The 576716-nt window shown below is 42.6% G+C and overlaps 6 protein-coding genes and 2 pseudogenes across 11 annotated transcripts; 5 read left to right on the top strand and 3 right to left on the bottom strand.

Annotated features, from left to right (window-relative positions):
• Nucleotides 1-101224: 101224 nt before the first annotated feature.
• LOC129068873 (protein PTHB1-like) lies at nt 101225-174956 on the bottom strand. The gene is made up of 5 exons (XM_054571308.1): nt 174885-174956; nt 170417-170599; nt 154935-155157; nt 101770-101880; nt 101225-101566 (listed from the first exon to the last, which is right to left on the bottom strand). Exons 1-5 carry the CDS (start codon nt 174954-174956, stop codon nt 101535-101537), a joined length of 621 nt encoding a protein of 206 aa, XP_054427283.1. The 3' UTR covers nt 101225-101534.
• A 90291-nt stretch (nt 174957-265247) lies between these two features.
• Nucleotides 265248-445208, bottom strand: BBS9 (Bardet-Biedl syndrome 9). Its single transcript, XM_054571306.1, has 20 exons — nt 444725-445208; nt 434554-434676; nt 431896-432046; nt 428630-428694; nt 421207-421320; nt 368880-369054; nt 362149-362233; nt 355723-355906; nt 354952-355081; nt 311138-311319; nt 305941-306017; nt 303054-303107; nt 294431-294533; nt 292833-292937; nt 288307-288321; nt 282499-282639; nt 277803-277898; nt 269415-269587; nt 267242-267394; nt 265248-265307 (listed from the first exon to the last, which is right to left on the bottom strand). The coding sequence occupies exons 2-20, from the start codon at nt 434663-434665 to the stop codon at nt 265248-265250; spliced, it is 2175 nt and encodes a 724-aa protein (XP_054427281.1). The 5' UTR covers nt 434666-434676; nt 444725-445208.
• LOC129068901 (V-type proton ATPase subunit G 1-like) lies at nt 398623-398980 on the top strand (annotated as a pseudogene).
• A 2166-nt stretch (nt 445209-447374) lies between the features above and the next one.
• RP9 (RP9 pre-mRNA splicing factor) lies at nt 447375-463081 on the top strand. Of its 2 annotated transcripts, XM_054571346.1 has the most exons (6): nt 447375-447587; nt 455416-455446; nt 456521-456650; nt 459916-460007; nt 461881-461942; nt 462511-463081. In XM_054571346.1, exons 1-6 carry the CDS (start codon nt 447436-447438, stop codon nt 462704-462706), a joined length of 663 nt encoding a protein of 220 aa, XP_054427321.1. In that variant the 5' UTR covers nt 447375-447435; the 3' UTR covers nt 462707-463081. The 2 variants fall into 2 exon arrangements, with proteins under 2 accessions (XP_054427321.1, XP_054427322.1); XM_054571347.1 differs by lacking the exons at nt 455416-455446; nt 459916-460007.
• A 4774-nt stretch (nt 463082-467855) lies between these two features.
• Nucleotides 467856-512202, top strand: NT5C3A (5'-nucleotidase, cytosolic IIIA). Of its 5 annotated transcripts, XM_054571345.1 has the most exons (12): nt 493168-493218; nt 493916-494006; nt 494747-494807; nt 497272-497328; nt 503111-503209; nt 504602-504671; nt 506113-506159; nt 506883-506968; nt 508309-508398; nt 510103-510265; nt 510808-511008; nt 511569-512201. In XM_054571345.1, exons 4-12 carry the CDS (start codon nt 497293-497295, stop codon nt 511674-511676), a joined length of 900 nt encoding a protein of 299 aa, XP_054427320.1. In that variant the 5' UTR covers nt 493168-493218; nt 493916-494006; nt 494747-494807; nt 497272-497292; the 3' UTR covers nt 511677-512201. The 5 variants fall into 5 exon arrangements, with proteins under 5 accessions (XP_054427316.1, XP_054427319.1, XP_054427317.1 ...); XM_054571343.1 differs by lacking the exon at nt 494747-494807; XM_054571344.1 differs by lacking the exons at nt 493168-493218; nt 493916-494006; nt 494747-494807 and adding an exon at nt 467963-468083.
• LOC129068942 (uncharacterized) lies at nt 476854-477003 on the top strand (annotated as a pseudogene).
• Nucleotides 512203-518087: 5885 nt separating the features above from the next.
• Nucleotides 518088-552819, bottom strand: FKBP9 (FKBP prolyl isomerase 9). The gene is made up of 10 exons (XM_054571340.1): nt 552504-552819; nt 543208-543353; nt 542616-542805; nt 541826-541971; nt 537497-537686; nt 530684-530829; nt 527218-527404; nt 523522-523667; nt 521005-521168; nt 518088-519431 (listed from the first exon to the last, which is right to left on the bottom strand). Exons 1-10 carry the CDS (start codon nt 552734-552736, stop codon nt 519255-519257), a joined length of 1725 nt encoding a protein of 574 aa, XP_054427315.1. The 5' UTR covers nt 552737-552819; the 3' UTR covers nt 518088-519254.
• A 3956-nt stretch (nt 552820-556775) lies between these two features.
• On the top strand, nt 556776-571032 carry LOC129068896 (retinitis pigmentosa 9 protein-like). The gene is made up of 6 exons (XM_054571339.1): nt 556776-556970; nt 560688-560718; nt 562065-562194; nt 567537-567628; nt 569559-569620; nt 570690-571032. Exons 1-6 carry the CDS (start codon nt 556819-556821, stop codon nt 570883-570885), a joined length of 663 nt encoding a protein of 220 aa, XP_054427314.1. The 5' UTR covers nt 556776-556818; the 3' UTR covers nt 570886-571032.
• The last annotated feature ends 5684 nt before the right edge of the window (nt 571033-576716 follow it).

Here is a 576716-nt window from a genome sequence, read left to right as displayed (position 1 = left end):
CAGCTCCAGAGAAGGGGAGGAAGGGGAGGAAACTAACAGCAGTGAACGCTCCCTGCGCCTGGCTGTGTGCTGGAGGGCTCTCCCCGCCCTCGAGAAGCTACTATCATCGCCTTTTAGAGAGAAGACCGAGGCTCGGCCAGGTACATCGACTGCCCAAATCACACAGGGGCCCGTGGGCAAAGCAGGAAGTAACGGACCACTATGGCAGACCCTTTTCTTTCAAACTTGGGAGCCAGAATCTCCCAGTTAAAGGGGTTCTCTCAGGTCAGCCAGCCTCTTTGGCTTCCCGCAGATGAGGCCCTAACCCACCCAGACCCCGCTCGCTGCCTCTGTCTGCTGTCCCTGACCACCCAACTCCCCGGCCCGAGGCGCGGAACCTCAGTCTGCCCCGCCCCCGCCGTCCTCCGTGGCTGAACAGGGAGGGGTGGGGGCCGGTGGGAATCCGCCTCGTACCTCCTGGGACGCCCAGACTGTGGGTCGCGGGGTCTCCGGTGTCAGGTACTGGCTGCCCGGACCCTAGGAAAAGCCGGTCCCAGTGGAGCCGCGGGCAAGTCCCCACAGTCCGTTGCAGCCGCAGGAAGCTTCGGAAACGTCTTTCCCCAAAGCTCCGGCTCCACCTGGAGCTTCAGCAGCCGCCCTCCCCACCCTTGCAATCCCGCCCCCAGGGGCCGGGCGTAGAATGGGCTACCGCAGTGAAACCTGGCTCGGAAGGCGCAGATCCCGGGATGCCCACCTCCCAAACGCACCTTTCCTGAGGTTGGGCCGATCACCAGCGAGGCGGCTGACACCTGAGGGCAGGCAGGCCCGTCTCGTCTGCCTCCCCTGCTCACACCTGGACGGTTCCGTGGGCTCCCCTCAGCCCTCCACGGGCTCCCTCCCAAGCACTTCTGCCGCCACGTTCCCCGGGCTCCAAACTCTTCCTCGCTTCCGCTCAGCCTAGAGCAGTGCTAGAATGAAGATGCAGACTTCCGGGGGTTCCTGTGAAAATGCACGCTGCAATTCGGTGGCTCTGGACAGGCCCTGGGATTCTGCATTTCTAGCAAGCTCTGCGGTGCCAAAGACGCGGCCGTCCCTTGGACCACATTGAGTGGCAAAGGCCGATAGGATATGACCCAGGTTCCTAGGCGGCATTGGGGACCCTGGGCTGCCTCCCCAGGCTACCTTTCTAACCTCCTTTATGTCCACCTTACCTTCCCCTCCTCCGCTGCGCCCCAGGCAGACAGGGTCTGGCCCCCCGGGATGCCCGAGCAGGGTTCTGTGCCTGCCACGGCCCTTGCCTCCTTCCAAGTCCTTACTTTTCCCGTAAAGACCATTGTCTTCCCAACAGGAAGAACTGCATTCCAGACTCGGGGCACACAAGGGAACAAGCCCAGCTTTCTCAGGAAGTGTCAAACCCAGGGACTGTGTGGGAGAGAAAGATCTGCACCCCCTCCCTCCGAACAGAGCAAGTGCAGAAAGCTGGCCGGGCAGCGTGTCTCTCTCCACCTGGGGGCCCGCTCCCCGACGGCCACTCTGGGGGCCGCGAAGCTCAGCTGGGCGCCCCTGTTCAGGCATCAGCGTGCCCTGGGCCATGACTGAGTGCCCATGTTCGACAGAATCTGGCTGACAGCAGAGTGCAATTTTCCTGCTTCAAGTTGGCGAGGCCAAATACCTGCTCATGAAAACTGGGTGGATTAGGTATTTTCTATACGAATACTTTGTACAGTCTGATAGCTAATTGGGAAATGACTGAAGAGTAGCAACTCTTAGCCATCCTTTGTTTCGATTTCAATATCCCAAAGCCCCTATTCTGACAAAGCCCCTGAAGAAAGGCTCTGCCTGAGGCTCTCTGTAACTTTGCTTTTCTTGCTTCCAAAGGGTGAAACGCCAGCCAAGATTTTCTGGTTATGGAACCTCTTCTGATGCTAGTATCTCACGGGCGGTGGAAATTACTGAGAGCTGAATGCAGATTTTCTTATCTGCCCTCCGCTATTTCGCAGGGGAGGGTGGGGCCTTATCAGTGCAGTGCGCACAGGGGTGTGGGGGGGGGGGATGCCCTGCAGAGGCTGAGCTGGGTTCTGTCTCCCCCGGCTTTGCCGTGGGTTGTTTTTAGGGAAATGGTAATCGGATCTTAGGATCCCTGCATGTGACGAGATAACATTGACTATAGACAATTCTACTTACTGATAAAAATAATATATATTTTTCAAATAGTCCCAGAATGAGTCACTTCTAAATAGTCAGAAATACATTTCCTGCCATTCTTCTCTAAGACGTGAATTAATAGTTTTATGAAATTACTCCCGTCACTAAGTGAAGGCATGCAGAGTTGGCAACACAGTCTTACGCTGGCCACAGCCTAGTCTTGGGGGGCCCAGCAGATGTGAATCCAAGTCCAGAGCATATTTGCTTCTAAGAAATGTGTTCCACATCTTGCTTCTCTTCCCGAAAGGATCAAAGAAGAGCCTAAGAGCAAGAGTTAGGCAAACTCCATCAACAAATTTCTGGAACGCCAGACACTGGCAGAAGGCAAGTTGCCCACCGAGGTGACAAGCCTGATCTCAACACCATGAGCAAAATCAGGGAGTCTGAAGAAAAAGTCAAGAGACTTGGATGCCTCCTCCCACGTTGCCTTCAGTTTTGGGCAAGTCTTTTAAACAAACCCTTTGGACCTCTGTTTTCTTATCTGGAAATGGGATTAACAACAGCCCCACCCATTGCAGAGGGCTGTGAGGTCAGATTGGATTCTGAGATTGAGTACCTTCTAAATTTATGAAGAGATCAGTGCTGTGTAGGTGGCAGACCGCTGTCTTCAGCTGGTTCTGGGGCTCGGCAGGGCCTTTCCCCCCATCAACCCTGGTTACTTTGTAAGAGTAGACATGGGAGGAAGAAACAGACAGGCATTAGAGGGACCAGAATCCGACCCAGTTTCATGTGTGATTCTTTTCATCTCTCTCCTGCATTTCCCTCAGTAAGTCTCTAAACAAGTTCTCCAGCCCTATCACATTCACCGGATAACAGCATGGACGAATTCCGTTAGCTTAGATAAACTACCTTCCCCCTGCCACCCCAAGAAGTACAGCCATCCTTGTCTTCCTAAAGGCTCTCCAAAAGGAGATTACCAGGCATCTTCTCCCAAAGATGGGGGAGGCAGTCTTGTCAGAGAAGGAGGCCTGAAAAGAATCCTAGGGTCCCCTCTAGGCCCGGATGGGGATACAGACCTGTCACCGCAGCTTTTATCTCCCTGTGGTGAACCTTCTGGGAAGGTGGAAGGGCCTCCGAGAGAAATTAGAGTCATGGTAAAGATTTGCCAAGAGATGGTAGAGCCACCAGCCTTCAAGGACAATGAGGACCTGGCAGAGATACATCAGCCGTCATGCACACGGACCAGAGACCAGAGGGTCCGCCTGAGGCCCACCTGAGGGCTCCAGGTGGGTGTTCACAGGACTCCAAGGGAGGGGGTGTTCAGGAAGGACTGGGACTGTTTCCCACCCCACCCCCCCAAGCAGGCCGGGTACAATAGCCTATCAAATTTAATTTAAAGTAATAAAAAAAGTGTGACATTTCTTATGCCTGATCATGTGGCGTCAAATTCACACGCCTGTTGTTCTTTCTGGGACATTCTGGCAGATAACTCTGCTTTCTTTGGATGCTCCAGAGTTTGGGGGAAATAGTTCTAAAGATCAGCAAAGGCTCCTTCTGAAGTTACCTTCCGCTGCCACCCCCAGTGAGAATTTACCCACGGAAATACCAACCCAGCGAGTATTTCCTTCATAACCTGAAACTCGAGCCACGAGTGGCCTACCTCACCTCCACTCACAAGTCCTTCTCAGCAACTCTTTCGTGGAAGACAATGTTTTCTCTGGATCCCCAAAGTTACACACAATAAACCCATCAGGAAACAGACGCGCCACACAGAAAACGACCGGCAAACACTGTCCATGGTTCCCAAGCAAACGAAAGCAGAACTGCTCTCCCCACTAAACTGATAAATTTGGAAATAGAGGTGTTCTTGTCCTTATTTTACCCTGAGGAAATTGAGCCCCAGAGGTGTTACCCAGTCGCTAAATATCTCAAGCTATTAGGTGGCAGAGTTCAAATTAGACTCCATCTCTGCTTTCTATGCTACCTAAGCCCAACAGTCTGGCACTCGTGAGCAAGGAAGAGTGCATGTGTGCACACGTGTGTGATGAAGGGCTCGGCTGCCGAACGCAGACCAGCAACCGAGATGTTTTTAACGTAACCACCGCCGTGTTTGTTTAACGCTGGAAGGAGAAATCGTGAGTTCCAGTGGGCGAATGTTGAGCTTCAGCTGGAATGTGCCCATTGCTGCTTTCATGCGATGACCGGGGGTGGGGGCCCCGGTGACAGACGGTGATGTATTGGCTGTTGTTCTGCGCTTTGATGTTCCTAGGAATTTGTCAAAACTCCAGCACAACCCGAAAGTGCCATGGCGTCATCTGTCCCACTCTCTGACTGCAGGAGCAAATGGCAGGGGAGTGGCCGCCACTCCAGGGAAGGTCAGCGCCAGGTCAGAAAGTGGCTGGCCTGCTCTGAGGACAGCCGCCGCTGGCCGTTCCCCAGAGTTGCCACCTCACACCCAGGGGATGCCTGTCTCCGGGGCACAACCGTCCCTGCTGTCTCTGACCCAGGGAGCCCTGCAGAACCCTCAGGTTTGAGCTCCGTCTCGGGGCTTCTGGAGAAAGGAATCATTCCCCACCCCCCACCCTTGAGTCCCGGGGGATCGAGCTGCAGGCCGAGAAGGCGGCCGTGGAGTGCAGGGGGCAGGCCGGCCGGGCACGCGGCCTCCAGAGCGCTCCCTTCTCCAGCCGGGGCGGCCGGCAGCGCGCGGGGCCCGGGATTAGCCTCGGCCGCGCCCTGGGGCAGGACGGCCTTCTGCTGGCGCTCCGGCGCCCGTGGCCAGATGAGTCACGCCAGGGTCTCGCCAGCTGGAGAGCCTGCTTCCTAAGGCTGGTCTGGGCAGCATCAGGGTTTTGGAACACTGCTGGCACCCAGCACGGGGGCAGAGAGCCTTCTTGAGAGCAGCTGGTCTCTAAAGGGCCACCCTGTCCTGGAGGCAGGTTTGGTTGTCCCCAAGTCTCCTGTTGGAGAACAAGAGAGTGGTTGGCCTAAAAATCCCATAGTGCTATTTGGTTCCTTCCCATTGGCCTCTTGAAGGGACCGGGTGTATCAAATGTGGGCTCAGCAGGTCCCTGTTGCTGTGACTTTGGGATCATTGTCCTAATCCTCCCAAGCACAAGATGACACCACCTCTGTGGAGAAGCCAACTCTCAAGAGAATCAAGAAAAAGCCATATAACTTTCCATTTTATTTTTAGCTCTCCAAACCTTCCATTCCAGTCCTGTAACATGAGATTTGTACTGTCCTAGTCTAGAGAGTTGTTCTGAGAGCTAAATGTGAGTACGTGCATTAAAATATTTAAGTACAGTGCCTGCCTCTTCGTGGGTGCTCAATAAATGTCCATTTGTTCCCATTGCCCTTGCACCTCCCCTCCCTGAATTTATTGCCACGTCTTCCAAATGTCCAAATTAAAATGAACATCCTTTTGTAATAACTAAAGCTTAGGAAAGATGATGCGACGTTGTCAACCATGACAAAGCCAGAGACTCCGCACGGGAGCAGGGTGCTGCCCATTCTACTGCCCTCCAATAGAGGGGCAGAAAATTGTGTGGCGCCCCCTGGATGGTGTCTAGCCGATGAGGGTACCAGTCATTACAACTCACAGAGGCAAAGATATAAAATATCAGGCTTGGACAGCCCAGACATGCATCTGCAGGGGAGAGGGTCTCAGCTCAAAGAAGCCATCGATTTCCTTTCCGTTTCAGATGGAGCAAAGAGCTGCCTTGCCAACTGCAGGGGCCCAGAAAGGACCACTTCTTGCTGCAAACCAACATTTTCTGACAGGGAAGTGGCCTAACGGGTCACTTGGGATTAACTACAAGGAAACAGTTCCAGAAAGGGGCCACAGACATGGAGACAGTTTGGCTCCCTGCGCTGAGAAAGTGACATCAGCCATGCAGACAAATTCCAAAGAATCTATCACCCGTCTAACAATGTTTTACTAGCTTGTAAAATGTTCCCGAGCTCTTTCCATACTGACAACTTCTGGGGGTTGTCCAGCACATCCTGGAAAATTACAGCAAGAGGTATCTTTCCAATTCCTCCTCACCCAGAGCCTGGTTTCTTTTAGACTTGGTCTAATTTCTTTCTAGTCTATCAGTGATGGGAAAGCTTATTTCAGTCCTAATGTTGAATGCTGTGCAGAATTGCCTGGAAAAATGACCTAACTCTAGGTACTGAACAGAAGATATGCCTGACTTGGCCCGTTTTTCCTTCTGAGTAGCTCCCTGGATCTACTGAGCCCCCTTCTAACCCCTGTGTCCTCAAGGGGCTCTTTGGGAGGAAAGAGATTTTGATGGGATGGGGGAAGAGACTAATCAAATCCAAACAAGTATTTGCTACCAGCCCCGATCACTTCATGGAGAAGGCAATTGACTTTTATAAAACAATCTTGAAAATATATAACCTCTTCTCGCTTGTTACCGAGCACCAAGCTGCGAGCACAGCCTTACAAGTGCCATGTTCCAGGCAAGGAAGCAGAAGCTTGGAGAAGGGGCCTTGCTTGCTGTCATGCAGCTAATAAGCTGTAAAACCAGACCACCCAGCAACCCGGCTTCTCTGAATCCAAGTCCCCCGCTCTCTGCCCCATATTCCAGAGTTCCTGCATTAGATGAGTTAACCAGAGCTTGTATCATTAGACACCAAAGGAAATATTTATGGAACGGGACATGACCATGAACTAGGCATGGACTCTTAAAGGAACGTTCACTGGTCCGGTCCCCACACAATTCACCAAAGACTCCAGCGGCAGAGGGGCTCCAGCGTGGGCGTTGCCCTGGGAGCCGGCTCCAGGCCAGGAGAAGCCCTCAAAGCCTTTCTTTGCCCAGACAATCCCTTAGGGCTGATGCCTTTCCAATTCACTCCAGTGCGGGCCCATGGCGGCATCTGAGACCTCGGACCCTGGAGCCTTAAAGGGAAGCCCCGTGGTGTTTCACGCCTCTTGATATTTTGAGGGCTCAAGGGGGTACAAATTAGGATCTCACGTTCTCCCAGGATCATGCAAGAGACCCGGCCTCCTGCTTTCCGCTGTGTCTGCAAGCAGAGCTCGTTCTGGCCAGGTGAAGTGGGGACAAGAGGCCGTCCCCAGGTGTCATCTTCAGCTGGGATGCAGGCCCCGGGAGTGCAGGCCACAGCGAAATGCCTTTCCCTAGCCAGCACGGTCATTAGCAAAGACAGTCACACTCTGGGCTAAAAAGGTGGAAAACCAGTAGGCAAGAAAACTGTTTTGTCATCCAAGGACAATAAAGTTTATATGTCCCCAGATGTGGGTCCTCTCACTTAATCAGAGCCGAGGCCCATTCCAGTGAAAAGAGCTTTTCTCCGGCAAAATGGGAAGGCAGCTTCTTTGGGACTAAATTTAGACTTCGTCCACAGAGGAAGGGCCCGGGCTCCCGGGACGCCGACAGAACAAGCGCGCGGTTCAGCGTCCCAGCAGGTCACGGCCAGCTCCGCAGCCAGTGCGAGTCGGAAACGTGCTGGCGCGGGAGCGCGCACTCCGGCTCGGCCCCAGCTCGGCAGGCACAGCGCCGGCGCGCCGCGGGCTGTGAGGTCTCCCCGCGGGCTCTGCCCAGGCGCTGCCGCTCAGTGCCTGCCACTCCGTGCCCACAACGCTCAGGGCTCCCGAGGACCTGGGGTGCTGGAAGGCCAGGCTGCTGCCCGCAAGCATATCCTAAAGGTGTCGTGGAGATGCTACATGGAGAGGGCAAGGGTTGACCAAGTGACCGAATTCCTGGACAGGGTGGTAAGGTCCCGAAGAAGGGAGAAAAATGACCCATGGTCACAAAAGTCTTCCTGGGCGAGTTTGTCTTCTGGGGCACTACCCTCTCTCCATCCACGTAAAGCTTACAGGGCCTTCTCTCTAAGTCAGCGCTTTTTTTTCCCAGTGCCCCAGAAGCAATCGTGGCAGAATAGGGCCAGGCAGGTGCCGTCCTGGGGAAAGCTGAGTGTGGTTCCTACCAGAGAGAGTCACTCAAGTTCTGCGCATTTGTCTCCTTGCCTAAGGAGCAGGAACACGGGCGAGGCTGGCGTTTCTCACGCTACGTTCAAGACCTGGCCTGCCATCCTTGGCTCTCCGCACACCCCACACAGGCCCCGATTCACGACTGTCAAGTCTAGTCACAACCCACACCGGGCAGGGCTGGGGGCGCTTGGAGGGGGAGTGGGAACAAGACAAGCCGATCCAGCTTTCCTGTGGCTGCGGACCAAGGTTTGCTTCGGGAGTGAAGCGGGATGAAAAACTCACCTCCTGAACTGGGTCCTATGCCCAGAGATGAGGCTCCGGGCCCACCTCCCTACGAGCCTCCTGCAGACAAAGCGGGTCAGCATCCCCACTGTGTTCTCAGGGCTCTGTCCCCCAAGTTCAGTGACAGCACTTCCCCCTCTGTGAGGCCTCTACTGGTTTACACTGGTCTCCCCCTGAGGCCAAGAGCCACTCAAAGGAAGGATGCTGGTCTTATTTTATTTTGACCCTCCAATTCCTACCATATAGTAGGCCTCCCACTGACATTGGAGGGATGGGTAGATGAATGAATGAATCAATGAATGAATGAGTGTCACTAAGATGTATAAACCATCTTGTCTGGCTTTCTTAATAAAAGGAGCTGGTATGATGCAAAGTTATCACAGCCCCATAAAAAAAAAAAAAGAAGAGCTAGACCAGGATTCCCAGTCCCCTCTCTGTACCCGGCAATGGGACAAACACATCCTGTCCGCAGTGAGGAAGCATGGCTAATATTCAGTTATCGCCCCTGGTTCTCAGGAACTTGAAAGAACTAGGCTTGGCTAACTCCTCTCCTCTCTCCTTTCTCTCTGTCTCCCCCTCTGCTTATCCGGACGTGGCAGCACTGGCCGACTCTGGTGCGGCTTCCTGGCAGCAGGGTAAAGCAGGACATCAAAGGTCTGGCTGCACTCACTGTCTATAGTGAAGCCCCTCAGGGACTTCCCAGCCTGTCTGCTTTGTACCGAATGGCACCATAGGGTGTCCCCAGACCCTACAAGACAGACTCGGGACTTCAGTTTCTTGGTGGAGAACCCTCTCCACCAACCCTATAGGGTATGGAATCCCTATAGCGGAAGTTCAGCACACAGAGAATATGGATGGGAGAATTCCTTTGGAAGGGAATGAAGAAGTGGGAGGACTCTCAGATAAGCTGATCAGGCAAAGCAATTACCCCATCTCATAATATCAGTGCCAAGGATACAAATATTCAAAAGAGAGGCATGTCTGTGTCATCACTCCCAAGCCACAATTTGCTCTGCACTTTACCAGCCAACTAGGAAGGAAGGCAGAGTGCAAATCTTTTTTTTTTTTTTTTTTTTTTTTTTTTAAGATAATTTTCATGGCAACCAGATAGTTCCAAAAGAAGCTTGGGCTAGAGGGCAATGTACCAAACAACAATATCTGGAGATTGTTGAATGAAAAGATTAGTCGGGTGGACACGTGTGTTTCCTTTAGCAATAAATAAATATTAACGATTGTAAGTTGCCACGATTGTACTTGAACTTGATAGTCAAAGGCATTGGACTTAGCTGATAGGAACTGTTGCCCTCTGCTGGATGGAATGTCACAAGAACACCATGGTTTCAAATTTGCTGTTGCCCAAATGCTTTCATCCTTTCCAGGGTGCAGATGGTGAGGATGGCGGTGATGATGAGAATGGGGGTGGGGGAGGAGCAGAGGAAGGAAGGAAAGGAGAGGACAGGAGGAGAGACAGTAACCATGAGAACGCAGGGAATCCCCCAGATTTATACAGCGCTTTAGTGCACTGCGAAGCGCCTTCATGCAAATTATTTTATTTGAGCTTCACAATAATCCTGTGAAGACGACGTACAGTGTTGTAAACGAGAAGACTTTCACAAAGAACTTAAATCGTTGGCCTACAGCTTCAGAGCCAGCAAGGGGCAGAGCAGAGAGTCCGACTCAGCTTTGTAAACCCAGGCCCCAGAATGGCTTTCCTTCACTCTCCTTATTTGGTGGGCTTTCCGTATACTTACATATTTATTTAAATCCAGCCATGGATTTTCTTTTAAAATCTCTCTTATGTATTGAAGACATAATGTATTCATGAATTCATTCAAAAACAGCACACACCGGCTCGATGCACAGCCCGCAAGCAGCAAATGGGAGGATGGAGGACAAAGCAAACCCCAGCTCTCACGGAAGGTGCAGTCAACAAACGAGGGGACAAATCAGTAGGATCATGACATCATAAGTGGCTGGGGGGCAATGAAACAAGGTGAAAAGGTACACTGGCCCCAACATCAGAAAGCACGCAGGAGACAAGGTTTGCCAGCTAGAATTTTCAGAAAGGTGATCATTAAAGGCAGAGGACCCGCCTAGGTCTTCCCAAAGACAAGTCTGACAATGAGTGACAGATATCAGAACGGTGGCCTGGGAGTGGTCATTTGCCCTAGCATCCCTTTAAGAAACCCCTGAAGTGTGCAGGTGGGAAAGAACTTCCCTAGAAACATGTGTGTGTTATTATTAACAAAGATCGCGAGCTCATTTCTGAAACAGCTGTGTGCATTTACTTATTCCACCAATCACATGGCCTGAGCAGCTTTACTTATAATATCCCACACCCAATGTCCTTCAACGGCTGAACAGTAATCCAAACGATGATGAATCCATCCAAGAAATACTACTCAGCCATGAAAAGGGACAAGTTATTAACACATGCGACTGCTTTCACAGACTCCAGGAATGATGCTCACCTCTTCAACACTGTTCCCTGGTGGTTCACAGGGCCCAGGGCTGGGCAGCAGAGCTGGGTGGGGCCTGGGGAGGCCCAGGTGGCAGCCGCTCCCAGAGCTGGGGTCACAGCAGGAAGAGCCTGGAGAGGGCCTGGTCTTGGGCACTTGCTGGCAAAACATCTCGTTGAGAATTCAGTCAACTCAGAGAGATATACTATAGGTTCTCCTTTTAAATGGAGGGGCCAGGCTACATGGCTCTCAGGATGATTCCAGCCCCGATAGTCTGCTTTTCCACATGACACCTAAGCTCATCTGGTCCCTGTGATACAGCATTTGCTGGTGCTCTTTGTTCCCAACTTCCTGGCAGCCCAAGTGAAAAAAAACCTAGTTTTTGTGCCAAGTATTTGACACTCATCATTGACAGTTTGTATCATTGACTGTAGTTTTATTTGAGTATCTTGTCCCACAACTAAATTATAAGCTCTCCCTGAAACTTTAACTACTGTTTGTAACCCTCTGTGTCTTTTCACGTAGCACATATAATTGTGGAATTTCATGGATCATAACTAGAAAAATTAAAAGGATTCAGTTGAAAATGTTGATCTATTTGACCACTTAGCTATATCAAAAGTTAAAGATTTTATGGAGTATAAATCACCGCAAAGCCAAAAGATTAATGGCAAATTGGGCAACGTGTTGGCAAAAATATTTGGGATATGAAGAGAACAGGCCAGAAAATTCACAAAACTAAAATAACAAAAGTCTGGTAAGTATATGGAAAGACAGTCTTACTCACCAAAGACATAATAAACATTTAAACAATAAGATGGCGGCTTTTGTTTTTGTCTTTCTTGGTCAGCAAAAACTTAAGTGAATCAGAATATATATGAAATGAGATGATCGGGAGAAATGAGCATCCTCACGCCCTGCTGATGAGACCGGAAGAGATGGTGGCAGACACAAAGTAGAGCCTGACAGTAGACAACCACGTCTTTCAAATGCGCCAAAGAGCTCATCTGTTGGGGGTCTGTCTTACAGAGTAATAATTTGAGGACAAGGAGCCAGGACAAAAATGATCATTGCAGAACTGCTTGTAAATTTGACAACAAAATAATTGCCCATTAATAGAGGAATGTATGATAAACAGCAGTGTTTTCATTCAATAAGCTATTATACTAATTAAAATTAGTGGACTAGAGCTACCTGGATAAATTTCTGAAGTACACGGCTGATTCCAAAGATCAGGTTAGGGGAGAAAATGGACAGTGTAACACCATTTGTGTAATTTTAAGAGCACACAAAACAACACTGTTTTATTTACTACATATTGTCCATAGAAAGGTTGTGAAGGCATAAACAAGGACCAGAAAAGATCCTCACTAACTTCACACTTGTGTTTAAGTGTTTACCTGGGGTCGGGGAGGGGGGTTGAGATCGGGAAGGAATACAAGGGAAGCTTCAACTGTTTCTATGGTATTTTTCTTAAAGTTGAATTAAATGAGAAAATGTCCATAAGGCGCTTAGCATAGTATCTGGCTTAATAAATAGAAATATCAATTATCTTCATGATTAATGCGCACTTTGGCTGTCTGAGTATAACCCTAGTCTAAAGGGGGAGCTTGAACTTCACAAGGGAAAATACAGAGGGAAAAACAGGGTCAAGTGTGAGCGTGAGTAAAAAGGGGAGTCACCCCTGAGACAGTGCCTGCGTGTCAGGGTCAGTACAAGGTGTGAGACATGCACTGTGTCACAACCTCTGATAGGGCTCCTTTGGGCCCGTTGCGCTGGCTGGGAAACAGGCTGAACCAGATTATGTCGTTCAGACAAAATCCTGTCTCTGCCAATGGAAGACGAGGCAGGGTACAACCTCCTGCAAGTCCCATCTTCTTTACAATGGAGACACTGAACCCAGAAGGGAAGACATAAAGGAAGTCTCTGCACAGATGCTGGACAGCTTTGCAAAGACATGGGCCTCTGTTGCCCTTGACCCGTATCTGGGACGGGGTTTGCCATCGTATTTCCTGCTGGCTTCTTCCCAGGGGCTGTCCCAGGGCCGGGGATGGGCCACGGGCCGATTAAACCAACGTCCCTGCTGACAGACCGAAAGGCTGCCCAGATGGGGTGAGGAGTGAGCTGGAAGTGGCCCGGCAGGGTCCCAGCGCCCATAGCACAGTCAGCAGGATTTCCAGCAATGCGCTCGGGCCTGGAGGGTCAGGCACCTCCAGGTTTCTCCCTTTGCTGAGGCCAAAAAAGAGCACAAATGATGAGTAGATAGGGGCTGCCTGTCCTGAAAAACAAAACCAGGGGCTTGGGACTTCTGGGAGAGGGGGACGCACTGTTTGCAAAAAGTTCTTAGTTTCCTTTCTGTGAAAATGACCAAGACCTGAAGCATCAGTGCTGGGAAAGCCCTGGCACGGCCTTTCTCGGGGGTAATACAGTTGTTCAGCTGGAAACTCGGTGAGAGTGGAGCGCTCAGCAAGGCGGTGGCTATAAAATGAGTAAGTCATCTAACACTAAAAAGAAATCCTCTTAGGTCCTGGCCAGAGACTCAGTTGGTTGGAGTGTCGTCCCTAAGCGCCAAAAGGTTGCAGGTTCAATTCCTGGTCAGAGCACATACCTAAGTTGTAGGTTCAATCCTTGGTTGGGGTGCGTGCAGGAGGTAACTGATCAATGTTTTTCTCTTTTACATCGGTAGCCCTCTCTTTCTCTCTCCTTCCCCCCTCTTCCTCTCTCTTTAAAGTCAGTAAACATATCCTTGGGTGAGCATTAAAAATAAAATCCTTTTAGGGAAGAGAGAAACAAGACATTGTGAAAAGACCTTGGAAAAAGCACCCTCAGGCATGAGCCAGTGGCTCAGATAAAACCATCAGGGCTGTCAGAAGCCCTGCATCCTCGATGAGCAGGATCCCCTAGAAGTCTTCAGCAACGATGCTGAGAGGAGGGAGAGGAGGGAGGAAGACATGAGAGGGAGCCCAGGAATTTAACAGGAGCTTGGAATCCCCGGAGAAATTAACACTGCTAAACATTTCTACAAGGGAATGTTATCCTGGATGACCAAGGTAGTTCCTAAATACAATGGCATGTTTCCTCTCTAAGAGGGAGGAGGGAGATTGAGCCACAGAACGTAAGACCCGGGGGCTACAGAGCAGACGTTAGACCGGTGCAGCCACAGGAATGCCGGAGGCCGCGGGGAGCAGAGGAAAGGAAGAAGCAAAAGCCTCCGAGGGACAACCGCTCTCCTGGCACTGTGACATCTGTCCATGGACACTGGCTTTGGAACTCGGGCCTCCGGAGCTGGAAGAGAATAAATTCCTGTTGTTTTAAGCCACCAAATCTGTGGTTATGTGTCACAGCAGCTGTAGGAAGCTAATACAGTAACGGACCCTCAATTTTGAGAACTTGGCTTCGCTGTTCTGGAGAAGAGTCCCCACCACACTGCTAAATGGCCATTTCAGCTTTGCTTACAAAAATCACAAATTGGCAACAGCCTAGAATGTCCATAAACAACAGTTTAGTTAAACAAACTATGATATCATATTAAGTGGAGTGCTGTGCAACTATTAAAAATAAAATGGCGGGAGAGTATTTACTGACATGGCACTAGGTTCATAATACCCTTACCAGTAAGAGAGAAAAGAAAAAGTTACCTAATAATCAGTGAGATTTAAAATGTGGTCCATTGGGAATTTATCCTCACGTATGGCATCAGTACAGCTATCAACTTACCTCTTTCCCCTTGGCTACAATTTTGATTTGTTCTAATACCATCTATTGAGTAGCATAGGTTCCCTTTATTGATTTCCCACATACTAAATGCCCACACAGTGAGGCTTATTTTGGGACTTCCCAATCTTTTCCGTCAACCTGTCTGCTTAGGGATGTGTCAGTACTGTGCTGCTGCTGGCACTGAGTAGTTATAATATATGATAGGACAGCCTCCACCGTTGCCCCCTTCTTTCCAAAATGTTCCCAACTCCTTTTGATTTAGAATTTCCTCAGTTAATCTGTTAAAGTCCTGTGGGCTATTATCTGTTGTGATCATGTTAAATTTATAATTAGTGAAAACTGGCAATTTTACGGTTTTGTCTTCCTACCCAAAACTTGGTCTGTCTCCCAGCTGTTCAAATGCGTGCACACACCCATTCACGTATGCACTGCAGAAGTGATTTTAAAGTGTTCTTCATAGTGCTTTTGTTATCCTTCTGGAGTTTATTTTCTCTTGTGCTAATATTAAGCATGAACTATTTTTCCATTATACTTTCTGATTACTGTTTTCGATGAAAGCTTTTTATTTCTCTATTAACTTTGTATCCTGATATATTACAGGGTTTTCTCATCTTTAACTGTGGTTCAGTGGATGCTCTTGGGTTGTAGAGATGTACAATAACATCTTCTGCAAATGGAGATGGTCGTATTTCCTCCTTTCTAATTTTTGCAGCTATAATTTTTTTCTCTCATCTGACTTGATCAGTTTATACTCCAGCATAACAATAAATAACAATGGTATCTATATCACATTCTGGATTTTGGTGGGAATGCTCCTAGCATTAAGTATGATACTGACCTTTGGACTTGAGATACATGTCAATGAAGTACCAGATTGTTATTAATTTGAGTGTTTTAAAAGAATTAACATGGGATTATATCAAATGAATTGTCCTGCATTTAGAAAAATAATTTTTATAAACAATTATCTGTATTGATATGATAAATTGATTTGTAGATTTCTTAATATTGAACCAACCTTGCATTCCTAGAATATCTACATTGTTTTAATGTGCTGTTGAATCAAGTTTCCTAATATTTAAGATTTTAGAATATTTATAAGAAAGATTACTCTTTAGGTTTTGTTTTTTTTTTACAATCCACCTAGGCTTTTGGTATTAATGTGATGCATTTTGTTAAACAAAGTTGGGAATTTGTCTTCTTTTTCTACGTTCTATAGTTTCCTACACTATGAAATAATTTTTAAGGTAAAGATGTGTTACAATTACCCTGTGAAACCATCCAAACCTGGTGTTTTTACAACTTTCTCCTTGTCTTTGGTACATATCAATTGGTTTGGATTTTCCTTCTCTTCTGGGGTCAATTTTAGAAAATTATATTTTCCTGGAACATTGTTCATTTCATCCAAGTGTCAAAATTGCTTGCATGCAGTTGAACAAAGCTGTCTTTTTTTTATTTTACTTATTTCCTCTATTGTCTTATCTTCCTTTATCATTTCATATTTTTGTAAAAAAAAAAATTCTTGTATTCAACTTCAGAGTAGAAAATAAAAGCTTTTCTAACTATGATTTTATAGCGAGAGCCATAAAAAAAGAATTGGTAAGTTCTGCCACATAAAGTTGTTTTAAAAAACCTGCATAGCAAAAAAATATAAGCCAAGTCAAAAGTTTAACAGATTGGGAAAATATTTTTAATTTACATTCAATATAATAAACCAAGGGCTAATGTCCTATTATATGTGTAAGATAGTTTTACAAACTTTTATAAATACATAAAAAAAGACCAAGTCAATAGAAAATTTACCAAGGGATACAATCACACCTATGGCTCAGGGAAAACATTACATACAACTCTTGAACATATGAACAGATTTTTCCACACTCAAAAGAAATACCATTGTTGAAACATGTATTGATTGGCGCAATATAAAAGTTTGATTTACATGCTCTTTGGGGGAGGGCTGGGGGGAATGTGTAGTCTCATATATTCCAGGTGGGAGTAAAATTTCACACAATATCTATGGACGGAAATCTCAGACTCTCCACCAAACAGGAAACGCTTTGGCCTGGACATTCCACCTGCAGAAACATAAACTACATTTCCGGACCAACAGCCAAATGCAGCTTCTCACACCACCTCTGCTTCCAGCAATTTCCACAAACTCTCACCGGATGGGGACCGTTTCACACTACAGAGGACAGGAGCCACAGCGAGCTGACAAAATCACACCGGCTGGTGTCTCTCAGAGCTGGTCCTCTGTACCCGCACTCTTGCCCCTCTCAGCACAGCCAGCCGCCTGACATCCCAGCGCGGCATCTCTCGGCCTTCACACGGCGGAACCCATTCGTGAGCTGGGGATGCCCCCCACCCCCAGAGCACTCTACGGGGGGACATGAATTAAAGTCGCCCTGCCCTCCTCCAACTTCAGATCCCTCTCTCCATCTCATTACCCTGCAGCGATCTCTCCAATTTTTCTAAATTTTGTTTGACAACCCGCCCTTCCCTTCAAAGTGGTGCCTCATTGCTAGAAAAGCCCTTTAGTCAAGTGTCGTCCTTCCTCGTACTAAGCTGTACCCATGGTCTTCCCTGCCTCACTATAGTTCTATATTATGTGTGGCAATATGAAAAGTAACACCAACTCTCCTTACTCAGAAAGACCACGATCCTAATATAACATATTCTGTTTCTATCTCATTTCCTCTCCTCTCCCCCACCCCCAATCAGCACGGCCTTTCCTCTCCTCTCGCTCTGCCATAGGAAGCGGAAACAACCAGATGTTGGGGCCTGGGCTGCTGAGAAAGGCAGCACTCAAAGGGTTAACCCCTTCCTCCCCACCGCCCCCCCAGAGTTAAGAGTTCTGCTGACCCAGCATGAGATGGGCCACACCAAATTCAATTTAGCTGCAGTCAACAGGAAAGTGGGAAGGAATATAGGATTTAACAAACAAAGCATTAAAAAAAAAAGGCGTCCACAGCAGGAAATCATTATTTGGGCCTGTATGAATATCTATTAGGATGCAGCGCTGCGTCCGGAGTTTCTCCCAGCACCCTGTCCAGTCTCATTAGGCTCTGCGCGCTGAAGACATTTGCAATCGTGTTCAGGGGAACCAACACGCAGGCCACTGGGAGTGGAGTCTGGCACCAGCCCGCTTGGGTGAAGCCTCCAAGTGGTCAGCCAGAATGGAATCAATACGCAAGGCAGCTCTCGGTGCCAACAGGAGCGGTTTGCAAAAGTAATTCACTGACCATCCCATCTGCCTCAGATTAAGCATGTTAAACGGTTCAGTTCAAGTTAACATGTCTAATATATGGATACCCATAAATAAACAAAGCCACGCATTTTGATCAAATATTTGCATTTGCAAACCTCCACTAACACACACACACAACGCGTCTGAGCTCTCAGCTAACCGCACACGGCTCCCCGTAGGACAGGGACACTTTAAACACGTCGTCTGAAAGAGAACTCAGAGTGTCTCGTTCGAGAAGAGGAAACCCCTCTGGGAAGGAAAGTGAAAATACTATTTTCAGAAGAAAAGCCCTACAATCTGTAGGAGCGGTTGTACAACTCAGCCCTAGGGTCGTCGGCCAAAGGTTCTGCGGACGTGGATTGGAGGCGCCTTGGGGACCCCAGGGCTCACACATGGGCTTGCTCGCTGTCCCAGCAGTGGGAGCCAGGACCAAATCAATGACCTATCGATATCACAAAAACATCAGTTTGCACATAAAACTCATTGAATGCAATTTAAAAATCACATATATTAAAAATATAAGAAGGTGACATGATGTCAGAGATAAATAGCCAATAAAAGACGTTATCACATATTGAGTATTAAGCTAAGTCCTTCTCATGTCACCGTCACCGCTGGCTGTGAGGTGTGTATTTTGTTGCCACCCTGGTGTCACAGAGGTGGAAACGGGGGCACAGGACGGCTGAGGACGTGTCCTGGACTGGGCTCCACGCGGCCTGACTCCAGGTCACGCTCTGCCCTCCCTCTCCATGTCCATAAAAAAGGCAAGAGGGGGCCAAACGGAAACCCAGCAAGTCCTAGGAGCGGACACCTGGAGATTTACCTGCTCCTTTGCAGGCTTCCTCCCTGTCACACCCTCACGTCCCCTCCTCTCCGTGGGGCTGTCACCGCCGTCCCGCTGAGACTGGGTGCCCGCTGCCCCCACGTGTGGTGAAGAGCGAGCCTTCCGCGGAAGGAAGCTGGCTGCTTCCCAGAATGAGCGCCCGGCCCAGCTTAAGGGTGGCTGTGCAGGCCGCCGGCCCCAAGCGCTGCCGGGCCAGGCTTAGGCGCACCCGCGGTTCCAGAGGGCGCGGGAAGGAAAGGAGCAGGCCGGAGGGCGAAGCCCGAGCACCCGAGAGCCCGTCCGGGAGTCGCGCGGCTCTGACTGCGCGGAGCATCTTTGCAGCTCGCTCCTTCAGAGCCCCCGCAGCACCCGAGGTCACAGGGAATGAAACTGAGGCTCCGGGTGTTCACGCGGTTTGCCCAGAGTCGGAGGGGCAGGAAACGGCAAAGCGAGGCCTGGAGCTGGGCTCTGACTTCAAAGCCCGGGCTTTCTTCTCCAGGTGACGCTTGGCAGCGCTGCCACCAGCCTCAAAGGCCACTTTGTGTGAATCTGTCAAAGGGGCCCTTGCTCAAGATACGTTTCTGCCAACCGCCCGAAAATTGTCACGATCATTATGAAAACCTGCGAGATGAACAGCACACCCCACGAGGGGCAGTCCTGACGCTGGAGGACGGGGACTCGTGTCTCCGAGCACGTTCGGAGAGCGGCCCTCTGGTGCCGCCAGCCTCCCGCGTGAGCGCGTGCACGTCCAGGCCGGCCAGGCAGGCGGGGGCTCAGGCAGCGAGCTCCCTCCCGGGCTGAGCAAGACCGTGGACAGCTTCCAGCTCTCAAGGTAACGGGAAATGTTGAGCAAAGTAGGTGAAAAGCCTTGTCTAATATTTCCATTTACCTACTCTGCCTGTCTGAATAAGTGTCATTAATTCAAACCATTTCAAAATGGGGCTTGATGATGTGTGAGGGCGAAGCCCCTGCGCTCCAGGCCGCGCGGCATCCCTGCTGGCGCTATCTCTCGCCTGCAGCCATCGATCGAGGCCCAGCAAGTGTTCTGGGAGGACGGCGGCTGAACCACCGCTAATGTGCTTGTGTCTGCGGCCCCAGGGCCAGTGGCTCAGGGCCTGCGAGCCGCAGCCCCCGCTGCCCTCCCCAGATCCATTTCCCTGGCCTGCCTCCCCTTCCTGCCCGCAATGCCCCCTCCTCCCCAAGCCCCCCTCCGCACTTGGTGACCCCCGCGGGGGACACTTCAAAGGAAGGAAAGACAAAGGAGTGTCATTTTCTCTCTAGGAAACTCCCCACAAATCAGCACATCTGCACCGGCTAGGCTTGCTCACTTCTCGCTACTCTTGCCTTTTTGTGTGGACAGCAGAGTTCTCGCTGCGACGCTAGCCAGCCGCGAGAAGACTGTAAAAATTCTGCAGCCAGGAGGAAAATCTATCCCTTTCCAAAAGCAAGAGAAAAGTCTGAAAGCTTAGCAACGCGCAGCTTTAATATTTTGGTTGATAACGTGCCATGGACTCGGAGGATTTTCCATTTCCTCTTTGTCCTTTTTCCAGTCATTTCAAGGGCCTTTATGAAATCTATCAAAAGCTAAGTATGGTAAAATTAGGTGACTTTGTTTTTCTAGAAAATACACAAGGAAAGCATATGGATGCAAATAAGCCTCATCCTCTTCAGAATAGATTCCCGTTTGGGAATTGGATTTATTTCAAAGAAGCCTCGCTCCTTCCGTCCCATCTTTCACTCTCTCCCTCTCTCTCTCTCTCACACACACAGACAATTATCTGTCAGTGTGAGAAATCCTTTTACAATTGAGTTCAGTGCTTACTTAGCACATCATTTTAAATATCCTTCATGGCTACATAGTATGATTTGTAGGAAAATTTGAAGATGCTAACTAAGTGCTATGTCTGATGTCTTTAAAAACAATAATAAAGCTGGAGCATATTATTTGAGGGTCACAACGAGATTTCCCTGGAGCAAAAACATAGTTGGTTTTTATCGCATGGCTTGTAGGTGGGCTCTATGGGCCCCTTCAGGGCAGCAGCAGCGAACATGTTCTGAGCAAAATGTAGCATCCCTGGCTAAAGGGATTCTGGGAATGCTCTGGAAACACAGGGAACCTGTTTCCTCCCCAGCAAGACAGGGAAGTTAACAGCTACCTCATAAGGTGCCCTGAAAATGATTACAGGAAGACATGTTTCTTCAGAAGTCATTTGCATTCTAGTCCAATATCCAAAATGCATCAAAGCAGAGGTGCCCCATTTTGAGGACCAAGGAGCGGGGCAGAGCCCTACCTGCTTATCTGCTGGTACCCAGCCCCTCCCCACCTCTCAGCAGGCCCTGAGGCACATCTGAGATCCTTGCCTGCCCTTTGCACAGAACCCAGTATTCAAACATCTAAGCTAATTCTAGAAAGGTCTTAGTGAATGAACTGTAAGGCCTGGGATAAACATGGTCTCTTTTCGCCAGTTGGCTCTACCAGCCACAGGGGACATCATCTGTAGACAGCTATGGTCATTACTAAAATAACAGTCATTTCAAAACATCCATCTACTGGTCGACCCTGGCCCAGACCTCCAGCAATGTACAGTCCACAAAGGGGTTCCCTGTTCTCCTGTAATCCCCACCATGGTAGGCAGAATCCTGCGACACCCTCCAAGGATCTCAGCCTTGGGCTGAGTTGACTCCAGCACTATCCTGGATGCTCCTGCGCAGGGACCTGGCAGAGGGAATTAAAGTTACTAATCAGCTAACCTGAAAATAGGGAGATTGTCCCTGGATTGTCCAGGTGGGCTGGTGTCACCCCATGCACAGAAAAGCAGGAGAGGAAGGCGGAAGAGTGGGTCAGAGAGACAAGGTAGGAGAGGGAGGCAGGAGACACACAAGCCAGAAGGGAAGGTCAGAGGGGTCTGAACCGTGAGAAAGACTCAACCCGCCATTCCTGGCTTTGAAGAGAGAGGAAGGGAGCCATAAGCCAAGGACTACAGGTGCCCTCTAGAAGCATAGAATGACCGTGCCTGACAGCCAGGAAGGAAATGAGGACCTCAGCCCAACAGCCACATGGAACTGATACCGGCCAACAAGCTGATCGAGTCTGGAAGCAGAGTATCATGTAAGGAGCCCTGTGGCACTTTGATGTTCGCCTGCTGACACCTGTATCAGATGTCTGTAGGACCGCTACCTGCAGAACAGGGAGATAATAAAAGGGTTGATATAAATGCACTTGAATTTGAAGTAAATAAATGTTGAACTGCTAAATCAGTGGTAATTTGTTATGAAACTGCCCATACAACTGCCCATAATGTTTTTCTGAAAAGTTCAGGCTTGTAGAGGAACAAAACCCTTCTTAATATTAAAAGACCTTGTTTCAGTCAAGTTCATTTGGCAAACATATGGAGACCCATATGCTGGGCAGAAGAGAGGGCAGGGGGGCAGGCAAGAATGGGGAAGACATTCCCCACAGCGACATCAGTTATGGCCTGTTACTTGGAAACGGCTGTGAGGAGAGGGTGTGAGTCTAGCTGTGGTGCTAATGAGCTTGGCTGCTCATTAGAATCCCTTGGGGTGCTTTTAAAAATCCCCTTTCCCAACGTGCTCCTCAGACCAATGACATCGAAACCCTAGGAAAGCAAAAGCCTATGGACATTTAGCCTTCCCATGTGATTCCAATATGAGTCAAGTTGGAGAACCAGTGTGATCGATGAGGACAAGGAACTTGAACCAGTTGGAGGAAGATTTCATCTGCTGGTAGAACTCATGGAACATGCCCATGAACAAAAACTCATATTCAGATGTTGGTAGGTTGTTCTGATGGAGTTTACCTTCATTGTTGACTTGCATTGCTCAACAGAGGAAGGGCACACATTGCCTATCTTGAAAAGTTTCCCAGCCCCCAGAATTTAGCCACTCACAGAAAGTGTCTATAAGTAATCCCACTGTTTTGGTGCTTCTCAATTCCACATAGAGCTGTGTGGAAACACTGCAAAGTTTCCTGATGGAAGGGTCAAGGGCATTCCCAGAGGAAGCAGGCTCTCTGCTACCCTTGCTGGGAGCAGCCTCGTGGAGGACAGGGGAGGGTTTTCTCGGAAACAGGGGAAGGTGGAGTGGAAGGGCTATCTGTCACAGAGCTTCCTCAAGTCCACGTTATGGATCCCGACAGTGGTGTAATCACCATAGAAAACTTCTTCCGGTGAATATCAAGGTTTGAGCCATTGATGATTCTGCAACTTGAGCTAATGCTAGTTTTCCTGCATCCATAAATTTCCAGAATGCTTCCTCCCCCACCCCCGAGAATCCTCAAATTCTTATGTGTGTGCTCAAACTTGGGGCATCAAGGCAAGGTGAAAGACAGGGAGCTTTGTCTTTCTGGCGACATTCTTTACTGACTAGGACCTACAGCAGAGGTCCCCAACCTCTGCGTTGCGGGCTGGTAGCGGTCTGGACCTATTAGGAATCAGACCACACAGCAGGAGGTGAGCTTGAATGTCATGTGCTTGAATCATTCTGAACCATGGGTCCATGGAAAAGTTGTCTTCCACAAGAACTGGTGCCTGGTGCCAAAAAGTTTGGGGACCATTGGCCCACAGGATGCATTCTCTGGCCTTAGATACCAGGTGGGTTCAGTGTGATCGCCTTCCAGAATCTTTCCCCTATGACGGTGTTCTGGGGCCTTCTCTCCTACTCCTGAGTTGGCACATTGGGCTGTCGTTCTCCATGGCTTGGAGAGCTCTTCCCACAGTCCAGGCGCCCGAGACCGCCCCCGTGTGGTTTCCTTCATAATGACTCCAGTTGAAAATTCTAATGGGATTTTCCCACACCGAAGGGGCGCAAGGTTTACCTCCTTTGTGGATTCCCTTGAGGTCACTTTATGGCTGGAACCTTCTCCCCAGAGTGGCCGTGGAGGTCACGGTTTCATGAACACCCATGCTAATCACATTTTGAGACAATGTGGAAAGGCAAGTTATTATTTCAAGTGACCTTCCGCTTCAGACGTGTGAATCTGTTTTCCTTTGGCCAGTGGCCTAGACCAATATCGTTCGCATTGGAGCCCAGATTGGCACAACGAACATTTCCATAAAACCTTTTACGAACACACAAATATTTTGTCAGAGGCTTTACATGCTGCTAGTCCCTGGCCCCAGGACCTAGTGCCAAAGCTTCTCAGTGTCACAGTGGTGGCAGCTGGCCCCCCGCAGCCATCCCTCCTGGGAGCTTCAAGGGAAATGCGGACCTGGGCAAGCCATGCCTGGGGAGGGGAGTCTGAACATCAAAATTGTGCAACTAAAAGGTTTTTACAGTTAATGCAGCTCTTTCCCACTGCAAGAGGCTGCCTTTAAAAGCTGCCATTTCCTTTGCATTAACTAACAATGGACACATCTGTTGAAAGAAAGGGGGAAGGGAAAAGACAACAGCTATTATGATAGGCGTTGCGCGTGTGCATGTGCGTGTGTGTGTGTGTGCGCGCGTGTGTGTAAATCACTAAAGAAACTGCAAGGGGAGGCGAGCCTGGTGGAAAGGCTGCCATGGGGTTGCTGTCAGTTATTATTTATGCGGCATCATAAATGCACGGCTGTCAAGGCCAACAGCCATTGTACTTAACTGCTACCTAAGTGCTGGCGATGTGAGACCTCAGAAGAGTGACTCTCCTATTTAATATTTAACCAGATGCTTCCATTTTTGAAAATATACTTTGCTCCTTATGGAGAAGGGAGAGGACGCTGACTTGCAATTTCTGTGATGTATGAGCTACTGTTGGGAGTGATAGAAAAACAGTGTTTGTTCTTCTGACTTCCTCCTCAGTGTTTCGCTCGTGGGGGCAATCAGAGCATTCTTCTACGAGTTGGGATTACTCCCTATATTATTGTATCTGTTAATATCCTGATGAAATAAGGCTTCGTTGCTGTAATCCCGCAACAGAGAAGTGAAAGCTAAGGCAGGAGAGGTTAATGCAATGACCCCCGCGCCGTGCCGGCCAGGGGAGGGGAGGAGCCAGGACTTGACTTCTCGTAGGGTCGGAATTCTGTGGTTTAATGGAAAGGACACGCCATCTGGATTGCAGAAGTCCCCAAGAAATTACCCAGACCGCAGAGTTGAAGCAGTGCCACCAATTGCACGGCAGCGCAGGTCACAGGCTAGGGGTGGGAGTACGTGTGTCCCTCCGACTTGCCGCCCTGCCTCCCTCAGGGCTCCCTCACCTGTACCAGGTAAGTCTGTGACCTCCCCACCACGTCCTCTCTGTCCTTCATCTCTGGGCCTCCTCCCTGTCCCCCGGAGGTGCTCTCTCAGATATCACAGCCACCACGGACCACACACAGGACCAAGTGCTCACGCATTCCATGGGCCCTTCTGGAAACTGACTTAGACGGCTGCCAGTGCATCAATACAGTAGCCAACAGGCACACGGGAGTTCACCTGCCACGACCCCCGGCTCCCTCCCTCTCCTGCGTCATGAGGAATTGACTCTTCTTGGGTGTCCTTGTCCTTGCTTCTGTCCTGTGTGTGTGTGGCCAGCCTCTTACAGCCTCGGAGCCTCTGCCCATGGCGGGGGCGGGGGGAAGAGGGGTGTGGAAGCAGCCAGCCCCTTGAAAAGTCCTCTATTCTTCCAGGGCAGTTGTTGTTGCAGCCCAGCTGTCAAGCTCTCTCTCCCATGTCCCTCACACCTCATTTCCTCTCATGCCCGTATATTTTACATGACACACGTAAGGACAGTACAACAGGCTAAGAACAAGCGAGCAGTATCTCCCAGGAGGAAGACCGTCTGTTCTCGTGGCTGCTGGTTTACTTTCCTCTCACCTTTGGGGCCCTTTAACCCATCCTAGCCTCCTAAAGAGAAAGTCAGAGAGGCCGAGGAGGCCTGAACAATAAAGCATTTCTCTGCTCTGCTCCCCGCCGCCCCCGCCCACGGGCCCAGACCCCCCAGGGCCAAGAATGACTCCCGTGCTTCATGAAATGGCAGAAAATATTGAGGGGGATGTCAGAATGGCTTCACTGGCCCATGCAGACAGCATCTGCACGGGCTCCTGAGGGAGATGACATCGGACACAGAGCAGCCCCTTGTGCCGGGGACGGTACCAGAGGGTCCCCTTATCTGCAGAAGGGAAGTGAAACTGGAACAGCTCCCGCTGCGAAGGCGGCAAGCCATGCATTGACGTGAAGCCTCCGGTGCCTGGCCTACCACGAAGCCGGCGGGCTTTGATCTTGGTGAACTTTTGAATCATGTGTGACTAAAGAATTCTTTACAAAGAATTATTTCAGCTTTCTGAGTTAATGAAAAGGCAGCCTGCACAATTTATGGAAGCAAGAGACCAAGCATTAGAGGGAGGGAGGAAAAAGTCATAAAAAAAAAGATCCCCAGGAGCCTTGAACACGACAGTCCTCACAGGCTGTATGGATCTTGAACTCCCCATTTTGCCATCAGATTTATTGGCTTTTATTGGAATTCATTCTTCTCAGCCAGCCCTGAGGTTTGTGGAGATAACCCTGAAGGAGAAAAATGTGTCTGAGGCAAGATGAGACAGATTGATAAGACAAAATCAAGGGAGTAAGCCCCTAATTATCGGGCAGTGATCAGCCCTGTGTGCGCCCCATGATAAGCCAGCACGCGTAGGCGGGACCAGGGTCCCAGCACGACGTCATAGGAGCCTCCGATACCTAGGATCCACTGGTCGTAACAGATGTAGCAAAACTCCACATAATCAACCTGCCATTTTTATCGCGTGAGAGGGTTCTGCCTCCTAACCTATTGCGTGGCAGGCGATGTGTTCTCAGGAGAAAAGAAATATGGGGATGGAGGGGAAAAGCGACCACTTAAAAGCCAAGTGTGTGTCTCCGGTGAAATGGATGGTGCCTGCGTGCGCTGGCCGGGAATGCGCTACAGAGCGGCGCCCAGAGAGTAAATCACAGGATACGCACAAAGAGAGAAATTAGAGCGAAAAGGTTAAGATGTGAGTCATCTCAGATGTGGGAAATCATTTCTCTCCCAAGGCTGGGCATTCATGGCTCACTCTCATTTATCCTTTCCAAAGATTTTTCTTTCAAGAAGAGATTAAAGACAGCCGGGATCTCCGAGAAGTCTTCATCCCTCATGCTGCAGTAATAATAAATCTGACTCCTTTCGCTAGTTATCTCTCTCCATAAAAAAAAAAAACCTTTATCCATGAGCCATCCTCTGGTTTGTGAGCAGATAGAGCTTGGGATTATTTTCTATGACAGGGAGACAGCCCAGTGCAGAGGTGAAGAGCTTGGTCTCAACTGCAGGCCACCTTGGGTTGAGTCCTCTTAGTAGCTAGTTCTCCCCCTTCTTGGCTGGGGACTTTGAACATACAGTTATTCTCTATGCCTCAGTTTCCTCATGGGAGTAATGGTAGCGTCTCCCTCCTCAGGTGTTTATAAGGACTAAATGAGATATTAGATAAGAAACCCTTCCTGGTACACCATAAACCCCCAACGTCCTCACACGAGGTCCTCAAACGTGAAAAATGGATTCCAGGCTGGGTCCTTTCACTTAAATTTAAAAAGCTTTTAAATTTGAGAAGAAACATGCTCTCTAAAAACTGGCACAAGCGGAATTTCCATTGATTACTATCCATTTATTATCCAAATACTATCCATTTATTACTCTAACAGAGCTTTCAATTTAATGAATCCCCAATAGCTATGTTTCAGGACATACCTATGTGTGGGCACCCTGCCAGCTCACTTGATGTGCATTATCTAATTTCAATGCTCAGAATAAACACAGGGAGAGGGTGGCTCTCCTGTAGCCTGAGCAACGTTCAGGGAGGTTGCGTGCTCAGCTCACAGCTTCGGAGGCGGGGAGTGTCAGGGCTTCATTTAAAATCAGACTTCCTTATTCCAGCTTCAGTACTCTTTCTAGACACCATGTTTCTCTTCATCTTGCTTCCCACTCGGTCACATTCAAAATTCAAATTATTGGATGCATGGGCTTTATCAATACTAACAGCTTCTCATATTATAAAACAAAATGTGGAATCCTGTTGTACCCTGTCCCTGGGACAAATGCACATGTTTTGTGAATCAGGGAAAGTCAGTTCTGGGCCCTTGGGCAGCTAGTAACAATTAAGCGTGGAATTAAAGAATACTGATGAGTAAGGTTTGAAATTCAGTGGAAAACTGAACTAAGCCAGGGAGTCAAGGTAGATCAGACAGTGCTACTCATGTTCAAGAAAATAACGTGAAGGGTTAATGGGTTTGTTTTGTTGGTGGTGTTGTCATTTGGTCATTTCAAGAGGAAATCCACAAAAATACCTTCTCTCCTTAAAAATAGGCCTTGAAATAATTTGTGAATTCCTTTCACTGTTAATTAAATGTTAAGCATAATTCAGTGCCTTGAGGGCTGTTCCTGCTTTTCTTCCCTGGCCAGCATTCTACATAGTAAAGGGAAGCTAATCTGTGAGTTCGGACCCTCCTCATCTACCATTTTTAAAATACAAAGGTCCCCAGGCTGGACCAGACTGAATTCACCGTCCGCACTTGGCATCTCTGAGAGAACACGCAAGCTGCCCCTGGCAAGGCAGAGGCAAGGGAGTGGCTGCGACAGGGGAGGCGACGCCTCGGGAGACCCATGCCTTCTCCTGAGGCCGCGACGCCAGTGTGGCGCGTGTTCTGGTGCTCTACGCGGCCGACACAAAGTGCCACACACCGGACGGCTCCAACAACCGACATGCGCTGGCTCACAGTTTGGAGGCTGGAAGTCCAAGGCAGAGTGGCGGCGGGGCCGGTTCTCCTGACGGCTGTGAGAGAAGGGTGGGCTCTGGGCCTCTGGCCTTGATATGTACAGGGCATCTCCTCCCTGTGTCTCTTCTCATGCCTCCCCTCTAGGAGGGTTTGTGTCCAACATTCCGCCTGTTTATAAGGAGAACAGTGACATTGGATTAGGAAGCCACCCTCCTCCAGGATAACCTTGTTTTCACTAGCAGCCTCTGCAATGACACTATTCCCAAATAGAGTCATGTTCAGCATATGAGTTTGGGGGAAATACAACACACCCCTTAACAATGGGTTGGGGCTCTGGAATTTTACCTGGGAAGGGATGGCTCTAGTCACTGAAAGGATGGGTTGAGGATTAGCCAAGTAATATTATGGCCATTGGCATAACCGGTTTCTGGGAGACTAACACCCTGGACCTGAAGAGGGAAGAAGGAGGACTGCCATGGAAATGGGTAAAATTGTGTCCAGACACGTTACTGAGTTACATCCATCGCTAAGTAAGGCAGGCAAATGTTTCCCACTGGGAATTAAGCTGGGAGCTCATTCTACCTAATTCACTTACACTTCGGAGTGTTAGAGTCGGCTCCAGCATGGACCTCTCTGGACACTTTTCTCAGAAACGCCTCTGCTCCGCACTGCAAGATGAATTACCTGCCTTCCCCAGCCTCCCCAGCAGCCGCTTGTGACTTAGCACAGCCACTGCTGGGTTAGATGCGCCTCCTTCCAGAGACTGCAATCCTTTTGGAAAGAGACAAGGCTAATCCCTATAGCCGCAATGCAAAGAAGAGCACCGTAAACACGCTAAGTGGAAGGCGGCCAGTGTCGGTCGAATTAAAATCGGATCAACTCGGGCCATCTTGGCTCAAGAGGCTGTGAATAGCTGACAGTCTGTCCTGAAAAGAGCGGTGGCTGTCCCTCATTTGCTCTGAAGGCGGCACAGAGGGGACAATCAGAAAGGACCTGGAGCTACACTGAGAATGCCACTCACCCGGGGACCAGTGCTGGCTGCGGACGCCAGTCCCCTGCTGGGACGTGCACAAGTGACATGATCAGAGCGCACAGCCCATAGCGATTCCCTTGTGAGGAAGGAGAGATTATTCTAAGCCCCTTTGAATCCAAACCATTATAGTTAATCTTTGCTCTCCTTTATGCGGAGCTGTCTTTCCTGAATCTCTGGTCAAAGCTAATAGTAAAATACACACACACACACACACACACACACATTTGTATATACACACGTGTGTGTGTATGTATACACATAGATATGTCTTTTTGCAATAGTTTATCTTTTATGAGAACTTCTCTGGGGCATTTGCTCCTATTTTATTTGGGCACATTTAATTTCTCCCAAAAGGACTATATCAGCTGGCATTAGGAAACCTTAGAAATGTGTTTACACTAAAACACTGCTGAAATTGAATCTTCAAGATGACCCAAGTCTAAAGGGACCATTATTTTACAAATGCCATTCTGTTTTCTCTAACCCTGCTTTTGTGAAATTGAATTCTCTCACAAGTTGGGGTTCAGTTGAGGAGGCAACGAGCAAACTCAGGTTAACTCCTTATCAACTGTAAATGATGCCGGGAGGTGAAGAGTTGGCTCCGTTTGGGCTCCTGCCTCCGAGCGAGCCCAGCGGGGGCCCAGACTCCTGGCAGCTCCAGATTCACCGCCTTCTTGCACCATCTCTGCGCTCAAACGCGAGCTCCGTGGGGGCAAGTCCAGGGAGGCGTCCCAGGATCCCAGTGTGGGGCTAAGGAGTGCACGTCAGTTTTAGTGTGACAGCGTTCTCCAGGCTGCAGAAGAAAGGGAAAATTATTTTCTCATTCCATGGCACTTTCATCAAAAGAACTCCAAGCACCTGAGGGCAGGAAAAAAAGGCTTGCCTTGACCTTTCATCTCTTGGTTCTAGGTATGTGTTGTTTGGGGGCTCTGCTGTCTGGACTTCACCTTGGGAGAAGGGGGCAGGTGTTGTTATTCAGCACATTCGCAGACAAACCCCTGTCTGGCTCCATGAAGGACAGCGTCGAGAAAAGACATGCAACCAAAAGAGAGGGCTGAACTGCGCCCCGCCACCCTTCCCACTGAGCGTCGGGAGCCTATGCCCGCCTTTGCCAACACGGCTGTGTGCTCTGCAAACCCTTCTCCCCTGAGCCAGGCTCCATCATGGGGGAGATGAGCTACTCTCTCCCTTCTTCTTTATGAAGAAGGAAATCCATGGCCCAGAGGGGAACTCTCCCCAGCAGAGGCCTGAGGACAAAGACTTGGGTTCCTTCACACATTTAAAGGCAGAGACAGACAAAGGGCAGAAGAACTTCCCTTCTGATTCTGAGAGGCCGGCCAGTGTGATGAAGTTACGAACGCATTAAGCCACATGCCGTGGAATGGATGAAAACTCAAAACCCTTCAGTGGCTTTCCTTACCTGTGGAATATTGGGAGCCCAGCCCATGTTTCAGTGTCCTGTGGTCCTGCCGTCACTTGTCCTTTATTCCCACGCCACGCCATTCCCCTGAGCTCTGTGCCACCGCAGCTCCGGCTCTCCCCACCTTGCTGTGCACCACCATCGCGTCTGCCGCCTCGGGTACCGCCTGTTACCGCCTCTGAAGGCCTGGTGGATTACGCATCCACTCCTCAAACTCTGTTTCATTCTCTCTCTCTCTTTAACCTCCCTCCTACTGCACAGACACTTACATTCTTTTTCTTTTCTCTTTAACATTAGACATTGGACCCAGAGGCCTCATTACAATCACGCCCCATCCCTTTAAAACATTACGTGTGGAGCCAGGTGTGTTGAATGTATTCATAGGTTTCTTCCTCTAACATGTTTCCCTTCCAATCCTCAGCTTTAAATTTCTGCCAACTAAGTTCTTTATTGGTGGGCTTTTTTTCCCCCATCTGTCCTAACTTTTGAAAACTAGTATGAGTGGCTGGAAGAGGCGTTGGGGCTGATATTAAAATGTGTTGAATGTCAGGAAGTGGCCTTATTAGCTTTTCTCAGCCAGTACACACCGTGGGCGGCGGTCAGAGCGGTGGTCAGAGAGTCGGGGGGTAAGGCCGGTGTGAGGAAGGGCTCAGCACGCTTGGCAGGGAACTCGGTGCGGGTCAACCTTGGTGGGGGCTGAGCACCACAAGGGGAAAATGCTGTCTTCAGAAAACGGGCCAGTGTAAACGGAGCACCTTCCAATTCAACACATTTTAAAGTAACCTAATTCTCAGACTGAATTCATTAATGATACTGATGCTTCCACCCCATTGAGCCAGGTAAAATCATCTAAACCTATTCTGGATCCTTGAGAGAACAGAAAATATGTCTTATTTATCTCTGTGTCTTTATACATAGAAGAGACTCACTATAGGCCCTGGCTGGTATGAGTCAGTAGATTGAGGGCCGGTCTGCAAACCAAAGGGTCGCTGGTTCAATTCCCAGTCAGGGCACAGGCCTGGGTTATAGGCAAGGCCCCTCGTGGGGCGTGCACAAGAGGAAACCACACATTGATGTTTCTCTCCCTCTCTTCCTCCCTCTCTTCCCCTCTCTCTAAAAATAAAATAAATAAAATCTTTAAAAAGAAAAGATGAGACTCAATGTATATGCACAAAGAGGAAGTGACTGAAGAGATAAATCTGTGGTCGGAAACAATAGGTCCTTCGATCCTTGGTTTTAGGACACACCTGGCCTTTACCAATCCTCTATTAATTTCAAGGACTAAGAATGAATTCCATGTATCAGTTTCCTACTGCTGCTGTAACAAATTACCAGACTTAATGGCTTAAAATAACTCAGTTCATTATCTTACTGTTTTGGAGGTTCAAAGTTCAAAATCAGTTTTACTGGTGTCTGTGCAGCTGCCTTCCTTCTGGAAGTTTTGGGGAGAATCCATTGCCTTGCCTTTTCCAAATTCTCGATGCTGCTCATGTTTCCTGGCTCATGGCCCCTCCTCCATCTTCAAAGCACAACACCCCAACCTCGGCTTCTGTCCTCCCACCTCTGCCTGACCCCAACTCCCCTGCTCCTCTCGTATAAGGACTCCTGTGCTTCCACTGGATCCACCTGGGTGACCAGGATAATCTCCCCATCTCAGAATCCTTAACTTTATACATCTGCGCAATTCCTCTCGCCACGTAAGGCAACTTCACAGTTCTGTGGATTCCGACGGGATCATCTCTGGGGTGCCATTATGAAGCCTACCGCACCCCACAGACAACATGTTCGTTCTCTCACAGCCCAGCTGAACGTTGTTCGGTTCTCTCCCCGGACTTCAGGACAGAGCCCTTTTTGGCCCACCCTGCCTACTTCTCCAGTCCTTTGAAGTTGATGTTAAAAATACAGATTTCAAGTCTAGCAATCTGAGCTTTTATAAACTATGAAACCTAGGGCAAGTTATTTGACCTAAGTGGGGTTGTCTGTTGTTGTTTTGGGGTTGTTGGTTTGTTTTTTTGTTTTTGTTTTTTTTTTTTTTTTTGTCATATAGAAGTGGGAAAAATTATCATCTATCCCACAGAGTCATCAGTGAGGATTCTGTAAGATAAAGTGTAAACAAATTAAGGAACTCTGCCTTTAGCTGAGACCAACTAGAAGACCAATAAATGGTAGTTAGACCTAAAAGTATTATTTCCTATAATTATGATTATTAACTTATTCAAGTCAAGGATTATTCTTCAAGTAACTACTATTTTCCAAGCACTATTCTAGCCACTTAGGATACATCCATGAACAAAACAGACAAAGATTTCCACTCTTGTACAATGCACATTCTCACAGGAAATTCACACACACACACGGAATGAACACAGAAAGAATAATAGGGCAAGTCAGTGGGTGATACATGTTCTAGAAAAACTTGCCAGAGCAAGGTAAGGGAGACTGGGTGCTGGAGTGGGAGGTCCTGCTGCAATTTGAAATGAGGGTGGGGCTACTGGGACCTCGATGCAGAGGTAACCCCAGAGCAAGTATCTGAAGGAACCGAGTGGGTCACATTCTAGGCAGAGGAAAGAGTGTGTAGGAAAAGGGTGCATTTGCGGAGCCCTGACTGGTGTGACTCAGAGGGTTGGGCGTGGTCTGTGACTGAAAGGTCACCAGTTCTATTTCCGGTCAAGGCACATGCCTGGGTTGTGGGCCAGGTCCCTGGTTGGGGACACGGGCAAAAGACAACCAATGTATCTTTCTCTGGCACATTGATGTTTCTCGTTCTCCCTCCTTTCCCCTCTCTCTAAAAATAAATAACTTCTTTAAAAAAAAAAATAGAGTGCAATTGAAGAGCAGCAAGAAGGCCTAGTGGCTCAGGAAAATGGAGGCGAGCCGGCCAGGCTGGGTGGAGAGAGCTACTCCCATCAACTCCACGGAAGGTTATAAAAGTCCCAAGGGTCACAAGACATCACAGGGACTCTGGCCTTTACTCTGAGTGGACTGGGGAGCCACCACCGGGTCTGAGCACAGGAGCAACGTGCTCTCACTTGAAATTTTGGTTTTTGGAGGAGCTTTTTTTTAGTTTTGTTGTTTAAACATTTTCATTTTATCTAACATTTCTAAGTGTCATATGTTTGCCACATTGCTGGAAATTGAAGTTTTATGTTACTTTATAAACATGTTTGTAACTAATGTCTAGCTCCAGCCACATCAAACCGGTTCATGTTTAATGTGCTTGACCATTTTTTAAAGCACAGTTTACAAAAAATATATTTAATGGAGTGCACCCTCTCCCTACTGTTGTTGCATTTTGTCCTAGAAAACAGCACGATACTTAGAAAAGCAGAGAAAAATTAAAACAATAGGCATTTCTGGTTCCAAAGCTTGAAACATCTTACCCAGTGATTCATCTGCGGAGCCCAATTTATAACCCGGATTTCCTGCCCATATGCTACCTAGAAAACTCAAATCATTAACTGAAAGATTTTCAACGGGGGAAAACTGGGCCCCCAACATTGATTTCATTGGCTTGTTTGATAATTACTCATCTATCAGAAATCTGTTTCTCAGTAACCAAGGATTCATAAGTGAGAAATTGCAGCCATTAAGTAGTAGGCTCTTCTTTGAAACTTGAAGTGCGGAGGTTCTCTTCTTGTCATCACCTGTCTCGTTTACCACAAAGACACATGCCATTCGCATTCATGTTTCCAAAGAAAAAAATCATTATTAATGCAATGAAATATTTAATTTTTCCTTGAAGGCTTGCACAAAATAAGTTAGCCTGTAATTACAGTTGACTATCAGATATATATTATTGTTGAGTCGTTTTGTGTGTTTGCTTGTTTGCTGCTACCGCTAAGACCACAGATGATCAAGAAGGCGCCGGTGGCTGACATGGGCTCTGTGCGTCCCTCTGACTGCTGTGTGGGGAGTCTGCAGGAAGGAGGTGGGGACAAGGGCAGGGAGACAGGCAGAGACTGTCGCAGCGAGGCGGAGGGACTGGCAGTGTCTCACACGGGGGGCCGGGGGCGTTGGTGGCAGTGCAGGAACCGAGAGGTGCTCAGAGTGCAGCGGCCTTCCGAAGACGGAGCCACTGGGGTTTCTGGATGGAGTGAACGTGAGGTGTGAGATAGAGCGAGAAATAAGTCAAAAATACTCTTCATCTACAATATGGATGAACCTTGCAAAGATGATGCATAAGCGAAAGAAGCCAGACCCAAAAGGCCCCATGGTATATAATTCCATTTCTCTGAAATGTCCAAAATAGCCAAACCCATAGAAGCAGAAAGTGGACAAGTGGTTGCCAGGAGCTGGCAGCCAGGGAGAAGGGGGACTGATCGCCAATGGGAAAGGAATTACTTTAAAAGGTGAAGAAAATCTGGAATTAGATTGTGGTGATGCATTCACATTGATGACTGTTCTGAAAGACGCCGAATGGTATACTTCAAAATGATTAAAATGATGAATTTTATTTTCTGTGAATTTTACCTCAATGAAAAGAAAACTAACTCACAGTATTTTGGTTTGAGGAACCGGAAGAATCAAGCGGCCATCGGCAGAGGTGAGGAAGGCACGTTTGTGGGTGGGGCAGGCTGGCGGGGAAGATTAACCATTTAGTTTAGGACATTTTGAGCCTGAAAGGTGCATTAGGCACCCAAATAGTGATGTCAAAAAGATAATTTGGTATGCAAGTGTTTAGTGTGGGAGAGTATTCAGGCTAGAACGTATGCGTTTGAGAGCTGTTGGCAAGGAGATGGCATTAAAAGGCAGGAGACTGAACAAAACCACCAAAGGTGCGAATGCAGATAGAGAAGACCAAGGCTTGAGCTCTCAGAAATGCTGAGGTTAAGAACTAAGGGACATTACAGTCGATGATATTATAAAAAGTCGATACAGTGTCAAATAGGTACTAGACTTAGATGCATGATCACTTCATAAGGTACATAAACGTCTAATCACTGTGTTGTACTCCGGAAACGAATATAATATTGTATGTCAACTATAATTGAAAAACAAAAAATACATTGAAAAGAAAGAACGAAGGTATAAAAACAGGAACCAGCCAAGGAGATGGAAAAGGAGTGCCCAGTGAGCAGGAGTCTCTCCTGTCACTCTCTCATGCTCCCCTTCTGGCACGGGCCTGGCCAGTGGCAGGACGGGTCACATCTTGAGGAGGCTTCCTATGTGAAGTGCTCTGTAACTAAACTGCTTTCTCTTTCCTCAACTGGCTAACAACTTCTCATCCTTCAAAACGAAGGTCAAACATCACCACGTCAGAGAGGCCCACCCGTGTCCTCCCGTCAGCTCTGGATGTGCCTCCCTGCGCTCCCAGAACAGCCTCTGCAGCATGTGCCGGAGCCCTGGTCACCTGGCGTGGTGGCTGCATCTTCCCGTCCCCCCACCGCCACGTCGGTATGAGGGTACGCCACCGCAGGTGCTTAGCATTCAGTCCGGCGTCCAGCCTGTAGAAAAGTACCTAAAATTATCTGCTGAATGAAAGATGAAGTATGCAAATGCCTTACTTCACTCCTCAGAAATGTTCTTAAGAGGGCAAATGTACCTCAAAGTGCTTAAGAATTTTTCATATTCATAATCCTCTGTTAAACAAACGGTGGAGGAATGCTACTTAAGTCAACTCTGTGGAAAGTTATTTTATAAAGCAAAGAATTCCATTCTACTGCAAAAAAAAAAAATCAGCTGTGATTGCAAGTTTTTATTTCTGTACGTATATCTGAGATTCATATGCTGTTCTAATAAAATGAATGTGAGGAGATACTTTTATATTGCATTTTTACATGTATTTTTAAATATACCCTTCTACTCGGATGTTTGGGGTAAAATAAAATCTAAAAACAACTGCCAAAGTATGTATAGGTTAAGTTCCCCACCTTTAAAATCGGGGAGCTGGGACCAGCACAGCAGGTAATGTGGCCTATGGATATAAACTATGAAATGAAGAACAGTTAAAATTACACACAGGTATTTAACCAGAATTAAAACACTATGCTCAAGCCTTTGCATTCAACAAATATTAAACCAAGAATCTCTCAGGAATTTTTTTATCACATGAGGAAAATTCTCCCTCAACCTTAAGAAGTTTTGTAATCTTCATAAAGGAAACATAAATTCTGACCCCTCCTTCATGTTTAGAAAAAGTAATCCCACATGTTTATTACATCAGAAAAGGTCATTATGTCAGCAAATACAGACAACCACTAAGGCGAAGCCACCTCGGGGTTACCTCTTGCCCCTGGAGATTAATCTCTGACCACGAGAAAAGGTTCCAGACAAGGCAGGGTAGGTGACTCAGGTAGCTAAGGTGAGATTCAAATTTTGGATCTGCCATTTAAAAGAAAATAAACAAGAGTGGGCATTGCAACCATGTTTTTTTCTTGTCCTGGCCCAGCCCTGGTACCTGCTATGAAACCTTCCGGCGCCCCTGGGCTTTGCCACCCACACTCCCATCTCCACTTTCCCTCCTTTAACTTCCAAGGAGGGTTCAGCATGAGAACAGCAGTTGAACAACTCCAGGTCTCCGACCTGGGTGTGCTCCAAGCAGGGTGCAGGCACAGGCTGCCTGGGGGTGCATTCTGGGCCCCTCTGGTCTCCTGACAGTTACCTAACCTCACTCACAGAGGAGCCAAGTTCAAAGCACGTCCAAAGCATGACGTGACTACCTCATGGCGTGCCCTGTTGTCTCTCCAAATATGAAGCTTGTCTCCCTGAGAGGTTCTGTAGGAAGAGGTTTAATGGGAACCAAAGAAGGAGCACCTTGCAAACCAGCCTCAGGCATCCCCCCGCCTCCCCCATACCCCACTCGGCCTCACGGTCACAGGCACCACTCCGCGCAGCTGGGAGGCCTGGTTCTACTGCCTCTGGAGGGTCTAGCTGCACATGTCAATCCTGGCACTGAGCTGGCAGGAAGCTCCTTCGGGCCCGCCTATTCACAAACAGGCTCTCTCCTGACTAAGCGCATCTGGCGACGTCATCTTCTCAGAGCACCGAAGGCTGGAGACCTGCAGGGAGTGGTGAGGCTGGATGTGCGGTCGGCGTGTCTGAGGACCAGCCTCCAGGTCTCAGCACACACCCGAGAAGATCTTTTTCCTTCGTGTTGAAGACGGGCTTGGCTAACCCTTCACGGCCCACACCCCTCACGAGGTCTCAGGCCTCAAGCCTCATTTTGACCATGAAAATCTCTTAGTTAATTTTCTTGTCAAGCATATTTTTCCTCTGGTGGGTGCAGGTGTAAACAATGGCTAAAATAAACAGCAGTCAGGGACCCAGATGTGGAAACACGTCACTCTGTACCTGCCTTAGGCCAGAGTCCAGGCCCTGAAATTCAGTAACGTGTCAGGAGACCACGTCCAAGCTGTGGTCCCACTCTTTTCTGACATGGAAACGTAGCTGTCCCACGCTGGGGTATTTCCAGATGCAAATCGATCATCATCAAAAACCAGGGCCCATTTTAGAGTAGTAGGCCTTGGGTACCATGTGCTTTTCTAAACCTTAAGATTTTTTAGAACTGAGTTCTGTGGGCACACTGTCTCATCAAGAAGAAGCGTCAGCCATACCTGATACAATCGTTCCATCAATCTACCAGCACATTCGCTCCATGAGCGCAAAAGCCGTGCCTGCCCAACAACATATTCAACCCTTACTCCATGCCCAGCAAATGCTGGCTCTGTACTTAGTAGTTAATAAATGAACATGTCATGCTAATTTAAGTCACCCTTGAAAGGTGTCTCAGGGTTTCAATGGTCTAAGAGTCTGTGCATGAGAGAGCCACAGGTATACAACAAGCCAAAATATGGGCCTAGCACTAGCTGCAACCAATTCTGGTATTGACTAGGAGGAAATATCTCACCTCCAAAATATTATGATCAATGAATAAATTATAAATTTTGTTACAGTTATCTTGAGCTTCAGATGACATTTATTTCTGCACAAGAAAGTCGTGTGGAAAGAAACAAACGGATGGCAACAAGATCGATGAAAGTAAATACAGTCAAACCTCAATTCTTGAGCGTCTCCCATCTTGAACAATTTGATTCTCAACCAAGTGGTTCACAGAAAAAATGTCTCAGTTGTCAAAACTTCGGTTCTCAAACTGACAGCCCTTTCATGCTGATACCTGTATGATCAGTCACATATCTCTCAGGTGACAAAGGAAATTTGGTTTTCGAACAAATTGCTTCTGAACAGCCTTCCAAAATGAATTAAGTTTAAGAACTAAGGTTCTACTATGAAGAATTTAGAAGTGTCCTTAATTCTTTTCACTAGGCAAATGAGTTGTTGCTTCTCCATTTTACCCCAAAGTAATAAAACAGAATTCTCCTAAAAATATAAAATAAAATATGCTTTTTGGTCATTTCTATTACCATTTCTTTCCATTCATCTCAACTAAGTTATTTGCTACAAGTAAAAATGGCTTCAAGGATCACAGTTAGTCATTTTGATAACTTTCTGCTTGATATCTGATTTGAAGCATTAATGGGTACAGGTAGAAATAGTAGTAACAATTCCAACTCTTACTTGAACAATATGAAAAGAATTTATTGTTATCTTGGAAAAATTACCATCATGTTTACTACTTCTAAAAGAAATGAAGCAGGTGACTTTCTTTTTTAATTTATCCAGAAATCCATAGGCATATGGAAATTCATCGATATATGATATGAATAGGAAATTAATAGGTATAGGAAATTCAAACATCTAGTACAATCTTATCACTGTAAATGCATCTACAAAGTAATGACACGGTCTTTTAAAAGAAAGGCAGAACTTAAATCTTCCCCAAACAGTCCTGATTTCTTAGGGAAGTCAACTAGGGAGGGGATCCTTCTTTTCTCTGAGCAGCTTTCCCTAACAATCCAGGAATTGATCATTATTGAATAATATGTAATATCTTTAAGGCATAGAAGTTACCGAACTGTCTTTCATGTATTTTTTCCATGTCTACCCCATGGCCACCACCCAAAGGAGACTGAGCACTCATCAAACAGGCCAAGTCTATCTCTCACTTTTATTCCCAATACCTAATATGCTATCAGAATAATAATATTGATGATGATGATGATGATAGCAATAATAATAATAAAAGGCCCTTGATAGATATCTGATGAATAAATGAGCAAATGAATAAACTAAAAAGTGATTCAATTAATGTTCATTTTTTTCCTGAAACTTTTAAAAACTACCTTCAGAACCATTTTTGCAAGGCCTCCAAGAAAAAGATTCTTATTTTGTAGGGACCTCTCACATGTAAATTAAAATAATATTCCATGCTTTATTCACAAGCCATGGTTGGGGGGTTTCCACAGTGGAATCCTTCCTTAAAAGGGTGGAATTCATTGAGAATACCCGAGACCACGCTTCAGGATCTGGAAGGCAGCATTGGCACCAGAATCTGCTTTCCCAAGAGAACAACCATGAGGGAAACCATGTTTAACTCTATGATGTTCTAAGTCATCATTTTATAGATACACTTCATGAGAAAAAATGTTTGCCACTATTCTGAAATAAGCTAAGTTCAGCAATAACAAAGACACATGATGCTCTCTGTGGAAAATATAAGGAAAGCCACAAATGTTAATAGAGCAACTGGTGTGAAGCCCATGGCAACATGTCTCTGATCCTAAGAAAATTAAGAGCTTACAGGTGGATTCCGGTCAAGATGGCAAAGTAAGTAAATGCTGTGCTCACCTCCTTCCATGACCACATCAAAATTACAGCTGAATTGCAGGATAATCATCACTGAGAAGCCCTTGTGGACTAGCTGATCAGATGCCTATAACTCTGGATATAAAGAAGCCACAATGAGACTGGCTGTTACCTCTCGTATACAGGAGGCCATCGATGTAGTGAATTAAATTTGTTTATTATTATTATTAAATTTAATAGCTTTATACAAAAATATAGAGCCTGATAAATATTAAATTCCAGACTGCAAAATAAAAAAAAGAACGTGTAGGTAATTATCCATCTCCTTTTGTGAACGATCTAATTTGAAAAAGACCATGTTAGTCTCCAATGCAGATTCAAATGCAGAGTTTTAATACTGAGCAAGAAGACCCCACATGCCTCACATGGGGGATTATGTCTCAAGTCCACCGCAGCCCGGGGCAGGAATGAATGCCTTTTCGGGGAATTCAGGAACAGGCAAATCTAGCTTCATGCTCAGAAGAGTCCCCTTTGTGGTACCATTCTGAGAACAAGGATTTTCATAGAACATGACAGCTGTTTTCATAAAGAATTACACAGAGAGTTCATAGAGAAGTGCAGCAGAGTATAACCTAATAGACCACATTAGCGTATTTTTGTGTGCATAATATATACATGCATATTAGATTATACTCTAATCTAATATACTAATGGCAGAGGTCAAAGAGAACTGCTAAGAGGGAGAAATTGGCTTCCTAACAAAAGCTATGTGAAATCAGCCATAGTTGACAAAGCTTAAGCTTACCTACGCACTCAACACACACCCCTGTAGCAGTGTGTACGCACACATAGCCCGTGCAGTGGCCATAGCTGGCTCATGACAGGAATCTACATCTTGACTGCAACAATTCACTCTGGCCAGCATTGCTTGGTTGGTTGGAGCATCATCCTCTACACCAAAAAGTTGGGGGTTTGATCCCTGGTCTATGGGAGGCGACCGATTGATGATGGATGTTTCTCTCTCTCTCCTTCCCTCTGTCTAAAATCAAAAACATATTTTAAAAAAAAAAGAATTGAGGATCCCTTAAATTTGTAATAAGACCACATTTAGGGACTGAAGCAGGAGAGGTAGGTAACATTTCTGGAGTGTCAGGTCTTTGTTACGCAATTAATTGTCATCTTCACCTTCTTGTACAAACGGTGTTGAGTCTCACCTCTGTAACTTTGCTTACGCTGTCTCCATGACACAGAATACTCTTTTACTTCCTCTTCACCTGCATCCCTCCTGCCTTTCTTGTAAGATCTTCCTCTCCAGTTTCAGGTGTCCTCTCTCTCGAGCAATCCCTGACATGCTCCCACACCCCCGGGCTGGGCTCGTTTCCTCGTCTGCACTTACGTAATGCATCCCTCTCTCCCAGCACTCACCGCTTTATCCCCTCATAACCGCTCCTGGGCTCCCCTGCCTGCCAAACTGCTAATACGGATTTGGGGCTTATTCATCTCTGCATCATCACACATAATGTCTGGCCCTTAAAAGGAGTTTGAGACACGTTTGTTAAATAAACAAATGAATTAACTTCTTCATTCATTTAATATTATCGATAGCTCTGGCATTAGTGTCCCTAGCTTATGAGAGGAGAGACTGAGTTTGCAAAATTGTTTAACTCATCCAAGTTCACATGGTTCCTAAGGAGCCATCAGGATTCACCCTCTGAAATAATTAAAAAGCCAATTCTGTTTCCTTGGCATCCGATTAGGAGATCGAAAGCAAAGATGGAGATCACCAACTCCTGCACATTAACACACGCAGCACGGGGCGCTGACCTGAGAGAGAGGCCCATGCAGGGAAGGGCCATTCCCCAGGAGGTTCTCTCTGCCTCATCACCAAGTGTCTTTCCAGGAATGCTTGGTGTCATTGGCCAACTAGAGGTCAACCATCTAAGGCAATTCAACAAAGGGTCGGTAGTCAGCACAGGTGCAAAAGTCCATGAACACCAAACTCAAGTATCATAAAATGGAGAAAGAGGGCGTGTTCAGTGTCTTTATCCCCAGGTGTCCATTTGGAGAGCCACAGAGACCAATGCTCCGTTCCCAACTTGCTCAGATGTGAAAGTTCACACCAATATTTCACATTTCCAGAAAAGCGATAGAGAAAAGACACTCCTATCTCCTTACCCTTTCAAAAGTCATCCCCAAACAGTAAGTAGAATAAAAAACAGAAACACACACTCTGTCTTATAGCCCTTAAGACACCTCTGACCGCATAGGGTGGCACACACAGAGAGGGTGCTCCTACAGCGTGCAGGAGGGCTGGAGTGAGGGCCGTTAGGTGGGCTGCCACGACGCAAGCTGGGTCTCTGTGAAACCCTGGGGACACTCAGGCGTCAGAAACACCAAGGAGGCAGGCCGGGGAAGGCCGCCCAAACACAGGGGATTAGTTGCCGGGCACGTTAGAGTCAGTCGTAGCTCCTGGTTTCACCCCTACCGACTGGAAGCCTTCCGTACCAGGGACCAGTGTATGATCTCTGGAAGAACAAACTAGTGAGGTTCCTGAAACAAGGACCCAGATATTCAGAAAAATATCAGACTAAAACTCAACAATTAGGTGAAAGTCCGAATACTGAACAATGATACCACCCAGGTTCCCTTTCCCACTCACCCCTGAACACCAGCAGCCAAGCTTAAAACTCATGGCAGGCAACTGGAGGATTCTTCTAGAAGGTGCCATCTCTTTGGAAAGATCTGTTAGATCCTGACATTTGAGCCACCATGCACAGAGCCATCCAGCCACGAGACCACCCCACAGTGAGGCATCGCGCATGCCCACCTCCAATCAGCTTGTTAAGAGCCCGCTCCTTAAATATGAAAAGACAGCCAAGGATCGCCAGACATTTGAAGAAAGCATCCAAGATAAACAAGGAAGACCAAACCAAAGAAACAACCAAAATGGAACTCAGAGATAAAAGATAATGCAGGAAGCAGGAGGGTATTCCAAAGAAACCATGAAATAAGAACAGGTTGCTATATAAGAGGAAGAGAGGAAAAAAGAGTTCTTGTGCATTAAAAAAGTATACTAGTGAAATATTTTTAGTCAGCAAAACATTAAAGTGTCAGGTCAAACAAATCTCCCCAAAAGTTAAACAAAAAATTGGAAGGATATATCATAGAAGAGAAAAGGTAAGATAGGACAGAGAATTTATTCAGGAAGTCCAATCCCCCCCCCATCCCGCCCCCTGTCCCCAGAAAGAGACTAGAAACTGTGGCAGAATGAAAGTTATCAAAGAAAAAAGTATAAGAAAAATTTCCCAGACTCTACATTGGAAGGGCCCACCATTAAAAAAAAAAAATTATAAGGCCCCACCAAAGCATACTATCATGAATTTACTGGAACACTAACAATAAAAAGAAGATGTAAAAAGTTCCAGAAGAGAGAAAAAAAAGTTATACACAAAAGATGGGGAAAGAGCATGACATCAGACTTCTCATAACAGTATTAGAGGCAATACTAGGCCAGAACATGCTGAGAAAAAAAAATTTCAAGAATCATATGTTGTTAAACCATAAATCAAGTGCAAGAATAAAATAACAACAGCTTAAGACAAGCACAATCTCAAACATACCCACGGACTTTTTTCTCAAGCTTCTATCAGAGGATACAATTCACCGAAATGAGGAAGGAAACCCAAAAGAGAGGGAGCCCCGGGGCCCGGAAGGCAGCTGAGGCAGCGGGCACGGGAAGGCCGAGGGGGTCCCGGGACGACCGCTGGGCAGCATGCCCAGAGACAGCTCTCCTGGAGCGGGAAATGACATAATGATGGACTATAAACACAAAAAGCAAAAAGCGACAAAAACCAGGAAAAAGAATCCTGAAATATAACTTGGCTCAGCTAATATATGTGTGTGTTTATATCACTGAAGAACAACATCACCCGAAGCCTGATAGTATTGCACATTATACCAGGTGCCCTAGCTCATGGTGCTAACGCCGGTCACCGCTGGTCACCGCAAACCAACAGCAGGCTGAGCAGGGAGCGAATTCGGGGATAGCCTGGAGCTGGGGAGCCTCTGGCTACGCCTCCTTTGACAAGGCTCACCAGGTGTTCATGGCACAACCTGACAAATAAATCAGAGAGCTGTGCAACTGAGTTGACCACGTATGTATTTTTCTTTTTGCCCAAGAGAACAGTCCCACTGAAAGAATGCAAACATCAGACATGCTGAACATAAGATGATTCGCGGAAGCTGTTCTCTAACAATCCTCAAATCTTAAAGTCTTCTTCGGGTTGTTGCACTTTTTGGTTATGCTTTGTTGGCCTGCTATCAAGTTTTTTGAGCCTCAGAAAATACGAAGAACTGAGCTTTACAAACTGTCTGTTTTGACTCAGTCACTTCACAAACATCTATTTTTGTACTCACTCACCATATTGCAAGGTAGGAAATTGTGATTACATGTGAATTGTTTTAAAATAAACTGGGTGAAAGAACAAATTGGCCAAATGATTAACTAGGTAAAAATGAGTGTTTCCAGACATAATCTTTTTTTGTTGATACATATTAGTCAGTTGAGTGTTTTATTAAGTAGTTTTGGTATTCTTTATGAGTTTTTATGTGGTTCACAAATTTTTTAATTTGGTAAGCAACCCAAAATTTTATGTGCGTTTTTGCATTTTTGTCCATTTTCCAGATCATTGGTTTTCAAATATTTTATTTACTGTTAGCCAATTCTGCCTGCTCTGGTCTGGCAATATTTTTTAATGAGTTCTAAATTTTGATGCCCAGTTCTAAGTGAATTGATTAAAAATAAAATGGTTCGGATAGTCTTATTTCATCATCAGTACTGATGATGTCTATGTGTTCTAAAGTGATTCCCTGATTCTCAATTAGAATTTTTATGTCAATTAATTTCCTTTAGAAATCTCCGCAATTTCTAGGCACTTTGGTTTTGAGAAAATGTCAACACATTTTCCAGTAGTCCTGTGCCTATCCCTTTTTTGTAACTGAAATAAATAAACCTGTCCAATCTAGATGTACAGTAATGACCTTGAGCAAAAGGTACAGAAGTGTCTATTGCAATGTTCAAATAGCAAGAAATAGCCTAGACAAATATTCCTCAGTTTTTATCTCACATTCTATTGTTAAAATAACATATTAGCACTCTTCTCAATAGTATCTAGCAAAAAAATTGTGCAAAACATAATATCTTGCAATAAAATTTGTGAAAATGTAGGCTAAAGAGACAAAATGGGCATTATTTTTATTGACCTTTTACCTTTATTAATTTTGTCTTTATTGTTATTTTTATTATATCTTTTATTTCTAAATTTTTTCATTTTGATAAATGACTGAAAATAAGTTAGAAGTATAATAAATCTCAAAAGCAAACAGAGAAAGTATTAAAGCATATTGAAAGTTGCTAAACCATATCAAAGGTCACAATACAAAGATTTTCAAACAAATATTTTTTAAAGATGTTTTTCCAGTGCATTAAAAGTTGCAAATTAAATTTGAACAGCCAGAGGCAGAAAAATATTAATATTCAACCACTTAGTTGTTTTGACATATTAATCGGCAAGGAAATCATCTCTTTCTCTTGCTTTTCTTGATCTGAGATGACCGACAAGGAAACTGAGGATGGGGGAGATATGTAATTTGTCAGCTGTCACGCAGCCAAGTCATAGCCCGGATATACTTCCAGGCCCCTGACTCTCACTTGGGACCCTGTTTTTTCCTGCTTGACATTCTCAGTACCTGATTCCAAAAGGCTGGTCCAGTGAAGGTAAAGGGGACGATCTCACATCTCAGTCTTCCCTCCTCCTCTGAGTTTTAAAAATAGCTCGACATGAGGGGAAATTGAAACCAGTAGTTAAAAAGTGAGACAGAGATTCTAGGTAAATCTCACCTATTCCTGATCCAGAACCATCAAGGCCTGGCCGTCCTGGCAAATATGACCCCGAACACGTTGGATTCTGAACAACGCGTTTCTTTGTGGCAAACACTGGGCCCAAACACAGGTGGTATCTGGACAAGGTCTTCTTTGTTTGTAATGGTTCCAGACCAGAATAGGGTTGTTTTGTTTTCTTTTTTGCCAAAACCCCCAGGCCACATCCAGGTTTCCAGGACTCTTGATTTATCAAATCAGAAAGAAAAATTTAAAAAACAGGCAGTGTATTCTAATCAGACACAGCCCATTTCCCCAGTGGTCTAGCTGTCTAAAAGATGTGAATGCCGAACACAGCACACCTTCAGGGCAGCGGGACGCGCTTGCCAGAAAGAAGCAGCCCTCGACTAAAAGGGCGGAATCCACAGAGATAAATAAAAACAGAACTATTTATAAACAAAGTAAGTTAGATTCTTGGCTTAATTTCTTTCCATTTTTCTCCTTTTAAAAATATTCATATTATATAATATTTAATATTACATAATATTTATTATAATATACATTATTTATTGCATATTAAATTATATTACTATATTAACATATATTAATATTATATAATATAGAACATAATATTGTGTCATATATAACATACTATATATAATTAACATTAATTACTATTAACTATTAGTATTAGAATATGAAGTATTCCCCTTTTAAAATATAAAATCATTTATAATGCTAGGAAACAAACCTCACTTGAAAATCCACTATTATTGGGTTAGTCAGATCATCTTTTCTCTTTTTGAGTCTTTACAACAGTCTTGTGAAAAAGACATTGTTCTATCCATTTTATGGACTAGATGGGTGAGTGGAGGCTCAGAGAAATTAACCAATTAGTTCATGTTCACACAGATGGTGTCTGAATAAACTTGGAGGCTGAGGCTGCTGTCCCCAAACCCCTGTCCTATCCTGCGAGCAACACTGCCTGCCAAGCAGGGAGAGGTCCCGAAACACCTGGCTAAGGTTTCTGAAAAAGCATGGACTCACGGGAACGCCTGTGGACAGCAATGAATGAAGATCACAGGGCACATACCTGTGTAAACACAGCATCTGCTCTGGATATGGCGCCAGGCAGTGGCAGGAGGTCTAGCAACCAGGCCTACTCCTCAGGCCTGGAAACCCACCTGAGCATATTGATTGGATACTGCGTGGCCCTTCGGCCAGGCGTTTAAAAGTTAAACGCATGTGGTGGGTGCCTGTAAATCACCCTTTCTATCTACCACACAGAGAGTAATATTGGGAGTAGAGAAGATACTCTCGCAGCTTCACTTGGCCTGATTCTGGCAGCTTCTGTTCCCAGCCCCGAGTCTCAGTCAGTGCAGTGCACTGGGCCGCGGCGTCGTGGCTGGAGTTTAGGGATTGCCCAATGGCTTTTGTTTCCTCATTGCTATATGTTTGAAGACAGGCGGGCGTGGGGCACGCGTCAGTTCATAGTCTGTGCCAAAGAACAGGCTTGAAGAAAAAGGGGTTTCTTGTTTCACCTGTGGCAATTTGTGGGAGTCAGTCTTCAAATGAACACAGAACACTCAAAAGGGACAACTCCTCCATCAACAGGGAAAAGGGCAGGCAGAAAAGCCAGGACGCAGGAATGGCTGCGGCACCTCACAGCACAGGGATTATTCTTCAGGGTGCAGAAGTGTGATGAAGAATGACGGAATCCGTCAAGGGGCTGTGGTGAGCTCGACATGCGCGCTGGCCCCCACCCCTGGTCTTTCTGGCTTTTTAAAGGGATGGGCGTCCTTGTGCTGCTGTCTCTAGGCAGCCGAAGTGTACAGGAAGCGCCGCGCCTTTCCTGCCCCTCCCCCAGGTCTGCTACTCTGGGGGACCCCCAGTTAGAACTCAAGGGCATTAATGGAATTAGTCTACCCAGTGCCCCTAACTTTGGGGGATATCTTATTCAAGGGACATGGCTGGAATGCTGCTACATTTTAGAGAATGAAGAGTCCCCTGAAGGTATTAAAAGTGCACATTTACACGCAGGTCCCTTTTGTAAAATCCATCAGATTTAGCTCCGAAACATTACTCAAAGACAGTTAACTTTGACAAGAGGAAGGCACTGAATATGATATTCCAGGATCGAAGAACTCTTAGCTTCCTCCGCAAGTGCAGTATGATTATGCAAATGTGTGTCCACAGTATCTACTTTGCTTTATCATCCTTGGGCTTCCAGAAAACCATATATTGTTGTTGCTTCTAAAGTCAATGACCGGGCTCACCAGCCTGCTCCCTCCTGGCTCCAAGGCCATGAGCTTGGTTTTTACCTTCAATGGAAAAGAGCAACAAACTGAGAGCACCCTATGACAAGTGCCCAAGGCAGCTTGAATAGCCTGCAGTGCAGTCCAGTGTGGCGCTACCAGATACAACCGCCGGGAGCGGACGCCTCCTCAAGCGAACCCAGCGCCCAACCTCACTGAAGGCCTGTCACATTCCACTGAATTCCCACCAATGTAGAGTCCAGAGCATCTGGAGGCAGGGATAATCCTCTTTTAAGTTTGCTGTATTACTACTGTGAAAATGGAGTGAATGAATGAATGGATGGATGGATGGATGGATGGATGAATGAATGGATGGATGGATGGATGGATGGATGGATGGATGACAGAAAGATTAGGTAGCACAGGTTCTGCAGACATAGGGCCTGAGTGCAAATCCCTACCTTGTACGACCTTTTGGAACCCTCCGAAGTTCAGTTTCCTCACCTGCAAAATAGGAGATGAAAACACTATCTACTTCACAGAGTTTAGGAGAGGATCAAATGTAAAATGTCTCTAAAAGTGTTTCATAAACTCTAAGAGTGTAATTTAACCAAAGATTGTATTGGTTTAAATGATACTGAGAAAAACGTTGAACGCTCTGCAGGGCATTTTTGGAGAAGGAGAATCTCTCTGGAGCCAAAATAAAAATAGCGAGGGAAGGTCATGAATGATTGAGGGAGGTAAGTGTCTGCTACTGTCTATGGAAAACAGAAATCAAAACATAATTCCCTAAAAACAGAAAAATGAGGCTTTCAAGTATTGAAAAAAAATCGTGGCAACAGCCCACGGTCACCATTCCTGCATAATGGGAATATGTTTCGGATTATAGGTCTAGTCTACTCAGGGCAGAGTCAGAATCCCCCAAAGCCATCATTTTCTGTGAATGCTTTTCCAAATATGTAATATTCAAAATAAATGGTTAGATGCCACACACACAAAAAAGGAGAGCGCTCCTGTTTTTAATAGCTTGTGAAATGCAGCCATGGGCCTGCTGGTTGGGGTTGAAAGGAAGTAGCCCATAAACAACTCCATCAAGCGTGACAGAGCATGTTTGAGCTGAGTTTCACACAAAGGCAATTCTCCTGTACTTCCAAGTGCCTGGGTCCCTCAAACAAGATCACGTCCTACTGGTAGAGATACCAGGCCCTTCAAGGAAGCCACAGGGATACCTTGCAGCCCTAGTCTCAGGACTGAGGTGTGAGGGTTAAGGTTTGTAACAAATGTGGGATCTGTTTATTGCTCACCTCTACAATGGCTTGATAAAATTTTTCCAACAGTTATAAAGTTAGGATTTGAATGAAAGTTTACTATGGAAGGGGATATTTTCAATTTAGTCTTACTTTGGACCAACTGAATGTGTATTGGAAAACATAAATGTTTGGGGGAGGATTAGAGATGTAATTTTTTTCAGATTCATTCTTCTGGTACTTAGAATGTTCTCTAGAGAGATCTCATGAAATAGATTCAAGTAGCCAGAGAAAATGAAAACCTGAAATCTGTGTTCAACTCTTAATCCACTCAGTTATTTGCTGTAAGTGTGTGTCTAAGTCTTTCAACATCTCTTCATCTTAGCCACCACCTTGGATAAGTAAGGGCCATGCATGTCCCTTACTCTCATTCTCTTGAATGATTCGTCCTGGCTAATAGCAACTTAGGACTCTTTATCCTCAAAGGTGAGTGGGAGCTGCTTGTCCCAACTACGTGACCTCACCCTCTGGCTGGTCCAAAGCCTCACCCAATGACTGGTCCAATGGGACTCAAGCCAGGGAAATCAGTCCCTGCAAAATTTGGATCAGATCTAACTAAGATAGTCATTTTCTGCCCCTGGGGCAGCTGAACAGGGAAGATGATCCCACAGGAAAGAAGACACACTTACCCAGGAGAGGCAGAGAGGAGAGGCTAAGGGGGCAGGGACGTGAGGGTCCTCAGTGTCCCGATGCAGAACCCCCTCCTGGCGCCCAGCTGCCTGCCAGGCTTCAGAATTCATGAAGTGCCCAATCACAAAATCAATAAGTACCCCAGTTTGAACATAAGCTGCTTAGTTCACATTGGGTTTCTATAATTGCAGCCTGCAGAACCCCGACTAACGTAGTCCTGCAATGTAAGTCCCAAAACTAAATTACACACCACGTGCGAAGCCAACCCCCACCTCTCCCAGTGCTGAGGAAATCCGATTTACAGAAACAAAGCCTGGGTGAGCCATGGAGAACACCTGACCTCCTTCCTTCTGCCTGCAGATGCAGAACCAGAAAGGTGAAGTGACTTGCTCAAAACCGCTCTGTCTATAATGAAACATTCACGGATGTTCCCTGTTATAGCCACAGCATCACGGGCATAAGTCTTAGCTTTTTTTTTCTCTCTCTCTCTCTCTTCCTCTCTCGGTGTGTAGGTAGCTCTTGTTTCACCGGGAAGCAATGCACTCTAAGAAACCTGATGGGGGGATTTAAGAGGTTGGGACACAATGCCTATGCTACACGTCTAGATATGTGGGTATCAGGCTACGTGGGTTCACACCCAGCGCTACAACTTACTTGCTAGGGAACTTTGACAAATACGTCAAATTCCTCTCAACTACAGTTTCCTCCCACGAAAATGGGGATGACAATCTCACAGTACTGATGCAGAACGATTGAAATCATTATCTGTACAGTGCCAATCTGCCCCATGCACTGTTGGCTGTCGTTAAAGGGCAGACCGTCCCAGCAGACGGAGGGAAAAAGGCCAGTCATGAGACCCTTCAGCCTCCTTGGTTTTCCTTATCAACAACACCCGCTGCCAAGTCTGAGAGGAGCAGCAGCTGCCCCAGTTGTGAGGGAAGAAAGTAGACGCGTTAGAGATTAGGGGGAGCTTAAAAAGCCACCTGGGGCGTATTCACAACACTCCCCACTCTCTAAACAGATGGGCGTTAGAATGGGTTTTGTGCTTTTTAACTGTTCTGATTTCTACCTCCAGGAAACTAGGACACTGGTTCACACCCTGGAGCCAAATACTTTGGCGCAGACGCTCAGAAATACTCCACTTACTTCATCGCACGGATATCTTAACTATTTGAGAAATTTATTTTTCAATTCGCCCATCCCTACTCCGTGGGTCTTCACTTCTCACGTCAAACAAAAGCTCTCAGGCACGCCTTTTCTCACTGACACTGACAGGAAGTAATTTAGCAAAGTGGATATTTATTTAAGTGACTGGGCGTTGATTTAAACGCTGGTGATAAATTTGTGGATCTTGCTCTGAAGCCTGTTATTCTCGGTAATGTAATTGTCATGGATCATAACTACAAGACAAAGTACAGCTTCAGCCATCCTGCTTGCTGCAAGAGGATGGAATGTCAAATGATGTTTTGACTATAGAGCATTTCCTGGAGAACAGAGGACAATAGATCCTTCTCAAAATGGAATTAAACACATACAAAAACACGTCTTGAAATTCGGTGGAAGCATGGGTCTATTAAGAGGACTTAGGACTGTGTCTCTTTCTTTCCTTTCTTTCATAGCACTAAGTGGTATTCAGTTAATGACATTCAATAGCACCCCTTCGCCCCCTCCCCAGAATGGCTTTCCATTTCTGCTCCGTGAACTCACCCCTTTCCTACCTCTGTGTGTTCATTCCCCCAAAGTCAGCTCGATTCTCACTTCTTAGGACATCTTCCCAGGGGGTCCAAACCGGGTGGAGAAGCAGCTCAGTGTTGGGACCCCTGAGCTTCTCAATCCCACATTACTCACAGCGGATGTATCCACGTTTCTGAGGCCCCAGAAGTGTGAATTCCTTAATGCAGGGTCCACGATGCATTCATCTCTGTGCAATAGGTGCTCAACAGGTATTGTTAAATGGATGATTGAATCAGAGACTGGGTGGCCTTTATGCCAAAAAGACACAAAGACAGTATTTCTTGTAGCTTCTGCAAACTGGCAATTTGTGGCCCCTCCAGCCCAGCTGGAACTGGCCATTGGCTCAATGCAGGTGAGAGCTATCACATTGTGGGAAAAAAAGTCACCTTTACTTTTGGAAAGCAGTTTGTTTTGGAAACAATCTGAAAAAAAAGACCGTATTTTCTGCATTCTCTTTTTCTTGTTTCTTTTTCCCTATTTTTGGAAAAACAGGACGTGATGTGTTTCAGAGCTCACTTATTTCTGTTCAGGACCTTTGATCAGAATGCTTAGTCCTTAATCAGTAAGCATTAAAGAAAATTACAATACTTTTTTCCCCCTCAAAAAAAATACCCCATGATGCCAGATAGGGTTTTGGGGTAATAAGCCACAGGAACAAAAAGAGAAGATAGTAAACCATCCTAAAGAAGGTCTTATTTCTCCTCCTGTGTCAGCCACGGTGGGAAAAGCAGAAAAGAATCACACCATTCATAGGATACATATGTGTTCATAGAGTTGTTTTTGCAAGAGCCCACCCCAAAATCTCCTTATTCCAGGTAAATAACCTTTCTGAGTCCCTCTTCCTAACCTGGAAAATGGAGATGAAAACAACGACCAGGTGGACCTTTGTGAGGACTCAGCGCGGCCACGCGCGCAGGGCTAATATGAGGCAAACGCAGGGCTCGTGGCAGCGACTTATCCACGTGGGCCTGGATTCACACTCCTTAGCACTGCTTGCCCGCCTCCGCGGAGCCGTTACAGAAGCGTCCTCTCCGCCGCACACGGAGGAGCGTGGACTTCTCCAGCAGAAAGGGTCTGCGCTAAGCCCAGGGCGGGAGGATAGGGGAGGACATTGCTAAATATTTATACACCATCGAGGCCCCAAAAGGATTCAGGTGGTTCACAATTAAAGACAAGAGTGCAAGGATCTATGGAGCCATTAAAGAAGGTGACAGACAGGAGTTCAGTAAAAGGGAGAGGGGACCGGAACGCAGCCTGGAGCCGGGCTTCTCAGGGAGTCTTCTGGGCAATCGCACTGCAGTGGATAGGGTCAGCCAGGAAGTCCATTATGTTTTTCCCCCACAATGGCTCCAGTAGCACTTAGTTGTCTTTAAATTCATTTGAAACAATTTTGTTAAGAGTGTATTGTGACAGCTGTCATATCAGCGTGCGTTTAAAACAAACATATCAAACTTGGTGAATTTCTGTGCAGCCATTGTAATATTGAAGATGAAAGAAGATACACAATATTTGCAGTATCTTATGCTTTGTTATTTCAAGAAAGGTAAAAACACAACTGAAATGCAAAAACAGATTTGTGCAGTGTATGGAGAAGGTGCTGTGACTGAGCAAACGTATCTAGAGTGGTTTGCGAAGTGCCTTGGTACTATTGATATTTTGGCCCAATAATTCTTTGCTGAGGGGCTGTCTTATACATTCAACATTTAAAGATGTTTATGCAAAGGTATTTAATAGCATCCCTGGCCTCTATCCACTAGAAACCAATAGCAGGAGATAGCTGGCATCATCAAAATATCCAATATTTTGAGTATCCAATATCCAATAAAGTTATCGGTGAAACTGAAAAATGTGTCCTTTATTTTACAGAAAAAAAAACATAACAGACTTGTTGGCCAGTGCAGTAGGTTCTGCTTCCCTAGGATGTGGGAGATCCTGCATTTCTAACCAGATCCTGCATTCCGGTGAAGCAAACAAGCAAAGGCTGCTGGCCTGTGGACCACGCTTTGTGTCCCCAGGTTGGGGGAAGCTAATGAAAAAGCACAAAACTACTAACAACTTTATTGCTCAGGCACAGTTTCCTGTAAAATGCAGCGTAGGTCCTACTGTAGAAGTGCACTCTAATCGTTTCTTAATTAGCAGAAAACCCGGAGGGTCTTGGGCTGCATCAGACAGTCCTCCCCTCCGCAGAAGTGCTCCTTCCTCCCCGGCCTCCCCCTCCTCCCCGCAGCCTTCTGGGCCTGACGCTGGGCAGGAAAGCTGACGTGCCGACAACCCTCTTTCTAAATGACTTCAAGGAAGGAGATGCAGGCGGAACAGATACTGGAAATGCATGATGTCACCTTTGCATTCAGACAAAGGGCTGTCCCTAATTCAAGCCATATTTCGCCCAATGAAGTTGACATATTTGAAACTGGAAAACCTCCAAAGGAAATACGGAATTCAATATGCTTCTGCAAGTCCTGGCCTTTGCCTTCTTGTGGCCCAATTACCTACCTGTGCCTGGCATGGCCTTTCCTCTTACCTCATGCTGGATACCTCCCAATGCTAATTCCTGCTTGAGCTCTCAAGTGAGGCATCTGTGGGTGAGAAATCTATAAAGCACTTAGAGGTTGCTGAGAGGCTCCCAGGAGTGAGCCCACGTGCTAAGGGTCGTAATAGATTATCTGAGTGCACCCGCTATGAGCACTTTGCCGATGAGCATATTCATAAAGACAGAGGGTGTTACGGGGTCGCATGGCTATTAGGTGTCATAACAGGGATTCAAACCAAAGTCTCTGTGTCTCAGGGTTTCTAAACCTCAACACTGTTGACACTTGGGACCAGATTATTCTTTGTTGGTGGCAGGCTGTTCTGTGCATTGTACAGTGTTTATAGCATCCCTGGTCTCTACCAAATGGATGTCATTAGCAACCTTGCATTCTAGTGGTGACAATTAAAAACATCTCCAGACGTTGCCAAGCATCCCTGGCAGGAAAGACTGCCCAGGGTTCAGGCTCCTCCCACCCAAGGCCTGAGCGCCTGACAACCAAAGGTAGGCATCACCTTGAACACTTTACAGGGATCAGCCCTGTTATGGGCTAGACTGTGTGCCCCCCCCAATTCTCATGTTGAATCCTAATCCCCAATACCTTGGAATGTGACTATCTTTGGAGACAGAGCTTTTAAAGAGATGATTAAGTTAAAATGAAGCTGTTAGGATGAGCACTGATCCAATCTAACCGGTGTCCTTATAAGAAGAGGCCATTTGGAAACGGAGACACCAAGGATCTGTGCACACAGAGGAAAGACCGTGTGCCAACACAGCGAGAAGGCGGCCGTCCGTCCGCAGGCCACAGAGAGAGGCCTGAGGGGAAACAAATCCAGCCAACACCTCGCTCTCAGGCTTCCAGCCCCCAGAACTGAGAGGTAATCATTCGCAGTTGTTTAAGCTGCTGCACCAGCAGCACATTGTTATGGCAGCCCCAGCAAACTGGCGCAAACGCCAAGGAGCCACACTGTGCTCTCGGCCCTGCCTTTCCTTTTTGTTTAGAATAGACCTTGGGAGGCTTCTAAATCAATTCCAAGCCTAGCAAAATAAAAAGTTAAATCATGGCTGTTTATAGTCCACCATTCTTTTCACAGGCAGGGAGATAACCATTGCTAGAAATTATATACACACACACATATATATAATTTACATATATATGTTTATCCTCACACAAGGACATGCTTATTGATTTTAGAGAGAAAGGAAGGGAGGGAGAGGGAAAGCGAGAGAGAGAGAAACTTCGATGTGAGAGAGAAACATCAATTGGCTGCCTCGCATATGTGCCCCAACCAGGGACCAAGCCCGCAACCCAGGCCGGTGCCCTGACTGGGGATCAAGCCCACAACTTTTCCGTTTACAGGACAATGCTCCCGCCAACGGAGCCACACCTCCCCGGGCGGACCTTGAATACTCACAATGCCATAGCAATTTAGACCTTCTCTGACTGCTTCCCATTTCCATCCTAATACTCACTTGTGCCCTTATCGTCATATGTCTTCAAGAAGAATACGCATTTCAGAAGCGATGAGTGGAAGGGCAATGTGCAAGGGTGACAGGGTAGCAAGGACACCTGTGAGGGATGTCACCTCCCAGGCCCAGCTCCTGGCAGACATTATAATGAGGCTCACGAGACAAGAAGGCATCAGAATCCTTCTTAACACTAGGCTCCAAGCAAGACAACCAAAGGTCAGAAGTGGCAGGAGAGATGAAGCTTTATGCTGTCCTGGATGTACTGCGGTGTTCTCAACAATGGCTACCCACTGGAATCACTTGGAGAGCTTAAAAATGTGGTGCCTGGTCTCTGTCCCCCAAATGCAGATCAATTTGTCTGAGACAGAGTGCAGACATCAGTACTTTCCCAAGGGACGTGCTTGCAGGGGCATCATTTCCCAGAATTTGTCAGAAGGAAAAGATTTGAACCACAATCAGTTACAACTGCAGGTGCTTCCACTCTGACCCCGTGTCACACTGCTGCTCACGTCAGGTGGCATTAGAATGGCTGTGGCTTATGACACGCGGGGCTGGCCACGTCCCCCAGCAGGGGGGCGCTTGTTCCGAGCATTGAAGCATGTTGAGCAGCGCTCCTGGCCTCCATTACTAGATTCCAAAATGTCTCCAGGCACGGCCACACATCACGGAACGGGGAGGAGGGATGCAGCCCCCTTCCCTGGCACCTCGAGAACCGCTGACCTTGGGGACAGGTAATTTGGATTTAGTGAGGGGATAATTCTACGGTTCACAGCGTAAGTTCCCAGCGGTCCCGGTAGGAATGGCTGCCAGGAACGTGCCCACAGCCCTCTGTGCTGACTCTTTCTGCGTGACGTGAAGGTGAGAGGCCAGAGGGGGTATGTGTGGTGTGAACAAGTCCAGGGCTCCTGACACCTGAGGTGTGTGGACAGTGGAAGAGAAACAAGGTTTTAAATGTGTAGAGCCAGAAGCTGCTCCACAGAAAGTCCTTCCAATTAGAAGTGTTAGGAAGGGGTTTCATTTCTCATCAACGCCAAGCAAAATGTAAGTTATAATGCACATGAATTAATTAATTACAAAGGCACCATATAAGGGAGTCTCAGGTATGTTTGTGTGCAACCAACAGAAACTGTGCTGACATAAAGAAGCAAATTGTAACCAAAGTTTTCTAAGCATACAAAAATCTTTAATTCCTTAAGAAGGAGAGATGTATTTTAAAAATAGAAGTAATGAACAGGCTCTTCAATTCCTTGATAATTCATCTAATGAAGAAAAATAAATCACATGAATATGTTGGGTTTTTTGGTCCATTTACATGAAATTACTGTTGTGAATGAACATAAAACTCATAAAACTAGATGAAACAAGGATGTCAGTGACAAACTGGTTGAGGGCCATCAATCCAAAAAATACAAGGTAGAGCAAAAGTAGGTTTTCAGTTGTGAGGACGCAAAACACAGAGTGTATTCTTCTCTTACTATTTATTGTATTCTTTTCCATACAAACAACTGCAAACTTACTTTTTTCCCCACCCTATGTTTAGATGCATTATTTCACAAGAAAATTGAAGAGCCCTGAAATAAACTTAAAGGAGTTTAACTTAAATTTGACAATTCTAAAACTTTACAAAATAGTGACAGCACGTGGCAAAGCTGAAAACGCTTATAAAAATGATCACTAGTGAAGATACAAATCCCCCAAAAGGTTAATTTCATCAGCAACGCCGGAGGAAAGGCAGATTGACCTTCCTATTCGCTCCGCAGAAGAGTATAACACAAAATGTGTCATGCACAGACCAAGGCAATAGGGGAAGAAATATTACAGGGTCAGAGGTCCAGCAGATAATTAGTTTAAAAATTAGGTGATATCCTGGATGTTGTGATATCTGTGACAGTTTGTTGGCTGTTATATTTTTTTTAATTTGAGATTTCCCTCATTCTAATATACTTTTAATTCATAATTTTGTATTTTTTTCTTATGGGACCCTGCCCCCGCCCCCAAGCTTCAGGCCTCCCCACCCCTGAGCGCCGCCCTGGCCAGGCCCTGGGTGTGTGTCCTCTCAGGTCATCTTCACAGCCATTAATAAAGTGAGTCCTGTTACTGTCCCTTTCACAGTTCATCTAATGGCTCAGCTCCTATGCCTCTCCCCAAACAGGTTAAGGATCCTGAGATTTAACTTAGAAGTGCCCAGGAGTCCTCGTCACAACAGGACTCTCTGCTGGCCTTATTCCTGGACGGTGGAGTCCCTCCGCGAGAGGCAGCGACTCTGGAGCCAGCACCCACCCCACGACCTGCTTCCTGTGGCCCAGAAACCCGTGGGTCAGCCGCTCACCAGGCGGAGCACCTGTCCAGCCAGCTCTGAACTAATCAGCTCCATTACATTGTCTCCTATTTTTCAAATATAAAAGATGTGTGAAGGAAATTGTAGGGTGACTAGGGCAAAATAAATACATTTAGTTTATCAGCACACTACACAAAACAGGGGCCAACTGGAAGTAGATCACTGTGTGTAGTATTAGATCTTTTACACAGATAATATTCATTTTGGTTGTCGGAGAAGGAAGGTTTTTAGTCTGGTAGGCCACTGCGAGAGGTCCGTTACATTTTCCAGAAAGTTCCATGAGTGCTAGGACTATGCGATAGTACCCAGCCCAGGGCCAGTCACATACACACACTCAACAGGTAACTGTGGAATGAATGAGACGCTACCCGTCTGCCCTGTTTCCTCACAGTGAGAGAGGGAAGAAGAGGAGTAAACGTGAGAGGCCATTTTCTTTGCGGTGACCCTGCTCGAAAGGAGAGACCCATTCTTCAGCTCACAGAAATAAGTAGATTCTTTTCAAGGAAACAAGGATGGGTTCTAATGACTCACGCAGACATGTCCGAATCACACCAGCAGAGTGCCAGATGGATCCTGGGAGACTCGGAGGCGGCTACAAGCTAGAAACCCCGGCATGGGGCTATTTATTTACCTTGAAGACTGGATTTAGCAAAACTCTCATATCAAAGACCAGCATTCCAAAGACTGAGCCTCCAGAGGATGTCCTCGACTGTAAAACATTTTCAGTTCCCATGCCTGCGTTTCTATGTATCTGACGGGTAGGACTATTAGCCAGGAAAGCATATTATATATCTCCTAAAGTGTGCGATTTATAAAAGTTGCTCCGATCTCAACACTGATCTTTATTACATAGGGGGACCATTTTCTTCTTTCTCTTTTGAAAATGTACACCCTTAACACCATGTTCCACAGGAAAAAGTTTTCTACAGCCAACTTAATAAAAAGATATATTAAAAAGAGTTCTAAAGATTATTCCAAACTCCTTTCGTCACTAATGACTGGTTTTGTATTTGCTAGGCCTGAATCAATACACAACATTCCTGTGTTCTCCTGCTTTTGCCTTTTATAGATTTTTATTTACATGGTCATCTCGTCTATTTGTAAAAGGAGGTAGTGAAGGACCGAAAGGTGGCCGTTTCATCTTCATCCTTGGCATAAGCTGAAGCTCACAGTATAACATTTCCCCTCTGGTCCTTTATATTCCTTCCTGTCCACTTCCTAGTGGCCAGCCAGAGCAAAGGAACTGTCGCTTAAAACAGAAAGATTTTCCTATTAAATTACCAAATTACTAACCCCATTTTGCAGTCTATTTGTATAGTGTATGGAGGATATTACTTCTTTCAAATGTAGTTTTCAAGATCACGTAGGTGACAGCAACCTCATTTTCCAAGTTAATTAAATTTGAAACCAGACCACTGGGGAAAAATGCAAGAAATTCCGAGTGACTCAAAATAGCAATAGGTTTCAATTATATTTTAACGACTTTCACAACAAACCCCAGTGTCTGTTTTGGCAAAGAATAGCTCATAACTTTATTGAGAAAAACAAGCTCAAGATGCCAAACATTTTTAGCAAGATTTCAGACTTAATGGTTTATTGCTTTGTGATTTAAAATAATAGGAAAAAATAATAATAATAAAAAGTCTGGAATAAAACTGCCAAAATTCAAATTTAAATTCTTCCAGTTACCTGCACACAGATGTTTATAGCAGCTTTATTCATAATCGCCTGGGCTTGGAAGTAACCAGGACGCCCTTCGGTGGGCAAGGCATAAATGCGCAGTGGCCCATCTAGACCATGGAATAGTATTCAGCAGTAAAAGGAAATGAGCTATCAAGCCATGGAAAGACATGGTGGGAATTTAAGTGCATATTACTAAGTAAGAAAAGACCATTTTAAAAGGCTACACGGAGTAGCCTTTTAAATATAAAGGTCATATGATTCCAGCTCTATGACCTTCTGGAAAAGGTGAAATTGACAGTGAAAAGATCAACAGCAGCAAGGGATCAAGATGGAGGGACAGTGGATTTTTAGGGTATGGAAAATACTCTGTATGATGCTACAATGGATATATGACATTATACGTTTGTCCAAACCCATTGAATCTATAACACCAAGCATGACCCCTAGAGAAAACTATAGATTTGGGATGATTATGATATGTCAATAGAGATTCACCAGTTGTAATATATGCACCCCTCTGGCGGGGGGTGTTGATAAAGGGGGAGGCTACACATTAGTGGGGGCAGAGTATGTGGGTGCTCTCTGTACCTGCCTTCCAATTTGCTGTCTACCTAAACTGCTCTAAAAGATAAAACGTTATAAAAAACAAAAACAGCAGCGCACCTCCTCGGGGGGGGGGGTGCCGCCCCTCCTTGGGGATTTTCACCCCGGATGGGGGACCGCGCTCTCAGAGCTGTACGCAGGGCTGGCAGCGGATGGGCGTTTGGTCAAAGTCATTCCCATGGTTCCTAAAAACCTCAAGTAATATGAGTTACAGTCAAAATAATTTATGTCAAAACTCAGCAAATAAAAAGGAGAAAAACCCTTAAAGCAAACAAAAAAATTTTTTTAATAGGTAATTAGAAAATTTAACATCTGAACAATCTCGTTAAACCAGTAAAGGCATATTAATACTTCTTGTTTAAGAAAAGTCTGCCAGCAGTAGCTTAACTCTGTTAGCAGATGGGCACCCCGACGGTGCTGCTGCAGCCCCTCCGGATGCGAGGGGCTGTGTGCAGCGCGGGGCGAGCACTAGGCTCTGGCCCACACCCCGCTCCTAGGGCTCCTCTCCCGAACAGCAACAGGCCGAAGGACAGGAAGTCCAGGTTTGGCGAGGGGCCAGCGCCGACCTCCCCACAGCCAAGCCATACACCGCCGGCCGATAGCACCCCTGTGAAGTTCCCTGAGGTTAGGTGAAATCGGAGAGGAAATAAGCCTGAGGCTGAATTGGTTGCACCTCCCTGTCAAGGAACGCGGCTGCTGAGAACACAGCGTCCCTTCGCTGGAAACAGGCAACGAACCAGAGGACCAAACCCCATCTCCCGAGGCCCAGAGCTGCAAGGGGGACTCAGGGCCCTATATGCTTGTCGCTAACGTCTGCCACCGAGCCTTCCCATATCCTTCCACCTTGGCGTGAACCACTGCGGCTCCTTAGCCCTTGCGGCGATCATGGCTTATGCTTCCCATGGAAACTCTACTTGCCCTCAACAGCAAGCAGTTCTTCATTCGCACCAAAAGCCGGTCCGCCTAGCCGGCCCCTCAGCTGGCCATGCTTTAAAGTGAGCGCCAAAGGAGCAAGACAACGATGTGGAGTCTTCAAGTTTTTCCCACGAAAGTTATGTTGTGGATTTATTACCACGTAAATGTTTGTAGGCTGGGGGTGGGGGTGAGGTTCCATGTCAGTTCCCAGGTCTTTGGCTGATGGGGCCTTTGAACTCTGCCCACACCAAGCCCATGAAATCAGCGTCATTTAGATAATCACGTGCACTTAGATAATTGAAATAATAAAGATGAAATGGATACCAAGGATACAAATGATAGCCACTCCTTTTTATCAGCGCACCAGCAGTGAAGCAAATTGGACCACCTACATTCCTGCTCTATGAGAGAGATCCTATCATTTTGCCTGTATCTTTCCATCATCCTATTTCCATCTTCTTCTGCAAAAAGTGCCAACACGAGCATATAAATAATCTCTATATATGGGCTTCTAATCAAAATTATAATTCTGAATGGAAATGATGTGGGAATTTATCCAAATGATAATATGTAGGAAGAAAACTGAACACAAATGTTTCTATTTTCTTTCTTCACTGTGGTTATAAAGAGCTTAAGCATACAAAAATTGGAAGTTTAAAAACTCAGCTTTCTATAAACTTTGAAACACTATGCTGAAAAAAGAATAAACTTGTTCATATTTAAAGCCACTTAGCCTACTATAAAGTCAAGAAAGAATATCATTTTTAAAAATTAAATACCTCTAACATAAACAGAGTCAGGACGACACTGCTGGTATGAGAGGACTTCATTAATTTTGAACATGATGGTGACCATCCAAGCCTCGTCTGGAGTCCTGGTGATAATGATGAATCATGCTTCACCTCCCTTACGAGAGACTAACAAAATTTAAAGGTGACAAACGACACACGATTTAAAAGGATTCTTCTAGATTTGTTTCCAACTTCAATATTGGTCTTTCCATAGGGGGTCGAACTTCCGAATGCTAAAACAAGCCATCCACAGCTTCAAGTCTGAGTGAAACTAAAGGATAAAATGCGCACATGCTGTTGACCAAAAAAATAAATATAAAAGCCAGAGGAGGAAGCTCCTAAAGGAAATCTCTGTAAAAATAAACACTCAGCTAATCCATACATGGTGTTACCACAGCATTTTGTCTCTGGCCGTCTTTGTCACAAGATGACACCTTGACCGTGGTCCAAATTCAAAGTGTGGCCTTCTCAGCAAACACATGGGAGTGTCCCTCTGCCATCCTGCCTCCCCCTCCAAAGATCTCTCTCCCTGGAGACCTTACACAGTAAGATCCTGAGAACTTACAGCAGTAGCAAGCACATCCGAGGCCCTTGGTAAATGCTTGTGAATTCACTCACTAGCCAGCACGCTGTGTCTCCAGGTTGTCTCTTCCACTTGCCAAATAACCCTAAAGAGAAAGTTAATTTCCCCTTAAAAATCCTCTGGAACTTTCTGCTCAATCCATCCAGATACCTCCTTGGCCTGACTCTCAAACCGTTGTCTCTCCACAGAGAGGTGCCCTCTGGAACTTCTTCTATAAGCACTCACATGCAATCAACAACCACAAAGGAGAAGAACTCAGAAAGTGAGGACATTATCAACAAGCTCTCATTTCTCCCTGCTACCAAATATGGGCAAACAAGCCCAACAACCTCCAACACCCTCTTGGAATGTGGGGGCAGGGATATATATTTCTTTCTTTCTTTCTTTCTTCCTTTCTTTCTTTCTTTCTTTCTTTCCTTTTCTTTTTTTTTTTTTTTTTTTCATTTCTTAAACTTTGGGTATCCATATGCCCCGAAGGCATGAATCCTAGCACTTCAGTGTCGGCTGGCGGGTGGTTATTAGAGAGACTTGGGAGCTGAGAGGGTTAAAATGACACCAGCCCCAGGCCTCGGAGATCCGAACCCTCTGTCTCCAGCACTGCCAGCAATAAGCTTCATACGATGAGGAAGTAATCATAATGGTCGTGGGCACCCACCTGCCAGCCCAGGCACGGACCGCTCACCCAAAGGAGGCGGCAGTGCAGTTCAATTCCAAAAGCGCCTCAGGGAGCATGGACGCAAGGCTCCACCCTGGGCAGGGCTGGGGGAGTGAGAGGGGGTGAGCCGCTGCTCAGAGGAGCGACGTCACAGCCCTGAAGGACACACAGAAATGCACCCTTGGAATACGCAGCACTTCACTAACAAAAGCGCTTTCCCTTCGTCTCCAGATGTGTGGCAATGACCAAGCTCTGAAATTCCTAGGGGAGGTCACTTTATTTTAAACATGATCCAATGGAGAATCTGTAGGAGGCACTGCCAGGTATTTGTGGGGAACACCAAGGGCGGAAAGACCTCTGCCTTCCTCCTTGTTTGAAAGTTGGGGGGCAAAACTCAGTGCAGCGGCCCACGTGGTCACAGAGCCCGGGAGCAGAGCGAGGCCGGCAGAGCGAGGCCGGCAGAGCGCAGCACCGCAGGCAGGCGAAGGGCCAAGGTCAGCTCCAGGGGGCGCCGCAGAACGGGAGGGGCAGACGCGGCTGCAAGCCCGCGGGCCTGTCCCCAGACCGCCTGGCACAGCCAGAGCAGAGCGACAAAGTCAGGGAGCGGAGCGGGGCGGGGCCAAGGGGCACTCCCGGCAGCAGGCGGGGGCCCCCAAGCGTTGGCAAAGGCTGGCAAAACCCACAGGGCCGAGGTCGTGGCCTCCCGATGCCGTGGCCTCCCGCTGCCAGCAGCCGCAGGGCAGTCGGCAGGGGGCCACCGGAGCCCCTCCTGCGGACCCAGGGACCAGCTCGTGAGGACAAATGCAGCCTCCCTTCCACTCGCAGCAAGGAGCTCGGGATGAAAATTGTTACAGAGGAAAAGAGAGCAATCGTTGCCAAAGACAGGCATATCTAGAGACACTCTAGATCAGGCCTAAGGTTTAAAGTGGATTGTGTATTTAGCTATTTTCTTCTCACCGAGGAGTGTGGAGGGTCCAACAAAGTAGAAGACAGTTCCAGGAGAAGGCACTGTATTTTCTCTTGTGCACCTGAGTTGCAGCGGACAACGCCACTGACAGGAAGGAAGGGGCGGGGAGGTTGGGCCAGGTCTGGGAATGGAGGAAGCAAGGGCTTGGGGGTGTGGACCATACCTGCAGGGATTTAAAAGATTTTCCAGCTTGACTATAGAAGAAGATTGAAGAAAGAGTCCCAAAGGGTTGGGGCAGTGCGGAGGCTTACAATTCCCCATCTTTAAACGTAGGTCTGATTTCTCTAAGCATCAGCTTTATTTCTAAATGTTAAAAAAAATCAAAATTTCAAATTAATGTCAGCCTTTCCCTTTCATGCACTAGTCTGAAGATTTTTTTCTTTGATGGAAAAATGCACTAACAGTTCAATGATCTACGGGTGGAGGGAAGAAAGGTCCGTGGGATAGTCAATCTCACAGACGAGAGGAGCTGAATTCGTTATATGCATGTGCGCGTAAAAAATGATCAAAATAAGCAAAATAATAAAAAGAGACACACAGTAAAACTGTACCACACCGAGGAATTGCCTGGTTTTACTTTCCACCGGACTGTAAACTGTCTGAAAGGAACGAACCAAAAAAAAAAAAAGAAGAAGAAGAAGAAAGAAAGAAAGAAAAAGGCATGTCTGGGTTGAATTTCAGCACATTGCATAAGGAATTAATTACCTCCAATTTCAAAATGAGCCTTTCTGGAGTTCGCTTTCAGTTTAGGGTATTTATGACTCTGAATTATTTTTACACCGAATTAGCAGGCTTTTCCCCTTTGTGTTACCTGTGATACAAAGGCAGCCCTACCCTTCCCCATCATACAGCCCTGAGGGCCACCTGACCTCAAGGGACCGGTGGCTGTCATCAGAGGCCCCTCTGTTCATCCAGCCCTGACAAGGGTCAGAAAGGGGGCTCCCCTCCCCAGTAACGGAGCCTCTTCAGCACAGGGGGTGAGGGGGGATAGCAGCGGGGTGGTGTCATGAGACAAGCCGGGGGAACCTGCCGCGAGCCCTGAGGGGCAGGGTCACGCCCTCGTAGTCAAGGTCTCCCCTTCCCTGTTGGTCCACACTTCTATCCTTGGAGGGGAAGTGTATTTTGACTTCCAGGACCAAGGACATGTGTGGTTCACATGCCACCTTACCCAAAGTTTCACCGATGTGAACTGCGACTTTGTCTGGCTTTTGTTTGAGAGTTGATGGCACAGGGCTCCCACCTTCCAAGTTGCATGGGCTCTCAAGCCACTGAAGGGGTTGCACACATGGGAGTATAAGGAGGCACTCGGCCGTGCCACGTGGTTTCATGTCTCTTTCCTCACTCATCTCCCCGCAAACTCCAACACTCTCCAAGGCTCAGCTCAACGCCACTGCAGAAGGCTTCTCTGACCTCCCACCAGGAGGGGTGACCTCGTACAGCCCCTTTTTGGCCATAGATCACTCTTCATTGGTGCTTATCTGTTAAGAAGTTGGTCAGTGTACTCGGCGCCAATGGCTCTTTATCCTCAAAAATGTTGAGGATAATGTTGAGGATAACATGTTATCCTCAACATTTTTGAGGATAAAGAGCTAATTCTAAGACAAGGCTCGGCAACTAGTAGGTGTCCAATAAAGGCTAATTGAATGTGATGGATCCAAACAAAAGGACAAGACAAGAGGACTGGGCTCTACTAGGAGACGAGCAAGATATTGCCAAGGCTTGGCTTTGCCATGAGCTGTGGTGAGCCCTGGAATGTGTGGCAAGGAAGACAGTGGAATGGTCTCCCATGAAATTCAAATCAATGACCATTAACTGATATATATTGATGACTAACTAATGAAGGGGGTTAATCAAATGAAACATTAGAGTTAGTAAAATAAATGAGATCCCCCCAAATGGACTTGTTAACTAGTCTTCCTAACCTCAGAAACCTGTGACAGGCGCCAGTGCCTGTCCTTGGACAAGCCGGTGAGGAGATACAGTCAGATCAGCTCACGGCGGTCTGGGTGCCATGCCAACCCTGAGGCTCCAGGCCAGGCTCCAGGCCCGAGAACCATCTGCAGGGAGTCAGAATCTCTGCAGTGCCCTGGCCTCTCCATTTCCAGCACATTCTATGGTGGGTCCTATGCTCAGTTGTCTGAAAACCTGTGCATGAGAAGAGACTGATTTCCCTGCTGTGAATTTCAACCTTGAACTTGTTTCAAAGGTGAATTGTAGTAGAGAAAGTGTGATCTTTTCCAAAAAAGATGTTGGAGAAATTGCAAAACTGTATAGGAAAAAAAAAAAAAGTCTGTATCTTGACAAACAAAATATCAATTCCAAATGGTCTGAAGAACTAAATATAAAACATCAAACAATTACTCTTCTGGAAAAAAACATAGAAGAATAGCTTCATGACTTAGAATATGAAAGGATTTCTTAACAGTTCACAGAAAGCATTAAACACTTTTTCCTTTAAGAAAAAAATGTATAAATGGAAATATATAAAAATTAAGAACTGATGTTATCAAAAGACACTGGTAAGAAAGTCACAGAATAGGGAAAGATATTTGCAATACATATATCACATCTGACAAAGGACTTACAACCAGAATAAAGAAAGAACTCCCATACACCCACAAAAAGGAACTTGACAATAAGAGAGACAAAAGGCTTGAACAGGCACCTCATAAAAGGGAATAAACACATGCAAAGGTGTCCAATGCTAGGAGTTACCAGGGAAGCAAAAGTTAGAACCACAATGAGAGCTGCAACTTCACACCCAACAGAGCGGCTGAAATGCCTAAGACTGCCCGTGCTATGCTGGACAGGTGGTGGAGCCACCAGGGAATTCCCACATGACCTCATGGAAGTCAAAATTGGCGCAGCCACTTTGGAAAACTGTTTGGCAACATCTACCAAAGCCAAGCTTTATGCCCAGGAATTCCACGCCTAAGTGTACATCCTATCTATATATACATATCTGCATGTTCATCGAAAGGCATCTGAAAGGACGTTTAGCAGCACTGCCAGTGTAGAGCCAAAAATCGGAAACAATTCAAATGCCCTTGAACAGCAGAATGAAAAAAGAGTGCCATATTCATACCATAGTGGCTACAGTAAAATGTGTGCCATGGAAAGAAGGGAAGAAGCATTGCTTGGCTGATCCTTCCAGACACTACGCTGCGAACAAAGAGCCAGACCCTACAGCGCCTGCTCTGTATGCTTTGGTCTGCGTGAAGTTTCGCATCAAGCGAAACTAACCTGTGGTGATAAAAAAGAACAGAGGTCACTTGTAGGGGGGCAGGGAATGAGAGGGGGCAGGAGGGATGCTGTGATATTCTACTTCTCGCTCCGGGTGCTGGGTACATGGCTGCTGTCACTGTGTTGAAGTTCATCAAGCTGAACTCTTATGACACGTGCACGTCCATGGACGTATGCTTACTTCACTAAAAAGCATACTGAAAAAATAAATTTCTTAAACCGGCCCACTTAGCCAAACAATTCTTTGGCATTAGCCTTCTGCAGCGTGGTACACTCTTCCGTCCAGCAGCATGACTAAGCTGGACTTCACCCATAAAGCCACTCTCTGTATGATTATAATGGATTTCTGCATTTATATGGCGCCTTTCCTTGGTAGAGATCAAAGGACTTCTGCATAATAAAAGATAGCATATCAAGTGCAGCATATCAAACGCAGTTAGGTCTGAGAGAATAAAGGGGAAATATGGAACTCAGGGACATATAATCTAGCAACCTTGTCGACATAAAATAAGCCATAAAAATTGTATGTAAAAAGAATCATAAACATCGACTATTAAGAATTCATCTGTGTGAAATAAAAGGCCCACTGCCCCTGAGGTTGCTTTCCGCTCCGGGTCCGGGCGGACAGGGAGCAGGGCAGACTGTTCGGCACCACACTGCACGGTTTCTCTGGAGTCAACTTGGCTCCTCCCCGCAGTAAAGCAGAACAACTAAATAAACTCTCTGTGCTGCCGTTCAAAGAGCTTTCATATGTGCTCTGAGATATAAACTCACTAACCCTGACGACTCATTAAATGGGCCTTTTTCCTATTTGTGAAATAAATATTCGATTGCTCCCTCTCTCCGAGGCTGACGGGGTTATGTGCATCGCTTTCATGTTGCACCGTGACACTCACCAAATGTGCCTCCCTCAAGCATCAGTTCTTAGAGCCACCGAGGGGAAACGGGCCCGACGGGGGATTTTCTGCTGACCCGAGGTTACCTGGGGAACCTGTGCGGGGCCGGGCTCTGGGGGACCCCAGGAGACACCCCATGAGCCCCACAAGGCACACCTTTCACTTTGCGAATTGTGAAACAGCTGCCCAGACATCTCCCTGTAGCCTCCACACGCGGGGAGGGAGGAAAAGGAAAGCAGCTGGCCTTGGATAATTCAAATGACCTGTGCTCCATACCGGGATAACGTCAAGAAAGGGAGTCAGGTCAATGGAAGCAGTGTGTGCACATGCATGTGTATATGTGTGTGTGCATATGTGTGTATACAGAGATGTGTGTGTGTGTGTGTGTGTGTGTGTGTTTCCCTTGAGAGGGATGACAACAGGCAATGATGACAGAGAGGAAGAGGAAACTGGCCATTTGGCAAGCACACGCTTGATGAGTAACCTTATTAAATTCTCACAGCAATCCTATTAAGTTGGTAGTTGATTATCTCCATTTTACAGATACAAAAATGGAGGTTAAAGAAAAGTTAATTAACTAACTTCCCCAAGGCTACGCTCTGCAACAGAGGAGGAGGCCAGGACCGAGCCGCTGGCCACGTGACCCCAGGGCCCCTGCGCTCACACTGGAGGGCACAGCGTCGGGTGGGAGGGGCTCTGAGGCCTCCATGGCACGATTTTGTGCTGGAAAAGCGCCTCGTCACTCGGCAGGGGCTGGTGTTCCCCAGGGACTGCGCTGGCAGAAGTTACTCCTATAACCTGCAATGAACTCCGAAGAGAAGAAGACTTGTTTCCATAATTCCAAATGGGTGACAAGTCCCATGACCCTACAGGGACCGTCAGGATGTGTGTCAGCCCCTGACTGGTGTGGCTCGGTGGGTTGGGCATCATCCCGCAAAGCGAAAGGTCACCGGTTTGATTCCCGGTCAGGGCCCATGCCTGGCGTGTGTGCCAGTCCTCAGACGGAGCGCGTGTGAGAGGCATCTGTTCGATGTTTCTCTCCCTCTCATTCTCCTTTCCTTCCCTCCTCTCTAAAAAAATAATAAATACAACCTTGTTTTAAAAAAAGACGTGTGCCGGGAGCCAGGCACGCCTTGGAGTCCTGCTTCGACACGACTCACAGGAGTTGAAAACCTCACAGTCACTGCCCACCCTGCGGGCCGGCTCCTCCTGCGGATCCCTGACTTGTCCGTGTGCTCAGGCTTTCAGTCCCCGGCGCTCACAGAAGGGTCCCTGGAAGGCAAGTCCACGCCCCGCGGGAGCCCTGTGGAGTGACACAGACTTCCTCTCTAGGCGGGAGGAGGGATCCATCGGCAGCAAGAGCGTGGCGAGCTTGCTCAATAGGAGACCAGTCTGTGGGGAAAAATACCACAGCGTGGAGATTTTCATCTGACCAGGAGGTCACTTTAAAACTCAATTTAGTGACACCCTTGTGGGCTGTCCCTGGCACCTAGAATATATGGACTAATAATTGGGAACAGCTGCTTGTCTTGACTGGAACCACTCTATTTAAATAGCTCCAAGATTACACCCTTTGCCTCTCCTTCTTTATACACTTTGGAAATAAACTACCGTGGATGCCCAAATGTGTCCCAGCAACGGAAGAAATGATTTATGGAGACCGACCACATCCAGCGCCGCAAGCCTCCTTCGCTGCCCTGGTCCAGTCACCACCACCCATGCAAAGGAGAGGGGACAAAATGACAAGGTCACACGGTGACATCCCTAGGAGTCACCCTGGATGACAGTTACCCTCAGAGTAACTTTCACTTTTTTGTGACCTTCATCCTGAGACACGGTTGTTGCGTTTGACTCCACCAAAACCTGAAAGGACTCGCCCAGTGCACCCACCTGACGCTCCCAGAGCGCTCGACGGTGGCCTGCCCCAGGTGGGGCCTTCGCCCGCTAACGCAGCTGCTGCAGAACGTTGGGACTGACGTATCTTAGCTGACTGTTCTAAAGGGCACTTCAGTTTTCCTCCCACTTGGGCAGCTTTGTCCAGCTTTAGTTCTCTTTTAAATCACTGACTCCACAGACATTTGTCACGTGCTTACTGGGCCACAGGCTCATCTCAAAATGGCCCGAGCTGAATTTACTGATGCCAAACACACTTGTAGCCTCCCTTTCCAGTGTAAATATCCAACAATAGAAAAGTAGTAAACTATGGCATGACATATCCACTTGGCAAAATATGAGAGGTCTAGTCACAAATAATGACAGCATCCATAGGGTTATGAAAGAAATTGGGGAAATTAAAATAATATTGTTAAAGAGGAGCACAATCGAATAGATCTGTGATGACAACTATGCAAATTTATGTACAGACAAAAGATGGAAAAGGAAAAAATCAAAAGGAAACAAATATTCTATATTCTGAGTATCTCCATAAATATTCCAGTAACCATACAGCTCAGCAAGATGAGCAACTAAAGTTATTGGAGTCCGTGCCCGCAACATGGCTATCAGAGAGAGAACAGGGCAGGCTTCAAACTATGTCCAAGTAGGTAAATAAATGACCCAACTCAGAAGAGCCTTCTCAGAAAAGAGGGAAGGAAAACGGGGGTCTAGGTGTGGGGAAACAGATACAATGACCCCCAGAAAAAGAACATCTCCCCAAAATGGGAAAATACTGGCCACAGATATGAGACATAGTAGATTAAAGTGCCGGCCACTACAAATCAAAAGGAAGATGTTAGGTGGAAATCTTAGGAAAGTACCAGCTCTGGAGGAGAAAGGTAACTTGGAAATAATGGGGGGGGGGAAGAACTGGAAATTAGGAGTCCTTCAGAAAAAGACAATCATGACATCAGAAGATAAGTCACCACCGACCCCCCAAAGAGGGAAATTTTTAAGAAATTGTACTTCCTAAACAAACAGAAGAGGAAGCTCTTGAATTAAGACATCTCGGGTTTAACCTAAACCTTCACCGCCTCACTTCAGTCTACCTGTGACAGTTACTGCTAGTCCAAGAAAAAAAAAAATTCTCAAAATGAAGAGTAAACATCACAATACCCATGCAAAGTTCCTGTAAGAAGAGAATAGCACTTAACTATCAAAAACTCTTTTTGCTGATGAATATTCTCCCCTCCAGAACAATAACAAAGCAGAAGAAGGCGTCAGCATCCCAGCCTGAATTAAGTGTCCTTGAATAAGCATTTAGAAATGGAAAAAACCAGTCTGACTCAGAAATTTTAAAACTCAAAGCATAAATGGATAAAAATCAGTAAAGAAATTTTTTTAAAGAAAAAAATCATCTTAGAAATTATGGCTAAATCACAATATGCCCAAGAGAAAACAGATATAATAAAGAGTATTCAGGAAAAGTATAAAAACAAACAAAAGAGTGAAAGCAAAATTAAATATACATAAAGAATCAGAAAGTAATTGAGGTAGACGATAAGAGATATAAAATATGGATAACTGAAATCATTAAAATATTAAGAACAAAATAATGAAATACAACAAATTTTAAACCTATAATCCAAGAAAAACTTCCAGAGATAAAAACAACATATATTTACATCATTTACATAATGTCTGTCTAGAAAGACTGATCCAGAATTGTCAACTTCACGACATATCCTACTAAGACTAGTATTAAATTTTTAAAGAAAAAGAAGGAAAAATCCTCTGGGCTTCCAAACAAAATAACCAAGTCACTTACAAAGATAATAAGACCTTTTTTTATCAGATTTCTCCACAGCCCTAGAACAAGACAAGACTGGATCAGAACTTCAGGAGGTTCAAGGAAAGGAGAAATAAATCAAAGTCAAGTGGACAAAACATAAGGGTATAGAAGACATCAATAAAAAGTGCTATCATCAGGCTAAGGAGATTTAGTTCTTTTAGTTATTTTATATCTTTTTTTTCAAAATTTCAGCTAAATAATTAATCATTCAAATGTTTGCAAATGAAAGGTTAAAGTTTAAATCTTCCTTTTCTTCCTCAGGGAAGCTGGAGAGCACAAATAACTGAAGGCATAGCAGGTGCCCACACACTATTTCTTACCGCTCGGGCAGGGGCTGGCCAGGTGCTCCTCGAGGGGAAATTCGCCGCATTTACGTGCAGGCCTTGTCCGCTGGCCCACTCCGGGGCTGTAACAGCACACTCGTTGGGGTGCAACTGAAACCACAAATATTTATTTCTCATCGTCCTGAAGGCAGAAGTCTAGGATCACGGCCGGCCGATGCTGTGCCTGGTGAGACCCTGTGTCGGCGTCCCAACGCAATGGCACCTTCCAGCTGCGGCCTCACACGATGGAAGACGCGAGGGAGCTTTCTCACGCACTCATTCCACGTGAGGGCCTTGGCCTCAGGACCTCATCACTCCCAAGGGCTCCCCCTCCTATGACCATTGGCCCCCGCGTTGGGGGTTGAGATACCAACATGCGAATTCGAGGGTGGGGGCACGAACATTCAATCTCTAGCACCTTGTGACAACAAGACAGGTTTGCGTTCTAAATATTTGTGATTCAGCCATGGCTTCTTGAAGAATCGCTTCGGGTATTTGGCTGAAGCGGTGACAACATATGAGTATTTGCTTTGCCACCAGCTCTCTGTCGCCTTGTCAGGTCAGTAAAGATCTGCCATCCCCAGGAGTTGTCTGTGGACAGGCACGGGCAGGTCAGCACCTGCTCTTCTTCCTTCCCAACATGGCCAATATAATTACAAGATTTATTTGTAATAAATTGTACCTGACCCTATGTTCATCCATTTCAGAACTGACCTTGCAATGCCATGCTGCAGATTTTATCTGTGCTGTCCAGGTCCACATATCTGCAGGACAAACTAGGTGAGAAAGTGCATAAAAGCAGTATCTCTCTCTAAGCAGGTATGTCTGTCCAGAGAGTCAATATATTGAAGGGAAGAGACATCAGCCTTTTTTATTAAGATTCCAACCTACATTCTGACTTAACCCGTTCGATAGGAGAACATGGCCCAAGTGCCTGTCAAGGAGCGCAAGCAGCCCACACGGGGCCGTGTCCTCGTGGCACGGAGGCGGGCGACGAGGGAGACCGAACAGGTCGCCCTCAGCACCCCCTAGAATCCCTCGGTGCTCTTACCTCTCTGAACACACTTTTGTAAAAGTTATAAACTTACCTATTTTTCAAAAATGTATTAAATTAAAAGCATGTTCATCTTTTGAGGAATGAAACAAAGAACAATCAAGAGGATAATTCATTTCTTAATGGATGCAATTTAAAACCTTGGCCGTCTCTTTCCTTGTAAACATTCCTCTGCTCTGAGCTCAGTGGGGGGGCCTGGGCCGGGAGCAGGGGACACCCACCCCAGAGGAAGCAGGTCTCTCTTGCAGGAGGCCACAGCAACGCAGCCCTCGCTGACACCGAGGGTCCTGCTGCGAGGTGGCTCTGGCCTGGGAGCTGTCTTCGTCCGTCGTCCCCAAACCGTTCCCAACAAGCCCCTGGGTGCCCGTTGGCTTGATTCTCCAGACAGAGCAGGAAAATCATGGTGAGGACATGGGAGGGGAAGCTTCCAGAATTCATCGGATGAAGGTTACCAGCTGGAACAACTACCGTCAGCCTTTGGCTCTGCCCTGCTCAAGGAGACGCGGCAAGCAAAGACCTCACCCCTGGGGACGCTCTTACCTCCGAGGGAGGGAGGCAGATTAGACACTGCCTCCCTGTTCCAGGAAAACATCGTTTCCCTTAAAAAGAAGCCAGTCCGGCTTCCCTCAATGGAAATTGATAGAAATGGAAAGGGAAAGAAAATCCTCTGGAAAAATCACTCTGTCCATTCCTTGTCCGTGGTGAAGATCGAACCAGACAGACATCTTGAAGTTAGCACTTACAGCCTAAAGTTTAAAATCTCTGTAGAAGCCAATGCATTCCTCCTTGTCCACAGAGTTCTAAGAATAAAAGGAAGATATTGTTCTCTTTCTGTGTAAACTGAGTTTTTGCCAGTTCTTAGTAGAAATGGAGAAAGTTCCCTATAATGTTCTAGACATTCATCCTTTACCCATTCACAGCGGCATCCACATGAGGCCCAGAGTGGCTATGAATGCGCCCAACACAAAATCGTAAATTTATTTAAAACCCTTTCTTTTGCTTATCAGTTTTTGTTGGTGTTTGTGTATTTAATGTGTGGCCCAAGACTACTCTTCTTCCAGTGTGGCCCAGAGACACCAAAAGGTTGAACAGGAATGAAGAACATTCCCCCCTGCGAGTTAGAGCTCGCCACTCAGGGGAATGTTCTTCCGGTTGGGTCACTTTGGCTCCTGCGTCATTTCCTTGTGTGTACCGCATTGCGTCACAGAAAGATGTATTCCTGCATGGATCAAACACACATGTATAAAGCGTCCACGCATTGTACGGTCCTGGTTCACAATCCATACAAAATTAATTTAAATAATCATGTCACCCACTTAGGAGTCAGGACGGTAGACCCCCTTGGTCGGGGGGATGTCTGTGCAAATACGAAAGTGCGATAAGGTTCTGCTTCTTGATCTGGGAACTTGTTCCACGGATGTTTTTTCTTTGTAATGACTCAGCACACCACACCGCTACCATTTTTTTGTATGTATTTTTGTATGTGTGTTACTACAGTCATAAGCTGTCAACAGAATGTTTGCAAGAAACCCAGCAAACAAATCATGTCGCCTACTGACAAGTAGCTTAATGACCGTGGTTCCTTATGCCTCAGACCGAAATTTACCCTCTCCTATCTCTCAGGGTGGTTGTGAAAAGGAATTAAGAAAATGTTGGGAAGGAGCTGTTGGGAGGGAGCTTTGTAAAATGTGAGGCCATCCATGAATGTGAGCATTGTTTTTGGTGCTGTTCTCACAGGCGATGAGCTTCCCAAAGGGCTGGGACCACAGTTTCGCAGGACCAGCCATGTCCATGAACTATAGTGACAGCTGTATGTGTGGACAAAGGCAGAAGAAGCACACGATTTGCACACTGTTACACCAGTCGGAACTCCTATTGCCCAACCCTTCGCTAGCCCACGGTCCCAAGATAGATTATTTTGCAACTAATTACTTGCAGATGTGGAATCATTTGAAGTGTTAGGAAAATAGCAGAATGGATCCTGGAATGGGCAGCGCAGAGGATGGAGTGGACAACATAACACAACCGTTGTTATTCTCGGCTTGAGGCCTCACTTTGTGGCTCTCAGTTCTGTCTCCATTTGGTATTCTACCAGCGCCGGAGTGGAAACTGTATCTATCTCATTAAAAACACATCCAGCTTGTGTTTCTCTTTTAATTGTTCGCATTCTCAATACCAGACACTGAAAATGTAACTTTTAACCCTTCCTTTGTTCTCAGATGGTTTTTAGCTTCAGCCAACTGAAAAGATGACAATTTTTTCGAGAAAAGTGAGACAGAGGGGGAATTAAGTTACCTGAATCGAGAAGGGAATGAGAAGGAAACTGGGAGGCCCCCCTGAAACCAGGAAGGGGGCGGGGGGGGGAATTCTGACGGGAGCAGCTAAACGGCGTGGCACGTTGCCTCTCTCCATCGCTCTCGGCAAAATATTTAGCCGATGTTAGCAACCGCTCGAGCAGAAGGCACGATTCTTGCTTTAAGTGACCGTTAAGGAAGAAAAGACATTTCCTTTGAATTTCAAGGGTGAAGGACAGAGCCTGAAAAACATCCTCACAAGTCAGAGGAGAACAAAGGTAGAAGGAAGACGTTTGCTTCAGACCCCAAGGGCCAGGTTCTCCCCGCGGGAGTGGGAGCATCTGACGACAGATTATCCAGGCAGAGGCCTGATCCAGGGAGGGGGCGGTCAGTGGATCATGAATAAGCCGAACTGCCAATTAATTCCCGTCTCAGGCGGCTGGGGTATGTCTTCAGGTAAATATTTAAAATCATAAATAAAGGTACTATAATTTTCTGAGCTCTAACTACCCAAAAATATCTCTCTGTTGCTTTGGTATGTTGTAAACAACTTTGCTTATAAATAAATAATTGGATACTCCAAAACAATAAAAGCAACTCCCTTTACCATAATGGAAGAAAAAGTAACCCATGTGCCCCACAAAAAAAAACAACAACAACAAAAAAAAAAACCCTCCACAATTCAGAGGGGAAAAAAGCATTTTGAACTGGAATTCTAGTGATGGGGAAAACATTTTTCACTTAAAAGTTATCAATCAAGAACCTTCTCTGTGAGAATTATTAGAGGATTTATCTTCTATAAAAAGTTTTTTAAAAAATCTAAAACACAAATCTATAACAAAGGAAAATATGGGATCTGAGAAAAAGCAATAAAGTCAGAAAAACTCATTGGTAAACTTAAAAATAAAACTCGAATGAAAATATTAGACATGACAAAGAGAGAATACATTGGCAAAAGGTAGAAACCTTTTAATGGCTCTTTGTAGTGGCACCTAGGTAGTGATGTATAAAGTAAAAATTATTGGAAAGATAGTAACAGATCCATGTCAGAGTGGAAAACTTGACCTAATCAACAGGTCATGCAGGGCAATCCTTAGTAAAAATCTACGGAATATTTACTCATTGGTAACACTAGTACTTCAAGCATTTGTCAGGAAAGTACACCTAAGGAGAGGCATAACCTAGAATATTTTTAATATCAGCATTAATTTTTTTTTCTTCTTCCGGGTCACTCCCATCTGTAATAAAAATCCCTGCTGTTAGTTTTCCCAAATTTTAAAAATCCCTTGTTTCAGGAGAACATACAGAGGGCCCAGAGACATAAGAAAGGATGCTCAGCATCACTAGCCATCAGAGATGTAACTTAAAACCACAGTGAGATCCCACTGCACACCGGTCCGAATGGCTGTCGTAATCAGATCAGTAAACAACGAGCCCTGGAGGAAAGCGAACCCTCGTGCACGGCTGGTGGGGATGCGGACTGGGGCAGCCACCATGGAAGACAATTTGGAATTTCCCCAAAAGACTAAAAATGGGACTGCCATTTGACCCCGTGACTCCACTGCTGGGATTCTACCCTAAGAATCCCGAAACACCAAAAGAAGCTGTGCACCCCAATGTAATATATCATGTAAGATGAAACCTATTTTTCTACCCTGTTCCACATCAGTGGAGCACAGGCCACCTCCCGTCCCTTGGGCACGTATGTTGTCGCTGCCACCCTTGGCCAGGCTCCTTTGGAACTGACCTTCTCCCCCCTAGCTCCTCCCCTTTAAAAAGCTATCCCCTTGCCCAACCCCACAACTATGTAGCTCAGACATAAAGATAACATTGTTTTTTGTTTTGTTTTGTTTTTTTAAATAATCTCACAGAAGCCCTTTCAGATACCCTCCGTGACCCTAACTTGAGTCATAACCTAAAGTCGGGTTATGACCCAGTAATCGGCACTTAACTCCGGGCAGGTTTCTGGTTACGACCCGTACTCGGCACCTATTTCTGGCAGCTCTCCAGTCGTCTGCACGAGGACTCTGACCGGGGAGAGCGGGGAGCCCGCGGGCTTTCAGCTGTGGGCCCACACAGGGCGCGGGGCCTGGTGGAACCAGGTGTGCGCAGCTCTTGAGGTGGGGTGGCCAGGTACCTGGGGACGCGCGAAGGCCCTGTGGCGCCTGTGTCTGCTGCTGACTCCCCAGGCAGGTCCCCGGGGCTGGACTGCGGGCCTTGCAGAGGGAGGGCTGTGGCACTGGGCGGGGACGCAGGGGGGTCCGCGGAGGGAGGGGAGGGCGGAGTGGGGAATGCAGCTCTGGTTCGCGTGGAGAGAAGGCCAGCCACAGGAAGAAGGAAGCGTCCCTTTCCCTGACCTCGAAACCACATTTTCCAAGATAACAACATAAACTTGGTTTTTACTAGAGGAGAAGAAATCACTCCCCCTCAGAACAGCGGTTAGTCACGCAGCGTCCACAGAAAGGAACAGCAGAATGTCCTTTCACACCTGAGGAAGGTGCGCCAAGGATCTTGGGACGGTACTGCACAACCCATAAAATAACACAATGAATATGCAGTATTGGGCTTTCTACCTGGTAAAGGGCTCCTCTCTTATCCCTACCCCAATATTTTTCAAACCTGAAAAAAAAAGTTCCCTTCACCAACTCCACCATGCAAGGCAATTGTTCACGAGGTTTGTGAAGCCTGTCAGCTGAGTAATACCACTTTTTCCTAAGGAACATTTCCAAAATGCATCCCCTAAAATGTATCTGACGGTTTTCTCAGAAGAAAAGGCAATCAAGTGATTTTTTTAAAAGTATTTTTAGTTCATTTTTGAAACACAAGGAAATGATACAAAGTGCTTTCTAGTGAAATCAGTGACTGCGTGTGCACTGTGCCTTATGGAAAAAACAGTCCAACGGAATCAGGAGCGACAGGTGGAGAAAGAGGCGTTCGGTGTGAGGGCCACGCTTCCAGGAGCAGCAAGCCAGGGCCTCTTTCAAGAATTAAGTGCTCAGACTAGGGGCCTCCCTCGTGCAAAACGTCGTAATCCACGGGCCTTGCTGCCTGTGGTTAATCCAGCTTCAAGCCACCCGACTGGTCCCACAAACGCTTCAGGAGGGTTTAGACTGTTCACCGCGCGCCGCATGGAAAGGCTTCCGCGGTCCCTCCACCCAAACCAGAGAAATCCCGTCCTTAATTAAAATGAAAGCCCTGCCTCGCCAGCCTCAGCATATCCCACTTAGTCAAATTCTCCCCCAAAGAAACCAGAAGGCAGTTTGATGCTTTTGCTGACATCTCTCTGCACTTCCACTGTTTTGTTTTTAAAGAAAGAATATGTGGGTATAGAAGTATGGCTTTTTTATAAACTGTATACAGTAAAGCCAACACACAAGGCACCCTAGTAATGATGTTCCAAGCTGCGGGGGCACCCAAGGGTGGGCGCGGCTACTCTGGGGCGGTGGGGCTGCAGGGCAGGAGGGAGAGGGTGCAGGGGGCACGGTGCAGGGGGCAGGGGCGGGGGCAGGGGCAGGGCTCAGGGCCTGTCTAATCTTGTCGCTCATTTGCAAACAGGGAAGAACGTTCACAGGGCCTTGCCCGCTGCACTCTGATTCTGAAACCCATGGAGGGCGGCGTCCGCGCTCTCCTCCGTGTGGTGGGCCGTGCCACGAACAGGGACAGTCCTCGGTGACCCTCCCAGGGCCTCTGCGGCTGCTGCCGGACTGCTGAGCAGCGCGCGCGGCCGTCTCCCCGGCGAGGGCAGTCTGGTCAGCGCACGAAACACCGGCGGCCCGCGGGACTCAGCGCTTCCGAAGGACGGCCACGGAAATCCCGAGGAAACCGCGTTCTTGCTTGGGCACCCACCCCCTCTCCGCCTGTCGCATCTCATTAGCGTCCTGCACACCCGTCTGGCCAGCAGACAATTCCTTCTCTACAGTTTGCAGCCTAATTTGTAGGCAGATCTCTCCTTTCCCTCAACACGAAATACAATACCTTTCTGTGATGAGGGGCAATTTGTTCCATCTCTGCCCCAATTAGCAGCTCTGATCCCCTCCCCTGGTCCCCCGTTGCTCACTGGAACATCCCCGAGAGGGAGCGGCCTCCGTCCTCGGACCCCTTTAATAAGGCCCGTCGTGGGCACAGCGGGCTGGGCCGGCTGACGAGGAGCAGGCTGGCACCGCGGTGCGCAGGTCCTGGCCGAGTTCTCCGCGGAGCGCACGGCCCCACCCCGGGGCCAGCGTTTCCTTACCATCCGCAATTACAGCGAGCCGAGCTTTGGTCTGAATTAAAAGCGAGGCGTCTTTTAGAGGGAAGGGGCTCCTGATCTGACGCTGGGAGAGTTAGGGCCACCGTCGGGGAGAATCTGGACCCCAAGGCCAGGCTGCCCGTCTCCGTGCTCAGCGTTTGCGCAAAGCCTCCCACTCATGCTTTCCCACCGGCCGTTCCTCCACGGCACCCATCAGGCATCGGGCCCCCTTAGGGTGGGAGCCCGTGAAAGAAGCGAGGTCAATAGGCCACAGCGCCAGAGGGAGGACACTTGGCCCTTCAGAGAGGTGGGGCCGCCAAAGCCTTCCCCAGGGGGGACCCTCACATGGAACCCCGAGACAGGAAGGCGATGGGGAGGAGAGCCCGGAGGGAGGGCAGAGCCCCTGGGGAGCGGCTAGCAGGATGAGCCTTGCCGTCCTTGGGTTCTGTCCGTCTCCTCCGGGGAGTCTGGCGCCACCGCTTTCCTGCCTCGCTGTGGCCCGGCTGCGGCCGCTCCTCTCCTGCCTCCTCAGCCAGGGCTCCTGCTGCGCTCCTGCCCTGCCCCCGCTGCTCTGTCTTCACCCAGGGAAACGCTGCTCTGTGTCGCCGTGACTTGTTCAGGGGAGCCTTCCGAGCTTTCCAACCAGATCGAGTCCCCGTGTTTAACAGGGGTTCTGTAAGCCATGTGCTCAACCTCTGCCTCATCCACGAGTCATGTCATGGCTGCCTGTGAGAGTCTTCAATCCATGCTGTTTCCTCCATGTCGCTGTATCCCCAGGAGGGCAGGGACAGGGGCTCCTTCTGGCTTCTGATGGATCCCTACCACTGAGCAGAGGGCTCATCATGTTTGTGGGGTGGATGGATGGATGGATGGATGGTGGATGGACGGATGGATGGATGGATGGTGGATGGATGGATGGATGGTGGATGGATGGATGGATGGATGGATGGATGGATGGTGGATGGATGGATGGATGGATGGATGGATGGATGGATGAGTGAACGCCGGAGGCTTAGAGCCATGTGCCGGGAAGCCCCTCCTGGCCAGAGGAAAGGGTGTGTGTGGCGCATAGGGGCTGCAGAGACAGAAGCCAGAGAAGGTCATGAAGGAACCTGGGCCCCCCAAGGATGTAACTTGAATTTGATGCTTAAAGCTCTGAGGTCGACTGAAAAAGAGGCGGGGAGAAGCGGCCCGGAAACCTGACACAAAGACTGGACCCCGAGTGCCTCCGCATCCAGGGCCTCGGAGAGCCAGTGAGCCGGGAGTTTGAGGTCTAACTACGCAGGGGTGGGGAATACTGTGGTTTAGTAAATCCAATTGCATTTGCTCAACAGGCAGTAAATGCAATTTACTGTGAACCATAATTATATATGAGTTTCATTTTTTACTCCAAAAATTTCCCCAGAAGAATCAATTATTCTGATTAAAAAACAAAAACAAAAACAAAGCAGCGTTTGAACTCACACACTTTGAAGTTCTCTTATCTACCTTTCTCACCTTATTTATCTTTTGTTCTATGTCAATTTGAACTAAATCCTCCACATATGTACAAATTAAATGGATTTACTTTTGTTACACTGCTTGAAGCGCTTTTCATATAGATCTGTTTTGCTTTGCTGATGTCTCAACCATACCGTTTCTGTGGGTTTTAATCATTATTTGGCAAGGGATTTTCCGATGTAATTAAAAGCAGCTAATCACATCAAAAATTTAAATGGAAAGTTTTATAAACCTGTGGCACATTACAAAAAATGTAAATAGTATCAATGTGAGAGCCATGCTAGGTTTCACAAGAGAAAACGAACTGTATAAAAGGTCTGGAAATATAAACTGTTGAACAGAGAAGGCCCAAATCTGAAATTAGCCTTTTAAAGTCTTCTAAATATTTACACAGCAATAAAATACAGAGGAGTTTTAGAGGAACTCAGAGGTAACCACAGTAGCAAGTGTAATTGTTGAAGTGTAATTTGCTGATAATGTAAGAAAGATTGTGTTTATTTAAGGGAGATTCAGTTGAATACATGATTTCACAGAAATGTAATTTTAACATTAAATAAGAATATGTCACCATGATATGTCACCTGGGAGGCTTAAGTACCTTGTTTTGATAAAGTTTAAAGACAACGTTTTAAAGTATGTGAAAGGGAAAGAAGCACAACATTGTAGAGCTAAGCTCCTAGTGTCTGGCCAGCATTGCACAGAAAACTTTCTATATTTCATCTCAAGCTTGTCGGCCCACCTGGCCAAGGCAGGTGTTTTTCCACTGTTCCTACGTGTGCTGAGAACCGAGGGTCAGGATGAGGGGGCCACTGTCTGAGGCCTCCCAAGAGCCAGGGAAAAAGAGCAAAGGCAAAAAGATTCACTCTGGAAGCATTCCCTAAAGGAGAGCACAAACCAACCTGGGTTCATAGGCAGGATTAAGAGTAATCATGGTAATGACATTCTTCAGCTTTGGAAACAAACCCCCTAAGTCACCCAAGATGCACATTCTCCTTTCTGTGTTTTTGCCCCTTTAATACGCTAAGAACTAGAGGTCAGCGTTGTTTCACTTGCTGGGCACAGACTCTGTTCAACAGGTTGTCCGAATGCAAGGAGGCACGCGGCTGAGAACAATCAGTCACACAGTTCAACCGGAGTCCACCACGCTCCTTCCTGGGCCCCAGCCCCTCCCCCGCCCGGGGGGTGGGTGGACACCCCTCCCCTGCTCTCCCGCTCTGGGAGCACCTCTACACAGCTGGGTCGCACTGCGTTTCACTTCTAGCTGCTCCCCTTCTGTTCAGAGGACAGGGAAGAGTACTTTCTTTTCACTTCACTTTCCAATTGTTTGTTGCTAGCATATAGCAATATTACTCATTCTTCACATTTATTTTGTTTCCCGTAACTCCATTAAATTCACTTATCCTAGTAGTATTTTTTGAAGATTATGTTGTCTGTGAATAAAAGTTTGATTTATTCCTTTCCAATTTCTATGCCCCTCCCCCAGCACCCTGCGCGTTTTTATCTGGTCTTACTGTGCTGAATAGGACCTCCAGCACAATATCGCATAGGAATGGCTGGAACAGACATATCTCACTGGATTCCCAGTCTTTATTTTTTAAATGATATTTTATTGATTATCCTGTTACAATTGTCCCAATTTTCCCCTTTGTCCCTCTCCACCCAACTCCCCACCCGCATTCCCTCAGGCAATCTCCACACCATTGTCCATGTCCATGGGTCCTGCATATACGTTCTCTAGCGGCTCTATTCCCTATGCTGTACTTTACATCCCCATGACTGATCTATAACCTCGAATTTGTAGTTAATCCCTTCACTCTTTTAACCCTTCCTCCCAACGTCCTCCCATCTAGCAACCATCAAAATATCCTCTGTATCTATGAGTCTGTTTCTGTTCTGCTTGTTCATTTATTTTGTTTTTTAGATTCAATTGTTGACAGATATGTATTTATTGCCATTTTATTATTCATATTTTTGATCTTCTTCTTCTAAAAGAAGACCCTTGAACATTTCATATAATACCAGTTTGGTGGTGATGAACTCTAGCTTTTTCTTGTCTGGGAAGCTCTTTATCTGTCCTTCAATTCTAAATGATAGCTTTGCTGATAGAATAATCTTGGTTGTAGGTCCTTGCTTTTCATAACTTTGAATATTTCTTGCCAATTCCCTCCAGCCTCAAAGTTTCTTTTGAGAAACCAACTGATAGTCTTATGGGGGCTCCCTTGTAGGTAACTGTTTTTCTCTTGCTGCTTTTAAGATTCTCTCTTTATCTTTAACCTTGGACATTTTAGTTATGATGTGTCTTGGAATGGGTGTCTTCGGATCCATCTTGTTTGGAACTCTGTGCTTTCTGGACCTGCATGTCTATTTCCTTCACCAAGTTAGGGAAGTTTTCTTTCATTATTTTTCAATAAATTAGAAACCTATTTTCCTTCTGGCATCCCTAAGATGCAAATGTTGGTATGCTTGAAGTTGTCCCAGAGTTTTCTTACACTACCCTCATTTTTTTTTTTATTTCTTTTTTCTTCTTGCTCTTCTGATTGGGTATTTATTGCTTCCTCATGTTCCAAATCATTGATTTGATTCTCAGCTTCATCCATTCTACTGTTAATACCCTGTAAACTGTTTTTTATTTCAAGGAATGTATCCTTCATTTCTGACTGGATCATTTTTATGCTGCTGAGGTCCTCACTAAGTTCCTTGAGCGTCCCTATAATCAGTGTTTTGAAGTCTGCATCTGAAAGATTGCTCATCTTCATTTTGTTTAGTTCTTTTTCTGGAGTTTTGCTCTGTTCTTTCATTTGGGCCATGTTTCTTTGTCTCCTCATTTTGGCAGCCTGCCTGTGTTTATTTATATGTACTAGGTAGAGCTACTACATCTCCCAGACTTGAGAGAGTGGCCTAATGTAGTAGGTTTCCTGTAGGGTCCAGTGACAGAGCTTCTACTATTATTCAAGCTGGGTACTCAAGGCCCCCCCTCTCTGTGGTTTGTGTGCACCCTCCTCTTGTAGCTGAGCCTTGATTGCTGTTGGCACATCAAAGGTCAGCTACTCCCTGTGTTCTGTCCGGGGTCACACAGCATTAGCTACAAAGCGATCTGCAGATGGCTGCTACTCGTGCTGGGCTTGGAAGTGCCCAGGCAAGGCCAACCTGTGAACCAAAGCCAGCTGTTATCAATGCTGTGCCTGGGGCAACTTAGCGAGAGGTACAGGGCTCGCTGAAGCCAGGTGTTGCTTGTTTGAGAGAATTTAGGAAACTCTAAAGCATGGGACTAGTAATTCCTATGAAAAAGTCACTGGAAACAGCTTGAATGGGCCTGAGTGTTGGGTGCGGCCGAGCCTCAGGGAATCACCAGAGTGCTCTGTCAGCACTTTTGTCTGGGAGAAAGTTGCTTCCCAGCTCTCGCCTTCATGCCAGACAATTCAGTCCCTCCCCATACGTCTCTGATGCCTTTCAATCTTCTGCCCCTCGAGGAGCTCAGAGGGAATGTGTCTGAGTAAGTCTGTGTGCAGGCCCTTTAAGAGACACTACCTGGGATTCCAGAAGTTTGTCTTCTGTAGCCTCAATTCTGTTTTTTAAGGCAGAAGTCATAGGGATTTATCTTCCTGGCATTGGAACCCTGAACTGGGCGGCCTGGTGTGGGGCTGGGACCCCTTGCTCCTGAGATATCCCTCCTGATTGTTATCTGCCACATGTAGCTGTGGGACCAGCCTGTTCCACATCTCCGCCTGTCCTACTGGTCTCGATGTGGTTTCTTCTTTAATTCCGTAGTTGTAGGACTTCCATTCAGCTCAATTTCTGACAGTTCTGAATGACGGTTGTTCTATGGTTTAGTTGTAATTTTGATGTGGTTGTGCAAAGAGGTGAACCACATTTACCTGTGCTGCCATCTTGACTAAAGTCAAGGATAGTTTCAGATTCCCAGGATTTACAGAAAAGACTTTAGTCTTTCACCATTATGTAGAATGCTAGCTGTAGGTTTTTCATAGATGCCTTTTATCATGTTATGACAGTTTCTTTCTATTCCCTGTTTGCTGTGATTTTTTTAACCAATAATAGGTTTTGGATTTTCTCCAATGCTACTCCTGCATCTATTGAAATAATCATATTGATTTTCTCTATATTCTGTTAATATGGTGAATTACCTTGATTTTAAAATGTTAAAACAATTTTACATTTTGCAAAACCCATTTGCTTATTGTATTTTTCTTTTTATATATTGCTGGATTCTATTTGGTGATATTTTAGACAAGATTTTGCAACTATATTCATGAGGGATGTTGGTCTCTATTGTTTTCTTTTTACGTTCTTGTTTTTCTGTTTGTTTTTTAATAAGGTTTTTGTCCAGTTTGGTATCAGGATAATGCTGGCTTCAAAAAAAAAAATTGGAAATAATTCCCTCCATTGCTGTTTTCTTAAAGAATTTGTGTAGGATTGGTATTGTTTCTTCATTAAATGTTTGATAGAACTCACCAGTGAATTCATCATCTGAAGTTTTAAATTATGAGTTCAATTTTTCAAAACATATTGGGTTATTCAAATTTTCATCTTCTTCTTGTGTCAGGTGTTGTAATTTTCAAATAATTTATCCACTGAACTTGTACGTTTATTGGCACAGATTGCTCATTATAACCCCCTTGTTATCCTTTTAGTGTCTGTAGGGTCTGTCATATCCTCTTTCATTCCTGATATTGATAATTTGTGTCTTCTCTTTTTTTTCTTGATTAGTCATTCATCCTTTTTATTGATCTATTAAAAAAAAAGATTTGCTTTTGTTTGTTTTCTGTTATTATATATTATTGATTTCTACTGCTATTTTATTCCTCTTTCTTCCTTTGGTTTAAGTCACTCTTATTTTTCTAGTTCCTTAAAGTAGACGTTTAAATCATTGATTTCAGATATTTCTCTTTGTCCAATATAATAACATTTAAGGCTATAATTTTCTAAGCACTGCATTATATTTATCCCACAAATTTTGATATATCATATATTTTTTATCATTCAATTCAAAATATTTTCTGAGTTTTCTCATAATTTCTTCTTTGGCTCATAGGTTACTGAGAAATATGTTGTTTAATATATAAATATATAGAATTTTCTTTTTATATTGATTTCTATTTAATTTTTCATCAGAGAACATACTCTGAATGAGTTCGATACTCTTAAATTTACTGAGACTTGTCTTGTGGCCAAGCATATCATCTACCTAGGAAAATATCCCATGGGCACTTAAAAATAAATGAATTCTGAAGTCGTTAGGTGTGGTGTTTGTTCTATAGAAGTTAATTAGATTGAAGAGGTTGTCTATTTTCTTCTAATTTTCTTCTGTTTATTCTTTGGTCAATTACTGAGAAAGGATTGTTGAAATTTCTAAATTTTAATTGATTTTTCTATTTTTTTCTTTTAGTTCTGTCAGGTTTGCCTCATGAGTTTTGAAGTTCCACTTCTAGATGCATACACATTTAAGAAAGTTATGCCTTCCTAATATATTGTCATTTTATTATTTAATATCCATTTTTATCTTGGCTAATATTCTTTGCTTTAAATTCTAAACTTTCTCTGACATTAATATAGCCTTTACAGCTTATATATGATTAATGCTTGCATAGTTTATATTTTTCTTTTACTTTTAACATAAATGTCTTTATATTAAAATTTTGTGTCTTGTAGATCTTGGTTTTTCATTCAGTCTGAAAAATATCACACTGAATATAATTATCAATGTGGTTGGGTGTAAATATATATCTTGCTATTTGTTTTCTATTTTTCCTATATTTCCTTTGATTCTTTACTGTTTCTTTTCCTGCCTTTTGGATTATTTTTTTAATAATCTATTTTATGTCCTATGTTGCCTTCTATACCTGTTTGATTTTTGCTCTTGGATAATGTGTACACACATATACACACACACGTATCTTAAACACATACATACATATATACATATATATCTTAAATACATCAAAGCCTACCTTCAAGTTTATGACTTTATGTATAATGTAAGAAATTTGCAACCATATATTTTCCATTATCTCTCAATCCTTCATACTAAAATGTTATTATTTTTGCTACAAACATCCACTTTTCTTTTAAATAAAAAAATTATAAAAATTGCCACACTGCCACTCTTCATTCCTTTGTGTAGTTCTGTTTCCATTTGGAATCATTTTGTCAGGCTGAAGAACTTTAAAAATATTTATTGTAATGCCAATCTGCTGACAATGAACTATAAACTCTGTCGGTTTGTTGGTCTGAAAATGGTTTTACCTTAACGTTTTTTTTGAGAGATATTTTCATTAGGTATAAAATTCTCAGTTGACAGTTTTCTAGTGCACTAAAAATCCATTGTCTTCTTGCTTGCATTGTTTCTAGTGACAAATCATCTATTCTCTTACATTTGTTTCCCTGTATGAAATGTATCTTTTTCACTAATTACTTTTAAGATTTTCTCTTTATCACTATTTTTCAGCAAACTGATTATGACATACCCTGTTATGGTATTTTTTATATTTTGCTTAGTGTTCATTGAGCTTCTTGGTTATGTAGGTCTTCATAAAATTTGGAAATTTTTCACCTATTATTTCTTCGAATATTTTCTCCCTTCTTACCCTGCAAAGACCAACTTACTTAAGGGACTTAAATTATGTATATATTTTTAAAGTGCTTGATATTTTCACACAGATATTGGAGGCTCTGTTTATCTTATTTTCAGATTTTTTTTCTCTTTGAGCTTTGGTTTGGATAGTATTTATTGCTATGTCTTCAATTTCATTCATCTTTTTTTTTACAGTATCTAACTGATAAGCCTACCTAGTGTATTTTCTTTCTCATGTATTATATTTTTCTCTAGAAGTTCCTTTTTGTTTTCTCTTTTCCTCTCATTTGATTGGTTAGGCTGTATTGGTGACAGATATAATCATAATCCCAAGTCATGGGAAAATGCTTCCTAAAATCAACTCAATAAATGCAATACTAGTTGTATAATAGAATTAAAGAGCCACCTTACAAATGTCCAAAGGGAACATGACTCCTATATTGGTAAAGGGGCAATAAAAGTATTTTTTTAAAAAAACAGAGTGAGTAGGCATAATGGATAGAAGACAGGCTTTTGAATTGGACACTTACATAATCTTGGGCAAATTCCTTTAAAGTTTTTTTCATATGGACAATATTGAAATAATAACTCCTAAATATTGCTGTTAAGTATATATATTTATACAGAACTCAGTGCCTGGCACATAGTAGGAATTCAATAAAGGCTCATTCTCATTATTTTATTATTTGTTAACCTGTATAAATAATTCCCATCTCATCTCCAGAAATAATTTTTATTCTTCTTGTTTTATATCTAAACTATTTGTCTAAATTTTGAGCCTATATAGAGTAGAACCCAAGATCCAATCTTTTGTGCTGTTTCAGGTGATCATCATACTTTTTAAAATGACAAAAAATACAAAATCATCCTCCCTTACAGAAGAAGTAGATACTTATTATTTTGCATGGATTGCTAAGAAAACCCCTCCTCTATAAACAGGCATCCATTGGTGGGCGTCAGGGAAGCTCAGCAAATGTAACTGCCATAATTATGGTAGGGCACATTTTTAAAGCCATGGTAGTTCCTGTTTACACTGTTCTCATTGTTGAGATGGGACCTGTACCAGACCATCTGTCTTGTGCTGGGTACTCACTAAGCTAGATTCCTCTATAGTCAGGAGGATCATATACCCCAGTTTGCCTAGAGCAATTCCAGTTTATACCTGTTATCCCAGAATAATTGTTAATAGTGCCCCCCGCTTCCTTCCCAAAAGCATTTGAATAATCAGTTGCATGGTGACTCTATCTATCAACATAATTACTCTTTACCAACTATATTCTGCAACTCGTGGTAGATATTGTAAGTACTACTGCACTGTTGTTACTCTTAAAAGCTGATCGAGGGTTAGGATTTATATTAACATCTGGAATGTGAGAAACACCACCTGGTGAAGCAAATTACTTCCATGCCAAGCTCATTGTAAATTTAGAGAAAACACACTGTAACTTAATTGGAAAATGAAAGAGGAGAAGTAGATCTCAACAGTAGTGCCAAACAGAATGTTTACAGGATGAGGAGATGCAGATGGGATTGTTAGACCAGCAAGTTAATATTTGCAAACTTACTGCCCACTAGCAACCCTTGGCTTCTAACATGGCTACTGTAAGATAATTCTCAAGGGTTGAGGGTGGAGGTGAGGAGAAGGAGTTGGTGGATAGAGAAAAAATCAAAATCTAAACAGAGGACAGGTATATATAATTAGAAAAGGCATTTTCAATATAGTATTGCATATAATTTAACATTTGAAGGACAAAAATACCCATTGTTTTCTTAAGCCAAGGAAAGTAAAGTTTCACCCAAACCTCTATTGGCAAGGTTATACAGAGATTTGCAAATTGGGGCTCGTCTTTCAGAGGCTGAAATTTATCATAATCTTGAGGGACACGATGGTATTTGTTTTCAGTTTGTTATGGTAAAATAAATACAACCAAAGGAATGTATAAAACCCACAAATATATATATTTTTTTAAAAAATAAGATGAAAAAAGATTTGCCTACAAATCAAAATATAAAACATATCTTCTAATACCTCTCCTTAGTGGTATTTTCTCCCTCCTCTATCTCCAAAAGGTGCCCTGACTTTTAACACTTTGTTAATCTCTGCCTTACAGCTTGTCATCTAGATATGTTACACAAAACAACATGTCGTTATGTGTAACCTGATTTTGAACATTTTATCAACAGAATCATAATGCAGGCACTCTAGGATTTGCTTCTGTTGCTCATAAAAGTATGTTTTTGAAATTCGTCCATGTTAATTCTGGTAACTTTACCTAAATTTTATTGCAGTATAGTAATTCATCATCTAATATATTAAAATTGGTCAACTCTATTGGACAGTTTGGATATCCTATTTGATGACTATTTGGATAGTTTGGTGGCTTTTTGGCTTATGAATAATTCTTCTGTAAGCATTCGTATAAATTCCCCTGGGCATGAGGTCTAGAATTCCTATAAGATACACATCTAGGAATGTAATTTCTGGTTATAGATCATGTGCATGTACAACTTGGCCAAAAAATGCCAAACTCTTGACCAAAATTGCTGAGTCGACTAACACTCTTACCTCCACAGATGCGAGTGTTTGCTATTCCATATCCTTTCCAATAACTGCAAACTATAGGCTCATTTTTTCCCATCTGATGGAAGCGAAATCATGTTGTTGTTTTAATTTGCATTTCCTTGATTACGACTGAGATTATGCTTTTAAATTTTCATTTTTACCACATTATTTTTTACCTTCTGTGAGACATCTATTCATCCTTTTCCTTATATTTCTATTAAGATGGTTCTTTCTTATTGACTTGTAGGAAGGTCCTTATATATTCTAGATACTAATCTTTCACTGTTTATGTGCATTGGAAATATTTCCTCTCACTTTGCAAGATGATTGTCACTTTCTTTATGGTATCTTTCTCAATTAATTCGGGCAAATGCCAAGGAACATGAACACTGAATTATATGGTAAGAGTAGGTTTAGCTTTGTGAGACACTGCCAAATTGTCTTCCAAAGCGGCCGCACCATCTTGTATTCCCACCAGCAATGGACGACTGTTCCAGTTCCTCCACATCCTCGCCAGCATGGTGTTGTCAGTGTGGCTATAGATTCTTAATTTTAAGTCAATCCAATTTAACAATAGTTTCTTTTATGACTTTGAATTTGTAAATTAAGAATCCCTTACTATATTGGGGTCATGAAGACATTGTCTTAGATGTTTTTCTACCATATATATAGCTTTTCATTTCACATTTAAATATTTAACCCAAATTAAACAGATTTTTCTGTACGATGAAGCATGAGTAATACAATAATTTCGTTTTTCCCAATATGCTTTGCAATTGCTTCAATGGCATTTATTGAAAAGTCCATGCTTTACCATCTGTTATGCAATGTTATCTCTGTCATATTTGGGCGCCTCTGTTCCTGGACACATTTTTTTTATTTTTTTATTTTTTAAATACATTTGTCTCTGCCTCCCCCCCCCCCACACCACTTTCCCTTGCTCCCTCTCTCCTTCCCTCCCTCAGCTCTTCCCCTTTGGTTTTGTCCATGAGTCCTTGCTATATGTTCCTTGACTTTCCCCTTCCCTTCCCTTTCCCTGGCCCCCACCAATCCCTCCTTCCCTCTTGTCTCTGTTGATTTCTTTTCCTTTCAGTGTTGCTGGTCTTATTTTCCTTGCACCTTTGTATTGTTGGTTAGGTTCCGCTTATAGGTGAGATCATATGGTATTTGTCTTTCGCTCCCTGGCTTATTTCGCTTAGCATAATGCTCTCCAGTTCCATCCATGCTGTCCCGAAGTTTAGTAGTTCTTTTTTCCTTTCTGCTGCGTAGTATTCCATTGTGTATATGTACCATAATTTTTTGATCCAATCATCCAATGGACACATTATTATGTTACACTGACCTATGAGTATAATCCTGCATTAATTCCATACTGCCTGAAAGCTTTACAATTGGACTTGCTATTTGGCACAGCAAGTTCTTCAGGAGCGACTATTTTGGGGTCTTTATGCTTCCATGTGGATTTTAGAATCAGAGCGTCAAAGACAATGAAAAGCTCTGTTGGGATTTTTTATTGGACTAGCATTAAAATCTATCAGCTTTATTATTTTGAATTTTCTTATTCAAGAACATGTTCTCTTTCTCCACTAATTTAAACTTTATAAATTTCAACATAAAAAGCTTACATACCTTTTGTGAGATTTTTTCCCCTTGCACTTTATATTTTCATTGCCATTTTAAGTGCTATCTTTACTGTTAAAATTTCATTTTCTAACTTCAAATTGCTATCGCAGAGACATAAAATTCATTTTTGCATATTGTTTTGGTGCCAAAGTTGTTAACTCTTGACAATGAAAATAATTTGTGTGTATTTTATCTGGAATTTGGGTGGGGAGTTTTCTATACAGTCATAATGTCTGCAAATAATGACAATTTTGTACCTTCCTTTCTAATCCACATACCTTTTATATGTTTTCCTTTTTCTACTACTAACTGGTACTCCTTGCAAAAAACAAAAACAAAAACAAAAAAACATGGGTAGGAGCAGTTTCTCTTGAGAGTGATGTTAGACGAGGAGGTCCCAACCTTCATCCTCCATAGAAACAGCATTTTAACAACTACTTAAGAATTAAAATAGCTCTGAGCGCGCATAAGAAGCTGCAGCAACCCGGTGGAGCACCGCTGAGGATGGCAGCAGAGAACACTGTAGGAGGCATTTTGCTGGCACACTGCGGTGCCAAGGGGGAGCCCCGGGACCACGGTTGCCCTCAGGAAGGAAGGCGGCCAGGAGCTCCCGGCACCCTCTGCCACCAGCACGGACATCCACAGCACAGCCTCGCCACGCAGGGTCCCTGCAGTCTTCCCAGGCTTGGAGAGCTCAGTTCTTCTTAGCACTGGAAACACGTCTCCCCCCTTGCTGTACACCAGCACATGATCCATTAACCTACTAAAAGACGTCGTGGTTACTTTCATGTTTTGGCATTTATGAATAAAGCTACTATAAATATTCACGTGCAGGTTTTGTGGACGTAAGTTTTCAATTAATTCGGGCAAATGCCAAGGAACATGAACACTGAATTATATGGTAAGAGTAGGTTTAGCTTTGTGAGACACTGCCAAATTGTCTTCCAAAGCGGCCGCGCCATCTTGTATTCCCACCAGCAATGGACGACCGTTCCAGTTGCTCCACATCCTCACCAGCATGGTGTTGTCAGTGTTATGGATTGGGGCCACTCTAATAGGGGTGTCATGGTCTCTTATTTACTTTGCAATTCCCCAATGGCATATGTTGTCGAGCATGTTTACATATGCTTATTTGCTATTTACGTATCTTCTTCGGTCAAGTGTCTGTTCAGGTCTTTTGCCTATTTTTTTAAAAAAATCAAGTGTTTTCCTTACTGTCAAGTTTTAAGAGTTTGTATATTTTTAGATAACAGTTCTTTATCTGCAAATACAAGTCTGAGTCTTATCTTCTCATTCTCTTGACAGTGTCCTCCAAGGAACAGAAGTTTTTAACTTCAATAAACTCCAGCCTATCAATTACTTCTTTAGTATTGTATCTAAAAAGTCATCTTCATACTCACGGTTACCTGGATTCTCCCCTATGTTATCTTCTGGGAGTTTTACTGCTTTGTGTTTTACATTTAGACTTTTGAACCATTTTGAGTGAATGTTCGTGAGGTAGAAGGCTATGCCTAGATTCATTTTTTGCATGTGTATGTCCACAGGGGTCCTGTGTCACAGAATGCACCACCAAAGATAAGGGACAGATGGCGTGAGCCATTGCCACAGTAGGGATAGGCTCTATACATGAAAATGCTGGGAGGGTTCAAATGAACAACAAAGGCAACCAGGCATCAGTGGAGGTGATAAAATTGGAGTTCAGCCTCAGGACGAGCACAGCACAGCTACTGGGATGCAAAGGGAGGACCACATCCAGATGGCATGGGCTCCAGAGGTAGAGAACGTGAAGCACACACATGTGTGTATACATGTTTTATGATTTGTTATTGACACTTTGGGAAAAGTCAAAAATAAATTCCAACTTTATCCTCTATCCATCTTGCGTGTGATTCAAGTCTGGGGAATGCTAGTGTTTTCTTTCAGAATTACTTGTTAATTGCTTTTATTTTTTTTCATTTTTGTGAGCTGCTGAGTGTGAATGATGAGGATTACACACCATCCTTTTCCCCAAGGAGTAAGTAACTACTTAATTTATCCCAAAAGGCTTAGTAAAATAAAGCTTCTGTTTCCTTCCTTATGACTAGTGACCTAAAGAGATTTCCTAATTTTTGCACTCAAATAAATAAGACAACAGTTTACCTAAACGCAGGAAGATAACATTAAAGGAGCCAATGAACATTACAGTCTGAAACTTCATTCACTAAATGGCAAGTGACTAAGTCTGGGGTTAATTAGTACTCTGTCCTAAGGGAGCAAATGACATTTCTAGGTTTTTGGTTTACATAAAATGATCTGGTTCCAACTGTTCCCTGTAGTCAGATGATCTTAACATTCTTACAAGACGCCTGATACATAGAAATGAGAGTTTACAGACGGCCGTGAGCTTCTGTCTCTGAAACTGGTACCAGATGGAACAAACATCTATTACTGCGGCCAGTTAACAGAGCTTCACTACAGTAACAGCCCTTTAAACCTCTTCCTTCTCACCGTGCTGGTGGTCCTGGAGCCTGTGCAGGGGTGGGGTCCGGTCCCATTCGATAGCTTGCTCTGTGCTTTTTAAATCTCAAGTGGGTCCTTCAGCCAGCTGGGACGGAAGGCTCACTCCCTCCCCTTGGCGACCTCCCTTGGAGTGGCTGCTGGGGGCGAAGGGTCAGTGGAGCTGTCCCTGACTGTATACAGTGGAGCATCTCTCTCCGGAATCAAGATGTGCGCTCGACCTGCGCTCGGCAAGTCCCTAAGGCTCACTGATGTCTCTAAGGGGAAAATTCAATACCAAAAATGAAAGGTCAAGGGCCATGAGAGTTGAGCCCAAAGCGCAGCTCCCACCGGCACGCCTGACGTGACCCAGAGAGCATGTGAAGGGATGTTTGTGCTTCCTTGCAAAATCCGCCTTCTCCGTCCCCGCACACATACGCTTGTCTCAGACATGTTTCGGACTTACTTTTTATGGAAAAACATTTTAAAAAACAAATGAACTCATTAAAACATAGTTTCTGTTCTGACTCTTGTGCTATAATGAAGGCATATCTGTAATGTAATGAGCTTAAACGTCAGGGCAGGCTCCTTACCCAGGTACACAGTCACGTTTTTGTAAAATCTGAAAAAGACATTTCTATCCTGACCGGTGAAGATGCTGTCTCTTCTGCTTGTCTTCCCTTCCATTGGGCACTAGGGTAGCTGAGCACTCAGGGCTCTGGCTCTGGGAAAGTTGAGCTGGGCGACGTTTGTTTTGGGTTAATGGGATATATTTACATGGCTAGTGGTCAACTCTGAAGATGGTTAAATTATCGCTTGCTGTTCTGCTGAAGGAAAGGTTTCCAGGAATTCCACCACTGTCCGTGGGCCCCCCTCAGCCTGTGTCACGAGGGCACAGAGAGGTGGGTGGCGATGGCGGCGAGCACGGCCTGTGGACCTGGCACCTGCAGTGTGGGCAAGGCAGAGAGGAAACCCAGCCTGAAGATCAGACACCTGGAAGCACAGGCAGAAGATCCCAGTTTCATGGACACTGAGTCAAAGCAGAAGTTCTTGCCTATCAGGAATATCTGATCACTCAGAATATACAATTACAAACCCATCATACAATAACATTCTTTGTCCTCTAACTCCCTTATAAAAGCAACAAAAATCATTCTGATATCAGTAAGGAAACTGCAACAAAAACACTTTCAAATCATGCCAAGGTTAATTCATCAAGATGAGATGATAAATTTCAAACAGGAGTAATAAAAAAGATCTTAGATTACTTAATAGTCTCGCTAATAAAACATAAATCATATGAAGACATCAGAGAAATATTTAAATATCTTGCTGATTTGACAGAAAATACTGGTGGTGATGAAGATAATGTCAGTGAAGACACCCACGACACACTGGCTGATGAGAGTCATTAAGTCAGTCCCTACAATAAAAAGACAAAGAAGAGGAAAACGCCATAAAAAGCCAGAAGATGGACTAAAAGGTGTGACCCACAATGTCGCTTCCTCTTGTTCCAAGAGGGCCTCAAACTCAACTCTTGGTGTCCGGATAAAGAGAAAATGTATTCAGACTCAATCTTGAAGAAAAGATTGGACTGAATATAACTAAAATGAAATCATGCAAAGCCTGAGAATTAGGAGGTTGGCCACTTCCCCCACCACATCAACCAGAACAGAGACCCTCCTGGCCCCGAGAGCGGACCCCAGGACACTGACCATCCGAACAGGCGCCCGTCAGGCCTCGGCAGTGGTGTGCGGTTATTATAAGTTACCTCCTTAAGAGTCCAGATCAACAAAGTCCTCAACACATGTGATAGCCATGTAACTTCCACAGTTTAGGGGCTGAAACAGACAAAGAACAGCAGCTAGTTCAACAAGGCTACAGGGAAGTCGGCGTGTGTCAGAATGCTATTACTGTTTTCGTATTTAATTGACGCAATCACTTTCTACATCAGAAGAGGTTAAGGACATCCAGAGAAAACTATAGTTTCCAATATAATTTTATGCTCATATTAGTGCTATGAATTACATTATTCATGTTATTTTGATAATACGTTATACTCTTCACGTTTCAGAATTACCACAGAATAACGTCTACGTACATAATTCTCTAAAACTCAAGCTGTTAATATGCCCAACACCAAGCAACAAGGTTATATTACTAATTATTATTTATGTCACTAACACTGAGATCCTGACATACACATACAAAGACGGGGTCCCTTTTCTTATTTACATACTTATGCATTAAAAAATACTCTGAAAATACAGACCTGCGAAAGGGAGAAAATAACAGACCCCAATGTTCAGCCGAGGCTGAAACCACCAGTTTGGTTCTCTTCCACCCTGGCTGCTCCCTGTCCGCAGGGCACACACTCCGTCTCTGACCCACAGGCTGTGCGTAACACCCGCTAACGCACAAAGAGGACTCTGCTGCTGTGGCAGATGGCCGCTGACAATTCCACCTTGATGACGCAATTCTTCTTAAGGGGTTTTTACACATGTCACATATGTTCTACTTTAAGTCTTTCGCTCACCTTTACCACCGCTTGCACCTGATAGGGAATCACACCCAATGTAACACCGATGACCAGTTAGTCAGAAGCAGGTATTAAAGAAAAACAAAAAACAAAAACACAGAGGTCTCCTGGCCTAGCCACTTTTCAACCAGACAGCAATTGTTTTAAGAAGAACGAAATTACAGCAAAGCCATGCACAGCACAAACTGCTCTCCCGCAAGCTGCAGGAGGCGCTGTGGCGCCAAGTGGGCTTGGCCTGTGGAGAGAGCAGACCAGCCCTGGGGAGGCTCGGGAGCCAAAAGCATGGCGAGCTGGAGAACTGGGACACAGACCCCTTCGCCGACTCGCCTCCCTGCCGCTGTACACGCAGGGCTAAGTGGGTACCGTGCTCTGAAGCCGAGCCTAACGTGTTCCCATGCGAGGGGAACACATCTGGCCCTGTCGGGAGGGCTGGTGGGGGCGCGGGCAGGACGACTTGTAGGAGTGCTAAGGAAGCTTCTGGCAAAGCCAGTCCCCTAAAGGAGAGCCGCAAGCAGGGCCAAGCATCGGAGAGGAGCAGGATTTTGAGAGGATTCTGGAGTGTCTATCACTTGGTGACTGTTCCCAGGGTGAAGGAGCTGAGTCAAACCGAGGGCGCATCTCACGTGAATCTCCGAGAGATACAAGAGTGAAAGAGAACAAGCTCTGGGGCTGACACGGCCCGTGCGCCGCCGAGGAGGACATGCCTGAGCGCAGAACACGACCCTCACACACAGAGAACACAGCAGCCTGGGCGCGCCCCCGGCCGGCACGGAGGAGCGGCCAGAGAGGCGTGCGTCGGACCCCCTGGCTGGACATCCAAGGCAGAAACCACAAAGCAACGCATTTGTAAATCTGACTATGTAAACATTTAAAGAATTCTATGAAAGACAAACTCAGAAGCAAAATTAAAAGACAAGTGAAAAATTGAGAACAATGTCTATGTCATACACTATCAACCAAAGACTAATATCACTTCAAAATGCTCTTATAAATCAATAAGGAGATAATTATCACCACCACCAAGCCTCCCCCCTACCTCAAAAGAAAAGAAGAACAAGGATGGGTAATTCATCAAAGGAGAAATATAAATGGCAAATATGTATATTTTTAAAATGTGCAACCACATTAGAAATCAAAAGAAATGTACCTATCCTGTATTTAAAGCCTTTAGTTGTAAAGTGTACTTTATTGTAGTCCCACCATTAGTCTGCACATTTGGGCGTGTTTTGGGGCTTTTGGATTAAACTCTCAGGTCTGCTACATACTAATTGTGGGATGCTGGGTAAATTATTGAGCCTCTAACAATGTGAGAACTCTCATTTGTAAAATACAGATAACAATATTACCTACACCACAGTAATGTCAGGAGTGAATGAAATCATGCATATAAAGCACCTAGCATGTAGTAAGAATTTAGTGTTTGCTACACTAATTTTATTAGTACCTATCCTGACATATTGGGTAATAATGAGAGTATCTGACTAATTAGAAACCTGGATCATCTTACTTCTCCCAGCTTTGTTGAGTCAGTCGAAGATCACACACACACACACACACACACACACACACACACACACACACGAGATAATGGATAATTGTTATTGAAGACTGAGATACAAGTGCCAAAATGATGAAAACAATTGACAATTATTTGGGTCTTGATTTTCAAAAAGCTGCTCCAAAAGATAACTTGGCTCCAAAATAATTCTTGGGTCCATTATTTTTCTGTTAGTAGAAACACTTATGTGTGCTTTCAAATCACGAGGCAAATTATCAGGGTTAAAAGACAGATATACAACTTAAATTCAGTAATTCCTTTATCAAAAGGTACTTTTAAGTCATGAATCAAAATATTTTTATCATTTTAGAACTTATATTTTAAGTTTGATAATGTTGAAAAGGTTAATTAGAAATTTCTTTCCTTTGGGCACCTAGTAAAATGTAAATGGTAATACATTATTTTGAAATACATGTATGAGGTATATAGAGAGTTCTGTATTGAAGTGATCCACATAAAAAGTAAAATTATTTAGTCAAGTAATTGTGCTAATAGGCTTAAGATACTAATAATGATTTCCAGGGAAACATTTTACAAATATACTTCTTAACATAAAAACTCTTAGTGTAACAAGTAATTGTAGTCACAAAAGTCACCCTAAACTGCCAAACCAGAGGCAAGAAGCCTTCTGAGTCCACATCAGTAGCCCCCGCTCAGAGAACAGAGTGATCGGGGTGCAGCAAAGAGAAGGAAAACCAGGGAGGTGGGAGTTGAAAGAGAGAGTAATCTTTAAGTAACCTTGACAAATCGAACAACACGCATCAGTTTTCCATCGCAGGAAATAAGGGAGAACATCGAAAGGTGAAGGGCGAGAACTGGGTGCGGGGGCGGTGCAGGGACAGAAGGACCGACCGAGGCAGACGAACACAGAAACACAGGAAAAAAAGAAATGGTTAAAGAAGGGCAGTTAGAAGAAGAAAGACAAACAGGACATGACTCCAGACAGACAGAGGGGAGAAGAGAACGGAAATGCGCACATGGGACGTTCACGGCAAAAGCATCCGTGGGGACCACAGAGCAAAAAAAGAGACTCGGCAGACACGTTTCAGGAGTCATACACTTCGCTTGTGGCCTTTCGTCAGTGGAACCGCTGAAGGAGATGAGCCGCAGGCCTTCAGGCAGCCACGGCACCTCTCCCTGGGCCCCTAGGCCGGCGACGGTAACCTGAGGGCTGCTTCCGGCCCAGAGTCGTGGAGCTGTCCACATCCACCCTTGACAATTAAAAATATTACGATTATGCTGCACATCCTAAAAAAAGAAGGCTAGAAATAATAAATAATACATCCTCTGCAGTTTTTGACATTTCACAAAAGAAAAAGCACGAACAAGTCTCCCTTGTCCTGAGAGGCATTCCAAAACTGGCACAGACACGCTCTCATTTAAACAAAGCGGTCTTGTGACTGCAATTTTAACTTCAAATTGGAAAAAAATCTCTTTTACTTCTTGCATATAAAAACCTTACATTTTAATTGCAATAAAGTATGAATACCTTTTTAACCTGGGTTTTTAAAATATGTCACCTATTGTGGTCATGAAGAGGACATTAATGTACTTGCTTCCTTGAAAATATTTTAACATATAATACTAGAAAACACACCTTCTCCTACCTTCTTCTACTTTTAGCTAGCCTTAAGAGAACAAATCGTATTAGAGGTCTGTGGTTTCTTCTATTTATAAAACAATCCCATTTTAGTCTTACCGTGGGGTAGCACAGTGTTCAGTTCCTTTTGATTTCTCTCCTTTGAAGAAACAACCTCTGGTTAAATAACCTCTGATTACAAATCAAATCCAAGATATTGTTCAACAATGAGATGCTTTATTAAACTCGATACATGTACTATATAAGAATTCTGTGAAAAATAATGGGTATCAAATTATTTTGGATCTAGGTCCCTGCATTATAAAGTCTGTCCCTGCAAGGTGCCATCTCAGGCTGCGAACACATGGTGACCACAAAGCAGCAACATCCTTTCCTGGTGAGACAAGTCTCAGCTGACTTGCTGGTGATACCACAAGTCCTCCCAGCAAAGTAAAGAGTCCCAGTCCCCATCTCGACGTCACGTCTTCTCTAGGCAGGCGAGCGAGGCAAAGTGCCCAGACCGGCCCTACATCTGTGCCTGGCGGGAGGTCCGCACGGGATCGGCCCTGGGAGACTCATCTTCCCCTCAGCGGACACCTCTACTTGAACTACTCCGAGGTTCCCTGGAGGGCTGAAACTTCTAGAAAGAAAGAGAGTGAGAGAGAGGCAAAGGTCTGATTAGTGAAGGAATACACAAATGATCCAACTGAGGTGCACCAAAGCTGAGGGGAAGGAGAAGAGTTGGGGAAATGGGCAACTCTGCAAAGCGTTCTCGGGTGTAACAGAGCTGACCGGTGTGGCTGGGCTGGCCGTGTCGCGGGTGAAGGCCAGCCGCTCTCTTACCAGGCATGGGGGCCTCCGCCACGAGGTGCCGGTGGCTGGTAAACAGCTCGGCGGAGTCCGGTTCTACTGCCCTTTCCTCGAGGTCTGACTCCGGGATCGGAGCGCAGCCACCTGGTGGAAAAATACAGACGCTATTTTAAGCCGTGGGTTGGAAAACCTGCCCCTTCACACGGCAACCGCAGCTTACGAAAGCATAGCCATCATAAAGATAATGAATGACGTGACAACAGCCTTCAGGAGCGGCCAGGAAGAGCGATCTTAACTGCCTCTCTTTGGTGAAAATACTGGGAATGACTTATTGCCCCTAAAGACATGCTATGCTATGCCAATGATCGATCACTTAGAAACAGCAGCAATGGGGCTGTCTGTAAGCTTATCCTTTTTAAAGTTGGAAAGGACGAAACCTAGAGCCTATGTGGAATCCACACGATCGTGGCACTTCAGCAGGAACTCCCTCTAATACCAGAGCATCAGAAACAATTAAAAACAGAGCGCACGATCACGAGGGAAACGGCGCTTTCTCGAACAAAGAGGAAGGCTGCAGGCGTTCTGAGGCGGTGGCCACGGGGCATTCCTCTGGAATTTGATTCCGCCCCCGAACCCCAGCATTTGAGCGCACAGATACACACACCCCATAATTCACCAGCAAAGCCACAGCCTGCCCTGGGGAAGCTTTCAATTCCCAGCCACTTCCAAGTGACTTGAAGACGAGCTGGCACCACCGCCCTTTGGAAACAGTGGGTATAAATCACCTCATTTTATCCACCAGACCCTCACGGGGAATCTCACTGAGCATTCCCTGACCACGTCTATAGCTCGATTTGACCAATTTGCCCTCATTCCCTGGATACATACGAACATGCTGTATACTGTACGTTTTCTTTCCCAAGCCATTCTTCTTGTTAATGGAGTGTGATTTTTTTTTTCTTTTTTCCGAGGTTTCTCACACACCTAGTCCAAAGGCTCCACACTCAGGGTGGGCTTCACAGGTGAGGGGTTCATAAAGAAAGAGAGGATCGGCAGCCCTGATTTGTAAACCACACCATTCAGCCCTCTGCATCAGCTCTGACAAAAAAAAGCGGTGCCGGGGAAAACCAGGGAGAAAAGCATTTCCACACTCGCGAAGTAAGAACCAGCGGTGGCCCCAGGGGGTTCCCGACCAGGAAGCGTTAGAATCTGCCCGTGCAATGGAACCCGCCCCGCTGCGCCCAACAATGGCAGGCCCCTCCAGGAGAGCCCGGCTTTTTTAAAAATTGAATTTATTGGGGGTCACACTGGTTCACAAAACCACACCAGCTGTTACCGGGCTTATTTTTAATCTCTTTCCCAAGCCTGAAGATCGTGGTAGCAATAGCTATCTTTATTAAGTACTTTCAGAATGCTAGAAACTCTGCCCATATTATCTCATTTAGTCCCTACAAGCCACACCATGAAATAGGTATCCTTCTTCTCAAGCTACAGAAAGGAAAATTAAGCCCTCGTGCGATTTGGTGGCTCGCCGAGGTCACAGGTTCCTGTGGAGTGAGACACAACTCACACGCGGGCCGACAAGTCCTAAAGCCCATGCTACCCAACCATTCACTAAGCGGCCCCAGCTGTGGCATCAGCTAAAGAGCCCGGGGGTCAGCAGGTTTTATCCACAGAGCGGGCTGCGCGGAGCACTGCTGAGCATGTTGTGAAGGCCGCGGCGTCTCCGAGGGGCAGGGGCCTTTGGAGGAGCCCAGGAAACAGCAGCCCTCTTCTCCTCCCGGACCCTCGTCAACTGATGATAACGAACAAGAGTCAATGGGAGCAGGGTAGATATCTGTCTGTAAGGCAAATGGCAGAGAGGAGCCGAAAGAATGAGCTTCCTGTGGAACAGAATCCTGATCCCAAGAAAAAAGGCCGAACAATGGTTTGGTTTCTCACTGCAAATGCGCTGAGCATATTAAGCCATTTCTCCATCCCTGAGGCAGAGAAAGGCAGGGAGTGGGGCGAGGCCGGGAATATCGTACTCATGCACCTACCTTCTCACACAAGGAAGCTTCGGGGGTGGGGAGGCACTGTCGCAGCCGGCAGAAAGAGTGCAGAAACCCATAGCCGCAGGGTGTCATCCAAACACGTCACGTGTGTAGCACACGCGAGCCAGCTGGCAAATGCGAGAGCTGGGCACTTCCTGATCTGGAAATCATAGCATGTGGACCTACTGTGTGCTGGGCACTCTGCTTTGAATTCTCAATGGATTAACTCACTCAATTCTCAAACAACCCTGTAAGGAAGGGCGAGGCAGCCCCATGGTAAAGGTATTGATATTCATTTGTGAAGTAGGTCAAGGTAAAAGTCCCAAAGGTGGAAATCGGAAGGGGTAGTGCTCACCCAAGCTGACCTACCCACAGGGCCAAAGACACAGCTCTATACGAAGAAGGGGAAGGAGGAAGAGGAGGGAGAGGAGGGAAGAGGAGGGAGGAAAAGGGCCCGAAACCCTGAAAAAGCAGCCCCTCTGAAGCGGGCCAGTCTATCTCACTCACGCCCTCCCTGTCCGAAGGCTCTCCTGCCACTGACCTGCTGAGATCTAACATTGGACTCGACCCCAGGGAGTTCAGCTCCCCTGCCTCCCTGTCTACACTGTAACCTAAACACTCAAATAGCCTACCCCAGGGGCTGGCCAGGTAGTAGATATTTTTTATGCTCTGCGGGCCATCTGGTCTCTGGGACAACGCCCCCCCTCTGCCATTCTGGTGCCAAAGCAGCCACAGACAACAGGGCAACAATGGGAACGCGGGCGGCCTTAGCTGTGTCCCAGTCAAATGCTGCTCACGGCAACAGTAGGTTGACAAGTAGTCAGTCCCCTGGCCTCATTCAAGGCTCACGGAAAGCTAATTGGCGCACAATATCCTCATTCTAAAGGTTCCTAGAGACATTTACAGGGCTGGGTCATGTTATAGTAGAGTGAGGAGGAGGAGGTGGAGGAAGAAGGGTAGTATCTGTTTAAAAGCATAGCGTTTGCCCTGCTGCTACAAATGTTCTCTGTGCTTGGGCAGCGATGAACTTTTAACAATCAGTTTTACCTTTTAGAACGGTTTAGGCGTACAGAAAGACGTGCAGATAGCACAGAGGACTCCCATACAGCCTCCCCACGGCCTCCCCTACTGCTAACCTCTCGCATCAGTGGCATTTGTTACGATCAATGACCCAATATTGACACATTATATCGACGAAAGCCCATCATCTATTCGGATTCCCACGGTTTTTACCTAAGTCCCTCTCTGTTCCAGGGTCGCAGCAGGACACCACGTGATGTTAGTTGCCGCGTCTCCTTTGGCCTTTCTGGGCTGAGACAGCTTTGCAGGCTGCGCCCGTTTCTGGCGGCCGCGGTGGTCTCGCGTGCCGCTCGGGGCTATCGCAGAACGCCATTCCGCTGAAGGGTGATGTGTTTTCTCAAGGTTACACTGGGGGGATATTTAAAAGGTTTCTATTCATACATTCTCAGGGTTCCCAATAGTCTAGGGCTGTCCCCAGGTGTTCCCCGTTTCCTCTCTCAAAAGTGAAAGCCGAGGGGGCAGTGACCGGGGAGGAGGCAAACAGCGGGGCTCGGCGAGCGCTAGGGCCTTCCCGGGCGTGGCCCCCGCGGGCTCTCGCTGCAGGACAGGCAGGCTAACCCTCGCCCGCCAGTAAAACGAGGGTCTTACTGAGGCCTGTCTTGAGGAATCTGAGACCATGTACACCTACCACCGGGCTTAGCACACAGTTCATTTGACTATCTCTGCCTTGCATTACTTTCCTTGGCATAGGTACACTTTGCACACCATCGTCAGCGTTAAGTGGAACCAGCTTCACTCAGTAGATACCAAAATGGAGGCTCGGGGAGGGTGGCTGATGCCGCCCACGTCCCGGAGTTCATTCGTGGTTCTCCTGCTTCCAGCACCTTTAGAGCTCTCTCCAGAACACCTCTTTTCCCAGAAAAACCTCAGGGGATTTGCTTGTGCGAACCAGTACCTCCTTTTAAAGATACAGAAAATCCAGAGTGTTGGCAAACGAGTCTTTGGATAGATTTGAGAACCTTGATGATTTATTTTCTTGTAACAGTGACCTCTGCAATCAACTGGGCGCATGGGTACGAATGTTCCATTCCTTCAGGGAGGAAGAAACCTCTCTCCTTCCTGCACGTGTTTAAGGGGAATGAAACCAGGAGGCGGACTGAGAATCACAGATGACCGCAGACCTCGCTCCGACTTGCCAACCCAAGCATCTTCTGTTCACACGCCTCAGCTGTCCCTGGGGATTAGAAGCAGCAGAAACCTCGGGATGCACACCAGCAACGTGTTCCTCTTAATCAAGATTTACTTGATGGATAAAGTGTTTTTTGAGGTTAACATTCAGATTCTATTTCAAAGATTCCTAATTCATGTGAAGTGTGGGGAATGAGTACTTTGAAAAGAGTATTTCACTGTCTTAAATACGAAGAGCTTCCCTGAGAGACTCTGAGTTGTTACAAAATTCCCTATAAATACAGTCATTTGGAAAAGTTTTATTCTTTGCCCTCCCACCTCCTCTCTCTGCACGTGTGCCCAGACACATGCATACGGGCCTACAGACATGTATGGGAGTTTTCCTAATAATTCTCTACTCTGTTAATTTTTCTAGTTTTTTTAAAAATATATTTTATTTCTAGCTTGAGGAGATATAAACTCTAAAAAGCCAGGCATTTGGCAAAACGGGATAATGGAAGGAAGGGGAGTGGGTAGAAGACAGAGGAAGACGGAGGATGAAGAGAAAAGGAGGAGGGAAATGATTAATCATCAACATATTTTATTTCCTGTGTATACACTCCCATGTAAAATATTTGGGGTGGCTTACTGAAGGTGTAGATGATAAAACATTAAAGCGTAAAGCATGTTAGCAGTTTGAAAAATGCTAACGTTTGTCATTATGTTAGTACTTCCTAGTACAGATTAGCCAGTGCCACTAGGAAGAGCTGTGGACGGAACACAGGTAAGGAGTCACACGAGGGCCCCGGCCGAGACAAAAAGCAGGGAGCTCCGGCTGGGGGCGCGGGGGGAGGCGGCGGCGGGGAGGTGGGGCGCGCTTCCCCTGGTCAACCTTCCACTGACCTCACCTTCCAGACGGGCTGCAGATCCCAGGGCCCCATCCGCCCCACACTTGACTTAGCATTTCCCAGGCGCACACCGTCACCGGGAAAGCTGAGCTTGTCGGATGTTTTTAATGAACATGTGTGTGCGCGCATCTATTCTGACCTCACGGCCGGTCTGGAGAGCCACCATGTCTGTGAAATCGGGTTTACGGAGGTGCTTGCAGAGCAGATGCCCTCCAATGAGACACAGTACAGGACTGTTAATAAATGCAGCAGGCGCAGACCGCCTCAAAGGAACTAAGGCCCTTGGGAACATCACACACCGCTGGCTGGGTGCGGACCGGACGGAGCCCCGCAAAGCAGGCTGAGAGCGTGTGACAACACGCTGCTCCCCAGCAGGAGCTGGCGGGCCCAAGTCCAGCTCGCTCTCGCCCCCGCCTCCATTCTCCCCGCACTCTGGTGTAAGGCGGAGGCATTCCACCCCTGACCTGATACACTGTTACAGCTTCAAAACTCCGCAACACAGGACAAAATGCCTTTCTTTATTGGTTTCCAGTTCTCACAGACAGTATTTGTTCTAGGGTCTTTTTAAATCCATTCTGCAACTTCTCTTTCTTCCCGTATTTGCAGCTGTCACGCCGCCCACATTGACAGCAGCCCATCCGCTGGTGACAGACACCGTGACAGCTGGCCACAGAGAGGCAGGTGAAGGCCCCAGTAGTGTGTGTCCAGCGGGACACCTTGTGGAATGTTTGGGAGTTCAATTCCACCGTCTGACCACCTCTGATCCCCCCCCACACAGTGAGAACTTAAAATGTGTTCAAGACTATGCATGTACCTGTGTTTGAAAATATTTCCATTTCACACCTCACAGCAGAGACCAAGTGTGTGAATAAAAGGGAGTCTAATATATTTTAAGAGGTCTAGCATGTGTCTCAACAAGCTTTAAACTCCCCATAAAGGCTGCATACTCAGTCCCTTGGGGTGTAAGGCTCCAGTCCGAGAGTCTGGACGTAAGAGAGCAGGGGGCTCCTGGCACGGAGATGTTTCCGCAACTCGAATTATGGTAGGTGTCCAAGTGCTCTTGTAACCAGACCACCGCTTCGAATTCAGGTCCACTTGGTTCAGAGGATTAAGAAATACAGGAACATAGCTGTTTTCATCCATTGATAATTATGTAAACAGAACGTACCAAGCAGAAAAAGAGTCCTAGAGTCCTATTTACAGAAAAGCAAGCGCAGTCCATAAATCCAACGGATTGGAACAGATCCAGGGTAAGAATTTCTCCAGATGTCAGTCTGTAAACAGGGCTTCATAAAGTGAATTCCCCAATTAATTGTTGGCAAGAGTGATCTCTACACTACGTTAATGCATTATGACCCCCTACCATATGTAGGTGAACTGTTTTCTGGCCCTGGAGAACGTCAATCACTCGTGACACAGCAGAGCTCAGGGGGAAGAAGCTGGGGTCAGCGCGGCCTCTTCTGATACGGAGAGAAGGTGCCGTAAGAGTACTGCTCGGGAGCTCGGGAGCTCAGGAGCTCGGTGCTGACGGAGATGAGAACTATCCTACTCATTTGCATTGTATCTGTTTTTCTAACACATTTAGTTCTTAACCTGCAGCACTTGGAAAGACACATACCCAGTAAGGACAGAAATAGAGAACTTAAAAAACAAAACCAAGCCACTGCTCACTCTTTTGTTCAAGTCTCCCATCACAATGTTCCCACATGTTAGTAAGGCCATTACATCCTCCAAACAGAACTACGAAAGCATTGCCAGCCACTGGGAAAGGTGGGGAGGCAGAGAAGGTTAGCGTTTGCTTCTCCTTGCCAGTGGGTCAATGGCGGAGCGCCCTGCAACAAATGCAGTAAGACCTACTGCCTTTTGGCCGGATCAGCTCTACGCCGATACACTGCTCAGAAAGAAGGTGGTGTGGTTTTTAATTTCCATTTTGTTTCTAAATCCTAAGGAAATCCAGTGTACAACTGGAAAGAGACATAATTTTAAGCCATTTCCATTTCAAATACTTTCCTAACTCTCTCTTCAGAGACCAACTCTCTCTCAAAAGTGCACACATACAAATAAAACATTACAGCTACAGTTGAGAACGAAAGGAAGCCAATGGTTCTGCAATAATAATTCCTTTAAAAAAAATGAAATAGTAAGAGCATAACTCTACTTCGCCCGGACACCACAGAATGAGAGCCCGTGTTCGCCCCGGCCTCCCTCTTGCATCAAGTGGCTATTAAGTCCCCAGTGACCCTGGCAACATTTCTTCAACTGGGGTTTCTTTCCACAACCCAATTAAAAGCCATCATCTTAGCCAAACTGCGCTGTCTTTAGTAATGACAGTGTCTAAGTGGTGATTATGAAGCTAGGAGTTCAGCAGGGGGACTCTGGTTGAGGGAAGCAAGAGAACCCAGCAGGTCAGCATCTTCTCTCACATGCAACGAGGAACCCCAACAAATACCCAGGACTCATTGTAAAGCAGCCCTTACATTTCTAGAATGGCACATGAAACGATGTCATCTTTTGCAGAAAAGGGGAACGCACACAAGACGGTAAACCAGCCCCGTGACCATGGGACGTCCCCAGAGGGGGCATGGCAAGCATCCCTGTGTCTTCAGCAAAGCCACATAGGTCGGGGCCTTTGTTTCCGTTCCTCTAGAATGCAAAAATGTAGCACTCCCTTTACGAGTGATGAAGATGAAGTCGGTCAATGCTCGCAACATCGTTGTCACGGAGCCTGTCACGGAGCCTGGCCCGGAGCCTGGCCCGGAGCAAGCCCCCAGTAAATGTGAGCTGTATTTTCAGTACTGACCCCCAACAAACATTAGTCGTTACAGTTACAGCCAGTTACACATGAACCTGCAAACCATGAGGACAGTGTAACTTTATATCTGACACCCTGGAAAGTGCTCAGGTGCGAGCTGAGGACGGGGCGTGCAGAACAGCGGCGGAACGCTTCCAGCTGGGCCCAGCGGCCAAATGAGAACTGTCAACGGGGCGTTAAAATAACCCGCTCGAAAATAGTGCGCACATGCATGTTGAGGTGAAATCATTGCTAATCTACTATCTGGGGTAACCGCCCTTCTGGGACCCCAACAGGGATTTTGAAAGGACTTCAACGGCAACGATGACCACCAGGGCTCAGCCGCACGGTCACGGCGCCGTTTCGTAATTGCCAGCAGCGCCACGACTCCTGAGGGGCTCAAACCCACAAGGTCTGACAGAAGGGGATGGAACGCTGAGATAAAAGGGTAAAATGGGAGCTAGGTTTGCTTTCTCGTGGGAAATTGAAGTGGCCAGCAGATGAACCTTCAGAGAGGAAGCCCGCTGACCTAGTGTTACGAGGAGGCTGCCAAGGGGCGGGGGAGGAAAGCGATGTATTTAAATGTACGCCTTGGAGGAAGCAAACACCAATTATTTTTATATGACTTTAATTCTCTCAGTGAATACTTTATGGGTGTTGGCAAGTCCTTCTGGAAAAGGAAGGGATTATTAGTGAAGGATTCAGTGGCAACTGCTCACCAGGGCACTAAGAATTAACGCTTCACACAGAGTCATTTAGTTCATACCTCATCTCTAATGATAAAGAAATTTTAAGGACCCCCTAAACATAGTGAAGTATTATGGTCACATATACAGTCCTTTCTACTTCAAGTTTCCAGATGGCCCCGTAGCCTGCACCATAAACAAATAAGCTTCCCACAGCAAAATAAACACAGGGAGGGAAGCAGTTTTTTCCTCTTATACAAAGTGTAGGTGCTTAATATACACTTGTGGATTTGAAAGGAAATTCATGAAACTGGAAGAAACACAGTCTCTTAAGAAGTTATCTTTGAAGGACGTTCTCCGCATCATTCCCGGGGAGAGCCCTCCGCAGCGCGAGCCGGCGAACCTGGGCAAGGCCCGGCCGGGCCCGGAGTCCCACCCCGCTTCTCCAGGTGCTCACGGCCTCTCCCGCCAGGCCTTCCGTGCTGCGAGTGAAGCCTCTCGAGCTCACACCCTGCTCTGAAAAGTCTCCAGCGGCGTCAAGAGTGTGGGCTCTGAGCTGCAGTGTCCGAGTTTTAACCCCAGCCCCCCCATTACCAGTCGTTCTTTTAAATTAGCTACTTAATCTTGCTCTGCCTCAGTTTACTTATTTGTAAAATGCAGATAATAATTGTACCTAGTCACACAGCAATTACAAAGATTAAATGAGTTAATTTATGTAAAGCATTTCAAGTACTGCCTGTCTCATAGTAAGCGATAAGTGTTAGAATAATGAGTATGACTACTATCATCATCATCATCATCTCTGCCTTCTATTGCTGAAGTCCCCTCCCTAAGCCAAAGAAAAGGAGATGGTGGATGGTAAGAACCCAGAGGGCAGCAGGCAGAGCTGTCTGGCCTCCAGGAACAGGAACTATGTGTAGGGTAAGAACACCTGGACTATTTGTCTGGCCTGGCAGCAAACAGTGCCCAGGGGGAAATTACAGCTTGGTGAAGAAAGGACAAAGGCTGTGGTCTATAGAAATGACGAAGGACAACAGTGACATCAATCAGGAGTAATACTATCTCCTGACTCCACTTTCCTGTATCTTCCTTCATTTCCTTGCTTTTGGTGGCAGCTGCGTTCAATTTTTTTTTTCCTTTCCCTGCCTAGCCTTTGCCTCTACCCCTCTAGAAAAGTCGCTTCGGTAAAGATCATTAATGACTTCTACATTGCCTCACCTACAGGCTATTCTCAGCCCTTGAAGCACTTGACCCACAAGCCGCATTTGGCAAGGCTGACTTCCAGGATACCTCAGCCTGCTGCTTCCCTCCGGCCTCGCTGCATGCCCTTCGCAGTATCTTTTGCTGGTTCCACAGGCTCTCCCAAACCACGTAAAAAGGCACAATATCTGGCACTCAGCCTTGATCCTCACCTGTGTTCTAAACTCCCTCCCTCCGTGACCTTATCCAGCCTCAGAGCTTAAGTAACATTTTCAATGCTGACAACTCCTAATTCTACAACTTCAGCTCAGCTCTCTCTTCTGAACTTCAGACTCACATATCCAACCGCATACTTCCTCAGTATCTCCACTTGGTATCCGACAGCATCCGAAACTCAACACGCACCAAATTGCTCTCCTGGTCTCCCTGCCAACCTGTCCCACCCACGGCCCCCCTCACCTCCACTCCGTCCTTCCGGGGGTTTGGCCCACAGCTCGTGGGGTCATCTGGACTCCCTGTTTCTCCCCTCACATCAAGGCCACTGTGTAAGGAAGGTCTACTGTCTCTGCCTTCACAATATATCCAGAATCAGACCACTTCTCACCACGTTCACCAGTACTATCACTTTGGTACAATTCACCGTCATCTCTTACCTGAATTACTGCTGAGTTACTCACCTGAGTAACTTTCAAACTGACTCCCCTCTTCTACCTCTCACCCCCCTATAGACTAGTCTCAATATAGCAGCCAGGGATCATTCCTCAGTTCAAAATGGTCCCCCCATTTCACCCATAGAAAAAATACAAAGTCTGCCAAGAGGCTATAGGTGACCCAAACCCTCTGACCTCACCTCTGCTCTGCCTCGCCAGCCCCCTTGCTGTTCCTGGAATGTTCCTGGTCCATTCTCTCCACTTGGAACACGCATGTCTCCAATGTCTGCGTGGATAAATCCTTCACCTTTTTCAAGTCTTTGTTCAAAAGCCGCCTTCTCAACAACCCAGTTTAAAATTACAATCTTGGCCGTGGATGGTGTGGCTCAGTGGACTGAGTGCCGTCCTGTGAGCCGAAAGGTCACCGGTTCAATTCGCAGTCAGGGCACAGGCCTGGATTACAGGCCAGGTCCCCAGTAGGGGGTGCAAGACAGGCAACCGCTCAGCGTATTTCTCACACTTCAATGTTTCTCTCTTTCTCCTTCCCTTCTCCTTACTCTAAAAATAAATATTTTAAAAAATAAAATTACAATCTTGCAACTCCCCGTTTTCCAACAGTCCTTTTCTCTTTAACACTGACACTTACTATTTTCTAATATAGTATGTAGTTTAGTTATTTATCCTGCTATTGTTTAATGCCTCCCCCTGCTAGAATAAGAGCTCCCCATTTGCAGGGATCTTTGTCTACTTTGCTTGCTGCTGTATCCCAAGCCCAAGAATCGGGCCCAGCACACACTAGGCACACAACATTTATTTGTTGACTAGAACGAGTGAACTTTGGCAAAGAGAGTAGGAGGAGGCCTTGGAAACCCAAATGCTTCCTGTTTTTCACACAGTATTATCTGGGAGGTTGGTAAGGTATTACAGCAGAACGCGGTGCGGCACCTCTTATTCGTCCCCTACAGCTGCCCAGGTTGCTCTGTGACCCCCACACGGTTCCCAGGAAGTTCCCGGCGTCCGCTGACCCACATCGTTAAGAAATGAATCTTACTGAGTGATAACGCATGGAGAATGTGAGACCGAAGAGGTCCAACGACAGAGTGTCCAGCTCAGAAAAAGAAATGAGATCCCAGCAGTAATTTTTGTAGGAGCTAAAGTTAGAAAGAAGTAACAGAGCCCTTGTAATTCTAGTTCTTGATAAAAAGTTATTTGTGGATGAAGGGCTGCAAAGGAAGGTACAAAGACATCTGTCTGCTTGGGGAATTTCTCAAAACAAATGAAAAAGGATCCATCTTATTTCCACTGGGGCATCGAGTTTTGGCCTGGAACAGTTTATTTTTCCCAGGCTACTTCAAATCTAAACGTGTTTTTAAAAGCATGCCCAATGGAAGATCAGATAAACAACTGGACAATGTTTTTTACACTCTGGTAACATAAACATTTCAAATTCCTCCCCATCTCTTTACTAGCATCAATCTCTAATTCCAGAGAAGGTAAACTAGCCTCAAAGTTTAACATCATTCTGAGTGATTCACATTTACCTCCATTTCTATCTTATCCTTTTTTTTTTTTTTTTTTTTTTGCAATAAAAAGGCCAGTTTCATCCAAACTCTGGTACCATGACTCTCTTCCAATTGTAAAACAACTTGGACTGGTCCGTGCTGTTTCCTTTGAGAATGGAGCACAGCAAACCCTCCCCAGCAATTGCTCTTCCATTCTTTCCTCCCTCCTATACATCCTGAGCTGCAAAGCAAGCCTCTGTAAACACAGAGGGGAAATCTGAAGGTGTCTGCATACAGTGAAGGTGAAGCTATGAAAACCATAGCTTTTAAATGGTGTCAAACACAGAAAAGATGGGTTGAAATCGTTGGTAAGGCACAATGACATCGGGGAGAGGCAGGCTCTCTGGCTGCGGAGGGGTCCTCGAGGGAGGCCTCGCTGGGACAAGCAGCCCTGTGGGGAAGCCAGAGAGAGAAAGGAAGGGAGGGAGAGGATGGACAGAAGGGGATGAGGAAAACCAGCCCGGAGTGCAGCCCACATGTCAGAGGGTTTAGGGCTGAAAGGAGGCGGCTGCGAGAGAAGGGAAAGGCCTAGGCTGGTGGAGCCGCTCCGTCTGCATCATGTTGCCCAGTTGATGAAACAACCCCACCGACCGTGGTCCTCACAGCAACACTGAGTGGTAAGGTAGGTCAAACCTGCAGCCCCACCCCGGGAATACCAGCCACCCAGCTCCTGGGAAAATTACTTAATACTTTTGAGTTTCTTTGTCTTCATCTGCAAAACGGAAATACTATCTTCCTAACAAATGACTGTGAGGAGTCAATGAGATAGTATGTAAAGCATCAGAGACAAAGTCATGTTCCACAGTAGAAGTTATTCTAATAAATAGGAAGATTGGCGGACCCAAGACCAGACACTGACCCTGTCTGGGATATAAAGCCTGCGTTTCCAGGACCGAAGCTCACTGCAGCACGGAGACAAAGAGGCAGAGACCAAGGGGGCTCAGGGGAGGTGCAGGCGTGCAAGGTGGAAACGCACAGTACGGAGCCCATGATGAGGCATCCAGACTACGGGTCCCGGGGGCACACCAGATGCAGCTTTTGTATGAGAATATGGAAAGAAGACCAGGGCCCACGAAGGGGCAAGACCCGGGACCTCTTTAGGAGAGCCGAATAATAATTACATTAGTACCACTTCTGAGTGCTTATTATTGACCAGCCACAGTGCTGCTCACTCGACAGGTTTGCTCATTTTACAGCACCCTAAAATGGGAGCTACTAGTGTCTCACCTTACAGGCGATGGCACTGGACTCTACAAAGTTGCAGTGACTTGCTCCAAGTCACACAGATCATTAAGTGTGAGAATCTGTTGTGTGCCAACTCCAAAATCCAAATCTTAAACCATTCTATTATCTTGCTTCCTCTGATAGAAAGAAAAGACACAGCAGCTGCGGGATTGTGAATCACTCTTTAAATAAGAGCTTTTCGATTGGCAGAAATAGGATCAAGGTGGATACCTCCTTGTCCTCCGCACCCCCCCCAACTCTTGCTCAGAAGAAAAGGGCAAGGGCTTGGGAAGATGGCTGAGGTTTCATCTCAGGACAGAAGGAATCAGCGCAGAACTCACCTCATCTTCAAAGTGAAGGCAGATCCTTTGACTGTCTGAAAAGGCCTTCCGACCAGTGAAAAAGAATTCAGAACAGATGGCTGCTTCTATGGAACTTAATTACAAAGGAGAGGAGTAGCTCGACACAGAAGATAGGGTGTACACCTAGAAGGAAGTGGAAGGTAACGCCTTTTCCAACTACTCTGAGGAAAAGACAAAATCAGCCCTCCGAGAGTTGGGGAGCTTCAAGGGAGTCCATAGACAATAAAATCTTAGTAACAACAAAAATAAAGAAAAGCGACTAAAAGAATGGTCACAGGAAGGAAACTAAGCATCTCTCAAGATGCTGGACAGCGGTAGAGCCCGTAACACAGACCTGGAGCCCCGCTTCATGGAGTCGGCAGAACTGGGCTAAGAAAACCTGCGGAAGAAGAGGACCTGCACGTATACAGATGCAAAAATCCAAAGGAAGGCGTGAACCAATCAAACTCAGTAGGACAATACTTAAGAAGTAATTAAAGAAAATTATTCCAGGAATAAAAACTGATTCAATTAATGTAATTCCTTGAATCTCAGCAGAGGATAATATTCAACATCCACTCTGATTCTTAAAAAGAAATAAAACCAAACCTAGTAAACTAGGAATAACTGTATGAAATTAATAGGAAACATCAAATTTATGAGTAAAGCAGATAAAAACATTAGTTAGGGTAAAGAGGGGGATCTTGGCCATCTATCACTACTACTATTTAACATTTGTCTAGAAATTAAAAGCAATGTAGTATGAAAAAAATGCATGCATTAGAAAAAGATTTTATCTTACTCTGGTTTGTATCTCTCATGATCAAGCTCAACCAATAGAACAATACTTTTCAGTATATTTTACCCAATAAAGAAACACAAAATATATACATAAAAAAATTAAAGAAATTGAGTATCAAGATCAAAGGAGAGAACTCTGTTATACAAACAGGGAGTCAAGGGCCATGGATGGATGGATGGGATGGTGGGTAGATGGATGGATAAATCATCTATCTATCTACCTACTTACCTACCTATCAGATGTGGACTAATACCACAGTGTCAACCAAAAGACCAAAATTAAAGCAAAAATAAAAATGGGGAGTGGGGAAGAGAAAAAGAAGCCAACACTGAGCACCTACCACTTGTCAGACACTGCGTTGAATACTTTCATATGAGAGATGTCAGTTAAGTAGCTGAAAAGGAAATTTCCACACTGTGCTCTAAGGCTCCCCGTGAGTCCCACACAGCTGGTGAGGCTGGTCTCTCTTCACTGCCCTGCAGGGCCAAACTGCAGACACCAGCAAAATGATACAAGAGGCTGTATCTAAGGTAATTTAAAAACATATAAAGGAGGAGGGGGCGGGGCAGGCCAACCCCCGACTAAGCGCCGGCCGGGGATCTTGCTCCAAGGGCAGGTGCAAGGGCAGCAGGACGGATCGGGTGGGGTGCGGAACTCCCACCGACAGGCCCGGCCGCACCGCACGGTGGCAACGGGGACTGTTCAACCAGGCGACGTGAGAGCCGGGGATGATGTTCACTATGTTTAGTTTTGAAAACCAAATCCCCACCTTCTCTTTGCGTCCATATATGTAGACACTGTGCCAGCTCAGCCCCTGGAGGCCTCAGAGCACCCGCACCGCCTGCCTCCTGGACTGAGCGCCCCTGAGGTGAGCAGCGCGGGGCAGCAGAAGCGTACCGGGAGAGGCCCAGACACGCCGGCCGCGCCAGCTCGGCCCCGTCGGCCTCAGACTCGTTAAGGAAACGTGTCCGCTTTTGAGGAAACCAGGTACAAGTGCACCAAGGGGACAGGGGCCGCATCACACTCTTCTGCCCGAAAGCCTGCAATGGCCCCGCTTTGCTTTTCAGGGTGAAAGCTGAAGCTCTCGCCAGCTGAGCGGGCCGGGCCTCCTGTAGGCCTCTGCCCAGCCTCTGCACCCGGCCACCTCCCCATCCCCGAGACATGCGTAACACGCCGGTGTCCCCCGGGGCTCTCCCCTCTGTCCTTCCCCTCTGTCCTTCCTCTACACTCCTGCCCGTCTGCCCCAAGCCTGCTCAGGTGCCCGAGAGGCCTTCCCTGACCTCTGACCCTGACTGTGCTCGGCCCCAAGACCTTGGGTCAATATTTGGTGAGGGGAAGAGAGGCTGGGGGTGGGTGGGAAAACCAGGGGAACAAGATGGGCCACAGTTCTACCTCAAATCCCCGGGGAGAGGAAAGAAAAAGAAGAAGTTATCACAGTGCGCCACAAAGGCCTTCTGAGGGGGTGCACGGATGCCTGAATATGTGTAAAATAATTTGGAAGGAGCATTGTCCAGAGAATAACATTTTCAAAAAAGAGAGGACATATGAAAAGAAAAAACTAAGGAATTTCTTATTAAGAAATTGACAACGAGCATTTCTGGAAATCGGACTGGTGTGTGTATTTAAATTTAAACTGAAATGGTATATCCTATGTATATTATGGCTTTTATTGAAAAAAAACCCAAAAAACGCTGGAAGGATCAAATGAGATCATGTCAACAGCTTTGGGAAGGTTAGAGTATCGTGTAAGTGTTAGTGACTGTCATCGTTCTTGAACCAGCGAAGGCTTTCCCAGCGAAACCAAGATAGCCCCTCCTGGCAGGTGACTCCTCTGACTTTCAGGAAAACACAACCCGCCATTGATCAGAGGGCTCCCGGGTAGGAAGGTCTCACAAAGCCTCTGGGTGCATTGCAAAAACTGTTTCTTTATTTGATAGCTATTTGTCAAGCAGAGATACAACAAGCCAGGCCATAAAACAAACTGTTTTTACAGGAGGAAAAGCTGAGGTAGAGTGGCTTTTTATGTACAAGAAAATGGGCGTCATGTACCAGGGCCATGATGTTTATAGAAATAAATTACAGACTCGGACACACAGGGACCTTCCATTCTGCCAGTGAGAACAAACTCTACTATCATCTAAATCTAGCGGAAATACTACCGATTTTTCAAAGTAACGTGCTCTTTAGTCTTTCCCCTGTAATGAGTACAAAACATCTTGGCCCAACATGGTCATTTGAGAACTGAAGAAACGATCCTGCTCACACACAACTTTGAGTAAAGGGCAGGCAATCATTCTCCCTGGAGGCTGTGGCCAAGGCCTGGTTGTGTGAAACAATTTGGAACGGCCCCTGCCTGATGTTAGAAACAATTGTTCCTTCTTCTCCCAGAGGTTCTGGACTGAGCGATAGGGCTCACAGCTCAGAGGGGGGTGAGACCGCTAACCCTCCACGTTCCTGACCCACGGGACCCAGTGACTTTCATGGAAGCCCTCGCCTTCTAAAACTTAAGAGTCCCCAATTCTCTTAGCATGCTGGCGGAATCCGCCTCCCTACAAATGTTTGCGATGATTCCTGCGATACCCCCTTCAGCTATTTCTAGAAGAGACAAATGAATAACCCCCATCTGCCAGTTTGTTCTATAAAAATTTCCCCCTTGGTAAAGTTATCCTTTAACAACCTCCCGGGACACTCTGCTACAGTCTCTTGTAGGATTCTTTGACACATTCTCTGGTCTCTTATGAGCAGCATCTGGGTATCCCTCACGTAAAGAAAAACAGACTCATCTGGGAACATAATGAATAACAATTGTTTTGCATACACATAAGCAATCTCACTTCCTGATTCCTACCCAACTTCGCTTCCACTTAACTTCCATGACCTAACTTACTTAGGAAGTGCCTACAGTTATACACTGTGGAGGCTAAATCTCCCACCACTGCCTCTGCTAGGCAGTGCCCCACGATCGGCTTTCTGCTCCCGAGTGATCAGCCAGAAGACCTGTAATCAGCAGAGCACAGCACCTGGACAAACGGAGCTTGGGAACAGAAGCCCATCTAGCGTGCTGGAGGGCACAGTGAGACCCCCGGCTTTCGGTCCCGGCTCCACAGCTGCCTGGTCTTAGGCAAGACCACAGATGTCTCTGCATCGCCGTCCAGAAAGTGGGGGACTAACAGGACCTAGCTTAGGGACCTTTGAAAAGATGAAAGGAGACAATCTACAATAGGTCGGGCATACAAACATGTTATAAAGATGGCCAGTAAATGTTAGCAACCATTTTTTTTTATCATGAAGAAATTAGTTAAAAACGGATGACAACTGCATGAAACTTTGGCTGCCCCGAGAGTCCCACTGTGAGCACCCGACACACCAAAGGGCGTTCGGCGCCGAGAGTGAACCAGCTACAAAACAAACGCGGCGGACACACCGTCTGGGCTGTTGGTCTGTCCCGAATGAATGAAACTCATCCAGCTCAACAGAAACTGCTTCGTTTTTAAAATTTTCAACAGACACTTGCCTTAGACTTAGAGTGAAGAGGTTAAGGGAATTGGGTAATTCTCTAATCTGTCTTGAAAAACTTGGCTGACGTTTAATTTACTTTTTTTTTTTTTTTTTTAAACCACCATCTAGGGCACCGGGCAGCTCACTAACACCCCATTGAAATGGCTTCTGAAGTCTGGCTGCCAGCCGGCTCATCTCATAATTTAACTTCTCCTCATCTGATCGTTAAAATGACAGGTAATTTTAATCCAGCCACTGCTGAAACCCTTCTATATCTGAGGCTCCGACTGATGGAAAGCAAACCCCAGGACAAGGCCGGGGCCAAACCTCTCAAAGCGCGATAAGAAGTATATTCCAACTCTTAATAATTTTGAAAATAAATTCCCCTCCCATGACACAAATAAATAAAGCCAACTGGAGCTGGCGACTGGCGTGGTGACCCTCTGCCCTGGCAGTATTGGGAACCAGACAGACAGACACGCTGTCCTGTTCCAGCTCAGAGAAAGTAGGGTCTGCGTCCTGGCTCCTTTTCAGCCCCTAATGAAGTGTTTCGGAGGATGAAGTGGTCAGTCTTTAGAGGCCCGGGAAGGATAGGACGAGTTCCAAACAAAACACTGACCCTCCAAAATTTCCCACTTTTATTAGGGATTTCAAATAGGAATACCCACCATTAAGATTTTCAAGCTGTTAGTACTTAGGGCCAAAATGAGCCTCCTGAACAGGGAGAAAGAGACAGCCCCGCAGCCTGGTGGGAAAGCGGAGCCTGAGAAAGGCAGCAGCCGAGAGCCGGCCGCGTTCTCTCCTTTGAACGCGGAGGACGTTCGTGTTCTGGTGCTGTTAGTGCAGGCTTCCTTCGGGCGTTGGGCCAACACTTCGTACTAGTTTTCGCATATGCTTTTCCTCCGCTAAGTATATTCTGAATCCAGATGGAAGACTACGCCACTTCCCTTTGTCCCAGATGTAGGAAATAGGAAAGCTTATATGCTGATATGGGATAGATTTTAGCAGCTCGTGAATCTCAGAACATGGCTGCAATGAATCCTTCCTAAAACGCAATGTAACATAAAAACAGAAATTCTGACCGGCACCCCTGTTACTATGTTGTCACAGGCTGTGGCACTAGACAGCGTGCAAGGCAAGTGGCAACACACTCGGCTTCCTATGTGATTTCTGGTTTGTCCTTCAGGACTTGACAAAAACTAGGCTTCCATTTTTTAGCAGAAGCATGCAGAGAAGTGTAAAAATGGTCTTAAAGGGCCAGCGCAAGAGCTGACCGACTGCCCCTGAAGGTCAGAAGCAATCCTGACGCCATCTTGCTCCACCCCAGGCCACAGCCGGACAATCACTGTTGTCCTGGGGTCCAGTGGGCATCCTGCAGGGGAGCCGTCCTGCAGGGGAGGGTAGAATGCGCATGAGCCCAGAGGCCAGCTGATCCATCTCCCAGCAGCTCTTCCCAGCCTGGCTCTGCAACCTCGGGCAAATTGCTTAAAATCTGTAAGCCTGTTTTCTCTCTACAGTGCTGGTTCTATCTCCCCTCCTTATTTTAGGGTTGATGTGAAAATCAAATGTGACACCTTAAGTGAAAACATTGTATTAATACAGAATTATGACAAATAAACAGAGCCATAGGGTCACGATACACCAGAATCAATCTTTCAGTCTTCTGAGAAAGGGGACATATCTCGAGGTCTTTCAACAAACGGAGCAAATATTCCTCACAAGGCAATGGAATCGAGCGCACACTGCTCTCCTTCACCTGCTAGAAAGTTGAGAGAAACGCGGAGCCAACAGGAGCACATAGCATCGATTCTTCTCTGTCCGCCTCTGCTTGGGAAAGGATGGAATATCTATTTTCTTAATCATTTCATATTTTTTTTAAAGACAAATATTTACCAGCCTGAAGGCCTGGAGTTCAGCGTGGTTAATCATCCTATCGCCTGCCCTGTTCAAGTCAGATAAGGTTGCGTAACAGAAGCCAGTAAGTCCCTGCACACCCTTCACCTGTATAACAGCTTGTATAACCATAGCCCGGTTATCAAACCAGGAAACTAACATTGGTGTAATGCAGTTAACCAGTTAACCTACAGACTGTATTCGCCAGCTTTTCCACAAGTGCTCCTTTTCTCTCCCAGCATCTAATCTGAGAGTCCACACTGCATTTAGTCCCTATATCCTTTGGCCCCCTCTAATGGGTGAGAGTTTCTCAGTCTTTCACAACCTTGACTCTTTTGAAGTGCAGTGAGGAGTCATTTTCTGGAACGTTCTTCACTTTGGGTTTGTCTGATCCTTCCTCATGACTGCATTAAAGATTTGTGTATTTTGTCAAGACCACCACAGAAGTGATGTTTGTGTGCTCCTTAGTGACTCACGTTGGTGCTACATGACGTGGCCATGTCTTACTGTGAGTGATGTTAACTGTGATCGCTTGGTTAAGGTGGCGACAAGTTTTCTTCCCTTGAAGTAATATTTTTCCCTTTCTAATTGGTAAGTATCTTGGGGGGATACCTTGAAGCTGTGCAGACACCCTGTTTCTCCTCAGACTCTCTCCCACGGACGTGAGCACCCACTGGAGGGTCACACCCGCAACCACCGTGCGGGCGTTGTTGGCCCAGGGGTGCTGCTGTATCTCCCCCGCCCCTTCGGCATCTATCACGTAAAATGTCACTGTTAGGAAGAGCTGTCCCTTATCCCCCAGTCAGTCAGCCAATTATTTATTTATGTCCACGTGGGCTCATGGATATTTATTTTCTTCTAGGGGTTATAATCCAACGGTATTATTTATTTTGTTGTTACAATTGCTCCAGCTGCAGAGAGCCCCGGGGGGCGCTCCCAGACCCCTGAACACGCCTGCCGTCCTTCTGGCCCTGCAGGATGCCACAGGCGCCCCCGGTGTCCCCGCCCCTGCTCCAGAATCCACTGGTTCGCCAGGAGTCTCAGTTCCATTTTTTTTTTTTTTTGCTAGTGTTTATGTCTTAAAATTTTATAATTTTTATCTTAAAGGAGCTGTGACTCTTTACCTTTAATGCAAAAACCCCTTGCGTTTGGATGTGTTTTACTCTTGAGAAATGCTTTTTTCACACATGGGACAGGATTTATGATAAAGTAAAAAAAAAAAAAAAGAAAAAGCAGAATAGAAAGCTCTGTTTTAAGATAAGCACAGCATTTGTGTGCGGTTCTTTTTGCCCTGGGCCTCCTGATATCCAGTCCAAACACCGCTTTCCAAAATTACTCAGATTAGTGCGTTTCTTCAATGCGGATGTGCTGTTAATTCACAACGAGTCACGCTCATCGGTTGCATTTTGTATTACGTTTTGAGCTCCCCCATGACCTGGTCCCTGCATCTGTTTTGCGAGTGGGGGGACCATAAGGGACGGCTACGGTTCCGGGAATCAACGCAAAATACAAAGGCGTTCGCAGAAGAGAACCGCCCCTCCGTCCCCATCAGCTTCGTCACTCCCTCCCCACAGGCAACCAGTCTCTTCAGCTTCTGGCTTCTCCTTCTTGTGCTTCTTCGGCACCAATGAGCCGACACACATATTTCCTTATATTCCTTCCCTCTTACCTGAAGGGAAGATAATCATAATACTATACAGTGTTTTGCTTTTTCACTTAACAGTGTATACTGTTCAATGTGTTTTAAAGTTAAGTTTCCATATGAAATTAGGAGAGAGATTCTGAAACTGAGGGAAGATGGGAAACATGGTGACAATGGCCAAACCAGCAAGGACACGTTAAGGGGCAGTCACATTCATTCTTTCATACACTCAATTCAAGAGACGCTTTTCAAGCACACACTATATTCCAGGAACTATTAACAAGTCTCAACACCTTAAACTCTAGGGAACTCGAACGGACAGTCCAGAGGGGAAGGCTTGGCGTAACGTGGCAACCCTAACACTCTGGGGAACGTGCTGTGGTAGCCACAGGAGTGCACAGGGGAGAAGCACCAACCGTGCCCGGTGAGCGGGAGGGAGGGATCCGCACGAGCTTCTCGGGGAGACACCACGCAAGCTGAGATGTGAAGGTCAACGAGGACCTGGCCAGCCACGCGTGGTAAGAGAGGGAGAAGCAGGTGCTCCGAAGAGGGAGCCACGTCCGAATATTTAGAGGCTGAGAAAATGCAGCTTGTTCGTGTCATGGAGCGAGAGTCGTGCAGGGAGCAGGGAGCGGCAGGGCCAGGGAAAAAACGGGCATGGTGAGGCCGGGGGCGGGGAAGGGTTGTGGCCATGGCGGGGCATTTCCACTCAATCCCAGAGACAGCGGGAGTCGCAGAAGTAAGGTCTTGGCCAAGGGCGTTCTTTCTGCATGTGCTGAAGTGTGGAGCATGCACGGAAGAAGACTTGAGGGAAAGAGGCCAGGCTGCTAGGACAGGCAAAGGTGGCAGTGGCGGTGGCCTCGCGTCCACAGGGGGCAGAGAAAGAGGAACAGTTCGAGACAAGAGACTGTAGCACTAATGCGACTCTACTTTGGGCGACGGAAGAGGTGGCAGTGAGTGCTAATCCCGAGACAGGGACAAAAGAGAAGCAGGCCTGCGGCAGGGCGGGCCACGGAAGGCGACGCGCGCGTTTCTGTAAATGCTGAGCTTCAGGCGTACAGGCCACGGGGAAGGGAGAGGGCCAGTAAGGGGCTGGCTGTGGCGATCTGGGCCTCGGGCGAGACGCACAGGGAGGATCCAAATCTGGAAGTCATCAGCACACGGAAAACAAACTGATGACAGAATTAAAATCAGCCGGTAAGTGAGACGAGGGCCAAGGACAGAACCTGAAGGAATATCGGCGTTTCAGGCTAAGCCAGGAAGAGAGGCCAGGAAGCACACGGAGAGGAGTGCCGAGGAGATGAGACAGGCGTACTGGTTTCCAGGAGGAAGGGACCGCGGCCCCCCTGCTGCTCGAGGTCCGGAAAGGTAGCAAGGGAGACGACTTCAGAAAGGTCTGGCTTTGAAAGAAGGAGAAAAAAGTGGCAATAGCTATCGGGGTTCTGGCATCCAGGGAAATACATGTAACATTAAAGGTCCATACTTACGATAGAAGAACAGAAAGACAGCTGAGTTTGAATGCTGCTGGAGAAGGAATGAATTTATATATATTCAGGTCACCTAAAGAGCCCTATATCATCAGATGGAACAAAAAAACAAAAAGACAGGGCCTCAGGTAGGCTCACCCTCCGTATTTAACAGAGAGCTCACTGGATCTGATTTAGGGACCCCTTAAGGAACACACGTTCTAACTAAATCTATTCCGTCATAGCACGAAGTGTCCCTGAGTACCATTCCGGTCTCCTGTTCAAAGTCCTCACTTTCCTATGGAGCCACCAAGTGGAACTTAGGGACTTAGAGCCTAGGGATACATAGTTCCTCAGATGGTTATTCTTCTTATGTTCTTAAGTAGCAGCTTTTTATACTCTTAACATAAAGGATTTAGTATTTGTTCTTGTAATTTTCTTTAGGAAAAATGTGTCTCTGATTTGTCAAATGTACATTCTTCTTCAATGAAATTTTAAGCTAATTTAGAGTATTTAATTTGAAAGTTTTGTCTTTATGCTAATACACATGTATTTTATAACTTTTCGGGAAAAAAGGAACTGTGTGTGTGTGTGTGTGTGTGTGTGTATATATATATATATATATATATATATATACACATACTGTATATATACAGTAATGTCTCACTAAATCACCTTGTCAAAAAAGAAAAGGATAGCACTTCAATAATAACCAGAGCTATAAAGATAGCCGACAAGCGTATTAATTTGAAAAACTCTAAATCTTTTCACTCCACCTTCCAAATCACAGATTTGGAAACAACCAAACAAAACCACCTTTCATTTTTAATTTGTACCTCAGGAGTCCTTATTAGAAATGCTTGGTTCTCGTCATTAAATGGGAACTCCAAGGCTGTTCCCATATTACTGTCAACATTTACTCTCTTCTAGGAAATAACTTACCATCAGAATAAAACATATACACATGCATACATTACAGATGTATAAAACTACATGGAGACAAGCACATACATACACATATGTATATGAATACTGCAGCGTGGGATCTTTCACAATTCCCAAAAGTGCAGACAACTTTTTCAAAAAACTTTGTGGCTTATCTGTAGCATTTCTTGATCACCAACCTAACTTTATGCCAACATCTTAGCAATAACGAGAACCAAACTTTCTCATTGGTATGTATCAATATTGTGTCTCTATCTATGTGACTATGTGAAGCATAAAGTGGAGTCTGTGACCCATAAGGCAGAAATCAACAGACTCTGTGTCTAAAGGAAACAAGCCTAACTAGACACTGAAGATAAAACATGTCCAGATGTTATCTGCAGACCACACTCCCTGTGTTTTTTCCAACGATGAGTAAGCGATCCAAATGGACACAGGCCCTTCCACTTCCCACCTGGTACTGGTAGAAACAGAGACTCCATAACTGCTGTCTAAGAAGTGCTCTGATTTTGTTCTGGCTTTATTTTAGAGTCACCCTTACCATAGACCCCTCATGTGGGGAGCTGAGAGCCGTCATGTTCTACATTGATCTGGGCGCTCCTTCTACCTCACTTGGATACAGGCAGCTGTGCAAGTCTCCCAGGAGTCAGTCCCAAAGATAGGCTGTTGGAACTCAAATGATGGCATGCAAGTCTTTCTCCTTCACCGGCAAGAGAATACCCACAACCTGGTAGCTCTGAACCAAATATAGCGTTTAAAACAATCCTTGCTATCTTCATGTAGTGTGAGGGGGAAAAAAAAAAGACAGGGGACTGAGAGAAAGAACAGGAAAAATAAACTACATAATGACAGTGTTTTGGGGACTGCAGTGGATAGAAAGGAGGAGGTCGTCAGTTGGCACCGGTGCATTTTCTGCCAGCTCACGAATTCTTTAGTTGGTCAATAGGTAGGACCAGGTTTCCTCATACCATGTAAGCAAACCTAACAATGAGTCAGAAATGAGAGTCTAGCCTTGGTTGGTGTGCTAAGTGGACTGAGCACCAGTCTGAGAACCAAAGGGTTGCCAGTTCGATTCCCAGTCAGGGCACATGCCTGGGTTGTGGGCCAAGTCCCCAGTAGGGGGCGCGTGAAAGGCAACTACACATTTATGTTTCCCTCCCTCTATTTCTCCCTCCCCTTTCCTCTCTCTAAAGATAAATAAATAAAAATCTTTAAAAAAAAAATAAATGAGAGCTCAAAGTCAGAAAGCCTCAAAAGTGGGGTGGGTCAGAAACACCTCCAATGTGATAGGAAGACCAGAGGGCAAGTGCGTTTACTCAGCATCTACTAAGAGCCAGATACGAGGTTATGTAAGTTGTGTTATATTTTTTGATATTTCCATATCCTTGCAAATTAGCATGATAACCATCATTTTAGAAACGACAGGGGAGCAAATGATATACAATTACTAGGTAGAACCTGGATTTAAACAGGTTTGCCCAATGTCAACCTTAAGCTATTTCCACTTCCCCAGGTAGCTTCACCCACCACACTAGGCAAATAGTTCTTTCTGATGTTACATCTACACTGCAGTTCTACAGCCGGAGATTAAGTGTTAGTTCCAAAAAATCAGTACAAATCATTCCTTACCTCAAAAAAAGAGATTATCTCCCAGCAATGAGTTCAGTTTTTGGAGAAACAGACTGGATCTGCTTTCAATCTCAAATGCCTGCTAAGGCAACATAGAAATACTTTTGAGATTGTTATTCTGATCATATAATTAACACACATTAGATGTTCACCTCCTTTCCAGAAGAAGTTGATCATGGTCTGAAAGTAACAGCCAAGAATTTCTTTATGTACTCTTCTGTGGCAGTTTTAGAACATCTAACGCAAAAGGAATAAATCATTTTCAGTCATAATAAAATGTTTAAAAGTCATCACAAACTAAGCATTTCCCACGGACTAGGTCCTATGCTGTCTTCCACGCATTACCTCAGACAGTCCTCCCAACGCCACCATTGTATCAGTTGAGGTGACAGACACTCAGACGGGTTAAGTTACTTGCTCAAAGTCACATGTCAAATAAGTGGCAGACTGGGATGCAAATCCTTGTCACCTGCCTCAATATCACGCTCCAAACCACAACACATAATCTCTAACAAATTAATGTTGCTTGTCTTACACTAAAATGCCTTCCCGTATTAAAATACAAAAGGTATTATAGATGAGAGTTACAAATATGATAATAGAGGGGCATGGAGTGAATAGTGTAAGAATAGATCCATAGCTTAAATATAAGATCCAAAACCATAGAACTCTTAGAAGAAAACATAGGCAATAAACTCTGAGGTTGATCTTGATAACAGTGTTTCTGATATATCTCCTTGGGCAAGGGAAACAAGAGAAAAAAATAAACTAATGGAACTACATCAAACTAAAAAGTTTTTGTGTAGCAAAGGGAACCATCAAAACGAACAGACAACCTACAGATTGGAAGAAGATATTCATCAACAATATACCCAATAAGGGGTTAATATCCAAAATTTATAAAGAACTCATACAACTTAACACATAAAAACCAAACAATCCAATGAAAAATGGGGAGAGGACCTGGATAGACATTTCCCCAAAGAGGACATACAGATGGCCAACAGACATGTGAAAAGATGGTTAACATCACTAATCATCAGAGGATGCAAATTAAAACCACAGTGAGATACAACCTCACACCGGTCAGAATGGCCATCATCAATAAATCAACAGACAACAAATGCTGGCAAGGATGTGGAGAAAAGGGAACCCTTGTGCACTGTTGGTGGGGTTGTAAATCAGTGGAGACACTATGGGAAACAGGATGGAGGTTCATAAGAAAATTAAAAGTAGAGCTACCCTATGATCTAGTGATCCCACTTCTTGGAAATTACTGAAAGAAATCCAAAACACTAATTCAAAAAGCTGTATGTACCACTATATTCATTGAAGCATTATTTACAATAGCCAAGATAGGGAAGCAACCTAAGTTCGTGATGGATAAAGAAGATGTGATATCTATATATATGTATGTACACACACACACACACACACAGACAATGAAATACTACTCAGTCATAAAAAAGAATGAACCATTTGTGACAGCATGAATGGACCTAGAGGGTATTATGTTAAATGAAATAAATTGGAGAGAAAGACAAATACCAGATGATTTCATGTATATCTGCACTCTAAAAAACAATATAACTTAACAAGTAAATAAAAAAACAGATTTATAGATACTGAGAACAAACTGATGGTTGCTAGATGGGAGGGAGGTTGGGGACTGAGTGAAAAAGGTGAAGAGCAAGAAGTACAAATCGATGGCCACAAAACAGTCACAGGGATGTAAAGTCCAGCACAGGGAAGACAGTAACACTGTAACAACGGTGTGTGGTGCCAGGTGGGCACGAAACGTACCAGGGGGATCACTCTGTAAATTATATAAATGTCTAACCACTATGCTGTACACCTGAAACTAATATAAAATAAATATCACAACTGGAATTGAAAAAAAAAGACAGAAAGAATAGATCATACTGTAACCAAAATGCAAGTCAAATAAAAAAGATCTCCCTCCCTTTCTCTTTCTCTGCCAATTAAATAAAGAGAGGAGGAGCAGCTTAAAATAAGAGAATCTTTATCTTTAAAGCAAGACACAGTAACATAATGAAAGATATTTTTTAAATTGATGAATTCCAGGCACAGTTTCTTTTATCATCTTTCAAAGCTAAAATGAGCAAAGTGTAAGCCCCAGCCAGTGCTTGGTCTTACTGGCAGCAGCACGCCGAGATCTGAAGTTCTGCGCGAGCTTCTTCCTCAGGCGCTCCAGTCCTCCAAGAAGGCCCATGGTACGCCCACGGTACGCGGCGCTGGAAGAGGCTCTCACGTGGTGCCTCCCGCCCCGGCCTCAGCGCCGAGCGAGGGCAGGCTGGCCCAGACATCACGTCGCACGCCTACTCAGACATTCCTTCCCTTCTCCATCACTGACTGTCCACACCGCAGCTACACAGACTAGTACGTGCGGCTCAATAGGCACAGAACTGAGTTATGCACATAAACATTCATTTTATTCTAGGCTAAAAGAAAAAGTTGCTTTTTAAGTGCAGGATAACAGACCAAAAAGACGCATCATTTGTTTGGCAGCAAAAGTACCACACTGTTGCCTTTTCAAGAAAGAGGGTAGTCTAATCAATGTCTTGGTTTCAGATCAGAATGACATCAGAATAACTCAAATAGAATGACTTTTTTCCCAGGTAGACGATACCTCCTGTGTTTGCAGGGATCATAAATCTTTCAGAAACAGCTTCTTAGGGTGATGGCCAAAGGGTGACAATAAATTAAAAGGAAGCAATAATCTTGAGAATAAATTCATTTTTAGATCCCAGTGGTCTTGACTTTGGCTTAACGTTGAAGTGAAAGGTGAAGATGTCTGAAAATCTGGGGGCCTCGACCTAGGTGAGCCCCTACGCATATTATATTCTGGCCAATTAGTTGATTTATGTGAATGTGCCATTTTGACCTCAGAGATGGCGCAGCACATCTGGAGTACTGTTCTAAGTTCTAACTGTATTTCTGATTTACACTCCTCAGACCCAATACAATTGCCTGGGTCTCCGCGACATAAATCACGGAATACACTCTGTGAGGGTAATTACACTTGACTCATGCTCTCCATTGCATCAGCAACATGTCATCACAGTGGACACTTTTTGGTGGTGTGAAAAAATGTTAAGAATGCCTCCTTTCTCTTTTCTGTGGATCCTATCAGTAAATCATGAAGGAATTAAGCATGTTAAGTGTTTATCATAGCTTAGGTCTCTTGAGTGCAGAATTCAGGTTGTGCCATCCAAAAGAGCGACCTCAAACATTATTAGTAATGACTTTTGGAGGATTCGTTAGAAGAGATTTCTTTCTAAAGTTGCACGTCTGTCACCTAGGAGTATTCGAAATTAACAACAGCTACACAGAAGGAAATTAAATATTCCCTTTTTTTTTTTCTTTCTCTAAAAAGGTACCATTTGACCAAAGTTTCAATCTGCAGGCTGGACAGAATGCTGTCTTCCCTCAAATTAAATGAATTGGCTTCCACTAAGTCAAGGGTGTGCCCTTTTATAATTACACTCTCATTACTATAATCTTCAATTAGTAGAAGAAAACATAATACTACTTATATTCCGACTTTGAAGTTACTTTGAAGTCACACTAGTTTCAATGGCAACTCTATTTACTGTCCAGGGTTATCCCTGAAGGGTCAGACTACACAGAACTGGTAAGAGGTCAAGTTAATAATGCCCATCCTTCAACAAAGGAGGCAGTTACTGGTAACATGTCTACAAGGAGTCATTGAATTAATAGCATAGTCTGCACAGCCATCAACAGAAAGTCCTGTCATGTTTATATTATCAATTTGAGTCACTGCTCTTATCCTAGAATTTTATGTGTTTTGGGGTTTTTGGGGTTTTTTTGAGAGAGATTGAGAGGGGAAGGGAGGGAGAAAGGAAGGGAGAGAAACATAAATGTGAGAGATACATCAATCAGTTGACTCTCGCATGCCCTCAGCTGGGGACCTGGCCTGCAACCCAGGCATGTGCCCTGACTGGGAATCGAACCAGTGACCTTTCAGTTCGCAGGCTGCTGCTCAGTCCACTGAGCCACACCAGCCAGGGCTCTGCTTGTTTATTTTTTAGTTTTACTAGGAAATCTTACTGTGCTATTTTCCTGTTTAGGGGACACAAATTAAATCATTTTTTCCTTCTTCACGCATGACCATGTCTGTGTTGTCTTCCTGCTCTGCTTCTTCTCCCACTTGTCTCCCTGTTTAATTCACCTTCGCCCTCATTCCCACCTACCCTTATCTCCTTTCTAATTTTTAAGGAGAAGTTTCTACTTTTGAGTCCTCAAGTTGTGTCTTTATTTTCCAGCTCATCTTCCTTTCGTATCATTTCCACAAAGATCTGAGTTCTAGGAGCTGGGAATTCTGCTCACACTGGTGGCTCTTGCCTCCCGCACCCGGGAAAGGCAAGAGGAACAGAGGACACTGCCCCATTTCCTTCTGCCTCCATCCCCTCCCCTATCTTGGCAGAGCAGTGAGTGGACCTAGGACTCAGAAACACTGTCGTTGTGGCCACAGGAAGCTTATGTGTGAAGAAGCAAGAAGACAGACAGGAAAAACGTTTCAGTGGTCAGCGTGGGAAGGGAGGGTGGGGAGGGTACTGGACAGGGTGGTAGGTCACGTGGAGGGCAAGAATTCCACATCCGTCAAGCACTTTACGACGGTGTCCATCGATCCTTTGTCAGTGTTAAGTGGCTTACTAAGATTATATAGATTAATGGATTGGAAAAATAAGATGTAGGATTAAAATGAAAGAACTGAAATGTATGGTTCCTGGTATTTGCTGCAATAGGAGCAATGAAAGTTGAAGAGTCTTCAAATGGCACAAGGAGAACAAGGCAAGACGGGGCCCACTTCTCACTAGAAAGTGAAAGCTGCCTAGAGAAGTCGGACATCTTCGATGACAAACGGGTGGCGGTGGGAGGCTGGTGAGTTGTTTTGGTTTTCATTCCCACGGAAGTCAGGACAACAGGAAATGAGCTTGCATTGCAACAGGAGAGATTGAAGTTAGACATTAAGGGGAGAGACCTTCCTGATGAGCAGGCTGGCGAGATAATGAAACCCATACCCGAGAGGTCTGTGGCAGTCTCTCCGGAGAGACGCCGAAGAATAAACATCTATCTTCCCGGGGTGGTTTTCGATACAGAAGGGCCTGCAGTGTTAGAATGAAGACTTTCAGATTGATCTTCCAGTCCTGAAATGCTCCTGCTTTATGGAACGGGGCAGACTGATCGATGGCACAACCACTGAAGCCACAGTGAGGGGGCGGGGAGGAAGCAGCAGCCCTCCTTCCTTGTGAACTTGCTCAGATAAAAGCAGCTCTCAGAGCACCTGAAATGAAGCCCGCACCCAGGTGTGCCTAATCTCATCATAGTTAATGAATGAGTCTCGTGAGGATTTTATGGAGTTACAACAAGTTCGGACTGTGCTCCTTCATTAAGTAAGTCAAGGGATTGTAAAGATGCCTTCGTTTAGAAAAGGCAGCAGTCAAGTTGTAATGTGATGAGGAGACTGAAGTAAGTTTGGTAACATTGTCAGTACCAAAAATAATCCCGGATGACACCTGGATCGGTTTGGAGGAGATCCACTATTCTGCACCGTCTCAGAGCCAAAAAAGACACACATCCTTCAATCCGGGCAACACGGAGTGCCCACCACGTGCAGAGTCCGTGCTAACAGCGCGGACACCAAACTCTACCTTTATCCCCAAGGAGCCCACGGCACAGCGAGTGAGAGAATACTCATCTCTGTAATACAATGCAGCGCCGCAGAGGTGTGAAGGGCAGATGGGGTGGGGCAGGGGGCGGCGTGCTCAGGCACAGAGGGGTATGAGGAGTGGGAGGGAGGCAGGAGAGGCCTCGGGCAGTGTCCGAGTTGAGGAGGACCACAGGAGTCACTGGGCTGGAGCAGGCAAGACAGGGCCCCGGCGGAGGAGGCACAGGCGGGGACGAGGGAGATGCGAGGGCCAGGGAGAACACGCTTCCTTCTGGGAACTCAGGTCAGAATGGCAGGAGCACAGAGCAGGGGCAAGGGAGGGCGCAGGGGGCTGGAGACACAGAGGCCAGCTCATGAAGGGACTCAGGAACCGTGGCTGGTAACTGGGAGCTGATCCTGCAGGCAACCGGAACTTCAAGCTGGAGGGCGGGATCAGATCTCCCGTCTCCGTGGACTGTACAAGGTAAGCAAGCTCTGCTGGCAGCATTGCGGGCTGCGGTGTCTCAGGGCCTGGACAGTGTTTGGGTCAGGTGAGCATTCGAGTAATTACCAGGCCAGCAAGTCTCATATGCCCAAACCACATCTATTTTTATTGGGCTACGCTGCTGTCTCAAGCGTTGGTCAGGCAAGCCTGCTGGCTCATCCTGCCTCTGTGCCCAACAGCTAAATGATGAGGTCATAACACTGTGGGCAACTCTTGGCATACACTCCTTAAAGGAAAGAAAAATATCCTGGTTAGCTAACTCCATTCTTGAAGAGTAGCTCCTATCGCTTGCACCCTCCTGGCACCATGAATTAGAAAAGAAAACGCGAACAGCTCCAGAGTTGCACTTTATCATCATCAACTATCCTGCGGTTTCAGAGCATTTACCACCGCGCTTTACCCATCAGCCGGGCGATGTTTATTCCTGGGCTCCTACAGACACAAAAAATGTTTAGGAAATCAACTACAAAGATAAGTGTGGCCATTGGGGACAATTCTCTTGCTAACGATCATTTTCCCCAAAAGCAAGGAGCAGGGTTATGAATCATCTGTGACCACTTACGCTTAAGCTGCACACATTAAAATTTAATGGCTTCGACACGAGAAGCCAGTCGTAAGTCAGCGCGCCAGGGCACTAATGTGTTGGGCCTAATTGTACTTCGATGAAGTGAGGCAGGAATGCGTGCCAGCCCACTGTATTTTGCTGTAAAATGAAAATTATGAATCTCTAATCACAAGTGAGGCTTCATTTTTTATAATTCATAATTCATGATTTCATTAGCTTTGAATTATTCATTTTCTCAAATGTTATTGCTATGGCCTTTTAAACTTTTCCACTCCTCCACTTTCAAGTGATAAATGCCGGAGGACTGAGCCGCCTCCGGCCTTTGAATACAATAAAGTACTTTTTCCGCCTGCTGCTGGCTTCTACTCACAGTTGCCCTGCGGTGCGAATGCAGGTTGGCTATTCAAGGTCAGAGCTGCCGCCTCTCATTTGGTCTAAGTGATAACAGGTTCATGGAAAACGTCCTGTTTCAAGAATTGTCATTCCCAATAACGCCAGAACTTGGAAGCGAGGCCTCCTCTGTGATCGGGGCCCTGCCCGCTTGACCGGCCCTGTCTCCTGTCATCCTCCCCTGTCACCTTGGCTCCTGTCCCCACTCTGAGCCCTCTGCGTTTCCGGTTCCCTCCCCTGGGAGGGCCACCACTGCACTGGTCCCACTGCCACCCCAAGGGCACCTCCATGGAGCTGCTGTGTCTCCCGCTTCCAGCCTCACCTCAGATGACCCCTCCTCAGAACGGCTGCCCAAGTACCGCCTCCCCTGCCGGTCACTTGGCGTAGCGCCACCCTGTGTGCTGCCTTCACATCACTCGCCACTGTCCATGAGCGTCATTTTGGTGCGTGTGTGCTGTCTCCCTTCCCAACCAGGGCCGATGCTCTAGTGAGCCAGAGCGTTTCTTTGTTGTTCACTGCAGCATACCCAGACTCTAGCATGGCAATAGGCGCGTGGTAGGTACTTAACAAAGATTTACAAAATAAATGCATTTTCAATTCCAAGAGATAATGATCAAAGTATATTTAACTGGAAAATGCCTCATCAGTTGAATAAGTACAGTCTGTCCCCGATTCTTCTCCCATCTTTCTATGAATTGACTCCGTGAGCCAGCAAAGGACTCTACCCAAGCAGCCAGCAGGGCCATGGGCCATGACCTAGAACTTGGGACAGTTGCGGGGAGGAGGCTGCATCCCAGGCCCTCACTGAGAGGAGGATCTCAAGATCCCAACACTGAGAGGTGAAGAAAAGGAAACTGGTGCTAAGAGAGCTGGGTAAACAGCATCCTGCATCCCATGGGGGATGCCCCTGCCACCCGTAGGACCTTTGGGAAGAAGGGAGCCTGCATAGAAGACATTGACCTGGATGGAGTCATTAGAAATGTCCAAGTCCAGCCCTGGCTAGTGTGGCTCAGTGGATTGAGCACCAGCCTATGAACTGGCAGGTCGCAGGTCCGATACCCAGTCAGAGCACATGCCTGGGTTGCAGGCCAGGTTCCCATTTGGGGGTGGTGAGCACCAACCAATGTATTGCTCACACATCCATGTTTCTCTCCCTTACTTTCTCCCTCCCTTCCCCTCTCTCTAAAACTAAATTTAAAAAATCTTTAAAAAAAAAAAAGTCCAAGTCTGTGTGCGGTTTAGGGTCCGACTGAACTCTCCACTTGGGCAGAGAAAAAGCACATACTGTGTCTGGGGTCAGCCACCCTCGCAGCCCTCCTGGTTACTGTCTCCTCGGAACGGCCAGTGATGAGACCGTTTTGTGCAAAGCACTGATGCTAAATGTAAAAACAAAGGAACCAAATTGGTCAAGTTAATAGAGGGCAAGTCTGGGAGTTATTGAAATTAATTTTCACAATAAAAATCAGAGTCTGACAGGTACCTTGGAGCATTTTTGCTTTCTCAAATTAAGTGATATCTCTGACACAGTGTGTTACTGCAATAAGGAAACCTTAGATTCAGATATTAAATATGAATTAATGATGATGGCCTTTTAAGTAATTCAAAAAGCTACTCAAATGGAAACTCAGTGCATACTTACTAGACATTCTTGGCAAATGCAAATGATAAAAAGTAAAAGATCTTCAGATAAGCAGTCCAATTAGGCACCTGGGATTATTGAGAGATGATTTTACAAGTATTCAAGACAGGGTTATCATGATATATTTTTTTAATACTAATAAGCTTTTCACAACATTTCTTCAGAATACTATTATTGGCATTTATAGAAGACCCAAAGCCAGGAAGAAGAAAGGTAACTTAGTCTTGTTATAAAATCCATGCCTAAAATGATAAAGATTCAGAAAGAGGAGCTTAAGTAAATATTTGCTAAATAACTGATGAGCCAGATAAAGACTAGAGAATAGAAAAGCTTAAATTTCCACTCCCAGTCCCACACACAGCCCTTTAGTTTAGACTTGTCTTCTTTTAGACAGGCTTGTGCTTCTCATTACTTATTCAAACAAGACTTTGGAATGCCTACTGAAGTCATTCAAATTGCCCTTTTGTACCTTAGGTGGCTAACGTGGCAATATAATTTACAGAGGATACATTATGTTAGACCTTACAACGGCTCTGTGATGTTCTCAGATGCCCACAGATGACTCCAGCAAGTTGACACCTCGAAAGTCATTTTCCTGGCATCTCAAGATGAAGTTATTGCCAGCTCTTCAAATGTGAATAGCTCATATGTCATCCCATTATGCCACCTGGCCTCAGACCAGCACACCTTTAAAATAGATTTATTTAGGCTATAAACTTACAGGACAGTGCCTCTGTCTTCAACAGCTGGGAAAATAAAATCCCAACTTTCCAAGGCTGAAATCTTGGAGGCCAATTTGAAGTATGAAGAGAGCTACCAAGTTCTATTACAGATGCAAATTTAGATATTTTGTAATGTATTTTAAAAAAACTCACAAAAAGCAAAATTTAAGACTAGGAAAACTCTTAAAGGTTCTTCATCTTGTGTTTTACTTGAAGTTCAGTAGCATTGGTCTCATGACTTTAATTAGAAAGTAATTCCAGATAGAGAACATATTATATTACTATGTCAGAGTGTGTCATTGACTTTATGTCAATACTATCACTCATTCCTGTTGCCCTGGAAGACACATGTGCTTTATTGAGTCTTTGTACATTGTTAATTAACTCATATGAAATTATGCTGGATCTCAATAAAGTCACCTAGTTACACTGGGAATCCAAATGTGTACTGTAACTTAACATCACGCTCAGCCGAGTGTTATCAGTTGTACGAACAAAAATAATAATCACTTATTTTGTGTCCAAGTGGATTTTAGGTTCTAACTTAGGACCCAAACACAGCAATTAGAGAACCAGACAGTGTAACGTGAAGTACCACTGGGCCATGAGTATGAGGCTGAGGCATATGAAACTGCTAATATTTAATCTATATGAGTCAGAATAATTAGCAAAGCGTAGACTATTCAGAGAAGCCCTCCTGCAGGAAAAGCAGACATGAGATAAGCCCTCAATTCCACATGGACAGAACTGACTCATGATCTGTCTCCCTCAAGCCTTGAGCTCTGCCAAAGATGCCGCCTCGCGCGGGGCACATCGGCCGACAAGAACAAGCATCCCAGGCGCCCTGAGCAGCGGCCCTCTCCCACTCAGCTCTGACCCCCGATCAAGTTCCGGCGCTGCTGAGGCTCTCTCCTGACAACGTCCTCATGTCTGCCCGCTCCTCTGGGTCTCCATAGCTACCTCCACGTTGGAGGCTCTGTCATCTCTTGCCGTCACAGTATTTACCTCATTTTGTAACTAAATATCTGCAGGGTTATTTCATTAATTGAGAAAGTAGGCTCCCCACACGTACAGACCACGTCTGTTTTGCTCCCCATCAGTTTTCCACCGCCCGACTGTGCCGGCAACATTAAGAGGGAGTAAGCCGAGGAGCTGACCTACATGGCGCTAAGGGTTCAGGGTGACAAGGAGTGGGAGACGGTGCAGCAAGAAGCTTGGTATCACTCACACTGTGTCCCTCTGGAGAAACAACAGGATGGGGGAGAAAGTAATGCTTTGCTCCATTCAGTGCTTAATTCTGCTATTTCTAAAGACTGAAGAAAAAGGTTAAAAAAACACATAAAGCTTTATTTCCATAATGATGAAGAATAAATACATAAAAGAGGAAATGTTACAAAACCCCTGCGAACCCCAGGCCGATGAGTGTCAGCCCACACCTCTGTCACCGCTGCGCCCGCCTGACGGCACTGGCCTTGGACGTCCTTCCCCTGCTGGCAGCCCTGTGGCTGCTTCTGCGCAGTTTGCCTCTTACTCACTCCCTTGGCTGCTTCTCCCCAATTTCCAGTGCTGGTTCTTGCCCATCTTCCTGACCTCCAGATGTTGGAAGGCCCCAAGGTTTAGACGAGTCCCCCCTTCTCTTTGCTTTCCCCACATAAGTGAGCCCGTCCGCCTTCAAACACCACGTGGGGGTCCCTGTCTCCAGACTGTCTCGGCGGCCCCTGCATCTCCTCTGAGCTCCAGGCCACTTGCCATCCACAGCTGGGGGCCCACGTGGCAGAGTCTTCGGTTCGAACTTCCCGTCCCCAAGATGCACACACAGCACTACCGTGCACCTCGTTCCTCATGCCAACATTCCAGGAGTTAACGGCGCCGCCTCCCTCGCTGCACCCCTAATAGGCAATCCATGACCAAGTCCTATGGATTCTAGCCTCTAAAGATGCCCTCCTTCTTTCTAAACATATCCCCATTGCCACAACCTCAGTCATTGTCATCTCTTGCCTGAACTTCTACAACAGTTTCTCTACCTGTCCTCTTGCTCCCATTCCAGCCCTTTTCCAAACCATCCCCCACATAGTAGCCATGAGGAGTCTTTAAAACTTACATCAGATCATGCGACTTTCCTGTTTAAAACCATGTGATGGCTTCCCACTTCTTACAGGATAACGTCTAAATCCCTCACCGTGGAATGTACGGGACACCACACCATCAGTGCTCCCTGCCACGCCTCCTCATTAAGATCAGGCCAGAGAGAGCCCTTTATTGCCTCCAGGCCCTCAAATTCTTCCCACCTGCAGCTTTAAGGTATCACTGACAAACAAAATTGTTAGCTATTTAAAGTCTACAATGTGTGCCCCGGCTGATGTGGCTCAGTTGGTTGAGCATAATCCCGAAAACCAAAAGGTGCTTTGTTCAGTCCTGGTCAGGGCGCATATGAAAGGCAACAAGTTGGTGTTTCTTTCTCTCTCCCACCCTTCCTCTTTCTCCAAACCCTCTCTCCCTTCCTCTCTCTCTAAAAGCAATGGACAGATGTCCTCAGGTGAGGATTAAAAAATAGAAATAAAAAACAAAAAAAGTCTGCATCATGTTGATTTGATATACGAATACATTGGGAAAGGATTCTCCCATCAAACCCATCACCTCACCCAATATTTCCTTCTTTGCCCCCTTTTTTGTGAGAATACGTAAGTTCTATTCTCTTAGCAAATCCTGGCCTTTAAATTCTATTCCTTTGGCTTGATGACCTCCCCCTAGTTCCTCACCCTTCTCTTCCCAGAAGCCATCCCCAGTCGCCTTGACTACAGTAGCTCCACCTCAACTCTCTCAACTCCCTGCTTGTTTCACCGCCTGTAATACACCCAGATAGTCCCCTGCTTAGCTGCACACCTGTTCGCTATCTGGATCTCCCTCCAGGATATAAGCTCCACGGGGTAGGATTGCTGTCTCTCCTCTTAGTCAGCATATCCAAACGCCCACTATAGTGCCTGGAACATAATGCTATTTTGTTTAACGTATCTGCTAAATGAACAACAACAACAAAAAAAATAGCCCTATTTCATGAAAAAACTCCTTTATCCCTTTTAAGAGCTTGACATGTGTTCATTAAGCTCCTAATATTGTTCCTTGGGCCAAAAGATGAATTGTTTACAGATGCTGCTATTCAGCTTCATCCCAAATTTGTATTTAAGAGACCACAGTAAAATTGGTATAATTTATAAGTCTGGCAAGGAAGAATAACAAGACAGTTTAATATAATCAAAAAAGGAAATCTGAGCACAGTTAAGAAATGGGAATATGACAACAGGAAAGAAAAGATCGATGGTTCAGCTGAGATGAATATAAGGCTACAAGGTCCCTGAGGAAACAGGAAAAGATGCAATTCATCCATCAACTGTCTTTGGGGTACCCACGGCATGGAAGGCACTCAGCTGAGCCTCCAGCAGCGATAACACAGATGTGGCCCCTCCCCTCCTGAGACTTATACAGTGGGAGAAATACTACATAAACCCACAATGAAGACATGATTACGAACGATGCTTCATGCTATGAAGAAAAGCCAAAAAGTCCATGAGCAAAACAAGTGACCTTGAACTTGAGACCTAAGGCTGGGTATAAATTAGCTGGTGAGCATGTGCATCTGTGGCGGGGGGCGTGGCGGGGGAGGGAGTGGACAGAGCACAGTGTTCAGGGCAAAGGGAATCGTCTGCGAAGACCAGAGGCAAGAAAAAGCTTGATGATGAGACTTCGAGGCAAAAGCAGAGAGGGCAGCAGGACATTGTGCAGGAACTGCAGAGTCCTGTAGTCAAGGTAACAAGTCTGAGTTTGGTTCTTAGAGCATGCCTGTCCTTTTCTGAGAAAGAACAGAAAGACAAAAGGTGAATAAAAAGAAAAAGACTTTTTAGACAAACTGATGGGAAGTAGAGCGTGCTCTGGGCAGCTTTGACCTTCGCAGTCCAGCAGGTGCGATGTCTTCTGCACAGTTTGGCAGGGTGGGCGGGGTGGGGGGTGGTGTAGAAGAGGTTGGAGCTTGAGCAAAATCACAGGAATTCACTGTTGGGATTGAGTAAGGAAGTCAAAACAAGCACGTAAAACTCTGATTAGCAGAGGAAGCACCAGGTGAGATCACATAGGATGAAAGCAGAAAGCAGCAGTTGGGTCAGTTTTTCAGGATGCGTCTCAGGAACAGTTTCCAGTTCCAGAGTAGACCCAAGAAAGGCCCCAGACGCCTCCGAGCTGGAAACTGACAAGGGGCCAGGCAGAGGAATCCACAGAGCTGTGTGCGGTGGAGCACAAGGGCTGGGCGGGGGGGGCGGGTGGGGCAGGCAAAAGCAGAGTGGGCACGTTGGAAGACAGGGGAGCACTGAGGCAGGGAGCCGAGTGACGCGAGACTGGGACAGGAAAGGGGAAATAGTTGCATTCATTCAAATCAATTTCACAATGATGCGTTGAGTGTCTTTAAGTTCCGATTATATAGATTCCTGGGATGTGGAAATGAAAGAGAAGTCTCCGTGCTCAGAGATGTCAAAGTCTAATAAGACAGAGAGTGCAATCCCATCACCAGAGAGGAGACATCCAGTAATGATGGATGATATAACACAAAAAGGAGAATAAACTCAAAATAAAGAGAGTATGGTAAAGAGAATAAACTCAAAATAAAGATAGTATGGTAAAGATGAAATGTTTTAATGCTCACTACAGATATTCATCAAATTTATTTATTAGGAAAACATCTCAAAAACTAGTTTGGTTTTTTTTTCCTGAAAATTGAAACATTCTTTCATCAAAAAGCTTTGAAAACTACAATGCCCCAATAATATTAATAGTAATAAAATAAACTATGTTATATAACCAAACGGAATTGTTTGACTTACCCACGCAAGGAATCTGTCTCGAATAATAAAATATACCATCCTCCCATTTCACTAAATGGGAAAAAGAAGGGGTTTTAGTGATCACAAAGACACAGGCACCAGCGGCCCGTAGCCGGCACGCCTTCGCCTCCCCTGACTTCCTGCAGCCTCGCTCTGACATGTGCCTCCCTGGGACTGCCCCCACCAGAATGTCAAGGCCGGGAAAGGGGGCTATGTCTCCCTGGTTCCCCGCCGTGCCCCTCGCACCGAGGACAGAGCCTGGAACTTAGTGAGCGCTCAGCAAACTTGCCCTTGGGGGTCTCCATCTCAGCCTCGCCTATGGCGCCCCTTTCAATAAGAATAACATATGAAGGATGTAATTTATAAACTCATAAACCACCTGCATCATAGAGGATTTTCCAAGAATCAACCTGTAAGTTTAGAAAATTAACATGGTCCGACATGTCATCTAGTTCTGAAAGGAAAGATTTTTTTATTGATGAAAAAATAAAAAGGTAACAACAGGTAACTTAGCTGCGGGCGTACACCATCACATAGGCTGCCTTCGTGAACCAGGGACACAGGGCGCTGCACCGAACCCGGTTTTTATCACGGAAGCCACCTGACTCCCGCACCTGAGCCCTCAACACCTGCCACTGCATGGGCGTGGAGCTCGGGGGCCAGGGCGCTGGTACCTCATCCCCTCCCCGCCCCCCGCCCCCAGCCACGGATTCATGAGTGCGAGGTATTTGCTTCCTGCTTCACGGCTGCAGGCATTTGCAAGCCCATGGCCAGCAAACGCCAACAAAATTTCAGAGTGACCGCCATGCAAACACCTGTACTCAGGAAAAATCATCCTACTTATGCTATTAGCATAAATCATGGCTCCCGAAAGCTAGAGAGTGACCTCATCTTGCTCTGGGTGATACTGTCCATATGACACTGGAGGATGGCTCAGAAAGCGGTCCGGAGGGAAACTCAAAAATTCTAGCTGACCAAAATATGTAAAGTTAAAAACAAAATGCTACCTTTAAAAAACACACACAGAGCTGCGACACTCTGTGCAGAGGAACACAGCAAAAGGCGTCTTGCTTTTTAGAATCACATATTTATATGCTTGGAGAGCCACCGGAATCAAGAGAAATGGTTTTTCATTTTAATTTTTAATTGTTTAAGAAATCCATATTATACATAAATTAGAAAGGATTGACTATCCCAACAATTCATTTGAATACACACACTAAAAATGGTGGGCTTTTTTTTTTAAGTTTAGTAAGAAAAGAGTTTTTTAAAGGTTGGCAGCATGAGCGTGGCCCCAGCTTCATTCAGCAGGACGGCTCACAAAGGAGGAGCCCCGCCTTTACTTGCTGGGGCTGCGCAGTGTCAGAAGTAGGGGGTCGCTCCTATTTTAGGCTAAGTGTATTGGCCAGAATTAAAAAATGGCTAAGCCACAGGAATGCATCAAATTGCTGGCTCTGCCCCATCTACCTGTGGGTATTCTGATTGTGCATATATTTTATTTTTTTAAATAAAAATAATGTGATATAAAGTATGTCTTAATGTTAGTCTCTTCTAGGTAACTGATTGATAACTTGCTTTTAGGCACTTTAAATGCTTTATCCAAGCACCCAGAAATCTCAAGGAAAAGAACAATAAGTAGAACTTTAATAATATTCATGAGTTTACACTGGAAGTGGAGAAACTCCTTATTGTTCAAGATCAAACTTGTTAGAGAGATAACAGGTACAGGGAGTAGAAGCTGAAAGCAAGAAAACAGTCACTGTGTTTATTAGAATTTTGAGGAGAACAGGAAAAACCTACTATTGCATGCAGAGACACTGGGGAAAAAATTGAGGGGAAGAATCTCCCCAAAATTGATACAAGTTTATAGTGACATTAGAAATCCCTTCCAACCAGCAACTGCTAGAATCAATACCATTTTTTTATCCTCATATTTGAAGATCAAATAGAGCAAACGCCAAGAGTATGTGAGAAAAGTTGTTTCTGATACACGACAAAGCCTGGTGGAGAGTGTCTTGCGGAGAGACACTCCCACGCACTGTGATGCCCCTCCTTTGGCTAACGTAAGCAATCGTTGAGGGTGCTGGAAATTACAGTTAGGGTTTCCACTGTGGTATTTCCTGTGAGAATAGTCCAAAGAAAAGACAGCTCACTTTAGAGCAGGGTGAAGGTGAAAAATGAGCATTTTACAGATTTGTCCATATGACATGGCAAAGAAACAGAAACAATGTCCTTTAAAAGTGATTTAATGTACCCCCCTGCTTTCAGGCCGGGTTTTCCCCCAATTATCTTCAGACCATTGACTATCCACATTAGTTCAAACATCTGCAGGAAAGGAAATTCCTCAAAGTCCCCTGGTGTTCTCTTCCTGTATTAACAACCCTACTTCCAAGAAGCGGTGTTGGTCATCACATTGCACAATAATTAGTTACCAGCCAGTGTGCCTATCAACAAGTATTTGCTAAGTACACACAGGGAGAATGTTATTCTATTAGGTCTTTGATGGTAGACTTCCCCGGGAGTTACTCCTAATTGCTTCTCCTGTCAAATACAGCTCGAATCCTGGGTTCAAATATTCTTCCACTAATCTTCCATTTAGCCCACTAGGAACTCCCTGTTGCAATGGATAAGAATCAGCATCCTATTAATAACTGAATGCTTTCTTTATATTTTTTTTAATCCTCACCTGAGGACATTTTTTTGCTTTTGAGAGAAGGAGAGAGAGAGAGAGAGAGAGAAACAATGATTGGTTGCCTTCTCACACATGCCCCAACCAGGGACTGAACCTGCAACGTGGGTATTTGCCCTGAGCAGGAATTGAACCCACAACCTTGCAGTCTACAAGACAATGCTTCAACCAATTGAGCCATTACCTGTCAGGGCCTGAATGCTTTCTTATACAATATAACCTGATTTTTGAAACAGTTTTGTTTCAAAACAAGGAGGTGTTATCTCAATATTTCAAGCTAGGAAACTAAGACTCCAAAAGAATAAGAAGCTACACAGTTGCTAAATGGCTGGGCTTGTCCTTCCCAAAGTAAGTGGCAGCGGCCCGTCAACTTTAATGTACCGCCTCACCATTCACTGATCGGTGGAAAAGTACTTCTGCAAAGCTCATGTGGCTGGACTTCATTAAACTTTTTTTTAATCTCCACACTTTCCCAGCTTATATCCAGGTTCTAATTTTTTCCTCTTCTCAAATACAAAAATCTATTCAGTTTACCTATATTCTAGATTATTCCCCTGCCTCCTCAAAGCTTCCCACTTACCATGAATGCTGGATTTTAACATTCTCATCTTGCCACAACCCCTGACCTTCCAACACCTCTACCTGCCTTTTATAAAGAAAAAGACATTAAAACTCCGACAGTAGCCTACTCCTTCTCCCACCCGCTTTCCTCTATTTTTCCTTCCATTTACCAAAGGACCTTCCCTTGATCCTTACTGTCTCCGATGGTCCTGATACCACCTCCTCTGGGAATTCCTTGAAATGCAGCCCTCCCACAGAATCCACTCCTTGTCCCTAATCCATGGCTCTGCAGCTGAGTCTCCAATCCAGTGGTTCCCTCCCGATGCTCCACTCCCTCAGAGGACTCATTCAATTGCAAGAAAAAAATGACCTCTAAGCTGAGGACACTAAAATCTACTTTTCAAGCTACAGTCTTGCCCTTAAGCTAAAATGCCTCGGCTCCAGCTGCTGTCACAGATCTCTTCTTGGATGCGCCTTCAACACCCGAGGCTCACTGTACTATAAAGGAAGCACATGATCCACGACAAACAAAATTCACTTAACCAACTTAATCGTTTCCGGCAATGGCAGCCACAAATCCTGATGGAGAGTCTGTATTCTTCCCTAGTTTTCTCACTTCCCTCTCTCCTGCATACCACCATGAGATTCGCATTTTTAAACACTGCTTTTTGTAAGTCCTTGCAGCTTAGGAACCTGTGACAGCTCCCACTGCATTCGCATTGGCTCAGCCTCTTGGATGCAGCTTCCAGGTCCCAGATGAACTAGTGCCCCCCCATCCAGCCACCTGAACCCCTGACGTGAAACTCACCCAGTTTGCTTACAGGCCCATGTCCTCTTGCTTGTATTCCTGGCTCTATCTACAATATCTGCCTCCACCTTTTCCAAGAGTCCAAAACTTACACCTGCTGCAGGACTTACCCTGTTTACTAAAAGCTCCACTGATTCATTCTGAAAATATAAGGGGGACCAATGTCCACTTCCTGTTTATGACACTGGACTACAGTTCTATAAAATATCACCAGCAGGGAAAGCTGGAGGAACAGCAGGGGTTCTGGGTTGTCTTTCTGTCTTTCCTGTGAGTCTATAGTTAAAGTTATTGTAGATATTTTATATTATTCCAAAATAAAAAGTTTTAAAAATATATGGTGGTCATACACACACACACACACACACACACACACGCGCGCGCCCGCGCCAGGCGCACCCGAGGTTCTGAGGTCACCAAGAAGCACACAACGCGGCTGGAGCGCTCCACACACTGTCCTTCTCCCTGGGGTGTTATGAACTGAATTGTGTCCTCCCCAAAATTCACAGGTCGAAGCCCTAACCCCCAATGGGACATGTCTGGAGACAGGGCCTTTAAAGAGGTAACTGAGGTTAAGTGAGGTTTATGGGGGGGCCTAACCCAAAAGGGCTGGGGTCCTTACAGAAGGAGGAAGAGACGCCAGGGGCGAGCGAGCACCGGGGCCAGGCCACGCAGGCACACAGAGAGGGCGACCACCTGCGCGCCCAGCCAAGGGGCCTCAGGAGAAAGCAAACAAGCTGGTGCCCTGACCTTGCCGTCCTCGCCTCCAGAACCGTGAACTTCTGTCGTTCAGGCCCCCAGCCGGTGGGATTGGGTCGTGGCAGCCCCAGCGGACTGATACAGGGCAAAGGATGAAATAACAGTATTAAACGACCGTACCCCGTGCTAAGTGCTACGCCGGCCGTGCGCCCAGGGGCCCGGGAGCACCGAGGAGAGAGCGGGTAGCAGTAGCTGGGGGACGGGGGTGCTTCGTGGGCCGTCTTGGAACAAGGTCTTCAGAAACCGGCCTAATTTAACCACCAGCCGAAGACACCGAAGGTAATTAGGTGTCCTAACCTAAGGTAATTATTTAAACATACAGAAACTTGCAAATACGTATTTGCAAAGCCTGTGTACTTGGAAAATACTGAGTAATTCAGTATCAATAAAGGATCTTAAGGAAGAAAGTGCAGGATATAAGAACTAAAAGGATAATGTTGCTCTACTTAGTAAAGAACATGGTATTTCAGGCTTAGGACTTGCGATTTAATTGGCAGGTAACAGGGAGCTGTAGAATCTTTTCAAGCAGGGAAGTGACATACCCGGGTCCCTATTTTTTGACAGAGACTCATACTCATCAAATAGCATAGATTCATTGCAGATATACACAGATTTAGCTAAAAGAATATTCACTAAATAATTATCATGTTAAAATCAGTTATAGTTTGTATATTTGACAAAAGGGGACTGATAACGTATGCAGCTATTAAAATAATATATAACATTTAACAATGCAATAATGATATATAATAATTAAAGTTTTAAAAGTGGGTTATAAAGCAGTCGGTACAATTTAGCAGTAGATATGATGATGCAATTTAATAAAAATACATACATGTAAAGAAAAAAGATGGGAAGGATATGTGTATACATGTATGTAGGCTATATATGTATACACATACATAAATTGATCTATAGTAGTGTTTGTAACTATGTCAGGGTGGTTAGATTACTAGGGATTTTTTATTTTCTCCTTTCTTATCTGAATTTTCTAAATTTCTACAAAGAATAAGTTTTGTCTGTGTACTAAAAAATAGGAGCTTTTTAAAAATTTTATTGCAATATATGTAATTCACACATCATACAATCCACTTTTAAAGACACACATTCCGCGGTTTAGTGTATTCACAGAGTTGTGCGGCCATCACGACAGTTTGATCTCAGAATATTGTCCTCGCCCTGAGGACACCACCCCCGCCCCCACGCCCTAGGCAAACACACTCGCTGTCCCCATGACCTCGCGCACTCTGGACATCTTATAGGAATGACATCCGACACTCTGTGGTCTTTTCGACTGGCTTCTGTCACTGAGCATGATGTTTTCGAGGTTCATCCATGTTATGGTTCTTTGGATTGCTACAGAATAGTCCACTGTATGGATATACCACACTTAGGTATATAGCCATGAGTTAGTGAATATTGAGATTTATCCCCCTTTTTGCCTGTAATTCTGCTATGAACCTTCATAGGTTGTTTGTTTTTTAGGGTAGTACTAAAAATAAAGGAGGACTTAATACAAGAAGACTCACTAACAGCAGTGTGGACAGTGAAACACAGATGTTTGCGAGGTGCCATCGTCACGTCTTGGTGACTAACTGAACACGGTGAGTAAAGGAAACAGAGCGTCAAGGGTGTCTCCGAGGTCCCTGGCCTGGGCATCGGGCAATATCCGCCACTGAATGCAGACCCACAGGAGCCGAGTCACGCAGGCATGTGCAGCGGGGGAGGCCTGTGGGGCACTGACAGAGGCGCGTGAGAGCTGGGAGAGAGGCCGCAGAGAAAGGCACGAACTTGGAGGTGCAGGGACTCCCAGGTGATAGTTTGATGAGACTGTCCAGGAAAACATGAAGTCAGAGCACCAGCAGTCAGGAGACAGAAAAAGGGAAAAGAAGCCACCAAGCAAACTGGAAAAGACAGGTCCGAGGGGACAGGAACAGCTTCCAACAGTGAGGGAGAAGCCAAGGAGTGAGAGTACTCTAAGGAGGAAATGGCGTCATTGCAAAACTCCACAGAGCAGCCAAGTAGGGCGCAGGCAAAGTGCTCAGCAGAGTAAGCAATAATGAAGCCACTCAGGAGAAGGTGAAAAAATTACTCAGAGATCAATAACCGGCGCGATGTGGCCTACTTTCGGAGAGGAGGCTCGGAGACGGAAAGGAGGCAGGACCCATAAGCTCGCGGCACACGTGCGGGCAGCGTCCTGCAAAGGACTCGGGCAGAACTGAGATGCAAACAGACCCCACAAACACACAGTCATCGCCCTCGAATAACTTGTTCCCTTGGGGGAGAAAAAGTCATTACTTTTCCTGATTTATAAAACCAGTCCTTGTTTTTTCCTGACCACCACTTCTGATACGATTACAGTGGTGTTCTTATTGGTGCTTTCTATCATGGCTCCTTTTAATAAGTTACATACGTCACTCATAGGTAAATATACACAACACGTGGAAGAGACGGAGTAAGAAGAGGCTCAGATACCACCTGAAACTCTGCCACCCAGGATAACTGCCAGTGACACACGCCTTAGTGTGTGTGTCCTGGCAGACTGACTGAGAATGGCCTATCTTGCCTCTGTATCTCTCTATCCACCTCTATCTCCTGTGGTTTTGTGATTTCACTGCTTTATATTGAAATCTCTCCTTCATCTGACATGTTCTGTGGCACATGTTATAGGGAATCTGGTTTTTTCTTTTTCCTCCAAATGGTTGGCTACTTCCCGGCACCATTTTTTAACAAATTCACCTTGTCCTCTCTCTGGTGCTTTGAAATACCGCATTAGCACAAGGGGTCTGAGTTCAGATCAGCATGTTCTAAATATTTACATATGTAATTGAGGGCGGGAGTGGATCCTATTTATAGAAGTTATAATTATACCAACTGTAGTCAGAGAAATGCAAAAGCATAGTGCAAAGATGTTCACAACGAAAGCCAACCGACCACTTACACAATTAGCCCCCACTCAAATATCTGTCACAATGAACACTAGAAGGATCCCCGCTACTATCAACATTTTCTATTAGTTCACCTCTCACCGACTGTCTTAAATGGTTTCAAAGACACATAAATGGGCTACAGAAGGAAAGTGCAAATCTTGCAAACGATGAGAGATTTATTGCCGTTACAGTGTCATTGGAGAACTGCCCTTGTCACATTCAAGGACGGTGACCAGCGAAAATCTGGCAGCCAGTCAGGTTAACAATGAAGAGAAGAAAACTGACAAGAATAATGACATGACAGATGTTTCTGAAGAAATAACTTGCATATCAAATGATTAAGGAAGATTCCTAGGGGTGGGGAGAGGGGGAAGAAGTTCTAGGGGGGACAAAGGGAAATGAAAAAAATACAAAAGAAATTTAAAAAAAGAAAGAAAGACTCCTAGGAAAATGGCGGTGCCTTGAAATACTTTTTCCCAAAAAGGACACCCGTTGTTCAGGGAGCCTGTGCCGTCAGATCTGAGCATGTATTGTCATGCCTCAAGCAAAGCAAAAACAAACCCCCACGTAATTCTTTCAGGGCTGTCTAAGAATTAGCACATAATTTTAGGTATCACATTAAATGTGGCAAATGCATGCTACAATAACCTTACTGTTCATTTTAACTTTACTTATTTTTCAAGGAAATCTTTTGTTTTACCAATGAAAACAATGAAACATTGGCCCCAGTCTCAGGTGTCTTTTTTTGACACTCATTCATCTCAAACCTTCCATAGTTTAGTCAATTCTGAACTTTCTATTCGGTGCACCAAGCTTTCGTTTGTTATAGTTGCAGCATTGCCATTTACTGTTACTTTATAAAACATATTCTGAAGAGGCAACCCTGACACTTTTCTCTTTGAAAATTTCCTGTCTGATCTTTTATTTTCACTCTTCTAATACTAGAATACCTTTGTGACGCTCCCACAGGTACCGTTGAGATTTTACGTTAGCATTTATAATTAGGAGTAATAGAAGTGCATATTTAGTGAGAATTTGCTATGTGTCAGGCACCTGATAAGTATTTTCTAAGTACTACACGGTTTAATTTGGCCAACAACTCTATGGAAAAGTACCATTATTATTCCTCCTTAGAGTTGAAGAACCTGAGAAGTAGACAAGCTAAGAAACATGTCCCATGTCACACAGTCAGGAGAGGGCCAGGCCAGCACTGGAACCCGGCACCCCTGACGTCAGAGCCCACTTCATCAGCATGTTCCCATTGTAAAACTTGCTCCTTTAAAATAAAGGCGCAAAGATTATATTCTCTTGTAGGAGAAATCAATTCAGAATCCACTCAGTAATTTTTCCTATGGCTTTTTCCTATATTGAATGGGTCTAAATTTTCTTAATGAAAGATTTCAAACTTATAAAATTTCAAATAAAATAGAAAACCAAAAGCTAAATTACACTGACAATACCAAACGCCTTATCCAGCACCTAAGTGAGACCTCAAAGAACTGAATTTACATTCTGCTGAAATGGGTTATTTGGAAGTAGCCTAAAAGTGACATCCAACCCTCAAGGTGAAAAGGTCATTGCCTTGTTTAAAATATTAAAGAGCGGTAATTTTAAATAAATTTCCCAGAAGGATAGAGCAGATACCTTAGTCAGGTTTATACTCTGTTCTCCTACCCACTCAATATAGTAAAAATGCACAAAATACTAACTCTTGGGTGGTCCATACCGCATCTCAGAATAAGCTTTCTAACCCTTGTCCACAGAAAAGCTCATCTTACTCTCCAGCCTTCTTTGCTCCCTTTCCCTGCTCTTGGCTCCCTTTGGCCCAGGTAGTGCCAACGAAAATACGGCTGATGCGATCGCCAAGTACAACTCCTGGCTCACTGGATCACATTGAGGAAGTACTCCCTTGTGGCCCTCGATGAGCCCGGCTTGTCTCCGAGCCTGTGTCCTTGCCCAGTGCGCCCTGTCTGCCCTGCTGTGGGGCCCGCGCCGTTTGCTCTCCAAGCTCCACCCCATGGGTCGTCACTGATCCACGCCACCTCTTGGTGGGCAAAGCACCACCCAGGTGACATCAAGTTTAACAAGCCAAAGAGAGAGGGTAACGGCTCCAGGGTTTACGTGGTTAACGTGCTTGGTCTCCGAATACCACGCATCAGGCCCACCCAGCTCTGCATTCAGTTTTGCCTGTGTGCTCGAGGAATTAGCTGGAATCACTGCCATTTAAATACCATCCTGGACACTGAGGTCACCAAAGGAAGTCTCCAGCCATCTAGGGCAAACCTCAGCCTCCAGCACCTGCAGGGACGAAGCAGGTGACCCATGTGTATGAGAATGCCAGCCAGGCCGCTCCCAGCCTGATTTCTAAAAATGCCACCCCACAGCCGTCTGCTACTCTCACTCTTGGGGTGGAACGCACACAGCGGAGGTCAGAAAAGAGACATTTCACGCCGAGAGGCACAATAGCAGAGCTTCAGGTAAGAGACGTGTGAGTTGGAGGGCTGTGCAGTAAAAAGAGGGCATGCAGGGAAGGAGAGGCCAAACTGCGAGGGAGGACCTGAAGGCCGGTAAAGACCAGCAAGGGGCAGGTGGAGCCACGGAGGTAATTCCGAGGGGGAGAGATGCTCAAGCACAGGACACCAGGGCGGATGCTGTCATCGCGGCCTTTACTGGAGCCAAGAAAGGCACGGCCAAGGTGCCAGGCTCATAAAGCCATGAGGCCAGAAAACACCAAGGGGTTCTTATTCTGAGATGTTTACCCATCTGCAGTTTAATAGGGAACACGGTAAAAGTACACACACTCCTGCCCTCTCCTACCAACCACGAAGTCGCTTCATCCTCTGGGGCCTCCGTAAGCTCAACTGCTAGGGGAGGGTGCCGAACCCAGACGATTTCTGAGTTTCCACTCAGCTCTTACAAAAAAACCGTGACTGTGAAAAACACTTGTACGCTTATATGTCCGATCATGCACTTCTTTCTAATATGCCACTGTATCTTCATGAATTCTGAAACAACTGTCGTAGCTAACCTCATGTTGGAAAACACACAGTGACTGGGTTGAAACAGAATAATTCACAGCATTTCCTGTTAATCTCTGTGATAATGGTATCATGTCATCTATGGAGATAATAAAAAATTAAGCACAAAACAAAGATCTAGCGTTACTATATTCCTCACAGCAAAGAAAAGAGACTGCGTGAAACTATGCCTGCCCTTTTCCTCCCACACCGCTGGGCCAATGGAAGGGAGGAAGGCCAGGTCAGGGAGAGCTTCCGCGGAGGAGATGCAGCCTTGAAGGGCGCCGTGCCGCTGCGGTTCGTGTGGTCGAGGGGGAAGCCCAGCAGGCGAGGAGGCTTGGATTCTAGGCCTCACCCTTCCCGTAACCGCAGAATGCTGGGAAAGGTACTTGGCTTTTCTTAATTCCATTTTCTATTTGTAAAACAGCAAAAATTCTACATGGTTCTTTGACCTCAAAAATGTGCAAAGTACAGAAATGTGTGTGAAAAATTTGAGTGTCAGGGAGGAAAGGCTTAAAGGGCAATAAAGGAGCATGTCAATGGCAAAAAGCGCTGAGGGAGCAGGTCACACACTCACTATCATGACTGGTCAGGGCGAGTGAGAGAGGCACTCGGCCAGGGTCACAGGGGGGTCCTGGGCAAGCGCAGGTGGTGAGCGTGACCATGACCGCGAGGCACAAATGTGCACAGCCCCAGGCTCCCCATGGCATGAACTTGGCCGGACTAGGCATGACAGGCACGGACCTGGTTTACAGACTGCTGGTTTGTGAACCCATATTTTCTATCTTCCTTCATATCTCCCTTCCTTCCTTCTCATCCTCCTTTCCTTTTTCCACACAGTTAAAAGTCTGCGTTGAGGGCTTATATAGATACAACCCTCACATTGCTTCCAAATCTGGTTATGCAAACAAATGGCTGAAGTCCCACAAGCAATAAATGTGACTAAGGGAGCATCCACTCTCTCCGGGCGCCCCGGTCTTTGCACACAGCGCTGCCACTGGGCTCCTCGTGGCTCTCCCCAAAGACGCTGCCACGGAACACGGGGAAGGGAAGGCAGGTGGACCAGCCAAGCACAGGGCCAATCCCGCCTCTTTTCAAGTCTTCTCCTCTCTGTATGTCTCCTGCCTCAGGCCCCCTTTGCTTTCCCAATTGGCAAGGAAGGCGGGAGAGCCACATCCTGAGCGCTGACTATACTCAATATTTTTCATTTATGATCTCATTAAGCCTAAGTATTTATTTCTTAGGAAAACAGTCTTGCAACAGTGGACAGAAGGTGGACATGTAGAGGCCGAAGGACCAGTTTGGAGGATGTTAACAAGGGCAACACGAAAAGGACCAAAGTTTTGTCAAACTAGTCCAGCTGTTTCTATGTAGGAAGGCATTTCTATTCTGAAATGCCAACTTAGGGATACTTAATATTAAAAGCCATAGAATGTGGAACCCAATCACCCCAAACCAATTTTTCCCATGCCCCAACACCAAACACAGAGACCGAAGCATGCATGTATCTGTAACAATGGTAATAATTAGAGCTTTAATTTTCCGAGCCTCTGTTCCAAGCATTATACTAGGTGCTTTACAAACAGCTGAGGCCCTGGCAACCGGGGCCGGGGCGGGGGGCGGGGCGGGGAAGGCGGTATTATATCCACTTCCAACAAGAAGAAACTAACATTCTGGAAAGTTAATTAACACACTCAGGGCCATATAAGTAGCTGGGCGTAGCGGCAGGACCCAAAGACGGTTCTATCTGCCTCCAGAGTCAGCACCCATTAGATTAGGGTACACGGTCTCCGTGTTTATCTTTTTGAGTTTCTACTTGCATTCCTTTTACTCCTAGAAGTGCCAATTGAGGGGGAAGGCAGCCACAGAAAGAGTGTCGGCACAGGTGGGTGAGGGCCTCAAAGGCGTGTAAAGAGGGAGAAGAGAGACACTTCTCATACTCCGGTCCTTGAAACAGATGCTACGGCTGCTGCACGCACTTCATTTATTTTATGCTCCTTCCTGCTGCCGTGAAGAGAGACACTCAGAAGAGAGGGTGGGCTGCTGCCGCTAAGGGACCCTCTGACTGGGGGCAGGAAGGGCCGACGCAGACGCACATGGCCACGCCTGACGGCCACGCAGGGGAGGGCTGACCCCCTCGCCCTGGCCCATGAGCGCCTCGTCGCCCCTTCCCTGGGCCTCTTCTCTGTCTCTTCTCCATATTCTGATGGCCACAGCCAAGCAAGCAGCAGGAGGGACGGGGCTCATCTGGATAACATTAGTGCTTGCACGAGGCTATTTTTAGCTAAGAAATATGGTATCGCGAGAGATCCCATTCAGTTTTATTCACCAATCCACTTTTTATTGGTGAGAAGCAAAACAAAAGGGATCACACATTTAAAAGCAGGGAGAAGAAAAAAAGGCATGCCATTCTAGAAATGTCGAGCAAGCAAATACCCCAAGAATATTTATCCAAGTGGTTACCCTGGGATATCTGAGGGGAAACGTGAAAGCAATTTTCTGGGCTCTCATCACTTTAATATCGCAAGTACAACCCCAGATACATTCCTCTAATTCGGGAAAGCACAGAGGTGCTTGGCGGCACGGACAGAGCGCTTACCTGGCATGACCATGGTCGGCGGCGTGGCCGCATCCGTGCTCAGGCAGAGACGCCCGCCTTTGGCCAATCTGTCGCAAAGCAAGGTGATGTGCTTCTTCAGTCGGCTCGTGTCGTTGGGTTTGGTCAAATGGCTGCTGAGGTTCAAAGCCTGCTCCTTTGAACTCTTTGACAGGCAGGTCCTCAGGAGGTGGGAGACAGCGGCATCCACTGTCTCTTCCCAGCCCTGGAAGCAAAAGCCCATTTTAAATATACGCAAAGGTGATGATAAATGAACAAAGTACGTACTTGGCTGTTAACTAGGTTCTAAGATTATCCCAGACAAGTCTGGTTTTGAATTCTAGCCCTGCAAGCTGTTTGACCTTGAGCAAGTCACTTTACGCCTCCTAGCCCGATCCTCATCTGCAAATGAAAACACAAACAGCCTGCACCTCCAAGAGCGCGGGTGACCAAACAAGCGGGCATATGGGAAGCCTTAACCCTATGCCAGGCGTGATTAATCGCGACAGTAGCCGTCATCTCCAGGGCAGGTGTGTCTGAAGGTCTTCAGGTGATGCTGCAGGGTTCCCGTTCCCTGTGCCTTACTGTCCTGCCGAAGGGTCAGGGACGAGTCGGGACAGGGGGACCTCGGGATACCCTGGGGGAAAACCCTGGCCTCTCTCTCAGCTCTTGGGCTTGCAGGCAGAAACCAGAAGGCTTTTGTGAGGCACAAGCCTATCCAGTCCCACCTTCTGTCCGGGTGACAGAAAGTGGCATAAGGAGAGGGCGTTCCCCCTTTTGCTGGGGCCAGGCAGCTGTGCTGCAGGGAAGGCCTTGGAGAACCGCGCCGTGGAGGCTGCAGGCCTGGGAATGTGACGCCGGGCGGTGGCGCGGCCTGCCTGGAGGCGTGGGCACCAGCGGCACTGGCCTGAGGCGGCGCCATCCTCTGGTCACAACGCGGCGAGGTGCAGGAGGGGCCGGCGCGTGTGCTCCCCCTGGGCATCTCTTGGGGGCCCCCGGGGACCTGAAGGTCCCATGCAGCACAACAGGGCAGTAGGAGTGCCATCTGGCTCTTGTGGCCAGTGTGGCTCCATTTGTGCCTTGTCAGGCCTCGAGCACCATGGGTCTGACAATCAAAGTGAACGTATAAAGAGAGACAGAGCATGAATTTATTCTCATAGGATAAGGCAGAGGGGCCCCAGCCCCTTCTCCCAGAGGTGAGAAATCTGAGGCTCAGGAAGAAGGCGCTTTAGGAGACCTTACTGCTGTGCCACATCTTCCTCACCCTTGTCAGCTGAGCCCCCTTTCCCACAGGCAAATCGGATGAGGCGGCTCCTAACTCCAAGGCTCCACTTATGTATAAAGCACCTTTTGCCCCAGCTCCTGCTCCACTGCCTCCTCTTCCTGTCCACCGGCACCCACACTCTCACCCGGGGCTCTCCCCAGCTCCCCCTGCAACGCCCTGCCTCCACCCCGGACCTGGCCGGCCCCCCGTACAGCTCAGCTCAGGCCCTGCCCTCCACGGATGATGTCTGCGGGCCCTCTTCGGGGCCCTGGGACCCGCACAGCCAGTTCCGGCGCGCCACGCGACGCCCCCCACCCCCCGCGGCCGGGCTGCGGTCACCGCCCACGCGGCTGCTTCCCCGTGACAGTGCTTGCGTTCTCCGCATCCCGGCCCTGTGCTGAGTAAACAGAGGGTGCTCAAGACATGCCTCTGCTGGACAGCGAGGTGGTGAGATAGAGAACGGGGATCGCATACATGGGAGTCTCTGAGGACCTTTTCGTCCACTCGAGGGGGTTTTTACCAGGATTTCTTCTACAATAGCAGCCATCTGCCTAGGCGTGGCCGTTTTCCCGATCCAAAATTACTATTCTGGAGGCAGTTAATTACTTTCAGGGACATGTGTAACCAGTGGAAAGCTATTCCTATATTGAGCCAAAACCTGCCCCATTGGCCCTCATTCGGCCCTCCAGAGCCACACAGAATAAATCTAACCTCTCTTCTACATGACAGCCCTCCGTATCTGTGAGGACAGCAATTGGGTACCCTCTCTTCCAGAATAAACACCCCCAGTTCCTCCAGCTCTTCCTTACGTAAACACGGTTTCAACTTTTCTCCTATCCTAACCACTGGCCTTTGACTGAGCACCAATTTTAAGCACTTAAAAATTTAGACAGCTAACTAGAGAGCGCCAAACTGACCCAAAGATACCAGGCTGGGGAGGGAACGGCAGTGTAGGACACAGCTGTCCTTCTCGTTTACTGGGGATTCTCTCTACCAGCCTGGCCTCTGGTCACCTCTGCTGTCTGGGCAACTGCACTGCACACTCTTGATGCGCAACGAACGGACAGACAACTAAAGCCCAGGCCTTTTCCACACTCACCACACATGTGCCCTTTATGCACTTAGTTCTCTAGACCCAAGGGCAAGCTCTCTATATACCCACTCAAGAACTTCCAATGCTTGCCAAAATCGGGAATTATTTTATTCTATTGACCCATTACAGATGCCATGGGCAAATTAAGAGACATATTAATTATTTTAGATTGTTCTTGACAATCTTTTCAAGAGATGTCAAAGACTGTAAAAACAGCTTCCTACCCTAAGCCATTAGAGAATAGTAAGTCACTAGGTACTACAAACTTTTCTCTATACAATTGCCAAAATCTAAACTAGACAAATACCTAAAACTGAATTTGTATTTCAACAACAATGGGAAGAGGTAAATTAAGGCAGAGCAGTAACCCAGACACCATAGGAGGGGACAGATTTTTCAAGTCAATTCGGAGCCACTGGCAAGGACTTTGGGAGTATACGAAGGCAAGGCCCTTTGAATGTTATCTGGAATTTGTGTGCTCTGTGGTCATCTCAGCATTGAAACAGCTCCTACCACTTTACAGACTACTCATCTAAAGCAAAGCACTGTTTCCAAAAGTAGGTTACAGTAGCATATTAGATAATTTCAGTAGAAATGCATTTAGTTAATGGAGAGGCACTGCAGAACTTCCTTTCCTACTGCCAACTTGCCAATCAAGTCAAAAACCATGTCATGTTTAGGTATTTGGCATGACTATTTCTCTAATATAATGAGGCATGATGCCAATATTTCAGAAAGATTGCTATGAAAATACAGGGTCATTATTTGGAGGGCCTGAATTGCTACATAAACTCAAAGATGATGATGAAAAGGAATGTTTATAAGACAAAAAAAAAAAGAGCCTGTGAAATGAGAGTTTCATTAAGTAAAAATGCAATGTGATAATTCACTAATCAAACCTGTAGCATACTTGCCTGATGAGATGCAAAACAAAACTGTGGAAATCTAGAATCTCAAGAGTGGGAGGTACCTTAAGGGGAAGCTATATCAACCACCGCAAACCTTTGACAAGCACCGATGAGCTGCAATACAAACCAACTCTCTTTTTTTTGGTCCTCTCTTTTTAAGCTTATGTTTTGCATTTGACCTGGCCTCCCATTCTGACCTCAATGCTTTAAATAGAGGAACACAAAGCAGATTACCTGAATTATCATGGAATTTGATCCTGGAGAGCCACGTTCAGTTTTTAAACAAAACCAAACATTGGCGATGCCCCACAGAACCAATCACCCCAAGGAAGCTCCAGTCCTGTGCACTACTCAGTAGCAACTCACCCAAAAATTAAGACTGGAAAGTCAAATTGCTAATGAAGACTCCAGAGGAAAGCTGCTTCTGGGGATAGTAAATTGGATAATTTGGACCAATTATCCCACTGAGACTAACGAGGGAAATTTATAAAAGTCGTTCCTTTGAAGGTAGAGGAAAGCTAACGAGAAAGTAAGTAGCAGGTCAGGATGGACAGGGACAGTGGCGGCCCAGGAAAGTGAGGTCCTAGTTTGAGGTCATTGCCCACCAGGCCTGACAGGCAGCACTGGCCCGCCCCTCCCTCCCCCTCCACCCCAGCTGCGGACTTAGGCTCCTGTATCTACGTCCACTAAGATGCAGTACAGGCCATGCAGAGTGGGTTGGGTTAGAGGCCACAAGACCTAGGCTGAATCATGGCGCCTTTCCTCATAGGCTGCCGTGTCTCTGGAAAAAATATTTCAGCTCTCTGCGGTTCAGTTTCCTCACCGGTTTAAAACCAGAAAAATAACTTCCCTGGCGAGGTGCTTGCAGACAGATTGAGACATAGTTAGCAACTGTAGGTACGTAATTCCACACAGTCATTCTTACTTGTGAGAGTCTTTCTAAAAGTTTCTCTCTTCTGCGCTGGTGCCTGCGATTAATGATGGCAGCAGAAAGAACAGCAGCAGCAACAAGAGTAAAAACTGCTCAGGACCTCGTGTGTTGGAAAATGTGCGAAGGAGTTTACAAGTATCATTTCAACTAAGTCTTACCATTATCCTATTGGACAGGCATCATAACTTGCAACCAAGGCTCTAGCTGCAAAGTACCCACCGAAGCCGACACAGCCGGCAGGAGCGGCAGCGCAGTCAGGACCACGCGGCTCTCAGCGCCTGCTCCTGGCCCCGTGCCACCAGGCGCTTCCATCCCGTCTCATGGGCGCGTCTTTTGACCTGTTGGCATCAGATCATCTGAGGCCCCTTCTACTAAACTGGGCTTCAGAAAGTAGCATGAGGTCTCCCCCCAGAAAATGTACAGCCCTGATTAACGTGTTCACGGAACCAAAATTTACATCACTTTTTATAGCCACGTGAATGGTCTGCATACAATTAAATGGGATTTTACTGCTTAATCAAAAAGCATTAAGATCTGTACCAGTTTGCATGGGTCAAACTTTTAGAAAGAGTCCACCAAGGCTTTTGGCACTTGCATAGGCTACTGAAACTGACCCCTAGAAATGACCTTGGGAACATCATGGCCCCTGAAAACATAACTCTGATGGGTCTGGATTACAGAGGCTCATGTCAGGGACTCATGACTGAGGCTCCTTGGAGAAGCCACCATTGTGGCACCAGGACACACACAGGGATCACAGAAGGAGTGGAGAAAACCTTACTGAAGTGAGGACAAGACAGGACCGTGTGAATAAACGAAAGATACCAGCTTCTCTGCTGATAATGCTGTGTTCTCAACAACCTCAAAGAACAAAGAATGACCAACCTCAGGAAAAATATGTCTAACAATACAGGAAACCACCATTCAAGTGAAACAGTAAAGCAAATATGCATGACAAAAGAATGACAGCAATTCTCTATCTTCTTGCAAAACAAAAGCTAAGAGCTCTCCAGGATATAGACAGGAGGCTACAGAGAGGAGAGCTGTGTTCTGTTTTGTTACTGAAATGCAAGCACACAGATGACTACCCTGTGCCAAACAATACAACTGAAGTAGGGAAATTGTCGAATGCCAGGAGTGGCTGATTAATTAAGGTAGCACACGGGACTATTGGTAGGGCAGTAAACATCCCTTTGCCTAAAATTTTCTGCTAACACTGAACAGAAGCTGTTTAATGTCCAGCAGTATATGATTCAACTGAGGGGGGGGAATGAGGCTTTGAGTTTAGTCGAAAAGGCAAATGTTTAGAACGGATATCAGACACTCAGAAAAAAAAAATCACAAAGGCAACAGTGGCCTGCTCTTAAATGCTGCGTCAACAACAGCCTTGGTAGCACACGGGACCACTAGCGACACGTGGGAACACATGGATGGTGGTGGCCTGGGGTCAAACGCTGAATGTAGAGAAATTTCATGAATACCTTAACCAATTTATGTGGCTTATCAACTGCTTCTCACTCATGCATGAGAGTAATATATAAAACATCTAAGTAAGTCTAAAAGAGCACTTTCAATAATTATTAAAAACTTTAAGTGATAAAAACCACTATGTCACAGTTTAATTGGCAGTGGGTGTTTTCCTAAGGGGCCCATCAAATGATGCTGGAACTTACAATAAGCGCATCTTATTGTTGAAATACAGTGGGAATACAGCGACAGCTGCGATTTCTTGGATGACTCACAGGCCCAGCGCCACATCAGACGTTACGCACGTTGGTCCTCACAAGAATCTTAAGAGATGAAGGGTACCCTCGTGCCGCCCGCACGCCTTTGACAAGTGGCTTCCAAAGGAGGCCGCACGCCTAACACCATGCTTGCAGGTATGATCTAGCGCCTCTGTTGCCATAGCCGTTCTAGTAGCAGCAGAGTTTTGGTTTTTCAGATGACAGATAACCAAACACTCAAACCCTGAGTCTGAAAATGATGGTGAAGACACCCAAGGGAGGCTCAGTACAGGATCTATTTCACTGAGGTCAAACAAGCAATGTGCTTTTCTGTTACTTTGGGTAAAAAAAAAAGACTGTGAATATGTCTTGTTGAAAAAGGAAAACCTTATTATATATGTTTTCGTTTCAGTTCATGATGTTTCAGTAAATCTTTTGCAGTAAGCCCCGGCTACCCACTAAAGGCCAGATTATACGGTGAAAAAACATAGCAAAAAGTACACCTGAAATGTAAAAAGCAATTCCGCATGTAGCAGCTCTCAGGTGCGGGCCTGGCCCTTCTCCCAGCCAGACACATGTGCAGGGCCAGGAGCCACGGGGTCTGGGGTGCCTGCACCGCCGATGCCTCACCGCACAAACTGTGTTTCTGACACACGCCGGCCATGCCTTCGTGAGCAAGGCAGGGGAGAGCCAGGTTCACCCACTAACTGCGTTCATGGTCGTCCTCTGCAGCCTTTGGTTACTGGGTCAGCAGGGACATGAAGGCAAAGCGAGCTGAAGTGCACTCCGAATGGCCAGTCTCACTTCTCTTCAAGGCAGAGCCCATGCTTAGAGAGGGACGTGACCTGCGGAGGGACGCACAGCCAGCTAGGCAGTTGTTCAAAAATGGGATGGGGACCTCAGCCTGACGTCATGTTCGGTTCAAATGATAGACCACAGTTTGCATTTTCCAACCCTTAGCATTTAGGTTGCTTTCAGGATTTCATAATTACAAACATAAACATTACAGCACCAAGTAAACTTTAGTTAACTACTTCAAGTGCATTAGTTTAGATTACCAGAGCCAAGTGTTGGGTTAGTTCTATGGCCCACATTTTCCTAAAGGGCTGTCTGGAAAGACTATCAGAAATAGGTGCGTGCCCTGGCTGGTGTGGCTCAGAGGACTGAACTCCAGCCTGCAAAACCAAAAGGTCACAGGTTCAATTCCCAGTTAGGGCACAGGCCTGGGTTGCGGGCCAGGTCCCCAGTTGAGGGCATGTGAGAGGCAACCAACTGATGAATCTCTTATTCATCGATGTTTCTTTCCCTTTCTTTGTCCTTCCTTTCCCCTCTCTCTAAAAATAAATACATAAAATCTTAAAAAAAAAAAAAAGAAATAGGTGGGTATGTCTATTTCACTACATACCTGTCAGCACTATTACCAAATTTGGCTAAATCAGTGTAGGTGAAATGTACCTAACAGTTACTTTCACTTTAATATATTCATCACTATGAATACATTAAGACTGAAAATTTCTGTGTTTACTGGTTGGAATGATAGAGAATGAATGAATATATATATATATATAAGTGCGTGGTGGTCTGGCTATCAATCTATATCTTTTATCATCTGCACAGAGAGATCAGGTTTTGCGCTTAGAGAACCCAAAAATGTTTGAGATCGCTTGCCAAAAAAAGGACAGTGCAAAATAAAAGTAGAATGCTTCCTTTCTAAAAACAAAACAAAACTGTAAGTTGAAGGAAAATCTGTAATTGCATAAAACGTTATGAAAATAAATGAGGTATCAAGCCATCCCCAGATACTTATATCTGGCTATATGCTCAATTTAAGCTTTAATTCTGTGGGGAGATAGAAGAATCTATGCTTATATTTATTAGAATACAAGACAAGCACATGGACAATTTTAGAGTATATAATGAGAGCTAAATTATGTCATACCCGCGAGTGAAATTCACAAGCTAAAGAAAGCCAGAATAAATAGGGAGGAAATGAAAACTTACCTGCTCTTCCAGAGAGTGGACAGAGGGCTAACCAGAGGACACTATTTTAGGTGAAGAGAAAGGCACTAACAACCTGACTTGATGGAAAGAAGTAGAGAGCCCATGAAAAGTCAGCGTTCCAGAATGAAGCGGGGGCACTGGGAAGTCACAGAAAATGACATCTAAAGAAGACACCCTGGAGCCAAGTGACTCCAAGTCCCAACTGCCTGGTTCTGGAGTTCAAGGTGAACCAGGGTCAGAGAGCCCCAGCCAGCCAGCAAGCACGCGCGGGACCAGAGGACAGGGGGCAGAGCCTGGCGGAGCCACACAGAGAAGGCCAACGAGAGACATGGGCAGAAAGGCTAATTCAAATGCCACCATGGGAAGCTGGACAGCATAGCAAGGACACAAGCCCAGGGGTTTCCCAGAAACATTTCCAGTGAACAATGACAGGCCGCAGTGAGTGACGGAACCGCCACCGGGCGCAGTCCTGCGCGCTGTTACAGACAGAGAGCACTGGGTTTGGAGGAGCGGGGCACCAGGACCCACAGGCTCTTTTCTAAACGGGTGCCAGGCCCCAGACATGCCCGAATTGGCTCTTCACAACTGGGAGACTCACACTAGGTTACGTAAAGGTATTTTAAGGAAATTGAACTAATATAAATACACTTGCAGCCCGGAATCAAATGGCTGAGTGGTATGAGGATGAGGAGGGTCACTGGTTTCCTCACTGTGGTTGCATAGATTTCCCTTATTTAATTTTTTATATTTAACCCACACCTTATTTCAAAAAGGATTTGAGCTGGTATGCAGGAGAGTGGAGCTTCAATTAATTAATTCTGTGCTCAGTTATTCAGTCTCTTTATTCTTAAATGCATACATAATATTGAATGGGTCCACATTTGATATACATGAGCAAAGTTTTAAAAAAATCACATATCACCACTTATATGTTGAATTCTTCTTGGCTCCAATTCTGATGTATTTCAACTTTTACAATTTTAAAACAGCAAGCAAGTCATCAGGAAGGCATGGAGATACGTTATATAAACTCCAATGAAGTAACCGGGTTGCATCTAACTAGCAACAACAGAGAGAGTGTGGCCATTATGAACATAAAACTAAGTCTTTCATGTTTATCTTGCTGGCTAAGACCATGGGAATGACCGAAATATTTACTTTCTGCACAGTGTTCCCATAGACGGTATAATTGTGATGCTACTTTGACACTACAGAAAGGCCGGCTTCGTACTGCAACCCGGCTTCCTCCTTTTCTTTGCCTTTGAAGAAGAGGTCATTAATAACAGCAATGATTAGCCATCTCCGTCATCACCCGGTCCAGACAGGCGGCACAATGGCCCTTACCTCAAATCTGACCTGTGACGTAGAAGTCTTGAAACTTTGCAAGTGAGCCTTGATAAGCCCTGCCACACAATAGCGTTTCCTATTATAAACATCTGTTTTCGCACATAAACCACGTTGACTGTGTTAAAAATAAGTTTCTCTTTCCCTATCAGTTGGCAAAAGGAATAATCAATCAAAAAGTAATGCTGAAGGTTCAAATCTCCATCTTAACCTTCCCGGGGGTTTTAAAGTTCGGTGCTGGAGAAGGTAACTATGAAACTCTTAGGAACACAGTATAGCTTTTCTTCTTCACGTAGTGGACAGTATCTGCTGATGATATTACATGCACTTTGAAAGACAAGAAAAAGGCCAACTGCTATGCAATGTGCCAGTATGCCTTCCACCTCCAGGGCAGGATGTAATCAGGTCCCCAGCCCAGGGCTCTCTTGCCCCTGTCAGTAGAGCTTCCTCTGGAGACACAGGGAACACAATCGAACATTTGGAGCCGAAGTCTGAGACGGCCCCTGTGGAAATACCGACACTGCTCCCCTTGGCTGTCTTGCCATCTGCTGGACTTCACGTCAGTGAACCTTAGTCATCTAAGCTGCTTATGAGGAAAATGAGAAGCCGATCCTCACAGAGATCAGGAAGGGCAAAGGGGAGTCAACCCCACACCAGCTCCATGTGATAATGCTTCCTCCAAACCGGGACTCACAGGGTTGTGAGGCCATGTGTAGGCTCAAGAGGAAAGAATCCGTGATGACGACATGGCCCACCGAGGCCACACGCAGAAGGGGCAGCAGCTTCTTGCCTCCCCTTCATGCAGATGCACACCGCTGCCCCCTAGCGAAGTCTCCTGTCCCCGGGTGACGTCTGCCTACTGTGCACAGGACCGGGCTTGACCCAGAACTCCGGACGTCAGGGCTGCTGACACACCACCGCAGCACTAAATGCCAGTGCCCATCCCACTTCCGTCACTTGTTAGAATGTGCTGAAGTTGCTCACACACGTGACACAACCCTTCCCCTCTTAATAACTGCTGGTACGCATCAGAATTTTCTGCAACGATGAAAATGTGCTACGTCTGCCCTGTCCCGTGAGGCTGCCACTCCCCTCATGTGGCTGTTGAGGAATTCGAAGATAGCTAGTGAGACTGGGGAACTAAATTTTAATGTTATTTCACTTTAGTTTATTTAAATTTCAACTTAAATAGCCACACTTGGTAAGTGGCTATCTTATTAGGTGGCGAGGATGTTTACGGCTGGATTTGTTTGCTGTAACGTTGAAGCAAACCTAGAGGGTGGGTGTGTTTTGCTTATGGAGGTATGCTAAGTGTGTAGAACACTGCCTGAAACACAGCAGGCATTGAATGAATATTCATTGAATGAATACACGACTGGATAAAAGACTGGTCCTATTCGGCCAATCCTGAGATATGTATAGTTTTATAGCTTTGAGGTTCTGTATAGCATCATGGGAAGAGGATATGTATAGTATCACAATTAAATATACTCTCACACACCAACCAGTAACACAGCCCTCACTGAGCTAAGTAGAGACAGTGTTTTCTGCAGAACTTCTGTAGCACAGTGTCAGAAGCAGCAGGTTTCGATTCTGCACTGAGAATTCAAATACTCTGAAAAACCCTCAGTCCCTAACCTGAAAAGTAAGAAAACTCCTTTTAGAGTTCCCCTATCAGGTACTCTGACAGAACGTTATTTTGGGCATATTACCGAATCCACTATGGAACTGAGGTTAAGAGCTCTTTTTGGAGATGCCAAATAGAACATTCAATGTTTTTCTTATAGCGAAAGGGTGTATCCCTACCAAAATACATTTAGCATATATAACTTTCAGCACCTTAAAAAAAAATCACATATAATAGTCTGCAATACCAACATTTATTTGCCCTCAAAATAGTATTAAGAAGTGGCAAAAGTGGAGAAGCATCACTAAAAAGACAGATGAAAGAAAATAATGATGCGTTCAGTTCCAAATGAGATGGTATTTTTCTTTAAAAAATGCTGATAATATCGTGCAGAGGATATTACTTTCAATAGCAATGATAAGCTCTAAATACTTCTGCTTTGTGAACCTAATGTCATGAAGAAGAAAATGTTTCAGAACTGACTACAGCACTTAGCCTGCCTTGGAACGCACGCCCTCTACATGAAATACAACAAACCATTATGCGGTGCTGTTCAAAATGCAAATAAAACATCTCCTGAGCACTTTCTTCTACCTCTCAGTACTTCTGGGGACATCTGACCTTGAAGAGAGAGTCTCTGCTGAAAATGTTGTCCACATGTCTAAAGCCCTCCCCCCACACATGCGCTCTGCCATCCACCCTCGACCAAACCGGCTAAATTACATTCAGATTTTTGTGGTATCGTAATAACTTCAATATGGGACATATTTTCAACATTCTGGTCAGAGACTCCTTTCTTCCCCGCCTCACCCTCCTTCCAAGTTATTTCAGGTTTGCATATTTCATTTTCACATCTCAGTGGGATACCCATCACATAACATTTATTTGTGAGGTCTAGAGGCATGATGTGGGGGATTGTGAACTACCATGTCAAAACCACATACTGCATGCGTGCGTCTTCAAGAATGAAAAAGGATTCCTTTTTTCTCAAGATATATAGGCTGTCTCAACAATGTAAGTCCAACGTGAATACCACAACCTAATCAAAGATGAAGAGCAGAACAAGCCGTATTAAAATGTCTTTTTGGATTCATTCTTCTCCAAGTTATGTTTTTATCAAATGTCCTGTCTCATTAATGACTTCAATAGACATAATGAGTATACACACCTTCTAATCTCACCAAATTCAGAAGAGAGTTGAACAAACTTCCCCTGCATGTTTTGGGAGGGACCCCAGCAGGGAATACGGATGCCGGGTAGAAAGGGGCTTGGAGAAGATGCTACGTCCATCGTCTGCCTACAGGGATGAATGTACTTATCCTCCCAGAAAAACGAGGCGCTTTTAAAGATCTCTGGAGTTGGAAATCCCACGGCCTCTCTTGGGATGCAATTCCTGCACGTGAGAACATTTATTTCTAGGAAACTCTTCCTTTGGGTCTAAACATGCTTCGGGAGCAAGTGAGCTGTGTAGTGCGCAAGTGAGTAAGTGCTTGGAAGGGCCCTGCACTTGCTCTCATGCTGGCTGTCACCATCCTGAAATTCTTAGTGATTTTATCTTTGAACTTGTGAGGTCTGATGAGACAGTGAAGAGTGTGTGGGAAAGAAGGACACGCATAACACATGTGCACCCTCCGCCTCTCTGCCCTATTCATGTACAGCCCCATAAGCTGGGAATCCTGTGGTCCCAGGGTGGAGAGGCGGCCCAAAGCAAGTACGAGGGAGGCAGGTTACCCCTGGGCTGATTAAGCAGGGGCATGGACAGTCCTGAAAGGCTTTTCATTTGAGCCAGAACTTGTTTTTGAAAGAGGAAAGAAGACAACAGATGCAGAGGGCAGGAGCGACTCAGGAAGCCCGTTTCTCTCCTGCTCCCTCCCTGCACCACCTCACCACGGCGCTGCGGGAAGGCGGTGATGGAGGGCCCCGCGGCCTTCCGTCCTTCCTTACGAATCAGGAAGCGGACCGGGGAGAGTGTGGGTAGACTGTGCATCGCAAGAAGTGAAATATAGACAGTTAGGAATCAGACAGATTCCGCAGTTCTGGGAAAGCAAAATAGATGTGCGTGCATTAGCTACGAAATACAAATCGTATTATTATGATGAGTCCGCATATGGGTTTCCTGTTCTTCTATCTGTATTAAAGCTGGTGTTGCCCATTATAAAGATTAATGGTAAAATTCATGCTAAAAATTTAAATTTTTAATTTTCCTATATTCAGAACATAAAATAGCAAATAAAAACACATGACGAGAGAGACTGAGCCAAGTGAAAGCTTCATCTGTAGCACCTGTTCTAGCAGCACTTGAGCCCCTGTCCTACTTCTTTTGGAACAAGGGACCCGTATTTCTGTCTGGCGCTGGGCCCTGTAAGTTACCCAGCCGGCCCGCCCTGCCTCCCCATGCTCCCGCTCACATCCTCTGCGTCCGTCCTGCCATCACCTCTTGTCATTCACCTGACAAACACTGACCGCGCTATGTGGGGCATTGCACCAGGCTCTGAAAATACAGAAATGAGTAAGATGCCACCCCCACCGTCCAGCGCAGACGAGGAGACAAATAACCATGGAAAGATAATAATACTTGCCTTGCATGACTTCCGTGCAGAACATGAATAGTGTATGAAAACTGTATAAACCACTTCTGATCATGATTAGCGCTCTATTCAGCTACCTCAGTACAACTTATTGGGAGGTCCTATTACTATTTCCATCACAGGGCTACAGGAGCAGAGATTTAGATAAGTTAGAAACGTGCCCAGAAGGACTTGGTCACTGAGCGGTGGGACCAGGAACTGAGGCCACCCAAGACTTTTTGATGACTAAATCTGAGCTCATAAGTGATAGTTCTTAATATACTTCTAAGCATTGTATTCTTTATTTTCCATTACAGTCATACCTCGGTACCCGTCGGCTTCAGAACTCGTCCAACCCTGTACTCATTGCATTTTGACAAGACAAAAATGTTTCAGCAGTCACCGCTTGCGCGAGACTCGTCCCGCTTGCTCGAGCTTGTATGAGTCATATCTCCGCTCCACAAGAGGAAATGCTTCATTGTTCAGTGCCCTGGGGTTTTGGCCCTCAGCACGAGCCCCAGAATGAACGAATTAACGAGGAGTCCCGAGGTGCCACTGCGTTATAATGTCAACATTTCTACCTTCTCAAAGGTCATTTTTAGCTGTAATTTATCTATCTAAAGAAAAGCGTATGCTTAGTTTTTTCCAAATTATTTATTAGTGTTTTATTTAGGATATAAAATAAAGGTTGATTTTTTTTTTTTAAATCTGACAATCTTTTGGCCCAACTGTAGAAAATTAGATCCAGTCGACAAAGTTTGTTATTTTCAAAAGCATGTTCATGACCTTGTTTGCTAAAATACAGTGTACTGGTTAAAAACATGGACTGTAGGAGTGGACAGACCCAGTTCCAAATCCTGGCTCTACCCCACTAGTCTCAGAAAGAGACTTAACTCTCAAAGCCTACATTTTCCGATAAGTAAAATGGGGATGAAAACAGTACCTTTACGGTCTTATAGGGACATGTTTAAATTTAAATAATGTAATCTTTCTGAAACATTTAAAGTAACAGCTAGTACCTAGTAAGCACTCAAAAATGTTATTTTTAATACAGTTATTTTTAGTACCATGTTCTCATATCTATGTTGGAAAAAAGATTTGAAATAACTTTTTTCTTGAAATGGTTTCCACCAATACAATAGCTAAGTACAAGCGTCTCTAATTTCCAAAAAGCCTATTATTTCTTTGTAATAAAAGCAGCTGGTGGTCATAGATATCTCTACAATGCAAGGGATCTGAGATATTTTTACTTAAATAACGCTTTGCTCAAAACTCCAAATATAAACCCTCCTTTTCCCCTTTTTCATTCTAAACTGCCTATTCAAATGGTCAGGGGCAAACAAGAGTTTATGAACTGTATATAAAGAACTAGGTAAGTGCAATGAAATGCGCCTGTCACACAGCATGGCAGCTCTCTCTAACCCTCGAAGTGACGTCTGCGCTGGAGAACACTGAGCAAATGAAAACCGCTGACCTGCCTCCTCCAGCGGGACATCTGGAGGTTCGCTGTGAGCACCCAGGCAGTCGAAAGGCTGTTTCCCGGGCTTCTCAGGGATCAAAGAGCACATAAAAAACAGACCGGATACCGAGCAAAAATGGACTATTTTTAAAATAGCACTAAGGGAAAAAAGGCTTTCAGTTGGCGTTTTCATAATAATTTGAAGGGGGGAAAAAAACAAGATTTGGGTTAAAAAAAAAAACAAACCCAAGCCATCATTTGGTGCCTTAAAAAACATGATAGCCCTGCACCCTGACCAGGTGACTCAGTTGTTTGGAGCGCCATCCCATACACAAAACAGCTGCAGGTTCGATCCCCAGTAAGGGCACACACCTAGGTTGCAGGTTCAATCCCTGGTCAGGGTGTGTACAGGAAGCAACTGATCGAGGTTTCTCTCTCTCAATCTCTCTCTCTCAAAACAAACAAACAAACAAACAAACAAAGCCATAATAGCCATGCGCCATCTCCCTAAAAGCACACTCTTTTCAGTAGCAACGGCCGTGCCCACTGCAGACGGTGGGTCCTTACCAACTCTTGAGTGTCCCGCTGCAGCGGCAGAAATGCCGCCTCCAGAATCACAACCTGGTCCGCACTGAGCTTCTGCCACAGCCCGATCAGCAGGACCATCAAACGGGAGGCGCTGTTCAGCCTGGTGAATGACTGGAACAGGCTGTCTTGGTTCTCCTCGATCGCGTCTGCCAGAGCGATTACCTGCAGAAATGACGAACTTCGGTGAGGGACAATTTCACCGTGCTTGGGTCCGCCACAAATTGCAGGTGGCACACTCCTGTTTTTCTTTCAAACAGCTTGGTGATCTTTGTCTCCCCAAACACAAGCTATGTTGGGTAAGAAGAGAGTTATTCATCTCTTCACTTCCTTCTGTAAAAAAAAACATGCCCAAAGTAATTCCAAATTCATAAGGCCGGGAGATAAAAAAAAAATATCCATGGGATCAGCTTAATGGGGACATTGTTCAGTGTTGCTTCACCACCATGACCTTCTACAATAGATGATAATATAAGTAACTTCTAATACAGTTTTTACAGTCTTTAATACCAGCCACAGAGATGGGTCAATTTAAAAAGTTCTTATCAAAATAACTACATTTGCCTCATAATTTAAAATGAGTTCATTACACCCTTTTCAGAAAATAGCTATCTCCCTCTGATTATTATTCTTTATATGTCTCATGGCTGGAGTGTCAATATTTCTTTATTTTATCCAAAAGGTAGATAATGTTCAAACATTTAGCCAGTTATGTGTCATTTTTTTAAATACAAATGTCAGGCACCAGCCAACCAGGGCCTGAAAGAAAAAAAATGTTTGGGGTGTGTCAGCTTCACAATGCCAAATCTACTTGGAATAAAATTGGCAGAAGTGAGTAGAATTGCCCTTTTTTTTTCATCCCCTTGAATGATCTGTGGAAAAAAAAAGAACTAAAGCAACAACTGGATGGATCATCCAAGACTGTCCATTGGTGTTTTATTTTATTTTAATGACTTGGTGAATTTTGTGCTCATTAGAAGTAATTAACTGACTTGGTCCAAGGGTTCAAGGCATCTGATGGCCCCAAAATCGGCACAGCAAGAGCCAGAGCAACGTGAGCTCCTTCCTAGAGTCCCCACCAGCGTGAGGGACCAGAGCTCGGATGAGCTCCTGAAGTCCAGTGCAGGTGATCCATTCAGTGATATTTCATGGGCTGCTGACGCTGGCCCAAAGAGCTTGTTAAAAAACCATCATTCAAACAAGTAGACTCTATAGCGGTGCGGTCGCCCAAATTCCAGGGGAGTAGCGGCACTGTAGGGGGACAGTCCTCAGAGTGTCCAGGAGACGCTGGAACAGAGATGTAGGTTAGAGAAGGACAAAGTGAGCAGCCTGGGATTCTTTGCCACATGGTGCAGTCCTTGCAGGAGTTACGAAAGGCAATCGCAGTCCACATTCAGCTCTCCAGGGAGCCCCGGGAGTTTGGACCAAGGTCAGCAGTACAATCAAGTTCATTGTTTACTACATGCCTGGTACTGGACTGCTTTCCATTGTATTCAAAAGAAGTGCATGATATCCTACAGCCCACGAGGATCTTATAACTTTTTGGACAGAAAACATACATACACAGCCAATTAGTGGAAAGAAACATTACTGTAATAATGCCCTAATTGTCCAGAATAAAAAGTAAGTGTGAAAGAAGCTACCAAAGGGACAGATTATTATGGGCCAGAGTTAATATCCCCGGGGCCTTTTTTACTCAAATGAGGCTTGGAACTCATCCCTTGCCCATTACTCCCAGCAGTCTCCTCGAAGAGACAGAAAGAGGCCACTTTCCTTAAACCAAAACACCTGGAATCATCTGCGTCCCCCACCCTCACCACAATTACAGCTGACTCCTGTTAAAGTCTAAATTTATACATCTTTCCCTTCCTGGGAACGTTACCAATTAAGCCTCATTGCAGGAGTCATGATACTACGGCACAGATGCTCATTGTCAATAAGTCCAAATCATACAAAGATCAAGGTCATGTGCGCCTCCGGAGTGCCAGGTATGTGCACAAATGTGCAGGAAGCACTATGGGGAATTCCACAGAGACAGATCTCCTCTCCACCTTCAAAGAGTGTATAACAGAGAAAGAAAAACAGGTCAAGGGGGCAAATGTTGAGCATGCAGGGAAGACCCCATAGACTCAAGGGAAGAGTGCTACGAACAGGGTAATTGTTAAGAAACCCATCCAATGAGTTGGGCATAGACTGCGTGCCAGACATCCTGCTCCACGCATTCGCCCCTCACGCCTCCACCGTGACTTAGCTGGTATGATCCCCGTTTTACCAATGATGCCCCTGAGGCTCGGCCAGTGTAAGGAATGTGCCGGTACCATACACAGGGCACACGAACGGTGCCCTTGCTTAGAAGGGCTCCATGCCTGGTTTAGTGCCCTGCTGTCGCTGCCTTGAAAGTCTTAACACTTTCACTTCGGAAGGTGTGTTTTGCAAGGGAAGCCCGTGGGACGATGGAGCACGCACACACGCAGAGGAGCCATGCTCAGCAGCTCCTGGTTACACGCTCTACGAGCTGCACTTACAACTGGCATCATGTAACAGCAAGGGGAATGGTCGAATCCATACTAACAATTTAAAAGTTTAACTTTCCCTGACTTGGGATGACACGAGCTAGAAAATAAAAGACACCATCAGCAGGTGTGAAAGGGAGACCACTGATGACAGGGAAGAGCTTTCTATTTTAGTAGCTGCTTTAACAGCACTTTCTTCTTGCCTTTTAACGAGCGCCTGCATTTTCATTTTGCACTGCGAACTGCAAATTCAGGAGCTGGCTTGACTGTCACCTACAGAACAAGAGGCCGGGGTTCAGACTTCGGAGTTGCTCGCTCCCAAGCCTGCAGGAGCCTTGAGGTTCCTCCCGTGCTCAGGGAAGGGCCCAGCTCCCGCTGGGTGGGCGGGGCCTCCGAAAGGAAAGGTGGAGGAAGCAGCAGCCAGCTCCAGCAGGCTCCAGAGAAAGAACCAATTGTTCATGTCTCAGAAATTTGGTGAGCCCGCTGTTATACACGGCCACTACGAAAAATGAAATTACCTAACTTTAAAATTAAATAAAATACATTAAGACGAAGGTAATACATCCTTAAAATTACTTCCTAATTACTCTTATCTGGGCCCTTGGGGTTATTTTTGCCTATTATCCCCTGCAGGGTGGAAACAAATGGCTACTGTCCATTTTTTCCCAAGTCTGCATTCTGTGACCTCATGCTGGTCACTTGCAATTGGCCATGGTGGAAGCTCTTGCAACCTGGAGGTGAACAAACGCCTCAGGGCCAGCCTCCTCCCCGCCCAGAGCGCTGGCGGTTAAATACTTACCAGCATGTCATCTAGAAGAGGTACCTGAAATTCATCCTCAAGAATAGATACTGGATATGGGGGCTTTAAAAATGAAGGGAATGCCGTGGCCTGGTGGCCCAGTTGGTTGGAGCATCGTTCCATACACCGAAAGGTGGAGGGTTCCATTCCCCGTAAGGGCACATGCCTGGGTTGTGGGTTTGATCCCCGGTCGGCTGTGTGTGAGATGTCGCCGATCAACGTTTCTCTCTCATACCGATGTTTTTATTTCACTCTCTCTCTCCCTCTCTCTTTCAAATCAATGAACACATCCTCGGGTGAGGATTTTTTTTAAAACAGTGAAGGGAACAACTTGACCAACTGCATTAAAGCAGAAACATGTGGCTGCTTGTTCAGAGAAGAACAAATATTCCAGTTTGGGAATAGCATTTGATGAGACCAAAAAAGGTATGTGGGCAGCTGCTGTCAAAGAACCACAATGTCAAGCTGAGGAGCAGGCACTTAACGCTGCCAGTGCTGGGGAGCCACGGAGGATCCGGCGTGTGGGCTTTCCCGGAGGGAGGTGACGCTAAGCAGCCGCCAGATCACAGCGACCATCCGGGGAGCTTGCTGGGGCTTAGGAGAGGCACTTATGCATGTCCCTCACTATCAAGGGAAAATGTTTACTAAGTGTAACAGCATGTCAGCTTGTGGACCCACCCAACTTGCCAAATGCAGCTGCGGTGGAAGAGTGACTTCTCACAGCGAGTCACAGCAGCACAGGCCATGGGCTCTCTCCTGAGCAAGGCCCACAGAGCATCGGTCTGGGAGACGCACCATTTCTCTAAGTCCCAGTCTCTCCCTGGACATGTCTCCATGCCATTGTGGAAAGAGTCTGCTATCCCCAAATAGTCACGGGAACTGGAAGGAAAAGGCATAAACAGTTCCTTATGTCAATTACCCCCAAGGAAAATCTCCCTGACCCACTGGCCAGCATGAAATACTGAACAGATCTCCATGTTCTCCATCTGGTTTTACACGTAACAGCCAAGTTTACTTTGTCCTCCATGAGAGCCAAATGAATGCAGCAGAATTAACACAATGAAAAAAAAAAGGGCTGGAAAAACTGGCCCCATCAGGAGTCAGATCTGACCAAGGCCTAGAAGATTTCACAGCTCACCTGGAACTGAGAAAAGGAGGCCAACCCGCTGTGGGACTCCGGTGTGCGGGAGAGGGACCTTTGCGAGCTCATCTCGGGCTGTGGAGAGATGTGTGTTCCCTCATGTTCAGCGGGACGCAGCAAGGGGAGGGCTCGGGAAACAATAAATGCTCACGGGTTCAAGCGCAACGTGTTGACGGCCTTTGTTTTGCTTTTTCAAATTGAACGTTTCCAAATAAAAGGGAGACCCCAAAGGACATCCCTGTCCCACTGCCATATCAGTTGATGCCAAAGTAATGAGGCAGAGGCCCAGGGAGCCGCTTGCAGGAAAACGCTCAGCTCGTAAAGTGAGTGTGAAATTAATCCCAAACACTTCCAGCTGCCAAGATAGGCTCTGAAATGGGTTACAGGAAAGCAGCAGCCGCAACAGCCGAGTAGACATGAATCATGCTATGGGAACATGGACATGTCCAATTTCTTCACCTAAGCTTACCATCCGACCCGCCTGCAGGCCACAGGTGTGGCACACAGAACCCCACTGCATAGGTGCCCGGCTGTCATTTACCGCGCCCGGCTGTGGGCCAGGCCCTGCGCGCGGGCTGCTGGACTCAGGTGACCCTCAGGACCGCCCCCTGAGGCAGGGCCCGTTGGCCCCCTTCGCCCCAGCTCTGTGATGAGGAAACAGAGGCGCGCAGCTCTGACAAGCTCACAGCCCACATGGACACGCCGTCCGTGGTCGTGAACCAGGGAGAAGGGCGGGGACTCCAATCCTGCCTTCTGACTCCGCACTGGGGGCCCTTTCTCCTGCAAGGACATGTGAATGCAGACAGCTGGCCCTAAAATAATGCAGTCAGTTTTTATCTTGATAATCAAACAAAGATATTAAGGAAAAACATACATCCCTCATAGGCAAATGTGCTTTAGTTAAACTTTACCATGGTTGGGGCTTTTAACAAGAGGTCCACTGGTTAAAATTCCAGGTGGGTTTCTGCCTGAAGTTACAATAGAGAGGAAATTAGTTCATCGTCTGTAAAGGATGAGAAGTTAACCTAGTAAGCTTTTTCCCCCCTCTTAACGAAGGGAACATTATTATGCTGCAGATAGCTCAAAATCATGACGACTTTAGAGAACAGCTATTTTCCAGGCCTGCTCTATTAGTGAGACTACTTTTATTAAAGGGGGGATTCATTTATTGTCTTCAAAAAAAATCTCATGTTACAATGTTTTCAGTGGTCTGAGCAAGTGGGTCTTCTCTGATAATAATTTGTCAACATTTGCAGAGGGCTTTCTAGGACCCAGCACTGAGCTAACCTCTTTACAGGGATTATCTCATTCCATTCTTGATACAATTTCACGAAGCAGATACCACTGTTGTCCCCGTTTTAAAAATAAGGAAACAATTACAGAAAGGGTCAAGCCATGAGTAAGCAGCAAGAGCCAGGATTCATACCCAAGCAATCTGATCCAAGAAATGTCACCACGCAACGCTGCCTGCATTAATTCTCTCCCCGCGCGTCAGTTTCACCATAAGCGATATGTGGAACAAATTCTATCAAAAGCTTCCCAGTGGGAGGTTTCGGGTTTGCTGACCTCCGATACCCCCGTGAAGTAAGATAGGTTTGTTTTATAAAAGGTCGGCACGGAGGGACGAGTTTAGAAAATGGCGTTCCTATGACATGGATAAGCTCCTAAATCCCCGGGGGCGAATGCAGCAGGCTGTGCTGGAGCAGGCGATACCCGGCAAGTCCAAGAGACAGGGCTCCTAGCTCCGGCTTCTCTACCAAGCAGTTTTATGTCAGCATTCAACTTACTTCCCTTTCCTGGGCTCCCATCTTATCACCTTTAAAATGTAGTGGTGGAAAATATGATCTCTAACGTCCAACGTAGCTCAAGTGTCAGGTTCAAAAACTTTTCCATTGCTTTCGGGCGATTTGCTGTTTTGAACTATTCATGACACTTCCTCTCTATTCACACACATACTGGGCTTCTTATTGGTTGGCTGGTTTGGAGTTTTTATTCATAAAATAACAGTGAAGACATTTTTCTTTGGCTAATTCATAGACTTATATGAAGTAAACGGGAGAGGTAAAAAGGTGGCCAATACCAAGTGCTGGCATGGCAAGAACATGGAGAAATCAGAACCCTCCTGCATGGTTAATAGGAATGCAATATGATGCAGTTGCCTTGGAGAACAGCCTGGCAGTTCCTCAAAATGTTAAACATTGAGTTACCATAACCTAACAGTTGCGCTTCAAGGATTATGCCCAAAAGAAATGAAAATATACGTCCACTCAAAAACTTGTTCGTGAATGTTTAGAGTCACATTATTTACATAGCCCAAAGTAGAAATAACTCAAATGTCCATCAGCTGACAAATAAATTAAATGTGGCATATAACGGAGTATTACTCAGCCATAAAAACAAATGAAGTACTTAACACATGCTACTAGGTGATAAACCTTAAAAAATTATTCTAAGATAAAGAAGCCAGTCACAAAGGTCTGCATATTGTATTACTCCATTTGTATGAAATGTCCAGAATAAGCAAATCTATAAACACAGTAGTTGGTTGGGGCTGGAATGGATGGTGGATAAGTGGGAAGAGAAAGTAACTACTAGAGATCCAAGATGGCAGAGGAATAAGTGGAAGATGTACAAACCTCCTCTTGGGACAAAACTGGAATTACAAGAAAATTGTAGAGAAAACATCCTGAATAAACATCTGAACAGTAGCTGGAGAGATGCCTTATAACCAAGGACAGACAGAAGAAACCACATCACCACAATGGGCCATGTAGGGAGTGCAGAGGAGGTGCAAGAGGGCTGGCGGGGCTCCCACAGTGGCAGCTGAAGTGCTGGAAGGATATTTCAGTGGCCAGGGGCTTTCCCCTGAGAAGTGTGGGGTCTAAACCCTAAGCTGGGCTCCCCAGCCTATAGCATCAGAGCTGGGAAAGGAACCCAGATAACATCCAGCTGTGAAAAGCAGCTGGTTTCTGTCTGCCAGGGAGAGACAGCTGGAGATGCAGAGAGCCTCTTAAAGGGCTAACACAAAATTCTATTTGCAGCCACTTACCCTGAGCTCTGGCAGAGGGAGGGTAGAGTGGACTAGAGACACGTGAGGAAAATCTGGGGCTGGTGGCTCTGGGGAGAGAACTGAAAAAAGAGCTGACAGAATCCCGGCACTGAGTCATCTCCCACACTGCAGAGGCCGCCTTTCTCAGGCAGAGCACTCCTCTCCAAGTGCCATCAGCGCTACCTGCAGGAATTACTCTGCCCCACCGTTACAGCTTGAGGCTCTATTAGTGATTAGTTTAACAGCTAAGGCAGATCTCTGGGAGCTCTGAGACTTTAGCTGACCCTCCTGTGGGCCCACAGCTAATAAAAGTCAGCCTGGGTGCACAGCCTGGTTCTTTCCGCACAAAAACAGGCCCAGCAGAGGAAGCCATATGCTGTGGATTGCCGACAGCTCCAAACAGGTTGCCCAGGGCCAGCCACAGGCAGCATCTGACATAGGACTGCACCAGAGTCTTTGCAGATCTACCTCTTATATAGAAACAAACAAAAAGAGGCAGCCAAAATGGGAAGAAAAATAAACAGGTCCAAATGAAAGAACAAGAGAATCCTCCATAAGAAGAACTAACTGAAAGGGAGGTAAGCAATTTATCAGATATAGTTCAGAGCAATGATTATAAGGATACTCAACAGCATGAAAAAAAAAAAAAAAGACAATGAAACTATAAAAAAGGACCAGTCAGAAATAAAGAATGAAAGAGCTCAAATAAATATTACACTGGAAGGAATAAACAGCAGATTAGATGAAACAGAGGATCGAATCAGCAATTTGGAAAACAAGGGGGAATTAAAAAAAAAACAAAACACCCTAGCAGAGCAGCAAAAAGAAAGAAGAATTTTTTAAAAATGAGGAGAACTTAAGAAACTTTTGGGACAACATGAAGCATCACAATATCCGCATCATAAGAGTATCAGAAGAAGAAAGTGAGCAAGAGATTGAGAATCTATTTGAAGAAATAATGACAGAAAACTTCCCTAATCTGGTGAAAGAAAAAGACACACAAGTCCAGGAAGCACAGAGCTTTCCAAACAAGATGGGCCCAAAGGGGCCTTCACCAATACACATCATAATTAAAACGGAAAAGCTTAAAGACAAGGACAGAATCCTAAAAGCTGCAAGAGAAAAGCAGGTAGTTACCTACAAGGGAGCTATGTCATTTGATTTCTCAACAGAAACATTTCAGGCCAGAAGGGATTGGCATAAAATATTCAAGGTGATGAAAAGCAAGGGCCTATAACCAAGGATACTTTACCCTGCAAGGCTAGCATTTAAAATTGAAGGAAAAATAAAGGGCTTCTCTGACAAGAAAAAGCTAAAGGAGTTTGTTAACACAAAAACCCGTACCAAAACAAATGCTAAAGGGCTTGCTTTAAGGAGAAGGAGGAGGAGGTGGCGGCCGAAGAGGAGGAGGAGGAGATGAAAAAGAAAAACAGGGGAAAATAGTTTAAAAATAAAATGGCAATATCTATCAATAATCACTTTAAATGTAAATAGCTTAAAATGCTATAACCAAAAGACATAGGGTTGCTCAATGGATAAGAAAACCAGAAAGTAACTACTAATAAGTGTAGAGTTTCTTTCAAGGGGGATAAAACTATACTAAAAATCATTAAGTTGTATAGTTTATTTTTTTAAAGATTTTATTTATTTATTTTTAGAGAGGGGAAGGGAGGGAGAAAGAGAGGGAGAGAAACATCAATGGGTGGTTACATTTCACACGCCTCCTGCTGGGGACCTGGCCTGCAACCCAGGCACGTGCCCTACACTGGGAATCCAACTGGAGACCCTTTGGTTTGCAGGCCTGCGCTCAATCCACTGAGCCACACCAGCTAGGGCTAAGTTGTATACTTTAAATCAGTACATTGTATCTATGTAAATTATATCTCAATAAAGCTGTCAAAAATAATAGAAGTGAAAGTATAATTCTTGTAAGGTACATAAATAAACACAAATAAAGGCACCCCTACTTAAGCAACAATTTTGATAAATTAATGGCTATACCATATTGGAAATGGTTCTAACAACGTTTTGAATGATAGAATAGTCCTGTGACCTTGAAGTCAGTAAGATCTAGGTATGAATATTGGCGATGCTACCTACTGGCTATACAAGCTTTGAATAGTTACTTTATCACCACCCTCAGGCTTAGTTTTCTCACCTACATGATAATACGCAATAAAAGCTTGTTAACACACCTTCTTATTCATTTCTCGCTTGTTTGGCTCCTGGTTATTAATTCTTAATACAGCCGATAGTTGAGGATTTATTTCACTTCGGTAACACCTGGTAAATTCTAGTTTCTCAGCCGGGCTAACCGTGACACTGAGGAAGGAGGACCTTTCTCCTGGCACCTCCAGCTGCTACCTCCCCAGGGGTGCCGATTCCTCTGCAGGGTCCTCCCTCCTGAGGAGACGGTGCCCATTTCGTAGCCAAGGCTGACCCCGTTTCAAAGTACAGTGTCATGAGGCTCAAATGTATCAAATGTATCAAATGTATCATGAAGATTTATGCTCAGTTACGTATTTGGTTCCTTTAGAAATTCTATTAAAACACGCACAACACAGACACACAGCTTTGCCCAGCGTACCTTGTTCTCTAGAAGCCGTCTGAGGCTTGTTGTTCAGGGAACTAGACGTTGCTTAATTCTCTTTTATAACTTATTGAAAATGCTAGAAAATGTGGTGATTTGAATAAAATATTTAGGAAGTACACTATGAGAATGAAGAAAGAATATTAAACTCATCCTCAGCCGAGAAAGTTCCAGTGCAAACATGGTGCTTGAGAAGCCCCCAGCGTGCCCTCGGTTGCCCAGGACTCGGAACACGGCGAGGATCCCATCAACGCTGGCCGAACTGAGGAACCTCTCAGTCAGTCTACCTGCAACCCAGCACAACTAGGAGACGTAACTCAGGTCCCTTAAATCCTGGACATGCTCCATCAAGCACTGCCGGGCTCCCAATCTGAATGGACCCCAGTGATGTCACATGGAAACAACAGATCTGCCTCAATGTATCTGTCACCCACTTTTGGAAAAATCACTCCACCACACCTTCAGCCACAACACCTGCCCAACACCAAGCTACAGACAGTGCTAATGACCGCTGGGAGGAGGGGATTCTTCACGTGGCTGCCCTCTGGTCAGAAGGACACACGTTCAGCCTAGGAGGGGTTGGGAAGCCTTCCACGGTGCCATCTGCGAAGGCGCTGGCTGCAGACTCCAGCACGGCAGAGGCCTTGCAAAAGGGGAGAAGAAAAAGCTTACCAGGTCTAAATGTTAACGTTGGCTGCAACTATCCAACTTTTATCCAAAAGACTTGTTCTTTTACCAATAGCAATGAAATAAGGTTCAAGATGAAAAGAGAGGGTGTGGAGGTGATTTAGACGCCGGATGAGCCTGTAAGAAGTGTTCCATTATCTACCTGCTGAACCCTTAGCAGATAAAAGAGAACTCTGATTTCTTACTTCAAAGGCGCGACAAGAATCTAATTCTGAACTGCATTCGCTACTATGTTATTTTGTATAAATAGCTAAGAGGACTGGATTGTGTTCTTTCACACCTCACATGAAGTAAAAAACCTAAGATTCCTCTACAACCTGCATTTAGCTGAAATTCCTAAACCAAACCCAGGATTAGAATATATTTTTAACCATGTTACCATTTGGGGGTAGCTATTAAAACAAAAGGAAAAGCGTACCCTTTCGGTAAAAAACTTCAGTCACACGAGTTATTCTCATAAAAAGAGACCTGCCCCTTGACTAAATCACCTGATGCTTTGGGACCCAGGGTATGATCGCTGTGACTCTCAGAAGTCCTGGTGGCTTTCCTGGTCTGGGGTATAACTTTCCTTGCCACCAATCTACACTTGCTGAATGCCTTGAGAATTCATATAAAACTAGATTTAGAAAAACAAATTATTCCTGAGAAATTTCTTTATGCTATATACTGTAGGACCATTTTTTTTTTCTTTTTTAATGTTCTGCCCAGAAGAATATAAAAGGTAGGCAGTGCTAGAATATAGACTTTGGCTGGGAATTTTAAAACATATACCATTGACACATAAAAATGTTAAATGAGAAAGACAATAAATCATTTACAAGTGACACAGAGACAAATTTTGCTATTTCTGCAAAGTTTATTCACCAAACAGACATGTAACTTAATCAGCTGACAGGAAACTAACTCCACTGCTTGGCTAATATAATATTAAAAACACAACCGATCCTAGCCCTGATTGCTGTTTTTACACCCCCTCGTCCCCGCTGACCACTCTTTCACCCCTTTCCATAAAATTATCCACCTATAGCCAAGTGAAACCCCAATTTAAAAAACAATCATTAATAATAATTAACAGAGTCAAGTTGTAAAAGGAAGAAGGCATGTTCGCGGGGCTTTGGTTGCTCACGGCACAGATCGCTGTTGACGCTCAAGCCGGGCAGGCACAGCGTCCAAGCCCGTCTGCCACACCCTGGAGGACGCCGCAGTTGTCACTGTCCAAAAACAACATGGCAGGCCCGATCCCAACAGCTTCTGAATTTAGAACGTTTCAGGCCGCAGTCCTCCAGGAAGACATGGCGGTCGCTGCGGGGCCACCCCCACAGCCCGAGGGCCACCGCCCTGACGGGAAGGGGTGGCTGCCTGGGCAGGAGCGGGGGCTCTGGGAGCCTCCTTTCGGCTGAGGCAGCGCAGGCTCACAGGTCTCACTCCATGGGATCGGTCGCTGCTGACAACCCACCACAAAAGTGCAGGGAGAGACGTCGACGACGCTGCTGATTGTCTCCTTGGTTCCAGAGTTTAAGGGGTGAACGTGACATTTCCACAATAAAGTCAAACTGTAGAGGTTTCTTTTTTTTTTCTATGAATCTTCTTTTTCAGAGAGTTTATTCCTCTTGAACACCTGTGGTTTTTATTAATTTTCCTTTTTTAGATAAAATATACAGTTATACCATTGCTTTCTGGTAGTACTTTAGCAAGACAGCTACCGGCCTATATGGCTCAGACCACATGGAAATAATACAAACAGCAGTGAATGGAGCTGCCTGTTTTCATCGGGAGCAAAACTAGGGTAAACTGCAGGTGTTTCTACAGTCAGGGGCTACTGGGGCGTTCTTAGCACTGGGGGGCCTTGCTGAAGATACCTCAGGCCGGTGTCCACTGTGTTGTAAACCCCTGCAGGGCAGAGACTGTTTTGTTGTGGGCTGGGCCCCTCCACGCTCTCAGGCATTCAAAGCCTGTTGTTCCGCGGAGGTAAATGAAAAAGCCTGACCGCCCAGTGGCACAACCGTCCATTAGGACGGCACATCACGGGAGCATTCCCTGGGCCATGGGAGCCCACGCATCCCTTCCAGCGGGACGAGACCAGGCCTCCCGTTTTTGCAAAGTTCCTACAGGCTATGTTATGTAGTGCGCCTGTCATAGGTAGTAAATAACTAGGGCCCAGATTCATACCTCCCACATATATTACACTGCAAAGAATTACTAAATTCATTCAAGTCTTTACCCCTGAGTTTATGTGGCCAGTGTTATAAAGTCTGTAATTTAACATAAAATACATCATTATAAACAAGGTCATATAACGTAAGCATGTGAGTCATTTTAAGCCACCCTCTAGAGCAGAGTTTCTCAGCCTCCTTGTTAATGACATTTGGGGCCAGATAATTCTTTGTTGGCGCGGGGAGCGGGGGACGTCATGGGCACAGTTGGAAGTTGAGCAGCATCCCGGGACTCTGCATTCTAGTTGCCAGTAGCGCCCTCCCCACAGCTGTGACAACCAAAAACGTCTCCAGGAAGACACTGATGGGATACGGCCCAAGGCTTGAGCCTATATGGGACTGTGTACTGCCTTTGGAGCAGAGGTTTCCAGCTACCTGATGCCCGTTAGGAGGGTGAGTGGATCCTGCACTGGGTTATTGTCCTACCTGCCTCAAGTGAACCTTCCCAGGCAGATGGCGGTCTAGTACCTAAAAGACATGGAGTGTTGACTCAGCCTATAGGACAGAGTACACGAATTGTTTCATGATAATAAGTGTTCATTTAACAAATGTCTTCGTGTGTGGCAAAATTTAGCATGACACTTTCATTATAACCAGGGAGTAACATTGTGGGAAAATAGCTCATTCTCATCCCTCTTAAGCTGTCTGATGGCTATCATTACTTACTGAAAAGAATGTAAGAGTTATGTATGAGCAAATTGACGAAGGTAGTGTGCAATGTCAAGTCTGTGCTAAGAGGTGGCGAAATACGTGATTTAAGAGCTGCCTGCAAAGAACTAACAGTCTAGGAAGGAAAACAAATTCATTAAGAACAGCTGCTTACTGCATGTCCACCATGTTCCAGGCAGTGTCCTGAGAACTTCACAAATCTTATTCCTAAACCTCTCAACAATCCCTGTAGGTGATTATTATCTTTGACTGATGAAGAAAACATGGTCCAGAGGGGGTAAGCAACTTGTTCAAAACCATACAGCAGTGTCGAGATTCAAACCAGGTCTGTCTAAAACATCCAAGTCCCAAGCATTTCCCCGCATATCACAATGGATCCCCATAGCAAAGCTGTGAGCTTGATTTGTTAGATTACCTTTGGCCACAATGCAACTGATGCCCTGAAAGGCTGAGCAGACAGTATGGCGATGAGCAGAGGGAAAGAGGGGTGGAGGGAAGAGGAAGACGGCAAAGGGGGAATAAAGGGTGACGGAAGGAGACTTGACTTTGGGTAGCGAACACACAATACAATGTACAGATGATGTTTTATAGAAGTGTACCCTTGAAACCTATATAATTTCATTAACCAGTGTCACCCCAATAAAGTCAATAAAAATTAAAACAATCAAACACAAATATCTTGTAACAGGAAAAGAAAAGACTGGCTGCCCACGAACGTGCAGCCAGATTCAAACCCAGGCCCGTCAGTCACAAGCCCACGTTCCTTCACTACACACACTGTTGTTATAAAACAGGAACTCTCTGGAGCTAGGAAACTCCCTTCTGCAAACTTTTCACTCATTTTTTAAAATTAATTCTGCTTACTTATGATTTCAATGAAAAAAATATGCATTCTAGGCAGTTAATAAAATATATTTCTTATGAGTAGAGGCTAAGAATGAATTACTCTAACAAGAAGAAAATGTATTTTTATTTTGATTTTTCAACAAGCATCAATCAAGCATATACTAGGTAGTAGGTGCTGTACTGACCTTAATGCAGGAAAAAAGTGTGTCTCGGTGAGGGTCTGAAGTGGGCGGTGGGGTCAGGTTCATCGACATTTGTGAGACAGTCCCATGTTTCATAATTGCACGAGAAAGTGGTGTGCTTTAAAACTAGCCAAAAGATAGTAGATATCTATGTACATTTCTAATACAGACTAGAATGAAATATAATGCAAAAAATACATGATGGTTTTAGTGCTGGAATCAATGATCTAATTTAAAGTTTCTCTGTTAAAACAAAACACGCAAATAAAAACAAAACATATTGGCATCAAAACAAAAGAAAAAAATAAAATCTTTGCCTTAGCAAAATAAATAAATAATGAAAAATCTACAAACAGAAGCAAATAAATGTGGTATAAATTAAAATGAGATCTTTTCTTGCAATGTTCACATTTGGATTTCATTGGGTGAGAGGTCCTTCTAACCCAACACATAGTTTTTCTTCCTTCTAAGTAGCTGAAATAGACTATATGAGAGATGAGAGAATATCTGATGAGAGAGGTATGAACTACAGGCTAGTTTTAAAAATCACCTTCTAGTTTACTTAACTGAATTAAACGGGTGTCACAGTTTAAATCAGAATCCTCCAACAGAGTCCATTTCCCAGGAACCTGAGTCCCTTTTCAGAGAATAACAAAAGAAAAAGATTATCATCATGCCAGTAACTGATTCACACAGCCACTTTTTTGTTTCAGTTCTTGGTATTAATATCCAAAAACGTGATAGCGAGCTGAATGTGGATAAAAGAACAGCTATCGCAGGAGCCACCCAGAGGAGGAATTTCAAACCTGGGGCCAGCACGCCGCGGGGGCCACGCAACAGAGGCCGATGCGGCTCCCGAGCCTGTGGGAAGCGCTCCTTGGCCGCGGCGCTCCAGAGTTTTATCCGCAGCCATCACTCTAATTCCCCTGATAACACCTTAAAAAAGCAGGTTTTAGCAATCTTTAGAAAAATTATGTTTTGATGATTAAAGCGCCATACTCTGAAAGTTTACATACATTATAGGGGAGCCGCTCACCATAAAACTTCCAGGATATCAGAAATCCCGTCAGTGGGGAACTTGAGAATGGGAAGCTGACCAGTCCACACCTCAGTTTACCGATATTCAGGGTAGCGCTACTGCCCAAATAGAGACTGGCGCAACAGGGAGGTCTTAGTCATCAACACTACTCGGACAAGGTACTAAAATATCCAAGTTTTGTCCTGGCCTGGCCAGGTGGTTCAGTTGGTAGGAGCATTGTCCTGTACACCAGAAGGCTGTGGGTTAGATTCCCGATCAGGGCACATGGCTGGGTTGCAGGTTCAATTCCTGGTCAGGGTCCATACAAGAGGCAACCAATCAATGTTTCTCACATGGATGAAAAATCTGCCTAAAAATTGCTCGATGTAGTAGAAAGAACACAGGCCTTTGACTTAACAGCCTGAATCCCAGTTTTGCTGTGTAGCTCATGCAGCACAGTCATTCTTTTCTAGGTGATTCTTGTTTATCTAATGTAAAAAAAAGTAATGCTAACTTGCTTCACAGAGTTATTACAGGAGCCAATAAAAAATGTATATAATAGCTTTTAGTAAACTGTGAGATGCAATATAAATGTTAGATGCCATTATACTAAAAGAATACGGAACTTAACATCTCCAAATATCCTTAATTCCCCAAACGAAGGCCTACTATTCAATTAATTTACAAGGAAAGACTATAAAACAGTAGCTTATCTGGGGAAAAATAATTTCTGAAACAAATCACTGTTTAAGAAATGGGGATACCAATGAATAACACTGAATCCTTGGCCTACGTCCTTACACAAAGAATACTATTTAAGAATAAAGATTTGCCAAATTACATAGAAGTAGAGGGGACATTCAATAGTCACAGGGTGAGGATCAAAGGTTTTTCAATATTAAAAAACTTGATAGAAAAAACTTTGCTTTCTGTAACACTGGTGTTGAATTTCAATTTCTAAAATAAAAGATAGTCATTGGCTTTGGACATGCACATGATGAAGACATGGGGTAAGACACTACCCAACAACCACAAACTTAATTTGTTCTCAACACAAGACATTACTGGCTCAGACAATGAAGCGTGTTCTCTTGGCTGGTGAGAGCAATTGCGAGTATTAGTTCTGGTCTTAAGCAACTGGAGAGAACTAGGGAAATAAAGCTCCCCGTGAGAATTCCCCTTTTCATCTGAACAGCTACCAGGACCACCTCGGAGCCGGTCACGGGCTTACTACACCAAGTGAGAAGTCACTGGAAAGAAACTTGGGATTTTTCTTCAGCATCTATCACAATAACAAGAACAATAAGACACTGGCTTCCAGTTAGGGTAAAGGAAGAGCAGGATCTTGACTTTGCTAAACCTCCCAATTCTGCAACAAACCTATGCCTTAAAATCTGCGCATCCATAAGTTAGGCAAGGGTCCTCAAGTATGTAAAAAAAAAAAAAAAATGACATGACACAACATTGGAGGAGTTGATTCACTTTAAAGAGTGATTTCTAACAGAACCGCTGTTAAGTTCAGCAACTCCCTAAGTGCAAAAACAGAAGCTGATTTAAGCCCATGTCCCTTTTCTGCAGCTTTCCACTCAGGAGCACAGGCCGATGCAGCCTCTGTGCCTCACCCCCTTTCCCAGGGCCCTCCCTGGGGCTGTCCTGGGCCACGCCCCCACACGCAGACCACTCCCGGACCACCCGAGCATTGTGAGTGTGCCGGGTGGGCCAGCACCGTACCCCAGCTCCTGCTCCTGATGGTTAGCTGAACAGCCATGTGGCTGAGATGACTTAGACGGAGGGAGCGAACCCTGCCCCAGACTCGACTCCAAAGGAGGCCTCGACCAGGAAGGCTGGATCGCGCCCCTCCGCTTTGGAGAGGACAGCGAGCGCGTTGGTTGTCCACCCCTAACACACACACCACCACGCCCTGAAAGAGCATAAAGAAGAGTAATTTCCAAAGTTAGGAAATCAGGGTCCAGCCCACCATTGTGTGGCCATAAAAATTACACCCAATTACTCATGAGTCATCAGGCACTGGACGCAGTCAGCAGGTGAATCTGTCCTTACCAGGAGCCTTCACCAAGGCAGCGAAGAACCCGCGAACATGAGCAACTTGGAGAAAGTGAACCAGTCGCCTCCTGAAGGTTCACGCCTAACCAGCTACTTAATTCTGGATTTGCATGCATCGACTCATTTAACCGCCTCTTCCCACTCCTCACCACGTCAAAGTGGTTCTCACCACATGGAACCAGGCCCCCGGGAGGCGAGCTCCCCACAGAGCACAGTGCCAGGGTGGCCGACCTGCCACTGAACGACCTCACAGCAGCACAAAACGCCCCGGCAGACAACAGCACACAACAAATTAAAACAAAAAAAAATTGCCCCCCGTTTCTTTAAAATACTAAAAATCTTCTTAAATGGCTGTGATTCCAATTTTGTATCAGTTGGAGAGAAGTCAAATCTCTGTGGCCATGTTTAGCAGTATAGGAATATTTTATGTATATATGATGTGTATTTCTATCCAGCCTACATGAGACTTGTTAAGAAATCTGCTTGGATTTAACCTATTTTTCTCTCAATTTTCCTAGGTACAGGTACTAAGCTGACTTTACTAATTAGTAAGTATAATTTCTTGCTGAATTTGATTTAAGTGGTTCACGCCAAGAAGAGTGTAATAAAAAGAATCTCAATTCAGCACAATGAATATTAGCAAGAATTTAGGTCTCAGTCCAGTAAGTCTCATTTCAGAACTTTTTCTCCTTATTTCTCCATATAACCTTAATACTACTGCCAACCGCTTGTTGATCATTTACTATGTGCCTGACAACGTTGCCTCAGAAAGAAAGTTCTTGTCTTTGGAGGCTTATTGGTAACAGTCAGTAAAAGTCTGTTGAGATCAAACTAGCATCTTTTAAACCAAGGAAGATACCACATGGTCCTGAATTCAGTGGTAAGATTTGAAGGGCTCCCCTTAAATGATCTTGATGAGCTTCATAAACGAAGACTGAAGTTGTCAGGAAAGGCTCCTTGGAGATCGGAGAACCTAGACTAGCGCTGTCGCAGAAGACGGAAGTGGATCCCTGGCAAAGCGTGCACGCTGGTGGGGGCAACAAGGTGAGCCCCTGGCCTTTCACAGGCCGCTGACGCCAGGTTTCCACAAGCCACGGGCCAGGGCCATGTGAAAGAGAGCGAGAGTTGCAAAGAGTTTTGAAAAATTCAATTATGGAAGGATACATCGCATCGAATCGAGGACCTGAGCGTGGTGATCCCAAAGCCCGAGAAGGGCGCCCGGCCTTTCCATCTTGGGCCAGGCGCGCGGAGAGAGGGTGACGGCTCTCTCCAGGGCGCGGGGTTCCTGCTCAAGGTCGAGAGCCAAATTTCTTTATGACAGGCTGCCAATGGTCAGACATTTCAGTCTGTGTTTAAGCTATTTCCCATTAGAAAATGAAGATGTTCATTCTTCATTTAGGGTTCCTGGCTTTCTCAAGCTATGACATTAAAATGCACAACTGCCCCTTTCCTTGATTTCTGTCCAGAACCTGGAGAGGCGTCCTGTCAGGGTGGTGGTGCTGAGAAGCACTGTGCTCACCTCCTCCCGCGGCCACTTCAAAATGACAACCGACTTACAGAGCAGCCATCACTGAGAACCACCCAAACGCGAGGGAACAGAGGTCCTGCAACTGAGGCTGGACAGAATCCCCACAAGGCTGGTAGGAGGGGACGGAAGTACTGGCAGGCATCGCCGTTCCTCTGCGGAGCCTCCCCCACCCAGCTGGCATCACAGGCAGAGGTGCTGGCAGGTGCTCCTCTTCCTCTGCTGAGTCCCTTCCCTCACTCAGGTGGCAGGCGCAGTCCGACGCCAAAGCTGACCTCTCCATGACCCTGGCTCAAATGATGTGCCCCATACTGGTGACTCCCTGAGCCCCGGCTCCACCTACCTGCAGCCCCAGGCCCGGACAACTTCCAGCAGCTTTTCCACATGAGCAGCCTTCATGGACTCACACTGTGGACTTCCCTAAAATCTCTCGAAGGTCCACAATCTCCAAACAAGCAGTGGCTCGCTTGGCGTGCCCTCCACCTCTTGCTAAGCAGCCCTCAGCCCCTGTCGATGGGAACCAACCTTGGTTGGCAACCTAGCATCTCCCAAGCACCTCAAGCCCAGCAGAGGCAGCTCCCAACCACAGATCCCTCTGTACCTACCAGGCTCAGGCAGCGGCTGACCTTGGCCTGCACTGAAGCCCCTCCAAAACGGCCTGAGAACCAGCACACCCAGGGGCCGGCTTCAGACCACACAAGACCACCACCCAACTAGCTCCACGAATGACACACCCAAAGGGCAGGCTCGGCTGGCACCAGGGCCCTGCAGAGCAAATCCCGCTCTGTGGGGTTGGCCCCTTACAATAGCCTTCCCCTGTAGCCATGGCCGGTCCTCGCAGACGTGCCACCTGTAGACGTGCCAACAGCCATCCAGACTCAACCGCAATAGGAGGGCACACACACCCTGCATAAGGGACACCTCCAGAACACCTGGCCCAGGTGACCAGGAACATTGCACCGCTGGGCCCCACAGGACACCTCCTGCATAAGGCCATTCCGCCAAGACTGGGAGACACAGCAAATCTACCTAATACACAGAAACAAACATAGGGAAACAGCCAAAATGGGGAGACAAAGAAATATGTCTCAAATGAAAGGACAGGAGAAATCTCCAGAGAAAGAACTAAACAAAATGAAGACAGAATTTGGTTTACTAATCCACCCTTAAAATGGGGATAAATAACACACCTTTATCCCAAGGAAATACATAAATCCCACTTCCACTCCAGAGCCGCCCGCCCGGAAGCGGAAATGGCCCAAACAACAGGAGGGTCTCAACCTCAGAAAGCCGCTGAGGCACTAATGCTTAAACCCCCAACGTTGCTACCAAAGTCTACAGAACCTGGAAAGATTCAGGTTTAATAGCATGTAATTTCGACCGAACTGGAAATAATGTGGTTTCGAACATAGCTTCGGCAGACAAATTTAAGGCTGACTAACTCCTAAATTGAAAGAAACATTTTCTAAAATTAGTAATTAGGGGAGGGAAAAGACCAGTATAATTAGAAGCTCTAAGACTTACTACTAAATATAATATTATTTCCAGGATATCCCTTTTTGTCTCAATTATACAATTGGATTTTCTATTTTGAGCCATTCTTCATGGAATCTCATCTATGTTATTAGCTGTACTTAAAAAATAGGCCACCGTGGCTTTTGGCCACAGAGCCCCTGTTTATCTGGATTAAAAAAGGAGAGAGAGAGTTACAACCGAAGGCCCGCTCACCATGGGGTACATGAGCCTCAGGGAAGAACTTTCTCTCCCGTTCCAGGCAACGGGGTAGTGACCTGCTCCAACGGACCCGTCCTGCCGCTCAGTGAGCGCTGAACGTAACTGGAAGTTTCGCCATTTCCCTAACTCTTACTTTCTCAGCCTCTAAAATGAAAACAAACCACACTGTCCAATCTCTTCAAGAATATATGAAAACTCAGAAGGTATTTGTTTTCTTTCAAGAATGTTGAATTCTGTGATAGAAAAAAAAAAAAATCACAATGGAGTACCAGCCTCTGCTTACTCCCATCTGTGCTTCACCGAGCCCCGTGCCAGCTGCGGCTTTATTCAGTGACATGGCGAAGCGTCCCGACCTGCGAGGTGCACACCCTCCCCCAAATGTGCTTCTCACGATGCCAGTGGGCCCCAAACCTTGACATCACATTTAACTCACAATTCCTCCCGTACCCCTTCATCAAGGGGGACCCCGGGGACTTGCAATTCTGCCTTCAAAAGTTCTCCCTGTCGTTGTTTTTCACCTCCACTCCAACCATCACGACTCTGCTCAACCCACCTCCAGGTTCCTGAGGCAGACTTCGGCTAGACCGGAAGCGGGGAGAAGTGATTGCTCTGGTCGCCCTCCCTCCCTAGAGAGCCGCATTACTGCTATTTTAGGAAACAGCTTCTCAGGCCATTCTTTCTGAGACTTAGCTATGTATAAATAGGTATGTATGCAAATTTACATGAATGAGAATTTATTTTCGATGCTCTGTGCATTTTGTGCAACATTATACAATAAATATGACACCACATAACTTAATTCTAAAATATCATTGTCTGTACTTGCATTCCCTGCTTCTCCTGTCTATTTGGAAGAATAATCTAGACTGACTGCTTTGCAGACATGTCAAGATTGTCTAAATGAAGGTTTACAGTCATAAAAGCAAAATACGTAGCTCTAATGAATCATGACATGATGTAGGCAGAATTTTTTTTTAAATGCAGAATCATCTCTACTTGCTAACAAGTCTTCCTGATTATTTATAACTAAGTCAAAGCTTCCAACAAGAACTCCTTTTACTGTGAAATAAAATTACATTTAATGTATTTTTTTGCATTTCCCTTGATGAAAATTTGAAATTCTTACCTTTTTTCAGTTTAATAGCTTTACTTCTATTGCACCTTGCAGCAGCTACAATATTCTCTATCAGAGAATTCCACGGGCATTCTATAAGAGACTGAAGAATTCCTATGACCGTGCCAACCCCCAACTCAGAAAACCACAGTGGCTCCCAACTGCTTCCCAAATGAATAATAAAATTATAAAAACTGGCATGTTCCAAAAAACCCTACTTCTCCTTTAGCCTAGTGCTTTGTAACCTGGACCCAAGAATGGGCTTCAAGGGTCAGTAAATCCCCAGCAACTGAAGGCGACATTTTAGGTGTTTTATGTCTTTTTCTGGAGGAAAGAACCCAGAGCTTTCAGGGTCCCCTTGGAGTCTCTGACCTCAAAAAAGGGTCACGAACACAATGTTAATATTCCCCTTTCATCACCTCCATCATATTTAATGGCCCACACTCACTATTATTTCACAGATCTGGAATTTCTAGCAGACTCCAGAAAACCTACCTGCTGCCTGGAGGCCAGAGAGACATGACTTCCGTCACTTCAAACGCTCTCGCCCTCACAAAGCTCCCTCTGAGGGTCTCCTTCCGCCACCCCATCCTCCCGGGCCTCACTGGCCCCCTTGGCCTGGGGTATCAAAGCCACCAGTCTTCACCCTGACAGACGGCGCAGCTAACTACCCGGTTAGGGACCGGGCCAGTCCGCTTGACCTCGTGAGGGCAAATGTATTCGCGGACGTTTTCTGTGATACGTTTCCCAGTAACCATGTTCCCAGAACTTTCCAGGACAAGTATTCAAATGAAACACGTAACTCTAATGATAAAAACTGCAAGCATTCTGGCTGGGTACTTCAAGGCAGGGTGGGTCCTACGTCACCCTAACGTCACGCCCCACTCTCACCCAGCTCCAGCTCTTGTGGGATGGCTTTCATCCAAGAAATGAATAAAACGAATCCCAGCATACTCTGCCTTTCAGTTTACACATCAGTAATTAATGTTGAAATGCATAAATATTAAGTTCAAACTTAAATGAATGAAATAAATGGTGCTTTTCTTCCTTTGTTGTTGCTTCAGTTTTGCTTTGTGGCAAGTTACCTGAGAAATCTAACAGGCAACCCAAACTACTTTTAGGAACTTAGCAGGATACCGGTGACAAAACAAATTTCCACACCTCGCACCAAATGTGTCCAACTCCCTGCATCTCTTATGAGAAATTTAGGACGAATGGAAGAACGGATAGCAGCGTGACCCACAGAAAAGTGAAAATGTTAAACAGAAGACCTTCTGTTTTTTAACAACCATTTTAAAAATGAACAAGTCATGTGTCCTAGTTCCTGGTTTTTTCTTCCTCTCAGAAGACTTCTCTCTTCTTCCTGAAAACAAACACACTCACCGCACATCGCGTCCTGTGTGTTTCACTTGCTACGCCCTGTCCATTGCTAACATCCCTGACACCCGTCGCACCTATTAGCCGCTGTGTTTGCGCAGCTCGCGGTCTGCACACAGACTTCCATGAATCAGCGAATGCTTTTCGAGAAGCCCCCTGCTTACAGGCCCCGATTAAAGTGCCCACGGTCAGGGAGCGAGCCAGTGCTGGCCTTGCTTGGTCATAGGCTTCACGGCTCCGGGACACTGTGGATAAAAGAACTGGCAGGCTGGGTCCCACCCGCCAGTGGCCAATTAAACCCGTGTCATCAGGAGAAGCTTTCTTACTCTTCTTAAAACTGAGGACCTGGCATTCAGGAAAGCTTTTTAAAAAGTAGTAACCTCTATGATCAGATTGTAAGGCGTGGCCACGTGTTAATTTACGCAGGTTTGAAAGCAGTCACTCGCGGTAAATGAGTTAGTGAGAATAAGGGGGTTTCAGGAAGCATGCATTCAAGGGATTTGTTCCCTTGGACACACATTTTCGTCCTTATTCCACATAGACACTTACTTCTAAGCCCCAAAGTTCTCCACAGGGACAGGCTGATTCAGTCGGTTCTGGCTGGGACAATTTAACACAGTAATGATGAGGGTTAATAATTTTGGGGTGTTCATTATACACCAAGCACTTCTGAAAGTGATTTTGATACATTACTCACTTAATCCTCCCAACAGACCCCTTGAGACCTAATGTGCAGTGTTGTTATCACCAATTATGGATGAGAAAACCGAGGTGCTGAGAAGTTAGGTCACATGCTTAAAGCCACAATGCTGGTAAGTGGAAGGAATCTACTTGAACCTGGGAAGTTCAAAGTCAGAACTAGAGTTCTTTGTCCCTAGACTCTAATGGGTCCTCATGGAAAATAATTCACCAACTTCCAATCTCCATATCTGTTTAAGAGACTCTAAAACCAACAGCTATCACTACTATACGTTAGTGCATAGGTTATTACTGACGATCCCAATAGATACTCTATTTGTACTCCACTTGGGAACTAACAAAAATCTCATGATGAGATATAACTTGTTTTGGTTTGTATGAGAGGATGGTCGGGGCTGGGCTTTGTATCCATGTGAGTTTAATCAAGAAAACCGAAGCCCCCTGAAGCAGTTACAAGCCTGGGCCTTTGACGTAGGACCTCACAGGCCTGCAGACGCTCAGGAGCCAGGTGGGGGTGGGAGGTGAGGTAGCCTGGAGATGCACGACAGCAGGGAGCGACTACCACCTCCAGGTGAGAGGGACAGAACGAAGCGAGACAGAGGTATCAGAGCCCAGGAGTCTAGGTCAGGGGACAGGGCAACGGCAGGCTTCTCCAGGGGGAGCAGGAGCCCTGGGGGACATACAGCCACTACTGAGATGCTGCCCGAAGCAGCCGGGGCAGGGGAGGGACACGGACACCAGCCGTCCTGCACCCTCTGGTCTCCTCCCAGCGCTGCTCGGCTGACGTGGACCAAAGGGGCGGCCGGCACCCTCTGAGACACACAGCAGAGTGAGGGAAGGGAGAGGAATGGCTCGGCCAGCGCACGGGTCTCCACTGTCGCCTACATTCCCAGCCGACGGTCAAGTTCAAATAGGATCCACAAGGAAAGACTCCCTAAGCTAAAGGCCCATAAATTCATCAAAAACAGATTTTTTTCACATTTTACCTATATTAAAGAGAAAACAAATTAGTTTTCTCTAATTTCATGTTCTTTTTGCAAGGCCAACAAAATTTTATTAACCTAACATTAACTTTTTTATGACTTTGCATAAAAAACATCCTATAAGAACCAAGTACGGACATCACCTTTCACGAAGGCTTTACTTAGTAGAATGTTCTGCTTATGACTTGTCCATTTCTCTGGATGTATTGCCAGGCTCTCTGTAAAGTTCCTTCAATTATGCGATTAGATTAAATGCTCAAGAAAAGTCTTAGGAAATGGGTATTCTTATTCCATTTTCTGGGCTATTTTGGTCAATGAGGTCTTTTTATTCCTCAGGAGATACAACGTGGCAGCAGTAGACACTGCTAGTGGCCTATACACCAATCTTTGAGGTCCCTTCTTCTGTCACAGAATAGTGGCACCCCTCCCCAGTGGTTACATGGAACTATAAACCTATTCACAGAACCAGGGGACAGAGCCAAATAGCCAAAGTCTGAGCAGGAGGGAGAATCAGAAATTCTGCTCCAGGCAAATTTTGGGGGGCAACATTTCAGGCCTCTCTGCTCATCAGACAGAGGAAGGGCCCAGGGGTCGCTGGCATGCAGTCAGTAAAGGCCAGGGATGCTGCTCAACATCCTAGAATGCACAGGGCAGCCCACCTACCCCCTACCCACCCTCACACACACACACACACACACACACACACACACACACACACACACGATTAAGAGTATCTGGAAACCATGGGCTAAGCCACTGGTTCTGAAAGTGATGTTCTTGAGCCAGCGTCAACTTGATCTTGAACCCAGAATTAAGTAGGAACTTGCCAGAAATGTGAATTCTCTGGCTCTACCCCAAACCTGCTGAATCAGAGCTCTGGGCCTTGAACTTCACACTTTAATAAGCTCCTCGTTGACTCTGATACATGCCATTGTTTCAGAGTCACTGGTCTGAGGCCCTAGGAGTTGGCCTTCTACGGCCCATGGGCCTGCCATCTGTTTCTGTAAATTAAGTTTTATTGAAACACAGCCACCATTTACACTTTGTCTATCGTTGCTACAACAGCAAGGTCAAATAGTTGAGACAGAGACCAGGTGGACTGTAAAGTCTAAAATATGCACTATCCAGCCCTTTACAAAAGAGTTTGCCAAGCCCCGAAGCCAGTCATGGTAATTTTATTATTCTTGCCAGTTACTGGTTTAAGAACAGACTGCTCAGGAAGGCGTAAGAACATTGGGATCAACAGGATTAGAGAGGAATGTTGCTGGACAAGGAGGAGGAGGACCACTGGGAAAGCATCCTGTATTTCTAAGGGGAAGAGACAGAAGGGAGGGGTCCTCATTTTCACTCCAGAGATCATGTTGTCTGGATGTGACAGCTGGAGCTTCAGCAGCCATCTTGCGACCAAGAGGAAAGGAAGCAGGCCAAGGGCTAGATCAATCCCCCACAGACAGGGGAAGTGAGAGATGGAAAGAACCTGATTTTTATATGTTAATTTTTTTCCACAGTGGGGTTGTATTACATGAATAATAAGAAAAAAATTAAAATTCAGAGGCAAAAAGACTGGATTAAAAAGTCCCCTCCTTCTCCCCTGCAAAAAAAAAAAAAAAAAAAAAAAAAAAAAAGGCTGAACTCAAATAACCACAGGAGTTTTAATTACTTTAGGTCTATGTTTTAGTGTATCTATGTTTGTATCCATAATCCATACAAATTCTAAAGTAAAAACAATTCTGATTTGAAACAAATTTAAAATTTCTCCCAACACTAGTGAAGTGACCGTTTCCTCTCCCATAGCAACCAGAGCAGTTTAAACTGGCAGCCCTGCTTGCAGAGGCGTCGTCAGAGGCCTACCACAGGGAGCCCGCGGCCCGCCTGTCCTGCTGCAAGTGGCGCTCTCCCAGGAGCCAACAGCAACAGAAGAGACCCCCCCCGCTGGGTTCTAATCAGTTCAAATTTGTGATTCACCAAACCCAAATGAGTATTTAAAATCTTCAAAGTGCAAAGAACCTCATTTCCCACGCCATCCAGACTAGCCCTGCACATAGTTACATGCTATCAGGGTCTGGCAGAAGCAGCGCCTGCGTGAGTGTGGTGGGTCGGGTAATAACAGGGGTGCAGTAATTTACAGTTTTAATTTGAACGTTTCACCTAAAATGGCACAGGGTATGCTTGAGTGTGATACTGTTATATTACAGCAATACATGCTTATGATTTTGTAATAAGAGATTTTGTAATAAAAAAAAAAGGGGTGTTATTTGTGCTGGACCATGTACAATGAATGCACCAGGCACTGTGCTAGTTTCTAGAGACACAAAAACAAGATAGGATCCCCTGCCTTCAAGTAGCTTTCCATCTGGTGGGGAAAATGATAAGTATACACAGAGAATGATAAGACAAGGAATCGCAGTGTAGAAGTTTGTAGAATGTATGAAAACACAGAGGAGGAACAGATATTCTAACCAGAATCAAAGTCATGAGTGAGAAAAAAATTACAGAAACTGATTTAGCACACAAATACAAAAATTTTAGGAACTACTTTTTGGAAAACTAGTGTTTTTAAATGGTGCATACAGGAGACTATAAAGCTTCTATCACAAATTAATATAAATGTGTTTATTTAAAACACATTAGTCTGCAGGCAATTTTTTGATTTGCCAAACACCATTCTTCCTAAAAGGTCGCTGCACTTGGAGATAACCCTCATTAATTTCTCGATGTACACCTTCTAGGGGAAGGCACCACCTCTCAAGGCAGACAAGGATGGCCCTGACCGGTGTGGCTCAGGCGGTTGGGCATCGTCCCATGAACTGAAAGGTCATCGGTTCAGTGCCTGGTCAGGGCGCAGGCCTGAGTTGTGGGCCAGGTCCCCAGATGGGGACATGCGAGAGGCAACCAATCGATGTTTCTCTCAAACACTGATGTGTCTCTTCCTCTCTTTTTTCCTCCTTTCCCCTTGCTCTAAAGTAAATAAATAAGATCTTTTTTAAAAAATAAAAAGAGGGACAATGGATGGTCCCAATTTCATGACTTGACAAAGTCTCCCCAAGCATAAGGCAGAGCCCACCCAGAACTGGAGCTCAGCAGGGCCGTGCGGCACCCACAGGGCCAAATCAGAGCCTGGGGTGAGAGAGCCCAGAACACTGTGGCACCAGGCACTGGGCACCAGGTGAACAGCCAAGCAAGGCCCTGTGAAGAAGAGAGCTGGGGTGACTCATTTTCTTACATGTTTGACCAAGTGGGACAGGAGTTTGCCGTGAGATTACGGTCACTGACACAGCTAACAATGTTGATCATGTGGTGAGAGCCACAGGCAGTAATGTTTCTATGTTGACCGGAAGAGAAGATAAGGGTGGCTACAGTACGGCAGGACCCAGGGGAGGAAAGAGGCCATTGGACCCAAAGAGCTCACACAATTAACTATGCCACTAACTTCAACGCTAAACTCCGCTTGTCCATGTGTCCTGCAATTAAACACCCTGCTGAAAATCCTCTCAAACAGTTAACTAATACCAGACTGGCTGGGGAAGGTCCATCCATAAACACCAGCCAACCCCACGCTATTGAACATCATGCCTTCATCTTCTTAGATCTGCGAGGTCACCCAGCTTCGAGCTTACTTATTACATTTGGCCTGTTTACTGGAATAAGATCCAGAATCTTCTCTGAGAGATATTTTCTGAAGTATTGCATAAGAAACCAGTGCTACATTTTTTTCTGGAAAATGATCCTCCTTATGAATTTTGCTTTGCTATTATCCACTCTAAGTATCAAAAAGTAAATAAAATCCCTCATGATCAAGGTCTAGGCCTTCATCCAAGATTCGCATCTGCTCCTCATCTATTTCTCTTCTCTCAAAACTTAATAAACTCACCTGGACGTCTTCACAGCACTTTAGATATGCCTGTTGCCTCTGAAGAAATGAAAAGATCGCTTCTCTGGACCAGCCCTGAGTTACCATTGAGCAATCACGCCCACCGCCCTTGCTTGCTTCTCAGCCAGAGCCCACAGGGAGAGGAGATGGATAAGTGTCTCTCTAGATATCACTCTGGGAGTCAACAGGCCTTAGAGAGAAAGTGGGGTTTTTGTCCTGCGAATGAGGAGGTGGAGAACCCTCGGGGGTCGGGGACTTCAAGCGCTGCAGTCAGAGGCCCCCGGCCTGACGTTGCTGCCCCGCCGCATCACCCTCACCCATGTGTGCAGAGCCCTGGCTGCCCATAAAATCAGCCTCAGAGGCCTGGTGGCGGTACATGGGTTTTGAAAAATTCCACTTGCACTGGAAATTTTCTAAAATGGTTCTGTAGCTCTGTTTTGCTGACAACTAGCATTTGCAAATTTGGCAAGACGCCCCTGTCGCCCCAGCTGCCTCGATTTCCTGTCCCTGGGCCCCACCCAGCAGACTCTGCCGTGGCCTCTGGCAACGTGCTGTGGGGCAGAGCCCAGCGGTCCAAAGATGAGGGGACCCGGGGCCAGCCCTGCTCCCGTCACCAATGAGATGCCCTTACGTTTCCTAGGCGTCGGCTTCCGCACCTCTCCACGGCCTTCTAGCTCCCCTCAGACAGCTCTTCCCCAGCAGTTAACAAGCACCCAGTGTGGGCTCTGTGGGCAACCGAGGACCTAAGTCCCAGACACGACGCTCCAGGGGCTCCCAGTCGAAGAATTCTGATTCTATACACAGCCAATGTGCCATCTTTTACACTAAAAATATATATGTACATACTGCTGATAAATCCAAAGTCAATTCCACCACCTCACTGTGGCCATGTCTTTGAAAACTTCTTCTCCGCCAATTTCTATACAAGCAAATAGGTGACAAGTTGGGAATAAAGGAAAGACTGTCTGTCATTCCCATCTTCCTTCCCTCGTTCTACAAGAATGCTCCATTTACAAATCAAGTGGAAAGAAGATGAAAAGGAGAAACAATCAGGGGAAGTCAATTACATAATTAGCCACCAGAATGACAAAAAGTGGCCTGAGTTGAATGCTAAAGAAAGACACACCTTTTAGTGACACCAGCTAAAAACTGTAGATGATCCCACATGTGAAGATGTGACACTGACCAATGACCAATGAGTAACACCCAGGAGGACAACCTACACCAAGACCTGGCATGACACTACACAGTCTTCTAAGACTTGCCTTCGTCCATCTCTCAGCTGCCCCCACTCAACCGCTCTTGAAAAGCCTACTCAGAACTCCCACCCCCTGACCCCGGGCCCCTCCCTGACTGGTCTCCTACTGTGTGTCCCCGCAGCTGCCAGCTCGCCACAGGGATGCAGCTGTCCAAGAGTTCTCTTGGAATTCTTCACACGCTGCCTGTGAGCTTGTGTGCATTTTCTCTTCTAGAGCAGATTTTAAGTTCTCCAGGGGCAGAATCTTATCTCAGGCCAGGGCGAGCACACGCACTCACCGCTCCCTTCGGCCTCCCTTGCCTTCACGCACCCCAAGGCCTGTTGTGCTGAAATGGAAGTCCAGCGCCACTTTGGAAAGAGGGAATTCATCAAGAGCACTAGCGTCGCGCAGATCAGTAGAGGGGAGCAGCATGCTGTCCTCATGGAAAACTGGAGGTGATCTACGGCTGAGCAATAAATAGCTGTGGCACAACAGCCCAGGGGAAGAGGTGGAAGTTACATGAGATTAGGGAGAGACCTGAATGTCAATAGCAAAGGTCAAGCTCTTAGAGGGCTGGACATGATTAAAACAAAAAACAACGCGCACACACACACACACACACACACACACACACACAAAACCCTCGGTTCTCATTTTTCACTACAGAAACAATTAGTTGAGTGACCTATATGATATCATTTATCTGAGAAAGAGGATGCTGGGTGTTCACTGTTTATAAAAATCTAGAAAGTTAATACTAAAAATAAATATGAAATTCTGGGAAAAAAATTCTTGTAACTCTATATTGTTATGAAGGAGCAAAGTAGCACCACAGTTGGGGTTGGGGAAAGGAGTATTTCTGAGGCCCTGCCACGGCCCCGGCCCCGGGCAGACGCAGAGATGGAGGCGACGTGGCCTCCCCCCTCGGGGAGCTTACGTTCTAGTTCCAAGGTCAACGGAGGTTTTCTCCAACCTAATGCGACCTTGCACACCAACATCTGCTGGTTACGGAGTTACAATAAAGGCTCCTTAAATATGCTCACAACTCTTGAGGAAAAAAAAGAGATATTGTCAGAAAACAAAGACCAAGTAGCCAACTGGTTTGTTCATGGACATACTGGGACCAGTGGAAGAAAACAAAAAAACCCAGGGTGCTGTGAGTTACCAACCAGGATTACAAGCTTTCTGGAACCATAAAGGGTCACACAGCTTTTCTTTCCTTTATTCTTTCTTAACAGCAGGGACAGGCATGGGGTCAGGTGCCCGGACCAAAAAAGTTACCCTTTGGCTTTGCTTAGTTTTGCAGAAGTAAAAAGGGTTTCAGACAGACTTCACATTTTTGGAGCTCACTGAACCTTCCAGAAAGTTCCCCAGTTTTGTCAGCCATTTCATTTTGCATCTTAGTTGAGGAAATGTCTCCCTCTCCTTATTGATTTCTCTATCATTGCCCATTGAATTTGGTACCGATATCCCTTCTGTCTGTAAAGAGATAGGACTTTGTGAAAAAGTACATATCAAAGATATTTAGCCAAACAAAACTGCTGTTGATTGGAAAAGCCAACTTTAAAATGAAGCCCAAGATCTAATCACCCAAAATGTGCAGGGATGTCTGCACACCCCGACTCTGCTGGCTGCTCACTCCACAGGCCTGCACGACTGCGCAGGCAGAGACTGCCTTTCTGGGACACCACGCACTGCAACTCATCCTGGCGTGTCCTGCCCTAGCGGCGAAGGGAGGCCTGTGCTGAGATAGTCAGTCCCTCTCTTCTGCCTCTGATTCCACCGGTGAGCCCCCCCGTTGGGGTGATGACCAGTCTGACGCTGCCTACCAAACACAGCCCACGTGCTCTACTGCGGGAAGTGGTTATCAGTGCAACCTCCAGAGCGGTATGAATCCAGGTCCTGAATGAGCGATTCAAGCATTCATCACTGTTTAATGGGGTCAGCCCTCATAGTGAAGCAGACCCATAAGCCCGGTTCTCACAAAGCCCTGGGAAACACCTGGGCTCGAAACAACTCGAGCCGACAAGCCGTGTCTACACTGGCCCCAGTCATGCAGTGGGAGTCTTTTTTCGTGCTTTTCCCTGAGCTACTTTATCCACTCCCTGGCCTCCCTCTTTTCACCCTCCTCCTCCCACTGTTTTCTATCATATCAGGGAGAAAGAACCCACGTATCATCTGGTAACTACACTTTTCCCTTAAAAGTGAACAACCACTTGAACATTTAGACCAAAGAGCATCAGGTCTGAGGTTTGATCAATCATCAGCAAAGCAGGGGACAAAATCTATTTCAAGGTGGCCATGTATTCTCTAGCCAGGAATTTGGTTGACCTCATCAGCAAACTACATAGTTAAGTTTCAGCCTCAAGACTGGCTGGCTTTCTCCTAGCACTTGCTTCCTCTGCCCACGAATAGAAGCCGTCGCATTTTGTCATTGCTGCTCCACTGAGGTGCCCTGACTTCTCAGACTCTGTTAGCGTTTCTGCACGTTAGAAGGTCCACATCATTTATTATCCTTTAGCACAAGAAATATCTATTTATTCACTGCTGATTTTGGTTTTATTTACTTACTGTATCCTAAGTAATTTAATTACTGTATCCTAAGGATGATACAATGCTATACGCAACGTGCGTTCTATTGTTTGTGTGTATGCAATTAAAAAACCCAAAACTGAAGTCCAGCTTAATATCTTGAACAGATTCAATTCAGCATCTCCTGGATTTTATACTATTGATTGAATTATTTTTCATTGCTAAAATGCTAGAAAATAGAGCAGGTTTTTCAGCAGCTAGGCCTTAATGAAGGAGATGAATAGATTTATGGAGAAGGATAGCATTTCGGGTTGAACATGGTGAGTCCTAATCTAGGACATAATTTTCAATGTGATTAAAAAAAAGTATCATAACAGCAGTTCAGAATAGAAGAAAGAGCGGTGGTATCATGAAGTCACAGCTATTGCCCTATGTCAACAGAAGTCAGAAATCTCAAAGTGGCTAAGGGTTACATTAAATTCCTACAGGTAAAACACTGATATAAGCAGATGCAAATTGGGTGGCAAAAGGCTGTTAATGGTTCTGTGGTCCAAGTTACCTGCAATTAGTCACAAAGAAACCAGTCAAATGTCTTTGGCCAGTATAATCAATGGTCAATATTTTAATAAAAATGAAGGCGCGGAAAAGAGTCATGCTTAAAAGTAAAAGAAAGAAAAACAAAGAGGGAAGATAATGAATTCTGAATAAAGAATTTGGCTTCTAAACCAGTACTCCAACAATACCCTTTCACTTATTATGGGAAAATCCCGTATAAATGCTAAGTTAGGATAGAGGTGAACATTTTATATCAAGAGTGCTGGTAGTTACAAGACAATTACAATTGTAGAGGTGGGTGTGGGGGTTCCACAGCCCAGCCGGGTCACAGACAGAAAAAGACATTTGAAAAGGAAAGGCCACTCAACTGGGGCGAAGGATGGAAACACGGGTAGACTTATTTGTGTGAACTGGGGGTAGGAAAGCACGCGTGAATTGAAGTTACTGATCTTGTCCAGCCCCAAAGAAGATATGAAGGAAATTTAACACAGGGTCTGAGATCTCTAATGATTTGCAAATAGAGATGGAAGGTGATATAAACACAGAAGGCAGCGTATCATTCTGGGTCTAGGAAACAACTCGGAGTGAAAGGAGCTGTTTTGCTGATACAAGTAAGTGTGCAAGCAGACAGCCTAGAGATGCTGCATGGGATGCTCCCGGAAAACATGTCGCCGGAACCAAGGTCCCCCACCGCCGTGTCTGGCGATGCTTGAGGCGGACGCCTTTAGACCATCTTCAGTCACAGCCTCCACCCCATGAAAAAGGCAACCCATGTTCACTTAATGGTCATCAGCCCCTCAACTGTCATCATTCGCTGGTTTTCATAATGAGGAGTCCAGTTACCCTAATAAGGGGGCGGGGTGAGTTGAGGGGGAAGTTCCTGATGGCTGGGAAGCTGCACCAGAGGCAGACTCTCCCTCGACCTCTGCCGGCATCCCCGCCCCGCGCTGAGCCGAGCACCTGACAGGCCCGTGCCCACGCCGGTCCCTGCGCCAAGTGTGTGCCCTCTGGGCTTCTTGCGTATCCCATTTCCTCCTGACTGTGACATTCCTTTCTCCTTAACTGCCATTCATCCTTCTTTTTTTTAGTATATTTTTAATTTTGAAGGATCTCAAATAGGATGTCATGTTTCTTACACTCTTCTACTTAGTAATCAATTAGTGTCTTTGAAGGCTAAGATTACTTCCAAATAAATGATCTTCCTTGATTCATATCACCTTGATTTATTTTATAGTTCATCAAATATAATAAGAAATGAAATCGCTATTTTCATTGCTAGAAATGGTATTCTTTAAAGTGACTACTCCGGGTAACTCTGCACAACAAAGCAGGAATATAATAAGTAGTAGTAGTAGTAGTAGTATAATCATAATAGCAGTTAATATTTACTGAGCATTTAGTATGCACTGAGTCCTGTTTTAAGTGTTTTAGGTATGTATCAACCCAATTAAGCCTCACAACCTCCTTAACCTGTGAGGTTATGATTCACCCACTTTATTCAGTAAATACAGAGAGTGAGTTGTCCCAGGACACAAAGCTAGCCAGTCAGGGCCAGAGCTCAAATCCAGAGGGGTCCCAGAAAGAGGTTTGCTGTTCAAAACCAGTCATTTAGATGGAATAAGAGTGTCCTGATCTTAACTAATAGTTGTGAAGTGCTCATTTTATCCTTTCAATACACGAGACAGCCAAAGAAGGAAGTACTTTCCCACAAGGCACTCAGGCCGGTTTCCCCTGCGGCTGCCTCTGCCACGCGGCACCTTTCACCCTCCCCTCCTCCTGTGAGGATCACATTAGGAATGGCTTTCATAAGGATCTTAAAGTGAATAAGGCTCATGGAAGCATTAAAGGGAGAGAGTTGAAGGAAGCAGAACCATTCATACTTTTTCCATGCAGATGTAGCCTTTCTAGGGCCAAAAGTAGTATCTTTGAGGCAAAACCACAGGTCCCCACCTCCCCGGGGCACTGCCACCAAATCTCTGGGACACACATGGAGCTTGGGCTTGCAGGGGAGGCTGGCTCTTGCCACTCCAAAATGAACAACATAACTGACAAGCTGTTTGCAGTGTGGCCCGCTGACTCACGCCATCCATGGCACACAGGGGCGGCAGAGAAGCAGTGCCAGAAAGGATGAGCTTCGAGGCCTCAGCTTCCTCACCTGCTAATAGCTATGTAATGGGCTCGTTATGAGAATTAAATAAAATTAAACAAGAACTGGTGCATGTGCTTCATCACACTAAACATTAATTAAACAAGTGACATAGAAACTAAGAAGGACATCACTAGCACCCCATATTTATGACCTATCAGAACAATCTGAAAAATATTAATATAGCCGCCTGCATTGCAGGGCGGAATATTTACTCAAACAGATGTTATCATATTTTCAGTTGGATCTCTTTGAAAGTTTGGGGGAAAACTGAAGTTCAAGAAAACTATTCTTTGAATTCTAAAGAAGTTTTTCAATTTCATATCCATTATGTATTTATTATTCTCATTCTATATATCAGGAAGGAAACATATACTATTCCTATTTCATAGTGGAGAAAACGGAGTCAGGGGGTAAGTGGAAAGGCAGGTGATACATCGCAAATCTCAGGCTGTCTCAGAAGGAGAGCCTCCTTTCCAGAGCTCCTCTGCATGCTCTGTTGACTATCTTTTTCTGATAATGACGTCTACTTCTAGTTAAAGCAGAAGTCCTGTTTTTCAAGTGTTTTACACTTTTAAACAATTCTATGAGCCAAAGTAGGTAGCCGAGTTTCTAGGATGAGCCCCATTAGACATTATACAAATTAATTTTAATTTAACAAAATAAGAATTGTAGTATAAAAGCATGAAGCATATTTTAAAATTAGCATATCTAAAAACACTTAAGAATATTATACCATATGACTTGCCAACCTCAGGAAATATGCAATAGGTACATCTAGAAAAATGTTGTATGTTCAAAAATAAGTTCTCGTATACTCATAAAAAATATAAACATCAACTCAGAATTTCAGAGAGGGCAGGGTCTACAGGAGGATCAGACTTTAAACCCTAAATTTAATCTCTCCATCAGTGAATTGAGCATTTTTACAGTTGCACAATATCTGAAGCACCGCCTTCTATAAATTAGGCTGTTCTGCTTTGGCTAAACAAATAGCTTTAAAGCCTAAAAACAGTTAAAAACCATTATTTTAATGTTGTTTGTTTCTGATTGCAATAGGACCCCTTTCACTAGCTGAAGCTTGTTCCAGGGTAAAAAAATGTGATTAGCCCTGACTAGTGTGGCTCAGTGGATTGAGTGCCGGCCTGAGAACCAAAGGGTCGCTGGTTCGAGTTCCACTCAGGGCATGTGCCCGGGGTGTGGGCCAGGTCCCCCGTAGGGGGTGCACAAGAGGCAACCACACACTGGTGTTTCTTTCCCTCTCTCCCTCCCTTCCCGTCTCTCTAAAAATAAATAAAATCTTAAAAAAGAATGTGATTAACTTTATTCCAAAGAAAAATGAAAGATTAAAGGCCATGATAAGAGCACATTGTGGCTCCTGGAGATACTGTCTAAACTCACAGTCTAGAATCTCGGAATTTTTAGAACCGGAAGGGACATAGTAGCAAGGAAATACTTCAGGACGCTTTTTGCTCACTGCTCCAAACAATGCAACTGTCTTTTTCTTTCACAAGGTCCTTAACTGAAACTGGATCTACAGGGCACGATGGAGGCATCCCCACGCTGGAAAATCAATGCAGAAACTCCCTTTGCTCTTTCACTGTTGAACATACGACGCCAGCACAAATGGCTGCAAAGGGAACACCTAACCCTTTGGACATCTGTGTTTTGGTCTCCATGACTCCAAGCAACCAGTTTGGTTTGGTTTTTTCAATTCATTGATCGACTGTTCATAGCCTTAAGCCTTGGGCCAGCAACCACCCAGTACAAGGACGACCAGGACACCACCGCTCCCTTTAAGAAATGCTGGCGCATCCCAGCAGCCTACACAGCCCTCGCTCCTCACGCAGACCCACAGCTCCCAGGCCTTCCATCTGCTCCTCGCGCCCCGCACACGCCCTTCTATCGCCCCTTTTCTCCTGGCTTGTCCCTGTAGTTCTAAATCCTAAAAAGTTTTAACAAGCAAAATGACTCTGTAGTGGATCTACTCACTCAGACTGTCTTTAAGTGTTTCTTAATAAATTTTTAAAAGTATTTTTAAAAAGCACGCAGACCCTGGGCTTCATGGGTGTTTCGTGAGGCAAATCCAGAAGAGCGACCCCACTGCGCACGCCCCGCTCCCCGCCCCCCGCCCCGCCTCTCGCTGTTCTCTGTAACCTCATCTCGACTCGTCCCAGTACTGGCTTCGGCCGTGCCCAGCAGGGTTTACAGAACCCACTCAGACTCTGCAAATATTTTCCAGTAAGAGTGGGTCTAAGCACAGGTTTTCTTTTAAAGTTTAGTCAAAGGCACGTAGAGTTCATCATCACCTTTTCGTCACTGCCAGAAATAATGGGAACAGTTCTTCAAACTTTCAGAGTTTCAAATTGAACCACTGCAGCAAGTTTCTAAGTCAACATACTGTAATTATTTTTACTTCAGCCCATAGTGTTTTCAGATAAATGTAGCCACCCACAGGAGAATGTTTCCGTATCTAATAACTGGCAACTTAAGAGTTACATTTACTATGTGTCATCTTTCAATGCCAAGCCCCAAGGGAAACTATATGACTTCACTTCCTACAATGACATTATATTCCTTGCCAAAAAACTTCACATATTTCCTTAACCAAGGAAATGATTGCAAGAAAAGCTTTGATTGACTTCAACTGTAAATGCAAAACACATCTGGACTATAAAAGACAGCCAGGATTATGGCTACGAATTTGGAATATTTTATATATTTAATAGAATGGAAGCATTTCACAATAGAAGAGGCAAACAAATAACCAAGTATTATGCCAATAAAATGTCCCTGTGTAATCAGACTAGAGTGAAGGTCTTAAATTTAAATTGACTTTTATTATTTAACAATTACCCTAGTGTACCTACCCCAAGGAAAAATTATATATCTTCATGTTTGAATAGCATAAAGACACCATTTAGAGAAATAAAATTAAAATGGCCTTTGAAATAGAAAGAATGTGCTTCAGAAAACTGCCCTTTTACCCACAGTTAGAAAGTATCTTTGTGGCAGGCTCGCCCAGAAGCACTCTCGGGCGAGCATCGTCACTTTTCTCTCCGAAACTCTCAGGGTCCCCACAAGACTTGCGACCAGGGCGGCACCAGGCCGTGGCAGTTCTCCTGGGCTGAGCCCCTGAACCTGTCTCCTAGGCCCCCTTCCCTGCCTCTCGGTGAGCTGACAGCAGCCCGGCCGAGGCGCACTCGGCCCAGTGACGTGCACTTCCCAGGGAGTTCGGGCAGCCCCGTGTGGCTCGCTCCTTTCCTGTAACGTCCCAGGGAGTCAACGCAGCCCCGGCTGGGCTCTCCCGCTGCTTCTCCTATCCTTGGCCCTTCCTTGTTTCACAGTCTCCAGCTTTCATCAATGTGCTCTCAAAATCTCCTGGACTCGTGTGGTGAAATCTTTCCTGCGCGAAGTCAAGGACCCCCACACTAGAGGCCAGCCCAGTCCTTTCCAGGGACAACACCGCAGAGATACAAAGGATTATAAGAAACTACTATGAACAGTTACACACCAACAAACTGGGAAACCCAGAAGAAATGGATAAATTACTGGAAACATACAACCTTTTAAGACTGAATCACAAAGAAATAGAACATCTGAAGAAGCTGATTACAAATGATGAGATTAAATCAGTAATTACAAAACTCTCAAAAAACAAAAGTCCAGACCTAGAAGGCTTCATAGGTGAGACTTACTAAACTTTTAAATAAGAATTAATACCAATGCTTCTCAAATTATTTTTAAAAATTGAAGAGGAAGGAATGCTTCCAAAGTTGCATTATGAGGTCAACATCAACCTGATAACAAAATCCAAAGACATCACAGAAAAAGAAAATGACAGATCAATGGCCCTGATGAAAATAAATGCCAAAACTCTCAAGGGAATATTAACAACCTGAATTCACAATAAATTATAAGGGTCACACATCATGATCAAGAGGGATTTATTCCAGGGATGCAAGGATGGTTCAACATTCATAAATCAATCAACATGAAAAGCCACATTAAAAAAATGAATGGTTAAAGTCACCTGATTATTTGAATATGTGCAGAAAAAGCATTTGACAAAATTCACCACCAATTTGTGAGAAAAACTCTCAACAAAGTGGGTATAGAAGGAAATACTTGCACATAATTTTTAAAAAGAAAACACTCATGTTCTACATCAGAGTTCATTTGTCCATTCATTCAGTAAGCACGTAGCATGTAGAAAAGACAGAGCGAGGTGCTAGCGATATTCCTGTGAACCAGGCAGATGGGCTTCCTGCACCCGTGAAGCCTCCGGTCTGGAGAATTTACCATTAATTCAACTGAACAAGTATTCATCAAGCACCTGTAACAAACCCGTAGTGTGCGGATTCATTTAAGATACAAGAAAGCTAACAGAATCCCTGACTCCGTTTCTGGGTCACCGGAAATAAAAATTTCAAATCAATAGAGTTCTTAGAAAGTACAAACTGTTAGTTGCCCACAATAAATGCCATAGAATGCAAGCACTATTTCTGAATCCACTTGGTAATGACATATGCTGTATGAAGTTGTAAGAGTCCAATGCAAAATAATATCTTCTTAGGCAAATTGTAAAAACCTCAGCAACATGGCAAGGAAGAAAAAGAAATTGGCATTCTGTTTCATGGGTATATCTTGAAATGCCAATCTCTTTTTCTCCATTCAGAGAAAACAAAATATTCCCTTCTTAAATATATAAAAGACTATTAAACACTAAAGTAGTTTTTTGTTTGTGTTTCTTTCTTTTTTTAATCAAATCATCTGGAAAGCAGATTCCGTATCTGAGCATTTAAATTGGCTCATGCTAAGCTCAGGGGAGAAGTAGCTAATTGTCTTAGAGCACAAGATTAAAAATTATAACCCTGGAATATTTTTCCGAGTCTTACACACACTCCCAAGAGGAACATGGAAACTATCCAAAGATTTTTTTAAAGGATATTTTTTTAATAACAAAAAGCAATGAAGAGATATGCTTCCAAATTGAGTGTTTTGATTTAGCTAACAGACATAAAGTTAAGAATAATTTTTAAAAATCACTCTACTGCTATGGAAAACTATCTAATGATTCCTCAAAAAGTTAAACATAGAATCACCATAAAACCCCAAATCCCACTCCTAGGAATATGCCCAAAAGAACGAAAACAGGTATTCAAATAAGTACACATATATACATGTTCCAATCAGCACTAGACACAACAGTCAGAAAGGTAGAAACAACCCAAATGTCTGTTAACAAATAAATGGATAAACAAATTTATATAGCCACACGATGAAATACTACGCAGCCGTAAAAAGGAATGAAGTATTGATACATGCTACAATGTGGGTGAACCTCCAGAACATTATGCTAAGTAAAAGAAGAGAGACACAAAATCCACATATTGTATGATTACGTCTGTATGAAATGTCCAGATTAGATAAACCCACAGAGACAGATCTTAGATTGGTGTTTGCCAGGGTCCGTGGAAGGGACAGCAATCGATTTAAAAGTGATCCCTAAAAGATGCTGAATGCAAAAAAAGGTTTAAGAATATCTTGAACAACGTATTTTGTTTACATTTTTCTTTATATGTATATTTAAAGGTGATAAATTATAAAATGTATGTCTAAATAAATCTAAAAGAGTTCTCTCAATACATATAACCATTTAAGTAATAAAAAAATCTACCCTGGCTGGTGCAGCTTGGTATGTTGACAGTCAGCCTGGGAACAGAAAGGCCGCCGGTTCGATTCCTGGTCAGGGCACATGGCTGGGTTGCAGGCCAGTCCCTGGTTGGGAGTGAAACTGATCGATGTTTTTCTCATCTCTCTTTCTCCCTCCCTTCCCCCTCTCTATTAAAAAACAAAACATAACAAAAAAAAAACTTTTTAAAAAATCTTGCCCTATTTTTTTTTAAACCAAAATTATTTTCACTTGCCTGAAATGCTTTCAAAGCCACTGACACCACCTAAAGAGAAGGCCCCATCAAGTTACACAGATCAGTCGGGGATATAGAGGGTAGTTTTTAAATAAGCACAGCAGCTAAAAGCAAAGCCAGGAAATTTTGGAAATCATCTTAGGAGAATTTAAACTTTAAATGTCTACATAGATGTGAACATTGACTAATAAAAAGACTGAAGACTATGAAATAAATCTAACTTAGTTACAACAGAACTTTTACAGCAAGGTCCCACCGTGGTGCAGATTCCACACACTTCAGGACAGACTATCTGGAGGGGGACAGAGCAGGATTAAGCACCTTCCAGCTGTAGGAGCTATGAAATAAAACTAAATAAAACTGCATGTGGTACGTGTTCAGTAACAGAAGCTGACTTAAGGGGAAAGAAGTCTCAAATGCCATTAGTGTGTTATAAACAAAGAAATGTATTTTACAAATCACACTATTAGATATTTCACTTATTTTAAAAATGGCATTTCAATTTCCAATATTACTTGAGTCATCGGAATGTTCCACGTATGCTCAAATATGAGAAAAGTCTTTTTACAGTCCACTCATGTATATATGCAAAGAGCAAGGCTTTAACTGACCTCATGAGCAAACTAAGCATAGACTGTAAGGTTTAAAACACTGAGTGCCAAGGAGCACCCCAGCCCCAGGGCCTGGCTTCCAACACGACTCTCTAGGGAAGGACCGCGGCTCCTTGGAGAAACGTCTGGTCCCAGGCCTGGGCCAGGACGGAGACAAGGTGCGCCTGGAGCATCCTGTGGTGGCAGAAAGTTGAAGTGCCCAAAACTAAACAAAAACCGTTCAGAGCCTTTGGTGCTGACTCTCGGCTTACACAAGCTGGCTGTGAATCTACAGAGACAGCCAGCTCTTCCAAAAGCCTTTCCATTTCTTCACCCAGGGCAGCGTTTCTCAACATCAGTGCTGTTGACATCTTCTGCAAAACTTGAGTGGGGGCCGTCCTGCTCATCTGCAGGACGTTCAGCAGCATCCCTGGCCTCTGCCCACGCGATGCCAACAGCATCCTCCTCTTCCCCAGTTGTGACGATCAAGAATGCTCCCAGGCAGTGCCAGATGTCTGGGGATGGGCTCAACATCCCCTCCCCCACTGGGGCCCACTGCTGTAAGGAAACTTCCAAAATGACGAACTAAATAAAACTTGAGAGTGAAGCAAACAAACTGACAGAACAACGCTGCCAGATTCTGGGTGGTATAAAGAGCCAATATAGCGAAGGGAAGGAGGATCTGGAAGGGAAAGGACTTGGTTACTTTCTAGAACATTGTCTTCTTCCCCCATCAGCAATCAGCAATAAGGCCTTTTCAATGACTTTTTTAAAGTTTACTGATTTTAGAGAGAAGACTGGAGAGAGAAAGAGTGAGAAAGAGAGATGGAAACATTGAACTATTGTTCCACTTATTCGTGCATTCATTGGTTGATTCTTGTATGTGCCCTGACCAGGGATCAAACCCTCACCTTAGCAACGCTCCAACCAACTGAGCCGCTGGGCCAGGGCTTTCAGTGACTATTTTAGTGCTATATTCCTGATCCCCTAACTTCATTCCTGCTGCTGCTATTAAAAGCCTCCTGGTAGAAAAGAGAAAAGTCCCACCACTTGGCATTCTTCACAGAGGCTGTCTTTCACGGCCACGTGGCTGACGAGCAGTTTCGTTAAGGACAGGGACAGCAACCTTCCAGGGAGACCCAGGAATACCAGGTAAGGAGGCTGCCACAGTCTCTGCCAGCCCAGCTCTCACGGCCGCTGGCAAAGGCTTGCTGAACCCGGTGCCCCAAAAGGACCGCCCCAACACACCTGGGCTGGGAAGAGGGGAACCGTTCACCTATTCCAGCAAATCGCTCTTCTGCAACGTTTGCAAAGAAGTGCAAGTCTACTCCCCTTGGGCAAACACCTGTTTATGAACAAGAACATGTCATTGACAGAGACCAGTTTCTTTACACCCTGAGCCAAACTCAGTGTCACTCCTTGGCTCCAGTCAGAACTGGATTTCTGTGTTCTAGACAGTTTGCTGCAAGCCATAGCTTCTTGTCACTGACTGTAGCCTAAAAGCAGAAAAGGTTTTTCACAAAGAGAAATGACTGCAGAATAGTTCGTATAAACACCTCTCTAAAATGATAAGCTAATTCTACAAATTCTTAAACTGGGCTAAAGTTTTAAGTGAGAGTTTGATTATGGACTGATATTTGATGCTCTCAAGGAAGAAACTTACAGACCAAAGGAACCAACAGGTCCCGTGGCTCAAGGTAAAAGAAGCTCATTTTAGCTTTCACTTTTTTCTCTCATTCAAATCAACTTTACAGATGTGTTCCATTCACCTTTTCTTCAGTTGAGTTTTATATTCCTTCTTAGATAAAGAGTGACATAAACAGTTTAGCCAAAACCAGACATCTAGTATAACAAGTACTATTCAAAAAAAAAAAAAACACAAAAACGCACATATTCATCCAAGCCAGACAACTGTCCCTTTTACAAAGTGCACCTGGAATCTCCACTTAAAGTGCCTTGTGCTGAGCTCAGAGGAGAATCAGCAAATTGTCTTAGAGCAAAAGACTAGAAATTAAAAGCCTCAACTCTCTGACTCCGCCACTTGCTGGGTTATTTTGACAAGTCACTTAACCTCTTTGGACTTTTATTGATCTATAAATTGCAAGTGTTTGGCAAATGATGATAGGGTAATTTATGGAAGGGACACTTTAAGAACATTGGCTGAAAGTTGTCAAATAAAAGTTAAATTGTATTTTTAAACTCTAAATAGAGATATTGGGGTCTTTAAATTTTCAGACACAATTTCACTAAAGCTTTTCCCACATGTAAATCTTACACGCTTCCGGGCAAATTCATCTTGAGTTCAAAATTATCAGCTAACTAAGGAAAATACAGAAGACAATCCCAAGATGCATGCTTTCTGTGAAACATTTAATTACAAGAATTATATCTTACCGCATCAACAAATAAGTTTCTAAAGCCATCTGATCTCATAATGAATGGAAATTAGTATAGTGACATTTCTCATCAATCAACCATAATGGAAGGGCTTATTAAAACAATAATGTTAGCCAAGATTCACGCATCCTTACTCTTTGGTCCAAAGAAAGTCTTCAAATCTTGCCCTCCAGGTAAGTGGAAGACGGGCCCCGGAAGCTGTCCCACTCCATTTCTCAGAGTGTATCAATAAGTGACTGGTTTGTAGAGTACAAACTCCTCTGAACAAGCATAAGCTAATTTCATTCTTGACATTCCTCTTGGACCTTAGGAAAATGCATGGCCTCTTGCCAATGACTCTCAGTATTACAAAGCTAATTGCTTCTGTGACTCATTAGTCAGTGTGTCCCATGGATTTTCCAGAAAGATGACCCTCTGTGTAAACAATGTCTGAAGAGGCCCACAGAAGCCAGAGAAGAGGGCAGGCGGGTAAATCCTAATCTCTCTCAGAAAGACGAGCTTTCAAACAGCTCTGGAGAGCCCTGGGGCCACACAAGGGCTGCCGGCACATTCTCCCCCGGGCGCCATGGAGACCGAGCCTTGGCCTTTACTCACTAGTCATCCCACTAATTAACACTGTGACTCGTTTGCTCTGTCTTTTACTAAGAAAAAGCATGGCATAATCAAATCAGCTTTAACAATAATTGGTAAATCCTTCTCTTTATGTCCTATTAATTCCATTTAAAAACTTGAACTGTTGGATGATGTTACATCTTGCCACTTTTTAATCAAAGTTCCATAGGGCACTGTAGGAAATGCAGGGACACTATTTAGTGCGATCCTATATTCATGGTTTTGTGGCCTATGACAGCAATCCTGAACTCTCCAGTTTATCTGGGAGAGACACGGATTTGCCCATATCTAAGATACAAAACACAAATACTTCAACGGAGAGAGAAAAAAACAAGAAGTCCTGGTTCTGACTCAACTTTTGCTTTTCTAACTCTAAAATCTAAAATCATTAAACCCACCTAGAACAAAGTAAAAGTCTTCCAAATACAGCTTAAAAATGACTCTATTAGACCAACATAAATCAGCCCAAGCACACATTTAAGAGGAAAGATTCTGAAGTGAAGACACCCTCTCATTTCTTTTGTTAAGTATCTTTCCTTCATCCTAATCACAGCAATACAGCTGCCACTGTGAAATGATGTTTTCTTCATTAAATGAATATTTTTCCTTTAATATGGAATTCTGGTACCTACATTCAAATTGAAAGCCTACCGGAAATTTGAGGTTACCAATAGTTAAAGTATTTCAACTCAGAACTTAAATTTTTAAAAACTTACCACCCCTAAATCAGTTCCAAGACACTTAGTCGCCTCCCCTCTGTGGACTATAACTCAAAATATTTGTCATCTCCATGATAAACAAAAATTGTTTACCAAAGAGCACTGATATTAATTACACAAACACGCACCACGTCTTGGATTAATGGACTGTTGGTGTATGTGTTCCATCCCAGGCTTATGTTGCGATGGTGAATTGTTCCTCGCACGATAATTTCATTATCTCCGCATATTCCAAATAGTTCTGAAATTGCTTGTGATTAAGTATATAAAACGCAGATATATTGACTTACTCAATAGTACTAATTAAATAAGTGATTTCCTCTTTCTTAATATTGAAACAAAATATGCTGAGTCAAATAAGCAACCACTTATCACTAACAGCTCTGCTAGAAAACAAAAGAGGCCAAACCAGATTTTTCTTTTTCTTTTTTTTTAGAGAAAGACACAAATTTAAATTTACTTTGCTTGTTCCTGTGTACATTTCACACAGCATTCTTCTGTGTCATGCATGAAATTTAGAGAAAAAGTTAAAGTGAAGTACAGTAACATACCTAGAAGCAAATAAATGAAAGTTATGTAAAGGAAATGACTCACAGAATCCCACATCAGGAGCATAACAAAAAAGAGATTTGAAGACAAGATGGTAGAGTAAATCCTCAGAAATACTCAAGAAGTTGGCAACTCTGGTGACTGGATATGTTGGTAGGGCTCTCAGCTGCAAAAACATCCTAAGAGGACTTAATACACAGAGTTGAATCTCCCACCTGAGATGCAAAATATTACATTCTTTGAGGTATTTTATCAGGTGGGATGTATAGTCTATTTTCCTAGTCTTCAGACACTACTTGTGCTTTCTCCAGGATATGCTAAACCTATATGCACATATCTACTGAAATACTACTTTATCCCCATGGATGTTTCCTCTAGAAGGTTCTAAGGCCTAAACAACAGTGATGAAACTTTGTTATAATTACAGCAGCTGCCACTGAATATCTGGTAAGTAACCTCATATCAAGTCATTTTAACTATAGTTTGTTTATAAGCCGCTCTCACAGATCTTTATACATATATTCTCTAATTTTTATAATAACTCTCTGGGGGAGGCAATATACTAGTTCTGTTTTATAGAAAGGTAACTAAAGATAAAGAAGATTCAGTATTTCCAATTTATGGTCCTATGAAACAGAGATTTTGAACCGTCTCGCTGCAAAAATCTTTGTGGTTTTCCTGAAAGGATGGTCCTTCGTATTACATATCATCATAAACTTAGCAGCTTCAAGTGCATTCACGGATGAGCTCACCTTCATGTGGGTCAGGAGTCCCACACGGCATGGCGGGGTCCCTGCTCAGGGTGTCCCGGGGCTGAGAGCAAAGCGTCTAACCAGACTACGTCCTCCTCCACAGGCTCTGAGCGAGACCCCTCCCCTCAAGGTCTTTGTTGGTGGTGGTGGGATTCAGTCTCTTGCAGCTGCAGGCCTGAGGCCCCAGCATCTTTGCTGGCTGCCAGCTGGGGTCCTCCTTCAGCTCCTAGAGGCCACTGGCATCCCTGCCCCACGCCCCTTCCACCTTCAAACCTTCCACCTGAAATCCTTTTGGAGATTCAACTCTCTGACTGCCCTCTCTCTGACTTTTTTTTTTTTTTTAATTTTATGGAATTTATTGGGATGACATGGGTTCATAAAATTACATAGGTTTCCAGTGTACAATTCTACAACACATCATCTGTAGATCATATTGTGTGTTCCCCACCCCAAGTCAAGTCTCTGTCCATCACCATTTATCCCCCCTTTACCCGCTCCTGCCTTCCCTACCCTCTTCCCTCTGGTAATCACCAGACTGTTGTCTGTGTCTATGAGGTTTTCGTGGTTTGTTTGGTATTTTTTTTTGCTCAATCCCCTCACCTTTTCACCCAGCCCCCCAGCCCCCTCCCCTCTGTTCTGTTCTGTCTCTCTGAGTCCTCCTACATGCCCGTGTGGCTCTGCCCGTGTGCTGGTCAGAGCCCCAGTCAGGCATCGCCTCCCTGGAAAAAGTGAGCGTCCTAGTTCCCGCAGCACCCGGGGGGCTGACCCCGTCCCTCTTGCACTGACCCACTGAGGCGCCTGGCCTACGCTCCTCCACAGCTCGCTCTCCCCCGGCGTCAGAGATTGCTCCTATGAATAGGCCACCCAATGCAGGCCAGAGAGAGAGAAGGGAAAGTCCACTGGGGGCTCCTGGGAGGGCATTTCCCCCGAGACCAAGCCCCACGATGCCCAGTGCAGCTGTGGGGTCCAGCACTGTTCTGGGCGTCTCGCTCCTACCAGCCTGGGGCCGAAACCAAAATGCAGAGGAAGCAAAGGCCCCTGAGTCACAGGCAACAGAACGGAGAGACAAGCTGGAGTGCCTCGGACGGTCAGCTACGTGGAATCATCCGTCGCCTCATTGTTTAAGCCAGTCCGAGCTGGGTTTCTGTCACATAGGGCCCACAGCGCCCCTAACGCGCCCATCTCAAAGCCCGTGCCCTGGACCGCTGTGTGGTACTGTCTCCCAGGCAGAGCCGCGGAGGAGCAATGAGGGGCAGGCCTAACCCCCAGCAAAGAGCCAAGAGGCTTGGAAGTCCTGCTCCAGTCCAGAGAACGTGTGTTGAGATCTAACCTGGCACTGTCAGCGACAGAAGGGCCACTTAGCCCCCTCTGCCCGCTAGCTCAGCGGCTCCGAGGGTGGAGTCGGAGGCGCGGGTCCTCAGGCCACGCCATCATCGGAACAGCCTCGTCCACTGGCACCGCCATCTCACCCTGGCCTCACAGGTGAGGTCGCGCCTGACCGCCAGTCCTTTAAAATCTCGGGTCGCAGGGAACAGCGGGGATTTTTCAGATAAACTGGGCAGGGCAGGGGGAGGGAGGGGAGGATATAGGCCCATTAGTTAAACAGTCACTATTTTGAAGGAAAATCTTTCTAAATTGTGCTCCAGCCCCACGGCCTTCGTAAATGAAGTGCGCTTCGTGTAATTTAATCTTTTCCTGATGGCTCGAAGAAGTCACAATTATGAACACTGATTGCTGTATTAGGCTGTACATTTATTCAGCTGGAAGAAATTAGGGAGAGGTGGGAAGCTCTTTTGATCCTACACTACATGGCTGTAACTACTGCACAATTGTTCTCGTATCTGATTTTCTAGCTTCTGTCTTCCTTCTTCCTATCACACATCAGCGGTTTCCACTCTTGCTAGAGTGTCTTCTCATAATAACCCTCTTACTTCATAAATTATTATGTTTATTCTACTGTGTTTTTTGAAATACAAAACATTAAGAATATATTATTTTAATAATGTTCAGTAAATATCATTTACTGAACACTTACTATAGTCCATAAATTATAATCAGAGCTTTGTGTCTATTACCCCATTTAATACTCAAACAACCTCAAAGGAAGAAAACCACCCTCAGGACAGAAATGTGTACCTTTTCCCAAGTTAGACAGTGGTTAAGGGCAAAGTTCAAAGTGAGGAGGCACAGGGCTTTCTGTGAGTAAACTTTAAGGGTTTCGTGAACATTATTTTGATTGTTCAAAGGACTGTGGCTCCTGGTGAGGGATAGGGAGAGCTAAACTTCAGAAAAACAGAGTGTTATTGTGGAAGGAGAAACTTGAAAATAAACTCAATTCCACACATTAGTGTTTAAGAAAGAGGTAATTCTGTTACTGGCCAAACAGAATGCAATTTGTGTTCTCGGTTTCTGTGGCAGAAAGGAGACAGGCATACTAAATAGTTGGATGGGTTTGCTTGCTTTACTAAAATGTTTCATTTCCAGCTTATACGTGAAGAAATAAGTTCTGAGGAATGCGCTCTCACACAGACACATGCATTCTACGCCCTCCACTGGCACAAAATCTTTTATATAAACTATAGGAATTTCTCCAAAATCATCCATTTCTCAAAAACAGTAAAACCCGGGGGCAGTCTGAGCGCTCGGGGCTGGCGCAGCGTCACCGGGCCCTGGCAGCGCCCAGCCCCGGGCCTCCCCAGGCCCACCCCCAGGCTCCGGGCCCGCGCACCAGCTCCGCTGCCCTGCCGGGTAGCGCAGGTGTTGATTGGCGGAGCGTGCTGAGTCGCAAACAGAAACTGCACGTTTTAGACAACCGACCTGCCCACACATGGGAAACTGCCTATGGCGTTATTTTGCTAGTGATCTGTTTGCTAAGGGCGGTGATTCATGTCCACCCGCCTTTACGGCCGACTGTAGAGAAGCCCCAGGGAATACACAGCGCATTACAGTGCTCCCCAAAGCCTCATTCGGGGCTGCTACCTCTTGCAACAGTTGTGGCAAAACCCAGTGCTACGTTCAGCACCAACTACCACAATCAGCCTCGAATACCAGGAGTCAGGATGCGGGTTTCACCCGTTTCCCCCGCCTTCCCGCGCTGGCACCAGACCACCGGCACCCTGCTCGGCCGGGTGATGAACGTGGCCTTGGGCGGGTCACTTACATTCTCTGGATCTGAATTTATCTCCAAAATGGCGGGTAATAATAATCCCAACGCCCTCGTTCTGGGAAGGAACTGAGTTAATATACATAAAGCACTTCAAACAGATGCTGATAGAAATTACATGTTTGCTAAATGTTAGCTATTTTTCCTATTAGGCCCAGGGAACACCCATGAAGGGGACTAACATGGGCCCCGCCCCATGGAGCTCTCCGACCTGAAGATTCGGCGCCAGTCCTGACACCATATGATCAAACCATCTCAGATTCCTACTCTTCAGAAGAAATAACTCCATTCGTGGTTCTTTTTTCGTTTACCATAGCAATCATCATCATCCCACAAAATCCTTTCGACTTTGGTGAGTGCTTGCCGCCTGACCAGATGCCGCGCCAAATGCCTGAAAGTGTCACCACACTTAATCCTCACAACAATGTAACAAGGCAGTGCTAGCATCTTCCCTTTACAGCCCAGGAAACCGAGGCACAGGGACATGAAGCGAATCCCGATATTAGAAGTCAGATCTGTCTCTGGTTCTAGAGCCGCTATCCTGAGCCCCTCGCCTGTCCTGTCTGCCAACGAGAGGCTACACAGGAGCCCCTGAGGTGGGCAGCTGCCCCAAACAAGGGGGCGCATGTGCTTGGAGCGTGCTGAGTCGCAAACAGAAACTGCACGTTTTAGACAACCGACCTGCCCACGCATGGGAAACTGCCTATGGCGTTATTTTGCTAGTGATCTGTTTGCTAAGGGCGGTGATTCATGTCCACCCCTGTTTATGGCCGACTGTAGAGAAGCCCCAGGGAATACACAGCGCATTACAGTGCGCCCCAGTCTGGGCTACCACCCCCAGCCTGAGGGTCTGCGTGCAGGACACCAGGATGGCTGCTTGACAGAGCAGGGAGAAGGGCCTGAGCTGCGGAACATGTTGGGACAGAGAGCCGGGCATTCAGGGGCCAAGAGAAGGGTCTGGCAGTGGCACATGCAGCCCTCAGAGCAAGGCCTGCTTTCCCGTCGGGCAGAAACACAGCAGCCATGGGGCCAACAGAGGCCAGAACTCTGGCCGCCAGGAGTCGGAGTGCTGGGTCCTCCAGGCCTCCCCCCGTCCATCACCGCCCAGGGCTGTGGGCCGCGTCCGCTCTGTCTGAGCTGCAGCAGAGCTTAGGAAGTGGAGGGGATTAAGTAGGCGCCCAGCAAGCTTGGCCCGCCCGCTCCATCCCCCAAACCCCAGATCAAACGGGAATTCTCTCTGCAAGAAAAGGGATGCTAGATACCACACTGGCATCCTAAGTCAAAGTCTGTGTTGGTTTAAAAATCACAGAAGTGCCCCAGCTGGGTGGCTCAGTTGGTTGGAGCACCATCCTGTGAACCAAAAAGGTTGTGGGTTCAATTGCCAGTCAGGGCACGTGCCCAGGTTACAGGTTCGATCCCTGGTCAGGGTGCATGTGGAAGCAACCAATTAATGTATCTCTCTCACATCAATGTTTTTCTTTCTTTATTTCTCCCCACCTTCCTAAGGTCAATAAATATATCCTCAAGGTGAGGAATAAATAAATAAATAAAAATAAAAATCACCGAAGTTCTCTAATAGATACAGGACCCAAAGCAGTCAATCTAAGATCATCAGCCTAATCATTCCACAGACAGCACCCCCCCCAAAAAAAAATATTTAACAAATCATTGGCAAACTTGTTAAAAAAAAAAAAAAGGTAAGTATATCTAGCAGCAAATTAAGGAAGATTTTTGTGGAAAAAGTCTCTTTGGAAACCATTAGTTGACTAACCTTCTAACAAGCATCCAAATCAGATCTAAATTTCCTATGGGCAAATTATTTCAAATTATCTCAGGGCAATACTCAAAGTCACGACGACTAAAAATGTAGATTTTGTTTGTTGTTATTATTTAATTTGTAAAACACTGTCAGTGCTCATTGTGCTGAGGTGTGTCCTCAGAAATACCGGTTCCCACAGGCCTACCTTCCCTGGAAGTCTGTCTCCTTGTGAGGTATCTGCTCCGATGGCTGCTTCAGTCTTCATTGGTGGCTCTCAGGCCCTTGTCCCAGTATCAGCCTGTGGCCATCTGGCCTCGAAGTGACAGAAGAAGACTGCCAACTAGAAACACAGTGGAATTTTCTGGCCTGTCTCTTCTTACACGTCTTCAGCGATCTTTGTTTCTCTGTTTCTTCCTCCATGGTAATGTGTAAGAAACAGAATCCTAAAAATACTCACATGGTCTTTGGATGGATGCTTCTGAGGTTAATCTGGCACTTGGATGGCATGACATGCTTCTTTGCTGATGTTACAACTTCATTCACCTCCTTACCGCCCATGCTTGGCGTTTTATTTTTTCTCCCTAAACTAGTGACCAACCTTCACTCGGTAACAGGGCTTGGACCTCTGGCCTAATGTAGGCGCAAGTGAGGCTGACCGTCCACTCGGACCCCATCTGTTCTCCAAGTGCTCAGGCCCGTCCAGGTGCCGGCTGGGAGGCCCCCGCTGTGCGCACCGCCAGACCTGGGGGTCCATGTGCTTCTCGCCGAGGGGCCGGAATGGCAAGCCATCCAAGTCTTCCCACTGCTACTTCTGGCTGCTCCCCCCGCCCTGACGCAGGAGAGGACCCTGAAAAATTCCGTATCATCTTTCTGATGGGATGGGAAAAACACAGACAGACTATGAAGAGAGCAGAAATTAAGCTACTCTCTCATTGAATTGTTTTCTTCCTTTCCTTAGATGAACGCTAGGTTTCCAAGAAAACCTGGCTCTTTGTCAGATATGGTTACAAAACTGACCCATGCGCAGGGACCCAGTTGATGGTGAACATTTGCCTGGTTGTAGATATGATCGCAGTTATGACATCGGACCCTGCAAGGGAGCTCTGAGCTCTTTCAAGGGAAGAGCTATAATATTTAATTTTAGTATTAATATTAGTTCTATACTAATGTCAAAATATTAGCCAAATCTATAGACTCAAAATTGTTCCCTGATATCATACATAGGAACAGGGGACTGTTGGCTTAGGTAAGTGATTCCCTTTGCTCACAAGGACTGTATTTAGGACCTTCTTTACTCACTGAGAAAGGATTGTGGCTTTATTCACTTAAAAATTATTTGACTTTATTCACTTATAAAGTATTGTGACTTTGTCTCCATGATAAAAGGGCTTGTTGCTTCTGTTGTTATTGCAGTTGCTGTTTTAATCTCAAGCAACCGTGGGCTGTAGGTCCCACTCTCACATCACATAAATTTAAATGTGAGGTTTTAGGTCTTATTATATTATCTGAAAGAATGAAGATGCAATTATACATTACCTGCTTCAAAACTACATTAAGACCTTTTCACTGAGTTAAAATAGATTCAACAAACTGATGAGCAATTTGATAAACAGAATATTCCCATGATAGGACAACGACATAAACTTTGATGTCTCACCTTCTCAGTCTGGCCACTGAGATCTTAACACAAAATTTGTAACTTCATATATCAACATGCAAGAAATTTACTAAGTAGACACTTAGCCAGGAATGCCAGCTGATCTAAAAGCAATGCATGCGTTTCTACGAAACTTCCCATTCTGCAAAACTGTCTGCTGAAAATTACAGGGCTTATGGGGCGAAAGAGTGTGAGGAGACCACTCCAAACTTATGAAATTCTATAATCAGAGCACTCGCTGAAATAGTGACAGTTCTACTATTTCAGTCTCCGCTGGCATTTGCACCCAGCAATCGGTCAGGGCTTTACAGCCTTCAAACCCAGGCTCATCCTTCCTCCTACAGGATGCAGGTCCTCACATGGATTTGTTTCTAATAGAGACCAGATTCATCAAAATTCCACATCCGACCAGGGGATCTGACCCAGCACATAGGCTTCTTCCACTCACTTCCCTCCAACATGCACAATTTTTTTTTAAACACAAGAAAGGATGTACTCTCTCCACTTACCCAGATAACTAAATATTGTGGAAAATACAAAAGTTCTTAAAATAACTAAACCAGCCCACTACTTGCCCTGAAGACTCTTCTGCAAGATTTTCTACTTATGGCTTAAGGTCTTCATGTACTGGTAGGGCTTTGTGTTTCATTGTAAGAAAGCTGCGAGCATGTTGTGGGAGAAGAGACTGGGCCAGGCACCTACTCTGCACCGGTGGCAGACTCCAAGCCACGGGCAAGAGCTCCTGCAGCAGGAAGGCAGCTGTCTTGACCTCCCATCATGCGATGTTCTGGGCTCTTACTAAGATCGCTAAGCCTCGACCCTGGCGTAAATCCAAGCCAGCACTCATTAAGTACACGTGTTCTTGGAGCCAAGACATCTGTGTGTTATAATGACATGTAAGTTACAAAGGAGTGTTTATATCTCACTTTAGTATAATGTGAACATTTAGCTCTTGCAAATCAGCTTTCTACAATGACTAGCCCTCACTTAAAGGATTTATTATATTTCGAATAAAAGTCCTTAGCAGTGCACAACACATTTACATGACCCAATTAAACTGTTCATTACTGCAAATCCAAAACTGCTAGGAAGATAAGACAGTAGCTAAAGATGTTGAAAAACAGAAACTTAAACAATCTGTATTGCATAAAATAACTATATCATATTAGACCATTTTCAAATAACTTATTTTTATCTCTTTGAACTGTTGTGATTTGGAGTTATTGTGCTCCAAAACTGGCAATTTGGAAAAAATTTTAAAAAGCAGTTTTAGAGCAAAACATGCTATTAGGAGTTATCAAGGTGAGACTGGTTTGGAGTTGGGGAGGCACCTCACCAGCTCCCCCCGCCAAAAGCCAGTCACGGGGGCGGCCATCCCCACTCGGGGGTCCCAGTGAAATACAGATGTGCAAGGTCGTACCCTGACCCAACACACTGCACCACAGTAAAACCCTTCAAAGGGAGAAGCGGGCGCTCTGGGCAGGGCTGCCTTGGGGGAAGGCAGAGGAGAGTAATTATCTTCAAACCCAGGGAGGCAATGGGAACGGCCGTTTCAGAGGTCAGAGAGCCAATTCCAGCCACCCGTCAACTCCGACACCTTCTCTAAGTCTTTAACTTCGACCTGCGGTGAGCACAGCTTGAACTCCGTATTTTGGTAACTCATGAACATCTCCTGATGACTTCTTTTCTCTGGCATTCACCTTCTTGTCCTAAACTTGTCGCAAGTAAAGCCACTTGGAGAAAGTTATAATCCTTGTTCACGTAGAAGAGGTCTGGTGTCCTATGTACCCCATTTTGGCTTGATTATAGGTCACTGTTTGCTAACAGGACTCTAAGAAAATGCCTCCTTAAAGGTCAAAATGAAGAATCAACAAGATATTTCCAATATTTTTTCAATGATGGAACGTGAATGTTAATGTATAATATGGCTTCCAAAGTAAGTCAACTGTTAAGTCTCTTTGAGCAATACAGATAACTTCACACTGATCGGAAACCTTACTACGCAGCTCTATGTGGTATTAATAAAAATATGTCAATGTGATATTGTCCTTGTAGACAATATTTAATGCATGGAGTCCACAGGGAAAGATGATGCAGAAGTTCCCAGAGTGGGCATGAGGGCCCGGGAGACAGGCTACCCGGATTTAAGGGCACCCCAGCGACAGAACTAGTCCTCCACTGGCCAAGCTGCAGAAGACGCAGGGACGGAAGGCTTTTCTTAGGACCCAGCAGACATCATGACCTGCGAGTCTCCTTTCCCATCTCCATCTCTTTATCAAACCCCAATCAAGTAATTCTGGGGAGCAGTCACAGGCAGAGAGGTTGGTTATTAAGGCATGTAGCTTAAGACAAAGTCCACTTTTATCAAAGACCAATCTCCAATTCATAAATGCTTGATAATATTGCTAGTTCCACCACAAAGTAGCCATAATTTTTCACAAAAATGAGTAGATGCTCTAACCATTCACCCATATACAGGTGTGAAAGGAGACTAATGAAACCAATTCCGTAAGCCAGTCATAAAAACCAGTTTCATTAACTTTTCACACCTGACATGTGAGACGCCAAAAATACTTTACGTCTCCAATAGACTGCCATAGTTTTCAAAGTAATTTCTCAGGAATATTTTTAAAATTTCTGCCTATATCTACATAGTGTGAAAACTGAACATGGCCCAATCCAGGTGAAAGCAGCTGGAAGCTCTGACCAGACCTGGGTTAACTATGGAAACATGACAAACGTCAAGCTAATGAGAGAAATATAAGTGACCACATCATCTTGAACGTATACCTTCTTTTAGCAGCAATAGGCCTCCAATATGGTGTTTTTTCAGTGCAGCTTCCCATCGATGCTGTTGATTTTTAAGGTTCTAATCATCTTTTCCTTCCCAACCAAAAGAAAGGAATAATTTTTCCAATAAAAACGGACTTGCTTCCATTTTAACCAACTGTAATACTTGAGCTTGTGATTCCACAACAAATACAATAATTTGGTGAAATGTTTCCAAAGTACTTCAGACACATGCCACTCAAACTTTCCTGAGAGCATTTCCATTTTAAAAAGCGCATACTTGTATCCTACTTGGAGCTTACTCTCTTTCTCTGCGATATGTTACAACCTAGATGATGCAAACGTTGTTATCTTAATCTCCATCCTGTTCTTTGATGAATGTAATACAGTAATTAATATTAAAAGCCCTTAGACCAAGAGTTCACAGATTCACCTACCAAACTGAATGAATATGGAAATTTCTTAAAACTACATGTCAGGGACGGTTGAAAAGATTCCTACAATTGATGGGCAATTTTTATGGGTTGAATTGAGATAACCTATAAAAAAAAATCCTTTCACACATCTTAAATTTTCTGAGAGCTGCCAAAGAGGGATTGAAGTCCTCATAATGGATTCTTAGGAAACAAAACAAATAAAAAAAGTAATGAGATAAAACAGAAGCACACATTAGCTACTCCAATTAAAAGGGATGCTAACCATGCAAATTCCAACCTCCTGGCATAACAGAGAGCGTAGAGATATAAAGGCAAAAAAGTGGGTGTTCACACTTCAGGCTTCACTAACGAGAACACTCAAGGTCTCAAAAAGAACATTCTAAAGAAATATACATATGTTATATAGTAATAACCCAAAATATCATTACGTTAATTTCTGTATTAAGTTTCGAGAAGCTGTTATTGGAATTCTCACTTATGAACAGGCACACGAAGTACTGTTACTCCACCATCGGCTCTTTGGGAAGCAGTCTGCTGGCCTGCCCTAGGCTGCATGCTGCTCCCCACGTGCCCTTGTGCATACAGGTTTCCCGGTTGTGAAAGACTTTTCCCTTCTTCTTGCAACCCACAGCTCATGCTTTCCTCGAAGCGCAGCTCAAGAACTCACCAAATAGGGCGCATTCCTGGATTAACTCCACTCCAGCCTATTTTGATGATTCTTTCACTCTGTTTTTCATTGAAATTAGATGTTCTGCTTATCCTGCAATGTGTATCTGCTTGATTTCATACCTCGTAATTTTTCCATTTGAACATTTTCTTTTTAATATGAAGCATAATTATATGCCAAAATACACAGATTTTAAGTGTTCAGTTCAATGAGTGTTTGTAACATACACATCTGTATAACCAGTACCCTACTCCAAATAGAGAACATTTCCATCAACCTAGGACTAGAACGTTCCTTCACTCCCTTTTCCAATTAATCCCCCTTCTTCCTCAAAAGCAATCATTCTCCTGATTTCTAGTCCTGTAAGTCACGTCCATTTACTAAATTATAAGTTATTATATGTCATTGTCATATTGCTACATACCATTCCATGGGTCCTCGAATGCTACTAATATATTTTTACTGTTGAAATTTCATCTACATCTCTGGCTCCTTTGGAGTGCAGTCTGCGTGTTGATCTACTGGTCTCACGTATTTGAACAAAAGATGTACTAACACAAAAGGTCACACTTCTTGATTAGGTAACACTGGTACACTTGTTAAAAAGGATGCCCCAAGCTGTGATTGAGCTATAGGTAAATAATCTACCCTTTCTTTATAAAACAAAGGTCACTAAGAAAATATGGGTAAGAGTTACTCTATGTTGAGCTATGAGCACACTGGCTTCATGTATCAATGAGGCCAAAAGAGGCCAAAAGAATGTTAATCATCATTAAGAAGAATACTGATGATACTAATATCTCACATTTGTATGGTACAATACAATTTACAATGCACTTTAAAATAAATTAAACTATACAACTCTATACATTTTATTATTCCCATCCTTCAGTGAATAAAACTATGACTTAGAGATACTAAGAGTCTTCTCCAAGATTACATAGCTAAAAAATGACCAATCCTAAACTCCAAACCATTTCTGCATGATTCCATCAGAAGACATTTTCCAGTTTGACACCACAATTCCCCTGGTACCATGTGCTGTTCCAGGTGAGCACCTCCGGCAAACAAAACCTAATCACTGGGCGTGACCTCCTTGTGCCCTCCTATAGATATCAGATAGGGCTAGAAGGGAAAGGGCTCCCTGAAGAAGTGAGGAGAAAGAGGGAAAGTGGGTGTGGATACAGCCTTCTGGAGACAGGGATGCCTCAGTCTGTGGAAATCTCTGAGATCCCGGGGGGCGCCAAAAAGATTATGGCATTTCCCCCAAAATAATACCATAAAACAACATTCTTTGAAACTCAGACAAGACCATTTGCTATAAGCAAAGCACAGTAAGACCTCAAAAAAATCAAAACTCTCTGCTCCAGAGCACTCCAAGAGGAAGTTCTTGCAAAAAACAAAACAAAACAAAAAAAAAAAACAAGTGTACTCAAAAAGAGCAGAACAACACTATGAATGGCAGAGGCATGTGCGTGATAGTCCCTTCCCCGCTGGCTGCAAGGAGAACCGGGGCCTTGCCCAGCACGCCCCTCCGACCTGAGCTGGCCCCAGGCGTCCGGACTGGACAGCCCACAAAGCTCGCTCAACAGTACAGACGTTCCGGCGGCTGGTAAAGCAGCTCAAAGCTTGAAACCTCTATTTTTATTTTCATTGATTGCCTACCTACCGAAGCACCAGCAGAGTGCTCAGAACCCTGAGAGCACCTGGCCGATGTTAAGAACTAAGGTCTCGGTGTTGTATTTTGGAGATTGTTTTAAATGGCGACATATGCCGCCCTAGTTAATTCCTTTTAAGCGCTCTCCAAATAGTCCACCAATTTCTCCTCTTCCCAGCAGTGTACGGGAAGTTCTCAAGGCTCCCTACACTTGCCAACACTTCATCCTATCAGACCTTTTCATTTTTCCAGTTTGATAAGTGTAAAATAGAATTTCACTGTGATTTTAATTTACATTTCTTTCACTACTACCAAGGCTAAATAAGCATTTTTTGGCTACTTACATACCCTCTTTTGGAATTTTCTTCACACACTCATTGCCCATTTTTCTCCTAGGCTTGTTTTTCTTATGTATATATAGTTCTTTACATATTCCTTTGTGGGTAGAATAAACCAAAAACATTTTGTCTAAATTTTGTTTATATTTTCCCTTGTCATACAAAAGTTTTATATTTTAATGTAGCCAAATTTACCAACCTTTTCTTTTAAGGACTAGCTGTGCTTTTTTAGCTTTCTTTTAGGACATCCTTCCCAACCCTGGGGTTATAAGGATATGTTTCTCTCTTCTCTTGTAAAAAGCTATACCTTTCACATTTAGGTATTTAATTCACTTAGAATGTATTTTTGTTTACACTGTGAAGACAGAATTAAATTTTAATTTTTACATATGGATAGCCAATCGATTTAGTTCTACAGTTCTTTAAGAAACAACATAAAACTTTTATTTTTGTCCTTGTCACAGAGTATTGTAATGTGGTTTTGGTTTTTTGCCAGTGGGTTACAATAGTGAGAGTCAATGTCTTCTTTGTTTCTGTATTTCAGAGCCTAATATCACACTCAACAAAAACACTGAAGATATTGTTAAAGCACAAAAGCTCTCCTGAAAGATACACTGAAAAATACCTGAACACTGTTATCTAAGAAGCTCTCACTTACCTATGTTTTTAAATATTTTTTATTTTCAACTACAGTTGACAAGGAATATTAGTTTATATTAGTTCTAGGTGGACGGCATAGTGGTTAGAAATTTCTATAAGAAGCTCTCACTTCCTGTGTGCAATAATCCTCAATATAAATTAATCTGTTTTTCTAGATAAGAAATTCTAAATTGTGGAATTCTAAAGAATGTTCCCAAAGAAATTGGGAGAAAGTCCCATAGACATCACTCTGATGTTTCTCTGACATTCATCAATTAAAACTAATAATCTCACAAACATTCAGGTATAGCCACTAAAAATCCCCTGGAGTCACCCAGACACCGGCGTGCCCAGGGCGCGTTGTGCGTGTGCGGGAAGCATGGGCGGCCGCTTAGCGGCAGGAGAGGAGCGCGGGGCCGAGAGGCGGCGGCCGGCCTTCCACAGCGTGCGAGCCTGCTCTCCCAGCAAAGAGGGTAATGCCGCGGCCAGTTTCGGGCAATCCGAACTCGATTCACCTCAACCAGAATGATGCTGAATCAGGTGGTTTCTGATTATCCTTCTAGACAAGGATTGCCAGTTTGAGATGGACCTGAAGCAGAAGCAAGACTGTGAGGGACAGATAGGAATTCCAGAAGGTCCCATCGACACTTAGCACCTATAGGCTGTGTCTTGGTTCTTTATCTGATTCCTGATGTTTTGAATCATCTATTAAAATTTCCTCACTTATGTTCAAATATCACCACCAAATTCATGTTAAATAAATCATGTCACAGTTAAATGTCAAGTTACACAATATGAGCGCGGACCACTAATACTTCAGAACTTTAGTGTTTTATCTACTATTCCATGGGTAAGTCATTTCAACATCATCAGGAAAACATTTATTTGCCACTTATTAATAATGAAGACATTTATTAACACTTTAGGATATCGCTGAATAAGACAGGCCCCATCCCTTTAAACAGCTCACAGCTTTGTTAACAAATCAGATGTGTAATCAAATGATCATGACACAATTTCATAAATGTTAGAGTTGAAGTGGATCTAAAAGACTGCGATGGCCAATAGCGAGTTAACAGTTCATCAGAGTCTTCAATGAATACATCTTACGTAATTTTAGTGGGTCTAATGCCTTTGATTTAGAATTTACAAACCAAATGCTTTTATTCATTATTTCTACTATGAGAGTTTGAGATTATAAATTATGTAATTATAAGTGTCAATTATATAACCCTTAAGAAACTAACTTTCTGAGCAATGACAATCTAAAGTTAGATGTTAGATACTTCAAAGTTGGTACACTGATCAAAGGAATATTACATCAACCATTAATAATAACAAAGTAAAATTTTTAATCAATAGGCATCTTTCTTCAAGTAGACTGTCCCATACATGTATAAATACGACCTAAGTCCACATCTCCAGTGACAGCGGTGGCCATATGTTTTTTATTACATGGTTCCCACATCTCTAGGACTCAGGAAAGAGTTAAGTAGCAGAAAGATAGAAGGTGATGGCAAACCAACAATCCTTACTAATATCAGGCAGCCCCAAATTTTAGTGGCTCCAGCTTCAGGGTGGGGATCTGCTTGGAAGTTCAGGGGCTAACACCCTGAAGGAGCAGTCACACAGCGCTTCCATAAAAGACTAAAAAGCATGTTCTCTATCCCTATCAAGAAACGGAGGCAGGCTGCAGGGGCTCCTAGAAGCTCTATGGCCACCTCTCCAAGTGGACACTTGGCGCCACCTTGGACCCCAGAGGATGCCCTGGTAACTCTTTACGGGACCCTTGCTTCCATGTGATGAAGGGCCAAATCATGCTGATAATTCTGAGCTCTTACATTTGCACACATCAGAAACAGAAGGGACCAAAAACTCAGTGGATCAAAAGAACACACTAAATCCTCTTGGAACCCAATTCATGTCTTTCATGGAAAATATGACTCCATAACGAACACGCACTGCTAGTTTGTGAATAACATATTTACGACCATGATTCCTGCAAACTGGGCAAACTGGCTCCAACAGTTGCAAACACAGGATGTTGTCAACATACTAAGTCTGGCGTTTGACTCAGTACACTGATGCATCTGTACTGCAGAGGACAGGCACGAGCTTGCTGAACGCGTGGCTTTTCTGAGTGCAGCACGATGCGTGCTTAAGGGTTTGGTTGTTCGCATCAGTCCTGGGTCTGGCCCCAACCTTCCACACATTTGACACACAAGGACAAGAAAGGGACAAACTTCAATGAGGGGCCTTCTACAAATGGCGCACTTCATTCATTATTCCCTTAAATCTTTGCAGTAACATCATCCCTGATTAACGGACGAGAAAACCCAGGCTTAGAAAGTATCAAGAACTTGACAAAAGTCATATAGCCAGTAAACGTTAAAGATGGAATTTTTAAATGACTCTCGGTGTCTTGGTAATTCCAGGGTTTCCTTCCCTTCACCATCAACAAGAAGACTAGCAATGCAGGACACCTGAAGAGAGATGTTCAAGTAGAAAGAGCACCAGAAATGACCTTCCAAATGCAAGTTTTGCCCAAGTTTTAAGGTTACTTTCTAATGCAATAAAACAGCATTCATACCAGGTTGGGCAGGGGAATAGGAATCAGTATTCATTTCAGAGTCTTTCCAGAGAATGTGAGATTTCCTAATATTCCTCCAGATGTCTTGTGATAGAGGCTAAAAGGAAGTAACAGGGCCACACACTCTCGTTAAAACATTTCCTTTGAACTTAGAATTTTCTGCATATTTTATGAGGTCAAAGCCACAATATTACTTTAAATTCATGTAATATTATGTCATGACCATCACAGTACATTTTAGACTCCATTACTTAAGGTGCGGGGATTAAGAAGTACAAATAGGTAGTTACAGAATAGCCATGGGAACATAGAGTACAGTACAGGAAATGGAGCAGCCAAAGAACTTACATGCATGACCCATGGACATGAACAATGGTGAGGGACTGCCTGAGGGCGCGGGGGGTGCTGGGTGGAGGGGAGTAAAGGGGGAAAACGCAGGACAACTGTAAGAGCATGATCAATAAAATATAATTTTAAAAAAGAAGATCCAATGAGTAAATGAACAGCTATGTCATTTCAAATGAAACCTGTTCTGATTAGGTTACCAGGATTTTCTACTGATTTTTGACATTTATAAATTAAAAAAAAAAAAACTAGGTCTCTAAATGGTTCTATGAAATAGATAAAAACACAGGTAAAGCAATAAAATCTCAGTTATTATTCATGAAGCACGCGAGAGCAGCTGTTGTCTTTCCCACGGCAGACTAGCAGGACTGTTGTTCCCTGTCTGAACGCTTAGACCCCCAGAACATTTCTGCTTATCCATTTAGCTACAGGATCTGGCAATTTAAGTCATAAAAATTACATGGTAAGAAAAGATGGTCCACCAAAGTGTCAGGGAGCTTGTAGCACTAGGAAGCTATCATCAAGTTGCTCTAGTTATTTGAGCAACCTAATAATGTCCTAAGTTATGAATTTTAATTAATATATTACTGAAAAGAGAGAAATATATATCAGAAATGGCTACAGCAACATAAAAAAAAAAGAAGACTGCAATTTTTTGACCAAACAGACAATAGTGGCTCAGTGTTCTTGGAGAGTTGTTTGGCAATATGAATCAAGAGCTTTTTAAATGTTTGCATTCTTTGGCTCTAATTTCACTTCTAGAAATCTATCCTAAGGAAATAATTAGAGATATGATCAAAGATATATGAATAAGAATGCATATTACTATTGATACAAATAACACCATAAAAAATATAAATGTTTGAAAATTTAAAATGTTTGAAAATGATATAGTATGAATAATTATTATAAATACATTAAAATATTTTCCAAAATATTGTTACATATAAAGCTAAAAAAATCAGTATTCAAAACTGTATATGCAACATGAACTTTACTTTCTTTAATAATTTTTTTTAAAGACTAGAAGGCAAGGCACTGGACCCACTTTCAGATAGGGGGACGAAATTATGGATGATTTGATTTTCCCCCTTGTATGTTTCCACATTTTCCAAATTTGATACAATGATTATTTGTAAACTAAAAAATTATTTAAGAAGTTACATTTACATCAGCCTCATATTAGCTTCTTCTATCATGCCAATAGGCAGCCACAGGATAAAAAGATCTACTATACAAAAGAAGTCTCTTCCAAGTCTCTTCTATGAATGTGAGACAACTGTAAAGCAAGGCGAGTTGATCCAGAGAGCTCTTGACATAACTGTATCTCTTTAGACCGAATACTAATGCTGACAGCACTAATGGAATGAAGCCAGAATGGCATGAATAATACATTACTTGCACCAATCAATGTTACGTTACAGGCTGATGGAAAATAAATACACGGAGTAAAAAGGGAGGAGGAAATTTCAAGTACAAGTCCAGTATAGCAATCCATCTAATATCTCTACTGGGTCAGGGTATGGTGAGTCATGGCAACTCTGCCAAAAGGAGCCAAAAATCAGTAACAACTATTGCTTTTTCACTGCCGAATCGTGTTCTACCAATGGCGTATCAGAGGAAGACATTCTAAAAGGATTGTCATGGAAGATAAAGTATTGATTCATATACACTTACTTTCACGCAACGATGTATGGCCCTCAACAAAAGACTTGCTGTCATGCTAGGAAATGCAAAACTTCAACTGTCCATCTCTGTAATTAGTAGAATATTATATGCACATGGTAAAGCAAAGAATAGAAATAAACAGATATAAAAGAGTTAATTGCAGCACACATCTGCCGTATTCCTAAGGCAAGGGTCTTGCAGCATACCCCACGGGGGGAAGTGATTCACGGCTGTCGGTCTCTAGGTGACAGATGAAACATCCTCAAGAAACACGGAGGCCCTCACTCACTCACAGACTAGTCAGTTCCTTTTCACCTAAGGGTCTGAGTTGTAGAACAGATCAGTGCCTTAGGAGAGAGTAAGGAGAGAGGATGAGAGCAGGTAAATAACTCATTGCCTGTAAAATCCTACAGGGGAAACTCTTAGGGCAAAGTGTTCCACACAGGATACAAATGGGGAAAAAATACCTTGGAAAAAAAAGGAAAAACGTGTTTATCATAAAAAGTTGCTTAGAGTTGTTCATAATAGCTCTTCCATGGGCCTAATAAAAATAATATCATTTTTATTTCAAGTCATCTTCCATTATGAATAATAAACACATTTGATTTTCCAAGAGCATTTTTCTGCTAAATTTTTTCCTGTAAAACAAGAAAAGAAACAAAGCTGTCTTCAGAATTTAACACTTTAGCATAACAACCAAAAAGAACACTTGAATTTGATATTTGCTAGTTTTCCATGGGATCCTTCAGGTTTATCTTAAAAGAAACAGAAGATATAAAGGCACATCACGATGGAATTATACATCAAAATATTTTTTTGAGAGATTTTTGAGAATTTAGGAAAAAAAAGTCCTGACATAAGTGTTGGACAAAATGGAATGAGTTTCTTGGAGACAATAACAAAGTGCTCCTCTTTTGCTGCTCTTTACAAGAACAAAAGAATATAGGGCTCTCTGGTTGACACAGTAGATAGCAAGCAGTCCTTGATTTGCTTTTCTCTCCTATTTCAACGCTGATCCTCTCAAAAGCACATAAAAGGAGGCCCAGTTTCAAAGCAGTGCTAAGTAAGAATATTCATCAACTATCCATCACACATCAAGAGTAATTTCTGCTAAAAAACACGGCTCACACTTTGAACAGGAAAACCAGGTTAAACAGAGAAAGTTGGACCTTCAAAAAAGATTTCCACCAAAATCAAAATCTATCCCTTGCCTATGTAGGTTTAGCAATGTGAGAGAGATTTTAAAGCCCACATGTTCTGATCAACTTATAAAACAACTAAAAATTAATAAAACTGTATGTTTTTAAATTTTGCTATTTAGCAAGTAAAATCACTCTCCTAAACAGCTACTGTACAACTGTTGCATCAGAGGAAAATCAAAATTGAAAATATACTTGTAAAATCATAAAAATAATAAGTATTGGCACCACACTGGCCAACAATCTACCTTTGAAGTACTTTGTTATTAACTCAACAGACAAAATTTTATTACATTTTTTAAACCTGAAAAATAAGTGTTAATAGTCTCATTTCACAACCGCAAAAACTAGAGCTCAAGGTAGTAAAATAAAGGACAGGATCCTAATAAAGGCCTTGCTGTCCCCCAAGCCTCTGCTATCTTCACCAAGCTGTGCTGCAATGTCACAACACGTCAGTGTGTTGTTGGCAAAGCTGCATTCAAAGGCCAATTCATAGCCTTATGTGCTTTCAGTGCTCTGGAAGAATAAAACTAAATTATGCAAACATTCAAGTAAAAAGTTTAATAAAGAAACAAAGCAAACCACAGTGGGCAAGACACAGGTGATTAACAGAGTTGGAGTGTAATACATTAGAGGATATTTAAGAAATAAATAACAGTTCTGGTAGAATTTAATTCCCAAGGCAGGAGAAGTGAAGGCAGCACTAAACTAGGAAAGAAAAGGAGCTGTAACAACAAATAAGTGTGGCATTTTTTAAATGGAGAACTACATGCATGCTGATGTGTTCCAGAGGGTGTTTCTGGTTCTATAGAAAGCTAATAGATGTCCTGCAAAGGGGAAAGAGGAAGGAAAAAAAAAAGAGAAATAATTAGAAAAATCTGAGAAACGTAGAGCTAAACAAAGCAAACAAGTTATTTCCAGCATTTCTCCTAGTCTTGAACATGTTAAACTGTATTGTTAACCTACAAAAGAAGCATTATTTGATGGTGGGATTGTTTCATAGAATGTACTCTTTAAAAATACGTCAGTATGGGGAGACAGGGTGGGTGAAGGTGGAGGTGGAAGAGGGGGGATAAATGGTGATGGAAAAAATACAACAAAATAAAAGTACTTCAGTGTAGAAAAATGCACAAAATTTACTTACAAAGCTAGTCTAACAATATCAAAAAATCTAGTAAGTAATGCATAGAGAAAAATCAGTTGAAAACCACTATAATACCTTTATAGGCAAATTAAACAACTATGTATCAACCACAGCAGTAACACTACCATCGTTATTGCAGGTCTGTACCTTAAGTATTTTTCCCCTTTCACTCTAACTCCCGCTGAAGAGGGTATCAAGAAAAGCAAAGTATCAGTATTTTATCCTTTGTCAGTTGACACTGGAAGACAAGATAGTGTTGCAGTTTTCCATCCTCAGCTGGGTTTCATTTCCATGAGGAATGTGGACTCTACGAAGCCAAGTCAGTCACGGCCCCTTGCAGGGGGTGGAGGAAGAGGGAGGAAAGTAATTTTCTCCTGTTTTGCTTTTTTAAAAAAATGTCTGAACTATTCCCTCAGCTTTGGGCTACGTGAAATTCTGGAAACCCATAAAACACTGAGGTGTGAACAGAGGATGAGGTGTGACAGATGACAGAGGATGTGTAGCGATGCGTTTTATCTCTATTGGAACTGTCCATCAGGGTGGGGCCACCTCGGCAATAAAACACTTTTAAAGCACAATAGCCCATTTAAAACTATGTGGATTCATGGTGACTCAACAGGAGATAAAGCCTAGAACCGCACCTGTCAAAGATCAGTACTGTAAATACGCCCGAAATCTGGTATGAAGTCACGTGTGTGTTTCACCCATGCATGGGAGAGTGTCTGCACGCGCAGCCCTTCCCTGACAGTCTGGGGCTGTTTCTACCTGGCGGCCTGGTGCGGTTATTAATATTGCCCCTCTTTCTTCTCCAAGATGTCCAGTTTGGACTATGACTCCACAGTCATCCTAAGCTCATACCCAACAGCCCCATAATCTTCATAAAACCTCAAGTTGTTGTTGGGGTGTTTGGGGGTGGGGAAGGGGGTAAGGAGAAGAGACCTGATACTGATGCCCCTACATTCAGATCACAGCTCTGTTAATTATGTGACCTGGGAGAGAGCACTTCCTCCCTCGTCCTCAGTTTTCCCGTGCATAAAACAGGATATTAATAGTAACTGTATCAGGATCATTATGAGGATTAAATAAGAAAATATCCTACACTTAGCATAGTAGCTGGTGTTTAGTAAACACTCTATAATATGAATATTATAGCATTACATATAATGTGAATACTCTAAGAACTACCTCACAAAGCCCCCAGTTTCTTCCCAAATAAATTGAGTATAATAACACTAAAATCCCAAGTAACATGGAGGATTGTATTAGAAAGCCCAGGAAGCGTGCCTAGCACAGCGCCAGGTGTACAATGTGTGCTCTGTAAATGTACACTTCCTTCCTCTCCCTAAATCTGCAATAGCTGCAGTACTAATGACCCACTGTTGCTTTCAACTTCATTATATAAATCCTACACTTGGAAAAATGAAGCACAGAAAAGAAAAGCAGCAAAAATACAATTGATGTCTGAAAAATATAACCTGAAAGGAAAGCAACAGGAACTAAGATTAACTGGTTTAGAGGAACAAAATTGCAAGGAGGTTCAAATATCCCAGAATGTTTGGAAGGTGCTTGACTTTGAAGACATTTTAAAACCTCTTGTGGGGTTTTTTTCCTCCATTCTTCATAGCTTTCCCCCCAGCCCCTCCCTCTACCCCATCCCACCCTAGTCTACTTGGCCCGAAGACGACATATCTGGCCTGAAGAGATGCTCCATTTATCTCCGAGGGTACAATGTAGCATTTCCTAACTGTCAAGAGCTTTACAGAGTCAGGCTTTTACCTTATTGCAAACTAACAAGTTAACCTGCCGTAGCTTCAGGGATACTTGCAGAAGATTCCAGACCCCTGGGTCAGAGGCAGGGGATGTTCTAACTTCCAGCAAGAAGGAGCCCGAATGTCGGCACTTGCACTACTTCCCCAGACTCCCCCAGGCGATGTGCAGTGGGCCAAACGACACCTACATCTACGCATCCAGTGGCCTGGGTTACAGGAGAAGATCCCGGAGCTTGGGGAACCTAAATGTTTTTTAGCGGTCAGTAAGTAAGAAATGCTGATCTTTACTGTACTAGGCAATAAACACCCTATCTTTTCCTCTGTGGGGAGCTACTGCCTCTCTCATCCAAGGCTATTTCCTGTAAAAATACCCTTGAAAAGACTGTCCAGACCACCTGCCAAAAGCAGGCAGCGCCCCTGCTCGCCAGATGGACGGAGCCATGAGACACCCCGCAGAACCATCTCCCAACACCCAGTGGGCACTCACACGTGCACACACACAGTGTTCTGTGCTTAGATGAATTAGGGAAATATTACACACAGTCTGTTTTTTAAAGTTTCTTTAGAGAACTTCTCAGAGCCTTTAATAACCCAATGTAGCTTAGTGGATCTCCAACAAGAGGATATTGAGTCCAGTGTTTTAAAACCCATGTTTCACAAAACACCTATTAAAACCTCCCAGAAGAATATTCCTTGGATCACAGTCTGGGAAGTTTGGGGAGTGTGTACACCATGTGCCCAATATCATCATTCTCTCTTGTACAAGGTTAGCTAATATTTTCCCATTTGTTTCCTAAAATCCCAAATCCACAGGGAAGTGTTTACACAAAGAAATGCTTTTGTAAAGTATTAAATTACTGAAAGTAAAAAAAAAAAAAAAAAAAAAAATTGTAGGGTCCCTCCATGCAAAAGAACTCTTAAAACTAATTGAGATAATGTAGGGAAAGAGCTTAGCACTAGCTGGCACGCAGTAAGGGCTCCAAACATAGCCGCTATTATACGTATGAGCCATTTTTATCATGGTGCATTTACAGAACCCTCTTTGTTGTAACACACTGAATTCCTATTAGAAGCAGGCTGGTGTGGCTGTAGTAACATCGGGTCATGACTAGTGATTTTTCCTTTTCTACTCCTACTACCGTACATTTTCCTACATGCAATGTTTCCATTCTCCTCGTGCCAATATTTTATTCCACAAAACTGGACCTTATGAACCCCTAGGTTTATTTTAATCTAAATTTGATAAATGTTACTCAAAGCCAGTCTTCCTTTCTGTTTTCTTTTAAAGTAAAAAATCAGTTCCCCGTTTGTTTAGAAGAACTAATTCAAAGTCTCTGTGTTTGTGCTTTCTTCTTTCGTTTTTTTCTCCCTTAACGGGGTTGCCACTGAAAGGTCAGGCTGCATCTCATGAGCAAGTGGCCAAAGACATTGGTTTAATTATCTGAAGCTCAACATCAAAATAAAATATGAGGCTGCCTGGTATTTCAAAGCAAAGACAATGTCCAGCTAGCTTGAGTAGGCCCCAGAAGAGGTTTGTTACTTCCCTGCTTCTTCCAGCTCCTCCCATGAAGTAGCTTCCCCCCCGCCCCAAGCTTTTGGGGAGGACAGGCCCGGCAGGCAAGCTGGCATCCATTTCTACAAGACACTCATCCCTCAGCCACGCTGTTCTCAAAAGTGTGACTGCTGGCTGTACCACCAGGATCTGAATTAATTAATAACAAACCACTGGATACAGAGCTGTCTAAGAGGAAAGACTTAATAATGGGACCAATAACCAGTCTCTAAGTTTAGGCATGGGGTGGGGAAGAGAGACAACCTCTCGAGTTATACCGGAATGGTGAACAAAATGACATGGAGCCCTGGCGCGGCAGCTCAGTTGGTTAGAGAGTTGTCCCAATACACCAAGGTTACGGGTTTGATCCCAGGCCAGGGCACATGCCAGAATCAACCAATGAAGGCATCAATAAGTGGAACAACAAATCAATATTTCCCTCTCTCTCCCCCGCCCCTTCTCTCTCTCTCAAGTCAATTTTTAAAAATTTTAAAAATTTTTTAAATTATGTGGAAATCAAAATCATCTAGTATTCTTCTGGGCATTTACGGGAGGGTGGAATGTCCGTGGATAAATGCGTTTCCCCTCATTGCTCAGTTTCTTGTCTGTAACTAGAATGCAATCCCCTCCCCTAGTATTTCATAGTTTAGAGAAATTAAGAATACTTATAAAATATTAATTTCATACCAAATAAATCAAAATGGCTTTTTTTTCCCCATAACATGATGGGGAATATCCACTTTCACATCTGTTACTTGTAGAGCGATCAAATCCCTAAGTCAAGCCATAAGGAAAAATGCTTCAGCCACTCTGGCGTTCTAGATCTTTCATGAACAGCACTGAAGCAAGAAAGCACATTTCCAACCCAAAATTAAAAAACAAATCTTACAGAGCTATCCATGTGAAGAAGAAACCCCAAATTTCCTTAAAATGTGGTCTGCATACTAAAAACTTCTGCAACATCGTGTTAACTCTGCTTAAAACCTTATTACATGCACTATTTGTAGATACTTTGCTTTTTTAATATCAGTTTTTTTATCCTCACCTTAGGACATTTTTTCATTGCTTTAGATGAGAGAGAGAGAGAGAGAGAGAGAGACAGGATGTAAGAGAGAAACATCGATCAGTTGCCTCCCATATGCACCCCAACCAGGGATAGACCCCACAACCTAGACATGTGCCCTGACCAGAGATCAAACCCAAAATCTTTTGGTCTACCAGACGACATGCCAACCAAATGCGTCACACCTGACAGGGCTATTTGTATATATTCTGAAATACCTGTTTCCAATAACACTAAATTTTTTTAAAGTCCTAAGGAATTGTCTTGCTAGTATAGTTCTCACCAGTTACAAGAGAGACAAAGTTGCCAGGCGTTTTCCTGGCCGTTACATCAGAATCACTACAGAACCTCTATTTTAAAATCCCTTCTCCCTTGACGGTCAGCGAATTGGGGCCAGGGCTGGGCGGAGGACATGGGCGGGGGCGGGGGCAGTCAGGAATCAGTATTCTTAAATGCTCCCTGTAGATTCAAGCCAAGAAGGCAAGTTTTAGACCTGCAAAAGGAAAGGATTCAGGTTGTACATTGCTTGTGCATTTCAGGCAGCATCTAGCTGGCGGCGGCAGACCCAGCTTTGGAACAGGGTGGGTCTGTCTTTCCTGAGAACAGAGAGCAGTCTTCTCGTTATTCCTGTCGCATAAGGCAAGGAGTTTTCTTCTGCTCCTCCCCTACATCGCCTTTCCTGTGGCCACTTGTTTGTCAAGCACAGAGTCAAAAACAAAATGAATTTTAAAATAAAAATTATGCATATGCATGGTGTATGTGTATGTGTTTCTAGCTACAAGGTGATGAGGAAAACAAAAGTCATCATCAGGCAAAGTCAAGTCTGACAAAGACTTCGCTGCTGGAGGATGAAGCAAAAAATGCCACTTAGCTGAAAAGTTAAAGTGCATCTCTTAAAACAAGTCAGGAAATTGTTTTGTAAATTTTACTGAGCTTTCTTTTTATTTTACTTGCTTTATTGCAAAATGGAATAAACGTGGTCCAAGAAAATACTTCACTGTTTACACACATATTTTTAACCAAGTCGTGGCTGCCCCCTGGTGGCCACTTACCCCAGTTACAAGTTTTTAAGGTAGGCTTACATTAAGTCTTGAAAGAATACTTGATCTTTGAAGACCAAAAACTAAAATTGCTTTCTAAATGTCCTGATGTACAAATGCTCGTAAAGTGACTCTCTCCAGCCCTTTAGTGTATTTCTTGGGGCATCTACTACAATTTTTGAGTTTACTGACTTGGAACTGTGTTGCTAAAACAATGCATGATATTTTTATGCTTTCCTTGTTTTTCTACGTTTGTGTATTCTTTCCCTACTGTATAAAAGACCTCCTTCACTTCTGCTGTCGACCAGTCGCCGGGCGTGCCTGCGTGGGCCCTGACTCTGCGCGCCCCCCGCCCCACCCACGGCGTCCCTGCAGGCCCAGGGCTGCCCTCGCCGCCAGGAGCAGATGTCCGGCTACGGAACCTGGCCCGCACCTGTGCTCCCGCAGCCAGACTTATCCCACAGCCTGGCCTGCTAAGCCCTCAACCCCTCAGCAGGTAGCTTCCGTAATCTTTCTAACCCGGCTACAGTTCCCTACTTTCTCTGCTCCTTGCTCCTGAATCGACAAGGTCTGGGTCCCAGACCCTCATCCAGGTGACTGCTCTGCGCTTTTGGGCGAGCGGCACGCGCCCCTTCTGCTGGAAGGGTCCTTGACGCAATGCCCGCAAGCTCCCCACCAGTCAGGAGTCCTCCAGGAATAGCCATGCACTGATATAATTCAAATAGGCATGCTCATATACAAGCTGGACAGTTAGTGTTTATTAATTGCATTTTTGTTTAAACTTAATAGCTCTTTTCTCTGATAGTAAGCTCTCTTCTCTGTGTGGAAAGCCAAGTATAACCTTCTATACTTTTCTTAAATGATCATGTTGTAAGCAGAGAGAATTATTATTATTATTTAAAGTATAAATTTAAGTAGGACAATCAGAAATAATAGAATTTGGTAGACAGAACACAAGAAAAGATGGGTCATCTATTTTCCTACTTAACCAATATTTTAAAAATACTAAATTAAAGTTATTATCACTGTGTGATCACATTCTAGTAAAAAATATCACTCTCTCCAAAAGTGGGCTACAAGTTAGAAGGAGAAGCTTCTTAAAGTAAATCACCACCAGAAAGAAAAATCAGCTAATCTGCAATAGTAAATATTTATTCCTTGTGGTACACATCAAATATACAGAGGTCTGCGTCAGAATAATATTTATGCACAAAGTGCAATGAATTACTTACATGTCACTATGAAGCAGCAGACCCCGTTTTTTTCCAAAAGGCAGAAACTTAGCCTACAAATGTTATTAAAACTACTAGCAGCCAAAGGAACTGTATTTATTAAAAAGCTATAATAGTTGTAACTACTATATATTAACATGGAACATGTTAATGATCCATTTTTACGTAGAAAAAAAGAACTTTCCAAAGAGTATATACCTTATGATCCCATTGTAAAATATTTCCATTTTTTATTTATATTTATACATAATACAACACATTCACAAGTCTGGAAGGATATATACTAAATTTAAATATTTCTTTCTGAGTGGTGGGGATTAGGGCAATTTTCATTCCTATTTCCTTCTCTTTATTAACCTGTACTTTCTGACAAAGATGTCTGATGTGTAGTACTTAATGCCTTTTTGGAAGTTATCTCTCAGAGAAATGAAAATTAAAGTGCACCATGCTAACTTCTAAGCATTATTCTGGGCTATCATCACGCCCCTTCTTTAAGAAGGATCCGTATTGCGGAGCAAACTAGAAAAAGCGTCTCTTGCTTGGACCTGCTCGCAGAATTGGGCACACGGCTCCAGAATCTCTGTTGTTTGTTTTCATCGTCTTTTTAATCCAAAATGCCTCCATGTCTCCACATTCCAGACGGACTAAGGAGAGAAAAGAGTGTATTTTGCAATAACTGGCTTTTGCTGCTCTCTGCTGGAACATTCTCTGGGGTTCTGCACACAATGATCAATAAAGCCTTAGGTCTTTGCTACATCTGCTTAGAATGTTCTCATGAAGGTTTACACATTCCTATTGATAAATGAGAATATTCTTTAAAAAAAGGGATATAGCTTACAGACAATTACAGGGGTCACTCTGCTCACACATTAATGAATAAGCTATACATGCAATGGTTGATCACAGTAGGTTGGAGGTCAAATTTTTAAATGTTTATTTTTACTTTCTCACAGACCTCTTTCTCATCTCTTCGTAACAAATTCAGAGATCTATCTTTCTAAATTCCCCAGATGTACCTACCTGGACTCACATTTTATAGAATCATGTGTTACATTTAAAAGATGAAAATGAAAACCCTTACCAAATTAAAGCAGTTTTTCAGTGTGTTGGGAAACAGTCAAAGGACTTCCACCTGCTTTGTCTAACTACCAGTCCCTGAGTTGTTTTGTTGTTTTTTTACTTTTGCCCCTTCCCCCAAAACACACCTGCTGTCAACATTTAGCATGAAGCTCTTTCAGTGAAAAGTAGCTTAATTAACGTTGGCCCCAGATTGCAGATCACAGTGTCTAGAGAGGCCTCGGGGCCGCAGATGCAGTGGAAAAGCATCGCAGCCCTTGTCTCAACAATCTTCCAAGGGCGGCGAGGAAAAACTTTCACCTCAGCCCTGCCTTGGGAGCTGCAGACGCACATGTTGGCCAGAATCCCGGCATACACAAAATACTTCTCGATTTTTACTAATACCTGCTAAAATTATGTTTTGGCATCTGTGCCTGGAAAGAAACGTCTGGAATGGTCCTGTCTCTTGACTTCATAATCTGCATAAATCTCTTGAAGAGAGTTCATGGGGACAGTTTCCACTGAACATACCCTTGGCAAAGAAAAGAGCCGCAGCCTCCTCCACATCGTCTCCCTCTCTACGGATTTCTCTGCTGCACTATCAAGTGAGACTCCACAGGCCACAGAACAAACGGGTGGAATGGCCACAGCGAGGGTCCCTGCGGGACCTTCCAATGGTATCATCAGAAGTCGCGGTGCACACTACTGCCCCCATGTGCCTGGCACTGGGCTGGCAGCAAACCCACACCCCATGGCCAGAACGGCCAGGGTCTTGTTTTGCACAAATGAACTGCTATAAGGCAACCGTGTACTGTAAAAATAAATAAATAAATATTTAAATATTTAAATAATTAATTAAAAACCGCCACTGGCCTTGCAAAGTCCCCTCCAACTAAACACTTAGAAAGGCCAGGCCCAGAATCAGCCCTTCAAATCCACTATCTCATGAAATCCCTCAATGCCCCTAAGAGGAAAGTCATCTCCATTTCACAGAGTAGGAAACTGAGGCTCAGAAAGCTCCAATCATCCGTCCATGGTTAACATTGAAGTCGACGTTGAAACCCATATCTGACCCCAAAATTTCTTTCAAGCCCACCAAACTGCCTTGCAGATGCCCTATCTTGTCCCATCACAACTCCTTACAGTGGGAGGACTTTGGGGCAGGTCGCTGAATCTGTGGGGCTTCTCTTTATTCTTTTGTAAACTGAGGTAACCAAACAAAATTTCTAAGACTCCCTTCAACTCTTAAAACCCATCATTCTCAGGACCTTCTCATTTCTTTCTCTGCCACCCCCTTCTCTTTCTTGTGATGTGACATGATATAAATTCTCTAGACTAAAAAGATCCACAGTAACTACAAGGGCTTCACACGTCACCGGTGCATCTGCCACTAATGCTCTCCCTCATCCTGGCCATGTTCAATGGCAGATACTGGTTATCAAATGAAAGCAAGCCAAATAAAGAACCTAGGCTTTGAAAGTGTTCAGCATGGTCTCAAAAGCTTTGATCCCTAATATTATTTATTCACAAGTTTGCGAAAAAAATAAAAAGGGTAACAAAGGAAAAAAGCTACCATATTTGAAATCGACTCTTAAAAGATGTTTTTGCCACATCACCATTAGGGTCTGGTTTCGCATTTTATGACGGTATCGTAATCTCTCAGCACCTTTACACGAGGTGACAATGCATTTAATTGGAAAATTATCACATATACAAAGAAAGTGTTTTAATATTTTAAGTGGAAATAAGCTTCTCATTTCCATCAATTGTTTGGTTATTCAAACAGCAAGCAACACTTTTAAGATCTATTTTCCTCAGTAAAAGGTACATTTTACTTCATTATTGATTAATGAATTGTGTGGTTATTCAAACAGCAAGCAACATTTTTAAGATCTATTTTCCTCAATAAAGGGTACATTTTACTTCATTATTGATGTACCATTTTAATTAAAACTCCACATCCACATTTTGCATTTTAAATCACAGATATCTTCATTACCTAGCAAATAGTTAACCCACTGCCACAATCCTCTTGAAATAATGTGTGTGATGAAGAATAATTAAGGTAGCAAGGGGCAAAAGGTTATTTGAGACTTTACTACAGTGTGAGCCTAAATTATAGGTTCTAAACAAGATGTAAGGACCAATGCACATGAAAAAAAAAGTGCAATTTTAATGGAATGCAGAACAAATTAACTTTTTAACATTTAATAATACCCAATTGCATAATGGGATTTTGCTAAGTGCTGGGAGGGGGAGCGGCGGGAAGAAAATAAAAGTAACACTGCAAAGTATGCTTGTTAACCACTCTAAGCTCAAGGCATTATTGGCCTGCTAAATGCTGCAGTAAATGGACACTTTGTGACATGAAAGACTCTGGATTCTGGATTCTGATTGGCATGTTTTGTTTGTTGTTTCTTTTTAAAAGAGGGGAAAAGATCAAAACGCTTTCAAACGTTTTGTTAGCATGTTCCCAGAATTCCTGCTCCACAGGTCCCTAGGCTGGGAGCAGCTTCTCCTGCAGCGTTACCTTCCGCCCTATTAAGTCAACCAGAAAGGTGGCTACAAGATGCCTGTACACCCAGCCCTCTCGGCGGGGGCAGAGCCACCGTGGCATTCCCGCCCGGACCCGGGGAGACCACAGTGCAATCTGTGCCTCCTGCTCGTAAAGCAATAACCACAGGGCATGGGGCCAGCCTTTGTTTTCATCCAATTAATTGAGCGAAAATGGTTTCCACTGTGAAAAGACCCCCGTGACCTAGGTCTAAGGCTTGACAAGAGAGGAAGGGAGCCCACGTCCAAGCTTCAGAACTGCCTTGCAAGGAGCCACTGAGCCACACTGGCCATGCCCTCTGTCTCCCAGGGGAGAGGGCCAGTGACATGGTCAGTTCTTGTTCCTCATCATCAGGGGTGGCAATATGTCTTCCATCCTTCTGCTGGCCCCACTGGTAGTCAAAAACCTGCTTAAGCATCATCCAGAGGGACCAACACCATGTAACTGTCAAGGCCACTGAGAGCTCATCTTAAATTTCCTCCCAAGAAGTCAGGGGCTGTATTAATTCATTCACTCCGTAAACTCTGAGGTACCTACCATGGGCCAGGCAATGTGCTTGACAGGCTGAACAAGACAGGCGTGCCCCTGTCCTCCCAGGACCCAGGACCCAGGACCCAGTCACTGTGCACTGCCACGCCGCCTCACTCAGGCTTCACCCGTGGTAAAGGGGCAAGCGCCCACACGCAGAAAGGGAACATGGAGGGTCAGCAGAAACGCCACTTCCGTCTGTCTGCAGGATGCGTGCTCTTTCCTGTGCTGCAATCCTCCGGTGAAATTCCTAAGGAACTTGGCTGACCAACGACTGGCCATTACCAAGAGAAAATGCTGCTGAGACTTCCCAAGGTTGACAGTGAAAACTCGCCCTGATTAGCCAGAAAATCTCCTTTCTCATAGTGAGGCATATCCTGAAACAGTCTTAATTCCCATGCCCTTAAAAGACTCTGCTAAATGGTTAGGGAAAACTTTGCCTTAGAGCCGGAGTAAACCTGAAAGCCCTTCTCCTCTCAGAACTTTCAGCAGCCGCAACCAATAGCTGAGAACCCCCACAGGAGGTAAGGCCTGTTTGCTCCTGCAGTCTCAGGTTGCTTGAAAGGAAGAGTTTCTGCGCCCAACAGCAGGCTGGACTAGACGAGTACAGCTGATTGCAGTGTCTTAAGTCTGGAAGTATGAAATTCTAAAAATGGGAAGTATCCAACTTGAATTAATTACGGCGTTCCAAACGTGTGTTTATTAGTACGGTATTTAAACCCTGAGAAAGAATTTCCCCAGTGAGACAATACTTTAAATTGTGATTATTTCACAAACCAATCCCCAAAAGCCTCTGTGAGCTCATTATATGCCAAAATGGAACCGGACCAGGACACATTTGAAATGAAAAACTAGTAGAAAATAATTGACTTATGAGGGGTTACTATACTATTTACAATAAAAGTCTCAAACGGCTTTGTGGACGAGACCCAATATCTAACAATTACTTAAACTGATAAAATGTCTATCTGTTGGCAGCTGTTGGGGTGCATATCTCTCCCCAGCTAGACTGGAAGCCACCTGAGGAGAGCCCCCATTTCTAACACCTTTTGAATCCCTCCTCAATGCCCTGGCCCAACATCCCTAATTAACATTGAGCAAGAACAGAGAAATGACAGATTTTCCTATAAGGAAACCTAGGAACATCAGGGAAGCAAATGGCCCTACTTTTTCCCCTCCACAATAAAGGGGAAAAGGCCAATGGGGTTCCAGCGTCATTTACTGCTCACTAAGAGGAGGCAACGGACTAGCTCCTCTACCACTGTCACGTGACTTGGAATGGCCATATCCACCTGTTAGATGCTTATAAGCTATAAATGTGGGATAACGTGGAAACCCCACTGCAGTTTAAACTCTGGGTGGCGGGGATCATGGCTGTCCTGTGAGCTGCTCAGGCCTTGATGACTGGCCCAGTGATTTGGCACATAGCAGGCGCTCAAATAATATTTGATGAATGAATGAAAGACCACAGTGTCCAGTCAATAGCTTTTAACAGGCCCCTGGGATCTTTACTGGTCAGTGTACATAACCAACCAGCTATCATTAATTTTTCTAATTTTTATAAATGTGGATAAAAGAACAACTTCCCTTTCCTTTTAACTTAGTATTTTTTAAAAAGAGCGTCATTAACTTCATGATAAAAGGTGCCAGGAGACAGCAGCTGTGCAGGCCACAAGCAGAAGACAGGACCCATGTGAAGGGGACAGGTCTGGTGTGGCTGGGACTTCTGAATTTTTTCAAGAGAAACCAGAAGTCAAATTTTTAAATGCAGAGTCTCCTGGTTTTTAGTTTTGGCAACTAATAAGTGTTTTCATAAAAACACCGCATTAGCCAATTCTGATGTCCAATCAAAGATGAAGAGGATTTATTCCTACACTTTTCCTAAAGATGAGAGAGAGAGAGAAAGAGAGAAAGAGAAAGAGAGAGAGAGAGAGAGAGAGAGAGAGAGAGCGCGCGCGCAAGTCTTTAAGCAAGACTAAGGGAGATGCAAAGCAGGAATCCAACAAGCAGGAGGCTAAGCAGACAGCCTCTAAGACGCCTTCAACAATAACTAGGGCAATAGTTTTCACACTTTCAAAAAACTGAACTCTTAAGTAAAGCCCAATAGCCAAAAAGAATAAAACTGATGTATTCCACTCAAAGGCTGACCCCGACCTGTGGTCTGATGGCCCAAGGGGCTCCCCTGAGGCCCCGGGCTCCACTGGGGCCACTTTGGAAACCAGTGACTGTGGGGGAGGATTTCTGGAGATGGAAGGAAAGAATACAAAGTCTGAGGCAAATCCAAGAAGGAAATGGACTTAGAGTCACAACCTAAGGTAGAGACATGTCTTGTAAAATGTTCCACTATCAAGTGCGGTGGGTCAGAGCCAAAGGGAAGAGAGCTATTAGTAATACCAGCTGAGAGCCAGTTTTGCCCATTCCTTGAGATCAGGAAGCACGTGCAAGAGCAGCTGCAGGACAAGGCCCGGAGACAGACCAGGTAAAACCACTTAGAAGCCGGGAATCGGGTGGGAGTTCTGTGCTTTCATCTGCACATCCAATATTAGAGATGGGATGGAACTAACTCCCCACAAAAGTCAACAGAGATCAGCACCAAGGCCATACCACATATGCACACTAGAGCGAGGAAATGCCATTTCCACCGATAACCCTGGCAAAGGTTGTTTCTGTTGTTACAGTGATTCCCAATGTTGACAGAAACTCCGGGGGTTGGGCCTTCTCCTCTGCTGCTGGAGGGAGAGGGGCCGACACGGCCTTTCTGAAAGGAAACAGGTTATGAGGAGCCTTTACAAATACATAGGAACCGTGGCCCGTCAACGCCACTGGTTTATCCTGAGGAAATGGTCATGAACGTACCAAGTTTTACCTCATGTTCACTGCAGCAGTATTTACACAAATCATGACAGCAAAGCAACCAACTTATTCAGCACTAGAGAACTGGTTAAACTGGTTTTGACATAGCCACACTATGTAGCATTAAAAGCAATGAAATAATATTTGTAATGACATGGAAAATATTAAATTAAGAGGAAAAATAGGACTACAAACACATCTTTTATATAATGATCCCAATTGTTAAAATAATGCACCAGAAGGGAAGAGGAATGTTCATAGGGAATTATGGGTGTTTTTCATTTTAGTTTTGCATTTTTTAATGCAAATTTTCTGCCATCACAGTATTTAATATAATTCTTAATTTCTTAAAAAGGTACATAAAATGAAAACATTTATGATGGTTTTGAAAGAGACTCTTGTAAAACTTATTCCATGTGGGTATAATTTAAACCCATTTCACTATATAACCCAATCAAAAGCCAATCATTCCGCACCCTCTCTGCGGGGGGCCCTTTCTCCGCTGTCTCTCCTCACAAACGAGGATGTTCACAGGCCCCAAGCAGTCACAGAGACTGCTACCAACTGACCTAAATCCCCAAATGAGGAAGCCGCAGGGCCACTCTGGGAGGCGAGGTTTTCGTTTGGTTTGGTGTTTAACCCGCTGTAAGTAAGGGGGCAATGACTGGCCGCTGTCCTCAGCTATTCACGCCAGCATGTTGTGTCTGTTTACACATATGCAAATCTTTGTTCTCTCTGACTGGGCTGGGTGATCTTCTAAGACTGGACTGGGCAGAAATACTCTAGGATCAACTCCCTGTAAGGTGCTCTGCAAACAGCATTGACTAAAAGGAGTTCAGAAAAACTAATTCCTAGTAAAAGATGAGTCAACTGTTTTTCTAGGTCCTGGGAATCCAATTATTGCCTAAGATTTCCTATTAAACTATATCAAATATTGCAGTCACCAGCTTTAAATTTTATAGTAAATAAATTTTATTGTAAGAGTAAAAGCCAAACTCGAGGAGAGTGCTATCAGACTAGAAATGAAAATGTGGAAAGATGAGGAACCTCATCTGAACCCATGATTCAGGGTCAGGAGAAGCACGTTTAAAAGAACTAGAGACCTAACTGGAATGTAGGAAACAATTTACCTCAAATGATACACAGCATAAACCTTTCAAACACTTGCAACTTAACACCAGAAAGATGATGAAGCCTCTTCTTGTTCCAAGATGATAATTGCTTTTTAAGCACAAAGGGATCATAAAAATTCCACAGTGACAAAACACAGCCTAGAAACAACTCCATAGTTAAAACAATCATAGCAAAGGAGGATTAGCAGCATTGCCCAAAGTACCTGCAATGACTGCTCAACCCCAGAAGTGGGAATGATAAACATAGGTCTAACCATGGAAGTTTAGCCCTGGCCAGGTAGCTCTGTTGGTTAGAGCATCATCCCGATAACACCAAGGCTGCAGGTTCTGTCCCTAGTTAGGACACATATGAGCACATCAACCAATCAACCAATAAATGCATAAATAAGTGGAGCAACAAATCTCTACCTCCCTTCTCTCCCTCCCTTCCTCCCTCCATCTCTCTCTAAAATCAATTTTTTAAAAAAACATGTAAAGTGCTTATCTCATTAGCAAAATAACATCCTGGTCCCAGAGGAAATCATTGGCAGAGACAGAGCCATGCCTTCAGAAGCTCCCTAAAAAATGCAAACTACCCTTGTGCAGGACCACCAAGCTCAACAAATATGTATTGAGCACCTACTATGCACCACTCCAGGCTCTACGCTAGGCACAGCAGTGAGCAATGGTAGGTCTGGCTACTAATTCTACCCTGGAGACACACTAAAAAAGGATGGAAAACCACTTTAACTAAAATGTACATCACTTATCTGTTATATAAGTTTGGTGTCCTGGAAGAAAAAGGACATGGAATCATGGCTATAATTTTTTTCTGACAAAATGGGTCCTAGTACAAAATATACATTAGAATAACCTACTTTTGCGCTATAAGCTCCTATTAGTCACTGTTAACATCAATTAAAATGATTTTCATCTGATAAAACATTTAAATTATGTATGTCTACTCATATTTCACTTAAGAAGCACCAATTTATCTTTTCAAATATTTAGGCAATCATTCTCAATGGCAAAAGACTAAACTAAGAGATAATACTCATCTAACTTCATACTTATCATCAATATTAGAAATTCATGCCCTTTAGGCTATAAACCACATCATAAACACCTTTATGTAACTCCTTCAATCACAAAACCTACACATGATAGTTGCTCAATAACATTTGATACAACAGTTCCTTAAATTGAATCTCTTAATCCCTGAATTTCAATGATCAAATATCCTATTCTTTCTAATATGCTTTTAAAGTTGTTTCCAAATATTTTGACATATCACATTAAACATTTTTCAACTGAATAATGCTTTTAAGACTCAATCTAAAGGAGTCAAATTAAGCACATACAAGTTTATATAAAAAAGAATAAGGAATACACCTTTTTTTGTCCTGTTTCTTGAAATCTAATCAAAATCTGACTTTAAATTGCAATGTACAGGAAAAAAGAATAAATTGATTTATTTCAAGAAGACAGCTTTGCAAACTTGTAAAGCTTGTCCCACAGAACCAGGGTTTCATCTGTCGTTAGTTAACCTAACAATGAGGTTTGTGGACAAGCAACGGTGTTGAAACCTTGTCAAGAAATATTTTAAATATTAAAAAACTATGTCAACCCTTGTTCTATTCATGACTAAACTTGATACAATCAAGAAAAATTAGTTTCGGATGTGGGATACTTCGGGGATTTGAAGTAGTTTGCTAAATAGGAAGCTAAATCCAATTACTTTTCTGAAGATTTGGCATCTTCAACTGAAAACCAATATTCCAATTAACATTAGACAAATATCCAAGCTTATCCACATGTTCCAGGCATCCTTTCTGGCTAACAAGTAGACTGAATTTCTGTATTTAATTATTTCCTTATGTATACATAGGGCCTGCATTATACTAGAAGTACATAAGGCCAAAAAAAAAAAAAAGGAAAAATTTTAAATTCTTCTGTGGTCTGCTTCTACATGTGCACAATCCAAATTCAACCTCCTATATAGCTTTATCTTCTAAGTTAAAAATGTGCCAACATCAGTCTTTTTTTAAAATATGTGATGTTTCAAACTACATAAGTGGATCTAATATCAAAGGCACTCCCTAAATCACTTCGCTGTACCCAAAAATTACAAACAAACAGAAAACATCTTCATCATCAAATATTGCCTTTAGCTTGCCTAAAGTTTAAAAGCAATTCAGAATATTCTGAGATAGATTATTCATCTACCGTGGCTCCCTTATCTTGCCAGGAGCGGGGCAGGTGGGGGTGAGCGGCGGGGGAGTTGCTAGGCAACGAGTATAGAGTTTCAGTGCTGCAAAAGGAAAAAGTTCTAGAGATCCAATATGTAACAATGTGCCTATAGCTAACAAAACTATACAGCATACTTAAAAACTTGTTCACAGGGTTAATATTACGTAGTTTTTTAACACAGTAAAAAAGTGGATGGATTAAAAAATGGGAGGTGAGAGACTAGAGAAAATAAAAATAGACAGTTCTTATGAGACAAATGTGTGAAAGGTTAAAAGAAAGGATGGGTTAGATCTCAAAGAGAAACACAAAGAAAAGTTACGGGAGGCAGGTCTAGGTTGGGATAGGCTTCTGCATGTTTATCGGCTGTAGGGAAGGAGAAAGGAAGAGATCAAAAATAGAAGAGCCAGAATAAATGGCTAATTAATTCATATTCCAGAAGCTAGTGGAAGGTCAAAAGGGTCAAGTGAAGAACTGATCTTGAAGAAGAGGGAGGAACCTCACCCTCTGAGATGGGAAGACAGGAGTGGCTTGGTGAGACAGAGAGAGGCCTGCAGGTCTGCACCTTCCCACAAAACAGGGCTCAGGGCTGTCTCCGGGAGTGAAGGGGGTGAGAGCTGAGCAGGCGCTCCCCGAGACTGCTGCCTGACTCAGGGAAATGCGAGAGGTGGCTGGGCCAGGTGAAGCTAGAGTTTTAGGCAAATGAATTTGGAGGCCTGTTTTCAAGCGGCAACAGGAAGAGCGGCAGTGTTCTGAGGAGGCTGGCTTGCCAAAGACACCGAAGGAACAGAACAAGAGGCTCATGGGACTAGGGAAGAAATCACTTGAAATGGTCCCTACCGGAGTCCACGCCCTAAAGGAAACAGGGACAGGAAAATAAATTGCAGAATGGCCCCGAGCAAGTGAGAGAAAAGTTTTCTGCTGTAGCTAATGCAGAACTGAGTGAGCCCCCTTGGCCTTCCTGCCTTGCCCATTCACTGATAAAGCGTCTCTTCCTTACCACACACCTTCCTCCGCAAATCTGCTTGAGACAGTCGGGGAGCACTCCCCGCAGCATGTCAGGGCCCTGTGCACTGATGGGCAAGCAAAGAAACAGGCCCAGTCGCCAGTTGCCCAAGAGCTGATAGGTCGCCGGGAGAAAAGAGGCAAGTACTCGAGTAACTATGTCAGGCAAAACAATATAAGTAAATGTGCTAACAGAGGCTTAACCATGAGGTACAAAGCTGAGAGAGATTACAGGAAACTGGGAGAGGGGAGGTGAAATAAGGAAAGGCTTCACAAAGGAGATGGACTTTGTAGAAGAGTAGTCCTACCTGATGGGTCACACGAGCAGTTGACACATGAGAGAGTAAGGACCAGGACCTGTGGGCTTCCTTGGGCTCAGGGCCTCAGTTTAGCAAGGGGCGCTCCTCTTACGCACCTCCACCTTAAATCACAAAGGCAGGATTAAAGATGGAGGAGGGAGATGGCCCAGTGACTATCTGTCATTTCCATGGGAAAAACATCTCCCAGAATCTATGGTGTCTGAGCCCATCGCTCTAACTGTTGAATCAACTGAACAAGAATATTAAATACTGGCTAGAAGCCAGTCCTAGATGGGAGGAGAGGAAAGCAGAGAATCAATATTTGGTGGGAGGGGTAGTGGTTGGATTTCCCTGAAATCTAATATTCAGCTATAACAGATTTGAAAATCATATAAAAGGAAACAAAAATAGAGGGTGATCCATCAGGGAAAATGGTGAAGTTAAATATCTGCTGATTTTACTGCACAACATTCTATTCATGATTCCCAGGTAGAGTGAAAAATTGGGACAAATGTAACTGAATAAGCAATAAAATATAATTTAACAAATAATAATAAATAAATCCATTTAGAGTCCAATGTTCAAAGTTCACTTTTTTAATTAAATTAAATCGCTTCTACCTACTATAACCTCGTTCTTGGATATATAGTTGAGTCTCACAAAAATGTCTTTTTAAAAACACATCACCTCAATTTATCTTTGGTTACATTTGTTACTTTCAAGCAATACTCAGAGCATTAACAGCCCTCCATTCATTAATATACAGAGAAACAGAACACATCAGAACTGATAAAACTACTCAGCTGTTCATAGATACTCTTACAAAGATTGCACATTTCTTTTTTTAATCTTCCTAGGTCCTTCTAATAGGAAACTGGTCCGTTCCCTGTATTTAAAGAGAGAGGGGAAGTAGAGGGAAGGAAGATGGGAGGCATGTGAGGGTCGTGATCATTGTTAATTCACAATTCAGACCATTCAGAACTCCATTTACAGAAAACTAATACAAAAGGAATAATTGTGCCAGGTGGGATTAAGCAGGAAGATAGATAACATAAATGAAAGAAAACCTCATACAATTACAGATAATTGGAGGCCACTTATATATTTTTCTCTCATCACTGACACAAAAAGATAAGATTTTCATTTCCTTAGAGTGGGTCCATAAATAGCTTTTTTGTAATATTAGAAACATCTTGCTCCTGAATGTATCTCAAAAGACTATTTTTTTTAAAAAAAAAAGATCAAACAACAAATAGAATGAAATTTTAGCAGAAGAGCATGCCCCCTGATTACTTGGGCTTAGACTATTTTATATCACACAGATGATCAGATTTCTGAATCTGATAAGTTCACCAAAGCAAAATCCTATCATTGAATTTACAGTCTAGGGAGTTGTTCAAACTAACACTACCAAGCAGAAAACTTAAGTACTGATTGAAGAACATGCAGATAAAGAAGTATGCCTTCAATTTATTTAAACACACACGCACGCACGCACGCACACACACACACGCGCGCGTGCGCGTCCCAGGAAGGTAAAGCATACCAGATGGATATTAAAAGCAGAATGTTTTTCATACACTAATAGGTCTGTTCTCTCTGTGATTTATATACAACACCCATTACTGTCAATTAGCATTACACACTTAAATCCAGGGAAGCGTAACTCCAATGTTATAATACTCCTTTGCGCTTGCCTATTTTGTTTGAAAATAATTCAGCCTCACAAAGCCCTGTCACTTAGATCGCTAGCATTGGAGTCCAAACAAATGCTGACAGGTCAACAACCACACCCAGTCTAGGGCTGACACCAGTTGACCCCGAAGCCTCCATTTGTTTCTGAAGTTCTAAACTGCCAGGAATTTAGGATTCTAAGTCCCTTGCCCGAGCTATCATGCAGCTACAGTGTATATTTATGAAGAGTGGTTCCGGAAGAGAAGCACAGCGGAGGAGGCTGCTCAGACAGCTTCCGAGGGGCCCCACGGCGAAACTGAAGAGCTGGGGCTCAGGCAGGTCGCGCGACGTGCCAAAGCCAGAGAGCCGGGGAGACCTGAGTCTACTGACACACATTGAAATGAAAATTTTTTTTTCCCAAATTATAAAGGAAAGTTTATTTAGAAAGTCACAGAGGTGGAAGAAGAGAGCCCATGGGGCTGTGTAGGCTCAGAAAACAAGTTACAGAGGCAGAAGCAGGGCCCAGGGAGCTGAGGAGAGAGAAAGGCAGGAAGAACGGGCGGAGGGGAGGCGGGGAGGAGGGGCAGGAAAGGTGCGGGCTGGTCCCGAGGGGAGCGTGGGCCTTTAAAAGCCACAAAAACCTGAAGAGCGGTTATGCAAGGAAGGTTCCTGGTAGTCCCCTCACCTAAGAGTGCTTCCCACTGCTCCCTATTCACATCCAGGAAAGGGAAATCACTGCGTCAGTGATAGTCTCACCACAAACATGAATTTCAAAGAACTAAAGGAAAGAAAAAACATCAAGAAAAGAGACATTACAAGAAATAACATAAAATTATGCGTTGACAACTATCGGCAGCTGGAACTGTAACAGCCACTACGGTAGCCACTACAGGCCACCTGTGGGTACGTGGCACTTGAAGTATGTTGCATGGTTTATTTTACAATGAAGCCATGTTTATTTTACTTATTATGAAAAAATATACAATATCTCATTAATCACTTTTATTTGATTATATGTTGAAATAATTATATTAATTGCACTTGTTTCATTTTACACTTTTAATGTGGCTACTAGAAAACTAAAAATTACATATATAGCTTACACTTGTGGCCTCAAGCACACTTCTGTTAGGCTAGACCGTATAGCCACACACGCCAGTGTACATCAAATACAACAGCGAGGTGCTTGTGACAAACACATTTTGGAGATTAAATTCTAGGTTGCACTCTGACCTGGATGAAGAAAAATTTACAAAATTTTGAAAGAGCTTTGTACATTTCTCTCGTTTGGCTAAGGGACTAGTGAGGTTAGGGTCAGCAAGACAACACCCACCCTTATTCCTGTATTCATTCAAGCATATAATTCAGTTACCTGATTGCTCTCTCTCAAGTGAACAAAAATAAATTAACTTATATGCAGAATGATCATTGAAGTCCTAAATATTCGGAGACTAGAAAAATGACTTTCTAAGGTATATACAGGAGAGAGAACTTCTCTCAGAAAACACTAATAAAAACCAAGAGTTTGGGACCATGTCCCATTTTTCAAAAAGTTATTATTCCTTTTAATTGTAGTCAAACACAAACACTACAAAATTTACCACCTTAACCATTTTGAAGTGCGCAGTTTAGTATTAAGTATATTCACATATTGTGAAAAAATTATTTTCATACTTATCAAATTAGGATCATAATAATATTAAAGAAGATTACTTAAGAATATACAGTACACCATTTTCAATTTTTGTATTCCTTTCGAATTTTGCATGCTTATCTATTTTAGCTACACCTATTTCATTGTTTGTTACTACATATTAATCTGCATTTTTCCATTACTAGAAATGTTTTATATTATTCCAGTTTTTAAAATAATGACATGAAATGATACTACATCAAATGGTAGTACTATAATAACCTAATCATTTTATGACTTTGTAAAGCTGTTTCCTAATTGCTCACAAAGGTGATTAATATTATAGATAAACAATTTGATAAAGGTATTTTTCCTTTGTGAACTATTTTCTTAGGTAAATATGCAAGGGTAGAATTACAGGGTATGAAAACATACAAACTTCTTATTTTAACCATCTTTTTTTTTTTAACTTCACTCTCCCATTCATCCCCAAACATGCAGTTGCTAATTTCTGTGCCTCCCCTTTCTGACCTGTTTGTTCTCTTCTTCAGGGAAAGAACTTCTTTCTAGCTTTTAAGGGTAGAAGAAAAGCAAATGCAGCAACGCCCTATGTCCCTGATACCCCCTTCTCAAGTGACCAGCGGCCTGGTTCTCCTCGCCACGGCACAGAGGAGAGTAAGCCTCTGAAGGGCTTCATCACGTATGCCTTTGTGCTATCAGCCAAAATCATGCTCGTTTTAAAAGTCACAGACTGAAAAGCGCTCAGACTTCTGCGTGACTTAAAATGATTTTTATATATCAATTCCATACAAATAAACAGAGTGGAAGGAAGTTTTAAGTACAGAAGAAGTAACAAATAGCAAATCCAAACCACAAGATCTCTGTTTAAAATTATACCGAATACAGCCTCTGTTTTGCACAAGAGAAAAATCAGCCAAGTGCCTTTCTAGAACATTAATGACTATCAGTCATTACATCACACATATGTCATCTGACACAATTAAACTTTCAGATTAGTAAACATTTTTCCTCTACTTCAACAGAGGGTTAGTGTTCAAGTGGGGAGAAAAAAAAAAAAGATCTCAGTACACATAAAAGCATCAAAACACAAGCCAAACTGTAGGGTAAGTCTCAATATCCTCTATTTCAAATTCAACCAACCAGTCCTGCTTTGACTAACAAACGTGCGTGAAAATTTTATAACACGAAGAGAAGTTATTTTTCCAAAGCTTTTCTGCCAAATGCAATAAGCATTAGCATTTGATGGCAAAGAAAACTGAACATCAGTGTAAGTTAACAAATTAACAAAGTTGCCTCTTCCTCTGATACTCAAGTTTCAGAGGTAATATATACTTTGGGGAAACCTCCAGAAGATTTGCTACCTTTATGAGAGGGGCACACACAGTGAGTACTGGATGCTCATAAATACATACCAGGCGTATGTGCAAAGAGTTTGCATAAATCTTCTTTTTCTTTAACCTGACTGTAGTTTTGCTAAAGAAAACCTAGGATGTCTATGTTCCACCTGGAAATGATTAAGTAAAAATGCCACATACATTAGCAAAACATAGACTTTGGAATTGATTGCTCAAGATCTGTAACACTGAGCAAGTTGCCTAACTCTGGAGTTTAATTTCTTCCTCCATAAAATGGAACAATAATGCCACCCTCCCAAAAATGATTGTGAGTATTAAACAAAGCAATAAAGAAAATTTGCCTCAGACTCACCAGCTGCTCAATAAATATGGATTTCCCTTCTCTTCCCTTAATCCCTGTCTTAGGTCATCCAAAACCACATTCAGATGGTTGACAAGGCAGTATTCCAGCTATACAAATGAGGAATTTAGGTTTCTCACTGCTAAGAAAAGACATTCTTGACATGCTTACTTTCTTTTAACATAACGCCTCTAAAGCTAGAAGGTGAACATTCTTTCAAAAAGTAAGCTCTTTCCCCAAAGTTCTGGAATAAATTATTGAAATTATGGTGAGCAACTGAAGACTCTTCATTCTCTGGAGGCCAGCCCCTTCTCATGTCAGAATCACAAGATGCTTTCTCAGAGCGACAGGGCTAGTCACCTCTCCTCACTTCAGCCACCGGCCGCCCTCAGCGAGGGATGCTTGATGGGTGCCCCAGGGGTGCGATGGGACAGGAGGTTGACCCTACGCAAGACAGACCTGCCAGTAAGGGTGATGTGGGAGTGCAGGTTTCCAGCGCCCACCCAATCAAAGACACGGGATACAGGAAATGACTTGCAGTTAAACGCAAGAGAAAAGCAGTTGGCTGACCCCCGTGCGCACCAACACTTGTAACCGTTGATGTTGGAGCTCAGTGCCAGTCACCCGCCTGCCGGAAGTGTCAAAACAGGCTGCCGCCTACAGCATGCCTACAGACAACTAACTGCAGGATGGTGTTCCTGAAAGAGGTAATCCTTGTCGCTTCATTGTCACTTAATCAAGATGTGCTTCCCAGAAAGCAGCCCTCGAGCTCTCACTGATGCCCCCTGCACCCCTTTTTCTTCATTTTGGGGGAGCTTACAGGTGGTTTGGGGGCAGTGGTAATGAAGCCATTCTGCCTTTAAACGCTGTTGTGCCTTTGAACTCTCCTCTGTATTGGCACTCTCAGACATCTTGTCCTACTCATCAGAAATCAATACCCAGATAGAGCCAGGGCCACCTACCTTATTTGCGGTGTTCAGAGTGAAATGAAAATCTGGGCCTCTTGTTCGAAAAGTAGGAAGAATTTCAAGATGGCTGCCACAGAACATGAAACCAAACACAGGCCTCTAGAGCCAGCACAGGTCACAGGCCCATGAAGCACTACTACCCACTCCCGCCCCCACCAGACACGGCTAAGCTGAGGATCTACACGGAGACTGGATAGCAGATTCCATCTCCAAAGGAATTGACCCTAACTGAGCACACAAGCATCAGGCAGTCTCCTTAGCCCGAAAACAACACAGACGCTCCCTTTGCTTTAAACATCTCTTGACAAACCTAATTAATTACAAAGTCCATAGCCCACAACTGATTATAAATGAGTAAGATTTTAATGACAACAAAAGTTTAGGTTTGAAAGTCAAAACTACAGAAAACCTATGGTCAAGGGTTAGGGAAGGATGAAAACATTATCCTGGAAAACATTTTGCTAATGTAGGAGCACACTGACTTTTAGCAAACCACAAGGAGCAGGGTAGATTGTGAAAATGCCCACAATTCTCCACTCATCCAACAGAGCAGCAGAGACTACTTCCACACCCCGCTGATCCAGGTGACTCAAAACCAACAGGGAATCAAGAGACACAGCATGGGCAGAGGCTGAGAGAATGCTGTGGTTTGGGACCTGAAGCCACCAGGTGAACAAGCCCACAGGTATCCCACCTAACTGTCAGCCAGCTGCCAAATATGTGAGCAAGGATGTGCTAGGCCATCTGGTCCCCAGCTGAGCCACCAGCTGACCAGAGATACGTGACTGAGGCAGGTCAAAGTCAGCCAAGCACTGCCCAGATTAACAGAACTGCCCAGCTGACCCCAGAGACTCATGAACGGTAGTGAGGTGCTGTTGTTTGAAGCCACTAAGATTTGGAGTGGTTGGCTGTACAGTAAAATTGGTAAGCTATACAGGCAGTATTTTTGTTCAGTGGGAGAGAAATGGATTACGCAACAAACAGGAGCCAAGACAACTAGCTCACCCTTTTAGGTGAGGAGATGAGGTTCCCACTAAATTGCATAATACATTCCACATGCATTTAAAAAGTGTCTATAAAGAATGATAGCAGGAAAATGTTAGGATAAATTATAGGTCTACATTCATGTACTCTTGGCATGGAGAAGGCTTTCCTAGACAGAGAAACATAAAGAAAAAGGATGGATAGATTTTACTATGAAATACTTTTTAAATTTTACATCAAAAAACATTATAAATAAAAATAAAGGCAAATGACAGATTGGTAAAGTTCTTTTCTGTACATGAAGAGAGATTACATTCCTTATATACAAAATATATTTTTTATGAATGACAAAGTGTGATAAAAGATTGCCACTCCTAATATTCACAAAATAAGAAAAAACCAAAGTGCCTGATAAAAAGTGGCATACATATGTAAATCACAAGAAAAAAATATAAATGGCCAATTAACATTTTTAAAATGTTCAACCTCACTGGAAAGCAAAGAAAGAAAGAGTAAAGCAACAATCACATTATTGCTCAGTTAAAAATTGAAACAACCAGGGGTTCAGGAAAGATGGATACTTGATCTCATCATCTGATGATATCCCTTCCCTTTTGGGGTCCCCTCTGGAACCAAACATTGCCCAGGGCAGGTAAATATGCTAAAGGACTTTGGGGATACGCTGAGGATACAGGATCTTCTTGATTCCCAGCTGAGGTCTAGATTTGTGAGGTTGACAGATAGCAGAGTTTCAGAAAGATAAAGTATTATGATAACCTCTTTTGTCTGATCAATGAATGGTACCACTTTTGAGATGTCATAACTTATTAGTCAAATAGACATGGGAAATGGTCCCCAGAATTGTAGTTAACATTTGTTGCGAGCTTTTGTGTACCAAGCACTATTCTAAGCAACTTACGTGTTTACACATTTCAATTCTCACCACAACCCCAGGAAGAAGGTTCCATGCTACAGGTGGGAAGGTTTTGTTTCCTTTTTGTCTGTTTAGCTCATCTGCCCCAGGTCACAGAGCCAGGACTAACATACAAGCAAGCTGACTCTAGACCAAAAGCTCTGAGTCGTTATACTAGGACACATCAGGTATGCCACCACAAACGCTAGAGCATTTATTAGCATGTATTTACAGAAACAATATTGGATGTCTCACTGCAACCTGAGAAGCGATGGCTTTCTCTAACAGGCTCTAGCTACATTCCAGGTCCCTGGAAGATCAGAGGTCCCCTTCACTGGCTCACTGTATAAGCTAGTGGTACCTCAAGTTTCTCCTAAACACCAAGGACGCAGATTCCATAGTGCCAGCCCTGGCCTTGCCTACATCTGCATCTGGTAAGCACCTTTGGGTACCTAATTAATAACAACAGCTACTATCATTGAGCAAGGGGTAGGAAGCCAAACTGACCTCAGAACCCACAAGCGTATGCGCCTTCGTTAAGTCCATTATGAACAAGCGTACCATACAAACCATCACACACTATGGCCAGTTCAGCAATACCTAATCATTTGTATATGGAGGGCCCTGGGCTTCACTTTCAGTTTATCTCAAGGACTTTATCGGAATTCACTGCAGTTCCTGGACCATCAATCACCAACAAGACTGCCAAACTTCCTCCAGTTCTACATCTCTATATCCTATCCCAGCTGCTAAAAGCGTATGTATTATGGAAAAAGAAAAAAAAAAATGCCTTCCAACAGGAAGAACTGAACAATTATATAAATAGGAAATGAGGAGAATCAAACTTTTCATGCTTCTGGATATGTATTAATACTGAAAAAGTCTAAGTAATTCTCATTGCACTGAAAATAGGGAGGGGTTCGACCTCAACAATGTCCTGTGTGCACAGATGCATTTCAACAGATGATTATATCATATTTAACTCTGGCACACATACACTCACAAAAAGAAAAAAGAAAAAAAACAGGAAAGATCTTCTCAGTCAAGAATTTGCAGCTATAAAACCCTCCTAGCTACAACATTTTACCTGATTATTTAGGAAAAGAGAAGGGAGTTTTCATGTTTTAGTGACTTTTGAGGATTTTAGAATAAAACATCTGAACCGAAAGAATTCTCTGCTACTCCATTCTTTGAAGGGCTACCCTTGTCACGGACATTCAATTTCAAGAACTTAGTGGCAATAAAGCATTCGCTCATGGAGCAAGTATTTATTAAGTGCCCGTAATGAGGCAAGAAATATATTGTGCTAAGGAGAGTGGTGATAAACACAAAAAAGGAAAACGTCCCTGCCTTTGGAGAGCCGACACACCAGGTTTAGGGTACCGGCTGCGGCTTCCGTTTCCACACCAGCCCATCGTCACCGCTTCATTAACTGGTGACAGTGGAGCATCTCCCAGACGCACACGGATCAACGGGACAGGAAGCAAATCCCACTGCGCAGCTCCCCGTCTTGCTGTACCGGGCGGCACTGAAGTGGCACAAAGACCCACAAAAGGACTAAGGGGCAAATTAAAAGCTCCCTGCACATGAGAGAACAAGGACTGCACACAGGCAGCTGATCTCATTTCCAACTGGCGCATTGGGAAAACCCTCGTAAAATCTAGTGACAGTCGGCAGTGCCGTCATGCCAGGGAGAGTAAGGTCAGGCTCTAGCAAGGCCGACCACTTCGCGGGCCTGGCTGACCTGCCAGCGAACCACGCCCACTGTCCAGGCAAAGGGAAAGGTAAGAATTTACACTAAGCAGGTGTGTGACAGCAAGGCCGGTCCTGTGCCTGTGTGGTCACGACAGAGGTGTCTACAAGGGATTTTCCTCAGCGTCAGACTCAACATTGAAATTATTATTAAGATTTATCCCTTAATAAACTAGGGTTTGTCCATACTACAAAATGTCTATATTATAGAACACAGCCACCACAAATAGAGGAGTAAATCTACATGTTAATAAAGCAAGAGCTCCCGTGCATACTGTTAAAAGGAAGAGAAAAGAAAAGGTAGACCAATACGTACACTATGATACAATCTGTGATTTTTTTTTTAGGCTCACAAAGCAATATGTCATTTCTGAATGCAAAAGGTCTGAAAACATACAAAAACATCTAAAAATGATTACATTTCTGAGGACATAATAAAGAATCAAGCTGAAGAATTTAGCATTGTGTATAATCTTGTAATTTTTACTGGTAAATTATATTCATGTATTAACTACATCATTATGAAACTTACTAAAAAGAATTGAAATACAGAATATCTTGCCATAATGTAATGTGAATATGTCCAATAAAATTGAACAGTAAAGCACATTAAGTCACATTTCTTATAGTATTCATATTTTTCTTTTGAAAGGTGACTCATTCTTTTAATCTAAAAAGAATGGAGAGGGAAAATGACAGATTTGAAGTAAAAACCCATGGTTTTGATCATCTTTTCTGTTATAGTATATATCACAGAAAAGACCCAGCCCTGAGGCTGGACAGGAAAAATAAACCCCCAGCACTTACACGTATACAGACAAAGGAAGTCTTGAAGAGCCTAGTTAAAGAAGAAGTATAAATGACCCATGGACATGGACAACAGGGTGGGGATTGATCGGGGGCGAGGAGGGGCAGGGGAGGGCAGCAGGGGAAAACTGGGACTACTGTGCTAGAACAACAATTAAAAAAAAGACAATATGGGAAGCATTAAATCAAGCACCCTCATCAAATCCCTTTAAACACCCTTCTGCCATTGTGTCCACAGAAGATCCCACATCATCAAAGACAAGACTCAGCGTATCTGCAGCCCCAAGAACGGGAGATACAGAGATACAGCCGGAGGCCAGAGATACAGCCGGAGGCCAGAGACAGACAAGTCAACAAAGAGACAGGAAGGAGCAGGAGGGAAAAATGAAAATAATGACACCAGAACGAAAAGTGTGCTAGAGGCGTGTGGAACAGGACACGCGTCAGTGCCTGCCAGGGGCCACATGGCCGCCCCTACACAAAGCGAGCTAGCGGCCTGCGTTTGTACGGCAACCTGCCTGCACTGCCAAGGACATGGTGGAGGGAATCTCTGTAACACCACAGAAGTAGTTACCCCATTTTATGGAAAGAAACTGAAGTTCTGAGAGGTGAGGAAGTTGCCAAAAGCCGCACGGCCAACACCGAACTGGGGACTTGGCCTCCAAGCTCTAAGTACTTTCCAGGGTACCCGACTGCTGCTAAAGACTGTCCCTCAAAATGCTGATTTTTCAAATAACCATGAGAATTTCAAGAAGCAAAGGTATTATCAATGCAGTTGTTGATGTTTACATAGTAAGTTGTTGTTCTTTCCTCTAGAGAAGCTAGCTCTGAAAAAAATCTGATTTGTCCTTTCAAAATCAACAGGCTGTGGTTGAGGAAAACTACCAGTAATAATATACTTGCCTGCTTGTAAGTTCCATCCAGCAAGGTGTCCAGGTGTTGGAGGGGGGCAGGTGTCTTATCTTTGAACCTGGTTAACAGGCGGCGTTGAATGGCCCGAAATTGCACAGCTCTCTCAGATAAGAGTTCTTCTAATTTTTCACCATTTAGCCGCAGCTACAATGAAGAATTTCTTAAATTCAGGTTAAATGTGCACAACAAAACATACTTAAAGTAAGAATGCAGAAAATGCCGATAAAAATCTGAAAGAGTAATGAAGAAATTCACAGAGTTAAAAGGATTAAATGGCATTTGGAACATGAATACATAGATAAAATGGTAGAATAGGTCAAATAAAAATTTAGTAAAGATGCCCAGTATCACTGGGGAAAGAATAGATGATTTAACAAATGTCTTGTGAAAACTAATTAAACACATGGCAGAAATGAGCAAGAATTTCTCCCCCAGTATTTACCGCAAAATCAACTGCAGAGGAATCAAATGTTTAGACACAATGGAAGTACCAGAAAAATTAGAATTTTTAATAATCTCAGCATGAGAAAGATCCTTATGAGTATAGTCCAAGCCAAAAGCCACACACACATACACACAAATACACACGAAAAAGTACTGAAAAAATTAATTCTCTACGGTTAAAAAAAGAAAAACATTATGACTGATGTTTCACTCTGTCACATACTTTTCCCTGCTTTCACCGCAGCGCCCACACCCTGGCCTCTTTCTTTTTCTCTCTGTGAATAAAACTTGCTTTCCTCTCACGCTGATTCATCCTTGAAATCTCTCCTGGGGAGGCGGCCTGATGTGCACCAGCGCCCGCCGCGCCGGGCCGGGCCGGCCCCGCTGCAGAAGGGGCCCAGGAACGATCGGTGTTGTCTTCCTGGGGACTCTCCTCCACAAACCGCTAGGCCCCAGTCTGGCCCAGTGAAGCCGGACTTTCTTAAAATGCATCCGAGAGAATGGCAAAAGTTATCAATCCTTAAAATTCATAAATATATTCGCCAAATTGTCAATTTTGGTGCCACAGTGTGGTCAAACGTATTCTCCCCTATATCAGCATATATAAGAGAAACCCAAATAAGGCCAACTTCATTTGATAATGACATGTTATTTTTGATTGGATTATATGCACTGAGTTTTTCCCTTTAAGTTTACACTGTATTAAAAGAAGCCTTTATCACTTGAAGTCAATGCCTTTATAATGTTGAAAGGCACAGAAATGAGGTAGAATATTCATATGACCGGCAAGTTACATGAAATGATCATTCTCTCTCTCTCATACACACACACACACACACACATACACACACACACCGTAGTTTATAAAATGAAATGCAAAAACCTATTGGTGCCTTAAAAAGTAGTCACTCTAAAAACCAATGCTTCCTTGAATGACATTCAAAATTCTTTTCAAAGTCCCCTTTGTAATTGCCTTCAAAGTCTATTTATAAGCAAATAAGTAAGTAGAGCCTGGTGAATTTTACACAAAGACTGTCATTGTCCAATTCATTCACAAAACATGACTCTAGACTATTTCCAAATATCAAATCAGTCTTCAAATGATAAAGGTTGGACGCCATCAAGATACCCAAGAGAATCCAAAACAGGCTCTGAAGGTACTTCCAGAAAAAGATACGTAAAAATATTCAGGCAACAACATTGCTGTCAGACCTCATTTACTTAGACATGTAGCCATTTATCACTTACTAAGCGCCCATTATGCCCAATACTGGAGAATATTTTATGTGTTTAACCCTCATTCGGATGCAAAAGTCCTGGTACGCTTGTTAAAAAAAGAAAAGGAGAAATCACTTTACTTTATAATCACACCTCGTTTGTGGCTTGCTAGAATTAGTTAGCCAAACGGCTGCCGATAAACTCTAATAGTTTCAGCACCGGGTTATTGGGGTCAAAGGTTAAGTCTCATGTAGAAGAATTAAGTCAGCTCTGTTCTGGGGCCAGACCACATGCTTAGCTCCGGGCAGCCACTCTTAAATGTCTGCAGCTGATCACAAGCCAGGCAAGAGGGCAGGAACGGATTCACAGAATCCACTGTCTGCAAACGAACAACTTGAAGCCCATGGCCTAGTAGCAGGTATACTACACTTCTTACCTCTGCAGCATCTCTTTCTTTTGTGCACTCAAAAATATAAATAATGTGTGTTGGAATCATACACACCTCGAAATGATGATCGATCAACTCAAAATATTCTTGGAGGGGCACAGATCCAGAAAAAGAACATGTGAAATCTTTGATTCCCTGCTTTTCAAAATAGTCTTGAAGGCGGATAAGCAGCTCATTTGTTATGAGCCAAAGATCTTCGAACTGTTCACTCTGAATGCGATATCGTTCTGAGAGAGAAAAATAATGAAAGAAAATGCTTATTACTAGCTGAAAATACACAAATTATCACTAACTCTGACACAAATACCAAAACAAAAAGAACAAAGATTTCTTTTATGGAATATGGAAATGACTTCTACTGAGTTGATTAAAATATTTCTAGCGCGTTATTGAGGTTTTCTGCATTAGCCGCTTAACATTTTCAAATTTAAGCCAAAGGCATGTGGTCACAGTGGCAACCTGTAGTGCATGGTCCATTTTACTATGTATCTTATAATAGGTTTCAGTACAATTAAAAAACAAATTTGGGTCCTTTTAAAAGAAAAAAGCTTTACTTAAAAAATAAGAAAACAGCCATTGTAAAATATCTGGAAAGGGAAGGGATTAGTCAAAGAACATCTATAAATGGGTCATGGTCACAGACAAGGGAGGGACTGCCTGCGAGAGAGGGGTGAGCTGGGTGGAGGGCGGCAGAAGGGAGAAAACTGGGACAACTGTAATAGAATAAACAATAAAAAATAAATAAGTCAGGGGGAAAAAAAGAATATTGATGTGAAATACAATTTGTTCTATAGAGACTCCCCTACCCTGGACACTACAGCCAGCTTAAATCCTTGTAATCATAAACAAAGTTTTCTGCTTTTCAAGTAGTTCTTTTATTTGAAGAGCGATTTTGCAATCAGACCCTTCTCTAAATATAAATCTTATTTGCCTCCAGTCCTTGAATCCTTAGCTCCACAAGAGCCAAATTCCTGTCTCTTTTATTAGCTCCTCCCCTGACGATGCGGTGATGATGGCAGCAATGATGACAATGACAGGGACAGCAGTGGCAACATCGGCAATACCAACGTCTATGATAACAGAAGCTGTTATTGTTGAGCACCAGCTATCTACCAAGCACTGTGATTATAACCACCTTTTTTTTTTTTTTTTAATAAAAAGGGAAGCTAGGCACAGAGGATCTCAGAGGCTTGCCAAAGATCACAAAGCAATTTAAATATCAGAGCTAGAATTCATGGTAGGCAGATAATAAGCTCATGCTTTTTGATAAAAATGAATGGGTGTTCTTTCTTAAGATAACTGTGGTCAGAGAAAGTCACACTGGGAAGTTATCATCAGTGGTAGTAGTACTAGTAACAATGATGAAAACAGTATTACGAGCTAAAATTTACCTAGTACTTACAGTGTACCAGGAAATTGCTACATGCTTTTTAGGAATTATCTCATTTGATTCTTACATATTATAATTGTACTATTTCATCCCCGTTTGTAGGCATAGTAGTTTTTCCAGTCATTTAGACTAATTGTAATCCAGGGCTGGGATTGAAACTATCAACTTTTGAGTCCAGACCCCATTCCTAATCCTTTTGTGCACAAAGCTCAGACTTTAGGAATGGGAAGTATAGTCCAGGTAGAAGGAGTGGCAAGCGCAAAGACCGCAGGGCAGACAAAGTCAGACAGATCCCAGGAACAAAGAAAGGGCCAGACGTGGGCAAGACGTGGGCCAGACGTGGGCCAGACGTGGGCCAGACGTGGGCCAGAGTGAGGAAGAGTGCCTTTAGAGGAGGTGGAATGTTAGGTCAGGCCAGAACATACCGGGAGACCCATAAAGGTGGGTAAAAAGGTAGAAATTATCCTAAGTACAAAGGACTTTTCACCGTAGAGCAGTATGACACCATTGATGATTTTTTGTTTTGATTACAAGAGCTGCCAAAGGGGCAAGAACAGACTTACAGTTAGGACATTATAACCATGGTCCAGGTGACAGACGGTGGTAGATGTAGCAATTAAGGGCATCATGCTGGAGGGAAAGTCCCATTTCTCCCATCTTATCATCCTCTGAGCAAACCTTAAAATCTAGTAAATTTTTAAATCTGTGACTTCAATACAAATAAATTACCTAATCTTCAATGTCTTTATCTACACAAAAGGGAAAGTAAAACATACCTCACACGGTTGGCATGGAAATAAAACATAATGCTCCATGGGAAAGACCTACCCAAATGCAATTTATCTTTGAATTATGAAATTTAGGTCAATCACAATTAGATGTTTGAAAAATATTGGTCAAAAAATTTAAACCAGCTGATACAAAAAGTGTGGAGTTAAACAAGTAAAATACCTAAAGTTCAATTACAAATCCAAATATAAATAAAATTCTGGATACCCAGCAGCTGCTTGCTAAGATTGAATGCTTATATCCCCTCAAAACTCCTACATTAAATCCTAATGCCCAGTGTGATGGTATTTGGAGGCGGGGCCTTTGGGAGGTGACTAGATCATGAGGGTGGGGCCCTCATGAATGAGATCAGTGCCCTTTTAAAGAGAGACCCCAGGGAGCTCCCATGCCCCTCTGCGATGTGAGGACACAGCAAAAAGACAAGCATCTACGAACCACGACACAGGCCCTCATCGGATACCAACCTTGATCTTGGACCTTCCGGCCCCCAGAACTGTGAGACACAAATTTCTATCATACAAAAGCCGCCCAGTCTATGGTATCTTGTTGTAGCAGCCCAAATGGACTATGGCAAGTATACTACTATGACCAAGTATAATGCACAGATGCCACCAAATAAAGGAAGTATAAAAGTAATGAACATTTAAATAGATTTAATATTTTCTGTAACATATTTGGCTTTAATTATTTTCTTATTGTCATTCATATATGCAGGGAAGAGGTAAAACTAAATTTTTTGCAATAAAAAATTTATAATTATACTTTGGTTTCAGAAATATAAACAATTATTTTTAAGTTGATTTTTTTCAGATTACCAAAAATCAACAAGAATGAATGAGTCAAAGATTCATAAGGCATTATTTTGATTATTAAGCATTTTCTCAGTATTTGTGTTCCAAAATGGTTAACATTGTCCTGGAGACTTTCCAGAGTATACATTTCATGGAAAGAAGAAATAAAAATCTATTTATAATAATATAACATGAAAGAAGAAAGTTGTATTTTAAAATACACCCTTACAATACTGGTAATTAAAATAGCTTCCAAAATGAACATTCAATTTATTTTTTTTTATCTCTTTTCCTTTGCATCTTGTAATAGCAGCTCAGTGGAAATAACCATTCTGGCTTCCAAGTGAAATAAATTTGGATGATTGGAGCCCAGTCAACTGCCATTCCACTCGACTACAAATGGAGACAATAACGGATTTAACTAAGCAGGGCACAGAAATGCACCACGTCAGTGTCTATTCATGTCAGAACATCTGAAGTTCATCAATATAAATAATGTTTGTATTCATGTCATAAACAAAGCATCAGTATAATTTATGTTCTTTGGAAATTTTTAAATGTGAGATGGAAAAGCAGATGAATGCTTTTGAAATCAAAAAGTTTGAGAAAGTAATATAAACAATTTCAGTAGATATTAGTATATTATTCTAAATATACAACCTCTCCAATATTAGTAGAAACTATAGATGATTTCTCTAAATTTACTTTTCAAAAGGCTTTTTCCAAGCTAGATTTATATAATTTGCTCATTGTCCCTTGGTAATATTGCTAAGAAATTCTAAGGTAAATATTATACAGTAACATATTGATGAATCACTGCATACATTAAAGGGCGTTCAGTGCGTTGGTAGGTTTCAGGTGACTTTGGACTTAATCATTACGCTTATCCCTAAAATTTTTGGTTTCACTGGAAAGCTGTCATAAAGCTCCTACTATATAAAATTTACAGCGTGAAAGAAATGTCACTGGTTTCCGAAGCCCAGTGCTCTATCAAGCACCTGAGGAGAGCTGTCCCTCTTCGTGGAGCACCTCCACCTACTAAACTCCTATTCACCCTTCAAGACCCTTCACAAATGAGATCTCTCACAGGACCTCATTCCTTTGGGCTTCTGCAGCACCTAAAGTGGGCTTCTGTAAGCATACCAAGCACTGTTACTTGTCCTCCACCTGTCCGTCTCTCCCATTAGTCCGGGAGCTAAATGCGAAATGAACAGAAGCAAGAGCAAGCCTCTCCCACTCTTTGTTTCTGAAGACAGTCTGGTTAACATGTTTCAAGGTTACATACGGAACTTTGTCTCCATTGTCCTTCTCTCCATCCTCACAAGCCGCTCCCCCAAGGTCACACCCTCCCTGCTGAGCTCGTCAGTATCTGAACCAGCAGCCCCTCTGAACTGGTGACTTCAACATCTCATTCATTCTCAAATCACCATTTACGTTCTTCTAGCTGACTCTATAATTTCTATTTCATTTCTTAAACCTCATTGAGACTTGTGACCCATTGAATCCATACTTTTCACCATATATATCAGCTTTCTCTAATCTTTATTTCTCTTATCATCTTAGATTTGGTAGCCCATTAGTGTAAACATTCTCATAAAAACAGTTTATCTACAATTCTGTTTCCAAATCCCAGCCTTTAGTTGCTTGGCTGCTAATAAACAAATCACTGCCAGGGAAAATCATCTAAGGATGACTGGTTTTACTTCAAAATTCAGGATGTCAAACTTCAAATGAGACTCTACATTGTCTTATTCGTGAGTTTGTTTTCTTATTCTCTAAGACACTAATGTCACTTTTTTTCAAAGTTAGACATCATTGAGCTTCCTTATCTTTCCACCAACAGGTCTACAAAGCCTCCCTGGATCTGCATCCAGTCCCCCCTATTATAGGAAAGCTACAGAAGCTTGTCCTTCCGTCCCCTTGGACACCAAAAATGCCCCCCTCAGGGTCCGCATCCCACCCCCGCCTCATTCTCTAAGACTTTGCTGCTTTGAGATCGCTTTCTCCTTCCTGATTATCAGTCTCTCCCACTTAACTCAATCATTTCAATTAATATTCAAATGTGTCCTAATATTGCTCATTTAAAAACAAAACGAAATCCACGTTCCTTCCAGCTGCATCTCACTTCTCAATTATTGAGATTGGTTGTCCAATTCTTTCTGAAAATGCTACTGAAAACTTGCAACACCATCTAATCTAAATTTATCCTTGGATTAAGCTGCAGTTTTTCGACTACCCGATTTGAGATCAAATTATATATAGTAAATTGAGTTTTATCATTATTTTTAATGCTCTATAAAATTTGCTACTCCTAAATTATAACTGTTTAAGTGTAATAATTATAAAGATAAGCTATAGAGACATTATTGAAGAAGTTAAACTGTCTTTGTGATATTCAGAAGAGAAATTGCATCCTAAAATCTGCATCAATAAAGGCTATGCATTTCCTAAACTGATTTGATTTTATCGTTTGAACATTCTGAAAGTTGAAATTAAAATACTTTCTTGTTGTTTTTAGGCTGCGAGTACCTTACTGGCTTATACAGTACATATTTCAGTGTTGATCCTAAGAATCCTTATCTTTATTAATTGCATGCTCTTATTTTCTCTGTTTCTTTCACTATTTTCCCCTTTCAAATTGTGAACATTTTTGTAGATTTTAAATCCTTTAAGAAACAAGCAGAACAAGGCAAGGTACAAATAGATATAGTACAGATAAAGGTAAAACTGGAGCTAGAGAGAAGACCAAGACGAGTACAGGCACAGGGAGGGACGGGTACAAGGGGAGGCGGGGGAGAGGAGTGGCAGGGTTTGCTGTGCGAGGTAGTAAGTCAGTGTGTGGGTCTGGATCTTCAGAGGGAGGCATGGCAGGAGGACATACACACATTTAGGCAACGGCATGTTTTTTCTGAAATCCCACTGTATGTAATCAGTCAAAGTAATTGACTTCCACGTAGAAATGTTCTACAATTCTGATTACAAAAATATTTGATCTCATAAAATTTGACCTATCTTGTTATTTTTAATAACTTTATAGAGGTATAATATACCAAAAAAAAACCTGTATATCTGTAATGTGTGTAATTTAATTCATTCAGACCTGCGCATACATCCGTAAAACTATCACTGCGATCACAACAGACACTTTCTGTCACCTGTCTTATTATTTTCAATTTAGGACTATGGAAATCATTTTAAGAATTTCGCTAGTGCAGAGTATTTTTCCTAAATATTCTAACCTTCAATGTTTTGTTTTTTCATAGTTTGCATAATAAACTCTAAAAACTCCGCTTTCTGAAAATAAAAACCTTTTCCGCCCCCCGCCACTGCGATTTAGTATCTGCAGCAATGAGCTTCATTCGTTTTTTCCTGTTTTGCCCGATCTATCCCGAACCAGGAAATTGAACTAAAATGACCATACAGCACATGGAGGCCCTGGTTGACTGCCACGCAGGTTTTAAAGAGATGAATATGTGGAACCCAGAGAAAACACTCTCCAAGACCCAAGGGCACCTCCGTAGGAGGCCCTTGACTGTTCACCAGGGATGAAGTGGTGTGCTCTTTGCCTTTGTAGGGTTTTCCTGTCGGTCCAGATTTCAGACTCAAGACTAGGTGTCTCTCACAAAGACATAACATGCCAGACACAGATGGGTCCAGATCGCTGCGCTGCTTCCCCGGGGACGAAAACCCCCCAGAGCAGCAGGGAGCACCAGCCCCGGCCTCCACCCCAGGAAACGGCGCTGTCTACGCATCTATCTCCCTCCATCACAGGGGTGTTTCCTAGGTAGAATTCTGTGTGTCCCTGAAGCCAAAAACCATGAGGAATCGGAACGGCTACTCTTCAGGTGGCAGGTGGCACAGTTCCTGTGGGTCCTTGTTTGAAAGGCCCTGTCCTACCGCATGATTTAGCCTGTCTGCCCACACCTCAGCTGTGTCAAGGGACTGCTACCCACGCAGATATATGTGCCTGAATCAGCTAAAGACCTGAATATCTGGTGATGTTTCAATAATGGTAAAGTAACCATGACCCCGGAAATGCTTTAAAAGTTACTTTTTCTAAAAAAAGGATAAATATAATGCTTTAGGACAGAAATATCCCCATTTTTAACAAAGACTAACTTCTTGCATTTCTTTAATGATCACAGTTGCACTCAGCATACAACATCCTCAACTGAGGTCAAACAGATGCATACAATTTCCCAAGGAAATGTTGGCAATTTTTTAGTTTAACTAAAGAGAATAAATTAACAAAGAAATACACCCAAGTGATTCCATCACCCAAGTGAAGAGCAGAGCCCATGAAAACACAATGGCCCCTGATACGAAGAAGACCATCATCACGACCAATCACAAAGACGCCCAGAAGTGCTGAATCTTCTCGTTTTTCTCAGAATGGTCTCAGATTTTGGGGACGTAGTCTGGAATATTCATCTGTATCCATGTCTATTTTACAAGCCACCAATCCGTATATTCCAGAAGTTGTTATGATTTTAGCCACAGAAACATTGTTAGAGTTTCTAAACCAGGAATGTGTGTGTGTGTGTATTCTTCCTGCTAACTCCTTTATTTTTCAAAAAGGATTAAGTCCCTATTTTACTATAAATCCTTACTATCAAAGAAATAACCAACTAAAACTGCAAATTCATAAAGCAGAGAGTAACAGCCCATTGCACAAACTGCAGATTTAAAAAAAGCTGGGGCCAGTGCTCAGCCAAATATATATGTATATCTACATGCACAGGGCAGGGCAAAAGTAGGATTACAGCTGGGAGTATGCGACACACAGAGTTTATTCTTATATTATTACTTATTATATTATTTTCCATAAGAACAACTGTACACCTACTTTTGCCCCACCCTGTATCTACATATGCATTCATTCCACCTAATACCCCACTGTTCCTAAAATTTGTTAAACACTTCCTTAATATTTTACTTTCTTTCCATGAAGTAGCTTTGGTATCCTACATGTATCAAAAGACAGTTTTTCATTGAGTAGTTTTGACTATTATGGGAAGCAAACAAATCAATAAAGTATATTTAAATCTCAAACTCAAAGTTTATATAATTAGCACTTTTCATTATGCTGAGATTAGTCCCAGCAAAAGTCATTCGCTTTCACCTTCGTCTTTGCCAATGTCCAAAAGAAGCATATAAGAATATACACACACTTAAAAGTTAATTCCAGTTTCTAGTAGTCCCCCAAATAGTTCACCATATACTGGTACCTATCTCAAAAACATTTATCTATTCTTTAAATTCCTCTTTCAAACTCTCCTCATTCCCTGACAAAGATTCATATCTCTAATAAAACAGGATCTTATTTTTTTTTAACTTTTAGGTCCTCTATAATTAATACCATAGCTCTTTTCAATATTTAGCTGAACATCATCCTTTGCAGAAATCCTTGATGTTGAGGTAGTGTACTTAACAGAAAAATGTCAAAAGCCACAATCCCATGGTTTTACTTACGAGAAGTTTTGGAAGCAAGAAGAGTAACTTGGGAGCCTCCTAAGAAGCGAAAACCGATTACATTCACCTGATCATCTTCTGACTGATTGGCAAAGCCTACAAGGAAAAAAAAAAAGAAACAAAAAAATCACCTTATATAACTATGAGGCAAAACACTTAATGTCTGACATAGGAAGCTTTGCTGATGACAAATATTTCTATGTCACTAGTCATGTTTAAAGCCCATGTATGAGCTATATTAACTGATTTCCATGCTAGCTTCCAATGGCTAAAACCTTTGCCCCACAAAGACCCTCTGAAGTCACCTAATTTCCTTTCTCCTGCTAGTTCATCCTAGGTCTAAGGCAGGACATGTACGAGGTGAACCTAGAACAAGAGTGAGGAACTATCAGTGACTAGAAGAGCTGTATGAAAAGGATGTAAGAGCCAATTTAAAGACATGGCCAGAGATGAAAATATTTGAGTATCAAAAAAGATAGTAACTGCAATGAAGTAAAATACATCAAATAGAATTAAAGGCATGTGCTTATGCTGATACTAAAAAAAAAAAAAAAAAAAAAGCCAAAAGCTCAGTTTTGGAGGATTCTAGAGAGTCAACTCATATTTAAAGTCAGTAATAAACACAGAGAACCAAGCATTTATGCTGATGACCCTACTCAGACTGTACCATACAACCCACGGTAGATGAGAAAAAGGTTCTCCATCTAGAAATATTCCCGCTAAAAATGGAAGGAAGTTTAAAAACAATGGAGTATGACTATTTTCTTCTTCCAACCAATTAATGGATCTCCACATTGAATATCAAAGGCCGTTACCATCATACACATACAAAAAGAGACAAGCAGTTACCATGTATCCCCTGCTAAAAGTATATACCACTATTCATTAAATAGTGTGGTCAAAATAAGCCTGACTATTAGCTCTAGCCACAGCTACCAACTTACAGGCAATAAGATGGACAGAGAAAATACTAAACAACATCACAGGGTGTAACCAGTGAAATTCAAAGTGTGGGAAACGTATAGGAAAAATAATCTATGCTCTTCAACAAACAATTAAAAAGGGAGCTGAAGCGGGAAACCTACAGAAAAGAAGACATCAAAAACTCATATCCAAAAATTGCAAAAAAGTGAACCACATTTGAATCCTGACTCGAAATAAACAAAAAATTATAATATTGGAGACTTTCACTCCAGGCCAAGATAGAGAAACAGGAGCCAAAGTCACCCTTCTATCTAAGACAACTGAAACTATGAAACAAAAAATATGAAGCACTTTTTTAAAGACACTGGGGATCAAGAAGTGAACAACAATGATCCTGGACAAACAAGAAACAAACAAAGCGAGCACTGCGATTGCTGGATTGCTGGAGAAAAAGCTCCGGGCCGCAGGGGGCGGGGGGTGGCCAAGGGGCCGCCCAGCCTTCTCCCCAGGAAGAGGGGAGAGAGTTAGGACTCTGGAAAGGCCAAAGTAGCCAAAGTTCAAGGGCAAGGTATCAGAGACAAGAGAGCAGCAGAGGGAGCTCTTCAGAGATCTGCAGGGGGCCCCTCGAGTACACATCAGAATACTAATCAGTACACGTCTGTAAGAAAATTATGTGAAGCTAGGGGAAAAAACACCCAAAAAGATTACAGGGGATATGGAATCGAAGATTCCATGGAGAGCCAGGAATAGTCCCTGCTCTCACTGGCCAGATATAAACCGGCCTGATTCACTAGGCCTCATGAAGAATTCATAGAAGAGTCTGGCCTCAGTAGGAGGCGAAGTCTGCCCAAGAATTAAAGTGGTGCTCCCGTCCTGCCTGACAAAGCTTAGAAGAAACACCTGAAAGGATCAAACTTTTTCAAGGAACTTAAATGTGTCACAGGAAAAAGAAAAAATAAAAAAGCTCAGGAATATTTAGAGGGAAACTAAAATATTCGACACACAACTAGGGAAAATTCAGAAGCTCTGTTCTTCAGTCAAAAATTACAGGACATGCAAAGAAGGAAGAAATTACAATCTATAACAAGGAACAAATCATTCAAAACTAACGCAGAAATAACACAGATGACAGAGTCAGTAGACAAGGGCGTTTAAAGTTATTATATTGTTATCTGTGTTCAAAGAAGTTATATTAGAGACATGGAAGATATTTTAAGAAGAAAAGAAAGACCCGTATCAAACTTTAAGAGATGATAACTATGATGTCTGAGATGAAAAATAGTCAATACATTGAGTGAAAGTATTCAATACAAGCACACCACGCACAGCAGAAGAAAAGTACTTGAGTGTATAGCAATAGAAACTACCCAAAATAAAGTTCTAGGAGAAAGAATGATTGAAAAAACAGAGCATCACTGAAGTCTGGGACCCAGTAACAGATTTTTAAAATTTTCCCTCTAGATCCAACATGTGGGATATAGGTGTTCTTTTCTTGGGGTTCCTGGATGTGTGTTCATATTGAACATGCTGGAATCCTGTAATTGTTTAAAAGAAGCATTCTTGCCCTGGCTGCTGTGGATCAGTGAATCGAATGCGAGCCTGCGAACCAAAAGGTCACATGTTCGATTCCCAGTCAAGGCACATGCCTGGGTTGCAGGCCAGGTTCCCCAGTTAAGGGCATGTGAGAGGCAACCTTGATGTATCTCTCACACAATGACCTTTCTCTCCCTCTCTGTCTCTCTCCCTTCCCCTCTTTCTAAGAACTAAATAAATAAAATCTTTAAAAAAAAAAAGAAGCACTCTTAATACCTTTTCACTTTCCCTTGTTCATGAGTACTTTTCACTCACCATATAGGTAAGACTTTTATATGTTGATGTAGAATGAAGTTGGATCAAACTTTTTTTTTTGGTTATTCATTTCTAAATTTCACATTTCTTTTATAATAAGAAAAAGTAGTTATTTTAAATATACCTTTTCTTCCTTACCAAAAAAAGAACAGAAGTAAACAAATAGGAAGAGATGCTGATTAAAAGTTGATTTATTTCTTCTCTATGAAGCTCATTAATTTTGTTTATTTCAGTTAAAAAGTAGGTTTTCCATAGCAACTTTGGCATCAATATATAAAAGTCTTATATATACCAGAAGTGAAAGGTACTGATGAAAAGTGAAAAAGTAATGAGAGAGCTTATTTTAAACAGTTACAGGCTTCTAGCATGTTCACTATGAACACAAATCCAGGAACTCCAAAAAGAACACACTATATCACATATGTTATATCTTGAGGGAAATTTTTTAAAATCTGTCTTTTCTAAAATAAAGTCTGTCATCGAGTTCCATTTCTAAAGTGACAAATGAAGTGACAAATATATGCTGATAAGCCTAAGATACCAATGATATCAAAAACAATTAAGCCTCAAATCAGGAGAAAAAGGGATGAGTTACCTAAGCTTTCTCTAGTGTGCGGAGATTAACTCTGTGATCAAAAGCATGCATTCTTATTCTGCCTCTGTGGGTCATCCATCTGCAGTAAATAAATACCAACTACTCAGAAGCTAGAGTCTTAAACTTTTTTCAAAGGCACCAATAAATTCAGTGTGCAACATATAATTTCCTACTAAGCTCCCTGGAGAGTATAGGAGACCCACAGAATTAATGCATTTATTTAAGATGTTATGAAGACAGTGACTCCTTCTGCCCTTTTTATAATTCAAATTTGTCATAAGAAAATTGACTAAAAAGGAAAGAAAGGGGAAGAAAATGAGAAAATAGTACAAAACTATTTGCTAAAAACCCATATAAATCTCTCCAAACTCAACTCAAACTAAATAGATCAATTGCAATAAAAAGCATTCCATTTTGAAGGCTTTTCAGAGTTACACATAAATAAAGCTTTTAAAACACTTCAAATTAATGGGAAATAAATTTTAAGCACTTTAAGTAGTTAATAACACTAAAGTTGACTTACCATAAATTGCTAAACCTTGTGGGAAATACTCATTGTATTCTAAATCCTACCCACTAGAGCAAGGGTGAGGGTGCATCGCATAGTCAACAGTGACTATTTTTGATGAGGGATTTAAAAGGGTTGATTGAATTGCCAGATTTGTTTCTTTAATTCCACCCCATCACCAAGAAAGTAAATAGATGGGACACATTAGAAACCTTGGTTACTAAAGGTGTTTTAACGAATTAGCGCCTCCCTTTTCTCTAAAGCACTCAGGAAGGAAGAATGGACACCTGGAGAAAGTCACACCTTCACAAGTCACCCCAAAGGTTCACTGTGAGAGTGAAGCTTTACGTACGAAGCCCCTTCTAACGATCAGAGCCTGAGAGTGAACAGTCGCCGCCTCCAGCGGCCGCCAATGACAGGGCCACGGAGGGAGCACCTACTTTAAGCAATTACTTTTCGGGGGCACAAGCCTCTACTTTGGAACGGTACAGAGCCAAAAACCGACAATGGAAATGATAAATATTTACATTCCAAGCCAAAAAATTCCACAGTCTAAGAAGAAACATTTGATGTTTTCATTTCTGAATACTGAAGCAAAATAATTATTATACTAATTTTAATCAAACTTAAAAGGTACCTTATTACCTTGTTGATATAAGCTATTCGCCTTTGAACAGGCAAGGAAAAAATCCTGGGGGCATTTTTATATTCTGACTTAACAATTATCTGATAATTACCCCATCATTACCTGCTGATGAAGGATTCCATTCTAAATTCTCCACATTTCTGATAGTACAGGCATGTTACTTCAAAAGTCCTACCTGGAAAGAGACTGGGAAGGCTGACTGGAGATTTGTTGGTATCGATAGTCAGCTTGTGGCTTGCAATTTTTGAAGGCTGACCTGGTAGGCAGACAAGTTGCAGGGGAAGTCTAAATTTACATTGGCTAACTCGAGGAATGCCTGAAATAAAAAGAGGGAAATGCGGAGTCAGAGATTTGACAAATAATTTCACACACAAAAAATCTGTACTGCTAATCATCTGACTAGCAACATATCTTAGTTTAAAAGTTTGCTGGCTGGCCATTTTGTCTAAAATAACTGAAATAACAGCACACTATCATAATTCACATTTTTATATTATTGTCAAAAATTGCAAGGCAATATCGAAGGGATGATTCCATAAGTTATAGAAATGTCTAACCACTATGCTGTACACCTGAAACTAATATAATATTGAATGTCAACTGTAATTTAAAAATTAAAAAATAAGGAGTACTATAGAATTTTTTAAGTGAAAGGCAAAATTAAAATCTTAAAAATGAACACAGGCATGAAGTCTGCCTTTAATAGTAATACCATATTTTAAAAATCATCACAGTGAAACCTATATATATTTTATAGCCAATTATTGAGCGATCTTTAAAATAAGACCTTCAAAGTTCTAGACCTAAGTTGACTACTAGCTAAAATTAACAATGACTATGAAATTTACATCAGAAAGACTCTATATGACCTAACAATTTCTCTACCCCAAAAGTCCTTTAATGTTTAGCTTTTTTTACTTATTAAAAATCCAAGTTACAATTAACCATTTGCAATAAATTATGAATATGAAGGCAGAATTTGCTCTACTTAAGTTCTACTGAAGTTAATGACATTTTATATATGAAGAACATTACTTTCAAATGAATTAAATTTGTCTCAGTCCACCGAACTTCACATTTCTCAGTTAAGCGACACTTTGAAAGGCTTCCATAGTCACTCAACTGCCAAACTTTTCATTATCTATACAGGGGTATTGAAATAGGTAAATGAACAATAAATACAAATAAGGAATTTTATGTCAGAATTAAAAGTTTTTAAATATTTTTATTCCTCTTTTTCATTTTTTATTGTCATTCTATTACAGTTGTCCCAATTTTTCCCCCTTTGCCCTCCTCTACCCAGCCCACCCCCCACTCCCACAGTCAACCCCATGCAGTTGTCCATGTCCATGAGTCATTCATACTGAAATGTTCCTTTTAGAACAAGAGGGACAAAGAGACGGTGAGAAACGTTGATGCGAGAGAAAAACATCCGTTGGTTGCCTTCCGTACGTGCCCAACTGGGAACCGAACCTGAAACCCAGACATGTACCCTGACCACAAATAGAACCAGCGACCTTTTGGTTCACAGGACGATGCCCCACCAACCGAGCCACATCATCTGGACAGAATTAAAACGCTTTTAAATTCATTCCTTTCATTATTTTTACAGATAATGAAACAGAAACCACAAGCAAATTAGGCTCTCTACATATAAATGTAGAAAAGCAATTCTACAACTTTGGTTTTCACTCCTTTTACTCTAGGATTCTTCTTTCTTTTTTTTTTAATTCCTCACTTAAGGATATGTTTCATTGATTTTTAGAGAGAGGAAGGGAGACAGGAGAAGGAGGGAGGAAAAGACAGACAGACAAAAGAGAAACATCAATGTGAGAGAGAAACAATGATCAGTTGCCTCCCTCACACACTCTAACCAGGGACAGAACCCACAACCTAGGTATGTGCCCTGACCAGGAATCAAACAAATGAATATTTTGGTGCATAGTATGATGCCCCAACAAACTCAGTTACCTGGCCAGGGCTATGATTCTATTTTTGATTGGGTAAGATAAAAGATAATATACAGAAACCTGTCTCTCTGTATGCTGCTGGACTCCACCTGATGGACCCCCACATTAATTCCTTTATTTCTTTACAGTGGAGTGAGTGAGCAGCTTAATAAAAAAGCCAAATAAGAGCAGTTCAACTCTGGGGACATGATCCTGAAGTAGGATCCCTAGAATTAGCAATATATTTTGTTAAAGCCAATTGGAGTTGAGTGGAGTTGAGCTCTATGTCCAAGCTGGGAGTATATACTTTTCAGTATTACTTATTCTTTGGGATAGTGAGAGATCATCAGCAATGGAAACATTGATATATGAGGTCAATTAGATACTTTTTCAGAGCATGTGCAGCGTATTTGTCATTCTCTTCAACATAATCTATTATCCATCAAATTTTACATAGCTCATTTTTTGCTCATAACCAACAGATGTTAAATTCACTTCTCCTGAAATCCCAGATGCAAATTATAACTGGTGGCTCTTCAGAAAAGTCCCAGAGTATGATTTCCTGACATTCTGTGAGATTTTAAAGGCATGTGTATTTGCACTTTACAACAGTGAAATATTTTGACTCAAAATACTATGGTAGCATGATCTAAGCTACTGCTCAAACCACAACTATGAATATCACCACAAAAGAGACAAATTGAAGCATTATTTTTTCAACTTCATATATTCCATATGTCCCCAAATTTATGGAAATATACCTAATATATTTCCTGTACAGTATATAAATTATAGTCTCAATTAATGGATGCAGACTGAAAGGAACAAAAAAATTTGAAACGTACTTTCATTTCCTTCATTTTTAATGATCAGAATAACAGGAAAAACTCCATCTTCTGATAATTTCACATATGCACAAAAATAAGCTATCTTCTATATACTTTGAACGAAAGTCTGAGTTCATTGTTCAAGCAAAATTTGGGTGTAAATGTTCTTCTAAAACTATATGGCTAAAACTGTAGCTGTATTTCACTTGGACCAGGAACTGATTGAATTTGTGGTAAAAAATACTACTACTAATTAATCACGATCAACACTTGCTTTACGTTAGTGAGTCTATATTTAAAGATTGTTACTAAATCTCTAAGAACCCAGAACTAAAGAAACTGGTGGTGTATATATGTTCTCAGAAATTGAAACAAATGGACTGCAAGCACCAACTAACCCAACAAGGGAAATATATTATAACTCAATTAGCTCAGTTAGGTCAGTTAATGACAGTATCACGCATTTGGGCAATGATCTGAAATTGCTCAGATTTGTAGAACCTCTCCAGAATTTCATTTTTTCTCCAGAAATTGTAAACCTGTTCATAGGACATTTGGAAAACATTATTTTGAAAAATGATGACACTTGTACTGAATAAAATGATTATGGCCATTTTTTAAATGATGGCAGCTTGAAAAGTGTTACCATGGGGTGGGGGGGTGGTGATGAATATGAAATCCTTTAGAAAGCAGTTTAAAGAAACCATATCTTTAAAAAGGAAAATCACAGTGCCAGTATTTTATATTACTTCCCATCAAATTAAAACTCAAGCATTTCAAAACAGAATCTCTAGTATTTAGTCATGAGGTTTATCAGAAAGGCACATTTCTATTGAAATTCACATTTTTTTGAGGATCTTGAAATGTGAATTTGGCTACCAATTACTCTTTAGGCTATGATGGAATCTGAGAACCTGAAGCCAGAGACACTTGAAGGTGTGTGTGAGGGTATGCATGCGTGTATCTGTAATAAGAGGGAGGAAGGAATTACATGTATTTAAAGACTTTCCAACTAGCTGAAAGCACCTCACTGGTCCTAACATTGCCGGCCATCAACAATATTTTCTCTACATAGTTGGCAAATGGGCTTATTCAACTCTGAATGTTACGCTGAGAGAAAAGAAAAATTTGGTCATTTATAATACTCAAATATTGGTCTACTCATTCATCAGCCTGACTGAGCTGCAGTTTTCACCAAATATAATCACCTCTCCTTCAAACACTTCCCTCTCTGGCCTATTAGAGGAAATGGATAGTCGCATCTACAATACTATGGTGCAATTAATCACAAAATTATTTAACATGTAGAAAGAAACTCCACATCAAAACCAGTCCTGACGCAACAATTTTTCCACGAAGAGAATTCTAATTACACCTGGCACGCCCAAGAGCCCAGTATCACTGTCAAAAGACAAACCAAAATGTGCTTTCAACGAGAGAGAGAAAAGAACATGTATGTCAGAGTAGAATAACTACGTATACGCAGTACATGTCTGCATGGTGCCGGCAGCGCTCTTTCCAGGGGTCTGCTAGAGTCATTTCGCACTGAAAACAAGGAACCCCAAGCAGTAGCACTGTCTGGTAGCCAGAACTTCCTTGATCCCTTCCTGTTATGTCTGGCTACGTACTGTGCTCCATCTGCACTCCTGGTTTACACTGCTCATGGCATGTGACTTTAATGCAGAAATAATGGAGACTAACTCTTACCGGAGAGCAGAAAACCTCGTTTGCTTCCCTCTTTCCACATGTAAAAGCAAGAATGCTTATCTGCAATGTAGCCTGGACAGACCGGGCCAACAAAATGGACCAGTCTTTGAAATGTGAAGCCTTGTGTGTAGTGAGAGCTATGTGGCAACACGTTATTTTCTTGCCTACTAGATGAAGCTGAGTATTTCACCTCTACTCCCCACAGCTTAATTATAATTTTAAAATACATCATAACAGAGTATTAAAACTAGCTTTAGCTTTGTATTAAAATACTAAAATTTCCATATATTGTGAGTTTTTTCCCTGATGGTTGGGACTGAATTTGCAGTAAGACAGAATATATTACTTTCAATAATAACATTTACTTATTTTTTTAAACTTAAAACAAATCACTTAAATAGTAATATGGTATTTTACAAAAGTTAGTGCAAAGCTTATCAGTTGCATGCAATCTTGCAAAGTAAAATATAAATATTCAATATTAATAATAGGTTTTTTAATAACCCAAATTCTAATTTGACAGGTTTACTTTATGTTATTAAGCTAATCACATACTCCTATTAAAATATTTCTCACAAAAGTACATTTTCACCTCCCAAATACTATGCAACTCAGGTTGCTGGCATCACCAAAGCTGTATGAGGAAATACTGCCATTATTAAGTATTTTATGTATTTATTAACAATTAACATTGTTATCTAATATTTGTCTTAAAATAGCTAATACTAAGGTAAACCACCTTAGTGTATAGAAGGAAAATAACCAAATTAGAAGATTCTTTTATAGAGCCTGTCATTTACCCGAATATTGTATAATTCAATGACAAGTGCTTGAACCCTGCTCTCGAAAAGATCAAAACCTACTAGGGGAATCTAAGGAACGAATGCAATGAAATTCATATTACGACATGTCCTACAGCAGAGTGATAAAGGTTTTGGGGAATGCAGAATGGGTAACAACACTGACCCAGCAAGTTCAAGGGGTCAGATCTCTGATGACAGTCCCCCGTAAATTCTAAACAGGACACAGAATAGGCCCACAGAATGAGTGCGCAGGGCATTCTGATTAGAGACAGAAGTGGCTCTGTTGGGGCACATAGAAAACAGACAGTTGAGAATTCAGGGGCAAACATTCTTTGTGCCTTACTATTTCTTTATTTTAGTAAAATAAAATAACAGAGCGTGCAGGTAAATTACCGATGACTTACAAAAACAACTTGTCAATGACACATGATTTTTTTTTTCTTTTTTTGAAAAGAGTCATGGAGCTTTTCTCTTTCTCATGATTCTGAAACAACTAATACTGAATGACAAGACTCTATGAAAGGAAAGGTCTAGTGTACCCTCCACAGCAGGATCGAGGAACTGAATCATGCTTAAAGAGGTTTCTATAGTTAAAATAGCAGTCCATAAAAAGAGTTAATGCATGGTATAATACCCATTCAATTCACTGACCACATTTTAGTTCAGAAATTCATTTTGTTATAAATTATCTTCTTACCTTCAGGATTTCGATCTTTCCATCAGAAGCAATGCAAAAAGGGTGGGGGAGAAAGAATGGAACAAATTATCAGTGGTGCAATTACAACACAAATTTAATACATATCTGCTTAAAAATATAAATTAAAACTTTCAAGATTCTCACTGATGATTTAAATGGCTCTCCATTAATAGTTAAGTTAATCCACAATAGAAGAGGAAAACATGAATAAATGAAATCTAACAATATATCTGTACTTCCATTCTCAAAGTCCATGACAGACTGTCATTCTAGCATAAATGTGGCAAAAAGAGGTAAAAATATATGATCTAGCCAAACAGCAAACCAAACTCAGTATGTAAATGGCACCAAGAGCATTAAATGAATTGTTGGGGGGGGGGAAGTCAAGTGAAAGGCCAAATACATAATAATATTAATATTTCCAATTAGTCTTCTTATATTATGATTTCAGTCAGTAGATACTACTACAGAATAATGTCTCTTCTTAACATTGTCTTACTTTTATAGACTTCTTTTACTTGAATTTCTAATTACTTTTCAACCAAATAATGCTATGCTCTTTGGTTTAGCAATAATTTATAATCTTTTAAATTCTGACTATAGAAAAACAAAATAGCCAAAAGCAGTATGTACAACAATGAGCTCACACACATATTTTACAACTTTATAATGTATTTTTAACCATTTTATCCATGTAATATGTAACCGATTTTGCTATTTTAAATTTATTTTCAAACAGTGTCACTACTTTTCCTTGAGAACAAATGAAATAACTTCTTGTATAAAGGCATCAAAGTCTCTACAGCTACATATTCAAAGTGTAACAAGGGTAAAAAAAAGTATAACAATGCCTATGATCTTGAGATGGTCAATTAGCAATAAATAATTTAGAGATTTTAGCCAAATATATCTTACTTCTTTAGTTCACAACTAAAAATAACATTGAAAAGTTCTATGTTCTTTTCAGAAATATCTCATACTAAAAAAGTCTATCACGCCTTGATTCCTTGAAGTTTTGTATTTTCTTCTAAAGCCATCTTTCTCAAAGCCATTTAAACATAAAGTATTTATGTAACCTCAAATTTTGAAAGCATAAGTAAATGGCTAAAGTGGTCACCTCTGGCTAAAAATGAATTTTTTTAAAAATGTAAAGCAAAATAGCTTACAAAGCAGAAAGAACAGATTTTCAAAACATGTACTAAAGTTATAAAATCATCTCAGAGCACAGAATTATCAATGCATAAGACCAAAAATTCATGTAGACAAAATAAAAACTACAATTATTAAAAACATTGCTAAAGGATTTAGACTTCCAGTCAAGATGGAGGTGTAAGTAAACACTGCTCACCTCCTCGTACAACCACAGCAAAAATGCAACTAGACTATAAAACAACTATCACCCAGAATCATCAAAATATCAAGCTGTATGGAAGTCTGACAATAAAGTCACATGCATCCAGACTGTGTAGGAGGGGCGGAGATGCGGAGACATGTAACAGACCACGTGTCCCACACCCATGTGTGGGGGATGAAGCCAGGAGGGATACAGCAGGCGTGAGGCATCCCAGCCCCACACCAGACCACCCAGCCCATGATTCCAGTGCCAGGCAGGTCAGTCCCCATAACTCTGGCTGTAAAAATTAGTGGAGGTTGGGGCGGTGGAAGACACTGTGCGATTCTCAGGAGTTCCCTCCTAAAGGGCCCACAACAGACTCAGGACTAATGCAGACTCACTCCCTCGGGGCCCCAGCACAGGGGCAGCAGCTGGGAGGGCACCCCTGGTAGCAGCTAGAAGGGCACCAGTGGCATACGGGGAAGAAACTGAAGTGTCTGGCATCAGGGCAAGTGGCAGGGAACAGCTTCCTCCCCAAAAAACTCCAGAGACCAGGCAGCAGCACTGTCCCCTTTCTGAGCCCTCCCCCCCACAGAGCCATAGGGCAGTGACACCATATCAGAGAGTCCATCAACCTGGTTCACACAGGTTGCCTCGCCCAGGTGATTACCTATGGCTCTGCCCCCTCCAACTTACAGGTATGCTTTTCTACATTAGGCCATGCTACTAAGACAAGGAGTAAAAGTAGCTCTACCTAATTCATAAAAACAAACACAGGGAGGCTGCCAAAATGAAGAGACAAAGAAACATGGCCCAAATGAAAGAACAAGACAAAACTCCAGAAAAAGAACTAATCAAAATGGAGATAAGCAATATAACAGATGCAGAGTTCAAAACACTGGTTATTAAAATACTTAAGTAACTCACTGGGTATTTCAACAGCATAAAAAATACCCAGGAAAAAAATGAAGCTTACACTAAGTGAAATAAAGAAAAGTTTACAGGGAACCAACAGTGGAGTTGATGAAGCCAAGAATCAAATCAATGATTTGGAACATAAGAAAAAAACATTCAATCAGAAGAGCAAGAAAAAAAAAAGAACATCCCCAAAAAACAAGGATAGGCTAAGGAATCTCTAAGACAACTTCAAACATATCAACAGTTGAAACATAGGGGTGCTAGAAGGAAAAGAGAATGAGTAAGAAATTGAAAACTTATTTGAAAAAATAAAAGAAAACTTCCCTAATTTGGTGAAGGATATAGACATACAAGTCCAGGAACCACAAAGAGTCCCAAATAAGATGGACCCAAAGAGGACCACACCAAGACACATCATAAATAAAATGCCAAAGGTTAAAGATAAAGAAAGAATCTTAAAAGCAGGAAGAGAAAAGCAGACAGTTACCTTCAAAGGAGACTATCCTAAGACTGTCAGCTGATCTCTCAAAAGAAACTTTGCAGGCTAGAAGGGACTGGCAGGAAGCATCCAAATTGATGAAAATCAAGTACCTACAGCCTAGATTACTCTATCCAGCAAATCTTTCATTTAGAAATGAAAGGCAGTTAAAGTGCTTCCCAGACAAGGTAAAACTAAAGAAGTTCATTATCATCAAGCCATTATTATAAGAAATGTTACAGGAACTTCTTAAAGAAAAAGATCAAAACTATGTACATTAAAATGGCAATAAAGTCACAACTATCAACAATTGAATCTAAAAAACAAACCAAGCAAACAAGCAGAACAAAAACAGAATCATAGATATGGAGATCATTTAGAGAGTTATCAGTTGAGAGGGGGAAGTTGGAGAATCGGGGGAAAGTTGCAAGGACCAAGAAGCACAATTCGTAGGTACAAAATAGAAAGGGGGATCTTAAGAACAGTGTAGGAAATGGAGTAGCTAAAGAACTCATACGCATGACCCACGGACATGAACTAAATTGGGGGGGATCGCCAGAGTGAATGGGGGGTACCGAGTGGAGGGGGGCAAAGGGGGAAAAATTGGGACAACTGTAATGGCATAATCAACAAAGTATTTTTTTAAATTGCTAAAATAAGCAACGTGGCCCTCAATAGAGGAAAAAACTAAAAACTATAAAGAATGTTTTAAAAAAACAAAAGCAACATTGCTGAAATACCCGATTATCAGTTACACTACATTTAGGCATTTTTTAGAAAGCAATGACAAATTATTCTTTATCTACCAATCAAATAATTGTCAGACTATTACTAGGGAAACTTCATTATACAGGGAAAAATATATAAAATTGACCCAATTTAGTTGAAACTGATGATAACTAAATCTCAACTGGACTGAAGATAATATTTTTCCCTTTTCCAGCTTTATTGAGATTTTTATTGGGATATTATTGACATATATGTAAGTTTAAGATATACCCCATGATGATTTGATACATGTAAATACTGCATAAAGATCACCACAATAAGGTTAATTAATATCTCTGTCTCCTCACATAATTACCATTTTATGAGGCGATAACAGTTGAGATCTACTCTCTTAGCAACCCTCTAGTATATAATGCAGTATTGTTAATTACAGTCACCACACTACATTAGACCCCCAGAACTTACTCACATCAGAACAGGAAGCGTGCGCCCTTTGGCCAACATCTTCCCATTTTACACACCTCTCCAACCCTTGGCAACCACCATTTTATTAAAGATAAGCTTTTTAATCTAAAAAGAGCTTTTTGAAAAAATACAATCAAACATCAGTAGATCTGGTCTTAAATATTGTAACATGTAAGATACTAAAGAGTGTTAGTCACTAAAACAATATCTAAAACTAAATATTTCCCTAATGTTGGGGGAATCCATGATAGTCTCTTTCATTTATTCAGACTAGACTTTTCTCTTTTGTTCATATAGGTGAAGTCTAACTACATAGCGTGCTTCTAGTGATAGTAAAAATATATCACATTTGCTATTAATTGAAAAGATAGAATCAAACATTATGTATAGAAATCAGCTAAATAGACTTACCACTAATTATTTGTAGCACATGAAAGTAATTTGGACATACAATTATTTAGCACTAGAAAATAATACTTTCTCATTTACGAATATTTTACAATGTGTTTTTCCATCTTAACCCTTAAACATTTGACTCATAATTCCAACAAGTGCAAAGGAGTGATTGATTAATCTTATAAATTCCTGAACAACTATATTTACCTGTTGGTCTGGAATAAGAAACAACAGCATTTCCTTCTAGTTCAGGTGGTGAAAAACTTCCTTTCAGATAAACAGAAAAGGCTACTGTTCTAGTCATCTCTGGTGCTGTAGGCAATGTGAAAGTAACATCAGGTTATATCACTTTGGACAGCGATTATTAACAACAGTTAAAATTATGAATAGTCTGTATGCCAGCTACTACGCAAGCACTTTATATCGATTAAGTCATGTAATCCTCACAACCCTATAAGATGGGTGGTATTACTGTCCCCACTTCTTCTTCTCCTCTTCTTCTTTTTTCCCAGGAGAAATCTGGCTAGAGAGATGACAAGGCTTGCCCAAGGTCATATGATGAACGCCCAGCGAGGGACTGACTCCCGGGCAAGGTGCCTAACATTCTACCCTGGTGCTTCTCATTACTCAGAGGAACAGGCAGCATGAACAGAGAAAAAGGTACACAAAGAGCAAGGGCCTCGGGAGTGAGGAGCAGCACTTCATCATGGTTAGAACGCAGACGGCAGGGAAAATGGAAGGAGGGACTCAGCGGATTGTGTATAGCCTTTTATAAGCACCATTTGACCTCCAATCTGCATTAGAGAGCCATAAGAGGTTTTTAAGTGGAAAAATAAGTGTTTCAAGAATGTATTTTAAAAAGGTACATTGGAAGTATTATGAAAAATTAGAAATGAAGTGAGAAACCAATGGTTGGATATCACCCCCAAGGCTACTTCAGCCATTCAACTATTCCTTCGCTCATTCAATGAGTATTTACTGAGTTCCCACCATCAGCCAGGCACCTAGCTAAGGGTTGGTTATACAAAGGCGAAAAAGAGAGAGCCTTTCTTGACTTCAGTAAGACCTAGGATCCCCAGCTGAACAGTGGCAGTAAAGAAAAAGGCTTAAAAATAATTTAGAAATCACTTTAACTGGACTAATGACAACTTAGATGTAAGTGGTAGGGGATAAGAGATTCCAGGCAAAGAATAAGAGTTGCCATTTACAACCTGTCTACTATTTTAGGCATTATTGCAGATGTATTACACAGATTCATTTTTAATTAAATCCTCAAAACAGCCATGACTTGTCTTACAAGAGAGACACCATTATCCCCTTTATGCAGGTTAAAAAAACTGAGGCTCCACGTAATTCCGAAGGTAGCTTGCCCGAGGCGACACACAGAGCGACAGTCAGGGCCAGGGTTCAAACCCAGGCCGGACTCCAAAGTCAATATTCTTTCTTCAAACATTACTGATTCAATAAATAGCTCACTAGAGAAACACCAATAAAGAAAGCCTTCCAAATTATAGTGTTTAAGTACAATTACAGGTCCATCTAGTTAAGGAAAGCACTTGGAAATCTGTAATTAACTTCAGACTCAGCAACTATGCATTGAATGTCCATGGCTGATGCTTAGGGGGAAAAAATCTGTAAGCAAAACAACGCAAGCATTAATTTCAGGAAGATACCAGCCTTATGGTTCAGACGGAAATATATCCATGAAATATAAGCACACTGATAAAACATTTTTTAATTTAAAAAAAAAAAAAAAAAAAAGCCCTCACACCATGATAGACTTTAGGCCAAAACAGAACACTTACCCATCGATTGAAAAGTGAATCGGTCACATGACAATACTAAAGGTGGCTGCACGTGGACGGAGAGCTTGGCGTTTTGCAATGCCACTCTGCTCTGCAGCGTAACCTAAGGAAGCAGGAATTATTATTAATTGAAAATTACATTCTACCCAAATTAATAAATATCTCAACTACTTAAGAAAATCACTAGCAAATAATTAGCAAACATCATCTGAGAAAAAATAAGTAGTCACAAAACATAACATGTAACATATGCAGTAGATTAATCCTAGCCAGTTGGAGACTGGGCAAAGGAACTAACAGACTTTTCTCCAATGAAGATGTAAGAAATGCCAAAAAGCACATGAAAACATGTCAATATTTTAAATCACTACAAATTACAAATTAAAACCACAACGAGATACCACTACACAACCACTAACATGTTACAATCAAAACGACAAAAACAGGTATCAGAAAGAACATAGAGAAACTAGAACTCTTATATATTGCTCATAGCAATGTAAAATAATACAGCCACACAAAAAAAAGTTTGACAGTTTCTTTTAAAAAGTAAACATCAATTTACCATAGAGTCTTACAACTCCATGCCAAGAGAAATGAAAACATATGTTCATGAAAGAACTTGTACACAAATGTTAAAACTAGCATTATTCATAATAGTTAAAATTAGAAAAAAACCCAAATGTCCATCAACTAACTGATGAATGGGTAAATAAAATACACGATATCCATACAATGAAATACTATTTATTAATAAAAAGAAATGAAATACTGACACATGCCACAATATCAGCAAACCTTAAAAGCAGTATGCTAAGTAAAAGAAGCCAGTCACAAAAAAAAAATATACTGTATTATTCCATTTATATGAAATGTCCAGAACAGACAAATCTATACAAACAGAAAATAGAGTTGCAGCTGCTGAGGAAAGGAGTAGGGGGTATGAGGTAGGGAATGCAAGAGAGGAAGGGAACAGGAAGTAACAGCTGATGGATATGGCGCTGTTTATGGGGAGGGGATGAAAATGGTCTACAGGGAAATTGTGGCAATGGCCCTCAACTCTGCAAATACACTAAAAACCACTGAATTAATATACTCGAAATGAGTAAGTATATGCAAATTATATCTCAATAAAACTATTAAAAATAGTCTATCCTTATTCTTAACTTTGTATATATAAATATCTAATACTAGGTTGTACACCTGAAACTACTACAATATGCCAACTATAATTGAAAACTTTTTTAATTTAAATTTTTTCAATTTTAACTTAAAAATGTTCTGTCGAAAGAAAAAAATAATCTGCCCTCCATGGCTGATAAAATAATTATGTCATGAAATATGTGTTCATTCTGCTTTTCATACACAGATGTGGCATCATGAATTATTTATCTTATCCAGTATTAGTATACTGCCTTTTACACAAGTTAACTATACTCTAGAGATTTCCTTACTAGGTGGATATTTACTAGCTTAGATACATATCAAAGCACTATATTTTCTTCCATGGCTTACCACAAAAATATCTGACATAACTAATTCTAGAAAATATCAAAGAATGGCAATCTTCACTGTTGCATTTCTAAGCTGGCTGGATTTCCAAACTGGTGCCCTTGTTGGACACTATGAAACCTTCCCACTGCGATGAGAAGCAATAGTTGGGAACTGTGGGGCAACAGTGTATCTGGGAAGAGGGCTGGGGACGGGCAGAGAAGGCCAGGACTTCTCTCACTGCTCCTGTGGCGAAGCATCAGTAGAAGCAAACCATCAGGCCCAACGACCTTGACTGGACCAGCGATAAGGGGCATCATTTTCAGGCTATCAAAGAAAAGGCCTAACAACCTCGCTTCCGCTGGGCATGCCCTCCCTTTAGATGTTGTCTCCTGAATGTCCCAGCTTCTCCGAATAGTCTCCTTTGGATGAGTTCACATGGCTGGTGTGGTAAGCCAGACTTGCCACAATAGACCTGCGTATTGGTAATTTTTTAATAGCTCTTTATGTGATACCTATTTATTATCAAAGTTGAGAAGCACCCCCTACCTAGCACCTTTGCTACAGAACAGTTCAATCTAGTTACTAGACTCTAGTATATGAACAGATACATTTCATTATTAATTGACATGATGCAAGAGCATACTTATTTTTAATAAAAATAGTTTTAAACTTTCTCTTAAAAGGCACGTTATCACCTATTCTTTAATTATATGAGATCTGTCCAGAAAAAGCCCAGCCACTGTTAATATAATGAGAACAGTTTGCTCAATACCGATGTAACCTGGCAGCCAAGGAGAGTGGACTGAATGTGCATGTGAGAACAATGGCGTACTAGTCAGTGGGTGGTAGACACCATTGAGTGAGCATGTGTGCTGTGTGGCCGTCCCATTCAAAATGACTGAGCTACAAAAGCAATGAATCTGCATCAAATTTTGCACTAATCTTGACCATTCCTCTGTGGAAACTATTTGGATGATTCAGAAGGCCACAGCTATGGGTAACTGGTGATTGGCAGCTTCATCACGACAATGCGCCCGCTCGTGTACCAAGACTCGTGCAGGGTTTTTTGGTGCAACATCAAATCACCCAGGTGACTCAGCTCCCCTACAGGCCAGATTCGATGCCTGCAACTTCTGGCCTTTCCCCAAAACTAAAAGCACCTTTGAGAGGGAAGAGATTTCAGACTGTCGAGATACAGGAAAATACAAGAAGACATCCAAAGGTGATTCCAACAAAGGATTTTGCAGAGCGTTTTGAACAGTGGAAGAGACACTGAGAAAACTGTGGGAGGTCCCAAGGTGCCTCATCTGAAGGAGACTGAGGCATTATTGTCCTATGTACAATGTTTCTTGGATCTTGTATCTTCTTCAATAAATGTCTCTATTTTTCATTTTACATGGCTGGACACCTTCTGGACAGATTTCATATATGTACATGCATATGACAGAGAGAGAAACAATATACAGCAATATACAACTGGCCTACAAACATTATACATATGTAATTAGATTCAGTAAGTGTCTTAATTTTAAATAATGTGGGTATTCGATACAACTGAAAAATAAGTTAAACATAAAAATTTTGATTTGCAAAGTAAAATTTTTTAAAGACCACTATTCAATGCAAATAAATACAATAAACACAGCAAATGAACAATCAATCCTCAATTTTTACTTTATAAGCCCTGAGAACATGTGAGGGGAATATGCATCTCAAAAAGCTTCCTAAATGACATCTGACATTATAATACCTTTTTAATAAAACCCTGATGGCAATTATGAGAAGAAACGATATATGCACTACAGACAACATTCTTTCAAATACCTAGTCCACTGAATATACAGACACAATTTAAATATTTTTATATTAATAATAATATAATGCTAGTCTATACATATATTTTAAAATTAAATTAATCATAGTAATGATAACCATTAGCAGCTTTCCATATTCATACAACCATGCTAGTAAAGTATTTATGTGTATTATCTCATTTAATATTCACAACATAGTGAAACAGCTACTACTACTCTATACCATTTTATAGAAAAGAAAACTGTGGCTCAGAGAGGCTACATAATTCGCTCAGGGCTATTCTGTTTATGAGAGGTGGAACCACAGTTGAACTTCTGTCTGCCAAAACCCAGAACCCATGCTCTTCATCAACTGTGGTTAAGTCTCAAAACAATTCTGCAAATGAAAAAGTATCCCCATGTTACAGCTTAAAAACAGAAGTTCAGGACATCTGGTCAGACAGCAGCATAGGTGAACACAGCTCACCTCCTCACATGATCACATCAAAATTACAACTGAATTATAGAACAACCATCACTCAGAACCAGCAGAAATTGAACTGAATGGAAGTCTGACAACTACAGAATTAAAGAAACCATATCCATCCAGACTGGCAAGAGGGGCAAAGATGCAGAACAGGCTGGCCCCACATTCATGCGTGGTGGGTAAAAATTCAGAAGGGGTATCTCAGGAGTGAGGAGTCCCAGTCCCACACTAGACCCCCAAGCCCAGGGTACCAGTGAAAGGAAGATAAGTCCCCATAACTTCTGGCTGCAAAAACCAGTGGGGATTAAGTAGGTGGAAGAAACTTCTGGAGTCCCAAGAAGCTCCTCTTAAAGAACCCACACATGCACTTACTCAGACCCACTCCCTCTGAGCTCCAGCCCCGGCCTACCAGTTTGAAAGGCATCAGTGGCATACAGGGAGAAACTGAAATGCCTGGTATTGAGGCAAGAGCTGGGGGATAGCTTTATCCTAGACAGAAAGGTGGGCAGAGGCCACTTTCCCTTTTCTGAACCCTCTCTACATGCAGCCACAGGGCCAGCAGGCAGGTGCCATATCTGAGTCTCCAACAACCTGGCTAACACTATTTGTTCCACCCTGGAGATCCCTTGAGGCTCCATCCTGCCCAACTTCCACCCTTTAACAGTGACTTTTCCATATGAATGGCTGGTCTTAGCTCATGCTTCACAACTTCCTAAATCCTGTCAAACAAGCGACAGCTGGCTCCAGTGAGCCCCAGGCCCAGCACTAGCAGCAGCTTGCCTAGCTCCTCAACTTGGCTTCACCTGGGATAGCCAACCCAGCACAAGGAGCAACCATCTCAGATTGCTTTATAGCTCAGGCAGGGTGGCCCCAGGCAAAACACAGGCAGGGGCCTTGTTTGACCTTGCCCTGCACCATGAGGGAAACTCCAGGTCCTGCACACCCAGTAAACAGCTACAGACCATGTAAAAGCACCACAACCCTGCCCCTGCACAGCTGATCCTCCATGGAGGGTGGAGGTTGATGGTCAGTGGTCACAGCCAGTCCTTGCAACTGACTGGTCTCGGTAAATCCCTTCCATTGACCTACCAACAGCAACCAAGATTCAACTACAAAAGGAGGGAGTGCTCAGCCCACATGAAGGGCACAGCACAAGTACCCAGCTTGGGTGATACTGGAGGCTGTGCCACTGGACCTTATAGGAAACCTACTACATTAGGCTACTCTACCAAGACACAAAGTCATAGCAGCTCTACCTAATACATAGAAAACACAGGCAGGCTGCCAAAATGAAGAGACAAAGAAATGTGGCCCAAATAAAAGAACAAATCAAAACTCCAGAAGAACCACTAAGCAAAAAGGAGATACGCGATCTCTCAGATGCAGAGTTCAAAACATTAGTGATAAGGATGCTCAGGGAACTTAGTGAGGATCTCAGCAGCATAAAAAAGATCCAATCAGAAATGAAAGTTACACCAACTGAAATAAAGAACAATTTACAGGGAAACAACAGTAGAGTGGATAAGGCTGAGACTCAAATCAATGATTTGGAACATAAGGAAGAAAAAAAACAACCAATCAGAACAAAAAGAAACAAAAAGAATCCAAAAAAATGTAGATAGTGTAAGGAAAACCTGGCACAACTTCAAGCATTCCAACATTTGCATCACAGGGATGCCAGAAGGAGAAGAGAAAGAGCAAGAAGTTGGAGATCTATTTCAAAAACTAATGAGAAAAAACTTCCTTAATTTGGTGAAGGAAACAGACACGCAAGTCCAGCAAACACAGAGAGTCCCAAACAAATGGATGCAAAGAGGCCCACACCCAGACACATCCTAATTTGGCAAGACACATGCCAAAGATTAAAGAGAGAGATAATCTTTAAAGCAGCAAGAGAAAAGCAGGGCCTTACCTAAAAAGGAGTTCCCATAAGACTGTCTGCTGATTTCTCAAAAGAAACTTTGCAAGCTAAAAGGGATTGGCGAGAAATATTGAAAATCATGAAAAGCAGGGACCTACAGTGAAGATTGCTCTACTCAGCAAAGATATTATTTAGAATCGAAGCAGATAAAGAGCTTCCCAGATAAGAAAAAACTAAAGGAGTTAATCAACACCAAACCATTATTATATGAAATGTTAAAGGGACTTATTTAAGAAAAAGAAGATGATCAAAATTATGAACACTAAAATGGCAATAAATACATATCTATCAACAACTGAATCTAAAAAACAAAGTAAGCAAACAAGAAGAACAGAGACAGAATCATGGATATGGAGAGCATTTTGATGGTTGCCAGAGAAGGGTGTGGGGCAATAGGTGAAGTGAGGTGATTTAGAAGTACAAATAGGTAGTTACAGTATAGCCATGGGGATGTAAAGTACAGTACAGGAAATGGAGTAGCCAAAGAACTTATACACATGACCCATGGACATGAACGATGGTGTGGGGACTGCCCGAGGGAGTGGGGGGTGCTGGATGGAGGGGCGCAAAGGGAAAAAAATTGGGACAACTGTAATAGCATAATCAATAAAATATAATTTAAAAAGTAAAAATGAAAGTAAATAAATAATAAAAACAGAAATTCAAAGAAGCTAAATAATTCCCCAAGAGCATCAAGCCAATGTGAACAAGAGAGCTGAAAACTTAGTTTTAGGAGTGAAAATGAAAAGTCCTTAAAGCAGTAACAAGCCATTTGTAAGAGAGCAGATATCTGACGTGGCCTGGCCTAACAGTGTGCACTTCGACAAAGATCACACAGTTTTACATCGTTACGGAAGTGTTTCCGTTTGGCTGAGACCCAGGATCAATCGTAGCTGCTCTCATACACGGATTTAGTGAACCCTAACAATGGGCTAGGCACTTTCAAAAGTGAAGCAAGAAGATGTGTGAGGAAAATAACTACGGTAACAAAGAAGACTTGTGTTTGAGCCAAAAAAAAGAGTTAACGTCTTGGCTAGATCATAGACCTCATATTTTAAGAGAAAAATAATTATAAAATATTAAGGGAAAAATATAAAACATTAATACAAGAATTTTCCATGCTATTTTCCGCTTCTGACAAAATGAAATATGATCTTTAGGAAATATAATACCAAATTTTATCCTAGATATAAAACTACGACTGCAAAGGCCAGGTAGGAACGACCACTCGCACATCATGCACACATACTCAAGGCAGCCACATCTTCGTTCACTGGAACGGATGGAAACATTTTCTCAATTAACAGGATTTATTATGATGGAAACTTGCATGGTTATATATCTTGGCGGCTGCTGTTATAAAAGGCTATAAGAAGAGATTTATAGCAGAAACGTGTACAGAAACTGTCAGACAGAATCAGGAAGTCATTGCGTCTGCTGTGTCAGTGCCGCTGACTTTGTGCGACACTCACGCGTTGCCTTCTGTCTTGGGCTCTTACAATGGCACTAAGCAAGGGAGTTAGGAATGACTTAGTCATTCTCAAGCATAGTAAATTCCACTAATGAAAGAGAATTCTCCAGTAGTGCCATGCCGTCATTTTAAGGTGGCTATTACACAGGAAAGACTAAGAACTGCATGGGATAGAAAGGTGTGTTTACTTAACAGCAACAAGTAGCGGTTGGGGGGGAATTAGCATGAGCAACGCTATCTGGTTTAGGTACACGACTTTTTTGCAACTTATACTGTGCGCCTGAATTATTATGTGTATGTGTCTGAACAATATCAGTAGATAGATATGAAAAGGGTTTCCCCGCACAAAAGTCTATAGATCATTCCTGGAACTCTGCAGGGTTTTTTTCTTATGTGTTTGATTTCTTGCCACTAATGCTTTTCCAGACTCAGAAGTATTAATGAGATAGAGCCTTTGATTGAATAGGGGGGAGGAAGACTGGGGAAAGACCACCCTTGTTTCCAGTGGCAAGAATCCAAAAAAATTAGCTTAGGAAACTGTTAAAAGATTGGGCTCCCTTCAACTTCTACCGCAGGTCCCCACACGAGGGCCACCCGCTGGGGCCAGTGTAAGCGAACACAATTGGTAAAGCCTGGTACTCTGTCAAGCTCCTCCAAGGACAGCAACCCATAATCTAAGAAAATATAAAGCCCTGTCCAAGTTTTGACTAAGCAAATCGCCAAGATCCACAACTTTTCCTGGCTCCGAGGTCTGGGCAGTGATAAATATTTTCAGCTTAATAGTGTGCTGACTGATTACCACACTTTAATCTAAATGCCTTAAGAGGGTTCTACATTCGAGTTCTAGTCTAAAATTCTACAATGACAGGACTAAAACTTTTAACCAAAACCACATCCTTCATACTCTATTTTTTTTTAGGACTATCAATTTGTCACTACTCTACTTTGTGGCTTCTTCATTTAATATGTTCTTGCTATAAATACACCCCTTCAAAGCTAATATTATGGCAGATAGATGACTGGAAATTCTTTTCCAACCCACATAAAATCATACATGAGAGAAAGATATTATTAGCATTCACATAATTCCCCTGTATATACATGATGCTTCAATCAACTGATCGGTCTCTTATGACACCGGTTGGTCTATGGCGATGACATACTTTAGCATGTGTTAGTATTAATTTTGTATCTAGATAAAAAGATCCCAGATTATATAACATATTTAAATAAGAATAACAATCGTTTACATTATCTGTATACTGCTATGAATGCAATTACCAGTTTTATATTTGTAGAAAACAATGAAGGTTATTGATTCACCCCCCTAAGGCTGAGGAAATGGTAGGAATGTCAAGTGTGTGTTTGGCATTTCCAGAGGCTATTTACAGGGTGACAGAGGTGATGGAATGTGTGATATTGCTTGCAGGCTACAGCCTAGAACCACGGTACAATACCTTCACTGCGACGGAAGGGACCAGGTCTGCAGCCACTTCAGCGTCAGGGGCTGGCTGTAAACATGCAGGAGAAAGGAAGGAAACAATGAGTAAACACACAGGTGCAATGTCTACTTCTCACCACCAAAGTCTGGAGTAACTGTAAAGGATGACAGACCCAAAGGGTCACTGTGATGTTTTGGATGTCTTCATCTAGAAACTCATGAGCTAATATTCAAATATCCACCCTCCCGCCCCCCAAAAAGTCACATATTTTATTATGCTGCTCTACGGCCAAATTTACTTAAATGTTGAAACTAATTAATTCTATTAACTCACTCGTCCTATTATATAGAAGAAGGCCACCTTGCATTTCTCAGATAAACATTATGCCATTCTTTTAGGCCACTTTATTTTAAACTTGACAAACGAATGTTTTATTCTGACTAATAATATGAATATGTAACTAAGACAAATAACAAATAATATAAATATTGAGTGCCCTTGCCCCTAGATAATAGAACAAAGGTAGGAGTGAGTTTTTTTTTCACTAGCTCATATAAACTAATTCGCTCCTTGAGCATCAGCCGAGGCTACCTGATTCTACCTCTCAAAGAATTCAAAGTATAATATAATAGAGAAAACATTTCTGTATAATTTATAACATTTTTTAAAAGTGGTAGATTGAGAGAAAAATTCTCACTCAGTAACAGAAACAAAGGGGTAACATATTTTCTAGTAATACCCATATGAATTCCTGGAGAACAACGCAGGTCCTAAAATCTCTACCCAACCAATGAATAGACCCACTGTACTTTAACTTAACCTATTTGAAATGTTTTTACCAGGAAAAATTAAGCCACATCTAAGCAATGGAGACTGCTATGATATAATGGGCACTGGCATAATTAAGAGTTAGGAGATTCAAATTCTATTTCTGACTCTATACGAAATCATGTATGAACTCAGATCCAACTTCTCATTCAGGAAGATAGGACAGCACTGCTTAGCTCTTCTCTAAAAGACCCCATTCTAATATAAATTCTGGGGTTTTTTTTAACATGTGTGCTTTCATATTAATGATTCAAAATAAAATATTAAGCCAGGCTTTTTGCTCTAGTATTACTTAAAATCCAGGAAATGTTTTACTTTAGCTCTCCAAAGATCTAGAAGAGAAACAAGTATCTCCTGTTTTCTGCTCTTTTCAACCCATTGTCTAAACACCTAGGTACTTCAAGGAAAGTAGTCCTTCAGGAAATAAAAGTAGAGCCATAGAGAAATGGTCATACAGAGACACATGGCTATACCAGAGCCACATGAATTGCTGCTCTCATGTTTTCCAGTGGAATGAATGCTACACTCTCAAGACTCTCTTAAGAAGGAAAAAATAGTGAGAGGGAAAATGAAGCTGGAAAGAGACACCTAGTTGAAAGGAAATAGCACTCCAAGTTGCCAACAGGGAAATATACATTACAATATAGACTATTACATAAGGTTTTTCCCACAAAGATCAAAAGGTGCTGAAGAACAGAAAGGGAATTCCTCATTCTAAATAGCCTATGTTTAAGAGAACCTTAAGAAAAAAAGTACATAAGTGGCCCAAAGGAAAAAAGGAATCATTCCCAAGGCAAGAAAATGTGTGTACATTTGTCAGCTAACTGAGCAGAAATGTTCCACTCAGACTACACCCTTCAGGTAGAGTGAGAAATGGTGTGTGCTGAATGGTCAATGTTTAAAACAGTGCCTCTACTATGTGACCCAGCTGGCTGAATGTTTCTTTCATATACGGTCCTATTTTTTTTTAAGTATACCTAACTATTCTATGGCAATGTGAATGTGATTTTTATCACTACTGAGATTGGCTGTTCATATTAATCTTTGAAAAACGAGGACAACTACTTACTATATTATGCTCTGATATGTAGATATTGAAGTCACTTCCTTGGCAAAATTATATGATGTGAACTCCAAATACAGTAAAACCAGTGAATTTGACCACTTGTCTAAATTGATCAGCCTTTGGTATGAACACAGAGAAACGTCTAGATTTTGCCCAAAATCAGGAAGTGAGGCACAAACAATCTTAATCTAACAAGTGCTTACAGAAGACTAAACAAGGATGTGGGGTAATATAACCAACGCCAATCCCCCTTTCATCCTGCTTGTTCCTCAGCTTTATTCGTTCACTCGTAGAGCAAGTATGTATAGAGCACCCATATGTGACAGGCACTAAGATAATGGGCGAGAACAATACATGGAGCAAAATGTAGATGGTGGTGATAATGCTGAGAAAACTAAAATGACATTTGATGATGATGGTGCTGGTTAATTATCATACAATTAAACCATGGAGATTCTACTATTATTCTCACCTTACAGATGAGAAAATTGAGACTAAGAAAATTAAATACCTTGCCCTGGGTCACACAGACAAAAATGGGGGGAAAAATAATTCCTGGCCCAACTGTTTACTCTTGAACTATTCCCCCAGTCGCAATCACCATAATGTATTGAGGACTATAAATTACCAAACCCTGCGTTAGGCCTTTCATGAACATTATCTCATTGAACCTTCAACAAAAATCTTGTGGGGTCAGTATTATTCATCTGGATTACAATTATCTCAATATTCTGGTTAAACTTTTTCTTAAAAAGTAGATTCAGAATAAGGGCAAGAATCCCTTCTACTGTTCTCCCTCCGATTTTGGGGGGCAGAAATCTGCCTAAGGAACTCCTTACTACACTAAGAGGCTATAAATGGTTATTTTTAGAAAATGATGAAGATTAAAAGTTGCTATCCTCCCTAAAGTCTCTTATTGAAGGCCCACAGTTTAAACCAACATGTTGACCCCAATTCACCCAAGTCCTCTCAATCACAAACACTTTCAAACTCTGCGAATACACCTACAGATACAGAGTCCAAGTTCGGGGAAACTATGGCAGAAATTTTCAAGTCATCTTCCCTCTCAGTCATGGGCCAGACACCTGTAATTTGGAAAAGAAAAAAGAAAAATGACATTTAATCATAAAGTAAAACCTGCTGTATAGTTGTTTAAGGTTATGTATACCATATGTCAAAAAACAACCCCATAACCATACAAGTTGAAGAAACTAATGCATTACAGAATTAGAAGCTTGAGGTTAATTCTGTCCCCTCTACAATATTTCAAAGAAAAACTGCCTCTTCCCCCAAAGATATTAGCTAAGGTGTGACCCACTGATTGACCAGTGCTGGGAATTTTAATGCCTCCTTTTTAACTGCTGGTAAGATCCCAAATTAGTACAAGCCTTTTGAAGGTAAGTGGGTTTAAAGAATTACTTTTGCAGTCAAGTCATTCTACTGCTTGGGAGTAGAACTGTTAGGTCACAGGATCTGTACGTTTTACATTTTGATAGTTATAGCCAACTCACAGACACTCCTGGAAATTCTCTGCTGCTGGTCCTTATTATCTCTGTTATTTCTATTAACAGGGAAAGAGTTAACAAAATGATGTCTGTGCTGTGCAATGGTCTAAAGCCCAAAACTATAAAAAAGAGTACTGTCCACCTTTATATACTGATGAGAAAAAAAATCCAAGATATGTCTATTAACAAATAAGCAAGATGCAGCACAATGTGTCTAATGTGTAATTACAAAACCATGAAAACTTTCTTAAAGAACACACAAAAACTCATGATAAAGGTTACCTTTAAACAGTCTAGTGGAACAGGATCTGGGGTTTACCTTTTTAGTACTGTTTGAATTATTTTCACCGTATTCATGTTATTTTCACAATTAAAAAAATTGTTTATAGTGCATAATAAGATCTTATGAACAAGCGACAGTGATCCTAAACAAGCTAGAAACATAAATAATAGTTTGAAATAAGCAAGAAACGGAAATAATAATTACAGGAGTGTGTGCACACACACATACGAGGTCTGCCCAGGAAGTATCCAGCCATGTATTATGCAAAATAGAGACACTTATTGAAGAAGATACAGAAACATTGTACATAGGACAATGATACCTCAGTCCCCTTCAAAGTAGGCACCTTGGGACCTCACACAGTTCTCCCAGCAGTATGACCTTTTTGAGGAAATCTGGTTCATTGGTAATGGTTTGAATCAAGTCATTAGCAACTGTAGCACGATGCTCCTTCTGCTCTGGTAGCAGAAGCCATGGAGTGAATGTTACCATGACACGTTTCATGCCAAGATCCTGCATCAAAATCTCGGACGCCGTAGTTTTTGGAATCCCCAGGTCAGCTTCTATTTTTCGCATTGCCAGTCGCCAATCTTTGTTGACTGCAGCCTGTACACATTCAACATCCTCAGGTGTTCTGCTTGTTGCAGGCCTTCCAGAACGTGGATCACTTTCAACAGATTCTTGACCATCTTTGAAACGCCTGTGCCACACTTTTACTTGCACTGTACTCATTGCATCGTCCCTGAAAGCCTTCTGAATCATCCAAATAGTTTCTATGGAGGAATGTCTCACCTTAATGCAAAATTTGATGCAGATTCATTGCTCTACTCGCTCAGTCATTGAATGCGATGGCCATACAGTACACATGCTCAGTCAACGGCATCTACCGCCCCCACTGACTAATACAGTGAAGTTGTCATTATTCACGCATGTATATCCCAGTCCACCCTCCTTGGCTGCCAAGTTACATCGATGTCACACAAACTGTTCCCGTTATATTAACAATGGCTGGACTTTTTCTGGACACACTATTTCATGTGCGTGCGTGTGTGTGTGTGTGTGTGTGTGTGTAAGAGGCTCTTGCTGCCCACCTAACATCCACCTTCCCCCCTCCTTTGTTGTGGCAGAGCCCTAATTCTCTAGAGACATCCTCCTTCATCTCAGTCATTGGACTGGTCAAATCCAATCATGGTGACTTGATTCCCCTGACTGGTGGTTGGTTTAGGCATGTGCATGGGGCTTATCTGGCAGATGCGAGGTGAGAAAAGCTGCGTGCGGGCTGGGGTGCTGACACTTGCTTCTGGGAAAGCTGTTGCTCCCTAATAAAAGAGGGGACTCAAGAGAGCTCTCTTCTCCTCTGAAAATGGTGTTTGCGGGTGATGCCGGGGCCTGCTGAAATCGCCCTTGGCCCAGAGGAAACACCCCCCACAGGCAGAGGATGGCAGGCGAAAGTGGGGAAAGCACTGGCCGAGGCCACGCAGAGAATCGGTTGTCTGACAGAGAGAAGACCTGCCCGCCACTGCCATCAGCCATTCCCACTAACGCTGCAATATTTGGAACAGGAATTTCCAGAACTTCCTTAGTGAGAGTGCAGAGGGTGCTCATCACCCACCCAGGAACCATTCTTCAGTTCTTCTTTTACTAAAAGAAGCCCTGTCGCGTTCTAAGGAGCAAAGTGCTCAGCTTAAACCCTTAACTTCCCAGCCTCTTTTGCAGCCAGGAGTAGTCAGTGAGCTGTGAATAGAAGCTGCTCAGGGTGTGGCTTCCAGGAAAGAGCCTTAAGGGGGCTGACTCAGCTGCAGATGTGTGGGCAGAAGTTCCAGAAGCCACCCTGGACCAACAGATGGCTCTGGGAGGAAAGGAACCGCAGTTCTTGATGGCAGGGGAGCTGCCAGGCCGACCCTGGTCTGCCCGTCATGGGTCTCCTCTTCCATGGCAAAGAAGCGTAAGCCACTTCAGCTGGGTTTCTGTTACATGCAGCCCCACTTAACCCTAAACAACACTTCTTCCGAAAAGGCCACCAAGTACAAATGTTTCCAGTTCTCGGCGGTAGCGGCAGCTGAGTTATCCTGGGCATATTTCATCGGGATGCAGACTTCCGGTGGCACACCCGTGTCTCGCTGCTCTCTTCTCCTTCCTGAAGGCGCCACTGCGTGGGAGGCTCCGTATCATACCCATCCCTTCAGACTCACCCCAAGTAGAGAACATGACCAGCTCTCTAGGTCACCGGGGAACTCCATCTTTGAAAGTGGCTCCCGACAGATGTTGTTGACTACTGGTAACAGAAATGCTTGGCGGGATCCACACTAATGAGTTGAGTACGAAAAGCTTCAAAATCCATGAGCCGTTCTGAAATTATTACTGTAATTTCATACTTACAACATGCATTCCTCATTACACACATAAAATCAGGTTCAAAACACTTTTATTACAGTAGATAATATACACCATGTGTACAAGAAAATGTACTCTTTAAATTGGCCTTAAATTTTGCTGCAACCCTTACTTTGAAGAAATTTTTTTAAAAAGCTTTAAGTACTGAACATAACCTACAAGACTGTGAAATTTTTTTGTAAGCTTAAGTCACTATACTAAAATAAGTGGCCTTTAAATGAATAATGAGGTCATCAGAAAGTTCAGAGTTTTAACTTCTCATAATCTTCTATACTACAACAATTTGGTGCTTTCACATAATTACAGATATTTTAATAAAGAAATATACCACAGTTTTATAAGGGCACAGAATACTGAATTTTTTTCCATATCTAGAAATAAAGTATTTTAAAAGTCTGTCCTTTTTTAAAAAAGGTTCTCTTTGTTTCTTTTTCAGGAATAAAACCAAATGATGGTGGAGAAAGGGCAGAGAACTTCAAATATCAACTAAAACCTGAGGTTACGTAAATAATGACCTTTGCACCCAAGCCTGTGGACATATCCCTCACTTAATTAGCAGTTATTTCAAATCACACAGAAGGATCATGGTGATGACAAGTAAAACAACATAACCCTTCTTGTCCAAGGGCATCACTACGGTCACCAAAAAACTTTTAGCTGTGAGGGATTTTTTGGAGAAATGTTTTACACAATTAAGTGTTAATCAAAATATCATTAACACATTGTTTATGGAAAAAGCAAAATCTCAAGACAAAATCTGACGTGAAAAGTCATGTTAAATTTATTTATGAACTCTAGAAATTTCATGTTTCATGTATATGCCACTCTTCCCCAATTACATTTTCAAATGACAAAGTGAGACTTATAATTCCGATAATCAAACTACTAGTATCAAAAATGGGAAAAAAAGTTATATATTGCAACATGACACAGCCAATTTTAACCATTCTTTATTTGACAGAGGGTTGCTGACAACTAATACTCTTTTAGCTAATTAGAGGTATTACTTAAAAGACCTGTTTCACTGGTTTGCTTTCAAAACTTTCTAAGAGAAAGTGTGAAGCCAAACAATAATTATTTTATTTCAATATTCATATTTTTATATATATTATCTAATATCTTCTGAATCTGTCTTGGTCATATAGACTCAAAAATACATAAATCTCATAAGATGATTGGACCAGGATTAAGATTGGCCCTGCTGTTTTCGTTGGCTTTTGATGCTCTGCTTCTTTTATTATTCCTACTTGCTTTAATATTTCTTTTATGTGAAAATAGTCCATATTTTTTCTCATTAAAAAAATACTTTTACCTGACCCTGAGAAGGAAACTTAAAGTAATGCTTTTCACATGTCCAACTCAAACTTCAGGATTGGTGTTTTGTTTCTCTTTTTAATTTACAATAAAATTATACCCCTGTGAATCCCACAGTAAGATAATATTGAGTTATCCAAAACTCAGGAACTGAAAAGACCATCAGCCTCTGAGTCATTAGAAATCAGCATACCACAAGCTACCCTCCATTTGGACGGCTAATTAACTACAAACATAAATTATATTATAAGCTGCAAATGGCCACATTTTTAGTAACAAAGTGGTAACTCATGTACTGCTTTGGTTTCTCTCAAAAGCAGCAGCTAACATTTTTTTTCAGGGATATTAGAAGTTAATAAATGACCACTCTAAATTTTAATGCTCTTCTCAAGGCCTGAAGCCACTACCCAAAGTAGTTCTTGTTCTTTTTTTAGGTATAAAGAAAAAAAAACTAGATAGCACTTTCCCTGCAAAAGGGACACTAGCAAAAGCAATATCTTAAATAGAACATATTTTTCAGAAGCTAAAAAATACAGGTTAAGCACAAAGACCTTGTATGTTAAAGAGCTACACAGTGTTTTCAACTATGACTTTAATTAAGCATGCGGGAGAAAATTAATTAATATATACAAAACATTATCCATATACAAAATAATACAAATTCTACTATGAATAATAAAAAAATAATGAAAAGCTTCAAATGAGATACCTTGCGATTTGTTAACATCTCTGATGATTTTCTGAAGCTCTTTCAACTCTACATCAAGCACATCATAGTTTAGTTCTCTAGATTCAACTTTCGGAGCTTGGAACAAAGAAGGGTCTGTCCCCAGGTATGAACACTGTAAGTGACCATCATCACTTAGAGTGACTATCACTCCCTTCAAATCACTACAATAAAGAAGACAAAATAAGGCATAATTAAATTCTTCAGCAGATTTAGACTTGAACATTTTTATTCAATTAAGCTTCAATATACCAGAAGAAAATGACCGTTTCTAAAGTTCTACATCAAACACTCAATTCAAATGTTTCAAACATGATTTATAGTCACAGAAATATTCCCAATGTTCTGATTCATCACAGGAGAAAAAAACCACTTTAACAATTATAATAGCTGCCATTTGGGGGGACCTAACTACATGGCCAATCATGCTTTAAGATATTCTCAAGTACTGCATCTTTTTCTTTTATTTAATTTTTATTGTATTTTTTTCCATTACCATTTAGTTCCCATATGTCCCCTCCCCCCAGCAATCCCCACACTGTTGTCCCCATGTCCATTGTCCATAGGTCCTTTTCCCTTTTTGCTAAATTCCTCCATCCCTTACCTCCCCGCCCCCACTAGCTGACACCTGCTCTCCATCTATGAGTCTGTCCCCATTTTCCTGGTTAGTTCAGCTTGTTCATTAGATTCCGCATATGAGTGAAATCATATGGTACTTTGTCTTTCTCTCACTGGCTTAGTTCACTTAGCCTACTGTTCTTCATGTCCATCCACACTGTTGCAAAGGGTAAAATTTTCTTCTTTTTCACAGCCAAGTAGTATTTCATTGTTCAAGGGCCATATCTTTTAATCCTCACTCCAGCCCCCACTTAGCAGATTCCGACTAAGCGTGTGGGCAATGCTTGCGGAGCTACATACGCTGGGCTGTGGCCGCAGGGCGGGGGAGGCCCAGGAGCAAAGGCAGGGCTCTGCCGGGGAAGGGCCCAAGGGGCGGGAGCGCACCCTGGAGGGCCTGAACAGCAATGTCCAGCCTGCCCTTCTGCTTTTCTTCCTCTCTGCCCTTGGCGCTCGTGTCTGCCCTCTTCCCCCACGTCCTCGGGCCCGACTTCCTTCACGCAGGCTCCTTGCCTTCCCTCTGCGGTGGAAGCATCCCATTTTCTCATCCGGTAGCTCTTTCTCCATCATCGGTTTGTCTTGATCTCTCCCCCGATCCTTTCACTCTCCCTTCTCTTGGACTCCTTTAAATCTGGTCTACTCTAGAAACTCGCCATAATATATAAATTAAAATTTTAGCCTACTGTTTTTAAAAATAGAAGTTGTAAGTTTTGCTGAACTTGCTATAAAAAGTAGTGGAAATGAACACTGTTTGCTTACTCTAGAGTTTGCCCAGAAAACAAAAATTTTCAACATTTTCATAAGTTATTTTGAGCTGATACATAATGAATTTTCCTGATTTTTGTTAACATTTTCTAGTAACCATTGACATTTTTACAAAAAAAAGGGGGGGGGGGTAGTTACCAACTGGTACGAAGGTTAAATGTTAATCTAAATCATAAAAATAATTAAGAGAAAAATAATTTTAAAAAATTCTTGCTATTCATCTGAAGAAAATGATAAGATATTTAAGGGTCTAGGCTTTATTCAGAATAAATAAGAATTCTTAAAACTCCTCAAAACTGAGCCATGGAGAGCGGTAAACTCATGAACCGGCTCGGATGGAGAGCAGACACCACACCGTTCAACCCTCCCCGTAAGGCAGGCCCAGCGCCCCCTTCCCGCCCGCCCTCAATGTGACATCCCATCCATACCTTCTCCAGGCCTGAGGAGCCCTCTGTGCCATCTAACCCTGAGGTGGAACCTCAGGGAAATAAAAACTAGATTTACACCAGTGACTCAACCACTAAAGAACTAGACCAGGAGCTGGATCAGAGACTTGGGCTCTAACTCTGACTCTGCCACCAGATAGCTGAGTCCTCTTAGAGAAGCCTTCCAAAATGCTCTTAATCTCTAAAATGAGACGGTAAGACTAGATGACCCTCAAAGGTCTTTAATTTTTATGCATTGGTCCTGTCAGTCTCTCTCAGAAAATAAATACTTCCAAAATGAAATTATTTTCTTGAAATAAAGTGTGAAGAGCAACACCACAGTACCTTTGGGCTTGGCCCTTTCTTTGCGGGCAACTGAAGCCCCCTAGTGGTCATGGAAATCCTAACCTCCAGCCCCGACGAGCCCATTTCCAGAGGACAAAGCCTCTGCCCCTCGGAGTCGTCACTGTAGACTGTTCCCCATTCCACACAGTCCCAGAAGGACTGGGGACCCAAGGACAACAATCATCAGGAAACTCTAGGGCACTGCTGGCTTCTCAGGGGTGTAGGGATCATCAGTTTTTGAATCCAGAAGGGTTTTTCCATTTCACCTTCACCCTTGGAGGGCTCCATAACATAGGAAACGTAATATGGCCTAATCCAAGTAACCCTCACTATGCAAATTTATTTGGTCTTTGAGTTGGTTAGCTCATTATTGAATCAGTTTTGTCCCACTCTTTTAGATAGCAAATAGCAACAAGGGATTTATCTAAAAATGTATCTGAACCTACGAAGTTTCTCAGTTCAGAAAGGAAGAGTTTGAATAGAAATACATCCATGTGTTTCTTCAAACTCAAAACAATTCTTTACTGGTGCTTGAGGTGTCCAAACGGAAACGGGGAGGGGCCCGCGCCTCCCTTCACTGAAAAGACTCACCAGATGTCAACAGCGTAGGAACCACTGCATGCAATTTAAGTCAAATAACAGAAATTTAGACGACAGATGAACTCAACACTTTGTTTTATCCCACAGTAACACTAAGACAAGCTCTAAAAACTCCAGAGTAAATGAGTGGCACTTGTGTCTGCAACCCCTATGAGGGAAGGCACTTTGATTGAGGCCTATGGCACTACTTAATAAGTAACATCATCTCTTGGTGTCTTGCGCAAAGGACAAACTTTAAAATATATCATTTCTAAAGTTACGCCCAACTTAAGTATAAAGACGAAAAGTAAAACATATTTAAGATTTTTAAAAGTCTTTCTATTTAAAGAACATTTTATGTAACAATATTGTCCACATGAGTTAATGCGGCAGGTTCTGTGACTGACAGAATTTTAGGCTGAAAGAAGCCATCAAGTAGATCAAGTGTTGTGTACCATATTACTTAAATCATTAAAGGAGAGTTAACAGCGCCAAAATTAGGGTCTCTGGATTATTACCGATCCTTGAAGCACACCAGCTAACCCAAGTCACCGTTGTTTCATGAAGAATCGAGGTCAAAAATGTTATATGCACAGGACATGTAATAATTCTGTGATTTTTAGCAATGAGACATGACATTCAACAATAGTGTTTGCTCAGGAATCTGAAAGTAATTGTTTCATCACTCAGTAAACAGATCCCTGCCTTAATAATACATTCAAACAAAATTCCAGATGGATTTTAAAAGTTAAATGTAAAAATATGAAACTGCAAAAATATTTATCTGCCCTTGGGATGGAAAGAACTTTTGCTGCAAGAGAGCTATAGAGGAAACTACAAAGGAAAAGATCTCTGAATCAAGCCACAATAATAATTTAAAATTGTTATATGCTTTAAAAAACAATGTGGTAAAAGGAACAAAAGGCAAACTGGGAAAACACTGGCAACCAACACAAAATACATAATTTAAGTTAAACCATATGAAGTTGAGAGTATTCAACTGTTTTTGACCTGTAAAACCAACTTTAAGTGTTTCAGCTAATATGCAAAGAACTCTTACAAAACAATGAAAATAAGATTATATCCAAAAACAAAAAGGTCAAAAGAAATTGACGATTCACATCTAAAAATAATAGTCAATAAATGTATTTTAAAAATTCTAAAATCAATATATTTTAAAAAGCTATATTTGATTATGTAATACTTCAAACTAGCAAAAATTGTATTTAAAAATCAGCCCTGCTATTACAGAAGGTACATGGAGAGAGAAACTCTCACACACTTTCAATAGGGATGTAAATTCGTTAAAAATCCTTTCAGAGAACATTTTAGAAATACCTATCAAAAGCCTTGAAAATGCTCATTGTCTTTTATATAGTAATGTACTTTCATAATCATTAAGAAAAGTTAAAAACCACCAAACAATAAGAAAAGGGAATTTTCAACAATGATATAGCTATAATAGAATGTTTAGAAGCCAATAAATATCATGTCTTAAAAATATCTGCTATCAGGAAAAATAGGAAAAAAATGTTAAGTGGAAAAGAAAAATATACTACTGTATATACATTTTATCCCAGTTTTATAAAACATGTATTTAAAAAAGCACAGACCAGGAAAAATGAATACCTGAATGCTGATAGAATGGTGACTATCTCTGGTTAGTGAGATTATGAGCTATTTTTATAATGTCTTATAGTTAACAAAGTAAGATTAAAAAGAAAACTGTCTCTTTTCTTTTTGTAAGAAAAAAAAAGTTCCATGTTCCATCCCCAGACTCCAAAAGTGAATCATCAACTTAGAGTTTAAACAATCTATGGCATTGAAATGTTTCTCTAGCTCTTGTTTTCTGACAAGGCCAATCTATAAAATGTACAACCTGAAAGTATTTGAAATACAGTTCAAAAGAGATTTTAAAAAATGAACAATTTATTTGCTAATACAATAAAACAAATGAACAATTGTTTTAAAAATAAATGAAAAGAAATGCACTCAATCAAATGCTCTCTTGCTCAACCACTTTTTAGGCAAAAATAGAAATATTTTAAGTTACCAAATTGTAAGTTTGTTTTTTATTATTATATATCCATATCCAAAAGATCTGGAAAGCTTAAACACTATGTATGGCATCCGATTTTTACTCTGTCCCATTAAAAGGCACATGATTTCAAGGCTGTTCCCTTAAGCCCTCTCTCAGCCCCAACAGGCTGGACTTGGTCACCTGAATATATTCTAATTCATTCCATCATCATTTAACAACAGAACAGAAGCTACCCAACAGAAGCTACAAAGGCAAATAAAACATAGTCTTGCCCCCTAAGAAACTGGTCTAGTTGTCAAGGAAAACTTATTTGTTTAAAAAAAAAAATAGCAACCGCAATATAACATGCAGATGCTGTCAGCACGGCAGGCAGAGAGCACAGGAAGTGCCCAGGAGAACAGAGCAAAGCTTCACAGGGCAGAGGATGCAGAAGCTGGATCCTGGCCTCGAAGCAGATCCTCAGATGAAAAACAAATAGATGGAAGGAAGAGGGCTTTGGCCTCAGTGAACTCATTCAGTCTCACAAGTTTAAACACCTTTTTTGGGCCGGCTCCCGGGTTTACGCCTCCACACAGACCTCGCTCCCCAAGGCCAGTCTGTACATGCGGCAGCCTGCGCCATCTCTCTCCACGAGGAAGGCCGGCCGCCACCGGAGGCTGAGCGTGGCTACGGCAGAGCTCCTGATCCTGGCTTCTCCTGTCCAACTCAGAGCTGTCCCTCCTGCAGCCTTTTTGTATTTCCAAGACAAGAAGATACATCAAACATTCAGTAAAATAAATAAGCTGGAGCAAAGGAAGTCAGAGGAAGAGCGGGTCAAGGTGGAGCCAAGAAATTGGGTTAAATCATGCTGACTGTTGTAGACTATGAAGAAGCGTGCATGTTATCCTGGGACTGCAATGTGGAAGGACCACTCCGAGTGGGGGGAGCAGAGGGAACTCGGAGAGGCCGCGTGCGGCCCAGGCGGGGGAGATGAGCACAATGGAGAGAAGATGGAAACCTGCTTAGAAGGTGGAACCACATCGTCTAGTTTAATCCCCTGATCACCTTATAAGAAAAAGTATTGGTTATTTCCACTGCACAAGCAGAAGAATGAAATCCAGATAAAACAAAACCATCGAAGGTGGTTACCGGGAGATCATATGCAAAGCTACGAGACTGCAGGCTTCTGGCTTCAGACCCGAAACTTTCCACTTCCCCAGATCTGCCCTCAGAAGGCAGAAAATGACTCCATTTGTACTCCATACACAATGACTTTTGTAGAGTAGACTATGTATTCAACAAATACAAAATGCTTTTACAGGATGATTTTACATTTAACTAAACTCTATGTTAAATGAACTACAGAAGGCCTTTTCCACTATTTTTCTAAGCACAATTTCTAATACAATGCATAAGTATTCAAGAATGAAATATGGAAAATAAGAAAGAAAAGGAAAAGAAGAGACCAATTCCATGTAAAATGTCATGTGAATATTTGCCTTTAATCTACAAAGATAAATACAAAGTGATTATGGTTATTTCCTATTTCCTCCTGTTGAGATGAAATTAGCTGACACACCTGTTTGGAATTCAATAGCAAAAGCCTATCTGACAGCCATTTGGAAGTGGCTACTGTCAGCAGGTTCCAACTTTGTACGTTTAGAAAAAAACTAAGATCTCTTTTGATGAGAGTTATCAATTGTTAAAATTATCTGCATTAGAAAGTAGATTAATGATTATTAATGACAATCTACAGAATCTAACAGGGATGTGGCTTTCTGGTTAGTTCCTGTGAAGACAAGTATATGTCTTAAACAAAAGAGAAATAATTTTCGTGTTGGAAAAATCTCAATTATAATTGTTCTTATGGTTAAACCAGCTTTGGGTTCTTTAGCGCCTTCACTGAATGAGCACTGAAACAGAAAACAAAAAGAGGGTGCACAATTTTGTTCTAGGCTCTTTGTTATTTACTATTTACCTCTCATTTCTCCACTGTATTTCATTCACTCATCATTCATTCATTCATTCACTCACTCATCAAATATTTTCAAACACCCTCTGAAGTTCTATAGAGCATACACAGATAAATATAATTGAAAATTTTATCTCAAAAACATTGCGATCCCATAAAAGAATAAGAAATACACCCTGACAAGTATAACAAGGGGTAGAAGACATAAGTACTTAAGACAAGGATAAAGTACTTCAATATTCAGAAGTAGGAATGTCATTGCTAGCCAGGGAGGTTGGGGAAATTTTAATGGAGGAAGTAAAAGCTTCAGCTGGACACTGAAATACAGTCTGTTCTTCAGTGACTGTTTCTGATATCTGAATTAATGCTTATGTGTTTGGTACACAAAGAAATGATGTTATGAGAACTTTGAGATGGGTTCATGCTCAATTTTTCCCAGTGTCTGAATGAGGTGTTCCCGGTGAGGTGCTTTGAACCTCAAAGTAGCTGCAGAAAAATACAGAGTATGTGTACGTGCACCGTTCTTCCTCTGCTCTTCGTGGTCCCACTTGCATATGTGCTCAGGGTTGAAGTACTTCTTACTTGGTTCTCGTGCTCACCATCTATTCTTGTGTCTCCTCCACCCTTCCTTCAAGCTGCCTTCACCTTCGTATTTAAAAGTCCTATTATCCTGACCATTACTGGGATCTGCCTTTATTCTTTTTTGGGAGGTGGTTTTTCTTTTGTTTTGCCTTTTTTTTTCTTGGTGCTCCAATTACAAAGTTACATAAATTTTAAGTGATCTACCCCATGACAATTTGCTTCTTAAAAATCTTCTTACTATTAATTTGTAACTTATTATAACATAAATATCTGTGACATTAGAGTCTTTTGGAATGGGGTGGAGGTGTGAAGAGCACTCTGTATGAAGGACCTGAGAGAATAAAGCCTGAAGGGAGAAAAGTTGAGACTATGTGCGAGAAAGAGCAAGCAGCCAGGGCACAGCACGCGGAGGACAGAAGAAGAGGAAAGAGCCACCAGGAGTAGAGCCGTGATGGGGAGCCAGTGAAGGCTTTGAAGCTGGTGAGTAATGTGAGCAAAATATGCTTAGCTTAAAAACACTTGCCCTAAAATATTCAATGTTGTTCAAAAATGTTGATTCTCACACCAAAATGATAGATAGGTGTAACACAATCCAAATGAAAATCTCAGAAGGCTTTTTTTTCCCCATGGACAATGACAAGCCGATTTCACATTTCTATAAAAATGCAACACATACACATACAAACAACAACAAAAAAAATCTAGAATGGCAAACGATCTTGAAAAAAGAAGACTAGAGATCTCGGGCTTTCATCAACTGACTTCAAGACACACTCTAACTCTATCGTGATGAAGACGGCGCAGTATTGGCATGAAGATAAGCAGATCAGTGGAACAGCAGAGATACTGCAGGAACAAACCTGTCCTCACACAGTCAACTTTCAACACAGATGTCAAGGCAATTCAATGGGGGAAAGTCTTTTTAATAAACGGTGTTTGAACAAACTGGATCTCCATATGGAAAAATAATATTAACAGTATACCCAAAAATTAACTTGAGATCACTAAACATCACAGCTAAACCTATAAAGCTTTTTGAAAAAAAAAATAAGACTATCTTCATGACATGAGACAGATAAAGATTTCATAGGATGAGGAAAGTAAAAAAACAAAACAACAAAAAAAGATAAATTAGAATTCTTCATACTTCAAAACTTTTCATCAAAAGAAACTATTAAGAACATATTGAATAGGCAAGCCAAAAACTGGGTGGAAATATTTACAAATTTCTGATGAAGGATTTGTGTCTCTGCATATAAAAAACTGCCATAAGAAATGACCAAAAAAAAAATTCAACTGAGCAAAAGACTTGACTGGACATTTCACATAGTAAAGTATAAAAATGGCTGGTAAGCCAAGAAAAAAAAAAAAAATGCTCAACATCATTAGTCACCAGAGAAATGTAAATTAAAATCACAGTTAGCCACCACCACACACCAATAAGAATGTCTAAATTAAACAGACTGACAGCACTAACTGTTGGGAAGAATGTGGTGCAACCAGAGCACTCACGTGTCCCTGGTGGGAATCTACAATGGGTCACCTACTTTGCAAACACGTTGGGCGGTTTCTCATAAGATTAAACATATATCAACCAATTTACTCAGCAATTTTAACCCTACTTATTTATCTAAGATAAATGATAACACAGGCCTGGAAAAAGCCTTACACAGGAGAAAAGATAAACAAATTATGGTATATTCATTGAATGGAACACTACTAAGCAATAAAAAATAATCACTGTTATATGCAACAAAAAAGAGTGTTTAAAAATATATTTAGCAAAATAAGACAGACATTAAAAAGTGCATCCTGTATCATTCCATTTATATGAAGTGCAGAATAGGCAACGTAAATCTATTACGAAAAAAGTGCAAACAGTGGTTACCTGAAAGCAGGGAGAAGACAGTTATTCCCTGGAAAGGGAGCCACAAAAACTCTGGTGATGGAAATGTTCTGTAACTTGAGAAGCTATGGAATACACAGGGGCATTCATTTGTTGAGACTGTACCATTAAGGTTTGCACCTCCAATGTACGTAAAATTTATCTTAAAAAAATAAATTTAAAATAGGGTCGGTGGGGGTATAAAAAAAGGAAAGATGCCAGAATGTTGATCATTGTTGAAGCTGAGCCCTGGGTACAAGGCAGTTCATTATACTATCCACTTATATTGTATCTATTTGAATTTGTCTATAATGTAAAAATTTGGGGGGTTAAAAAACAGCAAATAAAATGCATACATACATACATACATACACACACACACACAAATATAAGTTGGGAGCAAACATAGGTTTACAGTTCTGAGTACACAAAACACAGAGTTAATTCTTGTATTTCATCTATTAATCATTGTATTATTTTCCATATGAACGACTAACTGTAAACTTCCTTTTGCCCCACCCCCTATATATAAATGACACCACCCACACACCACCTGCAGAGATGACATATAAATCTACCCTGACACGACCTGGGAACCATCTCACATTTTAGCTCTATATTTATGCCATAAATGTTCTCTCCCCTATTCCTGCCCCCACTACACCTTCTCTTCCATCCTGCCCATTTCTCTTTATCAGTGTGGCAGACTATATAAACGGCCAAAATTTTCTTTCACCATATATCTACAGCTCTTTCAACGTGACTTTATAATTCCTCCCATGAAGGTGTGAAGTCTATTCTGAACTGGACTTATGCCTTGCTTTGGCTAAGAAATGACAAGATCAGCTAGAATTAGGGTGGGCTGTAAATACAATTATGTGTGCCCTTATGAGACCAAAAAAAAAAAAAAATGATAGACACAGAGCAACGGGGAGGAAAAGGCCATGTAGAGGCAGAGGAAGGGAGAGATTGGAGTGATGAGACTACAAACCAAGAACACCAAGGGTTGCCAGAAGTTACCAAACTCTAGGAGAGAAGTATGCAGTCGACTCTCCCTCAGAACCTCCACTGGGAACCAGACCTGTTGGCACCTTGATTTTGGCCTTCCCTCCTACAGAACTGTGAGAGAATACATTATTATTGTTTTGAAATATCCAGCTTGGTGTGAGTTGTTACAGCAGACCCAGGAAACCAATACACAGCACAGAGCAGAAGAGTCATCCAGCTAAGCTCAGCCCCAAACAGACAAGCCCCACAATCATGACCTAATAAACATTTGTTATTTTAAGCGACTAAGTTTTGAGATGGGTTGTTACACAGCAAACCTAATTAATACAATCAACCTTCCAAATGCCCACTCCTCAAATAATAACTAAAAAACATTTACACAAAAGAAATAATTTTAAAAATTGTCTCTTCCACAATCTTATACCTTCAAATAAAACTACACCCACTAAATAATACTTCTATAACAGTACCTATAAAATGTTACAGCATTTTAAAATATTTTTGCATGTTTGTCATATTTGACCAGGCTGTAAACTCCCACAGGGCAGGGATTGCATGACATCAAATTTGTATCCCTGAATGCCAGAGACGATGACTTCATCTACATGAAGTTTTCCAAAAGAATTCATTCTAAATTCATCTTTATCTATAATACCTATTTATAAGCCAATAAGAATCACCACAACACTCCATGTACCAATCAATAATTGCAGACTAACAAGTCAATGAGGAAGACCTCTTGAAATTGCCCGTGAGATCAATATAAAATGTATCCAACTTTATTTACAGTTACCTAATATCCCTTCCTTAATTCTTTTAATCATCAAATAATAAGGCAATGACAAAAGGAGTGGGAAGACTGAGTATGCAGGTGCTAGCTCTCACCTGGCACTGTGCCTTGAATGTATAAATGCCAAGAAAGCTGTATGTAAATATATTCTCTCCCAAGGAAAAGAAGAAAGTTTGCTAAAGTAGAAGTTCAAGGCAATGAATCTTTCCATAAATAAAACGAGATGTTGGAACCTTTCCCTGATGCATGAAAGAAGACATGGTTGGGTGCCATAATTTTCTAATGCATCGAGCCCTTACCGGAATTAAGTCAGGCACTCAGCCAACCACCTGTGTATTTTTAGCATGTACGTGTTGAGGAGTTACTTTGGCAATTTTTTAAAATAATTATGCTTTCTTGGTCCTTTCCTGCATGACCATCTCTCAGGCCAAGGTCCCTATCAATGAGTTTTCATAGACATAGCTTGTAGTAAGTACAAAAATTTGGGCACCAGGAAGAATCAAGCATAGAATCTAAGTTTCCTGTTTCGCAGTGGGTATTTTTTTTTTTTTTGGCCCACCCTTCCATACTGACTTCCAAGGAATCAAAAATGTAAAACAATTTTTAAGTTGCAATCTGAGGTTTGTGTAAATGGTTTTTAGTTATTATTGCTATCCACGATTAGCCTCAGTAATCAAGAGCTGGATTATTTAATGAGAGAGACATGGTAATTAGAATGCCCAAGAAATGGACAAGGAAAATGGGGGAGCCAAGGCCAGATTCCAAAGGTATCAAAATAGTAGGAAAAAAGATGTCATCACAGCAAATTGCAGAAATTACAGGGGTTGTAGTGGGGAGACTGAACAAAATATCTTTTATAGTAAAGAAATTTCTAAGCATCAAGAACTCAGAAGTCAGTCTGTTCTTTGAAAATTCTTCCTATTAGACTTAATAGGGCAACACAACACTATTAAATCTGACTTATTATGCTCACAGACTAAACAAGTAAATTGTTAACAGGAAAAAGAAAGATGTAACTTCTAGAAGTGACTCGTTTGTACTGGGGAAGCAAAATATGTTTTTAAGGACCTGACTCAACTCTAACTTCTCTCATTATTGGAAAAACTATTTATTTATTACCTACTGTATTAAGGCACCATTCTAGATGTCAAAGGTAAATAGGCAGGTTACACTGGTCATTTTCCTCAGAGAACTTCAAGTGCCGTGGGCAAACAGATATGTAAATCAAACAAGAATGTATGAGGCATGCTCTGAGGGAGGATGGACAAGGGAGACAAAAGAGACAGAACGTCGAGATCAGACAGAGAATGGCTGCCTACGGAAGACGGCAGGAGCAGGAACTGGATGAGCGAACAGGGCATTCCCGCAAAGCATTCTCCATGAAGGGGACACACACCCCTTAGAGTCCTGGACACTCAGGAATAATGTTTTAGGAAGGCCAGAACCGCTCGTTCCACAAGCCTCTATTGAGTATCGAAGATGTGCCAGGCACTGTTCTCTGGGTGGGACTGCCACGCAAGAAATCACACAAAAACCTCTGTCCTCCGGAGCTCCCATTCTAGTGAGAAGAAAAACACAATGAACAAGAGAAATACATATACGGTATGCTCAAGGGTGACAGGGGCTATGGAGACAAGGTTAGCAGGTAAAGTAAGATTCAAATTGGGCCGAGAAAGAAAGGCCCAATTTGTGTGGGTGGTAAGGCTGGGGAGGTGATCTACACACTTGGAACAGCATGATCGTAAGTATTAAGAAACAAGTGTTCCTATCAGCCAGAAAGTCTACTTCTCCCCAAGGGGATTCAGATGAAAAAGTGGCTGGTGATAAAAGTTAAAGGCACACAGAGACTCTGAATGTCTTGCAAAGAACTGTGGACCTTACCCCACAGGCAATGGGAAGCCATTGAAAGATCCCAACGAAGAGGAAACAATACAATTTCTCAGTCCTCCGCAACTTCTATGTTGTATTTACAGAAGTGATCATGCTGCTCCCATGCACTCATTCAATAGGTGCTCACCGTGCAACCATGATACAAGGTTAAAAATAATATTCTTACTGTATTTCATGTCATGAATGGTTTCGGAGTTACGGCTCCTGTCCAGTCACTCAGGAAAATAGGTGCCTATATCCCATTCTAGATAACACTAGGCATGGTACTGAGTAATATAATGGATGGACAAGGCTCGGGAGGAACACGGGAAAGGACACTGTAATATGTTAATCTTTTGAAACCAAGAAAGCCTTTGTGAAGAACTTGGAAAACAAGCAGAATTTAAACAAAACGAGGTGGATGAAGAAAAGTATTTCAGGTAGAGAAATGGCATGAGCAGGGGTTACAGGTACAGAGTCACATGTCACTGCAGATGCAGTAGGGCTGCCGCGGGGCAAGAACCCCACCTGCGTAAGAGTTAGCTCAGCTGTAGCAGGGCAAACAGTGACAGGCAGAGACTTGGCTTGGGGTGGTGAACACACAATACAAGGTACAGAAGATGTGCTGTAGAAATGTGCATCTGAAACCCATATACTTTTGTTAACCAGCATCACCCCAAAAATACCATAAAAAGGAAAAAAAGAGTTAACTCAGAGAAAAATGCAAATGTTTCTGCACCACATAACTTCCCTTTCAAAATTAAAACAGCTTTTAATATGACCCACAGGGAAAAGTATATTTCTTACTATTTGGATTAACATTGTATTGAATAGGAGAATGTCATCGGGAAAAAATAGCCACTATTTTTAAGCCACTAAAATGGTAACAGAGAGATATTTTTGAGGAAAAAAATAAAGTCAGCCTTCTTACACATCATGCAGTAAACAAGGCAGGTATATCAGGAGACTACAGGGACCGAGGGATGAGACTACAAATGCAAACAGGCCAGACCAGCACAGCCCCCCAACAAGTGAGCGCTCTCATTTAAGAAGGGCAGTAACACAGTTAGATGACACTTTAGAAATGGACCTCCTTTACCATGCAATTCTGATCACATCATTCTCTGGATTAGATACCTCCAATGGTTTCCGATTAAAAACCAAAATCCTTTAAACAAAGCTATGATCGGAATGCTGCTTACTTCACCATCTCCTCTGGTCCCCTTCCGTCCCCCCCTCTACCCCACCCTTCTACCACACTGGCCTCCTGCAGCTCTTTGGATCTGTCGGTCTCCATGGCCCTTAGGTGCCTGGTATGCGCTTCCTCCCTTCCCTCTGAAACAGATCTTTGCCTACTCATCCCTCAGATAGCTACTCAACTGCCAGAAAACGCTCCCCTGGCCTCACACTCTAGGTAGGATTGCCTGTTATATGCTCCCAAAGTGCCAGGTACTATTCTTTCATGGGATTTTCCACTGTTGAATAATATTATTTATTGTGCAATTATGCATTTAATCTTGGTCTTCCCCACTATAAGTTCTATGAATTCAGTGATGATAACCACTTTGCTCATGAATGTATCCCAGAACATGGCATAGCACCTGGTATAAAGAGAGAGGCCAAAAAACCCTCGCTGAATTAAATGAGGAAAGCCAAACGAGTCTTTGTTGTGGAAGCTAATCTCCTTGCTGTGGGACCACCGCGTGCACTGTAGGACGCATAGCAGCATCCCTGGCCTCTGCCCACTAAATACCAGGGCTAACTCTCCCTCCTCCAGTTACAATAACCAAAAATATCTGCAGGCATTGCCAAATATTCCTGAGTGGGCAAAATTGCTCCCAGTTGAGAAACACTGAGGTAGATGATCATACATCCTGGTTTGTACAGGATGGTCCCTGTTCAGGCCTGTTGTTCTGGAAAATTATTAACAGCATCCCCTCTCACTCAGATGTATCCCCATTGGGATGATAAATTATGTCATTCATCCTACTTAGACGTATGTGTATGGGTTCTTTAGCCAGAAACTGAACTTTTATATACATAATGAACATGGTTTTGCCTTATCATAATAGAAATGGTAATATTAACATTATTCCCAAAAACTGCGATTAAGAAAAATCTATATAATAGGCTTTGGAACTAGTGGAGATAGTATGATGACAATGGATAGAAATATCATGGCAGAGATAAAGTGAATAATAATACATGATGATATATTAAATGTGGGGAAAGAGCTAGAGAAAGAGGTCAAAAAAGGTTCCTAAGTTTTAGCCTGGGAAGGCTGAGTATAAAACCATCTATCAAGATTAGATACGCAACAGAAGGAGGGGTGGATTTTTGCGGGGTGGATGAGGAGGGGAAGAAGACAGCAAGCGTGCATTCTGAGCATCTCTTCCACACTCAGGCCATACCCCCAGACACGAGGGTCTTTGTCGTGATACACTCCACTCCTCTGGCTTCAATGGCACTGGACTTTGTGGACTTCTCTAATTACTGTTTGGTGGTCTCTGAAGGCTCCTCTTCCCAACTCCTAATGCTGAGAATCCCTAAATACTACTCACACCTCTCTTCTTCCCATCTACTTCCATCGGTACCTCCGTCACCTTAAATTCGACATACTGAAAACCGAACTCTTCTTTCTCATAAACCTGTTCTCTTTGTAAGCTTGCCGTCTCTTTCAATATCACTACAATTAACCTTATCACTACGTTCCAAAGAACAATCATAATTCTTTCCCAGCTTCATGCCTCTCTATCACAAGTCACTAATTCAAATTACTTACTTGCTTCTGAGTTTCCTCATTTGCAAAATGGATCGATTAAATCAGATGATCCAATGCCCTTCTAGCTCAATTGTATTATGATTTTAAGTCTTCAAAATTCTTGCATTCATTCACCACTACTTCATTCTAGCCTAGTGATTCTCAGTCCTGAAAGTACATGAGAATCTCCTGGGGAAACTTTAAAAACCACCTATAGCTGGTCGCCTGGGGTGCAGGCATGAGAGTTCTTTCCAGACACCCTATTCCAGAGACTCTAACATTGCCAAAACTAGGGATCACAAACCTAAGCCCTCCTTATTGTCACCTGCCTTTTGCAGAAGATGAAATTGAGAATCAGAGAAGTGAGAAGTTAGCCCAAGTTTTCACAACTAGTAAACAGACCAAGCTCTCTGATTCCAAAGCTTACTAATTTCCACTGGGCCAAAAATCAACTGGTACTTAAACGTACAGTCTGTACCAACTGATGCAGTGCTTGCTTTCATGTTGCTTTTAAAATGTTTTATTTTTTTCCACTGTCTGTGTATGGCTGGTGTCTCCTGAAAGGCCACAGGTTAGAATGGGAATCTTCTAATTTCCCCCATAGAAACTATGTCAGGATTGAGGACAATAAGTAGTAAGTCTGTTTTTAAAACATCTCTCATTAAAGAGTGATTTGGGTTTGCATTTTCAAAAACACCAGTGAGAGATCTATTCCTCTTTTGAAAACTGCTGCAATAATTCAGGGACACTATCAACTGGTTGAGACAATCGGCGTGGCCCACGGTTCGGGACAACCTCTAAATTTGTTTCCATGGTTGTTTTTGAGCAGCTAATCTCTTGATTCAGGCCGTACTTTCTTCTCTACGGATGGCAGAAGGTTCTGTGATGAGTTGTACCCTCCAACTCCAAACCTGCCTAACTTGATGACAAGCCTGTCGGCAGACCTTGTGGTCTCTGTGGTCACTGTGGCCTTTGCGGGGCACACAGGTGGACAGCTGCCCTGGCTATCGAGAGCAACCAACCAACAATAGCCTCCCTCCCTACCTCTGCCAGTCAGAAGGTGAAATGTATTCACTTGTACATCTTCAATTCCCACCTCTTCACACACATAGGAACACGTTATATTATTACCACCTGGCTTTCAACTTTTTCTTCATTTCATGACGGAGGCCATTTTGCAGATCTGCTAACAATATCAATTACTTTGTTTTAGAACTTCATTTTGGTAGCATATAAAGGGATAATATTGCAACAAAATACAATATATGTAAAATAGCTTCAAATGGTTTTATTATAGCACAAATCTATCTTCTTTGTATAGGCCTACAGAACTTACTTATGCACAGTCACATTTAACAGTACTGGAACTTAGCCAAAGGTGGTAGCATCTTCAGGTGGTAAAAGTGCCCGTAACTGAGGAATCACTAGTAACAAATATACCCAAAAATTCAACATGCAAGGCAAAGATTGTGCTCCTAACCTGCACAGTCAATTTTTAAAATACATTTCAGTACCAATAGGGAATTTTTTAAAATTCTAGACGGTCTCTGATAAGCCATCAGTAGTAACAGACCACACAAGGCACATGCCCTTTTTTAAGTGGTACATGGAAACAGCCTTTATAGTTACTGAGCACTTCTGCTACTGCCATTACTGCAGGTTGTAAATTCCTTAGCGTTCAAATGACCTCAGAATTTTGCCATCACTGAAAATCCAATAAACACCACAAGAAGATGGGAAAAAATCCTAATTTTGCTACTGCAAATACACAGCTAAGTAATATTTTAAAAGCAAATATATGTAACAAGCTGAAAATTATGCCAAATTGTGGTAATCAATGAATTGTTTGTCATTCAATTAAATTGCTTTGTGTTCTTGCTCTTTTTAATTGTGTCACTGAAGAACATAACTCTTAAATTTAGTAGCTTTTTGGGAATACCCCCTCATCAATACTAAACTCATATGATGTCCCTGCAAATATAATTTCATTCAATAGATTGGCCATAGAATTTGCTATTTCAGTTACAAGCTGAAATATTTTATTTTGTGCTGCTTCTATCATGCTAGAGTCACAGGAACACTGAATTTCAAGGAACGTTTCAATGCTTAAAATATGTAACAAATTACTCTGGCATCTAAAAAACCTAACTGTGAACGCAACTCCTACACACATGTGGAATTAATTTGCAAAAGCTATCTTTTATTGGATTCTGGGTAATAACAATGGCATATGCTTTCTGTACATCTTCTCTTACAAAACAAATTCTTCACAACATAACCTTTCAAGAAATCAAAATGCTTCGGATACTTTCCATCACACAATGTCAATCCGGTAACTCGAATATGTGGCTTACAGGATTTAGTCCACAACTCCTTCAGATTACTATCAAAAGAAAAACATTCATCATTTTCACTCCCGTGCAGCTTAGTAATTGTAAAAAGACTCACACATCTGAAATCTTAAAATTCCTTGTTTTCCTTTCCCTACATTTTCCTGCCCTAGCAGGACTGAGTATGAGGGACCTCACTGATGTTAACAGAAAATAAATTTGGTGTATGGAAGGAAAAATGGCTTCAGTGGCATGTGGCCTTTATTATAGATTGACATGCATTAGATAAAATAATTTGTCTTTTAAAATAAACAATCTTCTACCATTTTCAAGATCCTCCACTTTGTATGATACTTCTGAATTAATGTAATGCTTTTCATTAAAAAGCATTTGTCCCTTCAAAATCAATTATTTCGCCATGAAAGGACGAAGGCTAATGCGAATGCTACCAAGTCTACACTGTTCTGTACTAAGCAAGTAGAATAGATCCCTAAAAATCACCTGTTTCCCTTCTCTCTTCTTTCCTGTTATTCTAGACAAAGCGGGGAAAGTCTACCCTTCCCTCGTCTTCTACTTTTCTGGCATTAGATGAGGAAAAGGAGGAAACTTGTTAGGTTCTCTTTGACCTTTTCTGACTTCCTGCATTACCAGCATTCTTCTGTTAAGAAGCAACATTAACACACACAGTAACTATGTGAGGTAATAGATGTATTAATTAGCTTGATTGTGGCATTCACACATACAGTGGTACCTCGGAAATCATCGTTAATTCATTCCAGAACTCTTGTCGACTACCAAAACCCAACAAGCACCTCACTGCTCCTGAGCTACCGTGAGGCTGATGCATCGACCTCTGTTTCATAGCGAGACGGGGTGCCACATGGCGAGCAAGTGCTGAGTGCTGAAACATTTTTTTCTCATCAAAATTAATGAGTACAGGGTTTGATGAGTTCTGAAACCAACGAGGACTGAGGTATGACTGTATATCAAACCATTACATTGTGTACCTCAAATATAAGCTATTTAATTTGCCAAGAATACCTCAATCAATCTGAGGAGAAAAAGAAGCAATGTTAAGAAGAAATACGTGAAAGTATTTAAAAGTGGAGCCTGTTACCTACATCAACCTTCATTATCTACTGGGTTTTTTTTAATCAATTTTCTTTTTTTAAAATAACAACACCACAACATTTTGGGCCCTCTTGAAACAAGAGGTTTGGAAAGAAGCAAGTTGTAAATAAATTCAGAGTAAAGCTGCTGAAAATCAAAGAGAGGAAAATCTTAAAAGCACCCAGAAAAGAACAAAAGAAAAAAAGAAAAAAAACTAGATCACCTCACACCAGTCAGAATGGCTATCATCGATAAATCAACAAACAAGTGTTGGCAAGGATGTGGAAAAGGGGGAACCCTTTTGTACTGTTGGTGGGAATGCAGACTGGTGCAGCCACTATGGAAAGCAGTATGGAGATACCTCAAAAAATTAAAAATGGATCTGACTTTTAACCCAGCATTTTCACTTCTGGGAATATAAGAGAAGAAACTCAAAACACTAATTTAAAAGAACATAAGTACCCATATGTTCATTGTAGCATTATTTACAATCACCAAGACATGAGAGCAGCCCAAGTGCCATCAGTAGGTGAGTGGATAAAACAACTATGGGACATTCACACAATGGAATACTACTTGTCCATAAAAAAGAAACAAATTTTACTCTTTGCAACAACCTGGATAGACCTGGAGAACATTACGCTAAGTGAAATAAGCCAGTCAGAGAAAGACAAATACCATATGATTTCACTCATATGTAGAATCTAATGAACAAACTGAACAGCAAAATAGAGACAGACTCATAGATAAAGAGCAGGATGACAGCTAAGATTGGGGGTAGTTAGGGAGTGGGGAAATCAAGCAAAAAGGAAAAAGGACTCATGGACTTGGACAACAGTGTGGCGATAGTCATGGGGGGAGAAGAGTATAAAAGGGGTAAATAGTAATGGAAAAAATGCAATAAAAAATAAATTTTGGGATTTAAAAAAAGAAGAACATTGTTAAATTCCCAATTATAACTACAGAAGCCAGATGACCACTGGATTTATATTTTCAAAGTACTAAAGGAAAATAACTCACTAATCTAGAATTCTATACCTAGCAAAAATATCCTTCAAAAATGAACATAAAGAAACCTTTTCAGACAAATAGTTGAAAGATTTACTTACCAGCAGACCCATACAAAAAAAATAGTAAAGAGAACTTTTTAGGCAGATGGAAAATAATCCCAAGTAAAAGCTTAAAGATTTAGGAAGGAAGAAGACAGATGAAAAAATGAAAATGTAGTTGCATTTATATGTTATTAAATGACCAAAGTTCAAAAGTTCATTATTATTGCATGACCCCTTATTGCATCTACCTAGAATAGGGATAGTATTGATATATTTCCTATCTTAAAGAAGAAGGGAAGGGAAAAAAAAAAAGGAGAGGCCTATCAAGAGTTCATTTGTTTGAAATCCTAAGGGAAATGTTGGCAATTGGAAGAAAAGAACCTTAGGCTACATCCTCCCTACCAACCCTCGCTGTTTCTGGAACCTGTAACTAAGAAGACAAAATAGAAAGTAAAATTAAAAAGAAGCAGGTTAAATGATTAGAGACAGAAGCAGGGAATCCTGGCTTCACTGGCGCTTTGACTTTGAGAAACCATTTTTGTGTTAGTGCATCTGTGAACTGGATATTTTCCGTTTGCCCTGCAAACTTTCCATCTGTTTCCAATTTGCTCTGTGCCAGAAGCTGACCATTGCAGCAAAGGATCCCTTTTCCTCTGGCTTCCAGTTGAGTTTGGCCAATGAGGATCACTGGCAAGAGACTGGAGAGAGGGAGGAAATTGGGGTCAGGGTATTTATTTCCTCAGCACTTTCCCTGCTGGGTCACCAGGTTGGCTGTGTCCCTCAGCCTACGGCAACAGTCCTGCCAGATGGCCCTCTCCAATAGCTCCAGCTATACCCTTCAGGACCAGAAAGCAGTCCCTTCTCTTGCGCCTTCATACGCACAAATGACAACAGTCCCCACTGTTGTGCACCTCGCCATCCCCTGTTATGATCTCTTACCCTTGTTCACAACTGCTTTCTCAAGTACCCTATTTGCATGTGGCAAGAACTGGATCTATACAATCATGTCTATCTGTAACATGAAAGGTTGCAAAAGCAGAACCGACACTAACAGCTCAGACTCTAAAGCCAGAAGCACCTGGAATTGGGTCTGAGCCCCAGAACTGGGACCTTGAAAGAGCATGCTAACATCTCTAAGACTCTGTTACCTCATGTGTAAAAAATAATAGTAATAATACTAGTAGTCCCTGCTTCACAAATTGCTGTGTAGTGCCAATTATTTAATGTAGAGAGCTTAACCCGGTGCCTGGTACAAAATAAGGGCTTAATAAATAGTAAGTGATTATTATTGTCATTATTTTTGATTACTACTTTTTACTTCATAGATATGGTACAAAATGGACCATATGACTTAACTACGAAGTAAATAGATCCATCCAACTCCAACTTTTTGATGAATATTTAACATGCCATGTTTCATACCAGAAAACATGTCAAAGAGGCAAACTATGCCTTTTACAATACTCTACTTTGCTACCACAAGATTAAAATGCAACTAATAATGCATAATTTTCCTGCCTATATAAATAAGCATCTGTACATCTTAGAAGAGAACGTTAGCACAGTAAGTGGTTCTGCTCCAATTCATCATTACTGGGGGAAAAAAACAGTGGTATATATTAGCTCGATCTTATTTCAGCTGGCTCAGGACTAAAGTAAATTCTGATTGGGCAGAATCAAAGCAAACCATTTCAGAACATACACTTACATAACTGCCCTGAACAAAAAGAAAATGCATATGTTAGATAGAACTCAAACGTACACTTGTGACCAGAAATGCCCCAAAAATAATAGCAGTAATTTAAGAACACCAAGAACAATGAAAAAGATAAAAACTATCAAAATACAGTATCCACCCTTCCATTTTAGTTCTGTGACTAACAGTGTTTATTAGTATGCATGAGACTGTGAGTAGAAGACCAAACGCGGCCAGCACACTAAAGCTGGGCGCATGATAGCTAAGACAGGTTGCGTGGATTTGGAGAACAACTTCAGCTGTTGCCTACGGGGTCTGCATACTAGCAATACACTTGGCAGCACTAAACATATGAGCATCTTCCAAATCTTCTCTAAGTGAAAAACAGTATCGACAACAATAAAAGACTCCTGACTGCCCTTTAAACCATGAACCAACATAATTTTTTTCCAGGTGTGTTATGGTACTGGTTCAATAGACAGAAAAACAAAAGAATGACTTGTTCCTTTGTACTATGTCAAAGTGCCAATTTGACACGGCTTCCATATGGACTGCAATTCAAGTCCTTCATCTCAAAGGCCATCACTTGGGCCTTCCTGAATCAAACCCCTCTGTGACACACAATTTCCAAATCCCTCTTCACTTCAACTGTTTAAACCTGATGCAATCAGGCAAACACCAGAAGTTAAAGCAAAACTTGGTATACATGGGCATTGAATGATGTTGCTGACTAGCAATTATAGAATATTTACCAGGAAATAACCTTTGCCTAGCTTTCCTGTCTTGGGCTCAATCTTCAAAGAGAGATATAATTCATAGACAAGTGTATTTCTTCAAGGAATTTAATTCAGTAACTACAGTTATAGGCTCTCTAAGTAAAATAACTTTAAAGTGAGCAAGCTGGCAAATGCACCAAATTTAGTAATAATGTTGGCTAAAGCATATATATATATGTATGTGTGTGTGTATATATGTGTGTGTGTGTGTGTGTGTGTGTGTGTGTGTGTGTGTGTGTGTATATATATATATATATATGTAGTGCTATGGCCAGGTACTCCTCTAAGTGCTAATATTAGCTTACTGAATCCTCATAACAACCCTGTGAGGTAGGTACTATTATTAGCCCCATTTCACAGAAAGGGGGGCTGAGGCACAGAGAACGCAAACTCCTTGCTATCAGAGCTACTAAGAGAGTGAGTATGTGGTCAGAGTCCCCTGCTTTAACCATCATGCTATCCCCACAGTAAAAACATGGCTTTTTAGAACAGTCCTGGACCATGATATTACTGAACTGATTAAGAGTCTTCTTATCTCTTCTATTTATTATCTAATTAATTTGAAGTCCAGAGTCACAAATAAAGAACTGAGCATATCTCTCCTAAAAGAGAGAAGGTTATAATAAAATTTCTATCCAATGAAACTACAGAATGTTCTTAAAATGTCTTTGATAACTATGTATAAGGCACCCAATTATTCAAGGTTTCCATAACACGATGGTATTCATATCTAACAAAGTTGATTCTGCCCTATGTTCAGTATTTAAAGAAAAGCACCCTTTCATGTTTTGAATGTACTATTTTACCAACCCAACTCAGAACTTAGCAAATGCATTCTCAAATCCCTGTTATTTGCAGCTTCTGTTCCTACATAGACTATAATCAGCTAAACTTCAGGAGTCAGCTTCCTTGGTAGTATTGTGAAACATATCTTTTCTTGTCCACTTACATTACAAAAAGGTGTAAAGCATTCGCCTAAGAAAGGATCTCTTCCTTCTTGCTGCTCTGCTTGTGGTCTCCTCTATTGTTTCCAGATTCCTGCGTCTGACTCCAGAAGCAAGCACCTAACTGTAACTGGCAAAAATGTATCCATTACTTTTAGATTCTAAAATCTAGATGCCAAGTCACCTCCTACAAAAGACCACTCAATAGTTACACTTTAAGAAATGCTTCTTTGTATTCTTGAGTCATAAACTTATTCTGTTCTTTACAGTACATACTATACAATATGTTGTCTATAGCAACTGTTTTATGTATTCAGAACAGTGGTATTTGTTAGTGATTTTTTCACTCAAAAACAAAGCGGTTGCCTACTCAGGAAGGTAAGCTCTAGAGGAAAATCAGCCATCTCAGCTAGCCGATGAACTCTGAAATAATTCACAGCAGGTCATCTCCTGAAGTCATAAGTTTTTTTCATTTCTACTTTTTTATTTTTTTACTTTGGCTTGTTTTCTAAGGCTTACATCCCAAAAAAATGGGAATGTTTTCCCTTTCATGTCAACAATGACTCTTAAACATCTTTGCTATATCAGAGGCAGAAATATATTTCCACTGAAATTTTATTTTTCACTCCGCAACTCTTGAAGATAACCAGGCACGGAAAGACAAAAAACTTTCCTTTGAAGAGTAAATGTTACTGGCAACGGAATTGGTCTTCTTTTCTTCTGTTGTTTGTAACAAAAGTACTAAGTCCTAAGATTCAAGATAAACTATTGAATTCTATCTGGTTTCCTATCCCAAACAAACCACAATTGGAGGTGCCAGATTAATTCTGAACAAATCTGCTCCAGGGCACCTGCAGGGGCCTTGGACCTTTAATCTCCACATACCAAGAGTGTTTATTCACCCCTGTTGGAAAGAAATGCAGGTCTGGGAAGTCAAAGGTTAGTCACTGGAGAAGAAAAATGGGGTGGAAGCTCTCAAGGTGACGGAAGAAAGCCATGAACCCTGTGAGCGCTGTCCGCGGCGAGGCGAGCGAGAGCACTGCCAAATCTGGGTCGTGGGCCCGTCTCAGCAGGAGCCCATCTTGAGACACCGCGAGCTCAATGAGCTGGAGGCTGTTCCCTGACTTAAAAGAGTTTCCAAATTATAAACCCAAAATGAAAGCATGCCAAATAATGCAATTTGTGAATATTAAATAATTGCCTTAAATTAACTGGGTGTCAAGTTTGTTTACAATCTCAATAAAAATGTATCAAAATAGGATCAGATATCATCTACTCACAAATTAAATTATAATGATGTAGGATTTTATATGTGGTATGTAATATTTTCCATAAATCTGTAACTTAAAAGTACTAGCCAATTCTGAGATACGTTAAGAAAACTACTATCAAGAGTCATTAATGAACAAAAATAAATTCAATGGTAACATTTTCTGGTCTACTTTGTCCATGATCTGAACTAAACAATTATTGCTGTAGTGATTAAATCATATTACAATGTATTCTCAAATAAATTTTTCTTGATTTCTCTGCCGACTACAGACATGTGAATTCTCATATCTGTTCTTCAGTGTCACTGCTTTCTGAAAGAGAAAGTTGCTCTATTCCAATATTATCTGGGACCATGTTTTCTTTCCATAAACTAAAATAATAAAAGACTATATCATTTTAAAAAACATAGAGGTGGGGGGTAGGAAACTAGAAATTCAAAGAAATGAGGGAAAAGTTATAACTGCAATTTAGTAAAAGAAAACTACAGTTTAAAATGTAAGTCTCATAAAATTTTGGGTTTTTTAAAATTTATTTCTTAATTTTGTCCACTTTATGGCTTTTTCAAATAATTTTAACTATATAGTCGATCTTTGAGGTTCCATTTTTAAATGCTGTTTGGCAATTCCCCATTTCAAACATAAAACTGAATGCCAAAACTGTGTAGGAATACCATTACAAGAATGAGATGAGGAGAACACTATCAGGAAAGTCTCCATTCTGGTTAAGAATTTTACTCTTAAACCTCAATGGCAAGGCACCTCTTTCTCTAATGTTGTAAATGAGCGAGACCCAAGCGCCTCTGATCTCTTCCCCCTTTGATCCAGCTCTAGACGCAGCCGCCGTCTCGGAGGCGCGGGCGGGGCCGAGGCGGGAGTCCCCGAGGCTGCGGAAGGCCCGGCCGGCCGTTGCTCCTCAGCTCTTTCAGATTTTCAGCGCAACCACTCAGGGCTACTAACCAAAGAGAGCGCCCCTAACTAAGAGATCTGCATAAAAGACTAAGTAAAGATTCCATCGGCCTCATTCCCCAGGTAAACACATGGTTATTTCCAAGTAGAGCCGGTTCTGCTTAGGAAGGAGGAGGCCATTTGAAAAAGCTGCAGGCAAATGGATCATCCGGAAAACCACTTGTGACGAGCGCAGGCTGTCACAGCATCGCTTACTGTTGTGATTTTGTCACTTTACACAGATGAACACTAAAAGCAACCATCTGAATTTCTAGATGAATGGGTCATTCTCCAGGAAATCAAATTTGGCTTCATGAATATAAATTCATTTTTAATGTTCACCTTGTTTAGACTTTTTAAAATTACAAGCATGGCTGTGGTTGCCTAAAAGCTTCTAAATGTGATTTATTTAGTAAGAACATAACCCCAAGGCATCACATTAAAGCTGCCACTTCCAGCGGGGCCTCTGGCAGCGGGAAGAGCTGAGCTGCCTCACCAGAGCGAGGACGCAGATGCCCACCGCCCGAGTCAACAGTCGCTGGGCCAAGGATGCCCTCCTCGTCCCCTCTCCAGAAAGCCACCCACGTGCCAACCCCGTGAAGGGGAGGAGAGATAATGACCGAAATACAAGCAGACATGCTTGCGCACATACATACACGCATGGAAGGGTGTTCGCGGGGGCGGGGCGGGCAGTGCCGCGGACGACAGCAGCAGACGTCTTCAGAAGCAGCCTTATTGTCGCAGCATCCGATAATACAGGGTAAATTACATACCTGGAATGGCTTCTAAGAAAATATATATTAAACTAAGATGCACAGTTTTATGTTTCCCTCCTGTCAGTTCAGAAGTTTGAGGCCACTCTGAGAGAAAGGGAAATTGCCCTTAAGACAGTCTTATTTGATGTAAGACAAGTTACATCAGGGCAATGTAACTTGTGCTCCGCTGAGAAATGAAGGAGCATGCAAGTATTCCTAGCGGTCACAGTAAAGCCACGGTAAAAGTCTGGCCATATCTCTTTACACAGAAAAAAAGCAAGTCTGCCAGAAGCAGCAGGTCATGAAATAAAGAGGTATGTAATGGAGAATAAAAGATACTGTAGGAAAATAGAACATATTAATCAATAACAGATCTAGGAATTAAAAATACATGGCACTGTGACACAGTGGTCTACAGATATAGGTTCTTACCTATTGATGAAACAAGACGCATTCTTTAGACCCACAGAAAAGGGGAGAAACCCCAGACAGCGTGGACAGACATGATAGACAATGCACTGCACTGTCTTTCCTCTCCAAAAATATACTTAATTTTATTATAGTTTCTTCACTTACACTGTTTCCTAGATAGTATATGACCTCAAGAAACCGTATTTCAATAGAAACAACAGAAGTTTCCATTGTAAGGTATGAAATCATTAGGGCCTCGGAAGAAATCTATGTGTACTCTGACATGTGTTGACTCAGTTTCTCTCTTGTGACAAATTACAGACCCTTTTTCTTTTGCTTGTGAGTCCTCTGCCTTATCTACTTCATCATTTCCAAGTCTGCTGTTCTTCCCAGAGAACATTCAAGTACTGTGTACGTCTGCTCATCGATTCTTTTCGCCACAACCCCTTCTAGATATTTAGGTTTCTTAAAATTATACATTTTAAGTCATCAGTGCTAACATATATGGATACAAGTTTGATAAGCTTATACAATATCTTTATGCCAATTATATAAGTGAAAGAAATTTTGACAAAGTCCTTTAGAGATAATCAAATAAATTTTCTATAAAGTGGTATGGGATATTTTGTACATAAAAATACTTGAACTCGTGACTGCTGACACAAGTCAGGGCCAATAAAAACATAATTCTTTTCAAATTTCTTTTCTATAATCTAAAGTAACAGTACCAGGCATGCTCTTTAGCACAGTGAATAATTATGCACGCAAGAAATTCAAACTGCAATCACGGCCTTTAGGCAAGATGCATCTAAGACTTCATGAGCTATTCATCTACGTCTGACAGAATAAAGAAAGGTCAGTAAAATATTTGACCTAAACAAACAAATAAATTTTCCACACACAAATCCCCATCATCCATGGAAGAGATGACAGGAATGCTGAGACTAAATTAAATTCCCAGAAAATTGAAAACCCTTGTTTTAGGCCATAGTTTTAACCTACTCTTATAACAAATGCATTCTGGTAAAAATAATAATAATAATAAATAAGTAACCAAAGCAAATGCTCTTTTAATCCTCCACAGGCAAAGCACGCAGGCTCTGAGCGGTGCGCCGCCGGCCACCTGCTAACGCCCCCTGGCTACAGGCCACCCCTCCAGCAATCCCTCCGGTCAGCCAGTGGGTCAGCCAGTCGCTCCACCACCGTTCACTGAAAAGGAACTCACTGCCAAGCATAAAGGAACAGGTAAGGGTGGTCCCCGTGCAAAAATAAGAGATGCCTAGTCCTCTTTTTTTTTTTTTTTCCAGCTTTACTGATGTACAGTCGACGTGATTTTACATACGTATACTTTGTGAAATGATTATCTCAATCAGACTAGTGAACACATCCCTCACTTCACATAGTTGTCATTTGTGCTTCTTTTGTGGTGAGAATGCTTAAGGTCTACTTTCTTAGACCATTCTAAGCTCAGTATTATTAACTAGAGCCATCATGCTGTACATTAGATGCCGAGAGCTCAGTCATCTTGTAACTGCAGGCTTGTGCACTTCGACCAGCATCTGTTCCGCTCTGCCTCCCCGAGCCGCGGGTAACCACCAGGACACTCTCTGAGACATGCCCATGCCACACGCCAGCTCCCTAGAGAAAACCTCCTCTGGAGAAGGGGGTCTCCCCAGACTTGAAACCAGAGTGGCCCTAAAGATGACATACACATCATAGGACTCCAAGCCTGGCCACAGAAAGAGCTGAGACTAGGGAGCTAAGACCCATGAGAATCCACACTGGAAGATCTCACAGGTCTCGTTCATGTGCTGCTACATGGCATTCTGAATGAACCTCACCTAACAGTGCTATTCTGTCGAGTTTGCCTTTAAGACACTAAATACTGTAGAACTCGGGCTTCTAGGGGCTAGCACACTTCACTATGTACCTGAACATCACTTGGATGGTTCACGCAGCTTAAAAATGAGGCTTGCCAAAATTCAAGGTGCTGTAGTAATTCATTTTCCATATCCCTAAAGACAAAGTACTGGTTCTGGTTGCAACTGGATTTCCTGGACTCAAGTGTGATAAAACTCTGAAAAATTTCTTCAAAATAAATGTGAATTTTCATAAAATAGGTATAAGCTGGAATACATGCATTTGGGGAAAAAATACAAGGAAGAAGACAACAGTCCCCCTAAAAGCAACACATAACAAATACTGTTTGATTTTTCTGAAGTATTTTTAAACTATAGCCCTTAACAATGGGCACAAGTAACCTGGGTGAGAATTATCCTGATTTTTAACAAAACTTTGTGCAACTCTAAAAGACCAATTTTAAAACACTAAGTAGTTAAAGAATAGAAAAGAAAAAGAATTAAAATGAATAATCAATCCAAGATTACCATAAGGATTGTGACTTCATTAATTAGGAGCAAAAAAAATTCACTATCTAAATTCTATGCTAGAAAATACAAGTTCTGTTTGATAAATGAGCCAAAAGAGGAATAACTAAAATTTATGAGATCTGCCCTTAGGCAGCTAAAATAAATAAAAATTATTTTATAGTAATGTACATTATTTAAAGAGAAATTTATTTTGCTTAGCCCCTAATTTTAAAAGTTTAAGAAACTACAAAAATGGTAATTTGCTGAAATGAATTGGCACAAATCACTTCTTATAACTATTTTCTTTAAAATAATTTTTCTAGAAAACAATAACACACATTTCTATTTCTGGCAAAAAAAAAATACTACAGTCTGGGGAAAAAAGGAATGAAACAAATGTGTAAGTTTAGTGGATCACATATACTATTCCCTTACTTTAAAAGTAATTCATTGCCTTGATACCTGAAAAAAAGAAAGATCCCTAGTTTAATTCTAAGTCATGAAAAACTTTCTCCACCAACTTCATTCAAGGGAAATTCGCCCTCATCTTGGGGTGCGTCACTCCCAGGCACCACTTCGTTGGACTGCTATGCCACACACCCCCCCCCAAAAAATGAAAAATTCAAACAGCAAATATTTCAACACACTACAGCGCCAATTCTTGCAACCCTCTTTCCACACAACTACGTAGCAAATCCTACATGTGCCATTTGTGCATGGTGGCGCCGTGCCGGGCGCGCCCAGGGCTCTGCTGCTGGGCGCACCCAACGCCAGCAGCTGGGCTGGAGGGCAGGACAGAGCCTCGGCTGCCATCTGGAGGCCTGCGGAAACCGAAAAAGCGGCAAGAGAACACTCTCAACTCCATTCTTCTATTATTCCCAATATAACTGTTTTACTTTTCCTGTGTTTCCACTAAACTTTAAATCTTCTGGGTATTGTTTCCATACACACTGTCCTGCTGCCGGCTCACGAACGCCCGAGCCCCCTGCTGCCCTCACACAATGTGGGTGGAGCCGAGGCTTTGGAAGCATTGAGAGGTAGAGGGTGATTTTTCCCCACCACAGCAACTAACAGATACCATATTTGCTCGCTCCATCATTAACCAGGTTTTCTTAAAAGTTAGCAGTACTTTTTACTCCTAAATTATTGAAAACATTCATTCCTAAAGGCAAATTGTCATATGGTCCAAATCGGAATAATTTTTTCCCCAGAAAATTTTTTAAATGTTCAATTACGAGCAACTTGAACTGTAACCAGCCGTTTCATGTATGTAGGTAACAAGATGGAATAATAAGAAATTTGCTGTTGGAAATAAGTATAAATAAAAGATGAAATGCATCCGAAAAGCAAAAGGTACTAATTTTATTTTGACTAAGAAGTGCTAGTAATTTCTAATTTACAAAACAATAATTTTAAATAAAAAAAGAAATAATTTTCTAAACATTGCTTCTCTTAATTATAATACTTAGTAATATATATTTCATTTTGTTCATTCCAAAAGATTTTTTAACTTCTAATACATCTAAACTACTCATATTTTTTTAATTTAATCTTTATTGTATTTTTTCCATTATCATTTAGTCCCCTTACACCCCCCGCCCCCAGCAATCACCACGCTGTTGTCCAAGTCCGTGCATCCTTTTTCCTTTTTGCTCAATCCCTCCCCCACTACCCTCCTCACCCCCCACCCCCACAGCTTGACAGAGCCTTAGAAGCATCATTATTTTTCCAAAAACTGGAGATGATATTTAGAATACTGAAACTTTCTACAAGATTTAAAGAATGCATCCAGATTCTTCCACCTTTTCAAGTCCCACGCTCTAAAAATATAATCATTTTTCATTTAGGCTTCTGCTTTTGGGTTTTTCAGATGTTTACCATTATAGCCCCAAACAATATACTTCTCATGAGATTGAATATAAAGTAATACTAATCTGAAAGGGAAGCAATTGTTTTGGATAAAGAAAAGGTAAGAGAGGTTTTCATAAGTTTTCCAGAGGTAGGAACATGGACAGCAGGGTGAGGATTACCAGGGGGCAGGGGGCAAAAGGGACTAAAAGGTAATATAAAAATAAATAAAGACTTTAAAAGAAAGAAACAAACAGTTGGTTGGGATGTCTACTTCTAGCACTATGGTGGGCTAAATACTCTAAAGGGCCCTGCCGTCTTCTCCATTTCTGTATTATAACACTAACTCACTTATGCTATAATTAGTTGTTCACATGTTTGATTATGAGCTCAGGCACATTGCTTGATCTTTCTATGACTCAGTTTCATCATCTATGCAGTGGGGATGGTAATACTAGTAATAACAGTAAATGCTCTTGAAGAAGTTAATAAATTAATATGCACAAAGCACTTAGTATACAGCCTGGAGCATAGCACATGAAATAAATATTAGCTATTAGTATTATTTGGACGCTTTGAACAGTGTTACAGTGAAAGAACATGTTACTAATTAAACAAAGTGTGCTCTAAAACATCATCATAATATGTAATGCATGCTATGTACAAATACTAAAACCCTCTCATCTGAAAACATCTGAAAATTAAAGCTGTTTCATGAACTACAAGAAAAAAGGGATAATAAATCTTTCTGTACTAAGCAGTTTTTATGTAGCCAAGGCTTATTAAAATTTGAACATAAGTTCTAATTAGAACATAGTTCTCTGTTAATGAGTTCATGTTCAATAATGGCATTCTGTCATCTTCTACGTAATTAAAACAAAAGCACTTTAACATTGAATTAGCACAGTTTTCCTCTGTGGTTTTTAAATATTATACATTCAAAGTAAAGTACGTGGGTATCTGCCTCTTTTTTAGCACATCAAAAAGCAGGTAGTAACTCTGTTTTTATTTTACCCTTATTTTAAATAATAAACTGTAGTCCAGTGGACAAAAATCAGTAGATTTTCTTTATCTACCGACAGGAAAACCAATGAATACAGATTTCCATTCAGAATACATGGGAGCCCTATCTGTCCAGTGGCAGATTCTGTGAATCACAGCGGTCAGATAATTGAGAGTTAAAGCTCTGTTTACCAGGTGAGATTTGATATACTTACAGGTTTCAAGCTAAAGTTACAAAGAAGACTTAAAAGATGACATGATTATTGACTATATTATAAAGTAATTTTAACTAATATGCTCTTTTCTTAAAATGAAGAAATGCACCATCTTTCTCCCAAATCTGTTTTTTAATAAAGATTTTATTTATTTCTTTTTAGAGAGAGGGGAAGGGAAGGAGAAAGAGAGGGACAAAAACATCAATGTGTGGTTGCCTCTCGCGCACCCCCTACTGGGGACCTGGCCCGCAACCCAGGCATGTGCCCTGACTGGGCATCGAACCAGGGATCCTTTGATTCGCAGGCCAGCACTCAGTCCACTGAGACACACCAGCCAGGGCCAACTCTGTTTTTTAAGGATGATTTAAAGACTTCGTAGCAGTTTCTATTAAACCTGAAACTTAAACACTTCAAATGTTTTGAATAAGCTACTGACGTCGTTTGTATTAGAACTGAAGATCTCAGTGATGCAACACACCGGTGCACATGCTGTCTGTCGTTCTGGCATTTCCTTTCAGGGAAGAATTGATTCTAATTGTATGCCATTACGCTTTAGCCTATACAGTAAGATTTACACATTAACAAACACTCCTTTATATCTTGGCGATCACCCAGATTTGCACTCCAAAACTAGTTCTAAAATAAAGGCCATTACCGGTGAATTGGGTAAAGGAACTCGGTCCACCTAAACTTCCAAAGTTCTTAGCAGCATGTAAAACTAACGTTGCCCCCCAAAAATCACTGTTTCATTCTCCAGTAAACCATTTTGAAAATGTAAGCTTTTTCCACTGGAACACAGAGATATTAAAAGAAAGAAATACCTTCTACCTCTGAAATCAGAGTATTTGAAATGAGAGGAGATGCTCAATGGCATGTATTTCCAAGAAGGATGAGAGCAAGTCACTGACCTGAGACACGTGATCTCTAGAGCCACAGGGTCAGGGAGGCGTGTGCTTTCTGCTCAGGTAAAACCCACCATTCCTAGGGAGAGCCAAACACTTTTGCCGCTGACTACCATTCTGCAGAGCAACCGACTCCCCGTCCACACCACCCCCCATATCCACTATCCAATTAACTCCCATACCCCTTAATGGAGAGAGATTCAAATCCATAGTGCAAAGGCACTTTGCCATTTAGACTGAGAGCTTCATTTCTCAAGTGAAGTTCCCAGGCTCAGGGACAATATGTCTAAAGAAATTTTTCAGTGGAAATACACAGTAATAAGAATTCTACCATTAAAACATTTAATTTATAAAACAGAAAAGTTTAAACCCAACTAGCACTCTAAGTACAACTCCTTATCCTTGGCTATACAGTATTTCTAAAACCTCTGGCAGGCAAATTAAACAGGTTTACTATGGAATGTTACAAAGTCAAACAATCTGGAACTGTAATTACTAATAAACTTTTCATGAGAATGGAAGATACTGTGTTTTACATTATTACATAAAAAATAAAATGACAGTGAAAACACAAGACCAAGCAGAAGATTTCTAACTTTCATAAGGAGAGTTTTTCTGAGGGTCATAACTCCAACTGGCAAATAACAATAAAGATATGGCTTCCTAATTTATTTATACGATTACTGCAAGTCTTTTTCATGTGAATAAAACGACCAAAGTAGCAATAATATAGTTTATAAAAGTAGCTTACCAAATGACAGGCTGGCTCAGCCACATGGCTCTAAGGACATAATAAGCACAATTCTTGATCAATCAATAGAAAATCAATCAATATAAAACCTACAGATCACCTCATTAAGGACCTTCACATCACACAATGGAAATACGTGCATGCAAATAAGGATGGCCATCAAAAATAATGCAGCTCATTTCACCCCCAAATCGTTCAACAGAATTGACTATGGCCCTTCCCTACGCTATCTATCTACATCCATACAGAGGTAACGAATTATATAAAATAACTGGCCATGTAATGAACACAAAATAATAGCAGAACATTATATGTTCATAGATAGAGTCTCAAAATAAACACTATCAAATGTGCCAAAGTAAGATGTGCCCGGCACAAGTGCACCATGGGAATTACAGTCTGCCATGCACAACGCTGGTTAATAACACCACAGATTCAGGAGGACGGAGGTAAAACAGCTCAGTAGACTGACTAAATCTCCAATGAGAGACATAGAAAAGAGCAAAACAAATGAGGTGGAAGCTCAAACCAGGGATATAGAACACTCTCCCAGAAAATAGGGGGCGGGGGGATGACAAAGGAGTGAAAATTATAGAAGATATGGGGAACAGAAAATACATAGCCAACCAACAGATATTAGTTTCCCTGAAGGGTAGATTCTACCAAACAGAACTGAAGGAATAATCAAATATATAACATAAGGAAGCTTCCTTCAGCATCCAAATGGTTTAAACAGACTGAATTCACTGTACTGCCAACTATATCAAGGGAAACAATAACATGCGAGGGCATGGGGACAAATGTTACCTTTACATGGAAAATGAGAAACAGCCTACAAGCGACCATACCTAAAGAACTAGTTACTTACAACAGAACAAATATCAACTTGTCCACAATTCTCTCCCTAGCAACAGTAAACATCAACTGATAAAGAAATGACTTCCAGTCAAAGATGGCAGAGCAAAACTGCTCAAAACTCACCAAAAGAGCGGAAAGTATGACAATAACAACCGCCACCGCCCGAATAGGGGAAATTGAACAAGGAAATGGCTATAATCACAATCAAAACATGTGGAGGCACATCTTCTCCTGCCGAACAAGTTAAATTCTGGACCACAGTCAGGCAGGATGCCAGAGCTGACACGGGCTCCTCAGACCCCAGGCGAAACAGGTCAGATCTCAGGCCAGCATAGTGAGGCCTAAGGGCACAGGTGGCAATGAGACCAGGGGCCCAGGTGGCATGCAGGAGATTCAGCTTCAGAGAACCACAGTCGAAGCAAAAGATGCATTTATTGATCAGTCAGCTGCCTAACCAAGGAAGATCAGAGGCCAAGCAGCAGCCACGTATTCTTGGCACCGAGGGCCCGTGACTGGGGACTTCTGCTACACGCACCAAACTCCTGGACCCTGGAAACTGGGGAAGCTGGGGCCCCCGGGCAAAGGAGAAAATAAACCCAGTAAGATGGTGAAAAGGCTCAGGTGGTCGGAGCTCATTACTCTCTCCCATCACTTCCCACATGATTCTTGAGCAAATTGCTCTCGCCATTTTTAAAATGGGCAACAATTGCAAAGTATTTACCAGAGGATCTATGTGCAAAAATTGCAATAAAGAAAAAGGTAGAGCTGGGGGGTGGGGAATAGAAACATAAATAAAAGGCAGAAACTATCAATAGCAAGGAGACTTTTCTAAGGAAACAAAAGAAGAAATCAGGCAACCAGAACTGTTATCAGTGAAATGAAAGAAAAAATGTTTCTCTTTGTTTGAAAAAGCTCAAACAAAGGCTATAGCAATGAAAGCCACATTAAGGAACAATAACAAGAAAAAAAATCAGAATAAATGGAAAACAAACTGAAGAACATGGTAGAGGCATGGAAAAAATCATACAAATCAAAATAGAAAAAATATATATACAAGTAATTAATGAGCACATGCTAGATTGGGAAGACAAGGTAAAGCTAACTTACATAAAATAACAATATTGACCAAGAAAGCTAACCTAGTAGAGCAGAACCAATAGTCAAAGGTATAACTGAGAAAAATTTTTCTTGAGTGAAAACTTGAATCTTTTGAATCTCACTTGTCCCAGAACAAACTGGTACAGAATTAATCAATTGTGAGATAATTCTAGTGAATTTGCAGTCCTTTAAGAATTTTAAAAAATAGGTAAGATATGAGCATTAAGATAGGAAAAAGTAGTTCAATCAGTAAGACGTTTACAAAAAAAAAAAGTCAACCTCAGACTTTTCCACAGCAGCTATCGAGAGCAAATGGAATGTCCAAATTTCTGAGGGAAGCTAAAATAACCTTCAAGTATAAAAGCAATAAACAATTCTCAAGAACATGAGAAGAGCCCTGGCTGGTGTGGTTCAGTAGATTGAGTGCTGGCCTGCAAACCAAAAGGTCACCAGTTCGATTCCTGGTCAGGGCATATGCCTAGGTTGCAGGCCAGGTCCCCAACTGGGGACGTGCAAGAAGCAACTGATCAATGTTTCTCTCACATAGAGGTGTTTCTCTCCGTCTCTTTCTCCCCTCTTTCCCCTCTCTCTAAAAATAAATACATAAAATCTTTAAAAAAGAACAAAAAAAAAAAAAAGAATGCAAGAAGACTTATACGGCGCTCCTCAAGAACTACCAATGACTGAATTCAACTTACCAGGAAGTAAGCTGAGATAATTCAGGAATAGTCAAAGAACTGGGATAAGCTTGGAGTCCTTTTAGATATATGAAGAGGTTGAAAGGGCTATGAAATTTATGTCTACGAAAATGTATGTAAATGTTTAAGGACATGGCAAGGAGAGAGGAGGTAGAAAGCATAGCCGTGCTGCTTCATCATCCATTAGAGAGCCAACAGACACTGGCCTAAATGGAAATACAGCATTAAAAAATTGTTAACATTTTACTTTTTTCTGCTCTTCTTTAAAGGGGTCTTTAAGAAACTAAAATATATTGTTGTAGATAAAACATCTATGCAAAATTCATTTATTTCTTCCAAAGACAAAGGGACTTGGGCTCAACCAAAGCACCATCCTGCTCCAAGCAGAGAAGCACACGCTGTGAGAACCCACCAGAAGGGGGCTGGGCGGCTGGAACCCTCTCCCCGTGAACTCACAGCATGACAGGCGTGAAAAACAGACCTCTGGACTGCTAAAGGAAAAAATGCAGAAGCTCTCAGCATAGAATTTATGCTCTACCCTAATTCCAGGAATATGACAAATTTTATGTGGAATATTAAACAACAAAAGAAATCCTTAAAATTTTAACATAGCAAAAAGTGTATACACACACACACACACACACACACACACTCACTTTTTATATAGGCCCACTTCTACAAAGCACAAAAAAAGATGACAAGTAACAGGGAAAAAAAAACAAAAAAAGTCACTTTAAAATTTAAAAAAACTATCCTAATAAATTTGTTTTCAGAGAAATTGAATTTGTCATTCAAAGAAATAATATCCTTTTGTCTCTGAGTCTCAATTTTTCATATGTAAGAAAAGTTCTTCAACTTAAAGCTCTTATAAGGTCTTTGTAGCCAACCCTCCCCCACAACACACATAAACAACGATGACTTTTATGTATTTACTGAGTATATACGATATGCTCAGCTTTCTGACTGATTATTCAGTGATGCGCAAAAGTAGAAGTCCCTACATTCAAGGAGTGTGTAAACGGGTTGGAAGTTAGGAAAATCAAACAGTAGTCACCAACATAATAGAAGCGCTATAGAAATTCAGAGGAACCAGGATATAGATAGGAAAGCCTTCTTCACATGACCTGAATTAGAACTCAAAGACAGGAGAAATTTGAAAATCCAGAGCAGAAATGGGGAAAACATTCTGGTCAAGAATACAGTATCACTGAAGGCTAAAAATCATAATGGTAAACACTGACATCAGTTACTATTGTGGATACAGTCTAGGAGGAAAAACACTGAAGTACTAGACCAAATTGTTTATACTACAAAATGAGCTGCAACAAGATGTTAAAGCACAGCGGCTGTGGCTGCCAGCGGAAGTTTGGAAAGGCTACCATCACTTTGAACGTTCAGTCAAATGCGCTTCCACTTTTAGGTATATTTCATATCTCTAGAGAGAATACGTTACCGATAAATGACGATCTTTATTTGCCAGTTGGGAAACTGACCACAGCAGAGGTATGGTGCTTGGCCAGGCTTCCATATAAATGGAAAACAATCATAGCTAAGAATTTAAAGAACATTATCACATTCAGGCTCTTCTGATTCTGTAAACTATATGCTTATTTCACTATGCTTAGTTCCCATAGCCTAACCCGCCAAAATTAAAATAACTAAACTGAAAGAACTCTATCTCATCAAGGAGGCCGCCTACCCTTAAAAAAGAGAAGGAAACACAGACGGATTTAGAATTGGCTTATAATAAACAAGGTGGAGAAGGCTAGGGCTGCCAAGTAGGTGGGAGTGGAAGAAATAAAGCATCTTAGTTTCTGAGTAAAATGCTGTTATTAAGTATAATTGCATCAACTTGATCCAAATCCAATATTTCTTATTCACTAAAAAGAAACATATTAAAATAGCAGCAATTTCCTTTACAAATAAACACATTCAGCCAAGGAAGCTTCTACCAAAAAAGTTGAACCCTAGAAGTAATTAAAAGCAGGAGCAAAATTATTTCAGTGTTTCTAATTTCAAACAATAACTTCTAAATATAAATATGCTATAGCTAAGTCAGTAATAATCACTTTTAAAATTTTTCCAAAAATTACAATGAAATTCTTTCAGTCTAACCTCATACTTTTATGATAAAGTATATAAAAATAAGAAAAATCTTCCAATGAGTTATTGCTATATATTAACTGTAGAAACCATTAATGGCAATATTTACATTTAATTGTTTAAAATTATTCTGAAAAAGCTATGAGAAATAGAAGTTTCACAAGCATTTAAGTTTAGGTATGAAAGGCTATTTTTTAATATACGCATCTTGATGCACAATATATGGGAATTTGGTTTTTTACTCATAATAATATGAATTACTATTGGACCCTTGACTTGTAAGTTGCATCTGGACCAGAAACGGTAAATTAACTATAAATATCTGCTGAGGAGCCATAACTTTGAGCCTCTGAGTGCAGCGACTCTTGACATAGGCACATTCCTTGTAAATAATATGTGTAAAGTATTTCAACTAAATGGTCTCAATAACATCTTTCTATACATCCCTCTCCCATGCTCCACATACATACACAAACCACAGTGACTTTTTATTATTTAAAGGTATTGGCTGCTGAGGGGCACGGAGACTATAATCCATAACGACCAATGTGGATCTGTCTTCCTGCACCTGAGCTGTCACTTGGGGGCCAAAGAGAACAACTCTTAGACGGATACATGTGCTGTTGCGAGAATTACTCTCCCAGAAGAGAAATACGTGACATTGCCCTGCTGGCAAGATGTTTTCCTGTTCTAAATCCTTCTAAGTAAATCTTATGTAAAATATCTGGTGAGTCTGAGTGCTCGGTTGAACTTAAAAGAACATTTTGTGAACACTGCAAGAGCCAATCTCAAAATTTTTAATTTTTCTTCCGGTACAAAATAACTACAGTTTGTGTTAACTGAATAGCAATTACAAAGTATATGATGGCATTTTCCCACAAAACTGAAAAAGCAACTTCTTTAAAACTATTCAATGTTTTCAAAGTTTCCATTTTTCCAATATTCTGGTTCCACATTAACCATTAATGCAAATGTGAATGCTCCTAACTGAGCTTCAACAATAACACAGTCCCGTGTCACTTAAAGGGGATACATTCTGAGTCATTAGGCAATCTGTCATTGTGTGAACATCTCAGAGGGCACGTACACAAACCTTAGATGGTACACTGCCCACTGCACACCCAGGCTGTATGGTTTAGCCTGCTGCTCTAGGCTGCAAACCTGTACAGCACACTACTGTACTGAATACTGTAGGCAGTTGTGCACAATGGTAAGTATTTGCGTATGTGAACATAGAAAAGGCACAGTAAAAGAGGAAAAACGGTGCAGCCCTACAGGGCGCTTACCATGAATGGAGCTTGTGGGACCGTAAGCTGCTCTGGGTGCAGCAGCGAGTAAGCAGTGAGTGAATGTGGAGGCCTAGGACATGACTGTACACTTCGGCTACACTACACTTATTTTAAAATATTTTTCTTTCTTTAATAATAAATTAACTCAGGTTACTGTAACTTTTTTTCTTTATAAGCCTTTAAATTTTCAACTCTTTTGTAATAACACTTAGCTTACAACACAAATACTTTGTATGGCCATAAAAAGTATTTTTTGTTTTTGTTGTTGTTGTTGTTAAAAATTAAGACACAGCCCTGGCCAGGTGGCTCAGCTGATTGGAGCACTGTCTTGTACACTAAGTAATTATGGGTTTGATTCCTGATCAGGACACATACCTAGTCTGTGGGTTCAAGCCCTGGTCAGGGTGCATGCGTGAGGCAACCAATTGATGTTTCTCACGTTATCTCTACCCCCACCTCGCCCCCTTCATCTCTCTCTACAATCAATGAACATATCCTTGGATGAGCATAAAAATAAAAAAACTAATACACAAACACACACATTAGCCTAAGCCTACACAGGGTCAGAATCATTAATATCACTGTCTTCCACCTCCACAACTTGTCCCACTGGAAGGTCTTCGGGACAATAGCAAGTGTAGAGCCATCCTCTCCTGAGATCACAAAGCCTTCTTCTGGAACACCTCCTGCAGGACCTGCCTGAGGCTCTTCCTGAGAAGGTGTCATTCTTTTGAGAAATATGTGGGGGGAGGGAGTTTGCTTAGTTTGCCTCATTTTTTCATCGTACACTTGCTTGTAAGCAGATTATTCTCTATTAATGAAAACCTTCCAGTTTTCAAACTTTTTTAAGGAGTTTGCTGAGGGCTGCAAAAACTTCTGCTAAACTCACTGTGAATTTTATTTGGGGTTCGTCTTTTTCTTCGCTTACAGTTTCCTTTTCTCTTGCTCCTTCTCCAGCTACGCATTCCTTGTTCCAGTTCCAACACTTCCTCCTTAGCCAATTCCTCAGGAGCCACCTCCAGAAGCTCCTCAATGTCATCCTCACCCACACCCAGGTTAAAGTTATTTGCCATCCCAACCACAGCCTTGTTGATTTTCGCAACTTCCCCATCCTTGGCAAATCTTTTGAAGTCATGTATGAACCTCTTGAGTGTCTTCTACCAGATGTCATTCTAACACCTTTTGGTGACATCACCCATAGCCCAAGCAAGGTTCTTGATGCAGTCATGGATGTTGTCATCCTTCCAGAACTGCATCGGTGTCTTCTCAGTGTCTTTCTCAGTTGCAGCAACAGCCTGGGCAAAGGTCCTCCTCAGGCAGCAGGTCTTAAAAGCTGGTATGATTCCTTGATCCACTGGTTGGATCAAAGGGGTGATGTTTGGAGGGAGAAGTACCATTTTGACACTGGCATGAAGACCACCAATAAAAGGAGGGTGTCCAGGAGAATTACCAACAATAAGAAAAATCTTGAAAGGTATTTAATTCCCCAAACATTACTTCACAACTTCGCTGCCAAGCAACTCAAGAGAGCATCTTGGAGGAGCAGCTGCGTCATCCACGGCCTCTCCCTGGGCCCGTAGATCACTGGGAGGTTGGGGGGCAGTTACCCCTATGTGTCAAGGCCCCGGGGCCCTCACTGTGCCAGAGCGCAGGGGTCTCCATCTGCAGCCTGCAGCATGCTCCCCAAGCCAGACTGCCACCCCGTCCTTAGAAGCCTTGAAACCTGGCGTTGACTTGGCCTCCTTGCGGATGGAAGCCCTTTCAAGTGTCCCTCTGCCAAAGAGGACGGTTTCGTCCACACTGAATATTTGCTCTGGTAAATAATTTTCCTACACAGTCCCTAGAATTTCCAAAAATTCCTCACCTGCCTTCACATCAGCACTTGCAGACTCACCACTCATTTGCACAGTATGGGAGGAATAACAGTTTTTTTTTTCAATTCTCAAACTCTGTTTTACTTTTTTACTTTAAATAATTTTTTATTTTTCAGTTACAGTTGACATATTATATTAGTTTCAGGTGCATAACCCAGTGGTTAGATGTTATACAACTCATAAGTGATCACCCTGAAGAATCTAGTACCCGACACCACACATACTTTGAAAACGATTTTTGAATCGTTTAAACCTCCCAGACCCAGCATGAAACTCGACATTGTAGTTGGGTCCAGGCTTGTCTTTCAACATTGCAAACAAACTTTTTGCTTTGGCTGCGGTCCCCACGGTACTGAAAGGAACACACATCTGTGTCTGGTCACCGGAAGATTCTCCAAGTCTAATGGGGGTCCTCCGTCACTCTCTGTTAGTCTTGTTGCTTTCAGTAAAGCAGATCCTTTAACCGCTTCTGCCACTTGGTTTTCATCCTTCTCATTCATAACTATGGTGAAGGGGACACGCCCGACTAGCAGGCAAAAACCATCACTGACTTCCCACCTTCTTAGTTCTTAATCAATTCTGATTTCGTTTCCAGGCCAGTCACTTGACATGGCCTCTTACTGGCAACATCAGCAGTGGGTTTTGTATGTTTAGGAACCATCATGGACCAAGTAACATAAAATTAAATCCAGTACAAGAGAAAATGATACAATTAAGAGACTCAGGAAGCATGAGATATAGGAGGCTGTTGCCAGAGCAGTACGGCATATGTTCTACAGCAAACTATTTTTTTATAAGTAGAAAGAGTACACTAACAATAAAAAGTGTAGTGCAATAAATACATAAACCAGTAACATTTGCAGTTATTGTCATTGTCAAGTATTAGGTACTGTCCATGGCGTATGTGCCATACTTTTATACGACTGGCAGGTCCGCGGTGTCACTTACACTGGCATCAGCGCAAACGCGTGAGCAGCGCGTTGTGCTAAATGTTACGGCAGCTACGTTGCTAGGCCACACAGAGTTTTTGGCTCCATTATAATCTTATGGGACCATTGTTGTTGGCCAAAATGTCTTTATGTGATGCGTAACATTCAAGCGCCTAATTTGGATGGATAAGGCATACTGATCAGATGCTATACATGTCATTGAAGAATTCTATATATAGTTTATAAATGTTCAATAAAATGATATAATAAGCAGAACTGAATAAATCTGGGAACCTATGACACTTTATAGAAAGTGTGTTTCTATACATTTACCAGGACTTTCAATTCCTAAACATAATCTGAGACCTTGCCTTTTATACTAACAATCTAAAAAACTTACACACCTATCTCTTTTCTCTCATTTTTGATAAATTTTGTGAATTTAGTATCAAGAAATGAATTTTGTCTTTCTTTATAAATGCAAAGTGGCCCTATTTAATATCTCCACTGTCTTAAACACATCATCATTAGCGATTCTGCACCATTGGACATAAGGCCTAATACAAGTTTGAAGTATAATATTTCACAGTCCGACAATAAGGGACCTCTAGATGATTGGCATCAAATGACTGAAGAAATTCTTTTCTATTTTGGAAAAAATAAAATAACCTATCAGGCAAGCCATTTTCTTGAAATCTTTAATTTCCAAAGGATATCTCACCAGAAATACTAAATAAAAATTATAAAGGGCTCCAATTAAGAATTTTTATATTCCTCTTTTCCAATTAAAGTTATACTTTAAATTATTTCTACTGTTGACACTCACACTACGATGCCACTTCTTTAGTAAAATGCATTTTTTAGGAAAATCACCTGCCATTGTCCCATAAAACTTCTTGAGAATTCCTTGGCTAAGATTCTCTTTTTTAAAAAATTTTTAATTGAGTCACTTACTGCAAAGAGCCCACTCGTACTGCCACGGGAATGTGGGGAAGCTGGGTGGCCCACTTCAGGGTCACGTCCTGATAAATATGCAACATGCTGTGATGGTTTCCAATCAAAGTATTTATTGTCCCTTCAGAAACTGCAAATTGAAGACAGAAAAAAAGGATAATAAGAAAATTGTCATTTGCAACAGATTATATCCCTTATAGGGGATTTATGATACAAACTAATTCTAATATCATGATGTTACAGTATAAAGATTTTAAGTAACAAGACATGATTTTCCAACTTCAAACTACTAATATCTAAAAGAAAAAAATTATAGACTTGGAAACTCTAATCAAAGAGTGGCCAACATTTTTGCATTTCATCTAGAAAGCATGAGTTTCATTAATATCTAACAATTTAAGCTAATGATTTACTGGGCATTCACTACAGGAAAGTCATTCTATTAGGCATGACTATGCTCCGTTCTGCCTATAAAAGAGTCTGATGTTCTCTTGGAAGCATCCTGAACAGGCACATTTTGGAAAGCATTAATGTATGCCTGAGGCCAATTCCACAAATCATTTTGTACAAAGTAAAATGACTGACAAACCCAAATGTGTGCTTTATATCAAACTTCTATTCAAACTTTAAAAGTTAAAATTTCCATTACATGTTCAGTATAAAACTATTTTCCTAGATGTTTAAAATATACGTGTGTGAGTTTGCCTTTTTCTGATGTATAAAACATAGCTGTGACATATGGAAAAGATAAAAGAAAATCTTTCTACACACCTGAGCAGTATGGGAGAAAACAACTTGGACTACAATCAAGTTTCTTCATGAATTGAATCTGCCCATTATCCTTCAGGCAAAAAAAGTTTCTTTCACCAAGGACAAAAACAGAAGATGCCGACTGATTGAAAGACACAATACATATATCAAGGGCTTGCTCTCCAATATTTAAAGTCCAGTCTACCTGCAAAGGGAAACCTAAGATCAATTAAGTTGCTAAAAACCAGAACACTGTGGTTACTTTCATATCAGTACAATTAAGAAATTTCTTTACAACAAGCAGACGTAAATATTGGCTCATCCTCATTTACTTTTCTTTTGCTATGAACAAATTTCTGTTATTTTTATAGACTCTAGTAGTTTTTGCCCCATCTTTTACCAGATGATATTAGCTATTCTGTTGTTCAAAAATAGGCAAATAAATTTAACCAAAGAGGAGAAAGATATGTACATTGAAAAATATAAAACACTGATGAAAGGAATTAAAGAACATGAATAAATGGAAAGATATACTGTGTTCATGGATTAAACAAATTATTATTAAAATGTCCATACTACACAAAAGTGATCTACAGATTCAAATCCCTACCAAAATTCCAAATGGCATTTTTCATAGAAACAGAAAAAAAAATTCTAAAATTCAGATGGAACCAGAAAAGACTCCAAATAGCCAAAGCAATCTTGAGCAAAAAGAACAAAGCTGAAGGCATCACACTACCTGGTTTCAAAATATATTACTAAGCTTTGCCAACCAAAGCAGCCCAGTACTGGCATAAAAAACTGACATCCAGACCAACAGAACAGAACAGAGAGCCCAGACATAAATCCATGAAATACAGTCAAGTGATTTTCCACAAAGGTATCAAGAATATACCATGGGAAAAGGACAGTCAGTTTCCATAAATGGTTCTGGGAAAGCTCGATATTCCTATGCAGAGGAATAAAACTGAATCCCTACCTCACATCATACACAAAAGTCAAATCAAAACAGACTTAAGACTTAAACACGGGAACAGAAACTGTAAAACTATTAAAAGAAAACATAAAGGAAAGCTTCCTGACGTTGGTCTGGGTGGTGATTTTTTGGAAATGTCCCCCAAAACACAGGTGAAAAACAGGGATTATATCAAACTAAAAAGCTCCTGCATGGCCAAAGAAACAATCAACAGGGTGAAGACACACTGTGGAAAGCAGGAATATATTTCCAAACCACAGATCCAATAAGGAGTTAGTGACTAAAAATACAGAAGGAATTCAGATAAATCAGCAGCAAGAAAACATAAACCTGATTTAAAAAAGGATTCAACATCGATGTATCATTTGATTACCACTTAGATCAAGTGTTGCTTATCTACATGAAAAGATCCTACTGACCCAAGACATGAATGCCAGTCACGTTGCAGCTACATTCTCATCCAGTTTTAATAGGCTGGCCCTCTAGCATTGTACATGTGTCTGGAACTCGGCGGTGTGTCCCTGGCTCTGAGAGAGGAAGGCTCGCTCAGAGTGGACAGGCAAACCTGGTTTCTGAGGCTGCAGCCTGAGATACCGCCATCACACACTTTCAGTCCACTACTGACTGAGTGCCACTCTCTGTCACCTCTGCTGAGCAAAACACACCACAGTCTAGTTAGTCTCAAAGAACACAGAGATTTACTAAGGACAATCATATAAGAATTATCCCACTTCCCGATAAGAGGGAGTAACAAGAAGAGAATCCTACCTGAAACAACCACAAAATGGACAAACCATATGAAACAGTTTGCAAAGCACTGGGTATTATACAACAAAGGACGGCAATCCCATGATGAAAGAAGACAAATCAGGTGAGTCACCTGATTGCTCCAGGCACGGGAGAGCGTTCAGGACATGGCGCCTAGAGGACAAGCCTGGCAGAGCCCAGCCAACTGCCAGAGCTGAGGAGGTGAGTGCTGAGAGTTCAGAGAAACCAAGGCCGCTAGCGTAGGCTCGACAGCATGCCACAGCGGGGAGAGGACCCTCTCCAACATTCAGCACAGTGCTGATCAGCTCATTCATGGAAGGAAACTACCCGAGGCCGGGGAATAATCACCAAGAAGGATTACAGCATCTAGAATAGTGCCTGTGCCCACAGCCAGACCAGACCACCTCAGAATTCAACAGGAGCTGGTTAGAGCACCCAGAAGGCTCTTGCCTCAGGAGTGGGGAAAAGGTAGCCCCCAAACGACTACTGCTCAGGTCCCACCTAACGAGACTTAAAAACAAGACTGAAAAAGATCAAAGCACTTCCAAACAAGTGAACTAAGTTTCCCAGGCCTAAGCTCAAGAACAATTATAGGAATACAAAAAATATAGTGCCCAAAGTAAAAACAAAGTAAAATTGACTGTATCTGGCACCTAATAAAAAAAATACCAGGAATGTAAAGAAACAGGAGGATGTGGCCCACAATGAAGAGAGAAATAAATCATGTAAAATTGACTCAAAATTGATACAGATGTTAGAATTAGAAAACAAGGACATTAAAACAATTATTATAACTGTATTCTGTATTTTCAAAAAGTTAAGTGGCGACATAGAAGATGTATATAAAAAAACACCCAACTGGAACTTATAGAGATGAAAACCATAGCAGATGGAAATGAATACCAGATTAGACATGGTAGAAAAAATATTAGTGACCTTTAAAACATAGCAGTAGCAATAACCTAAAATGAAAGAGAGAAAGAAGAACTTTTATAAAATTAGAATAAAATCTGTGAACTGTGACAACCTTGAATAGACTAAATGTATGTGTAATTAGTCCCCAAAGGAGAGGGGAAAAAGACAGAAAAAATAGCTGAAGAATAGCTAAAAGTTTTCTAAGTTTCATAAAAACTATAAATTCACAGATATAAGAAGCTCAACAAATCCTAAACCCCTCAAAAAGAAAGAAAACTACACAGAAAAACATTAAAATCTACATTAAAATCTAATTGGTCAAATAAGCAATAAAAGAATATGAAAAACAGCCAGAGAAAAAAGATATGTGCAAAAATAAATAAATAAATAACAGCAGAGTTCTCATGAAAAACAAGGCAGGCAAGAAGACAGTAGAACAACCTCTTAAAGTACTGGATGGGAAAAAAATCTGTCAAGATTTTTAGGAATAACTATCCTTTTTTTATATAAATAAAGGATATTTATTAAATGCAAAGGCAAAAATACTTTATCAGAACGTGTAAAAACTGAAATAATTCATCACCAGTGGACTCACACCAAAATATACGTGAAAGGAAGTGCTTTAGAATGAAGGAAAACAACATCACCTGGAAATATGGAGCCACACAAATTCATGAAGAGCACCAGAAATGGTAACAATGTGGGTAAATACATGATATTTTTCTTATAATTTATATTTCATTAAAACATATTGACTACTTAAACAAAAATAATAACAATGTAACATGGACTTTGCAGTGTATGTAAAATGAAAATATGTGCCAATAGCACAATGGCTGGAAGGTGAGCAACGGAAATACAGCTCTTACCCTGTACGTGAAGTAGCATAGTATCACCTGAAAGTAGATGTTGATAAGGTAAAAACATATACTAAAAACACTAAAACAACCACTAAAATAAACAAAACAAAGAGCTGTGGCTAATAAGCCAACAAAGATAAAATAAGATAATAAAAAATAATGAATAACTCCAAAGGACAGCAAAAATCATGGGGAAAGGGCCCAAAGAACAGGTGGGACAAATAGAAATCAAAGGAACAGATGACAGACTTAAATCCACCCCACATTAACTGCCGTCCCGTAACTCCTTTATGAGAAGTACTCCTCTGGATAAATTCCGTTCCTCTGCACCACACTAACCAACGTTCCACGGCTTCAGGCGCCTGCCAAGTGACTGTGGTGTAAGGAAAGGAACGTTGACCGCTACGCCCTGCTCTATCCATTAACTGAGAATAGAAAAATCACTCAACTATAGTCTCAGGATACATCCTTAGTGTAAGTCACAGGCTACCGTCAAGAAATATCTGCAAATGAATGAGCGACAGATATTTCAAAGTGAAAAAAAATAACTATATGCACAAACCTAGGATCCAGGAGAGCTGAAGTCTCACGTGGCTGGATTACAGAACAGGAGGGACAATGGAAATGACTACTATTGAGGAGGAGGCAGAGGCCATCTTGATCGCCTTTATTATTATCATTATCATCCAGACATTTTGCTAAGAGCTTCATAGATATTTTGTTTTCTTCCCAGGAATTCTTATTCTGAACAAACACCTGTGATTATGATAGCTTTGCTGAGTAAGTCCTAGCCACAGCAATCAGACAAGAGTCCAAACTAAAAAGGAATAAGTAAAACTGTCGTCATCTGCAGGTGACATGATACTATAGAGGAGAGAACCCTAAAAATTCCACCAAAAAAACTGCTAGAACTGATAAATGAATTCAGTAAAGTAGGAGGATATAAAATTAATATTCAGAAATTGGTTGCATTTTTTTACACACCAATAATGAACTGCCAGGAAGAGAAATTAAGAAAACAATCCTATTTGCGATTGCATAAAAAAATAAATACCTAGGAATAAATTTCACCAAAGATGTAAAAGAACTGTACTTGAAAAATTATAAGACAATGAAGGAAGAAATTGAAGGGGATACAAATAAATGGAAGCACTTACTGTGCCTATGGATAATAATTAGCATCACTAAAGTGTCCATACTACCCAAAGCAATCTATAAATTCAATGCAATTCCTATCAAGGTACCAATGGTATATTACATAGAACTAGAACAAAAATCCAAAAATGTATATGGAACCATAAAATACCCCAAATAGCCATAAAAATCCTGAGAAAGAAGAATAAAGTTGGAGATATCATGCTACTATCTGATATCAAACTATACTATAAGGCTACTGTAACCAAAAAAGCATAGTACTGGCATTAAAACAGACACATAGATCAATAGAACAAAACAGAAAGCCCAGAAATAAACCCACACATTTATGGTTAATTAATATATGAAAAAGGAGGCAAGGACATACAAAAGGGTAAAGCTGGTCAATTCAACACATGATGTTTGGAAAACTAGAAATGGAACTAGATCACCTTCCTACACCATATGTAAAAATAAACTCAAAATGAATTAAAGACCTACATGTAAGACCAAAATCCATAAAACTCCTAGAAGAAAATATAAACAGTAAACACTCTGACATTGCTCTTAGAAATATTTTTTCTGACATATCTCCTCAGGCAAGGGAAACTAAAGAAAAAAAAATGGGACTACATCAAACTAAAATGTTTTTACACATCAGAGGAAACCATCAACAAAATGAAAAGACAGCCTACTAAATTTGAGAAGATATTCACCAATAATACATCCAATAAGGAGTTAAAATCCAAAATTTGTAAAGAATTCATACAGCTGAACACCAAAAAACAAAGAATCTACTTAAACAATGGGCAGAGAACCTGAATAGACATTTCCCCAAGAAGACATACAGATGGCCAACAGATATAGGAAAAGATGCTCTCATCACTAATCATCATGGAAATGCAAATTAAAACCACAATGAGACACCATTTCACACCTGTCAGAATGGCTATCACCAATAAATCAACAAAAAAAGAATGCTGGCAAGGATGTGAAGAAAAGGGAACCCTAGTGCACTGTTGGTAGGATTGCAAATTGATGCACAACAACAGTATGTAGGTTCCTTTAAAAAATTAAAATAAACTACCTTATGGCCCAGCAATTACACTTCTGGGTATTTGTCTGAAAAAATCCAAAACACTAATGTGAAAAGATATACGCACCCCTATGTTCGTTACAGAATTATTTACAATAGGCAAGATATGGAAGCAACCTAAGTGCCCATTGATAGATGACTGGATAAAGAAGATGTGGTACAGATATGCAATGGAACATTACTCAGCCAAAGTAAGAATGAAATCTTACCGTTTGTGATAACATGGGTGGACCTAGGCGGTATTGTACCAAGTGAAATAAGTCAGACAGAAAAAGACAAATATCATATGATTTCACTTATGCGTGCGGTCTAAAGAACAGAATAAACAAACAGGCTCATAGATACTGATTGCTGCCAGATGGGAGGAGAGTTGGGGGACTGGGTGGAAGGGATTAGGAACTACAAATTGGCAGTTACAGAATCGTCATGGGGATGTAAAGTATAGGATGGGAAATACAGTCAGTAATATTGTAGTAACTATGTATGGGGCCAGGTGGGTACTGGACTTATTGGGGGGATCACTTTGTAAATTATATAAACGTCTAACCACTATGCTGTACTCCTGGAACTAATATATTCCTGAATATCAACAGTAATTGAAAGTTAGAAAAAAATTAATTTATAAAATAGAAAATAAATCAATAATAAAATAAATGTAACATTACTGAAATTTCTACATATTAAAAAAATGGCCTTACGACAAGTCTTTTTCCAGAACCAAGTTTCTGCTGTTCGGTCTCCTGTCTTTTATCTGCATCTGTTGCAAAAGCAAGTACTTGGTACCTGCATAAAAGATAAGGAATAATTAAAAATGACTTTACAGTTAAAAAGTGTAAATTATTTTAAACTTTAAAAGCATATAATCTCAATAAAGCTGATCAAGAAAATAAAGCACTTAATCTGTAAACCTTGAACTACTTTTACCTTGGTTTTAAAAAGTGTGAAATTTAAGATTGAATTCTTATGGAATGATACTCTGCTAGAAGACTATGTAAAACTGTCATGATCAAGAAATTATAACCATATGTCCCAAAATTCAATACTGAGGAAACAGGAATGCCAAATATCAAAGCATTTCCATTGAAATTTTATGTGACAAATAGCAACGTTCAAGGAAAATCTAGTACCAAAAAGGAAAAAATGTAAATAATGCAAAGCAGTCAGATGCAGCAGTAATTATTAATCCATAATCTACAGAGCCCAGGCCTGAGTGTAAACCCCAGCTAGGTCAGTTACTAGTTTAGAAAACTCTGGAAAACGAAACGCTCTGTGTCCCCTCTTCCCCATGTACAAAGTGGGAATAATAATCTCTAACTCAAGCACTGTTAAAAGAATTTTAAAATAATGTAGTGTCTAGTATATATTAGGTGCTCAAATATTCATTGATAGATTAAAAGACAAATAAAGGTTTATATAAGGAGAGAGATCAATAACCTAGTAGTTTATCTGGTATGTAATAAATTCTCAATAATGGGTGTTATTACTTCCCGTAAGTATTTTACAGTTTTAATACTAACATTTAGCTCAAATCATTCTTTAAAATAATTTAGAAATATCATTCACTCTAGAAATGATTGATTTAGACATAAAGTTTAAATTTGCATTTCCCATTAATTAATGGTATATTAGAGTAAGAATCCTACTGTAAATGAAGAAGCTTCAGGCTCATAGATTCCTTTCCCTCCAACTGAATCACAATTCTTTGCATTGTTCTTCCACAGCGAAGAGGAAAATCAGTAAAAGCTACATTCACACACCTCATGTTGTCTAAGAAAAAGATGTCTCATCAGGTAAACCCCTGGGATCTGCACGAAGACGACGTGGGATCTCTAAATAAGCACTGAAGTACGCACTAGCGTTCAAATATCACACACCAGCTCTTAAACCATCCCATCTCAATCAGGAATACTTCATGTGTAAAAAGCCTCCAATTCCAGTTGGAGGCACAATGACTATGCGTTAAGATAGATTTTTGCAAGACATTCATAAAAATCAGTCTTATAGTTAACGTGGAAGCTTAATGTATACGAATTTCATTTATTCAATAAACATACAGCAGGGGTCTAATACACTGACATGGTCTCCATCGACCAGACCCTCCCAAAGTAGTAGAGGTTCATATACAAATAAGTGTAACTTAGAATTCACTGTGCTGACAGAAGGCATCCAAACAGTAGCAAGGGAACATGGTGGCAGAAACAGAAAGTGAAGTGGAAGAATGTATGTGTTCTTGGTTCAGGTTCGAGGAGAAAGCCACATTTTAAAGAATGAGTGAAAACTCATCATGCTGTTAAAGAGGTAGAGGTGTTACAGCAAAGCAAACAGCACATGCAAAGGCATGCAGCAGTAAAAGACATGAAAGGCTGTGACAGGAGTTTAGGAGAGACACATGGCAGGGAGGACTGAGTCATGGGAAATGAGACAAATAGGTAGGAGGGTGAGGAGCGCAGCCTTGTAAAGCCAGGCTAAAAAAAACCCCAGAGGCAGCTGCAGCAAATGTCTCCCTACCGACTGAGACTGCCTTTCAAAATGCCTATGTCTCCAAAAGTGCCAAATAATTAGGCCTCACATTCCAGCCTCCACGTAGGATTGTTTTACTCTTCCCAGGTCATGGTAAGAGACACAGGATGCACCAGTGACTAGAACATGAGCCCAGGGCTGGTCCGCTGCAGGTCTAACCTTAGGCAATTAATTACCTAGGTGGTTAATTTCCTGCAGACACCAACCTCCCAAAGGATGTTACAGATATTAATGAGAACATTGCAAAAATCCAAAGCTTCTGAGCTGTTTGAAGCTTCTTATATAACTACAAAGAGTTCTCATTTCATCTGAGGAAGAAGTGAGCCCCTAAAGCGGCCTCATTAACATCAAAACAGCAAGCAGAGGCACGGCCAAAACTGACTCCTGGTTTCCAAATCCAGAGCATTTCTCTTCCTGGAAGATGAACCAGAGGAGTATTTTATTACTAAACATAGCTGACAGTAAATGTAGATGATGACAATCTTACAACAGCATCTATTTTATGGTTCTTCCTTAAATCCTCTTAACTGTGACCAACAATGTACATGGTAATCTATTTCCAAAACCAAAGAATTCCAAGCACACTTAGAAGTTCTGAAATAAAGAAAACTCTTGGATTTTTTTCTTACCATGCAAGTGTTCAGCGATATAAGCTAAAGAACAAGATTCCCTTGCCGAGACTGCGGAAGAACAGTCTGGCCCAATGTAATAAGATTTTGTGAAAGAGCATCATACATGTTTCTCAGAGCAGAGAGGCAGGAATCACAAATACAGCAGGTCCAGGAGAATAGCGGTGCTTTTTGGCTCAATAACCACAAATGCTCAATGGGTCCCGTGAAGCACCGATGACAAACCCAACCATATAATTTAGTGTTCTTCTGTATCACATCGTAAAAACAGCAGCAAGGAACTAAAATATGGACTGAGGTGTCAAAGAGTACAAAAGCAAACCCTCCAAAATCATTTATTTTCTAATGAAACATAGCTGGCACCTCAAAGGATAACAAGATATTTTGGAGCCTTGATATTTAAAGTTGGAGAACTCTACTAGAAGTGGAAGATCTGGACACAGAGCCTCACATTATTCCTTCTCCACTAGAGCTAAAACATTCTTGAGTATGCCAGAGAGAACCATTTACATTGAGAGAAGCCAGTAAAAAAAAGAGAAGCATTCCTTACAAACCTTGCACTCTTTCGTCAAGACCTTCTTGAACACCTGTTTTCAGCGAGGTGCAATGCTGGGCACTTTAGGGGACAAAACGCCTGCCATCGAGGATCATTTAACTCAGTCAAGAAGAAAAAGGAGCAAATATGTAGTATCAATGAAAGCAAGAGGAGAACATGGGGGAAGTGTAAAAATCTGCTCTGAATTGAGGAGATATTGCTTAGACCGAGGTCATAGAGGAACTGAGAGGGAGCAGGGAGGCTTCCAGACCTGAGTTTCATATGCAGAGAAGAAAAGAAGAGCATTTCAGACAGAGCACAGCATGCACAAGAGAGGAGAGAGAGAAAAACCCTGGACATAGATGGAAACCCTAAATATTTCAATTTGACAAAAGGCTAAGACTAGTGAAGACCACATCCTTTTTTAAATATTGTCGATTAAATTCAACAAATGTATTTTTTAAAATACAAATTTAAAGCCTATTATCTACTACAAGGTACTGGGAGCCACTGCAGGGGTACAGGGAAAGTATAGGACACAGAGGAGAAAAATAAAACTCATGGCAAAGACATATACTTCTTCAGGGAGCCTCCCTACATTCAACTCTTACTCAAAGGTGTCCCCTGTAGGCCTCCTCAGCATCCTGACCACAGTTCTGCTATAGCCCGTATCACAATGAAGTGAAACTGCCAATTGATCTGCTACCTCCCCTACTTGCTTACATACTGCTTAGGGACAAGAGACAGGTCTTTTTTAACTTTGCATTTCCTGTACTTTGTAGTGTGTGGCACATAGAAGCCTCTTGAAAAATGTTTCCTGAATGAATGATTGAACAAACCAACCAAATTATTCCATCAGTGAGCAGATATTTAAGACAGATTCTGCTCTCTGAAACCAGATAATGCAAGACACCCTCTAGAACATTTCAGCACAATACAAGATGGCAATATATGACATTGCACAAAATCACTGTTTTAGGCAAGAAATATATCTAGGAGGTGAAAAAAGGGGGTAGTTGAACCAGTTACCTTTAAAAGTCTATTCCAAATCTGAAAATCAACATAACAGAGATAAAATGGGACTAGATTATACAGAGCACTAAATATCAATATAAGAAAGTTTGGATTTTTTAATGGGAAACAAAAATTCAGGCTTAAAGAGGTGTTTTAAAAAGATAGCTATAGCCGTGGCTGATGTGGTGCAGCTGGCTGGAGCATAATCCCATAGCCAAAAGGTTGTGGGTTCAGGTCTCAGTCACGGCACATGACTGGGTTGCGGGTTTGATCCCCCATCCAGGAACATACAGGACGCAACCAATCGATATTTCTCTCTCACATCGATGTTTCTCTCTCTAAAAGCAATGAAAAAAACTGTCCTTGGGAGAGGATTAAAAAAATTAAGAGAGCTAGAAGAAGGACCCTAAAGAGGTAAGAAACCCAGAAATCCAGATGGAAAGATAAAGGCCTCAATGCCAAGAGAGGGGGAAAAAAAGGTAGAAAGGTCAGGAGTTACTGACTAAATAACTCTGACAAAGAAAGAAAAAGAGAATAAAAAATGATTCAGTTTTGATAAATATGGCCAAGAGAATAGTGGTACTTCAGCCACCCCCTCCAAAAAAGGCACACAATTCTCCCACTTCAAAATGAAAACAACTCTCAACATGTGTCCCTGAACTAGAATCCTACCTGGAGTACGTGTTTGCAATGACAATTTCTGGGACTTATCCCAAAATTACTAAATCAAAATCTAGAGTATTGGGGATAGGGAATCTGCAAACGAGCATTTGATAACAAGCTTCCCACGCTGAAGTCTGAGACCCATGGCCTTCCCTAGTTCCCATTTGAACATAACCAAGCTTGCTTTAAAGTAATTAAACATCAGTATCAAAAATGAAAATAAATTCTGTCTGAAAAGCCTTTTATACTAACTGATTACATTCTATTAACTGCTTATAAATATATTTAGTGAAGCTTCAAAAGAACCTACAGTTTTCAGGCTTTCTCCATCCTAAATTGCACCTGTGATTATCATTTAATTTTATCTATTAAACTTAAAAGCATATGTAAATACAACATACTATTTAATGTTATAAACCCTCTTGATTGTCATCATTTCACAGTAATCACATATCCCATGCATCTCTACCATTATAAAAGACCCACATAATGGATAAAGTGGTGAGGTCTTTAGTCCTAGATGGAGATGGATTGAATAGATCGCTATGCTGAGTCACCGCAGTTAAAGAGCGTGAGCTTCGGTGGGATTAAATTTGCGCATTAAGGGAACCTATGCATCGCTTCCTCATCCAATCGCTCCTGGAGTTATTACCAAGTTAATTCCTATGCACATATTTCAAAGAGTAGGTCATGGAGCGTGCAAATCTCTGTACTGTGACCCCGTCTAGCACTGCCAGTATCACTGCTTGGCAAGAGTTGAGACACAGCCCTGGGTGGAAAGCTGAAAAGCAGATCTCCTCAATATTACTTAGGTTTTGACGGGCTTGAATGCATTATACAGATACTTTTCTCAACCTCTCAAGATAACTATAATATTTCATTTATTACCAGTAGCAATGCCACAATTCATTCATCTCCTTTGGACAAGAGCCACAGGAGTTATAGCAGGAATGGGACATAATGATACACTGCCTCCACCAGTTAACTTCTTTGTCCCAAACACTGGCCTGTTTTCAGAGTTCTGGAGCCTGGGTGCCCTGACAGTAATTCACAAAAGCTCGGTTGCCACGTATGAAGGGAAAACCTTGCTAGAGACACAGTATTGAAACTTGAAGACACAAATGTAAAGCTGTTGCCTGATGAATTTATATTTTCTTCCTGCCCTGGGAAAAACATGCGGCCAAAAATAATACCGAAAAGCTGTAATGAAGTGTTGCTTAGACTTACAGTTCTAACTGTTGCCATCAGTGAGATAACAGCAAAAGAGTTACCGAAGATGCTCTAAGTCCCCAAGTCTGTTTCTCTTCCCAGCGTGGATTTCTTTCTTTTCCCCATTCTCCCTTCCAACATAAAACACATCCTCCAAAACCTCAAAATCTTAACTTTTATTGAAATGTAGCTGATAGAAGAGAAAAGGGTCTCTCTTTAAACACAAGTCACCAAAATCAGTAAGGATTTCTAGTAAAAAGCATAAACTGCTTTCACGGGGCCATTTTCATACTTAATTTCTATTATCATCGTTCTTTAATAAACATTTATAACACCTGTATGTCTTGCCAGCATTCTTCCTATGTATACATACATTTTTTTTGTTATAAAATAATATCATATATGCATCTTTACATCGGGCTCTTTTCACTGACACTGAGTTTTATTATTTATAATTCAGGGAACAGTCCCAATAATTATTCAACATTTTCTATAGGGTGGCAACCATGTCTTCCTTGTAAAAAACTTGTCAAATAGCCGTTATTATCCCTTTACAGCCAGGACAATGACACTGACCACCAAACAGCTGGGAGCAGCAGAATCATGATTCCAATCCAGGTCTGCCTCTCTGCTAACCGCTCCTCTCAGCCTCTGCACTGGACTGCCTTTCAAATAGTTTACCAAATGTAAACGACACCTCTACCTCACCACAAGTACATTTTATCAAAAAAAAAGAAAAAAGGCAGGGAGGGGATTCTTCTTCACTTGTGATATTGAAGCTTTTTGTGGAAAAGAACTAATCAGCGACAGACACATGCACCGAAAACCATGATTTCAAAGATAGGACATCCAAACTTACTTGTAACTTTCCACTTGTCGGCAGGAAGAGACGGTGATGAAGGAATCTGTTCGGGAACTGTAGGCAAGGGGGCCAGGCAAAAGAGAGCCAGGGAGAAACCTTCCAAAAGCATAGCTCTCCTGCTCAAACACCATCAGCATCCCGTCCATAGACTGGATACAAATTAAATCTCGACCTGAAGAAGAATGAGAGGAAATTAGGCAACCTATTCTTAAATATTTATCTCTATCCACCACAAATATGTCATAGTTTATTTTTTCCCCAAGAGGGAAAATGAGCAGTTCAAACTTTAAATTATAAACTGATGAAGCTCTCAGATTATTGTGTATCAGTCTACATGCATTTCCCAATTTTAAAGGATTCAGATATCTATATTTTTAAGTACATTTATTTTCATTTACTGTATGTTAAAATCTCTAGCTCAAAATAATCCCTAGCAACAATCATTACCCTTTGCAAGATATCATTCTCCCCAAAATCAGAAATACAACGGCTGCTCTGCACAGGGCTATTTCTTCATAATATGTCAGCCTCATACTTTGCAATGACTTAGGCACCCATCAAACACAGCACACCGAATCCATAGACATAGATTAGGCACCAGTTTCATACAAAGCACAGTGTTAAGCACTGTTGGGAGTGAAAAATATATATATAGTGAAAAATACTAATCACTGATTGTCCTAAACTGTAGATTGATGTTTGAAGTGTCTTCTACTATCAGTCTACAAGTATCAACTATGAAATTCACAGTTCTTAAAATATACTGAGAGGGTGATGATGATGATGATTTCTATGATACTGTAGTATCCCTAACCTGAGAACGATCTGGTGGCTGTAACTTTTCATGTTCTGCTGGTGAGATTATATAAGAAGGAACCATGTCAGAGAACAACTAAGCTACTAAGTAAATCAATAAAAGATCAATCTTCTATTTGTTACCTAATCCATCCTTACCATATACAGTAAGTCCTGTAGAACTATTCCATATTACCTTGGATATAAGTGCCAATACAGGACACTTAAATTTTGAAACTGAAAGAATACTTAGGTCAAATAAAATTAAATTGCATAGAAATGGATGATATTCTAATTATTGTGTCTGAGTATGGACACAGGAGCAATTTCTAAAAAGAAAACGCGTTGCCAAAGGATTTTTTTTAAAAAGAAAACTAAGATTTTGAGGTGCTTATGACTGCAACATACTCTACCCCATCTTGATTACTCAATAGTGCTATCATCTGAGAGATGCTCCAGGTTGAATCTTGTCTTAGCATAAGAACGTTCACTAAACACAGATCTGAACCGCTCTGGAATCTCCTTAGAGAGAAAAGGTTTGTGCACATTAAAGCTGTTTTGAAGAGTATTCTCTCAATGCTCATTCTTTTATGATGCACAGTAGACTTTGCATTCACTGTTTTGAGCTTTTTAGAATCTAATATTTTTCTACTATGCTTATTAGAAGTTTCCCCAAAAGCTATGAGTTTGCATGCATATTGTACAAATGTATTCACAGAGATCTATTCAGGCAATGAGTACTTTGTCTACAGAGAATTTAACTATTTAGCAACCCCATTTGTCTGCACCCAGCATACATGAAAAAGTATAAAAATGCCTCTAAATCATCATTGAAAAAGGTGCTGCAATGTATTTGTAATGAAAGCCATGGAAACTTCTTACACGTAGATTCCCAGGCCTCACTCAGGGCCTCAATTCCATGTTAATTCTGGTTCTAACAATGTAGTTCCCACAGACAGGTTACTGATATTCCAGGAGCTTCGGCCTCCTCATTTGTAAAATGACTACATTTGTATAAGAGTTCCAAAGTTAGAGGTAGGATGCCAAAGTCCCTCTCACTGGACGCACACATAAAACACACAATCACAGCATTATTATGATGGCTATTGTCACCTGCTTTCCCAGCCCAGAGAAAAGAAAACTACAAATTAGAAAAGTGTGAACACACTGACAGCTATCAGCAACAAGAGCTGCGCCCTAACCAAAAAAAGGACAGAACATCTGTAAAATAATTTTTTTAAAAATAACATTCTGGGCTCAGTGTAGGAGAAATTACAAGCCCTATATAGCTCAAAAGAGAAATGTCATATTGTAATGGATTTGGGGTAACTAAATGAATTTAACACTGTTTGGAAAGAAAAGATTTGGAATTTTAATATCATTTGCAAAAAAGAACCTGTCGCAGAGACACTAACTGCTGCCACAGGAGTCGGTCTTTTGGAACTTGAACTATCGCTAGACACGTGGCCATCCAGGACAAAACCTGCATCTCCAGGTCTCTAACATGGAAATGTCATATGACTACATTCCTACCGATGAGATGGGAGCAGAGGCCGTATGTACGACAGCCAAACGTGCCCGGAAAAGGGCTCAGTATGCACCCCCCGCCCCTCTGTCCAGCCTGAAGCAGCTGCCTTGGCCTCAGGAATGGAAGCCACATATTGAGGAAAACAGAGCTCTCGTAGCAGCCCGGGACCACTTTATCTCCAGATGATTACATATGACAGAAATGAACATCTTCCTTATCCAAGGCTCCATTAAGTTGGTTTTCTGTTAACGCAATCAAATCGATTATTTAAATAACATAGAATTTTCTGAGCCTAAAGGTCCATTCAGTATTGCTGAATCTTAGGATTTAGTTTCACCCAATAGGATTCTGATATCCAATACACACACACACACACACACACACACACACACACACACACAGAAGATATTGGGACAACTGTAGAAATTGAAGTATGACTACACATTAGAAAACATTAGGAATTGTTAATTTTCTTAAGCATGATGATAGGATTGTGATTATATAAGAGAACGTTCTTCCTAAGCAATGTATCCTGCTATATTTGTTAGTAAACTGGCACAGGTCTGTACCTTATTTTAAAATGGGTCATAAAAGCAAAATGTGTGTATACACATGTATATACATTTACAACTGTTAACTCTAGATGGTGTTCATGTTATTTTTACTGATATTTATATTTTTCATGCTAAAAATGTAGACCAATAAAGTGTTTACATATATGTTTTTTGTATACAAATGTACTGCTTGAACACTCAAGGGGGAACTGAGCATTAGTGAACTGAGCAAGACCTAGAAGGCGAGCAATAAATTTAGTTTTAATAAATCAAGAATCAGAGAGACAGAAGAAATTCAATCAATGAAACACTTATGCAATGACCTTGACCTTTGGCAAGGGAAGGACACCACTGAAACCAAATACACCCTCGATATCTGTATTATTAAAGACTGTGAGGTAAGAGCATGTGTATTTCCAAGCAGCATTTCAATATGTTGGAATATCGCTGAACCACAAATCTTCAGTCTCCCAAAGATCACCAGCATCAGCTTCATTTACAAACTTCTTAGAAAGGCAAATTCTAAAAAGAAAAGAAATGCAAACTCTATAGAGTCCCATTCTAGGTCTACAGAATCAGAGAATCTGGTCTTAAGACCCAGCAGCTGTAGTTTTTAACAAGCCCCAGAGCCTATCTGATCCATGCTCCAGCGTGAAAGCCAATGTCTTACGGTGGCATGACAGAGTGAGAGCTTAAAGGGCACTGGAGCCCCAGAGAAAACTTGGCTCCGTAGCAGGGTGGATGAGGTCTTACTGCTGAGACTCCAGCAGGCTGGAGGAGAGTACTTAGTCTACTGCAACACCCACGTGGGCTGCCTCTAGCATCGGATGGTCTGAGTTTGAGTCCAGCTCCACCAATTATTAGCTGTGAGCTTGGGCTCAAACTTCTTTACCTCCAAGATGACATACCTACTTAGTTTTGAGAATGAAATGAAATAATGTATGGAAACTATATCCAACAGATGGCAAATAAAGCATCACATTATTTTATCATTATTTTCTGCGTCTCTTATTACATGTCCAATTAATGTTTGCCTGCCTGCTGTTTCCCACGCACATGGGGAGGGGGCATGCTTCCTTGCTTTTGCTTGTATTACTACCTTTCCCAAGGCTCTTTCATTTTCCTTCCCCTGCCCTGGTAAACATTTGCTGGCTGCCTCCAGGCCATCTATTCCCGTCTCCACTCATCTTTAGTCATGGGGCTTGAATGAGACCGGCTTTATTCTAAGATTGAGGGGAGGCCCTGACGTACGGAAACCAGTTAGTATCTCACTAGTCACGGTGACTGGTTCAGGGACAAGTATAATTTACAGCCAATGAGAGAAACTAAACCCTTAGGTTGAGCTGGAATGAGAAAAAACCTCACTCCTGCCCCTTGGGGAGAAATGTGTACAGAGGATCAGGTATGGAACCACCGAGGAGAGGCCACGTGACCGCACAAGGACACCGTTAAGACAGGGCCATGGGCAACAATGCTGAGCCAGTGCCTCAAGCCTCACCTGGAGTCAATCCTACCAGCAAACTTTGCAGGCAATAAATTCCCATAAATATGGAAGTCTCTTTGAGTTGGGTCTCCGTCCCTAAATCAAGTGGGTAATCCCATTTGTTCTCAGAGACACGTCACAGGCTGAGGCTGGTGTCTTCCTAGAAGTCTCCTCTTCCCCCCTCAACCACCCTCCCTCTGTGATCCCATGGATCCCCATACAGCTAATGGCTGAAATGATCCGTTTCTATGTCTCCCTCACAGGCAGAAACCAGCTCTTACTCATATTTGTAAATCCAATGACTATAAAACGCCTGGCACGTCAGAGATACGCTAATAAACGCCTGTTGGGCTGAAGTAAGCCAGGCAAAATAATTTATTCATCTGTGGCTCGATTGGCTGAGATTTTATTCTATGTGTTTCACATACTGCCTTTGAAGTAAGTGAAAGATGCTTTATTTATTACAATCCTGGCTGCTGACGTTTAGAAAAATGTAGGGATCAATCCAAAACATTACTCAAAAATAAATAAATAAATAAATCCTTCAAATCACTGTTTTGGAAGCCACTTCAGAATACATACCAGAGGCTCCCCTTACAGATAATGGGAACAGAAAGAACAGTCCAGAGAAACCATGAAAGTTTTGTAGTTCTGATAAAACAGAGCCAACAGGAAGCCTTCATAAAAGTGATGGGATTTCAGGAGCTATTTAAGTGACCTCACCATGAACCATACTCAACGATACCTTCCCACATGCTCAGTATTATATTAGGAGCTGTAAGAAATATAGAACAACAGCAATAATAACTACTACTGCCATTTCCTGAGCACCTGTTATATTCCTGTCTTTGAGCTAAACATTTATCCAGCCTCTTAGCTATAATCTTTAATAACTCTAAAAGGTGACAAGGGTTCCATTTTACACATAAGACGACTGAAACCCACAAAGCTTAAATAATTTGCCTAATGCCAAAAAAGTTAGAAAATGACAGCACTAGGACTCGAATCAGAATCTATCTGGCTCCATTGTACCATGCATGTTCCCTGGGAGGCTCCATGATACCACACTAAATCCATTTTTAAAAATAACATAAGTTAACGGAGACAATCTGAATGAGGTGAAACAGACCAGGTACTACATAAAATCAAAGAGCTTCATGACAGTGAACTTCCTGAGAAAGGTTTCAGGATAGAGGTAGGATGTATCCTAGATGAATAGAGGTCAAAGGCAAACGTAAAGGAATTTTCTGGGAGAGAAAAGGAACTTATTAGAAAAGCATGCAGAGGCAGTTAGACTTGATCCAATGAACAGGTCGAGTTTTACCAACAGGGTATGAAATGTAAAAGCAACTGATTGAAAAGATGACAGTAGATTAACAATTCTTCCTCAAAAAGTATGCCTACACCATAAAGAGAAAAATATCTTTAAATGCTGAAATAATTAGGAAGGTTAGAGATTTCATCAGGATTTTAAATCTGGATGTTTATCCCATTGGTTAAGACCACAAAGAGAGAAAAACCACCATTTTGATTTGCACGATCTCAAAACAATTTGAGAAAGGACCTACCAAAATCATTTTGAAAGGATTTTGGAAATCAGTATTTTTCATTTTCAAAGGCAAAGAAAAATTGTTGCACCTGTGGGGCTCAGGGGTGAAGGTAGGAAAGTTCCATTACGGAAGCCTCATGAAAAGAATATTTATTAAATAGTGTGTCTCATTTCCTGGTGTTAAAATATCATGTAGCCAAAGCTTTAACATGATGCATAAACTGGTAATCAATTACATGTTAAACTGACTGCTAGATTAACAGTTCTATCTACTAAATTATAGTCTATTTGCTAAACTGGTGTGTGTGCGCACGCATGCGCGCACGTGTGTGTGTGTGTGTGTGTGTGTGTGTGTGTGTTCATTCACGCCTGGAAGGTCTTTCTCCCATGCACAGCCCGGAGCACTTTCCATCATTCATGACTATGGCAACAAGGGCTCTGTGGAGGTTCAGCCCTGAATACCATTTCCTCCATTTCTCTGCTGTCTTTTTCTTCCTGAGGAATCGATGCAGCAGAGTAAGTGGAGTGGCGCACATGAAAGAAGACTACCATTACTCAGCATGCTACATGTTTTCTGAATCTCGCTGTGCTCATATTTCTTTTACACAATGAATAAAAACGCAAGTGAAGAAATGCAAACGTGACCTGTGGCCAAGCATATATTGCAGTTCAGCATGCAGCTGTCAAAAATACTTGGTCTTTCTCCAAGTCTGAAGAACACATGAAAAACAGCTGTATAGGTAGTCAAAAAGGCAGACAGGAAACATCAAGAGACTGATACAGAAGAACGGAAGAGTCCAAAAGTCTGTGGAACTTCCGCTGGTTTTACACACGCTCGGAAAAATGTTTGTTGTTGTTCTTACATAAAAACTGAAACACTAACTCATTAATCTTTATTGCAAACCTAACTCAAAAATGATACAACATGTTTGCTATGAGCAAGGACATAAAAATGTTCAGAGTGGGATTTCAACCCACACACACTTAAAAACAAAAGGTGGAGGTACTTCTAGAGTTTGCAGGATTGTAAATTTGCCACTAAATATCATCTTTGCACTTTTTCACTCAAATCATCACACAAATAAAACTACCACCATTGTTTTGAGATTCATGCTACAATTTGGCTATGCTTCATAATTAATAATTAGTAATTAATTGAATAAAAAATAGCTAACTTCTTTCTAATGATTTTCTTTCTCATGTTTATCTTATTTGAGCATTCTAAAAGTAACTAGTGTCCGATGATAATGCAATATTCAAGTGGACTCTAAGCTTAAAACCTTAGTTAAAAATAAATAAATAAAAAATAAATTTTAAAGCCCTAAGCAGAGTAAATCAATAAATACAATACATGTGTTGAGCTAAATAGCTAATATTTTAAAATATTACCAGGGAAAAATTGCACAAATTCTCAACTATTATTCAAGTGTTACCCCAATAAATAACTTCATGAAACTAATTACTTTAAGACTCAAGAAAATAAAAATTGGGTCTACATACTAACTCTTCCTATGAACTTGCCTTTTGACATTTTAATGTGTCTCATTTTCGTAGGAACTTTAATAGCCCTACAAAGACCACTAGTGTGTGTTCCACCAAGCTATTTATCACAGCTTTCCCCCCTAAACTGTGAACAAGGTCAATAACATATTATAAAGAAATTACAACCATTCATTAAAGTGGCATTATATGCGATGGATTCAATACGAATGAGAGGTTGAGTTTAAAAGAAAGCCCTGAATGTTATATCATCACTTGCATCACAAAATACAGGATAAATTAGTTTATGAGATGTAAATATCATACCATTCTTTGGCTCTCACACTCATTTAGCAAATTCCACGCACGTTCCCCGCACACCTAGTATGTGCTAGGAGAGACACAATGGCTCCCCTCAGAATTTCAGTGACTACGGCAGTTACTGAATTCAATATGGCAACAATGTAAGAACGAAGGCATATTCAAGTAATTTAAAAGGCTATAGGAGCATGATGAGCAGTGCCTGAAGAATCAGGAATCAAGAACATAGATATAAGACTAGGGTCTTGCAGGTTGGGAAAGAGCCGGCCAGACAATCAGAGAAGCACAAGCAGAGGCACTATGTGCAGAGACACCGGTTATCAGAGAGCCGTGTTTAGAAAGGGGACCAGTGAGCTACGGAGGAGGGAGACAGTGCTGATGAAGAAGCAGCCTGCTCCTCAGAGCCACGACCTGAGACCAGATTGGCCACATTCTCATTTTAGTCCTGAAAGGACCATCAGCTTCCATCTTCTGTAAAGCAGCGGTATGAGGCGATTACATGATGCTGCTACGATAAAATACAATAAAAATACTACATACTGCTCAGTACCTGGTAAGCACTCAATAAATGACAAGTAAATGGTATTATTGGATTACCCGATTCCCTACAGACCAAATTAGGTGAAGAGCTTAAAATTGAGGGGGTAAAATCCTTCCAAGCAAAAAAGATAAAATTGAATGTGAGAAACACCACAATCTGAAATTCAACCTTTATGCCAAAGCAAAGGGTTTTTAAAATGTTAAAAACTACAAAAATAATCTCTCACCCTGGCTGTTGTGGCTCAGTAGATTGAGTGCTAACCTGTGAACCAAAGGGTCGCCAGTTTGATTCCCAGACAGGGCACAGGCTTGGGTTGTGGGCCAGGTCCCCAGTAGGGGGCACACGAGAGACAACCACACATTGATGTTTCTCTCCCTCTCTCTCTCTTCCCCTCTCTCTAAAAATATAAATTAAAAAAATCTTTTTTAATAAACTCTCAAAACTTAGGTCTGTGTAAACTGCTGGCTATTTAAGATGATTATCTGCCAATTTTAAATTCACTTTCTTCGAAACAGCAATTTCTCCTAAGTGATAACTACTAAAATCTCTAAAGACGTGTGTACCTAGTGGGTGTCCTGGCAGGCCCTGTCTGGGAACGAGCTGGCTCTGCCTCCACACCCTCCCCCAACACACGGACCCCCATACCCCTCCCCCATCCTCTCTTTTACTGATGCTTTTTCCAGGATGATCCCGAGTGACATAAGAAAGGACAGATGTCACACAGAAGGGCCCATTACGTACCAGCATTCCTTTCTTCTATCTCATCCAAAGGAAGAAGTCTTCAAGGGTGAACATAATGTTAGGAGTATAATTTTCTTTTTAAATAACTAGTTTCAAAGTAAGGTAAGTTTCTCAATGTAATAAACAGTTGTGATTTTAAAAGAAAAACCAGAAACCTCCCCCCACCAAAAATATTAAAAAACAGAAAAATGTTTAAATACCTCTTCATTGTGTCCATAATTCCCCATTTGCAATATTATCAATCCCATAAAGCAAGAACTCCAAAAGCTAAATATTTGCTTTTTATATACTGTTAACTCTTAATTCTAAAATCATCAGTTTATCAAAAGAAGGAACAAGGAAAAAAAACAATGAACTCACTGTAACCAATTAAATTAGGTTGTGAAAAAAAAAAAATAAAGTCAGGAAATCCTCAGCTGAGGTTCAACTTTATCGAAACTCATACCATTTTAAAAGGTAAATCAAAATGAGTTAGGGATCATGACAAACATAGCTTTCAACTTCCTCAACTGTCAGTTCATACCACAAAGTTCAATATGCCCTTCGTCCATTGTTTGGTTTATTAAATTTCCTTGGATTCTTCTAAAAGAAGCAGTTACTATGCCATATCTTTAATAAAAGCCATAAAAACAAATATAACAAAGTCAACGTCTTCATATATAGACGCAATCATGTTATCAACACACTCAAAAACTTCAAAGGTACCTCCGTGTCTTCAAAAGTAAGTACAAGTGAATAAGCTGGATAGGCAAAGATCTCTTCAATGAGTCTGCTAAACGATCTTTTACTACTCCTTTCTCATCTGGTCCCAGCCTCCAAATACTTCGAGTAACAGGAGCTCTAAATGCCCTTCTGTGCTGGTTAGTGTAGTTCTATTCACTGCAGGTACCATTCTCCCGTCTTAGCTTCACAAATCCTTCTGCGCAGCCTCAGCTCCCAGGTCCAGTCCTGCCACTTCGCAACCTCCTCCAGTCCACCGTAGCCAGCAGTAACCCACCCACCCCCATTCTTTCCTGGAGCATTCTGCATCGCTCCCCATTAGCACTCACAATATTTTTCCTAGTGACACAGCTAAACGTGGCATATCTCAACACCCATAATTAAAGCATAAATTCCTTGAAGATAAGTCTATTTTCTTTTCACTGTCTGGCTCACAGCACTGAGGATAGTCCCTTACATGCTGGTGCTCCAAAAATATCTTTTCAGCCCTGGCTGGTGTGGCTCAGTGGATTGATTGCAGGCCTACAAACCAAAAGGTCACTGGTTCCATTCCTGGTCAGGGCACATACCTGAGTTGCGGGCCAGGTCCCCAGTTGGGTTTTTGTAAGAGGCACCTGATCAATGTTTCTCTCCCTCTCTCCCTCCCTTCCCCTCTCTCTCAAAATATATAAATAAAATATTTCTTAAAAAAAATATCTTTCCAAGTCAACTGAACCCTCATAAAAGTAAAAATCATGTCAAACTATAGTACTAAGACACCGATGATCATCAAGTGAGCCAGGATGTTGGACAGTATCACCATATTCACACGGAACCCCCTTGAGATCCGATGTTTGCTTTTCTCACCGCACCTCCACGCCTGCCACAGCCCCTAGTGTAGAGTGTGGCTCAAGAAATATTTGTTGAATGGATGAATGAATAGCATCGGAGTAAAAATGGTATGGTAAAGGCCCTGAAACAATTCATTTTTAATATGTGACACTTACCAAATTGGAATTGCAAATTATTTTAGGGCTTAGTTCTATGGGAAAAGGCAAAGTATTCATGGTATGCCCAATGTTAGCTACACTAAGACATATTCAGAAGAGGGAGGAAAGGTCAAGGATAACTCTGCTCTTAAGAAAGAGAAAGTCTAATGGAAAGACACAGGAAATAAAAGTGAAATGCAGGAGGACCCCAACAGGAAAATACATAAATGAGTGGGGAAACCACCCAACCTTAAGAAGAAACTGGGGACACTGGAAGAGGAAACCAACGGAGTAGACTAATCTTTAGATCCTTCGGCATTATATAAAACTCTACCTTCACAAACATACACAGAATAAACTTTCAAGCATTAATAATTATTAGAGCCCTGGCTACAAAATCCTTTTCTGGGTGTATGAAACAAGGAATTATTGCCAGCTGGAAAAGTACCCCAAAAAGGGCGCTGAGCAGGACACTCTGGCCGCACCCTGTTCCCGCAGCACGGTGGCGCATCGCGCACAAGAACAAACTGAGCTCAGACGGGAACGTCGCAAGTGTAGGTTAGAGGAGGAATATGCAGTGGAACGAATGATGAGTTTTCAGTCAGGAAGATCAGATGGCATGGCTCTGAACCCTGGTCCTGACGCAGGCCAGGGGCGCGACTTCAGCTGCTTTGCTTAATTTCATTCAGTCTGTTTCTTCAACGGCAGAATAAACCTTATCACAGCCTCCATACCCCGTTGGGTTACTGCAAAGATTAAAGAAGGGGACTATGCGAACTACGAAGTTTAGTAACTGGGACATGATAGAAATGTATGCCAGTCTTAAACCCAAATTTAGCACGTTTAAGAAAAACAATCTAATCAACTTTCCCTAGTATTTACATGAAGATTATCCATGAAGATCAGATAATTTGATCATCAATTCTCGCTCTCTAGGTATAAAAGGGTATAAAACATCTCAGGGGAAAGTTAGGACAAAAAGTGACCGGAAAGTTGGAAATGGTTCAGTTCAGAAATTTCAATCTTTATGTGCTCAAGTACTTGCTAAAGCAGTGATTCCCAAGCTCTGGAATTTCACAAATCTATAAAATTCCAGAAATTCTTGGGGAACACCATAGGGTTGAGAATCTTGTGAATTGCCCAATCAGGAATTTTTCTTTAAATAACAAAGAGACTACTACCACCATTTCCTGCAAAAACAATATAACACTCAAGTAAAAAGTAGAAAAATGTTAACACTAAGTACATCCTTTAATTGAACAGATTTAGCTTCATGAAAAATCCAGTACATTCACTGATTTTATTTTCATTACCTTAAGACCATTCAAAATTTTAACAGAGGATGGCCCTTGAGAACCACTATTTTAACCCAGCATTAACCACTTTCAAAGGACACCCCAAACAACACTTAAGAACCACTATTACAAAGAATTCAGACAAAAAGGTTTTCCTTTATAGGAACAAAGGAAAAACTGGTTCCAAAACCTTCTCAGACTTAGGTGAGGAAGCAAGCATTTTCCACAAGTATTTTGGCTCTTTGCAAACTCACCGCTAACAGACTCCTGAACCAAAACGTGAGGCAAAGGCTCCCTCTACTGACAAGTAAACAAAGAATCCAATCCTATCAAAAAGCTTGAAAAACTGTCACAATACTGACTGGATAGTACATGTGCTTTTATTTTACTATTCCCTATGAAGACTAGTTTTACTTCATTCCTTGAAACACTGGAATATAGCTCTATCTGAAACTAATGTGAAAGACATGTATAACACAGTAACGCTCCACGTATAATCCACTAAATCTTTCTGAACCAGCTTTTGCATTTCTTGGTTTCTGCTCTGTGCTCTAAAGGTAAAAGGAGCTACAATGTCATTTTAAAAAAGGAAATTCAAGAAAGGCTAAAAAATTGAAGTAGGTTTCAAAAGATTATCTGGAACAAAGGTAGCAATCAATGAATGCGTTGATGACAGGTCTCATGAGATTAATGGACACAAATTAAAGACCTCAAAATTAACAAATGATACTTGAACAACAATTTAAAAAATAACAATGATAGTGTTCAAGCACTGGTCCATACATTATTAGCACTTCCAACACTAGCAACTGTTCTGTAACTTGGAAAGGTCAAAAACAATTGTTCTCATTCAAATGTAGAGAACCCTAAGGCTCAGGAAAGTTTGATGATTTGGTAAGGACACACAGCTGGTTAGGTCGGAGGGCCAGGGCTCAACCCCTCTCATCCCCAGCCCACCTCTTCAACTGGAAATATGCGCAGAGCAGGTATCCTAATGACCTAACCCCTAACTCCCATTCTGATTTCAAATTTAGCACAGCCTATCATCACAACTGGGCTTGGTATGTTTGTAGGTATCATCAGATGTAAATATAAAATGTTAAATGTTTCACTTCAGCAGATAACACTTGATATAGCTGCTTGGTGAATTCCTTGTTATAATTTACTTATTCTTGTCTTACTTCCAAAAGAATTGCTTGCAAAGATAAATAAAATTAAACAAACTTAAAAAAATAAGTAAATGAGGAGAACTGCAAATAAAACCCTGATTCTCCCATTAAAGTTATTAAGCAAAATGGTAGTTTAAAGCATAATTTTTAAGTACATCAATATGCTGCCAAAAGAAAAAAAAGAAAGGAAATAAAGTTCAGAAGCCAAACACTAAGTGAAAGTGGGAACCACAAAGGTAAACAGAGCCCTCGGGGCGTTTTCCTAAAAACAGGTCCCCTTCAGCTTTGGTTTTCACGGTCTCAGGTGACACATGGTAAAGGAGAAAAACCATGGAGCCCACTCAGTGTGGGGAAACTAATTGATCCTGTACCTCCCTCCTCCCCACACAAAGCCAAGTCTACAAAGGCCTCTACCCTTAGTGCAGGGAGAGCTTAGAAGTAGCATACCCCTCGAGCCCAAGAAAAAGCAAAATAAAATGCACATCTCAAAACTTGGAACCAGATGAAGGAAAAAAAAATCTCTCCTTAAGAATTCACAAATGGCAAGCTGATCTTAATGTGGATTTTCAGACCAAATTCACTCTATTGTTTTGCCCAAGAAGACTCAGTCTGTGGCTTTCCTATAAAGAGATTCTGAGTTAGAAGTACCACGCAGTACCTGACAAAAGAAAATGCAAATCTTTGAAGGAACACACCAACCACCCCCAAGGATAAAGTTCCAGGGAGTATGGCCTCATAGGCAAAATCACAATATACAAGGAATTAAGGCAATTTGAGCATGAGACAGCAAAAATAATAGAGCACAGAATCAGAACTGCAGAGACTTCATATACTGAAGTTATCAAGAGAGAAGACAAAAATACTACATTTTATGCTTAAAGAAACAAAAACAGGTATTAAAAATATGACCAAGAGATTTAATCAATGACCAAGCAGATTTTGAAGGACCACATAAACTTTGAGAAATTAAAAATATAATTAGACTTAATAAAGTTAACAAAACTCCAAGAGTAATTTCAGTAGAAATTAGTCTGTAAATGGCAGTGCTTTAGGAAGTGGAAACTAAATCTACGGATGTAATCTAGAATGCATTAATAAGGAACATGGCAACAGAAAAGACATTAACACCAGGGTAAGATAACCTAACATGTATCCATTTGGATTTTCATTAGGAGATAACGGAGAGAACATGGAAGAGGTAATATTCAAAGAAATAATGCCTGAGTATTTGAAGGGTTCCAACTCTAAGATTCAGTTTTAAGCCAAATAAACTCCAAGTAGGATAAATAAAAATAAATACTTCCTTAGATACCCAATAGAGAAACTGAAGAACACTAAAGAATCTCTTAAAAGCAATAGGGGGGACGGGGAGAAACAAAGAAAAGAGATCAAGGAGCAAAAGAATAACAGCCAGAGCTGCTAGACTAAAAGCTGACTTCTTAACACCAATGGAAGCAGAATGTTACCTTTTGCATAGCAGGAAAAATAGCTGTCAGTGTAGCATTGTATGCCATCCTTCCTCCCATTGCCCCAAAAATAATTTTAATGTGATGGAACAAAGATTCCATTCACAATAGCAACCAAAGCAATTAGGTTCCTAACACACTGACCCTAACTCAATTTTCAGATCTTAACTTCCTTAGGAAGGTCAAATTAAGCAAAGCCAAATTAGGCAACATATCCCTAAAATATACCCTCATTAATACGGCATTGTTTTCATTGAATTGTATGGGTTCTTTATATATTTCAAATATTAACCTCTAATAGATACATGATTTGCAAATATTGTTTCCCATTCCATAGGTGCCCTTCATTTTGTTGACAGTTTCCTTTGCTCTACAGAAGTTTTTTAGTCTGATACAGTCCTTGGTTATTTTGTTTGTTTTTTTTTTAAATAAGCAGTGATTATTTTTAAAGTCACAAGTAAGCTCATAAATACATTTTTGCTATAATGATTGGAATGATACAGTCCAAGAGAAGGTCTCATTTTGGCCCCACCTAATCCCACTTTTCTTTCCAAAGAGTTTAACAAAAATATAACAGAAATAATAAATCTGGATGGTAATCCTCTGATCAGTAAGAAAAATATATACTACCTATTCCTTGCTACTCTTATTACGCTCACTTTTAATCATCACGCAACTTTGCTTTGAATATAAAATTTCTGTATTTCTATTTTCCTTTTGATTTTTGTGGTGCTAATTGTTCTTTTCTTTTTCCTTTACAGTTTTAATGAGACTCAATATTTGAAAGCTGTTATAAGAGTATATCCTGAGTTTCATCACTAGTCGAAAAACATTTTTTTTCTTTTTCTCTCTTTTTTGCTTTTGGTATCTATATGACATAATCAATGTTAACTTACTATGGTAACCATTTCACAATATATGTAATTCAGATAACTTAGGCTATATATCTTAAACTTGTACAGTGATATTTGCAACTTGTTCATTTTTGCTTTTTTTTGCTTTTTTTTTTTTTTTTGGCTTTCATATCAAATAAAAAAAAATTATTGCCAAGACTGATGTCAAGGAGCTTACTCTCTCTGTCTTCTGAGAGTTTTATGGTTTCAGGTCTTACGCTCAAGTCTTTAATCTCTTTAGAGTTGATTTTTGTATATGATATAAGATAAGGGTCCAAATTTCATTCTTTTGCATGTGGCAATCTGATTTTTTCAGTACTATTTATTGAAAAGGCTATCCTTTCTCCATTACATATTCTTGGCTTTTTGGTCATAAATTAATTTCTGGGCTCTCTCCTGTTCCATTGATCTATGTGTCTGTTTTTATGCCAAAACCAGATTGTTTTGATTACTATAAATATAGGTTGAAATCACAAAGTGTGATGCCTTTTGTTTTGTTTTCTGGGGGTTTTTTTCCTTTTTATTAACTCTATCAGGGTGACACTGGTTAACAAAACTATACAAGCTTCAGGTGCACAACTCGATAACACACCATCTGTATACCGTATTGTGTGTTCACCACCTCAAGCCAAGTTTCCGTCCATCACCATGTACCCTCCCCACATCCTCCTCCACCTGTTCTTTCAAAAAACTGCTGTGGCCACGTAAGTTCTTTTGTGGTTCCATACAAATTTCAGGCTGGCTATAGAATTTTTGAGAGCAAAATATTAGAAACAATTCCACCAACAGGGGTCATAGAATTCTCTACAATCATTTAGAATTATATTGCAGTAGAATGCTTCTTGATTTGGTAAATAAATGCTCATGATATTGTTAAATGAGAAAAAGACCTTAAAAGAGTAAATACAATATGAATTCACTTTTATGGCATAAAAAGTCAGTAAAAAGACAATATAAATACACTGAAATAATCATGATGATTAGTTAGTTCTTAGTAGCAATAGTAGAGATTGCTTTACTTCCCTCCTCACATAAACCTCACCTAAGGATTTTCTAAAATAAGCATGTTACTTAATTGTTTTAAAAAAGCAACTTTGGGAGGGGGGCAAGAATCCATCAACTCCCCACCATTCCTGAAGTTCATGCTCCACCCGTGATGGACTCTGCCATGGGGTATGACGCAAAGAAAAATGGTAAAAGGATTAGCTATATCAATGGAAATTAATTATGATGTATATGTATGCATAAAATGCAAATTCTATGTCATTAAAAATGAAGTATGTTTACATTTGGTGACATGAAAAGATAGTTGCAATTTATATGGCCAAAAAGCCAAGAATAAAGAATATAACCCATGGTGTTTAAAGTACGTATGTGTGTATAAATAAATATATAAGTGAGTTCATAATCACAATTAGTCATAAAACTTAACAGTAATCAATCATATAATTGTTTTTATTAATTTTACTGTATTCTCTAATTTATAAACAATCTACACAGTAGCAGTGTTATAAGGAAAAATATTCCTCAAAGCAGTTTCATTACACAAAAAAAAAGCCATATATCTAAAGTTCATGGATACATAGTTGTTAGTACATTTTCTGGCCACACAAAGTAAGTGAAAAATGTAATGAATTTTTTTTTATATATTATATATACAGGGATTGGCAAGAATAAGTTTACAGTTGTAAGTATGTGAAAGTTTATTCTTGTATTATTATTTATTTATTTTTGCATTATGTAAACCTACTATTGCCCATCCATGTATGTATGCGTGTGTATGTGTGTGTATCTATATCTAGATATGTACATGTATATGTATAGGTATAAATCTCTACATATATAGGTATACAGGTATATATAGACCTATAGATATATAGACATGTACACAGAGAGAGAGAGAGAGAGAAAATAGTCAAGCATTTCATAAAAGTTATTGAGCCTGAATTAGCCAGATAGGCACCTTGACTGTTCTACTTCACTTCCTGTATGTGTACACACAACCTCAATTACTTTGTATATGTCAGTGCACAAATATTGCTATCTCTGGTCATGTATATAACTTTACAAGTCTAATTGATTTTGTCAAAGACAAAAAAACGTTGCTAGAAAACCAAGAACTTAATTTAATATCATTCCAACAGAAGCTGCTGCATTTAACACACATTTAAAAAAAAAAACATAAAACAAGCATTATAATGAAAGCAAATGCCACAGAGCTAACTATTTAAAATGATGACTTTTAACCTTTTTTATGCACAATGGGCAGTCCACAGGTTTTTTAAATCCTGAGGCCCAAATGCACTATAAGATTTATAAGAGAAAACTCCACTCCCAAGTTCAAAATTCTCATTGCTTAAAAGTAATAATAAATTGCCTAGTGAAACATTGAGTTCTGGTTTTAATTAGAAGTCAACGCACTAAGATTGCCACCTCCTGCTGAAGAGAGAGGCAGGTCCTTCATGACCTACCTCAAGCAGATTTTCCAAAAATCTCAGATCTGAATCCTATCTTATTTAAAGAAATAGGAACAGAGAATAGAAAAACACATTTTCTCAGATGAAAAGGTAAGTGAAGCCACTTAAGTAAACTATGCATGCTACCTAAGGCACCATTATCATTCCCCGAAGAAGCAAAGCATACTGTTCTCTGAATCCATACTCCGAGAGAGCTACTAAGATCGCTTGCTTGATGGTACACCTCTAACAAAATATTAAATATACTTGTCATATGTCAAATTCAAAATCAGAATATATTAGTAATGACAATTTCAAGGAGAAAAAAATGAGAGCACACTATAAAACCACTGCTTTTCTTATTGTCGATTCAAATTCCACTAATGATACAATCAAGGTAAAAAAAAATTTAGTATTTTCCAAGATTTTACTTTTCTGTTCCCCTGAGATTGCCATTATGATAGTTAAACTTTGAAATTTTTAAATCTTTTAATATATGTGTGTACATATATATCTGTATATACACATATGTATACACAAACATACATAACTATAGAATTCTGACTCTGCCAATTTCCTCATCTGTAAGATGAAAGTAATATCTACTTCATAGGTTGTTTTAAGGATTAAACATAAACATGTGAGAGCACCTGGCACAGTGCCAGACACATAACTGTAACCTACAGTCCAAAAAAATGTTTGTTTTCCTTAGCCTTCAAAAAGACAATAGAAATTTCCAAGCTTAACAGCCTTTGTTAAAAGCTATCTCTAACACAAGAAAAAGTAATAATCTTAGCAGCTGTCTTTTGTTTTTTCCTTCTTAATCAAATACACATACACTCTCCATCTAACAATTTTAATAGCTCTTTACTGACTTCACATTTTGGAATGCCAGTTATGTAACACCAGTAACTTTTATTTAAAAAAATAAGAAGTGGTCGGTGTAACAAAAACGTAAGTTAATGTATGAAATGTAGTGATGTTCCTCCTTATAGAAAGTCTACACTTGCCCTGGCGGGTGTGGCTCAGTTGGTTGGAGCATCCTCCAATAACAGAAAAGTTGCGGGTTTGGTTGCCAGTCAGGGCACATTTGCAGGTTGCGGGTTCCATCCCCAATCCACGTGTGATCTATCCCCAGTCCGGGCATGTACTGGAGACAACCAATCGATGTTTCTCCCCCACATTGATACTTCTCTCTCCTTTCCTCTCTCCCTAGAAATAGCAATGAAAAAAATGTCCTCAAGTGAGGATAAAAAAATAAAATTTAGCTCTGGCTGGTGTGGCTCAATGGATTGAGTGCCAGCCTGCGAGGGTCACAAGTTCAATTACCATTCACGGCACATACCTGGGTTGTGGGCCAGGTCCCCAGTGAGGGGCACGTGAGAGGCAACCACACATTGGTGTTTCTGTCCCTCTTTTTCCCTCCCTCCCCCTCTCTCTAAAAATAAATAAAATCTTTAAAAAAATTTATAATTTTTAAAAGTCCTTATCATTTAATATATAAAATAAATCATTAGTCAATAAATCTCTAATGACTCCAAAGAGAGCAAAAAGTCAATAATGAAAACTCCCCCTCTCCTAGATAAAATAAATAAGAATCTGAACCCATCATTTATAATTTTTAAAGATGTATTTATGACCTGGTAACATTTCACTAACTGCTTGAAATCAGTCACAATTGCTCTGGTACATCCTAAGAGAAAATATTAAAAACAAAAATAAATTAACATTTCAGCATCATCAACAGCTACCTAAACTATCAATGCCAAGATTCAGATTTAACCAATGTATCATTTCTCAATCCCCACTATTTCTCCAATGACACAGCATGCATCATTCTCATTGTTAAATTCTGCTAAATTTCTCATTGTTAAATACTGTTAAAAGTTTAGGTCAATGAACAAATGCTTCTCATTACAAAATTCAGTATTTGTAATAGAATCATGGATTTAACATGTAAAGCCCTGAAAGCATTTTCTAAACACATGAATTGTTTTGCGAGTTACTACTTTCCTTAGGTTTGCCGACATGGAAACACACGTGTTTTCAATTATGTCACAAAGACTATGGCTTCTGTTCAAACCTAGATTTTATTGTTTATAAAATTAGAAACAGATACAAATATATATAAATATATGTACACACATATACACCTAGGCTATATATTATATAGGAACAGTTGCAAGGTTTAATGTGTTATATAAGACGGTGCTTGACACACATGTGAGGAAATTAATTTTAATCTTTCGAATAGATAATTCATTCATAAACAAGCCTTTTCTAATCTCAAAGATATTCGTATACATGCTATCACAATTATTTATACAATTTGGTCAAAATTAAGTTAAGTGAAAATACTGATGAGCTCTAGCAGCTTTATTTTCTTAAAAATAAGAATTGTTTATTGCCATTGTTTGCCATTTTTAACCCAGAAAGGGAGGATTCTAATTTAATCTTGAGTGTCTTTAAGTGCTCAAAAGCCCATGGCAGGGAGGAAGGAAAAAAGGAAGGGAGGGAGGGAGGGAGGGAGGGAGAAAATACACACACATACATACAACGACGACGACGACGACAACAACAATACTCATAGACAGTCTGGTGACTACCAGAGGGAAAGAGTAGGGGGGGTGGAAGAGGGTAAAGGGGGGATAAGCGGTGATGGAAGAAGATGTGACTTTGGGTGGTGCACACACTGCACAATATGCAGATGATGTGTTATAGAAGTGTACACTCGAAACCTATATAATTTTATTAGCCTATATTACCCCCATGAATTCAATTTTTTAAAAAAATTCCCAAAGCTTTTTAATCAATTCTTTACTTACAAATACACGAATTTTTGTTTATGTCTAAATTTTAGGCTTAAAGGTGATTTAAATTTCTTCTTAATAATTTCCTGTACTTTTCCAAATTTTCTGCAAATTACATGTGACCTCGATAATTTAAAAAAGAAATGACTTTAAAGCAATAATTAAAACATCTGAGTATGAAATATAAATCAGAGGGCTTGGTATCGGTCATTCCCTCAAAAAAAAAATGTGTAGGACCAAAGGACTAACCTATGAATTTATGATTTCTCATGGTTTGTTCAAAAGGGACACACGTTAAATTCTAACTCAGATCTACCAGTAGTAATAGGAGAAGAAAAGAATGGTACAAGTTATACCAAAAACGCACTCCTTGATATTTTTTGTTAATACCAACCTTATAATACAGAGCCATGGGAGTGACGGTGTCCTCAGCGAAGGCCGCACTGGGTGGGGAAGAAGCGCACCCGCCCGCAGGCGCCGGCATGGGAAACCGGCGTCGCTGCTGAACACCGCGCAGCTGCAGCAGCAGCGCAGCGCCCTTGGGCAGCCAGGAGTTCTCCAGGCCAGGATGCCAACAGCGCCAGGACAGGACTCCCCAATGTGGGAAAAGAAACCTCCTAGGTTTAAGTTACAAATCAAAACCCTAAAGACAATGATAATGAATTTTAATTCAAAAACCCATTCCTGTTTCTTTTGAAGGATACACTAATTCATTATTTTCCAAGCATCTAAACTGCATACTTCTTTAAGAAAAAGATTTATTTTTAGGGAGAGGGTAAGGGAAGGAGAAGAGGAGGGGAGAAACCTCCATCAGTTGCCTCTTGTCTGTGCCCCAAATGGGACCAAACCCACCACCCAAGCACGTGCCCTGACCAGGAGTCAAACCAGCAACCTTTCCCTTTGCAGAACAAGGCCAACCAACTGAGTTGCACCACTCAGGGCTAAACTACATACTTCTTTTACAGGATTTTAAAAATAAAGGCCAACTCTTCTTTCCCTAGCAATTTTAATTCTCTCTCCTCATCTCCCTCAGTAAAACCTGACCCAAAATCTAATATAACTTCTTACCAAGGGACCTAAAGCTATGCAATACAGGAAGTTCTCCCTCTTCCATATCTTCTGGAATAAGTGACGTGAGAGGTTTCTGAATATGTATAAAGATAATGGAATCCAGCTGTTAAAATTTTTATTTCAAATTAATATTTTATTTTTAATTGCTTCAACTAAAAGATTAAAGGCTTTAATAACTTTTAAATAAACTGCATACTTTATCATCAGTCTTATCATAGCTTTTTGAAATTTATTTCATCCCACTTTTTTGGTGCTCTGTGTATGTTTAACTGTGGCAAATATATAAAAAAATTTGCCATTTTAACCACCCCCAAATGTACAGTGCTGTGGCATTAGGTACATCCACGCTGTTGTGCAATCATCACCACCATGTACCTGCAGAACTTTGTTTTGATTTTTATTTATTGACTTTAGAGAGAGGAAAGGAAAGGTGGGGGGAGAGACATCAATTTGTTGTTCCACTGATTTATGCATTCACTGGTTGAGCCTTGTTTGTGCTCTGATGGAGGATCGAACCCGCAACCTTAGCATATCAGTACGATGTTCTAACCAACTGAGCTACCCGGACAGGACTGCAGAAATTTTTCATCTTTCCCAACTGAAACTCTGCACCCATTAAACACTAATTCCCCCCTCCTTCCACCCTTCAGTCCCTGGCAACCATCATTCTACTTTCTGTCTCTATGAATCTCACTACTCTGAAGACCTCATATAAGAGGAATCATATGTCATAAATATGTCTCAAATAATATCATTTGATCCAATGTCATTTTTTTATAACATTGATGAGATGCTGTAGGAACTTCACCCCTGTTTATATCATTTAGCCTGTGGTAAAACTGGTTTCATTACACATCACCTCACTTAAAGTCCCAGAACCTACCAACAATGTCAAGTGAGAATTTACTGTATCTCATATGGCTCTTCCATCCTCCACTTTGTCCTGTAGAATATTGGAAGTAAGAGAAGAGATTTCTCTATAATCTAGCAGTACTTATCAAACACTTGTCAATAAAAGACCTACAATATATACAAAACAGACCTGTGTATTTGTTTAAACCTTAAAGCAGACACACTATCTAACAGTCCAAGTTTATTAAAAATGATCTTCCATGCCAACATGCAAAATTCTCATTTAAAAAATCTATTTTGGAGAGCACAGGAAAAATTTTCCTCTTCTGGGTATGTATTCTCAAGGGGGTACGGGTAAGGATTGCTTTTTCAAACAGCACTAACATCCACACACCAAGGAGAATCTATAGCTACTCCCTCCCTCTCTTTCTTCCCTTGAGAATGAGAATCATTGCCATCAAGCCATTATTGTTAAAGGTGTATATGGAGTATCTTTGAATATTTGGGAAAAGAAGAAAGTCTGCAAATCAATAACCAGAACAGTGTTTCCCAAAGTGGTCTAGAACACGTGTATGTGCGAATATGTAAGATCAATGAGGATAAGTAAAAGTCCTGTAGTTATGAATATGATTTAGAAGTATAAGCAATATGAACCCATAATATATTTTACCTTTAAAAATTATTTATATATTCTATCCACTAGGAAGGTTCAAGAGCAATAACCAACCAGGAGCAATGAGCACCATGAGCACTCAGATTGTAAATGCCATTTCCCACCAAAAAAGCAACAGGCCCCTTTAAAAAGTGATTTATTCCAGTTCTGGAAGAGGAAATACACAAGATGAGTCTGGAACATCTCATAATAGAAAACAAGAAAACTGACAAAGATTACTGGAACTCTGTCTAAAGGGCTCAGGAGCAAACTTGGAAAACCTCTCTTAGCCAAAGGTGGGATAATTTTTAGCATTTAAAAAAACAGTAACTTTGCCCTGGCCAGGAGGCTCAGCTGGTTGGAGAGTCATCCCGTGTACCAAAAAGGTAGCAGGTTTAATTGCCCATCAGAGCACATACCTAGGTTGCAAATTTGATCCCTGGTCAGGGCGCACATGGGAAGCAACCGATCAATCCATGTACCTTCTTCTCTCTCTTCCCCCCCTCCCTTCCTCTCTCTAAAATCAATAAACATATCCTTGGGTGAGGATTGAAAAACGATAACTTTAATAAATTCAAATGCATGAAATATTTAAATCCATGAGTTCATAATTATATGTAAATAGCAAAAACAACAACTACTCTGTCATCTTTGGAGGCTGCAAGGGAACCAGCTCTGTATTTTGAAAACAAAGGGAAAACCACACATTTATCCTGCCTTTCCTATATGAAATGCACCTCTGGGTAACCAGACAGCTGGTAATGTATTAAAGATTTGTTCTTTCAATATATTTCAGGTGACACGTAATAAAAGAATGATAAAATCAGAACACAGACACTTTGAATCCCTAATAAAACCACCACTTTGAACCCCTAATAAAACAATGATCTAGGCAATGATCATCAATGGCTGGGGACAACAAATAGAGTGATGACCAGGTATCACGTGCCTCCTTACGGAAATACATGACACCAGCTGTGAAGTAGACTTTCCAAAAAAAAAAATCAAACCAGAATCTGATAAACCTTCCATAACTAACTACAAATTAACAAATTTGAAGGATAAAAGAACACATCTACAAGACATGATATGGATGCAATGAGCAAAATCCATACAGTGGGAACAGGACAAACAATTCTACTTACTCAAAAAACAAGGGAATTATTCAATCAAGAACATAGCCTCCCACAGTAGAGAGCCATTTCCCTATTTTATTTTTCTTCTTCGTAAAATGAAATGACCAAAAGAAGGCATTTTAATTCCAAACTGAACTGTCTTAAAATAAATACTGTTTGCTTGGAGTTCACTGTGCTTGATTTCAATCTTATACATATTTTTTAAATCAAAATATAATTAGCATATTCATTCATTCCAGACATTAATTACTTGCTTTATGTCTAGAATCGGGCTATGTACTGAAGATTAAAAACATGAATAAAATATAGCCCTTGATCTCAAGAAATACTGGGAGTCAAGAAATACTAAAACACATTAATTATCATTAATACATGCAATAATAAAGGTAATGTATCCAGCAGACACTACCAAACCAGCGGGCCAGACCAGGAGGGCTTCCGGGAGAAAGCGGCACCAGCAGAGCTGGGCCTCTGAGTAGGTGCCCGCCGCGGCTGGGAGCCCTCAGGTCAGGACAGGTAAGCACAGTCAGGACAGGAGAAACTGCAGGTGCAGAAAGCACTGCTGGACGTGTGAGAGGCTTTAGGGTCTGTCTGCCCTTACACTTCAGAAAAGGTGCATGGCTTTAATTTTGCAGCTGTAAAACCAATTTCTTAGTCTAAACCAAAACCATGAAACCTAATTTCTTTCCCCTTATCCTTAGCCAAGTGAAATTGTATAACTTGCATTTAAAAGGTAGGCTTGGAGTGTTTGATTTTATTATTATTCCACGCTAATTTCAGAATTAAGAAGGGCATTGGCATTTGTTTAGTACTAGGAGGTATAAGGTTGAATGTAAACTGGTAAACATGTGAATTGAATAACTTACAACAGGCAATCAATACATGTACTAAAGAAGGTATCACTAGAACTCATTCCTTTACTAAAAAAAATCACAGTGTGCTTGCCTGAGAAATGATTGCCTTCACATTTCATAAACATGATGGTGCTCAAAACTGCTTAAATTTAGCCTTTGTGTTGAAGGACACAATTGTGTACAAAGGAGTTTTATATATAATAGGAACCACTACAAAGGTGAAGGCTCAGCCTAACCACGGCAGGACTCTGGCAAACATCGGAGCAAATCCCCAGTGCGGGTCAAGTGGGAAGAACCCCACCGTCCCAACCCCAGAGAGCGTCTTGCATTTGGCAACAGAGGGTCAATCGGAAAGTATGAGTGACATCTGCTCTGATCATCCCTCAACATGGAAATATGTCCTTTTTTTTTTAATGTCATGATACCTAACTCAAAAAATCTTCCCATGTGAAGATATGTTGCCCTCAACTGTGAAGCAATACAGGTGTAAAATGCACACTCTGCCACCTATCGGTTATACACCCTTACGGCAATTTCTTAAGCCTTAGTTTCCTCATCTGTAACACAAACTACAGTTATACGATTCAGCAAAATACCTGGCACATAGCAGGTATTCAATAAATGTTGTTGTGAGGCCTTCGACTGACATGGGTGAGCACATGAGGTCTGTCAATCACCAGCAAAGGACTTGGCACAGGGCAGCACGTACCTCATGTTGCTTTCTTACCTTGGTTCCTTTCCTTTCTTAGGGCTAGGATACTAGTATTTATCTATCTTGTCATTCTAACAGTATTTAGAGAAGAGCTTCACAAAAGGAGTCCATGGTAAATCCTAACTAACTCAAAAGGCTTGTGCAACTACTTCTGAAAACTTACTCAACAATTCCTCAATGCCACGTGTGGCGCACAAGCTCTCGCTTCACCAGTTCAGTTACTGCACACTATAAAAATAATACTCGAACTTACAGAAACAGCTCTCTTACTGGGAGCTTAAGCCACTTCCAAATAACAGTTCATTACTAACAATGACAGGATCAGGCAAATATACAACCATATTTTGAGGGAAACCCAAGGCTCAAAGAGGATGTGTTTTATACCACAAAGTCAGTCAATGGCAAAACAAGGACTCAAACTCGGAAATTTTTGCTTGGAATGGAGAATTTTTTTCCAGCCCAGATTGCATTTCCTTAAAGTACAAAAGTTCATTGATTCACATCAGTTTCCCAAGTCTTCACTCAGTAAGTATGAAATCTATATACAGTTGTGATTAAACATTTACAAAAGGAACAATGTAAAAATATTTTCTTTATTTAGCTATACCAGTGTATCTTTCTCTGTAACATCTGAGATTGATCCTAAATCTTTTTGCTTTTTTAGAGAGGTTGGTTTATTATATTAAGCATAATTATTTTTAAACTTACTACAAATAGAATAAATTAAAATTGTACACAAAATTTAATGTTTTTATCCTATGAGCTTTTTATAGTTCATCTTGTTTCCGTTGGCCATTTGCTTTTAATGTGCAACCAGTGAATAGTGAGTTTTTTTATGTTTTACATTTTAAAAAATGCAGTCTTCCAAAAGCTCAGCCAGAAATGTCCATTTCAGAAAGCTGACTCCAGCCAGTTGGCTTAGTGGGTGACATGTGCAAAGTGAAAATGTAACAGAGTGATTTTCTGCAGGTCAGATGGAATCACTTAGCCGACTCAACATGGTTTCCCGGCCGTGCCTCAGGAGGAAAGTCCTTCAGCTAGCAAGTGTTTCTTCTAAACATCAGACCAGCTACTGCTGTTTCAACACTGGTGTTATCTAGACCCACGTGACTGGAGTACCTGTATGGTCTGATAATTACAAGTGTTATTCTGTATCAAAATATAATTAGAATATATTTGCATTATAAATGTTATATGATGTCAATATAAAATTTAAGTAACCAGTGGGTAGTGTTTGGGAGGACAAAAATTTTAATTTTAATCATTTCCTCTGTTTTTGTAGATTCTTTAAACCCAAAACACTTCACCAATAATGATTTGTGTAAGCAGAAGTGCTAAATGTCAGAAAAAGCATCTTGAGTGTTAAAAAATTAGGGACTGAAAGTTATCTTAAGCATTCTTTTTTCTGTAACTAACAAATGATTAACATACAGCCTTTTTAGTAAAAATTACAATACATCAATGTCTGAGAAAATCTGCTGTTGAAAATGAAGTGTCAAATTTCACCAAACACATTCACTGTTTTTCCAAAAGATTGCACTTTCATTGGGTAAGTATTTTAAAAAGAAAGGCAATGCCAATTTTACAAAATAATCAATAAAACGAAAAGCAATTGGGTCCATCCAAGGGACCGCTGCCTTCACACATCACCAACAAGCTGGGCAAACACATTCACTGAATAAGGTCACAGTTGTCCCACAAACTATGGCCACAGGAAGAAGCCAACACGGTAAACTACTTGCAGACACTAAAACTGATTTTCAGTACAATTACTACCTGATCACCTTTGTACTCCTCATAGATACCTTTTTTCCCAAAAATCAGGAACTGTATTCATTAGTAAAAAGCCATTCTTTTTCACTCCAGTAGCTTGTTACCTTGAATGGAATAGAGTACCCATACCTGTATAAAAAATAATTAATTTTCTTTGTATAGAGGGACACTAATCTCTTTCCTTGGTGAACAGAAAACACCAAGTGCAGCTTGGTTTTTTGCAAAGATTGGACTGAGGCCTAGGTTTGGGAACCAGAAAATTGTGTCAACCATCAATAAAGAACTTCTGCTACTAATGGAAGAACCATTCTATTTTTAATGGCAGAATGTGGAAAGAGGTTATAGTATTCTTATTCTTATTAAAAGCAGAAGTGTAGATGTCACTGTACTAGCCAAAAGAACAGTATGTACATTATGACAATGTGCATTGAACAAGAACACAAAAGGCCTGGTGGCCTGGTTTCAGAAGTATGTGCTGCCTTATAAGGGATCAGAGTTCAATGACATTAAACAACGCCTTTGATCCTCAAATGGGCAAGAATGAGGGAACTAATAACAATGGATTACAGATGGTAATAACAACCCTTTCCCTGTCTAATGTAGGAATCAGCATTCGTGTCTTCCCTTTTATGTTAGTTTCCTAAAACTTATATAAAATTTTTCTAAGAAAAATTTCAAGAAAAAGGGACAGGGTGCAAATCAAAGAGAAAATACCTCGTTATATATATATATTTAATTTAATGATAAATGGTTCCAGAGCATCTCTCCTCAAGCTTCTAATGGCTCTATTGGTTCACATGTTGGCTCTATTGGAACATGTTGGCTCACATGTGATGAAAAATATGCAAAGTTAATTCCTCCTACCACATAGAAGTGGCACTTTAGGCCACTTATTGGAGATGAGGTACCTCCATTCAATTGGGAAAATAAGAACATGGATCCAGTCAGTAGTAAATGCATTCCGAACTGTTTCCTGGTCACAAGAGTCAGTTTTCTGGGATCAACCATAACGTTTTACTTAATCCCCAAATGGCAAAAATGGATGCAGAAGTTGGACAGGTGCAGTTAATTAGCGAAGGGCTCGAACCTCACTGACTCTCAAAGTAATTTTATTCTCTAATACAAAGCATCCTTACCATTTGGCATCCCTTAGAATCTGTACACAAACAAGTCGATAAAATGTTAGAAGAAAACATTTCAGAGAGGAAAAAAAAAAGCAGCTAGGGGAAGCCAAGGGACAGGGTGGCCCTGACCAAAGAAAAAGAAAACACACAGACCTCTAGGGTTTGTAATCCCTGGGAATTCAAATGCCACAGGACTCACTGGTGAGCACAGGGCTCAGGGAACGCAGTTATAAACGAAGCCTTGACCAAGGTCTGTCTCACAGCAAACCCGATGAGCGCAGCAACCTGTCCTGCCGGTATTTTCCCCTTTGCTTAAGGCGCAGTTGGAACATACACACTCACAAGCCAGCTGAATACCTGCAGGAGCTTCCTGTCTAATGAACAGTATTATAAGGGCTATAGGACAGCAAGGGCTAACTGGAATCCCTTGGAACTGCCCCCAACCCACCAACATAGCACATTTTTCAAACTCAATACTCTTCCCTAAGGAAATTGCCGAGATTAGTGCCACCATCAAAGACTTGAAAGACACAACAGTGATGCACCCTCATTCAATATCCTGTTTGGCCTGTGAAAGAGCCAAATGGATCTTGGATAATGACTGTGGATTATCATAAACTTAGTTGGGAGAGATTCCAATAACAACTACTATTTAAAACTACGGTATATTTAGTGGAAAAGGTCAACATATCCCATGAAACCTGGTGCAAATATTAACCTCATACATTGTTTTTATCCAAATGAACAAAGACAAGTCGTTCCCTTCGTCTGCCACAGATGGCAGAATAGGCCATGGTCATGGCCGGTCAGTCACAGGGCAGCCAGCGGCTGCTGCAGGCCGAGGAGCAGGCGGCCGAGAAGGTGTCGGAGACCCGCAAGCCTGAGGCGGACGCAGACCAGAGGAGCTCAGGCTGAAACGGAACAGGACCACCTGCAGAGGGAGAAAGGGTTTGAGGCCACGGAGGCCGCAGCTCTGGAGTCCCAGGGCAGCCAGCTGCAGCACTGACATGGAGAAGGAGACCCAGGAAATGACTCCCTGGGTCATTGCCCTCTGGAGGACAGACTTCTGGCAGAACAGGGATGAAGTCCTGGATAATATCTTGGCCTCTGTCTGCGAAACCCAGCCAAAAATAAAAACTACTGCATAAATGGATAGAGTGAAAAGAAAGAAGTGCCTGTCCCATGGATTGGCGGTTTAGGTGCCTTCATGGAATATGAAGCTGTAGCAAAGCTCAACCTTTATTCTTGTGAAAAAGCATTAAATTACTTCTGTATAATATATAGTAGACTCCTTCACTTTTTGGAGAAGAGCAAATCTAGCTTCTTTGTACAAACTTACAGCTTATCCAAAGATTTCGCCTAAACTTTTACCTTGTATTTCTTAGAAATTTAATGAGTATACACTGTCTGTTTTTCTATGCCTTTCAGCCCAAGCAACATTTATATCAATACTGGCTTTTTCTTCTATAGAGTTTTTAAAAAATATTTTGAAGAAAGAGAGAGATTATTTTTTTTTCCCTAAAGCTTTCTTGAAGATCAGGAACTTTATCCACGCGAAAGCAGTAAATAGTTACCTGTAACCTGTGTGAAGCAGCCCTCAACCTGAAAATAGTCCTTTCTGGCTAAGGGCTAGAACAATGAATACTAGTATAATTGTTCGGGCTGCTTTTAGTTTCTCTTAATCAAAATTCCTAGATTATATAATTCAAGAACTTTTACATGTTACATGTTATTGCTTGGTGTACTGGTAATCATTTAAAACTAAAGACTCTTTGTGATGCAGAAAAAAGGATATCTTCACTTTCTTTCTTCTGGGCTATTTCAGTTCTCCTGATCTTACATTACAAGACCGTCCTCAGGGAACTTGGTCATCCTGCTCTCTATCCCAAGGAACACAGTGCTAGTCCAGTCCACTGATGACACTGTAACCAGACCTGGTAGGCAGGAAATGGCAAGGACCCCGTAACAACCGAAGACCCTGCACACTATGAAGGTTCCAGGACTGTCTGGGGCATGCTAAGGTATGCCCTCTAAAAAAAGTATTACACCAGCTTCCAAAAAGAAAAAAGCGCATAACTTGGAGAGTCCCTTGAATTCTAGAAGCAAGATACAGCACATTCAAGTAGAGCTACTATTTTTAGGTAGAGCGCAGAGCAAGCGAGGGCCCTGCCGCTGACCAAGGCTGCAACGTTAGCCTCCTGCTTGTGCCCAGCAGACCCGACGGGACCTGGATTATCTGCAGCAGACAGGCCTGCTGGCTACGCGTGTCGTGCCACTGAAAAACCCCAAAGGGAGAGTCGCTGCACAGGCCACAGGGTCTTCTGTCAACAACTATTCTCCATTGAGAAACAGCTCCTAGTTCTGCTGGGCTGTGATGGAGATGGAACATCTAGCAATAGGGCACCAAGTGGCTACATAATCGTGACCAGAGCTGCCCATTGTGAAGTGGGTTCCTGAGTCATGAAACCGAGCGTGGGAAGCAGCATTTCGACATTAACTAGAAATGGGACACTGAAAAGGAGAGCATAAGCTGCCAGGGCAAGCAGCGCACGTCCCTCAGGGCCTACTCCTGCTGCTCCGCTGCCTCTTCCAAGGCCCCCGGAGTAGCTCCCTAGGACCTCGGAACGGAAGAAGTGAAAACACGCAGGCTTGGCTTACTGGTGGGTCTGCCTGGTAAGAACGGTCGGCCGCACTATCGGTGTCCCACGCCAGCATATGCCTGAAAAACAGGAAATCTTCAAAGGATAATCTTCCCAGTGAGTTTAACTTTGGGCAAGAGAGCTGGTCCATCACTTCACTACAAGTGTGACAAGGCCTGAGATTCATATTTACATAGACACAAATGTACATGTGGACATTTAGAAAGTAGTTTCCACCATGGCCTGTGTAGCTCAGTGGATTGAGTGCCAGCCTACAAACCAAAATGTTGCCAGTTCAATTCCCAGTCAGGGCACAGGCCTGGGTTGCGGGGCAAGTCCCTGGCTAAGGGTGTGCGAGAGGCAACCAATCGATGTTTCTCTCATCAACGTTTCTCTTCCCCTCTTCCTCTCCCCCTTCCCCTGTCTCTAAAAATAAAATACAAAAATGTAAAAAATAAATAAAAAGCAGTTTCCAGTTTACTAAAAATCAGGAAATAAGGATGGTTGATTTACAATTTTTGTCCATGAAGCCTCCACAGCAGCACCTCTCGTAGTATGGTCTGCTGATTTCCTGCGGCTTCTGTACGAGAGTTAGCAGGGTGGGGGTGGGAGGGGCTTAAATGCAGATCCCTAGGCTCTGCCCCAGACTTCTCCCATCTGAATTTCTGGAAGTGAGGCCCTAGAAGGCACTCTTTGAGCAAGCCCACCTAGAAAACTCTCTGCACACTAAAGCTTAAGAACCACTGTTCCAAAGCACAGGTTGTCAGGGTACGGCATCGGCGGGCATCACCAGGAACCTGTTAGAAAAGCAGGTTCTTGGGCCCCACCCCAGTCCTACCGCACCAGAAAACCTGAGAGCGGGGGCCCAGAGATCTGTGTTTCAACAAGCCTTCTAAGTAATTCTGGGGGACGCTAAAGTTTGGTAACCACTACTCTAGACTTTTGTCGGTTTTCTATATAACTAACATTCGGCTTTTGTCAGACAGCATCTGTTCCCAAATTCTACGTGATCCAAATAGGGCTAACCACTTACCAACCCACACCACTGACCAAAGAGCTGAGAACTTAAGCAAGACCTCAGCCATGAGAGCGTTCCATCCTCTGACCTTAGTGCTAGGCCCAAGAATAAGCATAAGCCCCAACTGGAGCCACTCAAAGTCCTTGGCAGGTCTTTGTTGGTTCGAATTATTAGGAGAAACTCTTATCTTCCTACACTAGAGGCTGCCAATGGGTGAATGGGCCCAAGCACAGCACCGAGTGCCGCAGAGGTATTATCTCAGATACTGGCTCTTTTTCAGATACGTGAAGCACTGGGTGACAGGGAAGAACCATGTGAAATGACTTACGTGCTATTACAAGATAGAACCAGGCTTCCTGAGTGGAAGTACAAAACTGGGCCTGGGCCTGTTCAACGTGCTAACAAACGCGGGGCGAAATGCTGATGGTAGACTGTGGGCCAACACCGTGCTCACCCCCTCTCCCTCCAGGAGGGTGGCAACCGTGTCGTCCGCCAAAGCTGCCCCCATTCTCTGAGCAAAATGAACCCCACTGACAGTGGTGAGAATGAAAGAGAAAGAGAGAGAGAGAGAGAGAGAAAGAGAGAGTCCTATCAAACGTCTACACGCCCCTTATATCCCGCATTCATTATTAAGCCAAGTACTCAGATATTACTTGCCCTGCTGCCAACCATGCGCCTGAAAGTGGGATTACTCAACTGTCTGAACATTCACTGGGTCCCAGAGGTGAAGTAACTCTCGCACCCCTGGGGGCAGACAACCAAGCTTTTTGCCCATGACTTCCAGCCAAGCTTCTGTAATCATGGCCTGGCAACCGTTCTGACCCCCTTCATTATGAATTCACTCAGGGTAGAAATGAAGAGCCTGTGGAGACAGCCACTCACATTTTCTTTTACCTGACTAGTGAGTCTGAGAAAAAGTTTCTCCCCAATATTTTATAGAAGCATGCTATCAAAAGAGCAAGTATGACTTGATATTACAAGACAGTGAATTAAAGACTCTTACATCCCCTTCTCCACTAAAAATTTTTTTAAAACCCCACTCCAAACAACAAAGAATAAAAGAAGTAGACAGCCTCCTTCAGAGAAGTCGGAAGACGGCAGTAACCACCTGTGAAGGCGCAAAGGGAACGGAGAAGCGATGCGGCAGAGCAGAGCAAGGTCAGGTCTGAATGCCTGCAGAGGAGCAGATGCATTCACCCACGAAATCCTGAAAGGGCTCGGGGATGAAAGCACTTGGTACCGCAAAAAGTGGGGAGAGCTGTGCTCTGAAGACGAGGGAGCTATTTAAATGTCTGTGTAAGAAACGGATCCCCCGACCGCCCAAGGAAAGAGAAAGTATCATCTTGGGAGAGCCTGAACTAAACACGGGGGTCCAGACTAGGGGACACTAGGTATGGAATGGCCTGGGCACAGGACAAGCTCCTGAAAATACGCGGATGAAGAGAAAGCCCGTGTCCTAAAGAGTCAATTTCCTACCTCCCTTCCCCACCCAGCTCCAGAATACATGGGACTAGGCTCGTGCTCCCCAGGCAGGAGTTAAATCTCTGCGGGGGGTGGGGGGAACACCTCAAGAGAAATGACTTACAGCTACAAATATTTGAGTCCCCAGTGAAACACCCAGATGGTTCCCCAACTGTCCTAGAGGGGAGCCCTCCAGTTGACAAGCGCCGGCCCTGGCCCCAGGGACACACACTTCGCAGTCAGCCTTCACTGCTTACTGTTAAACATGTATGAGAAGTCGATAGCAAATGAAAAGAGGTTCAACATCATTAACCATCACAGAAATCCAAAGCAACACCGCAGTGAGATACCACCATGCACCCACTAGGGTTGCTATAATCAAAAAGATGGACAATAAGAAGAGTTGACAAGGCCATGGAGACCTTCATCCTTGGGCAGAACCCTTGTGCATTGCTTGGTAGGAATTAAAATCAGTGTGGCAACTTTGGAAAACAGTTTGGCAATTCCTCAGAAGGTTAAACATAGAGTTACCACAGGACCCAGCAATTCCACTCCTATACCCAAGAGAAATGAAAACTTATGTCCACACAAAAATTTGTATATGGATGTTCATAATAGCATTATTCACAATAGCCATAAAATAGAAAATCTAAATATCCGTCAACTAATGAATAAATATACTGTGGTCTATCCATACGATGAATACTATTCTGCAATGAAAGGAATGAAGTACTGATACATGCTACATTATGAGTAAACCTTGAAATCATATAATAAGTGAAAGAAAGCCATCACAAAAGATCTCATATTGTAGGATTTCATTTACATGAAATGCCCAGAACATGCAAATTTTCTGAGACAGAAAGTAATTGCCTAGGGACTGGGGAGCCCAGATGGAAATGGGGAGAGACTGTTAATGGATGAAATATTGTAACTTATAAGAAATATACATGTGGTCATTCAAATGGCCAAAATATACTTCTCGTGTATATTTGGTCTTCATCCACAGTTCTTGACTTACAGCTCCCAAAACCCTTGGAATTTACTAAGTGTTTAGAGTAATGAAGCTGTTTTTTGTTATGTTAATGAAGTGACTTTGAACCTCACCCAAAGATCCGGTGAACCAATCATGTGATCAGAGGGTAGGAACTTTCAGTGCCACCATCTGACCGCTGGGGAGGAAACAGGGGCTGGAAACTGAATGGATCACCAAAGGTCAAAAATTTAATCAGTCATGCTCATGTAATGAAGCCTCCATAAAACCCCAAAGGAGGTTCGGAGAACTTCCTGGTTGGTAAACACGTGGAGATGCAAGGAGGGTGGTTTGCTAGGAGAGGGCATGGAAGCGCCACCCCCTCCTCCCACACCTCACCCTGCCCCTGCTCAGGAGCATCTCTTCCACCCCGCTGTTCCTGAGTCACACCACTTTACGGTAAACCAGTGATCTCAAAAGTAAACTGGCTTCCAGGTCCTGGGAGCCACGCTACCAAATTAATTGAACCAAGGAGGAGGTCCTGGGGACCAGCTGGTCAGTCTGAATTACTGGGCGCTGTGTGGGAAATCCCCCCTGCGCACATTGGAAATGGATTCTCCGAACCACCTGAATGGGTCACGGGTTTATTTTGGAGGGGTGCAAATGTTCTCACGCTGACGCGGTGAGGGCCGCACAAGTCTGGGAGTAGTCTAACAACCACTGAATTGTGTGCTTTAAATAGGTAAACTGTATATGCGACATATCTCAAAAAGTGTTTGGAAAGAAAGATTCGATAGACAGATAAACTGGTAGACAAATACGTAGCTAGATCGTGAAAGAGCCAGCAAGGACAGCCAGCCAACTGTCCGCTTTCTTTTCCTCTTCCCACCTGTCATGCATTCAGCAGCCAGGTATCGACTGTCCCTCATGCCCAAACAGAAAAAGAAAAAAGGAGGGAAGGGGGAGAAAGATTCTTTTCTTTTAGAAAAACGTCGATCTGTCTGGAAAGAACCGTAGATCGGCACAGACGCCAGCCCCTGTGATCACACGCCTCCCCCCACTTCCAGCGTTTGGAGAGCCTCCTTCGAAGGTCCCTCCTGATCCACTCACTTTAAAGCCAGGCCAGCTGGTCAAAAGCCATAATACTTAGTCTTCCTATTGATTCATCCTCAAATGAAAACTGACCACCAGACATTCGAGGAAAGCCTGAAATAAGAAAAGCCCAAGAAAAACAAAAGAACAAAAAAAAAAATTACTCCAGGGGAAAAGAAAAGGGATAATTCAAAAACTAAAAAAATAGGTGGGAAAAATCCCACATCTCCAGGATGTCAGGAATGTCTCCAGGAACGAGCGGGAACTGACAGAGTGAACGGTAGGAAGGACTCCTCCTCCGCCGCCGCCGCCAGGGTGCGCAGCCCTGGCGGGGAAACCAAGGCCGCATTGGGGCGAGGCCCTGCTCCATATAGGCCTCGTCTCAGAGCTCACCTGCACCTATGGTCCTACACCCCACACCACGAAGGGGTGGCATTCATGGAGGATGAGGTCAATGCCCTCGTTAAAGCAGCTGGGTAAACGCTGAACCTTTCTGGCCAGGCTCGTTAGCAAAGGCTCCGGCCAAGGTCCCCACCGGAGCCTCAGCTGCAATGCAGGGGCCCGGGACCCTGGCCTGGCAGCAGCAGGCCCTGCCCACTCCACCACCTCTGCTGGGCTGAGAAGACAGTGGAAGCAGAGACAGAAGAATCCAAGGCATCTAGTCATGACATGGGTTTTGGTCTTTTTGACCAACTCTCTTTTGTAACATACTCAATAAAAAACTGAACTCTTAGAAAAAATAGTATGATAGAAAGCCTAGAAAACCATGAAGAAATGTATGTTCTTAAAAATCCCATAGCAGCATTCTCCTTTGAGTAGCACAGAAGACTGTGCTCATAGCAGGAAATGGGATCCTGGTACCTGAACAACATTTATATACTTCAAACCGGCTACACATTAACTTTTACACACCTGTGGAGGAGTCACGGAAGACTTCGTTATTATTACAGACCCGTAGGTAAATATTATCAACCTGGACAAGCAAGAGCAAAGGTGGAGTTGACAGAAGCAACTTAAGGTAGAAAGAAAGAATGGTAAAGACAAAATGGCTAATGTGCTCATTTTACAAAATATGGAATCAAGGTGTTGAAAGCTGATAGAACAGGAAAGAGAAGTTTAAGTGTCCTGTTTAGAGGTGCAGAAGTGAGTAGCAGTAGAAAGGAGAATAGTGGTATAACTGCAAAATGGATAAGAAAAATGATATGTCATTAGTCAAAACCTTTATCACCGTAGTAGAGCAACAGACAAAATCAGGAAAACAAAAAAAAAGAGGCAGATCTGAATCATGCTGGAGAGGAGGGGAGTGGGCGCTGCTGCCTCTTGACTTTTTCTTGAGCTTGTCTGCACTTCTTGACTTTTTATTTGTATCAAATTAGCTGCATATAGCTAAAAGTTATTTTGAATGCTTCTGTGATCTCGCAAGGTTTAAAGTAAAGGGTCTATTTTTAAAGATGTAATAATATATGTGGCTGACGCACTTCTATCATCTCTCTCCTAAGCCTAGGAACTTCACGCCTGCTTTTCTAACAGCCTTGCAGTGGACTGAACCATATAAAAGGGTATCATTAAATTCCTCCACCACCCATTAAAAGTAGGATATAAATGTGCATGGTGTGTAATCATTTTTAAGTGGGAGAGAGAAGAGAATAAGTAGGTATAATGATTTTAAAAATAGATTATTGGAAAGCCAAAAGGTAGAGGACTGACTTCTACACTTCTTATGGCTCACTTCAATAACTTCGTGATAAAAACAAAGAGCTCAACTATTCTATAATAGGCACTATATAAATCCTAAAACTCTACCATAATATATTGGCCTTTAAAAGCCAAAAAAACATAGCTATTGCCAGTTAATCTCAAAACTGGGGAAATTTTACAAGAAATATGGTTCGGGCATATTAAAGATCCCTAATTTTTGTGTGCTCATTAACCGAATAACCTATTAAGCCCAACACCCACTAACCTGTATCATTTGTCCAGTTTACATTTCTTCCAATATAATTAATACATACTGAATCCCCAACAGATAATCTATTCTATATATTGACATCAAAACAATATGGTTTTCAGGAAGTTGGGCAGCAGGAGCAAAGAAAGAGTAAGAGATGAATGATGGAGCCAATTTCCCAAGTTTCAAAAGAATTTGTCACCATCTTTGAAAAAGAAAAGCACCATTGATTGTGTTCCCAAATTATATTATGTGTTGATCAATTCAAGAACAGCCTAATACTACTGAGAAAACCACAGAATAACAGGATTTTGAATAATCTTTCACTGAAAGGCAAAAGTTAAACATCATATTCCTTAAGAGGACTAGCAACAGTAGACATATTAATAGTGCTAGGCACTGTTCCTAATATATCAGGACCCACATTAAAACCTCTGCTAAAGTCTAGAAATGGTCATAACAAATCCTTCAACCTTACAACATAAAAGTCAGTTGATAATTTCTTTGTCTAACACCTAATAAAACTCATTCTTCCAAAATTGTGGAAAAGCTAAGCCCAGTCCTCCCTTATTATAAAGTTTCCTGTTACAAAGTTGCATGGTTTACACATATGTTATATTTTATTATTGAAAAAAAAAAGTACTCCTTATAACACCCTCTTTGTTGTAATGCTCAACATACTTTGCCTCCAGGCTAGATATATAATGAAAGCAAAATGAATTCAGACAGATTGTTGAGGAAAAAAGCTAGTTTCTTTTTAGTAGCCTTTCTAAAGTCTTTTTTCTTTCCTTGTAGCTTTTCATCATTTCAACGTCTTGTTCCCACTGAACATTTTCCTTTTCTTCTTACATATTTCCTTTGGTAAATGAAAGATGATAGATTGTTAAAACCAGTTTGTTCTACCTTGGAAACAAGCACTTTTAACATATAACCCCTGCCTTCCAAAACCCCTTGCACAAATTTCACCTATAGGACAAGGAACTGTATAGGACTTAATCAACCAGCTGCAAAAAGCTGTATGAAATCTTAATTTTCCACTCACACATTTTTATGTTCACAGTCCCCTAAAATCATGAATGTAACTTTCTAAATTAGATTTAGGAATACGTCACAGTTATTGTTTCTATATTAAATAGCACTGTCTTATTTTAACAAAGATCTGGAAGTACTGCTTTGAAAGGTTCTTAGTCACAAATTTCAATGCAAGGAAATTCAGGTTTAAGGCCCTGCTATTTTTAACTCAGGGAGAAATACAGTTTAAATATTAATATAATATGGGGAGACTTATTCTGATATACCATTAGTCATTTCTGATTTTCTCAATTGCCCAGAAGGGATTTAAATTATGTACTATATGAAATACTGAAGATGCAAAAGAAAACTCTACCCTTGACAATCTTGAGTGTCTTAAAATATTACAATACTGAAAAGAATTGGTAATATTTTTAGCAGTATAATTTAAGAAGTCATCCTACATTTACATGAGACTTTTATTTTTGTACAGTCCACATAAAGAATTATATAAGGATGTTCATTAATAGCTTCATCCACATTAGTTACATATGTGTGTATAAATATATATATGGCCTGTCAAAGTACACAGCCATGTAATATAAAAAAGAGACATTTATTGAAGAAGATAAAAGAAACATTGTGCACAGGACAATAACACCTCAGTCTCCTTCAATGTAGGCGCCCTGGGACCTCACACAGCTCTCCCAGTAGCCAACAGTTGCCCCATCATATTTTCCTGAATCTCATCAACAGCCTGAAATCTCTTCCCTTTCAAAAGTGATTTTAGTTTTGGGAAAAGCCAGAAGTCACAGGGCACCACATCTGGGCTGTAGGGGGGGCTGAATCGCCTGGGTGCTTTGATGTTTCACAAAAAAATTCTGCCCAAGACACGATGCATATGCGGGCACACTGTCGTGATGAAACAGTTGCCCATAGCTGTGGCCTTCTGAATCATTCAAATAGTTTTCCACAGAGGAATGTTCAAGCCTAACACAAAATGTGATGCAGATTTGTTGCTCTACTTGCTCAGTCATTTTGAATGCAACGGCCACACAATACACATGCTCACTTAATGGCACCTACTGCCCCCACTGACTAGTACAGTGAGGTTGTCATTGTTCACACATGCGCATTCCAGTCCACTCTCCTTGGCTGCCAGGTTACATCAATGTCGCACAAACCATTCTTGTTATATTAACAATGGACTTTATCCAGACAGACAATATATACATTAGTAATACTTTTAAAATACCTTTAACATTGTAGTAGTAAACACAAACATTAGCATAAATCTCTCCCTTGTGTTTTAGAATTTAAGTCTGTGAGTTTCCATATAGAATGTTAAAGAGTTACTGAATCAATTCAAGAGAGACTGGGGGAGGGGAAGAGCGTTCGTCTCCCATGGTAATGTGCTTCGTAGATGAATTCTGAAACTGTTGGGAACCTTTAAATCGCAGTGTCATTTGAATACAAAGTAGTTTTATGGTAATCATTTTCCTTCTCAATTGAGTAAAATATTTAATAGCTCAGTTACTCCACTGTTACAAAGAGGACCATGATGTATATAGATCACAAATGGTTGTCAACTCCTCTCAAGATGACCATATTTACCCATCCTCTGGTCAAAGGCAGTCCTGACCACAGACGTTCTCATTCATGCTTTTCCAGTCTTGGCATCCGGCCACCACGAAAGAAACTTTTTTTTTTAAACAACACCAAGAAACTTCAAACATTCTTTTTAGCCTTTCCTCGCTCTTAGCCATCGCAGGCAGTGAAGTATTTAACCACAAAACACCTATTGTTTATGTATAGAAGGAATGAGAACTCACCTTTCAGGAAAAGTAACAACTTTAAATGACCACGTAAGAAATGAATTTGTGGACGACAGGGAACCCTGTTTTATAACCTTCCCCCAGGAACTAAAGGTTTTATACAACATAACATACAGGAAGACGCTATTTGAAAGTAACATTGTTTTATGAGTCTTGGACCAGAAAGTCTATAAATGAATACCATGTATATGAGAAAAACCAGCACAGAATGAGAATCAATCCTATTATCCCCTTGATCTTCTGACTTGTCACTGTGGATCCATAAATGATCTTAAAAACAAATGAGGGAAGTTCTCCAATATTATAAAACACCTACAGGTTAATGCTTAGGCTAGGAACAGGGGCCAGCGCACCATAGGAATTCTGCTCTAACGTTATTCTCTGGCATGTCAACCACATCTGTTTGAATAGGGCCATATGGTTCACTGGTGAAACAAGGGTTATCAAAATGTTATCTGTTGATACCCTAGAAGGAAAATAGTGTTCAACTTTCATCTGCACTAACGTCCCCATACAAAAGAGCAAGGCTATGTTCTGGCTGTTCGCTCACCCCAGATGAGCACAGCGGTTCAGCAGTCCACTCTGAATTGGCAAAGCATCCAGGAGGCTTTGGCAAGCACAGCCTGTGGGCAACTGCCTGTGGCCACTAACACATTTCCTTGCGAGACAAGAAAAACTCTTCAGTTTAAACAATTAGAAGTTTCTTGCAGGCTGAGGATCTCATTGTCTAGGCTGCCTCCTCAAGATGAGGCAAAAGGCAACTTGCTGATTCTTTAGTTCACTATTTTCTTTGGCGGGCTTTTCATTCCAAAGAATTCAAGAATTTTTATTTATGTGACAATATAATCCCATACAAGCTTATAGAAGTTATTTTTTATAATTTAAAAAATATTCTACCATACTCCCATATATATTATTAGTAAAATCCTCTCACCTCATTTACTGACAATTATTTTCCCAACATAGTGAACCTTTTATATGTAGAATTTTCTTTCCACCTCAACCAGAAACGTGGGACTATTGTGCTGTCATCCTTTGTCGTCTATACTATGCCCATATTGTGTCTACACTCTTACATTACAAAAGTAGAAAAAAATCTACTTTCCTAAAGTTCCATTTGACTGAAAAAAATAAAATTAAAATTAAATTAAATTAAAAAACTGGAAGAGTTAAAGGAAAATGAGCTTTCACAAAGAACAAAAAAAAAGAGATAAAGGCTTAAAGAGAAGAAATGTCTTTTATACTAAAAATTAAAGAATTTAAATAATTTTTTAAAACTTAAAACTTTTGGGTTTGTGAATGTTATTCCAAATACTTAGTAATTCTGAATATCACATTTTATGCAGAAGGACATATTATAACAAAAGGATAAATAACATGTAGAAACATAACTCCAACTAGATGAGAAAATTCATTATTTGCACAGGTAAGCCTGACTTGTGTAAACTCTGCCTCACTGGTACATGACAAAGAATTTGAGCAACGGGGAATCTGGGAGCCTGAGTACTCCCTCCGCTTTGACCACAACGGGAGGCAGTAACTACCACAGCCCTTGCACTGTGGCACCTGTTCAACGCGTGTTGGTGAAAGAAGAAAACAAAATTCAGAAGTTGTCTAAAATGAGGCCACTAGCTAACATTTGTTTCTAAAAAATGATCTCAAAAGCCTAATGGGTATAACATCAGTCCCGTCCAATCACATGGCCGTTTGGGTTCAGTCACTCAACAAATACTTAGCATCCACTACGTGAAGAGGACTCTGCAAGACATTGGATACCTGGAGAACGAAAGACGGCCTCTGCCCTCATGAATCTTACAGAAACGCCTGCCTGTCCTTCCTCTCGGAGTTCACAGAGGCCCTCCCTCTCACGAGCAAGGTCATTAAATAAGAGGTGATGCATGAGAAAGGACATGGACTTTAAGTCAGGTAGCTCCGGATCCCAAGCCTCCCTGTGCTCAGGTATGATTTGCAGCGAGACCCTGACTTTCTCTGAGCTTGTTTCCAAGTCTGAGATGTAGCGATTAAGTCATCTCCTTACAGGGTTCAGTGCAATAGCACAACACATTGCAGTATGGGAGATAACAAATATTAGCCTTCTCTCCACAAAGTCCTCTCTATAAATAATATAAAAGTTCCTGCTAGAAAATCAAAATTCAGAAGACAGAAATACCAAAACTGCACAGGAGAGGGGTAGTATAAGGGGACTAAATGGTAATGGGGGGAAAAAAACAATAAAAGTTTTTTTTTTTTAATTGCACAGTAGAGAACTTTCTAAACTTAGAAGAAATAGAATAAATTGTACAAGAAAGGCACAATATAACCACATGAAAATACACACACAATTTAAAAGCCAAGAATAATCTAGCAAAAAGACATTCACATCAAGTACAAAGAAATTAACCTGTACTAAATAAGTAGGTAATATAACAGAAAAATCTTTCAAAAGATTATCCATCGAGGAGTCCACCAGAGTCATCCCAACAACTGAACTGTTGAATCTACAGAACTTTTCTGAACATCCATTTCTCAAATCTGGCAGTCGGAGGACTACTTTCAGAAACTCAAATGTCGTATTGTATTAAACAGACCAGTAAATGAGTACGTGATAGAGAATAGTGAACACGCTCTAGCAGCAGTGAGACAAAGGAAAGACACAGCTTCATGCCATAACCTTCAAAAAATGGTAACCGTCAGGAACCGGCAACCGGAGAATCCTCAGGGCTGGGCTCAGGGCCTCGGTGAAGGTGCCGGCTCCAAGCTCTGCGCCAGGTTGCAAAAAACAAAACACCTTACTAAACTCTCAAGTTAGAGAAAGATCCAGAAGGGTCATAGACAGCCTGGTGAAACGGAAATGCCCGGAATAACAAAAGCTCTGCCTTCAATACATTCCCTTTCTACCAGACATGAAGAGCCAAATTTACCATTGTTGGTGATTTTCTGCGAGAAGAGAGGGCAGCAGAGGCGCTAACCCATAGAAATGGCAGGTGGGCTAAATACCTCCAGCCATGGTGATGGGTCCAGAGAGGGGGATGGGCAGGAGGGGAGCTGCCCCACCAGCCCCGTACACACCCACTGGAGGCCCGCAGAAAAGCGGCGTGGGGAGCAGGGGGAGTGGGGATGCACGCAGACTCCGGTGCAGCCCCATCAGGCGGGGGAAGGAACAAATGGGGCTGGCTCCAAGAAAACCTCTGAAGGCTGAGAACCACCTCCCCACCAAGAAAACTAATTTTAAAAATTAGAGCTGCCTATAGATAACAGTAGTGTACTGTGCTTAAAAATCTGTTATGAGAGGACCTCATGCTAATTGTTTTTACCACAGTAAAATTATAGTAGATAGACAGACAGACATAGAGATAATATATAGAAAGATAGATGGAGCCCTGGCTGGTGTGGCTCACTGGGTTGTGCATCCTCCCCCAAACCAAAAGGTGGCCTGTTTGATTCCTGGTCAGGGCACATGCCTGGGTTGCAGGCCGGGCCCCTGGTTGGGGGTGTGCAGGAGGCAGCTGATCAAATGTTTCTCTCGCACATCAATGTTTCTCTCCCTCTCTTTCTCCTTCCTTTCCCCTCTCTAAAAATAAATAAAATCTTTTTTTTAAAGATAGATGGATGAAATAAATAAATTAGAGGAAAGCAAAAAAATGTTGGAAACAGGTCAAAACTGAAGAACCGTATGATAATAATCTCTAATGAAGATGGTAATAATCTCTAATGAAGTATTTAAAAAAGCCTTTTGCCATAAACCACAATTCATCATGAAAAGAAGGCAATTCAACATGACTATAAAGCACAAATTATGTGATAAGAAATAAAATCTTAAGGAACTAAACTGGCCCTTCATAATCCAAACAGCATAATTTTTCAAATAAAAACATACTCCAGTTCATCCTTTCAAAAATACTGTGGAAGGCATTTTGCTCGTCAGATCAAGATGTCGCCCTGCGTCCTCAAAGGAGGCTCCTCCTCGGTGGGCAGCCCGCGCCCCTCTGGCTGGGGCCTCCCCTCTCTCTTCCCTTCATGGCCAAACTCTTCAAGAAACAGCTTTCCTTTGGGCTCTCCGTTTCTCCTCCATGGAGTCATTCTGAGCAACTGGACTGACACACCTATCCTTCTAATAAACCTGCTCTTCTTATGATCAACATTGACCTCCTAATGGCAAAATCTGGTGTCTTCCTCTCAATACATGCTCCGTCTGCTTGACCTCTGGCGCTCCGGACATCTTGTCTACCTCCTGAAACTCTCTCCCCTCCCCTTCTCCTGTCTCTCCACTTTTCTCTCTTAATGTATATCTCTTGTGTTAGCCTCTCTTCCTATCCCTATCTTTCAATCTGTCGCTCTCAACAACATAGCCACTGCACTCTGCCTACAGCGCACTGCATCCTTCTCCACTGAAGCGCACCTGAGAGTTACGGAGAGACTTTCGCCTTACTCAAGGCTTTAAGCGCTAAGTAAAAAATCAATTTAGTAGCCTGAGAATACCAAGGTTTTTTAAGGAAAATAAGAGGTTAAAAGTGCTCCAAAGTCTGAAAAACAAACTTCCCAAGAGGAACAAACTATCCCAGAAGAAATTTGAATGGCCCATCCTACAGGCACTGAAGGCTTTATACTAAAGACTATAAAACTGCTCATTTATAAGAAACTAGAATTAGTAACCTCCAGATTAAACTGGATAAAAAAATGAAGAGTGTGAATAAAAAAGGTATAACGGCACACTCACCCACCCTCAGGTACTCCACTCCCCTCATACACACGGGCACGCGCGCGCGCGCACACATACACACACACGTAGCCCAAGGGAACCACTCTACCCCCAGGGCTCCAGCAGGACTTTGTCATATCCATCTCTATTATGATTTAGTCAGTTCTTTGTCTTTATTGCAGCCCCCCCCCCCCACACACACACAGATTGTAAGCTTCTTGAGAACAGAAAGTGTCTTTTATTCATCTTTTAACTCCAAGAAACTAGTACAGTGCCTGGGCCCTCAGAAGACTCTCAGGAAATGCACACTGGATGGATGGATGGATGGAAGGAAGGGAGGGAGGGGGGTGGGGGGGATGCAAGGGAGGTCTAACACCAGACTTGCTTCAGTCCCTGAAAATCCCCATACATCTCCAACAAATCAGCAATTTCATCTCGGTGTCCCTGTCATACACCTGAAAATGTCCTGTACATTATAAGCGTCATCAACCTGTCACAGTCCTACAGGGCAAATTTTGTGTAATTGAGAATGTAACTAACTATAGGATCTCAAAGTCAGATCAGGAGCAAAGGAAATTCTCGCTCAACTGTCTTAACGGCGGCAAGGCACATTACAGTAGACTACATGGAGTAGCTTATTTTACCAAGCTAAGCATATGCAGTTGTTGACCTTAAAACAGTACAGTCTTTCTTTGCTCCACCACTGGCTCTCTGTCAGTCAATATCAACACCTTCCTTTTCCACATACTGTACTGTTGTAACGTGGCAAGCTTATTAACTAGGTAAAGCACTGTGTCCACAACCACTGGAATCTGTAGTGACGCAATGAAACAAAATCAGAGAAAAAATCCGGCAAAACTATCATTTTTCCCTTTTTCCAAAAACAAGTAGAGTTCAAATTACCAAACCAAATAAATTCCATCAATTTTACTAACATGGTTTAAAATCAACTCAAATCCACCTTTTCAAAACTGATTCAGTATATTTCCAGGCCATAATTTGATTGTCCGTGCTATGCCACCCATTAAATTTTACAAGCATTAATCTGTCGATAGCATAAGAAGCAAAGATAAACTAACATCTTTATAGATACCCAGAGTCACAAGTGCCTTTAAAAAAAAAAAAAGTAGCTTAGATTGAAATAAAAAAATACTACAAACATTTTTTAACTTCAAGACATTACCCTCCACCCTCTCTGTAATAAAATGGCCCAATACAGCCATTAATATTGACATTTCAGTTATTTCCCTCTAAAATGTATAATATGGAAAATGTTGTAATTTAAATTCTGGAATGGTAGGTAGTAGTCTGAATAATGGAAGATATTAGGCAAATATTCTCCAACTAGTTCATAAAACTAGAGTTTCTATTTCTTTATCACTTCTTTCTCGTTAATAAATACTGCACATGGCTTAAGGTAACACCAAATATTACGGTATCAAATCAATGTACCTTTGAATTACTGCAAATATATCAAAGGTGCTGAGGTGCTTTCAAAAGATTTTAACAGACAAGCAAACATAAAAAGTTTTAAAAAATAGTAATTACTCTTTTGCTAGTTTCAAATCCTATATTACCCTCCCACATATATCCCTTCTGATTGTTGGAGGAGGGTACTTTTCTTATAAACCAAAGCACAAACCAAAAACAAAAAAGAAAATGAAACTGAAAAAGAAAACATCAGACCCAGAAGTTATTCAACACGTTTTCCATAATCTATGAAGAATCAAAGTTAGGCACTAACTGTGGCCAAACCAAAGCACAGCCCTTTGTAACAGGAAAGTTTTTTTCTGAACTAGGAAGAAGGTAAATTTACTCACAGCCCAGAAAGGGAAGCAGTTCAGTGTGATTAACAACACAAGCTTCAGGAGGCAGAGTCTGGATTAGAACCCCTCCGCCATCCCTTACTAGGTATATCTGGGTAAATTACTCAACCTGTAAAGCACCTGGGGCGCTGCCGGGCTCATGATAAGCACTCAGTTGGTGCAGGGCAGGGTGGCAACTGCCTAGAATGTGCGACTTGGCATCACCTGGGAAATGGTCAGGAATTCACATTCTCAGGTGTAATTCCAAACCTACAGAATCAGAACCTGCATTTTTAAAGATTTTACTTATTTATTTTTAGAAAAGGGGAAGGGAGGAAGAGAGGGAGAAAAACATCGATGTGAGAGAGGGAACTCGAATGAGTTGCCTCTCTCACGCCCGGTACAGGGACCGGCCCCACAACCCAGACATGGGCCCTGACCCACTGGAACCAGCAAACTTTTCACAGGAAGAAGCTCAATCAACTGAGCCTTGCAGGTCAGGGCTGAGCCTGCACTTTTATCAAGATCCCATTATGATTCTAATGCAAACCCCCCCCTGCCTCCCCGACTTGGCCCTTACCTTTTCCCTTCTCTCTCCTAAGCTCCAAGGGCCCTCCTTTTGCTTCTGTAACCTGTTTTCTGAGCCTATGGAGCCCAACTGGCTCACTTCTTCTGCCTCTGTGACTCTCTAAATTTTCTCTTCTAAATAAATACAATGATAAAGATAATAAAATAAAATTTGAAAAGCACATTTCGGATGCATTTTTACATTATATTCAGAGAAATTACCTACTATGATTGACTTTTAAAAAAACAACTCCGTTACTTTTTCATAACTTGGATAAGGTGCATTTATTTTTAGTAAAAGGCAAAGTATTAGCTGGGATCAAAATTCCTCCATTTTTGATTTCATACCTTTCTTTACTCAAAAGCTGTACCAACTAAGGCCCAAGGTTGTAGAGGACTGCCATCTAGTGGTGGTTCATTCTGATGCACATACCAAAAAACTCCACTGCCTTCCATTTGCTTAACAATAAGGCCAGGGGAGAAAATAAAATGGGACAACTGTAATGCATAATCAATAAAATATACTTTAGCCCAGGCTGGTGTGGCTCAGTGGATTAGCACCTGCCTATGAACTGAAAAGTCGCCGGTTTCAGTCCCAGTCAGGGCACATGCCTGGGTTGCAGGCCAGGTCCCTGGTTGTGGGCATGCAAGAGGCAACCAACTGATGTTTCTCTTGCACATCAATGTTTCACTCCCTTTCTTTCTCCCTCCCTTCCCCTCTCTCTGAAAATAAATAAATAAAATATTTTTTAAAAATAAAATATACTTAAATATAAAAATAAAAAATAATAGAGCCAGGTTTTCTTTTTGCTTAATTCCTTTCTTGAGGACTACTAACATAGTTACCCAATTTAATAATTCCATGAAGCCATCATAAATACCAAGGAAAGTAAAAGGTGAGTATTTTTTTTAGCATCCTGTTTAAAACTTAGATCAAGTGTAGGGGAGTTTTCACACAGGGGTGTCCAACCTGTGGTCCGTGGGCCACATGCAGCCCAGGATGGCTATGAATGCGTCTAACGCAAAATCGTAAATTTACTTAAAACATTATGGGGGGGGGAGGGTGTGTGTGTGTGTGTGTGTGTGTGTGAATGCGTCTAACGCAAAATCGTAAATTTACTTAAAACATTATTGGGGGGGCTGGGGAGGGGTGTGTGTGTGTGTGTGTGTGTGTGTGTGTGTGTGTGTGTGTGTGTCAACATGTCACAATGTATTTAATGTGTGGCCCAAGATAACCCTTCTTCTTCCAGCGTGGCTCAGAGATGCCAAAAGGTTGGTCACCCCTGCAAGAGACTGATCTGCTCACACCTAGAAAAATACACCTTAAAATAATACTAGAGACAGGCTTAGAAAATAGACTTTCTTTTGGCATGTGTATATCTTGGAGTGACTTATTTTCTTCTTTCTAAATTCTATACTTTTTACAATTTGTTTATATAGTATTTGAAGGTGGGGATCTTCCAAATTGAGAAAAAAAATATTTTATAACCTTCTGGCTGAATAACTCCATTCCGGCAGCCTATCCTAATGAAATAATTAGAAAGGCAGACAAAGATTATGTTCAAAAATGTTCATTCAAGCAAATAAAACTTAATCTTAATAGCTTCTCAATAACCCATTGAATCCACACATCAAAACTCAGTGATTCTCCACCATTACACAATTTAATCACTTCTAATTTTTCTATATTACAAATAAATGCCCATATGTAGATACTAAATAAAAGAAGAAAAAATACAAAGAGGGAAGAAAGAAAGAAATATATGGAAACTTGACATGACTGTTCATGTTTTGGATCATTTCCTAACATACATTCCTATACGTCACATTTCAGCACCCACGAAGATCTTCATGGCTCTTAATAGCCGGCCTGCTAACTTAGAAGGATGTCGCATCATTTTACACGACCATGAGCAACGCAGGATAAAGATTACCATATCCTAACATCAACTTTATCCCATGGCTAATTTTTTGTTAAGTTTTATTGAGCTGTAATTTATGTATCACCCTTTTAAGAATATAACCCAGTAGTTTTTAGTGCATGGACAGAACTATGCAACCATCACCATAATCAAATTTGGGAACATTTTCATCATCCCCCAAAAGAATCTATTAGCAGTAACTCCCCATCCCCCCCCCAACAACCCCTCAATGTGGCTAATTTTTACTAATTTACCACCCCACAGTTTCTTCATGTTTTCTTGTAGATACCACAATGATAAGCATTTCAAAATCATGAAATGGAAAAATTCCTTCTACTACTCAGCTATTTCTCTGTTTCAAACTGTAATATTCTGCTCAATCACAGGAAAATAAAACATGTCAGAATATCCTCGTCTCTTCTGAAGGTGTTTTGAAATGTAAGGCATAATTTAAGAACTAAAAGAAGGTCTCATATAGATACAAAGTTATCTGTTCTTTTCAAAATAGCAAGTCTATTACTTTGGAAGTCCATTATTAAATCCAGCAAAAATGTCACAGGAAATCCAAAAATTTATTTTTAATTAATTTAAAACTTTTTATTTTATTAACTTGATCTGATGATAAAATTAAAAGTACAGTGCAATCTATAAAAGATAACATTTAACACGTGAGGTAAAGAATTGTCTTGACACTACCAAAAAATAAATAAATAAAACAAAACTGTTTTTCATTTAGTCAAAGCACTTTTTTCTCATGTTTTAATTTCTTGACCTTCAGATATATAGAATTTAGCAAGTTGCTTTTTGGGGATTTAGTAGGGGAAAAAAGAATTGAAGATTTCAGTTAAACACGGTAGGCCTAGGTCTCTCGATCATGTCAGACTTTTTTTTAAAGAACAGTGAAAATCAGTTCTAACAGCTGAGGCTGGGAGGGGACACATCACTGACAGAAGTTAGCCTCCCATCAAATGCTAGCTCCTTCTGTCCTCGCTCCACCTCGCCCTAGACATCGCCCATATTCCTCAAACAGTCCTAACATTCCTGTTACTCAAGTTAAGCAGTTATGCATTCCAGCAGTGTTTGGTATCATATCATGTTAATTACTCAAAAGGTTTCTTTGAGCATCACCATCCAAAACACCCCCCACTGCTCACCGGGGTGCTCCAATTCACTCATTCCTTGCCTTCACCTCTAGGGAGGACCAAACTCAATTCACAGGAACGAAAGACACTTCCAAAATAAAGTTGTTTTTTCGTGTCACTAAAGAAAAACCTAACGTAAGTAGGCTGTTTTTTTAATACAATGGCTAATCAACTCACCAAAACAGCAGCCAGAAAAGGGCAAACGTGTTATAAAATCCCTAGTTACACGTCCTGCAGGGGCCACACAAAAAAAAAATCACACAAGCGTTTGTCACCAGCGGGCTGCTGGTCCTCCAGTGAGCTTGAGGACGCTGTCATAGTGGAGTGAAAGGGGTCGGCTTCTACACAAAAACCCTCCAGCCTTCCAGCGCCAGCGCCCACCAGCAGCACTAAACGCCAGGCGCTCTGAGGCTCTGGGACTAGGGAGTAGATGATGCAGGTAGCCCTTGTGCTAGTTAGAAAAACTGCCCTCCCCCCGCCCTCCAGGATAAGAGGAACTCACTCTGAGCAGTTCTTGGTAGAGGTGACGGCTTTGACGTTTACAAAAGCCACCCTTCCTCTGGGGGTGCACAGATTGGGGAGCAGGATCAGGCCTGCATCTGTCTCTACTGGCCGTCCCCCAACCCCGACCCCCACCCTGTACCACCCTGGCCCAGGAGCTCTTGTGCAGATGGCCCTGGAGACCGGTGGGGGGCGGGGGGGGAGGTCTGCAGCCTGGCCAGGAATAGAGCAGGCAGAGCAGGGACCCTCCATCAGGGAGATCAAGCCCTTTTTCCACCAAGAGGTGGACACACAGCTCCAGCACAGAAAAGCTCAATTTCAATCAGCCCACGAATGAAAGACAAAATCTGAAGAAAAGGCAGTTTTAGAAATGTCCCTGTAGACTGTATGAAAGTGCTGGTTATAAGAAAATCAAACACATTCATGTTTTAAGTTTTCCCTTATTATTTTGCTTAGGTATTTGAATATAAAGCTTTTGGTAAAATGCGTTTAACTCTTTCTGAGATTCATACCACATAATCATCCATTTTTATGTGGCCAAATACGTTCTCACTTAACATCACAGAGAGGTTCTTCAACCGTGAGCAAAACAGAATATAATGGAACCAATCTTACCAGAGGCTAACTGATAGAAACAAAAGGTAAGTTTCTACGACATCTCATCAACATTATAATGAAATAACACTGAACAAAATGACGTTATTTGAGGACCTGCTGTATTCTAAATCTGGTACTTGCAATAACACATTCACGAATAAATGCAAATTACCTTTTACACCACCAAATGATCCATAAGTCATATTGCAGGCTGTTCTCTGGAGATTATGTTCATACATCAATTTGATCTGATATTGATTCCCATGTTCCACATTACCCAAGGTTCCTAAGGAGAAAAAGAAATCCTTTTATTGCTTTGTATTTGCTTATTCTAAAAAATATTAATTTCTTCTCATCCTCCATACTAATTCCAAGTAATTGGATTTCAGTAAAATTTAAAATGACAAAGCATTAGAACATAGTGTATTATGAACAATTAGCATACGGAGGACAGAGAATGCCTGCACTGTTAAAACAGTTTCGCCCCGGCTAGATTACACCACTCAGTGAAATACTGCCCTGGGTAACACTTTATTACCTATTTTCATTATATCTGAGTAAAGTGCAATTATTTAAATAACAACAAAACCCTCCAATTTCAGTTCTGAAATAAATGATATTAAGTTTCTTGCCCTTACAAGCAATAATAGAGCAAAGATATGACTCGAAGTGTTTAGGGAAAAAATTCCCCACACTTGCAATTCAGTTTTCTGTGCCAACTCTCAAAATACTCAAGCACTAATGCATTATATTCTAATTTAATGGAGAGTTTTAAAGCTTCCCTCAGCAAGTAAATAGGACAATGATGTTTTATTTGAAGTCTGCCAAGAAGAATCTCCTTAAAAACAAAGAATACTTTCTCTACATTTCTATTTGTATAGCACAATCACACGTGCTATACTCACTTTTTAGCTCTTTCCAAATAAGAAAAGATTATTTACCCATATTTTACTCTCTGATTGTTGGGCTTTCTAGAGTAGTTACAGTTGAAGCTATATCCCAGTGATCAGGTATAAACATTAGGGTTAAAAGAGGTGTTCAAAAGAAAAAGGATTAAAAACACACCTTTTTCCATGATGATGCATCTTTGTCATTCATTCAAAAATGTAAGAGTTAAAGAAAATCTTAATATATCATAAAGTAAATAAAACAGCCCCTAAACTGTACAGTATTAGATCATTAAAACAATATAAATATAGATGCATATGTATATACACATACAGACATATGTATACATGAGCATTTATTTGTTTTTTGTCCAGAAGGATTTACGAACAACCCTGAGGTTGTAAGAACAGAAATATTTCTATTTCTATTTCCATTTTAGGACTGAGGCACCTTACATTAAAAAAAACTTAAGCCCCGGCCAGTGTGGCCCAGGTGGTTGGAGCATGGTCCTGCAAACTGAAAGGTGCAGGTTCAATCCCCAGTCAGGGCACAAAGCACAAAAGAGAGGCAACCGATCAATGTTTCCCTCTCACATTGATGTTTCTCTCCCTCTCTCTCTCCCTCCCTTACTCTTTCTCTAAAACCAGTAAGCATGTCCTTGGGTGAGGATTAAAAAAAATTAATTTCCCCCCAAATCACACAGCTGGTAAAGGACACAGTACTCAAGCTCGGTCTTTAGATCCAGAACTACACAACCTAGTGCCTGGTTGTCCCTCCTCAACAACTTTCAGGGAACTTGGTGAGCCGATGGCAGTTTCCCAAAGGAGGGTGGCATGAAGAATATGTCACTTCCACCTGCCCCTTTCCCAGCCTGGCCTCTTACTCATTTGGAAGGTGGAGGAGGGCTGAAAGAGAAAAAAAAACTAACAGGGGACGGCTTCTCGGGGGAGAATCACTTCTATTCAGATCTACGCCCCTGAAAATGATAGTAATAGGCTTCACATGCCAATACAATAAAAAAAGAGAAAGACTCAAATTTGCCAGCTAACCCTGACAGGAGATGAAAGCTTTCTGGAGCCAAAATGGCAGTAAAACCAGTCAGGCACTGAGTGAGGGGTAATGACAACCACACTAGCCACTGGGTGGAGTCGGGGTGTTGCTGGGCGGCGGCGGGGGGGGGGCGGGAGCCACTAACCAAATAACTCCCAGCCATAACCTAAGAAAAGAAGTTCCAAGAAACATTCGGTTTGTCCCTACAGAGATTACAAATTTCATTCTTCACCCAAAAGCAGATCATGCCCTGAGGGGGAACGCACTCACACACGCCTGCTGGCCGCACGGTCAGCGAACGCAGGGCTCGGCGGTCAACACTGAGCGAGCCGGCCCAGCGCCACAGTCGGCCTTGTGTTCTGAAAGCGCTCCACACACACTGGTAAGGGTCTACATTTCAGGTGGTAGCACTTAAAACCTCAGTAGTGTAACTATAGAGAACAAAAGGCCATGCAGCCATAGCTACCACCTTATAATATCTGAAAATCTAAAACTTCTGACCAATTTTTTTTCTAGAGACGCATCAATGACATAAGATTGAAATTACTTGCATAGGTTTTGCCCTTTTTACAGACTGAATATAGTAAGTATATACCTATAATTATAGTCCACATACAGCTTAAGTTATTATAAAGTTTTATCAATCAGAAAGTAAATGGAAATTAGAACATTTATGCTGTTTAGCCTTTTATAAACAAAGTCTGATTTAAATTTAAAAAATCCTACGGAAAATCAAAGGTCACACTGAAAACAGTTTTGGAGCCATTCTAAATAACTATTGAGAAATCTAATGATGCTTAATGAAATAAAAACCTTTACAGAGTAAGTTAAAAAGCTTCGTTGTGTTAAATAACCAAATTAGACTTTGTAAGCCGTCAAAAGAAAGGAACCTCATGTTTTTGCCCTCTCATGGCAAACATTTAAATTCCATAAATATGTCAAATGCTTAGTAAATGCTTGTTGAGAAGGACGCACGTTTTGGAAAAGACCATTTAAGAGAACATCATCAGTGTGGCTTAAGCTCGCACAACGGCGCCCGCTCGGCAGCTGCCGCCCATCCCAAGGGCACCCGAGGTGACGCGTGGCGCCGTTCTTTACCTGACTGCGATCAGGTGGGCGGCCGGCCGGTCAGCAGGAGCCCGCCTGCCGCTTCCCTGGATTAAGCGCACCGTGGCCCACTTATCACCCACCAAAACGAAGTCAGCACGGTGGCCTCTGACTGTCCGGGGGGTCTCCTCTGGTTTGCTTCCAAGCTTTTTTAGCCACACACAGCGTATTAAAGACAGAAAATAAGTGGGGAGGGGCAGTTGCAGGTAAGGATGTCAAGTTCAGCAACACTTGCCTCTGCTGACTTGCCTCTGAGAAAATGTTTATGCATCTCCCCGTTACAGTAAAAGAACACGAAGCTTGCAAATGAGTGCAACGCATAAAAGAGTGATAAAAATCACCATTCTCGTGGCAACTAACTTTCATTTTCAACACTGATTTGAAGGAGGATACCCATGTCCCATGAACAAGCTGTGAGCAAACATGGCAGTTTCTTTCAGTAGGCTTTTTTACTGAACATATATGTTTTACCCCCAGTCTACGCTCTCTGCCTGAGGGGCACTCTAAAGGCTTCTGTCTTCCCGGGTCAAGGTTCACACTGGACCAGGGAAGGCCAAGAGTCCAACCTAATTTCTAGTTTTTGGCATGTTTGCCCCTCCTGCCCCCCTGGAGCCACCACAGAGCCCCCAGAAGGGACCACTTCTCTAAAATACTGAGCGGTGACCGTGGCCAAGACTTCTCTTCTGTGGTCCATGTGACAGAGTTAATAAAATAGTACTAGCAGTCAACAGGTTTATAGTGGAAAACAAAAGAACGAGATTCATGCAATAAAGTGTCCTACATCATACCTTCTCCATTGACTCTGGGACACTAAATATTTGCCCTCCACCAGGAGAAGCAACATCTTCTACTCTGAAACCAGCGAGAATGTTTAACAATGACTATGAGACTATATAGGGCCTCTGATGTAAAAAGGGTGGAAAAGGAAATGATAGTGGTAACAGAGAAGGAAAAGAAGGAAGAAAATAACATGAAGAGAGTAATAATGAGCCACCACCAACTGCCTCAGCATTACCAGGAAGTTAGTTCATTCAGTCATTCAACAAATATGCTACCACAAACCACATGCCAATTACCAAGCCTGCCTTAGGAATCCAACAGACCTTTACCCCCGAAAGAGACTGCCTAAAAATATCTAGCTCAGTGACAGAGAAAACAAATCAGTATTCAGACTGAAAGCATAATACAAAGAAAGCCCAAATCAAGAAAATGAGTGTGAGAAATCCAAATCCTAAATGCCATATTTACAGCAAACTCCAAAGATGTCTATCATTTGAACAAGGAATAGGCCCACAGACTTCGGCTTTCCTGTAGCACCCATAAAAAAACTTCCCAATATTAACATCTATAAGAATAAACCTCTCAACTTGAACTAAAATGTATCTAATAACTGAAACAAAGTTTTTAAAGTTACCTCTAATATTTAATAAAGGCCAAAATGCTGAAACTACGCCACATTTAACTACCACACTTGTACGCAAAGGACAGTGTTGAGAATGAAACCTGATTAAGCCTCGGATAAGCACCTTGAGGTCTGGTTGAGTAGACAACCAAGGGCCAAGAAGGCAGAACTGTAAAGAAAAAATACTTGAGGTTCACCAAAGAAAATGTACGTTAAACCACTATGATTCAGCCTCTAATGAATTTGTTATTGCTATTGATATTTCTTAAGACTGAAGTGCCCTTAAGTACCCAGAATTGTCCTCTTAGTCAGAGCAATCCTGGACATAATTCCTGGGAGGAAGGAGATTACAAGGAACCCTCTACTACAAATGTAACTCCGCATGCAAATAGCAGGCCAAGAAAATGTAACAGCCTAAGCACCCAAAAGAATAAATGAACAAAGGGAAAATGCTAACCAAGATAACAAAACCTTGGCCCTGACTGGGGTGGTTCAGGGGGTTGAGCACTGGCCTATGAACTGAAAGGTCACTGGTTTGGTTCCCACCCAGGGCACATGCCTGGGTTGCAGGCCAAGTCCCTGGTTGGGGGCATGCAGGAGACAACTGATTGATATTGCTCTGCCTCTCTTTTTGCCCCTCTTCTCTTCTCTCTAAAAATAAATAAAACCTTTTTTAAAAAGATAAGAAAACCTTCAACCAAACATCTTGTGTTCTCTACCAAGTCAGCATTAGAAACTATCTACTCTTTCATAATATTCAAAAGCCCAGACTTTCATCCAAGATGGAGGCATAGGTAAACATGCTTAGCCTCCTTGCACAACTACACAAAAATTACAACCAGACTGCAAAACTCACGTCACCCAGATTCTTCAGAAAATCAAGCTGCATGGAAGTCTGACAACTGGATTTAAAGAAGCCACATTTGCCCAGACGGGGAGGAGGTGCAGAGACGTGCAGATCCGCGGCAGGGCGTGGACAGGTGGAGAGACTCAGAGAGGGACGGAGACACAGATGCGGAGACGCAGCAGAGCAGGAGGCCCACATTCACATGTGGCCGATAAAAATTGAGAGGGATACCTCGGAAGCGAAGGATCCCAGCCCCGGACCAGATGACCCAGCCTAGGGTTCCACCTCCAGAAAAATAAGTCCCCATAACTTCTGTCTGTAAAAACCAGTGTGGATTGGGACGGCAGAAAAAATGGCAGGATCCTCAGGAGACTCTTCTTAAAGGGCCTGCAAAGTCTCAGGACTTATGCAGACCCACCCCCTCTGGGACTGAGCACCAGGACAACAGCTACACGGGCACAAGTGGCATACGGGGAGAAAGTGAAGTGACTGGCAACAGGGTGAGTGCCAGGAGACATCTTCCTGCTGGCAACTCTCTAGAAGCCAGGCAGCGGCACTGAGCCCTCTCGGAGCCCTCCCCCACACAGAGCCACAGGGCAGTGACATGGGTTGCCCCGCCCTGGCCATTACCTAAGGCTCCACCCCACACAACTCACAGGTGTGCTTTGTTATACTAGGCCACGCTACTAAGTCCAGGAGTCGAAGCAGCTCTACCTACTACACCGAAACAAACACAGGGAGGCTGCCAGAATGAGGAGGCAAAGAAATATGGCCCCAAAAAAAACAACAAAGCTCCAGAAAAAGAACTAAACAAAATAGAGATAAGCAACCTAAAAGATGCACAGTTCAAAACACCGGTGATCAGGATGCTCAAAGAACTTATTGGGTACTACAACAGCATAAAAAAGATCTAGACAGAAATAAGGTTGCATTAAGTGAAATAAAGAAAAATCTACAGAGAACCAACAGTGGAGGGGATGAAGCCTAAAATCAAATCAACGATTTGGAACATAAGGAAGATAAAAAGCACTCAATCAGAACAGCAAGAAGGAAAAAGAATTCAAAAAATGAGGATAGAGTAAGGGGCCTCTGGGACATCTCCATATGTACCAACATCTGAATCATGGGGTGCCAAAAGGAGAAGAGGAGGAACAAGAAATTGAAAACTTATTTGAAAAAATAATGAAAGAAAACTTCACTAATTTGGTGAAGGAAATAAATATACAAGTTTAGGAAGCACAGAGTCCCAAACAAGTTAGACCCCAAAAAAACCACACCAAGACACATCAATTAAAATGCCAAAGGTGAAAGATAAAGAATCTTAAAAGTAGCAAAAGAAAAGCAGATAGTCATCTACAAAGGAGTTCTCATAAGACTGTCAGCTAATTTCTCAAAAGAAATTTTGCAGGCTAGAAGGGACTGGCAAGGAATATTCAAAGCGATGAAAAGCAAGGAACTACAACCTAGATTACTCTATCCAGCAAAGCTAGCATCTACAATGGAAGGGCAAATAAAAGTTCTTCCCACACAAAGTAACACTAAAGGATTTCATCATCACCAAGCCATTATTATATGAAATGTTAAATGGAACTATATAAAAGAAAAAGATCAAAAATATGAACATTAAAATGGCAACAAATTCGCAACTATCAACAAATGAATCTAAAAAACAAGTTAAGAGCCCTGGTTGGTGTGGCTCAGTGAATTGAGTGCCAGCCTATGAACTGAAAAGGTGGCTGTTCAATTCCCAGTCAGGCCACGTGCCTGGGTTGGGGGCCAGGTTCCCGGCTGGTGGCGTGCAAGAGGCAACCTATCAACGTACCTCTCAGACATTCCTGTTTTTCTCCCTTCCTTCCCCTCTCTCTACAATAAATGAAATATTTTTTAAAATAAGTTAAAAATAAAAAACAAACTAAACAAACAACCAGAATATGGAGATCATTTGGAGGGTTATCAGCTAGGAGGCGAATGGGGAAAAAGGGGGAACAGGTGCAGGGATTAAGAAATATAAATTCGTAGGTACAAAATAGACAGGGGGATGTTAAGAACAGTATAGGAAATGGAGTAGCCAAAGAACCTATATGCACGATCCATGGACATGAACTTGCGGGGGGGGGGGGGTTGCTGGAGGGAATGGGGGTACTGGCCACAGGGAGGCAAAGGGGAAAGACTGGGACAACTATAAGAGCATAATCAATAAAATATATTTTTAAAAATAAAAAAATAAGTTTAAAAAATAAAAAGTAAAAATAAAAAGCCCAGTTTTTAATAGAAATTTGACATTAGAAAAATGTTTCTTACCGGAGACAGAGTAGACACAAAGTTTCCTAGAATGCAGCACAGCCAAATGAAGCATTTCAGTACCTCTGAAAAACAGGGAAAGTGTTAAAAGTTTAAATATTAGTTTCAGACATAACCAAAAAATTTAACAATCATTTTTAACAGAGGTTACACCCACAGTTCACCACAAGTAAACAAAACAGTTCCCTAGATAACATTCTAAGCTAAAAAATCGAGGTGACAACCAAGAGCCAGTCGGACAGTCCCATAGGCTCCAGGGCAGGGCTGAGGAGCCGCTTCCAGAAGGAAGCCCAGGGCCACCCCACCCTGGGAGTCAGAGTCGCCTGGAGGCCCCTTCACGAGCTCGCCCACAAGAGATCGGAACCCAGCAGGCCCGGCTCTCCAGCTCATTAACCTGTGGCCTTGGCCACATCACTTAATCCCTCCCAGCCTGTTTCCCCTTCTGGAAAATAAGAGGTTTCAATTGCATGAAATGGAATCACATGAAAGCATCTTATAAGTGTAAAGCACCACAGAATGCTAATCATTATTAACTTACAATACTGATTTTAAAGGGCATGCATCACTTGCAGCTGTGAAACGGTATGAAAGGCACTAGAAGTATTTCAGTTTGGCCATTGGCACCGCTTCACTGCCCAGCCCCTCTTGAGCGGTGTCAAGAGACAAGGAAGGCAGATTCTAGAAACCCAAAATCCAGTCTTCAAGGGTCAAGCAAGTGGGTATAAATGACTAAAGAGTATAAATGGATGGGATCCACTGAGACTGGGGCCAGACCAAGGCAGGTCACTAGTATTCAGGTCTGGGCTTGTGGCCACATCTCCACATTTTTTTTTTCAAGAATGCAGGGATTTTATGTGAAATATCCTGGCAGTGGGGGGGGGGGGGGGGGTGCGTGTGTGTGTGTATGTGTGTGTGTGCGCACGCGCGCGCTTATATATGTATTTGAGCCACACTGACATTATACACTGGGGAGCAATATCTCCTCCTGATTCTTAAATGTTGGCAAGTCTCTTCAATTTCAGACACATCTGCAAGCAGGCCTCCAGTGTATCACCTGCGTTCTACAGACTGTTCTAAACTACAGGGAACATCGTGGAAGTCTGAAGACCTGGGTTAGGGTCCCGACTCCACACCTTGATATCTGTGTGATCATTCGATCTTTCAGAAGGTTAGTCTCTTTTAGAAAATAAAAACTATATTAGATAATACCTGCAAAACACTGTTACAGTGGATATATATACACCACTCACTGTACTGTCAGAAAATGCAAATATGCACAATGATCATATAATCGATACTGCCTTCAAAATTTTTTATATGTGCCCTGAACACTCAAAACAATTTTTCCATCACACACAGCAAAAGATGCCACAAAGAGACAGTAAAGCGTGGAGTCAGACAGGCCTGGGTCTGAACCCCGGCTAAAGTCTGAGCCCCAGTGAGTTTCCTCGTCTCTACAGGCAGATCACAGCTTACAGACAGAATAGTGAGACGGTACTAGTTAATTAGCATTTGTACAGTAGCCACTCACTGATGTTAACCTCCTCCCTTCCAACAGGTGATCACAGAAATGAAGGCCCCACTTAGGACTACTGGGCAGAATGACTGTCACAGCACTTCACTTTTTGAAAAGAACAGAAAGGTAAACATGCTTTTTAGAGGCAGGAACCTCCTTACAGTATAAACCCATCCTGTGTAATATGTGCGAAGCACACCGTGGGCGCCTTATCACCATCAGCCCTTAGACAGAGTAGGTGTTTACTGACTACGTCAGTCACACCATCTCCTCACCCACCCTGCCGCAGTGCATCAAAATCCCTGGCCTAATGCGTCCATGAAGCAGCTTCCCCGCAGAATGAAACAAAGCAGGAAAAGGGGGGAACGGTCAGGTTTTCCTAGCAGGACTCAGGGCCCTGAAGAAAAGAAATTAAAGGCTGGGACCAATAAGTTTTGATGAGCACCATCCCGATGTACTAAGGTTATGGGCTGGATCCCCAGTCAGGGCACATACAGGAAACAACCAACGAATGCATCGATGGGCAGAACAATAAATCAATGTTTCTCTCTCTCTCTCTCTCTCTTTCCCTCCCTCCCTCCTTTCCTCTCCCTCTCTAAAAAAATCAATCAATAAATAAATTTTAATTATAACAAGCAAACAGAGTGAGGCAAAATTCAGAGCTCAGGGCATTCCCAGACTTAAGAAGGCAAAACGGGGTTCAAAAAGAACAGGCGGAGAAAACAAGACCACCGCTGCTTACATAACTCTTCACAATGGACATTTTTATAAATGATTAGGAAATATAGGCTTAAGGATGAAAGACTGCCATTTGTGACGACATGGATGGGTCCTGTGAGTATCGTGCCAAGCAAAATAAGTCAGAAAAGGACAAGAACCATGTGACTTCTCTCATATGTGGGATATAAAACAGAAAGTCACAAAGGAAGAAACAAAACAAAATCATAAAAGGTTACCAGAAGGAAAGGATGGGGTGGAGAATAAAGAGAGGAAAGGGGGTCAAGCATTTGGTGACAGGAGACTGGACTTTTTGGGTGCTGAGTACACAATGTGACAGATTACATATCATAGAAATATACACTTGAAATAGCTATAATGTTATTAACCAATGTTACCCAATAAAAGTAATTAAAAAAAATACAGACTTATTTTAAGAAAATTCATGGATGAAAATAAAATCAAATTAGCACTATCATCAGTAAATAAAAAGTAGACATATTAAACAAAATGCAAGCTAATAAACAGTTTTCTAAAATAAAGCTCTTGTAAGGGAGGACAACTTTGTGGGTTAGTCTGGCTCCTTTTAAGAAACTAAGGACCTCTCTACCCCAAAAACGTCATTCATTTTAAAGCTTCAAAGTTATGTGCCAAATAGCATTACTGCTCCTTTGTCTAAGTATTTAAAGAGACACTTATATAACCTGGACATCTAGTGTTTTAAATGAATACTTTCTATTTCTTCATTTGGTTATTTTCAAACATTTATCTCTTTTCCTTTAAGTTTCTGATCCATCAGGCATCTTAGGTCTGTAACTATGAAAAATGTCCTAAACGATTTGACCTTAAATGTACACGTTTCCATGTTAAAAAATGTTCAGCAAATGAGGAATACCTAGCTGACAATGCCCAGAAAATATATTAAACTCATGGGTAGTCTTTTCTTCTTTAAAGAATCCACAAATGTGACACAGTAAGGGGCTTGATATATTCCAAGTAAAATAAAATACCCGCATTTATGGGCTGTACTTACGAAACAAACTTTCCTACTTCCACTTGCAGTATTGGATCTTGTAGATGAACTTCCAGAAGCAAATCCTCAGCTTGAACTCCATCTCCTGTTTTTACAGGGTGAGGATTAAAGATTCGCAGGTATCCCATAAAGCTACCCACAATTATTTTATCTGTGGAAAGATTTTTTTAAAAAAAAGAATTAGGAAGAAACAAATAGGAACAATATTTCTTTGCAAATAAACTTTCTAATATCTAAAAAATAAATCTAAAAATTAAAAGAATTGAGTCTTGCTTCATATGCAAAGCCCAATCTGTCAATAGAAGATGTAATCAAAATGAACTTATTTTAATACCATATAGCTTTTCACAAGTAGCTTTACATTTACCAGTAACATATTACTTTTTTTCCTAAACCTCAACTTGGTTATCAGTAGTCATAATTTAACACGGTCAAAGCAAGCTGTTTTATCAAAGGCCTAGTAAAATGCTGTAAACTGATTTAATCAGTATCAACTCCCCTGCTGGTTGCAGCTATTGGTAACGCTGTATAAAAAGGATTCTGACACCCTGACCAGTGTGGCTCAGTTGGTTGGGCATCATTCCACACAGTGCAAAGTTGCCATTTCGATTCCCGTTGAGGGCATATGCCTGGGTTACAGGCCAGGTCCCTGGTCAGGGCGCATGCTAGAGGCAGCCCACCAACATTTCTTTCCCACACTGATGTTTCTCTCCTCCCTTCCTTCTCCTCTCTGTAAAAATAAAACAAAATCTTTATTTAAAAAAAAGGATTCTGCCCTTGCTGGTGTGGCTCAGTGAATAGTTTAAACCGAGGAGCTATTTTTCAGTCAGCCTTATACGTTTTCTACTGATTCTTGTGTTAAACTCTCCCTCCGGGCCACACCTTGGCACGTAATCTCACCTGAAAGCAGTCAAATTCTCCCTCTCCCCCTCCTCTCCCCCCGCTCTCATTATCCATCTCAAGAGGCTGAACCTTGAACTGAGAAGAACAGGAAAGTACGCACCACTTGAAACACATAATGTCTAATTTCAACGGGGATCTCAAGATGAGCGAGGAATTCTTCTTCTATGTATTGAGTCAGCTTCCCCTAAAACAGTTTCAAGATGCCTAATATAATCCCTTCACTCTCAGATTACTTGAAAGTAGGGGTCAACTGGCATTCCTGCCTCAGCTTCCCAGCCTGACGCGCCAACTCCTCTTCATCTGTCTCCATTGTTACCCTCTTCCTTCTGCCCCAGTGAGAAGGCCCTCGCGCCAGTGCCAGGGCCGGCCTTCCATCCGCACACCGGATCCCGCCTCTGGCTGTCTTCTCCGGGGGCCTGCTCTATCGGTTATGTCCCCCGTGTGACACTGAATTTTCCCCACTGCCTTTACCCTACTTTGCCCCTAGTCATCACCTCCGTTCTCCCCTTCACCCCTAAGTTTCTTTAAAAGGCTGTAAATGCTCAGTCCTCCCCACTTCCACTGCTTCACTCAGTGAAAATCTGATTTGTTACCATTGTGCCCTCTCATCCACCCTCATCAAGGACAGTAATGAACCACTTGCTGCTAAATGGCATGGAACCTTTTTAGTCTTCATGTCACCAAACTAAAGTGCCCACTGCACTTTAGTGCCCCCCATGCTTCTTTGGCAACATAATTTTCTCCTTTCACCTTGTCCCCCAGAGTCACTGTTTTCATTACAGGCGAGAAAAACAGAATAAAGAAAAATGTTCGTGGAAAATGATTAGGCACACCAAACAAAGGAACAATCATACCATGGTAAGCATTCCTTTTAAGAGGTCATGCCATGGCTGGTGTGGCTCAGTGGACTGAGTACCATTCTGCGAACCAAAGGGTCGCTTGTTCGATTCCCAGTCAGGGCACATGCCTGGGCTGTGGGCCAGGTCCCCAGTAGGGAGCATCGAGAGGCAACCACACATCGATGTTGCTCTCCCTCTCTTTCTCCCTCCCCTTCTCTAAAAATAAATAAATAAAATCTAAAAAAAGAAAAGAGGTTGACTATCTAGATTACAAAAGAGGAAAAAAGTGCTCATGACTGTACATCATTAAAATGAAATACACACTTCAAATAGCAATGATATAGAACTAAAATCTTTTAAAGACCACTTTAAATATATGAGGATGCAAAAAGGAGCAAATACTATAATAATAACACAGAATGCTATTTCTAGAATTATAATATGAAAACAAAAGCAATGATTTAACAAATGTTTTCTACCAACAAACAGAGCTTGCATAATTTTTCCATTCTTGTATGACTGGGTCTCAGATTCAACTTTAAAAGAATGTAATTTTTCTCTCAAATAATTTCTAAAAAAGAAAATTTTTCAAAAATTTAAAATATTTTACTACTTACGCTAATTTTGCAACAAATAAAAACAAATTAAATGATGTCTTATAATATATTTCTGAGTTCCAGCAAGTAACATGACAGAATCAACACAACCAGAAAAACACAAACAACTAAACAGAAGTTCAAATTCTATTTATCATCCTGCTACCTAAACATCACTTACAAGGAAAACTATCTTCAAAATTAGTGCATAATTATGACAGTTTACCTAAGTTCTATAAAGAACATATTTTAAAAGAAAGTTGCTTTTATTTCACCCATGTAATGCTTTGCTCCAACATGTATGGCCATAAGGTACTTACCTTGTCCATTTCCTGTATTATCAACATCAGCCAAACACAAACAGCCTTGATCAAATTCTTCTTTTTCTCCCAGAACAGTAGACCACCAATCACGGGCTTTAAATAAAGACATTTTCGTTCACTCTAAAAAAGAAAACACGTATTTATAATAAAGAAATCCACTTCACAAAAAAAATCCTCTTTACACCATGAATTATGAATTAATTATCTTTTAAGGCATAGCAAATTAAACTTGGACAACTTTGAGAAAAACAGTTCTGTATTAACTTTAATTTTTTGTATTTTTGTGAACCTATGTGAAACCACAAATCCAAATGGGTGGAAGCATTAATCAGATGCTTTGCAAGGACATTGGAAAGCCAGACTAAGAAATTATGTACAGATGTTGGGCCACTTGGAGATTTAGTAGACAACGGCAGGAAGCAGCAAAAAAAAAAAAAAAAAAAAAAAAAATTCTTTGGAGGATGAAGATTCAAATCCTACCATTACTTGTTAGCACATAGTTCCTTAGCAAAATGCTTAATTCCCCTCCAGTTAGGTCACTGAAAAGACTGCAGCGCCTCCTTGCAGTCACACTGAGCTGCTGAGAAGGGCAAATGAGATCAAATGACGCAAACGCTGGAACTCGCACATGACAGGTACTCACAAAGCACTCACTCCCCTTCCCCATTCTAACTGTAGAAAGACAAGATGAAAAAGGGAAATTCACACCAAAAAAGAAGCAGGAAAACTGGGTTGTAGGTCCATTTATACCACTAACTACCTGTGTGTCCCCAGGCAACCCCACAACCTCTCTGTGCTTTGGTTCCTCATCTAGGGTGAGCACGTACCAACCACACCTACCGCTGAGTTACCGACAGGGTGCATGTGAAAGCCCACTGGGCCTTCTGCATGACAACACAAGCGTCACAGAACCCTGGGATGCTGCGAGAGCAGACGGGACATAAATGAGGCTCTCCCTCATGCTACACTGATTTCAATGATAACAGAAAATGCAGTCCATTCCCCCTATTCACAGAAGTTATGTTCCATAAGGTCCCAGCAAACACTGAATTAGCAAACACAGAACCACTTGCCCTGGGGAAATACAATGTTAGGTGGCCATGAGCCTCTAGTCACAACATTGTTATCAACCAATCAGTACATAACTTTTGTGTGTGTGTTTCGGTTTAAAGCTATTTTATTTATTATTGATTCATCAACATTGAACTCAATGGCCAAAAACATTAAAACTCTTATTTGAATGAAGCTTATACATATTTTCTCCACAAGGTACATACATCACAGCCATTTTACACTTAGAAACATTGGACGGTACTTCAGCATGACATTTGATTTTGCACAGCAAAATCACCAAGGAAACAAATAAACATGGCACTAAATAGGCCAGGGAAAGGATACTGGCTAACAGTGTGACAGCTGAAACAGGAAGACAGAGTCGCAGTTTAACATCAGTTGGGAAAATGTGCATCAAGTGGCTCAAATTTTTTGCCATGCCACTCTGCGCATGACCATGAATGGCACTTGAAGCACCATGAGCATCAGTTTTGGGATCGCAAATAAATTTTAGTGAGTGGGCAAACATACAAATACGGAATCTGCAAATAGTGAGGATCAACTACTTTTTAAAAAAATGTAGAGCGATCTACTTCTTTTTTCAAGATCTTATTTATTGTTAGAGAGAGGAGAAGGGAGGGAGAAAGGGAGGGAAAGCAACATCAATGTGAGAGAGAAACATCAGTCAGTTGCCTCATGAGCTCCCCAAGGACCGAACCTCAAACCCAGGCACGGGCCCTGACCAGGAATCAAACTGGCGACCTTCTGCCTTGTGGGAGAACCCCCCAACCACGTGAGCCACACCGGTCAGGGCTTAGCCTGCTTCTTAAAGTAGGCCTTCCACAGAGGCTAATCACAGAAACCAAGGCGACTTGTTTTCTTAAAGTTGGCCGAGAAAGGAGCTGCGAATAACGGCGTGGCGAAAAGGGCGGACTCCGGAGGCCCTCGGTGCAAATCTGAACCGCTGCCCCACCGCAGAGTAACCCTGCAACCAGCGCAGGCGGCTGAAAGCTCCTGACCCTCCCCCGCCTCAGCTTCCGCGTCTAAGAAGTCAAGGTGAGAACGGTGCTGTGAGGATTAAAGGACACAGAGGCAGCCTACGGGATGGGAGAAAATATTTGCAAGTCTATGTCTGATAAAGGGGTAATAAACAGAATACATAAAGGATCTGTACAACTCAACAAAAAAAAACATTTTTAATGGGCAAAGGATTTGACATTTCTCCAAAGGAGATAGATGTACAAAAGACCAACAACCCCATGAAAAGATATCCATTAGAAAATGATCTAATCATTAGGAGATTTGATTTGAATATCAAAACCACAGTGAGATACCACCTCACACTCATTAGGATGGCTATTTAAAAAACACACACACAGAGAAAATAGTAAGTGTTGGGAAGGATGTGGAGTATTTGGAACTCTGATGCACTGTTAGTGAGGCTTTATAATGGTGTAGTCACAGTGGATACAGTATGGCGGTTTCTCAAAATATTAAAAATAAAAACTACCATATGACTCAGCAATCCCACTTCTGAGTATGTATCTGAAAGAACTGAAAGCAAGTTCATGAAGAAATATGCATACACCCAAGTTCAAAGCCGCATTATTCACAATAGCCAAAAGGCAGATGCAACCCCCGTGTCCATCAATGAAGGAGTAGAAAAACAAAACGTGGCACATACACACAATGGAATATTATCAGCTTTAAAAAGGAAGGAAACGCTAACATAGGCTATAACATGAGTGAACCTCGAGAACATTACACTAAGTGAAGTAAGCTGGTCACAGGACAAATACTGCCTGACTCCATTCGCACGAGATGCCGAGAGTGGTCAAATTCAGAGAGTAGAATGGGGGTTGCCAGAGTTGGGGGGAGGAGAAAATTGGGAGTTGTTGTTCAATGGATATAGAGTTTCAGGCTTGCAAGGTGAAAAATTCTGGAGATTGATTGCACAAAAATGTTAATGTACTTAACTAACACCACTGAACTGCATCCTTAAAAATGGTTAAGATGGTGAATTTTATATATATTTTACCACAATTAAAAATAAAGAAAACTTCCCTTTTTTTAAAAAAAAGGAATATAGTAGTATTAGCACAATACTTGGCACATAATAAGCACTCAATAAACATTAACTATCGCTATGGTTTTTACCCTTTTTATGATTTTTTTAAAACCTACATTGAAGAAAACAACAAAAAGTCCTACAACCTGGGAATGGTTAAACAAACTATGATACATTCGTACCGTGGAATAAAACTCAGCAATTTTTAAAAACAAAGTAACAACAACTTGGATTGATCTTAAAGAACATGATGTTGAATGAAAAAACATACCTAATCCCCAAAGGCCGCGTATTAAATAATTCCATTTCTATAACATTTTCAAAATGACAACATTGAACTGATGGAGAACAGATTGCTGGTTGCAGGGTTATGGGAGGGTGTGACTTTAAAGGGCCAGTACAAAGAGATTTCTTTGGGATGATGGAAAAGTTCTGTAACCTGACTTTGGTGATGGTTTCTTTTATTTCTTTTTTCAAGATTTTATTTATTTATTTTTAGAGAGAGGGGAAGGGAGAGAGAAAGAGGAAAAGAACCATCAGATGTGAGAGAGAAACATCTATCGGCTGCCTCGGGCACGCCCCTAAACAGGGACCCGGCCCGCAAGCCAGGCATGTGTGCCCTGACCAGGAATCAAACTGGCAATTGTTCGCTTTGCGTGACAATGCTCAACCAACCAAGACACGCCAGCCAGGGCACTGGTGATGGTTTCATGGGATAAACTTTAATTTCTTAGAACTATATCCCCCCCCCAAAAAATGTATGTGATATAAAACCTGGTAAAATTGAAATAATATCTGTATCATATTGTACTAATGTGAATTTAATGGCTTTGATAATTATCATTACAAGCCACTATTTTTGCAACTTCTATGTGAGTATAAAATTATTTCAAAATGACACGTTCAAAGAAACTACATAAAAAAAAAAAAGGAGGAAGAAAAACTCCATCCCAAACCCTCCTTTTATGTTAAAAAAAGTAATGAGTAAAATAAAGTCAAGATATTAAAGAAAGTGAAAAAAAAATGCATAGCAGATAAACTTATAATGAGTTTTAATATACATGTGAAGGTTTCTGAAATGTGATTTGCATCATTTGTTATTACTAATGGCACTATATAACCATAAAAGTCGCCAGATGACTAAACTTTTAGTCTAGCAACAAGTATCCAAAAAATGTAACACTTTCGCACACTTTTATTGGAGTTTTTATTTGTGGGGGAAGTAACAATATTTCATAAATGTCATGTATTTTCAGCATGTACTCCAGATACATTGAAAAACTGTAATATGCCATACTTGTTGGACTATCAAGATGAAGATACATCATTCTCTTACCCAGAGCAGAATATGACTCAAATTCAGTACCACTCAGTGATTCCCCAGGAGGACTCACAGCACTCAGCATATAGTCAGCATTGCGGCTGTGACTTATCACAGAGAAAGGATCCCGGGCTTAGTCAGGAAAAGGAAAATGTGCCTGAGGTGGAGCAAAGGGGGAAGTCTGGAGGAAACTAAGTACAAGCATCCGAGGTAGGGGGGCTGGGCTCTGGGGTGAGAGGTTAGGGAGGAAGAAGAGGGATCTGCCAGAAAACTGAACAGGAGCTTCCAATGAGATCAAAGGAAAACTAGGATGATATCTGGAAAGAAGTGAAAAGAAGTGGATCTAGAAAAAGAGAGTGCCCAGCAGTATGAAATGCTTCTGATACGTCATAAAGAATGAAGACTCGAGGGCACAAACTCCGTTTGGAGACACAGCCAAGGACAGAAATCAGTAGGGTGACCTACAAGCAGCGAGCCTTTGCCCACATTCTGCATCAGCTAGTTTACAAGGAGTCTCAAAGACACAAAATGGGAAGGCAAGAGCTGTCCAACATTCAAAGGGGTCTTACTGTTGTCTTATGAAGGCATAAGAGAAAACTTCACAGGGTCTGCCAACAAGCACACTAAATTCCCACATGAGGGTAAAGAGAAGAGTTTTTCCATCAATGCTATTGGATGACGTAAAAAAAATCAAAATGTTTAGATAAGAGACCACAAAAGACAGAGCTGCAGTTGGAATATAAACACACATTACTGGGTCCAGTGAAAATAGCTATTATGCGAAAATGACCTTAAAAACCTTTGTTAGTCAATCAATTGTTTTAGTTTCCTAGAATAAAGGGGGAAAAATCTGCAATGTAAAAACTAACTCTCCAACATTGTAAGCAGAAATGTTCTACATCATGCAGTAATTTCTCATGGTCTTCTATCATAAAATTAAAGACCAATCCTGATTAAAAAAATAACATGGGCAACATTGAGTTCCTTTCTGTTTCTCCTGCTCCGCTGATGTCTCCTTCATCATCCAGCACTTTGTTGGCTTCTGAAAGTCCTCTCCTTGCAGCGCCTGGACTAGCAGCATCAGCATCACCTGAAAGCCTGTTAGGAACGCAGAACCTCAGCTCTGCCCCACGCAGCTTCCCAGGTGATTCACGTGCACCTTCGAATTTGAAAAGCACTAGCTGAACTGTTAGCTGACAGCCTAAGTGGATGTTTTCTCATACGAGGGCTCTTTCTCCCCCCTTTCTTTTTCCTGGGACATCTGCCACCAGTTACCTTTCCAAAGCTTGAAAAGGAGTTTTATTTTTTCAATTCTCAAAGCTTTAACAGCTAGAAGGCATCTATCAATGAGTTGATCCTCTCATTCTGTAGGAAAGACCCAAAGAAGCTATGACTCTCCTAGATCACTCAACTAATGGCAGAAACTTGCTTCAGCAAACCACTCCTTGGTCTCTAGATGCCTATCTTATTGGACTGCCACTTACTGAAATTTAATTGAAAAAGCATGGGTCAGTAAAAGGATTTATTTGTTTTGCTTTATATTAATTTTTATTTTTTTTCATTTATTGATTTTTAGGAAGGGAGAGAGAAAGGGAGACATTGATGTGTTGTTCCACTTACTTATGCATTCATTGGTTGATTTCTGTAGATGTCCTGATCAGGGATCACAAATCTGGAAACTTGGCATATCAGGACGACACGCTAACCGATCCAGCAAGGACCTAATTTATTTTAATTTTTAAAAGGACATGGGGACAATGCTAATTCGAAACACAGGTCCAACAAATGGCTCTTCCTCACAAGACCACAGCTGCCTTAATTATTTCAATCCACTGACTTTTACCCCAGGGCAAAGCCCTGATAATGCATAGCAAAGCTGCATAAACTGCATTACATCCAGATTCTTCATATTGGTTCCCCATGTCCCAAGTGGTATGGTGTACCATTGTGAACAATAATTATTACATAAGGACTTCTATCTTTAAAAAGTTAATGAACAGGAAGACCAACAATTTGGGCTGATGGTTAGTGCCCAGTACTAGTTCCTTAGGTTCTCTCTGACTTGAAAGGCAGAGGCAAAGGAAGATGCAATGCCTACTCCTAAGAAAACGAGAAACCACAAATGCTCATCTGTGCTCTGTTGGCATACGATTGGTTTCCTTTCCAAAAATTGGTGAATTTTAAAATGACAACTTCGCTGCAGGGCAATAGATTTCAAAGGGGAGTTCCTTTCCACTTCTGCCTTAAAGATGGGTTTGATAGCACATCTGAACAACTTAAGGTCACCAGATATCCCTGTTTGAATGAAGTCCTGAGACACACTACAACATGGATGGACCTTGGAAACATTATACTAAGAGAAAGAAACCAGTCACAAAAGACCACATATTGTATGATTCCATTTATATAAAGTGTACAGAATAGCAAATCTATGGAGGCAGAAAGTAACTAATCAGTGGTTGCTTAGGTCGGATGGCGATGAGAGCACAGGAGAGTTATAGCGGAAGGGTGGACGCTTCCTTTTGGAATGATGAAGACATTCAAAAATTGCAGTACAACTGACGGTCACACATAGCTGTGAATATACAAAAAAACACTGAATTGTACCTATTAAATGAGTGAATTGTATAGTATATGAATTTTGTTTCAATAAGGCTCATATTTTTAAGAGTAAATGGTGTCAGATACATGAGAGGTGGTTTTACTATTCTTTGTTTTTATGTTTAAATTTTCCCATAATAAAAAATAATAAAATAAAGTTTCCCTTTTTTTAAAGTAGGATACTCCCATATTTTGGTTGCAATTCCCAGTCTATCAGAAGAACAATGGTTAGTGCATTAAATTGAGAAGGTTAGCAAGATAAATTTTACCCTTCCTCCTGGAAGAACCACCACCACATTGAGAGAAAGAAAAACTAACCATAAATTAAGACTTAAATAAAATGTTAATTCATTTTCCAAGCTCAAAAAAATACAGGCCTTGACTTTAAGATATTAAGGTAAGCAGCAGGGAGAGGAGGTTATTTACTGGCAGGTTGGGAAGAAGGAAGATAAAAATAATAATAGCATTTTTCAATCACGAAACTTGGGTTTTGTTATTAAAAAAAACAAAAAGTATTCCAAATAACAGAAAAATTAATTATGTATAAAATTGACTTTTACTTGGTTTAGTTAACTGTCTTAAATAAAAAGAAGAAACAAGAGGCCCTGGCTGGTGTGGCTCAGTGGATTGAGCGTCGGCCTGAAAACAGAAAGGTCCCTGGTTCGATTCCCAGTCAGGGTGCACCCTGGGTAGCAGGCCGGGTCCCCTTCTGGAGGTGTGTGAGAGGCAGCCAACTGACGTTTCTTTCTCTCTCTCTCTCTCTCTCTCTCTCTCTCTTGCCATCTCTCTAAAAATAAATAAACAAAAACTTTTTTTAAAAGGAGAATCAAGAATTCATATTTTATCTCCTATTCATTCATTGTTGAGTTCCAGCTCCTCAGTGACTTTCTGTTTTTAAGCAAATGAAAAACAAAATCCAGAACTCAGGTTTTCAATGTCCATCATCTCCCTTCCCTGGAAAGGAAACAAATAACTAAAATTTACTAATTGTTGACTACATCCCCAGCAGTGTTCTCAGTGTCTTGCAAGTATTCTATGTTAATCTTCCTGACAGAACTACAAAGTAAATCATTGGTAGTATTATTCAGGTATCCCTTGAATAGAGAGAGGTTAAGAAACCTGCCCAAGTGGTCTCAACTAATAAGTGGTGGAAGTAGCACCCAAAACCAGGCTGTCTAGTTCAGGACCTAAACCTGTGGAGCCACACCATGAAGACCAACAGCTGTTTCTGTTCAGAGTAACTCTAATCCCTGCAAGTTCAAAATGCAGAAAAGCAGTTTATGCATTTAATTAAATTGTTAAAGGATTATTAGAAGACAATAACTTGAAGATTTTAACAGGTGCCTACCTATAAATGGCCACAAAAGATTGATTCTGTATACCTCATTAGAATGATAAATAGAAGATAATCTCTTTATCCTGTAAGCTCCAGAAATTCTCTTCCATACTTTTATCCCTTGACACTTTTTTTGTTTTTAATACCTACTTATATACATATTATCTTCCACACAGAGTTTACTGAGACTGAGTTTTTATTTAAGATGTGTAACACCTCATTGGCCTACTGCTATAATATGGAAGGATGGCAGATTCTGGAATTAGGAGGCTAAGACTCTGACACTGCCCATGTTCATATTTGGAGCTTTGCTTTCTCTGGGTCATGCTAATGCCTCCTCAAGTTCTGCAAAATAGGAATCAGGTCTTTCAGTCCAAGAAAGATGACAGGTGCACATAGAGGTAGAAGAATGTTGCTTTTGAAGACAATATGATAAGGGCTCAATGTTGAAATTTTCAATAAAAGACACAAAAGGCAAAGAGCACAGTAGAGGGAGTCTTGGGTCCCCTTTCTGACTCCACACTCCAGCAATGTGACCTTAGACAAGCTCCTTACCTTCCAGTCTCCCAATTGTTCTGGGTGGGAGAAGATAAAAATGGCCTAACAGGTGTAGCTGCTTAGCTCAGCACCCAACCCATAGAACGCATTCGATAAATGTCAGTAGTAACTTAGAATGGTGGTGGTGGATTGTGTTCTGAACAAGACAAAATTACACATGCCAATCTGACCCTCTGGACTGAACTTTCAATGGGATGTTCAAAAGACTGAGAGCAAATTTTCACAGATATGTTGTTAATAAGCAGAGATGTTTTATAAATTCATGTTTCAATACTTTTTGAGAAATATTTGAAAGTCTTAATTCTGAGAGATAAGACTTGTTTACATATATTAAAGGGTGTAAAACTTTTAAAATTACTATATATTACTGGTATTGGACTTTTTTCCCTTCAGTGATGTTTCCATCAGTAAGTTGCACCATAAGCATAAGTGTAGTTGTAATTTAAGGACAATTACACAAAATGAAAAATTCCTTAAACTCTCATAAGTAATGTGTAAATATTCTGTAAATTTTTTAAGTTTTTTTAATCCTTCTGAATAATGGTTCAGTCTATACACCAAAAAAAAATCTATGAATTATTCTCATATTCTCAATTTCCATATTTCTCGTAAGTTAAAAAATCTCTCCCTCTTTCAATGCTGGCAGACTTTAGTTCAGACTCATAGTTTTAGGAATGTGTGTGATATGGTTTCATTTTTTACATAAAAGTGAGATAGAAAAAAAACTGAATTTCTCCAGGAAATGTGAGGCAACTTCAGGACTTGACAGGGGAAGGGAGATGCTAATAAAGTCGGGTCAGTTCACCGAAACTGCTGTGGTCTGCAATGCATAGGGAGAAAGGGAAGCGATAATCCTATTGCAAGAAGGAATTAGAGGGTATTAGTGCATGCTTCCCACTTCCGTCCCAGGCTGAGCACTGCTTTGACCATTTGCTCAGAAGACCTGTTGAAGTGTCACAGGAGGATGCTCATGCCTCACGTGACATTCCCGAATGCAATCTTTAAAAAATCTCACCACCCTTTCTGGAAAATGTTCACAGGACCTCACACACATTGTGCTTGTAGTTGTGTTTTGTTTTGTTGTCAAAGCAAACGTCCTTCCTAAAAAAATCTATCACCTTATATCCCCCAAAACCATTACATGGCATCAGAGGATCAATCTTGCCCACAAAACAGAACTCACAAAGGGAATCCATGCCCCTGATGTTTAATACCACACCTACTTTCTTACCTGATGCCGAATCAGGTGGGTCCTGCCCCACCTTTCTTCGAACTGTTTCCGCAGATTTCCCTTTAAGGACGCCTGCCAGGGTCCCGAGGCTGGAACGACGAGAGCGAGAGCGGAGGTTGCAAAGAAAAGCAACCCTAACTTCGCTACTCCCTCTCGTTCTCCGGCACCAACTCGTTCCACGTCCCGGGCAAAGAGCACCGCCAGCTCCAGAGAGTTGGAGGGATCACCCCAAGGAGCTCCTCTGCATCCCTTCTCTGGAACCCCCGGGGACAAGCAGGGAAAACGGCATCGATTCCTTGGAAGAGACCAGGCAGGCAAGAACAACGGCAAGAGCTGCTGCTCACAAAGAAGAGGACGTGATGAAGAAGGAGGCAGTGAGTGAGATGTAGCAGAGAAAGGACAGCAGCGGCGGAAGGGACACCTCCCCGCTCCCGCCTAACTCCAAGCCATCTTCGCCCTGTTGTCATAGCACTTTACAACGGAGGCTACTGCGCAAGTCCGATGGCTGCGCCCCGATGCCTTCTGGGGGCTGTAGTCCAAGGAGGATAAGGGGCTGGGAAAGTGGAGTCTTTTTCTGAGTAGGCGGTGCGGGGAGTCGGATTTCTCCTGGGCGGGGCTGGAATGAACCACTGCCTGGTGCTCATTAGCAGAGAAAGACAATAAAGTTCCCTCTGCAGTCTTTGACAGTTCTTCAATTTCCACGCTGAAGTGGATCCGCCACCCGACTCGGCCGCAGACTCAGGGTGCAGCCCTCCAGCTCCTTCTCTGTACCCGCCGAAGTCCGCACTCGTGGGTGAGGCTTTCTGCGGGGCCGGGGCGTCCGTGCCTTCCCTCAGGATCCGGGTTCGGAGGACCAAACCCTCTGGGATCGACCTCGTCTTTTCCAGCAAGAGGCCCACGAGGCTCTGTCCGACTGTGCTGCAGTAGCCCAGGTGGGCATGAGGGTGGTGCTGGCCCCGTGCAAACCTTGAAGAGGAAGTCTGCGGGGGGTGGGGAGTGGGGAAGGGGTCAGAAGACCAAGATCACTGAGACGGTGGGGCAAAGTTTCTGGGTAAGATTTTTTCCTAGCAGAAAAAGTACTGCTGTAAAGTTATTTGTACATGTCTCCTGATCCCATGTGCTAAATATTTTTCATATATACATTGGACTGGATTTCCTGGTATATAGGTATGCAAGTATTCGATTTTGCAATTAAACATGGCAATAATGCCACTTTTTCAAACTTCATCTCTTGACCACTGGCGCCAATTCAACACCAACAGGAATCCGCCAATGGGGGTGCGGTGCAGCAGGAAACTTGATTCATGGCAAACAGCTCAATTGTGATACATCACAGCTGTGGAACAGCTCAGTGATGTTACTACTCAAGGATGAAGGAGCACAGCTGTGGCAAAGAGGCAGCCCTGGGATATGCACCGATGAGATGTCTTCAGCTCCATCAGGAGAAATACAGCCTTCAGGGGGAAAGGAAAGAGCGCTCCGCAATCCAGAAGGGAGCTAACCTACATAGAAATAAGTCCCAAGAGCATGCTAGCACCTTTCCTTTCCACCTCTTATTCCCCCCGCAGGCGTTCAACTCAAATTCTAAAGGTCCCCGCAAGACTTGCAACCAGAGAAGCAATGGGTGGCAGCAGCTCTTTCGCGGCTAACACCCTAGACCTGTTGCCAAGGCCCATTTTTCTCTGTCCAGTGAGCTTATAGCAGCCCTGCCTAGTCTCTCTCCTGTTGCTTTCTAGGCACTTCTTTATTTCAGTTCCCCGGCTTAATAAAAACACTCTCAAAATAAAAATAATAATAAAAAAAGAAAAAAAGTTCTACTCCTGATCCATCACTGGTCCATCCTCATGCAAATAAGGACTCACAGTTTGATTGGTCCAAACAGTACTGTGCAGATTGGTCAGAATGGAGCTACTCGAATTAGTCAGGGACAGAGGAGTGCGGCTCTGACAAGACAGTTAAAGTCTCGGTCCTGTTGGTGCAACTAGGATTCCAGGCTCTCACTTATGAAGACTGGCTCAGATGTCCGGCACACAGTGCACGCAGGCAGTTCACGCTAGGAGGCGGGTCCAATAAAGAAAACCTCCCTGAACCTGCCTTGACTGGTAGACCCAAGAAATGCTGCTATTTTCATTTTCCTTTTTTAAATGTGAACCCAGTTAGCTACCAAGAGCCATTTCTTGGTAGTTGTCTTCTTTCTCAGGGTCTTCACATCTTTGTTTTCAAATTCAGTGTAGGCATAATGCCCTGCCAATAGCCAACCTTGAAACTTTTTTCAATGGTTTTTAGCTTACGCTTTAAAGGTCCTGTTTATCATCACGAATTCACATTACTACTAAAAAATGAATTCTAAACTATTACTTTTATTAAACATAAAAGTATTTCATGATCATGGAAAGCATTAATTTTTAATACTGGTATTATTAAACCATCACAACAACGCGAAGGGAGCCGCATGGCCCGCACAGGTCCTCAGGCCGGAAGGACTCCCAACGTCCCACCGCCGGCATTCCCACCCCCGAGCCGCCGCCAGAGGGCGCGATCCAACCTCCAGCTTCAACCGGCCAGGCGGCGGGCCGGCGCTGCGAGCCAGAACTCAGGGCCGCGCCTCGGGGAGACGACCGGGGCGGCGGCCGAAGGGGGCGCTGCGGTGACCCGCGGGCACGCGCGGAGGAAGTGCCGTCTTCGTCGCCGCCTGAGCCGCGCGGGCCGCGATGTCGTCCCGGCCCCGGCACGCCGACCCGGGGGCCGGGAGCGCACGGCGGGCGCGAGAGCCGCGGGAGCAGGAGCTGCAGCGGCGCCAGGAGCAGAAGCGGCGGCGACAAGACGCGCAGCAGCTGCAGCAGCTCAAGCACCTGGAGTCCTTGTGAGTCCCCGCCCGTCCCCGGGCTCCAGCGAGGAACGGGCGCCGCCTGGGCGCCATAGGCGGGGCCCTCGGAGACCCGCCAGTGGGCAGGCAGCCCGGCTGCGGTAACCGATCCCGGGCGGCGCGCACTCGCCTGGCAGCCGCCCCACGGCGGGAGGGAAGGCCGGTGCCAGGCTCCCCCGGGGCCCCGCCCCCAGGCTCCGGGGTGCACGCGGGGGGCGGGGAGCGCTTCCGTCCGCGGAGCCGCGGTTGGTGTCCGCGTGCCCGGGTGTCGGGAGTTTCGCTGGGGCTCTACAAGGCGCTCGCTCTGGGTTTGGAGACTGAATACGCGAGAAGTGCACTTTGGTCCCGGTCCTTTCACGGTGTTCAGGTCACAGGGCCCACTGTGAACCCGATACAATCTTTTCATTTGTTTCTAAGGGAAGTCCTGTAACGTTAGTGTGGAAAGGATAAACAGTGGAGTGAGGGACCTGTCCCTAACTTCTGGGAGGTGGCTGACAGGTAGAAGAGTGTAGACTTGCCCTCTAGCCCAGAGAACTTTAACCCGAATTAAGCGTGGAAGCTACAGAGAGGCCGACTCCAGCTCAACAAAAAGAGTTAGCACCAGAGACGTACACTCTTGCGGGTGAGCCTCGCCCGACCCAGGACACTGCGCTCCCGGTCCCCCGAGGGGTCAAGGGGAGTCCAGGTAACGGCTGGGAGGAGGGTAGGCTGTGAAGGAGACAAACATCAGGTGGGAGGTTGCATTCATGACCTTCCCGTTCTTCTCTGCCATCCTGTGATTCTCTTAAGTAGCTGAAGAAGTCAGTGTCGCTTGGAGCTTTGACACAAAACGCATTGCTTTGTGGAGCCCGGCCTGCTCTTTTCAGTGTGGCCCTTGAGCTGAGTGTCACCTCAGTAAGGAAGTGGTTGCAGGACAAGGGTCTTGCATGGCTTGCACCCACAGCCCTGGCCCCATCAGGCTACTCTGTTCGGTTCACTCAGTCTGCTCAGTAAGGCACACCCAAAAATCCTTCCCCGTGTAAGCTCAGGCAGGGCCCGGCCTGGCCCGGCCCAGCCCAGCCCTCAATATCCTTTAACTGTAAGGTGCCGGACAGTGGTTAATACTATACACTTACCTTGTGACTCACCGACACTGGAGAGATTATAACCTCCTTTTTTGCAGATAAGAAAATGCAGGTTCAAGGGTTAAGTAACCTGATCAAGGAGTCATTGACCTATAAACAGTAAACCTAAAGAGGAGCCCAGGTGTCTGATTCCCAGACCAGGGAGATTTTTCAGTTTTAAAGACTTAATACTTTCTGGTTGTTCACATACCTGGTTTGGCTAGTTCTGAAGCTTGTTTACATTTAAATAAAAATTTCTATTTCCAGAGTCATGTAGTTCAAACATCAAATACTCCTAAGAGGCCAATTAAAAACGGAAAAGAAAGAAAAGTGGTTCTGCGTCCCTACTCATCCTCCACCCCCCTACACCTCCGCACACTCCCTGCACCCCTCCCTCTAACGGCCTCAGCTAGGAAATGGCCTCAACTAGGAAATTAGGGTTTTTTCCTACTGGGATTTAACTACATATTTCTAAATGAGGTGCTTGTACTGTGTTTGTTTGTTTTTTTTTTAATTAAATAGTAGACATTCCCTATTAACCTCATGTCATAGAAGATGAGGCTTTAGTTCTCTTTCCCTAACTTTGTCTCCACCCTTCCAATTATAATTCTGTTAATTCAAGTTAGTATTAACATTATTATAACTATATAGCATTTTTTATTTTTGAGCCAAGTGGTGTTCTATGATTTGATTTCATACAAGTGTTGTTTTTCAAGTAGTTAATAAGAGCCTCAGGTTATTTTTCTTTTCATTTGCTTAATTTCCTATTACTGAGTGCTAATTTTATTCCAAAGGCTCTGACTCTGAGAGTACTTTTTCCACATCAGACCATCTATCAGTTCATCTTTTTAAACCTAGAATCTTCCTCATGTTCTCCTCCAGTAGACTCTGGGTACCGTCTAGACCTGGTGTACAACACTCATCCCGGGACTCCCTCTGCCTGTCTCCAGTCTTGGATTCCATACCTGGATCCTCTGTCTTCCTCTTTCAGTCTTTCCTCATTTTGTTGAAGCATATTTGGTAACTTCCTACGAAAAAGTGCCTTTGGGGTAAATTTGTTGAGTCCTTTCATACCTGGAAATGTCTTTGTTCTCTCACACATGATAAGGGTTTCGCTAGGTATAGATTTCTAGGTTAGAAATTATTTTCACTCAACTTCAAAATTGGTGTGCCACCATTTTTAACTCCCAATCATGCTGAGAAATCTGATGCCACTATGATTCCCTTTCTCTTACAAGTTACTTGTTCTACCTGACTCTGACTTTAGAAACTTTAAAGAATTCTTCATCCCAAGTGTTTTGCAGTTTTATGATAATGTAAACTTTTTCCTCTCTGGTTTTTTTTTCCTCCTTTCACTGGATTTTTTAAAAATTTTTATTTTTTTAACATTTCATGACTATTTAATATTCATACATGATTTGTGCTTTAGTTTCCTTCCCTCCATTTTTTTCTTAGACTATTGTTGATCCTGTCTTTTCGCTCATATTTTACATCTTTTTGTCTTTTCATTCTACTTTCTCTAAGATTTATTTTCCAATACTACCACCATTGCACTTTTTTTAAGTTCCAATTATATTTTTAATTTTCAAGAGCTTTTCCTTGTTCTGAGAATTTTTTACATAGAATCCTATTGTTGATTTCATCAATAACATATCTTCTCTCATCTTTAAAACTACACATTAGTTTTTGTTTTCTTCTCCTTCCATTGCCTGTTTATTTGCCTTTTCTTTTGATCTCTTTCACTCAAGAGGTTTTTTCCTACTGTGTAGGGATCCTTGGGTCTTCCCTATTAACAGTAAGGCATTATAGCCCTGGTGGGTGTGGCTCAGTTGGTTGGGTGTGGCTCAGTTGGTTGGGTGTCATCCCACAAAGAGAAAGGTCGCTGGTTCAATTCCCAGTTATAGGGCACATGCCCACATTGCAAGTTCAGTCCCCAGTCATGGCCTGTACAAGAAGCAACTGATCAGTGTCTCTTTGTCACATCGATGTTTCTCTCCTTCTCTGTCTCCCTCCCATCCCCTCTCTCTTAAAAAAAAGGGGGGGGCATTATAAAGTTGTTCCGTTCTGATATGGGGCTGTTGAGAGAGTATGTAGAGGTGCTGATTTGCTCGCTATAAATTTCACAGTAGGGACGTCAGGGTGGCTGTAAATTTCACAGTGATCTGCCCTTTTCATGGGGAGGTTCCCACATATCAGGAGCTGGAGTTTTTTTCTGGGACCTGTTCAGCCAAAGAAGAACCTCCCATTCTCAGGCCTGGGTGTCAGAAATATGGCTGGCTGCCATTTGGATGGCAGCAGGGGGTGGGCCGGGGTTGGTTCCAGAGTTCAGACTAAGACTTAACTCTTTTCAGCCAGTGCTCACCCTCATCCCCACCCTAATATTCCCATATATCTGGGGCCTCTGCAGTTAAGTTTCACAGGCAACTAAACCTGTAGAGTCTTTGAAGGGTGAGGGCAGACAGAGTCTCCTGGCAATGGGGAAGAATACAGTTAGCAATTCAGGGTTCCTACTCCCAACACCTGTCTTCCAAAGGTTGCAACTTCTTCCACCTTAAGAAATCAGTTACTTTCTTCTACTTCCCATTGTCTTCACAGCTCTGTCTTGGAATTGTTCTCTACTAGTATCTCCTCCAAGGATTTTTGTGGCTTCTTGCCTTTTTTATTCCTTTACTGTCATTTAAAGACAGTCTGGGAAAGGAAGGCAGAAAAGTAAGTTGGTCAACAGGCCATATTAAATGGGAAGCCCCATAGTGGTATTTTACAAATTAAATTCAAACCCTTTAAAAGCTGGCAAGCCCTTTTTCGTTCCCCTCACACTCCTCTGGTCTTTTAATACAGTCTAACCTTTCTTACCCTTTGACCATACCTACCAGGCCCCTAAGGCATTGGAGTCCTCTGCCTTCTCACACTCCAGCGCTGTCACTCCAGCGCTCGCGGGCTGCCAGGAGACAGAGTGGAGGCTCTGTGTGTATGAGGCAGTGTTGTTGTCTCTGCCTTCCAGCCCCTGGGAGCCAGCTGCAGAAAGGACTGGAATAGAGCATACTTATATGAGGACTCTTCCAAAAGAAGTCCCACCCCAGCACGCAAAAATCCAAAGAATATTTTTAAGTACTTGCCAAAATAAAGATTTCTTCTCCCATACCCACTAGGGAAGATAATTTTTTCTTCTCTTATCTAAATTTAGTCTCTCTTTTTTAAAAACTTTATTTATTTTTGAGAGAGGGAAAGAGAAGGAGAAAGAGGGAGAAAAATATCAATGTGTGGTTGCCTCTCATGTGCCCGCTACTGGGGACCTGGGCCATAACCCAGGCATGTGCCCTAACTGGGAATTGAACCAGCGACCCTTTGGTTTGCAGTCCAGTGCTCAATCCATTGAGCCACACCAGCCAGGGCTCTTTATTTTTTAAAATTTAGTCTTCCTACTGTTCAGAGCAACTTACTAGAATTTGAATGATATAAATCTAAGGCATCACAGATAGTACAAAATAATGGGTCTCCACCATTATTTATTTTCTAAGGATTAGCTACAAAGATAATGGAGACATTTCAACTGCAACAGTGCACTACCATTCCCACTTCAATTTTTTTTTTTTAAGATTTTATTTATTTTTCAGAGAAAGAGAAGGAGAAGAACATTGATGTGTAAGAGAAACATCAGCTGGTTGCCTCTTCCATGCCCCCAACTGGGGACCTGGCCTGCAACCTAGGACTGTGCCCTGACAGAGAATCAAACCAGCAACCTTTTGGTTCACAGACTGGTGCTCAATCTACTGAGCCACACCAGCCAAGGCCAAATCTGTTATTTTTAATAGTTAAGTATTACCTTACTTTTGAAGAAATATCTTTTTTAACATGCTGCATAAACTAAGGAGTTCTTTAGCCCTAGGAAAAAACACTAACCATGTGCCTTTAATCTTGTGAAAACAGTTGGAAAATGTACCTTTTAGGGAAAGCCATTGCTAATAATAATAGATTTCAAAATATGCAGTTCCATCCGATTCCTTTTCCATCTAGGAAAAAACATTTACATACTGTTCAGGAATTTGGATCTTAGCTTGTTTGGCCATATGTTATTTGTACAGCTCCTATGGCAAAAAGAAAGTACTGTTCGAGTGAACTGAAAAACATCAAGTAAGTGTTTTGTCACCAAAAAGAATTTACTCAAGGAAAGGGTTGCAAGCCACGTGCACACTGTGGCCTGCATGCCAAGTTGGAGGGGTTTTTATAGAAGAGAAGTGGAAATTATGGGAAAGAGAACGTAGAACCATAGAGCTTTATTATAAACACAGTTCTTCCTGCAGGGTTCTCTTGTAGGGTCCTCCTGGTGTCAAAGAGTATACCAGCATTTCCATAAGCCCTAGCTCCTCCCAGAAACCCTCCCCAACTGATTCTGTTTGCTTAAAGTTTCCCTTACTCTTTATCACTGGGTTGTGGGGATATTTACATAGACTGACCACTTCCCTTACAGATTCCCTTGCATAAAGCACAGCATTATTTTTTTCTAGGGACTAGCTGCTGGTGAAATACATCCCCTTCCCAACTTTGTGTGAACTGTTTCTGCTAAGAGAAGTCTAGGCTTAAGACATGCCACAGCTTTCCACTGGAAATATTCTCAGTATTTGCTTTGGAAAACAGCATACATAAAAAGTTACTTACCATGCAGTCTCTTTTTTAAGGGAATGTAAATTATTTTATTTATTTTTTCACTTTTTAAAAAATCATTTATTTTTTTATTGTATTTTTTCCATTACCATATAACCCCATTAGGCCCCCTACCACACTGTTGTCCATTACTGTGTAATCTTTAGGGAATAATTCCTCCTCTGTCCCTTCAGAAAAGCTCTGGATTAGGGATGATGAGAATGAGCTCAGAGAAGCCTCCATCACACTCTTCATTTGGAAAGGTCCAGAGAGAAACCCAAAGGGAAGTTTTTCTTGCTATGGCTGCTCATGGACCTTCTCATCCATCACCCATTGAAGAGGAAAAAAACACTCCTGTTCTCCTCTACACCCAGATTACACTTACAACACTACACTGTGGTCCAGCTGCATGGGGGTTTTCCAACACCAACAAGCAACTCTCCTGTTCTCAGAGGACATCCAGTGGATGTCCTACACATTTAACTGAATTCTGACACTGTCTACCTGGAGATAGGGCATCAGAACCTACAAGTTAAGGAAACAGTCCCACAAGTCTCTCCCACCCACACACACTTTAGGTGCCAATCACCAAATCCAGGTTGTCACCTGTGTTTCTGATCAGTTATAAATAAGAGATTCCTGCAACCCCCTCCTGCATTTTAATTTACTAGAATAGCCCATAAAACTCAGGAAAACATTTCACTTACTAGATTACTGGTTTATTTTAAAAGGATGTAGCTCTTAGAACAGCCAAATGGAAGAGAGAGATGGGCAAGGGACATGGGAAGGGGTGTGGAGCTCCCAGCCATGCCCTCTCCAGGGTCTGGCAACCCTGAAGCTCTCTGAACCCCAACCTTTAGGATTTTATAGAGGCTTTATTACATAGGCATGATTCATTAATCTTTGGCATCGGCGATTAATTCAACCACCCTAGAGACTGGCCTGAAAGGCCCATCCTCTAATCACCTGGCTGGTTCCCCTGGCAACCAGCCCCCATCCATAGCTTTCTAAAAGTCACAGCATTAATATAAACTCGGTTTCATTGAAAAGAGCTTGTTATAAATAACAAAAAGAATCACCTTTATTGCTCTAGAGCTATATCAAAATTTGGGAACAAAATTCAATACTACAGCAAAAGATGACCTTATGGCTCTCATGTAAGAGTTACAAGGGTTTTAGGAGCTCTGTACCAAGGGCAGTGGATAAAGACCAAATTATGTATTTCTTATTATAAATCAGAGTATCACATTGCCAAAGTGTTTTCATTCACATCTTAGAGGACAGGAGAAGCATTTCACTTTTCCCTTACCCAATCCTTGCTAACCACTGTACCCTCATATTTACTCTCTTTTAAATGGTCTTTAAAGTTGGTGCATAAGAACAGGGTCAGGATGAGGAAAATATTTAATCATTGTTAAAAAGGTTTTAGGAGCTACCCTATTCAATGTTGAGTAAGTGAAAGTTATGCTAGGTCAACAACCTGACAACTATAACAGTTTGGAACCATAATCAATTCATGGGTCTTCTTACCTCACATTTTCCCTGTCATCTCTTGCTTTCCCTTCTGAAAATAAAAGGATGTAATTGTGCTAAGACATCAAGTTAGTTACTGTTTCAGTGAATTTAAGTTCTAGATCTCAGCAGGATGTGGTATAGCATCAGTTTATTTATCTGTGATCTCTTGGGTGCTGGACATATTTTATTAACTGTTTTTAGATATAACACATACTTTTAAGTTTTTATTAAAAATATACTGTTTGCCCTGACCAGGTGGCTCAGTTGGAGTATTGTCTCATACATGAAAAGGCAGAGGGCTTTGATCCCAGGTCAGGGGTCATACAAGAGGCAACCAATAGATGTTTCTCTCTCACATTGATGTCTGTCTGTCTGTCTGTCTCTCTCTCTCTCTCTCCCCCGCCCCACTATCTCCACGCCCCCGACCCCCTTCCCCTATCCGCCTCCCTTCTCCCTCTCTAAAATCAATGAACATAACCTCAGGTGAGGATTAAAAAATAGTAATAAAATGTGTTATGTTCCTGCTAACATGGTTGATGGTGGTTTTTGTTTTTGTTTTTTTCTAGTTATGAGAAACCTCCTCCTGGGCTTATCAAGGTCAGTGTGAAGTTCATCCATGTGGTTATCCTCGTAGATGTATTAGACTCAGTACTCAGACTCAGTCACTTGTTATGCAAACAGCTGCCTGTGGTTTTGAACCTCTTTTCATGATGACCCTGTTTCTTCCCTGCAGATGCCAGTCATACACTTCGGGCTTTGTCACAGGTCCATTCCTTTGTAGAAATTTCATCAGCGTAGTGTCTGTTCCCTAGGAAACCAGGGCAGGCCCACGTGTGCTCCTCAGCCATCGTCACTCCCCTTCTCTCCCCCTCCAAGCTCTGCTGTCCCGGTGCTGACTCTGCACCGGTGCTGGTCCCCTGAGTGTCACCAGCTCAGAGACCAGCAGACCCTCTGACCAGCAGCCCAGCCCCGAGCCCCTGGTGCAGGAGCCCCTTCTCCAGCAGCCTGGCCCGGGTCCCCGTCTCTGGGGCAGTGGGGCTCAGAGGAGTGGTTAAAGGCCAAAGCAGCCTTTTGTTTGCTAAGTTTTAATTGTAAAAAACAAATCATTATAAACTTAATATTCATGGAAATGTAAAAATAAATCAAAAAGTTAAAAAAATCATTTTAATTGTATAATGCAATTATTTGGTGGTGAAAATACATTTCATAAATACAGCATGTGTGAGATTGTAAAACATGGCAGTGGCTTTCAAAGTAGAATCCATTTTAACTTAATACATTATTATTCCAGGAAACCTTCCTTGTTTAATCCTATACTTTGCCTCATTCCACAAAGCTTTTAAGTCAGCAGAAAACTTGTTGTAATCTTAGAATCAGAAATTGGAGCTCACAAATCATTTCTGTGCACATGACTTCTGTGTTACTAGTGAACAATACTAGTAACTTTTCTCCAAGAACAGCTGCTTCGTTTTCATGACGTAATTCTTCTGGTGCAGTTATTTCCATTTGTCTGTCCCGTCTCACTTGTCTTTCCAGCGCCTGGGAGGGTAAGTCATGATGACCATGGAAGCCCCTCCTCCCGAGGAAGCCAGAGATGCTGTGTTCTGACGTAGGTGGGAGAGAATTCCGGCGCTCATAACTATATTGTTTACACGTTGTTTCCTGTTTCAGGAAGATGAGACCAGGCCAGAAGACTGTATACCAGATGTACCGGGCAATGAACATGCCAGGGAGTTTCTGGCTCACGCGCCGACAAAAGGACTTTGGATGCCGCTGGGGAAGGAGGTCAAAGTTATGCAATGTGAGTGTGGAAGTGCGTCCAGTCCTCCTGAACACACGCAAGTTATAGCCCACGAGTCACGAAGCACATTAACCTCGCTCTCATCACAGCGCTGCTAATGTCAGCATGGTCTGTTTTATAGATAACGACACCAACTTCCTTGTGTCAGTAAGCGGTCCGAGGTTACCGGTGCAGCAGAGGTGTGACTCCAGGGCTTCTGCCTCCAAGTGCGGTGGTCTTTCCACAGGATGGCAGCTGCCCGCGGGGCGCCCTCTGCGGTAACATTCCTGCAACAGCAAGGCTCTCCCGCGTAGTAATGCCGTGAGGCCCAGGGGTGCATTGGGGGGCAGGTCCCTGTGGGTCTTGCCGCAGTCAGCCACCCTCCCTCAGTGGTGCTCAGGTTTCTGCACGGAAGCTGAGGGGAGCTACAGGCCACAGAGGGTGGGTTTGGGACTGGCAGAGCTCTGCGCGCACATCCCCCACCCCCTGCCCCTCCAGGGCAGCAGCGCCTTTGGCATTTGAAGAAAGGGTCCTGCAGCCTTTTAAAGACATTTGTTTCTACAGAGATTCTTCATGCACATAATTAAAATAGCTTTTCCCAGCTCCTTTCCCCCATTCCCCTCACCTCAAAGGTAACCACCTGAACCTCTCTTAAGGTTATTTTGAAGCTTAGCTCCATCCTATCTAAATAACATGATTACACAGGGGCGGGCAAAAGTAGATTTACAGTTATAAATAATACCATGATTAATAAATAATAAATACAAGAATGAACTCTTTCATGTACTCACAACTATAAACCTACTTTTGCTCACCCCTGTATTCCTGCCCCTTGATTTTTCAGATTTCTTATCAGTTGACTTCTTACTATATAAAACCATCAGTTTTTGCTACATATCTCTACTTCTCTGTAAGAGTGTTTTATCTTAGATATTAGAGTGGGCTTTCCCCAGAGCCAGTGATCCAAGAGACAGCAAGGTGCAAGCCATGCTGTATCTTATGGCCCAGCCTCAGGAATCACAAGCTGTCATTTCCATAGTAATGCTGTTGCTTACACAGCTGAGGCCTATTCACTGTGCCAGGGGCCTGCCTGAGGGTGTGCATGTCTGGCCGTGGGCCTTCTAGAGTCCTCTTGGAGGCTGGTACCACCCTGACTCCTGTCCAGGAGTGAGAAATTTAGAAGGGCAGAGTTCACTTTTGAGTAGAGATTGGTAACTGGATCTCACTGTAGGGTGACCTGTCTGCGCTGGTTAACAGATAACAAAATATTTATTTTATTGTTGTAAACAATAACCTCTGAGATCAGTATCTCTGAGTCTTTCTCCTTAGGCTGGTTAACAGAAAAGTCGTTCCCTGCTGAAGGTGAAGGCCACACCCTTGTGTCCTGGGACCCGACATGAGGAGTAAGGCTGTGAAGTCTCATCAGCAGCATTCAGGCACCCTCCTCCTCTTCCTGTGTCCATTGTAGCACCTTGCCTCCCAACAGGCCTGGAGTCTCCACAGCCAGAGACCTTGCTTTCACCTTCTCCAGAGAATGAACCTCCTGTTCTGTGGCTGGGGAGATTCAATCTCCCTTATTTAAGCTACCCCTTCAACTCTAGAAGGATGCTACCAATTCCTGAGCTTTGAGGGGTTCTACAAATTGAAACTGACTTGGTTCTCAGTTCTCCCTCCCACTGGCTTAGAATTTAGTTTCCTGGGGTCTGCTGTTCATGTTGCACATGCTTACCTTCATTCTAACTTCCAATATTTTTCACTGTTGTCTCCCTTACTATTTTCCCTGTCCTTGTGGTTCATGCCTTTTTAAAGGTGTTGTCTTTGTTGTAATTTTTACGGGATTATCAGGAAGGGAATGAAAATAAATTACTGTTTCAGTCTGCCATCTTTACCCAGAAGTCCACTGCACTTTTTTTTTTAAGTTTATAAACCACTCTTCTGTTTAATGGGGTGATTAGTTGTGTTTCACTTACTCTTTTATAGTTGTTTTCATTGACTTGCAAATTAAGAGTGTTTGGTTAGGACCAGAACCAGCTTTACCATGAAGTTAATGAAGCTTAAGTTTTAGGGCCCTTTACCTGCACCTTCTAAAGGCCTGTGAATTCTCAATGATGAGTTCATATGCTCCTTTCTTGCAGAGGCAAGATTTTTCTTTTCCCTAAAAACCCTACTCCCCTTAGGCTATCTAAGCTTCAGGCTCCGCAAAACATGGATCCATCCCAGGTGAGAAAAAACATGTAACCCCTGTTCTCATCTTACTGATTTCAGTGATCTAAGTGTTACTTAGGGTCACCTAGGGTGGGCCTGATACTCTATTTCTAACAGACTCCCACATGATGCGGGACTTGCTGGCCCATCAACCACACTTTGAGTTACAAGGACCACCTTTCCTTTAACAGAGTTTTGATCACAGATAGTCTGGATCCTTGATACACACACATCTGTCCATGGCACGGACCATCCCTCCATCTTTGTCATAAAGGCGGGCATCTGTTTAAGGGGTCTGCATTTGCATTACAAGTGCATTCCTTCTTCCCCAGGTGGAAGGAAATAGTGGGGCGGTAAGGTCGGAGCATGTACATGGCAATCAAGAATCCCTAAACTTCATTTTTTCCAATGGTTTCCCACTACCAACTCTCAGAAAGGGAAAAGCATTAATTTCCTGTCGCTACATATTTTCAGTAGCAGCCAGCATGGAGCAGAATTAGCTGATTTTAGCTATAATCCCTCTTCCTGACTCCTTGGTCAGAACTGATGCCTCTCTAGATTGCCAGGGCTTCCGTAACCAGGTACCACAGACTGAATGACTTAAACCAGAGAAATCATTGTCTCACGGTTCCAGCAGCGAAAAGGCTGAAATCTAGGTGCCATCAGCGTTGGTTCTCACTGAGGGCCTCCCTAAAGACCTTAACCTCCCAGTAAGGCCACATTCTGAAGTACTGGCAGTTAGGACATTCAACATAATGGGGGGAAGGGGTCAAGAGGCATGACACAATTCAACCTATAACACACAGTTAAAAAATAAAATGAAATTACACTTTGCTTTTTGCATGGGATTGCTTAGTAAGTGTTTGGCTCATTTCTAAAATTCCAGGATTAAAGGATGCTTGAGGAAGTAATTAGCTTCCCTCTATTTTCTGGATCATACATGTTTCCTCCACTGATTGCATTTGCTTTTAAAATTGGAATCTAATGAAAAATACTTTTAATATGAGCTACTGATACTTTATCTTATTAAGTAAAAATACATTATCTTACAAAAATATATCCCCTTTTTCTTTGTTTTTAGGTTGGCGTTGTAAACGGTATGGTCACCGAACGGGCGACAAAGAATGCCCTTTCTTTATCAAAGGCAACCAAAAGTTAGAACAGTTCAGAGTAGTAAGTAAAACCCCAGAGTGTCAATTTATGTTTACAAACAATGGTGAATATCCATGAATCAGACAGTCAACAAGTGAACTGGAGGTTCACAGAAAATATATTCACAGAAACCTTTAGGCCAAAATATCTGGTGTTAACTGCGTATCTGTTAAGTTGACTTTGTGAAAGATTAGTTACATTAACAAAAAACTAACTTCTTATTGAAGTGCTATTTGCTTTTGCCTTGGGAAATGATTCTTTTTCTGAGGCAGACACTGTTATCCACTTATTTATTATATTTTAAAAAATCATATTTCATTAAAAAAAAAAACCAAGGTCTGGTTTCCCGTTTTTGTCTACAGATGAGATTATCTTTCTATTATAAATTGGAAGTGTGTGTAAATGATATGTCCCCATTAGATAACAGTAAAATAGAGTCATTTCCTCACTTTATTTTAACAGAGCCCCCTCCCAGGGGTGTTAATTCACCATTCAGTAACTGCTAAAATTCACTATTCAGTAACCGTTTCAGCCAATTTCACTATGTGTATCAAGTATATTGGGATTATTGGCATATATCAAGCTGGGGTCCACAAAGATTCTCCTGGGATTTTTAAGACATTGAAAATATTGTGCTTTATTTATCTGGATAAATCATTGATAGCTGGATCAATTTTTATAGCTCCTCTAACAGATAATTTGGTGGTAAATCTCAAAAACTTAAACATATTCATTATTTTTTAAATTTAGAAATCTAAATACTAAGAGTTGATCCTAAGGATAAAACAGAACGTCAACATATACAAATTTTTATGAATATAGAAGGATGACTTTCAGAATTATTTATATGATTAAAAAATAGAAACTAAAGAAAAATCAGCGACAACTTCAATGGGGAACATACCAACATAAATTACTGAACACACAGAAACCATGTAGCTTGTAAGAATTATGTTTTAGAAGAAGGTGTAGTGTCATGTGAAGCTGTTCATGAAAACATAAGTGAAAAAGAGAATAGAGACTAAAATAATATGGTTATAATTTTTTGTAAATTATAATAATGACTATAAGAACACAGTAAACTGTTAGAAGTGAATATCCCTAAGTGGTAAGGTAATAGATATTTTTAACTTAATATGTAAAATTGTTAAAAAAAAATTTTCAAAGATAATTCACATACGATAAAATTCACACTATGTACATTCATATTTTTAAGTACTTTAAGTTATTTTAAATTATATAGATAATTACAAGACTACATTTGCCTTATTTTAACCTAATGAAAGCATTAAAATATGGTTTTCTAAAAATGATTTTTCAAGTCCAATCTTGCTGTTCTCCCCAAAGGGAATTTATAGGAAGTAGCTTGATGAGTACACTGTCAGACTTCTTTTTTGGCACATGTTTTTGTGCACATATAAATAAATCGTTCTTTTTTTCTTTTTTTCTTTTTTTTTTTTACTTTATTGATTTGAGAAAGAAATGTCGATTTGTTAAACCTACCCATGCATTCTTATATATCATTTTCCAACTCACTTGTTTTAATTATATCTTTTCATCATCTGTCCACATAGAGAAAGAGAATTACCTCAATATTTCTAACCTTGAATAGTATTTATTAATGACTTTATTGGGCTTATTTCCTTATAAAGGATATTTAAATTATCATCCCATATTTGTATAATTGGAAAATCTTTGTAATACCCTCCATGAGTTTGAAGTACTGGTGACCCTCAGGAAGGATCAGAACCTATAATAAAAAATTCTTTAAAAACCTATAAAATATCACCAAATGAGGGTGGCGGTGCTGATTTCAGTGAAACAGGGATTTAATTTTAATTTAACTAACAATCTATTAAGCCTAACCAAACCTTAACCTTGTCTAATCTTCAAGGCACATGAAGATCCCATGTATGACATCATACGAGAGAATAAAAGACATGAGAAGGATATAAGGTAAGGTTCCCCTGATGATAACAATATCCTCTTAAAGTTTTATATTATATTAGGTGGGAAACAACCATTCCAGAATAAGAGGAGTGGTTTCGAGGAGGTAGATTACTTAGTATGAACTTGAGCAGTGGAGGAATGATCTAGAAAGTATGTATCTGTTAGAAGTTATAATAGCAGGGGACAACTGTAATAGCATAAACAATAAAATATTTTTAGAAGAATAAAAAATAAAACTGAAAAAAAAGATACCAAAGTAAGGGTAGACTATGAAGATTATATGTCTTTGTAAACTTTTACATTCTTAAAAAAGAAGTTATAATAGTAGGGATATTGCATGCAGAAATATTTAGGACAATGAAAAGAACACAGAATGCTGGTATGCTGGTTACAGTCCTGTGAAAAAGCCATGGACAGAGACAAGAATGGAGAAAACATGCAAAAATAAAAATAAGCACTGTGCTTAATGAGATGATTATTTTGTGACTTTTCTTACCCTCACTACTAATCTTATATCTTAAAAAAAAAATTTAAGTTATGGTTTATAGTCCTTTGACCAATCTTATCTGTTTAGGATACAGCAGTTAAAGCAACTATTGGAAGATTCCACCTCAGATGACGATGGAAGCAGCTCCAGCTCCTCAGAGGGTAAGGAGAGACACAAGAAAAGGAAGAAGAAAGAGAAGCATAAGAAAAAGAAGAAAGAGAAGAAGAAGAAGAAACGAAAGCATAAGTCTTCCAAGTCACACGAGAGCTCGGACTCAGACTGACGGGAATTAGGCTTGTTCAGACCCTCATCTGGGAGATCAGACACAGGGACCAAAGAGCAGGGGACCGTGGGGTCAGAGAGGACACCGAGGAGGGTGTCTGGTGCCACACCCGTGTGTTCTCGCCTACCTTCCAGGGAAGGTGTGGCCAGCGGAGCGGGACTCGCACCCTCCCAGGTGCTCGCTCAGGACAACTGCCAACTTCTGGCAGGAAAGCTCTTGCAGTGTCGTCCTGCTGGTCACTGGGGTTGGCGATTCCTGAGAAATGGCAGGGCGGCGGGACTGAGGGGGTCTCTGAGGACGCCCCTCCAGGCGCCGTCACCTTCCACGGCGAGGCTGCTGAGCTCCCAGACTGCAGGCTGGACCTTCCTCTGTTGCTGATCATAATAAAAGGTCATTATTTATTTTTCAAATGTGTTTTTTTTTTTAAATTTCTGAATAATACATGAGTGTGTTTGAAATTTAAAAGGTACATAAGGCTTAATTATGAAAACTCTTCAGCCTTCTCTCCGCCTTACAGGAGCCTTCCTCCACTTCTTGCTTTAGCTGGAATCTGGACATTGCCTGTGGCCCCTACCGGTTAACTACCATCACTGCTGCCTCATCTGGTCCCCTTTCTCCTGTTTCTGGCCAGTGTTCCAGAGTCTATCCCTTAAGCCTGTCTTCACCCTTGATCTGTGGTCCTTTTGCCCAACTTTCTTAGATCCTCAAACTTCCTCTGCCCCTGCACCCACCCTGCTAGAGAATAATCACACAGCTATGTAGATTGGTGCCCCCACAAATTCATCATCTCCAAACTCAACTGAGTCCATGAAGTTCATCCTCAGACAGCTCCCTTCAAGCTGAGCTTTTCCAGTTATATCCAGGAAAGCTTTAGAAGCCCTCAGACCTCCCTTCACACAGACAGCCTATCAACCCACTGATCTTCCAATCCATCACCACAGTTATGGGAGGCAGCATTCTAAAATGGCCCCAAAATTTCTCCCCCAATTTTCAGGACTGTTAAGGTGATGAATTTTATTGTCATGATTTGATCACTGTTACAAGCACAAGGAGAGGGAAATTGCTTGGGTGTTCCTAACCAAATCATAAGAGCCCTGTAAAATTCCAGTTTTCACCCATTCCAAGCCGGTGAAAGAGTCCACATGCCATTGCTGACTTGAAAGGTAAAGATGAGGAGCCGCATTGCAAGTGACGCCGCAGACTGTAATCACTACTTGCGGCAAACTCTTAATTCACAGGCCCCTGACTAACAGCCAGCAAGGAAACGGGGAACTCACTCCTAGAGCTAAGGGGTTTCAGTTTTTCCAGCCCCAGTGACCTTGAATGCATAGTCTTCACCAGAGCCTCCAGATATAAGCCCAACCCTGCAGACATCTCGATTTTGGTCATGGGAGGCACTTAGCAGAGAACCCAGCTGAACCCGCCCAGAATTATGACCTACAGGACTGTAAGATAATATAATTGGTTGCTGTTTCAAACCATCCTGTGGTAATTTGTTATGCAGCAATAGAAAATTAATACAGTGGTTCAGTCAGGTTGGGCCTATCAGATTGGGCCAGCTGCTTGACCCTCCTTGTTGTCTCCATTGCCTTGACGGACAATACTTACCTCACACAGTCATCAAGAATTGACTCAATACTTGTAAAGCACTTAGAACACAGTGTGACACGTTTCTATTGCTGAGTTAGCTGCTTACGTTACTACCTAAGCTATCATTACGTATTCCTGCTTCCTTGGGGATCTTCTTCCTTTCATCCTCCCTGCTCACTCATGTCCTCAAATTCTTCGACTGCTGTGTTGCAAACATTTCAAAACTGTTTTAAGCCCTGGCTGGGTGGCTCAGTTGGTTGGAGCATTGTCCTGTACATGAAAAGATTGCAGGTTCGATTCCTGGTCAGGGAACATACCTAGGTTGCAGGTTCAATTGCTGGTAGGGGTATATATGGGAGGCAACAGATCTCTCTCTCTCTCTCTCTCTCTCTTTCTGCCTCTGTTCTCCCTCTCTCTAAAATCAATAAACATAGCCTCAAGTGAGGATTTTAAAAACTTAAAATTATAAAAGTAATACATGCTCATAAAATGTTCCCAGTTCAGAGCCATTATACAGTAAAGAATGAGCACCTACTTATAATGGTTTTAGATATATAGCCTTCCCAATATTTTTTAAAATGCATTACCAAACACACATTTACTAGTTTTATATAACTGAATAACACTTTGAATATTGTCCTATGACCTCTTTTCAATTTCTATACCTGGGCAATCTTACTGCTTCCTTTGAGCTTTAAATGGCCACAGCAGTCCTAAGTGTGAATGTGCTGATTTCATTTAACCATTCCTCTACCACAATTCAGTTGTTTCCTTGGTCCTTCTGTGACACTGTGATTTATAAGAAATATGTATTTGGTTACTCAGATGGCTAAATACATATTTCTCATGTTTGGACTTAGTCTACAGTTCCTGGCTCACAGTTCCCAAAACCCTTGGAATTTCACAAGCAGTAAGAGCAATGACTGCCCTGGCTGGTGTGTCTCAGTGGATTGGGCTCCGGACTGCGAACCAAAGGGTCGCCAGTTCCATTCCTGGTCAGGGCACAGGCCTGGGTTGTGGGCCAGGTCCCTGGTAGGCGGTGCACCAAGAAGCAACCACACATCGATGTTTCTCTCCATCTCTTTCTCCCTCTCTTCCCCTCTCTAAAAATAAAAATAAAAAAATCTTTATTAAAAAAAGAGCAATGGAGGCATCTTTTATTGTATTCTGTCACTCATCCTTAGTACCTGAAATCACTTCAGACTCAGAAGGTGAAATGAGTGTCAGGATCATTCCTGTCCACCAAACAAAACACAAAAAGGGCCTTCTGCCCCTGATGGTTAGCACTAGCCTTGTTTTCTCAGCAGATGCATGGTCGGGTGGGGCCTGCCCCACCTTTCTAAGAACTTCTTTCCATAAATTTCCCTCTCCTTCTCCTGCCAACTTGTTCCCTGTCCCAGGCAAAGAGAAAGCCTCACCAGGTAGGACAGAGTTGGAGGGATCACCCCAAGAAACTCCCTGCATCCCCTCTCTGTCACCTCCAGTAACGAGAAGGGGATATGCATTAATCCCTTGAAAGAGACCAGGCCGGTGAGAGCAAGTCCTGCTGCTCACCAAGAGGAAAGGCTGGAAAATGTGGTAATTAGGAGCAGAAAAACATAGCGGCAGCAGAAGGACCACCGTCTCTCTTCAAGCCATCTTTGCCCTGTTGTCATAGCTCTTTCTAGAAAATGGTATAAAACACATAAAATTTATCAACTTTATCATTTTTAAATGTACTGTACAGCAGCGTTAACTATATGCCCTTGGTTGTGCAACAGAGCCCCAGAGCTTTTCTCTTTTTTTTTTTTTTAAGAGAGAAGGGGAGGGAGGGAGAAAGGGTAGAGCGATTGCCTCTCACAGGCCCCCACCTGGGGACAAGCCCTCAACCCAGGCACGTGCCCGACCAGGGATCAAATTGGCGATCTTTCGCTTTGCTGGAGCCACACCAGTCAGGCCTCCTCGACAACTTTTTCATCCTGCAAAACTGAAACGCAGTGCTGAGTTGAACAATCCCCCCATTTCCTCTTCCCCCAGCCCCTCACTTTCCGTCTCTAACAGCGGGACTTCCTCCCGTAAGTGGAATAACGCAGGCCATGCAGTGAGGGTCGTCCTGACGGTGGGACTTCGCAGCATTTCCTTCTTTTTTAAGCCTGGAAAGGATATGCCCCATTTTCTCGGTCTGCTCATCGGTTGACGGACACGTAGGTTAGTTGCACATCTTTGCTCCTGCGAAGAGCGGTGCCACGGAGAAGCCCAGGAATCCTGATACTGGAGCCCCCGCTTTCTGGTCCTGGGGATGGAACCCCAGAGGCGGGATTGCGGGATCAGAGCATCGCTCCATTTTTTATTTTTTGAGGAACTGTCCTCCCCAGTGGCTGCACCAATTCACATTTCTATGAACAGTGAACAAGGTTCCCGTGTCTCCACATCCTCACCAACACTTGCTATTTTCTGTGTTTGTTTTGTGGTTTTGTTTTATAAATGGTCATCCTGTGTGAAGTGGTATCTCTTTGGGGTTGACTTGCATTTTCCTGATGATTGGTGATGATTGAGCATCTTTTCATAACCTTATTGGCCATTTGTCTGGCAGAGCCTATTGCCCATTTTTTTAATGGGGTTATTTGTTTTTTGTTGTTCAGTTATTGGAGTTCTTGGTATATTCTTTTTAAAAAATGTTTATTGATTTGAGAGAGAACATCAATTTGTTGTTTCACTTATTTATGCATTCATCGACTAATTCTTATAGACCGTCCCCCAACCTGGGATCAAACCCACAAGCCTGGGCTACCAGGACGATGCTCCAACCCAGCAATGTCCAAATTTTTTCATCTCATAGCACGCATAAGTTAATTACTAAATTCTGTGGCACACTAAAAATACATTTTGCCAATCTGACCAAAAAAAATCGGTATCATTTTGATTCATTCACACCAGAGGGCTACTGTTATGTTGGCTGTTTGTTGTTTTTTTTGTTTGTTTGTTTGTTTGTAAGAATCTAAGGGAAAAGTAGTCAGCGTCCCTGACTAATCAGGTATATTGCATGTTTTAAAAATTCTTGCGTCACACGGGTAGAAAATCGCTGCTCCAACCCACTGAGTACCTGACCAGGGCTACATAGTCTTGATGCTAACCCTCATCATGTACATGGTTTGAAAATATTTTCTCACATACCCTTAGCCACCTTTTTACTCGGCTGCTTTCCTTCGCTGCGCTGCTGTTCGCCCGACACTTTACAGCCAACGCTACTGCGCAACTGCGAAGGCTGGGTCGCGCGTGGCCTTCTGGGGGTTGTAGTCCAGGACAGCTGAGGAGGATGGAAGTTGGAGGATTTCTTTCCGAATGAGCCAAGGTTGGAATCGTATTTCTATTGGGCGGGGCTAGAATGAACCACTGCTTGGTCCTCATTAGCAGGGACAGACAAGTAATACAATACAATTCCCTTTCCAGTGCTTGGGCAGTTCTCGCACCCAGGCCCACCGGCCATCAGGCCTCCGACGCAGGCCACGCCCCCCGCTTTCCCCAGTCCCCGCCTCTCGAGGCGCTCTTGGTTGGTGCTCTGCGCGGGGGCGGGGCGTCCCGGCCTGTTCGCCAGGCTCGTGCATCTTAGGGCCCCCAGCGGCCCCGCGACCTGTTCTTTTCCGCTTGGGACGTGCGCGAGACTCTGTTCATGGACCGGGCGGCCGTGGCGCGGATGGGCGCGGTGGCGAGCGCCAGCGTGTTCGCCCTGGTGGCGGGGGTGGTGCTGGCCCAGTACATATTCACCTTGAAGAGGAAGACGGGGAGGAAGACCAAAATCATCGAGATGGTGAGTGCGGGGACTGGGCGCGCCGGAGCGCGAGAGGGCCGGCGGGGCTCCGCCGCTGCAGGAGCGCTTGGGGCGCCCAGAGGACCGGTTCTGGACCCTCGACGGTGGCACTCGGGCCTTTGTTAGATCTCCTTTTGAAACAGAAAAGCAGCAAACAGCTGATAAGAAAACGAGGTACTTCGTGCTGCAACGTCCGTTTCTCGAGCGATAAACTGGACGTCTGGACGCGTTTTCCCCCCTTCCCTCACCCCCGCCAGCCCTTGCAGTTAATCCAGTTCCGACAGAGGAATCGTTTCTGCACCGTGGGTGGTAGGATGAGTTAGACTATGAATAGGTGGAACCTCGCAGTGGTTAAAGGAATGCCATTTATGCAGTTGGAGTTCTATTGTATTTGAATGTTATTTCTTCTCTCGAACCGCCAGGACGTATCTTCGTGTTCCTTTTTTTCCCAAACGTCTTGCATAACATCTTAGAAACCTGTTTACAATTTTATTGTAATAGAGCGTTTCAGGAGCTCTATTTGAGGTACAGTGTAAGCAGTATTTGCTCCAAAGCCCAAAGGGATTTTTTTTGAGTCCATTCATCGAGATAGGTAATAATGAAGGCCCGTAAGGCAGACTGACTGTACTTATTTGTAGTATAGAAACCAGTTAATCTTTACATATACATATATATATATCTCTACTGTTACGTAAATTTAGATTGGAATATATGTGCAGATGGCTAGTAGCTATTAAAAGGAAAAAAGTCCGAAGAGCTTGATGTTTTTAACTTGGAATTTTAATGGTTACTTATGCAAATGAGATAGATAGTTGACTGGGAACCTGAAGACCTGGATTCAAATCCTGGTTTTCTTTCCTGGTAATAGATGTGTTTTAGGGGGTGAGCGCTGCTCCCCTACCCCTGCCTCACCCTGGAAATCTCCTACCTTAGAGAATCTCTACAAACCCATGGATGTTCGGTGCACATAACTCAGGCTGGTCACAGGTCAAGGAACCGGCAGTAACTACCCACCCCGTGGGCCTACCCGTAGCTGAGGAGGTCAGCAAATGACTTCTGGCACTGGGTTTAATAGGATGTACTGCTTTAAGCTTTTAAGTAAGAGACACGGGGAGTTGCTAGCGGGCTGTGCGTCCTACAGCTGAAAGGCAACAAGATAACAAGGAAGCCAGTCAGAACACATGCTTGAGATGTTCAGAGATACGAACATCCATGAAGTTGGTGTTTCTTTCCCTTCAAACCTGATTCACCATTCTGTGTGTTCCCTAAGGCCTTGTAACAGCCAGGCTTACCTATTAAGGGAGCTAGTATGGGTCGCTCCCTTACTTGGGTCGGGTAGCTCTCTTCCTTGTACCCTAAATCTCTTTAAGATTACTAATTATTTTACCAAGGTCAATACACATTATTTTGAAATACATTTTTTATTTTGGAAAAATTTTAAATTTACAGAAAAGTTGAGCAGGTAAGTAGAGTCCTCCTGAACTCTACAACCAGTCTCCCCTGTTATTATCATTAGTATGGAGCATTTGTTTAATAATTATTTATACATTTTAAATATCCATACTTTGTACACATTTTCTTTGCTTTTACCTTATGTCCTTCTCTGTCCCAGAATTCCATCTAGAATATAACATTATATTTAGTCATCATGTCTCTGTATCTCATCTTGGCAATGACAGTTTCTCAGATTTTCCTTGTTTTTTTTTTAGTATCTATGATACAATAAGAAATAATATATTTGGTGTTTGTCCCAGGTTCCTGGTACACACACAGCTCAAAAAACACTTGGACTCTGGGAAGTGTTAAGAGTATCTCTTTCATGCTAATGAGATGGACTCTGCCGGCTTGTCCTGTGGCCCCAGGATGGCTCCAGGGTGTGGGATGTGGGCTGGTCCATCCAGAAAGACCAGGCATGACTTCAGGATTGGAACTTTTCATTGCCCCTCTCCCCTTCTGTGGAGGGCGAAAGGGCTGGAGTTTGGGCAAATCACCTCTGACCCATCAGTTAATGCATTTTGCCTCCATAGCAGAGACTCCATAAAACCCCTAAAGGAGAGCTTCCAGGTTGGTGAACACCTCAAGTGCTGGGAGGGTGGCCTGCTTGGAGCGGGCGTGGAAGCTCTGTGCCCCTTTTCCTGTACCTCTCCCTGGGCTGTTCTTCCATTTGGCTGTTCTGAGTTGTATTTGTAATAAACCTGTAACCATAAGTAAAACACTGTCCCAAGTTGTGTGCAAATTATGGGACGTGAAGAAGGGATTGTGGGAACCCTCACAGTTTTACCCAGGCAGTCAGGCTTGTAGGTGGCCATCTGAGACTTGCTGACTGGCATCTGAAGTAGGAGACAGACTTGTGGGACTGAGCCCTTTACTCGTGGGATCGGACACTCACTTATAGGAAGTATCAAAATCAGATTTGCCAGAGAGTTAAATTGGTTAGTGTGAAGAAAGGCCCCTCACATTTGGTGCCGTAAGTGTTCTGTATTAAAACATTAGTATAAAGCACCATAACTTTTACAAATAGTGTTAGGGTGGTCGGTGACGTGGGCTGTGAAAGAACTTACAGAGAAGAAAGTGGAGAGAATAAAGCTTTTATTCACGCTCCAGGAAAGGAAAGGGGCCTGGTGTGGGGAGACACTCCAGCCTTGAGGGGTGGAAGTTTTGGGGTCTTGTTGGGCTATAATTGGAATAAACAAGAGTGGGGACTTGCAGTTGTGTGGCAGTTGGGGCGTTGTAACGTGACGCTGCATTTTTTTCCAATGTTATCTTCTGCCTGTGGCTGTAGGGAGCGGTTAGTTCTATTCTTGCTTCCCCAGTAACTTCTAGTCCTGAGGACAGAAACTCAGAAGAGTAAAGTGGCAGTCATATTTAACAGTGTCATAGGCCTGCCCAGCAAATGGTGCCACAATAGCAAATGGAACTGGCTTTATCCTTTCAAATGGCAGCTGTAATTATTATACTAAAGCACAGACTATGGGCCCCTCTGATATCATACCGTCATTTTTCCTTATGGACATTTGTGGGGCATAATCTTTGTCCAATGAACTTACTTTCTTTCATCTTTCTCTCTTCTAAGCCTTCATTGTAAAAACTACCCTTTTTAATTATCCCTGTAAGGATGACTTGCAGTTTTTGTAAACTGGACTAAAATGGTTGAGGTTACCAAACATGTACATAGAAGTTTATACAGAGAGTTGAATTTTGCACAGATGGAACATGTATTGGGGGATGAATTACATAATTGCAAACCTAAATTCCTTCCTTCCTCCAATCTCTCTTGGAGTCATGCAGTATCAAGTCCTTCCTCGTTCATATCTGCTGACCATCACTTCTCAGTTTTAACTTCTCAGTCCCACCAAGCAAGCCTAGCCAAATTCCACCAGTTCTGTCCCAGTAGTCTCTACTCAGATAAGACCTTTACAGCCAGAAATGGGCACTTTTTCCATAAAGACAAAGCTTCAGGAGCAAAGCTTGAGCCCTGAATGGACGCATCCTGCCAGGCAGAGAGACCCACTCCAACGGGGTTTGTGGGCTTTGAAGGAAGAGGTTCTGAGGCTGGACATAATTAGGTTCCTAGCGGGTGCTCCCCTGTGTGGTTCCCACCCGGTCTCTGGAGCCAGTCACTCAGCCCTCGCCCTCACAGACTCTAGGATTGCAGGCTCATTATGACAGAACGCCTTTTTCTTTTTCTTTCTTTTCTTTTTTTCATATTTCAGCTTTATTGAGATATAATTGACAAAACTGTAAGGTATTTAAATGTACATAGTGGTGATTTGATATACATATACATTATGAAAGTATTCCCTCCATCTAATTAATCGACACATCCATCACCTTACATATTTATCTTTTTCTTTTCTTTCTTTTTTTTTTTTGTGAGGACATTTAAATTCTACACTCTTAGCTAATATCAATTAAACAGTACAGTGTTATCAACTGTAAAAAATATGGAACTCGCCCTAGCTGGTGTGGCTCAGTGGATTGAGTGTCATTCTGCAAACCAAAAGGTCTCAGGTTAAATTCCCTATCAGGGCACATGCTTGGGTTGCGGGCCAGGTTCCCCAGTTGAGGGTGTGCAAGAGACAAGCAATTGATGTATCTCTCAAGCACTGATCTTTCTCTCCCTCTTTTTCCCTCCCTTCCGCTCTCTCTAAGAAGTAAATAAAATCTTAAAAAAAAAAAACACTAAAAATATGGAACTCTTCACGATAGAGCACAACAGAGCCACTTCTAACCCCCGCATCTTTTTGTAGCATGGGTCAGGCATCCGTCCTCCATTGCAAAGACATTCTAAGTTCTCCAGGTGACCCTACCAAAGGCCCCTCTTGCTAGATTGGTGAGAAGGTCACCTTAAGAAACCACCCCCTTGAACAGCTCTTTACAGATGCATCTTCCTTCATTTTTTCCACCCTTTTTTATCCTTTGAGTGGGTGAGGGCCCAAGAGTCATGAAACCAACTCTTTCCCTTTCCTTAGGAAAGAGTATGCATGGGTGTTTCCTCACCTCACCTTAAGTGTGATACCTATCATATTGGTTCCTGGATTGAACCTCAACAGGCACGTTCAGAATTTAACATCCTCTTACAGTTGAACATTCTTTGAAAACTTTTTTAGATATCACCTTTTGTTAGGTACTGAATTGTGTCTCCCAAAATTCAAATGTTGACATCCTGAACCGTGCTGCATCAGAATGGGATCCCATTTGGAACTCCACAGGACCTTTAAAGAGATGATGACCTTAAAATGTTGTTGGGAAGCAGCCCTGATCCAGTATTACTGTGTCCTTATAAGAAGAGGAAGGAAAACCAGGGCCATTTGTGCACAGAAGGGTAACCTCGTGAAAGAGGCAGCAAGAGGGTGGCCAGCTGCCCACAAGCCAAGGAGAGAGGCCTCAGAGGAAACCAGCCCCGCAAACTAATCTTGGACTTCTGGACTCCAGAGCTGTGACCAACATCTAATCTTGGACTTCAAACCTCCAGAACCTTGACAAAATAAATTGCAGTTGCTTGAGCAGCCCAGTCTGGTATCTTGTTAAGGCAGCCTCAGCAAAGTAGCACTCCTTTTTTTTGTTTGTTTAAAGAGAGATTCACAAATACATTTGGTTTGGGGTTTTTGTTGTTGTGTGATGAACATGTGAAATCTTTTTCTCTTTTTTCCATATGTCATTTATTTTCTCAAAAGTCATCGTTGCACAGAGTTAATACGTAACACTAATAAAAGGAGATCGATCACTCAGCCTTCAGAAAGTTAGATATGTTTTATCCATTGTAAGGAGAAACTGAGCCCACCTCAAAGAAAACGAAAGCTCTAAAGTACTACATTTTCTGCAAACCCTCTATATCACTGGATTTCGAATTAAAAATGAGTGTAAAATCACTTGTTTATTTTAAAACACACATGTCAGATCATGTGCAGCGCTGTGTGAGGACTGCTGTGTTACACGGGAATAAGGATTGACATCTTGCTCGTGCCTTCTGAGAGGTAAAAAATGATAAATCTAGCCAACACATTAGTAAAGAAAAAAAGGAGCTGAGCATTTGAGATCTAGGTTCCCAGCATATCATCAGCTTGGCTCAAATAAACTCTCATAAAAAGTCTAAGAAAAAAAGAAAAGAAAGAAAAATATACATATTTGAAAGGAAGATTCTAAACTCCTCAGCTGAAGACAATGCAATTGTCTACCTTGAAATCCTAATGAACCATTTGAAAAACCTGTTAGAATTAATGAGTTCATTAAGATTACCAGAAACAGGATTGAAGTACAAAAATCTTTTAATATTCTAATATCCCAGCAAAAACAAATTGTAAATTGCAACAGAAAGAGTCCTGTTCACAATAGCAACCAGAAAAAAATTAAAAACACTAGGAGGAATTTTAAGACCTTGAGTTTGAAGGAAACATGGCATATATAAATGTGAGAGTGGATATAAGACAAGCTCTGTGGAAATTCAGATATTTGCATATCCTTAGTATGCAGCCATTGTTTTTGGCATTTGAGTGTATCAGCTAAGGAAACACAAAAATTGCAGTTCTCATGGGTGCTGGTGTTGGAGATGGTCAAAGGAAGGAAAGGTAGAAGAAGTGGGACTTGAGCTGGGCCATAGGTTCGATGAAATACAGAGGAGTGAAGGGTATGAGGGAGCTTTGAGGTGCCTGATAGAGTACATGCAGAGTTAGACAACGAAACAAGCAGTGAGTGGACAAATCCGGTTGGGACAAATGCTTATTAAGAGTTTAGGGAGAGTAAGAGACAAGGTTTGAAAGCGAGTTGGAGTCTAATTTCTGAGACCTTCGATATGTGCTTTAAATTTTTCTAATAATGAGTTGCTAATCGAAAGTAGCATTTTATAAATTTTACTTCACTGGATGTGGAGGCAACAAAATGAGGTTCAGAGATGATTCCAGCCAGCCAGGCAGCTCAGTTGGTTAGAGCATCGGTCCAGATACACCAAGGTTGCGGATTCAGTCCCTGGTCAGGGCACGTACGAGAATCAACCAGTGCCCTGGCTGGTGTGGCTCAGTGGATTGAGTACCAGCCTGCTAACCTAAAGATCGCTGATTCAGTTCCCAGTCGAGGCACATGCCTGGGTTGTAGGCCAGGTCCCCAGTAGGGGGCACACAGGAGGCAACCACATATTGATGTTTCTTTCCTCTTTCTCCCTTCTTTCCCTTTTCTCTAAAATAAATAAATAAAATATTTTTATAAATAAATTTTTTTTTTAAGGATTCCAAAATGTTTCTTCCTGGAATGGCACTATGCAATTGGCAGAAGCAGACGAGGGTGGAGGCAGGCTTTAGAAAGAGGAGGAGTCTGTTTTCAGACCCTTGAGTAGAAATGCCCATCAGGCATTTAGAGACAGAGGACTGTACTGGGGGAAAAGTACTTGGGGAATGACATGGAAGTTAACACTGAAACAGAGTTCAGGATGTGTTCTGAGGAGCAAAAAGCTAAAGGCCACAGACTGAATTTTGCAGAAAATGCTCAGATAAGTAGCTGCAGAAAAAAATTAAAGAAGCATGGTTTTGAGAGTTTCAAAACTTCTATTGGGTAGCTTTCCCAAAGCTTGAAGGGAAGTGAATACCTATAGTTTAAGAAAAAGAACAATCAAACAGTGACATGAAGGACATGACATTTAGTCAGAGTTTAATAGGGTGACTGAGTAGCAATAGTAGTAGTCGGATGGTCAAGGTACACCACTCATTTTGAGAATTTTTTTTTGTGATAATAATCAGAACCATAATCAAGCAACGGGGTTTTCTTTTTTCCCAAAGAAAAGGTTCAGAATGTTAGAAAAGGTTCTGATATCCATGATTTATATAAAATATTTAATTTGGATAATGGTTATTTCTAAGTGTGTCTTAAATTACCATTCATTAAAAAGATTCACACAAATTTATTTTTGAGAACATAGCACACAAAATTATATAGTACTTTTAGGATAATGTTATAGCATCATTTAAGGTTATTTTTCCCTTATGGGTTTTGCTGTGAGTGAATTGAATATTTCTTTCCAAGTATGCTTTGAGTACTCTCATGATACTTGAGATGGCAGTAATGTTTTGGGAAGAGCTTCATCTACAGTTTCAGAAGTGGCCAAAAAACCTGTTAGACACATGCATGTTTTTGCTTCATGTTGCAGAAATAGAGCCACCAGTTTATGTGACATCAAGAAATTGATTGTGGGGCCCTGACTGGTGTGGCTCTGTTCTATTCCCAGTTAGAGCACATGTCTGGGTTGTGTGTTCAGGCCCCTATCGTGGGCCTATGGGAGGCAACAATGTTTCCTTCCCTCTCACACTCCCTTCCCTTCTAAAAATAAATTTTTAAAAATTCATTGTGGGGATGGATATGGTTTCTTTTAAATTTTTTTTTTATTGATTTTAGAGAGAGAGAGGGAGAGAAAGAAACATCAACTTGCTGTTCCACTCTTTTGTGCATTCATTGGTCGATTTCTGTATGTGCCCAGGGATTGAACCTGCAACCTTGGCGTATCGAGGACAGTGCTCTAACCAACTGAGCTACCCAGCCAGGGCCAGATATTGTATCTTACCCATAATGTTACAGCAAGATGAAAAAGGAAATCTTGGGAATTGTGCCACTTAATGGTGTTCAGTAGGAGTACAGCTGTCAGAAGTGGAATAACAGGAAATATTTCCAAAAATAGGGGCAGAATAAGTATCAGACTGCAGAGGTCACAGGTTGGACGGAAAGGCTATTGTGGCAGTGGCTTGAGCAGCCACTGGATAAACAGTGAAGTGACGGAAACCAGAAAGTGAATGCTGAGTATGAGAAATACTTGTGCTGGGGGCATGTTTTTTGTCTTTGAATGATTGACACAGCCTGTTGCTAGGCAGAAGGGCAGTGAAAAATGAGTGGTTAAAGATACAAGAGAGAAGAGGGAATAATCAGTGAAGCCAAGCTGCAGAGGAGATAGGAAGGCAGGGGCTAGAGAGCCCAGGTGCACAGATGTCTTTTGAAAGGAATAAGAAACATCCTTGCCTCCAAACAAGGGTATGTATACTCACTGACTTCTGGTTGCTTATTTCTGCAAATTTTTATTTACATTATATCTTACTATTTTCAGCCTTACAGTACCTGCCTCTACCTACTTCATTCTGTATTTCTGTCCACTTGACCTAATTGCTCCTATTAAATGCCCCTTTTTCCTCATTTTAAATACTACATTTCCTAATGTGAGAAGGAAGAAACTTTACCCTGAAGGTTCTTCTGGCCAGTCTAATCAAACAGGTATGACAGGATTACAAGAGAATATGAGCTTACCTGGGAGGGAGATACCATGGTCACAAAGGCAGTTTTCCTGGTACAAGTCTTATCCATTGCTGAGTCCTTCAATTTCCCCAAAAGTGGGAAATTGGACTGCATAATTTGTGGTAGTAAGGGACTGAGTTCACGCACTCCCCTGCGGGGGGAAAGGGGAAGAGAGAGAAATTAAGCAGATTTAATACATACGTATGTAGGGGAACCCCACACGCATGAGACAGCCAGAGACCCTGTGTGCAGAGAGGTCCGGAGACAGAGCGTAGGAGACATTCTGAGCTGGGGGTGAGTTGAGGTGCCTCAGGGACTGCATTGCAGGATGATAAGAGCAGATGGTAAGTAAATAGAAGTTCACGCGGCCCTATAGATAGGTCAAAAAGGTTATCTCTGATAATCTCCTCTAATGGGTAGGGCTCCTAATTCAAGTTCACGTAGGTTAAGGAAGGACAGAAGTTTCTCTTGAGCCCTCTAGAAGCACACCTTGGTTGACTCATTCTGAACCCCCACACTAATTTTCTCCTGCATTACTAGATTACCATATTTTGCCATATATAATGCGCACCCATGTTTTGTGTGCATTATACCCATGTATTTTTCCCTCAAAAACTGGGCCAAAATAGTGCACATTATACACAGCAAAATGTGTGTTTGTTTTTTGTAATCAACAAGTTGTTTTTTCTGTAATAGGAAACTAATCTTAAAAAAAAATATGAGATGGTTTAATCTTATTCAGTTCTTCTCATATCCTTTATTAAATTCTCCCTAAGTACAATTATCAAATGAAATAAAATGCAAGCACAAAACTGGAACAAATGCATAGTCTTAACATTATCCCCTAAAGAGCAACAAGGAGGGTGGGAATTGTTTGCACACCAGGACAGGGGAGCTGGAACTGCCTCTAAAAGCTTCCCAACCAGTTAAAATTGCCATTTCTAATTTAGCCCCATCTCAGCAATTTATGGCTTCCTTGTGAACATCCAGGGTTACTCCTTAAATAGTTGGTGCTGTTTTTGAAACTTTACTGTAGTGTGTTTCCCTCCTGGAGATAAACTTCTAATAAAAACTTCCTCCTTTCTTCTATCTTAAAATAGTATCAGATGTTCTCTGGACACTCTGAGTAAGAGGCAAGTATTGAGTCTCTGCTTAGAAAAGGGAAGGGGGAAGCCGAGGCTTAACTGCTTTCATGTGTGGAAGAAAAGGGGCCACATATTAACCTGACAAGCTCAAAGGATAGTCTAAAATTAAAACTTATTAACTAAAAGCACTTCATGGCTGGTAGTCAAGTCCTAGGCCAGTATTTTTGCCTAACAAAGGTCAACCTTTACTTTAACTAAGCCTGTCGTCTTTTTGCATCTATGATAACATACCTTGGTAGTGTCAAGGTAACTTCCCTTTCCTGCCCCCACCCCAACCCCTTGGGCACAAGCTGAGACCACAGATCCCCTTATTGTTATTGTTATTATGTTAATTGTTGACTGTTAACTATCCCTTACCCACCTAAATAAAAGAAGTGTGTGTCTATCATTTTACCTTTTATCCAATCCCAGAGGTTTCCCTGCTTTGCTTTCTGCTGCCTACCTAATCTACCACCAGTGGACTTCACATAACCTCCTTGTGGCTCCTCCTTCAATTCTAATATATAAGATAAGGTGCCAAACTGTCATTCTCCAGAGCATTTCTCAATCTGTTGAGATATTGCTTCTTGGCAGATGTCCACCAGTTTGGCTCAAACTCACCAAAAATTCTCTACAGATTTTAATGTTTCTTACAGTGAAAAGTGGATTAATACTATCACTATCACTTAGGCTTTTAAAAATATCTCCATAGCTCAACTTCTTTGTAATTTATAGCACCACTCAGATTTATAATTTCTAGAACCTGTTGAATTCCTTTTTTTTTTTTAGAGCTATGACTCCATTATATTGTTACTCAATGTGTTGAATTCCCATTTTTATGCAGCATATTCCCTGAGCTCCTATGGCATTTCCTATGATTTCCTCAAAATTTAGCAATTTATATACTGTCTTATATTGTTTACTGTTGTATATGTTCTTTAAGAGTGTGAAATGGTATATATTTCTTATTCTTTCTGTTTTATTTATTGCATTTGACTAAGAGAAACAAAGACCCCAAAACAGTGGCTCCAATAGACAGATTTTATGTTTTATGTTTGTAATTTAACAAGAAGTCCAAAAAGCAGGCAACTATGAGTGTCAGTTAGATGGTACACGGATATCATGGCAGAAGTCTTTGAAATTTTCTTAGCTTTTCTTTTGGTCATGAGATGGAGTTGCAGTCCTGGCCAACATACGTATTTTTCAGGTAGCAGGAAGGAGGAAGCATATTTAAAGTAAAGCAGAACTTTCTCCTTACATGTCACTGGAGAGAACAGTATCACATGGTCACCCCAATTCTAAGGGAAGCTGAGTTTTGGGGGTTTTTGGGGGTTTGGTTTTATTTTTTGGTTGAGCAAATTGCCACCCTCTGACAAAATTGAGGTTCTATCAGTAAAAAAGAAGAGTGGTGTATTAAATAATTAATAGTCTGCCACACCACCATAGTGCCTAATCTTTTTCCATATCAGTTGCCATTCAGTAAATATTGACCTAATACTTGATCAAAGTAAAACACATGTATATAATCTAATGTTACCAGTGGTCAGTTGGCTGGTAAAAAAATAGAGCATTCCAGCCTGTCCACGTGCTTGGTGCCCCAGCAGCAAAGAACACAAACACAGACCAGCTTTGTTCTTTGGCCGTGTCAAGGGTAAAGGTTATCCATTCACACCTAAAATACCTAGATCTTACATAGTTCTTGAGACATGGCGACTGCCTTCATACATGCTAATGAGGTGTAGAAACTGCTCTCCCAGTTACGTGTCACAACTAGCTTAACAGCTAGAGTACTTTTCAAATTAATGAATATAAATATGAGATATCAATAAATATGAGATATCAAATTAATGAATATAAATATGAGATATCAATAAAAGGTGGATTTCAAAGGAACAGGAGATGACATTGGGTAATATTTGATGGATGTGGGGATATTTACAGGGTAACAGTCATGATCATGATAGGGAATTGCAAAAATTAAAGATTTTATCTGTAGTTTATAGTTGATAGGCCTAAGTGACTAACACCCATGGAAAGCTGTTATTCCACGAACTGGAATGCATGACCTACATGACTCCAGGAGGTGGACAAGCAATTCTACCTGGTGCCTCAGGGGGGTCTGCAGATGATAGAGATGGTATCTGAGCCATTGGGTTCCAGGGAGGAATGCAGATAAAGAATTGTTGATCAACAGATAAAAAAAGTTCTAGGAAAATCGTGCTGACTGCAGCTCTTATCCCATTAACGCTTTTTCCAAACCTCTTACCCACCCTTTCATCTCCTTGTAAAAAACACCAGCTTGAGATGAGATGTTAAGATGGTTTTTGAGTGTACGTAACCCACCACCTTCTCAGATTGCTGGTGTGTTGCAGCTTCTCTAGGCTGAACAGATCTGCTTGGTGCTCAGGTAGATGAAAGGAGATGCGTGAAGCCTTGGCGATACTTGACATGCCTTTATTCAGGAGAGTCACACAGGCACAAGCCAGGTCCGCGGAAATCACACAGTTCACAAAGCCTGTATCCGCGCCGCACACAGGCCACAAGCCCCTGTCCAAGTTGACACCCCAACTCCCCCCCTGCCCTGTCCAAAGCTCCTATCCCTTAAATATGAGCCCCAAACAAAGCAGGGAACAGGCTAGAAAGGTAAAGTAACTATCCTGAGCTGTGCATGTGGGCCTACCCAAGGCTACAGAGCAGTTTATCATACCCGGGCTCAAGGCCGTGGGAACACTGCTTTATCAGGCTCCTTCAAGGGTGTGAGGAGCTGCTTCCTCCAGTTACCCACACATCTAGGTGAGGGAGCCAGGCCGCCTCCATGTACCCTGCATTTGGCATCTAAATAAAGTGCCCATAAAAATTCAATCCTTGTTTCTACTTGTTGGTTATGGTAGTGATAGGCAGTGTGAATTCCAACTTTTCCAGTTTAAACGGTTGAACGAGGGGTGGTACAAGATGGAAGGATCTTATAGGAAGAAGGATTACTTTGGAGTGGTACCTCTTTTCTTTGGGGGAAGAGTTCTTATATAGATTGCCTCTCTGTATGGTGGATGGAGAGGGCCTGTAGGTATATGTCAACATAAGATATGTCCAAACTTGTAAATAATTTTTATAAGTTTCTTTGAGCCAAACTGAATTAAGGAGGGAATGTCAGGAAGATGGCATGAGCGTGGGAGAAGGCAAGATGAGGATGGGAAAGCACGAAGATGACATGCCCTCTTGGGGGTGGTTATGGGTATTCCAAAAGTGTATTGACATTTGCACAAGAACAGTGGACGCGGCTTGCTGAAGGCAAAGAGAAACCTCCTACTAAGGAAGTTCTGGTTGGGTGTGACCTTGACCTGCCCATTTAGGAATTAATGATCCTATCACCCTGTGAGGTAACTTTCCACAGAACCACCCTTTTTTTCTGTCCACATACACATGGGAGATACCTGTGAGAAAATGAGTCACTCTTGTGGGTGCTTTAGAATTATACCATGTACAGTTAAGACAAAAGAGAGAAGGGCATGGGGAAGGTCTGCTGTTGAGACTTTCCTGTAATTTAATCTTCCTTCTCTTTCTGATACAGTGTAAAAGACACCCTTACAAATGGAGATTTCCTTTATAAATTTAAATTTCTTTTACAACAGAGTAACTTCTTTGTTTTCTGAGCCTTTCCTGTGTCTGCTGTTTCTGTGAATAATCAACTCAAAATAATCCTTATGCCAAAAAGGCATGCTTTGCGTGGCATATTCTGCCATCTTTGATTAAGAAGATCGATTCAAGCCTGGATTAAAGATAATGAAATCCAAGACTGCCATGGGAGCAGCAGAGAAGACAGGAAAGAGAGGGTTTACCCTGGCTGGGTAGGTCAGGTGGTTAGAGCATCACCCTCTACGCCAAGGTTGTGGGTTCCATCCCCAGTTATTGCCAGTACAGGAATCAACCAATGAATGCTTAAATTAGTGGAACAACACAGCATCTGGGACAACAAATAGCTGTTTTTCACTCTCCCTTCCTTACTTTCTCTCTCTCTAAATTAATAAATAAAAACTTTTAAAAAGAGAGAGACACAGAACACCAGGGCAAAATCTATAGGCCTTTATAACTTTTGCAAAGTGTAACTTCTCATAGTAGTTTGGATGTTCCCTATAGTTCACATTGAATCGTTTCCATAGATCCCTATTTTGTTTGCTCATTTAAAATAATTTAGGCATCACGATATGTAGAGTTACTGAATTTAGAAGGACATAAGTAATCTTGCCCTGGCCAATGTGGCTCAGTTGGTTGGAGCATTGTTCTGTAAACGGAAAGGTCACAGGTTTGATTCCCAGTCATGACACGTGCCTGAGTTGCAGATTCAGTCCCCAGTTTCTCCCTCATATCAGTGTTTCCCTCCCTCCTTTTCCCTCTCTCTAAAAATCAATTAGCATGTCCTTGGTCGAAGGTTAAGTAAATAAATAATCAAGGAATATTTTTTATAAAAAGAAGCATGTGCATAATCTTCAGTCCTTTTACCCTTTATTCTCTTAGAGGTTGTAGTTTATATCTTTGAATAATAATTAGTTTGAAATCTAATGACTTGAACCTTACCATAGTAGAGTCCCCACCCCACTTCAAACAGCAGTCAGGGAAATCTATACAATTCTGGTTTTTTTCAGCAGGTGGCAGACTTCTCTTTTTGCTCTGGTACAGTGGAGCTATGCTGCGTGTCTAAATTACCTTTCTTGTTTATGCACTTTTGTTTTCTCTCTTGGTGTTGCTTAAACCCATTTATGCAATTTAAACCACCTGACAAGACAGTTGTAAAATGTCCCAAATTAAATTGCAGCAGGTGAGAAGATGAAAGGAAGAGCCAAAAGGAACAAGTGCAGGGCTAAACCAACGGAAGATTGAGTGTAAATTTACACATTCCTGAGTGTAAATTGGAATTTTGGATTAATTTTCAGATGGCTATTTCCACAGTTGTCTAAAAGAGAAAATAGCCAGGTGCTATCAGACCCCAGGAGCCTCTGCATCTTGAATTTTCCAATCCACTGCCCACAGCTAATGGAAACCCTTCTTCCTTACAAATTTGTACACCTATCCCAGAACTAGCCCATGCTGGGCTTCAGCTTCTCCCAACCCCTTTTGTCTTTAGCTGATGTACCGGTAAATTATTTCAGAACAACTTACGTGTTGTATAAAAACTCTTGCCAACTCCAGGATAGTTGCTGGTGATTTAGACGCCATGTCCCAGGACCAGTCTTATTTTTCTTGCTAGCAGGGGCCCAATAAACCCTTTCTTTTAAAAAGACCTTCAGCCATGGAAGTTAAAATTTTTGTGTCATGCAAGTATGACAGCATTCTGCCATTATAGCTGTAAATGCTGTTTGTCTATTTTGTTTTTCCATGAATGTTGTTTGTCTTCCTCATTTTCAAGGTGCTACTAGATGATAAAATTGTTTAGAAATTGGTGGGAGGATTGCTTACAATGTTTGGCAAGTTCCTGCCTATAAGTAGGTGGAAGTAGATAGAGTCTCATACTGTGGGTTCCTGCCAGCTCCTTCCTGCCCCCATTTTATCTGCTCCGCGACCTGTCTTGGAACAGCTCTTTCTACCACACCCCAGTACTCTGAGTCAGAGTGTTGTTATCAAAGGGAAAAAAAAAAAATCATCGCACTCCTATATAGTTTCCCCCATGAACAGTTTGTCAACTTAACCTAGATTCCTCTGTCAGAGTTCTAAGTGAATGAGACTCTGAATTGATTTGGATGGAGGAAGACAGGAAAAGATTGAGAACCTAAGCATTGTATAAAATACCCAAGTGCTATAAAATAGAAACCCACTGAGTTATCTTTAGAAAACACTGGGCCACGCTGGGACTAGAACTAGAATATAATTAGAAATGGATTCCCATTTGGGTTAATTTGGCCATGTCCGATTATCTTTTAACCTGGATAAAGGAACTAAAATTTGGGCCAAGTACACCCTGTATGTTTACCTTCTTTAATCCTTAAAACACAGTCCAGTTGGTTATTGTAGTTTTCTGTTACTTTGCCTGGGAACTGCTAGTAAGCAGCAGAGTCAGCACTCTGTCTGAGTCTAGCTCTCTGAGGCTCTTTGGTAAAGCATACTTCCCAGTTGGGATGAGAACTACTTTGTTAACAAAGTGTCACTGTGTTGCTGATCTTTAAAATTTTTGTCTTTACAAGCTAATTAAGTGCTTTATTCTAGTTTGTCTTTTGTGCATGACAGTGTACTATAGATATGATTTTGTCGCATTTGTTGCTAGTTATGGTAGAATAGGAAAACCTATCTAGTGTTCCACAATTATTCTATTATTCTCTATAAGTATTGTGACTTATTCAGTAAATATATACAGTGTTTTCTTTCTTTTAAAAGTAATGCTGTCTGTGATTTGAACATTATACAGTCTTGTAAGGGAATAAGGTTGTGTACTATATAATGTTTGAGAGTTTAGTATGCATTTGGTTCATATCTCAGTGTGGCCACATTCTAATGATAGTTTAGCCTCAGACAAGTTACCTTACTGTTCTAAGACTCCATTTCCAATTCTCTAGAATGGAGAGGATTCATCTAAAAATTCTCCCATCCCCTTGATTCCTTCAGGGTATTATATTAAGAATATATTCCAGCCCTGACTGGTGTGGCTCAGTTGGTTAAGTATCATCCTGCAAAGCATAGGGTTGCCAGTTTGATTCCAGGTCTTGGGCACATGCCTGGATTGTGGGTTCGTTCCCAAGTCTGGGTGTGTACAAGAGGCAACTGATCAATGTTTCTCTCCCTCTCTTTCACACTCCCTTCCCCTCTCTCAAATGAATGAATGAGTGAATGAATGAATGAATGAAAGAATGATGAAATCTATTTTTTAAAAGAATATGTTCAGTCTTTGTGTTGTATTTCTTTCATTGATTTGAGAGAGAGAGAGGGAGAGAGAGGTTGATTTGTTGTTCCACTTACTGATGCATTCATTGGTTGATTCTTCTGTGTTCTCTGACCTGGGATGGAATCCGCAACCTTGGCGTATTGAGCCAATGCTGTAACTGACTGAGCTACCAGGCCAGGCCTGTGTTGTATTTTTTGTTGCATCATGGGATAATTCCAACAGTGAACTATTCTTAATATCTACCTGAGTTCTTAAGATTAAAAAAGAGATGATATACACAGAGTGCCAAACAGTATTTGCCACATAGTAGTTATTCAATAAATGTTAATTCTCTTACCTTCTCCGTTCTGTTAATAAACAAAACTATTCTTTTCACAACTTTCTTTCAGAGGTGATGTTTTCTTGTTGTAGGGTCAAATTAAGTAATTCACTTAAAAATGATCTCTAAACAGTATTCTCTTTGAGCCCTCAGATTTGGAGATAAACACAGAATGTCTAGTTATAGCATAATCTTTAACTTCAAAAAGATTGGGAATAGGAAAGTGCGCAATACTACGCTAAACTTTGAGCAGCCATTTTTAACCTGAGCCTCCAGGCTAGAAAACAGGGCCTAATCCCTGTGTGCCTGCTGTCCTTGTTGCAGGTGGTTAAACCAGCTCCAGGTGCACTCTTGGGATCTTGGCAAGTATAATTACGTGTTTTGTTTTCAGTTACTGAGATTTAATTTCACTAAACTTATATGAAAATCATGGGTTACTGTAAAGGATAAAGCTTCTATATGTGTTTGACTCACTTTTGAATCCCCTCTAGTACACTTAACAAAAACAGATCATGTGATTCACCGTAGATTTCCAAACCTTAACTCATGGGATGCACACACATCCTGTGAGTCAGCATTAGGGAAGTTTTAATGGTTAAGGAAGAACTCATGAGTACCTGAGTTAACATCTACTTTTTGTAAGGAATTTATCCATTTTAATTATTTATGTATGTTAAGCTCCAGTTCCCCCTTGATTCTCTTTTATTTCCTGATATAAAAATAACTAAATCTAGATAAGGAAAAAGTAAGCTGCAATTTTCACCCCCTAAAAACTCCCCATATTTTAATAAACATACTCCCTTCTTTCTCTTGTATATAAATATTATCATCTTTCCCAAAATTGGGTCATACTGTAACACTGTTTTTAACAGGATTATTCACTTAATTTATTTCTTAGTAATAATTTTATACTTATTTTAATAACTATTATATTACTTTGTTATTATACCATATATGGATATCATAATTTAGCCAGTTCTTCATTGTTAAACCTTTACATTTCCCTGTTTTTCATTATGATAAATACTAGATCCATGAACAATCTTACAGCAGCTGTGCCTGCCCATGGTCGTTTATTTAAATAGAATTGCAGGTCAAGGGGCACGCACAAACCTAAGGCTTTTGAATGTGCTGTCAGGTTACGCTCTGGAAGGGCCATACCAGTTTCATTTCTACCAACAGTACATTCAAGTCTGTAAGTTCCTGTTTTTATGAGTAGGTTTTTTTTTCCTCGTCTTTCCAAATAATAGTTACTTTTAAGTATTTCTATTACATTTGAAGTTGAATTTATAAAAATAGCCCTGGCTGGTGTGGCTCAGTGGATTGAGCACAGGCCTATGAACCTAAGGGTTGCAGGTTCAACTCCTGGCCAGGGCACAGGCCTGGGTTATAGGCCAGGTCCCCAGATGGGGACTTGTAAGAGGCAACCAATCCATGCTTCTCTTGCACATCAATATTTCTCTCCTCTTTCTCCCTCCTTTCCCCTCTCTAAAAAATAAACAAATAAATATTTAAAAAAATTAAATGGCCATTTATTGTCTTTTTCTGAGTCATAATGAGTTCTTTTTCTTGATTTGCTAAGGCTTTTTATGAAATGAGTTTAACCATGACAGTATGTTAGAAATGTATTTTTCCAAGTGTTTTTTGTTTTAGTCCCATTTTTGAGCACTCTAGATGTGATCCTCCTTTCAAACTTTTACATGGCATCTTTCAACCAATGTACTAATTCTTTAGAATGTTTTACAGAGCTTAATTTGCACTTGACTCCTCATTTACACATTATGACTTCATGCTATAATCAGAATGGAAGGAGAATATAGCATACTGTTTGAATAGTTTGTATTTCTTACTCATTAGTTTACCTGCCCAGCCATAGAATGAGGAAGGCTACTGCAGGAAAAAGTCAGGTATGATTTTGCCCCAATAGATAATTTTCATTTTCCGTTCATAAGTATGACAACATATGCCATGTTCATTTCTTCCAAAAATGTAGTAGCATTATGTGATCTTCCTTATATTTTGGAATGTGTAGCTTTAATTAAAAAAAAAATCTTTGTTTTCTTCTTGGTGTACTATATATTCATTACAGACAATTTAGAAAATACCAAAGAGTATGAAGAAGAAAATGCAATCATCTGTGATCCTATCATTCCTCTGTGGTGACTGTTGGCTGTTAGAATATATTTGATGCAATCACGGTAGATGGTTATTGAATTATGTGTGTATTCATGAATGAAGTTAGTCATGTTTCCTCTTTTTGGGCTATTTTTGACAAACTTTTGTTTCAGGGTTTTTTACTAATTAGTTTCATAAACAGAATTGAAGAGCTTAATTTCTTTTCATGTGTTTTTAAACCGTTTGTCTAGCATAGGAGGCATCTATTCTTCAGAAGTTGGAAAGAGCTCACCACTGTAAAATTTGACCATAAAGCTTTGGAAGGCTGTAAGTTGTATTCTTTGGCATATATTGTTGAATGTAATATGTGTCATCAAAACTTTTCTAAGGTTAAATTAAGTACTTTGGCATACTACATTGAGGTTGTTTTCAAAGAAGTTTTTAAAGGGCTATATTTTGTTGTTTCTTGAATGAACAAACTGTAAAAAAGGAAAATAGAAGTAAATTAACCTATATTTCCCACATTTTATCATAAGAAATTTCAAAAATATATAGAAGTTGAAAGTGAGAAATGTATTTAAGTTCCTAAAAATGTACAAAATTATATTCTTTTAGATTCTTTTCAAACCTGTGAGCATTTTCAAAACCTTACATACTTTTAAAACTCTAGTAATCATCCACTGCTCTTCCATATAATTTCTAGTAACTCTTTGCTACAATTTTCTTCATCATTTCCCTCCCTTATTTTTTTTTTTAATGAGTTTATTTGGCACTCAAAAAGGGCATAGTAAGTTAAGTCTTTGTACTCTCTATATAAATGTATTGGATATAATACGCCAATAACAAAAGAAAGGCTTAAATAAAATAACCTTTTACCATCTGTAATAACCCATACCAAATAGCAATCCTAAACAATACCGTTTCCTTTCAAAAGACAGAATACCAGCTGTGTGTGTAATGTGGAAAGAGTTCAAAAGTAAAACAAAGTTTCTCATCTTGTTCCATTTCAGGCACAGATTCAGATATAAAATGGAAACAATTTCAGTACTAAGCATCTTGAAATATTAGAACATAATGCATTTGAGAGGAGAGCTAAGAAAGACTCTGTTCATTTTGATTCTGTCTTACATCCAGTTTTCATGAACTTGACCTTCCTATTGCAACAATGTCATTTCTTGTACAGTAGGGTTTTTTTAAAAGAATTCCTTCTTGTTTTTTAAAGATTTTATTTTTAGAAAGAGAGGAAAGGAGAGAGACACAGAGAAGGAGAGAAACATTGATGTGTGAGAGGAGAGAAGCATCAGTTGGTTGCCTTTCGCATGGGAGCGGGGAAGGTCTGGCCCACAACCCAGGCATGTGCCCTGACTAGGAATTGAACCAGCACCCTTTCAGTTCACAGGCCAGTGCTCAGTCCACTTAGCCACACCAGCCAGGGCTCTTCTACACAAGTTTAAACTACAGAATTTATTACTTTCTATGTAAGAAAGTAAAAATGATACAGACCAGAAATACAGATCAGAAACTTAAGAACTTTGAGTTTCTGAAAACTAAGTTACTTAATCTTAGATTTTTGCATAGAGTATTTTTTAAGACTTTATTTATTTTATATTTTTAGACAGAGGAGAAGGGAGGGAGAAAAAGAGGAAGAGAAACATCAGTGTGTGGTTGCCTTTCACATGACCCCCACTGGGGACCTGGCTCAAAACCTAGGCATGTGCCCTGACTGGGAATCGAACTGGCATCCTTTGGTTTGCAAGCTAGCACTCAACCCACTGAGTAGCACCACTTGGGCAAATTTTTGCACAGAATTTTTAAGAACGCATTGAGATCAGAACCATAGATTTTCCTCAGTTTGCATATATGTGCGTAGATTCATAAGTGAGGCAATCAGCTTCACCAACAGTCACCTAAGCAATACATTTTGGGAATGATTTTCAGTGAAAAAACTTATGAAATGAACTTTACTCGCTGTTTATTTTCCCAAAATGTAATAGTTTATGGATTCATCTTTGGTTTTGCTCCTTAAACATTTTAAACTATATTCATGTAAACATGTATAGCACCTTGTTTTAATTTTGTTTTGAATAGTCACAGTGTTGAAGTTAGTTGGCTGTTGTTTTTCTCAAAAGAGTTTTAAGAGACATCAAATGCCTAGACAGATGTTTTGCATGTTTAAAAGCCATCCTTCTATTTCATCATGCAGCAATTAACAGGAACAAGTTTTACAAGAGTCATACAGAGCATTGTATCTCAACTCCTACTGAATTGTCCTCCTTATATGGCTTTATTGTTGGGTTTGGAATAACTTCCTAGGGTGTCAGTCAAGTTCATGTTGAAATTTAAAAACTACATTGCATGGCTGAATGATAATTGGATTATGGTAAAATGTGAGTTAGTAGTTAAATCTCAGATTGGATTATTGAGAAATACTACAGGTTTTAGGTGGGATTATGAAGTGATTTCTTCCACACACCACTATTAATGTAATACCTTTATATCCTTACTTCTGTATCCCAAGATTAAAGATGAAATGAATTAATTAGTAAATAATTAAGGTTTAAATTGATAGATTTTATTTTTGATGGGCTTTTTTGTTCTTTCATAATTCTGAGAAGCGTTTTGATGACACTGTGACGTGATTATTTATGTTTTTAAATTCATTGAATAATTGACAGTAAAAAGATGTAACTACTCAGAAGTGTAAATGGATATCCCTTTCTCCATTTATAAAAACAGCCAGTTTCAGTGTTAGAAGGAGAGAAAAATCTTCCAAAAAGTTGCGTACTGTATGAGAAGTGTTTTGCTTTTTGCCATATCAAATTCAGGTCTAGAGTTTGCATTAGGAACAATAAATGAGTGGTTTCTGTTTTTATGACAATGAGTAAAGAAACTCCAAGGCAACAGGGCCCAGTCATTGTGTCCAGAGATGAAAGTCCATTGTGCTGCTAAAGAGACTGTCTTTACTGACTTACTTGTAGATCCTTTATATCCCTCCGCCCCCCAAAAAAAGTGCCCTACAGCTATTTGAAACAAAATTCATTTTCTTTTATTCAGTATCTTGTTTGTATCCTGTTCTCCTTTCCTGTGACACAGTTTCAAAACATTCTTATTTGCAGACAGCTTTAGCCCTCTCATGTATTTATGTGTTATTATTGCCTAGAAACATCATGATACAGTATTTTTAAAAAAGTGTTACAGCTCTTGTAACACTAAGTAATGTGACTTAACATCTCCAAACTTTAGATTCCTTATCTGTGAGAAAATGGGAAGTATTATCTTTCTATTCATTAGCATAAATTAGTATGCCAATGAAGGGCTGTTGTATGCTTCTGGGGTTCTGACACATGGGTAAGAAAGTGCTCAAAGAAAGTTAGTTCCCTCCTGGAGGGACTTCCCCCTGGATGGACTGCACCGGAAGCACCATCCCACCCCACTGCACATATTCAGAACTCTTACTGGGTGGAGCTAAAAGGCAGAAGCCCCCTAAAGGGAACAAGCAACTCGTATTTCCTCTGTTCTACTCTCCTTTGACTAGCAGGCAGAACACCAGCACAGCCAAAGCCACCCTGGAGACTAAACATAAACACCCCACTTATTTATGTTTAGTGAGAATGGAAGTGAGGGAGAAAGAGAGAAACATTGATGTGAGAGAGAAGCATCGATCGGTTGTCTTCTCTTATAGGTGCCTGGACCTGGGACCAAACCCACAACCCAGGCATGTGTCCTGATCAGGAATCGAACCAGCGACCTTTTGCTTTGCAGAATAATGCTCCTACCAACTGAGCCACACGGGTCAAGGCTGTAACATTTTTAATAAGCCATTTTTTTTATTTCGCATGGAACTCCTTTATTTTATAAAGCTCAGAAAATAAAAATGTCCTCTTAATTCCATCACTGATACTGTCTTGTGTATTCTACTTTAGACTTCCTATGTTATATAAAGATCTAGCCCCCACAGTGGACTCTTGCTGTAGATACTCATAACTTTGTTCACTCAGTGGTTGGTCGTGTACCCCTCAATACATCTGTAAATACTGCTCTCACAGAGCAGTACTGTCCAGTGATTTACAAGCACAGGTTCTGAAGTCAGAGTGACCTGAGGATGAATCATTTCTGCCACTTGCTAGCTGCAAGCCTTGTTCCCCTGTAAAATGAGGATAATAGTAACATATACTGTCTAGGGTTATGAATGTAATATGAGATGAGGAATGTTGGGGGCTTGGAAGTATCTGGCATATCATAAATGTACAATAAATTTTAGCTATTTATAAAAATTATTTTAAAAAACTACACTTTTACATTTTATGTATATACCTCAATTTATTCACCTCTCCTGTATTAATGAACATTTAGATATTGGTCATTTAGGTGGAACTTTAACTCCGCCATTCTGTAATAGTTGTTGTTGTTGATTATTTATCTTAAGTCATCTTTCAAAGTGATGTCTTTAAAATTCTTATCATTGCTAACTATATTCGTATATGACAGGAGAGTTAAGTCATCATATTCATCCATTAATACGGAAGTATTTTCAAAATGAACCACCTCGTTACCCTTGAGTCCCCATGACTAGAGTTTAAAAGATTTGCGCTTAGAGGAGAATATATTGTTGTGAACCTTTTCAGCTTACTAAAACAAGATAGTAGTGCTGGATTTTTAACTTTTGGTACAGACCAAGTTTGGATAATTTGTTATCGTCCTTTTCTTAAAGCAGTTCTTAAATTTTGGGGGTTGTTTTTTACCAATAGTATGCCACTTCCCAAAGTTTGATTACTGAAATGTTGTGTGGATTTGATTTCTCTTGAGCATAGGAGAGAGAAGGCTGATATAAAAGTGCATTCACGGAAGTGTAGCTGAGCCCCGCCTGTTCCCACTGATAAAGCGGTGCAGCGCCCACGGCGCCCTTTATCAGGCCCTGGCACGTGGCACTAGCGTGCTGCAATCCCACTGCTGTGTGAGGCGAGACGGGCGCTCCCCAGAAGTGGAAACTGCACTGAAGAAAATAAAAAATACGAGTTAAAAATGCATTCCTCCACAACAGATTGACTGCTTTTATTTCCTGCAGGAAAGGAACTTTTTTCAATTTATTTAACCATAAAAATTAGTTTTCACTATTTGTGTTTAAAATTTTTTTCTAAACAAATCCATGCATGATCTTGTTAAAATTTTTAAACAACATTGGAAAATGTGAACTAAAACATTAAAAAACACTTTCAATCCCACTGCCCTGCAATAAAGACTATTAATATTCTGTCCATCATACATACATGCATCATGTCTTTTTTCCCCCATATGTCTTAAATGAGCTAATATTTCAGAAATTGTAAAGCATACATAACAAAAAAATTACCATTGTAACTAATTTCAAGTGCCTTGGCTTTAAGTACAGTCAGTCATGTTGTGCAACCATCAGCACCATCCATCTCAGAAGTCTTTTCACCTTTCAAACGGGAAGTCTGTGCCCATTGAGCTATATCCATGGCCCCTTCCCCAGCCCCTGCCAACTACGACCTAATCTTTTTTTACTCTGTATTGAAATAAAATATTCACACCGAAAAACACACATGCCACAAGTATAGTGACAACCAAAAAAAATAAAATAAAAACCACTATGAGGAAGGAAGTATTTGTGTTCATATTGAAGTTCCTCTTTCCTTTGCACAGCAAGTTGCCAGTGCTCTAATGCTACAGATTTACCACTTTCTCCTCACTGGCACAGTACTTTAATCATGTTCTGTACACTGACTGGTGACGAGCTCAGAGCTAGCAGGCCTGTCACCGGAGCATAATAGAGCACTGTAGTAATGCGTCACCAGCCTGGTTTTGCATAGAGCTTAGCCAAGGCTTTTGGGACCGCCCCTCCGTTGCACCTGTCCTATATTAGGACTTCTCAGACAGGAAGAATTTTCTTTTGCTGGTGTAGCTGGTCCGGTTACCTTCAGGGTAAGTGTGTACAGTTCATGTAAACAAATGAGCTTCTCTTGCTTAACTTTATCTGATCCTTATTTGGTTTAGTATCTGATTGAAATTTTAGGCATTAAAAAGCATAAAGAAACTGAAAATAGAATGTATAATGCAAAACTGTAATTTGCAAAGATCTGAATGTGTAAAACTTTGCAGTATCGTAGGTCTCAGAAATTTATAAGATCTAACTTTAAGAGCTTCTTGTTGATGACATCTAGGTGTTAAGGAAAAGCAAAGTATCCTCAGAAATCTCTTTTTAAGAGGAAAAACATTATAAGATCCAATTTTGTTGTTCATTCAGTTGCTGTGGCTGTTTTGCTGATGGCCACATGCTTTGTGCCTCTGGTATTGGGAACTATTTATTATGGCTAGTAATAAAGATAATTAATTTTTATTTTGTGCATCTGCGCTTCATCCAGGTTATCGTGGAAAAGGATTGTACTGGTATGTTTCATGAATTGATAAAAGCTGGATTACTGTCTCTAAGGCTTATAACAAACTGTACATTGTAAATTAAGATTCAAACATATATATTACCATAAAAGGGAGAACATTATGACTAAGTCAGATATAAATAATTGAATGTACCTTATTTAAAATCATTTTTTTAAATCAGGAAAATTAGCTAATGCCGCAGGCCATTTCTTAAAACAGTTTACTCGGTTTTTATTGGCAGCCTCTATCCAAGCATCTCTGGATATTGCTTACCACCTGTGCTGTGGTTCTAGGACAAATTCAAGGAGGGAAGAACTCAGAGTGCCTGAAGGGTAATTCTATGTGCCTTGTTTTAACGCCTCTTGAAAAATGCTATTATATATTAGGGCAGTGTGAATGGAGAAGGTGGATGAATAAATCCTAAGCTCTGAAATAAACATTTTCATAAGATTAATTAAATTCTGCCCGAGGAACTAAGTTTTACTGTTTAAGAAAATTGCTATAAATTGCCCATTTTTAAATAACTAGCCTTTCGCATCTATTTTTCCTCTTTCCTTGTACTCCTCCTCTTCTCCTCCCACCTGTTGCTGTTCAGTTTCATTTTTGTCTTATGTTTGTATCGAGAAAGTTTCACTTTCCCGTTTATGCTTTTCCTTTTAACTGCTGCCTTTAAATTTTAATTAGGGAGAATTATTTAAATGCCTCAAGAAACTGATTTATAATGCTATGGAAATAATAAACTTACAGTTTGATTTTTCTTTCCATGTGCCAGTTACCCTAAGAAAGTGTTGTTATTAAAAGCCCACTCCTAGGACAAGCGATGCAGGTGGACGGAGGAGCGCAGTGGAAGGGCTGGCTCACCGCGGGGTCCCGCACTGGTACGGGCGCTGTCCGTGTTACAGTGCCACATGCTCTTTCTTATGTAAATAGTGTGCAGTTAGCCATTCAGGAGTTCATGGCCTTATTGGCATGTAGTTTAAATGACTCTTCGAGTATCAAAATTAAAACAATTGTAACTTCTCGTGCCAATTATATTAAGGAATTTAATCTTTTTCATTTCCTCACACAACAGAATATCATGGGCCTTCAGAAGTATTCAACTTTCATTCAGATTCTTTAAAACTTGTATAAAGGCAAGTAAATCTTGTTCGTGTAGACATAGAACTTTTCAGTTTATTGATTTGTAAATATATTTCCAAGGTGAAGTTAATCATTTCAGGATGAAAGACCAGGGTAGCTGAAACTTCCAGTTACCAAGCCTGCACTGTCCGAGTGAAGCTCTTACCTCTCGCTTCAGTCTTTAGCCTTGTCCTACAGCAGAGAACCACAGGGGCCCAAAGCCGCCCTTTTCCACCTTCCACGCTGTTCAGTCCACATTCAAAGATCCCAAAGACTGCACACCTCCAGACACCCTCTGAGGAAAGTTCATAGTTCAAGGGTGGTATTTTCTATTTTTGAACATGTCTTCTGCACTTGATGTGTTTTTCCAACAACTCTCCTCCTGAAGCATCTGCAACAGATGACTGTTGGCAGAGTGAGCCAGAACTTTATATACTGAGTATAGGTTTACAAGCCTATTGGTTTAAAAATACCCTGCCCTCATTTTCTGTGTCTTCTTTAGAATTGTGCCAGAATGCTGACATTTATGCCTGAGTCCTTACACTTTTATAGTGATAGTGACCTCGGGCTGATTTTTGTATTAGGCCAGCAGGAGCACTTTATGTGAGATTGTTTTTAACAAGGATTAATTTTGGTCGCATTGCCCGTGAGGATTGGGAAGAGTGAAAGATCTACATTTGAAATTTGCATTGTATCCAAATTATCAAAAATAATGCCCTAAAGTTGGAAACTTAGCAGTTGCAAATTTCTGATTACTCTGTTTTGGTGTGCATTTTGTTGAAATAAAATTTAAAGAGACTATGAGAAAGATGATTACTCTTTCACCTACTAACATGGCCTTTTTTTTTTCTTTTTTAACTAAGCACAAATGCTCCAGAAAGAGCCATACTTGGGGGTTGGGGGTAGAGAGAAATTGGGCTGCTTGGCCATGTGCAACAAAAAGAGCTTAGATTCCCAGATATTAAATTGTATTTTTCACTGCTTGAGTTCTGTTTTCATTGGGCCTTGCCAGTGTTTCAGAGTATGTGGTATTTTTATCAACTCTGTTGTACTTTTCCACATTCTCCTTCCTCTTTCTCAAGCTAATAAAATGGTTTTATTTAAATAGTGCCTTCTAGAAACCCAGACTCCTTTTCAGATATTAAACATCAAAGAAAAATCATAAGCACTTAATATTGTATGCTTTGGTTTTATAAAGAAATAGACTTGTAGGCAGCTTCTGTGACGTGTACATAAGAGAGCTGACTCTGACAGAAAGAAGTTAGACCAAAGGTTACTTAAATTTGACTCTGGCCTGTATCTACAATTATCTACTAACCTCCAAACTACCATTATAATTACATTTTGGGGGTGGTGATGAAATGTTTTATGAGTGTGTGTATATGCAGATGGATAATAGATACAATATTTTTTCACATGTGAAAAAATTAGAGGTATCTTACTAGGAAATAAATACTTTTTATTCAACTCCAATATGCCATCAACTACAAGATCATCACCTTAGTAATAGCCTTTCTGAGAAAGGAGTGAAAATACTTTTTCTATAAGACATTTCCCAGTTTTATGCACTTAAAATGGATGGTGGGGGCGGTTTAAGAATTTAAGAAATTTTTATATATCTGCTGTAACACATTTTAATTATGAAGAACACAGATCTACTGTCCAGCTTTTATTACTAAAGTTTAAGAAAAAGTCTGTTCTTTCTCATCTTTCAATCAGTTGCCCCTTTTAAATAGTGCTTTTAAAATTTTACTTATGTAGAATAAAGTAAAAGTAAAGTCACTGAGTACCAAAAAGTAAATAAGTAATTTCCTTTTAATTTATACTGCAAAAATGGAAAAAAAAGTTACAAGATTTTAAAAACTAAACATGTATAAATTTTATCCAAACCCCTAAAATGATCATTTAATTAACAATATTACATATCTATTTTGTGCTGGATACTATGCTAGATTCAAACAATTCATATCTTAGTCCCATCATTTCACAAAATTAAACATTTTAATATGAGAAAATTAAAGATGAAATTTGACTGTATCATGTTTTTCCTTTACATTCTTTTTATATATTCCTGCATTGATTTAGTAATAGTAATGCATAGTTTTCCCACAAACTTCATCCTGACATGTAGAGAAAATGCTGATAAAATGTTCTTGTAATAAAGCATTTTCTTGCAAATATCTACTTCACTTTAACTCTATTCAGATCTTCTTAACACTTTAGAAGTTCTTAAAGGAGAGCTGCATATAGAACTTTTCTCCATACATAACTTTTAACCGCTAACTTTGTGAGATAGAGTTGAGTCTTTATTGAGCTTCCTAGGAAAAAAGAAGATGGCTTCAATAACTTGGTATTTAAATCACTCCAAAGATACCACCTTCGTATGTCATTAACATACTGGAAGAGCCTGAAATATATGTGTGTCACGTGTACCTTTTTTCTCTCTCTTTTACTGTGACATCACCTGGGAAAATCCAGAAGATTGGATAACCAAGATATATGACTACTCAAGATTCTGCTGTACTTGTGAAAATGGTGGGTATTTAAATATTTCCAGTTCCATTTATTATGGTGAATCTTCACCACTTTTACTTCTGCCTCTAACCAGATAATTAATTATGGGACTGTAACTTTATGCAGACCTTTCTTCACAATGTTTGACACACAATAGAACTTCAAATATTTGTTGAACTGAATTTCCACTTACCTTTGACGTCTTTTTGCTTGAAATGTAATGTGCATTATAGTGTTTCTCAGCATATAAGATGGTTACCGCATTCCTTTTTGTGCTAAATTTTCCTTGCTCAACAACACTTAAATCATGCAGCATGAGATATTTTATCTTAGGCCTCTGAATTAAAAATGATGTGCATTTACATTTAAAAAAAGAAACTACTTGGGCAACAGTAGAGTTCATTGCATCATAGACATTTGGATGAAGTAGGAAGAACACAATCATTGGAGTCAGAACTGGCTTCAAATCTTAATCTTTCGGAGTTGCCCTACCCTTGAATGAGGGCAATGATCTCAGCTTTAAGATATAGGAATGAAACCACCTATCTTCTGTTGTCCTTATTCATTGTTTTCCCCCATCTCTATTGAGCTATAATTGACAAATAAAATTGTAAGCTATTTGAAGTGTGCAGTGTATGATTTGATACATGCACATAGTGTGAAAGGATTCCTCTATATAGTTAACACATCTATTACCTTCCACATATTCACCGTTTTGGGGGGTTTGGGGTTTTGTTTTTTTTTTTTTTGGTTTTATTTATTTTTAGACAGGGGAGGGGAGGGAGAAAGAGAAGGAGAGAAACATCAGTGTGTGGTTGCCACTTGCACACCCTTTACTGGGGACCTGGCCCAAAACTCAGGCATGCGCCCTGACTGGGAATCAAACCTGCGATCATTTGGTTCACAGGCTGGTACTCAATCCACCATACCAGCCAGGTCATTTTTTCTTTATTTTTTGGCGGGGTGGGGAGATGGCTGAGAATATTAAAGTTCTACTCTTTCAGCAAATTTCAATTATACAAAAATAAAAATTTCAACTATATGATAGTTTATAAACTATAGTTACCATGTTATACATGAGACCCTCAGACCTTATTCATCTTATAACTGAAATGTTATTTATACTCAGTGAAAAAAGTATGTAAAGTGCCTGCTAGCACACAGTAAGCACTCTCCTGTGTTGTTAGTTGTCTTAATTATGTAAGTAGCATATTTATTTGTACATGTGGAAAAATTATATCCATTCTCCATATTCACAATTATAAAATCCTAAAAATTATAATTTCCCCCATGATCTCTTGCTTACATTTTCTTTGGGGTTTTTTTTTTTTTCCATGATCTTCCTCTTCTTCATTTTTTCACTGTGTTTCTTTCTTGCTTTCTGGTTTGAGCTTATAAACCAGAACATGACTTAGCATGCAAACAGCTGTAGTGTGTCACAGCTCATAAATCTCTTGTTCAGCCCGTTTCCATCCAGTATATGATGGGAGGGGAAAGCTGACTCAGAGTTCTGGTTAATCTATCATCAGTGTAGCTCTTGCTGTTAGGATGAAGCATATGAAGTTGCCATGTTGTATGTCAAATATAGTACAATATTGGTAATTTCATATGGTTCAACCTAACGCATGGATGTGAACTTTGCCTCCATTGCATGTTTACTATTTGATTCTTTGATATTGGGCTTGTATATCTGATATGTAGAATTAAATCAGTAGAAACTTTCTTGCTTGAGTCAATTATTTTTTTAACAAGAAATGAATATAAATAGTGTAGGAATGCCCTATTGTATAATTTTTCATTACTTGTGTCTCAGAACCCTCTTTTTGAAACAAATAATCATGCAGTCAACCCAGAAAAGACTACAGAAGGTAAAGAAGCCAAAGATGGTGTATACTTATTTTTTACTATCATTGCATTAATTCATACACTTTTTGCCTTGGGTTTGCTTTTCTACAAATGTTGACAGGTCTTGTAGGTTGAAAGCTCCTTAGAATGTTAGCCTCAACTTTTCATGGTCTGGCTGCATAACTCTTCTTCTAGACTTCTCTGTCTCTCTGTCTCTCTCTGTGTCTCTCTCCCCACCCCGCTCTCTCCCCCTCCCCCTCTCCCTTCCATGTACACTTGGGTTTTAGACTAACAGAGCTATTTATTTTTCTCCCATGTTAGACCCTGTACTTTGATTCCTCCCCAATCTCAGTATATCCAAATCCTACTTCTCTTTGAAAGCCTAGCTCAGTTGGCTCTTTGTCCTCTGACCCCAGCATAAATAATCTCTGTTTCTTCTGTCCTATTTGTATTTTATCTGGGCATTTTGGCAAGGTAGTAGTTATTTGGGTTCCTTATTATAATCTATGTTATAGAATATGTATCTTGAATGTAAGAAATATTATCTTAATAAAACTTTTGTATGGCCTACAGACCTGCTTAACATAGTGCCTTATACTTAATGACTATATGGTGAGTGAATGAATGAAAGAATTTGGCCCACATGACCGTACTGACTGACCAAATATGTGGGAGGCAAGGGAGATGGCTCTCACTAAAATTTAGTCAGGCATAATCTTCTAATAAATCGTACAATCATCTGTGAGTAAATGTACCAGTCTGAATAAGTGTCTAGTTTAAATCTATACTTTTTATGTAGTGACATAAAAATAATAGTGCCCACTCCTTTGTACCAGTGCAATGAAGTCTTTCGCTTATACCAGATGTTAGCATTAGAAAACAAAGGAAAAAATAAATACCCTGAGAACTTTGAGCAGAAATTTTAAGTAATTTACAGTAATTTTTATGTAGGCTATTTTCAGAAAAATAATAGGACAATTTTATAAGTATACCATGGAGCTACTCATTTATATCTTATCATGTATATCTGAATAAGTGTATTTATAAGATAATACTGAATAACCTAACGTTGCTATAGAGCTTTGAATAAACCTGTATATCTTTGACATCAACTTCTTTAGAAATCACTGCTTTTTTAACAGAGAAGTAGATGAACAGGAGTTTGTTTTCTCTGCACAAATACAATATTTTAAAGATTGGCCAGAATCAACGTGTTAGGTTTTTCTTAGTCATTGTCAGTGTTGATTCAGATTAGGCTCTAGTCAGGCAGCATATCCTGATTTTTGTCAGGGAAGCTTTGCTCCTTCCCCAGCATTGTGCATTATGGACTCATAGAATGAATTTGTTTTCTTCACAAATGATGGGAATTTTTTGCCTCGTATTTACCTTCCGTAAAATTGTATCATACTCAAATTCAAAAGTCTTTGGACAGCTCACAGTAATTTGCCCTTCAAATTTGAAGTATCATCACTTCACGTGCACCAAATAGGTGTATGTGCACCAAATAGGATTTGAGGAGGTAACAAAAGCTCTGATGAAATGCATACTCCTGCAGTGTGCTTCTTAATGTTCTGATAATCTTTGACACATTTCCGATGTATTTTAAAAAGTTGTATTTCTTAGGCCCGTTCTAAAATATTTGAGTAAAATGCCCAATATCTTAGAAGTATTTAGTGGCATTGTATGTGTACTGCGGGTTTGGGGGGAGTGGTGTTACCGTGTAACCTGAGGCAGATATAATTATGGTTTTTATATTTCCTACACCTGTGTCCACCACCCTCTTGTGTTTTCTGGAAAAAGTAGCTGCTGTTTCATCCGTGGCCATCACTGCTATTTCATCCTGTGGTATTTGGGTATTCACTACTGCAAAGGAATGGTTGCATGTGGTGCAGAAGCAGGGCATGAATGCCTCTGGCCACGGGGGTCGCTCTCAGTCCCCAGCTGTTTAGAATAAGCCAGTCTGGAAGCCATCAGCCTAGCAGAAGTCTTCGTGCTGTTCTCCTGTCCGTTACCTGAAACTCGAGGATGTGATTTGCTTCAGGCAGGATGTCTTCTTCAGCCTGGGTTTACTGAAATAAAATGTTCCGTTTCCTGGTGAAAATATAGCCAGTGACATAGAGCTTCTGTTCTTTTCAATAATGAGTTAGTTACTGGATCAAGCATATGCTGATTACTGTGCATCTGTCACGTAAGGTAGAGGTAAGAGTAGAGTTTAGTTGTTAGAAGATGAACTTACTAGCTGAGACATTTGTAAGGGTGCCATGGAAGTGATATTCCAAAACAGCAGTGGTTCCTAAAACTCAGCAGGAAACCAGCGTAAGTAGTGCTCATCATCATTTCCCATAGCATCTAGTAAAACGGTCTGACACAAAGTGGACACAGCTAAGTCTTCGTTGAGCAAATGGAGTAATGAATGAAAAAGGGAATCGAGCAATAAGTGCCTATTTGTTTGTCTCATTTATTGAAAAATCACTATATAAACCCTATATAAATCACAGTTAAAACCCTTTACAGCCCAGTTAAGTGAAAGGATCACTGCATGAAGGTTAGTTGCATTGTAGCTTATCCTATCCCTCTTAAATGCAATTCTTTAAAAGGAAGTATACTGTGGGTTAAAGTCTTTCTTTCATGGAGAAAATATTAATGTTAGCATTCCTTCTTCTTATACCTTCTGAATCCATCTTCCAGTCTTCAGAAAACATTTTAGCTTCTTTCTGATTTTTCTAATTTTGTCCATTATGTAGAGACAGCATGGGATCTGATAGACTTATCTGGTCAGGTTCTGTTGTAGCAAAGATATGAAATCTAGGAAATTTTTCATAACTTTGTCCATTACACAGGTGAAATATGTTAATATTGGTTATAACATACCCAGATAAGACCATGTAAAATAAATATAGATTGTCAGGTACAAACCAGTCAGAACCTTGATTTGAGGTTCTGTTATTATTTTTCTAATACTGTGGAGCCTACTATTAAGTGACCCATAATTTCCTCCTCCCGGTCTACTTGTACCTGTGCTGTAAGCGTTATACTTGTGCTGACTTTACTCTGATCCATTTTATTCTGTCTACAATAGGGTAGGAAAAAAATATTAAATTGTTAAGAAACACTAAAACCTGCAGAAACCATCCCTGTAGCAACCTAAGCCCCATTGGTCTAATGCTCTTTACTAGTTTCCTGACTTGAAATAAATCTGTTACAAAATTTATGCCAAGAACTATGAAGTTATTTGGGATATAGTACAATAAAGGAGCAAGCATCCTGAAAAGTAAACATCTTTGAGGTAACTTTGTGGGGAACAGTTATGTAATATAAACTGTTTCCTTTCTACTAAACATTTTTTGAAAATATGAACACAAACTAAAACTTAAGCAGAAAGATTCTTACAAGAAAATTCTGTATCACAAAATTCAAATATTTGCCATATCACAAACTTCAAATACTATCCATTCAATTTTTGCATCCCATTTTAGTTAATGAATTCTGTTGAAAACATTTTCTTAAAGCTGTATGTGTAATAATATTAATTCCAGACAGCCAGATGCAAAAGTATTTTATGAAAAGGAGATAAACACTGCATTATACATGCATGTTTGTAATCAGAGAAATAAAAATAATGAAAGATAAAATGATTATTTATCTTTGGGTAATAGAATTACAGATAATTTTTTCCTATAATTTCTGTGATAAGCATACATGACTTTTATAATTAGAAAAATTGCACTCTGATAATGTATTAATTTCAAATTGTAATTTGTCTTAATCTTCCAGATGGAAACTACTGATTGCTGTTAAAATTTTTGTGTATAAATGATAATTTGATACAGAGGTTTGCTTATTTTTATATAATGCCTCAACATTTTAAAAACTTTAAATAATATAACCTTATGCTTGGTATGAAAGGAACTTGAGAAAAAAGGTTAAAAATAGTCCATTAATTCCCTTTTGTTTTTAGATGCCAGAATTTCAGAAAAGTTCAGTTCGCATCAAGAACCTTAAAAGAGTAGAAGAAATTATCTGTGGTCTTATCAAAGGAGGAGCCATCAAACTTCAGGTGAATAATTATCAAGAAGCCTTTATTTCTAACATTCAAGTAGATACATTCACCTCATGCTTTGCTGAAATCTGAGCCAAGAAAGTTTAGGTAGATAAGTTTTGCCTATACTTTCAGAATGTAAACTCTGAAAGATGTATCTAGAGTTGGTAAAACATACATAGAGTACACTGGAAACAAAACAAAAATAATAGCCTTAAAATAAATGTAGCTTTCCCGTAATATTAAGAACTAAGTTAACTAACACTGTGCTTAAGTATTATACTATTTTAAGAATAATATCAAGTATGTGCAATTTCAGATTGTTCTCCCATTTTTTTTTTAAAGATTTTACTTATTTATTTTTAGAGAGGGGAACAGAGGGAGAGAAACATCAGTGTGTGGTTTCTTTTTACACCCCCCAGCCCCCCAGCTGGAGACCTGGCCCACAGCCTAGGCATGTGCCCTACACTGGGAATCAAACCAGTGACCCTTCGGATCACAGGCCAGTGCTCAGTCCACTGAGCCACACCAGCTAGAGCTTCCATCTTTTTTAAAAAGATTTTATTTATTTATTTTTAGAAAGAGGAGAAGGGCGGGAGAGAGAAAGGGAGAGAAACATCAATAGGTTGCTTCTCGCACACGCTCAAGCCAGGGACCTGGCCCACAGCCTAGGCCTGTGCCCTGACTTGGAATTGAACCGTGCCCTTTCAGTTTGCAGGATGATGCCCAACCCATTGAGCCACACCAGTCAGGGCTGCTCTTCCATCTTTTAATTAAATGAATGATATTAGTTCAAATTAAAATATCTGTTAGGGATAACTGATTTTTTTTTTTTTTTAAATTTCTAAGGGATGTTTTAAATGTCAATTAAATCAACAATCTGGATATTTTGTAAAAATAAATCATATCTTTCTAAAAACAGTTGTTTAAAAAAATGTTTAATCCTATCTTCTATAATTGCAAGAGCTGACACTATAACCAGTGTCATTCATTGATCATATAGTTATCCATATAGACAAGTTATATCTAGAATATAACAGTGTCAATAACTAAGAATTTCATATAATTTAATTGCTTTCACTACATTTTTGTACATTGACCAAGTGGGTTGAAATTGTGCAACGTTTTAATTCTACTGATAATTAGTAACCATCTTATTACCTTCAACTGTAAATTCCCATACTGATTAATCAGATTTTATGTGGTAATAACAAGGATCGGGCATGTAGGTTGTAGTTAAGGTAATTCTCAAGACTTTGTATATGAACAGTATTAGAAAACTCAATGTATAGGAAATAACTTATAGCAGGGACCAGGTACTGAGACAGTCCTGAGTCTTTAGGAAGCTTGCAGTATGTGTCTGGCCTTGCAGCTGTGTTTTTATAATGCCTTTTCCCCTTTTCTTTACAGATAATTACAGACTTTGATATGACACTGAGTAGATTTTCCTACAAAGGGAAAAGATGTCCAACATGTCATAGTAAGTGTGGCACTCATTACAAATTCATGAAAGTAATCATTATTTTAAGATCCTTTTCTACCTGTAATGTTATCTTTGGGTTTTTTCCTTCTTTTTGGACATTCAAAATAAGGGGGTCTGCTTTTTCTTCCAAGATCAGATGGGGTCTGGCATGTTCAGGGTAGAATGGCTGTAGAGCTGCTTTTTCTTACCACATTTTGAGGATTTATTTTTTCCCATCTTATATAAATGGCTATTTCCAGTATGGTTTTGGTTCCAAGAGGAATAAAGACTTCAGGGGATTTTTTTCCTCCAAATGTGGTTTATTCATTTTTCAAGAAATATTTAAATGGATTTTAAATTTTGGATTAACCTTAAGAAACAGTATTTATCAATTAGTAACATTTTCTAGGAATGTTACAAAACTTTTGTGTCACGTAAATTAAGTTAAAGAACAAGTTATGAAATAAATACAAAGTTAAAATGTATTGCCAAGATAAGACATGTTTTTGTCTTGTCTTCCAAACTTGGCAGTGAGTTTTTAAAATAATACTCTTCAACCTGCTGGAGAAGCAGTGACGTAAGCCCTGTCATTAAGTTATACAAGCATGGTTGGTGCTTGTATAACTTAAGACATCATCCCAATAAGTTACATAAAAACCGTAAAATCATACCCTTTGGCCCAATAATTCCTCTTTGGGAAATTTCTAATCAAGTAATCCCAAAAGTAGGGGGGGGGAAGCTGTATTCATAGAAGTAGTGCCAGCTAAATTCAACATAAAATTATTTATACTAGCAAAAATTTGGAAACAACCTAAGAATTTTAACACTGTAGAAATAGTATCAATGAAGTCATGCCCACATGACAGAGAGTATATAGCCATTATGAATGGTATTCATGGGTAGCTTTTAATTATATTTAAAAAATACAGAGTACACTGGGAAGTGAAAAAATAAAGCAGAATTCAGCAGTATAGACCTGGTTTAATCTCTTATCTGATGGGTAATGCATAAAAATTTAAGACTGAAAGGAAATTTACTGAAATTTTAGTAATTTATTATCAAATGGTAAAATTGTAATTTTGGGGTTTTTTTTTACAATCTATATTTTCCATATTTTCACATTGTTTATTAACGTTTTATTAAGGAAAAAATGTATATTTCAAAGACGTATTCGTTGCTTCTGTTAATTAAAAAGGATGGTGTTAAGGGGACCACTCAGTATACAACTCACAGTGTCTGAAGACTTTGAATTTTCTAACTCAGTGGTCTAAACGAGCGATCACTAAATCATGGATTGTAAAGCCATTAGAGTCTCTAGCAGTGCCATGGGGGGTATAGCACCGCACCAACAGCTGTAATGACTGCGCTAGCTGACTTGGTATTTAAACCTGAAAGTAGTAAGTTACTCATCACTGAGACTTTTTCTCCTTTTCATGCCTTGTTTTCTTTTTCTCTTTAGATGTCATTGACAACTGTAAGCTGGTTTCAGATGAATGTCGGAAAAAGGTAAAAGCACTAACAGTAATCCAGTTACTGAAAGACATTATTACCCTTTTTGCTAGAAATTTCTTCAGGTTCATTCACACAAACAAGAATGAATGCAAAGTGCTTATAGCCAAACCTGGCCCAGAGTGAACACTCAATAAATGTTAGGTTTATTCTATGGATCATAGCACTGAAGTATTATAAAGAAAAAATTAAAAGTAATTTTTAATAACAAAACATACATGAAAACTTTTAAATGATGGCCAAAATGTTCTGATGTCCTTACATTAACTGGAAAGTTTAAGCTACTTTGGTTTTATGTAGGTTTTGCTCCCTTAAATTGATCAGGAAAGAGCCCTAGTTCTCTGCTTTTTTTGAGTAGGTCTCTCTCTGTGTCTGTCTTAAGGAAATAAGACTCCAGAGGTGAATCGAATTTAATACTTTCATATGAGAATGAAAATTTTTTTTGTACTGATAGTTTGATTATTAGTGAGTTTCACTGAATTGCTGACCTGAAAGTACTTAAAATAAAAAGAGAGAGAACAGAGGTAGCTTTTTGCAGGTATATTTAATTACATGTAAACTAAAATCAACAAAGACCTTATCAGCTGATAAATGTATTAGGTACTCATGATCTAATCTTTACCATTTAAAGCTTGTTCCTATTGTTTTGCTTTCTATAAAACTAAGCAGAGTAATGACAATTCTGCAGTCTTCACAATTACACTATTTGCTTATTTCTAGTTACTACAACTAAAGGAAAAATATTATGCTATTGAAGTTGATCCCGTTCTTACTATAGAACAGAAATACCCTTACATGGTAGAATGGTAAGTGTGTACTGGGCAATGGGAGAGTTAAAAAATAATAAAATTTTATTAGTTACAACTCATGGTGTATTTTCCCCCTGTAGTGTATGTAAATAGATTAACAAATTGTCCAATGAGTTAGAGCAGTGACTAAATACAAGAAAAAGTACTAGGATTTAGGTGGACTCGGAACGAAGGTGGGGCCAGCAGGTGACAGTTACTGAGACATGGCCCCCTGCTGATGGGTGCAGGGCCCACGGAGATACTGTGGAATTCGGGGAGGGTGCTGTTAGGAGAAACGCTGACAAACTTAGCAAGCAGGTCAGAGCAGTCCACTGAGATAATCCTGGGAACCGGAACTGTTCCACTCGAGGAACATTTCCTGGATAGAGAACTTTGATTTAAGAAGCAACAGTGGGTGGTTTTAAAATCTTAAGAAACCAGAAATGATGTTATTTATAGCCATCATCCCATCACCTAAGTACCTTGCACACTTTATCAATGTTTATGGTATAAAATGTTGAAAAGAGGTTAGACTTACTCAACACGCAGAATTGGAAGCAAACATGGAAGGCTTTAGAAAGCTGATTTCAGCCTGATGAAAGGACTATCTAGCAATTAGAATTTTCTAACAATGGCATCAGCTTCCCTGGGACAATGAGCTCATTAACAGGGTGGGAGCCAACCCAGAGAGGGGGTTTCACTGACGAATATTATAAGGGGGATTTTTACATATCAGATGGAGAGATTCTAAAGGCCTTTCTACTGAGATGGTGTAATTATAGGTGCCTTTATGGAATGATAAAGCACCCATATATAGGGATGGGGCAAAAGTAGGTTTACATTTGTGAGTACACGAAACCCAGGGTTATTCTTATTTTTTCCATATGAACTGTAAACCTACTTTTGCCCACCCCTGTATAAAACTTCCCAGAACAAGGACCTTGCTCACTAGGCAGCATCTTCAGTTCTTGGGCATTTCGTGAAAATTGAGACCACAGACAGGTGAAAAAATGGCTTAGCTCTAATTTGTATTGCAATCAAAGAAATGATTATGGCTTGTGAGGCTGTCGTTCTTATCTGTGGACTGAGGACAGGCTTACGCCTCGCATCCCTTCATTGTCTTATTAATACATTTAAAGTAAGCCGGAATAGAAGGAGAAGAGGAAGTCTAGTAAAAACATGTGTATTACCTTTTGAGACATGTGGGGTACACATTCATTAGTGGCGAACTTAAAGATCTGAAATTTAAATTCAAAATACCATGAATGAAATACTGTATTTTCTCATACTGAAGACTGCTTTGTAATAAAGATAATATATTTTAATTGATTTTGTTTTTCTTTGGTCATAAACTCCAGGTACACTAAATCACATGGTTTGCTTGTTGAACAGGCTTTACCAAAAGCTAAACTTAAAGAAATTGTGGCAGAATCTGACGTTAAGCTCAAGTAAGTTTCTTGGGTGATTTTTGTTATTTATTGTCTACAACTCGAATTGTTGTTACATGTTGTATTCAAGTGTATTTTTACTAAAATAATGTATGAGAATATCCCATATAAAAACATATCCAGAGAATGCCACCTGTCACATAATAAAAGTGGTGAAATAAGGAATTTAGAATATGTTAGATCATGGTGTAGGGAATAAAAAAGCCTATGAGCTTCAAATACTAATGTTCATTTTCTTTCTCCACATTAAAAATTTCAAGACTGCCCTGACTGATGTGGCTCAGTGGGTTGGGAATCATCCTGCAAACCGAAGGGTCGCCGGTTCGATTCCCAGTCAGAACACATGCCTGGGTTGTGGCTTAGTCCTCTAGTTGAGAGTATGCGAGAGGCAACCAGTCAGTGTTTCTACAGCACATCGATGTTTCCCTCTTTCTCCCTCCCTTCCCCTCTCTCTAAAAATAAATAAAGTGTTTTTTACAAATTTTAAGACTAACTTAAAGTTATGAAACCAAGACCATCTTGAATTTTTTAGCAAAATATTTTTCAAAGACATGAAATATGAAAAGAATGTTAAGTCAAATCGAAAAGTATTTAGCTAAGTATCCTGTTTTTAAATCGACATGAATATACTATGTGAGTTCTTCAAGTCCCTTGGAAAGCTATTTCTAGGAAAGATGAATCTGTTTTAGCAAATAGTAAAAATATTTTTCTTTTTTAAAAAAAATAAGGGAAAGCTATTTCTAGGAAAGATGAATCTGTTTTAGCAAATAGTAAAAATATTTTTCTTTTTTAAAAAAAAAATGTATTCTTTTTTTAGAGAGGAGAAGGGAGGGAGAAAGAGAGGGAGAGAAACATCAATGTGTGGTTGCACTTTGTGCACCCCCTGCTGGGGACCCGGCCTGCAACCCAGGCATGTGCCCTACACTGGGAATAGAACCAGCCGCCCTTTGGCTCGCAGGCTGGCGCTCAGTCCACTGAGCCACACCAGCTAGGGCTAAAAATATTTCTAATACATGAATTATAAGATACTAACATTTAAAAGCTTGTTTTTCAATTCTGTTTACTACCTCTTAAATTATTCGGCTCACTAGGCAAATATTTTGTTGTGGGTTTTCTTTTTGATGATGATGATGATGCTACATTGTTAAGGCGATCTACTTCTAAGAAGGAAAGCATTAAATTGTCAGAGTGTGAGGACAGCTGTTCAGTGTTTCATTCATGTGTTGGGCAGCTTATCCAATAGCCCAGGAAGAGTAGAAAGGGAAGAAAAGATTTTCAGATGAAAACATGACCTGTAGCTGCCAGGTCTTCGGCAGGAGATGCTGGACGGGAAGAGACACAGCGCAGTCCCTGCCACTCTGCTTTTCTAACAATAGGGACTTCTTGAGCAGAATGACAAGCAGGAGACCTGCCCGCTCACCCTAAATGGGCTTTTCAAGGTATGGTTTGATTATTTGCTGTTCAGTAGTATAAATTCTGAACCATAGGCTTATGCACATTCAATACAAGTCTAAAACCACCTAATTTTTATTAGAATTTATTAAAAGGAGGGTAAAAAGTTAACTGTTGTTTGAAAAATTTGTACCAGTGTCAGACATTAATAACAGCCCTCTTGGGCAGTATTTTGAAATGAGAACTAAGTAAGCCATAGAATTAGGTGATATATCTTCACTTTAACAATAATATTATACCCCCATCTTGCAGGGAAGGATATGAGAATTTCTTTGATAAGCTCCAACAACACAATATCCCTGTGTTCATATTTTCGGCTGGTATCGGAGATATACTGGAGGAGATTATGCGTCAAGCTGGAGTTTATTATTCAAATATCAAAGTAGTGTCCAACTTCATGGATTTTGATGACAATGTAAGAATATGAAGTTATTCTTTATAATTACTTCTAAAATCTGTAAATATTTTAATTGTGTAAATGCATTTGTTGTTAATTATTTTATGTGTACTCATTAAATTTGGCCCCGTTGATAGGCCCACTGTAGGACTTGTCATAACTCCCATTGTTATATCCATATCCATGTTTTAAAAATAACTCTTCTTAAACTTTTGTTCCCCAAGCAATAGACTAATATTAAAATTAGAAAAACTTTTAAAAAATGTAACAATGCAACTCTAAAGAATTAACATCCGTGGGTGGAAAAATACCCTGAATTATAACTGATGTAATTTGAACAAGTTCTTCTAATGAAGACAATATATTATACATAAAATAGGACCTTTTGGTTAGAAACCAAGTGAGAAGTAAAAATTGGCCTTTCAGCTCATGTTTAACATGTAAAGTATCTCTAGAAAGTCATGTAATTCTTAAGAGTCCTTCTTATCTACTATAAGTATGAAAACTACAACAAGATTTGCCAAACCTGTTATTTCAGAGGATTTCTATATTTTTAATAGGGAGTACTCAAAGGATTTAAAGGAGATCTAATTCATGTATTTAACAAACATGATGGTGCATTGAAGAACACAGAGTATTTCAGTCAACTAAAAGACAATAGCAACATAATTCTGCTGGGAGACTCCCAAGGAGATTTGCGAATGGCAGATGGAGTAGCCAATGTTGAACACATTCTGAAAATTGGATATCTAAATGATAGAGTGAGTATACAAATCTGTCATCTAATTTCCTTTGAAGAAGAAACGGGGGTGAAACTTGATAGATAATTGTTACTCTCAGGTTCCTGAGAAAGCAGTTATTTTGGTGCCATCTGGTTTGCTCTTTGCCCCTTTCCTTAGGCGATGAGTAAAGGAATTGGTATGCACAGGTACAGGCTATAGGTGTTATGGCATGGGAGGGTGTACATTATAAACAGCCTGTCTGGCCTCTCTCCACTATATGCCAATAGCATTCCCTGGTCATGAGAATCAAAAATTCAGACACCACCAAATGTTCCTTGGGTACCATATCCCCATTGGAAAACCACTGGACTAGAGAAAATTCATTTGGGGAGAAAAGCCCCCATGTGGGAAAATTCCTCTATGAGCCTTAAAAATCTAAACACTTAAAAGTATTGCTTCATGTCAAACATTTTAAGAAAGTGAATTTAATTTACCACATTTTGACCAACAGATCAAATATAACAATGAAGTTCATGCTGAAATGATATGCTTCTTCTCCCTGTATATTAATCTTTTGGCTTGTTGTTATTGTTGATTAGGTGGATGAGCTTTTAGACAAGTACATGGACACTTATGATATTGTTCTAGTTAAAGATGAATCCTTGGAGTTAGCCAACTCTATCTTACAGAAGATTCTATATAAATAAGCATTCTTCAAGAAGACGTCTCTCCTGCGGGTGCAGTTGATGCAAGAACTGCTCGTGTGTTCATCTTGCGGAAAGACTTTTATTTATAAACATCTTGCTCTTGAAGTATTTTCAGACATCTTGAATCCATCAACCAGCAGTTCCTTTTTCGCCACCTCTCTCAAAACACTCCTCACCATGTTTTTTAATGTTAAAAAACCTGTAAGTCAAAATTTGAAAAATAACTCCCTACATTTCCAGAGTGAATTTTGTAGTTTAATGTTATCATTGAAGTTCTGGAGTTTTTTACATGTATGTGATTTTAAGTACTGCCATTTTTGTAATTTGAGTAAATTATGCTGATAGTATCACCACCTCCTGAAATTGTGTTCATTATTTTGTTTTAGGAAAATTGAAATTTACCCAAATATACTAGTACTTAGTGTTTCAAAAAAACTTGGTATCCACATACCACTAATTATTATAAAATGCTGTATATTGATGCACTGACAATAAACATGAAAAGTCTTTTAAATTCTATGGGCAAAACTGTTATTATTCACTCCTTCAACAAATATTTATTAAGCACCTGCCAGGTTTAGCTTGAGTGTTTGTGATAAATGAATCCATGTCATAGAGGCTGTCATGAAACAAAGTGTAGCTGGGTGTCATACTACGAAGTCATGACCCTCTATAGTCTGACTTTCCATTCCAAATTTCCGCTGCCCCATAAATGGCTTATACAAGGCTTAGACGTGCCATTGTGATAAATCCGACCCTGATTCTAACCCTATAACTCCAGAGCCTACAAGCAGCTAATTGGTTTTCTTAAAGCATCTAAGCTGTGATACACACAAAGCATGACCCAGCTGGTTCTGGACACCCGGTGTGGTCAGCGTCTGTAGCCCAGCCAGATGTGGCAGGGAGGCAAGGTCCTGGAAACGCACACCTTTGTCCTGGGGCAGCCCATCCTGACCCTCCGGCGCTGCTTCTCGTTACGGTCAACGGTGGAAGTAAATGCTGGCAAAAAGTAGACTGTGCCCTGCCTAGATATTCCCAAAATCAACCACCAACCCAAGTTCCTGAATGAAAGCAGAGAGCATGCACAGAAGTGTCAGAACTACCCGGAGACTTTTTCACATAGGAAAATATTGGGAATCTCTAATCTCATAACTTTTTACTCCTCTATTGCTATTGGAGCTTGCCCTCCTGGCTATTTTCCAAAGGACTTTATAGGCTGCTTCACAAAAAAAAGCATATTGCAGAATGTCAGTGTCAAGAACACTGCAGTTACCACCTGCATTCAAGTCACCGCCTCAGCCCTCTACTAAGAAGACTGTAGGTTGGTCACCTCCCTATAAAATGAAGGCACAGTCTTCAGCCCCTTCTAGCCACTCCCACGGGAACCTGATTATCAAGCCAAAGCCCCTGCCTCTTCACACTATGCCTGTGACCCTCTCTCATCTCGCTGCCCCTGATGCCACCGACACAGAGTACTCATTTCCAAGTTCAGCTTTCAGAGCGGTGTTATGAAGCCATTAGGAAAGGAGCCGATCGCCTGGGTGTGACTCTTCTTTCCACCCCTCAGTGGGTATGAGACCAGGACAAGCTGTCTCAGTCTGCTCACCAATGAAGCGGGGTGAATCTAGTCTCTACATTGGTGAGGACAGGCTGTGCCCTGGAGCGGGGGAGCTGGAGAGCACTCGATCATTGGCTGTGACAGCTGTGTATGCATTTAAAATGTGTCTTTGCATTTTGAAGAGCTTAGCACAAGTATTCAATATTGTTAGCTATTATTGACCCACAAAAGTGTAAGCTGTTAATCCCCCAGCATAGTCTGGGTGAACTGACAAAACATCTTTTTGCAGTCCTACTGATCATTGATCATTGATCGTGTACAGCAACTGCCACGTCTCCAAGGAATAACGTTAGCCTGTAGGGTCTTCTTTTCACTTTCAAGATTTCCTTTATAAGGTAAGGCAGTTTTTCATGCTAAGATGAACAATTTTGATGAAACTGGGGGGGAAAAAGCCTGTCAGCAATACTAGCTCACTCCAGAGTGATTTCATAAGCTATCTGGATCCATAGTGTAACAGCAAAGTTGATTAGGAGGATTAGATTATTGACAGCTCTTCTACTCAGAATTCAGGGTCAGGATTTTCTCTTTGGTACATGCTACAGAGAATCAGGAAGGAAGATACATGTGACCTTGAAAGGCTAATCCTGAAACTTCTCAAGGTTACTGGGAGAGTTCAACAATCAGACTAAATTTTGTACTTAGTCTGATATTTCTGCACAAAATAGATTAAAAGTACCTGAGATTTAAGGGGCACGGTCTAAATTTCTGTTAAACTTGGATCTGAGTCTTTAATCCTATGATGTGGAGTAAGAGAATTTCTAACTTCTAAGCCTTGGGTTCCTCATCTGCAAAGTCGGGTATTAGCTCTAGAGGTGAGGATTAAATGAACAGTGAACAATTAAATCCTTACTGTGAACTGGGTTTACAGAAACAGCAGTTAACAAACCAGACCAGCTTTCTGCCCTCCTGCACCTTCCTTCTGTCCTAGTAGGCAGAACAGGGGAGAAAAGAAGCAAGCTGTTACAAATAAGACAAGTGCTTTGAAGAAAACAACAGGAATAACAAGGTACCTATTTTTGACAAAGGTGGCCAGAGAAAGCATGCGAGGAGGTGATAGTTAAGCCAAAGCCCAAAGGATAAGGAGGAGGTATGGGAGAACTCCTCCAAGGGGAGGGCACAGCCCATACAAAATTCCTGAGTAAGAACGGAGGACTTGGCTTGGCAGTATTATGAGCAAAGGGTAGAATGGCTGCAGATGGACAGGAAGTGGGTGGGTGCCAGGTGACACAGGACTTTGTAAGCTGTGGTAAGTTGGCTGTACTCCCTCTGCCAAGTGGTGCCATGAACACACTTCCTGATGTGGAGAACCCACTCGTAAGGGCAGGTACACCCAACAAACCAATTGGGGGCACTACTTCGGCAGTCCAAACTAGGGCAGTGGAGCTGGCGCGAGGTGCTCATTTCTGGTAGTTCAGATTTAGACGTGACAACACTTGCCATTGCATTAAACATGGAGTAAGAGAATAGAAGGGGCTCGGACACATTTGGTTTGAGCACGTGGGTGCAAGGGAAGAATGAGAGAAATAGGTTTGGCTGTACGGTGTTGAGAAGGGAGGGGAGTATCCATTCTATTTTGGACATGCAAGATTTGAGGTGCTTGTGAGATAGATACACAAGAGAAGACACCGAACAGGCAGACTAGAACTCAAAGGAGAAATTTTAGCAAAAACTATGTATTAATAAATTTGGACATCATCTAAATTTGAATGAGATTTAAATAGGGCCAGTGTAAGCTAGAAGGCATGCTCTGCCCTGAAATTCCAATATTAAGGTCAAAGACCACAGAGAATCAAACAGTATTTTAATAAGCTTTGAAGTTTATATCCGCAACTAACAATAAATGGGAGCAGACCCGCAAGAGAACCTAAAAGTCTTCAAAGAAAGCAACTTTGTCCCTAGAAACCTAAGATACTAGTATGCTTACATTATAACTTTGCAGTCAGGCCAATTTCCTTGCTAAAATGAAAAACTTTGTCTGTTTTAAGTAATAATTTTCTCTTTTTTGATTGATTTGAGAGAGGGAGGAATGGAGCAAGAAAGAGGGTGAAAAATAACAATTTGCTGTTCCACTTATTTATGCATTCCATTGGTTGCTTCTAGTATGTGCCCTGGAATTGAACCCACAACCCTGGTGCATTAGGACAACACTCTAATCAACTGAGCCACTCAGCCAGGCCTGTCTTAAGTAAATAATTTTGAAAAGCAGTATAATTCCTAAATAATCAAATATCAAAACTCACTGGGTTTTTAGTGCAGACTTCTTACACGTACGAAGTAGCCTCATGGCATTTCAAGCACACAGCCACACGCTGCATGCGCAGGTGTTGTGTTCTGTTAGGTACTCCACTCCCCAACCAGGCATCGGTGGCTTAGCTCCTCTTTCAGGCCCAAAGGTCAAAACCTGCATGTCATCAGTTAGGTGGTCCAAACATAGAGACTGGACATCTGTTTTATCAGGAGGTCTACGCTGCTGCCGCAGCCACACAGAGGCTGAGTGTAAAATGTGATGAGGAAAAAATGCTGTGTGGCATCTCTACCCTCCACTGGGCCCCCCGTGGTGCCCACGGCCTTGCTGACAGAGCGATAACCTGTAATCACAATGCAGACATAAGCGATGCCGCAGCAGCAGCAGCAGGAGCACGTGAGGCCAGCTCAGCAGCTTGCCCTGCCGGACAGGTGAAAGCCCGCAGTACAGAGAACTTAATGCCAACCGCAGCAACAAGATCACTGACATGCCCAGGCAGCACTCGACAATGAGGCAAAGCTTCAGAAGGGTGGATAAACATGCGTGGTGCCACTTACATGTGGAACAAAAGAAAAAAAAAAGTTGGAGCCATAAAGAACAGTAAACAAGTAGTTACCAGGGGCTGAGGGGTGGGGGAACTACAGAGAGGTTGGTAAAAGGATACAAACTTTCAGTGATACGACAAATAAGGTCCGAGCATCTAGTATGTAACAAGGTGACTACAGTTGATAACACTGTCCTGTACAGTTGAAATTTCCTGAGAGAACCTAAATGTTCTCACAAAAAAAAAAAAAAAAAAAGATTTGAGAGGCGATCGATGTGTTAATGAACTAGAGGAGGGAAATCCTTTCACAATGTACATCAAATCATCGATTCCTAGTGGGCAATTAGAATATCTTAGAGCAGCAGTCTGCAATTTTCTTGGCACCAGGGACCAGTTTCATGGAAGACAATTTTTCCATGGACACGGGTTGGGGGGGACGGGAGGCCAGCGAAACTTCACTCGCTCCCCTGCCGCTCACCTCCTGCTGTGCGGCCCTGTTTGTAACAGGCCATGCACTGGTACCAGTCTGTGGCCTGGGGGTTGGGGACCCGTATCTTAGAGAACACGACATCTGAGTATGCACGTGAACTATGTGTTTGAATCACCATAAGACTACTTTGCCAGGCATAAGCAGTCTACACTGTTTAGTACACTTTAAATAATTTTACAGGCCTGGCTGGTGTGGCTCAGTGGCTTGAATGGCGCCTGGGAACGGAAAGGTCACCAGTTTGATTCCGATCAGGGTGCATGCCTGGGTTGTGGGCCAGGTCCCTGCTTGCAGGTGTGCAAGAGGCAGCTGATCGGTATTTTTCTCTCTCTCTTTCTCCTTCCCTTCCCCTCTCTCTAAAAATAAATAAATAAAATTTAAATAAATAATCTTACAATTTTAATTGTTAATTATACATCAGTAAATCGAGGGGCGGGGGGTGGGGAAAGCCCACAAGCTGGAGACCCAAGCAGAGCCAACATTTCAGGTCTGAGTCAAGGCTAGAAAAGACCAATGTCCAGCTCATGAGTCAGGCAGGCAGAGTTTACAAACAAACACATGCTAAAGAGTCCTCCTGAAGCTGTAAGGTGCACAGTCCTTAACTCCCCCAGAGAAACTTAATTTTACTCAGCCAACCTGTGTCTACCATTGAAGAAATTCAAGCAGGACCAGCCAAAAACCGGGGTAGAGAACAGGCACAAGGCTTTGTCTCCTTGAAGATAACAGAAGGGTGGTGAAGGGTGGCAGGCCCTAGCACTCCAGGGGCAGTTCCACAGAGCACAGTCACCGACCTGTCAGACACATGAGCAACCTGTGCAATGAGACTCTGCGTGGCCGACACCTACCCACTAGGAGAGGGGTAGGAGCGTTAGTGACCCGGGGTGGCAGCAGCCAGAAGGCCATGAGCACCCAGAACCCCTGAGGTTGCTTCTGCAAAAAGTAAACAATAACATCTGCTTTTAAAAAACCTAAGTACATACATGTATTAATAGTTTCTCCTATGCATGTGCCAGTTCCCTCCATTTGCTCCCACCCCGACCCTCCCTGGCTCATCCTCGTCCTTTCTCTGACCTCCAGCACCAGCCCTCTCCCCCCTCCCCCCTGGTTCCGACTGGGTTCGGCTACTGCTGGCCCGTGGCGGGTCGGACACGTGTCCGCTGTAGCACCATCCTCACTGCCAGGAGCAGCTCTGACTCCCACCAGACAGCCTGCCTGGCCCCCTCGACCGTTCAGACCCAGGCAGGAACCGCTTCCTGCGGTTGCTGCCCACCAGTCGTCCTGGGTCCTTGACATTCTTACTGGGTCCCTGAGTCCTCTCATTAGCTTCTCCACAGAAGTCCCTAGGAGGGCGTGTCCCACCAGGACCGGGACCCAGCACCCCCTACCCTATACTGCTTGGCGCTCTCCCAACTGAACACAGTGCGGTCCCCCCGGGTTTTTATCTGACTGCACGGTATATTCCCATGGGATCCTCTCAACCTTCAAATGAAACACCACAGAGCCGGACGAGAGAGTTCAACATTTTATATACGGAAAGATCAGTTTTCCAACATTCAACTGAACGAGTGCATGGCGTTTGCACAGACTACCACAGAGCTACATCAGTACAAAACCATTTAAATTAGTAAAATAAAGCAGTTTCAGAAGGAAAATCCTGGATTACTTCAGGGTGAGTGCCACCACCGGTTGGGAACAGAGGACATAGGCAGCAGGGTGGTTACTGCGTAACAGGGGGACAGGCCAGCAGGTATAAAATCCTTGTCTTCCTCTGCAGAGCGAGGCCCGGGCTTTAGGGCACTTCCCTGTCAAGGACACAGAGGAGCAGCAGAAATGTGTCACCTTATTTATGCTCATCTGTTGGGATGACATATCCACCTCGGCCACAGTGACACTCTGGAGCTCGGCTTGGCGCCAGCCCTGTGCGTATCTGATCGAAGGATTCAGTGCACACTACAGGACAGGGAGCGATGGGAACAAGAAAGAGGGACACAGGTAACCGCATGTGGCGCACACAGAATCAAGTTCTCTACCCGTGGTCCTAGAGGCCTTTAGTTTGGCCCGCTGACTTTCTTTTTAACCTCCAAGTTACCCAGCCAATCAGAGGACCGCAAGGCGTGGCGCGTGATTAACTAGAAAAGTGTGTGTGCGTGCACGGGCACGTGTGTAGGGGGGAGGTGGAGGCTCAGCCTCACCGGAAGGCACTGTACAGGCCACTGAGAAGTTTTCTGGGGCCTTCTGGGAACCCTGCTGGGACATGCCCTGTATTTTTTTCCTGCCCATCTGGACAAAGCTTATAAAACACCAGCGAGTTAAAAAATGTTTTCTTCACCCTCTTTACGTAGATATCCTGGACCCTTTTTCTTCTGTTCCCTCCAAGATGGTTATAACTTCTGCATGACACTATTTTCTGTTAATAACAAAACTACCCAGGAGGCCCCCAGAGCAACGGTTGGCAGTACAGCCTTTTCCGTACCCTACACAGCCCACGCTAAGGCACCGCGCACCGATTTGGTCTAGTATCACTGGCATTCGGCCTAAAATTCTCACCATGTGTATCCACCCCCCCCTTGATGTGTGACCCACTACCACTTGCTGACAATTCACCTTCTGAGAGACCCTCACACGCTCATGGCACGCCGTGTCACGACGGGGGCCTTGGTGTCACACAGTGGCTTGTATCAGGGTTAGAGTTCATCATGTTTGGCCTCCTGGTCTTTGAGTTTAAATTCCTCTGCCGTGACCTTGCCGTCTCCGTTCCGGTCCTGGTTGGTGAACATGTTCTTCACAATCATCTCAGTGTCAAAACCAGGAGCGAGCTTCCCTTTGCCAGAGGCCACCTGGGCATGGATGTACTCCGAGAACTGGAAAGGGGACAGGACAGACCCTGAGACAGAGCAGCCGAGGGCGCCGAGCCCAGGCCCGAACAGGACGGAACCTGCGTCTGAGCTGGCGAAGCAGACAGGAAAGTGTGAGCTCCCCAGCCTGGCTCGTTCTCCAGATGCAGGTTAAAACCCCCGACGCCCAGGCGGGCAATGTGCAGTGGCTTCTGGGGTTACTGCGTCTCCCCGGATCAACCCTCAGCCCCTCCCCAAGGCTGACCCCCAGCCACCCAGCCTCAGAGAACCCTGCTGCCACATCTGTTCATTCACACGAGAAAAACCTGTCATCCACTGTATACGGGTCACCATCCCAGAGATACACCCTGCCCTTGTCATTCTAACATATTCTAGTAGGAAAGACACAATTCAAAATGAATAAAACCAATAAGTTATATGTTAACTTAGAAAGGGAAAAGCTCTAGAAAAACAAAACAGTAGAGCCAAGTAAGGAAGATCAAAAGTACCAGTGGGCACAGGGGTCGAAGTATCAATTTGGTGGTCACGGTAAGACCCCATTGAAGAAGAGAGCTCAGGGCAAAGGCTGGAAGGAAGTGAGGGAAGGAGCCAGTTATCTAGGGCAAGAGTCTTTGGAACAGAGAGAAGAGCTGGTGCAGAGGCCGGTGGAGGTGTGCCGGGCACGTTCACAGACCAGCAGGAGGAGAGTAAGCGGGAGGGAAGGCCTTTGTAGGCTGTTCACAGGTCACTGTAAGGACTTGGGAAATAGGGCGTCTCCTACAGGGTTCTGAGTTGCAGCGGGCCACGACCCGGCTTACATTTTAGATCAGAGAACAGACTCCTGAAGAGCTACCAGTGTGGCGGAAGGAACACCAAGAAAGCCTGGGGAAGCTGGGGAAGGAAGGGGTCGGGCAAAGGAGTGAGAGAGGAGGACCGCCTCCTTGACTCAGCAGTAGGACAGGCACTGGTCCCCGGGGCAAGACCAGGTTCACTGCTAACAAGGGCAAGCCAGCAGCCGGGGGAACGCGGATGATGTACGAGAAAGGGGAGAAGGCTGTGGCAACGTCCTTGAGCAAGCAGGCGCGGAGCAGATGAGAGCTGACTCCACCAGGGCTGTGACAGGGCAGAGGACGCCAAGCGGTGCCTGGTGCAGAAGGAACAACACAGGATCTAAACGCTCAGACGGGGGTGTGGATCCCGGCTCAAACCCCTGGGGAGCCGTGTGACCTTGGGCGCAGCTGCTGCTTCTGAAAAATAGGGACGGCTCCACTGCTGTCACGAGAGCCGAGCAAAATGATGCGTGTGAAGTGCCCCTTGCACAGGGGCAGGCATGCGTGAGCCCCCCGGAACTGGGAACCGATCCACATCTGAGAGCCCTGAATCAGTGCCCCGCCTCCCGGGGCCTCGGTTTCCTCAGAGAGCTTCACCTTAGAGAGCGTGTGGGACAGTGCCAGACACGTGAGTATGCCGGTCACAGGCACCACAGGAAGTAAGCACAGGAGTCCCCACACCAAGAAGCCTTCACGTTCAGAATGGGTCCCCCGGCCCAGTCAGGCTCCCCGAACTCCCTCGGTCCCACTTGCCCTCACCGGTCAGTTACCTCTTCCAGCAGGACTTCTCCATTGCCATCCCTGTCAATTTCTTCAAAGAGGTTCGGTGACACCTCGCCGTTCCATATGAACATGTACCCCTCGGGCAGGCCGGCCACCAGCTCCAGCAGCTCAATGTCAAACACCAACACGGCACTGCCCGGCACCTCTCCATCTGCCTCGGCGACAGGGAGGGGGCAGGTCAGCGCCACAGGGCAGTGGACAGGCCCCTCAACCTCCCGCCCCACCCCGTGCTCTTGCCGCCACAGGGCGGGCAAGGAAGTTCAGCATCGGCACGTGGTTTTTCCAAACTGTAGGCACTGACTACGAGGGAGTCACCCAATCAGTTGAGAGGATGCTGACCAGCATTTTTTGTTTAAATGAAGGAATGGAATAAAACAGATTTGGTACCTTGCACATAGAAAAGAAAAGTATCATTTTATATATAAAACTTGAGTTTCAGTTTTGTATATAAAACTTAATATATGTGAATATGTGCATAAATTGTATATATTTATTCCTAACAGAGATTAGGAGATAAAACGTATTTCTTACTCTGTGTCTTGGTGAAAAAAGTCTGAAAGCCACTTACTAGTAGAGACTCCAATGGGAGAACTTTTTAATAAATCTAACAGCAGAATAATAAAGTAATAAAATAAGAATAGTAAAGTATGACTTCATATCATGATCCAAGATATGTCTGTAAACACAAATTCAAAAACAGTATACGAGGTCTGTCTGGAAAAAGTCCAGCCATTGCTAATGAGAACAGTTTGCAAGACATCGACATAACCTGGCAGCCAAGGAGAGTGGACTGGAATGAACACGCATGAACAATGAGTCCTTCACTGTACTAGTCAGTGGGGGCAGTAGACACTGTAGAGTGAGCCTGTGTACTGTGTGGCCATCGCATTCAAATGACTGAGAGAGTACAGCAATGAGTCTGCATCACATTTTGCATTCAGCTTGGACATTCCTCCACAGAAACTATTCAGAGGATTCAGAAGGCCGCAGCTGTGGGCAACTGGTCATAGGCAACTGGTGACTGGCAGCCGCATCACGACAACACACCTGCTCATGCACCACATCAGGGGCAGAGTTTTTTGGTGAAACATCAAATCACCGAAGTGACTCAGCCCCTTTATAGCCCAGATTTGGCGCCCTGTGACTTCTGGCTTCTCCCAAAACTAAAATCACCTTTGAAAGGGAAGAGATTCCGACCCTTGATGAGATTCAGGAAAATACGACAAGGCAGCTGATGGCAGCTGGAAGAACTGTGTGAGACCCCAAGGTGCCTACTTTGACGGGGACTGAAGTGTCATCGTCCGATGTAGAATGTTTCCTGTATCTTCTTCAATCAGTGTCTCTATGTTTCATAGTGCATGGCTAGATACTTTCTGGACAGACCTCATATATAGCATGGACCCAAAAGAAGTTATATAAGTATGTGACTATATATACAAACATAATATGTATTATTTAAAATTATTACTACAGATCATGTTATAACTATTTAATATATAATCACAGTAGCATAGTATTATAGGATACACAACATATTTTTTGTAAGTGTTTCTTTTCAGATTTGGAAGGAGTAGCAGGGAGTATTTTTACAGTTACTTGAAAATTGTCAAAAACAGAAAATCACTCCAAAGTGCCTATCGTTTTTACGAGTTAGCACTTCCCACCGCCTCCACCTCCAGGGAGAAAGAAGGGGTTCCCAGGTCCCCCCCTGTGGACTCATTCCAGCCAAGACCACCACGTACATGAACCGTAACCGCTGTGAGGGCAGGCGAGCTAAAGCCAGTACTTTAAGAACGTGAACTCACCTCTCACAAAAGGAAACCTCCTTGGGTGGATAATTCGGGAAACGTGAAAAGCAAAGGCCGGCACCTTCCACTGCTCCGGATGCAGGTCTGGAAGGCAGCCCCTGGCCTCGCCTGCGAGCCCCTGCCTGGACAGCCCCTGCAGGGGCGTTTCCCACACAGGGAGGGACTCGAAGGTCCAAGCTCATGTCACAAAAACCCTGCCTTCTCAGGAGGGCGTGGGGCATTAGCGTGGCATCAGCTCGGAATGCACAGGGGTCTTTAAACAAAATCGCTGAATGTTTTTTTTTTTTAAATCCAACAGATTCTTGGGGTTCAAAAGGGAAGAAGCAGGGCCGGGGGGCTGGGTGAAACAGGGGAAGGGATGGAGAAGGACAGACTGGGGGTTACAGAGAAGTCACGGGGATGTAAGTCAAGCATAGGAAATACAGTCAATATTGCGGTTAACGACACATGGTGCCAGGTGGGTCTCAGAAATATCAAGGGGCGGGAAGAAGCTTTGTAAAGAACATGATTGTCTAACCACTACGCTGTATGCGTGAAACCAATACAATGTTGAAAGTAAACTGTCATTGAAAAGTAAAAAACAAAAAAAATCCCAAAAAGCAAAACGGAAGCATATTGTGATTCTAAACACGGCACCCCCCAAAGCACAGGCTTCGGATGAACGCACCCCAAACACCCTGTAACCCTGTCACTTACCCACGCCAGCCTCCCCGTAGCCCAGGTGGGGGGGAATGATCACTGTCCGCTTCTCGCCAACGCACATCTCCCGGAGACCCATATCCATTCCCAGCACGACTTGTCCAGATCCCAAAACAATGTTGTACGTTTTGCCTAAATTCCACCTGAAAACGAAACAGAAGAGTCCCTGGTTAGGTAAGTCCTCAACCCACTGGGACCTGAGAGAGTTCCCACGAGAAGGACACATCCCTTCTCCGGCACAGCACGTCACTGCGAAAGACACAGAGCCCCTCTCGAGTCCTGAGGAAACAGACAAACCCACATGGCGGACGTTTCACAAAAAAAACAACAACAGCAGAACACGTGTTATCTTCAAAAGTGTCCAGGTAAAAATCAGAGGAAGATGGAGGAATGGTTCCATGTTAGAACATGTGGGAATGGGGTCCTCTGGCTAGGAAAGACCTTCTGGGAACATTTAGCAAAACCAAAGTGGCGTCTGAAAATTAAAATGTAGTTACAGATCAACGTTACCTTCCTGATTTTAATGTCTGGACCGAGTTACGCAGGAGAAGGGCTCCGGCCCAAGGAAAAGCCCACTAACGTGCTCAGGGACAACAGGACAGTGTGAGGCAACCCACCCTCCAAAGGCTCTGGGGAGACAAAGCTCTTTGTCCTGCTCTTGCAATTATTTTTTTAAGTTTCAATGTTCTAGTCAGACATTACTATGGGAATTTTATAAACAGAAAATATAGTTACACCCTGGGCTGTAGATTCAGCGAGGCCTGAGTGTGAATCCTGGTTCAGTCCCCTCATCTGACCCTGGGAAGCGCGACCTCAGTTTCCTCCTCCGCAAGACAGGGACGGTAAGAGCTGCCACACAGGGATGCTCTAAATGGGAGATGACGCATTGCGTTTGGCACAGCGGAGAGCAAGTACCCAGAGCTCGATCAGCAGATGGCCTTGAGGGTGCCAAGTGCTTGGGCCTGTAACAGTCTCTGACCCTGGAATAATAATGGGGAGTTTCATCTGGGCTGAGGTTTTCATTATCGTTGACTTTCACGGTTGCTGTGCTCTCTCACCTCCGTCACTACTGAAAATAAATGTGTTTCCCAACCTATGGCCTATCTGTCACTTCCTAAGGGCTGACAGTGGGAACGTTCTCCACTGCCAAGGAGAAGAGCCTCCCAACATCCGAGAGGCCCCTGGGCGCCCCTCCCCAGGTGGTGACCACACGGAAGCCTCTTGGGGTCGCGCCCCCTCCTCAGGCTTCCTAGCCTCCCGGGGGCACAGGGCTGCCGGCTCTTTCCCTCCTCAAGCTGGTGCCCAGGGCCTGGCGGGTCCTCTGGGGCCAGGAAACCCAAACAGGGTTTGCATTTGTCCTACCTGGGACGAAACAGAAAGCCAACTGGTACAGGACGCCTTGGCCCACGGCCTACGGGAGGGGGTCTCCATCCGCCCCACACAATCCCCTCCTTTGTCCGCGGCACAGAGGCACCTTCATGCTGCTTTTCTCCAGGGACCATGGGGACCTCCCAGGGGACAACTGGGTTTCAGGAACTCGTTCAGTCATCACATAACGAACCTCCGTTCTTCCTCTCAGAGCCAGTTTAAACATACATTAAGAAAACCCTCCAAGCAAGCAGTGTGTCTTCTTGAGTCATGTCTGAAAACCCCAGGAATTCTTTTCCCTCAGGTCCTCCTTTTCTTACTTTTCCACAGGCTGGCTCTCACGCATTCTCCTCATTCCTTCTGGGCATTCCCAGCTTCTCGAAAGCTTCCTGCCTCCTGCCTGCGGCTGGCCTCTCTGGCTCCCCACCCACATTCCCTCTCTCTTCCCACAAGCCGGCTGCCCCCTCTGCGTATAGGGTCCTCCCAGGGCTGGGGTGGGACCAGGTCCCACCTTCCAGAAGAGGCCCCTCCCCACACACAGGAAGGCAGAGGCCCAGCGCACTACCCTTTGTCACAGGGTTCTGAAGCTTACACCCGCAGGAGTCCAGCAAGGACGCTGTCCCACAAACGACCCTCGGGGTGCAGAACGGAGTCTCAAGGGAGAGCACGGAGCGTCACATGGCTCCCAGACGCTCGGGAAGAAGGTCGTGAACCCACCAAACACGCCGCAGGAGGCTGGCAGGCAGATGCTCCCCACCGCACAAGAGCAGCACATCCTGAACACACGGAGCAGGATTCCTGCGCTCATTTCCCACCCCGGCATCCCCTTTCCACAGCCAGACAAACACGTGACCACTGGCGAAAGCAATGACAGCACACCCTTGACCTTGTAGGCTCTTCTAACCTTGTGGACCAAGTTCATTTGCATGAACTCACTGAATCCCCAAAGCAACCACACACCAGGCTTCCTCGCCACCGCCCCCTACAGGCCTCTAACCTCAGGGCAAGGAGGCCTGTTCAGCCAGGTCCGTGGGAACCTTCACCCCAGAGGCTAGTCCCTGTTTCACTGATTATATAATGTGTATTTTTTCACATTTTAACATTGCTGTAATTGGGACACATGCTACAAGGGGCATCATGTCATAATTTTTTAGAAGCATGTCAAAATTTTTTGGAAGCATTTTTACTTTCTTAGAGATTCATCGAATGATGCTTCTAACAATCGACACATTTTGGACGCGATCAAATACGCTGACTGCGTGAGTCCACAGGGTCTCCCAGTAGCAGAGAGGATGGGCTGGACAGTGTGTCCCCAGGGCTCACCCCCCAGGCCTGGCTCTCCCCAGCCACACTCTGTCACCTGATGCCAGAAGGCAGAGGGACTTGCGGGAAGGAGCGAAGACCCTCCGCATCTGGAGTAAGTGCAGCACGTACTGTTCACGTGAGACCCTCCTTCTCCCTGAGACCAAACAGGAACCTAAGTCAGGTTTAGCACAAAAATGGGTATCCTTACAACGGGATATAAAGAAAGGCTGGAAAGGTCTCATTCCCAAGAAGAAGGTATTGTATTGACTTACAGGTACATCTGAAGATTCAGAGGTGTAAGAAGCAAAGCTCCATTGGCGTCCCTGATACTAGTTTATACTGTTGATTCCTCTAATATCTTTTCAAAGTCCTCTCAATCAATTAACATTTACGAAAGGCTCCCTTGGTGCTGTGCCCTGAGCTAAGTATAAGGAATAAAAATATGAATAAATGGCTTGGGTGTCCCTCAGGTATTCAGACCAGCAACCAAGATAAAAATCAAAATAAAAGGCAGGCAACACATAAAACATGATGAGACTACAGAAGCGGGGAGCAGTTGATTCTTCCTAAGGATTAAGGAGAGGTCTTCAGAAAAGGGAGGCCACCTAAGCCAGGGCAGAAGTTGACCAGAAGGAAAGGACCAGCAACACAAATCCTGCCCCATGGCAGGGACACCCGGAGGCTGAAGACGAGGCAGGTGGGACAGAACGCAGCAGACAAGGACAGCCGGGCACGCCGGACTCTAGAGTTTGGATTTATCCGCAGGTTCATTTTTAAAGACCGCAGTTAGAAGATCTGTTTTTCAGAAAGCCAACTTCACAGGAACAGGGAGCAACCAGCGCAGGGAACTCCTAGAAGGAGGCACCCGAGCAGCAACGGAGGCTTAGCTCTGCGGTGAGGGGAGGGGGAAAGCAAGGTGATAAAAGCTCTCAGCCAGCATCAATGAGGAGAAAAGGAGAATCCTGGGAATCCACGACCGTCACCCCCAGGCTCACCCCCACCATCCCCGGCAGCCCTTACGTGGAATCCAGCAGGGTCCCATCCAAGAGCGAGGCGTTGTAGTGATATTTGAGGTAGTCTCCCTTCTTACTCAGCACGGAGCAGTCGGGGGGCTTGTAGTGGGAGGTGATGCTGATGGAGTCTGAAGGGTTGTGGAAGTCGATCACGTGGATGTCAAACACCAGCACGGCCGAGCCGGGGATATTCCCTGAAGGGCAGACACAGGAACTGAACGAGGGAACCCTCCAAGCAGCGGGACGTGTGTCTCCCCACATCACCACGTACGTCCTCACAGGCGTCCAGGGAGGAGCACCAGGGACTCAGACATGAAATCCTACAAAATCCTGGAAGAATGAAGCTGCAAGCGCTGTTAGAAGTAACCTACCCCTCACTTAAATGGGTGGGGAGCCTGGGACACGGATTTGCCCAGGGCCACGCAGCCGGCTAGGAGCACAGTGTGGACGACAATTCAAGCTCATGAGCCCCTGCCGCATGCAGTCGTTGAACCTGAAAGATTTAGGGCTAAGTGCACCACAGATGGGAAGGCTAAAGCTCGGCCACATGAAGGCTCACCCTGTTCCTCCCAGAAGTAAGAGGTGAGATGAGAGGGAAAGTCACTGTGCAAGAGAAAGAAAACCAACAGAAAGTTCATGGGGAAACCCCCCAGCCCAAACTGCCCACGCACACCCCTCACGATACAGAACATCCGACATTCCCCAAGGGCCTTTACAAATGCATCCCATTCGTTCTCCACAAAACCATGGAGGTAGTTTTCTCTCCCATTATCTTCACTTGAAAACACAACCTCTGAATAATGCTTTCATTTGCAAAAGTAGTTTTCATACACGTTCCCTCATGCAGCCTCTGCAGAGGCCTGGCGAGAAAAATGGTTGCCGGACAGTGCAACGCAGGAGTGGAGCCTGTGAACGCCGTGCAGAGCCCGGCACTGCCTTCCTCCCACCAGTGTCTGCGGAACATTTCCTCTGTGTCCCAGCACCCTTCCCGGATTAGCATTAGGTCCTGTCACACCCCCACAAAGAGGGCATGGGTGCCCTTTAAGAAAGGACAGAGGTGGACCCGGAATAAAGGCAGCTGGGTGTTACATGACAGGGTGCCCCTCCCAGACAGTAACAAATGACTCAGGATGAAGCAGCCTCACGCCCAGAAAATTTATGAGCCTTCCGATGCTTCCCAGAACCTTATATAATTCTCTGCAGAGCTCTGTCTCATAGTTGACAGAAAGCCAAAAAGGAGAAAGATAATTTCAGCAACTGTTTTCCATCAATGCAGTCTTTTTAGAGACAGGAAGGATTGGTCCTGAGGGCATTATTACACAACACAAATACTCAGAAAGCAGTTTTCTATTCCTGCATGCATTTGGCTAGAAGTTTACATGATACAAAACAACAAAGCATCAAGACACTAGATAAACGGGACATGAAGCAAGCCCATTGAATGTGTCTTAGCTGTGGTCTCTTGTGGCTTTAGAAATCAGAAATTTAAGTCGGGGGGAAAAATAGGTTTATCCACAGTACGACCAACCTGCTGTTTCTTAGATACCCTGGATATGCCCTACTGGGGAAATGCCAAAGAGCCAGGTTAACAAGAAGAATGTGCACAAGCCTGCCAGGCCAGCCAGAATCCTGTCAGCAAAAAGAAAACAGAAGCAAAATAAATACCTCATCTACTATCCCTAAGCACACTAGCAAAAAAATGGCATATGAGAACATAATTAAGAAAGGAAATCTGGCCCTGGCTGGTGTGGCTCAGTGGACTGAGTGCCGGCCTTGCTGGCCTGCGAAACCAAAGTGTCGCTGGTTCGATTCCCAGTTGGGGCACATGCCTGGGTTGTGGGCCAGGTCACCAGTAGGGGGCGCTCAAGAGGCAACCACACATTGATGTTTCCCTTTCTCCCTCTCTTCCTCTTTAAATATAAATAAATAAAATCTTTTTTAAAAAAATGAAAGGAATGAAAATATGGCTTGGAATATTATGCAACCATTAAAAATACCTGATGGCATAGTGAGTTGTTCACAATAAATTAGGTGGAGAGTGAAATTACAAAGTTATCTGTATAATTGGCCTCAGTTTTGTCAGCGTTGGTGTCGGTGGATGTGTTTCCCCTTTCATCCACATAGATTCACGGACACTCGGTGTAGAATAGTCTTCCCCTCACAGTTGTATGAGTTTTCTATTGCTGCTGTATCAACTTATGACAAACTTGGTGGCTTAAAACAATGCACATTTATACTCATAACTCGAGGTTCAAAGTCTAATTCCAAGGTGTTGGTAGGGCTGTGTTCCTTCTGGAGGCGTCAGGGCAGAATCTGTGTCCTGGCCTCGTCCAGCTTCCCGAGGCCACCCTCCTTCCTTGACTTGGGTCCCTTCTTCTAGCTCCCAAGCCCACAGCTTAGTGTTTCCTCCTCTCTCTGACCACCTGCTCCCTCCTGCAAAGACTCGTAAGGAGGGCCCCGGAACGACCCAGGATCATCTCCCCACGTCAGGGGTCTTTACCTTAATCACATCTGCCAAGTCCCTTTTGCCATGAAAGGTCACATATTCCCAGGGCCTGGGGACTGACATGGGCCTCTTTTGGGGCCCCTCTTTCCTTACCGCATTACACTGTATATTCCTGGGTGGCTGGATTAGGGGAGGGTTTCATTTTCTTTATCTGTATTTTCGTTTTCTGAAGTCAACGTGTATTATTTGTGTAATTTTTAAAAGGGAGTTTGTGATTCGAGCGACAAAACTGTTCTAAAACTGGATTAGGTGATAGCTGTTCAACTTACTACGTTTACTACAAGTCACTGAACTGTCTACTTAAAATGGGTGACTTGTATGGTTATATAAATTATACCTTCAATAAAGCTGTTAACAAGCAAAAAGGGGGCTTGGGAATTTACTTTTTTCCCCTTAAGATTTTATTTACTTATTTTTAGAGAGCAAGGAAGGAAGGGAGAAAGAGAGGGAGAGAAACATCAATGTGTGAGAAATACATGGATTGGTTGCCTCTCGCACACCCCCAACTGGGAACCTGGCCCGCAACCCAGGCCTGTGCCCTGACCGGGAAGCAAACTGGTGACCTTTGGGTGTGCAGGCCAGCGCTCAATCCACTGAGCCACATCAGCCAGGCCCAGAATTTACTTTCAAGTGGCTCAACAACAACAGAAATATAACTCATAGAGAGCGAGAAAATAAATACAGCAAGATATTAACAAACTAAGGGGAAACTAAGAGAAGTTCACTCTACAGTTCTTTCCACTTCGGTGAAGGTTGAAAATTGTTCAAAAGGAAGAGAAAAAAAGGGCAGGGAGGACAAGGGAAACCACAGAGCATCTCTAGAAACTAAAGCTAGTTGCGGGCATTCAAGTCTTCAGCTGGAATCAGTTTCGACATTTCCCGCAAGGAGCCCTGGTTCCTTGGAACCGTGGTGCAAGCAGCCACCGGGGCCGCTTCATGGGATCTGGAGAAAGCAGCGGGCACTCACCTCTCCCTTCCTCCCCGTACCCCAGGTGAGGGGGGACCACAATCCTCCGCTTCTCTCCGATGCAAACGCCAAGTAAACCTTCATCCATCCCAGCAATCACGTAGCCCTGCCCAATGTACGTGTCAAAGGTGCGGTTCCGGGAGTAGCTAGAAAAGAAAAGAAAGAGGTTTCACACAAGGGACACCACAGCAGCTGTGACATTAACGAGCACTGTGAGGCAACAAGACACAGAAGCCGCCAGCCCTGGGGATACAGTGAACCTCAGACTCTGAGGACACAGGCAGGAAACAGGCTCCTCTGTCCACACCACAGAAATGTAGCTAATGTCAACTGGACTGTACACTTAGCAACTGTGTCAAGTTAATGAAAACAGCATCAGAGGCACCCTTATCAGAAACTAAGAGTGGGACCTGGCTGGGCAGTTAGAGCATGCTCTAGATACGCCAAGGCTGTGGGTTCAATCCCTAGTCAAGGCACATACAAGAAACAACCAATGAATGCACAAATAAGCGGACAACAAATGATGTTTCTTTTTCGCTCTCTCCCCCTTCTGTCTCTCCTTTATTCTCTCTAAAATCAATCAGTAACAAAAGAAACTAAGAGTGTGTCCAAGGACAACGCCTCCAGAATCTAAGGATGAGAACATCTGACCAGGTGGGACGTGAATATTCGGACTGCCAGAAAAGTAGCGCGTGTACTGAGAGCCTGGGGAATCTCCCTGCTCTGGTCCTGCTCACCGCGCGACCTTCTAGTGAGGACTTGGGTTCCCAATGCTGCTGGCCGGCGCCCAAGCATTCCAGCCTCTGTGCAAACTGCCAACGCAATTCAAGTATCATGAGTTTGGTGAGAACAGGATGAGATCTCCAAAGACTGATGATTCCAGAATAAAGTGACGAAACTTCATCTGCCACGTCTACTACCCAACTTTGAGCCACAGTGATGTGTACCACTCCCACCCCGATGGTAAAAAAGCCGTCCTGAAAGAGCCGGTCCGTTCCACCATTACCTCATCAAACACAGCCAAAGGGTGCCAGGCTGGGACAGCGTGGGGCCAGGGAGAGTGGAGGGGGGGGGGGCTTCCTTCTTGACACTCCCCAGAGGCCACGGGATGCAAAGAAATGATAGTAACAGATGATCCCTCTCACGCAGGAAGCGGGTTCTCTGCATACCCTCCCCGCTCCTCAGAAGGCTGCGGAGAAGGAGCCTCAGACGTCCTGTCCTCACAGGGGCCAGAAGGCCACCGTGGCAGCACAGCCCCACAGGAAGGACGGGCTCAGCCCTCCAGCCCCTCACCTTCCCCAGGTGGCTGCCTCGCCAGCAGGTGTTTGGTGACCATCAGCGAAGAGCAGCTCAGCACTAGCTGTTGGGAAAGAGAAGGCTACCTGTGAGGTGCGATCCCTTAAAAAGGGGCACCAGGGGGCAGGAGAGATGGCAGGTGCCTCAGAGCAGGGAAAAGCCACCAGCTGGAATAGTCGGCAAAGGTTCTGTGGGTTTGGGGGAGCACGAGGAGAGGTGGGGGGCGGCTCAGGGGCAGCAGTGCGGCCAAGGCCCAGAGGCAGGGAAGAGCCTCAGAAGAGGGCGGAGGGGCCGGGAGGGCTTGAAGTGTAGAGAAGGTTAAATAACTTTAAAAGAAGATGGAGATAAACAGAAAACCACCCTGTTCCCCAATGAGAACACTGAGGATTATCGAGTTATCAATGCTCCCCGAAACTAATTTTCAAATTTTCACACTACCCCAGTCAAAATCTAAGTGGTATGTATGAGGGAGGAGGGGGGTCCTAAAATCCATTTGACAGAAGAAATAATCAAGACTACAGTTTTGAAGATGCAGGATATAGCAAGCTTTAATTCCTGTAGAAAATTAAACGGAAGGACCATGTCTTCCACTGTGTAGGTACGAAAGACCTATGAAATCCCTAACACTGCCTCCCTGTTCAGAGGGGAGACTGAGGAACAAGGACAGGAGGCAGGCTCCCCGTGGCGCCCCCTCTTATCCCCCAAGGACTTGCAACCATGGCCGATGTGTCACTTAGTAGAAAAGAATAATGTTTTAAAAGGAAAAAGAATGCTCTCTATCGTACAAATTTAAAAGATACAATAGTGAAAGGTGTAACATTGGCCCAGGAAAAGTTGGACCAATGGTAAAGGATAAAAATTCCAGACAGGGCCTCAAAAGTGTATTTAAGAATTTTGTGCATAATAAAAGTCAGATTTGTGATGAGTGAGGGGAAAAAACAGAATTATTCACGAAAGGGTGTTGGAAGCAGGAGCTCACCATCTGGAAAAAAAATAGTTAGATCCTAACTGTCGCACTGAACACCACAACAAATTCCAGATGGACTGAAGACTTAAACATGAAAGTATTTATAAGCATGTGGAAGGTTATTAATATTTATTCTGGGTTGTAAGAATAGAAGGGGTTGATAGGAAATTAATACACTTTATTTTATATCTCTGCATTGTTTCATTTATACAATAAGAAGATAATACTCCATAAAATAAAAATTCTAATAAAGAATATTTTACACGATAACAAAATAAAACCATTAAAAGGGCACAAGGGCCCCGGCTGGGTGGCTCCGTTGGTTAGAGTGTCATCCCGATTCACCTAGGTTATGGGTTCAATCCCCAGTCAGGGCACATACAAGAATCCACCAATGAATGCATAAACAAGTGGAACAACAGGTCAATGTTTCTCTCTTAAAAAAATTTTTTTTAATTTTATTTATTTATTTTTAAAGAGAGGGGAAGGGAGGGAGCAAGGGAGAGAAACATCAATGTGTGGTTGCCCCTCAAGCGCCCCCCACTGGGGACCCGGCCCACAGAGCAGGCATATGCCCTGACTGGGAATCGAACCAGTGACCCCCCACAGCTTGCAGGCTAGCACTCAATCCACTGAGCCACACCAGTCAGGGCTTTAAAAAATTTAAAAATGTTTTAAAGAAGCAAAAAGACATGAGAAAAACACAGGCAAATATTTATATACTCTCAGGGAGGAGACAGATATTTTAGAAAGTCACCAAAGACAGAATATATAAGAATTTATATAATAAAGGAAGTCATGAAGGAGAAGTGAACTATATTTAACAAAAAAGTTTACATTTAAATAGGTCATAAATCACAATAACCAAAATTAAAATACAAATAGACAGAAAATGTTTTCAACAATATATACAACCATAAAAAGGTTAATATCTTTAGTATAGAGTGTTCAAATCAATAAGAAAAAGGCAAATACCAATACCCTCAATATTAAAACCAGGCAAAAGAAATAAACAGGTAAGTCACAAAAGAAGATATCCAAATAGTAAATAAACATTTTAAAGAATTTCAACCTCAAAGCAATCAGAGAAATTCTGATTACAGCTATGAGGTTCAATTTTCCTTCTACAAATTGTCAAAGATTAGTTTAAAATGATCCCCATTGTCACCAAATTTGCAGGGAATGGGGCACTCTTAGTGATGGAAACCTTCCCTGAGGACAACTTGGTAGTGTCTTCCAAAAGCTGTAAAAATACACATACCCAGGGACCTGGAGATTCTTCCAGAAACTTATCCCAAGGAAGTAACTTATCATATACTTTAAGATTTAGCTACAAATAATTACTGGGTCCTACCTAAATGTCAAAAGGTAGAAAACAATAGGGATTGATTACCCAAATTAAGATAAATCTATACAATGGAATATTATTTAGTTATTAGGATAGGCTAGATCCCAATGTACTAAAATGAAAACCTGTTTGAAACCAGAGAAAAATGTGATTCCATTAATATGGAAAGAAATCTCGTATCCACAAGAAAAATGGTCTTTAAACCGAAATATAGTTCCAGGGAATAAAGGACAGAACCAAACTCACATATGACAAGTAATAATACGCACACACATACCGGAGGTTTATTGTGATAGAAAAAGAAGACCTGGCTGGTGTGGCTCAGTGGACTGAGTGCCAGCCTGTGAACCAAAGAGTTGCTGGTTCGATTCCCCGTCTACGGCACATGCCTGGGTTGTGTGCCATTCCCCAGTTGGGGGTGTGAGAGAGGCAACCAACTGATGTATCTCTCACACACTGATTTTTCTTTCCTCTCTCCTTCCCTCCCTTCCCGTCTCTCTAAAATAAATAATATCTTTATAAAGAAAAAGAAGAAAAACAACTCAGATGGTCATCAGTAGAGAAATGGTTAAATAAATATGGTACATTCCCCCAATGAAACACCAGACAAACATAAAAAATAAATGATTTCTCTCAACATATTAATACGGAAAAATCTCAAGGTGAAAAAATGCAAGGAGAATATATAGTGGACACACTGTGTTAGGCAGTTAGACAGGCCTGAGCAGAGCAAGGACAACAGGCCTGGTCCCAAAGGTCACCCTGGGACCTGGCATGGACAGTTGTAGGGTGGGACCTCTCCCCAAGAGAGGCACGTCACCAGTCATGTGGCAGACCCCCTTAGAGGAGGAACATGGGGGCGGAGAGTAGCCTGTTACAACCCCCACACAAGCGCTTGCACAACTACCCCCTTAAGCATAAAGCCCTCAGGACCCTGAGGTTCTGACCCGCATCAGATAATCTTAGGAACAAAGCCTCGGGTCTGCTGACCACAGAGACAGTTTCGGTCCAACTAGGGACAACACCAGGCCTCAGCTGTGTTTCAGCTCCAGGCCCAGAAAAGCAGCGAAGCCAGACAGCAACACCAGGGCTGCCATCAGGACCAGCGGCCGTGACTAATGCCCCCCGCCCCTGGCGCCGACCCATTAGCAGAGACCACAACGCTGAAAGGACACAGCTGGAAACGCTGATGAACATTCTATTGAGACCCTCCCCTGGGACCTCCCCTAAGCGCTCCTCCCTTAGAGAGCAGATAAAAACCTTTCAGGAGGGAGGACCCAGCACTCGCTCTTCCTCTCAAGCACAGCTGCTTCCTCTCCTACCCCTCCTTTCCCAGGCACGCTTTCTCCACTTTCTCTGGAGCACGCCTGCACCCTTCCCTCCTCCTCTTTCCTCGAGGTGCACATCTTTGGCCTCTCTCCCCCCCAAGCTCCAAGGGCCCTTCTTTTGCCTCTGTCACTTGTTTCCTGAGCCCACACAGCCCTGCTGGCTCACTTCTACTGCTCAATTCTTCTACCTCTGTGACTTTCTAAATTAACTTTTGCTTAAAGTTTAAGTCTTGGCTCCGAATTCTTTCCTAGCCAGGACTCAAATACCAAGGTTGCTGAGCCAAGGTCCAGTCGCCAGCAACATTCTGGTGCCATTTTGCTGCTGACAATATTATATACCATATTCTACATGCTATACACTATAAATGTGAGAAAATAACACTGTATTTACTTATATCTGCATTAGAAAAAAATCCACACACTAAAAAAATAAAAAGGAACTTATTAATAAAAGTGGTTGCCCTGGCTGGTATGGTTCAGTAGATTGAGTGCTGGCCTATGAACCAAAGGGTCTCCAGTTCAATTCCCAGTCAGGGCACATGCCTGGGTTGCAGGCCAGGTCCCCAGTAGGGGGCGCACACAAGGCAACCACATATTGATGTTGATATTCCACATATTGATATTCTCTCTCTTTTTTCTTCCCTTTCCCTCTAAAAATAAATAAAAATCTTTTTTTTTTGACAAATAAATAAAAGTGGTGAACTTATAGTGGCTACAGGAGAGGGGATATGAGGCAAGTAGGAACAGGTGGTACAACATATCTTAATGAATATTTTGGCTTAAATTCTGAACCATGACTATTACTTTTTAAAAAAAAAATCAAATCAAATATTTAGAAGAAGAGAGCCTAGGAGCAGGAAGAATGAACTGTTCAAATAAAATAATACTGTATAAAAATCCTTCTGTAATGTTTCTGGATAACTAAAACTCAAAGTCCACTACCTCAGAGAGACAGAGTGCTGTCACAACTTGTTTGCTTTCCGGCTATGGTTTCCAAACAACACATCCATTTGAAGGAGCAAAACGCGCCAGACACCAGGCATGCCCCCGCCCTCTGCATACCCACAGACTGAGTCTGGTAAACAAAACACAACTTTGAATAACGACTGAGGCTCAGTAATTAGCCTTTTCAACAGCAGGAAGGAGGCTGAATATATCCAGCAGTCCCCCGCATTTTAAAAAAAAAAAACCCTGTAATGTTTGCAAAGGGATTTCACCTCCCTTTTACTCTTAAACCATCTCTTTGAGAAAGGTTCTAATAATGGATAAAAAACCCCTGAAGCTCAGGGAGGTCAAATGCTACCCAAAGTCGCACAGTTAGTGCACTGTGCCCAGGGACTGGAACCCACATCTCCTGGCACCAAGCCTGTTGTCTTCCCACCCTGCCGCCTGGACCTCCCTTCTGGCCCCTTCCCATCTTGAGCCCTATAGCTGAGGTCATACTGGAGGAGCTGAGCACAGTGAAAGGGGGAGAGTGGGCATCTAGGGTGAGGCTCTCCTGTTTTCCTGCACATTCATCTGCCTGGGACCCTAAGGAGACACTTCTACAGCCTCTGAAGGAATTCAGTGGCAGAAAAGAGAAACCTGCCCTGGCTGGCGTGGCTCAGTGCACTGAGTGCCGGCCTGCGAACCAAAAGGTCACCGGTTTGATTCCCACTCGGGGCACATGCCTGGGTTGCGGGCCAGGTCCCCAGCTAGGGGCCTGCAAGAAGCATCTGATCGAATCTCTCACACACTGATGTTTCTCTCCCTCCCTTCCCCGCTCTCTAAAAAGAAAGTAAGTAAAATCTAAAAAAAGAAAAGAGAAACCTGCACTGGAGGGGACAAAACTAACTCCGAGTCAGCACCGACCGTCTGCAGCTCCTGGTCCTCACCTGGAATCAAAGAGGGTGCCGTCCAGCAGAGTGCCGTTGTAATGATACCGGAGGAAGTCCCCGCTCTGGCTTCGTCGCTCACAGTTTTCAGGCACTACCTTATTCTCAATGGAAATGCCATCCTTGGGGTTGTGCAGGTCCAATAAGGCCACATCAAACACCAGCGATGCCTGCCCAGGGATGTCCTTCCCTAGAGGGGTACAGAAAAGGCTGATGAAATCAGGACACAAGATGCAGGAGGCACTGGAACTGCAACTGAATACCTTCTGTGTGGGTGTAACGCATTCCTTGACATTTTCAAGCCAAGGAAACACATGTCCATCCTCATCTTGGGTGGTTCCCCGGCACCCCCCTGACGCCCACCGCTGTCTCACCACAGGCTGGCAGGTGCAATTTGAAGCCTGACTTCCTCAGAAAAAGGAGCAAGGTGCTATTAAGGACATGAGAGACTACTGTTGTGACAGTAAGAAGCCAGGGAAATTCCTAGGCAAGTGGAATGGGGAAACTGAGACAAGAAAATTAAACAAGGCCAATCAGTCTGAGTAAATTACAGCCAGCTGGCAAATCACAAGACCTTATCTCCCCTAATTAAGGACACTTGAGGTCAAATGTCCTCTCCTCCCTGACCAGAGAATATGGAGCTTAAATCACCCTGGTCTGGGGAAAATAGGAAACAGAGACCAAATTAATGGCATTTGCACCAGCTAAACTCAAGGACAGATGAAGTCAGGGAAACAAATAACAAAAACCCCATTAAAAGCCAGATAGACTCAAGATAAAAGCAAAACAGTCTAGCAGACCAAAGAATATTCCCAAACCCCGCTCAGCACTCATTTTGACGCATCAGGATATCAAAAATGCACCAGCAAAGCTGATGACTATTCTGCTGAAACCTTCCCCTAAGATTCTCACCTGCAGAAAAGAAGATTAAAAGCCCTCGGGACAAAGACTCAAGCTGGCGGGCTCGCTTTAGAGCTCGCCCATGTCCCTTCCCAGGCATGAACCTTTTATTTCCTTCTAAACGCTAAGCGTCCCAAGGAGACTTGCGGCCAGGGGAGCAGTGGGCAGCAGCAGCTCGACCCGGGCTTACTCCCTGATCCCGCCTGCATGGCCCCCTTTTTCTCTGACTTCCCAGTGAGCTCACAGCAGCCCCACCTGGGCTCACTTCTGTCTCTGTGACCTTCCCTCCTTCCTCTAACTTTTCTAGGGAGCCGAAGCAGCCCTGCCTAGGTTCTCTCCTGTAATTTCTTCCACCCTGTATCTTTCCTTTGTTTCACTGCCCCAGCCTTAATAAACATGCTCTCAAAAATCACCGGGACTCGTGTTATGAAATCTTTCCTACACAAAGTCAAGAACCCACACTGCCGGCTGGCCCGAGGCAGACCCGCTCAGGGCCAGTTCCCGTCTAGTAATCACTGTGACCCTATTTTCTACACTTGGGCAAATCAAGGCTATATGTGGGTCTGCCCACCTGCAAACCCCAGTACATACCTCTGTGGGTTTCTGGTTGTGTACAAATGCAAATCGCAGATATTAAAAAACACAAATTCCAAAGCTCACGTCTGGTTCTGGAGAACACTACCTAAACTTGTTCCTTGGAAGCCACAGCCAATTTTTTAAGAGACAATATGCAAAGTTCAATCCTCTACGAGCCTCCAAAACGAGATATAAATAAAAGTAAAGTTAGCCGAAGTGAGAGGAAAAAATGGCACCTGTAACCTAAATTATAAATAGTCCTCAAATCATTTCTATCTCACTTCTGGACTGTACTGCCTCTCTCAGATCTTCCTAATGGCGAGGATACTGTGAATATCAGCAACGTGATAATCCACAGGGCGAGATTATTGGGCACTAGTTCTTCCTGCAAAGATGAGCATCAACCAGTAAATAACTCTAAATCCAGTACTTTGGGATAAAAGGAAGTTAACTGAAGAACCACCAACTCAACCCTCTTACTTGCCCTTGTCACACCATGCAAAGACGTGGGCCCGGGCACGTGACCCACGTGGCAAGCCAGGCCTGCGCTCTTCGGCCGGCTCTCTGTATCCTTCTCCTGGGGCAGGGCAAAGATGATGAAATCTGCAGCCACCAGGATGCTGAGTCGGCCTCCGGAATGCATGGTCAATCCCTGAATTGCAGGTGTGCAAATGGGAGGGTGTGCAGTGCAACGTTCATCCTTCCTGCTCTCCTGTATCTTTTTTTCGCTTTGTACAGACTGAAATTCCTGTTGCTCTCAGTCATACCATCCTTTTCACGGGACTTCCCTTTTCTGTATCTTTTAACTTTAGAGAAAAAGAAAACCTTAAAAGTCACCCCAGTGTTTACATTTTTCTGGCATTATTGTATACGAATTGACTATTCGGGGTTTTTTTTTTAATAACAACTTTATTGAGTTATAATTCCCTTACTATACAATTCACTTATTCAAAGTGAAACCTATATAGCTCAGTATAGTATTAAAGTATAAAGTATTTAAAAAGTAGTTATGTTAAATAAACTATTTTAAATTATTAATTCTTTAAAATAAATAATATTCCTCATATTAGGCTAGGCATCTAGTTTTATTATATATGTTGGGTGCATGTGGATGATGTAAAAAAAAATTCAGGCAGCGCACACAAATAAATGTCCACTGGGCGACGATGAGACCATTGAGCATCGGCAAGAATAACACGTATCTCGGGGAAGGGAGAAGTAAGACATATTTACCGAAATTGTTCTCAAACTTTTTTTTTAGCAGGGAACTCCCCCACCTCCCACCCCACTTCTTAAAGGTACTGTCTGCAGGTCCCCAGGGTGTAAATATATAAAAGCAGAAGACGGGAGAAGGCTAAGCCCCATCCACTCGGGTTCCCTTCTCCTCCAGCTCTGTATCTTGGAAAACATTATATTAGGGGGGTTAGCATTGGCAGTAAACTTCTTAAATACCATCATGTTTTCATTTCTATTTTTTTCTTTTAATCTAATTTTTTTTAAGATTTTATTTATTTACTTTTAGAGAGGGGAAGGGAGAAAAGGGAGTGAAACATCAATGTGTGAGAGATACATCGATTGGTTGCCTCTCACACACTCCAACCTGGGGAGCCCAGGCATCTGCCCTGACTGGGAATCGAACCGGTGGCCTTTTGGTTCATAGGCCAACAGTCAATCCACTGAACCACATCAGCCAAGGCTCGTTTCTATTCTTAATTACATACATGCTTGTTCAAATGCCTGGATATCTCTTTGTTGTAACAGCCTATCAGTATGATTAAATGTGCCTGAAATTCAAAATACAAGTAAATGAGTAATTCTTTTTATGTCAATATTCTACGTTTTTAATTTTTTTCTAACCATATGCTTTGCATTTGTCCCCATGGAGCTAATATCACAGGTAAAACCCAGCATGGAGGTACTAATCTGGGGAAAAACATGGCAATTCTGGCATCAAATGCTAAATTTCTACTTTGATGCCTACCCTCTTCAGAAGGTCTAGTGGAAATATTTCACAGATAGGAAAAACGCGCAGGAGAGCTTAGTGCCCGAGGTTACGGCTTCAGGGGCAGCGGCAGGCAGGAGGCAGCTTACGTATGAACGCCAATGACCGTGAACAAGCGGGGTTGCCATTGATGCGGTCGTCAGGTAACCTCGACTAGCACTGTCGCCCCAACCCTGTGCCCGGATGGAGAGGCTCAGTGTCTGCACCGCCCAGCAGAGCAGCGCTCGGCAGTGTGAACAGCGACGTGGAGCTACTGGCTGCCGTGTCTGACGCGCGAGTCTAACCAGCGATTTTCAGCCTTTTTCATCTCGTGGCACACGTAAGCTAATTACTAAACTTCTGCGGCGCACCAAAAAATGTATTTTTTTGCCAATCTGACAAAAAAAAAAATGGTAAACTTCTGATTGACTTACCAAAAATAAAAGAAATAGTAATTACCAAACTTTTTGTTCCATTTTGACTTTTTTAAAAAAAAAATCAGGTGCCTGTACTTGTGTATAAGGATTGCTGGTACTGAGAATCAACTACTCAGATGCAACCTTCTTATGTGACGTGACAATAAGATGCAACTCTATTATATCATCTACATATTTATGGTTCAAGATGGCGTGCGTTCACACCTGAGGGCTATTGTGCTGGCTGCTGTCATTTTTTTATTTGACAATCTAAGGAAAAGGAGGTCAGTACCCCTGACTGAATAGTCAGGTGTTGTCTGTTTTAAAAATTCTTGTAGCTCACCGGTTGAAAACTGCTGATCTAGGTCTGGGGGAATCTCCCGTAGCAAGCTGAATTAATCGCTGCAATAGAAATAGGGACAGACGAGCGTGGCTGGGCGAGTGAGAAGGACTTACCGTCTCCGTCTTCTCCGTAGGCCAGAAAAGGGGGGATGGTGATGATGCGCTTTTCCCCCACACACATCCCCAGCAGGCCTTTGTCCATTCCAGGGATCAGCCAGCCGATTCCCACATAGGTGTCGTATGTCTTCATGCGGTTATGGCTGAAAACCAATGAGAAAGGCGGGAAGTCCCATCCCATGAGGACGCTGGCCCTCCTCCCTCATAGGGCTTTTATTACCCACATCCCAGCTGAACGGGGAACCCATCCCCACCCCTGGAGACAAGCATAAATGGATCTTTGCTCCCAATCACAGGGCAGATGTCCTGAAATTTATAAAAGCGGGTAACTAAGCTGCAGTGATTCACAAAAATAGGCCTGTCTTTCTGTCTAACCAAACAGGCTAAAATGGACGAAAGGGTTCCCTGTCCCCAGCTTAACACCCTGCGCCCACGCTTCTCCATAGCTTCATATACACTCAGTCTTCACCCTCTTCCTTCCACGGAAAAACTATAAAAAGGAACCAAAAATGCCTGAATTACTTGGTAATAAGGTCCTTCACCTAAAGAGATCTGAAAATCCTGTTAATTTAGATAAACATTGCTCTTGGGCATTTCTAAGATGTATCACAATTTTGACTCTGGCACCACAGAGCTTAAAGTGGTACCCAAAATCCTCAAGTGAAGAAGCTGATGCTGGTGAAAGCTGGGAAGGGTCCGTTTCCTGGCTTCTCCAGGGGCGTGAAGAGGGGATGAGACCGAGGAGCGCGGGGCATTTCACGGAGAATAGCGTGAACGTGGGACTCACCTCGAATCAAAGAGCGTCCCGTCCAAGAACGTCCCGTTGTAGTGGTACCTTACAAAATCAGACACCTGGATGGTCCGAGGGCAACTCGGGGGCTTGAAGTAAGTGTGAATCTGAACCTGATCTTCAGAATTCCAAATATCCATCAGAAGCACATCAAAATGAAGCACTGAATTTGGGGGGATCACACCAGCTGGATATAAAAAAAGTTCACACTGAGAAGCTGCTGCCTTTCGGGCCACGTAAACACCTGGGATGCGGCCGAGGGTTCCAGGGGACACCGGCATCCAATTCCAAAATGAGCCGCGCCCCCCACCCCTCCTCTCCTCCAAATAAAATTGAAGGAAAGGAGAAAAAACAAAATTTTTCTCTCAACAAGGGTAACATTCACTACACCTGTGTTAATACCACCTTCTTTCATAGCTAGAAGAAATAAACCTAAGAGAAAAAGAACTTTTAGTTCTGTGTGTGTATTCACTGCTTGTTTTTCCCAATCTAAGCCTTCCAAAGATTCTCCAGTCAGCCTGACCAAACAGCCTGCAAATGTCCTGGTTGTTTCTGCAGAGGTGTTTACAAGCACAGAGCAAAAACTTACAAACGCCTTCACTGCCATAAGCGAGCTTTGGGGGGATCTTCACGAAACGCCTCTCGTTTACGCACATCCCGATCAGAGCTTGGTCCATCCCCGCGATCAGCTGTCCTTTTCCCACGAACACGTTGAAAGTGGAGTCTCTGTCATAGCTGACGGCCCAAAAGGCGGGGAGAGAGAAAGGAAAGTGTAAATAATCTTTCCCGTAGTGAAACCAGCCTGAGAAAAGGTACCCACGGACAGAGAGAGGGCACGGCAAGGCAAAAAGCCTGCAGAGGAGTTACTGGCCCAGGCACAGTTCTTGCAGGGCTGGAATGTTTAAGTTGCTGTGAATATTGCCAGCAGATCTAGTTAGAGAGCACCAGCATAATAACTCTTCCCCAACTCCCCCCAAAATATATATTAAGTTTAGTGTGCAAAACAGCTACCAATTACGCTACTAAAAATACAGTTTATTCCATTGCTGTGTGATTGGTCCCTAAAAGCAAAACCCTACATAATAATGCCCAGGTTAAATACATTTCTTTTAAGTCAATAAGTTAAACAAGAGGCAGCATTGGGTAGCGTAAAAGGTACGTAGACTCTTTTAACCTGTTTCTTCCACTGCAAAAAACAAAAACAAAAACAAGAGTACAAGAGTAATAATTATAGCCATCCCAAGAGCTGTATGATATAACAACAGGAAAAGTGCTCTGAAAACCTAAGGGTTTTGCCAATGTTACGATAACTATTGTAGGTAATAGAAAGTCCAATGTAGTCTTGAAATCAGCAATGTAAGTGGTTTAAAGGCTGGCCAGTAACGGCATTAGGTTGGGAGATAAGTGATGGACTCGTGACTATGACTCATGCTCTCATCCTCTTCAATGTCAAAGTCAGCGAAGTCTGCCTATCAGGAGACTGTTGGGTGCTTTGGGGGATAGAAAAAAAAGTGCAGGGCATGGACTTTGGCTATTAAAAAAAACTGGCAGAGGCACCCACAGAGTTTCAGACACTGCACTGAAGAAAACAACTATAGGGCTCGGTTTATAACGACGAAACACTGGAAATGACTTAGAAGTTCAAGGGTATGGCACTGATTGCATTTAAAGCAAGGACATACAATAAAGACGGTATGGCCGTTTGAAAATAACTGACTTCTGTTATGGGGATGTAATGTACAGCATGAGGTCTACCATTAATAATTTGCATATTATGTTTCATATTTGTAAGTTGCTAAGAGAGTAGATCTTAAAAATTCCCATCATAAGAAAAAGATTTTTGTAACTCTGTCTGGTGATAGATGTTAACTACACTTATTGCAGTGATCATTTTGCAATATATACAGATATCAAATCACTGTGTTGTAAATCCGAAGCTGATATGCTATATCTCAATCATACATCAATTAAAAATTTGAAAGAAAACAGATTTCTAGTCACTGGCACAGAAGAAAGTATAGGTTACAGAACCATGGTAGAAAATAACCCCATTTTAAATTTGCTTATAGAGATGCACATGAAAAAAGCCACGAGATGATATATGAAAATATTATCAAGGATAATCTATGGGTAGATTTTGGGTGATTTAATTTGTTTTCTCTTTCATTCTCTTAATTTTCAAAATGATCATGTAATATCTGTGCACTAGAATGTTGGAATTTACCTCATTAGGATGCACTGCCCTTCATGTGGTTAATTGCTTCCACCCTTTATTAATTTTCTCTAAAAAAAGCTCAGGAGAACAGCACAGTGTCCCTCAGCACTGGCCAGAGCTGCTTCCACAGGCCCTTTGTCCTCCCAGTTTTATGGCCCATGTTAATGGCTTTCCCTTCTCCAAGGTCAGTGACCAGAAAGCAAGATTCCAAGTTCAGCCCAACAACCCAGAGGACAAAAGAACGCGGTCAGCTTTGTACCCTAGCCAGCTTTGCACCTCCACCCTCAGTCTCCGGGGGGATCGATACCCGCCCCCTCAAATGCTTGCTCTTGAATTTCACGTGGCCCAGTCTCCGTGCCGTGAACCAACATCACACTGGCGGGTCTGTGTTAATAATGGGCCAGAGCTCAAAGCTTCAGAGACTCTCCGGGCACAGAACATGTGCAAACAGCAACAATGCACAGGCTGAAAATTACTTTATAACTGCTTTTCATCTACAGCACCTGAATAATAACTACTATTTAGAGAGCATTTATGATGTCAGTGGCAGACTAACTTTTCCATACACTACCTCACCAGCTCCTCATACCACACTTTAAGGGGGGTGCTGATACTCCTTGAGGCTCCTTGGGGGTGAAAAAACTTCCCCAGCTCACGTCGTTAGCCAAGTGGGGGAAAAGCTAAAACGTGGGACTGGTCAACTCTCACCCTCCAGGCACACGGTCTCACTCGATGGTGTGTAAGAACCTCTGCAGCCTCGCAGTACTAATTTCTTCATTTGATGACTCCCGAGGCAAAGTGTTAAAAACAGAAAACACCCTTCTGACAGAAAATGTGTAATTTACATACGTGAGAAGCTAACAATGCAAGACCAGTCTTCTCTACTGCTGAAAACTCCGACCATCTGGAAAAATAAAGTTGTTCTGAGCAAATTTGTGCTGATCAGTACAACTGGCATACATTCATGTGCAGCGTCAAGCCCAGAACTGGTCATGAAGATCAAGCTCGGGAATGAGCAGTTATACAACCTGTCCCAGTATCTGGCTGACTGACACCTTTTGCAGACGTCCCAGGCAGGCCCTCCGGGAAACAGATGATATGCCCAAACTAGGCAGTTCCAAGTAAGTTCTATAAAAGGGGCTGTGTGCAAAAGCGTGTGTATGCAGGTCAAAAGACAGGGGCATTCAGTACCTCTGGGGCCAAGGAAGGGGTGCTATTGTTACAGCTGGGCCTGAAGGATCCAGGGACAGAGCGGATAGCTCAAAGCACCTGACAGAAGCTAAGGCGAGAGCTTTGGTCTAGGGACACCGTCCACAGTGACTCTACAGACGGAGACTCTGGGGAATAAATATCTCCATTTTGTTCATCTCCCTAGCGCTGTTCTTCACTGATGCCCCATTGGCTGATCCCAGCCAGGAGCCAGATGACAAGGGGGCCACTGATATAAACCTTTTGTATCACTGGACAGGGGAAAGTGGACCTAAAAAGGCAAATGGAGATCATCCATGACTTCTAATACTCCCCTCTCCTCTCCACCAGCTTATTTCTCTCTCCTGCTCATTCCCTGCTGCGGACCCTTCCATCACTTCCCCTGCCCCGTGTACCCTCCCCTGCCCCAAGAGGGTGCTGGGAGGTGGCCGTGGTACCCTCCGATGATGCTCTTCAAGAATATCAGCCCCAAACCCACTAAGACCGGAGACATCATGTAAAACCATCATACTCGCCTCACTAAACTGTCCACACACAGGCACGCATCCCTTGCAGCCTGTTCCTCATGATTAACAACTACCCCTGGGCTGTATTCTTTAAGCGTAAATACCGTTGCTCTATTTCTAAGTGTCCTAAGTTTCAATCCACAGTGAGGATGAACTTTTAGAAGAACATATGGCACACTGAACACACTCCCTCTCTCAGGCCCCCCAAAGCCTATTCCTTCCCCGAGCTCCTAAGTTCCTCTTTTGAAACAAGGACTGGGAAACCCAGGAAGGATACTTGTGCTGTCAAGAGATGGCATCAACATTTTGGAAGGTGGAAAGGGAATGGAGGAACAGGAATTGACCTAGAAGGGAAGGGACAGAATCCCCACGTGTGCAAAGGGGTGTGGCCAAGCACCTCCTGAGTGCCTCACGGAGCCTGTGGGCTGGAAGGTGTCCAGGTAGAAAGAAGCCTGGAGCTTGGGAGTCTGCATTCAGAGCAGCTATATCCCACCCCAGAGACCCTCCCCACTCCTAGCAGCTTGGCGACTATACTTTTAAGCTTTATGGAATTCCTTAACTGGTTTTTAATTACCACTTGCACTGCGTTTTAAAACTAATGTTTAAACTTTCTGCAAAAGTTGATGTGCATGTTATACTACTTGTTGCTGAGATTGTTCTGCCCTCAGATGCAGAAAGAATAGAAAAATGGCCATTACACAGGGAAGACCAAACTGTTCTGCGGTTAGAACTGAAGCTCCAAAAGGAAAAGTCAGCTCGCTCTAAGTGCCAGCTCCAGACCAATAAAAACTGAATACACTACTCCCCGATTTTTACTAAGGTATAACTGACAAATAAAAATTGTATATAGGTAAGGTGTGCAATTGGATGTTTTGACATATGTATACAGTGTAAGATTATTGCCACGATCGAGCTAATTAACATATCCATCACATCACACAATTACCATTTTCTTTCTTTACTGTGGTGAGAACACTTAAAATTTACCATCCAGGGTACTGCCCTGCCCACTGGCTCCTCTCTGAGAACCAGTCCTGCAGAAGCGATGAGCCTTCACTTACCACCTGCCTGGGGGGGCCTCTGACCCAGACGGGACCAATCAGATTCTCCCCTGGGAGTGTACACCTGAAACAGATTCCAGTTAGCGGGGCTAGACCCCAAAAATCATGTATGTGGTGTTGAAGTTTGCAGGCGCGTCTCCTTCGGGGAGAGGAAGAAGGAAGACCCTCTGCTACCCCTCAGGGCCATGCAGAAAGTCACCTGGGTTCATGCTCTGCACCCTCCGGAGGAATCAGAGATCCGTCCAAAAATTCCCTCCCTTTCTGCTAAAGCCAACTGTAACAGGTTCTCCCTTCCCCAAGTTGAGGGCAGGGATTTTATTTTAGACAGACTATTTTTTTAAAGAAGTTCTAGGTTCATGGCAAACGGAGTAGATACAGAGATCTCCCACATATCCCCTGCTCCTCCACAGGCATAGCTTGCCCCATTATCAACATCACGCCCCACGGTGGCCTATTTGTTACAATGACCTACGCTGACATACCATTACTGCCCCAAGTCTGCAGCTGACATTAGGGTTCATTCTCAGTGTTGGTCGTTCTGCGGGTTTGGACAAATGTATGACATGTATCCACCACTGTAGTAGCATACGGAATAGTTTAATAGTTTCACTGGAGGATAGGGAATTCTGCCTGTCTTATTTTCTGCTATATCCCAGCACCTACAACAGCAGGTATTCGATAAATATTTGTTGAATGAACAAAGAAATGAATGAATGAATGAATGAATGAATATATAAAATAAAGTTGACCTCTGTGGATGAGTCTATGAGCCCTGGCTGGGGCAGCTCAGTTAGTTGGAGCGTCATCCAATAACTGAAGGGTTGCGGGTTCGATTCCTGGTCCAGGCACATACCTCGGTGGCAGGTTCAATACCCAGTCTGGGCGCACATGGGAAGCAAACAATCAATGGTTCTCTCTCACATCGATGTTTCTCCCCCCCCTCCCCGAAAACAATGGAAAAATTGTCGTCGGGTGAGGACAATAAATAAATAAATAAATAAATAAATGTGAGTCTACTTGGTTCTCTCAGTGTGGTCCTCAGACCAGCAGCATCAGCACCACCTGGGAACCTGTTAGGAATGTGAATTCTCAGGTCTCACCCAGACCCACTGAGTCAGGAGCAGTGGAGCTCCCCAGGGCAATCTGATGCGTGCAGTTTGAATGCCTCTGTGTTAGAGCTCCCCTTGCCCCACCATGGGGCACAGAGTACGCCCACAATGACACTGAGCGTCTGGGCTGCAAGGGCCTGCAGAGAGGCCTGGAGGTTTGGAATGAACTGACCAGATGCTTGTTTTGCCTGCTAAAGATAACAGGAATGCATTAAATTCTGGCCCCCAGGAGAAAATCAGAGCAAAGAGACCGTCCCTTTCTTGGGGGCGGGGGGCGGGTGGTTGGTGCTAGGAATGCTACCTCACAGCGGACTCAGGACAGGAGAGGCTCACAAGGTGCTCCAAGACCTAGAATGTGAGGGCAGGGGCCCGCGGTCACCTGCAGGCGGGAGCTGGGGTCTTCTCCCTGGGTCTGCAGTGGCAGCCACCGGGGCGCATTACTGAGCCACCGGAGGCTCCAAATGAAGCCAAGCCGCGTCCAAGCCAGAGGCCATGGGCTGCAGGGCTGGGCTTCCTGGCATCTCCAGGTGCCCTGAAGTTGAAATGATACCAACTGCTCCCAAGCACCAGGCAGAGAGGCAGGAAGAAAGCTCTGCGGAAAGAAAGGCCTTCTGAGGTTTATGACTCTGGTCAGGGTGACAGCCATTGTTTCCTTCTGGGCAAAATCTCCAAATCTGCAGCCAAAACCCGAAACACCTTCGAGTTCTCCTCCCTCAAGATCTTTACTGGGAATAGCCAAGTCACGCCCTAAAACTTCATCAACTCCCAAAGGGACGGCGGCCCTAGAGAAAATCTCACATTAGGGAAGCACCTACTGTGCGCCCTGCCCCTTCCACTCCACTGTCCACCCTGCAGCCACAGGGACCTCTGTAAATTACAAGTCCAGGCCCTCGCTCCCCGAGCTAAAACTCTTCAAGGGTTTTCCATTGTCCTTAGCCAAAGTCCAAACTCCAAATGTCCAAGCAGGCACCGTCCCTCTAAAGCTGGCCCAGCCTTCCTCCCTGGCCTCCTCTCACCAGCGCTTTTACTGCCCCACCCCCCCTCCCCCGCCACTGCCACGCTCCCACTCCAAGCTCAGGCCACACTGAAGAGCCTGAATGTCCCCCAACACAGTGCTCTCACCGCCAGGCCTCAACTATGCTCTTCTTCTTCCCGGCCACGCCCTCCGCTCCCCACAACCCTCACCCCTCAGCATCTTCCTGTCGGCTGTAACCCTCTCAGGCCCTAGCCCGGCAACTCCTAGACTTCACCCTGACCCCACCCAACCCGACCGAGGGTTAAGCCTCCTGCATGTGCTTTCACAACTCCTTGATTTCCCGCCATCGTATACCTGGCACACCACAGACTCCGGCACTAAAATGACTTGGTTCACAGCCCCACTCCGCCGCTTAGCCGCTAGCTACCTTGGGAAAATTACTCGAACTTTCTGAGCCTCAGTCTCTTCATTCATAATGAGATATCTACCTCACTGTCTTATAAGGTTAAATGAATTCATTTGAGATTCAATGAAACATATGTAAAGGCAGGTGGTAAAAACTACATGTGAACTCTATGTGAGAAACAGAAGCGTGCTGTTATTTTTCCTGTACTCATCACACTAGGTAATTGCCTGAGCTACTAGTGGTCGGGGCAGACACTGCATCCAAGTTTGCTGAATGGATGGCAGCTCCTTTGTTCTCTTTCCACTGCCCCATGCGGTCTCCAAGTGGCTGCCGTGCCTACAGGGTAGAAAGTATTAGACAACTTGCTCTAGTGGGAGCTATTAAATACCATCAGCATGAGCAGGAAATTCTTCCCTATTTCTAACAAAAGAAGCAAATCAAAGACGACACACAAATGGTCAATAAACACATGAAAAGATGCTCAGCATCATTAGCCGTTAGGGAAATACAACTTAAAACCACAGTGAGACGCTACAGGTCCTCAGATGGTCCTGAATAAAAAGACTGGTGATTACAAGTGTTGGGAGAATGTGGAGCTATTGGAAACCAACCCCATGCAGGGCTGGTCGGAATGTAAAATGGGGCAGCCACGTTGGAAGACGGTTTGGCGGTTCTTCAGAAAGTTAAATGTGGTCACCATAAGGACCCAGCAATTGCACTAGGCATGTACTCAAAAGAAATGAAAACACATACCCACACAAAACCTTGTACATGAATGTTCACACATCATTATTCATAATAGCCAAAGAGCGTTATCAATCCAAATGCCCATCAACTGATAAAAAGAGAAGCAAAATGTGCTATAGCCATATAATGAAATATACCCCCACAAAAATGAATGAAGCACTGATATATACTACAGCATGGATAAACCCTGAAAAGGTTAAGTGAAAGAAGCCAGACACAAAGCACCGCAAATTGCATGATTCCATTAAGAGACAAAGAGTAAATTAATGGTCACCTAGGGCTGGAGGGGGAGGGAGTGACTGACTGCTAAGTGGTCCGGCTGCTCTTTTTTCAAGTGATGAAAATGTTCTGGAATTAATAGTTGTGATGGGGGCACATTTCTGTGAATACACTAAAAACCACTGAATTGTACACTTTAAATGGGTGAATTATAGTATGTGAATTATTTTTAAAAAAGAGCGATTGAAACAATAGTAAGAATGAGCATTTTTAAGTGCTTGCTATGATGCCCCGTAGTAGGCTAAACAGCTTTTATAGATTCACTCATTGTTTGTAATTTCAAAAAAGGCAAGAGAAGAGCATTTTTTAAAAACCCTCCCCAGAGGACATTTTTTCATTCCTTTGGGGGGGTGGAGGGAAGATACATCAATTGGCCGCCTTCTTGTAGGTGCATCGACTGGGGATCAAACCTGCAACCTGGGCATATGCCCTGAGAGTGAATTGAATTCGCAACCCTTTGGTCTACGGAAGATGCTCCAACCAACTGCGTCACACCGACCGGGGCGGTAGGAGCGTTTTAAAAAAGATAACTTCACTAAGGAGCCTAGGCCAACCTAGGGCACAGAGCAGACCTCACCAGTTCTCTGAGGCTAGTCGATTCGCTGAGAGGACCCGCACCTGAGCTGGCAACAAAGCCTCGGGGATGCGTGCCTGGAGCTGGAGCCAAAGAGGCCTGTTACCCTCATAGCTAAAGTGGAGTGAAGTGGGGCAGAGGGTCCGTGATCTTGGGGCAGAGCTAAGGGAAGGAATTGGGGCCCAAAGCTGAGATTGCTCTGGACTATCTCCCGCCTAAGGGAGGTTTCTGTAAGGCCAGGGGGAGGCAGTGGTAGTTAGCCGCACAGACTCCGGACTTGAACTGTCCAGGTTTCACCCGACTCCACTCAAACAAGTTTCTTAGTTTGAATGGCCTTAAGTTGTAAGAATTAAATGAGTTTATTCTATGGGAAACACTTAGAACTACTCTGGCACGTTGTAATATCTCCATAAACGTTAGCGGCAGCGCGTCCTCTGCAGGAAAGGGCCTGCGAGAAGGAACAGGGACGGGGCGGCGGGCGCACATCCACATGGACCGTCATACGTAGATTTCCCGTGTGTAAACGCGCTGGGCGGAGAGGGAGGGCGTGACTCGTCCCAACTGCGCTGCGCAAGGTCTTCCCCAACGTTTCAGTCCGGGGCGAGAGGACCCGGGGGGCACGAGGGCCGGGAGGCTCAACCCCCAGGCTGAGGGGCTTAGCGTCCGAGAGCTCCGGAGTAGGCGGAGGGAGAGGGAGGCGCGCGGGTCGCGCGGGGCGGAGCTGGGGGAGGTCCGTCGGGAGCGAAAGGCCTGCCCGGAGAGCGGGAAGCGGGAGAGCCCGCGGGGCGCTCGGGGCGCGGTACCTGGAGTCGAACTTCTGGCCGTCGGGGAACGTTCCCACGTAGTGGTACCGCACGAAGTCACCGCTGCGCACGGTGCGCGGGCACTCTTCAGGCACGAAGCGCTGTTCGATCTGCAGCTCCGTCTCGGAGCCCAGGCCCAGGCCGGCCACGGGCGCCGCCTGCCCGGTCACCCAGAGCAGCAGCAAGAGCAGCGGCGGCGGTGGGGGCCGCCAGCCCCGGGCCTTGAACGCCATCGGGGACAGCGAGGAGAGGCGCGGGGGGCGGGGCGGGCGCGGAGCCGGCGAGGGCTCGCGGGGCTCGGGCGGAGCGCTGGTCGGGCCTGGGAGCAGCTGCGTTTGCAAACGTGGAAAAGACTCCCGGCCCTCCCCGGACCGCAGCTACCACCCCCTCGCCCTCGTCCCCCGCCCCCGGCCACATCCGAGCAAGGGGAGGAGCTGCGGCCCCGCGCAGGGCGGGACCGCTGCGCCCTGCGCCACCGCCTGGCCCGCCCCGGGAAGAGGGCTGGCAGCAGAAGCGGGGACCTGTCCCCAAGGGAGAAATCGTGCACTGCTTGGGGCTGGGCTTGGGCCCAAAGTTGGGAGAGAAAAGCGTTTACTGCCTAAGCAGACCCGCTGGTCTCCGCCTGTCCCTGGCGACTCCGAATTTAGAACCAGGAGAGGCCCCTACGTGGCTGCGGATCCAATTACCCCCTACAGCTTTGGGGCAGGAGAGAAACTTAGATTTTTTTTAACGTAGTTACAAGGATGGATTCTACATTGAAAAAGGCTGAAACCACTCTTCAGGGTTTTGTTTTGGTGTGTTGTTTTTTGTTTTTTTTTTTTTTCAGAAATGTCTTTTAGTACTTAGAAAGGGGAAGGCATGTGTTGCCAGACTCTCTTGACGGTTGTACTGAGGAAAGTTTTAAATGGCCAACTGTGAGAGTTCCCTCAGCCACTGAGATGTACTGTGAGCTGACTTAGCAAACATCCCACGCGCTCTCACACACGTGACTAAGCCAGGTAGGACTTCACAATAGACTCAGATGCCCCCAAGAAATTCATTGGAGCAGTTAAACGCATTTAGCTTAGAAATGCAGCGTGGCTGTGAGAACAGCACAGCTGTGGAACAGCTCAAGTGCTAGAGCTCGAGTAGGAAGAGCACAGCTCTGAGACACCTCCTGGGGCCTGCCCCTCGGTGGGGCCCCTCTCCAGCTATACAGCTCTGCTCTGTCCTCTCCACTCTGCCACGCTCCCCTTTGCTCTGCCCAGGACCTGGCTCAGAAGACAGGAACACGATGCAGGCCCCCTTCAGTTCAGGCTTCTCCCTGAAGTTTAGTTTGCGTGAGAGGCCCCTGGGTAGAAGCGGCTGCTAGGTCCTGTTTTTTACATTTGGGCCCCCTTAGCCACCAGGAGTCCATCTTAGTAGGTATCTTCTTTCTCAGGGTCTGCAGAAGCAAAATCCTGATACTAGAACGTGGCAATGATAGCAAGTGAGAGAATCCAGGCACCAATCTAATGTATAAATAGAAATGCAGAAACACTAAATAAAACATGATCAAATGGAATTCAACAATTTATCAAAGGAATAATACATATAACATAAGGACTACCTACATGACCTTCAGCAGGTTAATTAACAGTACCCCCTGTAAGATGAAGATAAAACATGATAATTACGATTATTATAGATCTGATTCCATCCCAGGATCTAACGAGAAACTTCATGTAGCACTAAAAAAATGTTAATTGTTCCTAATAGAGCTTATTCTATTGAAATAGAAAACCTATTAATATAATTAATCCTATTAATGCTGTTAGTCTATATGGCTTGGGTAAAGCTGATCCCACCCCTGGGAACTAGGGTGGTCATGTGGCATAGGCTTGGATAGTCAGAGCACTGCTTCTCCCTGACCACAGTGATTGTTTCCATGACAACTACATGACCCTCGCTAAGCCAATGAGTATAGTACATGGAACTGAGAAAGATTTCTATCAGCTGGGGCTGTACGTTGTTGCTATTTTTGCCCCCACAATGGGAGAACCTCCATGAAAAGGAGGCAATACAAAGGAAAGTGAAGCTGAGAGAAAGAGAAATTTCTGACTTTCACATTTCAGCACCTAGATCCAGCCATTCCTGAAGTTCTACCCCGTGACATCTCAGATATATGAGACGCTAAATTCCTTCATTTTTCCCCATCAAACAGTTCGATTTGGATTTTGGTCTGTTGTTTCCAAAAGCATCTTGACTAAAATACTTGCTAAAATGGCATTATCAATCCCTGGGTCTTTTTGCTAAGAGAGCAAACCACTGTGTTAAGCAAATATTTGAATCAGTCAAGACTCAATGGCAAGTGTGAAAAAACCAACTCAATTGGTTTCTGCATAGACGTTTACCCTAAACTTTTCAGCTTCTTTGCTTGCTTGCTATAGGGTCACAGGTTGTGAAGAATGTTTTGTATTTTTTCTTTTTATATGTTCCTTCTTTTCTTTTATGTTAGGGGCAGATTCTGACCAGCAACGAAGCCTCGGCAAGAGGGAAAGAACTGTTCCGGTCCAGCTTGGTTGCTGTGGGCCACTTAGATTTCTCTCCAGCACACACCATGTTAGGCAGTGGGGTCTGCCCTGGCATCGCTCTGTTTACTGAGCCTCGGGGCCTCTTTGTTTTTTGTTGTTGTTATTGTTCATTTGTTTTATTTTTTATTATTGTGTGTTTTTCAGGGCCTCTTCCCAGGATCTCTCCCCGTGAGTTAGTGTGGGCCTCCTCACAGCAGGGGGACCTCCAGGGCAGTTGACCGTCTACATCTCTGAAGGCTTCAGGGGGGAAGATTTCAAGAGAACCAAGCACAGGCCAAATGACCTTTTCTGACCTAAACTATCTTCCACTCTCTACTGGTTACAAGCATATCACTAAGGCTGGTCTAGATTCAAGGAAAGAGGCACACACCTCACCTCTCCATGGGAAGAGTGTCAAGCTCATTTGTACAGGAGAAGTGAGATGGGAGACACAATTTGTCACAATGACCAAAGTCATATTATGTTTTAAATCACAATGTCAAGTTTTTGATGTACAGTAGGAGACATGCCTTTCCACAGACCCAGTACTAAAATCTGACTGAACACCCTTCTCGTAGTAGGATCTGACATGGTGCACTCTCTGAATGCTGCTGGGTGGGAATGGAGTCAGCACAGGGGCAGGACTAGTCTTGGAGACTATTGCCTTTAAGATGGGACCAAGTTTGGTCAATTTTGTACCTTATTCCAAATGGTGCATATTTTCCTGTAGCCACTGGAATACTCATGTGCGCTTAAGAGTTTGCTGAACAAAGGCTGCCTGATTGCTTTTCCTTGGCTCTGCCTTTCTAGATTCTGTAGCCCTCTTCCTTCTGTTAAGTTACATTTTCTTTGCTTCGCAAACATCTTCCTGAGACTACATTCTTCTTAATTAGATGGGAATGTCTTGCAAGGTATTTCCAGGCCCAGGTAACTTGCATGAACAACAGTTTTGGTTCATGCACAGATTATGGAAACCTGCTTTCCAAATTCTGGGACACATCAGTGTAACATAGCATGTCTGTTCATAGTCCTTTGTGTGTTTATTTGGATTTTCTGTAATAAATATGAAAGATCTCCCCAGATATTTTAGGTATTAATTATACTGAATGCCGCATGTGAGGGAAATATTCCCTATGCTATTACTTTCACTTCCTTTGTGGTTTATTCCATTATGTTAAAGCTAAACCAATTATTATAACCACATACCAGATAACACTTTTAAAATACAATCTAGGTAAGCACCTTACACTTTTGCATCCTGGCTTCCTGGCTCTGGGCCTCAGTCTCCCTATCTATAAAAGTTGTGTAACGTAATACATAAAGGTAGTACCAGAACTTAAGTTTTTAAAGATTAAATCCGATCCTATTAAGGGCTTAGATCAATGACCAGCACATAAAAGCACTCAGTATATATTAGCTTTTCATTTTCAGCACCCAAACCTTGTCTAAACGCAACACACACTCTTTTAACCAGGGATCGCACGCTCTAGCGGTCCCCGGGCAGCGGGGAAGGGCTCCCAGCCGCCGGCATCCATAGCCCTCGGCCGCCACCAGGGGGCGCGCTCCGACGTCCGGGAACCAACTAGCCTGGCTGCAGGGAACTGCGCTCCGAGCGAGGACAGAAGGCCGCGCCGCAGGGAGGCGCGGACCGGCAGTCTCGGCAGGAACACCTGGCTCGCCGACGGCCGCGGCGACGGTGGCGGCAGGAGGGGGCGCTGCGGTGACCCGCGGGCACGCGCGGAGGAAGTGCCGTCTTCGTCGCCGCCTGAGCCGCGCGGGCCGCGATGTCGTCCCGGCCCCGGCACGCCGACCCGGGGGCCGGGAGCGCACGGCGGGCGCGAGAGCCGCGGGAGCAGGAGCTGCAGCGGCGCCGGGAGCAGAAGCGGCGGCGACAAGACGCGCAGCAGCTGCAGCAGCTCAAGCACCTGGAGTCCTTGTGAGTCCCCGCCGCCCCCGGGCTCCTGCGAAGAACGGGCGCCGCCTGGGCGCCATAGGCGGGGTCCTCGGAGACCCGCCAGTGGGCAGGCAGCCCGGCTGCGGTTACCGATCCCGGGCGGCGCGCACTCTCCTGGCAGCCGCCCCACGGCGGGAGGGAAGGCCGGTGCCAGGCTCCCCCGGGGCCCCGCCCCCAGGCTCCGGGGTGCACGCGGGGGGCGGGGAGCGCTTCCGTCCGCGGAGCCGCGGTTGGTGTCCGCATGCCCGGGTGTCGGGAGTTTCGCTGGGGCTCTACAAGGCGCTCACCCTGGGTTTGGAGACAATACGCGAGAAGTGCACTTTGGTCCCGGTCCTTTCGCGGTGTTCAGGTCACAGGGCCCACTGTGAACCCGATACAATCTTTTCATTTGTTTCTAAGGGAAGTCCTGTAACGTTAGTGTGGAAAGGATAAACAGTGGAGTGAGGGACCTGTCCCTAACTTCTGGGAGGTGGCTGACAGGTAGAAGAGTGTAGACTTGCCCTCTAGCCCAGAGAACTTTAACCCGAATAAAGCGTGGAAGCTACAGAGAGGCCGACTCCAACTCAACAAAAAGAGTTAGCACCAGAGACGTACACTCTTGCGGGTGAGCCTCGCCCGACCCAGGACACTGCGCTCCCGGTCCCCGGAGGGGTCAAGGGGAGTCCATGTAACGACTGGGAGGAGGGTAGGCTGTGAAGGAGACAAACATCAGGTGGGAGGTTGCATTCATGACCTTCCCGTTCTTCTCTGCCATCCTGTGATTCTCTTAAGTAGCTGAAGAAGTCAGTGTCGCTTGGAGCTTTGACACAAAACGCATTGCTTTGTGGAGCCCGGCCTGCTCTTTCAGTCTGGCCCTTGAGCTGAGTGTCACCTCAGTAAGGAAGTGGTTGCAGGACAAGGGTCTTGCATGGCTTGCACCCACAGCCCTGGCCCCTCAGGCAGCTCTGTGTGGTGCTCTGTCTGCCAACTTAAAGGTTTCTTGCCCCATACACAATGGGGAAGATAATGTTTTTCCCCTTGTACATAAATGTAGTCTTCTTGTTACACAGAGCAAATTATTGCAGTCTGAATGAACATTTATATTTGGCTTCTCAGATGGTACAAAATAATGACCTCTACCAACTTTTTTTAAATATTAAGAATCCACTGCACCCTGGCTGGTGTGGCTCAGTGGGTTGAGAGCCAGCCTGAGAACCGAAAGGTCACCAGTTCCATTCCTAGGCAGGCACGTGCCTAAGTTGCAGGCCAGGTCCCCAGCTGGGGACACATGAGAGGCAACCCATCCATGTTTCTCTCCCTCTCTTTCTCCTTCCCTCCCCCTTCTCTAAAAATTTTTTTTTAAAATCTTAAAAAAAAAAAGAATTAACTGCAGAGACGTGTAGACTGAACAGTCGGAATGTAGAGAAGCCAGACCGTACATTAACATACGTCCATTTCCAAATCTTTTATGGGTAGGAGTCAAATACTACGTTAAACTTTGAGAATCATCCTTAATAAGTTAAATCAATGAATTGTTTAGCCCTTGGAAAAACTGTCAACTACCTTCTTTCAAACTTGTGAAAGCGGTTGTGAAATGGACTTTTTAGGCAATGCCATTGCCAATAATAGATTTCCAAATGTGTATTTCCATCACACTTCTTTTCATCTTGGCAACAACAGTTACATATTTTTCAGGAATTTGGATTTCAGTTTGGCCATATGTTGTTGTTTGTACAACTCCTGTGGCTCAAAGGACAGATTATTGGATTTATAGTTTGCACTACCAAACTCCCTGTGTAAGACTGTACCAGTCGTGTTTCTAATGAATGCTTCTAATGAGTGATACATTATTTGTATCATTTTCCCAATTTATGCAGATTTCCAGTGTTATTGCTAAGTTTTAGCTATGTCATGCCACCACTTTGTGTTAGAAAATACCTTTAGACGTTAGCTTTGAAAAAACACTGTCCCGCACCTTAGCAGCTAAGTCTAGTCATGCCCAGTTGGTCACAATGTGATATTCACGGAGCAGATCCTCCTCTGTCCGCTTAGAAGAGCTCTGGCGCTGGTTATTTACCGTCCACAAGCTGTCTCCTCCCATCCGTGCGGGACCCAGGCCTTGGTCTTGGTGATGCTAGTGGTCCAGGCTTGAGCTGCCCCAGGAGGCTGCCGGGAACATCAGCTCGCCTTCCACAGGCAGGGCGAAGCCAGCATTGCGGAGCGCCCTTCCCATGCGTGCTTGTGAACTATTCACCCGTGGGAAAATTGAGGCTCTAAGGGGTTAAGTAATTTGCCCAAAGGACACAGCAGGGAGAACAAATCTGAACTCAGCCAAGAGTTTTTATCTCCGAAGCCCGTGCCTTACTTCCCCTCGGCAGGAGTCACAGCCACATCGTCATAGGATGGGACATGTTGCTGGGGGAAGTTGGGGTCTTTTACCCCTAGAAAACAGAACATCTTTTATTGGGACTGTTATAAAGAGTTCTTGTCCCATACCAATATCTAATTCTCTCTTTTGATACTTACTAATGTTTTGCTGGTGATGAAAGTAATACATTGCATTACAGAAAACTCAGAAAATGAGCCCCGCTCTCACCATGTCGGGGCACCCACTTTTCCATGTTTCTGGAGCCAAGACACAACTTTAAACCAGCACCAGTGCCCAGGTGTCCTCACAAAATAGGCCTTGTGGAGGCATTGAACAAGCCTGGGATGTTTGGTTTCCTGTTAATAGCCAATAGTGAGTAAATACTTAAAAATGAACATGAGCGTTCAGAGCACATTTCCGGAGCTGGGATCCAGAAGCCTTTTCTGGCAGCTCCCACAGAGCTGTGGAAAGTCCAAGGTGTACTGGGAGCCAGGGGTGACTTGTGTCCTCCGGGCCCTGGCAGCCTGCAGACGACACGGAAAGTATGTCCCCACACCGCCGATCATGTAGTAAATCTAGCAGTTTTCTCTAGTGGATGCTGCCTGTCATCAAGGCCTCCTGCAGGGGCTCTGTGCCTGGGACCCAGTAAGGTCGGAACGGCGTGGGACACGGTCAGAGAGCCGGGAGTAGGGGCAGCTGGCTTGGTCTCACTGTGGGCTGGGGCAGGTGGGAGTATCTTGAATGGAGACTGGCATGAAAATGGGAGGGGGGCCACTGGGACAGATCACCTTCACTCCTTCCCCTACCAGGGTCCCTTCCCTCCGTCTCTTCTCCTTCCCTCTGACCCCCTGCTCCTCCTGCAACCCCCTCCCCTGTCCTCCCCTCCCCCCCCACCCCCCGCCACCCAGGCCAGGAGAGTGCAGACCACTCAGCAGCCCAGCCCGAGCCTCCTCAACATGGACTAGGTGAAAGTTATGCTAGGTCAACAGCTGTAATGACAACTATAATGACAGTTTGGAACTGTGATGAACTCAGGGGTCTGCTAACCTCTCGTTTTCCCTGTAACCTTTTGCTTTCCCTTCCTCCAAAAAGAAAGTCACTGTGCTAAGATACCAAGTTAGTTACAGTTTCAGTGAATTGAAGTTCTAGATCTCAGCAGGATGTGGTATAGCGTCGGTTTATTTATCTGTGGTCTCTTGAGTGCTGGGCATATTTTATATTACTTGTTTTAGACCTAATGTAGTTTTAGGTTTTTATTAAAAACATCCTTTTTATTTTAGCCTATAGTTGCTTTTTGCTCATTAAAATGTGTTATGGGCTCAAGGTTGATGATGGTTTTTTTTCCTTTCTAGCTATGAGAAACCTCCTCCTGGGCTTATCAAGGTCAGTGTGAAGTTCGTCCATGTGGTTATCCTCGTAGATGTATTAGACTCAGGGCTCAGACTCAGTCACTTGTTATGCAAACAGCTGCCTGTGGTTTTGAACCTCTTTTCATGATGACCCTGTTTCTTCCCTGCAGATGCCAGTCATACACTTCGGGCTTTGTCACAGGTCCAGTCCTTTGTAGAAATTTCATCAGTGTAGTGTCTGTTCCCTAGGAAACCAGGGCAGGCCCACGTGTGCTCCTCAGCCATCGTCACTCCCCTTCTCTCCCCCTCCAAGCTCTGCTGTCCAGGTGCTGACTCTGCACCGGTGCTGGTCCCCTGCATGTCACCAGCTCAGAGAGCAGCAGACCCTCAGGGAGCCCAGCCTCGAGCCCCTGGTGCAGGAGCCCCTCCTCCAGCAGCCCGGCCCGGGTCCCCGTCTCTTGAGGAGTGGGGCTCAGAAGAGTGGTTAAAGGCCAAAGCAGCCTTTTCTGTCTAAAGACTTACACTTTAAATTTAAAAAAAAAATTTAAGAATTATTTCATTGTAAATTTAACATTCATGGGAACTGGACAAAAAACCTCCTTAATTGTCACTATAGTTCTTCAGTGGTGAAGATGTGTATCAGAGATACAGCATGTGCATGATGAGAAAGCATGGTAGCGGCCCTCCAGGCAGAATAAGCTATTTCAATACAACACGCCGTTTTTATTACCCTAGATAGCGTTGCTTAAAAATTCTTATACTTTGTCTCATTATACAAAGAGTTTGAGGTAGGGACACCTCTTATTTTTTTTAAATCCTCAACCGAGGATATGTTTATTGATTTTAAGAGAGAGGAACAGAGGGGGAGAGGGAGAGAGAAACATCGATGTGAGAGAGAAACACCAATTAGTTGCCTCCCGTACGTGACCCAACCTAGGGGGACAAACCCACAACCTAGCTATGTACCCTGACCGGGAATCGAACCCACAATATTTTGGTTATGGGATAATGCTCCAACCAGCTGAACAACCCGGCCAAGGCTGTAGGAAACCCTTTGTTTGATCTTAGAATCTAATATGCCTTTGAATTTAGATAGAGCTCACAGATCATTCCTGTAAGAGGGACAGATTTCTATTTTACTTCACTAGTAACTTTTCTCTGAGAACAGCTGCTTCGTTTTCATGACGTAATTCTTCTGGTGCAGTTATTTCCATTTGTCTGTCCCGTCTCACTTGTCTTTCCAGTGCCTGGGAGGGTAAGTCATGATGACCGTGGAAGCCCCTCCTCCCGAGGAAGCCAGACGATGCTGTGTTCTGACGCAAGTGGGAGAGAATTCCGGCGCTCATAACTATATTGTTTACACGCTGTTTCCTGTTTCAGGAAGATGAGACCAGGCCAGAAGACTGTATACCAGATGTACCGGGCAATGAACATGCCAGGGAGTTTCTGGCTCACGCGCCGACAAAAGGACTTTGGATGCCGCTGGGGAAGGAGGTCAAAGTTATGCAATGTGAGTGTGGAAGTGCGTCCAGTCCTCCTGAACACACGCAAGTTATAGCCCACGAGTCACGAAGCACATTTACCTCGCTCTCATCACAGCGCTGTTAACGTCACAGCATGGTCTGTTTTAGAGATAACGACACCAACTTCCTTGTGTCAGTAAGCGGTCCGAGGTTACCGGTGCAGCAGAGGTGTGACTCCAGGGCTTCTGCCTCCAAGTGCGGTGGTCTTTCCACAGGATGGCAGCTGCCCGCGGGGCGCCCTCTGCGGTAACATTCCTGCAACAGCAAGGCTCTCCTGCGTAGTAATGCCTTGAGGCCCAGGGGTGCATTGGAGGGCAGGTCCCTGTGGGTCTTGCCGCAGTCAGCCACCCTCCCTCAGTGGTGCTCAGGTTTCTGCATGGAAGCTGAGGGGAGCTACAGGCCACAGAGGGTGGGTTTGGGACTGGCAGAGCTTTGCGCGCACATCCCCCACCCCCTGCCCCTCCAGGGCAGCAGCGCCTTTGGCATTTGAAGAAAGGGTCCTGCAGCCTTTTAAAGACATTTGTTTCTACAGAGAGTCTTCATGCATGTAATTAAAATAGTTCCTTGTCTCTTTTTCTCCATTCCCACTTAAAGCTCTTTTGGTTGGTTATTTTGACATTTCTTATGTCTAGGGACTATGCTCACGCCGTATTGATTTTTCAGGTCTGTAGGCATTATCTGTTGACATTGTACCATGGAAGATGAGAATTTAGCTCACTCCCGCTCTCATACACATACACATACCCTTATTATATCTCATCTTTCCGAGAATAGTTTTATCATAATTTTGGTTTGGTAAGTCTTTAGCATTTGTTTTCTTATGATCATATTCAGAGCTGAGGCATATAGCAAACTGACTGCTTTTCCTTTCAAGCATCCTGAATAATTCTCTCACTTTCCCCAGAATTAACATATACTGATTTCTCATTCAATCCAGAATCATTCCCAAGCTTGATCCTAAGGCTCTCAAATGCTTGAGGTATTCTGTCTATTTCCTCTTTCTAAACATGGTTGCTGCGATGTCAGCCCTCCAGGGGTCTCGCTTCACTGTGTGTTATGAATTGAATATCTGTGTTCTGCCCTCCTGCACCACAAATTCATATGTTCAAGCCCTAACTCCCAGTGGGATGGTATTGGGAGAATGGGTCTTTGGGAAATAGTTAGGATTAAATGAAGCAATAAGAGTGGCTCTCCTGGTGTGATAGGCTTAAATGAAGACAAACCAGCCCTGGCTGCTGTGGCTCAGGGGACTGAGTGCCAGCCTGCCAACTGAAAGGTCACGGGTTTGGTCCCCAGTCAGGGCCCATGCCTGCGTTACGGGCCAGGACCCACTTGGGGGTGTGTGAGAAGCAACCTTCTTACATCGATGTTTCTCTCCTTGTCTTTCTCCCTTTCCCTCTTTCTAAAAATAAATAAAATCTAAAATATGTATATTTTTTAAAAAGAAGAAGAAAAACCGAGAATTTGTCCTCTTTCTCTCCACTGTGTGAGGACACAGCTGCCTGTGGCAGGAAGACCTGAGGAGGACTTCTCCGAAACTGACTTGCTGGCACCCTGACCTTGGACTTCCCGTCTCCAGCACTGGGAGGAAATAAAGGTCTGCATTTTGTTGCGGCAGCCTGAGCTGCCTCTCACACTGTCCTTCTGCAGCTTCCCTTAGCCTCTTCCTGAGTCGCAGGTCCTGCTTCCTGCGCGTTGAGTCATCTTTGTTGTTATATTCTCTTGTTATGGTGGAGCGCCTCCTCTCACAACTTTCTTTGAAATGGATTTGTAGGGGATACCATTTTCAGGACCTTAATTTACAGGAAACATCTTTATTTTACAGATCCTATAATTTTCTGTGTTAAAAAATCAGTTTTTCTGGTAAGACTTTATATGTAGAAACAACTGATGATGCTACAAAAATAAATTTGGAACTAATAAATGAATTTAGTAAAGTAGCAGGATACAAAGTCAGCACGCAAAAGTCAGTTGCATTTCTCTACACTGACAATGGACATTCTGGAAAGGAATGTACAAAAATGATTCCATGTACAATAGCATCAAAAAGAAAAAAAAACTTAAGAATTAACCGAAGAGATGAAAGACTTATGCAATGAAAACTACAAAACATCACTGAAACGAATTAAAGGTAACATAAATAAATGGTAACGCATCCCATGTGCATGGATTGGAAGACTTACTATCATTAAGATGTCAGTACTACCCAAAATGATCTCCAGGTTCTATACAATTACTATGATAATACCGATGATCTTTTTCTTCTTTTTTTTTTTTAAATAGAAACAGAAAGCCCCATCCTAAAATTCATGTGGAATCTCAGGGGACCCCATATGGCCAGAAGAATCTTAAAAAAAAGAGAACATAGCTGGAGGACTTATACTTCCTGATTTCAAAAGTTACAGTAATCAAAATAGTGTGGTACTGCTATAAAGACAGACATATGGACCAATGGAACAGAATAGAGAGCCCAAAAATAAAGCCCTGCTTATATGGTCAAATGACTTTCGACACTGATGACAATGGTGCCAAGATCATTGAATGGGGACAGGACAGTCTTTTCAACAAATGCTGCTGGGAAAACTGATTTTCATTTGCAAAAGAATGAAGTTGGACCCTTGTCTAACATATACAAAAACTAACTCTAAATGGATCAAAGACTTAAATATAAGACCTAAAACTATAAAACTCTTAGAAGGCAACATAGAGCAAAGCTGCACAAAGTTGTATTTGGCAGTGATTTCTTGGATGAAACACCAAAGGCACAGGAACCAAAAGAAAAAAATAGACAAATTCAACTTCATGAAAAATTAAAAATTCTGTGAATAAAAGATATTGTCGATAGCATAAAAATGCAATCAACAAAATGGGAGAAAATATTAATATTTGCAAATCATATACCTGATAAAGAATGTACAAAGAATTCCTAACTCAACAAGAAAGAAACAGCCTGATTAAAATTTGGCAAAGGACTTGAATAGATATTTTTCCTAAGAAGACACAAGTATATATACAAATGACCAATAAGCTCACAAAAACATGCTCAACATCACTAATCATTAGGGAAATGCAAATGAAAACCACAATGAGGTTCCGTCTAATACCCACTAGGATGGCTACTATCAAAAACAAACAAGCAAACAATGTTGGCTAGGATGCGGAGGAACTGGAACCTTGGTGTCGTGTTGGAGGGACTGTGACTAGTACAGCAGCCACTACGGGAAGAAGTATTGTGGATCCTCAAAAAATTAAAAATAAAATTATTATGTGACCCAGCAATTCCGTTTCTGGGTGTATACCTAGAAGAACTGGAAGCAGGGTCTTGAGATGTTTGGACACCCATGTTCATTATCACCCATAGCGGCATTATTCACAATAGCCAAAAGGTAGACGCAACTTGCGTCCATCAACAGATGAGTGGAAAAACAAAATATGGAGTCTGCATACAATGAAATAACATGCAGCCTTAAAAAGGAAGGAAATTCTGCCATGTGCCACAACATGGATGAGCCTTGAGGGCAGTTTGCTAAGTGACATGAGCTAGTCACAAAAAGACAAGTACTGTCTGATTTCACTTACATGACGTACTTAGGGCACTCGGAATCATAGAGACGGGAAACAGAACAGTGAGTGCCGCCGAGTCCCTGGGGTGGCGGGGAATCGGGAGTTCTTGTTTAATGGGAGGAGAGAGTCAGTGTTACAAAAGAACAAAGTTAGGGAGATGGATGGTGATGATGGTAAACTTTATGTTATATGTACAAGTGCACCTCGTTTTATTGCACTTCACCGATGCGTTATGTACAAATTGAAGCCAAGTCCCTCCACCACCAAAACAATAACAACTCACTGTATTGTAATACTCTCTTTGTTGTGGCGTCTGGGACCACACCCATAATATCTCTGAGGTCTGCCTGCAGTTTACCACAATTTTTTAAAAATTCAAACAGCTGAGAGTAGTAAGTGGAATCCCAACGTGGGTTCAAACTGCACGGGTCCACCTTTACACAGATTCTTTTCAATGAGTATCATCCATGTGTTTTCTCTTCCCTATGATTTTTTTAAATAACATTTTCTTTTCTCTAGCTTACTTTACTGTATATGTACATAATACATATAACATACAAAATATCTGTTAACCAGCTATTGATGTTACCCGTAAGGCTTTCTCAGTCAACAGTAGGAAGCTGAGTTTGGAGGGAGTCACCAGATCCATGTGGATTCTCAGCAGGGGTCTGGGCTTTTTGAGGGTTTTGCAGGCCCTGCCCCCGCTCCGAGGTCCAAGGCTGCTGCCAGGCTGCTGCATGGTTGTCACGCTGCTGCTCGCTAAGACTTGGAGGGGGTTGGGAGGAGGTCCAGTTAAAATGCCCGGAATTTTGCTGTTCTTACCAAGGTTCACAGGTTTTCCTTGCATGGATGCTCCTCGGATCTTGCCAAACCTTTGGTTAGTTCCCAGGGGGTCCCGTAAGTGGATTGGGGCCACTGTGTGATGACCCTCAGTGCTTTTCTGGAGGAACACACTTGTAGAGACTGCCCCTTGGCCATCCTTGACATACTTCCTGGGTCTTCCCTTTTGAAAAGAATTCTCTTCATTGTCATTTTCCTGATTTCTCAGGAAGGGAATGAAAGCAGATCAATGTGTTTAGATGTTATCTTTACGCAGAAGTCTACAGTTTTGGGTGGTGCTTTTTTTTTTTTTAAGTTTAAAAATCACTGCTCTGATGAGGTAGTTGTATTTCACTTACCGTTTTATACAGTAGCTATTTGCATTGACTTGGAAAATAAGCGTTTTTGGGTTGAGAGCAGAGCCAGTTTTACCAAGAAAGAAATGACATTTTAGCTTTGGGGAACCTCAGTTGTGCCAGTCAGAGGTCTGCAGGGACCCCATCAATATGTTGACATGGTCATATGATTTTGTAAAATTTGTCAAGGCAGGATATTTTTTTGCCGAAAGATCCCCCTACCTCCCAGTCTCCACAAAACTTAGATTCATCCCAGACATTGTAAAAGACATATATACTATTTAGACCTTCATTCATTTTATTGGTTGTAGTGTTATCCAGAACAGTGGTTCTTAAACTTTAGTATGTCTACAAATCACCAATAAATCTTTGGAAACTCAAGTATGTGTCCGTATTTCTGAGTGGACCTATGACTCTGCATTTGTGACAATCTCAATTTTCTAGGGTCTTACATGGTTCATTCACTGATTGCATTTGCTTTTAGAATTGGAGTTTAATGACAAAAAAACTTGAATGTGATCTATTCATTCTCTATCTTCATTAAATGAAACTGTGTTATCTTACAGAAATATTTTTTTCTTTCTTCTTAGGTTGGCGTTGTAAACGGTATGGTCACCGAACGGGTGACAAAGAATGTCCTTTCTTTATCAAAGGCAACCAGAAGTTAGAACAGTTCCGAGTAGTAAGTAGACCCCCAGAGTGTCCCTTTATGTTTACAGAAGATGGTGAACATCCATGGATCAGGGAGTCATGAGTGAACTGGAGGTTCACAGAAAATATATCCACAGAAACCTTTAGGCCAAAGTACCTGGTGGTAACTGGATCTCTGTTAAGTTGCGTTTGTGTAGCAGATTAATTCATGAACAAACAGCTAACTTCCTATTAAAGTGGTACTTGCTTATACCTTGGGAACAGTGCTTTTTCTGAAGCAGATGTTTTTTATTCAATAATTTTGTTAACTTAGATAAAAAAAATCATGTTTCATCATTAAAATTTGGGTTTTAGTTTCCTAGTCTTTATCTAAAAATTAAATGTCTTTAAATTATAAGATGGAAGTGTGTATGTAAGTTATATATGCTCTCTATTTTTTAAAAAGATTTTATTGATTTATTTTTAGAGAGAGGGGAAGGAAGGGAGAAAGAGAAAAACATTGGTATGTAAGAGAAACACCGATCTCAGTTGTTTTGCCCACACGCCCCAGCTGGGGACCTGGCCCACAAGCCAGCCATGTGCCCTGACTAGGAATCCAACCAGCAACCTTTGGGTTCCTAGGCCGGCACTCAGTCCACTGAGACACACCAGCCAGGGCTATGTATGCTCTTTAGATGACAGTAAATGAAACCTTCCATTTCCTCACTTTATTTTAACAGTTACTTCCCCAAGCTGTTAGTTCATCATTCAGTAACTGCTTCTGCAAGTGAAATAAGCCGCTCTCTGGATGTACTGAGGTTATCAGCATATGTCAAACCAGGACCAACAGACACCCTCCAAACTTTCTTAGACATTTAAATTATTGTTTTAATTTTTAATAATCTTAAATAATTTTTTGATCAGTCATTCCACTTCTAGGTGGAATGTCATTTTTTATAGAACATAGAATGGCAATAAACCTCAAAAACTTTAAACATATTCTTTTTTCATTTTTTGACTCAGAAATCCTACTTCTAAGAATTTACCTTAAGGACATAAGAGAACATCAATATGTACACAGCTGTTTATGTATGTATCAAGATTACTTTCATAATTAATTATATGATTGAAAAATTGGAAACCAAAGAAAAAGAGGAAACAATAGTCCAATGTATCAATAAAAAATACTGTGACAAAAATTATTTAGCCATTAGGAATTATGTTTTAGAAGAATGTGTAATGTCGTAGGAAAATGTTCATGATAAACAAGTGAAAAGCAATTAGAGTTGTATATATAAAAATTATAAAATATTATAATTTTTTATAAACTATGAATAATGATTGAAGAAAAGAGACCAGATGTTAATAGTAATTATCCTTTGGGTAGTAAGGTAATAGATTTTTTAAATTGAAATTTTGTAACATCTAAAATTTCTGCAATAAATATTCCTTCTTTTTAAAAATTGAGGTAATTCACATACCATAACATTTCCCATAAATGTGTTCTTATTTTTAGTAATTTAAGTCATTTTAAATTATCTGTACTTCCAATATGCTTCCACATTTTGTTTAAGGTACTTAACATATTTTTGTTTACCTATAAATGTTTCATTCTTATATATCATCTCTTATAACTCATTTGTTTTTTTTAAATACTATCTCTTAGTCACTTATCCACATATAACAAAGAGAATTACCTCAATATTTCTCCCTTGAATAGTGTTTCATGATTCTGCCAGTGTTTATTTCCTTATAAAGGATATTTAAATTATATCCTATATTTTTCTAATTGGAAAATTCTTTTCACAGCCTCGATGAGTTTGCAGTGATGGTGAACCTTAGGAAGAGTTAGAACATGTCTAAAAAAAACTATACCAAACTGGGAACAAAAATAACTGGTTTTAGTTACATAGGGATTTGCTATTTATTTAACTAATGCTCCATGAAGTTTAACCCAGCCTTAACCTTGTCTAACCCTCAAGGCACATGAGGATCCCATGTATGACATCATACGAGAAAATAAAAGACACGAGAAGGATATAAGGTGAGGTTCTCCTGGTGATAACAATATTCTCTTAAAGTTTTAAATTATATTAAGTGGGAAATAACCATTCCAGTATTAGAGGAGTGGTTCAATAAATAATATACTTCAATGGTGGTTCAATAAATAATATACTTCGATGGTGGAGTACTTGGAGGGCAGGAGTAATCGCTGCCCAGGTCCGTGTGCAGGGGAATGAGCAGGTCAGCCTGTTCCACTTGGGTTAACGTAAAGCAGTGGGCGTGGCCCAGCCTGTTGAGCCACCGATGGTTGAAGTTGGCAGCCGGTGCTGTGATGTCTGGTTCTGCTGCATGATTGGTTCTCTTACCTCTGATTTAGTTTATCTTCTCCAATGTCGTTAGGGATTTGAGCTATTATTAAAAATTATTCTTAAACATGAATAATGAGAGAGTGAAAAAACAGGAAGGTTTTTTCCCACTAGATCGGACATCTTGGGTTACAGTTGTTGAGGAGGTAGAGTACCTAGGATGAACTGGAGCAGCGGGGGAATGGGCAGGAAAGCATGTATCTGTTGGAAGTTGTAATCGCAGGGACTCTAGGAACATGCAGGCACGCCCTCTTTGGGGCACGCCCACTCGAATCTCCTTTTCGGTGAATTTTCTGTCTTCTAACCTGTAAGGGTCCCCACGCCACTTGCAACCCGGGGAGCAGTGGCCAGCAACAGCTCATCCTGGGCTGACCCCCTGAACCTGTCTCCAAGGCTCCATTTTCTCTGACCTTCCAGTGACCTGACAGCAGCCCCACCTGGGCTTTCCCCTGCTGTGGCTTCTATCCTAGGCCCTTCCTTGCGTCACTGTCCCCAGCTTTCCTAAATGTGTCCTCAAAATAAAAGAAGAAACATGCAGAAATATTTAGGACAATGAAAAGAACACAGATTGCTGGTCCACTGGTTACAGTCCTGTGAAATAGCCGTGGAAAAAGATGAGAATGGGGAAAACATGCAGAAATAAAAATAAGTACTGTGCTTCATGAGGTGATTATAAAAATATATTTTAAAAAATACATTTTTAAGTTACGGTTTATGGTCCTTTGACCAATCTTATCTGTTTAGGATACAGCAGTTAAAGCAACTATTGGAAGATTCCACCTCAGATGACGATGGAAGCAGCTCCAGCTCCTCAGAGGTTAAGGAGAGACACAAGAAAAGGAAGAAGAAAGAGAAGCATAAGAAAAAGAAGAAAGAGAAGAAGAAGAAGAAACGAAAGCATAAGTCTTCCAAGTCACACGAGAGCTCGGACTCAGACTGACGGGAATTGGGCTTGTTCAGACCCTCATCTGGGAGATCAGACACAGGGACCAAAGAGCAGGGGACCGTGGGGTCAGAGAGGACACCAAGGAGGGTGTCTGGTGCCACACCCGTGTGTTCTCGCCTACCTTCCAGGGAAGGTGTGGCCAGCGGAGCGGGACCCTCCCAGGTGCTCGCTCAGGACAACTGCCAACTTCTGGCAGGAAAGCTCTTGCAGTGTCGTCCTGCTGGTCACTGGGGTTGGCGATTCCTGAGAAATGGCAGGGTGGCGGGACTGAGGGGGTCTCTGAGGACGCCCCTCCAGGCGCCGTCACCTTCCACGGCGAGGCTGCTGAGCTCCCAGACTGCAGGCTGGACCTTCCTCTGTTGCTGATCATAATAAAAGGTCATTATTTATTTTTCAAATGTGTTTTTTTTTAATTTCTGAATAATACATGCATGTGTTCCATATTTAAAAGGTACATAAGGTTTAATTATGAAAAACCTTCCTCCTTCCCCAGCTACTCAGTTCCCTGCCCCAATGGCTAACAACATTACCATTTTTTGCGAAGATGTCCAGAAATATTTTATGTATCATAAGCAAATGTGGAGTTTTTTTCTTTTAACATAAATGCAAGCATACAACACGACATTTGTTGGCAGTTTTTAGTTTTCATTTTTTAACTCAACAGTGTAAAGCACGTTGGGCCTTGCTGCACACAAAAGTCCCGTGCTCATAAACCCTGGCATCGTGGGTTGAGTTGTTTTGTTTTGTTTTGTTTTGTTTTTGAGGAGGGAGTTGAATAGCCTGTAATAACAAAAATCATGAATTTAACTTACTCAGCTCTTACTGCCATTTCCCCATGATTATTATTTTTCTCAGAATAATTAGAAAATTTTTGAGGATATAGGGATTACTGTACTAGGTCAACTACCCACATCTCAAAGTTCATCTCCCCCCGTCGGCTAAGCACAGCCCCCGCCCCCGCAAATGTCTCACTTTGTGCGCAGCCAAGGCAGCTCAGGAGGCTGGGAGGGTGTCTGTTCTCTGACGAGCCACAGTGGAGCCAGGGGGTGACTCAGGGACAAGTGCCCCTCCCTCTCTGCCAGGGTCTGTTGCAGCTTCCATCCTCAGACTGGAGCTCACCATTCCCTCTTCCTGCCCCTTCCCCTGGGGGATGGATTCCCTGTCTCTCTTTTTGTTTTGTTTTTTTTTTCCAGATTTTTATTTATTTTTAGAGAGAGGGGAGAGAGGAAGAAAGAGGGAGAGAAACATCACTATGAAAAACACGGATCAGTTGCCTTTCGCACATGCTCCACCTGGGACCAAACCCGCAGCCCTGGCACCTGCCCTCACTGGGAATGGAACCAGCGACCTTTCACTTTGCTGGGCACACCTTCTAACTGAGCCACACCAGTCAGGGCTCCCTGTCTTTTGAAAAGAATAACCCATGCAAACCAGGCTGGCTCCTTCTCAATGCTCTTCAGTAACTGCTCCTAGACTTGGCCTTAGAAAGTTTATCTCAGTCACGCAATTGGCCCAGGCTGGAATGTCCAGGGCTTGTCATTTCCGAAAACTCCAGGGCCAGTTGGTTCAGCCACCCTTACCCACATCCTGGGCATCCTCACTCAGCAAGCAGCAGAAAATTCTCCTTCCAGAAATTGTCTACCCTGCTGATAATGCCGTTTATGTCGAACATATTCTCTTACACGCCTGGCCAGGTGGCTTAGTTGGTTGGATCGCTGTCCTATACACCAAAAAAGTTTTCGGTTTGATTCCCAGTCAGGGCACATACCTAGGTTGTGGGTTCTATCCCAGTCAGGGCATGTACAGGAGGCAATTGATTGATGTTTTGTCTTTCACATCGATGTTTCTCTCTCTTCCTCTCTGTAAAATCAATTTTTTTAATAAAAAAAAGCATATTCTCTCACAATATGGAAGAAGAATATCAGTGATTCTCAAACTGGGTGTTGTCAGGTGTTACCTTATATTTTGGACTCCATTTTTCTAAGCCTATGCTTGCCTTTTTGTCTGGCCTCCAGGGTAAAGGGAAAACTCTGGGAAGGGTTACACGTCAGGGCAGTGCTCTCTGGTACCACCCTCCTCTTTTCCGGCTTCCTCTTCCATATACTGGCATTAGCATCTTCCCCACCTTCTAGGGTCTAACATCTTCCCCAGTTATGGCCCTTTAAGTGCCTTGAGTTAGGTCACCCACAACCCCGGAAACTCCTATTTCATATGTGTCAGAAAGGCAATCAAATTCAACTCATTTATACTAATGAACTCCTTAACACACCCATGAAAGCCTAGCCCTTTCACTTCCTCGGGAAGGAGCTGAGTTGTTGGAGCATCTGCTGGGGAGTCGGAGCCGTGGTACGCCTCCCCAGTTCCCATAAAAGCAAGGACGTGGGGCCAGCTGCACTCACGTCTTCCTAGTCTTCTGCTCTCCAGCCAGTGCGTTCCTTCTCAGCCGTTCCACCTGAGCTGTGTTCAGCTGGGCTTGGAGCGGTGGGGACAGTGACCACAGGGCAAACCCTGTTCATCTGAATTGGCGCTAAGCCATTTGCCCACAAATTCTTGAGAGCTCTGTGGCGGGCTCCACGGAAACACCCCAGCGATGCTGCTCTACGGAGCCCAGGCTCTGCTGGAGGGGGTGAGAATGTTGCAAGTCTCATGTGCTGTGTCCTGAAACGGCCTAGGAGAGTGAGGACACAGGTGATGCTGGCACACACAGGAGAGTGACGTCATCCAGCCTGGGCTGGGGATGGGGGTCCAAGGTGTTCTCCTGGAGTATCTAAATGAAATCTTGGAGCAGGGGTGAGGAAAAGTCATAGACCTCATTCAGACCAACCTTGAAAGCTGTACCTTTTGTTTGCCTGCTTCCCTCTCCCCTGAAATAATGTGCTGCTGTCACTTTGTACGACGCACTTACACTGTCTTGAGAGGCACGTGGTTACCACAGGGAGTTACAAGTAAAGGCCATTTTCAGTTCAGGGTACCTTAGAGGCAACGCGGGTGGGCTGGTCTGTATGTAGCGCCATGTTGTCACTAAGGGAGCCTTTCTGGAACGCACTCCCGTGCCCTGCCACAGCTGCCCTGCCCTTTCAGATGACGTTGGGAGAGACTCCAAACCACTTACACACATCTTGGCACCTCTTTAGGCTTAACCTGCATGATTTATTAGGAGAACATTGGTTCTGCAAATTGACCATTCGGTCCCAGGCTCTGAGTATAAAGGACTTTTGTTTGCCTAAACGCTTCCTTTGTTTCTAGGAGTGGTCACTGGTTGGATGACTATATGGTACTAGAACCCACCCTTGGGTACATCGATCCGCGTTGTTATCAGGGACCTAGGAGGTGCCTGGTCTCTCCATCTATAAAAGTGAGCAAGGAATAGTCTCTATCCTCAGGAAAGGTCTTGTTACGGAGAATCTTTCATCTATTTCTTCTCTCCTCAGCTCCCCCGTCCTTTTCACCTCATCTGAAGGCCCCTGGAGACTGTAACACTGGAATGAAGGCAGAAGTATATGCAATTGAGCCAACCTATTGGTGGTGTTCTCAGTGCTGTGAGCATTAGGGGAAGGGAAGAACATGTGTAAGAATCGCACCCATATGGAATTCAATTTATTTACTGATTTACAACTTATCATTCCAAAGGCTTTATAATATCACAATTTCTTAACTTGGTTGTTGGCATAAAAGCTTTATTAGTTCAAATCAAGAGAGATATTGTCCTGGCCGGTGTGGCTCAGTGGATGGGGTGCTGGCCTGTGAACCAAAGTAGTGCCGGTTTGATTCCCAATCAGGGCACAGGCCTGGGTTGCAGGCCAGATCCCCAGTGGGGGGGGGGCGTGTGAGAGGCAACCACACACTGATATTTTGCTCCCTCTCTTTCTCCCTCCCTTCCTCTCTCTCTAGAAATAAATAAAATCTTTTTTTTTTTTTAAGGAGAGATATCAATGTTCCAAACCAAACATCCTGCCCTTGCACTATTTAGCTATTCTTTGTAGCCGGAACTCAGAAATTAGTTTCCTATGAAATAACAATGGAATAGTACATTTCCTTAAATCGGTTGGGTAAGAGACTCAAGATATCTCATAGAGAGAATCATTACCAGTATCTTCTGTCTTCATCTTTAGGATAAAGCTCAAGGTCTTGACTTCTCCTCTCTTCCTTTCTATTCCCTCTGGTGATCAGCCAGGGAGCCTTTCCAGCTCTGCCTCCTGCCACCGGCTGAGGTCCCCCTGAAGGGCTTCATCAGCTCTGTTAGGCTGAACCAGGTCACAGAGGGGAAGGCCCCTGTGGGGAGCTGTCCCTCTCTCCCACTTCCTCTTCATGTGCTTTCTCAGGGGAGTGGTCTGCCCCCTCATGGAAGTTATTGAGAACACCCCAACTCCACGTGAACTTTGTCCCACCCCATTGGGCTGCACCATGTCGCCTGGCATGGCTTTACCATAAACCAGATCACACGAATCCGTAGTTTCTTTCCAAGACGTCCAGCGCTGTACTACACGGGATCCTTCTCCCTCTTCCATCCTCAGTATCTCTTTCTCAAGGTTCCCTGAGGCGTGTTTCTATACAGAATGTCCCTACAGGAGCTCTTACCATATAGCTCCCTCTTCTGGGCAACAGAAGACAAAGCCCCACCTGTTTCGCAGGAACGTGGTCAGTTTCTCTGTCAATATCAGCAGTAGAGATATTGGTCACACTCCCTGTGTCATGGCTGTCGCCTTCTGAGGGTAAGTCTTGTTTTTGACTCGTGTTCTCAGCCTGCCGAAGTTCAGTTCGAGTCTCTTTCGTTTCATGTTCTCCCTGCAGCCACAACAGTGCTGGGCCTGGGCCTGATCATAACACGCAGGGAGCACAGGTCTGTGGTTGAGCATAGTGGGCAATGGGGACTGAGGTGCGAGGAAGCCAGGACACCCACTGAGCACCACTGAATTGGGAAAACATAGACGTCCATTTCTGAAACCCAGGAAGAAAACATGGTAGGTAGTCATTTTGTCTCCCACAACCCGTCGCAGCCCTCAGACCAGGTGCATCCGTATGACACACCATGGAGTTGCTAACTAATGGCCCCTCCATTCCTCCTGGGTATCCCAGGATCCACCAATGATGGGACAGAGTGGAACAGCGGGACCCTTCCCCGCACACCCTCCTTTGGCACTAGAGTAGATATCTCTTCTGACTGGCAGGTTCCCAGCCATGTCAGCTGGCCAGAACATTACGAATATCACTTGTATTTAATGACTCTTTTTATTTTTTTAGAGTCCAAGTACACATCAAGCATAATTCAGGACTGTCATGACTTCAGAAAGAATTTCTATCAGGGCCTTGGCTGGGTAGCTCTGCTGGTTAGAGCATCATCCCAATACGCCAAGGTTGCAGGTTTGATCCCCAGCCAGGGCACAACAAAACTCACTCTCTCCCTCTCTCTCCCTCTCTTTCAAATCAATAAAAAGAAAATTCATGTCAGGCCTTACAAAGTGAAGGGGAACAAACATTCTTTGGAATTGAATGTCTTTCTAAACCTACTTATTCAGCACTATTCACACACACACACACACACACACACACTCCTCTTGCCCAATTTCTACTCTTCAGGGGTGATCAGAGCAGTGGCGTCAGTTAACATAAGACATTTTTCTCATGCAAATACATTCTTGGCAAAGGCATTTGATTTTGCAAGACAGATGTATATAACCAACAAATAAAGTCAAGACAAAACTTCCAGGTATACAAAGGAAGCAAGTTATATTCAAATCAGTATTTATGAGGCAATTTAGTCAGTGTTGTGAGGCTGATCTTATAAACTCAATCTCACTGTTGAGGAATGTACCAAAGTGTTTCTT

This window comes from Pteronotus mesoamericanus, unplaced genomic scaffold (assembly GCF_021234165.1).
Source record: "Pteronotus mesoamericanus isolate MK-2021 breed Mesoamerican mustached bat unplaced genomic scaffold, CSHL_Meso_final contig_220, whole genome shotgun sequence".
In the NCBI taxonomy this organism is placed as follows: domain Eukaryota; kingdom Metazoa; phylum Chordata; class Mammalia; order Chiroptera; family Mormoopidae; genus Pteronotus; species Pteronotus mesoamericanus.
This window is presented reverse-complemented; position numbering and strand designations above follow the sequence as displayed.

What these genes read in the sequence shown, in the direction of transcription:
- RP9 (XM_054571346.1), top strand. Translation starts at nt 447,436, where the DNA reads ATGTCGTCCCGGCCCCGGCACGCCGACCCGGGGGCCGGGAGCGCACGG. An exon ending in CTCAAGCACCTGGAGTCCTT is followed by an intron (nt 447,588 to 455,415) that starts GTGAGTCCCCGC and finishes GTTTTTTTCTAG; the next exon opens with TTATGAGAAACCTCCTCCTG. An exon ending in AGACATGAGAAGGATATAAG is followed by an intron (nt 461,943 to 462,510) that starts GTAAGGTTCCCC and finishes TTATCTGTTTAG; the next exon opens with GATACAGCAGTTAAAGCAAC.
- BBS9 (XM_054571306.1), bottom strand. Translation starts at nt 434,665, where the DNA reads ATGTCTTTATTTAAAGCCCGTGATTGGTGGTCTACTGTTCTGGGAGAA. An exon ending in CGACAAGTGGAAAGTTACAA is followed by an intron (nt 362,234 to 368,879) that starts GTAAGTTTGGAT and finishes TCTTTTATGCAG; the next exon opens with GTACCAAGTACTTGCTTTTG. An exon ending in TCCCTTCCGTCGCAGTGAAG is followed by an intron (nt 294,534 to 303,053) that starts GTATTGTACCGT and finishes CTGCTTCCTTAG; the next exon opens with GTTACGCTGCAGAGCAGAGT.
- LOC129068873 (XM_054571308.1), bottom strand. Translation starts at nt 174,956, where the DNA reads ATGAGCTCGCAAAGGTCCCTCTCCCGCACACCGGAGTCCCACAGCGGG. An exon ending in AGCGGGACACTCAAGAGTTG is followed by an intron (nt 155,158 to 170,416) that starts GTAAGGACCCAC and finishes TTTTGCTTCCAG; the next exon opens with GGCTGGGAAGAGACAGTGGA. An exon ending in GCCGACCATGGTCATGCCAG is followed by an intron (nt 101,881 to 154,934) that starts GTAAGCGCTCTG and finishes TTTTTCCACCAG; the next exon opens with GTGGCTGCGCTCCGATCCCG.
- FKBP9 (XM_054571340.1), bottom strand. Translation starts at nt 552,736, where the DNA reads ATGGCGTTCAAGGCCCGGGGCTGGCGGCCCCCACCGCCGCCGCTGCTC. An exon ending in GGCCAGAAGTTCGACTCCAG is followed by an intron (nt 543,354 to 552,503) that starts GTACCGCGCCCC and finishes TTGGGCCGTCAG; the next exon opens with CTATGACAGAGACTCCACTT. An exon ending in CTACGGAGAAGACGGAGACG is followed by an intron (nt 537,687 to 541,825) that starts GTAAGTCCTTCT and finishes GTACCCCTCTAG; the next exon opens with GGAAGGACATCCCTGGGCAG.
- LOC129068896 (XM_054571339.1), top strand. Translation starts at nt 556,819, where the DNA reads ATGTCGTCCCGGCCCCGGCACGCCGACCCGGGGGCCGGGAGCGCACGG. An exon ending in CTCAAGCACCTGGAGTCCTT is followed by an intron (nt 556,971 to 560,687) that starts GTGAGTCCCCGC and finishes TTTCCTTTCTAG; the next exon opens with CTATGAGAAACCTCCTCCTG. An exon ending in AGTTAGAACAGTTCCGAGTA is followed by an intron (nt 567,629 to 569,558) that starts GTAAGTAGACCC and finishes CTAACCCTCAAG; the next exon opens with GCACATGAGGATCCCATGTA.
- NT5C3A (XM_054571341.1), top strand. Translation starts at nt 467,946, where the DNA reads ATGGACCGGGCGGCCGTGGCGCGGATGGGCGCGGTGGCGAGCGCCAGC. An exon ending in TACCCTTACATGGTAGAATG is followed by an intron (nt 506,969 to 508,308) that starts GTAAGTGTGTAC and finishes CATAAACTCCAG; the next exon opens with GTACACTAAATCACATGGTT. An exon ending in TTGGATATCTAAATGATAGA is followed by an intron (nt 511,009 to 511,568) that starts GTGAGTATACAA and finishes ATTGTTGATTAG; the next exon opens with GTGGATGAGCTTTTAGACAA.